Below are 507,169 nucleotides of genomic sequence, written 5' to 3' on the forward strand. Positions count from 1 at the left end.
CCATCTGGGAAATTCTGCACCTCTGAGTTTGTCAAAACGTCGAAAGGTCTTCCCAACAAAATCTGATAAGGAGCATCTTCGACAACATGAAGTTGTAAAAAGACTTCTACTTCACCAAATGTGAAAGGTACATTCCTTGCTAATCCTTTAGTCCTTTGTAGTTGACCATTTGCAGATTGCATAACCACATTTGTGTCTGGATCCCAAATCATTCCAAGTCCAATAGCTACAACCATATCTACTGCAACTATCTGAGATCCACTATCTATGATAGTTTCTACTCTTTCTTTGGACCCATTGACTTCTGGATAAATACATCGAAGACCATCCATTACATTAGCAACTATAAAAACATTACGCTGCTGTTCCATAGGAAGGTCTCTGATATACTGTTCCACCGGATCTTTCTGAACTATTGAACCAGCTTCAAGCTGTCCTCTAGCTTCTTCCAAAACTTCAAATGTTTGGTCAACTTCGAGTTCATCGAGATCGACGAACTCACTTTCCGTTCCAAAGTTAGAAAATTGCTTTACTAACTTTTCATCTATTTCTGCTTCGAAAAAGGACTTCGCATCCCTTCTAGGCAGTCTCCGATTTCTAAGTTTCCTTAACAAGGCTTTCTGTAATTCCAGCGAAGCTTTTATAGCATGCGACGTCGAAATCTCAACTTCCTGTCTCAGAATTTTGTCCGCAATCTCTTCAACCGCTTTCTGCTTTACGACTTTCCAATCGTCATCATTCAAAGAAAGTTTCTCCGACTTAGGCCTAATAGCCCTTCTAATGTCTTCGACTTTCTCTGAAATGTTCTGGCTTCCTTGACCTTTGTTTCCCTGGTCTTCTTCTGGTTTCCTGGGTAAAGCAAAATCCCTTGGTTGAAATATCCTCTCAATCGGTTCTACCCGATCAAAGTGTCTCTCTTGAGGATCTTCCTTCTCTGAAGTTTGTTCCTCGCTAGTTTCCTTTTCTTTTGACTTCTTCGAAGTCGGCGCATTATCATTTTCTTCATTTTCTTTTCTCAACTGTGGAACTACGTACTTGGATCTATCAAAGTTTTTCGGCGGCGAAATCACAACTTCCGGCTTCAATCTTCGAGGTTCCTCAAGGGTCTTTTCCTGGGCCTTATCCCTTTTACTGCCCTGCCCTTTCCTTGGAACTTCTAGTTTTTTGAGCCATTGAGTTTCTTCATCAGAACCGATAATACTTTCGATTCATCTGAGTCACCCATTTCTTTGATAGTTTCTTCCAGCGCAAACTGGAAGTTCGAGACCGGCGTTGGCTCTTCTTCGACTTCAAACATTAAGCTCTGCGCCATCACCGAAGTCTTAGCCGTCCATCCTTTCTCTTTGGCAATTGCCCAAATCCTTTCCGCACGAGTTGGTCCTGGTTCCCCGAATCTCACAAACGGAACCCGGTCCCCGTTCTTCAACTCGAACTTTCCATCAGCATTCCTTCTCAAAATTCCTTTCGCCAATAAATCTGCTTGTTCCGGACAGTCCCTCACGGTATGTCCTTCCTTATTGCAGAACCAACACTGCATATCCTCGACCCAGTTAGACTTTGACGAAGACTCATTTCCATTGCGCGTTCTATCGCCAGGACGTTGGTATTGGTTTCCGTTATTCTGAGTCCCATTTCCGGTGCTCACTTTCATTGTTCTCATCAATTCAAGGAGTAATCGGTTATTATTTTCCGTTGCCTTATTCTGTTCTGAGACTTGCTGTCCCAATTCTCGGAGTTTCACATTATATGTGTCCATCGAAGACGAAACTTTCTGTTCCCATTCGTCTTTGAATTTCTTTTCCCTAGTTTCCGGGACTGGTGGTCTCAAAAACTGATCTTCAGACTGTCTTACACCATGAAGCATCGTATACCCTGCAGGCGTTAACCCCGCATAGGTATCTCTACCTGATTGTCCTACTTCTGGTAAATATGCACCTTGTATCATCGTAACAGACATGTTGATAGCCGCTTCCTGAACATCTTCGATCATCCACGGATCCTGACGTTTCTTTAGCTTTTCAGCGATGTCCATGTCCTTACTGGACTCTGCCATGGCTTTGGCAAACAGATGTTTCCGTAACTCCTCCGCAAAGCGGGGCTCCAAGGTGTTGATATAATACCGGACTAGGTCCACATTCGTAATCAACGGCGGATTCACATTTTTCAACTTCTTCGATTCTAAGTTGAATTCACGATTAAACGCAGCTAACTTCGAGGTATGTCCAATCGGTATATACTTCGCTTTCTCGCAAATGGCAAGTAGACGCTCACGAGAGCCAATCTTCCTGTCCTGCGCTTCCGGGAATTCCTTAAGTAACTCTTCTCGGAATTTTTCCCAATCATAACCTCGAGATGACGGTACAACCTCCACTAATAGCTCTCTGGTTGCTATGTCCATCTGGGTCATAGTAAAATTGATCCGTGCTTCACCATTCTCTATGTTATGGAACCGGAAATAATCCTCTAAGGCTGTAAGCCAACCTTCGAAATGTTCCGGGTGATCTTTACTAAAGACCTGAAGTCGCAACTTGTATTTGTCCCCTTTCAGGACATCTCTCGCTTCTTCGGAGAGCTCCATCCAGGAGTTCTTTGGTGGGCGATCCGACATTTCTGTCGGCGCCATCGATTCATTTCTATTCGACATTCTAAATTCTGATTCTACGTCTGACAACAAACTCGATAAAGATGATTCACGTGAGGAAGATGGTAATGGTACTAGACTAGCAGTACTAATGCCTTCTTCGACGGTAAAATACCCTCTTTTCGTCGGCGACTCAGCTAAAGATTGATTTATTCTTAACCGGGCTGCTTCCGAATCTCTTATTTGTTCTGTATTCCTTTTTCTCAGTTCCTCAAGCTTCTTCTGAATATTTGAGAGACTGTGATCAAACAATTGTGACTGTCCTGCAACAGTCGAAGTCAAAGTTGTTCTTTTCTTAGAAGTCTCTAACGCTTTTCCTTTATTCGCAACTGGTGGGTCGCTTTTAGGAGCAATTTTGACAGATTCTTCCGTAAAGTTCAACGGGTATAGGGTAACTTCTCGAAGCGAACTTCTTCGAAGTCGAGATGTACAATGTAAATGAAGTCTTTTCTTAGTGATACCACCCCCTGCGGTGGTCACCAATGATAACGGCACTAAAAACTACTACTAGGTGCAGCAAAACACACTCCAAGCACGAAGTGCGCAAAACCAAACCCAACACTAGCAATTAGCGTAGTTGATTTGTGGAGGTCGGTATCAATGGACGCTCTCAGCAAGGTTCACTGAGAACTCTAAGATAAGACTTCAAGGGTGGGGCTTTATATGGTTCAAAACAAATTCAAATTCTGTGTTCACAAGTCAAAATGACAAAGGCTTTCTACGAAGTTCACTACTTCGAGGAGGTGTTCAATTCTTTCTAAGTTCAAATAGAACTATCAAATTCAATTCAAATTCGAGTCAAAGCGACTCTACAAGTTCAAGGTTTCCAAGTACCAAAGTGGCAACAAATTCAAATCAAATTCAAAGTTCAAATCCAATCTTTTCCAAATACAAACACCAACTTCGAAGAAGTGGGGCAAAGTATGAGCCAGAGTCCCCTAGTGAAAGCACTTAGGCTTCTGTCGTAGGTTACTCCGGAAAATACTGCTGCTACCATCCTCCCTTATATACGCTTTTTCGAATAAATAATAATCAAACGTCGAAGATATGGTAAAAAGTCGAAAATATAGAGAAATCCCTTTCAGAGATACCAAAGTACCCTTAATCAGGTATAGTACATGTCAATTAGATATAAAACTGTCCAGAATATAGTATTCCTTATTCCTTTTCCTCATATTTTCTTTATTCCTGTTCCGAGTCGGATATCTTTGACATTTGCATGTGGATACATCCTGACCCCTTTTTGTTTCCAAGGCAAGTCCCCATGTGCTCCCTTGTTCTCTCTTGTTCTATCCGATCTGGAATAGTCCAAAACTGTTCGATCTACATTCCAGGGATCGTTCCTATGGTTCTTTCCTGGTAGAATGTCCTTTCTGACCGGACATCGTCGACATCCGCCCCTTTTCTTGTTTCCAGCTGTAAGTTACAGCCACCGGCATTGTTTCTGTTCCTTAAGTCCGAAGTGGACTTTAGATAGTTACATCCGTCCGATTGTTACTTCCAGATGTACTTCTAAGAGTTGTTTCCGTCTTTTCAACCAATATCGAAGAAATCAATAAATTGATAGTAAAATCAAGTGTCCCCATGTTTGCTACAGGTAATTGCGAGTGAGACGAGGCCTATCCAAATGAACGAAGGTTTTTAAAGGCTGCTTCATCAGTTCCTACAGGTTTCGGAACGTCAAAGACTCTCATCTATAGGGTGTTTCGTACTTTCTGTACTTCGGATAACCCGCAAATAGACCCGTGCTTTGACTAGCAGCTTGGGCTTGCTCTAATCCTCATATTATGTTCCCATTTTGAATATATTATATATAAAAATGTTAAAAATGCGTTTATTTAGGTACTAGTAGATTATATCCGCGATAGCGAATTCGGACATCGAAGGCCTATAGCGAGTAGGATGGGGTCGAAGACTCAGCTGTTAAACACACACGTCTGACGATGCTAAAGCTGTGAACGCGCGCGTGATGTCGGAGGAATCAATAGATCGATACAGCATCCAAGACCCTAACATTACCGCCCCGATACATTCATCAGAGAAAACCTACTTTACTAATTAGTAATAATCGGTACTAATCCAAAACTAATTTCCATTAATTGATACTAATCACTAATTGACACTAATTGGCACTAATTGGGCAAAAAGTTATATGAGTTTTTCCATAAGTAATCACCCAAAATGGTAGAGAAAATCATACTTTATATACTAATCACTAATTGGGGCAATTGGGGCAAAAGGTTTGCATAGGTTATTACACAGAATTACAGGGGTAAATTAGATTTATATTAGAAGACAGTGTAGTAAGTGTTTCTATCACTGAAGACATTTACAAAGAAAGCAGAACACTGGTCTAAAACAGTACTTGAAGTCCATTCTGATGGTACTACTAGGCCAAACTTGAGATGAAATTACTTATCCTCAGGTCTGCTCTCTGTAGAGTCGGTCACAGACCACAATATTGTCCAATTGCTTACATATTTTGGGAATCTACTCCCCCTATATATTACTAACTAATGGTATAGTATCATTGGTGTGGAAATAATATCTGTATGCAGTGTATTATTTTTCGCTTTTTTAGCATTTTTTGCCTAGGGGGGTCAGCTGTCACTTTCAAGGTCCAAAAATTGGTAGGCAGGCCTTTACATATATCCAGAACATTCCCCCAAACTCCCTGTGATTCAATATTTGATTTGCCTTCTTTATTGAATATCTATTATTTCCAATATTTGGGCATAAAATATTTTCATTTATATTGTCACAGGGAAACATCCTATCATCAATCTGATTGTGAATTTGGATTCTGCACACAAAAACACATACTACCACCCATCTCACCCATTTCTATCATCTACCTTACTCAGACAGTGCTGGATTGGTCAGAAATTGAATCACACCAGGGTATCAATTCTGGGAGGGGTGGGAGAGCTCAGCTAACCTCATAGTCAAATTCAGAGGGTCAGGAAACCCTAGAAACCAGCCCAGGATTACACAAAATGGATCAGTTTTCATTGAAATAAATGGATATTATTTCCGATATTTTGGAATAAATTTTATTTATTTATAGTGCAGTAGGGAGACATCCTATCATCAAGCTGATTGGAAATTCAAGTTCAGCACCCAAAAATACATAGTTCTACCCACCTCCAATATTTTTATCATCAACCATGCTTATACAGTGCTGGAATGGTTAAAATTCTGGCCAAACAATGATATCAATTCAGGGAGTGATGGGAAAAATTAACTAAGGCCAGAATCGGATTCAGAGGGTCAAAGAACCCTAGAAAACATCCCAGATGAACCTGGATTGAATCAGTTCTCATTAAAATACATGATATACACTGTTTTTCAACACAGTACAAGCACTATCTCTTCAAGGAGTGATGGGAACAATTAGATAAGCTCAAAATCGAATTCAGGGGGTAGAAAAACCCTCAAAACCACCCCAGAATCATCTAAATTGACCAGGAACTGATGAAATACAAGTTACCGCTTATATGGGGTACCCGCCGGTGTAACACAATCATAACTGCTAGCACCAGGTTCAATTCCGGTCTAAGGAAAATTATAAGTATAAGCACCGTTACTACTATAACCTTATTGTAACTCTTTAATATGTTATATATATAAGTATATCTATTATATTTGTATGCATAGTGGACTTCGAAAAATTTCGGACTTGAAAAAATTTCGGACAAGTCTAATACTAATAAATGTAAGTAAGTAAAATTAGTTAGGTTCTACTTCAAAATATCATAGTAGAGTATACTATAGTATAGTAATAAAATAGTACACTATATACAATACAATATGGTGAAATGTCTTTTTCTATTTACCTACTAATGCCTACTAATTAGTACTAATAGAAGTATGTAAAATACAATATGGTGAAATGTCTTTTTTTATTTACCTACTAATGCCCACTAATTCGTACTAATTAGTATTAATTAGTACGAATTAATTTGATAACCTAGCGAATTCATACTAATTAGTACTAATTCATACTAATTGAATTAGTGCCAATTAGTATCGATTATTATTAATTAGTACTAATTCATACTAATTCATACTAATTAATAAATCTGGATTTTCCAGATGTTATTGGAAACGATGATCGTGATTTTATGGATCGGAGAAGAGACAGAGTAAGTAGATAGTTTGTTTTCCGACCATGGGAAAATTGTCGTACTTGACGGCTACTTGGAAGTTGAAACTGTCAATGACTCGGATCCAGCATCGACTGCAGATGATTAGGATAAATGTACCTTTTACTCTTGATTCCTCTATACTGTCTCTTGGCCTCGAGTCGTCAACGCCTCGGTCGATGCACGCGCAACATCGCGGTCCGGGTTTGAGGCGTCGAGCTGAAATTTCCCACCGTCTAGACGACTTTCAAACTTCACCTGCTACTCGTATGATCTCTTCATGACTGTAGTGTCTCAAGTCTAACGGTCTTTTTCTTCATAATCATCCGCGCCCGTCATGTCGAATCTATTCCACGTAAGTCCGAAAGGAATGAGAATGATATTTTTCGTGCGTGAAGTTCATACCCAGACTGAGACTTCTACCAACAGATGTTCGCTTAGTATGGAATCCAGGTCGTCACAATCCTCGTCGAAATGGATACATCGAGCAACTGAAAACTTTCACCTGCCCTACGCTTTCGATAAGCTGTACTATATCCGTCGCTCCGTTTCCTCAAACCCTTCCAACCTCACCTCTGTTCCGATATGAACTGCTTGGCATTGACCATGAAACCAGCAGCAAGTCACCCGAGGCAACGGAACGTTCTGTCTCGGAAACTTGGAATCCCAGTACCTGCCCAGCGCTCAGCGCTCAACCTTCGACAGCAGTGCGTTCGAACCACTACTCTCAACCTTCCCAGTATTTCGAGAAAAAAGGCACTCGGTCAATGAACAAGCTGAATATCGGTGGAGATCGACACGCGTTTCGACGTTCGATAGACGGCATACAGAGGGAATTATATACACCAAAAAGCGAAAATTGGCTTTCTATATATACTAACGCCCACAGTGAAGGGAGCTGATCTGTCAGCCAAATAGAACTATTTCATAATGTAACAGTCAAAGTCCCAGGTCATTCGAACCTACAATACTATATGTTTGTAAACAACCCTCCAATGCATGGCAATAAGTAGCAAGGCTAACCTAGAGTATCATAAAAACGCGAAACATGTGTAACCCGAAAATCCAAGCGATAATGCAAAAAAAAAAAAAAGAATACTGATTCTAAATACGAGAATGACTGGAATCGAAACAACCACGGGACAACGTCAAAACGGAATCAACTCTTCGAGTCCTTCCTACCCCTTGAAAGCCCCTTCATCAAAAGCCTCCTAGCACTAGCATAGTCCCCGTCTTCCTCCTCCTCGCTCGAATCTTGCCACATATCTCTCTCATAATCTCCGTTCCTTCCTTTTCTTCCCTGGTTACGGCTTGGGCCTTGTTTTAAATCCGGGTGTCGTTCATGGGTAGGGGTATCCTGATCCTCCGAGTTCTTACGAGTAGTAGTGCTCTCATCATACCACGAAAGCCCCTCTGGATCATCGTCAACAGCAGGCGGAGTGGGCGAAAACTGGGGTTTTAACGATACCCGGACGGATTTTCTTCTTCTTGGTTTTTCACCTCCTCCATCTTCACCTTGATGTATAGTGGACCCACTAGATGCAGAGATATCAGACGAGACTGTTAATCCATTTTGTTTCTGAGGCAGCGGCGGCGGGGGTGGGGAGAGGCGAGAAGAAGAATAGACCTGTGCAGGTGGAGGAGATAACGTTGGCGTAAAAGGAGCACCAACGGGAACGGGAACCTCACGTCCTGTTTCGTATGAAGATATTGAGTCCACATCTGAATCTCCATCCTCGTTGTTGATTTTGCCATTGATATTACTGTCAATCATCTGCCCAGACGGTATTCGAGGTGTAGACGCTTCCGGCTGTGCTGGAATCACAGCGGTGGCAGGTGGTGGCATGGGCGATGGCGCCCTACTGTTGCTGCCTGTCGGACTCTTGAGCGCACTTCTCAACGGTGCCACCGGTTTCCTTTCCGCACGGGAGACAGAACTCGATCTTGCTGGCTGTTGTTGTTGATGAGCAGCAGCAGCAGAAGTAGCAGTGCTAGTAACAGGCAACGACCTCACACTTCCATCCTCCTTCGCCATTGAAGGTGCTTTTGGTAGGAAAAGACTCGCGCTCGCACTTCCATTCGCCACCTTCTCCTTCGAAACGCATGAAATATCCACCACCCCTTCCAGATCCTTCGCACTCAGTTTCCTAGGCGCCTTCACTTCGATCAACGAAGCCGGTTTCACAGTTCCCCCAACACTTTTCGCTAAGCCACTCGTGTTACCCAAGCCTGAACCGGCACTCCAAGCCTCCCGATTCGCCTTTGCAACATCTTCTACTATCGACATCAAACTTGCACTTCCATTACTGAAAGTGACAGGGGAACTTGAGCGTCTCTGTGCCTTCGTCGCCGTCGACGTGGTCGCAGGCTGAGGGACGGTAGACAGAATACGAATATGTTCGGTGCTATTTGAGCTCTGATATTTTGGGGAGCTGCTAGGAGTGACAGTGGTGGTGGTACTCTGTGCCCTACTTCTCGTCGACGAACTCCTGGATAAGCCCCCACCGGCACCTTCCACAGGAACAATGGAGACATCGTCATGCACCGCTGCCCAAGAAGAAGGTAAAACCGGTGTCGACGAAGAGGCTTTCCCACCCAACCGGGTACCAATTCCAGCAGTAGTCTGTTTCTTCTTCTTCGTACTCGCCTTTTTCGCAGGCGCCTGCGGCTCTTGTCGCTTTTGACTATCCACCCACTCTTCAGCCCGAACCAACGAATCCTGTCTATCCCTTCTCCTTCCCCCCAAATCAACAATATTCTCACCATCATCATTGTCCTCTCGGAGTGCACCAGGATCCAAAGACGCACTTCGTCTCCTCTTCGCCTTCTTCTTCTTTTCTCGAGATTTTGACTCTTCCACGATGGGCAATGGCCCTTCACTACCCCCACCCTTCTTTTTCAACTTCTTCCCATTAACATTCACACTCCCATTCACCGGAGACACATCACTCATCGACATCACTCTACCCCTCACCGGCGTGGAGAAAGTCGATGACGGTGGAACAATAATGTCCTCCGAAACTCTCCTCACAGGACGAGCCGGTCTCCCAGGACTTCCAGAATCGATTTTATCCCCCCACCAACTCGTGTTCGTATTCGTGGTCTTCTTCCCACCAACACCAAAGAGAGGTTTCCTCCTTCCCCTCCCTCTTCCAACAGACCCCGACTCCGAATCTTGATCTTCATCTCTTCCAACGGAACTACCAGCACTACCCTCTCTAGGATGTCTGTGGAACAATCCACGTATACTCCCAAATATCCCTCCTCCCTTGTCCTTTTTCAGCGAGGAAGGAACCTCACGGCTAGATGCTGATAGACCACCACCCCGGTATCTAGGATTCTCAACAACTCTCACGGGCTCTTGCCCACCTTCGTCATCCGAAGAGGTCTCTGGACGAAGATCTTCTTCCGTAATCCGATGCGGTAAGGTATGTCGTTTCAACGGCGATGGGGGAACGGCAGCGGGAGATACCGTTCCTCCTTCACTCGCATCCACGGCCTCGAGATTGGAGTAGATATGAACGGGTGAAGAGACCGTTTGTGTTATAGTGCCAACTTGGGACGCGGACTGAGAAGGGGCGATAGAAGAAGTATGTGAAATCTCGGATTCTGGAGCTGGGGATTGAGATAGCGGCGATGCGGTGGGTGGTAGTGGCCTGATAGGTGTCGGTGTATGTATAACCGGAAGGTCTGGCATCGGGAATGGAAGCGGTTTCGATTCCGGTGAGGAGATGAACTGAGGTGCAGGTGAGGCGGAGTCGGGCGCTACATATGGGAGTCAGGAAAAATGGTTCGAAAAAATGATCATCAACTGACTGATATTTGGAAGCTGTCCACCGAGAAGGCGGACAGTCACGTCCTTTCCGATCTGTGCCCATCTACCGCCACATTCTGCCAACGCCCGAAATCGTGCTTGAAGTCCTTCCTGAACAGCAACAGACCGTTTATGATCGAGTTCTCGTTCCTTTATGGCGAGATGGGCCTCGCATGCTTGTAGTTCTGCTTGAGCTGCTTGTAGCTTCTTGTTTGGAGTGCTGAAGGTTGATTCCGGAGACCCTGGTAGATATGACATCGAAGTCGGGTCATCAAGGGTTGAAGACGACTGATGGCTGAACGACATAATGGAATCCCTGTTATTGTTAGAAGGAGGCTTCGACCTGGTTGAGGCCTTGAGCAGTCGCGTTACTCTAACGAATGAGAAAAAGGAGAGATGAGAATCTTGAAAAACTTGGGTAAACCAAAGCCAGCTCACAGAATCTCCCTATCCCGGATAATATTCCCAACTTCATCCTCCAGATCCTTCAAATCCGCCAAGTGCTGTCTCCATCTTTCAACCGCAGCCACGTATCCTCTCAAAGCGTCATCCACACTATGAAGCGAGCCTGCTATTGCTAAAATGAGTTGCGACGTAGGTGGTGGTGAAGATGCCGCGAACACTGTCAACGAGTTACATGATGCATGAGAAGAGTCAAGGAGAGCTGAGAGGTGTTTCGAGTAATCCTTTTCGTGAGAAATGAGATTGTTGAGGAGCCTGGTGTCGGAAGAACGATGGACCATTCGACAAGGATGGATGTAAGACTGGAAGAAAGGGGTCACAGACGGTCACATGTCAAACTTCGTGTGACGAAGGTCTGCGCTTCCAAATGACTTAGCCTTACGGTAGAGGTACAATAAACTATTCTCCTTTATATAACCAGAGCGGATACTATAAGGACTAGTCGGGTAGATCGGATGAACAGCCTGAGTGCATTCCGCTCGCTCTACTGAGCGTCCAGATCCATTTTACTTATAATTTGTGGGTCCGGGTTGCTCAAACATTCCATCTGCTCACTCGCATGAAAGCACATGTTTGGCTCCATCACTTCAAGTGCTTGACTTTGCCTACAGAAAAAAAGAAGAAAAATTTAGACGCTCATACACATCTGCCCCAGAGAGGCTCGAACTCTCGACCTTCCGATGTCAATTAGTCCATCCATTGTAGTAATAACAGTCGGACGCTGTAACCAACTCAGCCATGGGGCACTATAAATGGGTACCGGACATACATTACAAAGCCAAGCCAACAGAATTTCAACAGCAATTTCGAACCAACGCTACGCTACCTCAGCGCCACCCTTCCAACCCCGGAGCGCCCCTAATCACCTCAACATGTCTCTGAGACCTAGGCCTGAACCTAAGCGGGAAAGGGTTGGGGAACGGTACCAAATCCCCACAATAACTCTCCTCATTAGTCCAATCCACATTCGGCGCATCTTCATCCAACTCGAGATCAAAAGCCCACAGGATCCGAACAGCAGCGATGAATACCGAAGCCTCTGCAACGTAGTTGCCTGTACAGAATCTGCGACCCCAGCCGAACGTGTAGCTGTTTCATTTGTGCAGGCGGTAATGAATAGGGAAGATGAGGGGAAGGGAAAGTAAGTGCTCACATATCTCTATCCCTCTCAGGTCCAGCCCGGATACGAACAGGTTTATATTTCAACGGTTGGCCCTCCTTCTGCTCCTCCTCAACTGTCAACCACCGCTCGGGTATAAATTGTTCTGGATTTGAGAACCGGTTTTCGTCCATATGAAGAGCCCAGACGTTTCCGAACACCGTAGCACCTTTGGGGATGAGATATCCTCTGTATATCGTATCCTCAGCTGCAGCATGAGGAATAGCTAGATAGTTGAAAAGGCATAGTCAGATGAAGAAGAAAACATCCTGAAAGGGGAAGGAAAGAGGTAACGCACCCAGAGGTGTCATAGGCTTACACCTAAGAGACTCTTTAACACACGCAACCACATACGGCAACTGAGATTCATCCTCAAACGTGGGTAACCGATCTGAACCAACGACATTATCGAGCTCTTCTTGAGCCTATGTTGAAAAACGAATCAGTTCCAGACGAAGAGGGGAAAAAACACGTATTGAAATCACCTTCCTCAACGCCGGTCGATTCCCTAACATAATCAACAAAAACGTAAAAATCGTCGCGGACGTTGTGCCCAAACCAGCTTCCAAAATCGACGATGCAGCCATCGCCAACATCCTATCTCGCATCCATCCGTTTTCTGCGAGGCCCTTCCCAGGAAGCTCATACGTGCAAGAAGCGCCTCCACTTTGATTTCCTATATCAGCCCCAGCTTCAGCTCGGGCGACTAAGTAGTCTCCAACAATGTTCGGAGGTCTTGTGATGTTGTTCCGTAGATCGTTACGGACACCGTCCACATAGGACACGTAATGGTCAAAATGTCTGTGAAAATAATAACATGTCAAGCCGGGTAATGCATTTGGGATAGCCTGAGGATACGTTACTTTTGTTGCATTTTCTTAGCCTTGATCCGCCACGGTGACACGACATCTGGAAGCATGCGCAGGAAGGAAAACGTATCGGCTCTATGTACACCCATTTAGCCACGAGGGAAGAAAAGAGCAAAGAGAGTAAAACGTACAAAAAAGCTCCTGGCAACGAGATGGTAGTTATGTCTGCAACAGTGTCCCAGATAGCTGCTATCCCAGGATCATCCATGTTTTTGGCAGGTTCACCGTATATGATGTACCTTGCGACGCTAAGAGCCTTAAGTGAGAGTGAGAGAGAGAGAGATGAGTAAGGTAGTGGTAAGCCTAAATAAAGAACTGACGAATCTTTGAACGTGAGACATCCAACGAGGGTCGCCTCGTGCCACCAAGCCCTTCTTATTTTCACTATCGCATAACAAGTCGTATAGCAGAACAGTAGCTTCGAGTTCTTGCATTGGCCGATAAGCTCTGGACGCCGAGCTACTCAATGCTTGATGATGTACTTTATGCAATGTCTGGGGACATAGAAGGTTCATTCGAAGATTCCTTAAAATCCAAAAACACGAACCTTAAACTCCGCAGAATCGTTTTGAAGATATATAATCCTCTGCCCATCGCTCACAATATCCGCAGCTACGTATGGCGCAAGCCTGTCGGAGAAAAGCTTGTTCTTGTCGATAAACAGTTCTTCGACTACGTCTGGACTGTTCAGAACGACGATATGTTGTGGTCCGACTGTCAGATGAAGTATGGGGCCATATTCTTTGGCCCATTCAGAGAACTAAGGGTGAGGGGTAAAGCAAATGAGTGTTGGAGGCATATGAGATAACAAAAAAACGCACCTTGAGCCACTGTCTGGACCCTGGGATCTGGAAGATATTCCCTAAAAACGGCAACCCTTTCGGACCTGGTGGATATGGAGCCTTCAACTTAGAGGTGCGCAAGAGGAGGTAGCTCGCAACGATCGAAACAACGGCGACGAATAGTGTAATCATGAGTGCTGGCTGGAATTTCCAATGACACTGGGTAAATCAAAGTTCCCCCCATCCATCGGGTTTGACTTCTCTGTATATGTATGAGACCCGTGGCAAATGAGATTGAATTGAAGTATAGATGTATGGGAGGCTGAGATTGGGCGCGATAGGTGGAAGTAGTGTGATTGATGGAAATGTTATGAAGCTTCAGATGGAAAATTCTGGACGTCAATAGACGGTCAGATAAGATAAGATAAAACCGCGGCGTAGTATGTACTCGATTGCCATGAGCAAAACATCCTCCACTATCCGGAAGAAACTTGCAGAGATATGAATCATGATGAATTTTCTTTAGTCAGGAGGGGCGAAAGGCACAGTTGGTCTTACGCCCACCGGTTCGAAAAAGAGACCGTATGATAATGATTCTAATAGAAAATCCACCTCCTTCAACCTCAAAGCCGGTGCTGCCTCATAGCCCGCAAATCAAACCATCAGCGCTCTTGTGCATAACTTCTCACACTTTCGGCTGATTCTCGTATATGAGGCGATCTCTCACTCACGATCTTCTCTATGTTGTGACGCGGTCATTGCGTGAGAACGATTCACTTCCTCCATTGTACTTACTCGAATGCATTCGCCGCCATGTCCGCTTTGCCTCAAGTCGCATTCTCCAATTTCGGCGTCTCTGCCTGGGCCTTCCTTTTCCGGGCTCCATCAGAGAAAACCTACTTTACTAATTAGTACTAATTAGTAATAATTAGTAATAATCGGTACTAATCCAAAACTAATTTCCATTAATTGATACTAATCACTAATTGACACTAATTGATATTAATTGGTACTAATTGGGCAAAAAGTTATATGAGTTTTTCCATAAGTAATCACCCCAAATGGTAGAGAAAATCATACTTTATATACTAGTAGTAATTAGTAGTAATTAGTAGTAATTAGTAATAATTAGTAATAATTGGTACTAATCCAAAACTAATTTCCATTAATTGATACTAATCACTAATTGACACTAATTGGCACTAATTGGGCAAAAAGTTATATGAGTTTTTCCATAAGTAATCACCCAAAATGGTAGAGAAAATCATACTTTATATACTAATCACTAATTGGGGCAATTGGGGCAAAAGGTTTGCATAGGTTATTACACAGAATTACAGGGGTAAATTAGATTTATATTAGAAGACAGTGTAGTAAGTGTTTCTATCACTGAAGACATTTACAAAGAAAGCAGAACACTGGTCTAAAACAGTACTTGAAGTCCATTCTGATGGTACTACTAGGCCAAACTTGAGATGAAATTACTTATCCTCAGGTCTGCTCTCTGTAGAGTCGGTCACAGACCACAATATTGTCCAATTGCTTACATATTTTGGGAATCTACTCCCCCCTATATATTACTAACTACTGGTATAGTATCATTGGTGTGGAAATAATATCTGTATGCAGTGTATTATTTTTCGCTTTTTTAGCATTTTTTGCCTAGGGGGGTCAGCTGTCACTTTCAAGGTCCAAAAATTGGTAGGCAGGCCTTTACATATATCCAGAACATTCCCCCAAACTCCCTGTGATTCAATATTTGATTTGCCTTCTTTATTGAATATCTATTATTTCCAATATTTGGGCATAAAATATTTTCATTTATATTGTCACAGGGAAACATCCTATCATCAATCTGATTGTGAATTTGGATTCTGCACACAAAAACACATACTACCACCCATCTCACCCATTTCTATCATCTACCTTACTCAGACAGTGCTGGATTGGTCAGAAATTGAATCACACCAGGGTATCAATTCTGGGAGGGGTGGGAGAGCTCAGCTAACCTCATAGTTAAATTCAGAGGGTCAGGAAACCCTAGAAACCAGCCCAGGATTACACAAAATGGATCAGTTTTCATTGAAATAAATGGATATTATTTCCGATATATTGGAATAAATTTTATTTATTTATAGTGCAGTAGGGAGACATCCTATCATCAAGCTGATTGGAAATTCGAGTTCAGCACCCAAAAATGCATAGTTCTACCCACCTCTAATATTTTTATCATCAACCATGCTTATACAGTGCTGGAATGGTTAAAATTCTGGCCAAACAATGATATCAATTCAGGGAGTGATGGGAAAAATTAACTAAGGCCAGAATCGGATTCAGAGGGTCAAAGAACCCTAGAAAACATCCCAGATGAACCTGGATTGAATCAGTTCTCATTAAAATACATGATATACACTGTTTTTCAACACAGTACAAGCACTATCTCTTCAAGGAGTGATGGGAACAATTAGATAAGCTCAAAATCGAATTCAGGGGGTAGAAAAACCCTCAAAACCACCCCAGAATCATCTAAATTGACCAGGAACTGATGAAATACAAGTTACCGCTTATATGGGGTACCCGCCGGTGTAACACAATCATAACTGCTAGCACCAGGTTCAATTCCGGTCTAAGGAAAATTATAAGTATAAGCACCGTTACTACTATAACCTTATTGTAACTCTTTAATATGTTATATATATAAGTATATCTATTATATTTGTATGCATAGTGGACTTAGAAAAATTTCGGACTTGAAAAAATTTCGGACAAGTCTAATACTAATAAATGTAAGTAAGTAAGTAAAATTAGTTAGGTTCTACTTCAAAATATCATAGTAGAGTATACTATAGTATAGTAATAAAATAGTACACTATATACAATACAATATGGTGAAATGTCTTTTTCTATTTACCTACTAATGCCTACTAATTAGTACTAATAGAAGTATGTAAAATACAATATGGTGAAATGTCTTTTTTTATTTACCTACTAATGCCCACTAATTCGTACTAATTAATACTAATTAGCACGAATTAATTTGATAACCTAGCGAATTCATACTAATTAGTACTAATTCATACTAATTGAATTAGTGCCAATTAGTATCGATTATTATTAATTAGTACTAATTCATACTAATTCATACTAATTAATAAATCTGGATTTTCCAGATGTCTTAGTTATGCACCCTTCAACAAACGATACTCGTAGTCGGTGACCCCAAAAGTCTCAATTACAAGGAAAAAGTTTTGAGAGGAATGCTGGAGACAGTGCGACATTTCGAACTTTTTGTGAGTGGGTTTATATATTTCACAAGTGTCGGGCTCATTGAATTCAGTTTGGGCGTGGTTTCTTTTGCGCAGAAGGTCCAACCAGGTTAATGTAGTGGTGCTCATTTGACCTGCTAACATTCCCGGCGAAGAGCATCGAAAGATGAGGAAGACATTGAACAGACCATTTTCATGCGTTTCTCAACAAGGAAACCTTGGTTGAAGATTTCAGGACCTCTATAGCAATCAGTCCATCCAGGAAACTTCCCCCATGTATTATTCGAACTCACTGAGCGTGTGCACCTTTCCTGTTCACTGTTTGGATCAAATTCTTATTGTGGAAATATGGAAAGAACTCTATATTTTGTGTAGGCTTTACATCTGGTTTATATACTAGTAGTCCATGTATCTAGAATGTTCTTGTATGTACATCTGTTCTGAGGAAGATGAGTAAGTAGCTGAGTAAGAAAGTAGGAGAGAAATAACCGGAATATTCTAATAGTTGTGTTTGCGCTTGCCGGAGTTGCCGGTCAACTCCATTGATCTACAACAATTCTGATATAACCTCATTTTTTCTTAGCTTGTCCAGATGTGGATAAAAAATCTGAACTCCAGACCCATGGCATTTACGAGTGACGTTCATCGACTCACGGATGTCATCCCTATCAGTGACCGCATTAGCTGGCGATGTTTCTGACAGGATACCAACCTGCCGGAGTAGCGGATATCCTTTTGGGCTGTCTTGCTGGCAACTTACCCATCGGTCTGGTCGAGAAGGGACTGACATGCATGTGCAACTCGTTGAACGCACTTGGTGAGTGCATAGGTGTCATCGAATTACTTTTTTTCTTTTATATTTATGAGACTCTTACTTCCAACAACCAGATTACAAGCATCCTCTTCACAGGCGCTGAAACTACAGCGAATGTCACCACTGTACGATAACGGTTCTCAGATGCACCCACCGATACTAATGCTACGCAGAAAAGCCTCTCTGAGCTTGCCGAACGTCACCATCTGTTCCCAGAAATCTGTGTATGAACTTCGTGCACGGAAAGTAATACAGAGGCGCACCTTCCACTCAACTTCTACCGGCAAGAAGGTCAGACTTTGCCTTTGTTGTCTTCCCTAGTCGTTCGCCTTCTGATCTGCACCAAACCTATATGGAGTGTAGCCGAACTCCTCTTATCGTCGAATAATCGAAGTCTCCAAACAATTTATCGGGGCGATGATATTGGGGTCTCAGAAGCATGGTGGCCAACGGTTCGAAGGCAGTGTTGAAAGGTAAGTCAGCCATTGGATGACTAGCACTTACCATGCTCAAGACATTTCTATTAAACAGCCTTTGATGGCAGCTTTCGTATGTGGTCGTAGAGGTACTTGCAAAACGTGCAAGTGATCTCGTACTGGACTTCATCCGACGTGATTAAGGATGCCGGTTGTAGTTGATGCAAAAGCCGGTTGGTTGTGTGATGGTGGATGCTGAATAAGTGGTTCATGAGTTGGAGATTCTGGAGTTATCTATGGTAGGGGTTGTGTGAGATGCGCATATCCGGTTCGTGCTCCTTTCGGTTACCATTTACCCTCTGGCGTCACTAAACCATACTCACAGGACTCTACTGCAGCTCATGTACAACCCAGAACGTGATGGCGAGGACCACTTGAAGCTCCGATTTGTAGTCTCGTCACACTACTCGCGATTCACACCTCAACTATCCCTCTGTTCTCTTTTATACGGTCGCTGTTTCTACGCCCCGACTGCGGTTTTCAAGCAATTCGATCTCCAAGATAGGATGTTTGAACCTGGTAGATGCCTGAGATTTCCGCAACCATCCTTCTCCCACTTACCTGCTTCGCTTTTGTTTCTAGACTATGTTGAAAGCATGTCGAGTTTGATTTTTGCGAATCCGGCGTACTTCCAAGTGCACCGCCATTCGCTCTCATCGAGATGAGCCAAATGTGTATTGTGTGTTAGTGGGGATAGAGAGATGGGTGGCCGACCTTTGCGGTCTCTACTGCTTCCCTTGCAGATTAAGGCTGTTTCAGCGAACTCCGAGTGTGCCATGGATATTGACACGGAAGGCTGATGAATTTCCGGTTCAAGGAACATCTTATAGCCCATTCCACGAAGATGAGATATTTTGGTCCATGAGTTAACAGTTTGTAGAGGATGATGCATGGCAAAGTGCGAGAGTAGAGTCACGTACTTTTCTTCTTGCTTGAACCTCTCCGACAATTTCATGTCACCTTTCAGTACAAGTATAGTCACAAGGTCAATGGGGCATATAGTCGAGGTAACAATTGATTGATCCTTCTGATATCGGGATTGAATATTGAATACTGAATGGAGGACAGGAATTCCCTCGATCAGTCAATCTACGACCATGACTCAACGTTCCACAGCTTTAGCGTCGCCAATAATGACACCATCCTAGTCCCTATAGGCCGTCGATGTCCCACCTCCCTCAAATTCCCACTCAACATATATTAGACGGAGCCCACAATACTACGATGGGACAGGCAGTATTCAATAATGTTGGTCGAGATCTTAATCATAACTACTATGCTGCCAATCGTGAGTGATCTTGATTTTGGGGTATCAGTTGAACAGGAACCTCATGGTCTTTGTTTCAGCCCTTTGGGACGCGATTGCAGACATTGGAGCTTCCCACAACTCGGAGCAACAGGTTGAACGGGGTCGTTGTCTCCCTGGAACCCGTCAGGCAGTGCTTCAACTCATTCATAACTGGAGAACTTCGGAAGGCCAGCATTCACCAGTATGCTGGCTTTCTGGTGCTGCAGGGGTCGGAAAGTCCGCTATCGCACTGACTGTCGCCGAAGAATGCGAGAAAGATGGGCTTGTCGCTTCGTTCTTCTTTTTTAGGACTGATCCAAAGCGCAACAACCCCTCCTCTCTCATTCTATCCATTGCACATGGCCTCGTCGTGACAAGGCCAGATTTGAAGCCTCTTGTCGACCAGAAAATTACTGCAGATCCCAGTATCCTGAAAGCCAGGTTGGAAAAACAATACGAGGAACTTGTTTTGGAGCATGTTTTGCTCCCCTGCTCTCACAAAAGCCCCGACTTGATCATTATTGATGGCCTTGATGAATGTAGCGATGCTGCTACACAGGGGTGCGTGCTCTCCATTATATTCTCTACCTACCGTGAACCGTTATATTACCCTCTGCGGTTTTTGGTATGCAGCCGTCCCGAATCCTGGATCAAAGAGGAATTCAGTCAGTTCCATCGACTAACGAAACATATTCAACTGGACGATTCTTTCCTTCCTAGATACAACATTGAACTCTACCTCGATAAAGGGCGAAGTATACCACTCAAGAGTCAACCTAATATCAGAGCTACGGGAGTAGCACCAACACCAAATCAACCCAAAAACTAGTAAACCTCCGTGTAAAGTCTATCAATAACTCTACACACCAGGAAAGATTGCAAGGGTGGACTGCTTGGCAAAGGTTACGCACAAGATCACAGTCTCAGTATCGTATGAAGTTCTTATGAAATCAATGTGTAACTGCAAGTAAAAACACCACAGCTACGGGATTCTAAGGTTTGTAGGGGCTCTGTTTATTGTCCAGTGGACTAAGTGGGACTATGAATTTCGTCTACGGTAAGACTAATTCAAACGATTGGAGACTATTGCCCTCGACGGACACGAAAACTAAGTCCTCGGCGAACACGAACGCTAAGACCCTCGACGGATCACGAAACAGTAATCAAGACCTCGGCGGCCTACGGACGGATAGTTCTCTAGTTTTGACCTTGACGGTCTCGTATAGTTCAAATCAAATCTTATCGTTTCACTGCACAAAGACAGGGCAAATCTCTCTATTGGGTGTCAAGAGCAGTTACTCACGGGCAACCCACTCAGGACTTTCCTACGCACGGGTAGTACTTCTTTTATCTACGGATACATGAGCTGTTTTTATACTACTTCTACGCTAGCTTTGTAATCGTATCTCTACCTGTTTCATCTCTAAAAATAATGCATCGTAGCTACGAATCCATGTGGAAGCTTATCGCTAGGGACTGCTACATGTGCAGAATCTTGTCTACGGAGCTTTTCCGTATTCGAATCATATGTTTTGGACCAATCTGGACCGATCTTCATTTTTGTTTCAGCATGTAGAATGGACCTACATAGGCGTACCATATGGTACTTCCTGCCTATGGACCTTATCCTGCATTTCGACGTTATCAAATCATATGGACTTTGTGTGTCCAAGTAGTTCCAGCATATGGATCCAGAGTTCCGAATCGCCATAGCACATGAACAGCGTGGACTCCGAGATCCGTTGTTCATTCCTGCCTGGTTCCTAGGTACTCTATCTGTGATCTGGGATCTGTATCATGTCTTTTTGTCTTTTCCTCAGATCGGGACTCGATCTATGGTCATATCACATTTCTCCTAGTCGGTGTGGTCCAATGTCCAATTTCTTGTCAACTAAATCCCCCGTAGAAATAGGTACTCCTAGTATGAAGGTCTTTTGACTTTGTTAAGTTCTGCTACGAACGGTTCTGTGAAGACTACAAGTCTTCTAATAGTACAATCCCTTGATATGCCAGTGCATAGTAGAATGTAGAGAGTAGAACTCGGTGAATTACCGCTTAAGTCCTCTGCTCATAGTGTTCTACAGGTTTCGAACGGTCATACAGTTTTCTGACACGATCTACGGCTCTCTCTAACTGGTCTAGCTGCGCCCACGGCACATCCTACTAGCGGCACTAGCTTTAACTAGCAATTCGGGCTCACTCTAGTTCTTAATACAATAAATATCGCTCCGTAGCACTGTTTAAAGTGCAAAAAGAACCTTGTAGCATAGTCAACTAAGTCGCATTATCGATAAGGAATTTCGGAAGATCCGGAGGAATCGAAAATATTCACAGGTTGAATTCCCAAACCCTTGGCCGTCTCCAGAAGACATTCAGCTGCTGGTTAACAAAGCTAATGACCAATTCATCCTTGTATCGACTGCCATTAAATTTGTCAAGACCGAGTATACGATTCCAACCGATCAGCTTTGTATCGTTGTCGATACTTTATCCAATCGAATATCTGATTCGTCGACCCACGCCCCGTTTGATGATCTTGACCAACTCTACTACATGGTGTTGTGCTCCAACCCTGACCGAAATAAGCGTCTGCTTCCCATTCTTGCGATAATCCTCATAGCACCTTAGACCTCCCTGGCATTCATTGAACTCCTTCTTGGACTCTCTCCTGGTATGGTTGCCATGGCATCGCGCGGAATGCACTCAGTGCTCGACATTCGTGGCCGGGAAGATAACATCCACATCTTTCATACATCTTTCACCGATTTCCTCCGTGATCAGAAGCGTTCGAGGCAATTTTTTATCAACCAGTGGTGGTGGGATGACTATCTGGCCTGCCAGTGGACAAGAATCCTTACCAAGTGGTCACGCAATGATGATTCTCAGCTGCCGAGAAACGATCTGAAATTGACGTCGACTCTTGTACACGAATGGAGCAATTTTTGCCTCAGCCGCCCAGGTCGCCAGATAAGCAGCGAACTGAAGTTGGAACTGGATGCTTTCTACCGCACAGCTATGACCACCGCCTCCTCGGAGTTGGGTAGCTCGGACATGCTCCTTCACATACTTGCTGCAATTATCCTGCTTCCAACTGATGGTCCACGCTCTCCTAACTTCATTCAGCTATTATTCAGAGAATTTGGATTTCAGATACACAATTTAGCTCACAGATTGCAAACCATGCGCAACATTATCTGGATGGAACCTCTTGAACATGTTGATCTATTTGATCGAGATATTTGCCTATCCCATTCCACATATTCCACATTTACGGATTTCGTTTTTGATCAGTCTTGCTCAAACACATTCTTCATCGACAAGGACTATCATAGCAACTTTCTTGCCCATAGATGCCTCTGCCTTCTTCAGTCAGACGAGGATCGTCAAAATTCCATTTTGTACAGAAATTGGGCTCGCATCTGCTCTGTCGTCGACAATCCTAGTCAGGAGTTGTTGTCCCAACTTTCTAATGTGGAGCTAGGTGATCTAATCGAAGTCGACTCAGAGGATCCATACAATTATTGGTCCCGTTGGATCTGCAATTTCCATATCACAGTCCGCTGTAACTTCGAAACTATCTCATCCTGGCTAAAATCTCAAGTAAGTCTGACTATACACTCCATAAGCAAAATGTGACTCATTATTGATCAACCTTGCTTTTAGGCTTCGGATGGCATAGCTCTTCCTACTAATCTTATTGACCACTTTGATAGGATTTACGAAAAAGGTCTTCACATTCGAAGCAGGAGTGATCTCGATCCAGCGGTCCGCGATTACATGCTGATCATCCTCTCGATCGCCATTTGGAAGTGGTCTTCTTCACCATGGTATCCAAACTATTCAACTGCGATAACGCATTTATGCCGCAACATGAATTTAAGTATTGGCCTGGACTATACCAGGAGTGAATTGCGCTCAATCGCATTCAAGTTTTGCAGATGTTCGACGGGGTCCGGCTCTTTCGATTCCGAATGCATACTGTCTCCGATTGTGGGTGCAACAGATCTGTACCACGTGAATATCCAGGCTGGTTGTGCGCAAATCTTGAAAGCGCTTCAAACTGATTTGCAGTCAACATCGTCACTTTATCATGTTACTCATGATCTAGTATTGGGAGTTCTAACGACATTGACACAATGTACTCCCCGGCTTGAACTCCTTCCCTTCTGTCAAATAGTTTTGGATGTCATTGGTAGGATACAAGGTCATATTTGGCGATTGCAGGAGCACTTAGACGAGCTGAGTTCATGGCTTGAGGTGTGTCACCGTCCTCCATTTGTTGAATAGTGCATTAACAGACCGTGGCATCTTCAGTCCTTCCCTACCGATTACGCCAATGAAACTGAAACCTTGAAGAAGTATATCAAAGATCTCGTGTTAGAACGTCAAAACTTGTCAAGCCTCTATACTAGTGTTAGTACATTATAGACTTCATCTGTGGACCGTACCAAGACCGTACGACAGGACATGCAGATATGCTATGCTTGAGGCTGAGGATTGAAATTTGAAAGGTCAACAGAGGGAAGGGAATTCAACAGCTGAGTTATTAGAGAGGACTCAGAGGAGTCAAGGTAGTGCTATAAAAGACAAGAGGGCACCAAATTGACGCGTCGGCTGGACATAAACTTGACTGGCGTTGTGAATATATTTATGAAGGTAAGTATGAGTGCAATTCCCAGTCATGTAGCACCTGATAATCCCGTAACATGTATCCTGTACAATACAACCGAGCCCTGGGTGGTCGCATTGTGTAGGATACCAGAAGGTCAATTACTGTGCACCGCAATATCTTCGCAATATTTCCTGTGGACTTACAGTGTTATCTCTGCCCTCCGGGTATTTTCCCGCCTGCCTCTGCCGTTCTCCCATCAATCTGTCGGTAGGTATATCCGTAAATGACATACCGTGTGATCTCTCCCCTTGGGTATTTTCCCGCCCGCCTCTGCCGCCCTCCCATCAATCCATCGGGATATCCCATATCAGGCACAGACAGATGAGATAAGATTACTGTTGTATATGTATATGGGCGTATTCCACAGTAAACCAGCATAATGTACACTACTCCTGCATCAATCTAACGACCCCCTCAAAGCGCCTTTCCAGCTCCTCTTCGTCCTCCCCATCCTCCTCCCCACCCTGTTCATCAAGCTCCTTCTCCATCTCACGCTCCCCATTGCTCAGATCATTGTCGTCATTCCCGTCGCTATTCGTGTTGCTAGTCATGTCGCGAACGTATGAGAGGGCACCGTAACCGGGAAGTAGCGTTCCGGTGAATCCAGGAAGCTGCTGGATCTTGCGGAGGTCCTTCCAGTGCTTTGCATTGTATCTTCCGCGGCGATCTCTGTACACAGCGATTTGATGGGCGAGAGCAGGGTTCGTTAGGCGGTGTTCCTCAAGTTTGCACGTGAGATATAGGCCTTCGTCCTCCATATACGTTGCGAGTCGTCGGATTTCAATGTTTAGCCGTTCGATCTCCTCTTGAGCTCGGCAGATCTTGAAGTACCGATCCATTGCAGCGCGTGCGGCTGGCTTCGCCCAAGGCTTCTCTCGGACGTCCTGTCGAGTATCGCGAAGTAGATCAAAATCAGCGAGAAAGGTGTATTCGACGACCTCGTCCCAGTCGAGTGCAGGGCGTGGCGGTACTAGTTCTTGGGCAGCAGAGTTGTATTCATCAAGTGCTGTGCGTATGGCCTGCGAGCGGGACTTGAGGGCATGACTTATGTGCTTTCGTAGTTTGTACCCTTATCCAAAATCAGGATCCAATGCCATAGGCGAGGTATAGGGACACGCACCTGTTTGAGACATATTCATCCTAGTGAGCTCAAACAGCCTAGCAACCACCAGTCCCTCTAGGCGATCCAAAGCTCTCTGGAATCTTGACATGAAGACCATCTGCTTTGCCTTATTCCATTCCTCACACCCCGGTTTTCAGCGGGTGCTGACATTGAGTTTGAGTTCAAGAGCTTGGATCTGACTCTTGAGGTCATCTCGCGATTCTAGGGCATGTCGTCGTTGAGTCTCGAACTTGCGAGTGTTATCACGCTGGCCACTTTCGACGGTAGCTGGTGTTGAGATCATCCACGACCGAGTGGCTACTGATAGTTTTTCTCTGAGCGACAGACAGGGTCAGTGGTGTTTGAGAAGCAGACAGGGTTACTTACTCAGCAGCTTTCAGATCGACAAGCTTTCGGTAGTACTCCATTTGAAGAGTTTCCTCCAAAGGTTCCTTGATGAGGGAAGAAAGATAGGATCGCTCTTCTTCAAGCCATTTTGAAAACTCCGAGGTAGACTTCACTCCAAGGTCCTTCATTGCCTCTGCAAGCATTGGTGCAGCTTCAAGTGTCTTCGTTGCATCGTGGTACTTTGCGAGGAGGTTCTTCGCCAGCCCGGCATATGCGTCAAAGTCGTCCTGATGCTCGCCCCACGCAGCTATCGCCTGGCGTCGATGGAAGGCACTAGCATGTCGTACAGATGACGTGAGGGCATTCGATCTAGAGAATAGCCTCTCGCAGCCCTCGCAATCAGTAGTCCCAGTCCCTTCGACGTACGTTCCAAGCTTCTTTGTTTGACAAAGGCGTCCGTGGCCATGTCCATGAAAGATCCCAACCAGGCAAGTAAAGTTCTTAGCTTTGGCTTCTGGGCCGAGAGGGCTGTTGGAGAGTGTGATTTCGAAGCCGCATCCTATGTCGTACCCCACGGCCAGGTCTTCTCCAAGGGATTCAATCAGCTTGTTGACCACAGAGAGGGCGTACTTGGCCCTAACGCGCAAGAGTTGAGTCAAGTGAGCAAATTAGAAACGAACACTTATTGTTCCCCGCTCTTGACCATATCGACAAGTATCAGGAGGAATCCGTGCCGACAGATGCACGCAAAGATTCCTGTCTCGTCGTAAATTGACCACATCTTCGAGGTCAGCTCTTCTTTCAGGTTCTTCCAACGTTCAGAGCATGGACTCGTGGTCCCTGGATTGGCCTCATTCCCACCAGCTGGCATATTCTTCAATTCTCCTTTTCCCCATTTATTGACCTCTTCCTGGCTCAAGAAGTAGTCCCCCCCTCCTACCCGGCTATCGTCCTGCTCAATTGACGCCCCTCCTCTGACTTCATTTCCGTCGTCGCCGATGGTGTTCTCTCGTCGAGCCACCCGTTTGAGGGAGTCGTTGCCGTCCATGCACACTATCATACTGAATTTCATCCTCTTCTCCCCTTCCAAATGATAGTGACAGCAGGGACACGTGTTGGATAGTCGCCAGTGAGGTGAGTCATGTTCCACTGCAGCCATAATGCGCCTTCGCACGCGGGCAAGTACGTCAAGATACAGGTCGAAGGATATGGAAAATTGCTGTGCCAGGTAGGGCCGGTAGGGCACCCCATGAAGGTCGCAAAGAGACTTGATGAATGGCTGGATCGACATTCTTGGGCACCTGAGAAACTCGATGCGGAAGAATTCGAGTGTGCGAGTAGATATGCCAACGGTAGCTGAAGAGGGGGAGCAGGGGAATAGGCCTTGCTGGACCATGGCGCTCGAGACAAAGTCTTGACCTTCAACCTTGACATAGCAGCAGTGGGTGGCTGAGCTGAGAATAAGTAGGGGAAGTCGAAGAAGGAACGAGAACTTACTAAAGAGATCAACAGCCCTCACAGGGATGCAACCAATCCCTGGTTCTGGAACCCCAGCATCCGATCTCATCCACTCAAGTCCGTTCTCCTCGATGTATGCCATATGTTGGTCTGTCATGGCTTCCATCTGAGGTAAGAAGGCTTGTGTCCTTCTTTCTGTTCTATCACGTCACTTCCGATAGTCCGTATATGTCCTGTAACCTCACACATGTCAGTAGTAAATGCGATTTTGAAGAAAACAACGTACCGTTTGCCTTGTACTCCTAGAAATAATTCTGCAACTTCTCCACCTTCGTGACTAACAGGAAGGGCAGTTCTTCCCGTTAGCACATCGTCCACATACTCTCCATCGTCAGCAGGTGCGTTGAAATCGTCGAAATCATCACGAGAGGAAGAAGCAAATGCTGAGTTTGACTTGTGTTGATCCAGGGCTTTTTCAGCGGCGGCGGTGGTCTTCAGTTTCTGGATTTCAGGTCGCCGGTAAAGTCTTGATTATCCGCCTTCATCCGTTATCAACGTCTTTCCCCCACCGTGGCGGAATTTCTTGGAAGCGTTGGTTGCTGTCAATGGACGTCTTCTCTTCATTTGAATTTGCTTGTGAGTGTTGAATCCTTTTCACGTGAAGTACACATAACGCGTCTGTCACACCCAACCGAGCACAAGTACCGACCACCACCACCACCACCAATTACGGTGAGCCTTCCCTCATTTTTCTTTCATTTATTCTTTCAGTCGCTTTTTCTACCTGATTCAAATTATGGATCTAGAGAAATATAGCGGCTGCCTTTACCATGTAGCGCTCTCCTCTCCCCCTTACCTTCTATTGACTCGGCGCTAACAATTTGCCTTGTCAGGCGAATTCCAAGGATGGACACAAGAAAGGTGACCTACCCTCTCCATTTTCTTCTATTTACTCAACATTTCTGCTGCAGCTTCGAAACGGCAAATCGTTCAAGCAACTGCAGCCATCGATCTCAATCTTCGACGCTGAACCTGTAGATATAGCTGCAGACTTGGATGTTGGTGAGCTCATGAGGAAGGCGATGTTGGCCCAGGAAGAAGGGCGGGATGAGGAGCAGGACAACAAGGAGTACGAGGCAGATGAGGTGCTGGAGAAGAAAGGTGCGGAAGAAAGCAACGAGTGCGTCAGCGGGAAGAAGCATCCTTCGGTGGAGCAGGAGCACCAGCAGTCCTATGCCAATCGAAAGCGCAGGAAGAAGAGGTCCAGCAAATACGAGAAGACCGGCCATCTTACTGAGTACAATACGCGGAGCGGTCTGGACCGCGCCAGTCCGAAGGAAGTGCCAACTCTCGTCGCAGAAAACCTACCTGCAGCTCACGGCGCATATGTTGGAATTGACCAAAAGCCACCCGGACGAACTGTAGAGCGTTCTTTAGAGTGGTTCAAAAGCCAGGGCTTTGAAGTGGTGAAATGGGATGGAACGTGGGTGTTTTTTTTGTTCACACTTATCGTGGCTAAGTTTTCATCAGCGTCGCAAAACCCATCGTCGAAAAGAACGGGAGGGTGCTTGCTGTAGCTGTCAAGAAAATCAACAACCTGCATTACCAGGAGCAAATAGATCGCGCAGCGATGCTAATCGAGAGCGCACGTCGGGAAACGAAGTTTAGTCTAAAGGAAACCAACCACACCCGTGGAATTGGTTGGCCTGCTGCTGCATTCGGCATATCGTTTGGAAAGGGACAACCGCGTCCAAGGCACCTGGCTGCTCGACGAGAAATGATGGAAAAGCTGCTTTCTGACAGCAGCTTTGAAATAATCGCCACGTCCCAGAGCGGTGAGTACCATCGCCCCTCTTAAGATACGAATTTGACTGCCCCCCAGCTGCCTTCGCTGCCTGGTCTCCCAAAAACTACCGCTATTACTTTGAAAGAAACAAAGTGCTGCTCGAACTTGAACCCACCCTACGCTTTAACTTTCCCCGCAGCGTTTTTGCCTGCATTACCGTCAACTTCGGACCGCAGACAAGCACACTTGACCACACAGACTCCAAGAACACCGCCCACTCGATGTGCGCCGTGACATCTGCTGGTTCATACAACTACGAGCGTGGCGGCCACCTGGTTCTTTGGGATCTCAAAATTCTCCTTGAATTTCCACCAGGCTGCACTATTCTCCTACCTTCAGCGCTTCTTCGACATTCCAACACACCAGTGCAGTCAGGCGAAACTCGTTATTCCATCACGCAATACACAGCAGGGGGTATTTGGCGATGGTTAGATGCCGGTGGTCGAACGGAGGTGGAGATTATGGCCAATTCACCAGGGGAGATGGCAGAGATTAAGGCCCGTAAGGCATGCCGCTGGCAATGGGTAGTAAACATGTTCTCTACATTGGAAGAATTGAGGAAGGACTTCGTATGCTCTACGTAGATCAGACACCACTTGTACGCTACGCATTCCCTTGATACATAAAGAATCGCCCTCCATGTGCTCGATTTCTTGACCATGATACGAACCAAGTGCATGTAACGACGTTTCAGTGCGGTCCAAATGTCCGAATGCTCAGCATTCAAGCTCGACTTTCACAATCCAAACGAAAACTCACTCATGTATATCTAGAAATGCTTGTCAGGATACCTGGAATCTGAATTGAAGCCATCTGTTGACTTATTGGCGACACTTACTAGAATGGGACCATGAAATGCATAATCTCGAATCACAACTCTGAAGTCGATGAACATGAAACAAAAACTCATCAACTTGGTGTTGCAGAAATCGGCTGCGGTGCACACACTCATACTGCCCTCGCATACAAACAATACTGAAGAACGTCATGTGCTGGTTAATAAGTATGCGTATCTTTTTTTTCTTTGCTCTTCAACGACTCGTCAGCCTCATTTCTGAAATATCGCGCAAAAGTACAAGGCATTTTTGAAGTCAACGAATCGAGCGTTCACTGATCTGCTTCGCCGGCTGGATGGCTCTACATTTTGCAGGTTCATGTTCTTATTTCATAGGCAAGTTTGGAGTCGCGATATTTCTCTCTCTAATTGATCTGCTATACAAGGCTACAAATTGAATGAAAAGTTCTACTGTGCGGGGAAAGGCGTTCGTCCTTATCTACCCTTCGAGTTCAACTACAGACCGCCCCAACTCCACTCGACCTGCCATGTACTCTGCAACAAACGCTGAATTTGCGAGAGTTTCGCTCTCCAATACGAAGAGGGTCCCCAAGCCCCAGCCGAGGCCACTGGATATGGCAGTTAATCTGCATTTTCTTAGCAATTTGGCAAGCAGCACAAAATAAACTATTGAAATACTCACGCAGATGTATAAACCCCAGGAGCACACCCAAGAGTAACCAGAAAGAACTGATCGCCGCCTTCTCGTACTAGGGAATTCAGAGCTCCAATTACACCGGCTTGGAGGAGTTCTCGGTAGACCTTGTTCGCTGTAGATACGTTGGAAAACCCTTTATAAATTGGTGTAGGACTGGTGTGAACGATTCGAGAGACTGCAGACCTGTTGAGACCGATGAATCAGTAACTTAGTGAAGGTACTTAGTGAAGATACTTGCCATTCTGTGAAGACCCCGGGCACAGATCCTTTGTACACTAAGTACGCACTCCACTTCCGGGCTGGATGAGGAGTTTCGGTGGAAATTGCAGAGGGAATCGCTGTACGGTATGGAGGGGGGAGGTTGGCACTGGAAGGGGTTGGAGTGGCTGGGAGGCGTTGACCGGTAAGTGCTTTGGGCGCAGGGGACCAAGTTCTCTGCCCATTGGTAATTGCGCTGCGAAAGTTTCAAAAGGTAAGGAACGCACCTGCATACGTGATGAGGACGCACCCATGGCGTCCTCCCATTTGACATCAGAATCAGTACGTTGCTTGCTTTCTTGTAGAGCCCTCGGCAAATCCTCGTCTTCGGAATCGGTGACGTAGAAAGCCAGCATCGCTGACTTTTCGCCGTTGCTAGCTGAGGCAGAATTCCCTGCTGCCTGCACTGTTGCCAAGGTGAATGCAGTTGGTTGGGTGAAAACTCTGAAAAGTACATACAAAGAACGTGTTCCAAGTCTGTGTTGACTCCTGAGTATGGGCATTCTATTTAGCTGCGAATGCAAACGAGAACAAAAGAAGCTCAGACGACTCACCTGCAACGTCCATCTGATCAAGAGTCTGGACTTTTGAAGCCTGTTCAAGAGGGTGACACTTGTTGACAACCGTAATTTTGAGGGCTGACGTTAAGAAAATAAGGCGAGGTTTCACATCTACAACAAAGAACTCACTGGTAATGATATTCGTTACCTTCTTGCGATTGATTAACTGCAGAGCTATCGTAGAAGGAATAAATCACCTTCTCCATTTAAGATGGATATGGGTACATACCTTGGACACCGTCTACATCCACACCTGTCAGCTCCCTGATTCCATGCTCCGAGTTCTTCCCTTTGCCATTGTGCTCCTTACTTCCACCTCTCCCTACAGAAAATTCAGGAGCATTTTATGTAGAACTGAGGGGGGAAATACGCACCTTTCATGTCGATAAAAGTTGATGAGATAAGAGATTAAAGGCAGAGCTAAATGGTGTTGTTGATTCAACGTAGTGCACGAGTTCACGTGCACTATGCTTAATTTCTAGTTGACAATGAGATTGGCACGATTGGCGAGGATTGGCGGCGAATTCGGACTGAAAACCGCATGGTGGAACAATTCGTTGTTGATGGAAGGGAGCAATGTATAGGGCGCTTAGTGTGACCGTAACATCTCCCACAGGTTTTCTTCCGGCGTTCACCCACACATTCACCCACATCTCTCTGGCAAGGACTTTTATTCTCTCCTTTTAGAAGTTCTCCAGGTTGTTTGGTCTACTAGACACGTCAACAAGATACATATTCACGCGTAACGATGCCAGTTGGTTGAGTTGAAGAAAAAGTGAGTACCTAAATTTCTGCCTTCCACTTACTGCCAGAATGAGTCTCACTGCTCTTCTACACGCAGGAGATGATCCTCTCTCTGACTTATCGCAATTTCCGTCTTACTTCGAACCCCTTGAATACAATCTGGTCACTCTTGCACACTGTGCCCCCTCCGTGTCAAACAAGGAAAATCTCGACATTTTGTCTGACTTGAACGCCTACGACAAGCAAGTCTTCGACTTCAACTGCCCTTCAACTGGCTCGACGGAACTCTCAGCTGAACAGCTCAACGAGTTGGACCGTCTGATGTGCGAAATGCCTGGATTACAGCAGACCAATTCCCCCGATTCTAACGACCTGTCACCCTCTGAATCATTGTTGCCCAATCTTCCCATTCCAGAGACCCAGCGTTCCCCCTGTCACCTTGACGGCCCCCCTGCTAATCAACTTCAGCCGCTCTCGACCGCTCTTAGTTCAGCAGAGAATACGGTATCCAAAGGGGCAACAAATGAACTTTTATACGAAATTGACCAGCTCGCTACCACGGTCGAAACCCCCATTTCCGGCCCACTTCACGTTCTTTCACATGCGCAACAAAACCCCCATGTTCCATCCCAGCAGCCTCGGGAGCGACAACAGCGCCAACTAACGGAGGCTGAGAGAGCGTCGCGGGCCGTAGCAGCACAGGTGGCTCACGAATCCAGGAGGAAAGCATTGGCAGAGGTATTACAGGCTCGGAAGGAGTTCGAGGAAAAGTTGGCCGCCATCGCGAACAATTACCACCTCAATAGCAAGCGGCTATTGAGGATTGTTGACGCCTCATCTCACATGAGGGAAAAGAAGTCGCCGTCTGACTACAACGTGCTACTGCATCACAAGAGTAAGGAAGTTAATGGAGGTGAGCTTCACTCTACTCCTCCTGTTTGATGCCACTTACGCATTGAGTTGACAGACCTTGAGTGCGGTGAGAAGGCACGACCGAAGGAGCTACACGCCCTTCTTGCTGCAGATACAAAGCTACTAGCTGTCGCAGAGGACAAGGAGAAGATGGAGCAGCTCAGGCAAGAGGTCGTCAAGCATCGAGCGCTCAAGGCCTGTGGTGCTCGAGTTTCGAATCTATCTGCTGCACAAGACATCAAGGCCACCCATGAAAAACTCATCAAGGAGGTGCGTACCCTTATGATCCACTGGTGAGACATGAAGCTGACTTCAAACTCCTCTGTTACCATCTCAGTTCAACAACCTCCACCTACGCACTGGTGCAGTGGGCTTTTTTTTCATATCCCGTGGCCATAAGGACTGCATCGGAATTCCTGGGTGGGGTATGGCTGGCCAGGACACTGACAAGTTCATGCGGAACTTACTCGACAAGGAACCATGGGATGTTCTTGGGCTTCTAGAGATGTGGGCAGTATCCAGAGACGGTAGTATGTTCGATGTTCCCTCACACAAGCATACGTCCTAATTCTACCCTTGTTATAGAGAAGCAAGTTACAGGGACAAAGGAACTTTGCCAGGAGTGCACTGCCTTGATTGCCAGCAAACTACGTACGTACCTATTGACTACATCCCTTCTTCATTCTCCTCAACTCGCTGTGTTTAGGCTTCATTACACGAAAACAAAATATCAACATGAATTACGAGAACTATGAGGTGGCTATTGTCCATAAGTATGGCGTCAAGCTCTCTGGCTGGCCTTTGTCAGTGAATGGAGGCCAGGTAATTAAGCCAGCAAAACTGTCTGCCTCACAACTACCCGACCTTCATAAAGCTCTCCGACTTGACACCTGCCGCTGGGTTGCCCTCACTGAACAACAGGTTGCATTGGAGAAGGAGTGTTTCGACAGCCGTGTAACTAGAGGAGAGGCAACTCACAATAAGCGAAAGAAGCGAAGCGATGCTGGTGGAAGGAAACACAAACGTACTGGCAATACCAGGGATGAAGATGAGGAAGGCAAAATGGTGAGAAAGAGGGCCAGAGGAAAGGGAAAGGGAAATGCCTCAAGCACGACCGCCATCTTCAAGAGCTCTGAGCTTGTTGATGACTCAGACAACAATGAGGAAGGCAGTGACGGCGATGACGGTGACAATGATGGTGACAACTAGTGGCATATGGCTCTATGTATTCTCAGACTATACAGCACCTACCCTTTCCACCCATTATCTTTGCCTCACTGTATTATGCTTTCTGAAGGTTCTATAGAAATTTATTGAGCTTCCTTTATAGACACAGCCGCTGACTCTTGTGGTTATGTGGAGTTAGTGTGTGTGTTCAGAGAGCATTGAGATAGCTGATTATCTAATCTTATCTTGTACATCTGATAGATCCAAGGCCTCTTGGAGGTACTTTTTGTCATGTTCGGGACATAACTGAAGGATTGATGAGAGATTGTCTGCTCCGTCAGATCAGATCACGCTGTGGAAATAATTTAGTCTTATCTTATCTCTCATTTGAAATTGCATTATACCGGATGTTGTCGACATGCGAGGATTTGCTTATGACAAAGATTGGGTGGGGATATCCCCAAAAAAATTAGTCAGCAATTCATTACAAGTACAGCAAAACGCCAACTAACGAACTCCACGGCATTAGACAAGCATTTCGCAAGTCAGTGGTTTGATGATAGTCGCACATCTTGAGCGGATTTGGCAGCACATGAGGCGTTTACTCTGAACTGAGGACGCTGTGCCTGATACGGGATATCCCGATGGATTGATGGGAGGGCAGCAGAGGCGGGCGGGAAAATACCCGAGGGGAGAGATCACACGGTATGTCATTTACGGATATACCTACCGACAGATTGATGGGAGAACGGCAGAGGCAGGCGGGAAAATACCCGGAGGGCAGAGATAACACTGTAAGTCCACAGGAAATATTGCAAAGATATTGTGGTGCACAGTAATTGACCTTCTGGTATCCTACACAATGCGACCACCCAGGGCTCGGTTGTATTGTACAGGATACATGTTACGGGATTATCAGGTGTCATGTAAGTGCAAGTGCGAACACGGACATCCAAAACAGCGTCACAACACTGGATGGAAATATTAGTGTTGTGTGGGCTCGGGCTCAGGCCCTAGGCCGGCCCGAGCCGAGCCGAGCCCGGGATAAGGCTTTGAAGGGCTCAAGGCTCGGGCTTGCAGTTTGGAAAGCCCAAGCCTTGGGCCTGAGCCCGGGCTTCTAATATGTAATCAATATACATCTTTTTCGGGACTGGCAGGTTACCAAAATGGTCCATTACACCGAAGTATTAATGGCTGGCTCTGAATTTAATATAAATAATTCACATGACCGTAAATTTGCCGTAAATATATGCCGGCTGCTGGCCCCCACTGTTGCCGATTACTTCCAAACGGCTTTCTTTGCCAAATTCTGGCACTAAGTTCAACAGACACAAAGGAAGGTGGGTCTGGGTTCATAGAATGTACTAAAAATTTGATATGTTGAGGAACGCACTTGATACTTTACATGTGGCGCACGCCGTAGGTACGTAGGTACTCGATCGTCGATCGATCCTTTCTCTTCTTCATCATTCTATTGCTTATCATTCCATTCTTGTTCCTGATACTATTTCAAATACCTTCTGTCATTTATACTGTTCCTGCAGATCCGACACCCTCAGTCGTCTTACTACGTCTGAGGGTGAGTATATCTATTCCTTATTATCATTTCTAACTTACTCATTACCTATCCTGTAGCTACTCGTACTTACTTGTCTACAGGTGAAATAGAGTCGTCTTACTACGTCTGAGGCTACTCGTACTTACTCGTCTACAGATTCGCAGTCAGAAACGTACCGCTCGTTATGTCCTCATCTTTTGCCAATGTACCCATCTTTCCCGACGAACGTCGCCTCAAAGGCGTTGAGAACTACGGATCCTTCAGGGACTTCACAACATCTTCTCTCCGAGGCAAGGGACTTCTCGGTTACCTTAACGGCGAGATCCCTAAACCAGACTCGACGTCTCCATCGTTGCTCCTTGCACAGACTACTACCCCTCCCAGTTCCACTACTCCAACTATCGACAAGTGGTTATGGCGTGAAGGGCATGTCTCCGGGATGATCTATCAAAATGTCGTCGACCCAGATGCTCACGGAATTACACCAGAAATGCCGGCAGTGGAAATGTGGCGTATACTGAAGTCCAAGTTCGAAGTTTCCACGCAAATCCACAAGGATATCGCCATGAAGAAGCTCGAGGCTGTGAAGCTCGAAGAGGGAGGAAACCTTGAGGAACACCTCAAAACACTCGAGAAGCTTCGCAAGGTCGCAAATGATGTTGGATGTGGAATTGATGATGCAAGAATGATATCGATTGTTCTCAGTTCACTCCCTGCTTCCTGGTTCGTACTAGTTCAGCTCCACCAAGGCAAAACTGTCCTTACGGAAGTTACTGCTGGACTTACCGAATATTGGCTTTGGTTGAATCGAGACTCTCCCACTTCGACTACTGCTTCCGATCCAACAGCGTTAGCCACCGCAACTCAACCTAAAGGTCCCCGACCCACTTGCAATAACTGCGGCGTTGTAGGTCATTTGAAGGAAAACTGCTGGGCTGCAGGAGGCGGACGAGAAGGGAAGGCCCCTAAGTGGTGGAGGGCACCCAAAGGAAAGGAACCTCGTTTCACCACTGTTACCAATGCCACTCCATCCACCTCCACTTCCAATGCCAATGTCGTAAATGCTACTGTTCCAACGGCTGCTGCATCTCTTGCAACGTGTTCGCCCATCGAGACCTATGCTTTGGGGGATTTGACCGACGCTGGTATGTGTTCGGAGTTCGACCATATGTTGACTTCTACTCATTCCATGACCCCCAGATCTGGATTGTATCGGGCAGGCCATGGAATGGTAGATAGTCGACTGGGTGGGACTTTGAACTATGTACTTGCTTCTACGGACAACTCCTTGAGTAATAGCAGTCAGTCAAATGTTCCGACATACCTTGATAGTGGTGCCAACGTCACCTGTGTTGCTGAACGCACACATTTTGTCCAGTTTAAGCCAGGTGCAGTGACAGGGAACACAGCTGATAACAGGTTTCGGGCAGAAGGAGAAGGAGTTGCGAAGTTCAAGGTTCGTTTAAGGAATGGTGAAGTTAGGCGCCTACTTGTCCCGGCGTTGTACACTCCATCTTTCACCATGAATCTGATATCCCTACCTGCGTTGGATTTGAAAGGATTCCATGGCGTATGGGGCAATGGTGTGTTGATGGTCGTTGATCCGAAGACACAGAAGAACGTTGTTGATGGGGAACTTCAGAAACTAAGCGGCTCGACGAGACTGTACAGAGTTGAAGTGACAGACGTACCGATAGCGGCTGTGGTACAAGGTGCCAGATCTCAAAATAGGCCTGTCGGTCTTGAGTTATGGCACGTACGTTTCGGCCATGGAGACGTGAAGGCCATCGTTCGGATGGCTGACCAGTCGCTTGTGGATGGCCTAGAAATTACGGACAGGTCTGTTAGCGGCATGTGCGAAGACTGCATATACGGCAAAATTACCAGGCGTCCATTTGATGATGTAGTTATCCCTGAAGTAAATCCTCTGGAGCGTGTCAGCTTGGATTTGTGGGGGAGGTCGAGAACAAGAAGTCGTGGCGGGGCGTGGTACATGTTTCTATGTGCGGACGGTGGAACCTCGATTAAAATCCCATATTTCCTATCTTCGAAAGATGCTGTCACCCTTCTCAATACGTTCAAGAGGTTTAGAGCAATGGCGGAGAAGCAAACCGGCTACCAACTGAAGCGTGTTCGATTCGATTTGGGGCGCGAGTTTGATAATGCGCTCTTCATCGGATATTGCACAGATAATGGCATTTTGATGGAAAGGATTCCTAAAGCTTCCTCATCAGCGAATGGGCATGTTGAAAGGGGAAATCGGACAGTTATTGAGGGAACAAGGACACAGTTGGAAGATGCGAAGATGCCAAAACAATGGTGGGCAGAATCAGCTGCAGCGCATTGCTACGTTCGGGGCTTTATTCCGTCTTCTCGCCATCCTGATGTGATCCCTTGGGCAAAATGGTTTGGTCTTAGGGTCAAACCGAATGTTTCCCATCTACGGCGATGGGGGGCAGATGTTTGGGTAAAAGACCTAGACCGTGTTGAAGGGAAACTTGGCAGGCAAGGGTGGAAGGGTGTCATGGTGGGCTACATGGACCGCAGGGGTTATCGGATCTTCGACCCAGTGCGGAACCGTGTGTTTGAAGTTCGTGATATCGTATTTGAAGAAGGTCTGGTGCATAGGACGCGGCCGTCGAAATTTGAAGACGAATTTGACGGTGTTCTCGACCCTGGCATTACACCTGTCAAAAGCACAATCTCGACAGATGGAGCTCACACACCTGTCAATTCACGTCCGACTACGCCTCCTTCATTACCTCCTCAACCGCCGTCCACTCCTCCCCAAGCTCCCAAGCCAACGATTCCTGTTCCACCCCCAGCGCCCGTCAAGCCAAATCGAGGCATCTGGGTTCCTAGGCCTCCACCTCCACCACCGTCTCGATACTCTACCAGGGTTGCAAAGCCGTCCGAAGCGCAGTTACGTCTTGAGGAGTATACCATGCGCGAAGAGCAAGAGCGCGCGGCGCAACAAGATTGGGCAAACGACAATCCCCGGCCTACTGCCAATGTTATTGATGCCTGGGAACCAGATTTTGATCCGGCAGGGTTGATGTCGAAGGCGTTGATTTTGGCAAGCGAGGTCAAAGCAGGAAACATCAGGGTCCCACGTAGTTTTGAGCAGGCTATGCGAGAACCGGATTTGTGGCTACCACCAATGAAGACTGAATACGAAACGCTGGTGTCGAGGGGCACTTGGGAGCTTGTGGATCTTCCAGAAGGTCAACATGCAGTTGACTGTATGTGGGTATATGATGTAAAGGTTGATGGAGAAGGAAATTTCGTGAAATGTAAAGCGAGATTGGTGGGTAGAGGGGACACGCAGATTGAAGGGGTGGACTATGACAAAGGATGGGCCATGGTAGCAAGGATGGAATCGGTGAGAATGACAATGGCGGTTACTGCAGTTGAAAGGCTGGTTTCACGGCAATTTGATTTCTCAGCAGCGTATCTTAACGGATGGATGGACCGACCTGTCTACATGAAGCAACCTAAGGGTTTCGTCAGGCAGGGGGAGGAGCAGAAGGTTTGCCTGATGAAACGACCGCTATACGGTTTCGTTCAATCCGGTCACATCTGGTACAAGACTCTCGAGAACGAATACCGAGAACTAGGTTACTATACATCCAAAGCCGATCCCTGTGTTCGATCCAGGAAAACCTCACAATCCTACACCCTCACTACAACCCATACTGATGACGTCTTCAGTTCATCCTCATCTACTCCCGAAGCCAACAACGTCGTGGACGAATTTGCGAGAAAATGGGACCTTAAGGAGGTGGACCACCTCAACCTTCTTCTCGGTCTCACTGTCGAACGATTACTGAACGGCGACATTGCAATTAGCCAATCTGTATACTTCGAAAAGGCGCTCAAGCATTTCGGCTTATGGGACCTTCATCCACTCGATACACCCCTACCCCCAAAGGTTCAGGTTCGTGTTCGACACGATCTTTCAAGTGACGAAGTTGAGTTCATGAAGGGAAAACCATACCGACCTCTACTGGGTATCCTCCTGTGGGGGAGTTCTAGTACAAGGCCAGACATCTCCTACTCGTGCAGCGTACTGGGTCAAGTACAAGCTAATCTGGGTCCTGAGCATTGGGAATTACTCATTGGGGTCTGCCGATACGTCTGCGGCACCTTGGACTATGGTCTACTCTACAAGGCGACGAATGACGGCCACCCTGGATCTGGATTGAAACCGCAGGGTTATGTTGATGCTGACTGGGCTGGATGTGTCGACACCAGAAGGTCAACATCCGGGTACGTTTTCTTTATGGGAGGAGGTCCTGTCTCGTGGTCGTCGAAACGTCAACCGATCGTCGCATTATCGTCTACCGAAGCCGAATATGTTGCGTTAGCGAGAGGATCCCAGCAATCGATGTGGATGAAGAATTGGCTAGACGAGATCTTTCTTCCTCAAGGCTCTCCCATGTCCATATTCTGTGACAACCTTGGTTCAATCAGCCTCACGGAGACGACAAAAGCTCATGGACTTTCAAAACATTTGCAAATTCGTTACCACTATGTGCGGGATCGCGTTCAAGATGGGGAGATTGAAGTCAAACCTATCTCAACTCACGACAACGTCGCGGATATCCTTACTAAACCACTTCCTAAATCAACCCACCAGAAAATTGTGGGACTACTGAACTTGGACTGGCGAAGGCGTGGCGCCAGGGGGAGTGTTGAGGAACGCACTTGATACTTTACATGTGGCGCACGCCGTAGGTACGTAGGTACTCGATCGTCGATCGATCCTTTCTCTTCTTCATCATTCTATTGCTTATCATTCCATTCTTGTTCCTGATACTATTTCAAATACCTTCTGTCATTTATACTGTTCCTGCAGATCCGACACCCTCAGTCGTCTTACTACGTCTGAGGGTGAGTATATCTATTCCTTATTATCATTTCTAACTTACTCATTACCTATCCTGTAGCTACTCGTACTTACTCGTCTACAGGTGAAATAGAGTCGTCTTACTACGTCTGAGGCTACTCGTACTTACTCGTCTACATGATATTTTTACAGCCATACTTCTTTTAAAATTTTGTATAGTAAGCCTGGGCCCAGGCCCAAGCCGTGGGCTTAGTGCCCGGAGCTTGGGCTCAGGGCTCGGGCTTGAGAATTTACAGGCCCAAGCCCTCTCAAGCCGAGCCCAAGCCCGAGCCCGCACATCACTAGGAAATATACACTGTTGTGGATCCGAGTGGACGCACCTTTGCGTATGCTGACTCCACTAATTTCATTTTGTCCTCCAATCTTACTAGTTAGACACTGTATGTATAAATTTGGCTAGATGCAAGCGGGTACATAAATTATAAACATCCCATTAATCCATGATACACGTTTACCTTGGGCACAAAGCAAGCACGAAACGACGTCCATTTAATTCGGTTTGACAGCCTATTCTCACCCAGTACAGTACAAATCTCCCATAGTCCGTTGCCTGTAACGGACATTTCGGAATAAACATCGCTTCCAGGATCTCCAAAATCACGTTTAAATCTCAGAGCCGGTTGAGGGACCCCTGGGATGACGGAAGAAGCCTGGAAGGAGTTTGTCTAAATGTAGTAATTAGTTCCAAGCGAATTTCTGCTTCCACCTTCACCAGTCTGCGCTTACACTACGGTCCCAATGGACACTATCGTTTCAAAGACGGTAACATCCTCAGACGGAGGTTACATCTACGCCGAAGCAATAGGTGACCCAACCAAACCCGCGTTAGTCCTGATTCCAGGATGGACTTTACCAGGTTTCGTGTTTGATAAACAATTTGAGGATATCAAGTTGACGAAAGAGCTTTATTTGGTACGTTCTTTTGTGGAGTTTTCAAGGAGCTCTCTCGGTCCGCAATGCGAAGTGAATAGCTAACTTAAAAACTATTCACACCCCGATTCCAGATCAGATATGACCCGCGTGGACATGGGGGTAGCGTCATGCCAGAAACAGAGGAGGGGCACGCGTCAAAGCTTTATGCAGATGACTTTGCAGCTGTGTGTAAAGCGTTTGGAGTGGTTAAACCTGTTGTTGCGGGCTGGTGAGTTTCGCAAATTCGCGTAGCGATGAGAGAGATATACTCACCTCGCATCTCAGGAGTCTAGCAGGTACTGATCACTCGAATACCTGACCACCTCGACCAACTCAAACGAGAAAACTCTCCATCTAGGTGCCATAATCTCCGACATCTGCGAACACCTGGGCCACGAAACCATCTCTGGAGTCATCTACTTGGCTAGCGTCCCTCACCTTGGTCCGGAATTCGTCTCTCAAGTTGTTCCTCCATCCCTATTCGAATCTGCAGCTGGACTGTTCTCAACCGACGACGTCGCGTTTCACAAAAAGTCTCTGATCGCGTTTGGCAAATCCCTCTTCGTCTCACCCGAATCTATACCGATCAAAACACGATGTGCATGGTTGGGTGCGAGTTTGTTTCAGCCACCTGTCGTGACGGGACTCGTAATGCAACGGAAACAAGATCCGACGAAGCTGTTTGAAGCCGGGAAGAATGGAATGCCAGTACTCTTTGTGCAGGGGGAACATGATCAACACCGGACCAGTAAGACGATCATTGTCGATATGCTGGGGGAACATTTTACGCGAAAAGAGGTGGTGATTATGGAGGGAACCGGGCATGCGTTTTTCTATGAGAAGCCGGAGGAGGCGAACAAGCTCCTGTTGGATTTCACGAGGAGAGTCACTAGTTCGTAAGTTGAGTGTTTTCGTAAGTCAAGAAATGGAGTTCGACTCGTTCTGGAAAGCGCTCAACTCGAGACTTATGCTAAGTAGTACTCATCCAAGACCTGAGACTGTCGATAAATGTTTTTGTAAAGTAACCTTTGACGTTGCGAGATGATGGGCAGAAATTGGCGCTCGATGGAAGCGTGCCGCTGAAACCTTTCAATCGTTAGCTTTTTTTTTTTTTTCTTTCTGCAGATTAACGTGTTACAAGCCGTCTAGTGCTAAGACACACGGGTGTGCTCCTTGAGCGACACCAGTCCTTCTCCTTTCCTTCCCCTCTGCCCATGTCTCTGGTGAGCTCCTGATCCCTTTGTTGTGTAGCTGTTGGTATAGGTGTCAATCGTTAGCTTCTGTGTACATATACGCAAATGCAACTTCGAGAACACCTGTCACTGTGTCTTTCCAGCAAAGCTGCCCTCGATTTTACTGGAGGGCGAGTTGAGAAAGAGAAAATTAAACACCATCGAGGATTGTCCCGGAAGGGAGTCGAGCCCTCCTTCTCGGTTGAATTAAGTATAGAAAGGAGCCACCAGAACGAGATGATTTCACCACTAATCCACCAGGGCGCATTCAGCACTGGGCAAATCCAAGGCTAGCGACTGTATCCAAATCCAGACAGGAACATAACCTCTTAATTTATAACGAGCAAAAATAACAGAGTTCAAACGAATCAGAACCTTCTCGAAGCTGCAGCGGCATAACAGTATCGCTATTGGACGCAGATTCTGTATAAGATCTCCCCGACCTCCTCCAAAGTATCGTGCGCAGGCTGTAGCATTACGAAGGGCGTCGACCCAAGGAACCCTCGATGGTGCGTGAGACCTGAATGAATGCTGTCTGAACCCAGGGGCACCATTCCAGCCTTGATCCCAACACCACATGCACCGGCATCGTTTTAAATTTTAAGCACACTTGGTGACTGACAGCAGACGTGTGTGAAACTTTAAGCGAGAGCAGGAGGCGATCATTGACAATTTGACATCGCCAAGCGTTTGGCAGTCTAGAGACACGAAGTACTGGTGAGTATAGAGCTCCGTCGAGAAGCGGTCGTTATAGTTTACCTCGACCAGTAGAGGTCTCAGCATAGTGGGAAAATTCGAAATGTACCCAGGATGAAAGGATAAATCAATGTTGACGGGAAACATCGAAGTCCGGTGCTGAAGCGCTGACGTGCCCCACAAATTATGTGGTTGTATTTACCAAAGGCTTTGCTATCTTGTGCTATCTTGCAAGTGCCACACTTCCAATTTCCAACTTGGCCTCTTCTCATCGACGTCGACCTTGAGCTCGGCCGTTCCTTCGTTTCTTATACCACTTCATCTGTGATACCATTTGTCGTTCTTTTTTTCGCTCACCACCTCATGGCAGACTTAACAATACTTTCCTCGGCGCCCACCTACCCACTATCAAACGATTCGCAATCCGGTGTATACACAACATTCACTCCCGGCGCTAGCTCGAGTCGGTTTAGTTTGGGACTCAGCTTAACTGATTTACCGACGACTTTAGGACGGGAAGGCAGTGACGACACAGCCAGCGCCAGTGAACCCAGCGAGGACGGTGATGGCCACGAGACTGATGATACATCGTCTCTATCCTCTGTAGACGATATGCAGGTCAAGCCAATGGCAAACGACTCCAGTAGAGGCAGAGCCAAAATGACGGAGAGCAGATCTGGGGGATTTGGAAAGAGAGAGAGGTTGATTGCCGTCGACTCAGAAAAAACTCCTACCGCCACCACCATCCCTCATTCCCCTCCACCATCTTCTCCTGCCCTAGAATCTCATATCACGCTGCTGCCTCCTACACAGAGAGGACGACAACAGTATCAACGACATCGGCCAACACGATCTCGAAGCGCACCACCATCTTCCAAACCCGAGTATGCCCAGGACGGAGAAACAACTCCTACCGCATCATATACGCCTGCTTCTAGTGCAAGCGCCTCGCAGATGAGCTTTGAACAGTACAGCACATACGAGACTCATCGACCTCTCCGGCGAAGTCGGACAACGTTCACTTACAACTCGGGTCTCAGCACGCCCTCGAGCATCTTCGTATCTACACCTCCTTGGGCACGAGATTACGGTGTAACGATGGGTGGGGAGTTGCTTAAACCTCCGCCACCTCTGCGTACGTTCTCTCGGTTCTTGTTCTACGTTCCACATATTGAACGAAACCTTGTTTTTAGACCGCCCGACGACTTTTTGGAGAAGGACACCCCGTTCCGGCGTAACTTCCTCATCGTATTCGCCTTCATCGCATGTGATACGTCGTTCTACATTCGTTGCCGCTGGACTGCCGTTCGAGAGACCGATGGCCGATTTGAGTGCTCTTTGCGTTGAGAGTCGAATGCGTAGCTCGCTTGAAGAAAAGAGAACAGCGAAGCTGAATGATGTATTCTGGGAAGTGATTGTCGAACGGTGACAGTGAAAAGGCATTTGAATGTTAGTCGCGGCTGGAGGGTGCTATATAGGGATCTAGTTTGCGATGTTTCTGCGGTACGTGCGTGCTTTCTTCGTTTTCCGCTTCGAACTTTGTTGAAACCTTTCTCTTCGCAGTCTATTTATTGAACGCATCTATAGCGATCTCTGGCAGTATCAACGGCATAGATTCTCCTTACTCACATTGAGGGTGAGTTACCGACAATGATAATAGTCCGAAATTGAGCAAATCGGAATACCATATCCCAGTTTGAATTTAAAAATAGCCGTTAGTTCTCTTTGTACACTATAATGAACCTTTGGCGTTTGGAAAATTATTCCTCCGGGTAGCCGCTCCCATGCGCTCAACATTGGTATGCAATTCTTTAGCCCATAACGACCATTTTCGGTGCGTGGCATACAAAGGAAATCCTGGACTTATCTATCTTGTGTATCATGATGGTAAAGCGCCGAAGCACCTGTGCCCATAAGCATCTTCCATGGCATGATGCTGATGCCCGGCCTGCTTGTTCAGGAAGTGCCAATGAAAAGAATCGGGAAAGATAGTTAGGTATCATAACAAATACATGTCTAACGGATATCCGAATCAGTACAATGATACACATACAGAATACAGAACACCTCGTCAAGGCTGATTGTTACAGTCAAGATACATGATCGTACAACAGTCGTTTAATATCAGAATAAGGTAGAATACCAGTTTCCATAAATGTGACACCGATGGCAATCATTCAGCATGCTGGGAAATCGTCACCGAGCGCACTGTCCCATCGATGGGGACAATCATCATCGAAGGTTTTTTGTCAAGCGGCTCTCGATACCGAAACGAAAACCGGACAGCTTCCTCAGTATCGGGCTCTGTGCGAAGAGGTTTTGTAAGAAGATCTGTTTGACAGTACCAAGCTCAAATGTCCGCTCACCATTAGGTTTTCGTTCAAGTTTCTTCTCATCATCAGATGCTTCCGAACCTTGCTCGGTGACCACAGAAGGAGGTAGTGAAAACACTGGCGGCATGGGAGTCACAGAATTCGCCTTTGCCTTCACTTGATCTCCTCCTTCGATCTTCGAAGTTGCACGCTGCGGTGATTGCGACATTTTCTTCTCCACAACAACAACCGGCGAGTCACCTCTACCACAAAGAACGCCACGCCTATCAAACGTCACATTGATCGTATGTGTCAACAAGATCGCCAAAACTGTCGCTACATGTTGGATGTCCTCGGGAGCGCGGCGTGGTTCCTCCTCTTCTTCCTCTTCTCCTTCGCGAACGATAGACAGAGGTACAACGAATCGAGAGTGAGATGTATCGCTACCTCGACTCTCGTCAGTGAGAATATCGCTGACTATCTGGCGAGAAGAGGAAGAGTTATGGGTACGGGTGTCTTTGTTGAATAACTCGAGGGAGTGGATAAAGGAATGCCAGGCGTCGACAGAAATGGTAAGCTGGTCGTCTAGCATCATTACGAATTGACGGTGCATGGTTTTGATGTGGTGTTCTTCCAAGTGCATTGTTTGTACCCTACAGAGAGAGGTGACCGTGAATACATTTTCAGGAAAAGGATTAAGCGAAGAACATACCACAGACCCAACAATTTCCTGTCAGGATATATAACATTCGTGGCAACCAACAAGGCGATAAGGAAAATCCAAGTGTTGTACAACACCAGTTGCTCGATGGTCGGACTAGAAGAACCCTTCATGCTTATGTTCAGACTGAACCCACTCGTGAAAGATAACCCGGCGGAGACACCACGCTCGACATAATACATCGCGAGGAAGACAGCTGTAGATGAGGGATTAAGACGTTTCAATATCGCCTCGAATTGGCTGATAGAGCGAGTAGTGACTCTATCGAGACTCCGCAAGTCGATTTCTGATTCCGGGCCTAGAATCTGCGTTGTCATCCATCTCGATAAAAGGACTCCCAACGCAGTGTTCCCTTTGGAGTCTCGGTATGTGGGCTTGAGGACCTCATGACCACCAGGACCTCGTTGATAATTTTGAAGGGGATCGAGATAGAGATACGCTTGGTGATAAGAAGTTCGAGGACGCTTGCTGGGACGACTGTGGATGGTGGCATGGCCGCTCTTTCCTTGTGAGATAATGACCGTGACGGTCAAAGGACCGTTTGTCCCAGGATCTTCATTGGAGGTGCGTGGACGTTTGACGCCATGGTTTAACGACTCTACAACCTTCTCTTCATCCTGCGCATCGCGGGCGTCTGGATTAACAGAGGCGGTTGTGGTGGTAGTGGTGATTATCGTAGAGATGGTAGGTCTGTCCTTAGTAACGTTATTGGAACTACTCGGTGCACGTTCTTCGAGCGTCAGGTCAGGTTGGATCGCCATGGCAGAAAACAGAACGCGGGATGTGGGAGGCAAACCCCAAACGAAACCAAGAAGGCTTTTATAGGCAAGGCTGGGCTTTCTCATGGCCCATCAAAAGATATCCATCAAGGATGAAGGAACAATGGGGAACGGTGTCGTCAGCCACACGATGCGGGAGTCTTGGTTTCCAAATCGAGCGGACAATAGACCGGCGAACAGGTGAACAAAGGAAAATCGGAATTCTAGGAAATCAACAATTTAACATTCGGTTCCGGAATATTCAACATAGAGCTTCGCAGTAATTCACGGATCGCCCCAACGGGGAAATCCCACGTCTACAAAGAGTATCAGAGGGTGTCCATCGATGAAAACATGAACCACAGAAAACGTACTACGCGCCTCAGATGATGTTCATTATTCCACAGTTTCCACTCTCTAAAAGCGCTCCTCGTTGCCCCAATCAAGGAGGGTGGTTATGACCCAACCACAAAGGTGCTATTCCGCAGTCTTTTAATGATCAGAGCCCAAAGTCCGACGTAACGCTCCAACTTCGTTTGCGTACTCGTCTGGAAAAGACTGCACAAGTTTATCATTGTCGGGTAAGAAGAGGCAGCGCGAAAGTTATTCGCACCTCCAGCCATTCAGATATATGTTCAGGCTCCCTAGTTTCCTCGAGGGACAAAAGTAATTGATGACATAACAAAAGAGCTCGAGGATCAGGTCCACATAATGGTAACAAAATCGATCCGAGCACGTTTGAAACTAAACCTCTCCTCAACATGAAGAATTGACTGTCATGTAACGTATCCTTGAAGGCCTGCAACGTTGAAACGGCAGCTTCCCGTACATTGATGTGATAATGACCGACCACTAGAGGGCATCGGGGTGGCATATTCGAGTCGAAATCCGATGCCAGACCGATCAGACAGGAGTTATAGTAAGCTACTGGCATGCTGAATGTCCCTTCCATGAAACGAATCATAGCACTGTCCACACGATGTGTGAGGATACTGACGTGATCACAACGAGCCATATTCAACACAATCCATATCACAAACGTTTGTGCGATATCAGGTGAGATTGCAACATGAAAGCTTTCTCTTGCACTTTCAAAATGCTCGATGAGATCGCTCAGTGTTCCATTAACATCCTAAGTAGGAACAACATTTTTTTTCACAATCGAAGGCAGATAGAGATGAGCGACACACCTTCAATATCAGCCAAGATGTGATAGTTTCCAACTTCTCCCATAACGATTGCAGAAATGGAGGGATCTTCCGATTTACCCTCCATGCATAATCCTTTCCCTTGATAACCAAAAGGGAAGACGAGATGGCTGCGGTAAGAAGGGCACCCACATCCAGGTCTCGAAGGCTTGATATGACTTGCTCGCTAGGATAACTCAAGGCGGTACAAAACGAGGGCCATTTCTCCCAGAGAACTTGAAGTACTCCGTCATGGAATGTGGATGAAGGGAATTCGCCACCATGGAGCTGTGGAAATCTGCACCGTTCAACAAGAACGTGAAGCCATCTCTGGACAAGAAAATCATGCCATCGTCTTTTGTCGAGATAAAAATCCCCAGATCGCGACTGGTCATAAAGAAAATCAGTAAAAGTTGTATGGAATACAACGATTACATCGTCTCGTCCTCGGATATTGAGTACCGAATGCATTGGCCTCAGGGTTAACGCTGCTTGTCCATCGGGAAGTCCAAGGAGACACTCAATAAACCATGGAGTGGCAGGTGCTTCGACGAGAGGGAGAATTAAGATTGACGCCAGGATTGCGACTAGTCCTTCGCGGTTAGAATTGGCGGACAGTACGACTCTGTAAAGATCGTCGAGTTGTTGGAAGGGAGATAGGTATGAGGGCTCCCGCGACATATCAAGGATAATATACAACCGTTCCACCGGGTGCGTGAATCCGTCTTTGACGAATTTCAGAATAGTTGCAGCGTAGATGAACTGACCGCGAGCTTTGTCGACCAGCGTCATGATCTCATCTTCGGATGGCCACGGTTCGGGAAATCGGATCTGTGAATACTTTGGACTCGTGGAGATTTCCCGAAACCCATCACGCAGAAAACGCTCGATGTCTGCATCAGGAGAAAAGGAGTCGTCCAAGACAACGTGCTTCGTGAGATGGCGTAAATGACGGGTTTCAAATTCCTCTCTTATCCACGGTTCAGGGCGGGTGCAGACCAAAAAACGCAAGGGGAAAAGCGGTTCGGGGTGTTTGCCTAGCTCCGAAGCCAGAATCCTAAGGATATCAGTTTGAGTTTCGTCGTCGCCGCATTCGTCAAGCCCATCGATGATGACCAAGTTCGGGCGTCGCCTTGAAGGACGCGGCCAATCTGCCCAAAGACGCCGTAAACGATTCCACCATCCGCGTTGCGCAAATAGCGGGTTAACAACAAGCTTTGTAAACTGGTCCTTCAATCTAACTTCCAAAACCTTTGGATCCTCTGCTATCCTCTGAGTGATATACTGGCGTAATTCTGGTACATTCACGACAAGCCCATGAGCAATCGTCAACATCAGATACTCGGGATTGTTCCGTTTTGGGTCTTGCCTGAAAAAGAAGAAAGAAGCGACGAGTCGGTCTCGTTCGTGGATTTCGGAGATGGTCTGTGCGATAGCTGATTTGCCTACCCCAGCTGTGCCAGATAGCCAGCATACAGGTAAATCCCGACTTCCTGAGTCTATCCATTCGAGTAGAACATCGATTACCCCTTCACGAGTCTTTGGATGACAGCGAGGGGGTGGAAATCGGAGTTGTGAGTTGTGTGAGGCGCCAACACCTGCAATGGCGTCCCAGAGCGATCTATACCCTGGCGAAGATACATAAGATTTTGAAAAGAGCCTGATGAAACCTAAACGCACCGTTGGAAACCACCGTGGAATTATTGAAAACTCGAACAAGGTCACCGCCGACGTTACTGAATTCTCCATGGCTTATAGAAATGCCTGACGCGCCAGTGAACATGGACATAGAGTCGGCGGTGGGTTTGTTCACCGACCTATGTGGCATCGGGGTCGCCTGGTGTCGTTGAAAACGTTGTAGAACGTTAATGTTGCGTTAAGGCTAGAGCAAGCGCTGAAACTGACAGGAACCCGGTTAAGCTGGCGGAAACTGAAATTGTATACATACGAGTACAGCGATCATGTTCGTATTTGGAAGAGTCGATTGGGTCACGTGCTTTTGTGCTATGAAAGCATGTAAAGATGAAAAAATTCCATTTCAAAAAAGAGAACAAGTCGTGCTTAAATATGAAAACCTGAAATTCGGAATCGGGCGTGGATAACCCGTAGAGTAGGAAGACCAATCATACCATCCTCATTCATCCTTATGTTCTTACCCTGTTGTGAAACAAGACATAAAGTGGAATAAAAGCAAATCTCAGATTGCAAAGGTATTTAGTAAATGTCCATGTAGTATCAACCAAAATGAATGACTTCAACCCCAGTGATATGTCCAATAATATCAGTCTGTCAAGATTTATCAGCGGAGGAAGAGTCAAGAGAAAGAGACTCACCTTGATCCCAATAATCCTCTCCTCATCAATCAATGCCCCATCAAACATATACTTTTTCTTCGTCCGACTCTCCACATAGGGAAGATACGTCACCATATCATCCGCAAACAACTTCTGCGACCCCGTAGGTATATAATGCGGCCCTCTTCTAACCACCAACTCATCCTCACCCTCATCCCCGACCCCGCGCAGCTCAGCCAATCTTACATTCCCAGGTGCAAAATCCAAAACTCGGACCTTGGACGGAACCTTTTCCAACCCATCATCCTCCTCCATGTCCTCATCCAAATCCTCATCATCCAACGTCAAAAGCACATACCTCTGCCCACATGTCGTCGTAATCCACCTAGACGGCATATCCCCCCCACAATCATGACAAAACGTAATCCTCGGTGCCCACTCCGCCCACGGAATCGAAGACACACTATCAATCACATCTCGCTCGTGTGGTTCTTCCGAGATCTTCAGAACCGAACTCCGATGGACGAAGACAGTGAGGAGTGAAACGAGGCCCATGCCGTGGATCCTGAAATGCAATAACACGATCGCGTCTTCTGGAGCGGGGTGGAAGGGTGCGTCAGATTTGAGAATGGCGTTGGGGGGGACGGGGTTGGGTTCGGCTCGGCAGGAGATGAAACGGACGTTGTAATTCATGGCGGTTTGGAAGAGGCCGAGGGTGAGGATGGGAGCGGTGGGTTGTTCTTGGGTCCCGTCGAGGGAGGGGAGGCGCCATATTTCGAGGTTGTTTTCGAGGACGTTTGGGAGGAGGATTGTGTCAATGCTTAGAAAGACGATTCCGGCGTATGATCCGGATTCGCCTTCCATGTTCTAGTGTATGTGTCGTACGTGAGCTTTAGAAATAGACGGGAAAAAATGCGAGGATGGTTAGACGTACCAGTAATACGTTCCCGGTTTTCCAATTCCATACAAAGACTTCACATGGTCCGATGGGGAACCAGAATGAGACAATGAGAGCGAGATAGTCTCCAACTATCTCGCAGTTGACAACAGGTGCACCTAGTTGGGACTCTTCCCGCATCACCTCTAATACTGGTTGTTTTGCGAGTGGGTGGGGTTTCCCAGTCGAGAGCTGGTATAGGCTCAGTTCATATTTGGACATACGTCCACCGCGATACCTCATCCTACGAGGAAAGAAAACCCCACTTAGCTAGCTGTAACGACAGAGGAGATGAAACCTACGAAGTGATGAGAGCAATTAAATCGTGTTCGTGGATGTTGATCGCGAAATCTACGATTGTTTTTATTCTTACATCCGTAGGCTCTTCAACAACCGGTTTGAACGCTTTCCACACGATCTTGTCGGCGGGTGTTCTCGGAAGTTGCATGTAGCGCAGAACCTGTTTCCCGTGTTCACCCAAGAGATAGATCCCATCGGAAAGATCGTAGACACTGCCGGGGCGGAAGGTGATTGGCGCGGAGAGTTCAAAGTCTGGTTTGCAATGTGTCCATGCAGACTGTTGCTTTTTCAACAGAGCAAGTTTCTCGGAAGTGCTTAGATGAGAACAGGCAGCGTTGTCTTGTAGTTTGTGGACGTGGAGGTGTTGGAGGTAGGTGAGGATGGAGGATGTGGTGACGACGGTGTGAAAAAAGCGATTGACTTGGGAGATGCGGGCGAGAGTGGGACCATCGAGGTGACGAAGGACAGAAATGAGAAGTTCGGAGGGCAATTCGAGCAAGGTCATCGTCGTCGATGACAAACCGCGTGTGAGCAATGACAAACCTCAATATTACGCAACTCTACGCGATAAGCCTTCCCGAACGGAGTACGGAGACACTCCACCATCCCCGCATAATGAGGCATCAACGGTCTTATCACCACCACCATGTCAGAGCCTGTGCAAGCCACTAGTATCCAGAATGATGAAGCAGAGCTGGCCAGGATGGGCTACAAGCAGGAATTAAAGTCCGTTAACTTTCTCTCTACTCGATGGTGCAAATGCAAATTCTCATGTTTGCGAGTTTAGGAGGGACCTCGGTTTGTTACAGGTGCTTTTTTATTTTCTCCCGTTACCGCAATGGATAATAACACCTCACATAGAATTTCGGGGTACATATCTTCAATTTCACCCATCCGCGTCTTTATTTCACTTGTATTAGGTTTCGTTTTCCATTATCTCTGTGATAACTGGCATTCCGTCCTTATTTGCAACTGGTCTTGTATGTTTCACTCGGTTTAACCTCTACCACCTCTCAACCCTCTACAGAACACTGGAGGCCCCGCAGTAATGGTCTGGGGATGGGTTGTGGTCTGTAAGTCGCGAAGGAACCTTCATCCAGAACTGAAAGTGTTCACGGATTCTACGGCGGAATAGCCACCTTTACGATGCTCGTGGGGCTGGCTATGGCAGGTGAGTTACGAAGACATCTCCCTTCATCACCATTACTGACATGTCCAGAAATATGCAGGTATTGTTCTTCTTCGCAGCCTAAAGTGATTGTTCCTATAATTCAATATCAATACAGTGCCCATCCAACTTCGGGCGGACCATACTTTTGGGCCGCTATGTTGTCCGATCCTGGAGGCGCGGCGCTCACATCATGGATCACCGGTGCAGCGTATTCCTCTTTCACATTGAAATCGGTGCTTACCCATCAAATATTACAGGATGGTTCAATCTACTTGGCCAAGTAGCTGTCACTACCGGTATCAGGTGCGCAAAACAGCAGTCCGTTCGCTAACTGCTAATACACATGATTATATACAGTTTCGCATGTGCTACCTTCCTATCAACAGTTTGCACGTTCAAAACGGGCTTTGTGCCCAACGAAAAGACTCAGATAGGTGCTTCTTCCTCCGTTCCTTATTTAATTGATATTCATATCTATTGGTAGGTGTCTATGCCGCCGTCCTCTTCACCCAAGGTAAGCAAGAACACCCAATCCCAACAACCCGCCCTCCTACCTGATCACGGATACTTACCCTACCATCTAGGAATGATCAACACATTCGGAGTCCGAATCCTCCATATCCTAAACAACATCTCCGTATGGTGGCACGCTCTCGGGACTTTTTCCTTGGTCGTCGCGGTTCTAGCAAAAGCACCGACGCATCAATCTGGAGATTTTGTGTTTCGAACGTTCATTGATGGGACTGGGGGGTGGGGTGAGAGGGCTAGTCCGGCTTATGTTGCTGTTATTGGGGTAAGAGGCACTTGGATGCGATGATAGACGATTGATTTAGTTGGTGGAGTTTAGATTCTCATGGCGCAGTATACGTTGACTGGTAAGTAAGCGCCAGCGCTTTCCGAGGTCCTCATGCTCAGTTAACGCTTTATGTATACAGGATTCGATGCGAGTGCTCACGTACGTCCCAGTTTTTTCTTCAATAATGGTACCATTGAGCGATCCCCTCCCCCTAGATGACAGAAGAAACGCGAAATGCAGCCATGTCCGGAAGCCTCGGTATTATCATGGCTATTGGCGTTTCCGCACTGCTCGGGTGGTACCTCCTCCTCGGTCTCTTATTCTCCATTCAAGATCTAGACGCAACCCTCCATTCTGCGACTGGTCAACCAGTCGCGCAGATTTTCTTGGATACGGTTGGGGAAGATGGGGCGATCGTGTTAATGGTACACGGGGTTTTTTTCTGATTGCAACCTTGGCTGATCCTCTTTGAGGTCATTGTGATTGGAGCGATGTTCATGTGCGGGTACGCGGAAGCCATCAATTCTACGTCGTTAACGCTAAGCCTTACTATAGAACCTTTTCCATAACCTCCAACTCTCGCATGATGTACGCTTTCGCTCGAGACGGCGGACTCCCCGGATCCAAATTCTTCGCTCACGTAGACGCACGATGGAGATCTCCCATCCGAACCGGTAAGTCTGTTCTTGATCACCCCCCGCTCCTCCACTGACCCCCCCTCCGTACTACCCCACTCTAGTATGGCTCGCATGCACCCTAAGCTTCATCCTCGGTCTTCCCAGTTTAGGCAGCCAAGTCGCTTTCTCAGCAGCCACCTCCATTGCTACAATTGGCCTGTACACCTCATACGGGATCCCCATCGCCCTCCGAGTCATCTACCATAGGAAATTCACCCGAGGACCGTTCCATCTGGGGAGATGGTCGTTCCCCGTTGCGGTTGCGGCTGTGGGATGGATTGTATTTATTACCATTGTGTTTGTGTTGCCGCAGGTTAATGTGGGTGCTGTCTTTGTTGGAGTTTTGAGTTTTGGATTCTGAAAGTTGTTTTTTTTTTTTCTTTTTTCTTTTTGAAAGCCCGTGTCAAGTGAAACGCTCAACTACTCCATCGTGGCTGTAGGCATTGTGATTGTGTATTCGGTTGGGTTTTGGATTGCGAGTGCGAGGAAGTGGTTTACGGGTCCTGTTAAGCAGATTGCTGGTGTGTTTACCTTGTTTTTTGGTGAGTTGATTGTTGATTGCTCGTGTGCAGCGGAGGAAAAGGGCGTAGATATATTGGACGTTGAGAAAGTTGCTTAACAACAGCGACTTTCTGTATTTCTGAGGCCCGACGGATGGTAAATTGCGTTTACTTGTGCTTGCTTATGGAAATCACCAGCTAGGACACGTCGATGGACTCCTTTGAGCGTCGCTTAACACTGTGCCGATTTATTTACATACTAGTTGACATTCTCTGTCAAGTAGCATGCAGTACGGTACCATAGGAAACTAAGAGAGTTTGATTTACGGGTTCCTCAGCTCTAGGTTCTTCCTACGAAAAGAGAAAGACACTGTGCAGTCTTGGTGCAGTCCCTCCCTAAGTAACCATATATGGTGAGTATATTGGTCACATTTCGTTACATCGGGTCATGTCTCCTGAAGTTTGAATACTGCAACCAAAGCCTTCGAAGCATCTCAAACTTCATCGACATCTTCAGAAACAGGTGTCATCCTTGATAACTCTACAGCCGCAACTTATCACTTGACCTTCGACCAATATCTGAATGAGTAGAATTTGAATCTGATCCGACCTCAACAAGGACTCAAATCGCCTGCAGCAGTGATCGGGAGAGTCTGTATAGGCCTGGAAAGTTAATAACACGATTGAGGGACTTAATGGTGCGCCTTAAGACTGAATTTTCCTTCAAAAGTCATCTTATCTGACCAGCAGACCGGCCCTGTTCAAAGGTCAACGTTCTAAAGAGTTAGCTCATTCAGCGCCAACTGACGAGCAGGCTGTGGTTCTAACTTCTATCATTCCATGGACGCCAAATCATGATCCCACGAAGGCTCTATTCCATTTCTGTCATTCGTTTGACCCGATGCCAATTGGCAGAACAATCATCAATGCGGACAAAATAAGCGTACTTGGTCTTCCCATCTTCTCCCCATGTCATGGTCTCCTTGGATGGTCTCAATACCGACGCATTAAACGAAATAATCCAGCTTGTATACTTTTAGCCTGTATATTCTCTTGTCGTCGACATTAATACATCTACGCAGGTCCATGCTTCCTCAAGATACACATTATTTTCCCTGTTGAGGGTCAACAAGGCCTTTCACGATTTGACACTACCTTTTCTCTACCGAATTCTGGATTTCGACTTCACACAAGCAGATCATCGGCGTTGCGCACAAGTTCTTCACGACCCATACACGTGCTCACAACGCCGAATTCATTCCATCACGGAGGGTGATCCAAGGATCCTCAAGGCAATCAGGAAGGTCGTTGTTCACTCTACCTATGCTCGATGGCCAAGAGACACCCTCCAACGAACATCTTTCATACCTTCTGACGAAGATATTGAGTGCAAATGGTCGCTTTTCGTCGCATTCTTATCTCGGATCGCTCATCTACAAGAACTAGTGTTCGATTGTCGAGAGAGGGTCCCCCTCGTTTTACTGGACGTTCTTCATGGCCGACATCCACTATGCCGACTTCATGTGCGGGGTTGGACAAGGGCTGGGTACGACGTGCGGGTAGGAGATCCGTACGAGAAGGCGTTGGCTAGGTCACCTTGCCTTCGAAGTATCGACGCATTCGTTTTTTCAGGTCCACCAGGAGCAGATCTTTATTTACCGGCATTTTTTCGAATCGTGTCCCTTGCACCAAACCTCGAGTCAATGGGCTATAGCACATCGACTTCTGAGTGTTGGCGGTCTACGCTGCACCGATTAACGACAGAGCAGAGAGAAAATATTCGAACAGAGTCAGAACGATTCGAGGTGAAGGAGCCGGTAAGGAAAGGGTTGATGAAGATCAAATGGACTGAATTGGACGAGAACGTTCTCGATCGCTTTGAACAAGCGGGTCTGGATCTTGGCACAGTCGAGTCGTTGGATATGGGGGAGGTATCCCGTATCTCAGGGTTGATTTGTGTGAGAAAACAAGGACTTTTTGCGGCTCTCAAACACCTATCCTTCACCATCCATCATTCTTCTCGCTCAGACTGTACGGAGAAGGAATTGAAGTCGAATATTGTCGACTTTTTACTCTCCATTCCGCCGTTACAATCCTTGTCCGTCACTAATTACTCGGCATTCATCGATCTCTCCGCCCTCTTCCGTTGGCATGGCGGTTCGCTCCGTTCGTTATCCCTGCACGAGGTGGAGAATTCCCACGAAACGCGAGAGGTTCTGACTGTTGGACAGTTGAAGGATCTACGCTCAATGGCGTCCCAGTTGGAGGAGATAGAATTGGACATCAACAGGACGGTTGATGATGCAAATCATTTGGCTTACTACGAGGTACTCGGGTCGTTTCCGCAACTTAACCGCGTCAACGTCCACTATGACCTCGGTCGGATCTATCGGACTTGTGGTGGCCAACTCAACTGTCTTCGGAAATACCCCGAAAAAATCGATGAAAACTTTGGGATGAGCGTTTGGAAGACTCTCTATACTTCTAAGCAAAAACATGGTCATGGCTACCGAGGAATTGAGGAGGTAGCGATATTCGTTGGACGGCGTCGTTGCGAGAGCAGGTTTGGTCTGTTGGCAGGTGGGAGGCATTCTGCACAGACGCTGGTTTTGAGGGCGAATGAGAGAGATGATAAGAGGAATGAGCCTATTGTTAGGGTTCTGACACCCTCAGCGTCGTTCGTAAGACGATATTGTGCGTAGTCGTACGAGAGGAAGGAAGAACTATTCTGTGTTGATACCGTACTCTTCGCATGGGACATATAGTGGAGAAGAAATCCAACCCTAATCCATGTTTGCTGTCAAGTCGTGTCAGATCCGAGATGCAGAAGGCGATATAGACCTCCATCTGAATATGAAGGGCAAATACGGCTGTCAGAAAAGGCACGAGTGAAAGCTTACAGTGCTAATGAAAAGGATAAGTGTTCGTAACGCAGCGGTATTCACTCGGGACTTGAAGCTTGAAGCTTGAAGATCTGGTGATTCACTGGTGAAGCGGCAGCTTTTTGACCATAGCTAATTGAAAAGACAGAAGCATACAAAAATCTTCGTAAGTCACCTCCGGCGAAAAAAACTGATTTCCAACGAAGAAACCAAGAGCGTCGTGAGAATAGCCGCCGGCGATGAAAGTAGGAAGACTTGTGGTTAATAATTGGCATCTGGGCGCTTACCTTGGTGCCTCAAATTCAAATCTCGTCGTGGTCGTGGGAGTCTATCCCACGCTCATCATCACGGTTACAAGTACCGGCGAAGGCACCATATCTTGTCGTCAAAAGTACTCCGTTCATAAATCTGAATAGCTCCCACAGAAATAAACTCAAAGATGTTGTTATAGGTACGCCTTGTACCAAGAACTGATGAAGTCTGGCCGGCTTCACTGCCATCTGTGGACGACGTTTGAAGAATATCTGGTCAGAGATGAACATACAAGGTTAAATGAGCTGCTTACCAACAAGTAACCTTTAAAGTGTATTCAGAATAGCACAACCCCATCCCCGTCTTTACCCCGAATTGCAGTTCAAGACTCCAAATCATTGATACCAACCGTCCAAAGTCAATAAAGGAGCATACGCACATCTTTATCCACATCCATCTGTCATGTTTTACTGACTGATATTGACCGTTTGCCGCAGAAACGGGATGACAGCAGGTAATAAAAAGTTCGGAGCTGGCCGTCAATGGTGTAGTCTAAAAATCCAATATGGGCAGTTCCCTGCAATTGGGCCCTCGGTTCTTCTTAACCTTCATGCCCCCCTCACTGGCCTAACATGCTCTTTGGAATATTAGTATCATTATGGTATGTTTTCGGTTTTACCCTCCTTTCCTCATTCTCCGCAATTTTTTCTCCAGTTTGTCTCTAGAAGCGACTGCACTACCGTCATACGGAATCGCAAGTCTCCCGACCCGGATAACCCTCGATCGACCGTTGACCCTTACATGGTTTCGAGATAGCGGCGACCAGATCACCACACTCGAAATTATACCAGTAGTTGAAGGAGGAAAACCCGTCACTTCTTTCAGAGATAATCGCATACTCGTCCCTGTCGGGACCGAAACTCAGGGCGACATAACCATAACTCCCACTGTTACTGGGTTCGTTAAAATATCTTAAGGATTCTCTCATCAAAACGTAAATCACTCACCTTTCCAAACGCCCGCAGTCTATATGGATTCAACCTTCAGGCAGACCCTACAACTCCCCCCACGGTGTGCGTACCACCTCTCCTCTTTGATCGCTTTTTTAACCTACCAAATTGTACAGTGAGACAAGTGTCGCTTTGCCTGTGATGACACTGTTATTTGTCAGTTCGGCCGCCTCGAGCTCTCACCCACATACTACGTGAGTATACTTCCGTTTTAGCCCGTCTGCGGACAACGATCTGATCAGTACGAGACTATAGCGGAACTCATACAACGCCGCCCCCGACTACTTCAACCACTGCAAGGTACCTGGGATGTTTTTCGAGGCGAGCCCGATGACTCTGAACTGATTCATCCTTATCAGCCCCTCAGTCCCCACAACTACTTCCTCACCCACGAAGAAGCAAAACTCGGTGCTGATCGTCGCTCTCATCGTCGGACTCGTCGCTGGAGTAATCCTCCTCTTACTCGTTGCGTATTTCATTTGGCGCCGAAAACAATCAAAAACGACGCGGGTCGTGGAATATGGTCGTAAGTTCCTCGAACTACCTGTACCACCCCGGGACTTCAGTCATCAGAAACTGATACCTTGGATCTATGTATAGCACTCGCAATTACACCCTTTCAAGAAGCAATAACAACGGGATATCCTTCTTCAGCTAAAATCCTCACCGAATGCAAAGGCCCAGGGCCGAGCGGTCCAGCATCCGCAACGACAATGTCGACGACAAGCTACACTTACAATGGCACTACATCGCCATCACGAACTGAGACTCCCCAAGATTTATACCAAGGAACGAGCGACTCAATACCTTGGGTGAGAAGAGAACAGGATGGTGGACGTGTACCCGTTGAAGAGGCGGTGACCGTGCTTCCACCGCAATATGATATTCGATGGTGTAATAATTCGTGAAGGACTTGTATATGATAAATCTGATTAATTGTTATTAGTATTAGCTTGTCTTGTCCTGAGCGGACTAAGTAGCCGAGTAGCCGTCGCTGACAGGTCAGTCACACGCCCACGAGACCGGCCCACTGTTTTTCCAACGAATATGGACATTGTGTCCGAACAACACTGCTTGGAGCGTACTTGAAAGCTACTTCAGAGCACACCTTTGGTCTCAAACGTTACATCTACGTTCTTCGAACATGGTCGCCCGTCAAACTTACACACTCTCCGACAAATTACAATAAAGAGATTTCCTTCACTGACAATGGCCTTCCACCAAATTCCGACGACTACACCACTCTCGTCTTCGTTCACGGCTCTTGCAATGCATGTAAGTACTTTCCAAGGTTCAAGCCAGTCTAGAGAAGCTTTACGACTTTTCTCATCAGCTCAATCTCCGTATCGTCCTCTTGGAACGACCCCCATACCGTTCGACGCCATACACTGAGTCGGAGCTCGACGATCTCAAGCAAGACCGGAAAATCTATCTGGATAGATTTGGCGCACATCTAACAATGGGATTCAGAAGGAGAAATCGAAGTGTGGTTGGTTTTTGATTTGGTCTTCAAATTAAAGATCGCGTATGAAGGCAGGAGAGGCCGAAAATTGAACATTGCAATCCATCGTACTAACCACCCAGACGGTCAGTAAGGACGCGCAAAGGGCCAGGACACGAGGAAGGCGCACTCGAGTCAAGTGCAATTGATGAAACTTCGTTAGGCTCAGTACTTCGCCATCCCGCTACTGGCGGCGGCGCCTGCAAAGGACTCTTCAGGCCTAAAGGTCTCAAGACTCGACGAGTCGATGATGTGCGATGAATGAACACATCCGAGGTCGATCGTCGTGAAGAGTGTTCTCAATGGCCTAAGGATACTCTAGTTCAATGCAGTTGTGAAGGATGAATCGTTGATAATTGCTATCCAATGAAGATCACTTTTAAAGGTGCTGGGGACGATAGTAATCAGCGCCAGAGCTTAAACTGAAGACCAAGCAGAAGCGGAAGGTAGGGTCGCAGGTTCCTCGAGATGGTTCCCCATCTTTTCCCGGTATCGACATCACGACTCCGATGACACCACCACCACCGTTAGTACTCCCCAAAGGCTCTATCGTTAGGCCTCGTCCTCGTGACCTCGGACTACCTGGCCCATATGCAACGATGTGTTCGTGTTGCCGCAGGTTGATGTGGCCCGTGAGCCATGGGTATCTGTCGTTGGATTTTTTTAAATTTCCTGTCTTTCTTTCCTTCAGGTTTCGACAGTCTGTTTCAGTTGAAACGTCGGATTATGGCGGTGTGTTTGTGTATTCTAGTGACTGTTTGCGAGGAAATGGTTTAACGTTGAGCGTGTGTTGCTCTTTTATATGTCTATCATCTGTAGTTGAAGGATTTAAATTTGATTGTTACACCTCGACAGCGAAAGAAAAGGGAATAGATTATGGAGCGGCCTTACTTGATATACAACATCCCGACCAGGACCCGGAGCCTGGAGGGCATATGCATTGCCTGCTATGAGAATCCCCAGGAAAAAACATAGATGCATCGTGTTCGAACTGCCCTTGGCACGTCGCTTAGCGCTGTATAGCAGCATATCATTCTACTTACAATACTTGTCATCTTGTCAAGCAATTGAGCCCCCATAGCATGCAGTGCAGATAATGATATACCTTTCGACACCCCAGTCGTTGTGCTGTTTTGAGAGAGTAGTTCCCTCTTCTAAACATGCATAAGAAGGCGCTGTGTGCGGTGTGTATCGAAACCGAGACGCTGGAATCCAGAAGGAGTTGAGGCGTCTCGGGAGTTCCGAGCTTGAGGTTGATTTTCAAATTCACGCCTGAGAAACTTTTGTTATACATAGCCCGGCTCCACCCTCTACTTCTTACCGCTATGGTGACACGGTAACTGTCCCTCGATTTCTCCATTTTTCTCTCTTTTTCTTTTCTTCAAAAACGGGCTATGAACAACCTCTGGTCTGGTGGCGGTGGTGGACAACTTGGCTCAGTTGAGATAGAGTCTGAGAAAGGATCCTCATATCCGGTGCCAGTAACTATGGACGACTCATGGCGAGAAACGGGATTTAGTCCGTCGACTTTTCGACATCCTTTCCAAGTGACAGCTTTCCCATCTTCTACTCCAACCACAACGCCCGTTAGGACCCAGCCTCCGTCGACGATGGATAGTTCTATACCCCCACAGAGTCAGACCATCACCACCTCGACCTCACAATCCCACCAAAACCAACAACACCAACATCGTCATCATCAACGACGCCAATCACTTTCGTTTTTCCCCCCATACCCATCAAGATCTCTTAATCCAACGCCGGTATCCTTCTCCCGTCGAGAAGATGGGAGTTCCCCCCTCCAAATCGCGACGGCTCTCATACCACTACTCTGTTTCATACCCGTCCCAGTTCTACTCTCCCTGTTGTATCTCACACTAGGACATGCGGTCCTCTCGATCCATACGGTGCCTGTAACCACTTCTCTGAAATCGGGTGTGGTTGGAGGGGCGATACTCGCGTTACCGCTTACAATCGTGTTCTACCTCGTCTATTTCCCCACTACAACACTGTCTTCCACCTCACCACCACCCGAACACCCCCCAAGTCGTCTCGACTTTTTCGACGACGATGAGAGTCGAGGTGGTGTGAACTTCAATTATATCTTTGGATTATGCATTTCAAGCTGTTGTGGAGGGTTGATATCGACCAACTGGCGGTCTTTGGGACAGGCGGTGATCGTGGTGTTTATGGGAGTAGTGACGGGACCTTTGGGTGTTACGGTTTTGTCGAGCGCGGATAGGCCGCAGGAGTATTTGACAGCGGGGCAGGCTGCGAGGGCTGGGGTGGTTGGGGGAGTTATTTTGGCGCCGGTTATTGTGGGGTTGAGTGTTGTTGGGGTGGTTTTTTGGAGGAGAGGCTTACGCTTAGGGGAGGAAGAGGCTGCGGCATAAGGTTTAGGATTTAGGTGCTGGGGTGCAATATTTGGTTTTTGGGTTTTTTAATTTTTTTTTTCTATGCCTTATGTATTGCTATTTATCTAGGAGTTTTATTTTGTGGTCGTTGTACTTACATACCTTTTCTTACTCTTCGAGAGGCGAATAATATTCGTGCCGTTGGTTGAAAAAGAGTTTCGTTCTTACATAGCGTTATTCTTTTCTGTATATTAGATATTGGATGAGATACGGCCTAAGTAGATATCCACGTGGAGTAGCTTATCACATATGTAACCTCATTGAGTGACGCGGGCCCTCAAGCTTTTCATGGACTACTAGTACCACCACCACCCACCATGGCCATAACTACCGTTGATCTCAGCCTTCCGCCTGGCTGCATTCATCAAGTACGCCAAATCCCCCATTACGCGTGACAACCGACGTGGAATAACGAGAACATGAACAGTGCAGACACGGGCTCTGAATATTCCCACTATGAACCACCGCCGATTCGTCGTTGCCTCAAACCCTGACAACATTTCCACGCTGAACGTTCTGTATACGTTCTTCCCTCAAATCATGAGGTTCACGATACTCGGTGTTCTTACGCCAGTACACCCGAGCTGCCTTCGCATTCTTGGAAGTTTTACCACATCCCTCTATACACATGAAAGCGAGGTGGAAAGTCAAAGCATGAAGAGCGGAATGGGAATGAGTTAAAGATTGGTGTGCGTAATCGTTTAAGCTATGCGTTGTGCGAAGAAGTCCGAAATTAATGGGAGGAGTGGCGAGAAGCTTGATGTTCAAAGGGTTGTCTGGCAGGCATGGCATATTTACGAGACGATTAAGGACTTCGTTGGTGATTGAATCGTAAGTAAACTGTGTGTTCTCTCCGGGTGTCTTTACGTGTTTCCTGACGGTAATGCGACGCGAACCGCGTAGGGTGATCCCTCCATTTTGCGCAGCTCAAGCATGATTCAGTGCAGCACAGCTCGCAAAACCTCTGTTGAGTTGTGTATCCACTGGATTCGGTACCTGCTCTACCATCTCGGAGCTCAGCGCTCAGCGCTCATCGTTACGTTCGAATAATAGTCAAGGCCTGAAGCTGTCAAAAGGCAATGCGATTGAATATAAGTAGTTTGGGCTACTTCTCCATATCCGAGTCACCGCCATTTGGGGTCATTTGAATTTGAAGGATTTCGGTACGATCTGGCCAAATCATCCAAACACCAGATCATCGCCGGGATTACCTTATCCATCGCTCCCTCTATATCGCTCTCCAGCCTTTGATTCCCGCTCTCCACAGTCGTAATGATGTAATACTTGACATCGGGGGTGCAGGCACACAAGCCACTCCTTACTCAAGCAAGAACCAGCGCTCCGAGCAGGGTGGGCTAATTCGAATAATGACCTTATGCCGCAACGACCGCAGCTACTGTTTATTCCGTGTTCGCCGTGCCATATCCACTAGTCCCCCATCCCTGACTCCAAACGTTTAGGAGAAGGCTTTGGCACGCCACCGTCAACCCCATGGTAAATCGTTTCTATGAAGCTCCAGCGGAACTTGACTTTGTGCGACGTTTAATGAGCGCATCGCCTTTAACGTACCTGACCTGGATCGAGGGTGTTGCTCTAGCTCAGTGATGCTTAGTACACTACCACTCGGGAAGATCTGCCTTGAATATCGGATCTTAATCCGCTCGACGCCCAAAGAAAACAGAACGTGAGTCGACCCTAGAATGCTATATAAGCCTCTGTGCAAGCTCATTCTTCTTCCTTACTTTCTAGCTACTTTCTAACTCCTTTCTAACAAACATGTCTCGCTTCGTCGTAACCGGTGCCAAGGGTGGACACACCCAAGGGGCTCAAGCCCCAAACCGTCTGGAAATCAACGACTTCGTCAAGAATGAACTTCATTTTTCGTTGTATGTCCAGGCATTGCGTGAGTTGCGGTCGCTGTTATGTCTTGCCTCTTCGTTAGCTTATGATCGCATACAGAGTCCATTTATACCAATAAACGCCAAGATGAAATCGATTCTTTCTTCCAAATCGGAGGCATCCATGGGTTGCCCTACGTTTCCTGGGACGGCTCTGGAGGTAAACCTGTTGATCCTGATGCCTGGGAGGGATATTGCACCCATGGAGATGTTCTGTTCCCTACTTTCCATCGTCCTTATATGATTCTCCTTGAGGTATCTGCCACTTTTCCTTTCTGCATTACGAATGTATTCAAAACCGCCTTTCACAGCAAGTTATTCAACGAGAAGCCGTCAAAATCGCCGCTACTTATACTAGCGCTGACGCTCAAAAATACAAAGACGCTGCTGAGAATGTTCGTCAGCCCTATTGGGACTGGGCGAGGAACTCCGTTCCACCGGCAGAGGTTATTTCGATGGATCAGGTTACTATTCTCGCTGCTCCTGATGGGCGGAAGGTCAAGGTTTCGAATCCTCTGAGGAGATATACTTTCCATCCTATCGATAAATCTTTCCCGAGGCCGTATAACCAGTGGAAGTCGACGTATAGGTATCCTACTAGTACGAGCGCGAACCCTACGGAAGACATCGATGGAATGAAGCGGTGGGTTACATATCTTCTTCACGGTAAATCGTTTCTGATTTACTGCTTTCTCCCCGCTTTGTAGGACCTTGCAGAAAGCCCAGTCTCAAATCAGGTCGACGACTTATAACATGCTTACACGAGTAGATACCTGGCCGGCGTTTAGTAATCACACCGTTGGTGATGGTGGAAGTTCCAGTAACAGTTTGGAAGCTATACATGATGGTATTCACGTTGACGTCGGAGGAAGAGGGCATATGAGTGATCCGTCGGTTGCAGGTGAGATCGAGCTCCCACTGTTCATGGCCCAAGTATCGAGACTAAAAGTTCTTCTTAGCGTTCGACCCGATCTTCTTCATGCATCACGCAAATGTTGACCGTTTACTGTCTTTGTGGTCTGCCCTTCATCCAGGGACATGGGTCACACCTAACACTTCTCAAGATGGGACTTGGACTATTCCTGCTGGTGCTCCCATTGACGAGAATACTAGTGAGTGTTCTCGGTTCTAGATCTGATCCACATAAACTGACCTTGTCGATTTTCTTCAAGGCCTGACGCCGTTCTGGAACTCCCAAACAAGCTACTGGGTTTCAGCTAATGTCGGGACCACCGCTCCTCTCGGATATACCTATCCCGAATTCAATGGCCTCGACGCGAGCAATCCTTCCGCTATTCAAACCGCAATCGGCAGAATCGTGAATCAACTCTATGGCGGGGGTGGTCGTTCTCGGGGTTTCGCAGCCATGAACCTTGCCGCTACTCCTACGTCCAAGGCCCCTGCTTCCGAAGCGAAGGTCCAGAATGGCGGAGTCCAAGAGGGCGCGAATGCTGCTGTCCGCAGTTTCGCTGCATCTTCCGTGACTCCGGAATCACAAAGCCATAACGGCGGGGCACATCCAGAAGTCGATCAAGCACCTTTCACGGCTACAGACGCCGGAGACGTATGGGAATGGACTGCCCGTATTCGTGTCAAGAAGTACGAGGTCGGGTCTAGTTTCAGTGTACCTATATTCTTAGGTTCTGTTCCTGAACACTCGGGGGAATGGTTGACTTGTGACCACTTCGTGGGTGCTCATCATGCGTTTGTGAATGGGTGGGTTTTCCTCCGAGGTTTAACTTTTTGGCAATGTTACTGAAACTTTTACGCGTTTCCCCTAGTTCGGCGGAGAGATGCGCCAATTGTCGCACACAACAGAACCTTACGCTTGAAGGGTTCGTGCATCTCAACGATGCTATCATCGAACATTCGGGTTTGCATTCGTTGGAACCAAGCGTTGTGGAGCCATATCTTACTCGTGAGCTCCATTGGCGGGTTGTCAAGGTTAGTTTTGTTAGTTTGTTTTGAGAGAGTTCTCTGCTTACACTTATTCGCAGGTCTCTGGTGACGCAGTCGACCTTTCTCAGCTTCCGTCCCTCGAAGTCACAGTGATTGCTACGAGACTTGGGTCTCCACCTGGTGCGATGTTCCCTGTTCCACAGGAAACGCGTCATTGTCATGGGGTTACTCGTGGACGCGAGTCTTCGGGTGTTCAGCAAGCTTGAGGTGCGAGGGTTCCTTCGGCAGGGAGGGGGATATTGAAATTGTGGATTATGTTTTGTAATTGAGGTTGGACTTTTTTGATACCTTTGTTTGTAAAATAAGAAATCATATATTGTACGACATGACCCGCATGCAATCGAATTGTGTGTTGGCTTTTTTTACGTCCACGAGGGTCGGCGGCTGTCTAAACCCAGTTTTTCTCATTACAAAAAGAGGTCAGTCCTTTTTTCATCTCACTCGGACAAATCACAGACAAATCCCACTTGTCGGATACAACGGTTGCGAGTTGCAGTAACCTTCAATCCGGTATTGTTCCGGTATGGTCAAAGAGAAAGTATATGACAAGAGAAGATTATCAGGTATCAACGTTTCAACCTTCGTACATCGATGGCCTTGATGTTGGGGTAGCGAAGCATCTCAAAAGCATTTTTGAATGTATTTGATATCGGGGAATTAACCTATTAGGAACGAACTTGCGACGAACACTATCGAGAGGTAGATGATATCCATGAGCTGCCCATCCCCAGTCCAGTTGTCGAGTCAGATGCACCTAAAGTAATGCATCGGTAAGGACCAACCTGAGGCGAGAGTTGAACGGATTGCACCATGACGAGGTGTTTCTCGTGTACTTTCAAATTATACCGACCAACGATCATCAGACATGACACCAACGGCTTGTCCTGTAAAGGTTGCATCAGCATTTGGTCACTTTGATGGCGGGGTTGACCCGGGTTTTCATGGATTTTTGATGGTCACACAACTTCCACACCATCGGACCATTCCACACAACCACATTTTCCATGCTGTTTGTAGCAGACACAAGTAATCATAGATCCCAGTAAGCTAAGTGCACATGTAAATAAACTCAATGTTAATGTTTTTGAGGGTTCTTGGTGGTCAATTGTAATGTTGTTGGGTTGTTGGGCAGACCCATGAATCGAGTTGCGAATAAACAGACTGGGGTTGCGTGATGGCTAGTGGTGCGATGGTTGTCGGTGGTCCCGGGTTTTTTTGGATTGCCACAACCCGGAAAACCCACGGCAATCAAAGTGCCAAAATGCTGATGTGGTTGAGTCACTTTGAGTATCAGTTGGAAACAAAAAGCTGCTTCCACTTCTCTGTCAACCTTAAATCGGCGGTGTTGCTTCGAAGAGTCATTCTATATCCCGACCTGGAGGTAGTCTGCTTCAATTCGATACCCTTTAGCCATACCTTGAATTTATCTCACATGACTTTCACATGGATGTGGTAATGATGCGTCCAAATCCTACACGTTAGCCGTCGGCCACTCCAAAGATCTCATACAATTCAACTGAGGGACGATGTATTCTCCTTCAAGCTACCCAAGGCTTCCTTCCTTGTACACCCCACGACTTCAGCATTGCCCTTACAGCGACATCCAAAATTGTAGCGCAATTATGATTTTGTGTAGCTCCCCGCTATCGCGATATAAATCGGAAAAGACCTTAAAGATGCATATTTATACAATTTTAACACTTATGAGTTATAAATTATGGGATTAATAGGACTAGAGTGAGCCCGCACTTCTAGTTAAAGCATGAGCCTCTACAAGAGACTTTATCTGTACGAAATGTACAAAATTAGGAAAGATGAGAGACTTCGCTGAAGTTCAGAAAACTGTATGAACTTCGGGAAGCAGCCGTTTAAAAACCTTCGTTCTTTTATTGGAAGGCCTCCTCTTACTCCTGGAATGCTCATAGCGAACATAGGGATTTTATTATACACTTTATTGAAACTTCAACGAAGTCTGGTTGGACTGCTCGGATATATGGAATTCTCGGATATAGGAATCCAAACAAGGATAAAGGAAGGAACATCCGATTCTCACGAACGGAAAACAGAAAGAATAGGAACTTCTCGGAAAACCAAGGAAACACGGACTTCAGCGAAGTGCACGTGTTATTTGATTTCAAGAGGGAAACCTTGGGGACAGGGCCTAGGATCGAGGCTAGATCTTCTCCAAAAAGGAATAGAACAGGAACAGGAAGAATGGATACGCCTGAAACAGGGACTCGTTCCCTAGGAAAAACAGGAGAATGTGGATATGTCGGGTACTTCGGCAAAGTCAAGTCCCTACATCGCAACCAGGAAACAAGGAACAGATATTCAGTTTAATATTCGATTGGGCACTTCAGCACATAAAACTCTTGTATTATACCCGATTAAGCGAGTTTCTGTTTGACTGAAAGGGATTTCATTATTATTTACCAGTTTCACACACATTTTGGACTTTTACTATTATCTATTAGAAAAAACCGTATATAAGGAGGGCAGGAAAGAGGGATTTTCCCCAGCAACCTACGAGAGGAGACGCAGTTCACCTACTAGGATTTGCTCGAGATTTGACCTTTGCCCCAGTCTTCACTGAAGTTGGTGTTCTGTGTTTGGAAGGATAGATTAGATTATTGCAATTGAATTTGGTATTGGCATATTGTCTTGGAATTGAACTCTGGATATTGAAGTCAATTTGGACTTATATTGAATTTGGATTGCTATTGTCTAGTTTGGATATTGAACTTGAAACCGAACTTTGGCGAAGACTTGTAAAAGCTTTGTTGAAAAGTCAGATATCAAATTTTGGGATTTGTGAATCATATTGTCACTCTTGTAGTGAAAGAACCTTGATTGAAACTTCTATACAACCGAAGACCCCCCTTATTCTATCTTTCTTGGTGCCTCTTAGTGAAAACTAAAGCCTTAAGAATACCGACCTCCACCCCTTACACTTGTGTATACTCTTCTTGGTGTGGTTTTGGTTTGTGCACTTCGTGCTTGAGGTGTGTTTACTAGCCATATTTAGTGGTGTTACACAGCGTTATTAACGGCGATTCGGAACTCTGGATCCATATGCTGGAACCACTTGGACACACAAAGTCCATATGATTTGATAACGTCGAAATGCAGGATAAGGTCCGTAGGCAGGAAATACTATATGGTACGCCTATGTAGGTCCATTCTACATGCTGAAACAAGAATGAAGAACGGTCCAGATTGGTCCAAAACATATGATTCGAATATGGAAAAGCTCTGTAGACAAGATTCTGCACATGTAACGGCCCCTAGCGATAAGACTCCGCATGGATTCGTAGCTACAGTGCATTATTTTTAGAGATGAAACAAGTAGAGATAGGATTACAAAGCTAGCGTAGAAGTAGTATAAAAGCAGCTCATGTATCCGTAGATAAAAGAGTACTACCCGTGCGTAGGAAAGTCCTGAGTGGGTTGCCCATGAGTAACTGCTCTTGACACCAATAGAGAGATTTGCCCTGTCTTTGTGCAGTGAAACGATAAGATTTGATTTGAACTATACGAGACCGTCGAGGTCAAACTTGAGAACTATCTGTCCGTAGGCCGCTGAGGTCTTGATTACTGTTTCGTGATCCGTCGAGGGTCTTAGCATTCATGTCCGCCGAGGACTTAGTTTTCATGTCCATCGAGGGCAATAGTCTCCAATCGTTCGAATTAGTCTTACTGTAGACGAAATTCACAGTCCCACTTAGTCCACTGGACAATAAACAGAGCCCCTACAAACCTTAGAATCCCCGTAGCTGTGGTGTTTTACACTTGCAGTTACACATTGATTTTATAAGACCTTTCATACGATATTGAGACTGTGATCTTGTGCATAACCTTTGCCAAGCAGTCCACCCTTGCAATCTTTCCTGGTGTGTAGAGTTATTGATAGACTTTACACGGAGGTTTACTAGTTTTTGGTTGATTTGGTGTTGGTGCTACTTCCGTAGCTCTGATATTAGGTTGACTCATGAGTGGTATACTTCACCCATTACCAGATAAAAACATGAGGTCTGGCCTATGCCTGAGCCCGTCCAGATAGAATCGAGACGGCTAGCTAGATGGCCGATGAGGCTGGTTGACCTATGGAGACCAGTGCCAGTATCCAACGTCCGTAGTAGTGGCTGACATTCGTAGTTATCTTATCTTCAAACTGATAGAAAATTTTCACGACGAATGGATTGGCACACAAGGCCTTTTCCGACACATACCCAATGCGCTTGAATTTCTTCGCCTCCGAGTGAAGAAGTTTGCACTCCTCCCTTCCTTACTCTTCCTTTGTATACTCAATTCTCCTGCGCAGGTCCACCATGGGGGGTTGAAGGTCTCAGAGAGGGATTGGTTGACATTCTGTAAGCTTTGCGATGGGAAGGAAGACATCAACACCGTGTTGTCACCCATCAGGAAAATGCAGATTTGTTAATTAACGTTAATTAACGTTAATTAACATGAATTAAGGGTATTTAATGTTAATTAACATGAATTAAGGGTATTTAATGTTAATTAACATGAATTAAGGGTATTTAATGTTAATTAACATGAATTAAGGGTATTTAATGTTAATTAACATGAATTAAGGGTATTTAATGTTAATTAACATGAATTAAGGGTATTTAATGTTAATTGAAAATTAATCGAATTAATGGTAATTAACGTTAATTCACTAGGTTATAAATTTAATTAATAGTAATTAACAGTAATTAACAGTAATCAGTAAGTAATTACCAGGGATTAGTACGAATAATAGTACACATTAGCAAGATAATTAGTAGAAATTAGTATGAATATAATATAAATTAATACCAATTAGTATGAATATAAGATAAATTAATACCAATTACTATGGATTAGCTCAGGCTTAGGTTTCTTTCGATTCATGTAAAGCAATATGGTGCTCGATTAGCAGGCGGGTACGTTAATGACAAAAAAGAAAAATCTATATAGCCCCGTTTTTTACAGGCCAGAGCATCCTTCAAACATCAGCCAATTGATCAGCCCCCAGGTCCTCATCCAGCTCCTCATCCAGCTCCTCATCCAGCTCATCCAGCTCATCCAGCTCCGTGTTTCCTGTAGCGTTCGGCATCCATTGGCTGTGTACTACATTGTCTTTGTCTTCATTAGCCTCTTCATCCGAGTCACGATCATTGAAATCGTATGTCTTTTTGACAACGCCGATGTCAGGAATACCACTGAGCAGACATAGTCAGTAACAAGTAGAGAACGACAGCGGGAGATGTCACCAAGCAAAACCGTATAGTTCCCGCATGATCTTGTGGAAAAACTCGCCATCCTTCCCATCTTTCATATCTGTCAACATGACTACTTTCTTCTGGTATTCCTCCCTGGCGAGTTCCTCGCTAAAGGGTGCCTTGACTTTGCCTGACGTTAATGTATCCTTGAGTGCACAATGGATCTACAAAAACTCAGCAAAAGAAAATGTCGAGTTACGACCCGACGTACCGCTGCGGCCGAAGTCGCTAGAAGAGGGATAGATACTTCACCACCGAGCACCTGGAACTGCTTCTTGAACAACCGGAGGATAGAACCGGAACCTCCACGAGAAAGCCATAGGCGGCAATGGTTCAACACTGCATCATGAAGGAACGGCTTGCTCTTGAGTGGGCGATGGCTGTAAGACTTGAGCATTATATACAATAGTCAGATTCCAACCAGTGCAACCACAGAAAAAGACCCACCTTTTTCCCAGATGTACCCGCGTTTTCCGTCTTGGAAGGATATATGTAGAGGTCATTTCTGGTCTCTGCGTAGGCAATATCAAGGCGATTCGAACCACGCAGTTTGTAGTCTGTTTCGACAATGCCGGATGCGACTGTCTTGCTGCTGGATCGGAACTGAAAGAATCGCGTCATTGGCTGCGGGAAAGTGACCAACCAGTTAACACTATTGAAACAGGCGTAAAGAAGGGAAAATTCACCAGCTTGGAAAGAAGACGAAGGAAAACGGGATCAGTGTCGAATCGTTTGAATATTTCACGGGCTTCTTCGGTAGTCCGTGCATCAAGGGATTTTCGTTGTCCGAAATTGCGCGTGCTGGTAAGCATCATGTTCTTCATGAACTCGGTGGGAGTTGCATATTTCGGAAACATATTGATGAATGCAGCATACTCCATTACAGTGGTAATGGTTAGTTTTAGAATCCTTCTGAGTGTTTGCGGCTGATTCTTCAAAAGGCACACGCCACCGGCAGAGATGACAGCTGTCGCTGCTTCGCTCCATACTACTGGCTTGCTTTCAGTGACGCCCCGAGATATACCCTTGATCTCCGGGTGCTTGGAGGGGTTAGACCGCTATAACGCATTGAGAGTTTGGGTTAACTTACCTCTTTAACGTGTTCTTGAACGCGCTTCGACTGCACGGACATAGGGCCGTTAGTAAGATAAGAGAGTTGGATATCATGTAGGAACATACTTTGGCGTCAATCGTTGTGGGAGGGGTGGATGCCGAGACCTTACGAACAAGGGTTCTAGTAGAAATAGCCTTCTTGTGGGTTTTTTCAGGTGCTGGTTGACTCTCGCTGTCCGCTGAAGATATGTCAGATGCCGGTGGAGGGGACAAGTGTACGACAGCTGCACGCTCGACCCCGAGTTCGACGTCCGAGTCAAAAAGGTTGCCAGACAAATCATCGATGGTCGGGAGAACTGTTGTGGACGGCTTGATAATCTTGGCCTGCTAAAACGAGTATCAGGCAGCATGTTATGCACGAGACAAGACTCACCTCATATCTGTACTGTTTAGCTGTAAGAGGCGTGTCATCCTCATCATCGCTGAGCTCATCCTCTTCCTCCGACAGCGAACTGTCACCCTTTGCCACGCCTATATCATGTTCGAGCTCCTCAGATGAAGATTCTTTATCAAGTTTCGGGGGTCGCCCTGTGCAAAGGTGAGTACATTGAACCAATATAAGCCACATGCGTACCATGTATATGCGACTGAGTTACCCGTCCCACTTTTCTGCTGTTGGATGGTTTCTCACTGGAACGTATGGCGTCGGGGACCTTCTCCTGTACCATATTTGATGTGTTGTTGGGACGGCCTGTCTTAACATTTGCCTGCGTGACACTCGAACCAGACTTGGGTGGCTTAGAGGGTTTAGCTTTACTATTCTTCACAGCTGGAGAATAGTAGAACATCAGATACACAGTCACCGGTGCTACGCAGAAACAGTCTGGCCTAGTTGTTCCAACACCTCCATCGTTATGTCTTCATCTGAGTCATCGAAACCAGGCGGTCGTGGGACATTGCCGTCTATATACATGTGAGCTACTTTACAGACAAGAAAAATGTTAACGACACCCTTTGTTGCTTTGAGTCGCTTCGCCTCCGCTTCTTGAATGGCACTGGATAGGGCGCGTTCACGTTTGCGACTTTCAAACGCAGCAGTCGCACCCGGACCCTTATTACGAACTGCTGTCATCCACACTGTAGAACTAATGAGCATTCAGTACATGGGTGAAAACCAAACGACGTACCACCATCCTCTTGAGCCTTGCTTTTGCTCTGACGAACAGGCAGAGCTCGCGTAGGTGCAGAGGTTTCAGCGTCACTTTCGGTGTTGGGAATAACCATGTTCTTGCGACCTCTACGAGCACGGGGGGGGGGCAACTTCTACGTCGCGGCTGTCGTCATTTTGTTCGGTTTGTTCTACGTCGACATCCATATCTTCACGACTGGCGTCATCTGCAACCAGAACTGTTAGCAGTAAAATGATCAGTGAGGTAAAAAGCTACCTGGAACGGGTGCTTTTTTTTTCTTAGTCTTGTCATTCTTCTTGTTACTTTTTTTGGAGTTTCCTTCAAAATCAGGAGGTGTAAGAATGCGGGACACGGTGAGGGAGGACATAACTTACCCTTGGGCATGTTGCTGGGGCAAAAGCAAGAGAAAGCAACGATGTGTGGTCCGGGGGTACCTACAACGGAGGACCACATTGCTGACTTGTTTGATTCCTCGTCGATAAATGTTGTTTTGGTGAGCCTGAGTGTGAAGTAACGCAAGGATAAAAGACTATCGGTGGAAGTAGGCGATTTGCACACAGGCAATCCAGGGTCAGGACATACACGGGTATATATCTGCATCCTACAGCTAGGAATGTAGATATACAAGTATCGGCAGAAAGTACTGTAGATATCGTCGACGGTTACCCAGATCGCAGGGAAGTAAGCGATTTCTGAGGTAACTTCACCCTACAGCTAGGAATGAAGGTACAATAAAGGACACTTTCAAATGTTGGCAGTCTCAGTAGGGGGTTAAAAACAATAGGATTCCTAAGTAATGACCGCTAGATGGTTGCTGCCCAAACCATACACCGACAGCTGGCATATGGAAGTGGGACATGTCGTGGTACAGAAGAGAGTTAAAAATTGTCACACTATCACACTCGTCACATATAGCGGGGGTCACTCGTTGTATTAAAAAATGATATCAAACAAGCTGATACTACCAAAATACATGGGGGGGGTTCCTACTAGCTACATAGTGTCCAAAAAATACAAGAAACTAAACAAGAAATACAACATTTGAGTTGTTGACTACAAAATTCTCAAATACCCGCAAATGTCTGTAAGAAATGGCTAGCCAGCTGCCGGTTCTTTTCCTGGATCTTCGGAATAGAGTAAGTGAAAGATACAGCTTTTCTCCACCTAGTCGCGTTCATAAGGTACCCCCGGCCACTTGAACATTCGCGGAGTCGATTCAGATACCACTTTTCGCAATCTTTCGACCAAAAATCGAGGTTGAGGCCGCCGGCCATGAAAGGAGCAGGGCGAGGCCACCAAGACATGTGCGATGCTTCAGCTGCGTTCGTATTTACCTGATCTAGTAGGGCTGTCAAAATCTAACAGTAAATTTTTAACTGCTACACACTTACCTCTCTCCACCATATAAACTCCGCAGAGCAGGTCTACTTCCACAGGCGTGAGGAAATCGTCCCAGTATCCCGCTCCCTCATGCTCCCAGAAGCATCGTCCTTGCCTTTGAAGCCGTTCGGGGTCACCGCCGAAAATTACGTTCTCTTCTGACACTGTCGTCGTCGCCATCCTCGACAGCAAACCACCCGCTAGCACCGCAGCACGCCCCCTGGCTGATCGTAAGAACTGATCACGTTCTGTTTCATACGCCCTCCAGTCATGAATATCCGGTGTGTAACCAGCACGCCGGAAGCCAAGGAAACAAAGAGTCGACGCATGAGCGGCTTCTCACCACAGAGCCGCCGCTTGAGGGGGTGGGTCGCCACGGACGAGAATGTGGAACCGGATACCGTGTCTTATTAGCTGAGAGGCAACAATGTGGAGATCAGGGCCCCAAGCACAGTGTACAATGTGCAGAACCGATACGGGGCACTTTATAAGTAGCACCATTTTTGGGGCGAGAAGATCGGATTTCTTGCGGACCAGGTGCCAGACCTCGTTGTCGACAGTAACTTTGATGACGAGTATCTCCCAGTTCAATGCATCTGATATGTACGATGAAGGGTCGGAGAGATCGTGGCTCGGAAGAGAGAGGGGGGATGTGTGGGTTAGTGATAGGATGTGGAAGAATTGACGCAGTTTGTCCATGGTTTCTGAAGGTGGGTCAGGTTCAGAGAACATGGCATTATTAGGGTTGTTCCGCCAGTGCCCATTCCCCAACAGATTTCGGGTGGTGTCAAGGTCGATGAGGTCGACGCCTTCCCTCTCCCATTCACAGTCACTGAATCCGTAACGCTCAAAAGCGACCTCTTCCATCCTGATGGGTACGAAGTCGGCCGTGACTTCATCTTCTGCTTCTGGATAGCCCCCAATTGCTTTGAGAGCTTCCCCTGAAGTGGTCTCTGTGTCTGTGATGATGGGTGGGCCATCTGCGATCTCCCCATCCTCATCCTCTTCTTGCTCATTACCTCCCTCCACCTGTTCTGGATCAACTCCAACGTCCGTATCCTGGGGTGCATCTTCCTCCCAGTCGTCGTCCGAGTCGGGATCAAATTCACCAAATTCACTACAGAGATCCCAGGTGTTGGAGAAACCGTCGTACCTCTTTTGCGCATCCGAAAGACGTTCCCACTCACTCTCTACGTGCCCTCGAGTGAGACACGTCCTGACTCGGAAACCGCTCTGATTATCCCAATACCAACACACTGCCCCTTTCCGACCCGGTGCGTGGTATTTGCTAGCCTCTCGTTCTCGATTCTCACGAGACTGCCTCTGTACAGGTGTTTCTAACGCCAGTCGCTCCTGATTTCTCCCGTCCCGGCGAGCAAAGAATTCCTGCCAAGTCTGGCCAGGACACTGACCAGAGTTCTTCTCAACAATGGGCGAATCGGAATCGGGAACATTGAAGTAACTCTGATAAGGAGCATACTGTTGTCGAGGATGAGATGAGGAGGCCACAGGCACTACAGAGAGGGAATCTTCAGGGTTGGGAGGCGGGTTATCGTAGACGCGTGCGAACAGTTTCCAGAACTCTTCATTGGTAGGGAACACATCTGCCAAACTCTCAAATATGTGGTGGTAAACCGTCCATGCACCATCTTTCAAAATAGTCGTTCCAGTCTCATTGTACTGCCCCTTGGTAACGGTGCCTAAGTCCTTCAACTCTCCCCAGTGAACACACACCGGCACGTTCAGCTGGCGGTAAAACGACAGCAACAATGGTGTGGTGCGGTGAGTAGCATCGATTATACCACCTGTACACAGAACGTCCTTGTCATTGGCGTACGATCTCTCAAACGCCCCAAACCATTCAGGATGTATACCGTTTTTGGTTTGTAAGCGTTCTCGCCAAGTGTAGTCGAGATGCAACCTTTCTTTACGCCTCAACCACAGCAGACTGAGTGTTCCTGCTGCAATCAATGGTAGGAAGGCATCCCTAGAACAATGGGCAGCCTGCTGGAGTGCAGCAATCGATTCATAACCATGCTGGTACCCATACGATGCTGGGTATGACCACAGAGAGATTGTCGGGTCCATCAAGGACGTATCGGGCTTTCCCTCCTCCAGCATAGCGAGGACCAGTTTTCGAAGGTGTTTCTCCAGCTGGTCCCATGCAATCGTAACATCTCTAGCTAGAAAATACTTACGTCCGCCAGCGGCCTGACGAACATAAGGGAAACATTCGTTTTTGTGGTCAAGGCAGCTAAAAAGCGAGCCTTTGAACACATTCCACTGAGGTACAAGAGGTAAGAATGGATGGGCATGATGTATCCAGTTGAACTCCTTGAGGTGTACCAAGGAGCGATGTGCTGTATCGGAGAAATGAAGGGCGTTGTACGTTGGTACGTGAGAAGGGTTGGTGTTCGCAAAGCGGCTTATGACAGTGAACATTCTTCCATTCGCGACAAAGTGTGTGTGCTTGCCATAGACGCGTGCTGTTGGCTCATGCAGAGAAACATTGGATTGGGTAGAATTCTAAGCAAATTACGCGTCAGATTCATAAATATCGATGCAAAACGATGCTAGCGTGATTTTATACGTACGAAGTTGGTATATCTCATCATCTTGAGTGCGCAAGATAGCCTGCAGTGACAGATGTTCGCAAGTTGATCAGGTAACGCTAATCCTCACACCCACAGCTAGGTGAAGAATACGGTTGAAAAGAAGAATGGAAAAAATTGGAATTTTGAGAGACGTAGAGTGGTGGTGGTAGATGGCAGACTAGAACTTTGAGAGACGGAGTGGTGGTAGAGGACAGACCAACGATAAGACATGTGACCTTTGACGCGTCGCCCATATAAGGCAGTGCCGGCCTCGCCACTTTTCTATACAGTATGCCTCCAACCCAGGGAACTCTGTATACCGTACTCCGCAGAGCGACGGATACACATATCGACATAAAAGTCTGCCCCCCTAATTGCACCACTCGCGACGGAGACCCTCAGCCACTCATAACGATGGGGATAGACGCAGCCCATTTCGACCAGCCCTTCGTAAGTGATAACCGATTGCGACGTACGATGTACATGATACTACTTTCTATCTAGATCGTCAGACTGTTGCTACTGTCGATGCAGACCCCACCCCTAACAGAGAACACTCCTGCTGACTTCGAGAGCATTACTGAGCCTGACAGTGATCCCATCATTGGTTTCGAGGGCGTTATCGAGCCTGACAGTGATCCCATCGTTGACTCTGACAATGAGGGCAACTGGATGGTACACATGGACGCGGTCGGTGAACATGTCATGGAAGAAACCCCTATGTGTTCGCCTCTTGAGGATGGCATCCCGCTCACCCAAGTTACGGAAAGCCAAATTGCGGCCCTCGATGTCCCAGATGAGTCGTACGAATTTCCAACCCCTTGGAATTTCCTGCACACTCCTTCAGGCCAGCACGGGGCACATAACGGTACGTGAATGATGCAAACTTGGCGTAACCCTGACTGACACATTTCCAGAACCTTCAACTCCGAACAAGCGACATTCGTTTGGATCTCGACAGCCACGGACGCCTACAAAACGTAAAACATACGACACTCGGCAGTTTGGAGGTGTGAATGACCCACAAGATTACGAATGCGACCCGATGTCGATGTATCGTACTGGTGGGATGTTCTAGTGGAGGGAGGTGTATTGTGTAGACAGACTGGTATGTTCCGTAGATCAATTCGACAGTTCATATATAGGCAGCTACTTGGCGAGTCCCTTTCTCGTTGTGATATACCCTAGAGAAAACTTCATGAAATAATACGTCCCCTAACCCGTTCCTGAGCGATTATATGTTGATCAGCAGTTCATAGTGTTGGTGAATGTCACTAATACATAGCCATGAATATAACGTTATATTGACGATGTCAATAAGGAGACACACCTTATCAATTCACTCACCCTAACCCCCCACACCCAATTTTCATCATTGGCATCCTCCCATCGCGCAAAAATGGGTCCACGCCAAGGACGACGCTCGTATGCATAAGCCGGTATCGTTAACACCTGATACGGTGCTTCCCTCTCTGCAAATTCTCGCAGAAATCGTTTGATGTAAGGATTTGGCGGGAAGGGATTGTTCGGTTCTTGACGGAAGAAAAAGAGGTTGTATCCTACTCGCTGATTTTCATCATTGTTTCGGAGCTGTCATTTCGGCGAGCACAAGACTTGCTTCCGGATTGGAGCTACACATGTAGCTATGTGGAAAGCCTCGGTGTACGATGGGAACAGGTACTGAGAATAGAACCCCATCACTGGAGATGAAGATTGCAGGCGATGTGGGCTATGGCACGATGGTAATGATTAGTACTTGTTCTTAGGACTGCGCACAATCGAACTTACTACGTTGTTTGAATCCCAATAAGCTATCTGCTGGTCAACCTCGTCGGACAGAGGAGGACTATCAGGTACGGGCATATTGGGGCGATTGGATAGTGTGTTGGGATCTGAAAGGTAGTTGTAGCGGCTGGTACTGTCTCGGGTACTCAAGATCTTCACAATCACTGATTTGCCGAACCTGAAAGTCGAGTAGCATAAGGAGAATAATAATCGCAGAGGAGTAAGCGATTGGAAACTGGCCATCCAGGGACAGCAAGGCGTAGAGTCAACTGCGATCGTCGTCTATCTCCATCCTACAGCTAGGAATGCAGTTAGAACGCTCCCATGACCCCCCATCCTACAGCTAGGAAGGGAGGGTTGGAGGTTTGTTATCGATGATGGTGGTGGGAGGAGAACAGGTGTGACGATTGTGACACATTGTGACAGTGAGTTACTAAGTGACAGTGAGTTACAACATGACAGTGAGTTACAACGTGACAGTGAGTTACAACGTGACTTACTACTATTTGACTTAACTCACTCCCACCACGATGTTGAACACCTTCCTCCCTACATCTGCTGTTAGGAGGTCGGTTGTTAGGGTATCTTCCTCTGTCTGTGGAGGGAGGCGCCTAGACGTCAGCTGGCTTCATATCCAAACACTGGCCTTCACATAAAGACCTGTCCAAATGCCCGACTTTTGCGATGGTTGTGGAGGGGAATTCACCTCTGCTGGGCTACACCACCACTTCAATCAAATGACGAACTCCGAGTGCATCCGCTATGCAAATTCTCTGAGTGGATTTCCCGCCCCCCCACCTTTTTCCGACGACATCGAACCCCCCGCAGATATAGAAATACACAACTTCGAAGACTTTCGTTATTTGGACTTCGACAGTGACCCAGCAACATTTGATGGCGACTTCTTCGGAAACGAATACACTATGCATGACTTAGGACAAGTAACTGAACCTTTGACCGGCGAGGATGCTCACGACGAAGACAATACTTATTGGCATGCACACAATTATGACAACGATAATAGCAGTGACATCGAAGATGGAGAAGGAGAAGATGGTCTGGAAGACTTTGATGAGGATGAAGTTAACGCAATGTATGAGCACGATTGGGAACCAAACCGAGAGGGAGAGAGCGACGAAGAGGTTGAGGTTGTGAATGTCGATATCGCGCTGAAAATCGGATTTGACCCTAAAATGCATATTTTTAATCATTTTAATAACATTTGAGTTATAAAATAAGGGAATGTAGGACTAGGGTGAGCCCGAATTACTAGTCAAAGCACAAGCCTCTACGTGAGACTTTAGCAGTACGAAAAGTACGGAATTAGAAAGATGAGAGACTTCGCGAGGTTTCGAAAACGGTAGAAACCTCAAGAAGCAGCCTCTTAAAAACCTTCGTATTTTGAATAGAAGGCCTCGTCTTACTTGCGGAATGCTTGGGGCGAACATAGGGAATTTATTGAACACTTTACTTTGACTTCACGAAGTATTGTTGGACAACTCGGACTTAAAGGAATTAACAAAGGATATATCGGACAAAGGCCCTACATGCGGATCCAGGATAGAAATATCCGGCTCCCATGAAGTCATAGGAAAAAGGAAAGGATTACAATGTTCCGAAAACAAAGGAAATCTAGACCTCGTGAGGTTGACATGACAGTTGTTACCGAAGACAGGAACACAGGAAATATGTCATGAGCGGCGACTGGTTCTTTTCCTTATTTAGAGGACAACAGGACAAGGGTGACATAGGAGATATGTTTCCAAGGATATGTGGGCAACTCGGAGACCTCGGGAAGTCTAGGCTCTGTCATCGTAACGTGGATACAGACAGGGGATTCTTGGCTTATTATTTTATTCATGGTTTCTGGCACAACCTCTTGTATTATGCCTGATTAGGCGAGTTTCTGTTCGACTGAAAAGGATTTTATTATTATTCTCAAGTTTACTACATATCTTGGACTTTTATTATTTTTATTTCGAAAAGTGTATATAAGGAGGGAGGGTAGCAGGAATTTTCCCCCAGCAGCCTACGAGTGGAGACGCAGTTCACCTACTAGTGCTAGCTCAAGGATTTTACCTTTGCCCCTCACTTCGTCGAAGTTTGGTGTTCTGTGTTTGTGTTTGGATTGATTTGGACCTATTGCAATTTGGATTTGATTGGATTGTTATTGGAATTGAACTTGGATTTTGAAGTCAATTTGGACTTATATTGAATTGGAATTGCATTTGGACTTGATCAGAAATTTGAACTTGAACTTGAACTTCGTGAAGTCTTGAGAAAAGCTTTGTTGAATCCTTATTGTTGAAATATTGAATTAGTGTTTTGTCTTGTCATTTGATAAGGAGGAATAGAAACTTGATTGAACCTTAAAAACCAAATATCCCTATATTCTCTCTTTCTTAGTGCCTCTTAGTGCAAACTAAAGCCTTAAGAATACCGACCTCCACCCCTTACACTTGTGTATACTCTTCTTGGTGTGGTTTTGGTTTGCGCACTTCGTGCTTGAGGTGTGTTTGCTAGCCATATTTAGTGGTGTTACACAGAGTTATTATCGAGGAACGGCTTCCTGGCACACACTTTGAAGGAACACCGATCCCTGAAACAACACAACAATTCAAGATTGAAGATCGACTACGCCATCCACCATTCGTAGTTCAATTTCCGGGCCCTGCTGGACGCCCTTTGGCCGATAGAAACAGTGAGAACGCAGACATTCGTTATAGGCGCGAACTGGGTCCAGGATCCTCATTCTGGCAACCGTTCGTCTCACAAATTGACTGGGAGGTCGGGAGGTGGGCGAAGCTACGTGGGCCTAGTTCCAATGCTTTCAACGAATTATTGAAAATCCCTGGGGTACGATCATTTATCTACTACTAATAATGCTGTTTTATTGATACTTCTGTGTAGGTTGTAGATGCTCTTGGACTATCGTTTAAGACAACCCAAGAACTGAATAAAATCATTGATTCTCACCTACCTGGCCGCCCTCCCTTCAAACGCAAAGAGGTTGTCGTTGCTGGCGAGGCGCACGAATTTTATTACCGCGACATCTTAGAATGCATCCAAGCGCTGTGGAGGGACCCTGATCTGAGCCAGTATCTTATTGTATGCCCCGAACGTCACTATACGGACAGTACATGCCAGACAAGATTATACCATAGTATGCATACAGGTCGGTGGTGGTGGGCTACGCAGGTGAGTTCTTGAATATATCCACCTGTATCTCAAGTATAAAGACTTACATTTGTTCTGTGTAGAAGGAGGTTGAGAAAACCCATCCAGGCGCTACGATTATTCCCCTCATCATATCCTCCGACAAAACCCAACTCACCGTCTTTGGGAATAAGACAGCCTATCCCGTTTACATGAGCATCGGAAACATACCAAAGGAAATCCGACGTAAACCTTCTCGCGGGGCATATGTTCTTCTTGCCTATCTCCCTACCTCCAAGCTCAGCCATATCAGCAACAAGTCGGCTCGTCGTCGCACTCTGGCTAATCTTTTCCATACCTGTATGGGTCATATCCTATCCCCTTTAAAAGATGCTGGCCTCGACGGTATAGAAGTAACGGATGGGATGGGTGTATGTCGGCGGGGTCACCCTATTCTAGCAGTCTACGTCGCCGATTATCCAGAGCAAACTCTGGCCACGATAGCCAAAAGCAACCGCTGTCCTGCACTCTGCCCAACGGAACCCGAACAGCTGGGTGAAGACGGCATGGATGGGCCTTTCCTAGGACTTCAAGATGCTCTCAATGTCCTCGAAACCATTGCTGACGGCCCGACCGAGTTCCATAAACAATGTAAAGCACATGGCATGAAGCCTATTGCGGAACCGTTCTGGAAAGAGTTACCCTATACCAACATCTTCCAGTCAATCACTCCAGATATCCTCCACCAACTCTATCAAGGACTCATCAAGCATCTGGTCGCTTGGTTGATAAAGATTGTCGGCGCTGCAGAGATAGATGCTCGATGTCGACGGTTTCCCCCCAATCACAACATACAGCTTTTCATGCGAGGGATCTCCGGTCTTTCTCGCGTCACTGGAACAGAGCACCAGATGATCGGCCGACTACTTTTAGGCCTTATTATCGATGTTCGACTTCCTGGTGCCTCTTCTTCGTCTCGCCTATGTGGGGCTGTTCGGGGCATGTTAGATTTCGTCTACCTTGCCCAGTACCCTCTTCATACTACCGACTCGCTCAAACTTCTCAAACAGGCCCTTTCCCATTTCCACATCAATAAGGACATCTTCGTTGAGCTCGGAGTATCCACCAGCTTCAAGATCCCCAAGCTGCATGGATGCCAGCACTATGACGTCCATATCCAGAATTTCGGTACTGCAGACAATTACAACACCGAATATACGGAGCGACTACACATCGACCTCGCCAAAAATGCCTACCGTGCAACTAACCATCATGACGAACTCCCTCAGATGGTGCTTTGGTTGGACCGACGCGAAAAACTGCACCGCCATATCAAGTACATCCAACACAAGTTGTTGGGCACCACAAACCCCCCTATTTTATACGATATAACACCTGGAGTGACTTTCGAACGCACTCTGAAGATGACGCGACATCCTACCAGAAAGGCTGTTAGCTTCGAGGTGCTTACAACTGCCTATGGTGCCATCCACTTCAAGGAGGCATTGGCATGTTATGTTACTAGCATTCGTGCTCCCACCCTCTCGACACGAGTCCTCATTCGGGAGTCTCAAAATCTATACATCCCTTTTGCACGTGTTCCTGTTTGGCACCGTGTCAAGTGGACAACCCCTGACATATACAATACAAAGACACACGGTTCTGTTGTGGTAGACAGCGCCCACGTCAACCCTTCCCGTAAGAATAAGCGTGGACACATCGTTCCTGGTCGTTTCGATACTGTTTTGGTTAATGTCAAAGATGGGCAGGCGCTCGGAGTTAAAGGTTCGTTCACTTGGTTCTACCTTCATCCAAGTTTCGTGGACTGACTCATTATACAGGGTATCGGGTGGGCCGCGTTCGCGTACTGTTTTCACTTTCAGAGAGCCAGAAGGACATGCTCTTCCAGGCGGACGAGCAGGAATATGTAGCAGACCACCTTGCTTACGTTGAATGGTTTACTACGTTCCCTCGCAGACCTGAAATGGCTCATGGCCTCTACAAAATAACCCCTTCGGCTGATGCAGACAGCGGTTACCGAGATGCTAGCATTGTTCCGGTCTGGTCGTTCAGACGAAGTGTTCACTTATATCCTAAGTTCGGTCCTGTCATACCTTCTGAATGGACTTCTAGCACTGTTTTAGATCAGTGTTCTTGTTTCTTTGTAAATGCATTCAGTGATAGAAATTCCTACTACACTGTGTTCTAATATGATTAAACCCTTTCCCCTTCATTTGTGTGATAACTTATGCAGAAACTCAACTACCAATTAGTGCGAATTATCACCAATTATCAATTAACGTCAATTAAAATTCATTAATATCAATTAACATCCAATTACTGTTAATTACTGTTAATTACTGTCATCGACCCTGAAGTCGGAAAAACGGGGAAGTCGGAAAAGTGTAATATAGTGAGTGCTAGGCTAGGTTTTTGAGCAGATACACTATCAAAAAAGAAGGAGCGGGGTCTTATATGCACGCCTGACAATTTTCATGACGGGGGATGGGTTCCTCACTGAGTTGTGGCAGTAGCACAATGAGGGGTCAGTTTTCCGACCAAAAATCGAAGCGTGAGAATATTTCCTAATCAGGAAATCGGCCACTGCAGCACAAGTACTCATCAACCTCTTGCCGTTCTTGGTATGTTACGACCACAACATACTTCTCCATCTCACAGACACCCAGGACTACACCTATAACCATCTTACAAGTCCGTGGAGTCAGGTTTATATAATACACTCAGTTTTTTTCCTGTCATTCTGACCCTAGATTGTAGTGACTACTTCAGGTTCAGCTGGACATGCCATGGGCAGGGCTCTCAGCACAGTTATATATACCTATCAGGCTACCAGAATCTATTATCCTTGGATTTTTATGATTTTTTTTGAGTCTACACAGCCCATACCTGCAAATATCCTAGATTTTTGTGTTTTACACCCAAAAATTGTTTCTAGAGGGGAGGAAACATTCCTGTCAGATCTCAGATGATCTTCATTTGCTCCCCTTAGGACCCAACAATGAATTGTAATAGATTTCGGTGCCACCAGTCCACTCTGAATGTACCTAAATGAGGAAAAACTACCAAATTAAGGTCGTCCTCCCACAAGGACAGCCTCTATCAATGCAGCTTGCAACAAGAGCATTTAAAATGAATTTATAGGTCCCAGGTGCTCAAACAAAACTCTTATATACGAGATATTGACGATTCTTGGATGATTCATCAATGTGTATGATCGTGTCACATGTAATCACGTTGCCGGCCCGCGATTTCCGACTTCGCCGTGGGGCCACGTTTTCGACACCCCCTCATTAAAAAATTCATATCTCAACAGCATCACACCCTACCCACACGAAAATTGGCAGGCATATACCTCAAAAGGTATTCTATGCAACTGCATTGTATTTACAGGTTCTGGTATGTATTTTCTTAATTATATAAATATTTCTCCTTAGATTGCCGACTTCGGGGGCGATGACAGTACTGTTAATTAACAAAGGAGGTTTTTTCTGATGCCGAAAAAGGGTCGACGACGCGCCGCAGCAACTGTATCGGACGAGTCAGAAGAGGAACGAGCTTAAAGCTTAAAGGTGAACTTTTTTCTCTCTTATTTACACCATACATAGAAAATATACTCTATAGATAGATGCCTAATCAATTGTCCGGATAGAAACAAGCCCTGGACGATGCCTGAGGTGGCTTCCGGATAGCGATTTCCTTTTTGGGATCCGGATAGAAGTCGGGGGGTCCGGACTCAGGCATTTTAGGGTATAAACAGGGGTCCTGCCCTATGTGAGACCGCAAGGCCTCCAATTAGCCTCATTCATGGACCACCATCATCACCGTGACTACCGTTCCCAGTGTTTTGTCTGGCTCCCTTCATTCCGTACGCCAAATCCCTCATTATGCATTACGAGCGACGTGGAATAACGAGAACATGGAGAGCGCAGACACATGACACAACGTGGACTCTGAATACCACTATGAACCACCGCTGATTCGTCTCCTTACCTCAAAACCCTGACAACATTTCCACGCTGAATGTTCTAGGTATGTTCTTCAATTCACGATACTCGGTGTTCTTACGCCGGTATATCCAGGCTGCCTTCACCTTCTTGGAAGTTTTACCACATCCCTCTATACACATGAAAGCAAGGTGGAAAGTCAAAGTATGAAGAGCTGGAATGGGAATGAGTTAAAGATTATTGCGTAATCGTTTGAGCTATACGTCCGAAATTACTGGGAGGAGTGGCGAGAAGCTTGATCTTCGAAGGGTTGTCTGGAAGGCATGGCATATTTACGAGGAGTAAGGACTTCGTTAGGGTGATTCAATCGTAAGTAAACGATGTGTTCTCTCCGGGTGTCTTTACGTGTTTCCTGACAGTATTGCAACACGAACCTCGTAGGGTGTCCATTTTGCGCAGCCCGAGTATGATTCAGTGCAGCACAGCTCGCAAAACCTCTGTGGAGTTTTGTATCCAGTGGATTTGGTACCTTTTCTACCATCTCGGAGCTCATCGTGACGTTCGAACAACAGCCAAGGGCTGAAGCTGTCAAAAGTCAATGCGCTACTAGTTCTCCATATTCGAGTCACCGCCATTTGGGACCATTTGAGTTTGAAGGATTTCGTTACGATCTGGCCAAATCATCCAAACGCCAGATCATCGCCAGGATTACCTTGTCCATCGCTCCCTCCATACCGCCCTTCACCCTTTGATTCCAGCTCTCAACAGGCGTAATCATGAATGACTGACATCGGGGGTGCAGGGCACGCAAAGGCATTCCTTCAAGTTGTCCACTCCTTACTCAAGCAAGAACCAGCCTTCCGCACAGGGTGGGCTAATTCGAACAATCGTTCTCATACCGCAACGACCGCAGCTACTGTTTATTCCGTGTTCGCTGTGCCATATTCACTAGTCCCCAATCCCTGACGTCGGCTTCCAAACGTTCCTTTATGCGACATGAACTCTAATGAGCGCATCACCTTTAACGTACTCCCGTCGAAATCCTGACCTAAATCGAGGGCGTTGTTCTACCCCAGTAATGCTACTGCCACTTGGGAAGACCTGCCTTGAATATCGGATCTTAATCATCCCCTCGATACGCAAAGAAACCGAACGTAAGCCGAGTTCTGGAATGCTATATAAGCCTCTGTGCAAGCTCATCCTTCTTCCTTACTTCCTCACTACTTTCCAACAAACATGTCTCGCTTCGTCGTAACTGGTGCCAAGGGTGGACACACCCAAGGAGCTCAAGCCCCAAACCGTCTGGAAATCAACGACTTCGTCAAGAATGAACTTCATTTTTCGTTGTATGTCCAGGCATTGCGTGAGTTGCGGTCGCTGTTATGTCTTGCCTCTTCGTTAGCTTATGATCGCATACAGAGTCTATTTATACCAACAAAAGTCAAGATGAAATCGATTCTTTCTTCCAAATTGCAGGCATCCATGGGTTGCCTTATGTTTCCTGGGATGGCTCTGGAGGTAAACCTGTTGATCCTAATGCCTGGAAGGGGTATTGCACCCATGGAGATGTTCTATTCCCTACTTTCCATCGTCCTTATATGATTCTCCTTGAGGTATTTGCCCCTGTTCCTTTCTGTGTTACGAAATGGATGTAAATTTAAAACCACCTTTTACAGCAAGTTATTCAACGAGAAGCCGTCAAAATCGCCGCTACCTACACCAGTGCTGACGCTCAAAAGTTCAAAGATGCTGCTGAGAATGTTCGTCAGCCCTATTGGGACTGGGCGAGGAACTCCGTTCCACCGGCAGAGGTTATTTCAATGGATCAGGTTACTATTCTCGCTGCTCCTAATGGAAAGAGGGTTCAGGTCACGAATCCTCTGAGGAGATATACTTTCCATCCTATCGATAAATCTTTCCCTAGGCCGTATAGCCAGTGGAAGTCGACGTATAGGTATCCTACTAGTGGGAGTGCGAACCCTGCGGAAGACATCAATGGAATGAAGCGGTGAGTTAGATTTTCTTCTCACGTTAATCGTTTATGATGTACTTCTTTCTCCCTCGCTTTGTAGAACCTTGCAGAGAGCCCAATCTCAAATCAGGTCGACGACTTATAACATGCTTACACGAGTGAGAACCTGGCCGGCGTTTAGTAATCACACCGTTGGTGATGGTGGAAGTTCCAGTAACAGCTTGGAAGCTATACATGATGGTATTCATAATAACGTCGGAGGAGGCGGGCATATGAGTGATCCGTCGGTTGCAGGTGAGATCGAGCATCCGCTGTTTATGGCCCAAGTATTGAGACTAAAAGTTGGTGTTAGCGTTCGACCCGATCTTCTTCATGCACCACGCGAATGTTGACCGTTTACTGTCTTTGTGGTCTGCCCTTAATCCAGGGACATGGGTCACACCTAACACTTCTCAAGATGGGACTTGGACTATTCCTGCTGGTGCTCCCATTGACGAGAATACTAGTGAGTGTTCTCGGTTCTAGATCTGATCCACATAAACTGACCTTGTCGAGTTTCTTCAAGGCCTGACGCCGTTCTGGAACTCCCAAACAAGCTACTGGGTTTCAGCTAATGTCGGGACCACCGCTCCTCTCGGATATACCTATCCCGAATTCAATGGCCTCGACGCGAGCAATCCTTCCGTTGTTCAAACCGCAATCGCTAGAATCGTGAATCAACTCTATGGCGGGGGTGGTCGTCCTTCGGGTCTTCCTTGGGGTCTTCCTTTGGGTCTTCCTTTGGGTTTCGCAGTCATGAACCTTGCTGCTACTCCTACGTCCAAGGCCCCCGCATCCGAAGCGAAGGTCCAGAATGGCGGAACCCAAGAAGACGCACATGCTGCTGTCCGCAGTTTTGCTGCATCTTCTGCACCTCTGGAATCACGAAGTCATAACGGCGGGGCACATCCAGAAGTCGATCAAGCACCTTTCACGGCTACAGACGCCGGAGACGTATGGGAATGGACTGCCCGTATTCGCCTCAAGAAGTACGAGGTCGGGTCTAGTTTCAGTGTACCTATATTCTTAGGTTCTGTTCCTGAACACCCGGGGGAATGGTTGACTTCCCACCATTTCGTGGGTGCTCATCATGCGTTTGTGAATGGGTGGGTTTCCCTCCGAGGTTTAACTTTTTGGCAATGTTCCTGAAACTTTGCGGGTTTCCCTCCCTTTTTCTTCAGTTCGGCGGAGAGATGCGCCAACTGTCGTACGCAACAGAACATTATTGTTGAAGGGTTCGTGCATCTCAACGATGCTATCATCGAGCATTCGGGTTTGAATTCGTTGGAACCAAGTGTCGTGGAGCCATATCTTACTCGTGAGCTCCATTGGCGGGTTGTCAAGGTTAGTTTTGTTGTTGATGTTTTTGAGGGAGATTTCTGCTTACACTTATTCGCAGGTATCTGGTGACGCGGTCGACCTTTCTCAGCTTCCATCTCTCGAAGTCACAGTGATTGCTACGAGACTTGGGTCTCCACCTGGTGCGATGTTCCCTGTTCCGCAGGAAACGCGTCATTGTCATGGGGTTACTCGTGGACGCGAGTATTCGGGTGTTCAACCAGCTTGAGGTGCGAGGATTCCTTCGGTGAGGAAGCGTGGGTGTTGAAATTGTGGATTATATTTTGTAGTTGAGGTTGGACTTTGATGCCTTTATTTTTGGAGTGAAAATCATATATTGGTACGAGTACATGACCCGTGTATGCATCGTGTGTTGGAATTTTTACGTGCCGGCGGCGAAGCGCGCGGCTTGCTTCACTACTCCCATCGATCACCTCAACTCGTTACAAGATCGCGGACTTCATGATTCATCAGTCTTTCTTTGTCTAAACCCAATTTCGTACGGCAGCACCGTGACCTATCAACATAATATTTGCATCATAAGCTCTCCCTTTAAGGACACTTCAAATACCATGTAGGGATATATATGCCAAGGACAAAAACGGATAATGGATTCTCGAATTTATGATTTTAAAAAAAAGGTATAGTCCTTTTTTCATCCCACTCGGACAAATCACATTCTCAGGGTTTCAACAGAAACGTTGTCTTCGTTGATTAGACTTGGACTCTGTCACCTTCAGCACGATTTCTCTTTGTCTCGAACGCGTCTTTCTCTTTCAACTCTTTTACACCATGACTTCCAACACGCGAATTTCGAATAAAACCATTAAAACTCCAACTAAAGCGGGAGAAGAAAAAGGAAAAGAAAACGTGACCGAGCTTGATGAGGGAAATGCTAGTACTAGGATCGAACAGCGAGACCCGTCATGGGACGTCTTGGACGAAGGAGAATCAGAGGTCGATTCGGACTGTGGACAGAAAGTCAACAACTCAGGCCCAGGCACGAGCGATGTCGATTCCCCTCTCCGAGACACAGATAACTCGGTTATGGTTTCCAATGCAGTCAAGAAAAGATTTGAATTGCTATACACCTCTCGTCGCGGTACCTATCAAGACCGCCTTGATTTTAGGGAGAAGTATAAAGACCAAGTGGGTTAAGAAACTCTGAGCATATTCATAACCGCGATTTGACCTCGTTTCCCCCCTTAGAAATGCGAACGATGCACGGAGTTATTCATGGATTGCTTCATGCCGAAGGCGAGGGAACGACAGATACCTTGTGAGGGATGTCGTAAAAGCCGTCAGTCTTGTAGTAAGGTCCATCTGTACAGGCGAGAGCATGTGATGAGGGCTATGAAGATTGATGAGGAGATGTTTTATTCGTTGTTTTTGGATTATCAGGAAAATTTAAATGCTGGGGAACAGAAAGGAAGGAAGGGAGGACGTGGTAGAAGGGATGTTGAAGAGGACGAGCTCGAGTCTTCTGACTCTGAGGAAGAGTGGGTTGCGAAACCAAGTTCGAAGAAGAGGAAGAACGCGGATGATGGCGCGCAAGTGGCCGCGAAGAAGGTGACTACTGAACTTTTCTCTAACGTTCCCGCTTGTTTATTTATTTCCGAGCTGATGACTGTCTACAGGAAGTGCGAACCAAGCCTTCAGTTTCTCCTCTGAAAATGGAAGTCTTGATCGTCACAAGCGAGAAAAGTGGTAACAGGAAGCGCCGGGAAGACAAGATGAAGCAGAAGAAGAGTCCGCGCAAAGTGAGAGCAAACGGTGTAGGGCATACTCTTGACTTCATCCTTCCAATCGTTTATTTGCACTTCTTAGGAATCACAACAGGCTATCAACTCCGGACACAGAACATACCGAGAAGAAAGCGACCTCAATGACGATTACGGCGAAGACAGTATCTCCGAGCGAGGTGCAGATGTTACAGACGAGATCCAGATTCTCGAACCCACCACTAGCGAGGCTACCATCAGAGAAAAGGTAAACGATTTTCCTTCCGCGACGGATCTTGATTCTCATGAACGATATCTCATCCAGCACATAAAGCAGAAGGAACAGCGGACTGGTTACAGTACCCGTTCTGCTGCTGCTTCTCTTTCGAAGTCAACAGGAAGTAATCTCGCTCTGATTAGCGCCAAGTTGAGCACAATGCCACTTGTGTCTAGCCCTCCTGTTGCGGGCATATTGACCATTTCCGAACCAGTTCCACGTTTGTCGCGTTTGTTTTTTCTTGACCATTATGATGTCCCTAAGCCTCCCTTTCCAGCGGCGACGTCCCCACCAGTGTCACCATGGCAGGCCGTCACAACTTTGCCAGTTACAAGTTCCTCTTTAGCCCTGAATCGGAACCAACGATCGACTTCCAATTTTACCCAAGCCAGGTTACACTTGCAACTCGTCCTGGGAGAATTGGGAGTCAACCGTATCAAACGACAGGTGGAAGACATTTCCAGTGACTTGCGATACCGACGCATCGCTGTGGAAGAGACACTGAAGAAAATCGATGAAGTCGCGGTTAGGCTTGGAAAAAGTGCTGATCTGTGGGAGCAAGTGAATTGTTGATGGGTGGTGTGCGCAGGCTGTTGGATGGAATTGTTGTATGATATCTTGATTCTTGGTTAGCGGAAGGCAACTGTTTGGACGGGTAGAGTGGAGCGGAAGGCAGCGGTTGGTCTTCAAGTTGTGTGAACTTTCACACTTTATTTCGTTAGGTAGCTTTGAACGTTATAATCCACCGAGGTTCAAATCTTGATAGGAATAGCTTTTGCTTAGTTTGTAATAAAGATAAATAATACAGTATACGGGTCTTGGTCGATTAGTGTTCAAATCATCTCGTTGTGGTAGGCCTTGAAGGTGTGTAATTTCACTCCAAGAAGCCGAGGGCTCGACTCCCTCCCGAGACAATCCTCGTAGGAGTTTTTTTCCTTTTTTTTCTTTAGACTACATTCCGGAAGATACTTTATTTAAGGCTAGTTTCGCACTCCCTGTGAGCCATCCAGCCGCATCCATTTCAGTCACCGAGACTCGCTCGAATTCTCCTCGGGCGTCATCAAATATCCTTTGTAAATTTCATCTGTGTTACGGTACGAGTACTAAGTATCCCGCAGGTAGCAAGCGAGACCTGGTAAACTCTATATACTTGATATAAGTAGCTGCCGGACATGGAATACTCGGATGTACCGGAAGTACCACGCAGTACTAGTGTGCATAGCCGGACACAACACTGTGCCGGTTGTCGATATCACAGTTGCACGCAGTGCAATATGCTTTTTTGAAGATTTTGCTAGCCTTGCGAGCCGTCCGGTGAGCGCTGCTTTGGTTGATGTGATGTCGGACTTTGAATAAGGATAACTTCACCGTCGGCGTTTGAAAAATGCCGGATGGAGCCGAGCCCAAGATTTTGCACGTGCGACGGCCCCCACAGGCGTGGACGGCACTCGGTGAGTCCCCCGCACGGAACTCTTGTAAATGTAAATGGTTCATGCACCTCAGCGCCCAATCAATTATCAGCGCCAATACAACCCTCCATTTTTACTGGCACCGAAGATACGGTATGTACTAAATTAGATATTTTTGACGGGACGGCTATGGTTGCCGATTAATGGCACCCATTACCCGTCGGGTGAAGAACGGTAACCGGGGCCATCTCCATCCTCATAATTGAACCGAGCGCGCGAGCGATTGAAAATCCATTGAATGCGACTACGATTCCTCTGCCGAACAGCATTTTAGGATGGATGGCGCCATCCATCATGCATCAGCGCTAGCTATCCATGATTGAGACTATGTAGGTCGTAAGGTGGCATCAAAAATGTAAGAAGACGAGAAGGAACTCGAGGACCGCCGTGCCGTGGCACATGTACAATCTGGGGTCTGGTTCAGCACGAATTGACGCACGTAAACAAATAGGTACCGTCGCTTTCGGCGTGGTACAAAGTTCCGGGTGCATATTACTGTTTACGAGTACGTATTCTATCGACATCGATGGAGCTCGAGAATTTCCCGAGTCCATTGTCATTGATTTTCGGATGGAGCATACGACACTGATCTTCCATGGGAGATTTCAGATATGAAAGGCCACTGAGAAGTTCGAGGAATAGTAATGGAAGTGTGGCAGTTCGCATGGACGCATCCTTGTCGTTGCAGCTGAAGCTTGAAGGTGGGCTGTCATTTTCAATGTTCATTCTTGGCCACCGTCGGATCGGCCCTACCGCAACATGATAACGCTGACATAATGAAGTTGAGTCACGTTGTCAACATGACGCGGGGTTATTGTTATTGTATATAACAGGGGTCCGCTCCCTTGTTTCTTCTTTCCCGCAAGACCACCAACCACCCCAAGCTCCAAACAAGAACAACACCAACGACCGACGAAAGAAATGAGAGCACAAAGGCAAAAACGAAAGCCAGAAACTCTCACAATGCCTATCCCGGACTCTTTATTATATCCCGATAGGTACGACGTATCAGGTGTGCTGTGATCGTTGTTTGTTTTTTCGAGGCAGCGGATTCAAGTCTCTTTTCCAGACGTCGAGGATGAAAAACAAGAAGAACAAGAAGAGCGAGAATACACCAAGTTTGAGCTCAATCTTGGCGCTGAAACTCCTCGAACAGGGTCAAGCCTGACTCTGGACGAGGGTTACCTCGCAAGTCAGCTGCACGGTATCAAGGAGGCGCCAGTCAGAGGAAAGCTGTGGCATTCATCTTCATACTACGACAAACGTCGTCGTCGGGATGCGCTCGAACACGAGAAGGAAAGTGGGAAAATTGACAAGGATTGTGGAATCTGGTAAGTCGTCGTCATTCTGTGTCAAGCGTACTTCTTGGCTCATTCCACATCACTTTAACTACTTTTAGCTTTGAAGTTGCCACATCACCAGCACGAACGCTTTGCTGTGGAAAACTGTTCTGTACCGAGCATGTCACGGACGTGAGTTTGTTTTCTTTTTTTCTCAGCTCTTGGAGCCATCTCCCCGCTATCTCCTATGATTGTACTCGAACATCTTTGGACTGATATTGACGTTTTCCCTGAATAGTGGTTACAGGGACCCTCATCTGACGGCCGGTGTCCCTCCTGTGGCGCGCTCAACACGGGAATTCACACTTTACCATCTTCGTCTACCATCAAGTTATACACACCGCCCCCATCATTGGCCGCTAGCAGACCTATGTCACGAAACGAAGGTTTCGAACTCTCACCCTCCATCACTATCCAGAGTTCATCGAGAAGGTCGACTTTGAGTTCGGAGGAGGATACTTCTTCGGAGGAAGACTATTCATCCGCGTCGTCAGAGTCCTCTAATCACTCATGGGGAAGCCTCTCACACAAACCGCGCTCTAAGGCATCTTCGGCATCGTCGTTATCTTTACCGTTCTTTGATGTCGAGGCGGACTCAGTGCTGGCGGGTAAAGTTATCGGAAACTTTTTAAGCTTGGTGGGGTTAACCCTAGTACTGTACGTTTTGGTTACATGAGGGCCGTGTTCTCGGGTTTGGGTCTGTGTTTTACGATTTTTTAATGACTTTGCTACGATCACTCGCACTCGCTCCTTTTGCTGTCTCTCTCTCGGGCTTCTGCATCATATGGACTCGTCCTTCCTTCACTCAGAACTATTTTTCTTTTGCGTCACATAGGTACTCATTCATCAGTATTCTTATAATCAATCGGTGTATTATTTTAGCGTGTAATTATGACTTGGTGTACATACAATTTATCAAGGGGAACGGGAAATGACTGGATTCTCCAATCCGTTGTGAACGGAACTCCGGAACTCGGGAAGTTGGTTCCTTTAACTGATGTGTTGCTGAAGCGCTGATGTGCTGTTGTATAAGGAAAGAAGAAAAAAAATAAGCACAACATGCCAATCATTTCTGTCCCGGGAGGGAGTCGAGCCCTCGGCTTCTCGGAGCGATAAACCACAACGAGATGATTTGACCACTAATCGACCAGGACGATGGAATACTGCAACAAATATGACTATGAGTACCAGTCGCATAGCCTAATACGCTACCAGACATGTGCATTTCAACGTTCCATGAATGAATTTTTAGTTCGAAAGGTAACTTAGGTTGGAATATTCTCGTTCTGGAGGATAGTGCCGAATTGATGTCAAATGTCACGGTCGTTCATGGCAAGAGTCGGATAAACGACTTTTCTTTTATCTCTTTTTGCAGCCTCCCAACATCCCAGAACCGAGACGAGGTTGTCATATACGTCCGTCGTTACGTCTAGAGACGAGCAGAGTCCTCGGTGGTGAAATCGTCTGCTAGGGGTAGGAGTCTGCCAGGTAAATCTTGAAATTTTGGAATAGGTCGATTATAGGAGTGAGGGACGACCAACGGCCTTTCGACTTCAACTACCGTCGAGTAGGATGGATGCGATGGGAGCAGAGCACATTTGGATACGCCTGTTGCTGTCGGTACTGGTGGGGTTGACGTTCTGGGGAGTCGGTTGAAGAAATTAAGTCTGGACGATATTCATACGCACGCGTCAAGCAGGGCAGGGCGGTGTGGTGAAGAATCGGAAGGTCCGAGGACGGGGAGATGCTTTAGAAAACAATAGCACAAAGTTGTATTGGTCGTGATTTATGGACAGAAGGTTACAGTCTGCTACAGTATGATCGGTATTGTAAGCATCACCCGCGTTATCGACATAGGTGTATGCATAGCTATTCGGGCACCTTCCCCCTCTATAATCGAGACGGCAATGGGTCAGCGAATGAGGCCACGGAGAGATGAATAACGAACGCACTGAAATAGTCAAAGAGCTGGACACGCCGCTTGTCAACATGAACTTGGAGTGTTACTGCCAACACAGCGTTGCCTAGTAGATTCATGGTCAACAGATCGGGAGTGATAATAGATAATTCAGAGCCTCACGTTGTTACCATCGAGATTAGCAAGACACGAGCGGAGTTTTCAAGTATTCAAATCAACTGGGCAATAAGACATTTCTGGTTGTTGGTAGTTTGTTTAGGAAGGTTGAACCCACCAGCCATGGATACATTTAGCCTGTTGTAGAAAAATTATGAGCTGTGATAGCACAGGTGAGATCGTATGAATCGTACCTGCGAACGAGCACCTAAACCGCCTTGACAAGTACCACTGATGAACTAATTCATATACTTCCAGCCGTCCAACTCTACGGGACATTGAATATTACGACGGAGTCTGCTGGGGCCTTCCATCTCAGAGAACATTCAGCTATATGTGACTGGTAGTTCAAGAACCCTGGCGTCCTTGTTGGTTGATCTGATTTCGCCCACATTGAGAGATGTGTATATCTTCGTCGATCGTGACTACGTATCATTGGATGCTTGAAAACAAAAAAGACCCTAATCAGAATCATTCAGAAAACGAGAGGCGCCTTGAACACGGACCAGATCGTAAAAGCACAGTTTCTCTTCACTCCGACAAGACCAACGTTCTACTGCCCCAAATCCCAGATTACTACTATCAAATCGAAGAGCGTCGCCCAGAGCATTAGGAGTCGAAGACCATGTTGGTTGTCAAAGGAATTGTTGCCGTTGAGTATGGAGCCTTACGCCAAACCATATGGCGTAGGTCTCAACGTCAATTCTCACGCACTGGTATATAGCTGTAAGTTGCTGTGAGCAACGGCCACCTTGCCTTGTACCTCTTACATAAAGCCACCCATAAGCCAACGTTATAGACTGATTGTTCCTCCCGTCCGCACTAAAACGCTCTTTTAATCTTCGGACCCTCAAAACTCCTTTCGAACAACGAAAGGGAATGAATACGACATCGAGATATATACTTCTTATACTTGGAATTTTGGTACGCCTATCGACAGCAGATTAGGATGGAGATTCGGTGCTGACTCTTCTGATAGTTCTCTCTTCATTGGATTCTCAGTCTGACTCATGAAGAATACAGTCGAGTTACTTCAATCGACAGCATAGCGTCTCATTTTCGAGGAGGAACAGCTGCTGAAAAGCATCCAGTACCAGAAGAATACCTCGAGTTGAACAGTGGGACGCTATCATACAACCGCAAAGCGAATGCCACGTTCGTCGTCCTGGCACGGAACAGCGATCTGGAAAACACAGTTAGAAGTATCCGGAGAATGGAGGACCGGTTTAACAGGGTTCACAGATACCCGTATGTGATCTTGAATGAGGTACCGTTTACAGATGAATTCAAAAAGTGAGTGCTTTACTCACTCGTGGCACGATATCCGTCTCTTATTTCATCTCTATATCCAGGCGTGTTTCCAATGTCATCACATCCTCAGTGGAGTTTGGCCTTATTCCGAAAGAACACTGGTTCCAGCCTGATTGGATAGATGAGGAGAAAGCAACGGCAGGGAGGAAGAAGTTGGAAGAGGAGGGTGTCATTTACGGAGGTAAGTAGATTTGAACACTTATCGTATAGTTTTGCTCATCTACCGCGTCCATACAGGAAGTGTATCGTACCGCAATATGTGCAGATTTAATTCGGGAGTGGGTTTCTTCTTCTCGTTTCTGGATGACCCATGCCTTCCAACTGACACGCGTCTTTCCAGTTCTTTTTCCGTCACCCACTCATGCTAAAGTACCGTTGGTATTGGCGTATCGAGTACGTTTCTCGTGTCTCATAGCAATCTCTCTAGCCTCACCCGTCGTCGTACAGGCCAGATATCCACTACCACTGCGACGTCAATTTCGATCCGTTCCTATTCCTGGAAGACCACAACAAGATTTATGGTGAATCTTGCAGTCCTATCTATCTCTCGACATTAATGTCTCGCTCTCCCAAGGTTTCACCATTTCCATGTACGAATTCGAGAAGACCATACCGACATTGTGGGGGCATGTCAGAGGTGTGCAGTCTGAATTTTTACCCTTTTGCCACATTCGCTGAACCAGCAGTTCAGATTTCATGAAACTTCATCCGGAATACATCGCTGAAGACAACGCCATGGGATTCATGTCGGAAAACAATGGCGAGACCTACAATTTGTGCCACTGTATGTTCCTTTCTTCCTACTTGCGCTTAACGCATGGCTGAAACGACTCTCTAGTCTGGTCCAATTTCGAAATCGCTGATATGGACTTCTGGCGAGGGCCAGCCTACACTGCGTTCTTCGAATACCTTGACAAGCAGGGTGGATTCTACTATGAAGTACGGTGACAATGTCTCCATCTGCTCGACAGTCCACTCATACTCATGTGAATCGTTTCACAGCGTTGGGGAGATGCACCCGTTCATTCAATAGCAGCTGCAATTTTCGCGAAAAAGGATCAAATCCACTTCTTTGATGAAATAGGGTATGAGCATAATCCGTACACACATTGTCCAAAGAAAGAGGAGAGTTGGGAACGTGGACGGTGTGGATGTGATAGAGGCAGGAGTTTTGGTCGGTTTTTCCCCCCCTGTCCGTTTCCGTTGCTCATTTCTATCCGTTCCGCAGATTACGATGGGTATTCGTGTCTCAGCAAGTGGGATCGATTGATGGAGGGTTGATTCCCAAAAGAACCAACACTTTGATAGTTTCGACAATTCTATATTGTCAAGCTCCGTGTAACTCCTGCGTATTATAGATTGTATATCATAGATACCTTCCATTAGACACACGTAGCCGAATGTTACTGTTGCAATTTTGGGGCGCTAGGCGCGTTCCCCTCTCTTCGTCTCTCACCACCATTTTGTAAACCTCGACGCACTTGTTCTTCTACCACCATGCCCAACAGCCACCGATATCCAATTTGTTAATCGTTTCTTGATATAAAGTGAGTAGCATCGCATATGCTCCCTTTTCATTTGGTCAGCGAGCGTTTTCTGCAGTTTGGCGACGCTTGATCGCTATCATTGCGTAAGGCAGACACGACGACGACGGAAACTCCTTTCATGATATTTGGGAATACATATTCTTCCAGGGTGTCGCTGTTGGAATGAACTTGGATAACGTGCAAGTCTTTGTTTCGCAAGTTTTAGGTTTATGAACCTTGCTATAGTTTGTGATTCCTGGAGAGCTTTGGAATCCTCGGTTCGTTTTCTCCCCGGTCATGCCCAACGTTGTCCATTTCAAGCTTCAAGGCTTACGTTTCAAATGTTTTTTTGAACACTGTCGAACGTCCATGGACCCATTGAAACCCACACTCCAATTAGACGAACCGAGAGAACATTTGAGAGAACCTTGGAACCAATTTCGACTCGTTGGACATGTTGAAGAAAAGTTTGGGCGGTGGGGCGCAAACGAAAAGTGGCCGATATGCTGTCAGTCTATGATGACGGTTCGGACAGCAGTCTGCAGCCTCCCGTTTGGCACGCTCTTGTGCATGGTTTTCGAATCGGATCCCAACAGCGATGGCTCATTATTCCGCATGTGAACGTTCAAGCTTGTCGAGGCTCAGGATGGAGGATTGAAAGGTGAAGTGAACAAAGAACACAGCTGTCACTTCGCGATCTTTGGCCGACTTCGGACGTATTACGAGAATGTTTGGGTCCTTAGGCTCGCACGACCTAAAGTCACAATGTAACCGGAAAGCGGAAAAGCAATAACATTGCCTATGTGTCTATGTTCCGATGCCAATTGCTCATATCGAGATGAAGTTTTACTCCTTTGGGATTACTCGGACGAGCGATGACGGGAAGAGAGCCAAAGGACATATTCGTAATCGATGTGCACGTCGTCTCGCCACCTCCTGCCCCTTTTCACTCCGAACAACCTTCGGGTTCTTCTAAGGGCTACTGTCGAACGATGGAAAAGCTTCAGATGTAAAGTAATCCTCCTACTCGCGATCTACACCATCAATTGACTTTCGGTTGTGTATTGTATCCTCGAACGGGCTTGACCTGGCCCTCGCCGCCCACCTTCCACCTCATGCACCACCGGTTGACGATCACCGGTGGAAAAAACTTGGTCTCACTCAGAGGGTCCGAAACACTGGCCATGTCATTTCCGAGGCGTAGTAGAGGACCTCCCATTGGGTCATCCAAGCCAGCAGTGTTTCACTCGACTCAACTCGGGCCCATATCGAACAACACCATCACTTCCTTCGAAACCCATGCCTCTCACTCGCCTTGAATCTCGAAAGGCCTGATCTGATACTGATCCCTTTCCCGATGGGAGACTTCAAGGAATTTAATTTCTGGGACCTATCTCTGGCTCCGAATTGAATTTCCCAACAGACCTGACCCTCCCACTCCACCATCGCCTATCTACCTCGTATGCTCCGCCGACAGTTACTGTCGTCACCTTCAAACCGAAATGACCGCCTCCCCGAGGTTGACGACACCAGAGCGTTCGAAGAATATACCTTCCGTTCGGGGAGCGAAACAATTAGCAGCAAAGTTTTGTTCAACCCCACCGTCGTTTGCCCATTTCAGCTTCGATGATCCCAGACATCTTGCATACCTCTGTCACCTGTGACACTGAGTGAAGTACACGCCTCTCGGCGATGGACCGATCAGTCACTCACTTTCTCTCCGCCTCTCTATTCTGTCTTCCTCCGACCTTCCAGTCACAGAGGATACCAATAGTGAGAGGCTGGGTCGCTCTTAATTATCTCGGTCATATCGAAGAGTTCAATCTTGCGCGTGTTTCCATATCAGTGTTCCCGTCTTCCGCGTTGTCACAGTAGCAATTCTGTCAGCTTCATTGGGCTTTCAAAATCTTTCGAGTACTATCCCTTTTCCGACTGGTTTGGGCGATTCCTTACACTACCCAAAGTGCGAAAACACGGAGACGCATTCTGTGATGAGGTCACTTCCTCTGATCAATCGCGAGGTGACAGAACGAAGGCACCTGACGGTCTTTTTTTTTGCGGAGTTCAAGGGTCTCGGCAAATTTTACTCCAATGTGAAACACGCTCCTTGATAGGACGACTTGAACCCTGAAGCTAAGACTCTACACCGCGGTGACTCGGAGTTATGCTCTTCGTAATAAATGTCCACTCAATATTACACTGGTTTATGGGGCTATGATTGCACGCGATGAATATTGACGGGGTTCTAGGAATCCTCCCTCCCGACGCCGTCCCTGCTCAATTGTGCCTTATACGATGTAGTTGACGTCGCTACAATGAATTGAACGCCCCCGCCATGACTTTGTGCTCGGCCGACACCAAACCCAATGAGCGCGCTCGCTCGTTCAATAAACGTTGCAGGCTGTCCAATAGCATTCGAAAAGGCTAGCGCAACTTTATCAGGGCAATCGGTCTGATCAAGTATAAAACCGTATTACCCACAATCATCCCCGCCACATCCCCGCAAGAAAATAATGCTTAGAACATGCAATCGTGATTCCCGCCGTCAAACTCCTGAGCGGCAGCTTTGATTTCGTTACCAATTAAGGCGCTCCCGAACCAGTGACAGGAAATACAAGACTCAAGGTGAAGGATTGTGCAGTTGTTCCTGTTGTTCTTGTTCTAGCAGCCAAATTCATCGGGGCGCCCTCACCACGAGTTTGAATCTATTCGAGTCAGTGCTAAAAATAGGGTCCATGGTCTAGTGGTACGATACTCCCTTCGGGTCATTTCCCGCAGGATTACATATTTCCTGCCTACCAGGGGTTTTCGCGCCAATTGAAATGGGAGTGGTCCCGGGTTCAATCCCCGGTGGACCCCTTTTTTGCCTGTGGGACGTCGAGAGAAACATTTGGGATCACGAATTATAAAGCATATGGAGGTCGGGAAGTACTGTACATAGTTCTTGTAAAAACTATTACTCGAGGCCACTACATCACTCAATAGGCCTTCTAGCCGCCATCGATTTTGCGTCTGACTCGGTCTGAGATCTGAAATTTGAACCATGTGGTGAAGGGAAGCCGGAAGAACCCGACATTTGAGCTCGGGTAGAGATGTAACAACACGTCAATCAACTCATGGCCAGTAGAGTTCAGATTGAGTTCAGACTCCGTGCTTCAAGTGCAGTATCAAACATCCTCCGATGATTCATGATGCCGTTTGTAGAGCGGCCGTTTTAACTGGAGAAGGCGTTAAGGAATAGCCAAGAAACAACGAGCGAAGACATAAGGCGCTGTAGCACTAACTCGTACAGGAGGGAAATATTGAAGGATCGTGGGCCTCTTAGTAGGGCTCGCAGACGCAATAAACTTGCTCGATGTCACTTGAAATGTGATGGATGATGATTGGGAAGTGGAGGATATCGAGGTGGAGCATCAGGGAACGACTAACGAGGGCAAGGGAAGGGTGATGGAAGGCGATGTCCAGGCTGATTTGTTACCTTCTTCCTCATCCCACTTCACTCGCTGGAAAGCCAGGGAGGTTTGGGCTCGTAACGACTTGGACAGCGCTTTACACGACTATCACACTGCAGGACTAGACGTTCCGTCCCATGCCACTGCTTCGTCAAACCCGGCTGCAAAGTCTTACCATACCAATGCAATCGCAAATGCAGCGGTAGCGCAATTCACGAACCGTAATTCCCCCCCCTCCTTCACCGGTCCTGCACCTACCGCACCTCGCAGCATGAACGACACCACTTACCGCCGCGCCGGAGGGCGAGGTCGGGGTCGGGGTCGGGGTCGTGGTCGAGGTCGAGGTCGGAGTCGAGGTCAACCATTGGCAATGGTACACCTACCCGCTCACAGTCATGACTCCGCCTCGTGCCCACAACCTGATCTACTTACACCTCGGCCGTCCACGTCACGCTCGAAATCAGGTCAGACATCCGATGCTTTCCAGAAAATGATGCATGGCTCGCGACCTGCGGCGACGACGATGCGTGGTCCGGCCTCCAATCGCCCTATGTCTCAACATCGTCACCCTTCCGATATGTCTCACTCTGTTTCGTCATCCCTGACGACGTCACCGGACCATCACGGAACCATGTGTGATGTTCGTCAGCATTCCCTGACGCCCGTGTTGACGGATGAAGAAGGGGAACCACCGAGAAAGAAGACCAAGCACGGGAACGCTAGCATTGCTGACCTGACAGAACCGTTATATCCGCCTTCCTCCTCGCTTGACAGATGTCTTGGACTGTACAGGTCCGAGGCGGCGAAAGTTAGCTGCAACAGGGTAGAAAAGAATACTATTCGACTGGAACAACAGGTCGAAGATGATTTGCATGGTATTCGGGAGCATGTGGACGGCAGAGCTGACAGTCTCAAACGAACGACTGACGAACTGCTACACCGACTTCAGGCTTTGGAAAGTGTGCCGGTTCAGGATGAGCAGCGAACAACGCTGCCCCCCCCTCCTCTAGTGTCCCAGTCACAGCGGAGCCCCACACCGCCTGTGCAACCGTCGTCTCTACTCGCTTCCACCGATGTCATCCACCTCATGTCACAGATTGTGCTGAACCAACAACGGTTTATGCAAGACACTCATCAACAGTTCTGGCAGCATTTCCACCACACCTCGACAGCTGCCGTTCCTGCACCGCCGTCTATGGTTCCGGCTGCAAGTCGCGAGCGTTCTCCGGCTATTATCTCTCCTCCTACTGAAGTATATGACGAAGGCGATTCGCCTTCAATACATGGTGGCCCACACTCTTCTTTCAATGACGGCAGTGTGGGTAGCGCCCCCAATAACTATGGTTGCGGCGAAGACGACTATGTTAGCAACAACACTGACACTGCGATGGATACTGTCTCACCATACCCATCACCAACAATTCCTGCATGTCCGGGGGCAGGCAACGATGTGGAGCAGGTGCATGCAGGTTATCTGTCTCCGCCTACCTTGTTGCAAAGGTTGGGCTTACCAGAACTCAACGAACCGGTACATTCACCACTCCAGACGCCTCTCCTCCATAGGTTACAACATCTCCCTACCTCAACATTGGCCTCCTCGCCGGCATCTACTTCTTATCGTCCGGTACCACTCTCTTGTTCAGCAATGGGAAAATCCGCAAAGACGAGTATGCCCCCCATGCGCCGTAACCAGGCACAGGGAGCTGTGATACTTGGCAGATTCTCTCAAAGGCATACGACGTGGAGTTTTAATGAGGGACTGACGGAAAACATCGAGAAAATACAGACGCAGGCGGGAACGATGCTGCCGGACCGTCTTCATACGGGGAAACTCAGCCGTAATGGCTACCTACGTATGGAGTTTTCGACGCTCAACAATGCGAGGGTATTTGCGGACATTTGGAATGAATACCGGTATGTGATTGAAGACGTGCAAGACATACATGCCTTTGTGAAAGACTATTCCACTGATATTGAAGTATCTATGCCTGATGATGTAAGATCGCAGAATGATAATGCTCCTTCTTCCTCTTACATCCTCAGTTGGAATGTTAACGGATCGCTGGATGCAATAGTTAATGATGACATGAGCCGACGAATGCTACAGAGCAATGACATTGTATTACTGCAGGAGACCCACCTATACAGTGGAGAACACTGTCCTTCCCTTGATGGTTATATAGGTTTCTCGAAGCCGCGACCAGCACCTGCTGTATCTGACTTCAGTACCCCATTTGGCGGGGTTGCCACGCTAGTACGAGCATCACTCAATCCAGTCCTACGGGAGGACTTCTCTAGTCCAGATATCTTGGCAGTCGAGGTTGCAGGTATACTGATACTCAATGTGTACCTACCGCCCATCAATGCAAGACGACATTGGTCAATGTGGACGGATACAGATCCTGTTCAAGCTTTGAGGGAGGCAGTAGCTCTTGCTGATTTGTTGGACTTACCTTACATGATATTTGGAGATCTGAATGCGAGGACAGCATCAACTTGTCCGGGGGAAGGTCATCCAGTTCGATTCTCGACAGATTGCGTATCCAACTCTCGTGGCAGGGACATCTTACGGATGTGTGAGGAATTCGACTCCTCTATATTAAATGGTTCATATGGTGTACCTGGTGTTCATAATGGGTGGACTTCTCACCAGAAGAAAACTAATAGGACAACAGGAGTGATCTCTTATGAGTGCGCGGTGGTGGACTACGCGATCGTATCCCATGCCTGTATGTCAAATATTGGTGAGTTTACTGTCTCTAATCGTACAAAGTGGTCAGACCACTCGATCCTATCGATGGCGTTCTCTTTCTGTGGGATTGACAGGCCATCTTCAATGATGTCCACTGCTAGCTCACTTCACAAAGGTCGTCCGAAATTTTCAGTCCCTGTGAATTCTGACTTGGATCAGATGCTAGAGGGCCTGTTGCAGAAGGAGGATCTGTCATTACAGGAAAGACTAGATAACATTTATGGCAGGGCCCAACAGCTCCATTCAGCCATGAGAGGCTTGACTGTATACACTGATGGATCGTGCATCAATCGAATGTACGACTGTAAAGCAGGGTCTGGGGTCTACTTTGGCATGGGAAGCATGTACAATGCGGCATATCGTGTACCTGGCCCGCAGACAAATAACCGGGCGGAACTCTATGCTATATTGGCGGCACTAGTTCATTCACCCATCGACAGACCACTGCATATATACTCTGATTCCCAGTATGCTATTCGGTCACTAACATACTGGGCGCCACGAAATGCGGATTGTGGATGGAGCGGTGAGAATGGTGACATTATTAAAAAGATTGTCCTCTGGATTAAGCAGCACCAAGCAACGGTTACACTACATTGGGTGAAAGGGCATTCTCACAACCAACATAACAACGCAGCTGATACACTGGCAAAAGAGGGGTGTCAACTACCGCTTCCAACTGGAGACCCCGGTCAGAATTTCACGGAAATACCCCACCCCGATTTGTTGGCTGCGCATGAGGGGAGAGACTTGGACATAACACTGTCCAAAGTCATGACAGATCTGCCACACACCTCCGAGCGTGCCAAGAAAGGAGTTTCTAGACAGGCATCATACAATCGAAGCAGTCATCGTGGTCGCTCATATAAGCGTCAGGTACAATCTCAGATATTGGCGAAGTTGGAAGGCGTGTCATCTCATCCGCAGGCATTCTGGCGGCTGTACAAACGCCTGCGTTATCCACGTGCACCGCCAATTTCAACCACAGTGACTCAGCTCCAGAGAGTATTTGTACCGCGCATGAATCCCCCTGACCCAGATAAATCGAACTTCAACAAGGTCAAGCTGGAACAGCATAGGAGTTCTTCTCACACTCGTGTTACCCCCACCCGCCCTTCACAATTCTCTGTACTGAATCATGATGTTACGGCTGAGGATGTGGAGCGCGTCAAGACTTACCTCTACCGGCGTCATCACTCGGAAACAACTGGGATTGATGATACACCTTACTCTCAGATCATGGAGATGGATAATGGGGATATTTGCCAGCTATTGAATGCATGCCTCAATTCTGGGGGTGCACCCACAGCGTGGCTGACGACTCTGATTGTTGCGATTCCAAAGCCAGGGAAGGATACGTCTGATCCAGGCAACTATCGTGCTATTGCACTGGAGAGCTGTTTCTTGAAGTTTGCCATGCTTCTGGTACACATGAAGCTGTCCGACGCGGCAGAACAGTCCGGGATATTACCACATTCCCAGAATGGGTTTCGTGAAGGTTATCGCACCAACAACAACGCATTTATCTTACGCACCATAATAGAGAAAACTTTATCAGTCGGGGAACCGCTTTATGTTGCCTTTGTAGACGTGTCAAATGCTTTCCCGTCAACTAATCAACCCGCACTTTGGGATCGTCTAGAGCACTACGGCTTTACAGGCCACTATTTCGATTGGCTTCGGATGGTTTACGACAAGATGAGATATCTCATCTCATTGGAAGATCAACTTTCAGACGACTTCAAGTCACTTTCAGGGGTCCTGATTGGGGACCCTGCTTCTCCTATTCTTTGGAACCTGTATCTGGCTACATTGGACTTCCCACTTGACCCTGACGACGCAGACCTCGAAGGAACTCATATCTCTCATCTTGAGCATGCAGATGACATGGTCATCATGTCCCGTACAGTACAGGGCTTGCACAGGCATCTCAAACAGTTGGAAGGTTGGTGCTACGATAACTTCCTGGCTCTCGATCCGAAGAAATCGAAGGTTATGATCTTTGGAAATTTACCTCAAGAACCACCACGCTTCTTGATACGAGGCATGCAATTACAGATTGTGCCCACCTACAAATACGTGGGGGTTAACTTCTCTTCAACGAGTAGGGATATGTTCTCCGATCTGTATCACGCAAAGGCCAAATCTGCCATCGCGTCTGCACAAGGGGTGCTCGGAACTGACAGGCTAGTGGGCCGACATCGTCTTCCCCCCACAGTATGTCGTAACCTATACACGGCACTGGTTGACTGCCATCTTATTAGTGGTTGTGAGGTGGCTCTCGATGTCGGTGTTGATGGCCCACGAAAGCTGGACGACATTCAGGTGAACTTTCTTCGCCGTATGCTTCATCTAGGGAGCCACTCCATCCGATCCATCCTATTCACAGAAACGGCGATATTTCCTATTCGACAACGACGGCTTATCCTTGCATTGAGATTTCTACTCTATCTCATTACACGCCCGCCACCTGCCACCGGAGGAGTTCACCTTACTACGTTGGCGTTGCATGCTAGTAACCGCCTTCGTATGGCAGGCTTGACATCGTGGATGGCGGACCTCGATTTCCTCATCTCGAGATCGTCGGATCGCTCGGGTCTATCTCTTCGATTGCCATTGATGGAGGACTTGTCTGATATGGGCATTAAAGATTTGATCAGGAAATTGAGCTCTATGACCTGTCGGAACTTACAGAACGACGTCGACACCTTCTCTCGACTCTCTCTCATCCAAAATCGCCGAGAGCCCGTGGATCCCGTCATCAGTGACGATCCTCCAACGCATCATACCCTCCACCTTCGCCATTACTTGACGAACGTCCCTAACTACAAACATCGCATCTCTCTTACGCGATTGTTGCTGGGTGGCTGGGTACCGTGTGTGTTTAGGGCCTCCCCATCTCGTACGCCGAACATGCACGATGATCGTCTTCTCTACCTTTGTCGGTCGTGTGGTGCACACTACGAGACTCCTGAGCATGTGATGTTGGTGTGCCCTGCAGATGAAGAGCTATCAGAGTTACGTGAACAATTCATGGCGTCTTTGCCGCCCCGACAACATAGCAACGCACATTTGACAGACGACGAAGCATTCGAATTTTTGAAAGGATGTATTTATTCGTGGCACCTGGTTGCGCGGACGGCGAAATTCGTATATCAAGTAGTGACCCTATGGCAGCGCAAACTTATGGAAGGTTTTCGGTGGTTTGAGGAGGATGTCGGCGACAGTGGGGAGGATAGTGCAGAGGAGGACATGGCGGATGTCAACAGCGACGATTGTGACTTCAGATCACATGACGATGATCGTGAATAATGTTCTCCAATTTAGTATCAGTACTACGGTACACTAGCTGTTTGTCTAACTTGCGTTAATGTGTAGAGTAGTACGACGCTGCTGTACTCCCTATAGTCTACCGCCTCCAAAGAGGGGTGAGCTCGCTCTGGGGTTGTATAGCAGTGCCGGTGGTTCCCGTGTGGGACCATACCGTGTAATCTATCTATCTATCTATCTATCTTGTAAAAAGATTTTGCAGATTGTGTATTGAATGTCGGTACCGTATAGATGAGAATATGTATTTACTATTAATGAAATCTAATTATGTACGTGTAATAGTTTAGCGTTCTCTATTCAAGAAACCGGGGGTGAGTAACCGAAATTCCAAACGAATGGATTTTTACATATACGTCTAGCGGCCTTGCTTGATGAGATCAGCAAGACGCTCTGCAGCGAGGTAAACGGTTGCTTGAGTGTGGTGTTCAGGAATGATGGGCTAAGAACGAAAAAAGGGGGGCCAGACATCAGACTAATGGACTCGTTAGAACAGATCTTATAGAGTCCTTACGAAGATGGAGGCATCCACAACTCTCAGACCCTCGACGCCCTTGACGTGCAAATGTGAATCGACAGCACCGCCGTCAGTACCACCCGGACCCATACGGGCGGTACCAACACAGTGGTTGATAGTGACTGAGTTACTCCGAGCGTAGTCTTCCATTTCCGAGTCGTTGGCGAATTTGAACATTGGCTCGCGGATGTATTGGTCCATAAACCGGTGGTGAAGAAGGTAATCGGCGTCCTTCATGACCTGGATCATCGACTTCATGTCGTAATCGGTGGTATACAGTGCTGGGTCAATGTTAGGGTAATTGAAGGGGTCGGTAGAATTGAGAGTCACGGTCCCGCCTAAATCATATGAGAACTGTCAACAACGATCAAGCTTGTACATCGGGAAGGAAAGCTTACGGGATGTGGGCGAAACGACACCAATGATGACGGACATGAAGTTTCCGGTAGGGGGTTGTGGCAGAGGACCGAGAGTCCCATAGCCGTTCTAGAAAGGATAGTCAGGATCTTGACTGGCTCAAAGAGGTGAAAGGCATACGTAGAAGATCATTTCGGTGTTAGCACTTCCCGGACCGGTTGAAGGATCGTAACCGTCGAGGAATCCGGGCGGGTTCTTGAGGAAGGCCACTGAGTTGCCCGCGACGGGGTTGACCATCAGGCCAGTCCTGGTCTCATTCCATTGCTTGAGAAGCTCATTTGCGAGAGTCTTGTTCCTGAGGACGTCATCGAAAGTGTTGGTCGAGTTAACGGTGTAGTAGACGGAAAGTAGAGGATGGTCAGCCAGGTTTTTGCCAACCTGAGGAGAGTCAACCAAGACAGGGATGTTGAATTTCTCAAGTTGCTCCTTGGGTCCGATACCAGAAAGCATCAAGAGGTGAGGCGTTCCGAAAACACCGGTACTCATGATGATTTCCTTCTTGGCTTGGAAGGTGTAGCGAGGACCTGAGGCCAGCAGTGAGTAGTGCTGGTGGAATATTACAGAAGATTCTCTTACCATTCGACTCGTGAGCGACTTCAACGGTGTCAATTTTTATTTTCTTGCCACGGTTGGGGTTCGATGCAAAGACCTTTGTAGCCTTGGTATGGATAACAACATCGAGGTTGTGGCGACCGAGAGCAGGGACGAGATAGGCGGTGGCAGCACTGCATCGTTCTCCATGCCCAATGGTGCTCTGCATGTAACCTGAGATTTGCACCGCAATCCATTAATGCCCATACGAATATCTATTTCAGAAGGAAAAACACGTACTGATACCAATCATATCTCCAGCGTTGACATCTTCGTTGAACCTGAAGCGTCCTCCAAGGTCCTTTGCGATCGACACGATCACTGGCTCAACTTCCTGTGGGAATCCGTTTAAACTGACTTGAATGGGGCCGTTTCCGTGGGCTTCAGGCATGACCATCCCAGTAGTGTTATGTCCATCCGCTGGGGGCACGAGACGTGAGTTCTAGGGATATTATTAGTGTCTGTTAATCTGTTTTTCAGCTCTTGATAAATCACCCGTCGGTAATATTTCTCCATGTTGTTCCATGCCCATCCCTCGTCATCAGACATCTTGGCAAAGGCGTTCCAGACATCGTTGGCTCCTCTGTTGTAAGTCATATGGTCTAGACGCTGAAGCTAAGATGCCGCCTTTCACGGTATTGTTTGAAACTTACTGATACTGCTGCTACCGCCCATCACGTAACCACGGGAGAGGTGAAGGGTCCTATTCTTCATTCCGACTTGAGGTGTCGAAGTGAAGTTCCAGTCAGCGAGACCACCAAGATTCTGGATCCCGAGCCAAGGAACGATAGTGGACATCATGCCCGCATTACTGTTCGCGATAATGAAGTCAGAAAGGGCAAATTTCGTAGCACATGGAAGAAGATTTACTCCAAGCCGGCCTCTATAACGAGGACCTTGGTCGAGTTGTCCTCTGTAAGTCGGGAAGCGAGAACACTTCCCGCTGTTCCACCTACGAGCAGGAGGAAAGTAGGATCAGCGTCAGACTTTCAGGAACGGTCCATCACGATCTTCACTTACCACCGACGATAACGTAGTCATACTTCGTCCCGGGCAGGTCAATGACCGACTGATAGAGCTTTGCAAGAGCGGGTGCTCCCAAAGAGAGTACTGTGACCGTCGATGCGAAAAAGAACCGCATGCTGAAGTAGAACACACAAGAACGTCGGGGTGCTTTGAGTGTTTGAGCCCTTAGCTGGAGCACTCTTTAAACCAATTTTTTTTGAATTCGATAACATGGATCCCGGGTTGAGGTTGATCCACCATCGAAACAAAAGCAGAACGAAGGCCGAGCTGAATGATAATCAATGGAGAGCGGGCGAAAAAGCTATGCATGTGCGCCATGCAACGGGAAATGCGACTATTTGTTTCAAGTTCGTTTAGTGGGACTAACCGAAACATAGAAACTTAGGCGTACAAATAGCATGACTTGGTTTCCGGTTAACCGTGTCCCAGGGTGAGAAATGTATTCTTGATCCGGCGCTAGGCGTTCCTGGAAACCAGAATATCGCCGACTGTATGAATTCAATGATACATACCGTTGCGTTGGGAAGTTGGGACACCCTGAATAAGATGAGTGCGACTCCTCCTCGGGAATGGGACGAGAACTACACAAGACCTGGAAACAGGAGGAAGAAGGTACAGTTTGAAAGAAAGAAACCAAACACAATGAGGCTGTTGAGAAACACCCGACTCGAATTTGCGATTACTCACCCTATTAGGATGGCAAACACAGAAGATGGAGACTTCAAGGTCGGCCGGAAGACACAAAGAACGAATAGGAACGGTCCCCGATCCCCTCGTTCTCTCTCAAGCGAAAGGGTGACTAGATGGTAAAGTAGTCAAGTAGCCAATAATTAACGAAATATATTGCTGCGTGCCTGCAGGCTGTTAACCAATAATTGCTGGCAAACTCAATCACTTGTATCTACACACCTCCTTTGCGGACTTGCTACCGCAATCTCGCCCGAAGCTAAGTTTGCCCAAAGGATCTATTGAGGAAAATTTTCAATCTGGATGGGACACTCATGGCCACATCATATCAGATATTGGACACACACGAGTTAGAAACAGAAAACCAGAAAGGGGGAACGTCGGGGAACCGCGATTGTTGGACCCGATTATGATGAAAAATCTTCGTTTCTTGTCCACGGTCGGGAAGGTCCCCGAGGACATCGTAAAGCTGGCGGATTGACCATCGTAAATAATCAACACAACACAGCGACATGTCGTGGACGAGATGAAGAACCCAGCTTTGTCAGCATTTCCATTTCGAGCATGACCACGTCGGCGCTTCCTCACTGTTCTATACAGCACCGGACAGCGCAAGGACAGCGAGGCCCCCGCTTCACACACCCCAACAAAGATAACCCATTCTCAGGTGAAGATAGCCTCACGTACTTTTTCTTTCGTAAATCGATCTTGTAGCTAACTTGCAGGCACAGTCACTTTTCTCGATACCTCAAGGCGAGTGTTTGTAGCGAGCAAAATGAGTTCGAGCAAGTACCTGATGTCCAACCCCCCTCCCTTGGCCTCCCTTGGGCCGCTGGCAAATATACTAGAAACGAAGATTCATTCGGAAACCGACTCGAAGGAGTCTTCAAACATTGGAAGCTTACATACACTGGCACAGCTCACGGATGCATCGGCGTGGTTTTTTGGTGTACAGTACACTAGAAATAAGCTCGTCGTCGACAAGAACATTCTTGGGTTCCGACCTTGGCATCAAACATCCCGCACTCGAGGTTCGATACAATCAGTCGGTCGGTGAGTTGGACGCTCGTATCTGCTGTATTTTGGGTATACCAGATCATTCACGGGAGTGTTGTCTCCTGTACCCTCTTTGAGGAGGTCAATAATGATACTTTATTCTGATAGCGCGTTGGACGGGACCCTCCACACTTGCTTATTCCCTGCCCTGACCCAGTGTTTTGGTCTGACAATCTTACGGCTTTCAATTTATTTAATCCGTCCCATTCACTGCGCCTCCAAATACAGACCTCTCAAGACAGGGTTCCTGACGATGCGCCCCTTCCTCCCTTGCAGGTTGTCGGCCGCGAATAGTGAGGCCAACCCAGGTCGTTTATGGGAGTTGTATCTATAATTGTCAACTGCGCTCATGATCAATCGCGGTAGGCACGCCTCCATCTTTCACTAAAATAACAGCAACTACCCGACCTATTGCGCGCCTGCCGCGACGGTCCTTAACCCCGTCTCCATCTCATCATTTCAACTCGGTTTTGACCATCTACCGATGCCCACCCTCTAGGGAGCAGATTTCCCAGCTGCTTGAATATTTGTCTCTGTCGGGAGGTTCTGGAGGGATCTGCACCTCTCCTTCTCTCCACCCATGTTATTGTGCACCCAACATACCCATCCCACCATGTACAGTTGCAGGATCTACCCAATCAACCGCCGTTGGGCCACTCCGAAAGCCCTGATGATGAGTACTCTTTCTTCGACTACAAATCTGGGGCTTTACACACCTCGACTACATTCATCCTTTCTTGACTCCAGGGCCTTACGCTTCATATTTGAAACACGGACCATTCATCTACGCATTTGCAAGCGGAGCCCTCACCATGACGGTTACCAACGGTCAAGTGCATTATCTTCCGTCAATATAATTCCAAAATTGCTATTGTATTCTCCAACTAGTGGTTCATCGTCTGTCATCAGTCTACCAAAAGGCCTAGAGCGGGTACAATATCTGACGAAGTGCTCAACGCTGAGCATCCCATATACGAGTCAGGACCTTCTATCGAAGCTCGATTTACCTCAGGGTTGTGCTGTCAGTACGATCGTACGGTCGTTTGCCAATTGGTCAATGACTAGCCGGTTACTAGTCATTGACTTTTGACTGGCAGGCCGCGAGGGCGTTGAAAAACCCGGTACTCCGGGTTCTGACCTTTGTGAAGATGTGGGAGAAACCATCGGTTCAAGGTTGGGACGTAGTGATAGTCATGATCAGTGGCAACAACTAAAATAACAAGTTGCGACTAACGACGACCAATCATTGGCAGGCACGACATTGAGTTCATCTCCGACATGTAATTTACTATTGATTCTGAACAATTCTTGTGTTTGTTCACCAGTGAAGAACTGAATGTAAATGAATGAATCTTTGTATCAGTTCAATAGCAGCCGGTATATACTTAATCCCTAATGCAACTTATTTGCACAAAACAGTTTTTGAATTCCATCTATGTATATGAAGAAGGAATGAGGGTTGGTTTTACAACCCTTTGCATACATCAAACTGGCAGAAAGCGGGGTAGCGGGGTATCTATCATACAGCTTTTGTTGTATTATCGTCATTAGAATCTAGTCGTATTGAAGTATTCCCCTCTACCTCGGCCACTCTAGCATGGTCCATATCGACATACCTCTGCGGCCGTTCCGTCTGTATCGCCTCTTCCTTCCCGAGGACAAATACCATATTCTGGTTCTCCCTATACAACCTGTCAATGTCCTCCAAATGCCGGTTAGAAGTCTCAGGGTATAGCACCCATACCAGCTAATATTAAACCATTTCTTGAGTAAAGAAGACATCGAAGATGGGAAAACCAAAAAGAAAACGTACGGGAACGAAAGCAGCATTGAAAACAGCCCAGATGATATAAAACTTCCATCCAAGATTCTCGATACCGATGGGGGTGATTTGCACAACTATATAGTTCGAAATCCAATTACTTGCCGTACCCAGTGCAGCACCTTTAGTTCGCATCGCAAGGGAGTTGATTTCCACAGGATAGAGCCAAGGAACACCCTGAATGAAGGTTATTCAATAAATTAAATCCACGCGAAAAGAAAGGAACATCGATATGTACCTGCCAACAGATCCCGAAGAACACGTAATACACAAAAAAGAACGCTGTAGCCCCTGCTCCGAATTTTGCTCCAAGGGAAGTGGCGTCTGCCTGGGATAACAAACCAGTGATCAGGATATAGCACACACACTGGCCGCCCGCACCCCACATCATGAGTTTTCTGCGGCCGGCGCTTTCGATGAGGAGGAGTCCAATGAAGGAAAACGCGAGATAGGAAACAGAATTGCATGCGGCCAGAAGACGGGAGAGGGTGTTCGACAAGCCAACAGAGTTTTGGAGGACAAGAGGCAAGCTTGACATATGCTAATCAGTTTTTCAATCGATAAAAAAGAAGAGACGGGAGCGGCTGCCTACTAGTAGCTGGTGACATTTATCCCAACGAGCTGTTGCATCCACTGCGTTCCCGCCCCAAGTACCAACCGCTTGATCATCCCAGTATTGCCAGTTTTTCCTTTCAGCAGATCCAACCAACTGGGTGAATACTCGTTCTCGATCCTCACTGCCTCCAGAATCTCCATCTTCTGCTCGATTATATGTGAATCCTTTGAAGTGGTATCTCCACCTTCCAGCGCCACAAGGACGTCAACGCCTTCCCGTTCTCTCCCGTGAGCTAGTAGCCACCGAGGACTCTCTGGAAGCCACGGAACCGTCGATAGGAGAATGATAGAGAACACGAGCTGGAAGGCTATCGGGAATCGCCAACTGATGCTTCCAGAGAGGAAACTGAAGCCGTAGGTCATCCAGTTACTTAATGAAAAGCCTGCAATATTCATGCTGAATTATTGGAGGTAATCAGTTACGGAGAGTACGGTGTGGAAAGACTGAACCAACATCATGGAAAACACGATTAACTTTCCTCTCAGGGAGGGTTTGGATGCTTCACTCTGCCAAACTGGAGCGGTGGCGGTATTGATTCTACAGGGAGCGAGCTCAGAAATGAACTTGGTACCAGGACATGATCGTACCCATTTCCGAAACCTGCACAGAAGTTTAGGTTGGTGCGCATTGCGCGATTCAACTAAAAAGTACAACCACATCACCTGTAATAAGCCTCCCAACTATCATATGGGCAACCGTGAAGGCGGAAGTTTGAAGAACTGCTCCTATGGACATGATAATGACACCTTATTATGAAAAATTCCTATCAGCTCGAGTAACTTCATGCTAAGCGCCTGGATAGATCTCACCGATTAGGAGAGTTTTTTTCCGACCATACCGTTCACCTGCGAAGGGTTAATTTCGGTTCAGCTTAGACAGAAAAGGTCATCGGGTCGCTAGATGCTTGCCAAAGGCGAACGTAGCCATTGCTCCCGTGAAACTTCACATGAGGATGTTAATATACCTTGCATTAAGATAAGACCTAGCCTTCGACGCACCAGCCAATGTCGTATAGTGATACAATCGTTCCTTGAAGGTTGGCATCTGAAATGAGGTGATGAGAACGTGGACAATGGTAACAAAGGCTCTATGCTGGCGCACCTGGATTACCCATCGTTTCCAAAAAGCTCTCAGTAATGATAATGCCTCCAAATACGCCTTGATCATAACCTGCAAAAAAAGCAACCGCGTTCAAACCTCAAAAAAGTGGGCCATATATTATCGAGCTGCCTTACCGAAAAGTGTCATCGCCGTCGTACACGCAACCTACGAAATGTATTAGAACGTCTTAGCCAGTACACAACTTGAAGAGAAGGAAACTGACCGTCACCCACGCATTGAGCGTCGTTCCCGTCATCCCAAAATACGGTTTCTTCCCCTTCGTCGATGTCTCCACGTTTTCATCCGCACTACCCATAGCAAAAAATTCAACTTGAGAAACTAAGCTTGCGATATAACAGAGTGGACGGAGGGAACGGAAAATGTGCACCTGGGCGCGTCTTCTGGTTCTTCATCCCGGATCCTTATATAGGTGTACGAAGATGAGGTCATCATGGGTGATAGTTCTCCTCGTCCACGATCAATCCATACAAGCCAATTCAGTGGGAAATCTGATCTTCCAAGAATCCCTTCCGTTCACGGTCACAATGGTTGCAATGAGATGTGAAAACGGGTGGAAGGTGGTGCAGATGGAAATAGCCGGCAATATTCATTACATAATCAACCCCACATTTTAAATTACGAGTGTGACAACGTGACTGACAATGAAAAATATTTTTAGATTCCTTGAGTGAATTACTTACTTCGTACAGAACGGTACGCATAAATAGACTGCCACGAGGAGACCCAGGCCTTGTCGAGAAGAGAGCCGGAAACGAAAGAGGGAAAGCATGATCTACAAGAAAAACCAGGGAAACTTAAGATGACAGGAGGGAACGACAAGATAAGGACATGAAGGTCGTGAATAACCAGTAGTTGAAGGAGTACCTCCAGTGCATAGTGTATATAAAGTGTATGGAGAATCGCCATAGAAAAAAAAAACAATATAATCATAACTTGAGTTCCGTGAGCACGCGTCTAGCAAGCATTTGATACTGCCAACCGTCACCACCCAGTCTGCGGAATTGAATACCGTGCAGAGGCAGCCAAGGAACCTTCACAGACCATTTTTAGATGCAGTAAGTGAGGAGCAATCTACGGACAACTCACCTTTACAACATTAATCTCGAAACGAACACTTAACGAGTTTGATCCCATACTTTCAAACACGTCTTTACCCACTCCTCCGGTCGGCATTGGGCTAGAACTGCGTGGGTCCGGTGATCTCGACCCAAAATCTCGGGGTATCGGGGGAAGCATCTTTGACCTCGTTGTGGGGGAACCAGATGTTGAAGCTCCTGAAGGAGATGAAGGAGTCAAGTCTGCTTGCTCATGGTCGATTTCAGCAGACATTGCCGTCACTCCATTTGCTATAGGGGTAGCAGTACCTGTATGATTCTCTTCCACGACAGTATGATTCGACGAGACATTGAAGAACGAAGACGACCCTGTGCTCGGCGTCGTGGTCAACGTCGTGACACCAGAAGGTCTCCCAGCAGGGTCCTTGTGACTTTCCCTGTCCTTGTCCATAGAATGATCCCTGTCCTTACTTCGACCACCTCGAAGAGTGAAGGAGAGTTTCGAAGATTTTTTGACAATGCGCTTGGGAGTTTCGGTGGATCCCGTCGACGCCTGCTGGCGATTTAACCGATGGGAGGCAGGTTCGACAGAGGAGATGTCAATCGACGGCACATGAATGCATTCATAACCGCCTTTGACTTCACGATATTGAACCTGCATTCTGTCGAGGACTCTCCGGATATCAGCTTTGATGACTTGGGGCGATTTGGTCGACGTCGTGGCAACACTAAAATAAAAGAATCAGCGAACTCCCATGGTCATCAAAACCTCTCAACTCGCCTGAATAACCCTTTGAGATAGACCGGCTTGTAGTCCTTGTCAACCTTGCCATCCTCCTCATCATGATCTCCACTAGCTTCATGGCCACTAGTAACATCTCCACCTCGTTTCTCCATGTCCGTCTCTCTTGATTCTGCCATCTCTGCCACCTCCTCAGTTTTGGAGAACAAGCGCTCTGCCAAAGGTCTAGTAGCACCACCGTATCCAGTCGACGGCCGCCGGTGTCTTCCAATGGTTCCACCAACACTTGATAATAACGCGGCACCGGCACTGCTCCTTCTCTCGTGTTTCATCCGACTACTTTGTGGATCAAGTATAGTCGCGGCTCTTCGATGCGAATGAATAGTGTTTGCCCCACTCAGCGGCTGACTCTGACTATGAGATATAGCCTTTGGTTTCTCAGTCGTTGAAGATGGCTCCTTCTCCGTAGACTCCATTTCGTGCTCTCGTTCACCCTCAAAAGAAGGAATGTCCCCACTTCTCTTCTCCTTCCGACTGCTCACATCTATTTCCCCTGATGGTCTCGGTGAACTTGATATCAACGACCCGCCTAATATAGTGCCCCGTTTACTAGCATTATATCGCCGATCATCCCCACGACCGACCAACATGCTACCAAACTTCCTGACGAGGGTTGCACCAGCAGATATCGTTCCATATTCCTTCTCCGAGTCCTTATCAGCAGTCTTAGATCGTCCTTCCTTCGTCGATGACCTCCCAGTCCCAGCAAAAGAGACCTGATCAGATTGGGGTGAACCAGGTTTCTCCCTGACAGGCTCAAGCTTCTCGTTATCACTGGTAGCAACGGTGGCAGCAACCTCCGGTTCTCCAGTGATTTTTTCATCAAGGGGGCCTTTCCCACCGCTAAACACCCCAGCCCAACCTGCTCCCGTCGGCCGTTGACTCAAACTATGACTTCGCCTGTGCGTGCTTGCAGGTGGCGCACGAGGTAACGTGTTTCCAGGTGCCCCAGGGGCGATTGATTTCCTCTGAGCTTGCATTGACTGTAACTGCTGGGCTTCCATTCCAGAACCAGTACCTGGCAAAGGCGCAGTAGACGGTGAAGGGGGAGGTAGTCCGTTTCCAGCGTCTCTTGCTCTTGGCTGTGGACCTTTCTGCGCCTGTGCGAACACGGGTGATGTGGGTGTCGACGGTGCAGCAGCATCGTACGACATTCCAGAGTAATGCGATGTTTCTGGAGCAGGGAGTCGAGGAAGAGGCATGCTGTAATCTGCTTTGGCTCCGATAGGTGTTGGTGATGGAAGTGTGTGTGTATGCGCTTGAGGGCTGGAAGGTGGCTGGAGTGAAGTAGAAGGCTGAGGTGCAGAGAGCTGCTCTCTCTTGCCTTGGCCAGAATAAGGACCTGTACTCGGGGCGGTAGCAGTGACGACGGTAGCCGATGAGTTGAGATTGGTATCTTCTTGACCGAGAGCTTGTTTGATGGCAGTTTGCCTCTCATCATTGACCTCGACTTTGCTGCTAGCAAATATTCCAACCCCGAAGACCTTTTCACGCTCCATCTTCTCTTTCGCAAGATAGTACATGGATAATAGAGGATGAAATCCTTTAGTCGGGTCAAGTATCGCGTCTCCTCTCCCATTTTTTGCATCGATGACCAGATGATTTGTGGATGACGGAGGTGAATTAGATGGCGCTGGAGTGTGAGGTGGAGAGGAGGATGGTGAGAAAAGTTTGCGGCGATAGAAATTGAATCCAGAAAACCGCTTCTTCGAGGGCGTCGGCGGCATATCACCGTTCTTCGTAGACCCGTCGTAGGAAACTGCGAGGGTTGAGCTGCTCATGAAGTCTGACCATTTCCCGTTGCCATTAAGGTTGCCCAACACTCCTCTCTTCCGCTCCCACTCCCTGACCGCTCGCTGATAGGCATCGCTTTCGAGAATTTTGGCCAATTTCCGTTCTATTTCCTTCTCATCACCAAATTCAAAACCTTTCATGCCGCGTATTACGTTGCGATCCAGCTCGTCGGCACGAAGAGGTTCTCGATGAAGAAGGTGATTTTCTGGGGGACCCGAAAACCCTCTGACCATCCAAGGATGCGAGAGCACTTCGGTTAACGAAGCACGTAATGCAGGATTCGTTACCAGCATTCGAGAAAGTAAGTGTTTACATTCTGGGAACAGTAAGATTAACTCGAAAGAAGAGATACGGTTACTCACCAGCACTCAACCAAACCGGATATTCTACGAGTCCACGTTTGATCTTGGCGTGAAGTGCCGGCATACTCTGGTCATCGAACGGGACTTTACCACACACGAGAACATAAAGAACAACACCGAAACTCCAAACATCAACCTCTGGGCCTGTGTAAACCTTGGCATTCAGGAGTTCCGGTGCAGCAAAGTAGAGAGAGCCGCAAAATGTAGAGAGATGAGCTGAAGGGTCATATAGATTGGAAAGGCCGAAGTCGATGATTTTGATGTTGCCAGTTTGGGAAATGAGGATGTTTTCGATTTTGAGGTCTGTCTCCAAGTCAATCTCCTGATTCAAAAAAAAATATTCTCCCATAGCCTACGCACCTCGATGGACAACGTTGTTCCGATGGCAATAATCAAGAGCACTGGCAATCTGTCTTGCGAACTTCCTAGCCACACGCTCCCGCAAACGGCCGTGCGATATAATGTAGTCCAACATCTGGCCTCCGCTGATATACTCGAAAACCATGTAATAGTGATGTTGGTGTATAATCATCTCCCGCATGCCGGCAATATACGGATGATGAAGAAGCATGGAGAGAGCAGCTTCTCGTAGTGTTCGGATTTCTTTAGATGCATCCTTCGAAGCTTGACGAGAAACTGCATCTGGGGTAACCCCATTCGTATGAGCTGGCTGCGGAGCTGCCCTTGGAAGGATTTTGACCGCCAACTGAGACTTCGTGAGCATCGTCGAACGCATCCAGATTTTGAAGTTTATAAAAAAAACTGACCTGTTCTCCTGTCAGATTATGAGTAGCCAGCTTAACCTTCCCCATACTTCCAGCACCGAGAGTTTTGGTGAGTGTGTAGTCGCCTAGAATCCTATTTGACCGAGTGGATTTCGAGGCCGAGCCATGGCCAGCTCTATGTCTATCCCTCTCTCCAGCTCTATCAGGCCTCTCCTTCTCTCTTTCTCTGTCCTTCTCTCCTTCAGAATTTGTATTTGTATTTGTATTTGTGTGAGATTGGGGCGGCATAGACACGGGTCGCTGTCTCCCTGCAGAGGCCTTGAGGATTCTGGGTTGTGGTGCAGGTGCAGGATCTGGATATGATGGTTGCATGATTGGCATATCGTACTCGTGTCCTCTAACGGTACCACCGTGGGTTGATGCACCTACTACAACGTCTTCCGGGACTTGATTGAGCTGGGGAGCCAATGTGGTCGGGTATGCCATAGAAGGTCGTGTCGTCAATGGAGCGCTTCGAGTTCTTCCTTCCTCCGAAATTTGACTTCGTTGGCGCCGTCAGTGCTGGTCGTCGTCTCTGACGACAGCGAAGGAGGTGGGAAAGCGAGCCAAGTTGCGCGGCGGTTGTTTGCGCCTGGCTCCCGCGCTTACATTCGCTTTGCTGAAATAACCGCCTTACCCCCACCTCGCCGCTAGACTTTTTCTAGACAGATCGTTAGTCAAGACTGAACAGACTCGGACTGTTGCTCTATCTCTCCACAACTACGTGGTATTGGTGACTGTACGCTAAGGCTTGGTATCCACACACAAAACGATATGCCAAAGTGGGGGATGCGGGGATGCGCTACATGACTGGCCGCTCTGCAGGCGGCGGGATGTCGTTCAACATTCATATCGACAACACTTCACACTACGACGTATATCCAAAGTCGCAAGACGCGTCCGATTATAGGATATATGATCCGCAAGTCCATTTGACTGCACAGATGAAACCATATAAACACAGAAATCAGATGAAATGAAATTTATCCCTCGCTTAACTTTTCTTCTTCTCTCCAACGGAAGGAAGCCATGTCACAGGATGCTTATTGAACATGGGCCACGGTGGTATTACGACCTATTTGAATAGACAAAATCAGCAAAAGTTCGCTGGGAGAAAAGTTCTGGTAGGAAGGCGAGGCCGCTTTCTCCAGTTGTTGGTAAGCCTTTGGCTGTGACAATTCGCGAACGAGGAAGGTCATGCATAATTTGACACAACGATGTTCGTAAATGCCATGCAGAACACACTACCAGGCGACGAAGAAGTGACGGCTTGCCGCCAGATGCCGGAAGTTGTTCGCTTGTGTACCGGTTCGCCGTTTTTTCAACGTATTGGAAAAATCGAAGGGAAACGTTCGGAGCAGAGCAATTTAACTCACCGCAAAGAGGAGCAGTGTAGAAATACCTAAGAACCCGAACGTTACGCGGATATTCTGGGACGCAAATCCAGCAACGAAAGAGATGACCTATACATGTAGATATACGTGTCGGAGGAGAAACGTCCGTATTGATATCAACAGCACTCACCGTGCTTGAGATCAACCATATCCTCGAGATCTCGTCGACTTGTTTCTGACCAGCAAAGTCCTCAAATGCGACCTTAGTTTGAGGGAAAAGAAGCGAGAAAGTGGTGACTCACAATCATGCCCTGGGGTATCGGTATGCTCATTTTGTGTTGACAAAAAGATCCTCTACAGCTTTCAAGGGTTTAAATTGAATTGTTGTCGTTGTTGTCTTGAGCACCTCAGCACTAGGGAAGGCGGCGAGGTCGGGACAATGGTGGAGATGGTGATGTGGTGATGTGGAAGTGGTATTTATCTCTGTTTGGTTCGGGACGAGACTGGGATGTAGACGCAAGTGAGTCCTCGATTTACCGTTTGATCACTTTGGGCAAGCCACGGGCCTTCAAATTCATTGGCCATATGAAGTAGGACCAGAAATCACCGGATATTTGGACTCCTGTTTGTAAAGAGCAGATACATATAGAACCTGGACTGGCAGCCTTTCGACTCTAATGACTATACTAGAACAGAGCGATGGGTGGAACTTGAGGTGGGTACAAGGTGGGTAATATGGCTCGCCCTAACGGTTGTCTCTATCACAATCCACGATAACCGTGGCGAGCATCGGACGAGATGGATGAACTGGTTGCCGCCGATGACCCCATATGAGAGATGTAGAAGAGCAGGTGTCTTGTATCAGAAATATATCGTGGCTTAGTTTGTTCTGAATCTTCCCCATCTGGAGACCTCGAATGCGAAACAGTGGGGAATTTTATAGACTCATTAACAATACAGGTGCTAACATGTAACATTCATGCTGCGTCACAAAAGTTCTCAAATTCCTCCATTAAAACTTCGTCGTGCTTGATCGACATCTTTCCATACGCTTCCATCCCAGCATCATCGTAACTTCTGAGTTTCGTCAAGAAAACCGGATACCGAGCTTCTCTTGCCACACCACACCAGTCAAAGTCAACTAGACAGCCTCGAACAGATCCCTTGTCCTCCCGCACCATTACATTCTGGAGCCTGACATCACCAAAGACAAGATTTATCGCATGTAGGATGTTGAGTGCCTCCCGAATATCGAGGTAGACGGATCGGGGGAGAAGGTGTCCGGGTTTAGACTGTTGTATTTGATGGTCGTAAAGGTAGGTGAAGGCGTTTTGAGCATTGGGTAAAAATTCCATAACAATCATGAACCAGCCACCAACCACCTTCGTACGATGTAAAAGTCTAGGTGCAAGTTCCGCTTCTGCAAGTAGAGAATGGGCTTCAACATTATACCTCGGTGTAAACTTCACCATGACAATGGTGCCATCCTGCATCCTCGCGCGGAATAAGCACATCGAGAAGTCGGATGGCTTGACAGTACTCTGGCCCTCCGGAACGTCAAGGTTTGGAAAGACGTGCGTTGGAGATAACTTCTCCAAGAAAGTTAATGATGGGGGTGCATCGCCACAAACAGGTTCGGGGAAAAGGTAATCAGCACATTTGTAATGACAAATTTGAGAAACAGAGATTAGAACTCGAACTTGTGTCTGAAGCCTGTTATAGTACTTCATCAAGCTTTCGACACCGTCGACTACGATCTGGAGGGCACGAGCAAGGGTGAGAGTGTCGTTTTCGAGATCCCGTCCGCCACGGATGTCGATCCGGAACACATCGTCTACTAGAAGCTCCTCAGTCATTACCGTAAGGCCGATTTCGAAAAGAGTGCTTGACATGCTGACGACGATGCAGGGGAAGTTGGAGGTCAGAAATCGTCCTTCCTACGTCCATATAACGAGAATGGTTACAAGACGTGAAAGTGCAATATGACTGACCCTGTTTGAGTCTTGGATGATGTGGAGACGATTGATGAATGTCTGTAGTTGGGTATTCCCTCCCACTCCCTTCTCGTTCTTGAGCTCCAGAACCATGGCTAGGCCCCAGACCGCTCCGGATTCTGCTTTTCCTCCATTCACAGAGCACTGCCAAGACCCAGGTCCAAAAATCACATCCAAGAGTTCTCTGACGACGTTTTCCGTTGCTTTTCATCTTCAAAAAGATCCGCGCCAACGGAAACCAAGTCAGCAGCGTGACGAACTATTTTCTCAGTAACTTCGACCTCCTCGATCTTATCGAATTGTTCCATGATTTTCGCGAGTTCTTGGCTGTACACTGCCGTCGGTACACTATAGCGATGTAATGGGCGACCTGCCACCAGCCTCTTGTCGGTAAAATGCTTTTGAGGTTTATTCCCTCCTGCCGACGGACTGGTGACTGGACTTTTGAGAGCTTTGTTTCGGCCTGAAAATCGTAATGAGGGTGTGACTCTCAAGAGGCGATGATACTGGCTTACTTTGAATTGTATGTCGGCGAGAGCGCAGATCTTGAGGGAGACCTCGTATTGACGTGAGATCTAAGTAGGAAGTGAGTTTGGTTCTCGAAACTACCTAGGAACGGTAGTACCTTCAAGCCCTGCAAAAGGATCAATAACTAGAACCAGCAGCGATACTGGAAGAAAACACCTTGTCTTGTTATCACCACAATATCTAAATGTGCCGTAATCTCCTCTTCCTGTAGCAGCTCGATGTTCCAATGCTCAGACTGGTCTGCAACAGGCATTAGTTCTTCAATATCACCACTAACGAATAAATCCTCGATTCGGTCGAAAGTAGTATTTCATGGATTTTTGGAAACTAGGAACTGTAAGGACATGTATCAGGTCATACACGTATCTCGACGGCTCTTTGCGTACCTTAGGCTTGTATAGGTTGAAGTCGTTTTCACGAATTTCCAACTTTGTTGCTACCTTTGTCACGACATCGGAGATGAGCCCAGCCGGGACATATGAGAGAGAGAAAACCCGATTTTGAAGTGGAGTTTCCGTTGAAAGGAAGTAGCAGCGAAGAAACTCGCGCTTAACCATGTGGGTTGTTGACCGTGTTTTTTAATTGTATATTAGACTTGTGTTGTCTGGACTGGGCTGTGCTGGCAACTGAGCTGACGTGCTGACGTAGGTGGCAGGGATGTCATTAAACTAGAACTGACAGCCTGTCTCGACTCTAATGACCAACATACTAGAACAGAGTGATTTGTGCAAAGGGCGGGGTATTATGTTGTAATGATTATCCATATCTAATCCACGAGTGAATCAAGCAACCGCGGCGAGCATCGAGAGTTGATAAGGTGGGTAAACTGGTTGAGGCTGATGGAGGCTCGGAAAAAGACGATCACTCTCGTAGTACCACTCCCAAGCTTCAGAATCGACCGTTCGACTCCACGATGTCCGGGATGAATCCACAGAGTTATAAGAGCGGTGTAGTAGAGCAGGTTGCTCATCAACTATATCAATAATATAACGCGAGGAGGGCATAGTTTCTAAATCTCCCCCAAATATCGGAGACCTCGAACGCGAAAAACCCAAATCCGGCTGGGCAGGAGGCGCAGTAACAAGTCGTGGAACAGGCAAAGGTGAACCTGAGGACGCCACCGCACGAGCACGGTCCTTAACCTCTCCGCACTTCCAAAACGCCTCTCTTGCGGCCTCGAATATGCCATGAAGTGCTTGGGCAAGGTTCGGCTGGAAGATGATATCATGAGCATGCTCTTCGAGTGCGTCAAGCCAACGCAACGCTGTTGCCCGTGAGATGGCCAGGTTATACTCGAGAATGGTCAACGCCTCAATTTCCCATCGTTTCGCTTTCTGAAGGGTCAGATCCATCTTCTGGCATCTAGAAAAAGTGAAAGATTCGTTAGCGGGTAATGACGATGGAGACACGGACACCTACATGTACGCGAGAGACCAAGGGACATCGTCCGTCCACGTGAACGCTAGATGAAGTGCCATTATGAACGTCCGTTTCATCATCTCAAGCCGCTCCTTCTGAGTACCCATCCCTCGTAAGGAAGTATTTCTCATCAGTCTTTCAAGATAGACGAGACCGATAAAGATCGTGTTATTGGAGGGATTGAGAGAATGAATAAGTTCGATAAGATCATTGGAGAGTTGTTTCATGAAAAGGGTGGTCACTAAATCACGAAAAAGAAGGATAAGCAAAAAATCATTCAGGGAAAACACGATAACTGAATGTACTCACAAAATGAATCGTCATTCTCAAGTAAAGCTGACGTGGAGAACCTATCATTAAGTAGTTCGGCAATCCATATACCTATGGCATGAGGTTCAAATCCAGTACGATACAAGATTTCATCGGGTTGTTCCTCGCCTGCTGAGGGAGCGGATGCAACGGATGGAGATGTGGGAGCCGCTACAACGACGCCTTGAGGAGGGTCCGATTCGCACAAGTCCGTGCGGCGACGCTTGGAAGCTGGGGAACATGCAGTCAACTTAGTCGACAGTGAACGATCCTCCTCGTCTGGCTCAAGGTGCCGTTTTGTGCTTCGTCGAAGAGCTGGAGGAGCTACGTGTTCAGTGGCACGGATCAGGTCAGCGACCGACGGTAAACTGAGGAAAGAGCTGGCGCTGAAAATAGGTGGCTCCTTGATATCCCTCGGTTTGAGAGGATCAGGTGAAGATGTGAGTGGCGGCGCAGGCGGTTTAGCTCGGGAAAGAATTCGTGACTCCTCGATATCCTTCGATTTGAGAGGTGAAGGTGACGGCGCAGGCGGTTTAGCTCGGGAAAGAATTCGTGACTCCTCGATATCCTTCGATTTGAGAGGTGAAGGTGACGGCGCAGGCGGTTCTGCTTGAGAAGGGCGTGCAAAGACACGGCGGTGGTTGGTGAAGAAGGACGACAACATGGAAGTTGAGGTAGAGGTAAAGCTCTTTGATGGCTTTTCCCTCTCGCCGTTAGGAAATAACAGACCAAACATATTGCGCGCGCTCTTCATATGAATCTTTTCGACGACGGAGAGTGAAAGTTTATTAGCTTCCACCTCGACTTCGCGACTTTTATCAGCTTCCCTCCATTGTTCAAGCGTAGAACGATAGCGATGTGGCAGAATAAGACGCTTTGGCCACAAAAATATTCGGGGATGACGGGTCAAAGCGGGAGTCTAGTTTGCCTTCAAAGTTGCGGCGCCCTATGACATTGACAAAGGGTTCTGTCTTGTTAATTGTCAAAGCGGAGAGAGTTGGGGACAAGAAGAGGACCGCTTAGACAAAAAAAGCCGGCCGTGAGAAATACTGGAAAAACCTACGTACGGTCCTGTACGGTCATAGCAGCATGGTTGAATATCACCACACATGTACCTGAGGTATAACACTCTTTACTTCTCGATTTTCTAGTCCCGTACTACATGGCAAAGTTTATTAGACTGTCTGACGATGCTTGTCCAGGCACCTCAACACTTTCTTCTCGTCAAACCTGCGAGGCGTGACTGGCAATCCTTTCTTCTGCACAATACGACGAAGCTGAGTCGGAAAATCGGTGATGATACCGTCTACTTCCCATTCCATCAACTGCTCTGCAACATTCATCCTGTCGACCTGTGAAACGCGATCGATCGAGCGTCAATCATCTGCCTCCAGTACATCATGGTCAAGAAACGTACTGTCCAAGGCTTGACCGTCATCCCGTGCAGATGTGCCCTAACAATCATCTCCTTGGTAGTGAATGGAACGAATCCCAGCTGAGTAGGGTCAGTTGCACTGCCAGGGGCGATGTCAGCGGTAGAAAGGATGTCAGCTTTAATTTGATTCGCTGCATCCGCCAATTGGACGCCGATAGATTCCTTAGACGAGGGATCCAATTTAATTCCAGCAAGCCATGGAGAAGTCGTATTGTCCGGTCCAAAGGTAGTGGTTCTGTCAAAAAAAAAGCCGTCAACGGATGGGGGTCGTGGGATCAAGATACGACCTACCCATCAACAAGGGCAGCGGTTGGAATTTTAGGATCGAGAGCCTTCATGCCGACCAACGTCCTCCAATCAAAGCTTTGGTACTGAAGATACTATGGGTGTGGGCATCAGCACGTATTACCGAAGCGAACGTACTGTGATCCGGTGGTAGTAGGCGCTCTTCTTAAATTGTTCGTGCTGCAATCTAACAAAGTCGTTCGGTCCACGAGTCTGATTTGTGCTGACGGGGTTGACCTTAGATTCGATATTGTACTTGACGGTGTGCTTTGGGTCAAAACATTCAACAAACGAAAAGAGTTCTTCCAGTGTAGAAAGCTTTGTGCCCGGATAGGTAGTTTGTAAGGCTGATATTGATTTTTTTGGATCAGATGAATGGGAAGAAAGGTAGAGAGTGAGCGCACGAAAGGTCAACAGCCGTTCAGAACCACAGTCAAGAGTCTTGATCTGAGCTAAAGTCAGATTGGCGATGAATTTCCCAACGTATGGGTAATCAGGGTCGTCTAGGAACTGAAAGGAAACGATAAGCCATTGTCAATCACGATTCGGATGAACGCACCGCAGGTGCTGTATCCTTGCATTTGGTCGGGTCGATGTTCTCATCGTGCCAGACAATGACATGGCCATCCTAATTGGAATTGAAAAAATGTAGAGAACTGTCGTAAAAGTCGATATGCACCCTCGTAATGCCATTGTCAAGCTCGAGTGTCTCGACACCATCTATGAGCCCCCTGCAATAGTTTACTCAGAATGTGAGAACATCGACAAGGGAGTGGACAAACCAAGCGAAAGATGGGAGAGTGTTCTCAACCGTTTCTCCTCTTCCACCTCGATGACCCTACGCACAACACATTCAGCACTTGTAATGGACGATAAGCAGAATAAACTCACCTGGATATCGAACGTGGTCTGCGTAGTGCTGAGAGTCGCTGGAAGACCCCAAACCGCAGACTGCACAGATAGCACTACAACGACCTTGAAGACGGAAGAGACCATGACCGACACCCGAAGAATCTTTTATCCTCCCATCAACCTCTTATACCAATTTCCCGCCCAGCTAATTGGGTCTTCGAAAAGAATATTTGAAAATGTGGAACGAACGTGCAAGGTCGTTGGACGAATGACGCTGACCTGACAGCCGTTTGGCCTATAGCAATCACGTACTTTGTCATGTCGTCGGATGGGAGAACGTGGATGGTGGTGTTGGTGAGTACCTGAGCGCTTGAGCACGTTTGCCGTTGGACACAGGGGTAGTTGGTTAATCCAAACTTGTGACCGAACTTCATCGTACCAAAGCCCCCCGCTATGTCAACACCACTCTCACTCCCCCTGGGAATCCATAACACCAACCTGTGGTCCCTTCCGAATTTCCATCTCACAAGGGAAGAAAAGGACGAAGACGACCACCTCTCAAACATTCTACCAGGACTTGCTAGCCCGTCATCTATCAACACACTTACGAAATTTCCCCAATATCGGCTTTATTTCCCGACAAGTGTCATTATGGAAAGCGGAGAGATGTGCAGTAATCAAATCGACGTCTCCGAGTCGTGCAATAAGGTTATCGGTGAGATTGTATCCACTTTACCTAAATTTGACTTGATTAACCTTCAAGTTCCCAGTATCGCTAAAGACTGAAAGGATTTTGTTTTTGGGCCAGAATGGGGCTCCTGTATACCAGAGTGCGTACTATCATTCTAATTATAAGGTGGACGTCAACTCAATTTTATTTTTCAGGTCGGGTGATGACCCTGGAAAGCTTCCAGGTCTATAACCCATTAGGACCCTATCATGTCCTTACCATTCAGTGCGTCTCCACTCATTATACTAATTCTGCCATACTAATTCAATTGATTGTAGAGCTAATCGTTATATGCATCGGACGCACACAGTTCACATATCTTTTGAAAGCTCCGCCCAACGTGAGTGCAGTTTTTGATCTCATGAACACGCCTGCAGCCTCAAGCCCATCCTTTCCACCCAGAACAAAATCTCGAGACTACTCTGTCCGAAATCATCTCCCGCCCTAACAGGTCTCGCGGTGTCATCCCCGAGACCTTCTTCTTCAACCCACCTACGGAATCATCACAGCAATCTGTTCAGGCTATCACAAACTTCTCCTTACTTTGGGGTCTTCAACAGTTATTCACGGATGTTGTCTATGGTCCCGCTGTCGAACTGTTTTCTATCATCAAGTCCAATTACAACCATAGAGCAATTGCAGAGAAATTTCGGGTGACTTTAGCATGGAAGGGACTACCACGAATTGTGGTAGCTGACCATGGGAGCAATAACGATGAAACCCGCTTGTCAAAGTTGTTGGATGATATTGACACAATGCTCCAGTCCACAGGGTTGACGGCTGTGGATGGAGTCAAGGATTTCCATTACGTGGACCCTGACACACATCTTCGTGATGGTCAAGAAGGGAGCGGCTGCCGAGGTGCCCTTTTCGGTCATTACACTGCACACTTCCAGCAGGACAATAGAACTGTCAACTCAATCCATCTATCCCTCAGGTTGATTGAACTATTTGTTGCCTCTGAGGTCTGTGCAGCACAGAGTCCAACGTCAGTAGCATCATGGCTAACTATGCAAGCCATGGTAAGGATCGTAGTTGTGCATGAACTTGCACACTTTTTTGTACACTGTCACGGTGTAAGTGAACCCAAAACTTTCATGTCTCTTCCATAATCAATTGATATGTTGATTTTTAGTCCGTACAAGTCCCTGAGACAGGAAAGGACCATAAGTGGATCACTCGTGAAATGTTTGTAAAGGGAGATGATGGAAAATCGAAACTTGATTCTGGATTCATGGTTGAGGTGATGTGGCTAGGACACCATGCTGAACTAGTTTTCGATGAACGTGGGTCAAGTTCTGGATGTTTCAGCTAGTGCCCTTGTTCACGTTTTTGCTCTTTTGATGGTGATCATTGTTAGATGACGAGCTGAGGCTCTTCATTCCAGTCAGCCTTGACCGCCCCGCTTTTCAAGCTGACTCGGCAGCACAGCAACGAGGTGAGTGGCCAGGTTTCTAGGAATCATCGCTCCTTTTTTTCATACTTATACCGGTTGACAGCCAACGCGAAATTAAATGCTTCAATTGACAAAGACGAAGAGTCTTTTGTAGACGGTCAGATTGTGGAGGACAACGTCGTAAAGTTACTGTTGGGACCAAACTTACCCCTAGGCCGCAGCAACTCCGGAGGGAGTGAGTATTCTAACTATCTACACTGCTTTACCTACCTTGACATGACCAACATTCTTCAGTTTTTACCAATCTCACGTCTCCCGTACAATCTGTGCGCTTCCGTCAAGGGTTTAGGACCACCCATAAGCGGGCTTCCTCCCCACCACGAAGCACATCCCCACTACCACCCCTAGGTCACAACGGTATCTTTGCCGCGCGCCCCGGAGCGAAGATAGTGGAGGCGCGTGGATTAGGGCTCTACAGGCGCAGTGATGTGTTTCATCGTGTAAAACGCAACGACGAGGAGTGATTGTCCTCGTTCTGTGAAGTCGTCTATTACCTAGTGCATGTCCATGGACCATTGTCGTAGCATCTTATCCTAATACTGTATGTACGTATCCGGTACTTCAAATGTCAACAGCGACGTTGTACTTTCTGCATAAAAATCCCTAAGAGCTCGAGGGTACAAGAAATGATATTACGAATTCAGAGAACATGATCACAACCTAAAAATCAAAACATCGTAACGTACGTCTCTATTCCACCAGGGAAGTAGTAACCGTAGCCGTAGCAGTAGGAATAGCAGAAGAAAACCGGGCAATAACCTCAACAAGCCCTTGCCTCCGCTGACGCGTATCAAACACCGTAGCATGGTCCAATCCAGGGTAATACAACACCTCTCTAAGAACCGGCGAGGCGGAGGTATCCGTATCCGTATTCGTATAACGAGTAAAATACCCCATCTTATCTTCCACCCACTGATCAGAATCATCCCCTTCAACCAAGTATTCCTTTACACTCGACGCAGGTATGATTTGGTCGTCGCCTGATAGGACTACGGCCATCTGAGGCGGAGGCGGGGGCGGAGAGACCCCAGCCCCAGCCCCAGCACCGACATCGACATCGGTATCGACATCGATCACTTTCGCCACTGCCGGTGGTGGTGGTACGTCCACCCCCAACCCCAAATCCTCCCTCCACAAAACCACATCATCCCAAAAAAACCTCCTCGCGAGCGTATACGCCACTTCCAAATCCCGCGAAGCAAAAAACCAAAGCTGCCATTCATTACCGTTGTATCCTGTCCAAAACTTCTGCCATCGGGAACGAGAACGAGAACGGAACCGGGATTGGCGTTCCTGTTCCTGTTCGTGGCCGTTGCAGGTTGAAACTACACCAACCTGAGATTGAGATTGAGATTGAGATTGAGATTGAGAGCGCCATGGTCTTCTGTACATGAAGTTGTATGCCACGGGGGGAAGGTTCAACAGGAACGGTATGGGGTCGATGAGTATGTAGGACGTGAAGTACGGTATAGGCGGTGCCTCGTCCTCGTCCTCGTTCTCCCCATCATCGTGATCATCGTGATACCCTTCCCTCTCCCCCCTCCGTCGCGTCCGAACATCATACGCAGCAACAACAGTCCCATAAGAATGCGTCACCAACACCGCTCTAGCCCATGATTCACCAAACGATCTCATCGTCTCATACAGCCCCTCAAGCATTGCGCGTCGTGTAGGGATTGGGAATACCCCAAAAGAAGAAGAAGGCCGGACGTAGGGCATGAGGATTCGGTTACTTATCGGTAGGAGTTCTATGAGTAGATATCCGACGTCTGGATCTTCCCGTACCAGCGAGGCGATGAGGCAAACGTAGGGGTATAGGCCTATTCCGATACCATGTATGAAAACGATTGGATCTTTAGTTGCTGATTTATGTGGGCGGTACCAATAAGGGAGATGGGGGGTTGCCGAGGGACGAGAGAGGAGGTTGAATAACCGGAATGGAAAGATGGAGAATAGGTGAACGGGGAGGTTGTTGCGTTCCGGTGTGTACTGTTTGAATCCGTGAAAGTAGAGACGACAAGCTGTGATGAAATCTACGATACCCACAATCTGCGGGTTGCGTGAAGTGTAAGTGTATCAGAGAGAGATGGGGATTTCGCGAACCAACAGCTGTGAAAACTCACAATATACCACACTAAAGGTCTATAACTCGACTCGAGTTCATCAAACGTTAACCGCATAGACTTTGCATTCTCGTCGTGGCCTTCTTCTAGGCTATACCCCAGTCTCTCCTCTATGCTTCTAATATAACCCTCCATCTCATCCTTCCACTCGTCTAAAAGCGCATTTTCGCGTTCACATGCAAATAACGCCCATAGTAACCATTCGATGACGTTTTCTCTCCGCAGTCGAACGTTATCTTGCTTGGAGTTGATGAACCACCCCGAGGGATAGGTGGTATAAGGACCAAACACGACACTGGCACATCTCGTGAATAAAGCTTCCCGTTCGGTACGAGTAAGCTGGTCTGGTGTATCTAATAGAGCTTCCTGCGTTTCTGGTGAGGATTTGAAAGAGAAACAAGGGTCTACACCGTACCTTCGCCAACCGTTTCTTTCTAGGCCTATACACAACGAACAAGAATAGAGCTTCCAAGAGGGAGTATCCTAATATGCACGTTGAGAACACGAGGTAGGTGTTGGAGTTGAGATAGATGTAGGTATAGGCGTAGAATACGATGTAGATTAAACTTGCTGGAGTGATGAGGTAGAGAGTGGCGATGGAGAAGAGAATGAAGATGTACTCGGGGAGCGACTTTCCGAGCATTTACAGTAGAGAGTGGAAGTGACTGTGTTGAGGGCATGAATGCACGTTTGACGTTGGAGCGGAGCTTGTAAAAGGCGACGTGACGTTCTACTTCTACAACTAAGTAAGTACTACCAACTACATGTGTGTTCTCTCAATCTGTGACACGATACTGATCCATCAACTGGCCAAGTTTGAATGCAATGCGATCGTACACATCCACGCCGGACGACATGGAACTGCGCTATGTTTTTGAAAACAACCGTCAAGTCACCGGAAATCTCGGAAATCGCAGAATGTCAAGAAAGCCAGTCCCACGAGTACATATATATCCGCTTATCGGTGTATAAAGACTCTTGTAAACTTACCACCGCTTCGAACTCACAGGCGTTCAAACGTTCATGCATCAAGCTCAAGACTGGTCTCAACTGTATTTTTGTCGCCCTCCCCCGAATGGAGAACTCAACAGGATTCTCGAGCGCAAATTTGATCAAGATGTAAAGGTCTATATCATTGTCTACAAAGAAGTCACTCAAACCATGTCCAAACTGACTAAGGTGCGCGGCTTGACTTCATCAGAGAGACTCCAACGTAACTGATATTACTACATAGATGTCTCTAGAATCGGTCAGCGTACAAGTCGTTGCGACACCCAGATAATATCGATTCAAAAGACTGTCCAATCTGGGCTAACCACGAGGAAGTCCTCGTAGACAACCACTTCGCTGCGATAGATTCAGATGGCCACGCACACCCACCCTTTGGCCAATGTACACCTATTCACTGGGACTAGATGCTTTCCCTGGCCAAGACATAACAATCCGAGGATTTTTCAGAATATTGGGGAATATCGCTAGTAATGCGTTATCGGTTCAGGAGAGCGTGAGGATGCCTTGGTACGATGCTGGCGATGCGTAGCTTCGCTCCTTTGTTGACATCTTTATCGTTGTATCAAGTTATCTATATGACATTCACTGGACCAGCTGTTCTCGACGTTGCTCAGCATTTTCTGAGGTGGAATGAGGTCAAGAAGAGGAAGGTTCGTCGTTGTACGTTTCCCTTCCCTTGGTCTACCATCTAGAAACGTCGACCGACTTGCTCTTCCGCCTGAACATGCCCTTCAAGAAACCGTTACCCACTTGTTCTTTCCCCGGACTGTCTCACTCACCTTCCCCGCCAACGTTTTAATTGTGGCCAAGATGAAACCCCTGTCACTACGAAGATAGACCCGATCCCTCGAGCTATAGGGTCCAGGTTGGAACCATGGAGTTTTGACAGAGCATAATGTTTGTAAGCTACCGAGTCTTCTACTCTGCTGTGGCTTATTTGTTGAGCAGATATATCCAAATGATCCGGGAGGCCAATCCTTTCATTTACATCGGTGAGCTATAGCGTTGATTTCTGTGGGTTAAACGGTAGCTCACGTTTGATGCATGTGGATAGCCAGTCCTTGTACAGCTTGTCTCTTCTTGCGACTCGCCCTCCCCCTACCAAAGACGAGAATCCCGACTTCAAGTTGGGAGCTCTAGTGGGACGAACTGCCAGAGCGATTCCGAGTATGTTTTAACTCTGATTCCAGGTATACCAGATTTATGTGAATCACATCGACATGCAAAGCTGATGGCATTCAAATTCTTACAGAACTTAAGTCGGTTTGCGGTCAACATCAGTACGGCAATATCGTCGTTGTATGTCTGACAAGTCGAAGGATTGATTCTGAATTGCTGCAAATGCAAGATCTGTAAAGATATTAGTAGTACTAGAAATCATTACTTATATTCAACATGCTCGTTTACGAGTTTAGCATTTAATCTCTTCAACCTTCCTTTGGAACGAACAAAGTCTGCGAGTCCTACGAGTTCCCCCCGCGGTCGACCAGAAGTCCCGGCGCAAGTTAGAAACGGTACCAGCGACCCATGAATTAGCCTCGATCGTCCAAGCGCTGGGGAGAGCCAAGAGGTCGTGTGCGTAAATGGAGAGAACTACTGGGTGTTTCCTGGGTAGTTTTAACGGCGATAAACCCGGTGTAAAAATTCGATTGCGCTCGACGAGGTTGAGGACCGGACCGAACTTGGCCAGGCGACCATCCGACGTCATGTCGGCGAACGTTGAGTAAAATGTATTCGCCATGGCGTGGCTTGTTGTTGCTCACTTCGAATCTCAGTCTGTAATGTGGACTTCTAATTTGTGGGGGAGTTTATTAGTACGACAAGTTCCATATTGTCTCTTTCGATCCTCCCGCGGGCCTTCACGCGACTGTCGATAGCACGTAGAACAATATAAATGGTATGTCTGGCCTTCTAAGTTAACGTGTCGTTGTCGTGTGGAATGGAGGAACTGTAACAATGATAGAAGTCGCGTATTCTGCTCAGAACTGGAGGCGAGAGTCAACAATAAGAGCTCGATGGAGGGTGTAGTAACGCACCTCAAAATCAACGACGCGTCGTGGCCAGTGAAAATCAACCATTGAATGAAAAGCTTCAATATCGTCGAATTACAGCGCAAAAAAACTGAGATACATGAGCTCTAGATAGTAACGATCAAGTATACCAGAATTCAGAAAGAAATTTGAGGGAAGGAAGCAGTTATGAGGCAGAAATGTTGCCACGAGGAGCGGAATCACCGAAATTGTAAACATATACAAACACCGACAGCCTGAAGGATTGCTCACTCCATCCGAGAAGGCGATATCGATGTTACGGTGAAGACATGATTACGCTGGAATCCACCAGGATCACGACATTCGTTACTCGTATTGGCTAACGAGAACTTCACGATTGGAGTCGACATGCGTTAAAATTGGAAGAGGTCACTCAACATTTCGGGCGAGCTATGAGTCGGGTGAGTACCTAAGATCGTTCTCGTTCTGAGGCTCTTTTTAAATCGAACAAACTTAGTAGGGTTGCCAGTTTGGTTCTATCAACACCTCTTGCCAGACCTTAGTTTCTCTAACATTATCTCTCACTGTCGCTGCATGCCTTACACCTCCGACCTCATCCTCGCACAAGCAGCGTCGGTGGACAATAATTGACAGCACGCTACCTGCCGGGCGTTTAGATATGGTTGTAGTTTACTTCTCTGGGCTGATATATGGTGCTACGACCGTCAGTAATCTTATCACAGTCACAATGTCCATCTGATGAGTGATAAAGGATCCTTGTGCGGCCATCATGTACTGTGTCGAACACACCGGCAACGTGTTCGACACGCCGTTGACTTCCATCCACCATCATTCAACTCGCAGGACTTCCATGTACAAGTCGTCTCAAACCTACTCTATCTCTGGCAATCAACATATACTAAACGGAGCCCGCAATACTACAATAGGGCAGGCGGCGTTCAACTGTGCTGGTCGTGACCAAGTTTATCATAACTACTATGATGCTAATCGTGAGTGACCGTTTTGCCAATATCAGAATGGGAAGCCAATGGTCCCTTGTGCAGCTCTTTGGGACGCGATAGCAGATGTCGGAGCATCCCATAACTCGGAACAACAGGTCGAACGCGGCCGTTGTCTCCCCGGAACCCGTGAGGCAGTCCTCCGACTTATTCATAAATGGAGAGCATCGGAAGACCAGGGTTTACCAGTGTGTTGGCTTTCTGGCACTGCGGGTGTAGGAAAGTCGGCTATTGCATTGACCGTCGCTGAAGAATGCGAGAAGGACGGATTGGTGGCTTCGTTCTTCTTTTTCAGATCGGATCCAAGGCGTAACAACCCTTCGTCCCTCATTCTATCCATTACACATGGCCTCGTAGTGACAAGGCCGCATTTAAAGACACTTGTCAACCGGAGAATCGTTGCTGACCCCCGGATCCTCAAGGCTAGGTTGGAAGATCAATACAAGGAACTAATTCTAGGAAACCTGAATCATCCTCCCTCTTTGTCTGATCAAAAGCTCCCCGATCTGGTCATCGTCGATGGCCTCGATGAATGTGGTGACGGTGCTATGCAGCGCCGTGTCCTCTCCATCATATTTTCCACATATCAACAGCCATCCCAGTATCCTTTACGATTCCTGATATGCAGCCGCCCTGAATCCTGGATCAAACTGGCATTTCGGGGGTTCAGCGAGGCCCAGTTCACCAAACATATCAAACTGGATGATTCGTTTCGCCCCCAATACGACATCGAACTTTACCTCGATCAGCAATTCCTGGAGATCCGCAGAGACCCCAGATATTCACAAGTTGAATTCGCAGACCCGTGGCCGGCTTCTCGCGATGTTCGGTTGCTGGTTGAGAAAGCCGATGGCCAATTCATTTATCCGTCGACTGTGATAAAGTTCGTCAAGGCGGAGTACGCTCTTCCAACTGACCAGCTCTGCATCATTCTCAATACTATATGCAACCAGTCCTCCGATTCCTCGAAAGAGTCACCCCTCAATGATCTTGATGAACTCTATCTCATGGTATTGCGTACCAACCCTGACTGCAATAAACGTCTACTCCCCATTCTCGCAGGGATCATCGTATTTCCAGAACCATCTCCAGGATTCATTGAAATTGTACTTGGACTCTCTCCTGGTACAGTTGCTCAGACATTACGTGCGATGCACTCGGTGCTTGATGTCCGCGATCGGGAACATGACATTAGGATTTACCATAAATCCTTTACTGATTTGCTCCTCGATCGGGCACGGTCAAAGGAGTTTTGTATAGATCTGTCCAACTGGAAGGACTTGCTGGCTTGTTGGTGGACTAGAGCTCTAACTGAACAGTGCAGAAAGTCCCCTGAGCTGCTAAGTAGCAATGACCGCTCCGCTTACTCATATTCTTTAAGGAAGTTGGTACGGTGCTGGGAGAAAGGTTGCCTTCCTCCAGCAGGTGGTCATATGAGTAGTGTGCTGATGTCCGAGGTGGATACTTTCTACTGCCTGGCTTCGTCCCTTTCTGGAAAGTTGGGTCGCAACGGCAAAATGCTCCACCATATAGTGGCAATTCTAGCGCCGAGATTCAAACCCCCGGACAGCGCCCCTTTCTCTCGTAGCTTCATCTTTTGGGTTTTACTATTGTACTGTTATATTCAATTCGGCAGAGTAGTTTCTGGAGTTTTTCGAAAGGTCACAGGTTACTGGCGGTCTTTCCGAAACCGCAAAATGCTGTGACCAAAAACTGTTTTTTTTTTCCTTCGTCTGGAACGGCTCTAGAATGGCTCCTGAAGCGACAATATCCTTAAGGTTACACTTGTACTGATTACATGCAAAATAAGAATAAAGTGCGAGAAATGGGAGGGTATCTGCTGTATGGTCCCAGTTCATATGAATTGCATCTTCCTTTCCTACCCCCGTTGTTGCAGGCCTGGCCCAAGCTGGCTCGGGCCCCGTCCTCACACAGAAGAGAATTAAGCGGTTGATGATAGCATCGGTTCTTTTTTGATTGACGGAAAAAAACAGTTACAGTCGTTCTCAAAAACCTTGCGCCGCGTCTTTCGCGTGCGAAAAATTCAAAAAAAAGTCAAAAAATGCCTGTAAATTATTTTTTATTCACACTACGTCTCAATTCACTTTTTTTGCTGCTGGAACCACACAAGAATCTCGAGTACTACAACATATGGCCAGAAACCAAGCCAAAGAAATGAACAACGCCGCTGAATCCGAGCATGTAAGCGACGGGAGTGTGGAGGCCCACCCGCCCAACCAGTGTTGCACCGACCCCTGGTCAGACCCTGGGTCGGGGTCGGGAAGATTTCTGAAAATTGCTTGACCCCTCCCGACCCCACGAGCTGGAGGGGTCAGAGCCAAAAAGTCATGTATGGAAGTGTAGCTGCGACGGAATAGAAAGACGACAGTCACAGGGTGACCTAGGTGACATCTCCCGAGCTGGTTCGCCTCCGCCGGTAATGCCGTAAACAGATGACGCGGCCTGCCCAGCTCACAGAACCAGATTTTTTCGTCAAACACGCTCATCCATCGATCATCGCGCGTTTAATTTGGCCGCCATCGACGACGCGACACGAGGCGTGCTCCCTTCTCTCTGGGACTGGGCCTGAGCACGAGCGGTACCTACTAAGAGCCTTTGGCATCAAGTAGACACGTAGTACCAAATTCCAACATTGATTGAAAAAAGAAAGCGAGAGTAACAGTACAAGAAGCAACATAGTAGGCAAGTGGCAACTCACGGCGGCTCAGGGAAATCATTGACAGTTGATGCGACGAGCAGGGAATCTGATTTACTCGCATGACGAGAATGGGGTGCCATCTGGGGTCAAAAAAAGCAGTTCTGCTTGTCGAGTGATAGTAGAAGCAAGGAAGAAAGCCATCAGCAAAAACCGTAAAAGAATATAACTAGTTCCCAATGCATATATACCCTATATCTAGTTAGAACAAGTTTCAGTGAAATATAACTATGTATATTATATGTCATTACCTTCCCTTGAGATTGTAAACCCTCATAACTATAACAGGGCTTCATAACCTAAACATAACCATGGTCAGAGCTTGGCCATAACAGCATTATCACCCCTCATAACTATAACAGGGTCCCATAACCTAGGCATAACCCCTCATAACTATAACAGGGCCCTATAACCTAAGCATAACCATGGTAAGAACTTGGCCATAACAGGGTTATAACCTATGCACAGCTTTTAGATAAGATAAGATAGAAATAAATAGGTATGAGGTACACCTACCTGTGAGTGTAACACAATCATAACAGTTAGCATCAGGTTCAATTTCACCCTTAAAGAACTTGTAAGTAAAATTCCCCTCTTAACATAAACAAATTATAAAATGTAGTTGTTTATTACATAGATATATACATAGTTGACTTATGAAAGCAAACTTGAGATGTGTGCATATATATATACTTGTAATAATAATAAGAAAGTTGCAATCTACAAAATAGGTGTCATATATAATTCTAATAAGAATAATAGAGCTGCAATATATGAAATAGAAACAAAGGCATATAATTTCTTTTTTTAATAGCCTGACCAGGCTACTGGGCATAATCCACAGTACCTGCTATATTCTACATTACCTGTTATACTCTACATTATCTGCTATATGACTCAAAACTTGAAATAACCCTCATAACTCATCATAACCCTTGTAACTTGCTATAACACCCATAACAAGATGTTACATCAGTCACTTGATGCCAACATCAAAACTAGAGTTGCTGGGTTTTTGGATTTGTATTGTGTCATACATGCTGGTATAACTCTATTATATTCTCCCATCACCATATTTACATGTTACTACAAGTTCTTGGATGTATAACATGGAAATAACATGGATATATCACACTACTGTTTTTGCTGATGGCAGGGTTAGACACGGAAGGTGAGTGTGTGTATTTGAAAGAGTCTGAGCAGCCTACTTACTTACATAGACGTAGGTAATACGCGTACCGGCTGCAGCGCATTATGTACCAGCGTTAAACCAGTGCATTATCGTGACCGTAATATTTACGACATGCTGCCCGCTGGCAGTCTGCTTGCCGTAAACGTCGCATTCGTCTTTTTCCCGCTCTTGACTGTCTTTCTCGTTTCTTGGCCTCCGCCAAAAAAATCTTGAAGCCCTTCCAAAGCGGAAGAAAGACATTTAGGTACGTGAAATGACCTTACATATAGCCGTAAACTCAGAGCCACCAGCTCACTGCATGCTACCGGTACCCCTCTGTCTCCTCTGCCTCATGGCATTGCAAACATGCCTTGTCATTGTCGTTGTTGTCTGGCATTTGGTGAGTCATAATTCCTCTTGACTATTGTACTTGTAATCTCATAGATATGTTCAGATACTATCATGTTCAGGCCGTATGAAGCAGTTCTGCCGTCGCCTTAAGGCTTTCACAATGTGGTATTAGATCATCTTGCTGACGTTGTCACTCCCCGGCCAGTGTTCCAACTCAAGCATGTGGAATCGCCCGCACCTTTCCTTTGTTGACCAGGGAATGCCTCCAACCCAACGGGGGCTAGCTTGGTTTACACTACCCTTCAACTCTGTCCACCATGTCAGCTGTCTGCCTTTGGGACACTTTGTGGCATAACTCTGCTAAAGGTTTACCACTTTGACTCTCTGTTGACTTGCGTTATGCTGACCATGTACCCAGAGATTCTTCAAAGCAACATCTACGAGATGTGTTGCTGCCCGCACGTATATGCTCCCACACTCTAAGTGGGCATTTGCTGTTCGCTGTTGATCATCTTCCATTCATCCTTCATCACTCGACGCTCATTTGTCATACTCTCACCGTTTATTGGTTACTCGCTCGCCATTTGTTCACTGTTTACCATTTGCTCATCGTTTGTCCACCTTCATTCACCGTCATCCATTGTTCAAGCAAGGTCAACATTTGGAGTCTGAATGGACATCAGCCCTGACACCTGTCTCGTATTGAGGGCAGCTAGTTAAGCTGTTGTTCTGAAGGCTCTGTGTGTATGATGCTGCCGTAGAGAGAGAAGCATCAACAGAGCGCGAGACTTCAGTACGTCTGAAGTATTTGCTGTAGTCGTCGTTCAGTTTGCCTGAGGTATGGCGTCCACCATACTTCAGTGCACCGGAAGTATGCTTGCTTTTGTGCAACTTGTGTTTCTACCATCAAGGTGTTTATGTTAGGAGACATAGAGGCAGCTCAACCTCTCCAAGGGTGCGGCAGCCCTATGTCTCCTGCAGACAGTGCCCATGATGTAGACACTAAAATTATTATCACTGATACTGGACCTCTGTGTTATTAATAGGTATGTTCTTGTGGTTCCCTCCTCCATGCCTCCTCTTATTTGACGTACTACAGTCCCAGCTTTTATGTCCGAGTACTGATAAATAGGCATGCCTTTCAAGACAGTTTACTATCAGATGCTTTCTGATTTCCATATTTAGTGCCCAATGGTTGTACGTCTCATCACTTGCAACGGATCGACTGATTCAGGGTGTGCAGGGGTAAGTCAAATTTCCGTTGAGTACCCAGACATAAACCAGGCTAAATCAGAGCTTCTAGAATACTTCGTCTCATTCTCTTTGATGTCACCCAACGCATCGCACCTCATCCTCCAATACAAGGGATTGCAGTTGGTTACGTCTGATTATCAAACACGGAACCAAGACTTCATGATGGAGGTTGAGGATGATATGGAGTGTGAACAGGAGACTCTGGGTCTGAAGAACAAAGGGGATGGAGGGCTTGGTGAAAATGACATGGCGGAGGATCAAGAGGACAAAAACAAGGATGATGGAAATGAAGATGAAGAGATGTCTAATGGCGACAATGACAATACAACAGATGAAACTACTGTTACAGCCAAATCCAAAGACCACGCAAACTGGAAGCTCAAGCCTGAGGTCAAGGCATTGCTCAAATCGGCATCCAAGGGAGTTAGTGAAGGAACGGATGCTGCTTATCGAAGGTAGTTATTTTTCTATTTGCTTGTACCGTTGGACACTACTAATAAAGTTTACTGCAGTCTGATGAAACAGTGCACTAAATTTGTCAAGGAAAATCAATGGATTGGAGACAATGAAGACTTTTTCCGGCCAGAGCCTCACCCAGAATTGCCTGAAATGATTGTTTCGTGGATTCTATCAGAGTATGTGTTTTGTTGTGTTGTAAGCGTGAGGTTTGTTTCTGACTGTTCTCAAAGCTGCGATTCCTACAATTTAGATGGTTCCGTAAAGCCTCCAAATGAAGAACGCAGCACCTATGCTCATGCTCAAAAGATGCGCGCCGCGGCAACATTTGGTTTCGGGCATATTCATGGCCTTGAAACCGGTCTTGGGAGCGCAGTGAAGTAACTGGAAATATGGTTGGAAACCCATCTGTCTCCCAACAGGTCTCTCTCTATATGATTAGTCTGAGGCGTAGAAAGGCAAGTGAATATATCATGTTCTCTAGATTTTACTAATTAGTTTGTGCAGGCTCAAGCAGGAGAGACACCCACTAGTGCCCGTGCTGTGACAGCGGTGAGTACTTTTAGTGCTTGCTACCTAGCGTTTGGATGAGAAATTTAACAGTATCAACGCATGTTAGGATTTGATGGGACGTTTGTACAATTTCAATGTACGACCAGAAAACCGCGCAATCAAGCAATACGCACCTGGCAAGCGCGTAAAGGACGATATGGATGCCGAAACATGGGCAGGTGGTCGTTTCCGGCGACTTCTCCATTGTGCTTACACTGTTGCATTTGCTTGTCTTTTGCAGGTTGACGAAGTCCTCAAGATACAAACCCACGATGTCGAAAAATTTGAGAAAGATGGCGAAGTTATTCTGAAGTTAACTCTTCCATTCCGCAAAACTGATCAGTTTGGAGGTAAGTTCCAGCCTTTTGTTAGCCAACGAGGTTGTCTATCTGGTTCTTACTCTTCTGGTTGTAGACATTCAACCGTTCTATCTCCGTGAGTTGCCTGAGGAAATGCGCCATCTTTGCCCTGTTCGAGCGTGGGCAGATTGGCTGGCTGCCAGTGAGATTGAGGATGGTTATATCTTTCGGCGGATTGACAAGAGTGACCGGGTGGTTGGCGGTCAGAACAAACCAATGGTATGTCCTCTGAAAACCTGAATAACATTACTTATGAATCACGGTGCTACTATCTACAGACCTCTGCTCAGTTTCTTGAAGGATTTCGCAACAACTTACTTGACATTGGAGTGGATCCTGCTCCATATGGTACTCATTCTTTCAGGTGCGGCGGTTGTCAGTGGCTATCGGTTGACCTTCGCTGGCCAATTCGGAAGATTTGTGAGTGGGGGGGATGGAGTACGGAGTTCACACACTTGACAATTGTCAAGTATCTCATTTCATGGAACGATGACCCCATGCATCCCCGCATAGACTTCTTCAATATGAAAAAGAAACCCACTATCAAATGTTGGTCATGTGGCAGAAGCTGTGAGTGCTTCGGTCGATAAATAAAACTTATATTGTTATATAATTTGTGTCCCGGTGCTGCATATATAAATATGTAATTTCTTCTTCTACCTCAATTGCGTCAGAGTCATCTGCCATCACTTCTCTTTCACTACCTGAACAACTTTCAATAATGTCTTCCTTATCCGTAGCCTTGTTATTGGGAAGCATCCATGGTATGCATTGAATGGGGACACGTACTTCGACTTTGTTTAAAACTGTATCTTCATTGAATGCTAACTCTGGTGTTCCAGTCTTGAGTCTTTGGAGAAAATCCTCAATCCCAAAAACAATTCAGATGTAAGTCGTGTTTGAATGGGGGTATTTCTCTTCTTTGCGTTTTTTCGGGAATGACAACAACTGTACTTTGTGCCATGGAGTGTACATCATTGAAGGCATTCTGGGGCTGCCCGTATCGAGTTCATGGTAGATAAGAAAAGGCTAAGTTGACCTTTGTGAGTGAACAATTTTAGACAACGCAAGCAAAAAACTGACCGAACAGAGCATTTGAATAATTACCCCCGTCCACAATTTCCTGCTCAGATACTGGACGATTGTATCTCCACTCCAATGTAGATAACTCGTGCAAAAGTCTCGGACTGCAGGAATAAAAACCTCCTTGGGAACAAGAACAAGAGTATTATTTGGCCTAGACTCTGCGTCCAAACCGTCAAATGAGACTCCATGTTCAATGAATGAGTACGCCTCCAGTTCCGCTGCTGTAGGCGCCACATCATAACGGTCCATCCTTGTACAAGATGGCAGTTGCGCTGGGTTGAAATATGCAGAAAGAGAATTCAATGGTGAAAAAATATTGATTCGGGATGCTATGGCTGGATGTCGGGAGGAAAGTCTGCCAGTGGAGTTCATTTCAAGTTCAAATTTGACTCCTTTCTTCCATCCATCTAGTTTATTCAGTGTCAGCTTTGGATCAGATTGATACCGCACGACTAGTGTTTCTCCAAATCCACAGCGGGCTACCTCCAGCGCTGTTTTGATGCTGCATCCACGGAGTCCGTCTGCATAACTATTTCCAGAAAGAATCGCAGTAAGAAGCAGTCCGGTGTGATCCACATTGAGATGTCTTTGAACGTCAGAGAAACGATATACTTGAATAAACATGCGCTTGGTATTCTTGGTTTTTTCCCTGTTGAGAACATAATACGGCGACCAAAATGACAGTGAGCGATCTCAAATAGTATAGAGATAAAGTAGTACATACTTATTATATCTTAGTACCTGACCAACGCCATGAACAATCATGTCGCTATCATCTGAAATAACAGCATCAACAATCCCTTGCCGTGAAAGGGCTGCTAACTGTGCGTCTGCTTCGCCCGGGCCCTATAATAGAATTTTTCAATCAAAAAACATTACTGAGTTGTAAAAGCCCCTTACATTGAGAATATAACCACCGATAGCTTGAATAAGCCGTCGAGCAATGCTGTAAATTGCAATGTTCTTGTTGATGACTTTTTTTCCTGATTTGACTTTAAGATTGTGGCGGCCATCAAATACAAATAATAATATAGCTGGAATGTCGGTGTATGGAAGGATAGATGCAAGAAGGGAGCCAATAGCGCCATCGGTATGAAAGCGTTCCCGCTTAGACAAGGCAGCAACCACTGAATCCAGTAAGTTACTGACTCAGACTTTCAGTTGAATACAGGCTTAAATGAGGGAGAGACATACTTTGCGTCAATTCCCAGAACTGGCTGCCGACCGTTGAGGTGAGTATGTTCTTCAACAGCCCAGTCAACCAAACACTTTGTTTGTGCTACAGGTTTGCATTCGGCCCACAGTCCTTTAACACCCATGGTTGAAGGAGTAAAACAAGTCTATTCAGTGACCGTACTACGCTTGTTTTGAATGAGAATGTTTCACTGCTGATCGGAAACATATGGCTAACAAGAAGATTAATCGAAATATATGACTAACACAAAGGTTACCAGAAATACTAAAGTAGGGGTTCGGATGTACTAATTCATAAAAATTGCTAACCTACTTTGCCTTCGCAGCTTTGCGTTGCTCCAGTAAGATACGGTAAATAGTTGTAATGTTCATCTGTTTACCCTGGCCATCTGTGAATTCTGCCCAAAAGTTTGCTGGCGTTGATTGGTTATACCGTAGCCCTACCCACTGAGTCAACGTTAAAACAACAGCAAGAACAGCGATCAGCATGACACTTACACGCCATTTATCCCATATCTTCTTCAAACCCTCCCAATGCCTGTCTTCTCCTCCCCGCGTTGTTTTCTTGAACACAGTTGGCCAGTGCTCAAGTGCAATCCCGTGTCCATTGATTTTTACCTCACAAAGGTCCTCTCTAAATTTGGGATTGGACTCTGTCCAAAGGATTCCGAGGAGGTCGATATCAGTTGCAAATGTCAGATTTCTGGGGTCTGGGACATCAGATTGACGGAAGCTAAGAGTGGTACCATCCTGGAGATTGAGATGCGTCAGAGTTTCTGCTTTTGAATTCAATGTAACGTTGGTGGTTGGTGGTTGTAGAGACTCAATCGTCAGTGGTGACGCCGCAGGTGTAGGTGGTAGTGGTTGAGTTGACAGATATAGTGGCGTTGGAAATGTTGGAGGCAGGATAGGACAAACAGAGGGATACTCTGTGAGCCGCAATTCATGAGGCAATGGGGGATTTGTAAAAGAAGGTGCGGTGAAGTGGTCCGAAGGTGTTGATGAGATGAAAGGGGAGAATGACGAAGCGAGGGAAGCAAAAAGTGCATTAGCGGCAGGCGAAGCAACAGTTGATGATGTGGTATGTCCATGAGCAATGGCTTTGAGCTGCTCACTAATACTAGTAAGCTGGGCAGACACCTGTTTGGCCGCAAGCTACAGTTCAACATTCAATGTTCAACAATCAGACGTGCACAGTACACTCACTGCCATATCACTGGCGTCCACTTCTCTCTTGGGAGATCAAGGCCGAGGGGGATGGTTACATATGTATTTCTTTGCCTACAAGTGCATCAATGTCGTAGTTCACAGGAGAGAACGAACAGCATACCCAAAGAACCATGTCTTCTTTTTGCTGCTGGGAGCGAGTGTCCTTCGAACGCTGCACGACTCCCAGATCCATCTCCTTGATAATTTCGGCACGCCGCTTGTGTGAGCCCTTGAGAGCCTTCTTTGTATCAGCACGCAGGCCCTTATGAGGATGGTGGACACCAGGTTTCGAGCTAGAAAACACTGTGAACATCAAAATACAGATGTTAGAATAAGAACGTACAGGTTCCAATTGTCCCGCTTGCTGCTATATTCCTTCAAACAAGCGACTAACATTGCTTTTGTCCCGCTAGAGCCCAGCTTAAGTTCCTGACATAAACACTTGAGCTGCTCCCATTTAAGTTGTGATCTGTATTAACGTTCGGGTAGTAAGCAGAAGGACAACTTGTATAACGCAACTTACAATTTAATTTTGCGGACTCCTGCATCTCCACCAGCGCTGGGAAACTCGCATTCATCTGAATTATCTTGAACGATGTTGAGCGGCGTCAATTCGGTGGATGTGCTCCCCATGTGAGCGGCAATCTTCGGCAACAGAAACGCCAGAACGAGAGGAAGCAGAAGAAAGAAAGCAAGCGCAGTGGTGTGGCCGGTAGCTAGGCAGGATGTGGTGTCGCAAGAGGGCTGGCCGTCATCGAAGCCGGCGGTGAGTGCAATGACGGCCACCAATGGTCTAGGAGAGCGGTAAACAAGAGACGGCAAAACGATCGTAAGGGGGGAAAGGACAAGAGGACGCAAAATGCGGTGCATGACACCAGTGCCGGATTAGGGCAACACGTCGGAACAAACAAAGGAGATGCAGAAGACGGTGACGTAGCGCGGGAGGGCGGTTTGGCGGGCGGGCCGGTAGGCGCAGTGTGACACAAACGTCTTGTATCAGAGAGAAGTTTTGTACGAGCTACGGCTATAGTAACATGTAGGAATTCACTGAGACAGTATCTCTATGTCATCTGAGTCAGTATTGTTGTCATGGGCAGTCTCTGTGGGGTCTTCGTCGTCGTAAGCCTTCAGTTCGTTGTCTACACTTTCCAACCACCTCATGCATCCATAATGTCCCACCCCACTCACTTTTTGGCTCAAAGACATCCCGGAGATGGACGAGTTCCTCTGCTGCAAAAGGATTTTCCTTTTTGAGGGTAAGGTACAAAAAAAACGTCGGACCTTCCATATATGGCACCTGACCCCCAAAAAATCAGCCGACCTGACCCCGACGTGACCCCCGACCCGAGGGATCACCCGACCTTTCTGACCCGACCCATGCAACACTGGGCCCAACAACGCTTCAGCCTCGGTGAAAAGGGTCTTACCTGCTGTGAGATCCATTGAATCAGTATAGACCGACATTTCTATTTCATTCTGATGATTCTATGGAAGGATGGCGGCGAGGAAAAGCTATCTATACGGCTCAATTTTCCGCTGAGGAACGACGTGGTAACCACTGCCGTTCGGAAACATCAATTCTAATCGGGATTCTGGGAAATAAAGTATAGGTCGACTACAAGGTGTTTCAGAGTGATGAGAAGATGTGTTTATTTGAAAAAGAGGGAAATGACATTGGTGAAGAGGAGGAAAACTATTTGACATTGAGAAACCAGTCAGCCCAGCTTGGCAACACTATATGAAGGACACAGGCAATGGATACGACATTGAGCAGCTGGAAGGGAAATCTACGAACCTAGATGTACTGTGCATAACAGATGAGCCTCTGAATTGGAAGGAATTAAGGATTTCACTCTGGCCCGCCACAGTTAAGATTTATTATCTCTTTTGGAGTTCCCCTATGATGTGCTCGCCCATACCGCCCTGCAACTGTATGACCACCCTTCGAAGATTTGTCGACGAATACCATCTGTTCGATCGTGTAGTACCCTTGAATGATGTGAATTCAACCACACGGTGCGAAGAGCTCTCATCACGGTGCAAGCCAGTTTTTCTGAGTGATTTTCGGTGAAGTCGCTTGACAAGGTTTCATTTAATTGTTGGAATCGGTAGTGACTGACCGTGCCATGATTGTGAAGGAAAATTGAGCGTGTCTCGCGCACCTGCCACCGGCTGATCCAACTCAATGGGAACAACGGTCTCGAGGATCCTTGTACGTCCTTGAAGTAGTTTATGGTGCTCTAACGGACCCATGTTTCTGAAACCTCTTTACCATGTCTCCGCCGCCGTATGCTGTCATCTGAAACACCTGGAGCATCCAACACACGTAGAGATCCCAGCTTTCTTCTAGTACGTATATCACACATTCCTTTATATCTGTGCTGATGTGGCGGTAGACAGGACATTTCTGAGGGTTTTCAAGTAAAAAGAGTGTGTAAGAGTGTGTATTATAGAGTGGAAGAGAGCTACAGTGGATTTACAGAGTTTTCAGCATTTGTTTGAATTTTTTTCGCACGCGAAAGACGCGGCGCAAGGTTTACGACTGTACATGTCCTCGACGGTTATCCGGTTAAAAAAAAAAAAAAAACCTTGCTTTCGCATACCAGAATTGGACGACCAGAGCAAAGATTGATAACGCTACGTCGCTCACGGTTCCAAGTACATTAACCGCTTTTGAAATACCTTTGTGGAAGAGGAACCCCGTGACCAAGGCAAGTTGCGTAAAAGTAGCGAAGGGCTGGCTGGTCGGAGTTTGAGTAAAAAGACACGGAAACTGCGCGAGTCTATACGTACGTCTTCGCGAAGTAAGCTAACGGATACGAGTATTAGGGCTGTTGATTTCAACCTAGACACAACTCACCGAGAGTAGTAGAGAATAGCCCAAGTATCGGAAAGCAGCTAAGAAAGAGGGGGAAGATCAGAGGTGACCGGTGACGACGGACGGACGGAGTCGAACACAACGACGACTTACAACCAACGACCACGACAAGGTATCTTTCCGCGGCGCACCAAACGTTGTTTCAGCCTTCTCGAACGGCTCAAAAAGTTAAAGTTATGGGTTACTTGAGAACGTATAAACCCAGACACGGTAAGGTCAAGAAACTAGAAAAATAGAAGACTGATTTTTAGAATCGGTAACACAAACCAAACGATCATATATAGCCTGTGGCAGGTTTTGGTGAAACACGTTCACGTTCATGGTAGCAACCGCAGTGGAACTTCACCGTTAGCACAACCACGTTGAGTTATGAATAACCTGCGTTTTGCTCAAGACGTGATACTCCTGTGGATGGGTAGATAGTAAGAAATGACGAGAACTGGGCAGGGATGTGTAAGTGCGTTATGCACCAGAACCAGTGTTCCCAGGATGGTCAGACCGGGTTACCCAAGTTCGATAACCAGGTATGTGTAGACCCAACTTGAAGTGCAAGAGCATGATTTGAATGAACAGTATCCAAACCACTGTGGGAGACCGTATAGGTATCGCGACGCGATAAGGAAACGTACTAAACCACTCCAACCTGATTGTGGACCACCGGTAAGCAAAAGGAGGATACGAGAAGCTCAAGCACACATGGCGCATTTCTTAGGTGTACCGTGTAGGTGGACGTGGAAGGCTGTGGTGCGCGTAATCAGAGAACGGAATCTCCGCGAACAAGAAACAACAACCGTGGACTGATAATCTATAACTCGACTCGAGTTCATCAAACGTTAACCGCATAGACCTTGCGTTCTCGTCATGGCCTTCTTCTAGTTTATACCCCAGTCTCTCCTCTATGCTTCTAATATAACCCTCCATCTCATCCTTCCACTCGTCTAAAAGCGCATTTTCGCGTTTACATGCAAATAATGCCCATAGTAACCACTCGATGACGTTTTCTCTCCGCAGTCGAACGTTATCTTGCTTGGAGTTGATGACCCACCCCGAGGGATAGGTGGTATACGGACCAAACACGACGCTGGCACATCTCGTGAATAAAGCTTCCCGTTCAGTACGAGTAAGCTGGTCTGGTGTATCTAATAGAGCTTCCTGCGTTTCTGTGAGGATTTGAAAGAGAAACAAGGGCTGCACCATACCTTCGCCAACCGTTTCTTTTTAGGGCATGAGTGTTGGAGCGGAGCTTAAGGCGACCGCGTCGCGTTTTCACACACATGACGGCGACGACGACGACGACGTTCTACAACAAAGTACTACTAACGTGCTACATGTTTCTCTTGATCTGTGAGATGATACTGCTCCATCAACTGGCCAAGTTTCAACGCAATCCGATCATACATATCCACGCCTTCCTCCGCCGTCGCCCTCCTAAATCGAAGATCGGTCGTCACTTCCTCCAACTCGCGTTTCACCTGTCGAAGAACGACATGGAACGGCGCTAATGTTTCAAGATACCGGAAATATCCGTAAATCGCGGAATGTTATGTCAAAGTGGGGACAACTCACGAGTGTCCGTTTCGACTCGGGCGTTGTTTCTAATAGAGAAATGAACATTCAGTTTTTTTTCAACCCTTTCACGCTAGTGCTTACTCCTTCACGTCGGGTATGCCGGCTTTCTTTGCTTCGGTCGCTGACTTTGCTTTTTCGGTCGGAGGTGCGCTGTTTCTGATGGAATTCAGTTCAACCTGTCGAGTCCCCTGCACCACGGTCGGTTACCCACTCTTTCACACCAGGTGTGTCGATTTTCATCCTCTTTGCTCCACTCCTCTCCGCGACTGGTTCAACGTTCGATTTCCTCTTGGTAGCCACAACAGTCTGCTCAACGAGTTCCTATGATTAGCGGATTTCACGCCACACCCATCGGGGAGATCGAGGTTTCACCTGGCCAGAGCTCATACCAGTACCCTGATCATGAACCTCCGCTTGAACTTCTCCATCCATCTCACTATCATCAAAATACGCGTCCTCGTCGTTCATTTTCATCGATGGTTTTTCCTGGGTATACGTACGTGCCCTCGATTTCGCGTTTTTCCTAGGACTCCTACTATTACACCACCACGCATGCAACGCATCGTACTGCTCGGCAGAAATTCGCAGGTGCTCTATAAGAAGCGCTTTGCGTGCTTGTGCCGGTTTCGAGCATGTTCTGTGCATTTTGAGGCATTGTCTACAGCCGAGGGGGCTGGTACCGGTGGAGAGGGTACACTCGTATCCACGTTTGGCACAATTATCGCAGCTCTGTTTTAAACGGGGAGGAGGATTAGTTTTACTATGGTTACTGGTACTTCAGGGTAACAAAGACCTCATTTGCGTGTTGTTCTCGCCACAGTGTTTTTCGTGCATTGTCGATTCCTCGAAGGGTGTATAGTCTTTCGAACTGGTCTTTCAAGGTCTCAGGGATATCGGTGTGGGCTTGTCCCATCGTTTCAAGAACGCGTTGGTTAGGAAGTAAGTAAGCTGAGTGAATAAGTACAAGTTTGACAAACTCGCAGTGACCCCCCCCCCAGAGACTGCTTGACCCCCCCCCTGGTCCCACATGTTGGAACTTTCTAAGCAGCCTCGAGGCCATGCTTCCATTTCGTGTGGATAGAAAGAATCAAAATAACCAAGCGAAAAAAAAAGTACTACTCTTTTTTTGGGATGATGAATAGGCTCTGGGGCTCTTTCGACCCTGTGGCTGGGAACATACGTACTTTGAAGTTTGGTACGTACACATACATATATACATTACCAAGTCATTTCCGAGTCGGCATCCATAAATCCTGAGGGTCCCAAGTGACGAAGGATGTATGTAATGTAAATCCCTAATAATAGTTAGCTGAAGACTTCGCGGGAAAAGGTATTTTACAGTAAAGAAATTTTGAAAATCAAAGCTGACCTCTCCGTCGGATAAAAAATACTCCCGCCCAGTCATCGATAACTGTACAAGCAACGGGGGACAGTTCTAGCCCGGATTCTGTATCACCACAAGAACCTGTCCAGGACTCCCAAGGCCCAGAAAGTGCCGTTCCATTCGGGCGCGTGTGGATATAAAGCGGGCGGCAACAACCTTGAACGAATACACAAAGTACCTGTGAATTGACATATATACATACATGCTTAGAAGGAATATTCCGAGTTGCACTCCTATCGTTCCACCAAGTTATAATTCTATTCTTCTTGGGGGTCTCTTGAAGCCATTCGCTTGTTTTAGACTTTGTCGTTCGGAACCAGGGGGGGGGGGGGGGGGCACCGATGGTGATCTACACGGATCATTCATCATGGAAACGAGAAGCCCAGGCTTTTACGTTTTTTTTTTTTTTTTTTTTGAAAGCGAAATGAGCCAGTATACAGTAAGTATCATGAATACGTAGTCGAAAATATTTTGTTCCAAAGGGGGACCTTGCAAAACGCCCGAGCCTCACGACGCTTCAAACTCAACCCGGAGGCGAGAGGGAAACCAAGAAAGCTTAAATAGCAGGTTGCATATCGCATTAAAAAAAAATATCTTTTTTTATGTATGTAAATGTAAATAAAATAATAAAATTCGGGGCAACACCCCAGATATGCATCACTAGATATAGATAATCGGACGTCGATTGCGATGGTAGATTGGTAGAGTAAGAGAAAACTTTGAGTGAAAAGCAAAAAAAAATAAAAGGAATTGAATCAATGAACTATAAAAAACCTTCACTCTCCCGTCCCACGTTTTTTAATGATGTTCATCCGCTTGGATTAACGAAACGGCTTTTTCCGACCTCGGAACAATGCTACATCTGAAAGACGATGGATGACTACAGACGGGAAGGGAAGGGAAGGGAAGGGAGGAGGGGGGGAATCAGCCAATCGTTCAAGGCAGGGAGGGAAGCTCGCTATACGAACCTAATAGTACCCGTCGTCTGCCCAGTCCCAGGAAGCTCCACATCTTGAGGGTGTTTCTTTATCTCAAAGCACGCCAAAATCATCGCACAGGAGATAAACACCGACGCATCAGCCAATACCCGGCCTACATACAGAAAGAGAAAAAAAACATCTGTCAGAACTCCTCCCAACAATTGAGTGTTCCCTGTCCGAAATCTTACCGGGACATATCCTGTAAAAACACATAACGCAACGCAACGCAAGGTTCAGCGCTTGACACAAACAGGCCACCCAAAAACCTTTTACCTTCGACCAAACCCAAACACAATATCCTTTGGATCTTTTTCAGGCGTGTGATCAGGCGTAGCGATGAACCGTTCGGGTTTGAACGAATGTGGGTCCTTGTATTCATTCGGATCGTGTGCCATTTGCCTGGTTGAAGGGAAAAAAAAAAAACACCAATTATTAATACCATATCGAAATGCTAGTAAACGACTCGAAAGCTTACCAGACATTAGCCATTATAAGTGTGCCTTTCGGAATGAAATAGCCCTCAAACACGTTATCTTCGGCAGCGCGATGAGGAACAGCTATACACCCCCCAACCCCAAATCATATGAGTTTACCGATTCCAATAGGACGATGAACGAGGAGGGGGGTCCCCTTCCTTACCTGTCGGTGTAACTGAATGCCATCTTAATGCCTCTGACGCGACAGCGTTGAGATATGGCAGGTTAGGTCTATCCTCGAAAGTAGGGAGCCTATCGGTTCCGATGACAGCATCGAGTTCGGCTCTTGCCTTTTCTTGCACTTCTGGGAAAAGAACCATAGCTTTGAAGAATGAATGTATGGATGCGACGGTCTAAGAAAAAAGGCCACCACAATGAGTAAACGATCGGAAACGAGAACGTCGAATGGATTATGGATTAGTTCACTCACTGTGTCAGCACCACCTGGTATAAGAAGATGAAAAATACAATGTTAGAAAAATGACACGACAGCGTAAGGTTCGGCAGCCCCACATACCCGAGTATAAAGAAGCACCAGACCATTTGACTTCGAATTCCTCTTCGGGGGTAAGTTTCTGATCATACAATTTAGATGAAACATATGAAATAGGGGCAGTTCCGGCGGCCTGAAGTTATTGTTAGAAACAGGAACGGACAAGGGGGGGGGGGGGGGGCGTCCTTCGCTCACCACTTGAGACTTGACAAGATTATACGGTTGATCCACCATCTCCTGTAAAGTCTTCCCCCACTCCCTTGCGGTCTTATGAAACCCTCCTCCAGGCATCCATTCCGGGACTTTCGCCACTGTCCAAGAAGTTCAATATATAACGTTATCGAAAAAAATCGAAAAATACAGAGTTTGACATACGTGCGGGAATAAGATTGACGAGGAAGCCACCGGGAGAAGTCGCCTTTGAGAATTGCTCCGTCGCTTCGTCAGCGAGTGTAACGAACGGGTCTTTGCCTTCTTGTACTTCATACCCATGGGATATACGAAGAATAATAGCTCCTGCAGTTCTTGAGAAAACAAGGACATCAGGAACCCCCACAAAAAAAAACAAACAAAAAACATAAAGGATCGGGGTCAGAGTCGGGGGTCAACCGGGTAGAAAATACTCACTTTCGTACGTGTTCGGCAAAGTCATCCGGGCGTGTTAACAACCGCTTAACAAACCTATGAGTCTCAAGCTCTTCGATTGGATGAAAAGCCTTCATGAGATTTGTGTTCCCAAACAGTTGGTGTGCGAGACGTCGGTAATTTCGGAATCGGTCGCCGTAAGGCGTCAACACGAGGGTGTTTTTCCATCCCACTAGTTCTCCTCCCATTGGGATAATGGGTCGATCGGAGTAGATGGAACCGTGTTTGTCGAGCATTTCGTCCGCGGTTTCAGCAGAGTTGAGGATAACGATGGTTTGGCCGAATACTGGTTGGTGATTTTCAAAGCTTTTTCGTGAGCACACCACCTAGGACTAGCTAGGGAACCGCCACGAAATTACCTGTTACGGAGGATATCTTGCCTGGGTAGGACGATAAGCATAAAACGATTATGTTGTAGGTAGAGGCGTACCGTACTGTTCGCCCCATTTCGCGAAAGTGAGCCATTCTTGTCCTTGCGGCATGTCCAAGATATTCCCAATCAATGGTAATCCTTTAGGGCCTGGAGGGAGAGGTAAAGATGATTTCTTGCTTGATATCAAACGAGTGATGCAGTAAAGCCCAATGGCTGCTAAGACAAAGTCAACGAAAGTGAGTGAAAAAGCCATGGTCTTGTCGGAGGGAGGGAGGAACGCAATGGGATGGAAAAAAGCAAAAACGGAGTTAGTTTTTGATTGAAACAGCAATCTAGTCTTATGACCGTGTGGCTGCAGAATTGGTCGGTTGCCGTATTCTCAGTGAGATCCGCGGAACTTGATCAGAAATGCCTTATTTATTTTATTTTACTTCAATCCTTTGAATTTTTTTTTAGTGCGTAAACTCTTGTTGCGAAAGTCCATAGACACGAATTAAGTTGTTTTTTTTTTTTTGCAATGTTTTCGGAAATGGGCGTTGTGTGTTTGGAAGTGGCCCCGACCCTTGATCGGGGGGCTTTATCCGGAAACCAAGACGGTTGTTTGCGAACCTGAAGGATGATGCATGATGCATGATGTGCCATATTTGTATTACTTCCACCGGTATCTATCTACGAGATCTAGTAAGTGTAGGGTATCCAGAGAAATGTTTTACTCTGGTCTGGTTACATCGGGGCGACTTCCATCCACATCCACCCACACGGCACACTGAAGAAAATCCGCCATGTGTGACAGATGCATGTGTGTTGCCTGAAATGGTGTCCACCTGTTGGTGCCGTAACACATTTCCTGCAAACCGAACACTGTCCAAATGTCATGCTAAAGCTCAGCGCTCATGCATGAGCCAAGACGCAGTAGAGGCATTGAACTCGATATCTAGGGGATTTATCATTCACACCTGGCGAATGGAATGTTGTTTCTAACTTATCACACTTCTACTTCTAGCCGTTGCTTTGAGCGAGAGCTTAAATTTTTTTCAATTATTCAGGGTTGGATATCACATAACACCCCCCAGGGCATCGTTGCCGGGCGGGAAGTTCTTTGTAACTTTGTTACAATGTTGATGTCAAGCGAGATATATGTGGGTAAAACGGTTCTTCATTCATTTAAAAACCTCTCGATATCGCAAAACATTTGCTGCCTTGCGATCCTCTTCCTCCTTCCTCCACAACGCTTCGTTCGTACTACAGCATCCCGGTCAAAGGCCAAAACAGCGAAAATGACAACTCCCTGCGCCCCGATCGCATTTCCTCCTCTCCATGATACTGTAAGTGGTCGACCTGCCCGCTGGAATTCACCCATGTCTTGACTCATTTTGGTTCTCTTTCTTCAGTTCGGTTGTCTGTTCATCGGGACAACGTAAGTTCGCTACCTCCGTTACACGTCGACTTGAAGTAACTGACCCTTCCTTATGTTCGTCCTAGCCTTTCTGGAGCGTAAGTCGAGGCAACCGATCGCGTTGTTATGGATAGCCTCGCTGACAGTTTGGCGGGTTTTTTTTGCAGAATGTGGGGGGTGACCACCATGCAAACTTATAACTATTTCTTGGCACGTCGTCTATTCCTGTGATTGAAGATACTGGAGTCTGATTCGTTGTGTTCAGGAATATTTCGGAGTCGATCGTCCTCTCTTGAGTATCATGGTGTGTCCCTCCGTCTTCTCGTATTTACCTTTTCTTACTGGCGTCCACGATCAGGTTGGAGTGGTGTAGTACGTTTCCTTATCGTTCTTTATCGCGCCGCGACACCCATACGGTCTCCCGCAGTGCTCTGGATACCGTCCATCAAATGATGCTCTTACACTTGGTCTACACCTACCTGGTATCGAACTTTGGTAACCCGGTCATTTTGGGAACACTGGTCTGGTGCGTAACGCGCTTTTCTACGACGCCTTACCCCCTACTCAATCCCTACCTACCCACAGGAGTATCTTGGTGAGTAGTCGCGTCTTGAGTAAACACAAGTTATTCATAGTACTCGGACTATAGATCATGGTTTTGCTAACGGTTAGTTCGACTATGGTTGCTACTATGAACGTGCTCACCATAACCTGCGACAGGCGATGATTGGTTTAATTTGTCAACTGTGAGTAGTGGCGGGTTGACGTCCTCCCGTGTACCGATTCTAAAATCAGTCTCTAGTTTCTTGACCTACCGTGTATGGGTTTGTACGTCTCAAGTAACCCATAAGTTCTTGAGCGTTCGAGAAGGCTGAATCTACTCTGTAGTGAGCCGCGGAAAGATACATGTCGTGGTCATTGTTGTACGTCGCTTCTGTGGGATCCGTTCGATTCCGTCACCGCTCACCTTATATTCTTTTTACTAGCTGCTTCCCATACTTGGGCTATTCTCTACTACACTTGGTGAGTTGTATAATATTATGCGTCCATTTGAAAGCAAGAGTATTAATACTTGTATCCCGTAGCTTACTTTGCGAAGGCGTACGTATCGACTGGCGCAGTTTCCGTGCCTTTTACTCAAGCTGTGACTAGCTGGCCCTTCACTACTTTTGCGCAACTTGCCTTGGTCGGCGTACGTCTTCATATCCTTGGAGATCTTCATCCGTAATCTGACGGGGCTCCTCTTTCCACAAGGGTTTTTCAAAAGCGGTTAACGTGCTTGGTGCCGTGAGCGACATAACGATCACCATAGCGTTATCGATTTTGCTCTGGTCGTCCAAGTCTGGTATGCGAAAGTGAGGTTTCTTTTACTGGCTAACAGTCGATGTAACTGATTTTTTCTCTCTTTCGAAAAAAGAACCGACGCTATCGTCAACCGCTTGATTCTCTTCTGTGTGAGGACGGGTGCTATCACTACGTGAGTCTTTGTCTTCGTTTTATTATTATGGACTCACTGTGATTGTGGGTTTCTAGACTTTGTGCTATTTGCTCTCTCATCACGGTGCGTAATCATATGCTGAATTTTTCCTCTACCTTCACTAATGGCGATGATGTTTCCTTTTTCTTTAGATCTCGGCATTACCCAATACGTTCATTTATATTACATTCTACTGCACCCTCGCCCGCTGTAAGTCTCTAGTTTTTGGTGCTCTCTGCCAAACTCGTTGATTGATCATGGTTGCCCACCAGGGTACACGGCTTCTCTACTTGCTACGTGAGTTTGTTCTTCTAACAAATCCAACATTCTTGTGCTAACCGTAACCACCTCAGCTTAAACGCTCGCTCGGATCTTCGAAGCCAAACCAACGCAGCCTCTCATCACTCTTTGGCAAACGTCTCGCTCGACCATCATACTGGCTCCCGCGAACGAAATCATGGTAGGCCTGGTGACGCAGATGTCAACGTGGTAAGTTTTACCCCCGCTTCCCCTTGCCGCAAGTTCTACTTTCCTTTTCCGATTATGTCGATTGTGTTGACTGATAGCTGACAATGACTTCCCATCATTTCAGAGACGTATAGCCATCAACAAGGATGTCGAGACTCTGATCACGAACGAGTACGAGATGAAGGTATTTATTTCTCCCCCACCGTATGATGCGGAACCCCCCTTTCTTTGGCTTACTTTTTCATTCAATTTCTCCATGCAGACCCAACAAGCTTTATAAAACTTTGAAATTGCAAAACATTGTTCGGATCTATCAAAAAACGGAAAAGTTTACCCTCTCTCCCGCCCGACCATAGTATAATACCTACCTACGTATATAGTGCCCTTTTTGTACATGGGGACCTTGTGAAAGAGCCGATGGGCTCTTCACGCTGTCGAAAACTTTCTTGATAATCCAGGGTCAACACCCCCGTTGTTCTGCTTAATACCTCGTTGTCCCTCATACTAAGTTCTTAGTTACCAGTATCTCCCCGGTTGATGTTCATTATCGATTCAGAGCCGAGGGGATTTACATTTACATTGTTGATTTGCGCGTTCCTTTTATTTTATTAAGATCAATTGTTTTGTTTTCAGGTTCTTCTACGCAGTACTGAGAGATCCTGGGTGCACCAAGATTTGAGGCTTGCGAGCCTGAAGATTGAATATTGAGATTTTTGCTATTCTTTTCCGACATGCAGTACCACCAGTGCGATCGAGTGACGGTTGCCTGCAGGGTTGTTCTATTATTCAGTATCAAAGTATCAATAAAAAATAAAATGGTTGAGCAAAGCTGGTATTTAAGTGGCTGCTTTTTGACATGAGAAGCGAAGGAACCCGATTTTACTCGCGACCTCGCATAAAAATGAATTGGTAGCACAATAACTAAGTAACATGATACCCTCTCAGACCCTCTCCCGCTGCCAGATCTTGTGTTGAGTCTGGGGTTGCAATCGTAAGTATCATATTTGAGTCACTGTCATACTACCTGTAAGGAACACTCGGTAGCCGACCAAGAGGCTACCTTGGCAAAAATGTGATTTTGTGCTCCACCTTTCTCGGCTATCAGTTGGTATCCGCACAGATCGTTTTGTGTCTCCCCCTCACCGGGTAGTCAACCATTCCATTGGCAATGAGCAACTTTAACAAATGATCCGTCTCGACCATACGTTTTCCTGGACGTTGACAGATGAGCAGCTCCGCGGAGGTGTCAAAGCCCTGTTCATTAATCATTGCTCAGTGTTGAATGTGAGATACATCTGTATACTTATGTGCCATCATGAGGATCGCGCAATAATGGTGTGTCCGGTCTTCAGCATGTGGAAATCAATTTCAGCGGAGTATGTAGGGACAGTACATAGTACGTCACGTTGGAACGGTCCTGGATGTCGCATCTTCTGACCGAGATCGGTGGAATCCTTGTACCGTGTCCGCCATGCCCGACCCTGCTAGTGAGTGGGCCAGTAGGTCGATCCATAGCACCGAAAACTGAGGAATTAGCAATCTTCCTGGTGATGATCGCTGGCGGCCGTGGATAAGGCTTGTGGTAGTCGCGTCGAGGAATAGATGAATTTCCAGTGCAATCGAATAGAACATTCCGGGACAGAATCCGCCAAAAGTAAGTGCAGCGTCACCATACGAGATTGGAGACTAGTCATGTGGAGGGTCATTTTCTAGAGGCTGCCAGCGAGCAATCAGAATCTCAGCAGGTAGAATAACTGGGTTGGATTGGTAAGTAGTAAGTACCACTAGCAAACATTTCCAACTTTAGCTTGAAGTTTGGCAAGAAGATCATCGAGAACACCTCGGGTAGGACGGCATTATAGCTTGAAGTCGATGAGCAGTCGAAGCTAAACAGAAACACGCCCGAGCGTCGAAAGATTTTCTGAGACGAGCTGATTTACATCCTGTCGAGTGGTATAGGCATTTGTCTCCTCTCCTCGCGTGTGGGCGTCGGGCTTATTAATGATTAGAGGTTTCCAGGTCACTCCCATGGGTACTGCGCGCCATCGTCTCTTTCAAGCGAGAATATTAGGAATGTGAACCAGAAACCATGAAAGCGCGATACTGAACATGTTGTCACACAATGTCACTGAAGCGAGATTATCAGGCGCTCAAGATCACGTTCTCCTCGCGCGTCCATCTCGCCGCTGGATCGACAAAACTACTCTCTCGCCGTTCTTCTTCCCCCTCCCTCCACGTCCCCACAGCACTAAGATTTGAGGTAATTGACTTGAAGCCTTACGAGTTAAGCACCTATTCTTTGGCGTTCAGGTCAGGTCTGGATTCACGGTGTTTTTTGTCCCCGGCAAAACCTCTGATAACCCTACTCTCCTCGTATCCCTTTCTATTCATCCCACTTGTTCTCTCTCGTTTATTGTAAACACACGAGCAAGTTTTCTGCATCTACGTTCTTGTTTTCGCTACTCGGAAATATCCGAACACAACCCAAATGCCCTAAGTTCCAACCAAGTTCGACGCGACGTCTCACAGTAAGTAGTTCATTTCTTACTGTCCTGAAGTCCAGTAGTGAAATAAATGGTCTTTTTTAGGAATCTCAATATACTTAATCTTAACTTGATTTTAATACCTAAACAGACGGCCAGCTCGCAGAATGCCCCCCACTGTTCCCCTCAATCATCCGGTATGTTCGTTATAACCGTTGAAATCGAAAGGGAACATTTGGAAATGCTACACGAGTATCAGACATGACTTTATCCATTTGTGGTCCTGGTCAGGCCTCCTAAGGGAAGTGTGATCGCCAAGTTTTGATTTTTTGTTCTACAATACTTAAACGCAGTTAGGGACCGTTGAACGTTCAGACCGCGCCTTAGCGTTGCGACACTCAGGAGGTAGCGATAGATAGAACCTGGTAGCCGGCGACGGGGGTAGGTAGCATCGTACATGTTGACACACCACCGACACTGTCCTCAATTTTCACTCCCCTCGGTGTATTTCCCGCCGCGGAGAAATCTCCCCCAGAGAATTAGATCAAGCCTCAAGGCCATCGACAGCAATGCGCGATACAGTTCTGACGCTCAAAGTTACACACACTTGGCGGAATTTGAATTGGGAAGACCAGCCCCCAATGTCCAGGCTATACAGCGCTATGGTGAACAACGTTTTGTCCAAGTTTTGTCCACCTCTTCCACTGATTAGAAGTAAACGATTCTGAAGGTTTACCCACAAATTTGTCGCCGTCAAACCTCCGCAATATCGGTTGGTTCTCTCTTGATCACAAACCAAGTCAGAGTCGTCATTTCGAACCAGAGTAACGAGTTAGTCCGTGGGGACATCAAAGCCAGATAGGAGCGGGTGAAACCACACACGATCACCCACCGCCTTTACCTACCAGACTTCATGCACAGCGGGCTTGATGCTCTTTGATACGGTGCTCTGGGGCTATAATTTTCGACAAATAGTATTACGATGTCGACATCCAGAGATAGTTAGAAAGGCCATGTGTATCCTCGTGCTAGACGTTCAACATCCGATTTCCCCGACGACCGACTTGCCCCCTGCGGTCCCTCAGCAACAGGAGTTGGACCATCGGCTAGCGCAATAGCTCCTTATATCACCATTGTCTCATTCTTCAACGCTATAAAGACCCTACTCTGCAATGACTGTCCCCCGGTCTTCTCCTTTACACCAGTGGAATTTGAAGCTACTTTGGGCCTTCCTCATTCCATTCAAATTGCCCTCTCGCACTTTTATCGACTTCATCGCGTCGTGCACGGCAATAAAAAATGGGTACCTATGACGACCCTATTGGGTGAGCTTCGCGTTGAAATTGGGTTTTGATCACCACTAACCTCATTCCTGCCTCCAGCGCTCTTCTGATCGGCACATGGGTTTCGTCCTTGTTGGAAATGCTGATCATCACGAACACCATCGAATATTATACCAACTTTCCGAAGGATTCCTTATTCAAAAAAATATTCATTGGGGCGGTAGTCGTTGTAGACTTTATCTCGCTGGTTTCGGCGTACATCACTGTGTACCTGGTGCGTTCTACATTAGACTCAAGGTTCTCCATTCTTTTCTCACCTGAAGTTGATACAGGTCTGCGTGACGTTTTGGGGAGACGAAGTTGCCATCCAGAAGCAGGTATTTAGTCAAATGGCATCGGAAACGCACCTCTCGCTGATTTTCTTCACCAGTTTTGGTCCATCCCGATGTGTCTCGCGAGCACGGGACTCGTCACTATCTTTTCTCAAGGTTTCCTGATTTATCGTGTTTGGATCTTGTAGGCTGCTGTTTTGGTATCTGGACTTTGCCATTGAAGACACCTGCTTGTTTTTCCAGGTCAAAGAACTGGCTCATTATGATCTTGTTGTCGTTGGGTGCCCTAGCTGCAGTGCGTTGATGAGGCTTCTACCCGTTCCTTCCTTCGCTCACTAACGATCCCCAGATGGCCTGTGTAACCACCGCGGCAGGATTCTTCGGGACTTACAGAGAATACTCCGAACGCCACAGGGCCAGTGTTGCGGTCATTGTTTGGTTGGCGACTACTACTGCCACGGATATTGGCATCACAGGGGTGCTTATTTTTTGGTTGTATAACATGAAGACGACGTTCAAGCATACTGAGAAGTAGTTGTTTCTCTTTCCTTGATTCAATAAGAAGCTAAAGTGTACTTTTACCTACTTTAGCATCATCCGTCGTTTGATTAGAGTTGCCGTTCAAACTGGATCTGCATCCAGTCTGATTGCTATCGGGGTGCTTATTTCTTATATTATCAATGACGCGAGCAACAGTGAGTTCTTGGTTATCCTTCCTTCAAATTAAGTGCGAAACTCAATAAGGGATTGACTGTCTTTATTAGTTGAATCCGGCATTACATTCGTTCTCTCCCGGACTTATGTTTTGACGCTGTTATACAATGTCAACGTACGTTCTTCAAACCAGGCCCTGTTAATGCCCAGCCACGGCACTTCAGACCTTGAGCGCGCTTCAGCGCCTGTAGTCTCTTTCAGCGAGATACGTGAGTCGTTGTTTTTTGTGTAGTATCTGCGCTTAACCGCAAACAATACTCATCCCTCAATGTTTCGACAGATGTACATCGTACGGCTCACGTACATATCGACGAAGACTATCCTATGAAACCTAGCACTAGGAAGACGGTTACTGCTGTGCGTGTTCTATCTTCTTCGGTCAAATGTATCTTTCTACTGATCCCTCGACCTCATGGGCACGTAGTTCAATCACGACGATCTTGGATCCAACAAGATTGAGAACGAAATTGACACGGAATCTGACCAGGCATCTCAGCCCAAGCAGTAATGGTGCTTTTTCTGACTCGTTATTTATCTCTGCTTTTGTGCCAGCTGGGCCTTTTCGTTCTTTTCTAATCCCGATCTTTTTTGATTCCAATCTAGAAGAATATATACGCACGCGAAGGTGTTTTGTGGTATATATTTAATTTGATTCTTGTATTTAAATTTTAGATCAGTGGTATCTTTTTTACCCTTCCCATACGAGTCATAAGTCAGCGCCACACAGAAGGGGATCGATGGTTCATTTTTTACCTCTCGATGAATGACCGTCGATCTATAAGGAATGACGGTGATCAAACTCCGGTCTTCTCAAAGACTCAACGATGCGGAGGAGAGCTCTCTGGCCTCTCAACCAAAGCTCACAGCCGGTATCGAGGGTTCTGCTGGGTGCAAACACAATAAATTTAATGACAGTAATAACAATATCAGTGCCGATCTTCACTATGTGTCCGTTCGAATTAAAATGAAAGGAGCACTACCTAACATCATTTTAACATTTAGTTCTCGTCGCCTTCTGCGCCACGTCCATAACCCCATCCCCACGGTCCACCGTGGCCTCCAGGATAACCGGTGGGTCGGTGCCAAGGGGGTCTGCTGTGAGGTGGGCGGCTGGTTGGGAGCGAGGAAGATTCAGTACCCGTACCCGTGCTGGTAGGCTCTGTACCAGTGCCAGTGCCAGTGTTGCCAGTTTCGGTGCTTGTGGGTTCCGTACCACCGCCTGTCCCGGTTTCAGTGCCAGTTTCAGTGCCAGTTTCGGTCCCGGTCCCAGTGCCGGTGCTGGTGGGTTCAGTGCCAGTGGTGGAACCAGTTTCGGTTCCAGTCCCAGTGGCAGTCTCGGTGCTGGTAGGTTCAGTGCCAGTGGTGGAACCAGTTTTAGTTCCAGTCCTAGTGGCAGTCCCGGTGCCGGTGGTTTGGTTACCAGTACCAGATTCAGTGCTCGACGACCACGTCTCGGTGGTACCGGTTTCGGTGCTGATGGTGGTGGCCTCCGTACCAGTCTCGGTGCCAGGGCTGGTAGTGTCAGTACCGGTAGTGATTCCAGTGACAGTCGTGGTGATGTCTGTCGGTTGCGTGCTAGCGGCAATAGAGGTGGTAGAATTCGCGGACTGGGTAACGCTTAGGCTTTTGGAAGTCGCGCTCTGGGGAGGCAGCTACGAGAACAGGGTTATAAGGTTATTGAGGGCAACCAAGAATAATTTACTCACCACTGCCGCGGAAGTTGCAACTGCGATAGTCAAAGCAACGAAGACAGGAGAGAAGTTCTTCATGATGAAGTTTGTATGAGAAAGTTTGATAGAACTTGGAGGGAGAAAGCAGAAGAAAACAGAGGCTGGATGTAGAACAGCGGGATCCGGAAGAGTCCTTTTATACCGTTGGCCCAGCTGTGCTTTTCATAAGAAATCGGTGAAACGTAGTTTGGAGTACTCACGTATGGGCGTAGAATCATTGAAACCACTCCACGATACGCGGCTCCAACGGGAATGAACTCACAACAAATCCTTGGTTTTGGAGGATATGTTATACGTCATATATCAGACAGTATAGCAACGTTGCTATTATTATCGATATGGTATGTTCAGGTAAAGACGGCAAGCAGCCCCAAAAAACCAGTGCGCTCGTAATCGTAACAGCTCCAACCCGATAACCCGAGCGTAGAGAGTATCGTAAACCACCGAGATATGCGTTGACGCTAACACCTTGAAACAAATGCGGACATGGGCGTGGATACTGGAGCAGATTTAGAGACGATGACCAACCAAGAATTGAAGACTATCTTACGTGGACCCACAATTGACCAATCAAATTGAATTCGGCAAATACTAACCATATACATCACCGCAGTTTCATAGTTCTCCACACCAGCTCGAGCCAAAGATGGTGAAACATGATATTCCTGTGTAGACACCGGTTTATCTTTTATTTCCTTGGCCTCATCGTTCCATGTTTGATGATTGCTCGTTCCCGTCATGAGCCATTGTCAACTTTGGGACACCAAGACCATCAAGATGGGGTGGATGAACGGAAGAGTTCGATGTTGCTTTTCCCTCGTGGTTGTGGATAATACAGGTAATTTGATGAGCCCTTGCCTCGTCGTTGCAGTGATAGGACCAACTCGATCATGGATGACTGTCACCGAGTGCGCTTGACGATAATTGTGTAAGTGGAATATTTCAACTCTGGGCATCGCAATCCGAAATTTTGGGCGTGTAGATATGTTTGTTCAAACTCAAACTCTTTCAAAAAATCTCTTCGGGAGATTACTCGACATGTTCTGTGTCGTGGTCCACCAGTAACCTACTTAACCATTCATTAGTCGTAAGCCTAGCATACTTAGTGGACGTACGTTTCCCCCTTATCATACCAATATTCCTCCGGTCGTCTTTAAATGAGTGATCAGAACCGCTCTTGCGCAACCATCGTAAGGATCTAAAGCAAAATTGTAGTTTGGAGATATTTACACAAGGATGGTACAAGAGCCTAGAACATACCTCTGGAGATCTTCGTTGAGTTGTCCTCCCTCGAGAACAGCACAGAGCTACGTGGCAATCAATTGAAACGTTGAAACGTTCAAGATTATCTTGTGCCGCCCAGCGGCGATGAACACGAGGTTTAAAAACAAGTCACAAGCATAAGCGCTCAAGCGCTCATCCCGCCACTAGACTCCCTGATTATTTACTCTATTTTTAAAATCTAAGATTATTCTAGTACAGTAAGCTAATGGGTATCGACTTATATTTAGGGACCACCAGAATCTACAATTGTTCCTCTTTCTCGACAACATCAGCAGCTTCAGGATCCTTTTCCTTCGCCCCCATCATCTGAGGAGGTAACTGATGAGCAAGCCCAAAAGTCAAAACCGCCCCGACCGCCATCCAAGCGGCTCCCTGTATAAAAGTCTTTGAATACGCCTTGCTATAGGCTTCTCGCACAAATAACCGAAGCCCATCGTCCAAGACGCTCATAGCATCTGTTGGACTGGCAAGGACTGCCTCCAAAAGCGCTGGGGACTTCTCCAACTGGAGGTTTGTACTTAGAGAGGTATTAACGGAATCGTTGACGACAGCAGTGGCGATTGCAATAGATATCAGCGCTCCTAGCTGTCGAATGAACGATTGGAACCCAGTCGCGACAGCTAAATCTCTCCGTTCAGCACAAATCTGGATGATGATGGTGGATACGGTGATGGTGACACCGATAGAGTAGCCGACGAGGGTTTCGTAGCCGTACATGCGCGAAAAAGATGTTGGAACTGAGAGGGTAGAGAGGAGGCCTGCGCCGACCGCACCGACGGAGGAAGAGAACCACATTAATGGTCTATAGCTCTTTGTGAGAATCACCGCAGCTCCAGCGAATGGACTGAGACATCCGAGGAGGAGGAGGAGAGGTAGCATTCGTACGCCAGCTGTTATGGGGGTTAAACCATCGACGATTTGGATACGCTGTGGGAGGAAAATCGAGTGCGTAAAGAGCGCGGCACCCAAGGTGAGAGAGAACAGCAACATCAATGACAGGTTGCGAACTCGAAGCAGGCGTAGAGGGAGTACTGGTTCGGGGTGAAGAGTTTCGACGTAAACAAACGCTGGGATAATGCAGAACGAGATGATCAAGGGTGCGAGGACTTTGGCGGAGGTCCAAGGGTAACCTGATGTTCCACCTACTTGTAACTGAGGGTGAAATCAGCGGGATGTATTGAAAAACGAAGATAGAACGCACTGAGAATGCGAGCAGAACACTGAAGCTAAGAATTAACAGACACCCAATCCAGTCAATCCGTTCTGCGATTTTCTTCATACTCATAGGTCCCTGATCAGGATCACTGAGCGCGTAGAGCAAGATGGTCGTTCCAATGGCTCCGATAGGCAGATTAACAAAGAATATCCACCCTGTACGGTGAGTTAGCGTTAATGTAAACAAGAAAAGGAAGCGAAAACGTACCCCAATGGGTATGTTGCACGATTGCCCCACCAATTAGAGGACCTGAAACGCTACTCAAAGCAAACGTAGTTCCAATGATTGAAGTATAAGTTGGCAACAATTCCTATGCACCATGTCAGCTTGTTGATCTGAAAATAAAAACACAACTTCACACACTAACCTGTGGAACAATCGTACTGATTGTGACCACCACTCCAGAATAAATCGCCGAACCACCGATGCCCTGAAGGGCACGAAAGATAATCAACTGTATCATCGTTTTTGCTCCGCCACAAGCTCCAGACCACAGCATGAAGAAGAGCGTAGAGGTTATTAAAACAGGTTTTCTTCCAATTATGTCTGTGAGCTTTGATACAATGGGGAGGAACGCCGTATAAGTGAGCAGATACGCGGTCACCAGCCAGCTAGTCTTCTGGAAATCATCGAGATCAGACCCAATGGTAGGCAAAGCAACGGCAACTGCGAAAAGCCTTTCAGCAACGCAAAAAAAAAAGCGAGTCAGAACAACGCACCTATGGTTGAATCTAACGCTGATATGAACAAGACGAGAGCGAGCCCTACGGCGACGAGGTATCTCTTGTGTCCATGGATGTGATATTGCTCTGGGCTAATTTCCGGCATTGGCCAGAAGTGCAGGGAGTGAAAGATGTGAAGGAATGTGAAAACATGGCAGCATAAAAGGCGATCGAGAACCGTAAATCCGCAACCGTGTAACCGAGCAAGCGGAGGCAGTGCAAGCGTGCAAGCTGTAGGCGCCTGGGGGAGCCTCTGTTTGACATCGTCATCGGCAGGACAACACCATCTCGCTTTGTTTTCTCTTTCTTGGTTTAACCTGGGAGCGACCTGATTAGGACATTGCAGTAACACACCTTCAAGATCGAGCATCTTTCATGCAAAACTAAGTCACCTGGAATCATTCCGCTGGAAAGGAAGAAATGATAATCAAGTCCTCAGGAAATGTTGTCGAACGACGAACTGTGCTGGGGATGCAGGTCGAAACGCATTCTTTTTGCTCCGCATTCGATGGAGGCAAGTCTGGCTCAGCCGGTTATAAACAGACAGAAAAAAAAGTTGAATAGGGCTATTTTGATGGTGAGATACAGAACCTCTATGTACACAGTACAACATAAAAAGTACATTGATAACTTGAAGTGTACATCCGTACGTCCGTAGGTGTGAGAAGCAGCGTATGGATCAAGCCACAACACCGTCAAGTGTACGAACTAGACTGTCTTCCAGTAAGCGGGCGATTCTGAGGTTCGGTTCGAGAACTTCTTTACCACAAAGGCAGCCCATCAAGGCATGGGAGTGGCATGCATGCAATCCGCTTGACGTTCAAATCGATTCTCAAATTGGTCGCCTCGTCGGAGTCGTCCAAAATTTCACTGGAAACCATGGATTTCAAGCCCAAGCTACCCTCCTTCCGCATCTACATTGTAATACGGAGAAAAGGAACGTGTTGCTTGGCAAAGGTTGATAACGATATCTACATGCTTTAATTTGAATCTGAGATTATTGACTGAGCTTCGCTTAAAAAGGACCGTAATACTCGAGTAAGAGTAAAAAGAAAACCTTGTAATACAACTACCAGATATGAGAACTGTATCATGACGAACGAGTGAGAAATGGTATAACTCGACCACAAGAATTCGGAAGAGGAGGGGTTGCGGTAAATTGTACAACTTGGGAGTTGAGGCTTGAGTTCTTCAATGTCGTGAAGTGCAAGGTTCGGGAAGATATTTCGGTTTATCAGAGCGTGCCAAATTATCGTCGGTTCAAGCGTTTCACCGCTCCCTGGTGGGTTCTGTAGTGGTATTTTCCAAACGCTGCCGCATTAATCCAACGTTTGAAGGCACATCTGAGACCTCACCGCGAACGGTGCTTTCCGATGGTTGCAACGAAGGCGCATTCCCAGATAAATCCGACCGTGCCTCTCGAAGGTCCGGTCGAGACATCTCTTGAGAATAGGAACCCGACGGCTCCGGTACATAAATATCCGGAACACGAGGTGTCTGAGGAACGCTGGTACTAGTAGACAGCTCTTGTTCCTCACTGACCGTACGTTCCCTTCGATACCAAGGACTCGGATAACCAAATGTATTGCCTTCCCCACCACTGGTAATAGCATCAGAGGCACTACCCGAGCGCGAGTGTGTCCTATCAGAGGGTTGATAATCATCATCCTCTAATCTCGCCATCGAGTTCGCCCGAGACCGCATCACCGTATTCTGGACCATCTCCAAACTAGACCGTGACGCGGATCTCACTGTTTGAAGGAGCGATTGTGTCCTTGAGTGTACCGCAGCACCTGTCATAGAACCAGCCCGAGATCTCCCCGAAGATGACCCAGAATGCGAATGTGTTCTTGGATTAGAGCCTAAAGGACTACCGCTGCCTCCGGATCCACTCGATCCACCTAAACTGGAACGACGATGAGCCAAGGATGTCGTACTGTTAGCCCTTTGACGTAAGGACCCCCGCGGACTCTGACCTCGCGAGCTAGAAAGTAACGCTACAACATCATCGCCCTCCTCTTCTTCTTGAGGTCCATCAGGCTCAGGTTGCTCCATCATCATTGACTCCTCCAAATTTTCCACACCCTCCACACCTTCATCCTCATACTCTCTCTCAACATCCGAACTGTACAACCCTGGTTCAGGAGATGACATACCATATGCCGCAGGCTGACCGAAGGCTTCCACAAATCTCCCAGCGCTTCCACCCCTCGTACGAGCTCTCTGTCTACCAGAGCGAGGGAAACCGACGTTAGGTGATGATGACGAAGACGACCCAGTCCCTGCAGCGGGTACAGTTCCTGCCCGCGCACGCGCTCCTAAGCGCTGGGTTCTCGGAGGCGGAGGCATGGGGATACCTAGAGCACCTAGAGCACTGTCAGGACTAGCAGGATCTGATGAAGTACACTGTGAACGAGGGGAGTAATCAGTGGAGTCGTAATTTCCTGTTGATGCAGTAGAGCGTGACATCTGCGTGGAATGCGTCTGGTGGGATACCATGGAAGCAATCGAGCGTCCGTTTGATGAAGGTGTCATCTGTGAGCCGCTTGCAAAGGGCTGGCGGAAGTTGAAAGGGTAACGAGGGGGCACTGGTCGACCTAAAGAGGATAGGGAGGTTGATGGGCGAGCAGAGGGGGACGAAGGATCTCCACTTGATGTTCCCCTACCCGTGTCTTCTGTCTCGGTCACCTCATCTTCATCGTCATCATCTTCATCATCATCTTCCTCATCGACCTGACCAGTGCTTCTATCCACGCTTTTTGAAGACGAAGATTTGGCTGCGCTTTTGAAAGATGGTGAAGGTGGGAAAGGCACCTTCGAATTATTTCTCGCTACCTCTACGTCTGCACTTGATACCCGAGCGATGCCCTTCGAAGCAAAAGGATAAGGTAACTGCGCTAAAGGGCCTCCGCTTTCTGGCGATTGAGGTACACGGTCGCTTCTTGACGTGCGCGGCACAATCTTTGGTATAATAGCAGTCAAATCAAGTGGACTTACTCCCAACGGAGGGCTCGACTTGACTCTATTCCCACTAGCCACAGATTGAGTCGGCGTCCTGTAGACATCTTCGGAAAGAGCACCTCGTTTGTGTTGAGTTGAGGTGGGTGAAGGAGCCAATCCGACAGCAGCCATTAACCTTTCAATGCCCTCAAAGCTACCAGGTGAATCTGGGTAAGGTAGTTGAGGAACACCTTCTTCTCCTCCACCTCCACCACCACGCCTGCCATTGGAACAAAAGACGTAAGCATCCCAGATACGCGTCCGAGTTCCCTCTTTCCAAGACCAGGGCAGTGGAGCATCGGGGTCATAGCATGCTGCCTCTGTATCTTTGGCACCAAGACTGTAGAGTGAAGAGCGGTTCTTCTCATGCAGATCCTCTTCCTCCCAACGATATCGCGGACCACAGAGACCAGCACAAGCATGTCCTGAGAGTATCCAGAGGCCGATCCTGCGGAGTTAAATGTCAGCTTTGCCCTTGCAGATCCAGTGATCGAGATCAAAGACATGAGGTGCACGCGTAGGTTCAAGATCCGTGAAAATCAGGAACCAACAAATGGGGGGATAAACACAAAGGAAGGAACTGAACAACATACCAACTGATCAAAAGAACCAAAGCCCTCCAAAGAGTCCATGCAACGTTTGCCTTGAGTATCCCACTAGCATAGGCAGTCAAAGTTCCATCTCGGTTGAAGAACGTGGCGTCCCTTCCTGCACTAGAGCCCTGGCTTACCAGCGTCAAAACATTGGGATCGGGTGTCGAGAACGCAAGAAGCAACGCGAGACTAAGTCCAGCTCGCGGTAACAGTAAGGCGACAGTAGGAAGGTTCTGAGAGTAAAAGTAGAACGTTTCGGCAAGGCCATCCCTTATCGAACCACCTCTTGCAGGTATGAATGCAGAATACCGAATGTGAAGAAGAAAGGAGAAGGTCGTATAGGATGTCATTGAGGCGAGATTCCGAGCAGGGGTTGAGGTGTAAATTGGGAATATGGATGGGCGTTCTGAGTAGGCAGGTCAATTGGAATAACGCGCATGAAGAATAGAAGATTCACGCACTGGTACGCCATCTACGAACAAAAGAATAAATGATTTCATAAACAATGAATATGATTATTATCCAAATGAGCCAACAAGCAACGTATGCGGTCACACCCAACACCCAATTTCTGCCAGATCCAGGGACATCTGGGGCTTTGGGGCTAGGGAACTTCGAGACTCTGTTTGGCGAACGTCAGTATGAGCTGAAACCAGAGTCCGAAAAAACATACTGGACCAACATGAATACACAATTGAAGTCAAGAAATGTTTGGAGCGGATTATGAGCCAAAGTTAAAATGGGGAATAGATAGAAATAGATATGTGAAAGGAGGGACGGATTGCGTAAAATGTCAAAATTGACCTCTCTTGAACGGAATCGGGGCTGAGGCACGCGAGGAGGAGTGCTAACGCCGACTGTGGGCGACAGACCAGGAGTGACTCCTCTCGACCACACGCGGGGATACAGTGGAGAAGCTACGCGCGTGTAGTCACTTGCTTGTCTCTGGTCTCTGTCGAATGCCTCCTTTCGTTCAAAACTGACGATTCGAATTGACCGTGGGGTAGGTTTACGGCCACCGATTATGGGCGAGGTCGGATGTCCGAGACCGGGTGAAGAAGGTTCCAATATGCCAGTAAAGGAACGAAGGGAAGTTGGCGCAGGAGGGTCGGGTCGTTTGGGTAACCATGATGGGTAGCGCTCAGACCCTTCGGTCATCTGGGTTGGTGAGCTGGAGAATCTTTTCTCTGGAGCTCCAGCTCCCTGTCTTACAAGATCCTCGGAGACGCCAGAGACCTTGGCCTTGGTGTTGATGTGGGGGTGATTGTGCTTCAAATAACGTCCGTAAATAGGCTGTCGCACGGTGGGTGAAAAGGAACCCATGAGCAAGTATTCAGAATGGGAGGAAGCATCAAACGAGAGAGGGAAAAGGAATGACAAGAGGGTAAAAATCACAGTGACTGAGGGAGTGTTATTGTTTCTCCGCCGGATCCCGAGACGCGTCGAACCAAAACTCACGAATTACGAAGTTTTCGACGCGTGAAACCGAATGAAGTGCTTCGTGTTGGCTTCGGGTCAAAGCTGGAGAGGAGGAGAATTTGAAAGAAAATTAAAAGATACGGGTCCAAATACAGCGACCCAGGGTAAACAGTGCTAAGCGAGTATGTACCTGTTCCAAAACTCTAACACAACGTTATCCTTTTTGCGACGTTCGAGCGGAAGCCAGCCACCGAAGAACTTGGAAGGAATAAGATCAAGAGAATAACGAATGAGAGGGATCGCAAAGATTGCGTGGCTCGGTTGCAGTAGGTGGTGGTTTAGATCAAAGGTAAGTTATATTGCGCAGGGTTGTGGGCTGTTGCTATGGTGCGCAATATACTGGTAATCGTCCCGCTTCCCTCCTCAGTTTTTGTCGAGACTTCTAGAAATTACCACCAAGGTGACTGTGTGCTTGTGCTGCTTGAATAACGGTTGTTTTGGTTGAAGGCATGAATTTGAGGGACCTCGTACTTCGATAACGGAACTGATGAGATCCTACCACAATCAGCGTCTCCTTTTGAAAGCCTGGAAGACCCACCAACATCCCTCGAGTTATTCGAGTTATTGCTTCTGCATACCGTGGAGGATCTGGACCAAAATCCACCTAGTGCCTGCACCCTTTCGTACGTGGCCACAGAACAATGGAAGGTGTCGGGAATTCGGAAAGTCAGCGCATATGAACTTCTTCCGCCGATCTAATTGCCCACTAATTCATGCTTTCTCGTAGTTGTATTCCATTCCCTCGTTTCCCTGGATCGTCCCGTGCAGCTCGTGCGCAAACTCGCTTCAAACTCGCTCAGCTCATGTTTTTCCGTGGAGCCAATTTGGGTCAGAGTTTATCTGGTTGCTATCAGTTACCTGGCACTGGAACCAAGTGCTACTCACTTTATGACTGAATGTATCAGATAGGCAGTGAAGAAGCAAACTAGCCTTGATCACGTAATGTTGGCGGTATTGGCGTCCACCAAGCGTCCACAGACAGGGACTCCCATCAAGTTTTGTGTTACTTCGTTCCCTTTCCGAGGAGATTAACTGACCTGATAATTCACTCTGTGACAGCAATCCCGTACCCGTCGAGATTTTCACTCTGGCACTCTCGGAGGTAACTTCAAGCTGTTTTTAGCTACAATGTGAGTTATGAGAACGTTTCTCAAGAAGTGGAACTTACGGTTTGAAACAGACAGTGGGTCGAGGGTCAAAATATAGCATCCCATTACACAACCGACGTGGTCAGGCCTCTGAGTAGTGCCTGTGGCCTGTTCATTTATAACAACTTGGCTGCTATGTAGGCGCAAGTATACCCAGATCGACATAGGATCGACGGTCCTCCCCCTCGGCCGACTCGGCCGTTCTCAATCAACCGACGGTAGTGGCTTTTTGTTCCTAGCTCCTTGAAAGTTCCTCCCGACACATAAACGCGGGATGGCAGCGCTCACCTGACCAAAACGCGGGTCACAACCCCAATTCCTCGGCAACCCCATGGACAACCGTTTTAACGGCCGTCGGCCACTGTGTAACGTCGTTGGTCCAAGATATCCGCTGGATTTGAAACCAAAAGTCCATCGTCAGCTCCAGGCGGCGTCGTAACCGAGATTCCAACCTTTGCTCGTCTATAACCCTTGGATAAAGAGTCCATAACAGCCCTCATACAAGCTAGATAATCCTTCCCGCGCTCTGTTACTCGGCGCCACGCACGACCGTCTTTTGCGAACCTCTCGGAGGATAGCTAAGGCGAGTACACGTCGATCAGGATCTACGTTTATTGTGATGGGTGGATTTGCTTCAATATAGCGACCTTCTACGAAATGTATTCTACCAGGAGTTTTGAACGAACACTTACGGACGCGGGCGGTCCTCCGAACACAGCTCCAAGGCTTATTCCTCGATTGTTAAATGTATCCGCCTCCCATATCTTGTTCATCTCTCCCCCCAGATCTGATACCCTCCCCAGATTTGAGAAGATGTCCTTCTCACTACCACTGCAGGCGCTTGCCAACTTCCAACTTGTGATATCTGTTCCCGGGGAACATCCTGTACCTCCAACGTTCGAGCTGAAGCCATTACCACACAATGCTCTCACATCCGATACACCAATGTTCCCGACCAGCTTACAAGTTAGAGCACGGGAGACCGGTCAGGGATTAACGTTTGAACTTACCGGCGACCACTCATTCAACGGACAGTTTATGTCTCCCCTTCCTACGCCTCCTGGTGAGTTACTCAAGCATTTTCTTCGTAGTAGAATACACCCTGACCGTCACTTTAGAGTCCCACTTGGGATCGCCGTCCCAAACATTATTACAGAGCATGGGACTCGAGAATGACTATTTCGGTGCCGGTGAGTACGGTTTGTCTCCGATAATCTTAATCATATCCACACAATCCATTCAGATCTTTCGGGGAGTTTCCCAGCATGGAGTCATTTCAATGACTTGCCAGACGATACTCGTAAGTGACTCTTTCACCCCGAACGTTCTTCATGAGTCCTAATCCCCTCGAACAGACGCTAGCGCGTTATTATGCTCATCTCTATCAACAGAAACAGTCGATTTGGCCACGAGAACCCTTCCGGTGTCCGATTTCATTTTGAATCATCATTTACCATTCCCGGACCCACCCTTCAACAACCTTCCAACCGGCAAACCGTTTCCTACCAAGGACAACACCGCCAGTCCGGATGACTTCACATCTCCATTCACCTTCCCGACCTACTCCCCCCTCAGTCATAACCTCTTGACACCCATCGACTCTGGAACACCCAACCCAACCGAATTTCCAGAAACACCCCTTCCATCGCCCGAGTCCTCGAATTCTCCTTCACCAAGGTCATCCACGGCCCCGGGGACCGGTGGACCGGTTCGCAGTCGTAGCCGTAGCCGTAAATTCTCCTCATCCGAGGCAGGCTCGGCCGACAAGAAGTCTGAAACAACTCAATCAAGTCGGCCACGTCCTTTCGCATGCAGATTCCCAGGCTGTGAACGAGTGTTCACAAGCAACTACACACGCGAAACTCACATGCTGACCCACCGACCGAAGAGGAAACAGACGTATCAGTGCACGGTTGGATGTAACGCGCTGTTTTCGAGGAAACACGATCGGTGGAGACATGAGGTTTCTCAGCATGGGAAACCGAGTCAATGGACGTGTTCCCGCTGTAATCAGTATTTCTCGTCCGAGAAGAGTCTTTCGGTTCACAACTGTGATCGCCCGATGCGACTGCAGTGGAAGAATCAGAACAGCTCTGCTGGTTGCGGTTGAACGGACCGCTTGCCGCTCGTTTCTGGTGGGTAAAGTACCAGATCGTACTGCAAGAGACATAGACGTAGGAGTACGGGAAACAAGGTCGTACAGGGCGTTCATCATTCATTATTTTGGGTTACAGGTTCTCCAGGTTGAAATCTGGGTAGAAGTATTTCGCCGTGAAGTGCCGGTCGATGATGGTGGTGGAGGGGATGTTGGAAGAAAGCGCGTCGATAATCGCGCTGTGGCAAGCACAGTCACTCGAGTAGCCGATGTCGGGCTGTAACCGCTTCAATGTTCAAACTTGTATTAGATATGGTGTTCCATTTGTCCTGCAAACAAAGATGAGCCCTGAATCATGATTTTTTATCAGTCTGACACGAGTATCACGCCGTAAAAGAAACAGGGTCCCGTACGCTCTGATCCTTGTTCACCCAGATTGTCGCAACGCAGATCGAGGTACTTGAGGTTCCAGAAGCGAAAGTAAACAATTTTGATTTGCGTAAAGCTGATGCGCCTTTGTGCGTAGAAACAAAGCAAGGTCATTTCTAGAATGGCTCGCCAAGAATCAATCCCGCTCTGTAGAAAACAAGTCTCCAGTGCGTATTCAGGCCAATCCGGGTCTGGGTGATCAAAGATTTGCTAGGTCGAGAGACCAACCTCGTTCGTGAGCCAGTCGATATAAGGATCGATTTCCTTCACCGGAACTGGACGATGATGAGAGCAAAAGATGAAGGGCTCTATCGTGAGGTGGAGGAAGGCGTGTTTGAAATGCTGAACAGAAAGTAAGTCCAAGAAAGAACGGTCTTTAGGAAAAGAACCCTTCCCCGACGCTTGAGTGAACGTCAACTTTTTCAGCTGGGTAGAGTTCCTGGCCATTTCTGAGAAGGCGAAAACGGAGGCGAAAACGGGTGGAGACAAAGAACGAGGTCTCTTGAACGGAAATCCGGTCGGAATGAGGAGGGATGCAAGCCAAGAGGACATCCCATCAATTTTCGTTCTGGTGCACGGCAACCTTTCATGGTATTTCCGTCATGGTCTACCAAAACATAAGGTGTGGAAGCCTGGCGGGAGATCTAAGGAGAGGTTCTCTCAACGAATACCGTCCTTCCATCTCAAAGCACAGTAGTGTTTGGGGTTTTGAGAGTGATCGTCTGACAACGCTGAGATAAAAAGGCCGGAAAGGCGAAAAGATTGGACTGAATCCATGGCAAGAGAAAAGGGAAAAGGCCCCGTCTACTCCAGATGATGCGAAAGAAGAAAAGACTGATCATGCATCCTTCTCCTAGGGAAAGCGTTCCACGAACACGCTCCTTATCGGTGATGGAATGGGACTTCAAGTTCTTTAACCCCGTTTCACGACGGATGGAGCGCTGTAGGTGCTTATGAGTGTTCTGACGTCCCACTTCGACGTAAGACTCGCCGTAACTGGTCAGTATTTTGGCGGCTCGGCTTCCGCGTAACCACATGCATACTAAACTCTTGTGTAACGACACTCGAGGAAGATAGCAAGCGACGAGAATCTATAGCGCCAGGGGAAGCTCGAATTTGGATTGTTCTTCTTGATTATTGAGAGCGACAATCGTGATATTAGATCTTATTAGTCAAGCTCTGGAGGCTCATGAAACGGTCACGCAATTGCGTCCAAGAGGCCCTTTGAAGGCGTGAAATGTATCGATAAAATGTCGATTTTCAGTGCGATTTTCAGTAGACAGATCGGGACGACGTCAGGTTGAGAGCAATGTACTAGTAGAGTCGGTCCATGTAGGTCTCTAATATTTTAAACTCCGACTATATAACACGTGGGATTACAGATCAAGTCTCTCCTGTCTCCATCGTTTTTCGTTGGGAAAAGTGAGCTCAGTGGTTCATAATCTCTTCCTAGAAACGGATCCCATTCGGCACAATCTACAACCCATAAAGCGCATATATGAAATCAGAAGGTGTAAGAAGGCTGTCAGATGTAAATACGCACCTTCTGGTAAATGACAAAACTTCACAATGACATGGTGCAGGTTCGCTCGGAAGTTTTGGGCCATTCAAGGTGTGTTCTCTTTTGCGTAGACTTCGCCTTTGGCTTCTAATCATGGGCTGGGATTTCAGCCTTTGATTGGTGTATTTCTCCAAAAGCTGGTTTCGTTATGGGTGACCGGTTTAATTGCGGAGCTCCTGAGATCATCCGTTGGGGCACGCGATACCTTTCCATGAGGACCAAGGGTGTAATTACCTGTGGCCCCATGATGAAGAATTCCTTTCACGTCCCTGCATATTCGCTTGACGCCTATGGTCATCCGGCAAGCCGGCTCCATTCATATTAATCAATTAACTCCGATTTACAAACTCGAATACTTCCTTTTACACATCTCTGCTGTTATTGTTCAAAAGCGAAAGCTCCCAGAGAGAGAGAGAGCCCTTTTCAACGACTTTGTGCACTCTCATGGTTATACAAGGCGTCACATTCTGCGGATCAAAGGATGGCAAGATCGTTCAGTCGTCATTTACGAGGGAGCGACTTGCTCCAGATGAAGCTTTGATTGAAGTGACCCATTCCGGTCTGTGTGGTACCGACATTCACTATTTGAAAGCGGAGATGGTCTTGGGCCACGAAGGTCGGGTTATTTCATGTCGCTCAAACAAAGGAAAGCTAACCGATAGCCCTGTATCAGGCGTTGGGTTTGTCCGGGCCCTAGGCTCCGAATGCAAGGACCTCAACGAAGGTGACCGTGTTGGGTGGGGTTACATTCATGGTAGTTGCGGTCGATGTGAGGAATGTCTCTCTGGTACCGACCAGTATTGTCGTGAAGTCAGGGCGTACGGCCAGGCAGACCTCGATCAGGGCTCATTCAGCGGTATGGCGATTAGGCAGGAAAAGTGGTTGCTCCGTATTCCAGAGAACATCAGTTCTGAGGATGCCGCTCCTCTGATGTGTATGTCCCAAAATCCCGCTATGTTTCCCCCTCATCTCTGATTCTAGTTCTTCATCGTCTATGTACAGGTGGTGGTGCAACGGTATTCTCGCCCTTGCTGGAACACGTCAAGCCTACGGACCGAGTGGGTATAGTTGGTATTGGGGGACTCGGCCATCTTGCCATACAGTTCGCAGCCAAAATGGGTTGCGATGTTGTCGTGTTTTCTGGATCCGACTCAAAGCGCGATGAAGCGTTGGCCCTTGGGGCTCGAGAATTCTATGCCACACGCGGAGTGGAGGATTATTCGACTCTGAATATTCCTCGTGCCATAGATCGCCTGATTTTAACAGCGTCGTCGCAAGAAGGCTATTCAAAGTTCTATCCTCTTTTAGCTCGAAAAGCGACGCTCATTCCCCTCACGGCGTCACCTGGTGGTGACCTTGTCGTTCCCTATCAACAAACGATGTCGAAAGGGATGAAGGTTGTGGGCACATTAGTCGCTAGTCGGTATATGGAGTGAGTTTCGATTGTCCAATCTCCGTGTTGCTTGGAAAGTCATTCTTTGCACTTAGGACAAAAATGTTGGAATTCGCAGCGCGACACGATATACGGCCGATTGTAGAGAAATTCCCAATGAGTTTAGAGGGTATCGAAGAAGCGGTCGCTAAACTACAAGCAGGGAAGATTAGATATCGTGCTGTTTTTGCGTGGTGATTAAATCCAGCAACCTCGTATTATCTTAGTAGGCTCCAATTGTGCTAACCCTGTCTACTAATTACTACTCAAATGTTTGTTCGGTCAATTTTCTTACCGGGATCATGAACGCCGGTCAAACCAGAACTTCCTAATTCTTTGCAGTGAGGTGTAAGTGAGTTTGGATTGCGTGTTACTGCGGTCCGAGGATGCTACCGCCACTTCGCTTTTGTACCACCACCACCCTCCTCTTCCACCATGGGGATGTCCGCAGAGTCCCGTTACGAGCACAATCTCAAAGTTTTACGTCGACGTGATCCATCTATTATATCCATATTCGACCAGTTCAGCCATGTTTGCGTATACCATCATAACGGAGAGAAATGGGAAAAGCATGGCTTCGAGGGGAGCATGTTCCTTTATGAACGAGACTCATACCCACCCTATGGTTTCTATATACTGAATCGCATGGGAGTGGCGGATTATGTCCAGAGATTGCACCCAGAGGATGACATCGGTGCTCATGGCTCATATCTTATGCTCAGATCCTACCCAGACTTCACCCGTGAACGAATGGCGCATCTACCACAAGGACACCCCAAATTTTCCGATGTCTATAAATTCGACAAGGATAAGTTTACACCGCAGCAGAAGGGGGTTAACGAAGTGATTGGGCTTTGGATGTTCAATACTGATGCTCGTGAGCCTATGATTGATGTCATGATACGGTGCGTAGTTCTAGGAGTTTCACTTCTGCAGTGTTCATTGAAGGACATTTTTCATAGACTCCATAGTTATATAAAACGAAATATAGCATACCCTGACGAGTATAAATATGGGCCTGATAGACCACCCCCACCCAACCCCCATCTTCGAACGACGAACAACGTACCAGGTCGTACAGCGTCTGCTGGTTCTACATCCACTACAACGGCCTCTACCACATCATCTCCATCATTGAATCCTCCAAGCGGTGATCTCGCGATTTTACTGGCTAAACTCTCTTCGCCGTCTGAATCTTCGTCGACGTCGGCAATTGTCCCATTGCCCGAAACGAGACCGAAGCCAGTTACGAAAATGTCAGTAAATGACCTTTTCGCTGCTGTACAAGGTCACACCCCTGTGCAAACTCCTGGTGAGAGTTCCACTATTGGTCCACCTTCTACGACATCAGGCACAGGAATCGCTCTTCTCGATTCCATATTCGCCTCAGCTGCATCTTCATCTTCATCTATCCCAAGTTCTTCATCAGCACTCTCTACATCTTCCTCGAGAACAATTCAACCACAAACCACCACTACCACCACTACCACCACCACCACTGTCACGAGCGAAACTACTACGACATCCCCAAGTGTATCCCATGCACGGAGGCCTTCAACGGCATCCGTCTCGACCACATCTTCACGTTCTGCAGGCGCTGTGCCACACAGGCAACCGAAGCAAAACGCTCAGATCTATTCACCCCAGCCGTCATCTAACAAACCCAACGGAATACTAACCCTCACACAGGCGGTTGTAGATGGGCTTCTAGACGGAAGCGGGGTAGGAAAAGGTGCTTTCACAGGAGTGGGTGGTGGAGAGGGTATCGTCATCAACGGCGACAACAGTCATACATCCGATAGAGAAAGTGCGGCTCATCTTCAACTTTCTTTCGATAACGACCAGAGTAACGAGGAACCAGACGTCCATGATGAGGACGAAGAAGAAATCCTCGAGTTGGATTTCGCAGATACACGGGCCTTGAGTGACTTGGCCGTGTTTGATTCGAGAGAACGGAAACGGGAGAAACGGAGAACCAAGGGCAAATCCACACCTATCACGACACAGTCTCAGGACAAGGCGGGGGGCACCACTGATTCTGTTTTGGACGCATTGTTCTTGCGCTCGCGGCCGACGACGGAGAATGCGGAAGTAGTGAAGGTCAATGGGAATACGGACCACGCTCCTTCCGTTGTAAAGGAAAGCAGCGTGACGGAGAGCATCTTAGACGCGTTATTCGCGAATGCTGCCCAGAATGAGCAACTAGGAGGTCAGTCAGATTTGGGTGCAATACAGGGAAAAGACGATCTAGTCAGGGAGGTCGAGAGGTTGTTGAAGCACGATCAACGGTTCTCTGATGTTTTATGGGAAGCGTACGAGGCGAGGGAGCGGGGCAGTACTTTCATAAACTCCAATCAACGGAAACGGAACAGGAGAAGATAAGGCAAGAGAGGGGTGATGATGAACGACGTGGAGGTATTCGTGTTGAGCTCGAAGCTCATGGTGTATTTTTACCGCATTTCTTTCTGGTCCTAATACTTTTTACTGTTCTTCGTTGCATCTATAATTGCCTTTCTACTTGTCTTTCACCTTCCTCACGCCTCTTTTGCTAATATCTCTCGTTTGGTCATTTGTTGTTTGTCCATCCTTCCTACAGTCTCCCTTTCTGTCGTCTTATTGCATATCACTTCGTGCAGTACCACTGTATATCGAACCCCGATACGTCACCCACAAGTTCAATCACATTCACTGTAGCCTGTACATCGAGCTCGACTTATTATCACTATTCACGATCACGTCTTGTACACTGAATTATTGTACAAAGGGCATGCGGTGAGAATGAAGACCAAGGCCCGAAGCGGGGTTGACCTCCCAATTCTTGTTTATGGTATCCTCATCTGTGATCTCATGCCTATATGGTAGCGGCGTCAGCTACTGAAATGAAGAAATGAAGGACCATACCTAGCCTTCATATGAGCCTTGAGGGAGCCGTAAGAGATGAAATCATATTGTTCCGAACCCCCTCGACAGAGCTTACAAAAGAACGAGAAATAGTCGGTCCTCACTCCATTATAGGTGCGCATGCGAATAATACGAGCTTCTTCACTGAGGGCATTCCTCAGAACGAAAGCTTGCATGTCAGGGTTTGATTGGTCTACCATCGATAGCTGGGATGATCCGTGATTACAATGATATACCTTTCGGTGGATGAGGATCATTAATATCATCTCGGAGGGAATCAACTTTGAATGGTCTAATTGGACTCACCGCTATTGTCCATCCTATGGTTTCCTCCTTGTAGTAAGAGTAACGAAGACGGCATTCGGAACATTTCAACAAGGGATCGGCCTTGAGCATTTCATCCATCGACGTCGATTCAGGGTTGAATCCGCAAAGAGAGAGTATGGACTTCATACGCTTCGAGAAATTGGTAGAACTTGAATACAAAATGCGGGTCGAGTCCATATACCATAGGTCCCAAGGATTCGTTTCACGGAATGGATCAAAGATATTGTGCCACTTAGACTGGCTGATACAGGTATGTGTCAATTTCGTCTCGAGATGTTGACCTTCGACACCGCCGCGACGAAAGCAATGATGTCCAAGTATAAATGGATACCACAGCGGTTCTAAACAACGCCGGCATTGAAATACTGAGCAAACAGAGCTCAGCGTTCCGATTTTTGCATCTGGCACTTCTTTCTGCAGAACGGAGATAAGGTCCTGTTCCACCCTATCAGTCCATGCTTGGGCAATGCCAGGGAGTTCATCACTGAGAACATTCGTAAACTCAACCTCCAATTCTTTGTCGCATGGAAGCCGCCAAAGCAGTCCGTTAAGCTTTGCGGAGGCGAGAACAACGTCACCGATGGGGATAACATTGAAACGGGTGTCTTGTTTGCGAAACGAATCGAAGACGCGCCTGAGCAGTCTATGATTCTTCGCAAATACTTCTTTCTCTTCCCTTTTCAACCGGTCATCTTTGACCCGAACCAAGGCTTCGGTGAGATGGGCATAAATCCCAGGCCAGGCTATACTCGTAAAATCAATTGACAGCAGTCAAGGCAATGATTGATATTACTTACTCTCTTCGTCAAACGCAACGGGTTTGTAAATTGAATAGTAGTGCAAGTGTTCAAGAGCTCTGAGGTCTCCGATATCCCATCCGTCTTCGGACAATCTCCCGATAATCCTTGAGATTGGTATCAACTCAGGAACTGTTCGCACCAGTGACAAACTCACACATTAGCCCTTTGCAAACGAAGCTCGTCTAGTTCTGTTTTCCGATCTTCGATTCTCTGGAGTTGCCATCGCTCGCACAGTTCACTGTGCTGGTGAAAATTTGGAGGGAAGCGTGAGTAAGAACTCTAAAGCAAGAAGCTGAATTGGCAAATGTCCGAACCTTAGCAATCGATATATATTCTCGTTTCTTCGCGGAAGACCATTCTTTAAGTGATCCTGCGTCTCCTTTCACCACCTTATACTGAGCATAAAACGATTCGATCACAGATGGCAAGAAAGCGGCTGAAAAGAAAAACAGTCTGAGCAGGTTGCAACTTCAAGGCATTAGGGGCTCACCCCAGCCCTCAAGGCGCGGTAAAAACCCCTCCCTCATACCAAGCTTGATCATTGCTTCAACTTCAGACCAACCTTTGACAACGCTAGGGAGGCGCGATAATGGGTAAAACCTAGGTGGGTTTATTGGTATACAACTGATTTCCAGAACATTAGGACGTACATGGTCTCAATACACTTCTTATGACATTTTACCCTGATTTTCCAGAAGATTGAATCACAAGGACCACGACCACATGCCTTCATTCAGGAGGTGGGTTCATTATCGAGAAAAGACGGTGACAAGAGCCACTTACATGGCAATAAGGATCAAAAGCTAAGGATGCGTATTGAGGCTCCGATAAATCTGGCGGTAACGGTGGCAACCCCGCATTATTTCGGGCAGCACGCCAAATTAATGCGGATGATTTGGACATGAGTATGTGGCGTAAAGCCTTGCTGGTTCGCGATAGGAAGAGGATCTCGCGAGGCCATAAATACGAGAAAATCTGGTGTTCGAAATATAAGAACATTCACAGAGTATGCCTTATATGGATCGAGACACACACCTCCAGCATGACGTCCAAAGGTGCTTGTTTCGCAAAATGCTCAAGATACCCTCGTTGTTTCGGGTTTGGAAGTTTCTTTGGTTCAACAACGGAAGTTCTGCTCCTTTTGTTGGTAGAGGTAGATTTACGTGAGTTACCATGCTTTTTAACAGCCTTCGTCTTGCTCGTCTTCTTGGTCGCCTTCCCCTTAATAGGGGGAACTGCGACTTTCGCTGTGGCTTCTTTTAATTTTTGTTTTTCTTCTATTCTTGAGGATTTTCGAGGCATCTCTAAAAATAGGAAGAAACAGTAACGACCCGGGAAAGAGTTTGCCGCGGGATTCACGTCCTGACGTGCTGGTTGTGAATGTGAAACATGGGGAGCAGGAAGCGGTTTTAAAATCACGACCACGAGACTTACACGTGATCTGACACACGTCCTATTTAAATAAAACTACAACAAAGGAAAATTATTCCGACTTTTGCAAACTTCCTATCAAACTGTACAGGCGATGCTCACGACACGACCCTTCTCGATTCGAAGTGGGGTGGAAGTGCAATGGGGTAAGGATGAAAATCAAGATTAAAACTTGTAGTTGGGTTAACCTCCCAAGTCTCGTCTATGATAGACTCATCCGTGATCTCATGTCTGTATCATATCGGCATCAGTTACTTGAATGAAGATGTAGGAAGTATAAGCCCATACCTGCTGCTCATATGTGCCTTGAGAGTACGATAAGAATTAAAATCGAACCTTCCTGAACTCCCCCGACAGAGTTTGCAGAAAAATGGTAGGTATCCGAGTCTCACCCCGTTCCAACAAGTTCTACCACGAATTAAGCGAACTTCTTCACCCTCGTACTCTTTCAAAACAATGGCTTGCATTTCGAGATCCGATTGATCGCCTATCGAAAGATGGGACGGGTTATGATCACGGTGGTATTCCTGCAACTGAATCATAATTTAAATGAAGGTATATATATCAACCCAGAGGAAATCAACTTTCAATGGCCTTGTTCCACTCACCACTTTTGTCCATCCTACGATCTTCTTGTTGCCGCCATATGAACGCGAGCAGCAATCAGAACATACGAGGAAGGGATCGGCCTTAAGCAATTCTTTCATCGACGTCGATTCCGGATTGAACCCGCAGACAGAAAGTATCGCCATCATAAACTTGGAAACCTTGGCGGAATTTGAGTATGCAACGCGAGTTGAGTCCATATACCATAGATCCCAACTGAAACCCTTTTCACGGAATGGATCAAAGATGTTACGCCAGTTGGACCGTTTGATATGACCGGATGCGGATTGCTCGAGATGCTGGCATTGTTCTCCGCCGCGACGAAAGCAGGAATGTCCGAGCAGAAATGGATACCACAGAGGTTCTGAACAATATCGACATTCAAACACCGAGCCAACGGACTTCAATGTTTCAATGTCTGCATTAGGTATCTCGTTCCGCAGGATGGATATGAGTTCCTGTTCCACTCGACCAGTCCATCCTTGGGCAATTTCAGCAAATTCGTGGTTGAGTAGCTCCATGAACTCAGTATACAGATCGTCTTCTTCACATGGAAGTCGCCAAAGCAGTCCGTTAAGCTTCGCGGAGGTGAAAACAACGTCACCAATGGGAACAGTAACGGCAGAACGAGAGTCTTTCTTGCAAAAGGAGTCGAAGGCACACTGGAACAGTTGATGGTGGTTCGCATATACTTCTTTCTCTTCCCGCTTCAACCGATCGGCCTTGATCTGAACCAAGGATTGAGTGAAGTGGGGACGAACGTCAGGCCAGGCTACACTCGTAGAATCGATCAACGGCGGTCAAGGCAATGCTTGCTATCACCCACTATTTTCGTCAAACGCAACGGGTTGGTAGATTGTTCGATAATGCAGTTTTTCAAGCGTATCGAGGTCTTGAGATTCCCATCCGTCTTCGTACAGCCTAGTAATGATTCTGGAAGAGGTATCAACACAACGACTGTTGGCCAAAATTCAGCGAACTCACGCATACGCTCTTTCACAGCGAAGGTCTTCTAGTTCTGTTTTCCGATCTTCGATTTTGTGCAGGCGCCATTCCTCGCATAGCTGATTATGCTGGTGGAAATTTGGAGTTAAAGGGAAGTGTGAATAAGTACTCTAACTTGAAAGCAAGAAGCTGAATTGGCGAGTGTCCGCACCTCAATCATCGATATATATTCTTGTTTCTTTGTGGAGAACCAATCTTCGAGGGATCGTGCATCGTGCATCACCCTCTTGTACTGAGCATAAAAAGACTCGATTACAGAGGGCAAAAAAACGGCTGAAAAGAATATCAAAAAGTCATGTAGTCAAGAAGCGAAAGCACTCACGTATTTTTGAAGCATTTTCGAGATGTGGTAAAAACTTCTGATTGATACCTAAATGGATCATTGCAGCAACGTCTTCGGACCAATCTTTGATAACGCTAGGGAGACTGGGTAACGGGAGGAATCTGCGGAAACATATCAGAGCATAGTAAGACTGAATGGTTCCAACGCATCAAAACCTACAGATTCCCAAAACACTTCCTATGACATTTGACCCTCATTTTCCAAAATATTGTATCGCAAGGACCACGACCACATGCCTCCAATGAAAGAGTATATCTAATCAAGAGCTAAAAAGATGGTGACAATGGCCACTCACATAGCAATAAGGATCTGAAGTCAAGGAGGCGTACTGAGGTTCCGATAAATCTGATGGCAAAGGTGGCAACCCCACGTTATTTCGAGCAGCGCGCCAAACCGAAACGGAGGATTTAGACAGGAGTATTTGTCGCAAAGCTTTGTTCGTGCGTGATAGGTATAGGATCTCGCGCGGCGAAAGACACGAGAAGATCTGGAGGTGATAAGACTATCAGAAACACCCATCGGCGGCATATAGTAGCATGCTTTGAAACACATACCTCCAGCATAATATCCAAAGGTGCCTGTCTTACGAAATGCTCGAGATATCCTCGTTGTTTCGGGTTTGTAGGCTTCTCTGCTTCAATGGTCTTCCTGCGTCTTCTGTTGGTAGAGCTACTAGGTTTGCTAGAATCACCACGCGAAGCTGTAACAGCCTTCTTCTTCCCCCCGATTGCGACGTGGGACGTCGATTTTTGCTTTCCTTCCATTCTTGCGGACCTCCGGGGCATTGCAAAGGTTCGAAGGAGACAACAACAATGAGAAAGGTATTTATTTACAGATTCACCGAGTCATCAGTGTTGGTCGTCGCTGGACTTGACAGCTATGACAGTGACTGACAGCTGTTTCGACGTAAAAAAAAACACGGTCACGAGACTTAGAAGCATATTAAAATTCAAATTCGTCAGTAGGCAATTGGCAGGGTTAGCATAATTCCAAGAATTCTGGTTGGCCGTTCTAGATTCTACACCAAAAGAGGGCAAATGATCTTATTCACTTTAGGTCAAAATCACCACTCAAACCGCTACTCCCAACGCTGCCCTTCTCGAATTAGATTTGGGGTCAAAGTACGGTCTCTCCCCCAAACTAACCACGCGATTACCCTGTCTGTCCGCGTCGTAATCATGTCTAATCTATGTCAGCCGTTCGAAATATGATAGAAGCAAGCGACCATAAACTCACGTAGCGGTATGGAAGGTAGCCCTGTTATCCCAGATCGCCACATCGTTTTTGTTCCATTTGTAACGAACCTATGAATATTTGAGCTATCAAGAGACGAAGAAACATCAAAGCACAACATACCTGTAAGTCGTGGTTCTCTGCAACATGATCGAATAGATATTCTAGCACGTTGTCACTCTCGTCAGGCGAGAGCTCTACGATGCTCTTAGTGAAAGTACGGTTGACAAACAGTGTCTTATAACCGGTCACTGGGTGGGTTCTTATGACCGGGCTTTTAGAACAAAAAGTCAATGTGAAAGAACGACGTGAACAAAAAAAAGATCGAGGAACGGAACGCACTGAATGGCAGTTAGATCTGTTCCGCTGTTCTCAGGGGAGCCCCTTGGGTTTTGGATCTTCAAACCCGCCTTTATGGCATACTACAGAGCCACGCGCGTTATATAACAACTATGCGGGAAAAGGGTAATATGAGAACGAACCTCGTTGAAGAAGTCGGCATTATGGACGGCAGTAAGTCCCTCAAGGAACTTTTGGAATGCCGGGGAAAGTCGGTCATATGCTTCGTAGCCCGATGCCCACTACGAATTTCCCCAAATGAGTACGTCAGGATAGAGTTGCTTTCGAACAAGGCGTATCATATAGCTTACCAGGGTGTCGCCACCAGCTACCGAAAATAAGACAAATTGAGCTACAAAATCGCCATACAAGTATTGCAAACGTACTTTCAGGGATGGTGCACATTTTGAGGATCTTTAAGGAACACATCTCAGTCACCGGGACATTCGAAAAAAAGCTGATCAAAGAAAAAGATATCGTACCGCATAATCCGAAGGAACCTTTTCGAAAGTGATGTCGGAGTGCCATCCTCTGCCTGGAATCGACTTTGTTGAGTATAACATTACTTTTACTAAGATGCGGAAAAAGAGTGATCAGCTCACTTGCACGAGTACTCTTATGATCCCCCGCGCGCGCTATCCCACTGAATAAAAGTATGAGTTCTAATATCAGATAACATCCATCACGAGGGGAAGCGAAAGCAAAGAGCACACCGTACCCCATGGACGAAATCACCGAGATATCAGCAGCCAACTCGGGTGTGTCTTCCGAAATGGGATGTCTATGTAGGCCACTCGTTTCAGGTTTTCCCGAGAGTCTCCCAAGTCGCTCTCCGAGCTCGCGTTGTTGTCCGACTGTCAGATCTTGGTTTGAAAAAAATACGACTCCACGCTGAGAAACGAGGGTGGCGAGGTCTTTGATAAGGACATCAGAGTTTAAATCCTTGAGGAGCAGTGACAGCTGGACGTCGGTGAACTGTGTCCCAATATGAGTAGTACAATCATAGTGAGAGTACACGTCCAACGAGCCAGTGTGGTGACTGGAGGAGAAAGCCGTTGTTGGGGGTGCTGCGACCATGTTGCTAAGAGTTTGAGATGTTGGAAACGAGTAAGCAGGTAAAAAATGAGGTAGTATTTATTGCGCTTAATTATAAGCACGCGATCCTAAGCGATCGTATCGTAATCGCAAGAGTAATCGCTCAGAATATGGTGTGATACGTGCGTACCGGGGGTTGAAGGTTATTTGATGTTGATTTTTGTTGATTTGGGCCTCGGGTTCCCTTTCAGGTAGATAACTGAAGCCGCGTTTCACCGTTCGGCAGTAAGATGATAAGTAACCCAGAAACATTTGGCACAAGAAGTGAATCAACCAGAGTAAGTTTCCCAGGAAAGGCCGGGAAAGGGTTGTGAAGCGCTAGCATGGAAGTCACCCGAAGAGCCCTCGGTAACCGGGCACGTTCAGCATGCCCTCGACTTGTTCCATCTCTACCTCCTCCGAGTCGTCCTTCACGTTATTCAACATCTCCAATTCGAACACCCATTTATGCTTGGCCATGCGAACTTCTGAATGAGAGCCTATCCCCCACCTTAAAGATCCAGCGAGTTTATCCGCGATCGACCACGGCATTCTGGCTGTAAAAGGGTGTCATCGCCAATAAAGGCACCGTATAATGTACTCACTCCCGTGCAGGACATAGTTTCTCCCATCGATATCAATTTTCTGTCCTTGAAAGGATAGAGGAAGAGCCAGGTCGTATACAAGAAGGTTTCGCACAGCTTGCTGGTGAGACGAATAACCCATGACGGTGAGAGTTACACGGTATACTTATATTCTGACATACGGTGACCTCAACTTGAACGTCATAGTACATTGCCAGCATATCTATCGATGGGCCGCTACATGATATGCCTGTCAATCACGACGATTTGACTTCTATTTGGATGGTACAGCTCACTCAGTGTTATTGGGTCCGTGCTGAAGATCTTTTCCCGACTTGATGATCACTTGTATCACAGTGGCTTCAGCTATGTTCAATGCTTCTTGAGGTGGGATGAAGATGAGTGCTGCACGATTGAGGGAGAGGTAGTACATAGCCGTTTGAAATGGAGGGAGAGAAGATCGCGACGCAAATAACTCGTGATGTGCCCGAGTCTATACGTTGACGAACTCAACTCAGGCGTGTTTAGAGTAAACGCAACTACATCTGTGGTCGACCTATGTCACCTATCGAGATAGGTTACAAGATCTTTACACAACGGCCAGAGACATAATGAATTACAATGATCTTGTACTTATTCAGTAATGTCACCGTCTCACTGCCTACTAATGGACTCCATGTCTACTTCAAAAACGCGCCATTCGTCTCTTCTACCAGCAATTCATACTCGGGTTGAAACTAAAATAGTTGATCAACAATATCAATAATTCTACGTCCTTACAGATCTGTCGTACTCACCGCAATATATAACGCTTCAGGATCCGCCTCCGTCTCAGAATTATACTTCGCGTCCTCCTCGCTGATGGGTACTTTCTTCAACCCATTCGCAGCTGCGGCTTCCACCATAAGCTGAATCTTGCAGTGTTTGTCCAGCAGACCGTACATGTAGACCGCTTCATCGACTGTACTTCCCACTGAACGAAAGCGTTGAATACGTCAGATCAAACCTTCCACAAGTCTGGCACTTACAGGTAACCAACCCATGATTCCTCAAAATACAGTTTCTGTTCTTGTTGCCTAGCGCTTTCGCAATGTTTGTGCCTTCTTCTGAAGCAAGAACAATTCCAGAGTATTCATCGTACACGCTGAGGTTGTCATAGAAAGCGGATGCGTCTTGTTGCAGAATCTCGATTGGACGTCCAAACGCCGACCTTCAGAGTCAACAGTCAACGAAACCGGTCACAGTTGATTGATCGATAAAAGTACCAAGCACTCGCGTTGATCGAATGACAATGAGCGATGGCCATGACTTCAGGTCGGGCTTTGTGGATTTCGGAGTCTATCAAAACCTTTTTAATGGCAGCTTTCAACTGGGTGATAAAGAACCCCGTACGAATCCAGTAGCCGGCCGTATTAATCGGACGTTGTGCTCCATGTGGAGAAACGTAGCCATCTGGACTGACAAGTACAAGCTTTGATTTCTGACCATCCATGTCAGTCGGGTTTTGTTATATTCCATGCTAAGTCGTCCACGGGCTTACGGTTATGGAAGAGAAGTGAACGGCGAAGGGGTTCATCCTATGGTTGGTAGTCAACTACGACTGAAAGAAAGGAATAGTAAACTCACCAGTAATGATCAGGTAAAACCGGATCCCTAACAGTGATATGTCCCGAGGCACCCTCTCCGAAACCAAGCTTTCCCCAATATCGGAAGGCTGATGCCATATGTTCCTAATTTCCGTCGAAGGCAGATGAAGAATTCGTTATTTAATTCCCTTTCGACAAAGTTTAAACGCACTTTAACCCACTCCCTCTGTTGATAAGGATTTTGAAAGGTTGGAATGCCATCAAGTTTCACGTTCCCCGCCTTGTCGCCCCGCCATAATCGATCGATGGGTTTCTCGGGCAATGTAGTTAGTTCAGCGTGTGTTTTGGACTTGGATTCAGCTGCGTCGACGCCATGTGGGGTATCGTCATGAACGTGCAAGTTGGGTTGGGGTGCCATTGAGTCTCCGTATACCGTTTGGGATGATAGGGTCAAGAGGCAAGCACAGTGAACATGGGGTCAGAGCCGGTCAGGACAGGATACAACATGTGACCAGGACAACGAAATACGTCCCACGGAATACGACGTGAGTTCAAGGTATTCGCGTGTTCTATACAAGAATCTTCTCTCAGTTTGGGACATGCAAGATCGAAAGCCTTTGGAATAAAGAGTGGGCTGGCGGGAGAAACATCACTTCGAGAAAGATGAGGAAATGAAGTAGCCTACTTACCTGACGCTGCAGATATGCCTGTTTGTCCATAGCTGCATGCCCAGTTTACCATCTTGCCGGTCTTCGCAGACCCTAAGATACACAGGAGAATATCGTAGGTGAGAGGGAAGAGACGAGAAAAGAGGGTGGACTATGTTCCACGTGACATCTATTTCACCGCTTAGCCGGCCACAGTTACGGAAGAACGACTAGTCGCGTTCCAGCTGTTTCCATAATCGTAGGCCGCTCAGAAAAAAATTTGATGATGACCAAGCAGGTCCCACGACCCCAACGCACCAGATCTACGGCGTGGCCGACTTGACTCGCTTTGTGCTTCACGTGGGTGCAAGTGTGATATTTGTGTGATATTTATGATATCATTATGGCGTGGGATCTGCTTGGTCATCGTCAATTTTTTTTCTGAGCAGCCTACGATTATGGAAACAGCTGTCAAAATTGAAACAGCTACTTTGTAAGTCTGTAAGTCGGCCCAGCTGTAAGTGCCAAACAACTGAAAAAGGAAGGTGATTAGTAAGCCTGCCGCGCGACTCTGGGATACATGTTTGAGCTTTCCTCGAGCTCCACCCCACCCTCTACTGATTGTTGGGAGTAAAAGAGCACTAAGTTTTGGGCCTAATTAGGATAAATTGACTAGCTTGAACCACTACTAGAAAATATAGAGAACTTGTAACTCAAAAATGGTAGAATGAATGCCTGACGTATTGAACTGGGGTGGGCATTATTTTTTTCGAGTGAGCTGGGCTGGGGGGGAACGTGACCTCTTACCACCACCATCAAATTAAAAAATTTGACGGTATGGAAGTGCCCCCCACTGCAAACAATGCAGCTCAGGCGCAACTAGCACTAAGGTGTCCAAAAAACGCCTCGCCATTCAATAAAGTCACTAATGGCAACCCAACAAGGGGGAAAAAGACGAAACGTCCACATACTACGAAAAACGTACTACTAGACTCGACCACCAGTCGACCTCCCCACTTCAAACGACAGTACGATACAATGATAGGCAAACCCATAATACATTATCACCAAATAAAATACTGACAACACCCAATAAGGGACTGACGACTTCCGAGAACCTGACCTCAAATGAAGTTCGCAAGATCAATTTTTTCTACACCTAAAATCAAACCTCTAACACGCCATGAACAACTGTAATGTTGACAGCCCAGATAGGTAGGAATCTACCCAAGGACCCCACCTCATGCTATAGGAAACAAATTCTTACCCTCCTCCTCCACGATGTGTAGGTCCAAAACTGCCAACGAGCCCAGCGCCGCACCCCCCTGTACACGTATGGAAATGCCACTATAAACACGTTAAACCCCAAAAAACAAAACAAAACAGAAACAAAAAATGTATAAAAATGTAACATACGTCCTTGAAGCACCACCCCAAAACAATCACCGCAATGCAGAACAACCCTACAACCCAAAACATATTCCTCGAAGGTGCCACTACGAGGTCGGAGTACGACAACTCTGACACGTCTAGCAATGGGAACGTCCCGTCAGACTACTATCAGCACACAAGCCAACAAGATAATGATATGGAAGGAGACACGTTCCCCAGTAACCTAACGAACGATGGAAGCGTAAGAACTCACTACCCAGTCAGAGTCTATCCACCGCTCACGAATATCTTAACAGACTCCGACCGCTACACAACACATGGTATCTACCGACATGATCTCAAATGCCCCATCAACTGGTCTCAGCCACCAGTTGAGCCACCACGCTCACGTGAACCCATCGATCCCCAACCGCGTCACCGCCACAAACCCAGACAATGGCCCGAGCAAGCGCCCTCGTAACACAGTAACCCTCGAAACTCATCACGTCTATGACAACCCAAAGACGCCTCAATGAAGGAAAGCGCACACCCAGTTGAGCAACACCCAACAAACCTTGTCGCCACCATCCCCCACCCCAAGTGGTGCAACCCTTAACCGACAGTACCTAGGCCGACCCGCAGGCCCCGCTATTATATACCAACCAGACATAGACATGATAGAACCCCCCGACCAGAGCAACAAGCCGACATTCCTAATTCACGAATACACAGCCCCACACAATTCTTACCAATGCCTATGCTCACGACCATAGCGCTTCACAGATTCGACTCTACACCAGATGAATTCCAGGCCAGGGGAGTCTATGCCGCCAATGCCAACCCCCACCGTGACCTCACCCCCCTCGACTACAGCAAACTCCCCGCTGAATACCTCACGGCACTAGGTGGCACGACGCGCATCACCAAAGGCTTCCCCAGGTTCATCTGTGCAAAGGAACGCTGGAGCAAGAACATCAATCTGGCAATGCTTCAAGCTGTTGACCTCGACAGAGGTAGATGGCTTGCGTGCATTATCTGACGTAGATCAATGAGTTGACCGGCAACTCCAGCAAGCGCAAACACAAGTATTAGAATATTCCGGTTATTTCTCTCTCACTTTCTTACTCAGCTACTTACTCATCTTCCTCAGAACACAGTACATACAAGAACATTCTAGATACATGGACTACTAGTATATAAACCAGATGTAAAGCCTACACAAAATATAGAGTTCTTTCCATATTTCCACAATATTATCCTCGATGGTGGTACGCTACAACGGGTCGCAAATGCTGGCCTAGAGAAATTCCTGAGAGAAAGGTTTAGAGGCTTCCCTAATGTGGAACCAGGAGATGTCAGAATCATGGTTGCAGAACCCCGCTGCAGCTACCTTGCTGCATACAACAAACATGCACCCCCACGTGTCATTTACGCTTGGATCGATAATCCAATGGCACACAAAATCATTCTAGACCAACAAACCCACACAATCTTGCCAATCCACTCCTTTCATGCGGTCCCAGTGAACTTCAACATCCCTAGCTGCTATGTCGGTAATTTTATACCTAACATAAAGGATGTCGCGTCCTGGGAACAAATCTCAGCTCTGCGCTTCGCAATGGGCAACTTCCTCTTCCACGACATTCACTTCAGAACCCTCATCGCCCAAGCCACGTTGACCAACCCAAGGTCATTAGATGAACGTGTCATGGAAGCTGTCAGGGGGATTGATGCCCGCCCATACCAACCAGACAATGATGACGATGTAACCGAACTCGTGGTATACATTGCCCCGATTACCCGTGACTACAAGTTAAGCCTAGAGATCAAAAATTACATACGTTTCCGACAATCAGCATACAACTACCTAGAATATACATTCCGCCTCTCCCACCTGCACCATAGAAACAACTTGAACCCCCTCTTCTGCACCTTATGCATCTCAGATACCCACGCCCGACCACGTTGCCCACTCGCGGTCATTTGAGACTGGCAAGGAGCCAAGAGAGAAGACAGGATTGATGACCTGCTCGCCAAGACAGGAGTAAACGTAACAGCCCAGTGGAACCGAACCTACAACCTTGCTGAGCCGCAAGGCCACCCTATCCCACCAGATGGCTATGAATCTGACGAGATGATTTCCCCCCATTCTCGCAGCCCCCAACACTACATCCCCCCGGCTCCAATCCGTAACCAGGTTGCAAGTAACTATCAAGCAGTCGGCCTTGCCCAAGAGAGTTCCCGCCGTAGATGTGGACAGGGGAGAGGCTTCAGACGAGGTCGTGGCCGTGGCTGGTCTACCCATGGCAGGGGCTTTTAATCCTCATCGACTACGGTTTCAAGTGTTGACAGCCTAATGAACGCTATAATTTCTCTAGACAACTGCCCCATAGATAACTACATATAAACCCTGCTCTCTAAAAAAAAAAAAAAAAAAAAGAGAAAAAGAAAAAGTTAGACAGTTCACATTTAACGATATACATACACGTACACCCACTTCCTCACCCATGTAACTGACCCAATACACGCCCTGTGGTCAAACACCCCTAAGATTGAAAACGAACGGTAAATCAACTAGACAATCCACCTGATATTCTGGAATCAGGTAAAGCCGTAACTAAAAATCGGTTGCGCACCTCAGCTCTGGGAGATTACTGACTGAGAGCTGTGAACTCTCAGGACAGCCTCAGACGCTGAGTCAAGCTCAGGGCAGTCCTATTCAGGAGGAGCCTGCCCACCAGCAGTCCTGGCAAGCATAATGAGAACCTTGCAATTCCAGAATTGCGAGGAGCTCTCGTTATCACAGCTCACCCCCAGGGTTCCAATGCCCCTAGTCTCGCAAGCTAGGTGGCGGTCCCACCCAATTTCAACCCTCTCAAGAAGCTTACAACCCCCCCTTATGGTGCGTATTCCCGGTATATCGGCTTTTCGTAATGGCAGAGTCGGAGATAGTGGCGGAAGTACCGCCCCCGACTTCCCCACCATCAACGATGACTCGATTTCTCTAGGTGGGGGCACACAAACAAATGGAATTAACAGGTCAATGACGTCTGAACCCTCCATTGTTTGGGCTCTAAATGAGCAAAACACTCAACGAAGTGTAAATACTGCAACAAGCAGTGGGCAAAGCAACGACTTACCGCCCAACTCTCAATTTGGAGAGAATCCCCAACAGGGATCAACTCACTCAGCCGACGAGGCCCTCTTAAACTACCAGAGTGAGCTGGAATATCCAGTTATAAATGCCCGACCACGGCGCAGCTCAGTTAGAGACGAATTACAGTCCGACGAAATCCCGTACAACACGGAACAACAGGAAGCCATGTACGAACTCATGGATGAAATGAACCTTATCATAGATAGTGAACTACTAAACCAAAATCAAAACGAAGAAAACGAAGTACCGCAAGATGAACTGCCGACGGTCCAATTACCTCCCAGCATATCCATTCCAAATACGGACAGAACAAGATACAACAATCTATTTGGCCTAAACATAGATGAACATGACCACATTGCAGGAGCAGAACAAACTGAACAACGAGCCCACCAACGTCCCACACCAAACAAGAAAACAGCAATCAAAGTTGGCGCGCTGAATGTTGGCGGCCTAGGAAACACAGTAAACTTCAACAACCCCCAGAAGAGTAAATGGCTACACATGAACCAATTGGTCAAAGAACATAAATTGGGCATCTTAATTGTGGGAGAAGCACATCTTACGTATGAAAGACACCAAAGATTAACGAACCTTTTCGGCAGACACCTGAGCATCCACTACTCTGAATACCCGGAAAGCGAAAATGTCAAACAACGTCTATTTAACACAACATTCAAATGGCAAATTAAACAAGCGTTCGGATTAAACACCGACCATAGTATGGTCACAGTCAAATTATCAAATGGAAACCTACCCGAAACGGGGAACACACGGTGGATCTGGCCTCAACATATTAACAAAGACAAGGAACTAATAGATTATATAAAAAGTGAGGGGATAGAAACCACAGAGAAGATGATGAGAAGCGGACTCCAAGGAGTACGCACGGAGCAGTATAACCCACAAACCCTATGGGAAGAATTCAAAAATAAAATACGTGACAAAGCAAAGGAAAGAGCAAAAATCCTTGTTCCCACCCTAAAACGCGAAATAGCAAATTTGGAATCAAAACTAGAACTGATCGCTAACGATGAATCACTACCAACAGAAGAGAAGATCCTTGCATCGGTGCCAATAATAGAAAAAATCAAATCACTTGAACTGAAAAGACACAAGAGCTCTTGCATTGCGACAGCTTTGGAAAATAGGCTTGAAGGTGAAGTAATAAGCAAATATTGGTCACAGCTAAACAAAGAAAAAACACCTCGTGAAATCATTGCGAGACTGCATCCCAACCCAAACCACCCCAGGAACCAAGGAATAGATGACCCAGAAGACCCGAGATACATCACGGTAATAACGCTGTGTAACACCACTAAATATGGCTAGTAAACACACCTCAAGCACAAAGTGCGCAAACCAAAACCACACCAAGAAGAGTATACACAAGTGTAAGGGGTGGAGGTCGGTATTCTTAAGGCTTTAGTTTTCACTAAGAGGCACCAAGAAAGATAGAATATGTGGGGTCTTCGGTTTTATAGTTGTTTCAATCAAGGTTCTTTCACTACAAGGGTGACAATATGATTCACAAATCCCAAAATTCGATATCTGACTTTTCAACAAGGCTTTTACAAGTCTTCGCCGAAGTTCGGTTTCAAGTTCAATATCCAAACTAGACGATAGCAATCCAAATTCAATATAAGTCCAAATTGACTTCAATATCCAGAGTTCAATTCCAAGACAATATGCCAATACCAAATTCAATTGCAATAATCTAATCTATCCTTCCAAACACAGAACACCAACTTCAGTGAAGACTGGGGCAAAGGTCAAATCTCGAGCGAATCCTAGTAGGTGAACTGCGTCTCCTCTCGTAGGTTGCTGGGGAAAATCCCTCTTTCCTGCCCTCCTTATATACGGTTTTTCTAATAAATAATAGTAAAAGTCCAAAATGTGTGTGAAACTAGTAAATAATAATGAAATCCCTTTCAGTCAAACAGAAACTCGCTTAATCAGGTATAATACAAGAGTTTTATGTGCTGAAGTGCCCAATCGAATATTAAACTGAATATCTATTCCTTGTTTCCTGGTTGCGATGTAGGGACTTGACTTCGCCGAAGTACCCGACATATCCGCATTCTCCTGTTTTTCCTAGGGAACAAGTCCCTGTTTCAGGCGTATCCATTCTTCCTGTTCCTGTTCTATTCCTTTTTTGGAGAAGATCTAGCCTCGATCCTAGGCCCTGTCCCCAAGGTTTCCCTCTTGCAATCAAATAACACGTGCACTTCGCTGAAGTCCGTGTTTCCTTGATTTTCCGAGAAATTCCTATTCTTTCCCTTTTCCGTTCGTGAGAATCGGATGTTCCTTCCTTTATCCTTGTTTGGATTTCTATATCCGAGAATTCCATATATCCGAGCAGTCCAACCAGACTTCGTTGAAGTTTCAATAAAGTGTATAATAAAATCCCTATGTTTGCTATGAGCATTCCAGGAGTAAGAGGAGGCCTTCCAATAAAAGAACGAAGGTTTTTAAACGGCTGCTTCCTGAAGTTCGTACAGTTTTCTGAACTTCCGCGAAGTCTCTCATCTTTCCTAATTTTGTACATTTCGTACGGATAAAGTCTCTTGTAGAGGCTCATGCTTTAACTAGAAGTGCGGGCTCACTCTAGTCCTATTAATCCCATAATTTATAACTCATAAGTGTTAAAATTGTATAAATATGCATCTTTAAGGTCTTTTCCGATTTATATCACGATAACGCAAAATCTATGACCACGTATGGCTAGTAAAGAGAGTCCTAGAATATGCAGAAGCCACTGAAGAAAACGGGGTTATAGTAGCACTAGACCAAGAAAAAGCCTATGACAGAATTGAACACAATTACCTTTGGAAAGTTCTAGATAAATTCAACTTCCCGGCAAAATTCATAGCAACAATACGTTCACTCTATGAGGACGCTTACACCTATATAGCGATAAACAGCATCAAGAGCGAGAAACCATTCCAAGTGGTAAGGGGGGTACAACAAGGTGACCCTCTATCATGTCTTCTATTCGATATCGCAATTGAACCACTAGCAGAAATGCTAAGATCGTCAGAACTAAAAGGCTTTAAAATTCCGGACAAGAAGGAATGATTGATTGCAACTCTCTTTGCGGATGACACAACAGTATACTTATCAAAGAAGGACAACTGGTCAGACCTCAAAAAAATCCTGGAAACATGGTGCCACGCATCAGGAGCTAAATTTAATATAAACAAAACGGAGATAATCCCCATTGGTGAACCGACCTTTAGATCCTCAGTAATAACAAACCGGACAACGAGCGGTAATACAGAAGATACACCCTTTGAGGAACATGTCCGTCTCCTTAAAGACAGAGAAGCTGCCCGAATCCTAGGTGGCTGGATAGGAAACAACATTGACCAATCAGGAGTGTGGTGCAGAACTCTTGATAAAATCGACAGAGCCCTAGAAAGATGGGAACAAGGACACCCTACAATGGAAGGACAGAGACTAATAGTCCAGATGGTCATTGGAGGAATGACCCAATACCTGACAAAAGTGCAAGGCATGCCAGAGGAAATAGAAAAGCTTCTGGAAAAAAGAATTAATAAATTTATGTGGGGGAGCAAAACTAGCCACACAATAAACAGAGAAACAATGTACGCCGACCCGAGTGAAGGAGGAAAAAAAGTCCTCGACATCAAAGCGAGAAACAAAGCCATTATGATCACATGGATCCAATCATACCTAAACCTAAATGGCGACCGACCGATTTGGGCTCACTTTGTAGACAGACAGATGGCCCTAGGAATCAGGACATCAGACAAATGCGTGGACCCCGAGCTGCACCTAAACCCATACCTCCAAAATTGGAAACCGGCCAGGAAAAATCTCCCAAGGGACCTGCAAAAACTAACGGACACTGCAAAAAAATACAATCTCGGATTAGATGGTATAGCATTCTCCCGAAGGATCATAAGAGATATGCCAATTTGGTACCATACCAAATGTACGGCCTCGAGGTCAATTTACAGAAACACCATAAAGGCGAATGTATGCCTGAAAGTATGGCATGTTCTAAGAACCGTAGGCGAAGCGGAACAACTGGTTAATCTAAGACGCTCTAGACACCACAGAAAATCAGCGCACTGTCAATGTAAAGGCTGCAGGAAAACAAGGAGACGCACAGGCTGCAAAGATCCTGAAAGATGCTTTCAGAGAGCGGAGATACTGCTACAGGCATTGCCCCCGAAATGGAACCCCCTCTGCAGGCTTCCTGAAGACTACGAAAAAGAAGTCCCAAATCAGCACCCCAGTGACGGTGAGACACGCTTCGATCCTAAAATTACAACAGACGGCACATTAGCAGACGCCTTCAGGATATTCCAAACCACAGACGAGTGCAAATCCCTACCTGATACGGAACAATACCCACCAAATGACCAAGAACCAACGGCAGTATACACCGATGGTTCATGTACAAACAATGGACTGGAAAGAGCTGAAGCAGGAGCCGGCATCTTCGTGAACGACGATGAATCACTAACACGCTCAATAAAAGTACCCGCGGAACTTAAACCATCGAACCAAATAGGCGAACTTTTAGCGATCAAGGAAGCGGCTGAGAAGATACCACCACGAGACCTGGTCATCCACAGCGACTCTAAATATGCAATTGACGGACTCACCAAACACCTAACAAAATGGGAAGATAAGGGATTCATTGGCATGGAAAACACCCATATGATAGAAACCACAGCTGCGAGGTTAAGAAGCAGGAAGACACAAGTTACATTCAAATGGGTGAAAGGACATGCAGGAATCGACGGAAATGAACAAGCTGATAAACTCGCCGAGTTGGGGAGATCCAGAACAAACTCAGACCTCATAGACATGACGATACCCCCAGCACTAAAAACCTCGGGAGCTAAGCTCTCGAAAATCACACAAGCAATAGCATACCAAGGTATAAAGGATATTAAATCCGAGTCCCCCTGCTTCCAAGATGCGAGAGATAGGAGAAAAACGAGGAAGAACCTAAAAAAAGCAAGGAAAGCAGCAAAAAAACTCTCAGGGTACGAGCCATCAGACAAACAATTATGGGACTCACTGAAAAACAAGACGGTATCGAGAAATATCCGGAATTTCCTATTCTTGCTGATCCACGGAGGCTACCGCACAGGTAACTTTTGGAAGTCGGTCCCGAATTTCGAGGACAGAGCAAACTGTGCATTCTGTGGGGAAACAGAATCTATTAGACACATCTTCCTAAAATGCCATGCCTCCAAGAACAAAAGGATCTGGGAACTAGCGGAATCAGTATGGAAATTAGCAGGACACGAATGGGAACCACCAAAGATAGGCACTATTCTGGCATGCAGCCAAATAAAATTCAAAAACGAAAAGGGGAAAACACGGATTGGTGACTCACGTCTTTTCCAAATACTAATATCAGAATCAGCATTCCTCATCTGGAAATTGAGAAATCGAAAGGCAATTTCAGGCGAAGAATCACCGTCAAGTACAGAGATCGAGAACCAATGGTTATACACGATCAAAAATCGGCTGCAAATCGATAAACTCTTAACAAACAGAAATAGTTACGGAAGGAAATCCTTACCAGATTACGTCGTGAAGAACACTTGGAGGGGGATAACGCCCGAACTGTTGGATAATCTCCGCACAGTGAATTCACGAGCGGAGACTGGGGTTTTAGTGAGTATGGGGTAATGTTAATGACGCGTCTGCTAGGAGGTCTGAAGCCGCTCTGCGAGCTAAACAACCTCAGTAGACGCTGAAACGTTAACCCGAGTCTCACGTCTTAGCCAGTCCGACCCCATCGTTCGCCATCACGTGGTGATTAGTAAGACTGCCGCCCTGCGCTTTCTCGGTTAGCGGTTAGGTTTTGGTTAGGTTTAGTGGTTAGGGGGGTTTGGTTTTGATAGTTAGGTTAGTTAGCGGTTAGGTTTAATGGTTAGGTTAGTTAGCGGTTAGGTTTAATGGTTAGGTTAGTTAGCGGTTAGGGGTAGGGGTTAGGTATTCAAAGCTATATGAGGGGGTCTGGGGGCAAAGCCCCCAGTATGATGTACCAAGGATGTACTCTATATAGTCCAATGTTGATGTATAATTTTGAATAGGTATAATGGCGCAGTTGGTAAATCGTTGCCACAGGTAAAATTTTCTGACGTCGATGGTTCAATTCCCACTTTTGCCAACCTCAACTTAGAGAACTTCGAAGCCGGCACTGCAGTCTTAGTAATCACCTTCCTTTTTCGAACATCACATGACGGCGAACGATGGGGTCGTACTACGACAGTTGAGTCTCACACTCCGCGCGTAACTGCGTTTCCTCAGGTGGTTCCGAATCTTAGCAAGGTTTAAAGTCCTTGCATCCTAGCGGGGGGAGAGAGCACCGACTTCGGTCGGCCCAGCTGCTGGCAGCGGGGACAGCTAGGCGTCTGCTCGCCCTTGTCATTTGACAACGCTCCACAAAAAAAAAAAAAGAAAAAAAAGAGTGAGCTGGGCTGGCGCGGAAGTCTTACTAATCACATTCCTTTTTTGGTTGTTTAGCACTTACAGCTGGGCCGATTTACAGATTTACAAAGTAGCTGTTTCAATTTTGAACGCGACTACTTCTGCGCTACTGGTAACTGTGCACGCTCATTCTCGGACCTTGATTGCTTTTCAGCTTTCAACAGGTATTTGAGGCGACCGGGATAACTGATGTTGTCTCGAGGGTCCGCCCAAATACTCTCGCCATTCCTTCGCTGTCGCAGAAAATTCTCTTCAATCATTGAAAGCAACAATTATGATGGTAAGCGAACGTGTTTCTCCTTCCTAACTATAAGCTAACTCTTTCAACAGTTTGTATTATTGGTGGTGGACATGCTGGATGTGAAGCTGCAGCTGCCTCAGCACGAACTGGATCACGTACCCTGCTATTAACCCAAAAGCTGGAAACTATTGGCGAACTATCGTGCAACCCCTCGATTGGTGGTGTTGGGAAAGGCACTTTGGTCAGGGAGATAGATGCGCTTGACGGGCTGATGGGACGTATTTCAGGTACGTGAATATCCTGGGTTTTGCTGGATGACACTTGACTGAATTCTCGTTAGACAAAGCGGGTATTCAGTTTCACATTCTGAACAGATCCAAGGGTGCTGCAGTGTGGGTAGGTTTCAATCCATTTACTTTCGGGTTAATTAGCTTCATTTTTTATTTTCTTTCCTTAGGGACCTCGTGCACAAATCGACCGGAAGTTGTACAAGAAGCACATGCAAGCAGCACTTTCTGAATGTAGAAACCTCAACGTGTACGCTGGCAGCGTATTTGACCTTCTTTTTGACCATAGCTCCAACGCCCCCAATACTTGGGGTAAAATAACCGGTGTACGACTAGGTATGCTCCTCAGAAAACCATATTATGTACCCTCTTGACTTTTTCTTTTTCTTTTTTCCATTTAGACTCGGGAGAGATTTTCCATTGCTCTCAAGTTGTCATATGCACAGGGACGTTCCTGTCCGGCGAAATACATATCGGTTCGTTCGATTGAAGTTTCGTCGCAGGAAAGGAAGCTCATTTCCTTAATATTAGGGCTAAAAAGATTCCCTGCTGGTCGAATCGATGATGCACCATCTGTTGGACTCTCTGCCTCACTCAGAAATGCGGGTTTCAGACTCGGTCGCCTGCAAACCGGTACACCAGCACGACTAGACGGGAAAACCATAAATTTCACCAACCTCGCCAGACAAATTGGCGATCAAGTTCCATCGCCGTTCAGTTTTCTCAACCGTGAAGTAGATAATGTGGTGAATATTGCGATTGTTTTGCAGTAGACTTTTACTGAATACAATCCTCTATCCAGGCCAATCAGGTCGATTGCTTTCAGACAGCTACCACTCCCGCAACCCATCAAATTGTGAGAGATAATCTGCACAATTCCGTCCACATCCGAGAGACCAAGAAAGGTGAGTGCTTGTCGTTTACGCATTGATCACTACTCTAAGTTCACGCAGGTCCCAGATACTGTCCCTCACTGGAGGCCAAAATAAGTCGATTTGGACACCGAGAGCATCACAATGTCTGGCTGGAGCCAGAAGGCTACGACTCTGGTTGGTCTTTCTTAACGTCATCTCATCAACGATGCCTCACAGATCGATTTAGATGTGATATATCCTAATGGTATTTCATGCAGTCTGCCTGAAGAGATCCAAGAACCGATGATGCGTACTATTCCTGGCCTTGAGCATGTGAAAATGGTACGACCAGCGTACGGCGTCGAGTATGATCATATCGATGCGAGGGAGCTGCGCCGTAGGTCATTTTGAACTTGTTCTCTGACTTTTCAAGTCCTGAATACTTCTTGATTAGCCACATTGGAAACGAAACGAATTCAGGTTCGGGATTTGTTCGAGATTTCGACGCACCGCGGATTTTTTGTTGACTTTTGAGGATAGGGACTATTTCTGGCGGGTCAGATTAACGGTAAAGATGAATGCATGACCGTTATTTATCAAGGCTGAACGGCCACCAGGCACCACAGGATACGAGGAAGCAGCAGCCCAGGGCATCGTTGCTGGCATCAATGCAGGCCTTGCGGCTCAAACGCGGGCACCTTTCATTCTTACCAGAGCTGACGGATACACGGGTGTCATGATAGACGACCTGATTGTCAAAGGAACTGAAGAACCGTGTACGATACCCGATTTAATTTCTCGGCTTAGGTCCTCGGTCTTATTAGGATGCCTTTAGATCGCATGTTTACCTCCAGGTCGGAATATAGAATGACTCTTCGAAGCGACAACGCCGATTTGCGGCTGACGGAGAAGGGCAAGTGGCTTTTTGTTTCCAACTGATGCTCAAAGTGACTCAACCAGGGTTTACAGGACGAGCCGTTGGCGTTGTGTCTGATTATCGTTGGTCGGTATTTGAAAGTACACGAGAAGCACTTCGCCGTGGTGCAGAGCTATTGAGATCCGTTCAACTTTCGCCTCAGGTTTGTCCCTATCAAGGTGTACGGGGTGCATCTGAGTCTGACAACTGGACTAGGGATGGGCAGCTCATGGATATCATGTACCTCTCGATGGTGTTCGTCGCAGGTTCGTTCCTATGTTAATTCTACGATCCTCGATATCCAATACGTTCATTAGTGCTTTTGAGATGCTTCGCTACCCCAACATCAAGGCCGTCGATATGCGAAAGTTGATACCAGAGCTCACCGAAATTGAGGATAATCTTCTCGCGCGAATCGATGTTGATGGTATGCACTTTTTTGTCATATAATTTTGTCTCTTTGACCACACCGGAATTGAAGGTCGCTATAACTCGCAACTGTTCCGACAAGAAGCGGATCTCAAGGATTTCATGGAAGACGAGTCGCTCGAGCTAGATCCTCAAATGGACTATCACACGGTGGAAGGTCTTAGTTCCGAAGTCAAAGAGCGACTGTTTAAAGTGCGGCCCACGACTATGGTAAGTAGGGCGAAGAAACGACCTTGTTTTTCTTATCTCAAGCTAATTATCGACACAGGGTGCAGCTAAGCGAATGGATGGCATGACGCCGACGTCTGTCGTTAGCTTGCTGAGATATGCCAAACGCACTCATCGCCGTAGGCAGATTGGAGGTGGAACGATATCCCTGTAAAGTAGACCTCCCTGTTGATTTTGTGTAGGGATGTACTCGAAACCTCCGAATTATCCCGCGACACCCCGCGCACGGCGTCTCCACTAAACCACCTTCATTAATCTCTTACGTGGCATATGCGTCCTCAATCCAGCAACAAGTTTCAGGATTCAGTCGAGAAATCGGTTTGATAAAGAGTCAGCTCCAGGTTGTCGCATGACAGGAAGCTCGAACGTAGGTCAAGTAACCCTTTTTGAATTGAACCCTGGACGCCGACGGAACAAAGAGAATGACTCGAGGAGCGGGAGTCACTTCTGAAACTCGAGCGAGTTTGGTCTGATGTTTCTGAAGCAACAGTCGAGCGATGATCGCAATTGCAATGGATATTGTGAAGTTGAAAGCAGGAGATGTGGAACTAGATATATCGATTGTGAGTCTCCAAAGTTGGTGATGAAAGATGTTGGTATCTGGACCAACCAAAAGATACGATGTAAAGATACGATGTAAAGACAACATGGAGCGAGCAGAACCACCCAGAATTCCCAATGGATTCAAAGAGGGTATAAAATCTCCAAATCTGAGGCAAATCTGAGGCCTGAGGTATCGCTAGTAAGTTTCACAGCCTAGGGCCGGCGAGCGAGGAAGGGAAGCGTGTCAGACAACCACTTCGCTACATCTACAATGTACATGATTCAATAGTACTTGTGTCGAGGCCGTTTTGCCGCTCAGCCGCGCCCAAATCAATGTACATCCACGAATCCATACATGATTCGGAGCGGTAAAGTGGAAGTATGATCATAATAGTTTGAGTTTGCCACAATTTCAAATGGGATGCTGAGATTCTCCTCGCCAGGATAACACGCCTTTGAGGGGGCTGTAGAAGGCGAGCACGGGATTTCCTTTTTAGTTGTGTGTCACTTACGGCTTTGACTAAATGACACTTTGTATCAGTTCGGACAACCCCGAAATGGCGGGCCAGTGCCGGTAGCTTCGTTATACATATTGTTCTATTTTTCAAACAACTGTCATCGTTTACTTACTTAAAGTGCTGTAAAGCCATTCATTAGCCCATTTTACAGGGTTTTGCTTGATTCCGCGAACGCACGGTGTTGGTATGTGGTGTGTCATACATGCCGAAATTTATACTCCGACTTCATTCCGAAGGGGCCGAGAGCTTGCGAATAAATTCATCTTTCCTTTTTCTTTGACTCTTCGTTTGAAAAGGACTTACATCATAGTGAGTCTGAGGGGTAATATGTAGATTAGACAAGTTTTAACCTTAAGAATGACAGTTGCCCTGCCTAGGTGGCCGTCGAGAAAGATGTCCATGATTGCCGTGGCATGCCATCAGCGGAGAGCACTGCTGCTCCGACGCATGTTCATGGAATTAAGAAAAACTTCTTACGGACGTCCGTTGCCACAGGATTCACTGTCTATACTCTTCTCTGCTTGAAACACTGTTGGGGAATGGAAGACAATGGCCAATTTCAATGGTGGCGAGTGGAGTAGGCTTCAACGTTATATTTCGGGCGCTGATCAAGATCGTTCGCTCTGCTAAGTATCTATGGTGGAGCGTTCGATTGAGTTAGAACGGGCCCGTCAAGTTTCGACTTTGCCGTCGCACTCGTTCGTAGCCGAGGAAGAGGTATATAAGCCAGGAAGCAAACCTTCTGGGAACTCAGAAACAAATTTCACTCAATCTTACAACCGTCTATCTCATAAATCACAACATGCGTACTTCATTCGCCATCGTTGCCATCATCGCCTCTCTCGCTAGCTCTGTCCTCGCTGGTATGTCCCTCTCGAACGAGACATTCCCAAGTCCACCGTCCTGACTGACCCCCCCCTCTTCTTTCCCCCCTCAGGTGGCCCAGAAATCTGCACCAACAACAAGGACGGCTCCGGTGGAACCAACTACCAAGTTACTAAAGACTGCTGCGCCGCCGTCAAACAAAAGGCCTATTTTAACGAGCTCTCCCACCAGTGCATGGGCTACGGAGGTCCGCTCGACAATGCTGTCGACACCGGAAAGATGGTTGAATGCTGCAGTAGCCGTGGGGCTGGTAGCAAAGCCGTTTAAGGTCGCTTTCGTCATGTTTCGATCATCAGCAAACACGGTCGATGTACCTGATAGCCATAGTTATTAGTCTAAACTTGTATGGCAGTCTGGTGATCACAGAACTACAGTACTCACTTTGTCTAAGGGTTTCTCAAGAATTGGCAAGATAGTGACTATTCTGACGTTATCTGGCAGTGAACTGAGTATCCGGCGTTGACTCAATAAGACATGATGCATGATGCATGATGGCCACACAAGGAACACGGATGGATTGTTTGTTTTTTTGGCAAATATGGGACCTAAGACATGTCAGATGCAATTATCAATGAGAAACATTAGGAATCAACAACGAATAAAACCCACACACCACAATGATACCATGAATGCTCAGCACACTTCTCTGTTACTTCTTCACTCCAAAGTTGAGTCCAAACTCGGTTTCACCACCGGATCAATCCAAGAACTCCTCGACCTCTCCTTTTGTCGTTTTAGGAGAGAGCAAGCAGAATTAAATCAACTTGAAGGGAAAAAAGTCAGTTCAGTCGTCAGCAAAGCACCGTATCTCACCAACACTCGGACAATCCACAGATTCGACAGACAAAGCTGATCTGGAAATAGTAACTCCAAGCTAGATAAACAATCGAAAATGCCATGAATGTCGAGAAGGTCAATGTCGCCTGGTTCCGGGAGCCGAATCCGGTCCGGTCCTCAACCGACGTTAGCGCTCGCAACTTGAAGGGTTAGCGTTTTCAATCCTTCCTTCGACTAACCGTTGCTTCAGTAACCTGAATTTGCCACAAGACTCTGTGATGCAACTTGAAAGGGAGTTTAACCCATTCATTATTCCTGTCATCGGCTGGATTACCTGTCTACTCGTCGAACGAATCATTTCATTGTCGTTACGTTCCGCATACTGAATACACCACTGATGACATAGCTCGCACACCCAGTGCCCTGGCCTTGGCCAAGGACCGCGCCGTCTAAAACGTGCAAGAATTTCCCTGAGGTACCGACAGACGTTCCCTGTTTCGCGTTCCGACTCACAGCTCATTTTTCGCCATGTAATAAACTGAGAAGACCATAACTTTCTCGGAGGCAGAGTTTTGGAATGAAGCGAGAGAGAGGGGAGCGGAGCCAGATGGTGTATTTATGGAGAACATTACGGACCTTGTGGACGCGAAACTTGGATTTGCTGGTTTTATGGACCCATCAGAGGCGCACGCGATGTTCTTTGGGTCAGATGAAGAAGGTTGAGTGAAGAATTTTTTTCAAATCTCTTCCGAGTCATCATACGTTCTCAATCCAGCGACAAGTCTGCTCAAGTTTCAGAATTCAGTCGAGATTCGGTTTGATATAGAGTCAGCCCCAGGTTGTCTCATGACCGGAAGCTCGAAACCCTTTTTGAATTGGACGCCGGACACCGACAGAGAAAAGAGAGTGTGACTCGAGGAGCGGGAAATGCTTCTGAAACTCGAGCGATGATGGCAATGGATTATGGATATTGCAATGTTGAAACCAGCAGATAGAGCCGTGGTCCAGGAGGCTGAGAACCAGACATATCGATTGTGGGTCTCCAAAGTTGGTGATGAAAGATGTTGGTATGTGGGCCAACCAAAAGATACGATGTAATGACCACATGGAGCGAGCCGAACTACCCAAAATTCCCAAAGAGGGTATAAAATCTCCAAATCGACTGAGGCAAACCTGAGGTATCGCTGGTAAGTTTCACAGCCTAGGGTTGGCGAGAGAGGACATGATGTTACCTCAAGTGTCGAGGCCGTTTTGCCCAGGACCGCCGAGCGCCCTAAATCCACGAATCCATACATAATTCGGAGCGGTAAAGTGGAGGTACTTATGATTACTGTATGATAGTTTGAGTTGGGTACAATTTCATGCAATTTCAAATGGGATGCTGGGATTCTCCTCGCCAAGATAACACGCATTTGAGCGGGCTGTAGCAGGCGAACACGGGATTTCCTTTAGATCTTGTGTCACTTACTAAACGATGTCACTTTCAAGTTGTAATTATTCGATGGTCAGTTCGAACAACCCCGAAATGGCGGGCCAGTGCCGGTAAAAGAACCTATAGCTTCGTTATACATATTTCCTCTATTTTTCTCGAATAACTGTCATCGTTTACTGAAAGTGCTGTAAAGACATTCACCGTGACTAACCCGCGTTTACAGGGATTTTGCTTGATTCCGCGAATGCACGGTGTTGGTCGCGGTGTGTCATACATGTTGATATTTATCCTCTCGGACCAAAGCTTCATTTCGAAGAAGCAGAGAGCTTGGGAATAAATCCATCTTTCCTTTTTCTTCAACACTTCGTTTGAAAGGACTTAGATCATAGTGAGTCTGAGGGGTAATATGTAGATATAGATAACTTTCAACCAACCTTAAAGAGCGACAGTTGCCCTGTCCAGATGGTTGTCGAGGAAGAGGGTCAGTCACGGCATGTCCTAATGATTGCGTGGCAAAATGGTAACGTTTACCGCTTCAGTGCGCTCCGACCTTGCCAAGCATGCAACACAATAAACGCATGTTTATGGAATTAAGCAAAGCCCTGTAAGCGTGGTGTAAGCTACAAGATCTGAAGTACTGTAGATATTACCATAGATAGACTACCTTTGACGACATTCCATTCTTACGGGACGTCCGCTGCCACAGGATCCATCGTCTATACTCTCTTCTCTTCTTGACACACTGTTGGGGAATGGAAGGCGATGGCCAATATTAATGACAGCGAGTGGACCAGGTTCCAACCTTATATTTCGGGCGCTGATCGAGATCGCTCGTTCTGCTAAGTATCTATGGGTCATTGGTGGAGCGTTCGATTGAGTTAGAACGGGCCCGTCAAGTTTCGCCTTGCCGTTGCACCCGTTAGTGAGGATTTTCTGTAGCCGGGGAATAGGTATATAAGCCAGGAAGTAAACCTTTTGAGAACTCAGAAACAAATTTCACTCATCAATCTTACAACCGTCTATCTCATAAATCACAACATGCGTACTTCATTCGCCATCGTTGCCATCGTTGCCACTCTCGCTAGCTCTGTCCTCGCTGGTATGTCCCTCTCGAACGACACGTTCCCAAGTACACCGTCCTGACTGACCCCCCCTCTTCTTTCCCCCCTCAGGTGGCCCAGAAATTTGCACCAACAACAAGGACGGCTCCGGTGGAACCAACTACCAAGTCACTAAAGACTGCTGCGCCGCCGTCAAACAAAAGGCCTACTTTAACGAGCTCTCCCACCAGTGCATGGGCTATGGAGGTCCGCTCGACAATGCTGTTGATACTGGAAAGATGGTTGAATGCTGCAGCAGCCGTGGGGCCGGTAGCAAAGCCGTTTAAGGTCGCTTTCGTCGTGTTTCGATCATCAGCAAACACGGCCGACGTACTTGATAGCCATAGTTAGTCTAAACTTGTATGGCAGTCTGGTGATCACAGAACTACAGTACTCACTTTGTCTGAGGGCTTCTGGTCGAGAATTGGGGAGAAGTGATTATTCGGACGTTATCTGACAGTCACGGTGAACTGAGTATCTGGCATTGACCCAATAAGTCCCGACGGAAGCGACTGAGTGGAAGACACCATTTTGAAGTGAGCTGACTGTTAGTGGTCTAACGAGGCTTTATCCGCATCTGCTAAGCCAACTGAGAGTTTTACCTTTTAAGAGAGATAACTTCGGGGTTAGTTGTGGTTCGCTATCTTTTCGTAACTCATAAATTATCTGTCCCGGCATGATTTCCGACACTCTTCTGCTCGTACCATCGTAAACGCCGTTGCATCAAATTACAACTAGGACAACAAAGGCTAACTAATTGAGTCTTTTTCACATTGAAGCGAGTACCGGCGGCGTACCTCACTGTCTCGAGATTAGGGACCTTGTTAAGTCTACTGTGATGTAAATCAAGTAACTACTCGATTGATTCCGCGTTTGAGGCTTGCTAATAGTATGTGGATGAGAGGGGAAAGAAGCAGAATGACCGCTCGTACCATGCGCAGCAGCGACAGCCACATTATTCACAAAACAGAACCCACATGGTGTATCCTCTCCACAATGGTGACCCGGCAGTCGTGCCACTACGAACGCCCTTTTGGTGTTAGTCTGGGAGGAGGAGGAAGTGGATGCCGGAAGACTTCGACTGCTTCACAGACTGTTCCTAGGGCACATTCGATGGTGTTCTTCGATTCCGGGCATACTATCTCCGACTCTCCACGTCCATATTTCCTTCGCCCAATTTTGTAACTCTTCCAGATACAAATCTCCTTCAACATCGCTGTGAATATACTTCACCGCAAGACTCCCGAGAAGCCGCATAGAAGCTGAACTGTGACACTGGAATATCTGCGAATGTCGAGGATGTGGACGCCGTAGCAGTGCTAGTGCTAGCAGCTCCATCAAGCTTCAAGTGTTCCATTATACTAGCCAGATCGTCCGTTTCAGAATCCATCCTCTTCTAAACGAGCAAAAGCTACTGCAAGCCATAGCTTGACTACCCTCAACCGTTCCGGTCTTTCAATAATGTTTGAGATATCTCGCGACCGAATGTATCAGTCGAGATGTCGATGTAAGTGTTTTGAAAGGCCTCGTCGTCTATGTTAACGTGCTCGCCTTCTGGCGCTGTCTGGGAATGAGCTGGGGGCGAGTTCGTGGTCGTAAATGAGGCGGAACGGTAACAGCGAGGCTAGTACTAGACATCCTCCGTCTTCGTTTATTCGTTTCTGAAAAGAATATAGTTGAGTTGGAGGAGTTGCTTTATTGCAGCCTAGAAAAATAAAGAGCGTATCTCTTACCTATCCTTATCGCTCATCGTACCCCCCAATCCACGGTGAGCACAAGTGGTCCCGATACTCGTCGACTTCTCTCTCCTCTTGGTCCGCTCTGCGCCTTAATCTCAGTGATAATTTGCACTACAAGTAACCTAACCCATTCGCTTTAATTGGCATTGCGTGAGGCAAAGAGTGCTAAGGTCGAGATGGTAACGAAGTGGAGGGAATTGGGAGGGAACGGACAGCAGGAAGTTGAACAGTGGTCAGAACACTGGAGGCTGGTGCACGCACGCTCTTGACGCCGGCATCTATTGTTAGCTTGGATATGTATGCCAAACGCACTCATCGCCGTATAAAGGCAGATTGGACCAGGCGGAGAAGGAATGATATAAGTAGAGCTCCCTATTGTTTTTTTTTGTACTCGAATAGAAACCTCCAAATCGTCCCGCGACACCGGTCCGGCATCTCCACTACATAACCACCTTCATTAATTTCTTCCGCGTTATCATGAGTCCTCAATTCAGCGACAAGTCTGCTCATGTTTCAGAATGGGGTCGAGAATTGGTTTGAAAAAGAGTCAGCCCCAGGTTGTCTCATGACAAGAAGCTCGAACGTGGGTCGAGTAACCCTTTTTGAATTGAACGCCGGACGCTGACAGAGCAAGGGGTTTAGCTCTCTTTTTAGCCTGCAACACCCATGTCGGAACCGCCTCCAGTTAAGGTCTCCACCCCAGTAGACGAATCAGCTGCTTTGCTAGCCCATTCCGAGTCCAACCAGAGCTACACAAACACCACCCCGAACGATGAAGAAAGCGCTCCGGAAGCTGATCCAAACATGAAACGAGGGGCTGGAGAGATCATTTTCTATACCGGTTGCGTGTTCGTTGGACTCGTTCTTCTCGTTCTGCTCTTCAAGGGATTCATTGAGAATGATGATCTGCACGTAAGTCTCGAGTGTAGACGGTCGAGTCGAATGTCCTGACGCGAGGTATATCCTTTAGTTTGACTACAAAAAGGCTTTGAAGTCTGCTTTGGGAGGAGGGTTGAGCGGTGCTGCTGGTACGCTTACTGGATTTATCCTAATCCTTGAATTGAATTAACTCGAGCTGTTTTCCTGCAGCGATGGTTCTCCAAGTTCTAACACTAATGCCTCTACGTACGGTCATGAACTACCAGTATCGATACGGGACGACGACCACTCAGGTTATACGTACCCTCTATCATGACGGTGGTTGGAAAAGATATTATAGCGGTCTTGGTCCAGCTCTTATCCAAGGTCCGGTTGCTCGTTTCGGAGACACAGCAGCGAACGTTGGAATTCTTGCTTTGCTCAATTCGAATTCGTATATGAAGGATCTACCGACCCCTGCGAAGACCGTTTTTTCTGCGATTGCCGCTGCGTTGTTTAGGATGATTCTTACGCCTATTGATACCCTGAAGACGACGATGCAGACACAGGGTAGAGAGGGTCTTTCTATCCTCAAAACACGTGTACGCTGCTCCTGTCTTATCGGTGTGTGCTAAGAAAAACTGATGAATGGCGGTCCCCCAGATCAAACTGTACGGCATCGGAACTCTTTGGTACGGTGCATTGGGTACTGCAGCTGCTACATTTGTTGGCTATTATCCTGTACGTTTACAAGTTTACCAGTTCTTGCTACATTCGAAACTTAACTTTCACACCTCCACTCCCAGTGGTTCGGAACGTACGACTACCTCAAAGCACATCTTCCTAACCCCGACTCAACATATGAAAAGTTTCTACGACAAGCTTTTATCGGATTCGTCGCGTCCGTCGTGTCAGATACGATATCCAACTCTTTACGCGTTTTGAAGACCTACCGCCAGGTTAACCAAACGAGAATAACTTACTGGAATGCGGCTAAAGCTGTGGTGAGGCAAGATGGCGTACGAGGATTGCTTGGGAGAGGTCTCAAGACTAGGATTCTGGCGAACGGGTTGCAAGGGTTGATGTTCTCTGTGCTGTGGCAGATGTTTTTGGATTTGTAAGTGGCCTTTACCCTGAGCACTAAGGAAAGTTGCTGAGTGCTTCACCAGATGGAAATAAAACATGTTGGAGTGACGTGGTTTATTCGATGTACAATGTACATGTACATCCAAGCCACGGACCGATCAGAAATGGCATGTTATCATAATTACTTGCAAGGGATCCTGATATAATCTTCGGCAGTCAATTGAATAAGGCCACCGGGAAGGAGCAATAGATCCACCACGGACCCAGAAAGGTACACTAGAGGTTGTACAATAACATGGGTTTTAGAATAGATTATAGAAGAAAGAAGATAGGGATCATCGGAAGACAAGAGCCGGCCACGATATCAAAAAGAAAGAGGACAACCATGGCGACCAAAATGGCATCGTCAGCGTTTAACGTTTAACTTGACGTCCAACCGCCAAAAATGCCAAAAATTGATCTTCTACAATGCAAAGGCGAGCAAGTGAATGTTCCCTGAGAGAGTGAGCTACAAACCTGGCACCATGTAGTGGGACCTGAGCGAGCCCCTTGTTCATGTATGATATGAACCATGTCAATTCCTCCACCTCAAACTCGCTCTTCATCACCTCCACAACGTGCGATTTCTTGCTCTCAGAAAGACAGCATTTGTAATTGGTCCACACGCTGAAGCTGAAGAGACGCTCCTTCGAGACAATTTGTGGCATGCCATACTCGAGTGTGAATCTGAAGCCGAATTTCTCGTTGAAGTAATTTTGGATATCAATACGTAGTCTCCGCACAGTATCGTCCGACGCTGGCAATTTCTCAATGATTCCTTTCTTTACAGTAAAGTCGAGAATTTTGGGCATGGTGAATGCGACGCCGAAATCGAAGATGGGAGGGTAATGGTCGAGGCGTGGTTCTATCCCTGGCATGTCTTCGTCCTTCCACGGCGAGTTTTCCACCATATAGTGAAGCGTGAGCATCTAAAAGATAAGGGCACGAATTGTAACTCATTGTTGGGTTTGCTGAGCGACATCGGACTGACTTCGTTCTTTTCTTTTAGCCACTCTAGGTCCTCTGCCTTCCTGATTGATTCCTGATCCACCCCCACTTGAGAATTTTCGTTGACATTCCCTTGTTTCTCGTCAGACGGACTGAGAGAACGAGCGACAGTCCCACACTGGGGACATTTTGATGTCATCTCCCTCCTGTCCAGTACTGTGAGTCGACGTTCAACGTTGGGATTCAAAACCTGCAGCCTGCAGTAGGGTCGATGGTAAATTATGAATTTGATATGTGACAGAACACAGGAAAGCTTTGATTTTTTCTGTTCCTAGATTTGCTCAAATCGGAGGATATATAGGATAGTGGCAGTGAAGCGTGTCGGATGATCTCGACACGTTTGTTTACTTTCTTCAAGTTCCTGCGCTCATCTCAAGCTGCTCTCTACGTTTGTCTAAGAAGCTTATCCCACCATTTTTGATATGTCCCACATAACCTTACTGGCACTGTCTCTGTCGTCGGAGCGCACGTCGACCATGATTGCAAATCCCCTATATACTTGACTCTGTTTCTTCGACGGATATCGTAACTGATGATCTTTTAAACCCCCTGTCTGAGTGGCCAGCAAATATTGTCAACAACCCAATAAGGAAAGGAGGGCTAAACAAGGTAAGATACTCGTGGTCTAATAAGTACTACGGCGACCAACAAATTAGTTGCTCAAGTTGAAAGGATGTTCTCTGTGTCGTGGCAGTTGTTTTTTGTATCTGAGTGTTTGCCCTGAGTTGCTGATTACTTTACAAATGGAAATAAAACACGGACCGATAAGTAACGGGATGACATCACAATTACTTGCAAAACGCCCTACAATGCCGTATGGACGGCTCCATTTCGCGTTGACTTTCTTCCGTTTCTACCGTTTCGTCCCGTCGCTGGTTTGAGGTTCCTTTGACTAAGAACCGAATGTCGTGGTTAGACTGACGGTTTTCAGATAACTGCGTAATTGTGGCTCCAACTCCGTCTTGACAGCGGCGTCAAGGGTGCGATATAACGAGTCATGTGTGGGCTGAAGATACAGAAAGAGGGTCGGTAACTCAATGAAAAAACATCATCTGGTTCCCGGAAGGTGTGATTATGATGATGGTTCATCCAGCATGCACATGCATCAGGTGGAGCCTCAACCCGTTCTCGCCATGCCGGTATTTTCGAACAGTTGGCCTATAAATGGCAGAGATGCTGCAAGTACCGTTTCTTTTCTTCTACTATTTTTCCAATGGATCTCCCGACGAAGCAGGACGTAGAGAGGACCAGTTCCTCCAGCTTGGAAGAGTTGGAAGATGATGATAACACGTTAGCGGAGATATCTGTCGGGACGCAGATCGAGTTGGAGAAGGACCATGAGATAAAGTACAGATCTTGTTCATGGCAAAAGGTGCGTTTGCGATTTTATTGCAGTTTGTGAAAATCCCACTGAGAGAGAATATGTTTTGACAGACGGCTGCTCTACTATTCTCAGAGTACATTTGCCTTGCAATGATGTCATTTCCATGGTCGTACTCAGTTCTTGGCCTCGTTCCCGGTATTATCCTCACACTTGTAGTCGCCGCATCCGTCCTTTACACCTCCCTTATTCTGTGGCGTTACTGCTTGAAACATCCTGAAGTACGGGACGTCTGCGACATTGGGAAAAAGTTATTTGGAGATGCTGCGTGGGCCTACAATGTCACTGCTTTATTCTTCATATTAAACAACACGTTCATCCAAGGTATGTTTTCAACCGGGCGGTCGAAGTGGATCTCGTTTGACAGGGTCAACCCTTCAGCCTTACATGTACTGGTCGGAACGAAACTTCTAAACACACTTACGAATTCTTCGCAATGCTCGGTCGTTTTTGCGGTACGTTGTCTCCCTAGGAACCCATCCGTGAGATATTTACTTACCGTCCCTTGTGGGCGGGAGCAGGTGATTATGGCCATGATTTGCCTAGTCTTCTCTCTACCTCGCACCTTCAAACAGCTCGCTCACCTGGGTACCTTCAGCGCGGTAACAATGGGAATTGCCGTTATCCTTTCGATTGTCTTTGCTGGAATTCAAGACCATCCGTTTGGGTATAAAGAAGGGGACGAGCCTCTTGTCACTGTGCTTCCTGTCCCTGGAACTACCTTTGTATCTGGTGAGTTGGATTCAGGTCCGCGATGGGATGAAACATCACATTCCGTTTATGGTAGGGATGTCTGCATTCCTCAATATCATGTACACGTTCTGTGGACAAATATGCCTTCCTTCGGTGAATTATTCTTTGTCGCGCAGGTCGAAAATAAAGTTACTCATGTTGATTTAGTTCATCGCAGACATGGAGAATCCCAAAGATTTCCCCAAAGGTGCCGACATCCCTCTTCCATGCGAAACTACACATCGATGCTAAACCACTGTTTCTTGTTAGCTCTCTGGGCCGTAACGATAGCAGAAATGGCGATGTTCACGTTGTGTGGGGCATTGATATACCACTTCGTCGGTTCGTCGACCTTGTTCGATTCCTTTTCTCAGCTGACTTAGTGCTTGATTTGCGCAGGTAATCAATATATGACCGCTCCCGCTTTCTCTTCCCTCCAACCCCTATACAAGAAGATCGCGTTCTCGTTCGCGATACCTACGTTAATATTCTTAGGGTCGTTATACTCTGTGCGTTAAATCTGAATTCTCTGTTGTCTTTTTTTCACATGTGAACTTTTGATTTTGTTGTCCCTCTAGGTCGTCACTTCACGCTTTATCTTCGCTCGAGTATTTGAAAACTCGCGACATCGACATTCGAATACTGTCGTCGGATGGTTGACGTGGGTGGGTATATTGTCGACCCTGTGGGTGGTGGCTTTTGTGATTGCGGAGGTTTTACCCTTCTTCTCGGACATGCTAAGTCTTATGTCCTCTTTGTTCGGTGAGTATGAGTGCTCGTTGGTTACTAAATTTTACTTATCTCTTTTACATTCTCCTTACAGACGCATGGTTTGGGTACGTATCTGTATAACTTCTTCAAGCAAATTCCGACGGACCTGAGAACCTTCGTCATTTTTAGATACATCTTCTGGGCTATGGCCTACCTCCAGATGAACCCTGGAAAGCGAAAATGGAACGGGATGGGAAAGACGATTCAGACGCTGTTGAATTACTTCTTCATCGCATTCGGATTGTACGTCTTATTTGGCGGGACATATGTGTGTTCTTTCGGCTTCTTCCCCTTTGGTGTTGTTTTTCTGACCGTTCGTCTTTCAAATCTCCTCTCCGTGCAGGTCTCGGTACAATCTATAATTAACGACCGTAAGAGCAGTCACGTAGGAGTATTTACTTGTGCAAGTGTTACTGTGTGATCATAATGTATCAAAATGTATTGTACAAAGCAGTTTTTTTTGCTACTACTATTAAATAACGATAACGATAGAGAGCTTGTGTGCAGTGTACTCGAAAGTGTACAAAACTCGCAGTTCGGAACCAGCTAGAAAAGGAAGAAGAGGAAGTTGCATAGGTAAAAGTGGCAAGAAGAATAGGATCGTGATAGTCCCCGATGTCGTCGACCTAGTACAGACAGGAGTCTGGGAAAGCCTCCTTAATACGCTCCTCAATCCAGTAATACGGCGTCAAATAGGTCACATCAGTGGAACCATTCAGACCAGTGGCACCGCCAGTAAGCAGACCGACGATACGTCCATGGTCGTCAACGACAATAGACCTAGAATCCCCTGGTTCGGAGAAAGCGCCGTCTTTGTGGCTATACGGGTAGATGGCTACCGCCATGAACGTCGAGCGATTGCCAGAGTCGGTGTACTCCCGAACAAAGGACTCGATGCTAGTTCCGCGACCGGGGGTGAGTCCGGTCGACTTGCCGCTCTTGAGGACCAGAAAACAGTCTACGCCGTCCCCGTCAATCATGTTCGGGGTGCGGAGCTCCTCTTCCGTGACGACGCCCTGGATCTGCAGGAACCCGCCAACTGGAAATTCGAAGGAGTCACGGTTGTCTGGGTGCATCTTCTAGACAAACTCGGAGGCTGAAATTTTGCTTCCTAAATATAATAGTTAGACTAAACGATGTTATCAAAGTGAAATAAGTCGGAACGTACCGAGATCAATGACGTTGCCTTTGAAGCCCGTCCAGTCGATCTTCTCGCTAGTGCCCAGTCCTCTGTGTAGTATTTAAAGCCTGTGCTGTCGGAAATCGGAGGAGCATGGATGACATGACCAAGTACACGGTCAGACTCTAAGCCCCTATACTTTGTGATCTCTTTGTAGAGTTCGTCGACGGCCTTCATCAGGAAAAACCTGATTTGCGAATTAGTATAAATCCGACTAATCCCCCCAATTTGCATGCTTAGTTATAATTTATTTAATTCTGCATGCCTTAGTCATAATTCGATTGAATTAACTTACAGTGGGAACTAAATCGCACTAATTCTCCCGAACTTCTGATACTTTTGGGGAAATTAGGTAAAATTTGGAGCTCTAACCAAAATAATTTGTGCAAATTTGTTGGCTTATGTGAAATTGTGCAAACAATAAAATGCACAAGAATATTTGAGGCAAGTTTGTTGGTATACAGCTTTATTGCGAGCGAAGCGAGCAATCCTTATCAACGGGCGAGGGGCCCGGTCAACTTTTGTTTGTGATTATTTGTCGTTTCCGTTTCAATGTCGCGCGACCTGCTTGCTCGTCGCCTTTGGCGATGGGCAGCCCTTTCGTACTCTATTCTACCTTTTCCAAACCTCGAAAATCAACAGAGAAGACATATTACTACCCATGTATCAAGTTCGATGACAGAAATTGATACTTTTTCACCGCTTTAATGACGTGTTTTTTTTCCACTGCCAGCATTAAGATCAGAGAAATGTAGACAAGCGGTTGGAGGCACAACATGCAGGTGAGTTGCTACACGTATATATGGTTTTAAACATGTCTAAAGCAGTTTCTAGGTCTTCACTGGTGTACCAGCTGCTCAAAGCAAGTAAATCGCGAAGACTGCACAGATCAGCAAGGTCAACTCTTCACGACATGTAATGACTGCCGGACGCGTTGAAGACGCGTCACCCTTGAAGACATGCCTGAGACGAGCCTCCGCCAAGCGACGAATCCGAAGGCGTGGATTTACTGGATTCAGATGACTTTGACCAGTATCTCGGCGATGGCAGTGACATGATGGAAGTCGATCTACTGGTTAAAGATGTGGTGGTCAGTGGTCACCGAGGCCGAGAAAAGATTTATTCAGAAATTTGTGAAGGCTGACAAGGACCTGAAGCTACAGACTTGTGGTGTTTGTCGAGAGATTCGTTGGAACATGAAGCTGACTGCTGTCGCCTGCCAGCGGTGTAGCAAGGATAAAGGAGATGTGAAAAAATGGAGTACTGAGAATAATGTCCATCCAGGTGATTCCCGGGTCAGTTGAATATCTTATCAGTGATGCTCACTCAATGGCCACCTATAGCTGATATCCCGCAAGCACTGAAGGGCCTTATCGAGCTCGAGGAGATGATGGCAGTCATGTCTGTTCGCCCTCTGGGTTTCAGTACAAATACAAAGACCATGTCTGCAGCTTTGTTCACGATATTATGGCAACACACCTTTCCCGTCTTCCCGAAGAATGCGAGACCAACAACTTGTCCTTCGACGTTGAAGGACAATCGCGTCGTGATGCACATCCTGGTGAGGGCCATAGCACTGCATACTGTAACCGTCAACTGTCTATATAGTGACATTCAAAGATGAGAAATGAAAAAGAATTAGAATACATGACGACAACGATAAAGTCTTGCTTTCTATCGTTACTGGGATTCGAAGCGAGCTACCGGGCCGCGTGCGGTGCATATTTCTCAAGAAAAGAAGAAAAAAAAACGAGGGTGCAGGGGCGAAGCCCCGCCTAGCCGGGTGAAGGGCAGGAACACATCCGAGCGCAGCGAGCGTTCGTGTGTAAGCCCGGAACCCTAGCTAGTATTTAAAATATCACAAACACAATCTCAAAAATAAACCAGCAGGAGGGAGCATTCTAGCCTGACATTGTACTGATAACTCGGGTGTACTGCAGGTGATGAGGTGAACTTAAATTTTTTTTTACGAAGTTACTCCGAGATGCCCATGTATTCAGGGCGGGATCTGAACACATGGATTGTCCGAGTTGTCCGGGTAATCCGGGACCGGGGCATAAATTCGTCCACATAAAATTTCTTTCCGACTTTCGCTTTCTTCCTTCCCTCCCTCCATCCATCTTCCTTTTTTTTTACCTTCTCCCGCCCTAACACACATATTCGTTCCAAACATCAATCACTCTTTCATACCAATTGGCAGGGACTACTCGACTTTTTGACTGTGAGTGATAAATAATTTTTGTTGCCGAAATTTATTAACATTTCAGATACCTCAGACAATACGGCGTCATAGCATTGAATGAACTCGTGATGTAAGTTGATTCGTCCTCTAGTTCCCGGGGTGCAGGCTCATTTTTTTACTGGATTTTTAGAATGACATGAAATCCATACGTACAAGGACCATCCTCAATACTTTTGACTTGTCTTCAGGTGACTGTCATAAGCTTTTTTTCTGCTCTACTCTATACTCATAGGCATGTAGGTCTTTTTGCTCTCCAACTGGCATTCTTCTATATATTAAGTATATATTAATTATTACTACATGTATTTTATCGTAACTACCATTAATATAATTGATGTGGTTTAAACTTCAACTTGTGAAATAAGTCACTATTTGTAAGAAAAATATGAAAATATGCGCCAACCAAAGGCAACGAAAGCATGCAAAATTGTGGTAATAAGGACAAATTAGTGCTAATGAAAAAAGGGGGATGTTTGATTTTCGAAATTCCGCCAAGCGAACTAACCATCTCAAATTCGGCTCCTTAGGGAGAATTGGTACGAATTATCCCTAATTCGCACCAATTCGTGTTTTGGGATTTTCCTGATGTTGATCGTCTTCTCCGCCTTTGCCAATTTATCCTCATACATCTCTCGTGCATGAGCTCTCGTGGTGTTCTCGCCCTCGACAGCGTCCCCCAAAGCTGCAGGCTCCTTCTTGTACAGCTTGACGTGAATAGACTCGCTTCGTAGCCTAGCAGGATTTGGGGCCAAGGCAGATTGAACTTCTTGCGAAATGGCTCGTCAGCAGGATAACTACGGATCGAAGTGTAGAATACGTAGTGAGTACAACAAGACCCTCAGACGTAGTAGAACGGCTCTGTATTATACCTGTAGAATACGTAGTGAGTACAACAAGACCTACAGGTTGATATATGGTAAGTAACTATCAAGTAAAAGAAGAAGAAGGAATAAGTACTCACCCTCAGACGTAGTAGAACGGCTGAGGGTGTCAAATAGGTACGAAAGTATAAAAAGGTAAAGGTATTTGCAATCCGGAAGATATCCGGACCATGAGGAATGTAGAACATTTGAAATGCGGGAGATGTGGAATGGATATCGATCGGTGATCGAGGTTGTAGGCGTGCGCCACCATGCGATTAGGTACGTTCCTCAACACGAAGGTCTCAGTAAGATATAACTTCAGACGCCGCTTGCGAGGAAGAAAGAAGTATAGGTTTCGTCAAGAAAGAGCGACAGGGCAGTAGGATAAAACTATCTGGAACAACGTATTACCCACTTCTGTGACCCCGATAGCCCAATGTCCTGAGTCGCAGACACTCCGAAAACACTTCCCAGCGGCGACCCGTTGACCCTTGGTTGATCAGAAAACAGACACTGTGTAATCTATCTATCTATCTATCTATCTGTGATATGAGAGTAAGGGCACTCGTTAAATGGGTGCGCAAAAATCGAAACGATATGGAGAACGGAGTTAAATATTTGAGCCGGAGTATAAAAGTAATGCGTCGGCTCCTGTCAGCTCTAACAGTTAAACGATTTGAACGATTTCTTTCATCGTCCGCCTCGTTCAGATAGAGTGCCAGACTCTTAATGTGGGTCCTCGAAGGCTCCAACTCGCAGCAGGCTAAGCGAACATTTTTGGGAGTAAATTCGAATAGTGGTACTAATCATTGGCAACTCAAGATTACCGTCTACTAAGTGCGACCAGAGACCCTAGACTGACATGACGGCGGCCATTAATCACGTTCTGTAAGCAAGACACTGCACTATATAAACTGTAGACCGGAAGTGCTAGCCAGGATGTAATTGCCTGACCTGAGTCATTTTTTGATGCAAGAACCACCCCCTGGCAGATGCCCATATTTCTGGATGGTGTCTCTCCTGTACCTGCCACCATTTTTGGTGTGGCATCCAAGTGGTCCCTGTGTTGAGTCGGAACATCCTAACGGCGAACGTGTGTGGGGTCAATTGGCAGAAGGGAAGACTTCCCTTTGGGCCTTTGGACCTCGCGTGAACTTGAACTGTCCGTGCCAATGAATTTACTCCATTTGGTCCAAAGCCTCGACAGTAAACTTATTATAATACACTGTATGAGTAGATGTCTGGGGGCCCGAGCAATAAATTTGAAGTACACCACAGGGCTTGATGAAAGCTCAAGTTAGACAAGGTTGAAGGTGTCCAGTCCTCTTGTAGCCCCCCGGTCATATTGTTATTCACCCTTGCTCAAAGAAAAATTAAAACCCTGATCAATGATTGTCGACTCTGAAGAGTGTCAGAAAACAACTGAACATAAATTTCTAGGCCTGAATCCCAATCTACGACTGCCTCCCCTTGCCACATGGCTTTCTCAGAGGTCCCAAGCTCCCAGGTTGCTTTTAGCACGTCCCGCCAACCCCCTGTATCGTAACAAACAAAAAAAATAAATATTGAGACCCGTAGGTCTACCACTCCGGAAAAGCGTGTCATCCTTGTGCAGGGGCCATGCTAATCTTTTCGTGAGTTGCGAGTATCGCACGAAAAAGGCTGATAAACGACCACACTGGAATCCTGTCGAGCTTTGTCTTCAGTACGTTCTCGTTTATTTTCTCCAGTTCACTTAGGAGCTCAGCAGTATCGTCATCGTCATCGTCGTAGTGTATTGAGCAACGTACTCTACATCCCCCGTACCCGTTTGGTTTCTTCTCTCCTTCCTCTTCTTCCTCGTCGTCTTTGTCCGGCAACCGCGTATTACTGAAAACTGGTGTAGTCCGACACCGGGTGCAAAGAAATGAGGATCGCGTGGCAGTTTTTCGGATGGGTTGGGGTGAGTTGTTGAGAATAGTTAGGCTTACCAACCTCATTGGCGCGTCGCTGTTAACCTTGTTTGGCGCTTCGCTGTGCTCCTCGACATGCAGCCACACGCTGCAGCTGTTACTTGTAAGGTTCAAAATTTGGTATGTCTATTCATTTTCATGTTCTCTATAATATTTGAAAACCCCCCCGATTCAATTTCTCTCTAGCTGTTTCAATGCCGACTACATTTGTTCCTGTCTAATTTATTCATGTAAAAGTCAATAATACGGAATTGAATGTCCAATGGGCTACCGAAAGCTGAAAGCAAAGATCGAATCTAACCAGTGTCCTGAGCAGGAATGAAAGCAACGATAGAGAGCATTCCAAAATGTCCAGAATAGTAACGACGAAGATATAGTGAGGAACACATAAAGACAACTGATATGAAATCAAGTCTTATTTCACGCACGACCTGGAGTCAGCGCGTGAATCACCGATGCGACGTGAAGTCAACATCTGGAATTCCTGTAAAACAATAATTTGAAGGTTAATGTGAAAGGCGTCTTGATTTTCGGCGTTGCGTGCTACGTGTTCCAGGGCGTTGAGTACGTGTTTGCACCGCCGTCAACCAAGACGAAAGAACGAAATAAAGAGGATTGTATGTTTAATGGATCAGGAAGGGTAAGATAACTTGCTTTTTTTCTTGTTCTTTTGGCATCGCGCAACTTGTATACTGGGAGACGTAGGGTGTAAGTTGTGGTTTGTGACGAATTTTCACGTGGGCGTTACAGTATGTTTGTCTTGGGGCCGCACACATAAGAATGTCAAAATGTCACATTGATGCCAAAATCAAAATGTCACGTTGGTTTAAGGAATGATGCAGGGTGACAATCAAAAATGACGCAATGAAACGATCAACATGTAGCCCGATCCACCAATTAAATACTTCTCTGTATCGTTCCAATTTTAACGTATGACGCCCCGAAGGGGTCAGAAGAACTCTAGATGAAGGAGGACCAGGTCTAAACGACGTTGATTGCGTTGAACGGGCGAAAGGCGCTAAAAACGATGAGATAAGGGGGACGGGTTACAAATTCTCTCACGATTCAACCTTCTGATATATCCCGCGGACATTGGCCGTCAAATTCTTCCCCCACGTGCCCAGAATTGTATAGGACGGGACGGAAGTTTGCAGCGGCGGAACAAGAAGGAGACATAAGATAAAAATTTCCAAATTTGGTAACTATTCCCACGCTCTATGTGCCCGCTTTGCGATAAATGGACCTGGTTCTCTTCGACCCAACGCCGTGCACCTAAACTCTCACTCCGAGCGACTCCTTATTTGCTAGGAAAAGTCGGTTTTATTGATGGTCCATCTATGATATTTTCACGTTATTCGTTTCAGTCCATCTCGCATCGATAGAAATACAAGTACAGTACGCCTTCAAAGCTTCAAAGCTTCATCGTTCATCTTCGCAGTGGTTCAGCTCGAGGCCGTCCTATCATGGTGAGATTGGTGGTGAGTTAAACTCGCAAACGGATCCTTGTGTAACGTCTTCGTGCTGATAAGTTTCTCAGCCATCGGCGTCATGAGCGTTTCGCTCTAGGTACGACTTGGTCATTCCAACAGCTAGTTGCCAACGAATAACAACGGATTTTGATGCATTTGATGGTCCACGTCCGGTGGGCCATGCGGCAACAATTATAACTTGTCTCACAGCTTGCTACCAATGACGGTCTTTGACGAAAAAGCTGTCCGTCGAGCACAAGTGGCGAAATGATTGCGGATAACATCGACCAGTTTGAACTTCCTGTAGGTAGTATTCATTGCCACACTGGAGGTGGCAACGATTGCCTCGAATAACCAATAAATTGACGTCCCCAAATGGAGGTAAGTATAGAGATACTGTCCTTGAAGAGACTGGGAGAAAATTATCTCTTTATAGGATATCTTCTAGGACCTATCTCCAAGCGTGTATTCAACGTCAGCTCCAACATTTGCCGAACCACAACGTATGAGGAAAAATCTTGATATCCTTGCGCAATCGGTTGATACGGTATCTTACTTGAAGCTACGGTTCATGAGCGTGTCTTTGGTCCACATTCCTCTAGCCCTTTCCCTTTTTTTTCTCCGGCTCTCCTAAACAACGGACGTTATTTGTTTTGTTGTAGAACGACCTCAACACGTTCAAAAACAACTTCGCTGGCGTTCGATATGATGTCAGACCTATACTCAGTTATGATTTCATATCCACATCGCGCCACACCAGCAACTATAAAAGACTAATTATAAGACTTTCCCCTCCCACCTACCACAAATAACAACTTTACAAACTTCGAACACCCCATCATGTCTGGTCTCAGCAACAAACAAGAATTCACGAGAACGATTGAAAGAACGAACCAAGGAATAGTCGACGGTCGTCCGGAAGGTATGTCTACAGTCTGGCCAGCCGATTCGTCTTTCCCTTTAAACTGACCCATACTCTCCTCCCTTAATCCAGGACAAAACCCACCTAGAGCACCAGTCACACGCGACACCGTCGTCGACAAAGACGCTTCCCTATCCGAGTCATCTGGACCAATGTATACCTCAGCTTCCGACACACTAGGAGGAGCGACCTCTGCCGATGTTACCCAAAGCATGGGTTACCCAGGAAGCGGTATGTCTTCGAAAGAGTTGCATCATGATGGAAAGCCAGGAAGAAAGAGAGATGGTCAAGGTGTTGACCAGTGGGGTCCACCAGGAGTTGCGCAGACCGAGTTGGATAGAGCTCAAAGGGAGACAGGGAGAGATAGGGAAGCGTTCGCGCAAGATCAGTGAAGGGTCGTTTCTAGGTCGGGAATGCACACAATGTATTTCTAGTCTCATAATAAAGAGTGTTCCGCATCCTCTTCCACCAGAACGGTAGACTCACTGCTTGTTGAAAATACAATTAGACAGCTTAGATGTTAATCCTTTACAAACTTCAACACAGAAAGCACACAGGTAACGAGATCTGGAACGACCATCACAATCAACCTCTACCAGTATCCAGCACAGGCGGTGGCGGAGGGACCACCACTACAGGCGAAGGAGAAGCTGTCGTCCCAGGATATGTCGAATTTTCTCCTCCTACTCCTGGCCTGAAAACACCAACAACCTTCCCACAACCACATCTAACACCCCTACCCACACCCCTCACACCCCACGCAACCCCCTTCACAGCCCTAATAATCCCCCACACCACAAACTGTCCTCCCATCCCGACTGCAACCCCCGAGCATACAATCACCACCATGACGGGTGCAGTGTCATACGCAACAAGTCCTAAGAAACCCATGAGGGTAAGAGCAGAGCAAAGCATACATCCTGCTGGTATACGAGATGCGATAGCGAATGAAACGTATGTCGAGTTGATATCTAGGGCGCGTGCCTTTAAAGACCGATGAGTGAGTTGAGAACTGGACACGTTATTGAGAAAGGGGGACCCATTTACCATAAACCCATCGACACCCCCCAACCCACCACTGACTGCAACCGTAGCATTACCGCCGAGACCCACACCGCTCCCCCATCCATACCAACACAAGAACCATACAACACAGACGATTCCACATCCGGAAAAGACGGATGAGGTGGCTACTAACGGTCTCGCGTACGAGTTCATGCCGAAGAGGGAGTCTGGAGAGATGGCAAAGACTGCTGTATTGACACTAAGAAGCGGTATCAGACCCACGAAAACAAAGTAAGTAAAATTTTTGAGAAAAAATAGACTTACGCAGCAAGCGCAGCCAACAACCCACCGACATATGACCACTCCATCTGCAACTTCGAATACACCTTCTCAACTTTCTCCCGAGCTTGCCTCTCCAAATCATCGAAACCTCCATCATGATGGTCATTCACCGTCAGATTCGCACCATATCTACCACCACCACCACCACCACCACGGAACAAGCCACCCTCAACATCACCCTCCACGAGCGTACCACCACCAGACCCCCAACTTCTAAATGACGAGAACGAGTTTGATCTTAACGACGGCCCAAGTGACTCTGACCGATGATGTAACTTTGACCACTGAACTAACGAGTCCAACGCCCTCGCTGCGGCACATAGCTCGCCATATACTGTGAACGCACACAGTAGCCGTTCGAGCTTCGTCCACAAGTACCCCCGTCTTTGGTGCTCGTGTGCATTCTTATCAAGGTCTCGGTCATTATCTGGCGTAAACGGTTTCAATTCAGCAAAGTGAGGTTCAGGAGACGCAGTGAGCTGGAATTTTATCTGGTTCGGAGGGGATGAAGATCGAGGTGAAAGTTCATCCTCATCAGGCCTGCATATGATCGTCGGTTCACTTCCTCTGGAAGATGACGAGTGCGAGTGATGCATGGGTATGATGGGGTCCAACATTGCGGATATCCATGACCAACCCCCTCCCCATTTGTCTTCGTCTTGGTTTGGTTCTGGGGAAATAAGAGTCGTTTCCCCGTCTTCGTCTTCATCTTCGTCCCAATTGACGGCCTTGTCAAGTGTCGAATCATACCCTGCGTCTTCTGGTTCATATTCTGAGCATGTACCCGATGACGTTTCGTCTCTGTCGTCGTCTGAGTTCATACGGAACCCGCGAATCTTCTTTCTCTTCTTCAACTGTTTCCTCTCTTGTGTGTGAACGTCAATACCGGTCGTTATGGCGGGTATAGGGATAGGGATATGTATAGGTACGGGATCGGTGGGAGAAGAGGGTGGTTCTGAGGATGTATAATCCGTAGTCTCTGGGTGATCTATCAAGGGGACGGTTCGTAAGAGACGAGGTGCAGTAGAGGATAGTAAACATACGCGAAGTATAACCATATTCATCCTCGCTAGAAATGTCCTCTCGAACTTCGCCATGGAACGAAGGCGGACAAACCCGAATATAGAGCACAGCTTGCCCGCAATCGGCATCATTTTTCTTCTTGCTACGCTTGGATGAAGACAGAGGTTGAAGTTTGAGTGGGGCGTGTTCTGTCAGAATAGGTAGACCGTCGTAAAGAAAGGTCAGAAAACGAGAACAGAAGGCACTCACTCTTCCCCTGCGCATCTTGCTTAGCGACCACCTCTCCCAGCGAACACGAACAGCAAGCTACTGGTATCCGTTTCATTCGTTTCGCCTTTTTCTTTCCAGGTGGATTATAGAATACTTGAATAGATAATTTTGTCGTGTTCGAGGCGTGGGGTCCACTACAAGGAATAGATGAGTGTGATTGTAATGTACGAATGAGAAAAGAGTGTGTAACGCACATTACAAAGACCTCTTTCTGATTAGGATTCTGGCCATCGAGACCAAGAACCGTCTCGTACTCGCTCGTGTTCCTTTGCGCAGCGGTTGTCCTGGATCTTGCTGGGTTTTTATCTTCAACAGTGATGGAAACTACAGGTCTCCAGGACCTTTCGGGCCGTAATAGATGAAGACCTTTGCTTCGAATAACTTCATTTGAAGAAGTCAGTCAGAGCTCCAAGAATAGTAAACGAAGAAGAAGTACCTGTGAATGTCCAAGATTGTGTACTAGACGATGAATTCAGTAGCTGTTCACAACGCAGAAACAGGGTTACTCACCGGGTATCCATTCCTGAGCCTTTTTAGAACATGGTGGATAGAAAACGTATAGTTACAGTAAAGGTGTTGGGGAAAGCAGAGAAAGCACCAAAATGATATACTGACCATGAGGCGGATGCGGTGTTGAGAACCGCAATGACAAATGTCAACTATGTAAACTCCGACATAGATGGCGATCGTCCCTTCCACCCACGCTAATATGTTCAACGGAAACCGCTGCTGACGTTCAAGAAGAGCAAGCTGCAGTGGGACACTTCTGAATATTTCTCTTTTCGCCTTTGATGCCAACTGCAATCGTAGAACGACGATTCAAAATCGAACAGCCTCGTACTGCGCCGGAGTCTGGAGTGTATCTCACTTAGCTTGGCGTAGACGTTATCTGCACATCATTTGCTCTCCAGTTTCATGGAGACGCGCCGGTCAATCGTACGGACAACGTGTTTGATGAGACTCGGACGGTAGAGCGGGTACAGCGTACCGATAGCCAACAGTGGTTCCTAGTATCCATAACGAATTCCATCCCTTGTCGATCAAACCATCTGGATGTGAAAAGGAACGCGTGCCACACCCGGGAGCCTCTTATCCAGTCGTGCGGCTTTGATTGCGGGCAGTGTCGATTGAACCAGTGCCCGGTGACCACCTCGAACTTACGTCTTTCGCACTCAATATCTCCCGCTCATATTATAAGGAGGACATAATATCGGCATATTATTCCGTATTCAATGTCATTGCTGATACAAGGATGTCTACCAATCCCCCACCAGCCGAGGCCCCTCAGCTTCCCAATCCATTAACCCCTCTTGCATTCCTTCCCCCAACATTGGCATCTCAGTACGAGGTTGCTCGTTACCTTTTGGCTGCAACGTGCGGGGTGCGCTCGTCTGCAGCACACGATGTGCATTGGCTTTACTGACTACCGATTCCACAGATGTTTGCTTGGGATGTCCTCCTCAACCTAGCGAACGACTATAAACTCATCGCCAGATACCCGATCCGCCTTCCCACAATCGTGTATTTTGTTTCCAAGTAGGTCGGAACAACCGGTTTATACGAGCGTTGGATGACACTAAAGACATGGTACCTCAGGATCGCTACCTTCGCTTTTATCATCACCAGTACTGTTTTTACCAGTAGGCTGCGACAACTTCAGTGTGGAATTCTTGTCTGATTTCAATAATTGACAGTTGGTGCCGTTGGTGACTGCCAAAAGCTCCAGGTCGCCATCGGTTCGTGCTTTGCTGTAGCAGGGCCAATGACCTCGTTGCTGTTCTTTCTCCGAGTAAAAGCCATATTCAACCATAGTCTCTTTATCTCGGTCTTTTTTGGTATTATCTGGCTCGCAACTCTTGCTGGATCTATTACCGTCCCGTTCGCTATCACCGGCAGTCACATCGGGCCCACAGACCACTGTATAAATACTGGAGTAAAGGCTTTTAGTTCAACCGGCGTAATCTCGTCGACGGTGAACGATACTCTTGTGTTTGTCTTCATCAGTTATCGCCTCTTGGCTGATATTGAAACAGATATGACACTCCGAGAGCGCTTTGCATTATTCATTCAGGGGAAAGGGCTTCCGGCACTCACCAGGGCGGTCCTGCAAAGTGGTCAACAATATTATATGTAAGTGTGGTTCATACCTCCTTACATTAAAAGTGACAAGCCTTCAACAACAGGTTTACTGTCGGCGGAAACCTCCTCAGTCTTGGCCTGATTCTTGCACCAACCTCCTTGCCTGCTGTCTTCCATGCGATGGCAAATGTTCCTAATCTGTGTGTTTCATCAGTTCTTTTCCCTTTTGCAACTCAGTGACGCCTTCCCATGCTAGCGCCGTGTCGAATTCTATGGCTTGTCGCGTGTTTAGAGAAATTCGCTTTGGCCATATCCTCGAACCATCTACAGCGGGTGCGACCTCGTACAAAGCGGCAAGCGCCATCAATTTCCGGAGGGAGATCGCACATAGAAACGAAAGTGAGACTCTCAACCTCAGTACCTTCGACGCCACTCCACCTGGGGCAACCTCAGAGATATCGTTTCGGCCTACTCCCGCAAAACATGATGATATCGCTCATGTTGTTTAAGCTTTCGCGCTGTCGTCGTAGTATCTTTCCCTCCGCCCTACTCCTCTATTTGTCATCAGCCCGCTTCTTCTATATAGATAGTACGATGTCGGTACCACGGGTCCGTTGTCACTGTGTGTGCTCGATTCTAGGTGGCTGAGGTCACGATCCTGCTGATGAATGTGGGGGAGCCCATACGGAAGCGCACTGTGCCGGATGAGGAAGTTCCGCAGCGGTTTGTTAGCAGTCGTAGAATTCTTTGTTGTCATTGCGGATGTACTTGGACGATACCTGCTCATTAACTGGAATGTAAATAGGCCTATATATAATGGAAGAGTACAAGGAGAGCGTTGCCTTGGTGCCGTCGATGGTCTTGCTCAGGGAGACTCCAGTCTATAGTACCAGTGCACCTTTTACACCTCAGAGCCCTCCCAAAGGGATTCCGGGCGTTGTGCTTGCCTTGCCGATTACTCTGATTCGGAAGATAAAAAATCCCGAGCTCCTTAAGGCCTTAAGGTCTTAAGTCCGAGGCCATGATCGGATCGACAGGCACTTGACGATGTAAGGAGCATTGCTTTTCCTCGAATTGAGATTGTAGAATTTGGATGGATCAACGTCAACTGTCGACTGTCGACGACGTCCTTTCATTAACGGATAGATAAAATAATCACCTACATTGGTTCAGAGAACGCAAGGGGGCCCACGGATTTGATTCCCTGACCGTGACCTGGGGGGGGGGTCTGGCCAGCAGGGCGAAAAAAAATGTTTTAGACCCACCTACATCTGCAATTTGGCAAGGTCCAATTGTGGATTCTGAGCCAATTCTGAGTTTCTGAAGGGTAATAAATATATAATCTAAGAGTGGTTGTTGTAATCAACTCTCTGGGACTGTTTGTAACCTTATTCCATACCCGAAAGCATCATCCATCAAGACTCATTGAACAGTCAATCACTGGAGTGATACTGTGGTATTTCATTTCCAGGAAATCTTAGTTTAAAAAGCTAACAGATATAATATTCTAGGCTCAGAAGATATAGACTCCAATGAAATACCAATACCAGAACCTGTCATCATTAATGGTTGGGTAGAGAGTGAGAAAAATGTGTAGTGTCATTCGCGAGTGATGTAAAAAATAGAAGAGGAGGGTCAGAGACACGTGTACTTACCATATATGGTGCGTGGGAAGCTTACATAGGGAGGGGGGGGGTCCCCCAAGGGTTCGTCTCAGCGAAAACCGACCCCCGGTCTTTTTTTTAATCGGTGGGCCCCCTTGAGAGAACGCGCCCGGGTCGTAAAGCGATGATAAGAGGGTGCATTCGTGCTGCCACTGTACATGTTCTAAGAACTGTTGTGCAGCAGAAGAGTTAGAATAGCGACCACGACAAAATATAGTCACTATAATTCCAAAAACTCGTACTGTGAACCAGATAATACGCCCGCGAGATTGTCGTGGTCAGGACTCGTACTCAGCGGCCAACCAGTTCCAAAAGGTTCAAGGCTTACAAGGCGTGAACGACTTAGTATTCTCAGGTTTGGAACTTGGATGCTCCTTGGGGATGGAAGCCTTGCACCGGTCTCTGAAAAGCACCGAGTCCATGAAAAAGGTATCATTAAAGTGTAATTCCCGGCCCCCGCCGGCGGGATTATGAGAAAGGAAGAACAAACAGTTCGGATCTGTCTGTTCTACGTGAAGAACTTGAAGGGCTAAAATCACGACATAGTACACTGGCGGCTATGTCTTGATTTTTAGTGTCTGCAGCTAACATGATGATTGATAGTGACGGTTATGAATAAACCATCGTACCTTGCATGACAACCCTTCTCCCGCTACTATCCGAGTAGAATTTTGGGGATCTTATAGGTGTGTTTCGGTGAATCTGTGTTGGCATGACTTACTAGAAAATACGCCAGTGGCATATAACAATGGTTTGGTCACTCGCAAGAAGTTATAGTGTTCGAAATCGCGTAGTCCGGACTCGCGAGATTTGGAGGGTAAAACTTGAAGATGGGGATATCGCGATCGAGGAAGACATACGGGGCCAATACGAAACACCGGTGAACTGGGTTATATCCCCTTCCTCGAGTCTACCCGTCGGGCACATCGATGACGACGATCTGCCCTGGTCTTCGCATTTGCTGTCGAGAACCCGGCACTGATAGACCCATTCCCTTGAACCACCAACCGAACGAAACATTGGAGCGATGAGAAGCGGTTTGAAGGTATGTGCGAATTTATTCAATCCATCTTTAGCATTCGTCTAATCAATGATGCTTGCTTGTCTGGTATTCGTGCGGGAAGTGTTTCATGCCCGTTTTTTGGGTCCTGTTTCTGAGGAAATAACGAGAAGATTCGCGCAAGTCAGGCAGAACCTAAAGGCGCAGTCATTGTAGGCGGACGACCTATGCGAACGGTCTGAGTTAGCTTCTTTTGGGATTTCCCATGCAGAGCAGGTTCCCACCGAAATTCGTTATCAAGCGCTGCGGGCCCCCCTGACCTGTTGCTCCCGCTGTGGTTCGAGTGGAACTGTCTTTCAACACAGTAGTAAGTGACCGTTTTCAGCAAAGATTATGATATACATGAATTGAATGAGATCATAGAATCTGGGGGTCTAATTGTCGACGTCAATTTATTGACAGACAGAATAGATCATACAATCCATTCTTACATCGGTATAGAGAATGTACCCGGGTCGTAAAGTGATGGTAAGAGGGTGCATTCGTGTGGCCGAATAGAAGGCTGTTGGAACTGTTGTGCAATGTGCAGCCCAAACGCCAGTTGGCAAAAGATTCTAGGGAGTAGATGTCTCAATTTTTCGACATACTCACGCGTTGAGAATGAAGGGAGAACCACTCCACTGGTATGTCCTTTGCTAATTGCGAGTATGACGATCTTGAAAGAGTGAACGGCCTAGACACCTGTGGGTAGACCTTCAGCTAGCTCTTTCGTAACCATTCCCGAAAATGATTCTTTGAAATTTGTTCCAACGAAGGCGTTTTGTCCCTGATTGTATTCTTATTGCAAACAATAGTTCGATGGTTTACAAACTTCAGCTCCGACTCCTCATAGAAGTCTAGTCGTATCGTTCTTCACGACGAGCTCCAGTTCAGCAATCCTATTTCGTTTCGTACGCGACTGGAATCTCAGCCTCCGTTACCTCTGGCGGCTCGAGCTCTAGTTCCACATCGCCCCTCAAATCCTCATAGAAATCTGGGGCCAACCCTGCCTTCTCCCGATCCGCAACGTTGAAAGGTCCTTTGATCTCTCCCTTCCAATATCTCTTCACCTCTTCCCGAAACGTCTTCACAGGATCTACAGGCACTCCTGGTTCAATCCCACCTCCATACCCCTTCTCACAAGCCCAACAAAACCACCGGTGTCCCGCTGTCACATGCGTCACCTCATCTGCATGTATTATTTCCATAGCCTTGACGCTTTCCTTATCTCCAGCTTTCCTGAATTTGTCAATAGTTGTAGGATTGACATCTAACCCTCTCGCTTCGTGCACTAGGTGTATTATAGATAACCTGGCGCGAAATGACTGGGACGTGGCAGTGGCGGATTCCCAGAGAGACGCATGGGTCGGAAGAGAACCGTATGGTGTATTAAGCGACGCCAGGCGGGATACGAGGAGCGAACTGGTGGAGAAAAACATCAGTTTCAAATCCAAGGAATTGATAGCTTGGAGCTAGTAGCGCACAAGTGTTTCGATTCGTCTAGAGCCATCTTGGTAAAGTCGGAGAAAAACGCAGCAGGGAGATCTTTGTGCATAGGTCCGAAACGTGCGATAATATCCCATCTGGAGGTATTGTGAATGTCCTTGTCGACATCACAGACGAGGGGGCTTACGCGAGGTCAATACTGGGCGAAAATTTCAACGTTAGACAGATGCAAGGGTACGCGAAGTTCTCGAGGGTATACGAACGCCCACTGCTCGATATTCGCCAAGGCGTGTAACATGGCTGCTCGATTTCGGCGTTTCTTGACTTTGCCTGGATTTACGATGTTCTTTTTGAAGTCCTCCTCTCGTGGAGGTACGTCTGGTGGACGAGGCGCTTTTGAAGATTTATTTCCGATTGATGTTAGTTTCCCGGTACGGAACGCGTGAACTGCATGTTTTGTCCGTTCGACCTGACGACCTGCCTTAAGATTGAGCAAGCCTAAAAAAATGGACCGCTCACCTTCAAGACAGGGTTTGGAGTGTTCAAAATAAGGACAGCCCATTCCATGAGAGTCTTCGGAGGGTCAACCAGAGGTATGGTGGGTTCATTTTCTCTCGAGACAGTCGCTTCGTCGTTCACTTGCTGCTCACTTGCATCCTTCGAGGTTTGTTGCGATGGCGGATCAGCGAACTCTAGGAATGAGACGATCAGGAGCACTGTCAGGGATAGATTGTTGAACACTCACCTTCAGAAACCGGTCGCAATTCTACCACTCTCCAGCCTGATCCATCTGAGGGTCCTTCGATATACACCTTCTCCACACGATCCTCCACACGAACTTCTACCGGATAAGTGCACGTTCTCAATCCTGTTTCGCTTTTCCCAGTCTTCAAGTCGAAGTCATATCTGCATTCAACCATATTTAGTTCACAGTTGAAATCTCGAGGGTAGTAGGATACCTGTGCCACGGACAAACTGCTATCACCGTATCCTCATATTCTTCTATATCCGCATGGGTCATCTCAGCACCAAGATGAGGGCATGCTGATTCCATGACATACAGCTGGTGATATGCTGCCCGTAATTTTGGACCTAGAGTTGATTCCTCGTCTATTTTTGTCTCACTATGATCATCATTGCATGGATGTGCACGAAAAGGTGTCAAACGGAAGAGAATGAGACTGTGATATTTTCCTTCTTGAGATCGCAGAGTGAGCAAGAACCGAAAATGGGTGAAGAGTTTATGGAGAGGTGCAATGCTAAAGTGGGATTGTTAGGTTCGATGGAATTCGATCTGAAGACATTTTCCACCTACAATATGACTTCCATCAGCACAGACTCGATTCTGTCAAGAGAAGGCGGAACTGAAAAGCCACCCTAAGATTTTGAGAGGAATCACGTGATACTTCTCACGTCTGAAGGCGGCACACGTGGGACTTCACACGCCTCCCTGCCAAAACTTAGTCGTTGGATCTTTCTCCCAGACCGATCGTAAAGAGCCTTAGGATAATGATTCAGTTTGTCGAGTTAAAGCGTCAAGGAGAAGGGTTGGTTAAGGGTCATTTATTGACTAGGTAGGCGCGTACAAATGTTGCCACTGGAATGAAAAGGTGCGTGTTATTAGTACTAACTATTCAGTCATCTGGATCATAACACTGACAGAGGCCATTCTCATATATATCAGGTGGTTCTGTGTTTAGAGCTTCGATGCCGGTTGTCACTCTTGCTCACCTCGCACTTGACAAGTTATTGTCTCTGTTCCTGGCCACTGAATTGGCTTGACGTGAACAAAACGTTTTCGACTGCGTTTGACTCCGCCGCTCTGCAAGGTTGCATAAAGGAATTCAGACCTTGGAAAGCATGTGGGCCGTTCGCATCGCTAAACTATATACTTCATGGCCAATTGATGAGAACTTCATCCGAACACACTGACACTAGTGGAAAAAATACGCCCCCGCCTTCGGAGAATGAAATGCCCAGACTTCTCTGCATTCAGCCACGAAGGGTGGTGTTCGAAAGCTGTGGGCCTCAGAACGACTGGAAGATTCTCAGATGATTCGAAATGACAGTCCATTGAAAGTCATGACAGCGGAAATGGCGGTTGGAGATACAAATACTCGAGCTAGTCGAGGTTTTTCGGGCAGAGTTCCTTTCAACTCATACAAGAGTCAAGAAACCTACCGCAAACGATGGCTGGTGGGCATACTCACTCTTGTCCTCCGCACTGTTTTCTCACTTTTCACCTCACCAGATCGTAACCAGAACGACATTGGCTCCGATATGGACTCGCAGATTCCCCGCAATCCTTCTGTGGGTATGTTCGTATTGGTTCATACCTTCCGTCTCTTTCCTGATCATATCCTTCAGCCGTAACAGTCCCGGACTCCGACAAGGCTATGCTCAACCACATTTTACGTATGACTGATGCCGCAAGCAACTTTCAATCTATCGTAAACCCAGTACAAGCGCCTCCCCTCCAACGCGACCATTTTTTGGAGGTGCAGCACATCGTCGACATTGTCCTCGGTCGTTACGGGACAGTTTGGTATAATCTCGCTCAAGGTCTATTCATTGATTTGGTGAGTTCAAGGAGGCAAACGACAATGGTCATGTCTCACCTTTTCTCGCCTGAAGGCCACGTTCGTATCTGAACATCGCAACCTGTTCGCTATCAATGACAACTTGAACCAACAAAAGAAGCTTATCCCATGGGCGAACTATCCGAATGACCCACTTATTCGGAACTACTTTACCTTCCAGACTAACGAGAACCGAACGGTCGAACAGTCTGTCAGAGCGCTCGTGAATGACATGGCGAACAGACAGAGTAATTTCAGTGAGTTGACGCGTTATGTTGGACAGCAGATCAAAGCAAAATTCGGGTGGTAGAAAGTTCTCGATAGTGATCTATATAAAATGCAAGAAATGTTAATTTACGTCAGAAGAAATCCATTCATTGTACCAACATGGACTTGCGGCGATTATCGATTGAAGTCGGATTGAAGGGTGGAATCTCGCGGGAGATGGCCCGGGCCGTCTGAAGTGGCGCAAGTCGTCGACTACTAGGGCTGCTCAATTCTCAAATTGACCGTCGCTAAATTGACCGTTCACGACCATCAACTGACCATTTGGCTACGATTTCAAGCTCAAACAGGGCGGACGGTCAAATTTTTTGACGGTCAATTTTAGAATTGAGCAGCCCTACTAGTTCTTAGAACTTAGAGCTTACTAGAGGGAAGCTGCTCCTTAAGTTACTCCTCTGCATCCCAGAATGCCTAGCACTTGCATAATGTCGACAACTCGACCGTCTGAGGGATTTTATTATTATTATTATGAGTCTTAGGGTTTCAAATCCTTCTTGGATTCCGAGGGATACTGAAGGACCCGACGTACGATAAAGACGTGACGTCCCTACGCTGTGTACGCCGGTGCATGCAAGATGTGGCCTTTTCTGAAAATTATCAGTGTACGTCTAAGGGAAACTACAGACAGTCCTTGGTCAGCCCAACGCCGGTGAAAGATCACCCCCGTTCCGACTGCACCGCCAGTGAGTACAGTGACTATTACGTGTAATGTGTACAAGAATGATTCAGGAATCAGGATACTACATAGTTACTTGCCCAACGCAAAGTCTTTTTCATTCAAACGCTCCATTCTCTCGAGAGAATGATTAATTGGGCATCATTTCGGCCACATACTACAATATCAATATCACAATAGCCTTGCTGCTTCGTCGACCATTAGGCTATATAGCTAAGGCTCGTGAGATTACGATCCAAACTCCCAACTCTGATTCGAATAAAGTGTACACCGGGCCCAGCCGGAGAGACTGCGACTCACATAGAGTGTAGCATCCCCAATCTTTCATCACTGTTGGTTGGGGTTGCTAGCTCTCCCCTGGTGCCCGGACAAAACTTATCTCCAATCGTATCTACACGAGTATGTAAGTGGGTGGAGCTTTCGGCGGGAGTCGTCGCATTGGAATTCGTCGGGTCGCGATCTGGTGTTTCCTACTGGGTCGACGAAAATGGAGGAACGAAGACGCGGACAGTGGAGTCGACTTTTGAGAAAGGTATATGTGTACAAGACTTGGCTCAGAGAGAGAGGATATCGAACCCAGAGGATGCGACTGATGTGCGTCGAGATGTGCCCATTATGAATTCCACGTCGTATAGTACCAATTCTCATCTTACTCGACAGAGCTCTGTGTACTCGAGCAGTGGGACTCGGTGGGGATATAGATCAACCCCAAGGAGTTTCGTCGTTATGGCGCGAGTACTAGCAAGTGGGAGAGTGGTGCGGGCCGCGGAATACGTCCCAGGGTAGCGCCGTCGTTATCGTTCTCTGGCCAATACGAGGATACTTGTCCAGCGACTGAAGAGGGAAGAATTTGTGTGCCCACGGAGTTCCGTGAAGGCACTGCCCCAAGGAGGGAGGAGAGCGGAGAGCGGGAGGTAGGCCTTAGATCTCGGCCCTACTATGAGTCTTTGTTTTTTGTTTTTCAAAATTTTGCTTGTTGGTCCGGGTTTGTGGTTGATGTCATTCCGAATAAGAGTTCATACGGACGTTTTAAAGTTGAACGGTTGAACGTTTTCTTCTGGTAAGGGTCGTATAAGTACCACCTTCCACGTTCGGAAGTCGGGGCCATTAAAGTTGCGGACCTAATGAATTTGTACCACATGGATTCACATCATTCAGAAGCCTTTGAAAAGAAGCCTTGATTCAGGTTCTTCTGTATGATCCCGTTGCTCCAATCAACTCTGGAAATCGAACACTCCAGCGCTGAATAGGTTATTCAGTTTAAGACGACCAGTTGTTCCTTGCGGTACCTTCGTATCAGGATTGTATTCGTGGTGCGGGAGTCGGTGTAAGCAGGTTACTAGTCCCCATAATATTCGGTGACCTGGTTTTGGCATTGACGTATCAGTGTTTGAGCGAATACGAGAATAAAACTTGGAATGTATACACCTCGAATGGTGTACCACGTTGTCCCATAACGTTGAGAGTGACTTGGGGTGACCTGGAGTTGGAATAGACATGTTCGGAACAGGTGAGATGCAATTTGTTAAATGTCGACTCAACTGGCAGCCTGTACATATTCAAGGTTAGCGATACCGTCTTGCACAAGAACATGCTCTGGATCCCGTTTTCCTTTGTCTGTTTTGGTAAGGCTACCTACCTCGCACGTGGTGTCGCACACCATTCCTGAAGTCAACTTGAACCTGCTCCAACGGCGATTGCACAACCTCGAGGCGAACTTATCATCATGATGATATGTTGAGTGAGTCACTGCAAACTTCCCATGCACTGTGAAACCTGTTACCGCCCACGAGAGCCTGTCAAAGCCTGTCAAAGAATGTAAATTTTGAGTAGACTTTAGCACGTCAGCTACCGATTCCAGCGAGATCTGAAGGAAAATCCAAGTAGAGCATAAAGTACGTAGCAAGCAGCACGAAAGCCGAAAAGAAGGCGCCTATGCATATTAAGGCTAGCGGTGCCCCTCATATAGTCCCTTGCCCTTTTCCTTTATCCTGGTTCCCTCCCTCGCTCACCGGCCTGACGTCCTCCGCCCACTGACGGTTGATAGAGAAGATCCTGTCTGCAAAGGATATATAATCGCTCAAAATGCCAACTGCACCTTCTGCTCACCAACCACCATCATCTGCAACTTCTGGCGATTGGAATCACGACATGATTCCACCTTTTTCTCATTTCGATCCAGAGTCTGTTGTAAACGATCCTCCCCAATATCATCCACAACGATACCAGCAGTGGATAGACACATACGCACTCCAGCAACAACAACAACAACAACAAGAGCAGCAGCAGCAGCAGCAGCAACAGCCTGGCGCCTCATATTCACCGTACAACAACCGACAAAGCCAGTCTCAACACCAGTTCACCTTTTCTAACCCTCTACCGGGCTATAACACTACCACAACGCTTGCACCACATGCTTATTCTGCACCTTCCAGCGATGGGTATGGGTATCATCCGGGAAGCGACGTACATCCACCGACGCAGAACCACTCTCAATCCCAAGGAAGCGTTTATCAGAATGTACAGCACTACCCGTCCGAGATACCAGGGGTAGCGGGCTCATCAAATGCATCATCTCATGGTCATTCCCCTCCCCAATGGTCCGACGAAACAGGTGTTTTCGATGTCAACTCGACGACGACTGCTACCCGTTCTACCTCTATGCACCCATCACCCTCGCCATCTTATGGGGCTACTGCCTCTCGTAGCCAGCAGCGCCAACAGCAGTTTCATCAAAACCCCAACCCATCATCGAACAACGCCTTCATCAGATCAGCGCCATCTTCGGCCCCAATTCGCAACACAGGAAAACGAAAGCGTACGTCGCGAAGGTCACCTTTGCCACCCATTGGTGCAGCTAAACGCGTCAGAGAGAGGGATTACAGCGACGATGAGAGTGACGATGACGATTGTTTTGGTATCAGTGTCGGGATGGGTGGGTTGACGGGAGTGTCTGGTACATTAAGTGGCAAGAGAGGAAAGGGGGCTAGGCTGTAAGTCCCTGATTGCTCTCTTGAATGCTCGAGAAATACTCATTCCATCCTTCTCCCATTTTTTTCCTACCGACGTTCGCGGCAATTGCGCATGCCTTTGTTTGTGCCTTTGTTCCAATCCATTCCCACAATCATTCTCAACCAAAACAATGCTCGTTCATTCACTCTCGCCTTCCTCCTGTCCGTAACTGATGACTCTCCGGCCCTCGACTAACCGGCTTCGCCTGAATCATCTTGTCTCCTATGTCTCTCGCTGACTCCCATGACTCAAATTTACCGTCAACCGGGTTCTCAGGCCTGGAGCATGCACTCATTGCAAGAAGTTGAAGGTAAGTCGGTCGGACCTTCTTCCTCTTCCTCACTCTGGGCGCTGCGAGCAGACGTAGTTGACATAGTACACATTGTATGACACGAGCGATTGTCTGACGTCTCGGAACATTTCTCTAGATGAAATGCGACTTTCCAGAAGGCGACAACACCTGCAAGCGCTGTAAATCGGGCGGCCATGTATGTATTGTCGAAGGAAGAAAACCTAGGACTGCGCCCAAGTACGTGCTTATAGCTGTCATATTTCTATATTCCATGTACCGGAGATTTTACTTTTCCCGGCTTCCCTTTGTATCCTTCGTCCTCTATGGTCATACGAGGTCATCCGATGTCCTCTCATCTTGTCCCCGATGGCACTTGATGCTGCGCTTGCCACCGAGCTCGACTCCGGGTGGCGTCGGCATATAATTGTTCCATCGAACATTCCCATTTTATACTCACCTGGATGTCAAGGCGTGGCTTGACTAATGTCACGCGTTTGCGAGGATGGGTCGCGCTTTTCGCCGCTCTTTACGAGCCGGGCATCAGGGGTTTCGGCGTCACCGATAGTCTGCTAGAACGAGCAGGTTACCTGTGAGATGTATAAATACGCCTCAACTCCTGTTCATATTCCTCATTCCACTTCTCATGGATTCACTTTCATTGCCGTCTTCACCTACGTTTACCACCTTTTCCCTCGAAAGCGAGGGATCGCCTCCACTTTCGCCACTTTCTTCTCCTCGATCATCTGTTACTGACTTACCTCCCTCTCCTCTTCCTTTGCCGTTCTCCCTTCTTAGCAAACGTGAATATCTGCTTGCTCAGATTCGACAAAAGGATGCAATTATCGAGTCTTTGTTGAAACAGGCGAGCGATCCTTTTTTTCCGATTTGACCGATGCTTACTTTTCCTGTAAACCAGTTGCACAACCCTTATCTTGCTACCCCGCTCTCAATTGCCTCATACAGAATGGCGACGTCACCCTCTGACTCTGAGAACCGTAACGTCATCGCTTGGCTCGACCGCCTTCAATCATCTTTCCAAAGTGCGGGAGGCAAGATGGGCAACACGGCCTTCAAGCTTGATGGGAGATCCAAGGTCAACGAAGAAGATGAGGATTCTGACAGGGAGGAGACCATGACTCATGCCCAGAGATTTGGGTTGGTCGACCGCGATAGGGACACCGGAGGAACGGACAGTGACGAAGACCGTGATGGGACTGACGAAGCGGGAGAAGACGGTGATAAGAGCACTAGAAGACTGCAATCCAATTTGCCCGACTCTCACGTTCCGTTGGGGTTGATCGCAAACTTGAGCTTGAGTAACAGCAACAAGAAAGTGGGAGGGAAAAAAGATGGTGGGATTACTGGTGCTGGTATGGAGGAGTTGTACGACGAAGCCGACTTGGATGATGATAATGTGGGGGTGGCGAACGAGACGTATTTTATGCCAGGTACGCGTGTTTTTTTTTCCGCCTTGGCTTGCCCACCATATTGCCCTTTATATGTCGGGTGGCGTTGTACTGACGTTTGATTGGTGCATCAACAGGGCCAGCAACTGATCTTGATATTCGTGCGACCTTAATTGAGCAACACAGTCCTCCGGAAATTCTTGTGCATGGATTGGTGACTCCAGACGATGTAGATCGTTTATTTGATATGTTCGTCTTCCTACATCTTTTTTGACAAAAGCTTGTGCTAAAACCCCTTCCTCTCAAGCTTTTACAAGAAAGTTAACGTACGAGTATTCATCACTCAATTCATATGTGACTACTCACGGTTGTCTTGATATCTATTAGCCTTTTGTGTCCTTGTTGGACCCGGTACTGCACACACCGGCCTCAACATTCGCAAGATGTCCATTTTTGTTCACCGTCAGTGAGTATCAATTTGCTTCCTCCGGCGATCTGTTTTCCGGTTCAAACATTGATCATTCCAATCTCATTGCAATCTCATTCCATAACAACAGTTTGTGCGGTTTCGTCCAGATATTACCCTGAAAAATCGGAGATCTACCCTATTGCTATGCATTTTGCGAAACACTCTGCCGCGAATGCCCTTGTGGATGGATGGAAGTCTGTAGAGTTGTGTCAAGCCTACATCCTCATGAGCATCTATGCTGTACCCGCTCGGCGATGGGAAGAAGACCGAAGTTGGCTTTACACGGGTCTGGCTATTCGGTAAGCTACCGCTCACTCCAACACACGTTTTGACCAGCTAAGTGGCCCTTGTTCAGAATCGCTACCGATTTGAATTTACATATGGTGCCGACGACAAAACCTCATAATGAAAAACAAGAGAGAGAAGTTTTGAATAGGACGCGAGTGTGGATGATATGTTTCAATTTGGATAGGTCGACTGCTACTCAATTTGGAAAGCGGTCGACCATTAAAGAGGATTAGTGAGTTGTTTGGACCCCTTAGCCCTTCCCCCTGGTTGGCGTGACTTAATGGAATCGATGTAGCATTTTGCGGCACTCGGCGGACTGGTTCACAAAATCACAATACAACCTTGACGTCAGTGTCAAACCTTCTTTGCTCGCATTCCTCGTTTTTACTGACTTGGTCTTTTCAGTTTGATGTACATCTCTGTGCTCATACCGCACTCTTGAAAATTGTCGCCAAGTTCCATGACGACATCTTCTCGGATACTAGCTCTCCTAGTGGGCTCAACAAGGTTAGGCTTCAATAATCAATTCGAGGGTTGCTTCTACTAACGTACATTACACTTGTACAGCGTATTGACTTCCGAACAGTCACCTTGAAGCATGATGAAAAGCTCGTGCAATTCGAGGAGGAATGGACTAAACGCTTCAACGAGAATCTAAAACCAGATGGTTAGCTGCTTCGTTTTCCCATCGGATATGTCAGTTTATCTAACATTACTTATCTGTCAGACCGCGGAGCGGAAGTCCGTTGCAATCTTCTTCCATTGTACGAATCGATTTTTTCGTCACAGCCGACTATCGCTAAATCGCAGGTCGTTATCAGCCTCGTTGCCTATTCAAGGCTCGTGATGTTCTCGTTTGGGTTCCAGCAAGCCTATCATCGCGGTGTTCAACCTGGGGATAACATCTTCTTGACAAAGGTGAGAACATGGCTATCAGAACTCCACCTCTTATCGATTACTGACGTTTACAACAGTGCTTGGAGGCCGCAAAAGGTGTAATTACTTGTCTAGTTGACACTCTGGCGCCAAGTGGTTACATGCGTTATGCGCCGGACGGTAAGTCAAAACCTCGGCTTGCAATGCGTGAACGCTAAGTGCTGCCTTCAGGTCATTTTGTATTTGCGTCTTTCGCATCAGCGTTCCTCCTCAAGGTTGGTTCAAGTGACCTCACTCCTCAGATTCCCAATCTAATTGTTTCCTCGCGCTCTAGCTCTTACGGCCCGAGTTCAACGATCTTCTTCCTAAGGAGGAGGGTCTCGAAATCTATCAGCTTATAGGACGCCTGATCCAGACATTAAGTTCACCATCGATTGCCATAGATGACCGCCACACCCCAAAACTATATGCTCGTTTCCTCGCTGGTCTTCTCTCGCATCACCGACGAGACGGAGCAACAGTGGGCCGCCTGCAACCACAACCTCCCCCCCAACAACAGGCTCAGGGGCGAGATTATACACGCCACACACCAGGTGTATCCTCATCGACCTCTTCATCGTCGATGCCAACATTCTCGGTTTCTCCCTCCCCAACCGACGGAGGCCCAAGTTCAGGCTATGCAGCTGGTGCTTATAATAATGGTGCCAGTCATACCAGCGAAGCTGCAGTAACATCAACACCAATCTATCGACCAGAAATCACTTATACTGCAGGAGCTGGTCCTATCCAACTTGACATGGACACAGCTATCATGGACTTTGAAGGAAACGCAAGTTCAGATGGCTCAGAGACATTGGCGGCACTGCAGGCGCTTAAAAATCCAAATTGGTGGACGACTATGATGATGCCTGGGTAAGTACTGCGATGATTTCAGGGATCGAACTGTCGTTTATTGGATCCTCCTTTTCTCTCTCTCAGGTTCTCTTGGCCAGATGGGTCTACACCTTCGAACTCTCCAACTCCTCCGAGCTATCAACAACAATCGATGTACACTACCTACCAGCCAAATCCGCCATCCCCAGGTGCGAATTACGGCATATTCCACGCGGCACCTCAACGGATTCCACTTTCCGGATATTGATCCGCGTGATCCTGTGTTTTTCTCTTTTCATAAATGAAGTTGTTGTACATTTCTCTGCTACAGCCTTTAGAAGTCGTAGCTGTGTTTGCTGTGTTTGTTGTGCTTGTATCACTGCATTGTCGGACTGTATCATTATAGTGATTCTAAACGTAATAAGAATAAGTCTTTCGGTTCGCGTTATGGCATGAGAGTTGAGGAAGTAGCTAACAGATATGTACTCAGCGTGAAAGTAAGTAAAAGAATCTCAAGGTCGATTATGCTCACAAGCTCCATCACAGGTATCACTGCGAGACATTCTTCACTCAAGTAAAGGGTCGTTCTCTGCGAGATACTCGTGAGAGTCCGCATTCTCGACGGCCTTTTCAGGATTGCTTTTTGCTAAGGCCTGACAAGCTCCGTGTCCATAAACATTGTCTTTAGTTCCACCGTTAGGGGTGAAATGGGAAGACTCGTGGATAATCGTCGTGAGGGATTATTAGATCCAGCCAACGCGAGAGGCAAGGGGGGAAGGATCCATCTACATTAGAGTCCGTACCGGACACAGGAGCCCTCCAGAAAACACCTGTAAGTATACACGGCGAGACCGACAAGGGAACTGACGTTTAGTCGAGTCCGCACAGATAGTCATTAATTTGTTCGTCTTTGAGTCGAGATATTGGAAAGTGCTCCTTGCTTCGACTGAATAATTTCCTTTGCCGCTGGCCGCGGAGTTATACGCCAATGAAACCAAGTAGTAGAAAAAAAAAATATCGATACATCAGCGCACGTTTTGTGTGGGGCTGGAGATGCTTTTACGGTCGTGGACCATGGAAGTAGACTCTCCTGGTTGAAACGTTGAAGAATCTATCATGGTCCATTTTTGGTCCATTTTGATCACCTCAGAAGGGACATATATGACGCTCATGCCATTAAAGTAGATCTGGATTTGAGCCAGACGATGATTGAATCGGGAAGGTTTTAGTTGACATTTGTGATAACGGTCCTCTGGCATTGAGAAGCAACAAAACCATCGAAAATTGTATGGATAATATTCGGTGAGTTGTCAGTGGGCCGTCTGGCAATCAGAGCTGGGTTGCAGTTTTCCCCTGTGCGGATGATAATTCATATGCATATCTCCCTTTGAATCGAGTTGAAGGAAAGAAATACCTCAAATATCGGTGCCCTACAGCGAGCCTTCAAGCTTCAAAGTTTAGGGCAGGTCGGGTATGGTCGGGTGCGCAGCCTTCCGCGCCGAGGGCGCTTCCCAGGCACATCACCACTCCGCCGAGTCCGCTCCACCACTTCGTCGATTCCCTGCCTCTCGGTAGATTTATTCCTTTTCTAGTTTTGCCCTCCATGATAGCTTCAAGTTACAGTCCACGCAGAATGATGCGGGGTTGATATATAATCTTGTCGAGCACTACTCTCTTGTCGTGTCAACATCGTGGACACTGGAAATCACAGGCAGATCCTGCAGTCCGTGGTGCGTTCCTTTCGTTGTCTGACCAGAGGCTGCAGAGGCTGTGAGGCTTGAAGCTTGATACATTACATAGACATAGACTAATCAAAGCCTGAGGGTGATTACATGCATAATCAATGTTCCATCGTCACAAACACGTTCCGAACATGCATCAGCAACGTGGTACTCGGCGAGAAAGTTCATTCCCCTCGGCCCAAGTGATTTCCAGCTGTGTCCCACAAATAGTGATGCACTGCTTTAATAAATCGGAATGCCCTAGATTTGAGAGATATTCTGTGCAGCCAGCAACGTGTTCGTAGCATGTATGTTGGGCCCCGTTTTGAATCCAGCCTACATCCTGCCCATGAACTCATGTTAGGCCTTGCGAAGTCCATTCGATATGATTGATTTAAGAACGCACCTTCAACGCTCGATTCCGCCTCGAAACTCTCTTCAAACTTGACAACTGAACCCTCGTAACCTTATCATGGCATTTGTCTCTTGCATCTTATCCATGTCCATCCTCATCTCAACCGCTCTCGCGATTCTACTCTGGAAACAAGATCAGAGAGAGAGATACTATCTCAGTCATATCCATGACCTCATGGAATACTCGCACGTCTTGGAGGGAAGGCTTGCGGATAGAAAAAAGCAATACGATGATCTTAAATCGATCGCTGCTGCCAGCCAAGCCAAATACATTCAACTCGAACGGAATTTCCTGTCGAACGAGGACCAGTACGAACAGCGTTGCCGTCGCCTCGAGGAAGAGAACACGAAATTGGTGGCAAGACAACGCTCTGATATCATACAGCCACTGGGACTTTTCATCGAACGGTTGATTATGATGAACAAAGTATGGCAGCAGGAGAGGGAGATAAACCGGTTGCAGACTTGTCTGGTGAAGCGCAACAAATACATCAGCGGCGCTGCATTCGAAGGGTTCCGAGACCGGGTCTTGTTGTGGAATGCGATATGGAAGAGGGAGGGCGAGATGCGAGTAATTCTCGGCGAAAATGCGAGGATGAAGCATAACATGGTGAGGAGCATAACGAATGCAGCAAAGAAGATGGTTTTGGATACGAGGAGAGAGGGTATGATTGAAGAGCTGGTGAAAGAATTGGTGACGGAGGTTGAGAATGGAAAGAAAGAGAGGAAGGCGTTGAAGGATAGGTATGAGGTCAACATCCAGGAAACCAACTTGGACTGGCTCAAGGACTATCGGAGGCTTCTTAGAGAGGTCGAGACGCTCAGGCTGGGGAAACGATCGAAGGAAATTGAGCAGGAGATATCTAACGAGATGGAAGGACGTCTTGTTCGAGCTCTTCAGGCGACTCGAACAATGAAGGCGGGCTAAGAAGATACCAACAGTAAGTCTCTGTGGTTTGGTCCCGAAATTCCGCTCACCATCACATAAAAGACCATATACATGATCAGAGCTTCGGCGTTCATTCAGAATTCAGCCAACCAAGCATCAGACCACCGAGAGAAGGTCGAATCGATTAGGAATCTCATGGAGCACGTTCACGCTGCAAAGCGTCGTCCAGCGATAATGCTCTCAGGCTACTATGCAGCCTGTGATTCTGTTACAAAGTTAGCGACGAACCGATTCAGGAAATCATAATTACTTATGGCTTACTTGTTACACACTTTCTATACTTAATTATATCTGTCCTTCATATAGTATCTTCGTCTGGGCAATTTGCTCGCCGCGTCAGTGGAAGAGGGGAAGTTCTACGGCTATCCCACGCTTAGGAACATTTGTCTCACCGAGTCTCGCTCTTTTCTCCACTCACGGACCACGCCGTGTAATCTATTTATCTATCTATCTGCCTGCTATATTTCGGTATGCTCTTTTCTCCATGGTCTTCGCCATGCTATCATCCTCAGTGTTGCATTTTGTGTTTGCTGTTCGTAGCTCTGTTGGGACTGTTCTTCATAGCGGATCCCACAATTGGCCACATCAAGTTCTCGTTCCAGACCCGTGCTCTACACCATCTGTCCATCCCTCTAACGTCGCTGAGAAATTTGTTCCTCTCGCTCTCGAACCCACTGTGCCAGTTCGCCGTCGTGAAGGTTTTCTTCCCACACCAGGAAAAGGATAACCAACAACCATAGCTCTTACCCAGTAGTGAATCCACCCTATCATCCAGTAGTAGCAGTGGTGCACACATACCATCACACCACCACTACGATTGTCCTCTACGTTGCTCACACCACCGACCATGGCTCTGCGTTCGTCTCAGCTGTCATTTCAACTTGATTCACGCCTGAAACCTATATGTGTTTCTTATGCACTGCCTTTACCTCCTGCTCTTAGTACTCTCACATTACTGATCTACTACGCCTCGCACAAGAGAATTCGGTGGTCTATCGCGAACCTTAAACTGTTAAGAACTGATGAAGGACTTCAATATACCGCTCCTGTTCCTCTTGATGAGCTGTATGGCTCGATTTCTCCAATGTCACCCACTTGACCTTCGGGATCCTCTGAAAGAATGGCAACATTGTACTATCCTGGGCTTCGTCGAATCGACCATTTGTGAGTAGGGTAGGGACATTAATTCGGTCAAGGTCGCGGACGACACTCCAAGTCCTTAACGAACCAGTGATGTAGAATTCGTTGGGACCATTCCTGAATATAAGAACACAATCAGCGTGCGGCTAACAGAAACAAAGTAAGACCACACACATAGTGAGATAAACAGTCGGATCCTCTTTGGTACTGTTCATAGTAGCAACGAGGGACTCGGGCCACGGATCCATAGTGCACAGAAAGCGCTTGTAGAAAACTTCCACCGCATCTTCGTACTCCTTGCTCTCTGTCGTTCCCGCCTCTTCATGCTTTGTCAGGATATCCTGAATCCCCGGGTCAAGTTTTGAGCGTAATACGCTCTGCGCTGAAACCCACAATTCCATACTTGCAGGCGAGCTGGCAATAATCAACCGCTTCAACCCAGAAGGCTGCCGTACTGCATGGCAAGCGGCAAGCATCCCTCCCCACGAATGTCCCAGGAGATCATAGTCCCCGTTTATGCCGAGATGAGAGAGAAGGTTATCGAGTTCTCTCAAAAATAGATCGACTGTCCAAAAGGCGACATCTCCAGCCTTTTCAGGGAGATGCGTCGATTTTCCATTTCCAAGTTGGTCGTACAGAATGACAGGGATGTCATAAGAGCGATTGAGCGTAGAGAGTGTGATCAAGTACTCGTGGCTGGCCCCTGGACCACCGTGAAGAGCAACCAAAGGACGTGACTTGGATTGAAGGTCACCAATAACTTGGTACCAAGTCTTGCAGGGTTTACCGGCGTTGGGGACCGAAAATTCCACTTCACCTGAGGACATGGATTCGGAGGGTGATTGTTGAGTGGGAATGCATCTTCGAATCGCCCGACATTTAAACTCATACTGTTTCAGCTGTTACTTGATCAACCACCAATATCAGTGCGTGTGAGTGTGGATCACGCGGTCGATTATTCCTTCAAAGTGGTTGAGGTTCACATCGACTAGTGGGCATGTGTAAAGATTCAAGGTTGAGACGGTATGTCAAGCCGGAAAAGGGACAAGAGCGTTCCGTCATAGCTAGCATTGACTCGGAACTCGCGGTTTGTGTATTAACATGTCGTTCTTTAACTAGTATAGCGGTATTCATACAATCGTATACCTATGCTTGCAGAATCATGGGAGTGAGAAGATGGATGATGATGCTGATCATGAGGAACTGGGACGCCGTGACGTGAATAAGCAAACTTTTCGAGACGCTGTATCGATCTCTATCTACCAACCCAAAAAACCCAAAGAAAAAGAAAAAATGCAAGTAAAAACCACAACCACCTTACTCCCGATATGCGGGCGGAGCGTCGGCATCCGGGCGACTAGGGCCTGGGGTTGCCTGTCCACTCGTCCCAACCCCTCCCCCAATCGCATCATCCCCTTCTACCGCATTATGAATCGTAAGTTCGCCTGTCTTCTGATTCCGACTATACCGAGTATTGCTGTTAGTTGTGCCGCTGACGCTCGAAGGTGGAGAGGTAGGAGATCCTTGACCGTGATTCATGAGAAGAGCACCACTAGAAGCACCCGACACGGAACTCATCGGTCTGCTAGTAGTTCCATGGCTTGAACTACCTCGAGAAGGAGCGAAACCACCTTCGAAGTAGTCGCTCGGTTCCCGTCTCGGATTCGGCATGGGGGGAGATTGTGGGTGGTACATGCTTTGAGGAGGTGATTGAGAAGAGACACGGCGGTTCTGAGCAGCAGCCACTGCGGTGACACCTTGTGTGTAGGGGTGACTTGCCATGCTCATAGGGCGGGTGCGCGGAGGCGAGTTGTGATGAACCATATAGGGACCCTGATTCAGGGTTTCATTGTATTGTGTCGCCCCCCCCCGCGATACAGGGCCAACAGGACTCGTGGGTTGTGAATTCATAGCGTGCATGCTAGGAGGTCCATAACTAGCTGGGCGACTGCTGGTGGCAGGCTTTGATTCGGAGACAGTTGGTGGTGCTGTGTCAATATCCTTCTCAAAAATGTCGTCCCATCTTCGACGACGTTTTATGATGTACCAGATTGCGAGGATGATAGCTAAAACGCCGATGCCACCCACTACGCCACCCACAATAGGACCTAGATTGTTCCTCTTCGGACTTGGTGCGCTCGAACCCCCAGTATTCGAGGCTGAGGTGGTGGGAGAAGGCGAGGGTGTCGTCGTGGAGGTGATGGTAGCGGTAGAGATTTGACCATCAGGAAGAGTCGTAATGGTCTGGGTGGTGATAATGGTCGGAGTGACGGGTGGGGGGGTATAGGGAGTACGTTCACCCCCACCCCCACCTCCACCTCCACCCCCACCTCCGCCTCCGCCCCCGCCCCGACCTTCATCAACAGCACGGCAGGACGAGCCATACAATGTGGTGACTCCAGTCCCGATGACTGAAATTGTTGTGACTACAGGAACCTGTATCACAGTGGTCCGTGCTGTTCACAAGGGAGACAAATATTGAGCGAAGGATGGGACAACTAGGAGAAGACGGAACATACGTGCTGGTTGACCTGTTATTGTGACGCAGGTAACCGAAGGGGGGGTCCCTGTCGCCCCAGCAGACGTTGTACACGAGGTCGAAGGAGTGGCATCACCCTGAATGACACTGGTTGTCGTCGTGTACGTAGTGCTCAAGCTCGTCGAGGTGGTCACTGTGTAGAGGGTCTCAGTCGCAGAGGAAGTGCAACTGGTGGCCATGGTCTGCGAGGGCGGTGTTGGGGGGAGGAAGGGACGACAGAAATGTTGACGTGTATATGGTTCGCAGTTTAAAAACAAAAGTCCTGAGACGGGTCTACATGTCACCCCTATCACTGCACCAAACAAAGGGACTGGTACTGTCTCGCGTAGCGGGGTAGACAGGAATGCATTTTGAGACCTGAGGTCTCAAGTTTGGCGATGGATCAGGGAATGATTCTGGAAATCGGTATTCAATCAAATAGGGAAGATTGCTTAGGCACAGGAGCTCACCACGAATTACTTGTGCAGCCACATTTCATGAGGAAAAGAGAGGTTGTCTTTTACCTCCTTGGCAGGCACGAGGTGAGAGTATTGACCCTATATCGAGGCGGCGACATCGCCTTCACTTGAACCTGCTGTTGAACATTCATAATGATAAGTACATACATTCGATGAATACTATAAGGACGTAAAAGGACGTCGCAGAATGGCCCATGGCCCCGGGTGATTCGAAAACACCGGTCAGGACTTCAAGTCTCCCATTCCTTTCGGTGTGGGGCTGTAAGGGGTAACGAACATTCGAGGTCTCGCCATTGAGCTGTGTCGAAACGTGAATTAATGTGAACAATATGGATAATGTAAATCACATGTAGTCCATATCTTGCTGGTCGTTTCTTCTCCGAACGTTCATAGGAAAAGTCGATATCTTTATGTGAAGACCACCATAGAGGACGACAGCGCAAAGGTTGGCGATTGCCGCCATATAAAGTCTAGGCGGACTCCTGAGATGAGGCCTCGATAGAATCTAGTGCCCCGAAGCATATTCAGGAGAATGTTCCCTCTCATCCTTCCCCTTTTCCATGTCCGCAACCCGCCGAGTCATGAGCTCTTTGACGAAACAGGGTTACCCGCCCCTGATAGCGGTGCATTCGAAATTCTGCAAGTGGGACCCCATGACAGAACCTTGAACCTTCGTCCGAGAACTTGAAACATTGGCTGGCTGGAAAGCCAAAGGCCAGAGCCCGCTTCTCCAGTCTCGGTAGTTTTTAATTGTCCTTCATTTTGCAAGCTGTAGGATTTCAGCAGAGCGCGCGAAGGCGAGAGAAGGCGCGATAAGCGCGGTGGTCAAGCCAAACTGGCTCAAGTCCCCATCATGGAGGTGGCCATCTATGCCGAAATATGAACGATATTGGTGTACGCGCATGTTTCACTCTACTAGATCTAAGGTGGAAAGAGGTAAAGGCAAGGCTGGTCACAGCTGGTCACACTTCGATAGCGTGGGATAATTTATTTCAGTGCAGTGTTTCCGTCTCGTAAGAGACCCCGCACCGTGGGATAATGTTCACCAACTTCTAGGTCCGTAAACCGGTAAACTAAAGGCGCAGGGTGCTTCCAATAAGGAGGTAATTCTGGTCCAGATAGCCGTATTAATGCAAAGATTTCACACCAGATGACGCTTCCTTCCATTCGGATTCCACCCAAAACGGTCGTCCAACAACCGTTCGGCTCTCTTTGCTAGATCGTAATTCTTGGGAATCGCATCTTTACCCTTAAAAAACTTCTCCAAGACCTGGCGTAACTTCGCTAACGAGTGGATCTACGATCTTGCTGAGCTCCGTGCCTACAGTACAGTAGAATATGTCGAGGAAAGGACGTACATTCGATCGGTCCTCATAGACTTCGCTCGAACAATTCTCCAAAATTTTGAAGACAGTATCAAGCATGGGCATGTTCTATAGAAGGTTCCTGGGTCATGACCACTAGCGTTAGGGTAATCCGTACTTACTTCGTGTAGATTTATCAAATCCCCAGCCAGATCCCAGTGTTGACCAAAGAACGTAGTGTTCAAGAACTTTCCTAGCCTAACTATCCTGTTTACCTCGGTTCCGTCATGATAAGGAGCCTCGATACGGTGAACTTCGATCTGTAGCTTGTGGTTGTTTATGGCTTCCAACTCCTCTACAAGTCCGATACCCGCCTCTTCAGCATATACATCAACCTCGACCGCCTTCAGCTTACATGTGCCGTCGGGTGGTGAAACCCTTGCTCGAACTGCCTTGATGACAGCGTCGAGTGGTGGAGATATGACAGTACTTCCGTCCAGCTTGACGACTAGTTTCTCCAGTTTTGGGAGAAAGGTGCCTTGGTAATCAGACGCGATGTAGTCGAATAAGTGGTCAAACACCTGTCCTTGGAGTGTCAAAATTCTTAGATTGCTTCCGACTGCTCGTAGAAAGCGCTCCACTGTAATGTCAGAGAGAGCTATGTCCCTGAGTGAGACGGAACGCAGCTCGGAACTCGAGTCCTCGATTGCTCTAATGAAGGGATCAATCTCTTGACAGAGGTCGAAGTTCGATAATCCTAGATGATCCAACGCAGGAACTATCGCGATGTGCGACAGATCAATGGACGCTCTGATAAGGTCGTTCCCCCAGTGAGGATTTCGTTGAATTTCGAGTGAGCGTAGAGTGGAAAGAGTGGGTGGTCCTGGTGACTCCTCCGGCCTGGTTTCCCAGGGACATTGATCTACAACGAGGCTTTCGAGACTGCTGCATCTCTGTAGGATGCCTGTCAAAATGGCAAGTGGTACCGGAAGGGGATTATCCCCAGCTAGAATCCCAAGATATTTGAGCTGTCCCCAGGGTATCGCTGGCATCACCTCTTGTATGTTCGAAAAGTCCAAGTTAGATAGTATAAGCTTCTCTAGTACGGGGGAACCCCCAATCGCTCGAAATAGCCTATAATCAGCGGTCTGCGATTGAAACTTGGTACTTATTTCGACCTCTCGGAGGATAGGGAGAGATTTTGGTTCGAAGTTCTGGGCTGGATAAATGGTAGGGATGGGATGGTTCATGGAGAAGGAATCCGTGGAGTAGGCCATAAACGAGGAAGCATCATACTTGAGTGATATCCATCGATGTGACTCCTTTCGTACAACATCAACAACTTTCTGATAGTGGTCCTTCAAGCGATATTTCGGGAAAATGAAGTGTATGTGAAGTGGTAATCCGGATGTTCGTTCCAAGACCGCACGAAGCATGTCGATACAGCCTGCCTCTTCCCGGTGAGCCAATTCATCTAACTTGATGTAAATCTCAGTCCAAATCTCAGCCGTGGTAATTGAGACTTCCCGCCAAGTTCTGTCGATACGTCAACGTTTTCTGTGAAGTTGGGAGCGTACAACAATGCATACCTGCAAACCCGCCCAACCGTCCATATTGTTGATGAAAGATCGTAAGTTGAGTGTTCGCGAGGACAGCAGCAGAATATGTCTGCCAGAATTTCCGGTGGCAGACGTTCTACGGATGACATGACACGAAACGAGTGAACCTAATCGAGGAGCTGTCCAAGCAATGTTCAAGTTAGAAATCAATGATCAGTGATGTGCACGTATTTGATCACCAGCGCGCCTATCTCTGCCTCCTTCTTAACCATCGACATCGATCACCCTCCGAGTTCTTGGAAGCTCGATGCTGACCAGTAACCGGCGATAATTGGAGTGAAGGGAGCGAAGGGAGCGTACACACCGTCAATGTCAAAAAAACCAAACCTTCGGTCTCGCTTCGAGTTTTCGCTGTTGCTGGTCTGCAGTCGCAAGCTCTCGTTAAGGATGCCTTGAGCGCACGTTTAACACAGAGTATTGTTTTTAATCTCAAAAATTCGTCGTTCTCATCGTTCTCTCGTGAAATTATAGCCTTGTTCGGAAGCTGGCTGGTGTTCACGTGTCGGCTAAAATTGTGGGTGCTTGTGGCAAAATGTCGAGAAAGAATTGAAATGAAGGATTCCTGTCGTACGATTTATTTTCTCACCTTCTTCCATGTATAATCGCATAGACGCTCCGACGAAGTGCTGCGACCCAGTCACGGATTATTCTCGTTGGAGGCTGCTCGTCAGTGAGGGCGGTAGACATACATGGCATTATTTGAAGTCGGACGAGGAGTGCAAAAAATGGCCTCAGACAACGGTCGACAAATTTTGGCTTGGTTTACCTGCGGTACGTCTTGTATTACAACTCATCCGAGTGTACTTGGACCGACAGTACTTGTTTCAAGGACCTACCTGCTTTACCGCCCGCCAAGAATGCATGGGAAGCTGCGCAAAACGGATTCAAGTTTTACAAATATTTGCAAGCTCACGATGGACATTGGCCCGGAGAGTACGGTGGGCCTATGTTCCTCATACCGGGCCTTGTCATTGGCTCTTATGTCTCTGGAATGTCGTTCAAGGATGAACAAAGGAGGGAGATGATTCGATACGTGATGAACCGAGCCCATCCAGAGGACGGAGGGTGGGGAATGTGCGTGGTGTTTCCTTGCTTCGTACTGCAGTCATAACACTATGGCTTCCAGTCACGTTGAAGGCCATTCGACCGTTTTCGGAACAGCTCTAAACTATACAGCCCTCCGTTTACTAGGAGTTTCTGCTGATCATCCAACATGTACGAATGCCCGAGGAATCCTTTACAAACTCGGCGGTGCATGCGCTATTCCCTCCTGGGGCAAGTTCTGGCTCTCCCTTCTCAACGTATACGACTGGGAAGGCAACAACCCCGTTCCCCCCGAACTCTGGCTTCTTCCCGAATGGCTTCCAATGCATCCACATCGTTGGTGGACTCATACCCGGAACGTTTATATACCCATGGGCTACCTATATGGTGTTCGTTTCAAGGCACCCGAAGACGAGCTCATCCTCGCTCTTAGAGAGGAATTATATCCCCAAAATTATTACTCCATAGATTGGCCCGCTCAAAGGAACAACATTTCCCCAGCAGACTTGTATTCGCCCCATTCCACAGTCTTCGAGCTTTTGGAAACCATTCTAGGCTATTACGAACTCTGCACTCTCCCGCCCCTTCGCCGGGTAGCTGTTGAGCGGGCTTACGAACTCGTTGTGATGGAAGATGAAAACACTGGCTATCAGACTATTGGACCGGTCTCAAAAATGTTCAACCTCGTCGCTCGCGTACATAGGGAAGGCCTTGAAAGCGAGGCAGCGAAGAGACACGAAGCGAAGCGCGCTGATTTCATGTGGATGTGTAGGGACGGTATGATGATGACTGGAACCAATGGAAGTCAGGTTTGGGATACGTCTTTTATCACTCAGGCGTTGGTGGAGACGGGCTTAGCTGATATGGAAGAGCATAAAGAATCTCTTGTGAACGCTTTGGCGTGGCTGAGCCAAGCCCAGATGTTGGATAACCCGAAACATTACACGACTGGTTACAGGCATCGGACGAAGGGTGCGTGGGGTTTCAGTACGAAAGAGCAAGGGTACACGGTCACAGATTGCACTGGGGAAGCTTTAAAATCCGTTCTATACCTACAGGGTCTCAGGCATGTATTCTTTTTTATCATCACTGCCGCTCTGCTAACCTCTGTTTGACAGTCACATACCCAAGCTTATTTCTGAGGATCGAATATGTTGGGCTGTTGACACGTTGTTATCCCTTCAAAACGCCAATGGAGCGTTCTCTGACTATGAACCCGTTCGCGCCCCTCATTGGATCGAGTTGCTCAACCCTGCGGAAGTTTTTGGTATGAGGTCTATGTTCTCTTTCTCAGTCGGTTCTCAAACTTTTGCTCTCCAGGTGACATCATGACTGGATACTACTACCCGGAATGTACAACCTCTGTCATTACTTGCTTGGCTATCTTCCGAAAGCATGTACCTCATTATCGTTCAAAAGAAGTCGAGTATGTGCATCGCTCAGACATTACATCCGAATCCTAACTGGAATTCAGCCGAACGATCAACAAGGCTATCGTTTACTTACATTCCACCCAGAGACCCGAGGGTCCATGGCTAGGCTCTTGGGGAATCTGCTTTACTTATGCGACGATGTTCGCCCTAGAGAGTCTTTCCCTTGTCGGTGAAACCTACAGGAACAGTCCATATGCGAAGAGGGCCTGTGATTATCTTGTCAGAATGCAGAGAGGGGATGGGGGATGGGGCGAGAGCTATAAGGTAACACTAATCTCATTTTTTGGAACGAAATATGTACAACCTGAACTTCCATATCCACAGGCATGTGAGCGAGCGGAATGGGTTGAACATGACAAAACACAAGTTGTGCAGACGTGCTGGGCTGGTCTGGCTCTCATGTATGCTCAATACCCTTATTCTGAACCTTTGGAGAAAGCCGTCAAGTTGGTTATGGATCGACAACTTCCTGTGAGTGTTGTGGGGTTTCTTTTTTCCCTCGGACCAACTTTTCTCAACGAAAACAGGATGGTTCATGGGCACAAGAAGCCATCGAAGGTGTATTCAACAAGAATTGTGCCATTTCGTATCCCAACTTCAAGTTCTCGTTCTCGATATGGATGTTGGGCAAAGCACACTCATACCTCAACAAGCTGAAAGCGAACGGGCATATTGAGGTAATCACTGCAAACGGGAAAATCAATGGTGGTTTAATGAATGGCCATGGCCACGGCGCTAATGGGAACGGTGTAGCGTAGGTACTAGTACAATCGATTTGCGTGCTTGGGGGGTTTCAGATTGCCCCGTAAGCGACTCATGTCTTTTGCCAGACTCAACTTATAATTAGCCAAAAGGCGAGCGCGGAAGGAATCACGCAAGACGTGGGCAGCGACGACTCTTAACCCGGCACCCGGTGTGAAACCCTGATTCAATCTTTGCGACTCCAACTAAGTAGTTCCACCCGATAACCCGCCCGGATTTTGGATCTTCAAACTTCTCAAGCGTCGCGTCTCCCGGTTCACCTATTTGATCGATGGGATGATCTTCTGCGCTGGAGAATGCCCTCCCCCTGTTCAAAAATTGAAGTCTTTCATTGGTCCTCTCCAACTCCCCGCTTTCGCTGTTGGTGGCCAACACAGACGGCCTACTTCAAGCTCTGTTTACAAAACAACACCAGTGACATGGTCTCCAGAATTTGATTTATTGGGCGTGCATCATGGCAATTTTGGGCATGCATCGTTTTCATTCTCTTTGCTGTATAGGCCACTTCGGGTTTCCCAAAAACAAAGAAGGGGAGTAAAAGTAAAATCCGATTCTTCATCTAGAAAGAGTTCGGAGTTTTCCGGGTATGTTGCAGAATATGTATTGAGCTTCCCATCATCTGGCCGTTCGAAATCTTTATATACAGCTCCGACTTGAGAGTATATTCAGTGTTTGGCAACTACCGGAGTACTGGATCTTCGAAACGAAGGTCGCGCCGTGCGCCCAACAACACTACTAACATTACAATCTGAAGGGCTGTAATGATACGGAAAGCAGACTAGGGGAAAAGTCATTAGGTGTTCGAATGGACGTAACTGAGCTATGTGAACTCACCTACACATAACAGATGGAAACTCTACAAGATGCATCTCAGTCAGACCCGTTGAGAGTCAGCTTCTCCATTGCATCCTCAAATGGTTCATCGTCGCTCTCAGAGGAAGAGACTGATTCTTCTTCTTCTTCTTCCTCGTCCTCGAAGTCCAGCTTCATGAAACTTGGTTAGTGCCAGGTACAAGTCGAAAACGTAGCAACTCACTGGATCGTAAACAACCCTTATGATCAAGCTGCAACTTGGACAAGTAGCAAGGTCCTCGTAATTGGCCAATTGCTTTCTAGATATCTCGAATCTGTCTCCGCATGGGCATGGGTAGTGGTATACACCTTTATCTGCGTCCCACGCCATGTCTTCGATTTCGATTTCGTCGTAGTATGCGCCCATAGCTTTTATTTCTTCGCTCGTTTATTTGTGGATTTGTGACTTCAGTCCTCGGGGAAGCGATTGAGCGGAGCAGTCATGGAGAATAGGTGGTCGACAAATGGAGAGTGCCATCAAGCCTTGGTGACTCAAAATTTTCGGTGGCTGGGTGAGCAAACTTGACCAAATAGACTATACAGCAAGACAAAAAATATTTCTCACCCTCCCAGTCCACTGTCTACTTCTCATCCACCAAATGGTGAGTATCGAACGGCCCTCTGTTTCGTCGGTACCCATATATCGCCTTCTCCAAGGGAATTTCTGAATTGGAGTCTGGAGTCTGGATACCCTCATGAATTTTTTCTTCCATTACGATCATCAGACAGTCACTGATCACTTTGTTTTCACTGTGTAGCCTCCCAAGAAAGTCAAAGCCCCAAAAGAAGAGCAGACAGTTTCTCTAGGCCCTCAGGTCGCCGAGGGTGAACTCGTCTTTGGTGTTGCACACATCTTCGCTTCTTTCAACGACACCTTCGTTCACGTCACCGATCTTTCTGGCAAGGAAACTGTTTCTCGTGTTACTGGTGAGTAAGTCTAGCTACAAGCCCGATTAGGAAAGCTTGATCTGTCTTCGTAGGTGGCATGAAAGTCAAGGCCGATCGCGACGAGTCGTCTCCCTACGCTGCGATGTTGGCAGCTCAAGATGTTGCAACCCGTTGTCGTGAAGTAGGAATTACTGCCCTCCATATCAAGCTTCGTGCTACCGGCGGTACTGGAACTAAGACCCCTGGTCCTGGTGCCCAGAGTGCTCTCCGTGCTCTTGCACGTGCTAAAATGCGTATTGGAAGGATCGAGGACGTTACACCCGTGCCTACTGATTGCACGAGACGTAAGGTGAGCACGCCCAATTTCCGTTCTACGTCTTCCAATTCTCATTTATCTTTACCTTACAAGGGTGGTCGCCGTGGTCGCCGTCTCTAATCGGGAGCGGTTACTCACTTGGGAAGTATCTCCGCACGTTCATAAAAAGTGTAGATAGGCCAAGTTTCGAATATATGTCGCTGTTCGACACGCAGCAGACCTCGCAACGATAACAACTCGTTGTGAACTGCCCCGTGGTCGTCAATTCTCTCGCAAAGTATTGCGCTCGTATTCTAATAATTCTCCGAGCGAGCTTCGTTATTACACGTGTGGGGCTAGTGTACATGGCGTTCACGATACTTATCTGCACCTCGCTACTAGTTCCTGTCACTAACTGAAGACTACGTTCCCGACGTTTCTCACTCGTCTAATTTGAGTGTGCCAGTATCGTCGATTTCGCGGGTCATCACCTCACGGATATGAAGAACAGTACGACTTGTCAAGATAGAATATGTGACTCGATAAACTACAACGAGACATGTCGTATCAGCAGAAACGAGGGTAACGAGATTGAATTGGTAAACTCACGGCATCAAGAGGGAAGTAAAGTTCTCCTATAAATACTTTGAAAATAAGTAAAGGGAGACTTGTGCGTTGAGAAGTGGATGAGATGGCAAGTATCCACTGACCGGAGCGGTAAATATCGTGGCTACATTGGCGAGGCTGACAACTGAAGATACCAGGTCAACTCCAGAGTTTGGCAGTGGAGGAGGGTCGACCCACAAATGAGTGCCACATAATAGAATATACCTTTCAAGATGATCAGTGTCCGTCGCATCTTCTCTGCAAAAACTTTACCTACCATCACGGTAGACGACACGAAACAATTGCGAGTACTCTTTCTCTTTATCTGCGCGTGGTGAGGTCCTTGAGAGGCTTGGAGAAGTAGGAGATCTTGCGTACAGTCTGGATATCCCGCGATGATCATCATGGCTAGAATTACTTTGAATAAATCAGTACCTTCGATCTGATAATTTAAAATGGACGGGTGTGTACGGTACCTGTGTCATAGGCCGCAACGCAAAGGTATGTGAGGAAGAAGAAGGGTTGCTGAATATGTATTGTGCAGTTATCGCTCGACGTTGTCTCTCCCGATTCCAATCCAGGAATGACTACCCAGTAATTTGAAGGTTAATAGAGATCCCGGCGACCACAGTTTCTGACTTACTATGACTTATATTGCCCAACGGGGTCGTTTCGCTTGTTACAAAATAGACAGGGATCCAAAAGAGGGCAGCTAGGATTATAAAGGTTGCCCAGAGCCCTCTACTACTGAACCTATTCTGACAGGCAGCATATGTTCTCGCTGTCAAAACAACTAGCAGAAGAGCGTTAGTGAGCGAAAAAAATTTCAACGATGTTGATCGTACCTTCTGACAGGGTAGTTCCGACGATGTGTGACCAATGTCCAATGTGATTTATAATGCGGCATTTTTGGGTGGGCAGTGTCGGGGCAAATACAGCTTTTGCGTTGGGAGGCAGCAGACGATCAGCGTTGAACGAAGTCTCGAGCACAGGGAGTTCTAACCACACTCACCGTACAGAAAAAGGCCGACTGTATCTGCGAATGGCAGATATCTTTGAAGTAGATACACGGGTGTGATCCATTTAAAAGAGGACAACCAGACAAACTCTATTTCGAGCCCAACAGTGAGAAGGTAGTCGTATACTAGGAACGCGGAAGATGACACTGGAAGTACTTGTTTGTGAGATCCAATCTAACGTTGAGAAACTGAACACGATACCTAAAAGGTACTGGATTTGGAACGGGTTGTCTTTTTAGCAAGCGTTCGCGTGAGATCTGGAATAGACCTTACAGAGGGAGCTAGACTCTGCGGCGTGAACATGTTTGAGACAGCTTGCAGTGAGGAACCAGGGGAAATGGCTTATCGTTCGATCTAAATACGAAAAGTATGGATACTGCCATGTACGGTAAGTTGGAGGTCAAAACCACGATTCACGCCGATTACGGGATACACGGAAATGCTTACCGTGAAGGGTACAACTCAAATTTCCACCCTGAAAGGTTCATCATGATTAGAGCTCGCATTATGATGCCCGTAGACTAATACATCGATCCTAGTCCGCTGGATAAAAGTGCCACAAGTTTAAGCAGGGAGGAAGAGTTGTAAAGAACCAGGCTATCGCATGCGGCTAGCCAGTCATCAATTGGGCCAAAAGGCCACAATGAAGTCAGGAGCACAGCTATATCAGACGGCGTAAGGAGTTGACTGGCGATGTAAATGACAGCTCGGCGGAACGTTATTGCCGCCTAAAAACCGCCACCTCAGGCCCCAATTCTACCTTAGGCGCCAACTGTGACAGGGACCCATATAAGACTCCACCCACTTTATAGCCAAGGAGCCACATTACTTGCAGATGGAGTGCTTTGTAATACTATTCTTTTCGAGCGGCCTACAGTCCTCAGGTTAACTGACTGAAGCCTAGTATGCACTGCCAGATGCATCGGATTCTTGCACTCAGCATTGAAGCTAGTAATGATGCGTTCAGGCTACTCTGCCTGTATCTGTGGACTGCATACAAGAATCGGGCGGTTTCCCGCAAGAGCGGGAGGATATATACGTCGAAAAACTTGAAAGAAACTTTCCTTCCAACTTCCCCATAATCTAGCACTTACGATCGACTCTCGATAAAACTAAGAATGAATAGCTGGTATATCATAGCATGCATACTGCTCTCCGACTCCACGCAGCAAACCTCCGCGACCCGCCGTGGTCTTCGATTAAGTTGTTGTCCAAGCCTTACCGATCAATACGCTTGACTTTTGACTTGATTTATCTGCTTTAGTCCACTAGCTCTAGCTAGTTGAGAATCGCGTCTCCCACTCATTGTGATCTCGATTCGGAGTAAATTGGACCACCTCCTTCTAAATTGAAATGGATTGTCGACATTTCCCGCTCGTCAGCGCCCATGTCCAAGTTGAGCGCGCCCATGTCGATCTCGAAATGAACCTTGCGAGCCATCGTCTCACGGATGTGAAGAAGAGTACGACTCGTCAATGTAGCATGCACGACTCTTGTTAACCTTGAGCCACACCCATGTAGTCAGCGAAGAACAAGGATTGCGGTTGGATCGATGAACCCACGGCATTAAGAGGGCGACGAAGTTCACCTGCAAAAATCGGAGATGAGGAAAGGGTTTCTTTGGAACCGGCACGTTGTAACATATCCAGAATGTCGAGTATTCACTGACCGGAGCGGTAAACATCACGACCACATTAGCAAAAATAACAACTAAAGGTCTGTGGGTCAGCGTGGCCGCTACGTATTTCGGGGTTGGAAGCGCCAACATACAAATGAGAGTCGCATAGTACACAATACCTTTCAAAAACGATCAGTGTGTGTCACATTCGATGCCGGTCAGAACTTACTATCACCGTAGACAACACGAAACAATCCTGAGTCTTGTTTCGCTTTATCTGGTGCAATGATTAGACCACCGGAGACCACCCGGAGATAGAGAGAGGAACGCCTGGCGTACAGGTTGGGTATCCCGCAATGATCATCATTGTTAGCATTGCTTGAAAGATAGTAAGAAAAGTCAGTTGGGGAACGATGCGAATCACGAATCCACAAGGAATGTCGGCAGCATACCTATTCCATGGGCTGCGGCGCAGACGTATGTGAGAAAAAAGAAAGGTTGGGAAGAATGTGAATGCATGGCGCAGAAATTGCCTGGCGACCCCTCCCCTGATTTCAAGCCAACGAAGGGTCAGCAGAACATCCGGTGGCCAAATTTGTGAACTCACCCACCATGGCCAATGTTACCCGTCACCCAGAAAGGAATCCAAAATAGGGCAGCAAGGATTGAAAATGTAATCAACAATGGTCTTTTGCTGAATCTGACTTGACATGCAGCATATGCTCTTGTTGCGAGTACGACTATGAGATGGTTAGTGGGCTGCCAGAAATATGCTATCGAACCCGGAACCCCACTTTCCGATAATGTAATCCCGATGATGTGCAACCAAAGACCAAGGTGATTGATCATGTCGCACTTTCCAGTCGACAATGTCGGATTATAGATACCTTGGGTGCTGGAAGTTGAATGTTATCATGACTGGTATAAAGATCCTAGACCCACCATACAAAAAGAGTACGCTGGCCCCGAGCGTGTCCACGAATGGCAGGTATCTTTGTATGAGATACACAATTGAGATCCAATTGAACGGGGAGAGCCAGACAAGCTCGATTTCCAGCCGAATTGTGAGAAGATAGTCGTACACTAGAATTGCTGAAGATGACGCTGGAGAATTTGCTTTTGAGAATAATATAACATCGAGCAAGTCACCCACAATACCTAGAAAGTACTGGATTTGGAAGGCGGCATCTTTTAGTGGCAATCATTTGCGTGAGATGGGTAACTTGTGGAATAGAGCTTACAGAGGGAACGAGACTTTCTAGAGGGAGCATGTTTTATGCAGCGAGAACGGTCAAGTCTCAAGTTAAAAAATGACGAAGTCGCAGTAAACGCGAAATCCACGGGAATCATTAAGCATTGCTAAAGGTTCCACGCTCCTCGGAGAAATGATAATCATTCAAATACATTCCGTGATTTGGCGTTCCTATTTCCGGTGATAAGTAAATCTCGCCGTACGGAACGAGGTGCGTACTATCCTCTGACCTGCTGACAAAGGTGACAAGGGTCGCACATCTCGTCTGACTTTTCAAGGCATACAATCCCACTTTCGACGGCCTTTCGCGATTCTGTTTGACTTGGGGAACGGAAGTCAAGTCGAACTTCGGCAGAAAGTTCATTGGAAACGATACGAAGGTCAAGTTGAGCGAGCGTCGCCGGCCTCCCAAGCATTAATTTTGTGCTGACGGCTTGAACTTGACGGCGGACATGATCGCTGATACACCAAATTGAGGTCCAGTACTAGCCTCGTGTCCACGGCGGGGTCAAAGGTTTGTGCAAATGTCGGCGGCCCCTTCTAATCCAAACCGTGTCTAATCACCTATGGTTGAAGCGGGTGCATCTATTTCACATTCAAATAGCCGGTGTGGGTATGCCAACTTCTTGGTTTGAATATACGTCGGAGGTCGATACGCAGCAAACCTCGAAGCGATTATTCAACAGCCTGCTGTGATAAGCCCCATGCCAGCTCGCATCTAGTTGTTTCCAACGTCTCGATTCTCCCAAGTTGGTCCACTTCCTTCTAATTGGGATTCAAGGGAAGTGAAATGGATTGTCGACATTTCCCACTCGTCAGCATCCGTGTCATCAACCGTCACGCCAGTGCCGATGCCACCAGCGAATCCACGAGCCACCACCTCACGAATGTGAAGAACCGTACGACTCGCCATGATAGTATGTATGATTCTTGTCAAACTTGAACCGCACCTGGCGAATCAGCTAGAAGCAAGCACCATAATTGGATTGGTGGACGTACGGGATCAAGGGGGAGGAAAAGTTCGTCTGTGAATTTGAACGATATGCTTCAGTGGTCCTCGCGTTGTAACTGTACAGGAGAACTGACCGGAGTGGTGAACATCACGACCACATTGGCAGCGATGGCAACTAAAGCTTATTGGGTAAGACGGATTGCCCGCTCCGGGTTTCGAGAAACAACTTACGGATGAGAATCGCGTAGTACACAATACCTTTCAGACTAATCAGTAGGTGTCACACATTTTGTTTTTTACTTACCGTCACTGTAGACAACACGGAACAACTGCGAGTATCCTAGTGCTTTATCTGTGCGACGGCTCTGTAAGGTGCGGAGATGGAGGACGAAGGAGTCCACATACAGGTCGGATATGCCGCTGTGATCATCATGGCTAGGATGACTTGAGAAAGTTAAGCACCTCAGTTCGACAACGAAGAACAGTGTCATACATGTTTCAAGCGCTGCGCGACAAACGTATGTGATGAAAAGCAACGGTGGGGGATGTATTGTGCAGACACTGCCCGGCGATCCCTCCCCTAATTTCAAGTCGGGCAGTACTAGAAACAAAGTCAGTAGAACATCCGGCGACCAAATTTGAGAATTAAACTTGCCATGGCCAATGTTAGTGACTTCGCTTGTTGCATAGATAGGAGTCCAAAACAGGGTAGTTAGGATTGCGAAGGTCATCAATAGCCTTCTGCTACTAAACCTGACTTTACACGCAGCATACGCTCTCGCTGTCAATACAACTGCAAGATGGTTAGTGGGCCTAAAAAGAGGCAATAAACCTCACTTTCTGATAGGGTGACGCCGATGATGTGCAACCAATGTCCAAGATGGTTGATGATACTGCATTTGGGGGTCGACAAGGTCGGAGAAAATATACCTTGAAGTAGGGTTTAATGTTGGAAGAACTGGAGGGAAGATCCTGAACCCACCATACAGAAATAGGCCCGGAGTATCCACGAATGGTAAATATCGTTGGAGGAGATACACGACTGTGACCCAGTTGAACTGGGAAAACCAGACAAGCTTTACTTCTAGTCCAAGGGTGAGAAGATAGTCGTAGACTAGGACCGCTGAAGACGAGACTGGGGTATTTGCATGTTGAGGACAGTCTAATGCTTAGAAGGTAACCATGACTAGACCTAGGAAGTACTGGCAGTGAGTATCTTTGAGCAAGCTTTGGCATGCATATGAGAGCTGGAATAGAGCTTACAGATGGAACTAAACTCTGCGAGGCGAGCATACTTGAGAGCACGGAGAAATCGCTGAACTATCGGGGCGGGATGTAGTGAACGAGTTGGTCTCTTCGACATAAATACCAAGTCGCAGTAATCGTGCAGTGCAGTGAAAGGCTGCTCCCCGGATAAATGATGTCAAGTTAGAGTGTTCCTCATTACTTTTTGATCAGACTCTCACAGGCGCAAAGAGTCCACTGACTCTTTTCAGCTTCCCTTCGAGTTTCTTCTAGCAACTTGATGACCTCGAATTTCGACCCAGAATCCTCAATAATCGCTGTTTCGAATGTGAATAGCGTCTGCTGAATCCCATGTATGATACAGCAATTGCGGTATGCATAATAGCGCTTACGACCAGCATAACCGGCTGGAAAAATAGTAAAGTGATAACCATTGATCCTACTTGGTAGCGGTAATGCATTGATATCTGATGGTTCTGCTTGTGTTCATTCAGCGACTCGGACTCGGAACTTCGATGCTGTTCAAGTCCTGGACAAAGTTCTGGTTCCGTAGAGTGAGCTCGCCGTGTCGAAAGCATTCACCTGATAACTCTAGTAGTGAGTCAGGGTTGAGTACGTTGAGTCTTCAGTAAGTGCTCGATGGTGGGAGAACTGCCGTTCAACTTCTGAGTTACATAAGCAACCAGCTCCTCTCAGACTCGAAGTCCTGTTCATGAGCATAGGGACCGGCAGGGACAGGCAATATCAGTAGTGGAACGCAGCTGACCAGGTCAGCACACTCCTCAACACACTGCACTTCAGTTCAGCAGGACTTTGCGGTCCGACGCTCCCGCAATTTCGACTTTAAAAACGTCTAGCAAGCAAAAGATGCCCGTTTCACCGCTATGTACATCTTGGCTCTGTGCGCAGTCATCCTTTTGTACCGAATCAGCACCACGCACGCTCTCATCAACCCAATCCTTCCAGGATGGAACCCCGATCCGAGCATATTACGAGTTGGAGACGACTATTTCATTGCTACGTCGTCATTCGAATATTTTCCTGGTGTTCCGATATACCATAGCAAGGATTTGGTTAGTTGGGAGCTTGTAGGCCATGGGCTGAATCGGCCTTCGCAGTTAGGCTTGTACGGGACGCCCTCGGATGCAGGTGCGCCTTTCCATGTGTTCTTTTGGGTTAGGAAAGCTGAGAGTTTGTTCTTCATTTGGCTTTCAGGTGTATGGGCTCCTGCGCTACGCTACCATGGCGGAGTGTTCTACCTTGCGACGACTACGAGATACGTTTATTCGCGTGAGGTGTCGCAACTAGCTCGTTATGACGCGTTTTAATGGACCTCCGAACTGCAGCTGAATTACGACTATTCCCTCGTTCGTTTTACGTGACCACGACAGACATATTTTCGAACAAATGGAGTGATCCAACCTACATCGGTTCGTCAATCCTTGATTCGAGAATTTAGATACCGACGCTCCTCCTAGATGGACTTGGTTACGACCTCGACCTTTTCTTTGATCCTAGCGGAGACGTCTATGCCTCTTGGGCTGGTATTAACAACGCTAAAGACAAGATATATGGAATTTACCAGTCAAAGATTGATGTGAAAACGGGCAACTCGCTCGGACCATCTAACCTTATTTTCACTGGCACACTTCCCGATAACGCCAGTGCACGTCCAGAGGGACCCCATGTGTACTTCATCAATGGAACTTACTATTTGATGATTGCGGAGGGTACGTTTACCCCGAAATGACTAGATATTCTACAAACTCGGATTGCTTTACAGGCGGTACGGACATCCACCATCGTGTAACGATACAAAGAGGCCCCGCTCCATCCGGTCCTTGGGAGAACAACCCGGCAAATCCTGTCTTGTTTAACGGAGCAGACCTAAAGAACGAAGTCCAGGTTCGAAATAATTTTGGTCCATTACAACTCACATGTGTAGCAAATACCTAGTGGACAGGCCATGCTGACCTCCTGCAAGATTCCAACGGATCGTGGTGGGGGTCGGCACTGGGCGTCGTACCTCAACAAGGAAACTTGAGTCATATTCAGCTGGGTGAGTTGAATCTGAATCCACTCTTTCTCGGTCCACTCAAGTTGTTTATTTCCTTCTATCCTTGTGTAAGGCCGTCAAACGTTCCTTTTCCCTGTAATTTGGGAGTCTGGCTGGCCCGTGTTCAACGATGGCAAGCCCTTGACTCTCCATCTCGAGGGGGTACTAGAAGACAAACAAGCGGTCCGGGAATACTCTCTCGAGTTTGCACTCAATACCACTCAAACCACAAAAACATCCCTCAAATCCCTCGACCCAATGGGCTCGCCAGTCCTCGACGACACCTTCTACACCCTTCGCACCCCACAAAAACCTTTCTATTCGCTTACTGCTCGTCAAGGTTTCCTCAGATTGTACGGAAACGCGTACAAAGTTGGCGATCGAGATACGCCGGCATTGCTATTGAGGAAACAAGGGGGTTACAAAGAGACGTTTGAGGTTATCCTGGGCCAGTATACCCCACGAGCTGGTAGTCCAGGCGGTGGAGTAGGAACAGAAAACGGAGGTCGGGAGGAAGCAGGAATCACGATCTTGTATTCTGATTTCTTGCACGATGATATTGGTGTTACTGCTGCGAATGGGACGGAAGGGAGGGTAGTGGTGACCAGAACTATTGTTCAGGCGGAACAGATTGGACCTTGGGCGTTGGGTTCGGAAAATAATACGGTTATTACTGTGAGGTCTCCTTTTTTATGCTGTTTGTAACTGGCCGCTGAGCCGACTCCGTTAGGAAACAATATATCCGCTCCGGACCACCTCAGGACCTGTAAAGTTGACCATCAAAAGCGATGGGCTGCAGTACCAGTTAGGATTTGCAGAGCCCGAGGGTGCTGAAGGGGCGGAGTCGGACGCGTTTGGACAAACGACATGGACGGGAATAGTGGATGCTGCAGCACTCTCCCTTCCTGTTGCTGGGTGAGTTCTCATCTGGCATTTCCCACTGGCCATTCTACTGACGATCATCACACTACAAACAGCGGGTTCTTCTTTAAAGGTGTCGCTTTCGGCGCGTACAACACTGGAGGGGGCCGTGCGTCACTCACACCTGCGGATTTCGTGTATTGGAAGCAGACTCCGGAGGATGGTTGATAACCTCTTTCCTGTTCATACCTTGTAGAATTGTACCGTTTCAGCGTACAGTCGAAGGACAAAACATGGGTGGTGAGGCAATTACATAAAGCTACTGAAACCACACTCGAGAAAGGACAAAGGCGGGTATCAACAAAAGATCACGAGACGTAGGAAGGAATACGAAAGATAGTGACTTTGATCCCAAGAAGGACCATGAGTACGGTAAACGCGTTGAGCTTAGAATGGGAAAAATGGATGTACAAGGTTAACTTGAGTTGAGTGTAACGATGATCAGTGTCAGTGGAGAGGGGGAGTATTAATCAAGAGAACTTCCAACTACAAGCACAGTCAGCTAGAAACGTGGTGAAGAGAAGGAAAATGCTTACCGATTCCCGCAATTTGTGCAACTGAGGGTGCGAAAGATGCAAAAAGCGATTGTGAGTTATCTTGTGGAATTCTCAAAGATGAGGACACATACGTGACGAAAGTAGTCATAGGTTCATCTGCACTTCTTGTCTGCGCTTGACGGTATCGACATTTCCGTTGTTTACACCTCGAGCATTGGAAGGCATCCGTTTCTGCCTGCTGTTCTCCTGCGCCTAGAGATGCGAAGAAGTTGTCATTCTTGATCTTTTCGTCCGCGGCTTTACGTTCTGCGGACGCCATGTCCTGATGCACAATGTCTTAGTAAGGATTCCGAAGAAACGAAGGAAAACTTACAGCGCTAGACATCGTTGCTAGTTTATCCGCCGCAATTTCTCCACTGACGACATCCTCCCTCAAGCCTGGGTTGCTCTTATCCTTCAAGTTGACGAAAAGCATGCGTATTTTCGCTCGATAGTCCGCCGAACCCCCACCATGTGTGTTGAAAACTGCTACCTCGACGGCTTTTGCTCTTTGAAGTATGAGATCGGATGCTAAGATGGATGGTTTTCATGAGTTGTTATTGGGAGGTTGATGTAGCTTATTCACAAACTCACGAGAGCTCGAGTCGGAGGCAAGAGCATCATAAATCAACTCTGCACACTTGTCTCTGGTTTTATCGCCAGTGAAGTTGATGTTGACTCCGTCAGTTGTGTGGGTACGCAGAGTCGTTGATGCTGTTTTTAGTGATGAAACGGTTGGTGTAACGGGAGTTGTAGATGATCCTGAGGGCTTCTGTGCCGGTGCTGGAAGCGAAAAAGATCGTCGGTACGTAGATCTTTAGGGGGGTGGGGGAGATACGCACCTTTACCCTTGGACGCGCCACCATTCTGCTGCTTAGCTTTCTCTACAATTTCCTTCCACTTCTTTACAAGATCTTTCGCGGTCGCTGCTACTTCCTTGTCTTCATGGTTTCGAAGCTTCCCGACCGCTAGGCCAGCTTTACTCTCCTGCAATGCACGTGTAAGCTTGACACGAAGAGAAAATGAAAGGACGCACTCTAAGGATTCCTTCATTTATTTGAAAGTCTCTCTTGAGAATGTTTAGGATACTGATAATTTCCTGGAAAATGAGAACATGGTGGTCAGAGGATAAAAGGAGGATCAACACAGAGGTGACATAGAGGCATACCTTCACATTGGTGTTTCCTTGGAGTTGTTTCACGAGTTTTTTCAACTCTACCGGATCCGAAGACATGATCGCTAACTAAAGCTAGTACAACGCGTAACAGAGAACTATCTTTTCGTCGTAGTACTAGTAAAACAACCTAAAATATTCACTTGGTGTGGGTGGCAGGCCGGTGAATTGAGTTGATTACTTAATCACAGGCCCCAGTTGCAAAGAAGCTTTTAGTAAACAACTGTCAGCAACCGCGAGATAGCCGAAGTTCATATTTACGAACGGCAACCCCGACAAGTTTTCTGGACCCTCCTGATGGCTACAGAGGCCCTTCCTCCTCTTGAACCACTTTTTCGCCGAAATGGTAAACGGACTCATGCCGTATTTGCCTCTTGCCCCGACGACAGCATAGCGGATGAAGAGAGAAGGTGTGTTCGTCTTTCTTAGCGACTCGCGTTGAGCTCTCATTGATTCTGGTAGTATGAGACTCAAACTCTCAGTCAAGATCCACGATGAATACCGAGACTTCAAAGAACTTCCACCAGCGTTACTCTCACAACAAGGACCGGTGGGACCGTCACGTCCGAAGGAGTCCAGAAAGTTGATTACCGCAGGACGTGCGTTGGCGTTCTTCTCTGATCATCTTATTGTAGACTAATACAATACCTTTAGCTGCCGATGAGGATACCTCTCGTATGATTGCAAAACTAGACAACACACCCCCCGCACGCCCATCTACATTTGCTTCAGCCAGTAAACTGTCACAGGCACTTACCCTTCATAAAACCACACGAACAGTAAAACCCACTTATCACCCACCTTGGAAGCTTGTCCGTGTTATATCTGGTCATTTGGGCTGGGTGCGGAGTGTTGCGGTAGAACCTGGAAATCAGTGGTTTGCAACCGGGGCGGGAGATCGAGTTGTAAAAATCTGGGATCTGGCTTCTGGAGAGCTCAAGCTTTCATTAACAGGTCATATATCAACAGTCCGAGGGCTCGCTGTATCTCCGCGACACCCGTACCTTTTCTCTTGCGGCGAGGATAAGGTCCGTTCTCCGCCTAAAATCTGTTTCTGTTCAATTGAGAACTTTTTTGTTGTAGATGGTGAAGTGCTGGGACCTCGAGGCGAACAAGGTTATTCGGCACTACCACGGACACCTATCGGGAGTGTACGCATTAACTATACATCCTACGCTCGATCTGTTGGTCACCTCTGGAAGAGATGCTTCGGCACGTGTTTGGGACATGAGAACAAAAGCCCAAATACACGTTCTCTCTGGGCACACGGCTACTGTTGCAGACGTCAAATGTCAAGAATCCGACCCTCAAGTAATAACTGGGAGCATGGATTCTACGGTCCGGCAAGTCTCTAAAACTTTGATCTCATCCCCTCCTCCTTACCTCCTGTTTTAAAATCTTCTGTTCAGTTTATGGGACCTTGCTGCGGGCAAGACCATGGTCACCCTTACACACCACAAAAAATCTGTTCGAGCATTAGCCATTCATCCGACGGAGTATTCTTTTGCCTCTGGCTCAGCTGGCGGTAACAATATCAAGAAGTGGAAATGTCCGGAAGGAGCTTTCGTGTTCAATTTCAGCGGACATAACGCCATCATAAACACGCTATCAGTCAATGCCGAAGGAGTTTTTTTTTCTGGAGGTAAAGTCATAGGCAAAACACCTTAGCACTTTTTTCTAAATCTTTCTGCTGCCCAACTAGCTGACAACGGGAGCTTGACCTTTTGGGATTATAACACTGGAACACCCTTCCAGCATTTGGACGATATCCCACAGCCTGGGTCACTGGAGGCGGAAGCCGGCGTTTTCTGCTCGACATTTGATATGACCGGTACTCGACTTATCACAGGTGGTGCTGATAAAACCATCAAGGTTCGTGTCCCCGCCATCGTGTTGGTCCACATGCTAATTGTTGTCACCAGGTATACGCGGAACAGTCTCAATAGTATTCCTACTGATGTTATCGGTGTATCAATACATACTGTACTGTTTAATTCTTCATCTCCGTCAGTGATAGTCAAACCGGCCTCATGGGCCCTTAACCCGGTCATGAATAATGAACTGCAAAGTCCCTCAGTATTGAAACACAAACACACCTAAAATACATGCCGTGTAAGCCCTTTAACTACTTTTGGTCGCTATTCTTATGGTACCATACCAGAGGAGAATGAAGGCCGTCACTCGAAAAGACATCGTATCTTAAAATCGGAATTAACCTGCCCAGTTCGTCAGCGAGTTACTTCCCGGAAGGAGTCTCGCACTATTTTTCGAAGGAGATCCTGCGGGGCTTGGAGGATACTGTGTAGTATAGAAATGTTGTTCCCTCGATTGCCAATCCTCATAAGGATAAAGGCTCTGGGATGACGTTCCCGCTCCGGCGGCGCACTCGAGCTCGCCCGTAGAATGTAATGATTCCTTAGCATTGTCAAAGTTCGCCGTCGTCTCATGAGGTGGAGTTCCATATATCGATGGGACGTAATGATTCGCCGTGGTAGCTGGTCCCGCGAGGTGTGAGAGGAGTTCGTTCCGGTATACATTGGGATCCAAAGTCATTGTTTCCGGATTCTCATTGAATAATCCCTTCTCCGTCTCCAACGTCTGCTCAGTCTCACTACCCACTGAAGTGGTGTTAGCGAAAGTGGGAGGGTGCGAGAAAGGCTCCACGGGGTGAGGGTGGTAGTGGCGGGATGGATCCGTGACGCCTTCAGACTGGACGTGCGAGCCGCCGCTCAAGAAGGTCGATGATTGCTGTTGAAGTGGAAGTAAGAAGTGCTCTCCGTCGACCGGCGAATTTGGAGTAGTATGAGAATACGTGGCTGGTGCGGTAGATGGCGGATGTGATACATGGTGGTGGCCGCGGTGACTAACTGACGTGGTTGGGGACCGAGTATAATCGCTTGAAACCGATGGGAACTCATAAGAAGTCGTTGCCGCAGCTGGCGAAGCACTGGCGCCGCCCCAAGGGGATCCTGGTTGGGTGTAATCTGGTGGTGCATGAGTTAGAGAAACATAAGGGGGTGGACTGCCAGGTAAAGATACACTTCCACCGCTAACGCCACGGTTTTGACGGAGCCATGATGGGTCACAAATTTGGGACGGTGTGTTGGAAGCGGTCGCTGTGTCATACGAGCCTCTGGACTTTGGATAAGGGCGCGAGTCCACAGAAGGAGATCCATATCGGCGGGTAGAGCGGTCGTATGTCGACGGAGAGGAAGCTTTGCCGCCATGGTTCGTGGTCGTCAATGGGCTCGACTCTGGTGATAGCGATAGGGATTTACGATTGACTGGATCACCATGGTAAACCTCGCCGGAAACAAAAGGCTTTCGAATAGGCCTGGCTCCATAGACCTTTTTTTTCGTGAGGCCATGAAACTGTCAGAATGTAAGCGCGGATGGGAGGCTGGGGTGAGGGCAGCTCCATACCTGTTGAAGCTGGGAAACAAGACTCGGTATTGGTTCTTGCGGAGATTGAACTGGGCTTCCTGATGTAGAGGAGCCAGAGGCCGTCGAGCTTGGATATGGTAGGAAAGTGTCCGCTGCCTGTGTCCTGCTCGGGGGCGTTTGCGGGAGCTTCGCAACAGATAGATTACGACGTAAGAGTGGCTGTGACCTTCGTCTCTGAGGAATTTACGTACCTGGTTAGGCTCTGAGATTTCAAGCACCGACAGGTCCCACCGTGAGTGAATGAAAGAGGTCATATCAATTCAGCAAACTCGCCTTCTTTTAAAGTGAGCAGTTACGCACCGGAGTTTCCAGGTCCATGTGTTTTGTTATCTCTTTGGGACGATTTCCTTTGGGATGACAATCGAACAATAATCTTGTGCATATCAATCGCCATGGTTTTGTCTTCAGTTATCTGTTGGAGCTGCAACTAGTTCACGGAGAAGTGGGAGATTTCAATAATGATTGCGATAACTTCTGAACCGCATGGCCACGTTACCATTTCCTCAAACAGGTTGGTCAGACCTTCCCAATCTTGCCCAGATTTCAACATTAGATGACACCGAACGTCAGCCTTGACGGTAACACGATGTCAGGAACATTAATGGAATAGCCAACCTCGCAATAGAAAGCTACCTTAGCTAGATAATCAGCCAATCTATACCAACACGAAGTTCCAGGCGGGAACCCAGACTCCGGTTCGGCAGACGTTTCCTCCAGTGGCGGGGAAGCTGCCGCAATGACAATATGTCGTAGAACGGACCCATTTGCATCGATCTTGGAAGTAATGAACTTTGGAGAGACAATATCAGGAAAGCACAGGCGAGAACGAGTAAATGATAGCTAACCTGTGCCGCTTCTTGTATTTTGGAATAGGTGAGTCGATTACTTGGACTATCATTGAAGCGGACGCTCAAGAGTCCGTCATGAGAAGTATGATACTGGCGTGGAACAATAGGCCTTTTGATTTGCGTAGAATTCGCGGGTAAACTTTCCAGTACAAAGGTGATGACCTGCACACCGAGGAATTAATTCAGGGAGAACTGCTTCCGAGTTCGCTAGCCCCTCGCATGTTCAGGGAGTGGTCTTACCGGACTAGAAGAGTTGTCGACTTCTATTTTCTGTAGTAATGGCCCCAGATAACGATCTCGTAGATCGGGCCAGATATCGAACAATCCACTCGAGTTCTCAAGCAATAAAAGCACATAGACTGACTGAGGGATGTTGTGGGGGGTGCAGACCATGGAATTATCGACCATTGCTCGGATGTGTCGATGATAAAACGTAAGAAGGGGTTGTCGGTCGACGTGCCGACGTCTAGTAAGCGATAGCCAGATTGACTGACCAAAGGGAAGGGTTGTTAGAAATGGATTGTAACGAGAAGGAACTGGTACAACCAAGAACTTGTGGATCCTTGTGGGATCGAGTCGGATTTATTTATTTATTTGGATTACAGTGTTCCGTTGGTAGTTGGTCGACACGAGGTGTATCCAAGTGAATCCTATAGCCAAGTCTGTGACGATATATGCATATGTATAGGGTTCCCAGGGATGTAGTCTGTATGCTGATCCGGTCGCTATTGGCGAGCTTTTTATTCGCCTTGAATGAACTTTAAAAAAATTACTCCGCCTAAGTCCTGGGTCCGTTTTTGAACTTCCGCTTCCGTTATGTAAAATATCTGGTCGAATACCATGCCAGTTAGATCGACATCCTTTTCTCACAAGACATACATCACTTTTGACGCAGACTCTGCTTACCCAGCCCAGAACCATCCGAAATCCACATTCAACGTGGTGTGGGGAAGGCACAAGTACAACGTCATAACGACCTAACGTTCTTCTTTCAGACATCTTCCAGTTGCCATGCACCAACCACCCGCCTTGTGTACTGCAAGACTAAATTCGAATGTCTTCGAATCCCATCGCTCTTACCGCCCATCACCATATTTAGTCCATCATAGGCCCTCAAACCATCAAATATTTCGACTTGAGGTACGATCTTCTGTCAGTTGCATTTGGTTCAAGTCATGCGTCTTTCTCCCGACATCAATCGGATGGGGACAAACCGCACAGGTTGGAATTGAGTTGGATGATCGCGCCATCATTGCATGCATGATCTAAAAAGCACAGATTCAGTTTTCTTGCTGCAAGGAAGAGGGCTGGCATCATGACGGTGAGTTACCTGGAATAGCGCCCCCAAAAAAACGATGGAAGGCGTATCATCTATATGCCGCTGCCATCGCTAGATGTCTGGGCAGCAAGCTTCGGAAGGCCAACACGAGGGTCCTCGCTACAGTATGTTCAATCGAAGCTCGACAATCGCTTCGCGCCGACACGTTGAATGGGAGAGTGGATTGATGAACCGAAGGAACGCGTCATATCTACGCGAGTTGTGGACGATATGCGAGTCGGGAGGATATGAGATCGATATGACGCGTAGTACTAGAACGGACGCGAGACTCTTAAATCTAAGATTAGCATGATAGTAAGTAGCTCGTTCTTTGTGAGCCCTGATGGAACATACCTGGAGATGAACTGAATACGGTCGTCGACCACCTTTCTATTGTGTTGTTTGCAGCGTTCTGGGGTCTCGTCTTAACGCGCTCACAGGACGTCCTAATGCTCGTGCCGCCCTGCCAGGGGTGAAAATCGGGGTATGAGGAAATGCTATCAAGGGGACGCACAGGAATATCTCGACCCTCCTTTTTGACGTGAGCAATCTTTCAACTTCTGTGAAGCTCAAGATGTCGGTCGAGCGACAACGAAGGTTCATGTACGCCGCGAGTAGGAAAGTCGAAGATGTGTTCACTGTGTTCTCGCGTCCATATTGAACTTGCCTCAATTGGTATGACTGGAAGTGAATGTCAACGTTGCAGTATCATCCCACCTAAACTTCCTTTTTCCGACTTCCCCGTCAGGCGCGGCCTAGACATATTCCATAGAACATTCCATGTCACAACCCGCAATAAATTTGGGCCAACTATGCGGCGCCGCCGCGAGGAAAATGAAATCGCAAAAGAAGCGACGTTAATGTTGGAAGCGAAATGCTCTATTCTTTTTCTTTTCTTTTGGGACTGTAAAGTACGAAAGTCCGGTATTCTAGGTAGCGCCACATAGAATTCTTCGAAAAGAAAGGACTTACTTCACCCATTCACTTGGAGTTCCAGGTTTCTGTCCAACTCGAGAATGTCCTTGACTCGCGGCTTGGTCCATAAAACGTGCACGACGATCCTTTGATGCGTCCAAGAAGCATTCGGAAACGCGGGGAAAGCGCGTGTAGGGACAGCTGGCGAACGATATTTTGGGGGGCGAATGGTCCGAGGCCTCGCTATTTTGGCCAATATGCGCGCACTAGATATCTGAATCTTGATCTATTCAGGATATTTGACACCGGAATCTTCACAATAGGTCGAGTCAAGTAGGCATGGTTGAACGTTGAAACGTTGAACGTTGGGTACAAGTCCGTACATGAAGAGCTTGTCCGACTGCACTGCCACTTGCTCACCAAAATCAAACCCGATCACGACCTGTCATGTGGACCACCGGCTCGACTAGGCTTTCCAATTCCCGACAGACTTACAGACGACGGTGCTGTCTGGACCAACGCTAGCAGGTCCTGTGCGATCGGTTTTTTTACCATGTCCTTAGTAGTTGTTTCAATTTTGAACGCGACTATTGTAATATAATGTCTGGATCCGGACCAGTACCCAACCTCAATACCAAGATCCGAGACGGCATAAACTTAGCACCTCCGGGCTTCGTGCGAGATTCGCGTCATCTTCTGACTACAGCTCCTAATCTTTCACCCATAGGGTTTTCACCGGTTTTCCCATCCGCCCCACCCTCGAGAAGAACGCTATACTTAGTTCAGTATCGGAATCCAGTAATCACAAAGCTTGAAGTTTTCAGCATCGAGATAACGAGACGATGAGGTAGGAAAACGCCTGCAGCCATACCGGAAGTTCCTCGCATTAATGGCGTTCCTTAAACTCAAGCCCAAGCTCAAACTTCATGACGTCACCAGGGATATGACGTCTATGGTCCCTCTTTTCCACCAGTTTGTGGACAGTTTTGTGGGTTCTTCGAGGTTGTGACGACACTGTTGACGCGACCAGAATGGATAATCGCGACGTCATGTAATAGCCACCAAACCTATAAAACGATCGCCAAAATCGACTACCTCCTTCAACAAACAATTTCTTACGTTTTCTACCGACTTACTTCTATCAATATCAATCAACCATGGTCAGTATTCACCCATCTTCATACCTCCCTCTCTCAGGCTGAAATATTTTGCGAACAGGGTTCCATCTTCTCCTCTATTGGACGAGGCATTAACGCCATTATCTCTGCTATTGCCAATGTTATCATGACTATTGTTAGCGCCATAACCACTGTAAGTTTGCTATTGAACTCGTACTATTTCACGCAAACTAAAGTGAACTTCGCGATGCAGGTAATCGTCACCATCTTCGATGTCATTTTCGACATCCTCTGCTGCAGATGCTTCGGATCGAGGAGGTCTGGCATGAGGACAGGGCGTCATCGTAGGCGGACAACGTTCTGATGAAACGAACAGTCGCAATCGATGGTCCACCGATACCCCCTCATCTCCAGACTTTTTTTAGCCTTAGGCATTATGTATCATTATCATCTACCAACGTATTTACGACTACCATTATAATCTCACCTCACTTAGTAGATCAACTAAGTGGGGAGACCTCCCGTTTATAATACATACACGTTGTCATAATCTCCATGTTCGTGAAATCAAAAGTTGAAAAACTACCGAACCGACCGTTGTTCATCAACAACCCGCCACATCCACCTCAACAAAACACCCTCCAACATATCTTCCCAACCTGCATCCTTTTTCGCAACAAACTTGGCATCAAACAATATGGGAGGCTCGTCAGTGGGGAATTTCCGTGACTGTGCGGAGGGAGACGTTAACGGTGTATTGTTTGAGCTAGGGGGTGGCCTTGGGCCAGCAGGAACAGCGGGCGTGACGATCGGAAGCATGTAGCGTAGTTTGAGGGCGCTAGATTGTGAATAGTTTAGCCGCTAACCTTCGAACATGAAAGTGCGGTCTACTCACCCTACCCAGAGACGTAGATTATCGCTCCTACGAAACGTCCAGCCGGTCTTGGCTTTGGTGTCTCCTTTCTGAGCGGCTTCTCTCTCAAGTTCGATGAGGTCGTGTATACCACCCTTACTAACATAACCCCAGGCGTTCTTTGACTTGCGTACGCCAGTGTTGTAGGCTATACACAAAAGCTGCCCGGAAGAGAGGGACTCTAGAAACGCCGCCCTTGATGATCCTTCTGGTGAGAGGGCGCCCTGTAGGTTTGGAGGTAAGAGGTCATGGATGAGGGCACGACAACGGTCTAACAGACATGGGAAAAAAATTATAATTAATCCAAGTTGATGAGAGGTGAAACGAACTCCCCACCTAGCGGTGTTTCCAAGAACGCGTTTCTCCGCGCCCACTCTGGCAATTCATCATCATCTATGCCCTCCTCGTCCTGGAGTCCGTCTCCCGGTTCTTCTTCAGGCCCTTCCTCCTCAGCAATACCTTCCATGGTGCTTGGCTCGTCAGAGAGTCTCATGGGTTCCAACATGGTGCCCAATGTCCCCGTTGAAACTCGACGTCTACCACTGGCATCAGGAAACGAAAATCCGAGACCAAGACCGCTGCCTTCGGCGTCTCCAGCGCTCGTTCTCCTCCCTTTGTTCCTCGACAACGGTCTTCTCTTATCCAACAATTTTCTCTTTTCTTTCAGCCATCCCCTCTCCCCCACCCCCTTTTGTCCGCCAGAAAACAAGACTTGGTCGACCACATCGAGATATTCCGCAACAATATCCTTCTCCTTCTGCAGGTCGTCCATACTTACATCCTGCCTATACAGCCATCCGCTTCCCAGCACCAATCGTTCATCCCATCGTTCGCGTTTTTCTTCTGTATCATTGAGCGTGTCGTCGTTTTCGTCATCTTCCCATACCGGGACATGTTCTTCCCGACCGTGCACCCGAACAAGTGAGAAAGCTACCGATGTGTCGGCATCCACTTCATGAAGACCCTCTAGCTCTGCCTCTGAATGATGATCCCTTTCTAGATCATCGATAACTCCACTTGGATTTCCTAACCGTGAACTGCCCCCTTTACCGCCATCACTTTGAACATCATACGCGTCGTCACTGAGAGGGAGTCGATACCGTTCTTCCAGTTCTCGAAGCATACCCAGTACCTCCAGTGCTGACCGACGAATAGAAACTTGATTGTCGTTTTGGGATGTCGAGGAAGACGAAGGTGAGGTTTTGATATTTCGGATGGTAGTGGCTGAAAATCGGTTTGACCGAAATAATTCACCCATGGAGCCTACTGACTCGACGGGTAAGGAAAGGATGTAGTTCCTAACAGACCGTATAGCACGAGTGGTTGCTTGAAGTGTGCCTACGACGTCAAAGTGTCGATTGGGTTCGCGTTCTTGATCGTTCTCCTCTGGACGCGTCTGATCAGGATCAATACGCCAAACACGGGATACGAGGATGAGGTCTTCGATAAGACCAGGTTTGAGCGAGTCCGAATCGACTTCGAAAGTTTTCGTGACTTCTGGAAATGTGGGCTGTATAGCGTTTGGGATGGCTGGGGTGGGTGGGAGTGCGATTTCGTTTATGGAGTTGATGGAATGGTTGTTTGGGGAAGAGATTCGGATTTTGAGCTGTTCACCACCGCCTATTGCTGGAACGAGACCGTAGTGGGGTTTATCAAGGACAGAAGGCCTTGAGTGAATTTGTAAGAAAAAAAAAAAAGAATGTGAAAATAAGTTTTGCCACGTACTTTTGCTTCGCTGAAAGTCCAGTCTTGGTAAAGTAGTATTGCAAATGCTCGATACTTCCAAGGGTCATGACGCTCTGCCGTTTCGCAGCGCTCCGACTGAACGGTTTCTGTGGTTTATTCGACGAGTTTACATTCGGGTAGAAAGCGGTTTGTCGTCTCTTCTTGTCCGTCTCTGACCTTGCAGCAGGTTCCGGCGAGGAAGAGTTTGTTTGGTTCGTGCCAGTTGATTCTGGGGTCAACAAACCGGGACTTGTCGAGCGTGAGGAGTCAGATTTAGAGGTCATGAAGGAAATGAGGGATATTGGGGAACTTGAAGGGTATAATTCGTAGCTTGGAGATTGAAGTTAATTAAAGTACAGCCCCACCGTATTGAGCGATCGGCCAGTAAAGGTCCCGTGAGAGCAAGTCCCGGAGCGGGCGGACAGGTGATATGCCGGTTTCCGGGCCCAAATTTTCCTAGCCGGCGTATATCGTCAGAGTGCGTGTCGGAGTTGTTCTAACCACATCTTACAAGCCTTCACTGGCATTGTTCTACTCCTCATTTTCACGTCTTACCCACAAATAATGTCTTCCTCTGATACTTCTGCGGGCCTCGTGGAGCGCGTTCAAAACTTTGTCTCCGACAACAAGAAGGCAATAATAATAGGCACGGCTGCCGTCGCTGCTGGCGGTATAATTTACTATGTGTCATCCTCGTCTCCCAAAAGCGATGGAGAAAGGAAGAGTCGCAAGAAGGAATCACGCACGAAGAAGAAAAAGTCGGTCAACGACCCAGATGGTCCTCTTTTGCAGGAACGGAAACCAAAGGCGACAGTGGAGGATGAACGTACGTGTGGTGCCTCTTGTTCTTTTTTCCATGACTGAGTTATTGCATGCAAGTGTCCCTCACTGAAGTAGACTGCACTGCTGAACAGATTGCCGCCCTTCCGGAGGAGGTACGTTCTCATACATGTGTCCATTCGTGAACGAAACCTTACCGTCTTCAAGGAACGGACAAGTAGAGCAAGTGCAATGAAAGCAAGAGGAAACGAGGCCTACAAACAACACAAGTTCTCTCAGGCCGCTATTTATTATACTCGTGCGATCGCCATGACACCAAAAGCTGAGCCTGTGTTCTACAGTAATCGTGCAGCATGTGCGTTTCTTCTCTGCATTTATCCTTACGAGGGGCGCTTAATCGCGGTCAAGGCTACATAAACATGTCTCCGTCACAACACGAAAAAGTCGTCGAGGACTGCGACCAAGCACTCAAATTGGATTCCAATTACGTCAAAGCGCTCAACCGTCGGGCAATTGCGTTGGAGGCTCTTGAAAGGTTTCCTGAAGCACTCCGAGGTGTGTTGGATTACTGTATTTGACATGATACTGTCTCATTCATCCGTGGACTTCCGTTAGATTTCACTGCCGCCACCATCCTGAACAAATTCTCTGATTCGGCTGCTGCAGAGTCCGTAGAGCGTGTTTTAAAGAAAATGTCTGCTCAAGAAGCCAAGGAAACTATTGCAGTGCGTCTGCCTTCCTCATTTGAATAACTTTTAACTGTGGCTCATTTGCTTTCCAAATCAGTCCCGCTCACCCCGACTTCCATCATTCACCTTTATCTCTGCCTACTTCGCTGCATTCAGACCCCGTATGTTGTCGCGGTTTTTCGTATTTTTTACTCTCTATTGATGGACAATTTAGGCGCTCTACCTACCCTACCTGAGAACCCGACAACAGGAGACAACACCCTGATACTTGCCCTTCAAGCCCTCGAAGCACCTGATTATCCTCATGCGTTCACCTTGGTTAACGAAGCTATCGAGCAAGGCATCTCCTGGGACATAGGAAAGGCCGAGGCACTTAACCTACGTGGAACCTTCAAGTAATGTTCAGGTCAAGACTCAAATAACCCGACGCTAACACCTCTTGTCAGGTTCCTAACTGGTGAAATTGAGGGTGCAAAAGACGACTTGAACGAGTCAATAAATCTAGTCCCTTCTTTCACTCAAAGTTGGGTCAAGATTGCTAGTGTTTACATGGAACAGACCGATCCTACCAAAGCATTTGAATGTTTTGAGAAGGCGATAGAACATAACCCCAAAGATCCCGACATCTATTACCATCGTGGCCAGGGTAATTATCACTACCTCTGCATCGTGGTGTATCATGTGTTGAACCGTATTTACTGCGCTTTTAGTGCTCTTCATTATGAACCAGTTCAAAGAGGCGGCAGAGAACTACATGAAGTCTACAGAACTGGACGATACATTCGTTTTTAGCCATATTCAATTGGCTGTTGCTCAGTATAAAGCGGAGCAGCTTGCGTCTTCGATGGCTCAGTTCCGACGAACGATGAAGGCGTTCCCTCAGAGGAGTGAACCGTTAAACTATTAGTGAGGGATTTCCACTTGCTTTATCGGTGAATTCCCAGATCTGACGAATGTTTGTTTCTTTTCATCTGTAGCGGTGAACTGTTATTGGACCAGCAACGGTTCGCAGATGCGGTTGAGAAGTTTGATAAAGCTATTGAGTTGGAGCAGCTCAAGTACGTTTGTACCCTCTTGCAACCCTCCCTCTGTGTTCTGGATTCTAATGCATGGATAGGCCTAGACCAAACGTTCTTCCTCTCGTCAACAAAGGATTGGCATTGTATCAATGGGAGCAAAATATTGGTGCTGCAGAGAGGTGCTGTAACGAGGCGTTGAGGATCGATCCTGATTGTGACGCTGCTGTCGCTACCCTTGCTCAACTGAGTTTACAACAAGGAAAGATCGAGCAAGCGGTAACGTATTTTGATAAACAGGTCGAGCTGGCGAGGTCGGAGCCGGAGTTGATTGGTGCGCTTACTTATAAGCATGTAAGTTTACTTTTCCCTCTGTGTGGTGATCCGTATATTCATGTTGTTCATAGGCATCCGTTGCGCAACTCGAGTTTGCAAAGAATTATCCGGCGATGGCAGCTCAGTTGAGTAGTATGGCGCAGATGATGGGTTAGATCTCGGATTACGATTCTTTATGGCCTCATAGAAGAGGTACACCCCCCCAAAAACGCTCATTCCATTCCTATCATATTCGCATATTGGTCCATCTATTTTCCCGTTGCTATGAACTGCAATCGTACCCTACTCTCTCATTTAAAAAGAGTCGTGGACCGGTACATCCAAGTAGAACCAGAGGTCGTGTCTGCGTGAACCATGCCATAACCAAGAACGCCTTCGACAAATGCTAACACTATCGTAGGATTAATATCTTTCTTGTATGTCATGTTGGGCTCAATACGGAGGATGTCGAGGATCCCAGGACTGAAGTCGGACTCGAATAGCTCGATTTTGAACACGGGTCTCTGGAATCAGAAGTTGGGATGCATCGGTAAAAGCACACTACGGAATGAACTGAGCTCACCCTGAGACTGTCACTTGCGTTTGTTTTAGCCCATTTCGTCAGGTAAGCCGACATCAGTTCAAGGCTCTGTTGATGACTGCATTCGACGGTAAGGAAGTTTCGGAAGGGGTCTTCGCGATGACTTTTAATAACCATGATATGAGTGATAGCTTTGAAAAGTTCGTTTGGACGCGCAAGGGTGTCGACATTTGGAAGGCGTTCCTCTGTAGGAGCTGGGTGAGCTGCTGGGGCTTTAGAAGGTGGAGGTAAAGGCTTTTCCTCAACGACGGCGACATCTGCCCAGTCATCATCTTCGGCGGCCGAACGGCGTGCTTCCCCAGAAAAGAGGTTATCAAAATATCCGTCAAGAATTGCAGCAAGTCGAAACGAAGGGGATGGGTCTGAGGTCGGTATTCCGAGACAGAAAGATCCGAAGTTGGCGTCCCATGTCATGTAAGGGGTTGTGTTCTTATCAGATTGGCATGGCTGTGGTGAATTGTGAGTAAAACAGGGCTGAGTATCTGAATGAGAACAAGGAGGAATGTTTCGCTTACCTCAACCTTCAGAACTGATAGCCGTTTACACTCGACTAAGACATTGAGCAGTTCCTCTATCCAGGCAGCATGGTTGTCGTCTTCAAGCCTTACAAGTAATCTTTCGTACCATGTAATCGCATAACGAGTTACGGTAGGGACAAAAGTAGACTTGTCAGGAAAACGAGCTTGCAAGCTACTCCATAGTACGAGCCACTCAGCTTCGGCGGCGATTCTGTGACCCAAAGTCTTTTCTAGGTTGACTATGGATTCGTGCAAAGATGAATTTGGCGAGTCCCACAAGTCTCGAATGTCAGCTCGGACTTTCAAAGGTAGACTGTCAAGAATATAAGCGTCCCCACAGAATGAATCAGAAACGTGCGTATACTTACCTTTCTTTCGACATGGTGTGGTGAGAATTTGGTCGTAATTATAGGTTGTCAACCCTATCAGAATGCACCCGATCACAAGGGATAGCTGGCCCTTTACAGAGCAAAGAAAGAAAAGAGAACACCGCTAAGTGTCATTGGCACTGAAAGTACTGAACTTGAAAGTTCAAAACTACTAGTCGCACGCCAGCCAATGTGGTAGGTAGCAAACCCTTGTGTCATCTGTCTCTGGCGCATATCAGGTTGTAATGATCAAGATATATCATTTTGAGAGATACTCAAGCTTGGACTTGGTGCCTCAAACTACCATCGTTTCTGAGTACAGCATGCAAGATAATATCGGAAGAGTAAAACGACTCAGACAGATGCATGAGTGCATAGAATCATGGAGCTGGACAGGAAGCTGCTCGGATGGCGTCGAACTGAACTCGAAGAATTCGTATGGATAAGTCGATACAACTTAGGCAAAGTGCCGTGATCTTGCTTCGTCCTCCTTTCGTAGCATGTCCTGCGGTATCAGCCAGATTCCGGATGAACATTGCAACCCGCACCCCACCACTGACCCAAGCACGAGCGAGCGCTACATAAATAATTTGTATTGGAAATTTCGATGTAAGGTGGGTGCAGCTTGACAAGACGACAGAATTGAAGAAGGGAAGAAGATACGGTGATCAAGAACGACGACTCTTTTTGAAAGAGTACTTGGGTAGCCTTAGCTCGTCTTTCTCGTCGTCATCTCTATCCCGGTTGTCGCGGGCGACAGCGTTATGTCGATGCTTTTGCCTCCCTTTCTGGCCCTTTCCAGCATCCTCCTCTTGTATTTGGTTCGTGGCTACCCGTCCCGCCTCGTCCACTCGGTCTCGGAGGATCTCCAACTCAGCTTCGTCGTGGGGATAAAGATCCAGTTGACGGTTGAGAACCTTTTCTAATCGCTGTATGAATTCCACATCGTATTGAGTTGTCACCAATATTGATTTCCCAGCTCGGCCAGCACGAGCAGTACGTCCTACGCGGTGAATGTACATCACTAAATTGAGGGGATGTCGACAATCCCTTGTCCGGAGGAACAACGGATTACCGGTAGGTACCGTAGATACAATATTGCTGCCATAATTTTAGGATATTGCAAGGCATTGTATAACATTATCCCGTTTGCTCGAAGTCACCATATGATTCGCCTCGTTGCGATGAGATGTGCTCCCTGTCCCTAATAACAATATCACACCCGTGGTTGTTCCTATTTGCAATGTTGTAGCTCTATTGTGTATGATGGCAAGCACAAAGATGGGCAGGTCTGATACAGGCAGTCACTCCAATGTGGAAGCGGAATTAAGGAGAATGACAACCACCTATCGTGCTTGCTTGCGTCCGGTAACATAGAGTAGTTATGGGAGGCCATTAGATTCTAGAAGAATCACTGGTACGTGAACTTCAATGTAATATCTAACATACACGCAACGATAGGAAACCGTAAAACAATTATATTGTCTGAAAGTTACAAGTTTGACTAGTATAACTACAGCTTGATATAGACTATGCACGAGTAGCAGTGGCTGCGGCAGCTTTACGGCGACGCTGCGTGTGAAGGGTATCCTTGTGCCCTTGTGGAGGGTCGGAGGAAGTGGATGTGTCGGTTTCACAGCGAGAAAAAATATGCCTAGTTTACGGTAGTCTCAGTGAGCAAAACTATAAGCTCAATCATACCAGAAAAGTACTTGCCTTCGCCCACCAGCCAAGAGCCCCTTGACAACCTTGTCGTCCTCGGAATTAGATCCAACATCTTCAAAGTAGTCAACAGTAGAATTGTATAGGCGGCCTTCGTAATTGAATGGAAGGTCGGAGCTCCAAGTACTGGCGTCCGAGAGTGAGAACCGAAGCTTGGCGAATAGCGCTGTTAGTTGGCGTGCAGGGAATAAATCAAGGAAATACTTACCAGGGTCCAGAACGGAACAATAACCGATGCTACGGGGGGTTGGAGCACCCACATCCAGGATCTGGGTAACATTTTTCGTGCAGATGGACGACCACTCTTGATGCGTTTGGCAGGTGGCTCTTCGCCGTCATTCCTCTCTATCAGAAACTCGTCCACTGAGCCTGGCGATGTAGAGACCATGCGTGTGCATGGGTTTGGTGAAGGGGGGTTACACCGCTGAAGCGAGGAGAAGGAGAGGATGAGTGGTATTGAGGCATTAGGTATGTCACCGTTTGAGGGCAAGTTGGACAGAAAAATTGTCTGACTTGCGCTGTTTTATGGTCACGGCCTGTCATAGCTTCCCGTTCTGGATTTTAGACTGTTATCATGCCAACGCCCACACCTCGCTAAACACAAATTTGTCATTTACAATAATTTTTTCTTGAATGAATCAGCTCGGGAACTCAAGTACTCAACTATCTGGGGTGGTTCCGTGTGGGAGCATACCGTGTATTCTCTTGCCGTCCCACACACCGTGTAATCTCTCGCCTCTTTCCTATGGCTCTACAGTATGTAACGTTCCCAGTCCCTTCCCAACGTCCATTCCAAATCAATAACGCGTTCGTCCTGTGTTCAAGTTTGGTTCAAGTTGAATAAGACGTGATCGAGAACGCTAATAAAAAAATGAATCATAGAGAACTTTAGGGTAAATTATGGACATAGTAACAAGTGCACTCACCAAATTCCAGAGTTTAGAAGTGACAGCTGCACGGTCTAGCTGGCTGTCGAGGGGGAGGCAATGGCGCGTCGCTGGCAATGGCGCTGACTAATTTCAACACTGGGGGGTTAGCCCACCTGATAGTCATATCGTATTGCTCATGGTCGCGACTCGCCATCCGCGAACCTGCAATACAACAGACTACACGGGACTACAACTAGACTACTTGACAGCGTACCGCTCGGCCAGCTCCTACGGCCTACACACATACGGGATAGACCTTGCTCATCCATTACAATGTCGTCCAATACCCGATCCAGAGTTGTAACCTGCTACAGTTGCAACGTCATGTTGGTAGCCCGCTGGGAGATAGGCATAATTAAGGTACCATTAGAGACGAACTTATCACCGATTAGCATATCGTAGAAGATCTTTATATGATTAGATTACTCACAAGTTTATACCGGGCTATACCGGCGTTTCCTCAATTTAGTGATGTAGTCTTTTGAATGTGTAGGACAGTCGTAATTGATTACTACGTCAACAGCAGGAATGTCGAGACCCCTGATACGTATGGAGTTCAAACTGCAAGTAACAGCGACTCAATGGAACTCACCGACTGGCCAGATCAGTAGCGATCAAAAAATTGGAACCTTCGCTCTTGAAACGGTTCAGCGCCCCCAATCGCTGAGTTTGCGTCATATCGCCATATAGAGGGACGGAGCGAAAGCCTAAAACACGTAACATGTTAGCCAGTCTGTAGAACGTGCATCAGTTGTTAGACACTATCGCACAATATCGAGCGAAGTTTTACCTTCGTGCACAGGCCTTCGTTCGAACGAAAACGATGACAGAGTTTTGAACCATCGAGTTTAGCAGTGACACCAACATAACTTCTTTCTTGACTAGCGGAACGAGAAGATAATACTGTAGAAGGGAAGACACAGTTGTATATCTGTTTCAGGAATCCGCGTCATCAATCGCTTTCCATATAACGTATAGATTCTATTAAATACTATAATTATAGATAGACTTGCTTTGTAGAGACCTGCACACGTGCAGGATTGCGGAGATTCGCGCGCTGAAGTTTAGCCACCTTGTCCGTCAACGTGGCGGAAAAGAGATAAGTGGTACGTTCTTTGGGCAATGTTTTGAGGATTTCGTCTACTGCAATGCCAAAGTCAGACTCCAGGAGACGGTCGGCTTCATCAAGCACCTAGAGATAGTCAGCACTAATTTCACCAGCAAGTAATTCCTGACACACCAAAACTTTTATACTTCTCAAACTGAACCCCTTCGTCACCTTCAAATGATCAAGTAGCCGTCCCGGGGTTGCGACGACAATATGCGGCCTCTTCGCCAACATCACCGCCTGCCTCACACGATCCTCATCCCCACCAACAATGACAGTCGTTCTGACACCGATGGCTACTCCAAGGGCATCGAATTGGGAGGCTAATTGATAAGCCAGCTCTCGAGTGGGGGATAGAACACATGCAAATAGGCCTTGAGGATTATCCCAAAGATGATGCAAAATCGGGAGAGCAAATGCGGCTGTTTTGCCGGACCCTGTAGGAGCGATTCCAATGATATCACGGCCTTCGATTCCAGGAGGAATACATTCGATTTGAATGGGAGTAGGTTTCGAAAATTTAAACTGGTTAAGGGCCTCAAGAAGGGGTCCCGATAAACCTAACTCTGAGAATGATGTCGACTTTGTTTCCTCTTCCTCCATTGTACGGTCGGTGACTCGTGAGGGTGACAGTCCGACACGTAACTCTAGGGTTTGGCACCTATACCCAAGTCGAGTAGGCGGCGGCCGCCCTATGAAGGGGCTGCTATTATTCTGCCTCAAATTTGCTTTACTCCTGCACGGGCATCGCTGGGTTTCTGCTGAAAACCGTACATAGTTGTCCGCCTTCAGGATGCACAACCTTAGCTCGGTTGAATAAGTCCAGAGGCCGCGCTTGGAACACGGTCACCTGTTGGAGTCTCGAAACGCGACGAATTCTGTCCGGAAAGGATATCATCATTCTTAACCACGTTCTCCGATATCGATAAACCAACCATTCTGCTGCCTCAACCCTCATAACCATAGTTAAAGTACATACACGTTGCGGGCAGCTGCATTGAGTTCGCCTGTCGTCAACCGTGTCGTCAAAAGATGGAAATTCGTAGCTACCCTAGCATGATCATAAGCTATGCCAGAGGAGTGAACAAAAAAGGAGAGGCAAATTTTGGGCAAAATAGTTAGGTATTTACTGCAAAGGTAGCCTGGTTTGAGCGTGTGAAAACACGGTTCGTTCACGTTCGACTCCGTCTCGATTTTAGCTCCTCAACCACTCGCCAGTGCCGCAAGATTCTCGCAAGAACACCTCGTTTTCCACCCACATCAAATGTCTATGTGTTTAATTGGCCTGGGAAAACTGAGAAATTAATGATAACAAGCGTTGGACCGAATTTGGACGGACCGGGAACTAGCTTCTTGTTCTGCCTCGAGGCGATTGCCAATCTTGGCTGCCGACCTCGTTGTTCGCTGGAGGCGCCTTGCAGACACATAAACACGTTGAAATCGTGCGCAAGTGCTGTCTTTTCAACCAAAAGGTCTTGTTATCTTTCTCTGGTCCCCCGTAGTCCGTCTATCCCCCTTCTTAGACTTTCATCACTTCTACTCGTCAAGGGAAGATCATGACCACTAGTATTCCTGCACAGCGTCCAAGGAAAGTAGGGCAATCATCAGAAGCACCAGGTGAGCTGTAATTCTGTAATAATATGTCATGTCTAGCCCTCGAGGCAGCAGATAATCGTCCCATCTTTGCTCGTGCACGCTTAGCGCCACAGTACTCCAAGAATTTCTTCTCTTTCTTCAAAGGTCCACGTTGTGCTGTGTAGAGTCTTTCTCACCGATCCTTTCACTTAGGCTCCATGCACAACCTTCCTCCAAGGGAATCATCACCATCTCCTTTTCGAGAAAGACCTCGCACGATCAAGGCTGCATCGATGTCATTGGTACCGTCGGTTGGCCAAGTTCTAGCCGGTCAGCAACCCTCCCTGAATCTGCAATCCAGCCCAACGTCATCGAATAACTCGCGACGTTCTCCGCCTTATCAGTCTGCTGGAGTGGTGCAGAGGCTTCTCCCAACTCCTCCCCATCCGAACCCACCCAATCTACCGGAACAAAGTCTTGAGAGACGAATGAGCCCACCTCCAAATCAGCACCCTGCCAATGTTTCTCCTCTCTATCCACGACCCATAACTCGCGTCCCTCCACCGCAGTTCCTAACCAAGTTCGACATGGAGGAACCGTGGCAGATGACTGAGGAGCTCTTGGCTGACATCGAGCGTGCCGACATGCAGCAGAGTCAAGGGCAGGCTGCTCCCCATAGTCCTCACAACTTTCAAAGCAACTTTGTTAAATCCGATAGCCCTGCGAAGGATCCTCATGTTGAGCGGGTGCGTTCGAGGGAGAGGTCGAGTCCCAAAGCCAATGAAGGGAGTCAACTTGGTCGTCGACAATCTCTCCGAGAACAATCCGTTCGAGAAAGCCCTAAGGCACGGGAGCGCCTCCCGGCATCTCCCAAACGGAGTACATTCTCTCCGGTACAAGGTCAGACGCCCGAACGACAGGCGTCGCCGCCGTTCAATAATAGTGGCTTACCCTCTCCTGGAGAAACCCTCCGTCACGAGTCTTCACCCGTTTTGCGTCGTCTCAATGGTCTAGTCAACGATGGTCGTACGAACCTCTCATTAGCTACGCAAACCCCTCCTCTACAGGCGATAAATACTCGCACTCCCGATAGGTCCCTTCCGGTCCAGGAAGAACCTGAGGACGAGCATGATAATTCTTCCAAGGATCACAACGGTGAGGACGATTCTTATGCTCACAAGGACCCTGGATCGCCGCTTCCATCATCCGACCTTAACCCTGATCCAGGAAGATATGATGTATCTCGCACACATGGGGGCAGGAACAGTCGCGCTGGCCATCGGAAGGACGATCACGTATCCTACGAGGATGCTGGGAAAAGGAGTACGGACGACGGAGGATTTACCCCACGTTCTAATTCTGTCTCACTTCCTGACCATGTACAGGTCGAGCGTGGTCAGATCGAGAATAGACAACAGGTCAATGGTGGTAGTGCCATCAATCACGCAGCGAACGCTGCTACAATTCGACTCAATGACTCACGCCGCCGAAGTAGGAATGGGTTGTCCGATCAAATGGGTCTCGCCAATCTTGATACGGCCTTTCTTCAGCAACCAGAGAGGCATGACCAACCATCACAATATGACCCCAAAGCGGCAGCTGCACAGCGCGCTGAGGCTTTTGCTTTATATGCTCAACAGTTCCATCCCGATGAAATACAGAGTTTCATGGAGCACCCAACATCGTCTTACATCCAGGCATATCTACGCTCTCCTCGTCCTGATGCACCCATTCCACCTACACCTCATAGCCAGACATCGCCACCTTCCCCTTCACCGTTGCTCTCCGGGACGGTTTATAGCGGTACGACAGAACTACCTCCATTCACTCCCGTCACTCCGGCTGGGTCACCCTACCCTTATCCGTACTCTCATGTGATGAGAAATCATGTTCAACCTGCACGTCAAACTCAAAATCCTTTGAACTTGGATCTCAACAATCCTTCCGCGATCCACGAGCAGTTCGTGAAGCAATGGCAAATTTACGCGCAGAACAATCATGGCCATGTTTCCGACTCAACCTTATCTCCCTCTTCTACTCCTTATCCAACACCGCCCTTTAACCCGTGGGCTCACTGGCATACTCAACGGATACTGGGGGGACGTTATGGGTTCCCGTCCGATACGGCCACTCAAAGATCGAGTCCTAGTCATGAGCCTATAGAGCTCCCAGCTCCTCCTATGCTCGGGCTGAAGAAAAAAGTTCCTTCGCCAAACCTTCGCAGTGCAACGCAGACAACCGCCTCGATCAGGAAGCCTCCTCCGCGTGTGGAAAGCACTCAGCCGAGAGAAACCAGTCCCGAACCTTCCTCTTCGGGAGAGGAGACTGCCGGCGAAGATCGATTTGCTGTGCCAGAGGAAGGCGATTGGGTGAACTCCCACAGTCGTGTCCCTTCCGAAAGTTCTAACGGTATTATCGTCAACGAAGCGGACGACGAGGATGAAGGAGAATGGGTAGAAGAGGATTGGGACGATGACGAGGACGATTTGTTAGATCTAGAATATCATCCGTCGTTCGTGAACAATATCGAGAAACGCCGTAGACGATTTGAGACGCGTTGGGATGCCCTCATGCACGCTGTGAGTACAATCCGCCTATTTTTTTTGTTGGACCGTTTAGGCAGTTCTGACCCGGTCTTTCTTCTTGCTTTATCTTTCTCTTTGATGATAACTATAACTAACCCAACTCCCACACAGTTCCAAGCCCTTGATCGCCAGACAGATGCAACTATGGTACTTCTTGCTGCTCCATCCCATACCACTAAGCTACATATGGCAACTTCTCGGTCCATTCGGCGGCAGACGACCCTCTCACGTTCTTCGGCAATGTCGAGTTTACGTTCCGGTTTCCATCAAGTTGCCACTGAGCGCAGAACCATGCGATCTCGCGTTAAAACATCTTTGGCTGATAGGTTCCTTATGTCTTCTGGTGCCAGTGGCGACGGATCTGATAGCTCAGAATCCCGAGAAGCGGACTTGAAGCGTGCCTTGGATGCTGCTTTGGGAAGTTTGGGCGTTTTGGGGAATATGTATGAACGGAGAGAGGCTAGGTGGATGGAAGAAATGAGGAGGATTGGTGAGGATAGGGAGAGAGTCGAGTTACTTTTGAAGCAAGCTTTGGGAGCGTCGCGGGATTAGCTATTACGATCTTGAGAGCCTTTGCTCCATCATAGAGGGAAATCTCCTTCACTTTCACCTTTTACTATGCACATATGGTGACATTGCTACTCCCCTCTATAGTATCGTACAATCATTCAATATTCACGTGTTACTTACTGAAATACAAACTACTTTTATCTTAAACAGTTTTGTACGTGCGTGCCGACGACGGAGACAGTGTCGGCAAGGTTATGTGGGACATATATACCAAAAATGAAAGCTTCTTAACTTAGACAAACGTAGAAAGCAGTGAGATGAGTGCAGGAAGAAAGTGAACTAACGTGTCGAGATTATCCGACGCGTCAACTGCATAAGCTAGTTCCGTTTCTAAAGGTAGAAAAGGTAGAAACAACAAATCGAGAACAGTTAATTAGTCGCGTCAAGATTACTGTCATCGACCCTGAAGTCGGAAAAACGGGGAAGTCGGAAAAGTGTAATATAGTGAGTGCTAGACTAGGTTTTTGAGCAGATACACTATCAAAAAAGAAGGAGCGGGGTCTTATATGCATGCCTGACAATTTTCATGACGGGGGATGGGTTCCTCACTGAGTTGTGGCAGTAGCACAATGAGGGGTCAGTTTTCCGACCAAAAATCGAAGCGTGAGAATATTTCCTAATCAGGAGATCGGCCACTGCAGCACAAGTACTCATCAACCTCTCGCCGTTCTTGGTATGTTACGACCACAACATACTTCTCCATCTCATAGACACCCAGGACTACACCTATAACCATCTTACAAGTCCGTGGAGTCAGGTTTATATAGTACACTCAGTTTTTTTCCTGTCATTCTGACCCTAGATTGTAGTGACTACTTCAGGTTCAGCTGGACATGCCATGGGCAGGGCTCTCAGCACAGTTATATATACCTATCAGGCTACCAGAATCTATTATCCTTGGATTTTTATGATTTTTTTTGAGTCTACACAGCCCATACCTGCAAATATCCCAGATTTTTGTGTTTTACATCCAAAAATTGTTTCTAGAGGGGAGGAAACATTCCTGTCAGATGTCAGATGATCTTCATTTGCTCCCCTTAGGACCCAACAATGAATTGTAATAGATTTTGGTGCCACCAGTGCACTCTGAATGTACCTAAATGAGGAAAAACTACCAAATTAAGGTCGTCCTCCCACAAGGACAGCCTCTATCAATGCAGCTTGCAACAAGAGCATTTAAAATGAATTTATAGGTCCCAGGTGCTCAAACAAAACTCTTATATATGAGATATTGACGATTCTTGGATGATTCATCAATGTGTATGATTGTGTCACATGTAATCACGTTGCCGGCCCACGATTTCCGACTTCGCCGTGGGGCCACGTTTTCGACACCCCCTCATTAAAAAATTCATATCTCAACAGCATCACACCCTACCCATACGAAAATTGGCAGGCATATACCTCAAAAGGTATTCTATGCAACTGCATTGTATTTACAGGTTCTGGTATATATTTTCTTAATTATATAAATATTTCTCCTTAGATTGCCGACTTCGGGGGCGATGACAGTATCTGACGCACTGCCACGATCTTATCCTCCGATTTGATCAAATCTTGATCAAATCTAGGAACAGATAATGTTTCAAGTTTTTGAATCCCGATGTTGACGACTCACAGTACTGGACAGGTGGGAGATGACATTGAAATGTCCCCAGTGTGGGGCCGTGGTTCATTCTCTCAGTCCTTCATCTGTCGAGAAACAAGAGAATGTCAACCAAAATTCTCAAGTAGTGGCAGAAGATCGAGAGTGGCTAAAAGAATTGAATGAAGTGAGTCCGATGCTGCTGTACAGCAAACCCAACAACGACTTACAGCCCGTGCCCTTATCTTACTAGATGCTCACGCTTCGCTATATGGTGGAAAACTCGCCGTGGAAGGACAAAGACATGCCAGGGATCTACTTTGCAGAACCGCACCTCGATCATTACCCTCCCATCTTCGATTTTGGTGTTGCCCTTACTATGCCCGAAATTCTCGACTTTGCTGTGAAGAAGGGAATCATTGAGAAATTGCCAGCGTCGGACGATGATATGCGGAGACTACCTTTCAATGTTCAAGAGTACTTCAACGAGAAATTCGGCTTCAAGTCGATGGTCCAGTTTGGCATGCCACAGATTGCCTCGAAGGAGCGTCTCTTCAGCTTCGGTGTGTGGACCAACTATAAATGCTGTGTTTCCGAGAGCAAGAAATTGCACGTTGTGGAGGTGATGAAACAGGAGTTTGACGTGGAGGATTTGACGTGGTTCATATCATACATGAACGAGGGGCTCAAGTCCCACTACACGGTGCCAGGTTTGTAGCTCGCTCTCTCAGGGAACATTCACTTGCTCACCTTTACGTTGTAGAAGATAAATTTTTGGCATTTTTGGCGGCGGCTAGACGTTGATGTCGTGAGGCTGTTTGGCCACCAGGCTGTTGAACGTTGAATTCCCGGTGGCCTTACAGTATTCACATTGACTGCCGAAGATGTGATGCGCAGTGTTGAATAGAGTGTAAGAACGGAGAAACGTCGGAGTCCGTCGGAGCTCCGGAGTGCGAGAGAGTGGCTAAAAGGAATGTATAACCTCAGTGGTGGTTTGACACTACGATAATAGGGAATACCTAAAAGGAATGTATACTATAGAAGGTAATATGAGTACTTCTGAATAAGGGAAAATAACAGAAGACTTACACCTCAGTGGTGGTTTGACACTGAGGTGTGAGTGTACGTATTTAGTAACTATATACTCTAACGGAGATTAAAGGCACGTGTAATTTTGACGTACAACACTCCCCCTCAAAATGAACACTAATCAAAAGTAAGTCCAAGCATGGATGCTAAGCGTACGAATTTAGCCCAAGACAGGGACTTCGTAAATGTATCTGCAATCATTAAGTCGGTCGGAACATAAGATAAAGAAATTTGTCCTTGTGAAACTGTTTGTCGGATCCAGTGGAAATGGACGTCTATGTGCTTTGTGCGTGCATGAAATGTAGAGTCCTTTGATAAACGAATAGCACCTTGATTATCACAGTATAAGTCCATTGCGTCGGATCCGCTGTCGGCGTTCGGTAAAATCGGTCTTAGCTCAGATAACAACTTGTTGAGCCAAATTGCTTCTTTGCCAGTGTGAGTTAACGCGACGTATTCGGATTCCGTGCTGGAAAGCGTAACAATAGGTTGCTTTTTCATACTCCAGGAGACCGCTCCAGATCCGATAAAAAATGCGAATCCTGAGATAGAATGGCGGTGTGTGTGTGATGCCCAATCGGCATCCGAGTATCCGGACAGGTATAATTTGTCTCCTCCGAGTTCGAGCTTAACGTCCTGAGTTCCTTTCAAATAACGGAATACACGTTTAACGGCGTTTAGGTGAGTTGTTCGGGGAGATTCAAGAAATTGAGAAAGGGTATTAACGGCAAATGTGATATCCGGGCAAGTCATGATACTTGCATACATCAGTGAGCTAATTGCTTCACGATAAAGGGATTTTTCGTCGGAATTTAATGGATGCGGTGATACGGCAGGAGATTCGAGACTAAGATCAATTCCGGGTTCCATCGGAGTATCCGCGGTCCGAGCGTCCTGTAGATCCATACGCGTTACAATTTGGTCAATGTACGCATGTTGGTCCAGGTAGATTTTTCGGGTTTCTCGGTTCTGGGATGAGCTCATTCCTAGAAACCAATTAAACGCACCAAGGTCAACGAGTTTGAAGTGCTCGCCGACTTGTTTCTTTGCAAGTGCATTAGTTTCTTTGGAGTCCGCGATGAAAACGAAGTCATCCGTAGCGCTGGCTATAATGCTCCAAACTGTACCATCAAATTTGTAGTAAACGGCTTCATCCGCATTACATTTGGTGTACTGCATGGTTCCGCAAATTTTCTCCTCCTTCGCTCGGGTCCACTCGTGTGCTCCCTGCTTTGTACCGTATAAGGATTTCTTAAGTCGGCATACTATTCGCTTTCCGTGAAGGTGGGTTGGAATGGATTTAAATTCGGAGTAGTACGGAGGAAGTTCCATGTAGATTTTCTGGTCTGGTGGCAGTGTACCATAGAGATAGGCGTTTTTGACATCTCCGTGGTCAATTTCGGCTCCGAGACTTGCGGCGACTGCAAGGAGTGTACGGATCGTTGCCGGATGCACCGTCGGAGCGAACATATCCGTGTAGTCTATGCCAAATTTCTGCGTAAAACCCTTTGCTACTGCTCTCACCTTGTACTTGGCAACTTTTCCTTCGGAATCCCGTTTTCTCCGGAGGACGCATCTAGATCCGACGAGATTGACACCTTTGGGTAACTCTACTAGATCCCAGGTTTCCATCTTTTCGATCTGATCGTATTCGGCTTGAAAAGCCGGTCTCCAGAGTTCCGCTTCGGGTCCGGTCAATGCTTCCTCTACACTTGGTTCGTCTTCTACGGCAACCATCGCTTCCGCAATTAATTCCTCTAGATTGAACAGGACTCTCCCTGGTTCTAATCTTTCCTCTTCGTCTACAAATCCGGCGAACGTGGCGTCCTTTCGGGGTTTGATATGATGAGCCTTCACGTTCATGTTGTTCATCATTCTCCAACCACCGGGTCCGGGTTTCGCAGCTGTTGTTCTTACAGGACGGCGATTTATTTCGGGTTCCGGAGCTTCCGGAGGCTGTTCCAGTTCGGGTTCCGGAGTTCTCGGTGGTGTTGGTGGTGGCGGATCGTCCGGGATTTGTGGCAATGGTGGTGGAATAGCGGCGGGGACTTGTGGCGTACTGGAAATGCTCGGATTGGACTCGGAAAAATTCCTAGAGGTTGGAAAATCAGGTAAGTCTGTCTCCCCCTCAATGTGAGCAGTTCCAGGTTCGAATTGTTCGTCTTTGTTGAAGACTACATCCCGTTCGACCGAAACTTTCCACTTTTCGGGCCAGTAAATTCTGTACCCTTTGGTTGCTTGGTCGTAACCAACAAACCTGCCTTCCTTTGCCCTTGAGTCTAGCTTTCCGGCTTCTAAGTCCTTCACCCACACTTTCCATCCCCATTCTGGTACCTTTGCAATGTCCGGTTTTAATCCGGTTCCGGCTTCCAGCGGAGTTTGATCATTCTTCAGTCCTCTATGACGAAGTCGATCTTTAACCCAAAAAGCATGGTTAATTGCTTCGGCCCACAAGTTCCGGGATAACTTTGCACGTATCAACAGTGCACGAGCCATGTCCAGTGTTGTCCGGTTAATCCGTTCGGATCCGCCATTGGATTGCGGCAAATCATGGGCTGTCAAATGACGAATGGTTCCTTTAGACGCAAGATAGTTGTCAAATTCTGTAGACAAAAATTCTCCGCCTCGGTCCGCTCCGAAAATTTGGATAGGTTGGTTCTGTTGAGTCATCATCCATGCCTCATACTCCTTGTACTTCTGCAGAGCTTCCGATTTATGCTTCATGAAGTGTACCTGCGATTGCCGAGTGTGTTTGTCATGGAAAGCAATGAAGTAATTGTGACCACCTAAGGATTTAACGGGTGCGGGTCCCCAAACATCGGCCGTGACTTTTCCGCCAACAACTGGTTGGAACGATTCTTCTTCGCTTTCCTTCGGAAATGGCCTCCGAGTAATTTTCGCTTTGACACAGTCTTCGCAAAATTCTCAAGGTGACTTCGGATCAATTCGGATTCCAGTGATCATTTCGTGTTTGATCATGTAGTCAATGTCGTCATAGTTGACATGGGCAAGAATCCGATGTGCTTCCATACGACTTAGAGTAATGTCCGGAGTAGATGATTCGGCAGCGTGAGCATGATGATCTGTGATACGATAGAGATTTCGGATCCGGGGAATTCGGCCGACGATTTTTCCATCGGACGTTTGAATAATGCATGTACTATCGTGGATTGTAAGTTTGCATCCAGCTCGGTCCATGCTGCTGACAGAAATAAGAGTGTAGACCATTTGTGGACAATAATAGATGTTCTTCAGCGTAACTTTCGTCGGACTTTTCCCGGGTCCCATCGGAAAGTAAACCTGCATATTCCCTTTGCCTATGGCATTAAAAGATCGTCCATCGGTGGCCGTAATAGGCTCCGGAGGAATTTCGACGTAATCACTTATACTATCGCGATCTGGGGTAAAATGGCTGCTTGCTCCACAATCTATAATTTTATCAGAGTCCGTACGGGTAGCCGCGTTGGCTGTATGTTCGCTTCGGAAATCCGACATAATCCGGTGTTCAGACGCTGCATAGTCCACAGAACTAGTAGCTAAGAGCGCAACTCCGTCGGACTTTTCCTCCTTTTCGGCTACGTTAGCACCCTTTGCAACTTTCTGCTTCTCTTTTGTCAATGCCTTAAACCAGGCAGGCGCACTATCCGCCTTACCTCCTCCTTCGGCATAACAATCAGTCTTGATGTGACCCTTCTTGTTACAATTGTGGCAAGTGGTATCCTTGTGGGGATTTCCACTACCTCCACCTTTTCCGCTTTTTCCGCTTCGGTTTCCGTCGGATCCGCGAGCTTTATTAAAGGAAGCTACAAGGGCCTCCTGCGACTTCTTCTCCTCCGCCTGCATTAGCGATTGGTCATACTCACTTTTGAGACTTGATAAAAGTACTTCAATATCGACTGGTTGACTGCTGTTTCGGGCTATGATGGAGATCGAGGTGAGTACGGGTTTGTACATGGCGGACGATGATAGGGAACGAGTGATGTTAGATGTAAACATAAGGTCATCAACAGGGTGTCCCATTTCGGCCAACTTTTCTCGGAGTTCCTTCATCTCCGTAATGTGATTCCGGAGGTTTCCGCCTTCCGATAATCGCATGTTTTGAAGTTTCGTCAATAAATCGGCCGCTATAAGCGATCCACGATTTTCGTTGACATCTATAAGCTTCTTCCAAACGTCGCATGCCGTCGGTAAATCTCGGACCCGTATGAAGAGTGATTTTGGAATGGTTTGATAAATGAATTCTCGGGTCTGAGCCTCCTTCTGGTCGTACTCATCCCATGCATCCTCATTCTTCTCTACGGCCGCTTCTTCTACTGGTAGTAGCAACGATCCTTCTTTGTACCACTTCCCATCTTGTTGTAACACTAATTTTTCTGGCTTCCGTGCGGTCCCGAACAGGTGCCGTTTGAGTCCTTTGGACACGGCGTGGTTAACGATTCTGGACTTGTAGTCTGACCAGTTCGCACTTCCCTCCTGTAGGGTAGGTAATTTCTGTACCAGTTTCAAAGCTGTCGAGGACGACACAGTTTCATTGCCGGGGCCCATAACCTGTGATGCGCAGTGTTGAATAGAGTGTAAGAACGGAGAAACGTCGGAGTCCGTCGGAGCTCCGGAGTGCGAGAGAGTGGCTAAAAGGAATGTATAACCTCAGTGGTGGTTTGACACTACGATAATAGGGAATACCTAAAAGGAATGTATACTATAGAAGGTAATATGAGTACTTCTGAATAAGGGAAAATAACAGAAGACTTACACCTCAGTGGTGGTTTGACACTGAGGTGTGAGTGTACGTATTTAGTAACTATATACTCTAACGGAGATTAAAGGCACGTGTAATTTTGACGTACAACAGAAGAGTAACGAGATAAGCAAGAGATAAGTATGTAAAAGAAGTTACGTTCAAATACCTCGATATATACCTTTTCTTCTTAGCTCGAGTATGTTTATAGCAAGAATCTCACGAGTGGTACATATATTCATATTCTGCTTGCATATTCTGATTGAATGGCTTTGCGCACCTGACGATGTCATGACAAAGATTCGATTTGAAAGAATGCCGAATCGGCCAGTGACAACCGGACTAGAACGCTCACTGTTCAGTAGTTTCGGCCTGGACTCTTCCCTTTCATATCGACTTATTACATGGGTTTCTCTCGATACCTCGCGTCCTTTGTCGCCTTATTCGCCATATTTGTGTCGTTCAACTTTTACAACAACCCTCTCATCTCCGAAATCACAATGACTGGTCCAGCAATGAAAGCGTTCGAAACGCCTGAAGTTTTGAAGCAAGTGAAGAGGATGCAGTTGGGTACTCGTTTCTAAGTTTACAGGAAAGAGCTGAAGGGACTTTTATCTAGAGATGTGGCGACGTTGGAAAGGCCACAATTGCCTTCTGATCGAGGTGCATGGGCCATGGCTTGGTGAGTATTCGTATACTGGGTCTTATCCACGTCTCGTGTTGACGACTCTTTCTACAGGCTACATCTTGTCATTTGGAACTCGGTACGTTTTTCTTATAAGAATCATGTTGCAAACTCAGAATTAATCTGTCTATCAGTGGAAAAGCGCATACTATTACGCTGACAAGCACCCTAAAGAAGACTTTGCAAATTACGCAGAATACGCTTGGACTGCAGTGGAATTCTTGGAGGTTCGAACTGTGACACTCGTGTCTGTCAGGGTCTAAACATACTATTTCAGGGACACCACGATGCTGAGGAAAAGGCTCTCTTTCCGGCTCTTGAAAAGAAGATCCCTGGCTCTATGGAGAAGAATGAAGCTCAGCACGAATTTTTCTTGAAACCGGTTAAGTTTGTCATCTGTTTCAACTGTGGAGAAGGTACTGATATCTGCAACTGTTAGCTCGTCGACCTTGGTGAATACATCAAGTCTGCGAGAGACGGCAAGTCTGTATTTGATGCAAAGATATATCGTGAACAAGTAAGCAGTTTTCTGTACCCCCCAGGAAACCTGTTTACTAATGTTAGTGGGTACCTAGGTTGACAAAATTCTTCTCCCAGTCATGGAACACCTAGCAGATGAGCTTGACACGCTCAAAGGCAGTACGGTATGTGTCACAAACCTTCGGAAGACAATTTATAATTCTCGTTCCAGCTCCTTCAACACTTCACCGAGGACGAACTTGCTGCTCTGAACACTTTGGCGCATAAATCTCAACAAGGGGATACCCACAAGAACCTTCCTTTCATTCTACAGAACCTTCCCCCGAATAGTCCGTTCCCGCCCGCCCCAGCATTTGTGACGAAAATGCTTGGTCCATGGGTGTTTTACTGGAAGTACCGTCCTTTATGGAAGGTCAGTACACCCTTTTTTGAATTCAGTTATATCCGATCCGATTGTTCACTGTATCGTTTTGGTAGTACGCCACTTATCCGTTCAAGCCGACGTTACCAACCACGGTCCCACAAACTTCCTTGTAAACGAATCCTGATGAGTTTTAAATTGACCTATTGCTATCTGCACAAGTATGTCCACTGTATAGTATTTACTCGGATCTATTTATCTTGGTTTCACGAGAACGTTTGTTTCAGAACGATGGTTTTGACGCGGTTCAGTAGGTCGAGTTAGCTGTACATGTACCCGATTTCTCCGCGACAAGTATCCGGCACGTCACTTCTGGTTGCGCGGACGGCGAAATTCGTATATCAAGTAGTGACCCTATGGCAGCGCAAACTTATGGAAGGTTTTCGGTGGTTTGAGGAGGATGTCGGCGACAGTGGGGAGGATAGTGCAGAGGAGGACATGGCGGATGTCAACAGCGACGATTGTGACTTCAGATCACATGACGATGATCGTGAATAATGTTCTCCAATTTAGTATCAGTACTACGGTACACTAGCTGTTTGTCTAACTTGCGTTAATGTGTAGAGTAGTACGACGCTGCTGTACTCCCTATAGTCTACCGCCTCCAAAGAGGGGTGAGCTCGCTCTGGGGTTGTATAGCAGTGCCGGTGGTTCCCGTGTGGGACCATACCGTGTAATCTATCTATCTATCTATCTATCTTCGAAGGTGGTACAGAAAGAAAGGATGAACTCGAGTTCGAGGGCCAATGGAAGGCGTTAAGGAGTCACAGATTACTCGACCTAGCCTTGACAGATATGCAGGGCGCAGATATGTTTGAGATACTAAGCAATATCGAGCAAAGAATTCATGAATTCTAATTCTTTGCAAACTCACAAAGCACATTTTTCATTACTTACCCAAATGCACGATTCTGAGTGAGTATTACTATTATTATTGGGATTTTCAATCCTTCTTTGGACCCGTATAACGTGCCTACTTTACAGTATGTACGCCGTCGCATGTGGCCGTTCCGGGAGTCATCCATCATCAGCGAACGTCTACTGTCACGGTGCCCACCACAGTCAGCCCATTTAACACGTACCTCGGTAGGAATATACATACATAGTAGGCGTATACTAAGAACACCTCATGCACATGGCACGTATCCACCGAACATCCAGCTCGTGCCAAAATGTTTTGAGCCTTGTTCCAGCCTTTTTCTACTCATGTCATTCGTGGCTGTTTTTGGACAGGTCTGCGGAATTCAAGCTATTATAATACTTGCTGGTATTAGCACCGAACCATCCTCTTAAAGACTCAGTACTCAGCTCTCACCCTCGATTGTCAATAGGGCTGTTCAACGTTGCCCATGTAATTGACACGATGAGACTGAGCAGTGGACTTAGAGACCGGGGTACCCGATCGAACCGACGACGTGGCGGAGTTTCAATTATACTGTACTTTTGAAGATTTAGAATTGAACAACGTTCGTGCTGGTCAGATATATCGTAAAGATGTTCCCAAGCGCATATTCAAACAATCGCAATTCAGCTCATGACATTGACATTCCCTGGATACTCCCATGGCGCCCTCTCTGACTTTGGGTGAAAAGTTATCGATAATCCCAAAGCTTCTGATTCCGCTTCGTACGTTTCTCCAATCTCACTATAGTTTTTCCGGACTCACCACAACATACGTCTAGCTGCTATTCTCGTCTACACTGTACTCATCTCTCCTTTCTCCACCGCTCTTAAGAGGAAAAAACTATATCGCCTCGTCTTTGAGACTGCTTTGCGGACTCTTGGGAGAGCCTCTGTTCACCAACTTCAGTGGCTCAACGGTACAACTCTAGGCAGTTATCGAGCGTGGGCGAAACAGTTTAAGGTTGAGACATTAATAGAGGATGTGCCCAAGTCGGGAAAGAAGCTGATGTGGATAGGGAACAAGGATGCAGAAAAGGTCGTGTTTTATGTCCATGGTATGCATACCTTCTTGGCTCAATTCACAACTCATCCTCCCATCACTCCAGGTGGGGGCTTCATGTTGCCCGTGGCCAACTTTGCGTTCACCTTCTGGCTTTTTGTTCAACGCGAGTATGCCAAGAGAACTGGCAAGGAAATCAGTATTTGCGTAATGGAATATTGTAAGCTGACCAGCGTGCTCGACTGTTATCGTCTTTGATCTTTACACGAAGATACTCCCAACAGCTCTCTATCCTCAAACCTTCCCGACCCAGCTCACAGAAACCGTACACGCATTCTCTCACCTCCTTTCAAACACCAAAGCTACCCCATCCAACATCCATATCGCAGGTGACTCTGCTGGGGGTAACATCCTTCTTCAACTCATCAGCCACACATTGCACCCTGTCGCTGGAGTTCCTCCTTCTCCACTCACCACTGTCTGTGTCCGAGGAACCCTTCTTATATCCCCTTGGGTCACTTTAAACGAGGAAACACGTTCTTACACCCAAAACGACGCGTCAGATACCTTACAGTCCTCTACGCTAATCAGTTGGGGAAACCATTATCTCGAAGGTGTCAAAGATTCACAACTGCCTTATGTCAAGCACCTTTTGACTGGGGAACGATGGTTCGACGGAATAGACAAAGTAACGGAGAGGATATTCGTGACGGTTGGTGGTGCCGAATGTATGTTGGACGAGTGTAGTGAGATTCATCAACGGCTTTGTGGGACTATGGTCGACGGAAAACCAGTGTTGAAGTTGGATATTGAGGAAGGTGGGGTACATGAGGATATGATAATGGAGTGTGGTGCTGGAGGGAAGAAATTGACCTCTGTTGGGGAGAAGATTGTTGAGTGGTTAAGGGAAGGTCATGGTGATGCATGAAAGCTTCATTGGCATCAAGTTCAGGATGTTTCGATCTTCCTTTTTTTTGCCTATTTTCTTCCTTAAGTATTCCCCGGACGTGCCCTGGCTGGATATACTTGGAATGGAAACTGTTGGATTTATTTTTATTTATAATGATCACGCTCCTGTACCGCGGGGCTACTTTCGCATGTAGCCTTGTATATACATAGATACCCATAAATATCATCACGTTTCCCCATAACCCCTCGCAATCCCACTTCTCCCCTGTTCCAACACACTCGGAGCATCTTCTGCCAATCGCATCTCCAATCCACGAAAGGAACGCGACTGGAGGAATTGACTGGCGGCATCCTCGCTCACTTTGACGAGCGTACCACTTTGGTCCTTCCTCGAGATAAGGGAAGACGAGCTCTCGTTCTCTGACTGGGCTTCGCGAGTTTCTGAAGGGGTTGATTTCATAAGAAGATAGCAACAAAAAAAAAGAAACGAGGGTACCTGTAACGCCACCGAACCGTCGAGCGTGTCTGTATTTGCCAGTGACTAGTGAAAACATAGGCCAATCGCCATCCTCTTCATCGCTATGTTGTTTATCGTTATGAGTTTCGTCTGCCGCTGAGGATTCTTTGGCCAATAGTTTTTCGAAATCAAGAACGTAGTGACCGGTCCATTGAGGGTCGGGTTGTAGAGCTATTTCTAGCTCGTAAGGGGTGACGATAGGTCGGTAAAATTCCTAAACGAATATGAGTTAGTTTCGCAAGTTGAAAAGAGTTGGAGATGAAGCATGCCTTGGCATCAATCAGGCTGTTTTCTGGACATGCTATCAGGACGAAACACTCAATCTCCATAAAGTTCGCCAACTTCGCTGGATTAAGTTTGCCAACGCTCATTGTATAGACCTTCTTCTTTGCAGCTGATAACTTCGCTCGTAGATGTTTGATGAGGGGAAGGTAGGAAGCTTTGTGGCTTAGTGAGCCTACGTATATCGAAGCGTTTGGGAGAATGGAAAAGAAATCTTACCCACTCCTAAGGTTCCCACCAAAATCCCAAATACATCAGCGTCTCTGGCTTTTTGGACGACAACATATCGCCGCATGAGCATTCTATTAGTCCTTATGGATTGTAGTTGACAAGTTTTTTGAGAAGGACTATATGAAAAGACCTGGAAGGGGAAGCATCAATGTAGAGACACGATAATGTGACAAACGACAAACATCGCAGGCAGAGTGTGTGATGAGTAGATTTGTCAAGCCCAAGCTTTCTTCGCCCACGTAGAGTATTGTACAGTCTTGAACAGGGTCTTCTGATATCCGATATGATTCATGTAGAGGTTGCGTCTGGGTTGTTTGATCGGTGGGCGGCATGAGTTTATCCGGTACATTGGAGTATATAAGATTTACGCCGAGTGGTACAGTATTCCGTAGTTTGTCCAGGATGCTCTCTGTAAGTTTCAGCCCGACAGGTCCTTGCGTAGTAAACGAGCTTACCTGCTAGATGCGTATAAACAACGTCGTGTCGAATTACTATGGTCGCCCCACGTGAGTTTTCATGGCGTGAAAACAGGTCATAAAACTTGGAAACACAATCATCGACATCGACACCCTTTTTCCCAAAAACATAAAACACTGGTAGTCGATAGGTTCTATAGAAAACCCACATACGATCAGGAAAGCATCCCAAAAAAAAAAGATTCAATGGACATACTGGCTCATACATGCATATCCGTAGTGAACCATGGCCTCAGCATCGACATGTTGTGCGGCAACTTCATCGACACAACAACTTTTTGAGAGAGAGGACCCAAAACATAAGAAAGGGTCAGACCAGACCGCGGTTCCACTAAGGATGACAAGAGCCCTGCCTGCCATAGGAAGTGTCGGCGAGCACGTATAGTTCTCGATGCGACCCAATCTTCCGCTTCAATTTGCAAAAAATGGATACTGAATCGTGAAGAAGTTCATCTGGAAATTGTAAAGCCGTCTGTTCCCAGTCTGCATTTCCTTCCACGAAAGACCTGATAACGATACAAGTACTCACCCGCTTGTAATCCCCTTTCTCAATCTCCCTAGCTGTCTTATCGATTTCGTAAAACTCATCAAATCCTTCGCCTGAGAGGTGGTCTGCAGTCTCATCTATCTGAACTTTGATTGCACGCTTGATCGCCTCTTCTGATGAAGTTGAAAATGCAGTATTTTCAGCGGACATGATGGAGGATGAGAAAGTTACATAAAGTAGCTGGCGCGAAGTCGTAATTGAATTGAATTTCCTTTGCAATTTTGAAAAGACACAGCTTACCCTTCCTCCGTCATGTCCACCCCTAAGGAGCGACACTATTGGACGCAGCTTAGGGCAGCTCTCACAGCTGGACAATGGACATCACCGCAGCCAGCGAAGGCACCCAATGGATCCCCGCTTCCATGGTCAGAGTTATTTCGCAAGTTCAATAAACACTGCAAAGGATATTCGGACGTTGCAGAAGTCGCGTCTCAAACTCATGTGCTGTCTCTACTTCTATCAGCGAATTCTAAGGATGAAGATCAAGATCAACCAGTAAAGTCAGAGGAATATCCGTTGGATCTTGGCGACGAGTGTATACTGCCCAGTGAACGAATTCAGGAAGCCACGAATGGGTATGAAATTCTCAAGAAGCTCGAGTCTTCTAATTTCGATGTGAGTACCACCTAGCTTGCATTCTCAAGGCGGACTTAAAAACACCTTATTATGAAGACACTGAATTTCGCGCTGGCGTATTACGCTTACGCTCTTGGAAAACCATCGGAATGTCATCAGCATCTGAACAAGGTTCCAGACGTCTCGCATGTCCAAAATCATATTCCTCTACCCTCGACAATGAGAGCAAGTACGCTACTAAAAGTACCTGGGGAGTCGGTCACTACAGACACTGCGTCATCGACTTCTGGTGTTAGTAGTTTTGCGACCGATGTATCGAGCACTATGGCAGAAATCAAGGATGGGCGAGGATGGGCAATAGTAGAAACGATCAGAACGCTCTGTTTGCAGGGTGAGCTATCCTTCCTTTATAGTTGTTTCTCTATTAATAAAATCAGGCATGGCCCACGAAAAGCTTCACCCGAATACCCCTCGAAGGGCACTCGATACGTATGCGGCTGCTTTCCCCATCCTCACAATCATCGAATCAGAACTTGTGTCTGGCGTCGCTCCTGCATCATCTGGAAAAATCGACTTTTCCTCGTTCACGCGGTTCCGTGAAGTGTGGAGATGGGTAGAACGATTACTTTGGCGAGCGATTGTCCTTGCATCCAGACTCCTTAATATCCATCATGACCACAAGCAAATAAATCAATGCAAGTCGAATGACTCGATCTGGACATGGCTCGACCATTATTCCTCGTGTAGCGTTTACTGGCCTTCGAATTTCCGAACCTCCCATCGTTCAACGATATCGGTGTTATACCTTCGAGCCCTTGTACTGAGACATAGCACCTCACCTCCTGTCGTTTATGTGTCAATATCGGAATCTCCCAAACCACCGCCATGGATGCATATAGCTCGTTCGGTGGTCCAGGAATATCGTGCGATTCTTAATATTTCGACCAAATTTCCCCGGGCAGGTGAAAGGAATCACAAAGTGGAAGATTTCGTTGATCTGTGTGTCGCAGTATGGGAAGCCAGTGGCGCAGTAGGGGATTATACCGGCTGGGTGCTTGATGTGCGTCTCTGAAAGGTTTGTTTATCCACTTCGTCGATCTAAAAACCAAAGTATAGGTACTTTGGTGGGCTACTCGTCTTACCTTCAACTCCTATCGGGTTCTTCGCCATATGACCCGCCTTTTGTATGTGTCTGGAGACACATCGTTGGCCAAACGCACCCTACGGCTCTATGTACAAGTCGTCGGTAAAGCGTTTCAGGCCAGCCGTGCTGGAGCGAGTACCGATGTTGATACAGATCAAAAATGGGTGGAAACCTTGGTGTTCGGTATTCGTATATTGTGCAGGTCTAGTTTGGCGTCACTCACCTCATCGCCGTGCGTACAAGAAGAGCTGGATGATTTACGGGAAGCTGGTTCCTTAGTTGCCAAAGCTAAGGGACGACTAGATCGGGAAAACAAAGTCCTTGCGGCAAGAGTAGAACTCGCTGAAGGTGTGTGGGACACGGCGATGGCCATTAGAGGTACGTGTTTATTCCCTTCTTGATGTATTTCTCTGACATCGTTAAACAGAACAAGATCCGCATACACGCCCAGATCGTATAGCATCTGCACATTCACATTTCCTCAGATCTATTGAAATATCTCCAACCCCGTCTGCACATTATCATCTTGCGTTGTCATTTGCCCGACCAGGGCTCCAACAAGATCTTACTCAGGCCATTGTTCATGCGGGTGCAGCTATTGAAGGGGAACCGGGAGAAATACGTTATTGGCATCTGATGGGTTTGCTTTCAGCTGCATCCGAGTTATGGGATGCTGCACAAGGTGCTTTGGAAGTTGCTGCATCCATCGGGGAGCCTCCAAAAGCAGATAATGAAAGCAATATTGAAGGGACACCCAGTACCAACAAACGCAGCCTGCCAGAGATAAACGGGCAGGACTACGCCAGCCCTAACGGAACCAGCAATCTTCGAATTGAAGGTCTCCCTGCTGGCCACCCCGAACTGCAGTCCGCAATAGAGAAGGAAGAGGACCTTCCTCCTCGTTTTATTCTGGAGCAAGGTGTTGATGCTATTCCTACAGCCTCGACATTGTTGAACCCAGCAACCAATCATCCTCCGCCTTCCAGACACGAGCGTTTTGAGCACGCACTACAAGTGCGGATGTCTCAAATTGCAGTCACGGAGTACGTGGAAGGTGTAGAGGGGGCCTCGGGCAAGTTGCCTGAAGTCTTTCAGTGGATAGCGGAGAAAAAAGGCGCTACAGGAGATCAAAGTATGTACACGGCCTCAAATTCTCTGGCTATTCCTAACCCTGGCGCAGCGCGTAATTCCATTGATGGTAATCATTCTGCCGACATGAAACTAAGGTCGCCATCTGAACTAGCTCTCACTGCACCGACGTCTCACTCTGGACACGAGAAGCTTTCCCATGAACCTGGCGAGAAGACTGAACAATCCCCACTTTCACAGACGGCTTCCGATAGCTTGCAACCACCGATTCCGATAACTGTTTCACCTGCGACTCCCGATGCTACTGAGAAGACAAGTTTTGATCAATCTGAAAAGGCGGATAAGGAGACAGTGAAACGTACTTTGCAGCCGGAGCGGGAGCGGGATTCATCGAAGCCAAAGAAAATGCAACAAATGTTGAAGAATCACGTCCACAAAGGGAGTGCGCGGATAAGCACAATTTCCAAGAAAATAGGGCATGGTGTGGTACGAAATGGCCCTCTCAAGCGGTCGAATTCTACGCCAGGTAAGTACGCACACACTTTTTCCGGTCGTAAGTGTAGTTCACCCTGTGCTCAGATTTCAGTGGTCTTCTTCGGTCACCATCATATCAAGCATCATCTATCCATTCTCGAAAGCGTGTCACTTCCTTCCTAGTGCCTTCTGAATCTGTTTTCGGCGAATCCCCACCCCCACCTCCGCCTCCAACACTACCCCCTACCTCACAGCCTTCGAACTGGAATAATAGGACTGTCAGAGAAAAGCGCTTACTGAGTGACTTGTGGTTGATGTCAGCGGCGACGTTCAGACGGTTAGGAAAGATTGAACAAGCGAAGGGTGCGATTCAAGAGGCAGAGGTCCGAGATGAGAACAACCCCGGAGTATGGGTTCAGGTGAATCCACTTTCTTTACTTTCTAAACGTTGCGTGTTCACTTATGGAGGGAAATGATACTTCAGCTTGGTCTTTACCATATAGCGATGGGTCAAAAACAGCATGCGATAGACTCGTTACAGAAAGCGCTCTTCATATGTCCAGATGATGTTGCAGCTTTGGTTCACCTCTCTCGTATATATCTCTTCCCTGGAGAAACAATCAACCATGCAGACAACGTTGTCCCTGACAACGTCGACCTGGTGGCTGGGTTGCTTTCTCACCTCACCGAAGGACCTGGTTGGGATGTTCCAGAAGCATGGTATTTTCTGGCGAAAGCATATGGGATGCAAGGCCGTAGGGGTCGTGAGCGCGATTGTTTGGACGTCGCACTTAGGCTTTCGGAGAAACGAGGCGTCAGAGATATAAACGCGTCTCTTGGGTGGTGTCTCTGAGAGTTGGCTAATTCGTTCTTCGGTGGTGATATCTCTTCGACATTCTGTTTCGTATTGCATTTTAGTAATATACCCAGTCACGACTCACTGGCAACTGCAACTTCGTTTGTTCTTTTTTTCGTTTGTGATTATTCGGCACTGTTACAATATGTATGCTACGTATTTGGTGGGGACGTAACTACGAGCTGAAAGTGTGGTTCACTTTGTTCGTTCCATCAGTGCCCCGACTCGCTCCTCCAGGCCAGTCACATTGCCAGTTACAACCTGTCTATTCTCTTCCAGATTGCTCTCCAGTCGGGCAACGGCGCTTTCCAGGTCGGTGATACTGCCACGCATCTTTTGTTGTTCCTCCTCCAACCCATTCAGAGTGTTCTCAAATTCGCTGGCAGAGGTATGCAAAGCAGATAGCGTCTTGAGACGCATCAGTATATGAGGGATTTGAGGTAACGATGGGCCCAATCGGTTGAGTAAAGGAAGAATCTGCTCCTGTAGAGAGGTCGCAGTTACATTTGATTGAGAACCGTGTCTCCGGTGCTGGGATGTACGTTCGAGTTCGGATAACAGTAGTTTCAGACGCCTCGAGATGGAGTCTATATGTCGTGGTTGCGTCAATACACCCAATTGAGCACTGAGACGCGAGATTTGAGGTAGAAGAGGGGGTGGAAGTGGACTTGTCTAAGTCCTAGTCAGCCTTGTTTCTTTGCGAATAACAACAGCCAACACACCTCTTCCAAGGGGGTAGCAGAAGAGCCGATTAGTTTTTCCAGCATTGCTACCCTGCTGTCCATATCTGCCAAAATCCGAGTGCCGGGCATCTCCTCCTTGGTACTCGACTCAGTCTCATGGGGTGTTTCGTTCTCCGTTTGCTCGCTAGTATCTTTGGACCGCTGCTGCTGACCGAGTACAACACCCATCAGCTTTCCTCTTCCTTCCTTTTCTTTTCGAACCTTTTCAAGACGCCGTCTGACGTCCACTAAACCACGTATCAGTTCCCCTGGATCAACTTGACCCTCTTCTTTCTCATCCTGTAGTAAAGGGTTTGATGGATCGGCCAGCTCTGCTTCTAAACTTTGCATTTCTGCCTGAAGGGTCTTCAATCGATGTGATAACGATACATGCTTCCGGCGAGACGCGCCATCCTCGTCGTCCGATGATATTGGCGATGGTGGGTATATGTAATGTGTCCTTACTCGCTCTGTTATGATAGAGGTATCAGTGTGTTTCTGAAAAGGGCTAAGCCTGACATACCACGGCGTTTCTCTGCCCTGCGGAACTTTTTGCTCGCTTCCTCTGCGTTCATAAGATTACTAGAGTCCAGCTCTTCTCTCGACGTTTCCGTTGTCTTTCCTCTCGTAACAGAACGGGTGGGTATAGGGCCTTCGTCATCACTTGAATCTTTCTTGAAGTATACATTAGCAGTCACGGTCGGTTTGCCAGTCTAGGCTCTCAACTGACATTAGTTTGAGAAGATGGTGCAACATCCTCGGTTTCGTATACATCGGGTGCTGTATCCTAAGGCGAAGTTGAGAACCTTTGAGAATCCAGGAAGAAAAGGAGCGAACAATGTCTGGTAAATTGGCGTACTTGTGGACGCTCATGGTGTTACTCGCGAAGGACGAATGATACGCGCCAGTCACGCGTCGCCTTGCTTCACTTCCCCCTCCTGAGTCCTCCACCTACCGGCATTATCATTATCATGGTCTCTCTCACAGACCGTCAACAGAATGACCTGTATGCTACTTTTTATAAAGTGTGTAAAGTTGGTTAATGACAATCACCCTAGAGAGCTAGCCATCTTCCATTATCTCACGAGCCGCAAAAACAAGTTCTCTCAAACACTCGCTGCCTTCCAGTTAGACAGCAACATCGGTGATATACCTACAAATGCACGGTACGACGGCATTTTAGAGAAGAAATGGGTTGCCGTTCTACGTCTTCAGAAAAAGGTAAGATGAGACTTTAATCAAACGTTTCTGCCACCTTTTCATTACCTTAAGAACAGGTTTTAGAACTGGAAACACGCATAAAGTCTCTCCAAGAAGAGTTAGAGAATGCTTCTTCCCCGGCTCAACGTGGTTCAGCTGTAGTAGACTGGGTACCTAAACCAGGAGCCTCCCCACGACACTCCCTTGCAGGACATCGATCACCGATAACAAGCGTTGCTTTCCATCCCATTTTCTCCATGTTGGCGACCGCGAGCGAAGATTCCACGATTAAAATATGGGATTGGGAAACTGGAGAGTTTGAGAGGTCATTAACAGGACATACCAGAGACGTGAAATGCGTGGACTTTCATCCGAAGGGATCGTTTTTGGGTATGTACTCAATGATTGTTTTTCTTTGTTTTTGTTGAAGTATCTGCTCATGCCATTGATCTTTCTAGTTTCTGCGTCGTCTGATCTTACCCTCCGACTTTGGGACACGGAACTATGGGGCAGACGTGGGTACAGTGGTCAAACGATGCACGGTCACGATCATACGATATCCTCTGCTCGATTCTTGAACAGTGGTGATTACATAGTTAGCGCAAGCCGCGACAGAACGATCAAAATCTGGGAGGTAGTCACAAAGTAGGTTACACTTTTATGATTAACCTGGTTCGGGCTAATTGTTTCCTAGATTCTGTATCCGAACCATAGCGGCACACGATGATTGGGTTCGATCAGTGACACCTTCTTCCGATGACCGACTACTCGTTAGCTGTTCCAATGACCACGTACGTCTGTTCTTTATGTGAAATGCATTCCTTCATCGAATATAACTTCATAAAGATGGCACGTGTTTGGGAATTCAAGAACGGTCAGATGAAGGTTGAGCTCCGAGGAGGGCATGACCGCCAAGTTGAGGTTGCCGTCTTTGCGCCTGTTAACTCCTACCCGTATATTCGAGAACTAGTTGGTCTACAGGTAAGCTTCATTGCATTCCAAGCGGTGTTGTCGCTTTAACTTGGAAGACAGGACGACGGCAACGAACCAGGTTTATTTGTCTTTACTGGTGGTCGGGACAACCTAATCATAATCTGGGAGACGCAATCTGGACGTCAACTGAAGACCCTGGTATGTATTTCTGGCGGTTTCCCCGGGCTGTTATATTTACGCTCGGGACCAGATCGGACATGATGGTTGGATACGTGGGCTTGAATTTCATCCCTCCGGAAAGTTCCTCATATCAGCCTCCGACGACAAACATATGCGTGTCTGGGATGTTTCAACTGGACGCTGTACACGAGTCATCCAAGCTCATTCACATTTCGTTACTTGTATAGCATGGGGGCGGACGACGCACGGTAGTGGTCAAAACGGTGTCAATGGTGATGCCCCGGTTAACGGGAACGTTGCTAAGAAGCGAGCGAATGTGATAGCCACCGGAGGTGTAGACCTTGTGGTCAACATTTGGACGCCTTGAAGACGGGAAGTGTCGTATCAAGATTGAAGCTTGAATACTCGACAAATACGTTATTCTCGGTGACGCGAAGAGCGAGCGCTGGAGCGCTGGAGGTCAGCCGATGTTTTTTACCACTTTTCCGGTTGCGTATCTATGCATCCTATTGTTTACACCCAAGTTGGTATGTTTTTCCTCATTTCACAGGTCAACCACTCAAAATTGTGCTGACGCAATAGGAAGGAACCACATTTTATGGAATCATTCACTATGAACTCTCACATTCATTTCTTGTACGATAGTTGTAGAAAAATCGAAGCTGTTTTTAGCCTTACATGAATTCATTAATATCCGGGTGGGGTAGTCCTGTTCTCTTCTCGAATTTGATGGTTGCGAGCGAAGCGAGCAATCCTTATCAACGGGTGAGGGCCCGGTCAACTTTTGTTTGTAATTATTTGTCGTTTCCGTTTCAATGTCGCGCGACCTGCTTGCTCGTCGCCTTTGGCGACGAGCAGCCCTTCCATCCTCTATTCTACCTGCTCCAAAACCTCGAAAATCAACACAGAAAGCATTTTAGTACCCATGTATCAAGTTCAATGACAGAAATCGATGCTTTTTGACAACTTTTACGACGTGTTTCTTTTTCACCGCCAGTAAGATATGTCGGAAAGGTAATACAGGGAGTAGTCGTAGAGGATGTAGCCGCGCGCCAGGTATCTCAATCCTTTCTACCTCTTACAATTGCACAAACCATCATGCCCGTTTTCCCCAGTGTTTTTCGAGATAGCAATACTTCTCTCACAATTCACCTACCAGCCCGAAGAAGATGCCCTTCCTGCAACGTAGTCCAACTGCTTCACGCGTTCAGCAATACACACGACCAATGCAAGAGTTGCCATCGTGCTAAGACAAATCGGAGGTGCTCGCTCTGTAAGGAGCTCAAATCCGAACGCTCATATCCCAGTGAACCCAACACACCTTTCCCCGATCGTTGTAAGAAATGTCGTCAAAAGCAGAAATGTACACGCTGCCATAAGATCTTGAAATTTCGACATTACATTCCTGCTCACCTTCTAGAAACCGTACAACGACGTGGAGTCACTGGTGAAGTTCGGTCAAAACTCACAAAGACGTGCGATAAATGTCGGACCAAGGCAACTCAGAGAAATGTAGACAAGCGGTTGGAGGCACAACGCGAAGGTGAGTAGCTACATGCATATACAGTTTCAAATATCTAAGCAGCTTTTAGGACTTCACTGGTGTACTAGTTGCTCAAAGCAAGTACCCCACGAAGCTTGCACAAATCAGCACGGTCAGCTTTTCGCGACATGTAACGACTGCCGGGCGCGTCGAAGACGCGTCACCATGGAAGATGTGCCTGACGAGGACGAGCCTCCGCCAAGCGACGAATCCGAAGGCGTGGATGTACTGGATTCAGACGACTTTGACCAGTATTTCGGCGATGGCACTGACATGATAGAAGTTGATCTACCGGAAGATGTGGTGGTCACTGAGGCCGAGAAAAGATGTATTCAGAAATTCGTGAAGGCTGACAAGGACCTGAAGTTGCAGACTTGTGGTGTTTGTCGAGAGGTTCGTTGGAACGTGAAGCTGACAGCTGGTGCCTGCCAGCGGTGTAACAAGGATAAAGGAGACGTGAAAAAGTGGGGTACCGAGAATAACGTCCACCCAGGTGAGTCCCGGGTCAGTCGAATATCTTATCAGTGATGCTCACGCAATGGCTACCTACAGCCGATATCCCGCACGCACTGAAGGGCCTTACCGAGCTTGAGGAGATGATGATCTCACTCAACCTCCCGGTCATGTCTGTTCGCCACACCTCTGGGTTTCAATACAAATACAAAGACCATGTCTGCAGCTTTGTTCACGATATTACAAGCATGGCGACACACCTTCCTCGTCTTCCTGAAGAATGCGAGACAGTCATCATCCGACAACAACAGACAGACATGTCGGAACATGTCGACTATATCGTGCGCCGTCAGAAAGTGTTGGATGCTCTTCGTGAGAAGTGTCGAATCGATCCCTCCTACTCTCACATCCAGCTCGGTGATCCCGAAACTCAACGACGGCTTAACGAACTCCCGGAACAAGGCTCCATGGCACACCGAATCCCCACATGTATAGCCTCAGGCTCAGCTCCAGCAGAAAATGATGGCCCTCACACCTCTGCTGATGACATGGAAGCAGCAGCCGACCTAGAGGACACCGGTATAGAGTATACCGACACTGGTGTTCTCAACCTTGGTGCAGGCGGCGTTGATGAAATCACTGCCATACGGGACGCTGCCGCCCCAATCACCCAGCACGGGCAAGTCGGATATGAACGTCACATTATTGTAAGAACTTTTATGCAACCTACTGATTCTGACAACCGCTAACTCCCGCCCTCAGGCCAGTACGGTGGACAGAGGGAATCCGATCAATGAAAACACTCCAGGATACATTACCAGGTGCTTTCCGACACTCTTTCCAGATGGAAAGGGAGATTTCTTCGAGCCGCGAACACATAAAATATCCCTTTCCGAATACTTTTCACACCTCATGCAGTACCGGGATCACCGTTTCGCTAGCCATCGCCGTTTCCCCTGGTTTGCTTTCAATACACTTCAACGCACCCGAGCTCATGCACAGGCAAAAATATTCGTGAACCAGGCTCACGATGCTGCAAAACTTACAGCGAACGACCTTCGAAACATGATGGATGAAGGCGATACAACAATAGCAAACTTAATGATAAGATATGGTGTCCAGCTTCGTGGTACCCGCGCTTACTGGAATGCCCGACGGTCGGAACTCACAGCCGCAATCAACGTACTTGGCACACCACATGCGTTTATTACTCTAAGTGCCGCTGATCTCCAGTGGCCAGGACTCCATCGACATATGCCAAGTCATGGTGAAGATGTTCTACCTTCGGATGACAGTCGCTCCCAAGGCCAACGTCGCCGATTTCTTAAACATAACCCACACATTGCAGCCACGTATCTCGACCAACGTGTTGGGCTCTTCATGAAGCATGTGCTAGGACCCGTTCTCGGGATAAAACAGTACTGGTACCGCTACGAGTGGCAGGAGAGGGGAAGTGGACACATTCACGGTTTCTTGTGGCTCAAAGATGCACCAGACCCCGATGACGTTGACTGGAGTCGCCTTAAACATCCAGATCCGATTATTTCCGATGAACAGCAGGAAAAAATCCAAATTTTTCTATCCTATTGGTCGAAGTACATTACGGCTTGGAATCCCTTCCCTGCTTCGTCGGACGGTGGCCTTACTCCACCCCATCCGTGCACCATTGACCCAGAAACTCTCAACTATAACAAAGCCGAGCTATCCAACCTCCTAAACTGGATTCAACGACATGACAAATGCTCAGCAAAATACTGTCTAGTCAAACGAAAGGTCCCCGGCGAAGAAGAACCAATACAGGTTTGCAGATTTGATTTCCCCAAGGATTTACGAAATGACGCTGGATGGGGTACCGACAGCAAGAACCGTATTCATTTCCACCCATGCCGGAACGACCCTCTTGTCAACTGTTACAACCCTGTTATGATGATGGGTTGGCTAGCTAACACGGACATCAAACCTGTACTAAGCAAATCAGCAGCTCTACAGTATGTCACGGTTGACGCCATTCACCTGTTTCCCAAGCTTACTCAGTCCGTCAGATACATTTCAAAATATGCTACTAAAGCCGAATCAAGTGCGCCATCGTTTACCACAATGCTTAGCGACCTCGTTTCTCGTGATGAAGAGTCAAATGCTCGTTCACTTTGCCAGAAACTCATGAACAAAATGCTGGGAGAACGTTCCTACTCTGCCCAAGAAACCGCCCATCTTCTTCTTGGCGTTCCTCTAGTCCGGGCATCATTCGGCTGGAAGACCCTGAATCTGAGTAAAGAGGGTGGTTATCGGGAAATTGACGTTCATAGTGAGGATGGGACAGCGCAACCCGGAGACAGGTTGGTCACAGACTCTTCGTGGATGCAACGGTATGTGGCGCGCACACCTGAACTAGAAGACATGTCAATGTATGAAATATGGTCGCATTACCACTGGCATGACCACAAGTGGAAATGCAATAATAATAACACCACCGTTATCGTTCGCATCTTTCCCAGTTACTCACCCAACCCTGAAGACGACAAATATGAAGATTACTGCCGTGTCAAAATTCTCTCTCATCATCCCTTCCGTGATCCGAGAAAGCTCCTTGATGGCCCCAATCACACAATGCGTACCTGGGAAGATTTATTCGTTGAGTGTGAGGACAATGGCCACACACATCCTCGAGATAATCTACGCAGCTGGAAGGAAGAGTCTAATCCGGTTGCTGATGAAGTCGAAGAAGAAGAAGAACTAGACGTCGTGGAGGACATAGTAGGGTTCCGGGAGGAGGATTGGATGGTTTATCAACAAATGTTTGCTGGCGCAGCTGCTCCACAATTTGGAATTGACAATCTCGGGAACCGCCCCTTGGATCAAGGCCTTACACCCGATGCTGCATATGACCGTTGGGAGAACCTGGAGAGTGTTTCCAGCTATATATCGGTCCAAAAAATCGAGATGGGAGATATTCAGGAAGAGGTTGACCTCCCTGTGGATTTAGCAACTATTTCGGACGAACAAAAGGCATAGTTTTATCATCATTATTGATAACAAATCTAATTATTTACTAGGTCATACTGAATCGATTCACTGACACTTATGCTCAACTGCTTCAAGGAGAAGAACCTCCGCAACTCAGACTGAACATCGATGGAACCGCAGGCTGTGGGAAAACCTATGTCATTAAGGCGTTATGTCAGGAGCTTCACTGTATGGCATCTGAAAACAATCAACCTGATCCTGTCAGGGTAATTGCTCCATCTGGTGTTGCTGCTCTGAACATCAACGGCTCTACTATTCACTCTGCTCTCTCCATTCCTGCCAAAAACTCCGAACTTGTCCCACTTGCTGGATCTCGTCTTACCAGATTGCAACAGAAATGGAAGGGCGTCCACTTTCTCATTATTGATGAAAAGTCAATGCTTGGGCAGCGTATGTTTGCGAGGATGGACTCAAGGCTCCGACAGGCTCATCCATCAGGATCGGATGCAACTTTTGGCGGTTATCATGCGGCTCTCGTTGGTGATTTTGCTCAACTACCACCTGTAAAGGATAGGTGTCTCTTCTCTAAACCGGCTACGGAAGACACGCCTCTAGGAAAGCTCAGCCATGATGGTCACAGCCTCTATCTTTCATTCTCAGAGAGTCTTCAGCTTCAAATTGTTCGACGACAGCAAGGTAATTCACTGGATCAAGTTCAATTCCGCTCTCTCCTTAGGAATGCCTCAAATGGTGGACTCACACACTCTGACTGGACTTTTCTTCTTGCTCGCTATGCTGAAACATCAGGAAAAGCCCAAAATGTGAATTCGCACAAATCAGTAATAATTTGTACCAATTCGCACCAAGGCGTCAAATTTGCGACCGTTAGTGACTTTCTCCGAATTTTGCTATTTCCACATCCCCCCAACGAATTTTGACTAATTCGTGCTTATTTGTGCTATTTTGCGTGCATTTGGGTGTCTCTAATTGACGCAAATCTGCACATTTCTTACAAATAGTTGGGCCTCGTTTCGTCGCACTTGTAACAAATAATCAAGTAGTGTATATTGACGTTGTTCACTAAGTTACATGTGGTCGTATCTAAATATGTACATCAATGTGATTAGGACCCGACATCTCCTGCCAATTTATCATGAAGTGTAAAGCCTGTGTGTACCAGTGAACAATAGCCAGACCAGAAGTAAACAGTTACTGACAGTACTAGTGGAAGAAGCATCAAGTCTTTGATGATCCTTGTTTGATGAGAACAAATTATGAATCACACAAGCCTAAAAATTCGTTGAAAGCACGATAAGGCGGACAACAAAGACGACGTACTTGCTTCTACAGCTGTTCCAAACCACCCGAGAAACCTTAGCTCAGAGCTGGACCCGGGCCTGAGTCTTGCCGGCATTCTTTTGTCGAGCATACCATGAAGAATAAATTATATGAGAGAGTTGGGGAGAGAAGGAAAGTTTGGAGTGCGAGTGGTAGTGATGGAATGAAGGAAAAAGGAATGAAGAAGAACGTACATATAATAACCAGAACACGTCGTACTACGTAACCTGCAACCCGGTCCCTCGGATAAATCGGTGATCTCGGCAAGTCATTCAATGACTTGACGGCGACCACTAAATTTCACAACTGTGACAACTATGAAAAAGAATGAGAATTCTCTAAGTCCCACTACTTAAATCTGTGTTATCATTTATGGATACAATTCATGAATAAATAGCAAAGTTGCCTTTCGCTTTGGCAAAAACTTAGGTGGAATTCGCACAAACTAGTGCAAATTTGCCCCAAACATTTCTGGGCATTATCCTAATTTACACAGTTTTGCGCCAAACAGCCAAACTTGCGCAGATTAGCTAGGTTAGTTCAATTTGTGCGAATTTGCACCAATTTGCATTTTGGGATTTCCCTGATGAAACCTTACGGACCAAACCAAATCCTCTTTTAACGATGCTGTGCGACTGTATACTACTGCTGACGAAGTTGAAAACTCAAATCTCAAGGAACTGCTCAATCTTAACGAACCATGTGCTCGTATCCATGCCAAGAATGATGGACGTAACGCAAAAAAGGCCCCCCCTGATGATTGTGGTGGCCTCGAGAACAATATTTTCCTTTCACGAGGTGCAAAAGTAATGGTGACCCGCAACTTATGGCAGAAAAAGGGTCACTCTTACTACACCGCCAATAGCTGAATAGATAGCCGACATATGTGCTACTTTATATAATCACCATCTGTCTCCAGATATGTTCACGATATGTAGAGTCACATGACAATGCCCTAATTACTTAGCACAAATGTTTCTAGTGGTCCTCCTGCCCTACTTTTGCATACATTGACCTTTGGTAGGTAAAATATCTCATTTGGACCCATTTCCATCGCGGGAGGAACAAGGGATGCCAGAATTCCCTTTGCTGGATTGTGTTACGGCATGGTTACGGCATGGTCAATATATGTTCACGATATATTGAGTTTATGGGATATATATAAAGTAGCACATATCTGTACGACATGGGCCAGTTTTGGTAGTGTAGCTGCTTCGTGGTTGCTGTTCTCCTTACTAAAAAATATCTGTTTACTAGGCTTGGTCAACGGGACGCTTGGAATTGTGGCCGATATAATCTGGAAAAAGGGTGCCGAATGCTCCGATCTCCCTCTAGCAGTTTTACTTGAGTGCCCAACTTACACCGGTCCTACCCTTTGGAGAACTGGACCACGAGAGCATGCGCCTCAAGGTCATCCTATCGTCCCAATTCCAGTTATCAAGCAATCCTTCGAATATGACAGTCGCCAATGTAGTCGTATGCAACTCCCCCTCAGATTAGCCTGGGCAGTCACAGTGCACAAGTCGCAAGGTCTCACACTGGAGAAGGCACAGATTGGACTGGGGAAGCGGGAATTCTGTGTAGGGCTAACTTTCGTTGCATTGTCAAGGGTGAAGGAGTTTGATGGTTTGATGATCTTGGATAAATTTGATTTCACTCGGGTTAAAAATCTCGGTGGTGCTGCTCTAAATGAACGTAAATCAGACTTTAATAGGAGATATCCTCGGACAAATTTGTAGAATAGTTTTCTTTACTTCTACACCGTTACTGTACATGCAAAGCGTCGATACCAGTGAGATGAAAAAAAAAATGGATTTGAATTTACAAAGGCTAAACACAAATTGAATCACAGGGATTTCAAAGATATGGTAGAGAGATGTGGACAAGTTCACTCACCAATCTCCAGATCTTAGGAGTGACAGCTGCCCAGTGTAGCTGGCCATTGAGGTACTTAGAGTCGAAGGACAATCGCATCCGTGACGCGCGTCCCAGTGGTGATATATTGATAGCCGCGGCAGTGCCTGCGGCTACGCCCGAGCCGGTCGTACTGTAAACTGTCTATAGTGGTATTGATGAGGAATAAAAAGGAACAACGATAAAGATTCGTTTTCTATCGCTACTGAGATTCGAAGCGAGCTACCGGGCCGTGTGCGGTGCATATTTCTCAAGAAAAAAAACGATGGGGTGCAGGGGCGAAGCCCCGCCTAGCTGGGTGAAGGGCAGGAACACATCCGAGCGCAGCGAGCGTTCGTGTGTAAGCCCGGAACCCTAGCTAGTATCATTCATGGGCGCATCGAAGTTTCTGGAACCCAGAATTGTTATCATAACAACATCTAGATCTGCTCGAACAAATCCCCTTGCCCCCCGACAAGTCCGCCGAAATAACAAGTCAACGCTTTCAATTTATCCCCCATCCACTCTTCTTCGACCTCAATAAATTCCTGCACATCACCAACGAGTTGCTTGGGGTCTTCAAGTAGGGCCCCAATCTCGTTGAGGTCACTGTTTCGCGGAAGATAATATGCGATGTTTGGCGTGATTTGACGTGAGAGGTGAAATAGATTTGCTCCGTGAATGGGTTGTATGGAGGAAAGCGGGTAGGTGGGGTGAACCTCAGGGCTTTCTTCTAGTAGATCGCTGTCGTTGGGGCTAGAATCGGATATATAAGAAGGGCCACCCCAGGGTGGGCTGAGAAATACGACGTCGATTTTTCGTTTTGATGAGGTGCTCGACCGAGAGATATAAGACTCGGCGAACGTGATATAGTCGCTCAGAATAAATTCGATATGTTGCGCGACGCCATATATCTGCGCGTTGTGTCTTGCAAGAGCGAGGCGCGTAGGAGAGGTGTCCAAGGCTATTACTGAATCACCAGAATTAAAAAATGAACCAAAGGGTGAAGAAAAAATCGTGGACAAGGACACACCACGCTGGCAGGTTTTCGCAAAGGCGATAGCATTTCCACCGACCCCGCAAAAAGCATCCAATATTGTATCACACCGACAGCGTTCAGCAATTTGATCTGCTATGAACTCCGGTGTGACACTGTACCACCCTTCTTCGTCAAGTAAACATCCAGGCGGTGTAGAGTAAAGCGAGAAAAATCTTGCTCTTTGGAAAAAATCTGGAAAAAAAATCATCCTTGTTCTTCAACGTTCTCAAGGCTGCATAACAGGAAATAACGACCGGAATCACGTACATTTTCTCAGAGCATCGGGAACGTCCTCTGGATTTCGATAATGTGGCACCAGACCCGTCATGTCATATTTTTTGACCCAAGAAAGATTAGAACCGGCATCGACCTGTCCAGGATAATCGTCGTTACGCCCAGATTGTGGATTGGACAGATCGATGATTTCCCTTTCTTTGACAGGATCTTGAAGGCTTTGAACGAAACGACCAAGTCCACTGAAGGCGGATTTCCGTTTGCCCATGAGAGGCAATCCGCAAAAACGTTCAGGAAATGTGTTCCATATACGCCCATAATTACGTAATATATTGTCACTGCTACGTAGTTCGTTCGCTACTTGGTATAATGTATATTGGCTATACCTACGTTCTTCTGCACGATATGCAACCGTCGAAACGTCGGTGACATGGTTCTCCGTTTGGCACTCACTAGCACCTGTCATACACCTTTCGAATAGAACATCATGCATCATGAGTCGTTCACGCAGTACATACTAGATCTAATTTCTACCACAAAGTTCACCATATATGATACAAGATTTATGCAACTCCATTGAGCTCAAAAGTAAGAAAGACAGATAAAATGAAAATGATAAAAATAGTCCAATGTCCATGGGCAAAAAGAGCCAAAGCAATACCAACGGGAGTGAAGAAGAAAGATGCACAACCCATGATACTCGAACTATCCAATCGAAGGTGGCGGATACCATCTGGGATCGTAGCCGGTACTTCCGGCAAAGAGTACCGAGTCACTTGACATATTTCCTCGGGACGTACCCGGCAGATGGAGGTCATCACCATTGCCATTGACGCTCGGAAGCGGCCGAAAGACGGCAGAAGTACTATCCGAAGACGTTCTTCTGCCGCTTAGTACTTCATTAGGAACAAAGAACGGCGACCGAGGGTGGTTGTGGTCTATTTTATCAGCTGATAACGCCCGCTGATGCGGCGGGCGCGGAGATGACTGGATTCCAGGAGGCACGGGTAATTCACGTCTGCCCTGGACGTGAGGAGAAGCAAGTGGTACCTGTCGGTGATTTGTCTGGTGTCCGTTAAGTTGCGTGGACGCGGGAGCGCGGACGGAAGGGGGAGATTGTGAGCGATATGGTGGCGACATTTCCTGCCGGTCAGCAAGCTCGGAGAGCTCTTGTCCGCCAAGTCCACCGAGACCGAGGGCAGGTCCACCCCGAGCTATGAGAATTTCTTCTGGTAAAGGTGTAGATCGATACGGAGGGGAGCATAATATGGAGTATTGGGAATTAGAAGAACTGTTTGTTGATGTCACGCGAGCTGACATCAGCTGTTCTACAGAGCGCTGGACATGTAGTCTTTGTTCCGAGGTGGAAGGTCTGAGGGAGGGAGGAGGAGCTGACATCAGTTGTTCTGCGGAGCGCTGAACATGAAGTCTTTGCTCTGAGGTGGAGGGTCTGAGGGAAGGAGGAGGAGGCGGGGGCGGAATTGGACGGTTTAATGAGGATGAGGAGTGTTGGTGAGGAATGTTAGGTATGTGGGTTGGCGCGAGTCGATTTTGCTGTACAGCGTTTGGTGGCCGGCGATTTGTGTAAAGAGGTGTGGGATCGGACATGTTGACAGAGAGAGACGGTAGTGCATCAGCGGACGAAGAAAGAAATGTGGGAGCTGACATTACAGGCGGCTCCGACATTACACTATCTATGGAGGGTCGTTGTTCGCGTGGAGGAGAACGTGGAGGAGAAGGAGGCGGCAACGGAGCAGGATAACTTGGAGCGGGAGGTGTGTTAACAAATCGTGATCCTGCGCGAGAGCGACCCGACGATTTTCTGGGTGGCTGCAGATCCTGGTTAGATGCCAGAAGTCCTTCAAGGAACGAAAACTTACGGGTGCAATAGGTGTACTAGGGGAAGACCTATTCGGAGATGGAGGGTCAACCTGCAAGGAGTGCGACGCAGTTTCTGCGGAATCGACAGATAATTGTCGTGAAATAACGAGAACGTCAGTGGCAGGGACATTGTTCCTCGCAGGTATGAGGCGTTGATTTTCGTCGGCAATGTGACTACCCCTTGGTCCTAGTCCCAGTCCAAGGCTATCACTATCGTCTTCATCGTCGTCCTCAAATATGGTATCGTGTTGAATGGAGTAGTCCCATATAGGAGATACAATGCCTGACTCTGAATTCGTCAAACGCGAACTGGTCCGGAAACCGGCTCTCCTGTAGTTCTCCAAGGTGGAAAGGGTCCTGACGCTCTTGTTAGATGCATCGATCTCGAAACGGCGAGAAGGGGATGTTGAGTGCACTGGAACTGGGGTTTTTTTAAAAGGCAAACGAAGCAGTAACCAGCCTCTCCCGAGTTTCCGACCTAGTTGAAAGTTTCGCCATAGCCTAGTACCGGGAAACGCCTGCTCAGATTGTCCCTTCTGCATAGCGGTGGACGTAAGTAGCGTTGAATAACTAGGTTCTCCGGATGTAGGCGAAGACGAAAGTCGGACGTGTCCACCTCCATACGTAGCACCAGTTGATGATGGGGATTTCTGTAGAGCCAACTCGAACTCTTCGGCCTCCGTTTGATCGATGACCCATGAGCTTCGACGTTTTTCTTTACGGACTTTCTGTGCTCGAAGTCCAGCTGTAATGCGCTGAAGAAGAGTGACCTGAGATTGATTTCCACTCGACGGCTTGCCATTTCTTTTCCGATTTTTCCGAGAACGGTAATAAAAAAAAGACACTCCGCAAATAAGGGCCATAACCACGACAGAGACAACCGGTACGACAATTTGAATCGTCGACCAGCCCTGATGAGCGTCTGAAGCGTCTGAAGCTGCGCATGTTATTAGTTGGGGGAAAAGGGTGCAAAAGTGGCACACACACCTTCAATTGCTTGTGCAAGGTTAAATGTCTTGTTCTGTGAGGGAAACCTAGCAAACGCCCAATCCGGTATATCTATCCCTTTCAAATAGTCAACACCATCGGCTGTAGTATAGGTCTGAACTGTCAATTGGTTCTTCTCGCATGTCTGATTCCAATCCCACGAATACCCCTTCGAAACGTTCGAATCCTCAAGACAAGCGCTCCATATATTCCAAAAGACGTTGGTACTAGAAATGGCGTATTCAGTAGGCTGCAGCTCGAAGCTTGGAACTCTAGATTCACCATGTACACCGGTTCGCGGGAATTGTTTCGCGAGGGAACAAAAGTAAACCACGCGCTGAAGAACAGTAGAGCAATTAAAAACAGCATAGCTCAAGCATTGACAACATACTCGGATGCGCTTTGCATGTCGATACAGCGTCCTTCAAATCGCATGGGCTCTTCCCGTCCTTGTTCTTCAACTGGATCATAATTCGAATTTTAGTACGACTCTGAGGTTAGAGCGATCGAAGTTTCGTAACTTACGACCGAGTCCTTAGAGAAAAGTTTTCAGCAATAATATCATGTGGACCCAAAATTGATTTCTTCCACGTACCTCATCCGCAAATGCGACCTGAATCAACAAACTAACAAGCCCAATTGGTAACAGCAAGGGTCCGTGAAACATAGCTTGAACATAGGATAAATGAACGCAATGAGAGGAATCAACGTGAGGATTTACAGGAGTAGCCCTTCACATGCGGTGTGAGTATGTGGGTGAGAATCAGCCTGGATGGTCAGTTGATCTTGGAAGTAAGTTAATACGAGCCAAGTACTGTCATTGCCTGTCATTGCCGTCATTTCCGTAACAACACCAAGACTAGAAATATATTCCGGACCAAATATCGCAGGTACAGATTGAGTATTACTGTATACAATTATGCTGTACCGGTACGGTGTCAATGGGGAAAGCGACGAGGGTCAGTAACATTGATTTCAGTACCAAAAACTCGCTTCTAAGAAACGATTCGGGACTGTCGACCGAAAACAAGAACCCGCCCTTCGGTGATATATTTCTAAACATCGACACGGTAGAACTCGTAGCTGATTGAGGCGTTGGGCGGGAGTCAATCAATCACCGACCGACTAAGCGACAACTGGGGCGGAAGAAATGGAGATAAAAACAGGATCATCAGGTCCCTAAGGACTGTTCATATCATTTAGCTGTCAAATGGAAGCAGACTTCTGGCACTGGTCGGAGGACCGAAAGTGAGTCGGATTGATGGTTGGCGTCACCGTCAAAGCCAGACAGCAATGGAAATAAGGTAAAGACAGGATAAGTTGCATCTTTATTGTAATTCAACGAGCTGAGCAGTGCTTTAGATGTCTTTGGATTGCAAGCATGGGTCGGATTTCGATGTGCTTGGAGCCTTCAAAAGTGGTACTGCTATAAGAAAGCTTATATCCAGCGATCGGGAACGGGAACCTAGCATCAGTAGTTGTTAGATGAGGTCTTGCCGAAACGGAGAATTATGGCGACGTACAGTTCTCGGAATACCTTGTCCCGGTGAATGCAATCTCACTGGCGTCAAGGTGATAATCATCCATCTCCCAAAAGGATTCCACGCTGCGGGAAGTGTTTTGCATGATGGAGCGGTCAGCCATCGCTTCAAGAACCTGCGAGACAGTCAGCTTAGAAAAAATTTGATCATGACAGGACAACCTAGGGATTTTCTGTCTTTTCCATATTGTACTAACCTCCCATTACGAGCTGAGTGGGCGCGACTTTGAACTTCACGGTGGGATAGATAGATAGATTACACGGCGTGGTCCCAGAAATCGGAACTGCCGGTGGGTGAGCGTGATTGAATGGAGGAGGAGGAGTCAGACCATTTGCTCCGTCAGTTCAAGCTTTACTGGCGAGTCATTGGATGACTTCCCGTAAGGATGTGCAAATAATCTCCTTTCAAATAAAAGTTTTGATGTAAATTGGAAATTGGGAAATTGTCGAATTATTTGCAGATGCCTCCCGCAATGCTGGAAATTTGCATGAAGTGCTCGGATTTATCACACGTGTGGTAGCTCGCCAAGGGCGTAAGCGCGGACAAACTTCCATATCTGGGCTGGAAATCATGTGGACTCACCTCGCTTAACGAAATATTGCAGCAAAAACAGTTTAGAAAGGGGTCGCTAGGCCTTTCTAAATTCAAGAATTTAGAACATGCCCTGATGTTCAGATTCTGGTATTTGTTGCCAGGTATCACTCGCTTAACATATCGCCGATGATTTTCAGCGTTATTTGCAACGATATTTACAAATAATCCTTACGGGAAGTCATCCATTCCACGCTCCACAAATTATAGAGGAGAAAAGGGAAAGGGAGAAGAACTGAATGGTTGGTAGCCAAGATTATTTATTATGTAAAATAATGGCCTCCAGTCCATCGGCTACAGGACATCGGTAATTCAACTCAGTCCAAAGCCACTCTTGCGGGACAGCACTTCTTAACTAGAATTCAATAGGCTGACAGCCCATTTCCAATTCTTCCTCTGTATACAGCACGCGCAGGCAGTGGAACCACGACCGCACTTGGACCAGTTCACCGAGAAGAGTAATGACGGGCAAGAATCGAGTTAAAGTATTCACGGAATAGTAGGGCGATGAGGTGAAGGGTGTCGCGACCTGAATACAAGAACACAAATATAGTGGTATGAAACGGAGAGCGACCAAGAGAATGGTGAACTATCGATACTACAAGACGATTGCCTGGTTTTCACCTTCGCCTTCACCTTCACCCTCGCTGGAGAGGCTGACTTCTACCAAACGCTTGCTTGCTTTCCCTTCTTTCTGTACCCCTTCAACAAGACCACTTCGATGGCTTGTCATCTACACGCTATAAGGATCTTTCGGAGTCATATTGAGCACTCGCTATCTTGGTTCTCTCGTGGTCAAGTGACCTTCAACTCGACACCGACAGAACTGAACGGATGCTCCAGATGTGATTCAGTCTTCCTTTACGAGAGGAGAGCAGTCAAACTGCTTGGTTTATTATTGGCGATTTATTGGAGGTATCATGAGTATCAGGTATGTCCATGATTCTTCGCTGGTTTCTCCTTTTTCCTACTGGAGCAGTGCTATTTTAGCCTCGATTGTATCAGGATACTGGGTCATTCAGAGGAGAGTCGGTGCTGCTGCTTCTCACCCGCACGCCACAGGCCCTCAAGAGGACGTTGACGCTAGGCTACGTTACGCTGGCGTATCTACAATTTTGCAAACTTCCATGCAGTTGCTGGGACGCGAACCAACTACAGGCAGCACCGGCGTTCCAATTCAGTCAAAGATGTCGTACCTCTTGTCTACGAGGATTATGAGGCAACGTGCTTCAAGCCCGACCGTTTCCTACTGAAGGAGGTTCTGAAGAGACTTACCCGATTCCTCAACCAATCTCATTCGGATTTGGTGAAAACTGCATTCCGGACACAATAGGCCCTTAAAGTTATGCCTTACTCCCACTATGACATCGCCAGCGAACCGATCGAACACTCCGAGGCCTACACCGCCAGAGTGGCAAGACATCTTCAGGATGATCGAGCGGGAGCTCCCAGGAGCTCCAAACATAGTTAAGGGGATGTCCTGGGAGAGTATATCCCACGGACATCCCGGTTCGACAACCGCTGGAGGACCTGGCGACATCCTGTAGACCTCGTCCTGGCAGCGCCGGGTGTATGCCACGTCATCCATAGGTGTGGCTTGACTGCTTTGGGTTCCATAGGGATGTAGACTTGAGCGAGAATCGTACGCCAGTTGAAGCGACTCTATGACCACGGCCCTTATACCACCAATTTGGTAGGAGCTCGCGCAGATGTTCTGCTTCTCACCATCCCTCTCACTCGGTGCTCATAATGGCGTGGGCTGGGACACCCCAGCTGTCCTGGGGATGTACCTCATAAGTCATTCGGGAACGTGGGTATAGCTCTGATGCGATCAACTGAAAGTTAAAGTTATTGACGTTTAGACAGGTATAAACGTCTTGGTACATGTGAGGTTCATTGGAGATACTCCAACTCATGTTGTCGCGCCTAGCTGTCTTTGTCTTACAATGCTCAAGTTTTCAATCGTATTGTATATCCTCAAAATGATTCTATTCTTTTGATGGTTTTTACACTTGTAAGTACTAGGACAGTTTGATGTATTTTATTAACTCTGGTCAGCGAGTATTGACGGCAGATGGCCATGTAGGCTTCCCATCCAACGAATATTCGATAGCGAATTTTAGCCTATTCAATCCGTTGAATACAGCCGAAACCGTGCCGAAACTGATCCAGGAGCACTTCTTGTAAGTTGTGGCACCTCTTCCCAACGCGTGAAGTCCGAGCAACTTTTCATTATCGCACTCCAATCACACATTTGCTTGTTGATACCGTATATGGTGTGTGTTTTAGATGCATCAGAAACAGTATAAGTGGGTACTAGTCGCGAAGTTCCTGATATCCTGCTCCCCAATCTCTCGAACTCGGATGGATCTCCTGAAGTCATTCTTGATACTCTTCATCTCAGCCTTTACCCTCGGCCTCCTCGTAAAGCGTCATCATCGTTGGTTGCACCTACCTCCTGGACCAAAGGGCTTGCCTATCGTCGGAAATATTGTTGATGCACGAGCAATTGCGAACAGCAATGAGCCACCATGGGTCACGTATTCCAAGTGGTCGGACATCTATGGCGACATATTCACTTTCCAAGTCCTTGGCTCCCGCACGGTCATTCTTAACTCATATAAAGCAATCATGGATCTTCTGGAGCGCAGATCTTACAATTACTCTGACAGACCTTGCACGTATTATTCGATATCAACCAATTGTTCCATGATCTCATTGTTTTTCCTTGCGCGCAGCTCTACCAATGCTCAACGATCTAGTCAGGTTTGTGTTTCTCTGCTTGTATGATATATGTGTAGATACTGAGTTGTTACTGCAGGTGGAAGTGGCTGTTTTCTTGTAAGCGCTGAGTTCCTGTATCACCGTTTCAACTTATCTCACCCATCTCGTTGTCGCTCTTTCAGTTATGCGATACTCTGACTGGTGGAGGTATGTCGAAAAATCCATCTGTTGCTTTGACTTGAGGACTACCAACTCACTCTTCTATTTGCATAGATTGCACCGGAAGACTGTTCACCAATCTTTCAACCATCCTCAAGTTCTACCAGAGTACTACGACATTCAGAAGGAAAGAACCTCCTTATTGATACGGAAGCTAGCCACGTCACCGAAAGATTTCTTTGAACATGTCAGGGCGTGAGTTGCAATCCTCCTCAAGTCTTTCAGGCAACTCAACGTGAAAAATAGGCATTCTGGAGAAATAGTCCTTGAAATCGTGTACGGTTATCGCACTCAAGAAGATATCGACATGTACATTAAGCTGGTCGACGGGGCGATGGAGGGATTGAATGCATCAGGTGTTTATGGAACATATCTGGTCGACTATTTTCCGATACTAAAACACGTACCTGGTGAGCCCCGATTTCCTGTCTGTATGTTCAGTTTATAGAATTATGTCGAAATCTCCGTCTCAAGCCTGGTTTCCGGGTGCAAGATTCAAAACCGAAGCTGAAATGTGGGCTCGAAATACAGATCGAGCAGTCAACCTTCCATGGGAACTCATAAAAAAACTCATAGTTGGTATTTTTCACTCTTTTCTCCGTGCCTCGTCGATCAAGTTCACATCTGATCAGGACGAAGGAAGCGCCGTGCCCTGCTTCTGCACACGAAACCTGGAGAAAATCAGAAAAACAGCCACTTCAAACGACAATTTGGTCATGGATGAAGTCATCAAGAACTGTGCCGCCACATCTTTTCTTGGTAAATGTCCATTTGATCAGGACGAAGGAAGCGCCGTGCCCTGCTTCTGCACACGAAACTTGGAGAAATTCAGAAAATCAGCTACTTCAAACAACAATCTGGCCACGGATGAAGTCATCAAGAACTGTGCTGCCACATCTTTTCTTGGTAAATATCAACAATATTTCATGCATGGTTTCTGACTCTGGAAATTTTAATTTGTTCAGGCGGTGCCGAGACTGTAGGTCACCGAAGGTTTCATTTGTGGATGCCCAACTCACGTCTCTACCTGTAGACCGTGTCGGCTGTTCTGTCTTTTATTCTAGCGATGGTGTTGAATCCTCGAATTCAAGCACGAGCACAAAAAGAACTCGATGAAATCACTGGTTCCGCCAGGCTACCTGAGTTCGCTGACCGTGAAAATTTGCCATATATCCACGCCATCCTTTTAGAGACTCTAAGATGGAATCCTGTCTTGCCACTCGGTTCTTCCGGTTAATTGGAATTCCTTGTTTAACCACTAATAAACATTCAGCTATTCCTCATCGTAGTGTGAATGATGACGTATATGAGGGATATCTCATACCTGGGGGTGCGGTGACCTTTAGTTTAAAATTGCTGCCCTCTAACAGTTTTTCAGGTTCAGCCATCATCGCTAATGCCTGGTAAACTGCTCCGAGCGCTGTTCACCTCAAAAGTACTGACCCTCTCTCAGGGCCGTTTTACGCAACGAATCTCTTTATGGTCCCGACACAGCCAATTTCAACCCAGACCGATTCATCAAACAGGACGGGAAATCTCTTCCTCCCAATCCCGAGTCCATTGCATTTGGGTTTGGCAGACAAAGCTGTCCTGGACGTCAATTTGCCCTCAACTCAGTCTGGTTGACGATCACCTACCTTCTCGCGAGTTTTACGATAGCTAAAGAAATTGATAACGAAGGCAAAGAAATCAATCCAGTGGTCGAATACATGGTTGGGCTTACCAGGTTTGTGTCATGTTTTCGAATGGGACGTAATTGCTGAAACGATACTAGCCACCCTCGTCCTTTTGACTGCCGATTTGTTCCAAGGCCATCGGCTCCATCGTTCAACCAATGAGTTAATGAAAAAGTCTGTATTTCTCCCCGACCCTCACCTGCGCGGAATTCTGTTTTGGTAGTGGTACCGAATTTCTCATGCAATATTTATGCGTGAATATCTACGAGTACAGTCCACACAATTGCTATTACTAAGGACTTATGATACTCCATCAGCAACTTGACAATTTACTGGTGGGAACTTTTTAGGGCTTTTTAGGGCTTGTACAAGTCGACAAGTCACCAGCCACAAGTTATGTCCGATTTCCGACAAGCTCAGATTTACTCGGGTCCATCCGCTAAAGTTTTCCAGTAAACGTGTGTTTATGAGACAGCCTCCAATGTTGGGGGTAGTGATATCAACAGTTTGGTTCCAAACCACTCTCGATCCGAACTGAAGCCGAAATCCCCATTCGGCTCGGAATTTCGGTTTTTAGACGAGGCCAATATTACCGGAACGGTTCAATGTGCAAGCCGTAGTTTGTGCCGGTTTGCACCAATTTCGTGAAAACCCCGGTTCGCATTAGGCAAGTTTTTCCATGTGTCACGCCATCAAGGGTCAAATTGCTGTTATTCCAAATTTGAACAATTTAATAGCCAAATGTTATCTTCATTAATTTTATTTACATAATTTTCTAGACTTGTGGGAGCCGCAGCCCGGCACAGTTTTGAAATGGCTCTTGTCCAGAAGCTGCACTGCCACAATGGCTCCAAACTGAGGTAGGGCTGTGTAAGATCACAAGCCGCAACGAACGGACCTGACCTCCTGAGGACACTAGTTGGGGGTTCTTGGAGTGCAGAAATCATGTTCAGCAATTTAAATAAAGCTATTTGGGTCCTATTTGGGGGGGGATAGTTGGGAGGTGAAATGAACCGTTCAACCTTAGAACCACTGTACTCAACTAGTGGGGTTTTAAGGCTTACGTGGCAAGCTAAACGATAGGGACCGCCGAGGCGACAAGGTTTACTCAATGGTAAACACTTGCTGGAGAATACTGGGAGGGTGTTTGGAAGCGCTTGTAGCACACTGGAAAAGATACTGGGGCTGAGGAGACTGGAATATTTGGGGGAACACTTGGGAACACTGAGGAGAGAGAGAGAAAAGCAGAAAGCACAAGAGACAAAACACAAACAGAGGGTTTAAAAATTACAAGGCTGGGGAAAAAGCTAGATACATGGTGGGTTTATATACTACTGAGCTATCTACATGGGGATAAGACTTAGCCAATAGGAAATAAGATGGAATAACCATGGAATGACTGGGAATGACTGGAAGAGCTGGGAATGACTGGAAGAGCTGGGAATGACTGGAAGAGCTGGGAATGACTGGAAGAGCTGGGAATGACTGGAAGAGCTGGGAATGACTGGAAGAGCTGGGAATGACTGGAAGAGCTGGGAATGACTGGAAGAGCTGGGAATGACTGGAAGAGCTGGGAATGACTGGAAGAGCTGGGAATGACTGGAAGAGCTGGGAATGACTGGAAGAGCTGGGAATGACTGGAAGAGCTGGGAATGACTGGAAGAGCTGGGAATGACTGGAAGAGCTGGGAATGACTGGAAGAGCTGGGAATGACTGGAAGAGCTGGGAATGACTGGAATGACTGTGAATGACCAAATGTCAAGGTTTCTAGAATGGCAAGGATGTCCAGGATGCCCAAAAATCGATTTCTGGGGATTATTTGCAGCTAGACATGCCCTGGAAAGTGAATGATTCGTGACAGGAGGTACAGACAAGCTGGTGGACTCGTGAACTGGTGGGCTGGTCAAACCAGCCGAAAAGCCCAGAAAAGCCCAGAAAAGCCAAGAAAGTTCACCAGTAAATTGTGTAAGTTGCTGATGTCTTCAAAAATATAACGTGATGGAACTAGCATATGCTGGTGAATTAGTGGTTCCCCAGACGCGACCAGACGCGCAGTCGGCAGGTGTTTGGGCTAGAAAAGAATCATAGACTCAAAACGAGATGAAGTTGAAGATTACTGCAAGAATACTCACAGGTTCGTCCACTTCAGTCTCGGTTTCTCCCCCACCTCTTCACCTTCTCTAACCTTTCCTTTTCCTTTAAACAGATTTGCGAAGGAGAAGGAAGTCAGTGACACTGCGAAGCTGAATATACATGCTCACAAGCTTATATTGACTACTGAAGGCGATGTAGGTGTGTATGAAGAGGGCCGATAATGCGACTTAGTTGACTATGCTACACAGTTCTTTTTGCACTTTAAACAGTGTTACGGAGTGATATTTATCGTATTAAGAACTAGAGTGAGCCCGAATTGCTAGTTAAAGCTAGTGCCGCTAGTAGAATGTGCCGTAGGCGCAGCTAGACCAGTTAGAGAGAGCCGTAGATCGTGTCAGAAAACTGTATGACCGTTCGAAACCTGTAGAACACTATGAGCAGAGGACTTAAGCGGTAATTCACCAAGTTCTACTCTCTACATTCTACTATGCACTGGCATATCAAGGGATTGTACTATTAGGAGACTTGTAGTCTTCACAGGACCGTTTGTAGCAGAACTTAACGGAGTCAAAAGACCTTCATACTAGGAGTACCTACTTCTACGGGGGATTTAGTTGACAAGAAATCGGACATAGGACCACGCAGACTGGGAGAAATTTGATATGACCTTAGATCGAGTCCCGATCTGAGGAAAAGACAAAAAGACATGATACAGATCCCAGATCACAGATAGAGTACCCAGGAACCAGGCAGGAATGAACAACGGATCTTGGAGTCCGCACTGTTCATGTGCTATGGCGATTTGGAACTCTGGATCCATATGCTGGAACCACTTGGACACACAAAGTCCATATGATTTGATAACGTCGAAGAGCAGGATAAGGTCCATAGGCAGGAAATACCGTATGGTACGCCTATGTAGGTCCATTCTACATGCTGAAACAAGAATGAAGAACGGTCCAGATTGGTCCGAAACATATGATTCGAATATGGAAAAGCTCTGTAGACGAGATTATGCACATGTAGCGGTCCCTAGTGATAAGATTCCGCATGGATTCGTAGCTACGGTGCATTATTTTTAGAGAGGAAACAAGTAGAGATAGGATTACAAAGCTAGCATAGAAGTAGTATAAAAGCAGCTCATGTATCCGTAGATAAAAAAAGTACTACCCGTGCGTAGGAAAGTCCTGAGTGGGTTGCCCGTGAGTAACTGCTCTTGACACCAATAGAGAGATTTGCCCTGTCATTGTGCAGTGAAACGATAAGATTTGATTTGAACTATACGAGACCGTCGAGGTCAAAACTAGAGAACTATCCATCCGTAGGCCGCCGAGGTCTTGATTACTGTTTCGTGATCTGTCGAGGGTCTTAGCGTTCGTGTCCGTCGAGGGCAATAGTCTCCAATCGTTCGAATTAGTCTTACCGTAGACGAAATTCACAGTCCCACTTAGTCCACTGGACAATAAACAGAGCCCCTACAAACCCTAGAATTCCCGTAGCTGTGGTGTTTTACACTTGCAGTTACACATTGATTTCAGGAATATCATTTCCCACAATTAATCCTAGACTCAAAATTCAGTAGATTCTCACACTGTAGTTTAATCCTATTACTTGTATATAATCCTAACATAATTCAAGTGTTCAAATGTAATCCCAACTCAAAAAAAAGGACTATAATCCTTGGATAATCCTATGTAATCCTGAATGGGAGGTAGGATTAATCTAATTTAATCTATGATCCAACTGTAATCTAATCCTGTGTAATCCTAATCTAATCCCTAATCCTAATCTAATCCTAATCTAATCCAATCTGGGTCAGTTGCTGAAACACCAAGTAGTGCTCTTGGAGTTGAGGTTGGCTGCCTTCAATCAAGTTTATTATAAAAAGCTGGTACCCAACATTTGCACTTTGCAGTTAGCATATATTTTTTGGGTGCAGACAACAACTCACCCTTCCTTTCACTTCCCATTTGAAAAGCATTTCTTGGCTTATTTTTCTCAGTCCTTCACTCACTTCTAACCCTTCTTGACCTTGCAGACTTGTAACTTGTTGTGATAAATTGGGAGGGACATCAAGCTGACTTGATGTGTTAGCAGGTGAGATGGGATTGAGAAGAAGAGGCGAGTGGCAGCTGTGCAGCCGTGGCATGACTGTTATAGTCCAGCTTTCCCACGAATCTGTCAACCTGTAGCACGTGCAAGTCTTGTTGATGTCTGGCGCATTCCTCTCTTCTGAATTACTTCCACCATCCCCAACATGGTGTTTCTCCTCTGTGCATTGTTGTCAACTTTCAAGTGGCTCAGTAATTGGCCAATATAATGTGAAGGAGTTTATTTGGACCCTAGGTGTGTAGTCATTTTATTTTTATTTCCAATAAATTCTGACTGCTTTGAATTCTTTTCATGTTGTATTGCATAATCACAAGGGCCCATTCATCATGCACTACCTGTATGCTGTGAGGAAGTGGCTGCAGGTAGGAAATTCCAGAGTGAAGTCTACAGACCCCCAGTGATGGTTGATTACACTAAGTCCACTCACAGATACTAAACAATGTCACATGCACAGTCTGGATTACAGTAGGATTAATCCAAGCTTGGTGGGATTATGGTAGGATTAATCTATCTTGGTGAGATTAGTGTAGAATTAGATGCCAATAAAATTACATAGGATTATATAGGATTAACAAGGATACTATTATGTAGAATTAAATAGAATTATAATGTGATTAATCCTTATTTTTGTTGGTTGGGATTGTACTTGCTTCTCCTCAGATTATGATAGGATTATATTGTAGTGATAGGATTAATTTACAGTGCGAGAATCTACTGAATTTTGAGTCTAGGATTAATCATATGTAGTGCAATTGTTGTTGATTTCATAAGACCTTCATACGATATTGAGACTGTGATCTTGTGCGTAACCTTTGCCAAGCAGTCCACCCTTGCAATCTTTCCTGGTGTGTGGAGTTATTGATAGACTTTACACGGAGGTTTACTAGTTCTTGGGTTGATTTGGTGTTGGTGCTACTTCCGTAGCTCTGATATTAGGTTGACTCTTGAGTGGTATACTTCGCCCTTTACCGACTTTAGGGACATGGCTGCTGTCGTACTGGTGTGGATAGTCTGGAGGATCCTCATTCACATTGTCATGGACCTGAGAAGTGCTGGCACCACCACATTGTGTCAAATAAACTTGTAAATTTGCATTAGAATTGCCATTGGGAATTCCATATGGTCTGTTCCCTCTGTTCCCAAATGAAGTCGCGCTGTTTACTCTCTTCAATGCAAACGACAGTATGCTGGCATGTCTTACACCACCTCGAGATTGTGTTTTCAACGACGCTGAGAAGCGATGAGTCCATCTGCCGCGTAATCTCGCAAATCTTATGTATCTCGGATGAATCACCACGATTTCAAATTCACCTTCAGAACATCACCTTTCTCTGTGTATAGTCATACACGAATACAAGTCCAGCTCACCGATGCTCGGCCAATTCATGTCTTGCGATGCTCAAGTTTTCAATCACATTGTATGTTCAAAGTCATTCTTTCACATTATAGTATGTGGGCCAGCGGGGGACCGCTGGCGGTGCCGAGTCCGAGGTAGTGCTCTTTCCTCTTGTTTTGCATCACTTAAAGTGGCACTAGATGTCAGGATGGCTATTAGCTGGCCCACAGCAGCTGGTCAATATTCAGGTCAACTTCCTTCGACGTCTGCTGGGCCACGGGAATCACTTCATTACAGTCTTGTATACAGAGACGCCCCTCTAGGAGGAGACCATGTAAAGCGCTTATAAGCACAGCCTGTAATTAAGGGGAATGCACGTTATAATCCTATACAGTTATTTATAGCTTGTAATCCTTTACATGGCTTATAATCCTACCTGTAGGCTTAAAACCATGGCTTAAAATATTTGATATGGCTTAAAAATATTGGCTTAATAAATCCAGCCTGGCTTAAAATTGATTAATTGCAAAAGGGGGAATTGAACCAATAACTCCACCATGCACCAACACTGAGCAGACATCTTTGTCCACTACACCATGATTCCATTTAAAATAATACATCAGCTTCTGCTTATGTAGGGTTCATCCTGGGTACATAATACTGGGGGCAAGCCCCCAGACCCCCTCATATACCTTTGAATCCCTAACCTCTAACTAGCCCTAACCTGCCCTAACTGCTAACCTAACCACCATACCCAACTGCTAACCCAAACCGCTAACCCAAACCGCTAACCTAACCGCTAAGTCCGAATTGCTAAAAAAAAACGCTAAGTTTAGTAAGGCATTTTGCACGGCTGATAGGCTTATAAGCCACTTACCTTACACCCCCGCCAAACCTTATAGTGAAAATCACTATAAGCCCTGCTTAGGGTTATAACGCACATGCCCTACTTTATATGGCAGGCTTATAACCTGGCTACATGGTGTGTTGCCTCTAGCCGATTCATCAATGATGACTGTTGCACTGAGGTACCTATTATTCCTCATTACACGTCCGCCATCACCTACAGTGACACACCTAACTATGTTGGTATTGCGTGCTAGCAGCCATCTCTGTCAGTGTATGGCAGGAAGCGCATTGTAGAATGATGAGACGAAGGAGTTCACTAAAAACACTTACTGTGACTTCCACAATGAAGTCAGTGACAGAGAGGAGGTCACCAGAATGTGCATCCACATAAGCCTTGTACCCCGTTATCGCGATATAAATCGGAAAAGACCTTAAAGATGCATATTTATACAATTTTAACACTTATGAGTTATAAATTATGGGATTAATAGGACTAGAGTGAGCCCGCACTTCTAGTTAAAGCATGAGCCTCTACAAGAGACTTTATCTGTACGAAATGTACAAAATTAGGAAAGATGAGAGACTTCGCGGAAGTTCAGAAAACGGTACGAACTTCAGGAAGCAGCCGTTTAAAAACCTTCGTTCTTGTATTGGAAGGCCTCCTCTTACTCCTGGAATGCTCATAGCAAACATAGGGATTTTATTATACACTTTATTGAAACTTCAACGAAGTCTGGTTGGACTGCTCAGATATTAGAATTCTCGGATATAGAAATCCAAACAAGGATAAAGGAAGGAACATCCGATTCTCACGAACGGAAAATGGAAAGAATAGGAATTTCTCGGAAAACCAAGGAAACACGGACTTCAGCGAAGTGCACGTGTTATTTGATTGCAAGAGGGAAACCTTGGGGACAGGGCCTAGGATCGAGGCTAGATCTTCTCCAAAAAGGAATAGAACAGGAACAGGAAGAATGGATACGCCTGAAACAGGGACTCGTTCCCTAGGAAAAACAGGAGAATGCGGATATGTCGGGTACTTCGGCGAAGTCAAGTCCCTACATCGCAACCAGGAAACAAGGAATAGATATTCAGTTTAATATTCGATTGGGCACTTCAGCACATAAAACTCTTGTATTATACCCGATTAAGCGAGTTTCTGTTTGACTGAAAGGGATTTCATTATTATTTACTAGTTTCACACACATTTTGGACTTTTACTATTATTTATTAGAAAAACCGTATATAAGGAGGGCAGGAAAGAGGGATTTTCCCGCAACCTACGAGAGGAGACGCAGTTCACCTACTAGGATTCGCTTGAGATTTGACCTTTGCCCCAGTCTTCACTGAAGTTGGTGTTCTGTGTTTGGAAGGATAGATTAGATTATTGCAATTGAATTTGGTATTGGCATATTGTCTTGGAATTGAACTCTGGATATTGAAGTCAATTTGGACTTATATTGAATTTGGATTGCTATTGTCTAGTTTGGATATTGAACTTGAAACCAAACTTCGGCGAAGACTTGTAAAAGCTTTGTTGAAAAGTCAGATATCGAATTTTGGGATTTGTGAATCATACTGTCACCCTTGTAGTGAAAGAACCTTGATTGAAATAACTATAAAACCGAAGACCCCACATATTCTATCTTTCTTGGTGCCTCTTAGTGAAAACTAAAGCCTTAAGAATACCGACCTCCACCCCTTACACTTGTGTATACTCTTCTTGGTGTGGTTTTGGTTTGTGCACTTCGTGCTTGAGGTGTGTTTACTAGCCATATTTAGTGGTGTTACACAGCGTTATTACCGTTCTGGATTATCTCGTTCTGCACTTCAAAACCATAAACAAGGGCAACTCTGAAAGGCAATATCACGGATATACTCTACTAGTATCTAAATAAACGCATTTTTAACATTTTTATATATAATATAATCAAAATGGGAACATAATATGAGGATTAGAGCAAGCCCAAGCTGCTAGTCAAAGCACGGGTCTATTTGTGGGTTAGTCGAAGTACGAAAAGTACGAATTACCTTATAGACGAGAGTCTTCGATGTTCCGAAACCTGTAGGAACCGATGAAGCAGCCTTTTAAAAACCTTCGTTCATTTGTATAGGCCTTGTCTCACTCGCAAATACTTGTAGCAAACATGGGGACACTTGATTTTACTAGCAATTTATTGATTTCTTCGATATTGGTTGAAAAGACGGAAACAACTCTTAGAAGTACATCTGGAAGTAACAATCGGACGGATGTAACTATCTAAAGTCCACTCCAGACTTAAGGAATGGAAACAATGCCGGTGGCTGTAACTTACAGCTGGAAACAAGAAAAGGGGCAGATGTCGACGATGTCCGGTCAGAAAGGATATTCTACCAGGAAAGAACCATAGGGACGATCCCTGGAATGTAGATCGAGCAGTTTTGGACTATTCCAGATCGGATAGAACAAGAGAGAACAAGGGAGCACATGGGGACTCACCTTGGAAACAAAAAAGGGGTCAGGTATCCACATGCAAATGTCAAAGATATCCGACTCGGAACAGGAATAAAGAAAATATGAGGAAAAGAAATAAGGAGTACTATATTCTGGACAGTTTTATATCTAATTGACATGTACTATACCTGATTAAGGGTACTTTGGTATCTCTGAAAGGGATTTCTCTATATTTTCGACTTTTTACCATATCTTCGACTTTTGATTATTATTTATTCGAAAAAGCGTATATAAGGAAGGGTGGTAGCAGCAGTATTTTCCCCAGTAACCTACGACAGAAGCCTAAGTGCTTTCACTAGGGGACTCTGGCTCATACTTTGCCCCACTTCTTCGAAGTTGGTGTTTGTATTTGGAAAAGATTAGATTTGAACTTTAATTTGACTTGAATTTGTTGCCACTTTGGTACTTGGAAACTTTGAACTTGTAGAGTCGCTTTGACTTGAATTTGAATTGAATTTGATAGTTCTATTTGAACTTAGAAAGAATTGAACACCTCCTTGAAGTAGTGAGCTTCGTAGAAAGCCTTTGTCATTTTGACTTGTGAACACAGAATTTGAATTTGTTTTGAACCATATAAAGCCCCACCTTTGAAGTCCTATCTTAGAGTTCTCAGTGAACCTTGCTGAGAGTGTCCATTGATACCGACCTCCACAAATCAACTACGCTAATTGCTAGTGTTGGGTTTGGTTTTGCGCACTTCGTGCTTGGAGTGTGTTTTGCTGCACCTAGTAGTAGTTTTTAGTGCCGTTAGTGAGATAGTCGAGGGTGGGCTTGATCTCGTTTTGTTTTCCTTGCAAGGGGGAGAAGCTTCAATCAGGCTTGGGATAGCATTCTCAATATCGATAGAAGGCGTAGAAGGCGCGATACTCAGTGGTTCAGAGTCCGAGGTACGAGGATGAGGCTGTTGCTAACTTTTCTGAGCTTCTTAAGGGTGAGAACATATTTCCTTTTATATCCACTTTTACCCCTTCTCTCACCACAACCGCCATGTCGCCCCGCTCCTCCCATGAAATCCCTCACAATTTTTTTTCTCTCTTTTTTCACTTCGCATAGTGTTAACATATTCAGTGCCTTTTTGTATTATAGTCTTCAATATATGTCTGCTTGATCTTCATCTTCTGTTCCAACTTATCCGATGATTCTACAATCATCCTTTTCACCCTTGTGCCTCAGACCAAATCTCGGTGCCCATTTTTTTGAAACATCCCACATTGAATATACTCATCATGATTTTCTAGGTCTATGCCAGCATAAAACATCTTCCTCGACTCGACTGGGTACTGTGAGTTTGACTGTAGAATGAGAGTGTGTTGCCTACTTGGAGATCAGATCGATGGTGCATTTCTCCCTTTTATGTTGTTGATAAACGTTCTATATCTATATCTGATTGATACTCAAAGGTGGAACATTCTTCGTTCCTCCTCTTCTTTTGCAGCCACGAATCAGTTGCTCCTGAAAGTTCGTCATTCACAACAGTTTTACCTCATCCATTACTGACAGATCGATTCAGTGGGAAAGGTGAAGAAGGAACGAGATCTTGACATCAACCACCTGTTGTTTGTCATAGATCAGAAGACTGTCGGAGAAGGACTTTCTGACAGTGCGATTGTTAAGAATGTGCGTTCTGTCCAGTGTTCCTGACTGAATACTATTCCTATCATGCAGGGTGCGTTTGCCCAGCTATGTAGCTCGAGATTAATATTAGTTCTGTTTCATTTTCGACAATAAGTTGCTATATGTCCACTGGTACTTCAAAGACAGCATCATCGACTGGACTAGGTTACAGCAAGTACCGTAAATCCACCATTTCGATTATTATTGAATCTCTACGTGTAGGTGGATCCCTAATTTCGCAGGGCCATATATCCATAGGTGATTTGACGAGTCTACTATTGTATACAGTATATGTTGGTAGTGGTTTACAAATGTTAACATACGTGGCCCCCGGAAAACCCCTGGTTCTCTGAGTCACTTCCCATAGTTCAAGCGTTATTTGTTTGAGCAAAATCGAGGATCGTCATGTCATGTCAACTAACATGGAAGGTAGAAGCCATGCACAATGCATGTTTCGAGAGAGGGCATGACGAGGGAGCCAAAGATACTGGGCAACCAGTTGTATTTGTCCTGATAGTGCTGACTGATAATTGACAAAGAGAGGGCAAGTTGACCTCTCAAACATTGGGTATGTAGCGATGCTACAGTAGATGCTAGAGTAAACAAGAGATAATGATACGAGAAACAACGATGAACGATGAGCGAGGGAAACAGCAATGTATGGGACGACAATGCAAGAGATAGACTCGAGAGACAACGACAACCGAGAGAAATGTTGATGTAGAGACGATGATGAATGATGAACAAAGGAAACAGTAATGTAGGGTATGACGACTCGAGAGAAATGGTGATGTGCAAGACGTGAGGGAGGCCCAAGAGAAATGATGATGTAGAGACAACGATGTGTGAGAGAGAGGGACGATGACAGACAATGACAACGTGCGAGAGAGACCATTGTTGTTTCCACCTGGTTTTTCGTTGAGGGCAAGTGTTTTCATTTCGGTAATGGATTCAGTAGATAGTAAAGGTCCACTAAATCCCGGTAATAGAAAAGTAGGATTGACCGCCCTCGTCACCTCAGACTCGGCACCACCAGCAGTCCCCCGCTGGCCCACATACCACAATGTGGGACTTATGCAGACGATACGAAGATCCTACATAGGAGATCGGGCGACAAGGGGCGGGTTATCTATCCGAAGGAAAGAGCGGGATTAGTTGTCAGCAAATGTTTCGACCATGAACGACGTACTGGCGTTGATAAATGACTGTCCAAATGCCACGAGCTTGTTAGCCTCAGTAAATGGTACATTCTGAATATGGTCACTACACACCTGCCCAAACATCAGAATAGAAGTCGTAAAACATCAAGACAAGAAACGAACCTATCCATAAACATAAGGCTCGACCCTGCTGCAGCCATATCTGTTGTGCGAATTCTTCCCCTATCGCCTTCATTACCCAAATCCCACTCATCGCCGGAACCGGCTTGCACCCATCCAGTTGGGCTGCCACCTAGTCTCAACTTCAAGCCATCGCCTCTCTTATTCTTTCAGTTTTTGCTTTGAGTGGAGGATCCATGAGCTTCATTGTTGCCGAAAATGTCGGTTACTTTGCTAAACCACCCCTTTGAAGGAGTTGAAGATGGATCATAAGTATACGATGCAGATGATGGAACAGATGGATGGGCATAACGACGCTGGCGACATGCAGCATGAATCGCGCATCACGGTAGTGATGCATATGTGTTCACAGCCATTCCTTGATAAAGATTTTCAGAACAAATCCCCGAAAGCCTACCAATGACTCTACCTTCCAGTTCTTTGGCTATATTCGGTGAGTTGGAGTGGCGACGTCCATTTGTCCAATTCAGCTTGAGCATGAACCTGCAAGCTGAAGTAGTGAGAAGTAGGGTGACGACTGTTCAAACGTTCAAAGTGTGGCTGAACCGTTGGTTGGTAATTGCAGACCCGTGGGACAATAGGCACATGTTCAGCAAATCGGGCTGGATTTCCGATATCTGATCAGCTCAATCAATAAGATTTTTTTTCCCTCTCGCATGTTGGAGATGTAACAAGGCTCAATTGACCTTTTTAAACACAAATTGACCTGAAACATAAGACTGTAATAGAGGCTGACCAAGACAACAGGACCAAGTGGAGATAATTGAGCATTCACGCAAGAATTGAACTATTTTTTCTTGTCTTTTCTCTTGTTCTTTGATATTGAAGGTTATCAAAGTCTCGACGACGTCGAAATTTAGATTAACATAAACCTAGTAGCACAGCCAGCCAGTCTTATAAGAGACTACACTATTGGGTATACATATTTTCTACAAAAAACTGTGACAAGGATTTATATATGGGAACATGGCGGGTGGGTCAAAAGTGGATATAAAAGGAAATTTCTTCTCACCCTTAAGAAGCTCAAAAAATTAGCAACAGCCTAGTCCTCGTACCTCGGACTCGGAAATGGCTTTTACAGCACATGTGACATCTTTTCCCAGCGCGGCATGTCAAGGACCTTCCTCGTATTACGCCACTTCAGGGACCATGCCGTGTAATCTATCTATCTCCAGCTCCAGCGACGTTTGCTGGTTAATACAGACCTGGAACAGAACATGTGCCAGTGTTTTGGAGTATAAGTAGGTACTAGCTGCGAAGTTCCCGATATCCTGCTCCCCAGCCTCTCGAACTCGGATGGATCTCCTGAAGTCATTCTTGATACTCTTCATCTCGGTTTTTACCCTTCGCCTCCTCGTAAAGCGTCATCGTCGCTGGTTGCACCTACCTCCTGGACCAAAGGGCTTGCCTATCGTCGGAAATATCGTTGAAACACGAGCAATTGCGAACAGCAATGAGCCACCGTGGGTTACGTATTCCAAGTGGTCGGACATCTATGGCGACATATTCACTTTCCAAGTCCTTGGCTCCCGCACGGTCATTCTTAACTCATACAAAGCAATTATGGAGCTTCTGGAGCGCAGATCCTACAATTACTCTGACAGACCTTGCACGTATCATTCAATATCAATCAATTGTTCCATGACCTAACTGTTTATCCATGCGCGCAGCTCTGTCAATGCTCAACGATTTACTCAGGTTTGTCTCCTTGCTAATACCGATATATGTGAATACTAAGTCGTCACTGCAGGTGGAAGTGGCTGATTACTTGTAGGTGCTGGGCTCTTGTATTGCCGTTTCAACCTATGTCACCGATCTCCATCTCGTTCTTTCAGTTATGCGATACTCTGACTGGTGGAGGTATGTCAAAAATCCATCTGTTGCTTTGATTTTGAGGACTACCAAGTAATTCTTCTATTTGCATAGATTGCACCGGAAGACTGTTCACCAATCTTTCAACCATTCTCAAGTTCTACCAGAATACTACGACATTCAGAAGGAAAGAACCTCCTTATTGATACGGAAGCTAGCCACGTCGCCGAAAAATTTCTTCGAACATGTCAGGGCGTGAGTTGCAATCCTCCTCAAGTCTTCCAGGCAACTCAACATGAAAATAGGCATTCTGGAGAAACGATCCTTGAAATTGTGTACGGTTATCGCACTCAAGAAGATATCGATCTGTACGTTCAGCTGGTCGACGAGGCGATGCAGGGAATGAATGCATCAGGTGTCGGAATATATCTGGTCGACTATTTCCCGATACTAAAACACGTACCCGGTAAGCCCCCGACGCCTTGTCTCCCACGTTCAGTTCATATAATTACTTCGAAATCTCCGTCTCAAGCCTGGTTTCCGGGTGCAAGATTCAAAACCGAAGCTGAAGTGTGGGCTCGAAATGCAGATCGACTAGTCAACCTTCCATGGGAACTCATACAAAAACTCATGGTTGGTATTTTTTACTCTTTTTTCCATACCTCACCGATTAAGTTCACATTTGATCAGGACGAAGGAAGCGCCGTGCCCTGCTTCTGCACACGAAACTTGGAGAAATTCAGAAAAACAGCTACTTCAAACAACAATCTGGCCACGGATGAATTCATCAAGAACTGTGCTGCCACATCTTTTCTTGGTAAATATCAACAATATTTCATGCATGGTTTCTGACTCTGGAAATTTTAATTTGTTCAGGCGGTGCCGAGACTGTAGGTCACCGAAGGTTTCATTTGTGGATGCTCAACTCACGTCTCTACCTGTAGACCGTGTCGGCTGTTCTGTCTTTTATTCTAGCGATGGTGTTGAATCCTCGAATCCAAGCACGAGCACAAAAAGAACTCGATGAAATCACCGGTTCCGCCAGGCTACCGGAGTTCGCTGACCGTGAAAACTTGCCATATATCCACGCCATCCTTTTAGAGACATTAAGATGGAATCCTGTCACGCCAACTTTGACTGAAAGGGATTTCATTATTATTTACTAGTTTCACACACATTTTGGACTTTTACTATTATTTATTAGAAAAACCGTATATAAGGAGGGCAGGAAAGAGGGATTTTCCCAGCAACCTACGAGAGGAGACGCAGTTCACCTACTAGGATTCGCTTGAGATTTGACCTTTGCCCCAGTCTTCACTGAAGTTGGTGTTCTGTGTTTGGAAGGATAGATTAGATTATTGCAATTGAATTTGGTATTGGCATATTGTCTTGGAATTGAACTTCTGGATATTGAAGTCAATTTGGACTTATATTGAATTTGGATTGCTATTGTCTAGTTTGGATATTGAACTTGAAACCAAACTTCGGCGAAGACTTGTAAAAGCTTTGTTGAAAAGTCAGATATCGAATTTTGGGATTTGTGAATCATACTGTCACCCTTGTAGTGAAAGAACCTTGATTGAAATAACTATAAAACCGAAGACCCCACATATTCTATCTTTCTTGGTGCCTCTTAGTGAAAACTAAAGCCTTAAGAATACCGACCTCCACCCCTTACACTTGTGTATACTCTTCTTGGTGTGGTTTTGGTTTGTGCACTTCGTGCTTGAGGTGTGTTTACTAGCCATATTTAGTGGTGTTACACAGCGTTATTACCGTTCTGGATTATCTCGTTCTGCACTTCAAAACCATAAACAAGGGCAACTCTGAAAGGCAATATCACGGATATACTCTACTAGTATCTAAATAAACGCATTTTTAACATTTTTATATATAATATAATCAAAATGGGAACATAATATGAGGATTAGAGCAAGCCCAAGCTGCTAGTCAAAGCACGGGTCTATTTGTGGGTTAGTCGAAGTACGAAAAGTACGAATTACCTTATAGACGAGAGTCTTCGATGTTCCGAAACCTGTAGGAACCGATGAAGCAGCCTTTTAAAAACCTTCGTTCATTTGTATAGGCCTTGTCTCACTCGCAAATACTTGTAGCAAACATGGGGACACTTGATTTTACTAGCAATTTATTGATTTCTTCGATATTGGTTGAAAAGACGGAAACAACTCTTAGAAGTACATCTGGAAGTAACAATCGGACGGATGTAACTATCTAAAGTCCACTCCAGACTTAAGGAATGGAAACAATGCCGGTGGCTGTAACTTACAGCTGGAAACAAGAAAAGGGGCAGATGTCGACGATGTCCGGTCAGAAAGGATATTCTACCAGGAAAGAACCATAGGGACGATCCCTGGAATGTAGATCGAGCAGTTTTGGACTATTCCAGATCGGATAGAACAAGAGAGAACAAGGGAGCACATGGGGACTCACCTTGGAAACAAAAAAGGGGTCAGGTATCCACATGCAAATGTCAAAGATATCCGACTCGGAACAGGAATAAAGAAAATATGAGGAAAAGAAATAAGGAGTACTATATTCTGGACAGTTTTATATCTAATTGACATGTACTATACCTGATTAAGGGTACTTTGGTATCTCTGAAAGGGATTTCTCTATATTTTCGACTTTTTACCATATCTTCGACTTTTGATTATTATTTATTCGAAAAAGCGTATATAAGGAAGGGTGGTAGCAGCAGTATTTTCCCCAGTAACCTACGACAGAAGCCTAAGTGCTTTCACTAGGGGACTCTGGCTCATACTTTGCCCCACTTCTTCGAAGTTGGTGTTTGTATTTGGAAAAGATTAGATTTGAACTTTAATTTGACTTGAATTTGTTGCCACTTTGGTACTTGGAAACTTTGAACTTGTAGAGTCGCTTTGACTTGAATTTGAATTGAATTTGATAGTTCTATTTGAACTTAGAAAGAATTGAACACCTCCTTGAAGTAGTGAGCTTCGTAGAAAGCCTTTGTCATTTTGACTTGTGAACACAGAATTTGAATTTGTTTTGAACCATATAAAGCCCCACCTTTGAAGTCCTATCTTAGAGTTCTCAGTGAACCTTGCTGAGAGTGTCCATTGATACCGACCTCCACAAATCAACTACGCTAATTGCTAGTGTTGGGTTTGGTTTTGCGCACTTCGTGCTTGGAGTGTGTTTTGCTGCACCTAGTAGTAGTTTTTAGTGCCGTTAGTGAGATAGTCGAGGGTGGGCTTGATCTCGTTTTGTTTTCCTTGCAAGGGGGAGAAGCTTCAATCAGGCTTGGGATAGCATTCTCAATATCGATAGAAGGCGTAGAAGGCGCGATACTCAGTGGTTCAGAGTCCGAGGTACGAGGATGAGGCTGTTGCTAACTTTTCTGAGCTTCTTAAGGGTGAGAACATATTTCCTTTTATATCCACTTTTACCCCTTCTCTCACCACAACCGCCATGTCGCCCCGCTCCTCCCATGAAATCCCTCACAATTTTTTTTCTCTCTTTTTTCACTTCGCATAGTGTTAACATATTCAGTGCCTTTTTGTATTATAGTCTTCAATATATGTCTGCTTGATCTTCATCTTCTGTTCCAACTTATCCGATGATTCTACAATCATCCTTTTCACCCTTGTGCCTCAGACCAAATCTCGGTGCCCATTTTTTTGAAACATCCCACATTGAATATACTCATCATGATTTTCTAGGTCTATGCCAGCATAAAACATCTTCCTCGACTCGACTGGGTACTGTGAGTTTGACTGTAGAATGAGAGTGTGTTGCCTACTTGGAGATCAGATCGATGGTGCATTTCTCCCTTTTATGTTGTTGATAAACGTTCTATATCTATATCTGATTGATACTCAAAGGTGGAACATTCTTCGTTCCTCCTCTTCTTTTGCAGCCACGAATCAGTTGCTCCTGAAAGTTCGTCATTCACAACAGTTTTACCTCATCCATTACTGACAGATCGATTCAGTGGGAAAGGTGAAGAAGGAACGAGATCTTGACATCAACCACCTGTTGTTTGTCATAGATCAGAAGACTGTCGGAGAAGGACTTTCTGACAGTGCGATTGTTAAGAATGTGCGTTCTGTCCAGTGTTCCTGACTGAATACTATTCCTATCATGCAGGGTGCGTTTGCCCAGCTATGTAGCTCGAGATTAATATTAGTTCTGTTTCATTTTCGACAATAAGTTGCTATATGTCCACTGGTACTTCAAAGACAGCATCATCGACTGGACTAGGTTACAGCAAGTACCGTAAATCCACCATTTCGATTATTATTGAATCTCTACGTGTAGGTGGATCCCTAATTTCGCAGGGCCATATATCCATAGGTGATTTGACGAGTCTACTATTGTATACAGTATATGTTGGTAGTGGTTTACAAATGTTAACATACGTGGCCCCCGGAAAACCCCTGGTTCTCTGAGTCACTTCCCATAGTTCAAGCGTTATTTGTTTGAGCAAAATCGAGGATCGTCATGTCATGTCAACTAACATGGAAGGTAGAAGCCATGCACAATGCATGTTTCGAGAGAGGGCATGACGAGGGAGCCAAAGATACTGGGCAACCAGTTGTATTTGTCCTGATAGTGCTGACTGATAATTGACAAAGAGAGGGCAAGTTGACCTCTCAAACATTGGGTATGTAGCGATGCTACAGTAGATGCTAGAGTAAACAAGAGATAATGATACGAGAAACAACGATGAACGATGAGCGAGGGAAACAGCAATGTATGGGACGACAATGCAAGAGATAGACTCGAGAGACAACGACAACCGAGAGAAATGTTGATGTAGAGACGATGATGAATGATGAACAAAGGAAACAGTAATGTAGGGTATGACGACTCGAGAGAAATGGTGATGTGCAAGACGTGAGGGAGGCCCAAGAGAAATGATGATGTAGAGACAACGATGTGTGAGAGAGAGGGACGATGACAGACAATGACAACGTGCGAGAGAGACCATTGTTGTTTCCACCTGGTTTTCGTGAGGGCAGTGTTTCATTTCGGTAATGGATTCAGTAGATCAGGTTGAGCGGCAGGGGGATGTCAGAGCCAGTTGGCTTGAACCTTGATAACAACCTGAGAGACGTCAACAAAAACAAGGTAAATAACACTGTTCAGCCAACAGCACAATGTATGACATACCAAGAGAGTGGTGACACCTGATACACTCATTTTCCAACCAAGAAAGGTTCCTCACAAGGCTACAACAATTGAATCAGAGGGGATCTCACAGTATAGTGTAGACATATAAACAAGTGCACTCACCAATTTTTGGAGCTTAGAAGTGATAGCTGCTCTGCCAAGTTGGCTGTCAAGGGAAAGGAAAAGGAAAAGGTCAAGGTGAAAGGGCTGATCAAGAATTGAATCAGAGGGAGTCTCAGAATATAGTGTGAATATAGTAGCAAGTGTACTCACCAGTTTCCAGAGCTTGGAAGTGACAGCTGCTTCATCCAACTGGCTGTCGAGTGTAGAGGGTAAATCAGACATTGCCCAGCCCAGCGACGCGCGACCTGCATCCTATCTTATCGAATCTTATCGAATCTATTATCGTCATTGTATCGTCATGTCACTGTCACACTGATCTCCATCGGCTATGCTCGGCTGAGACGCCGCTTGTGGCGACTTTCCCGTTATAGTAAAGGTCCACTAAATCCCGGTAATAGAAAAGTAGGATTGACCGCCCTCGTCACCTCAGACTCGGCACCACCAGCAGTCCCCCGCTGGCCCACATACCACAATGTGGGACTTATGCAGACGATACGAAGATCCTACATAGGAGATCGGGCGACAAGGGGCGGGTTATCTATCCGAAGGAAAGAGCGGGATTAGTTGTCAGCAAATGTTTCGACCATGAACGACGTACTGGCGTTGATAAATGACTGTCCAAATGCCACGAGCTTGTTAGCCTCAGTAAATGGTACATTCTGAATATGGTCACTACACACCTGCCCAAACATCAGAATAGAAGTCGTAAAACATCAAGACAAGAAACGAACCTATCCATAAACATAAGGCTCGACCCTGCTGCAGCCATATCTGTTGTGCGAATTCTTCCCCTATCGCCTTCATTACCCAAATCCCACTCATCGCCGGAACCGGCTTGCACCCATCCAGTTGGGCTGCCACCTAGTCTCAACTTCAAGCCATCGCCTCTCTTATTCTTTCAGTTTTTGCTTTGAGTGGAGGATCCATGAGCTTCATTGTTGCCGAAAATGTCGGTTACTTTGCTAAACCACCCCTTTGAAGGAGTTGAAGATGGATCATAAGTATACGATGCAGATGATGGAACAGATGGATGGGCATAACGACGCTGGCGACATGCAGCATGAATCGCGCATCACGGTAGTGATGCATATGTGTTCACAGCCATTCCTTGATAAAGATTTTCAGAACAAATCCCCGAAAGCCTACCAATGACTCTACCTTCCAGTTCTTTGGCTATATTCGGTGAGTTGGAGTGGCGACGTCCATTTGTCCAATTCAGCTTGAGCATGAACCTGCAAGCTGAAGTAGTGAGAAGTAGGGTGACGACTGTTCAAACGTTCAAAGTGTGGCTGAACCGTTGGTTGGTAATTGCAGACCCGTGGGACAATAGGCACATGTTCAGCAAATCGGGCTGGATTTCCGATATCTGATCAGCTCAATCAATAAGATTTTTTTCCCTCTCGCATGTTGGAGATGTAACAAGGCTCAATTGACCTTTTTAAACACAAATTGACCTGAAACATAAGACTGTAATAGAGGCTGACCAAGACAACAGGACCAAGTGGAGATAATTGAGCATTCACGCAAGAATTGAACTATTTTTTCTTGTCTTTTCTCTTGTTCTTTGATATTGAAGGTTATCAAAGTCTCGACGACGTCGAAATTTAGATTAACATAAACCTAGTAGCACAGCCAGCCAGTCTTATAAGAGACTACACTATTGGGTATACATATTTTCTACAAAAAACTGTGACAAGGATTTATATATGGGAACATGGCGGGTGGGTCAAAAGTGGATATAAAAGGAAATTTCTTCTCACCCTTAAGAAGCTCAAAAAATTAGCAACAGCCTAGTCCTCGTACCTCGGACTCGGAAATGGCTTTTACAGCACATGTGACATCTTTTCCCAGCGCGGCATGTCAAGGACCTTCCTCGTATTACGCCACTTCAGGGACCATGCCGTGTAATCTATCTATCTCCAGCTCCAGCGACGTTTGCTGGTTAATACAGACCTGGAACAGAACATGTGCCAGTGTTTTGGAGTATAAGTAGGTACTAGCTGCGAAGTTCCCGATATCCTGCTCCCCAGCCTCTCGAACTCGGATGGATCTCCTGAAGTCATTCTTGATACTCTTCATCTCGGTTTTTACCCTTCGCCTCCTCGTAAAGCGTCATCGTCGCTGGTTGCACCTACCTCCTGGACCAAAGGGCTTGCCTATCGTCGGAAATATCGTTGAAACACGAGCAATTGCGAACAGCAATGAGCCACCGTGGGTTACGTATTCCAAGTGGTCGGACATCTATGGCGACATATTCACTTTCCAAGTCCTTGGCTCCCGCACGGTCATTCTTAACTCATACAAAGCAATTATGGAGCTTCTGGAGCGCAGATCCTACAATTACTCTGACAGACCTTGCACGTATCATTCAATATCAATCAATTGTTCCATGACCTAACTGTTTATCCATGCGCGCAGCTCTGTCAATGCTCAACGATTTACTCAGGTTTGTCTCCTTGCTAATACCGATATATGTGAATACTAAGTCGTCACTGCAGGTGGAAGTGGCTGATTACTTGTAGGTGCTGGGCTCTTGTATTGCCGTTTCAACCTATGTCACCGATCTCCATCTCGTTCTTTCAGTTATGCGATACTCTGACTGGTGGAGGTATGTCAAAAATCCATCTGTTGCTTTGATTTTGAGGACTACCAAGTAATTCTTCTATTTGCATAGATTGCACCGGAAGACTGTTCACCAATCTTTCAACCATTCTCAAGTTCTACCAGAATACTACGACATTCAGAAGGAAAGAACCTCCTTATTGATACGGAAGCTAGCCACGTCGCCGAAAAATTTCTTCGAACATGTCAGGGCGTGAGTTGCAATCCTCCTCAAGTCTTCCAGGCAACTCAACATGAAAAATAGGCATTCTGGAGAAACGATCCTTGAAATTGTGTACGGTTATCGCACTCAAGAAGATATCGATCTGTACGTTCAGCTGGTCGACGAGGCGATGCAGGGAATGAATGCATCAGGTGTCGGAATATATCTGGTCGACTATTTCCCGATACTAAAACACGTACCCGGTAAGCCCCCGACGCCTTGTCTCCCACGTTCAGTTCATATAATTACTTCGAAATCTCCGTCTCAAGCCTGGTTTCCGGGTGCAAGATTCAAAACCGAAGCTGAAGTGTGGGCTCGAAATGCAGATCGACTAGTCAACCTTCCATGGGAACTCATACAAAAACTCATGGTTGGTATTTTTTACTCTTTTTTCCATACCTCACCGATTAAGTTCACATTTGATCAGGACGAAGGAAGCGCCGTGCCCTGCTTCTGCACACGAAACTTGGAGAAATTCAGAAAAACAGCTACTTCAAACAACAATCTGGCCACGGATGAATTCATCAAGAACTGTGCTGCCACATCTTTTCTTGGTAAATATCAACAATATTTCATGCATGGTTTCTGACTCTGGAAATTTTAATTTGTTCAGGCGGTGCCGAGACTGTAGGTCACCGAAGGTTTCATTTGTGGATGCTCAACTCACGTCTCTACCTGTAGACCGTGTCGGCTGTTCTGTCTTTTATTCTAGCGATGGTGTTGAATCCTCGAATCCAAGCACGAGCACAAAAAGAACTCGATGAAATCACCGGTTCCGCCAGGCTACCGGAGTTCGCTGACCGTGAAAACTTGCCATATATCCACGCCATCCTTTTAGAGACATTAAGATGGAATCCTGTCACGCCACTCGGTACTTCCGGTTAATTGGAATTCCTTGTTTAACCACTAATAAACATTCAGCTGTTCCTCATCGTAGTGTGAATGATGACGTATATGAGGGATATCTCATACCTGGGGGTGCGGTAACCTTTAGTTTAAAATTGCTGCCCTCTAACAGTTTTTCAGGTTCAGCCATCATCGCTAATGCCTGGTAAACTGCTCCGAGCGCTGTTCACCTCAAAAGTACTGACCCTCTCTCAGGGCCGTTTTACGCAACGAATCTCTTTATGGTCCCGACACAGCCAATTTCAACCCAGACCGATTCATCAAACAGGACGGGAAATCTCTTCCTCCCAATCCCGAGTCCATTGCATTTGGGTTTGGTAGACGAAGCTGTCCTGGACGTCAATTTGCCCTCAACACAGTCTGGTTGACGATCACATACCTCCTCGCGAGTTTTACGATAGCTAAAGAAATTGATAACGAAGGCAAAGAAATCAATCCAGTGGTCGAATACATGGTTGGGCTTACCAGGTTTGTGTCATGTTTTCGAATGGGACGTAATTGCTGAAACGATACTAGCCACCCTCGTCCTTTTAACTGCCGATTCGTCCCAAGGCCATCGGCTCCATCGTTCAACCAATGAGTTTATGAAGAAGTCTGTATTTCTCCCCCCTCACCTTCACGGAATTCTGTCTTGTTAGTGCTACCGAATTTCTCATGCAATATCTATGCATGAATATCTACGAGTACAGTCCACACAATTGCTATAACTAAGGACTTATGATACTCTTCGAAAATATAACGTGACGGAACTAGGTTACTAGAAGCAGTGAAAACCTGTAACAGTACTTTCGCAATCGCCCTCCGGGATAATGTCAGTTGAAAAGAGATAACGGATGTCTTGGTCATTCGTGCTGCGACGGCCAATAGGCCACTCCAGAAGTTCTCAACCTCCCACTGCATTTGAATGTGTATGACCGCACTAAAGCACGCAGTATAGCAATGCATTCCAAGACGTACCAAAACAAGCTGAAAAAAACTGAAGCAGTCATTCATAAAGAGCCAGCCAGACTTCTGTTAATACCCGTCCAATTCTCTCCTCAGCTCTCCGACCCAAGCCATAACACAATACACAACACCTGCAGGAAGTACGCATTTCCATACAACCTCATTCCAATCCCATCGTCGACCTCCCCAACGACCTCCACGCCACCTTGGACCATGATCATCACAGAATCCCTCGTCCGTCTTCTTGTCTACTTGGACATTAACGTTGACCGAAGAACCTTTGCGACTTATTGGCCTACTATCTGATCCCGTGTCCCACCAGAGGTTACTAGTAACCCATATTTGAACAGAACGAGACATGCACGTTGTAGTCCCCACTATAGCCCACGTCGTTGCAGGCCGTGCTGTAACCTATAGGATCCATCGAAGTTATGTCAGGAAGAAAGGAAATCGATAGGAATCGCTCACGTCAAACAGTTGCATAGTAAATTGTGTCGCAGGCCAGCATATAGCTTGTAGCGCAAGGAGCCTGATCAATGTTGGTAGAGGGGGATAATAAACTCTCCATCGTGTCAAAAGACCGGTCGTAAGCGCAAGGCATTGAAAGCCGGTGAGGAGAGCCTGAAGGAGGTGTTAGCTTCTCATGAACACCAGCGGTAAAACAACACACCCATAAGATGGAAACGATATAATCCAACCTGTCCGGTCTATCCTGTGTCTTCGTGCTTAGCGCTACCTCCCCTTCATGATGAACTATGCACCAGGTACACCATATGATCCCAATGCATGCAGGTACGATGGAAAGAAGCCGAGAAAATTCAAATAGAAGTGGCGTCAAACGTGCTTGTAGCATATGCTGGGGAATTAATGGTTCCCCAGACGCGACCAGACGCGCAGTCGGCAGGTGTTTGGGCTAGAAAAGAATCAGGGACTCAGAACGAGATGAAGTTGAATGTTATTGAAAGAATGCTCACAGGTTCGTCCACTTCAGTCTCCGTTTCTCCTGCACCTCTCTCTCCGGGTTTGGTAGAAATCAATCTCTCACGTTCTCTAGCCTTTCCTTTCCCTTTAACCAGATTTGCGAAGGAGAAGGACGTCGGTGACGCTGCGAAGCTGAATATACGTGCTCGTAAGCTCATATTGACTGCCAAAGGCGATGCAGATGTGTATGAAGAGGAGCCGACTTTAGGGACGTGGCTGCTGTCGTACTGGTATGGATAGTCTGGAGGATCCTCATTCACATTGTCATGAACCTGAGAAGTGCTGGCGCCACCACGTTGTATCGAATAAACTTGTAAATTTGCATTAGAACTGCCGTTGGGAATTCCATATGGTCTGTTCCCTCCGCTCCCGAATGAAGTCGCGCTGTTTACTCGTTTCGATGCGAACGACGGCGTGCTGGCACGTCTTACACCACCTCCACGATGCCAAAGCATGTCATCGTCATCTGAATATGGATCATCGTCACCGCTGTCGACTAAGGTTGGATTTGGCATCGATAGCGGAATAATTGGAGAGGTCGGGGTTGCGGCGAGAGGGGAAAGAGGGGAGAGAGAGGGGAGAGAAAGCGTTGAAAGCGATGAGGTACGGTTTAGAACGTGGTTCAGGGAAGGAGATAACCTCGATCTATTCTTGACCGTCGCAGCCGTTATAGCCGTTGTTGTGAGAGGCGTTCGGCTCGTTGTCTTCGCCCGCCTCCGGCTACAAATCTGCTTTGCAATCACCAGACTCTCATCTTCAGATGACAACATCGTGGTCGATATGAATCCTCAAGAGATGGCAAGTTTGAAAAGAAAAAATGGGGAGCTTGGATATCTCATCGTCGCCCCTTTATCCTTGTCGACACAATGTCAAGCAAGCGACGTACGCACGCTAAATGGGTCTTGCAATTCTTTATCTCAGGAGGCATTCCTTACGACTTCCTCTCACGGGCTTGCAGCTAGATATCAATTCATATTTCGCAAACCGGGTTCAATGCAAACGTACTGCACGCTGATATCAACTTCTGAGGCTTGAACCTTGAAGGGCCTGAGCGTCAGGCATGAACGTTTGAACCTCAGGCTCCTCACTCTTTTCATCGTGCAAAATTCAAGTTATCACTCTACCTGGAACGTCTTCAACGCTCGTTTAATTGCACGTACGTTCGTGAATGTCCCGATAGCGATAAGCGGAGATGCTTCTCGAAGCTCAACAAATGATGCGACTTGATAGCCTTGACGAGAACTTCTTTTGGAACTATCGAAGTGACTTGTTTCGGGTTTCGGGACGTTTAGCGGCCTCACATTATCTGGTTCTTCGAAAGAGTCTGACCGCTTGCCCTGAGGCTGAGCCTGCGAAGCACAAGTCCGCTCCTCTGTGATGTTGCTTGGTATGGTTGATACTGTTGGGTGTATGTCCCGAAAGTGTCACCGACTCTTTGAGGAACCCGTACAGCAAGAGGTATAATTCTATGTGATCGTGTATAACCGTGTGAAGCTTAGGAGAGACCGGTCAAGACCTCGATGATTACACTGAAGATATCTTAGGCTGCTCGAACGCGGCGAGATACGTGGAGTTCTGCACCCTACTCACTTCATGTTTGAGAGACTACTCTGAATGGCCTTGAGGATCAAGTCGATGTTCAAAAACCAGGGCATAACTGCAGGCAGTCGGTGCACTGAGGAGAAGAGCTGGGGCGTTGAGCGGCGAAGTATGTAAGTATATCGCTGACGGTCCAACGTCTGATTATACCGAGGACGATAAGCTCGGAAGCACCCTGGGGCCCTGCGAATTACAATAGCGGAAAAAATTTTACACCGCATTACTCTCACATCGTGGAGGGTCTTATCTTTTTGTGAACAAACCCCGGTGCGTTTCTTCATGCTTCGTAGAGATCCTTGGGAAATCAAGTCTGCAAGAGCCTATGGATGCCTCACTCAAATAGAGCGACCGGAAGCCAGGAAATTCGAGATTCTTAACCTCCTCAAACCAGGTGGACGCGAGACGCAGCGAAAGCGAAATGTCTTGCTAGCATATCTGATATATATGAAGGTGGAGTAATTTATCAGTCCGATGAAGAGCTTCACACGGTTTTTCCGACCTTTCGCTTCAAGGTAATGTTCAACCTTCTCGGCTCTTTTCGAGGCGGCTGTCTGATCATAGAATATTATCATTAGGAATTTAAACCCTTCTTGGACCCCGGAGGATACTGAAGGATCCGACGTACGATGGTGACGTGCCTACTATTCTATGTACGCCGGCGCATGTCAGATAGCGCACCTACATCCATCGTGACCTCGGGCTCGTACCTGTCAGCGGGCCTTCGCTGGCCCACATCATACACCTTGTTGCCAGGCAAGTTGCTGATGCGTCCTGGGCAGAATAACGAGGGGTGTTGGGCCTTGCAGACTGCAGTCCTGTCCCAAAAAGACCGTGTGCCACGTCTGAAAGGTCTTGTTTCCAACCACAAAGTCAATTGTTGACTAGAGAAAACATGGGAGCGAACGGTGAAATGTACGAATCTCGAATCTCGGATGTTCGTGGGAACGTTGATCGATGATCGCGATCGATCCTTCCTTTTGGTTAGTACATTCCGAGCAGCCCGAGATCCGGGATGCAAATTTAAATGCCCGCAATCTGGACCCCTCGTATCCAGTCCCTCATCGTAAAAATCTCTTGGTGCCTCCAGTTACCATGAAGGAAAGCGAGGTTGGACCAATCACCACAGGAACCGTCGATTTCCATGTCGGAGGCCGTGTCTTCAAGACGTGGTACAGGATCGTTGGAGTTTTGAAGAGCAGCAAGACGCGACCACTTGTTATCCTCCATGGCGGTCCTGGCATGAATTATCTCTAGTACGTTTCCGTTTTCTTGCCACGAAAATGTAAACTGATTTCTACTGCAACCTGTACAGCATGAGGTATAGCTTCAACTTGTGCGATGTTTTCCACTTGAATTAATAAAACCGTCTACTATCCCAGCCCTCATGATAGATTGTACCAAGATGCCGAGTGAGACGATGTCTAACTCAGCTAATGACTGCTTAAATACTTACTACAGTCATGTCTCAACAGGATTCCCGTTGTTTACTACAACCAGATCGGCCTACGTGATTATCCTGACTCCCCGGCCGAATTCTGGACGATAGATTTGTTCAACGACGAGCTCGAAAACCTCCTGAAATGTTTGGATATCGAGGACGATTTTGATTTGTTGGGACATTCCTGGGGAGGTACACAAATCAGCAGTGAAACGAGCGTCTACATTCTCAACTTATTTTTTACAGGCGTATTTGGGAGCGACTATGCGGCTAGGCGCGAACATCCAGGGCTCAAACACCTAGTCCTTGCTAACACATTCTGTGCGGCCAAACTCTATGTTAGCGGTGTGGAATTTTGGATCGAACAATTACCTCCTGCTCTGTCGGACATCATGAAGAATAAGGACAAATACACTAAAGAAGAAGTAGACAAGGCGAACGAAGTTTACAACAACTTGCATATATGCAGTTTAAAGCCATGGCCAGCGGATTTGTTATCCTCTCTCGCCCATAGCAACGGCAACAGTGAGTCTTTGGAGAACTTACAAGGGGAGTATCGTCTCGCTCACAGTCTACAGGTCATCCCGATTTTAGGATGAGAAAACGGCTGAACAGCTGGAATGTCATTGATGATTTGCACAAGGTTTCCTGCCCAACTCTTCTCCTCAGTTCCCCCGACGACGACATGTGGGCGCCTGCAGTGCGGCCGTTTTTCGACCATATCCCCAATTGCAAATGGGTAGACATGGAGACCGCAACACATTTACCCATGTATGAAGATCCCGAGAGGTAAGTCGTTGATGCTATGACCTCCTCAATGGCACTAATGAGTCACGCCTAGGTACTTCGATATTTTGCGTACTTTTTTAACTGAAGTCTAGGTTGCATCGATTATGCTGTAAAGGTACCCCGGCGGGCCTGTAGTACTGTATATCGCCGACAATGAACCGACCTTGAACAACCAGTATGCGTGCATCCAATCCGAGCTACCTTTATCTGAGCTTAGGGATCAACGTCAACGACACAAGTTCAGGAGGCGCGGTATTTGGTGAATACAACGGTGGAACCAAATCACACTCAGCTCTTCGCGACTTTCATTTAGCGTGACTTCCAACCATTGAACGTCTCCATTTCTAGTGGACACGCAGCCCGGATACCAGCTAACCACCTGCCCTGTTTCAGGACGCCGACACATTGAACCCTTTAGCGACGAATCTAAACCTTCCGGTAGCCTTGCCGCTGAGTTGGGTTATCGTCGTAAGTTATGGCTTAATTTCTGAAGAAAAACGACAACGCCAACTAAAAGTTACATTACCCCGTCCACCGACGGGCTTGAATCAAGAATATCTGGAATTGTACACATATCATAACAAAGTCAAATCAGATGTAAAACATCGTTTCTTGAAGTAATGGGTGCACCTAAAAAACGCGCCAAATCAGCATCAAAACTATCCACGCCAAAGAGAGAGAGAGAGCCTGAAACTCACCCCATGACCCCACGCCTTCCGCGCAGCTTCATAGACCCTCTGTCTCTCCGCCTCCTTATCACTTCTGCCGGACGAGCTAGCCCTTTCCGAGCCTTCGCCAACGAGAAAGTCATTCAAGTAGCATCGACCCCTCTCACAAGCCAGATCAGCGTAATACGCTGGCGGAACAAGACTCACAGATCTCGTAGCACGAGCGTAGAGATAACTAGTGTCATGAGTGCCTTGTTGAACTTCGTCTGCTGTGAACCTGTTCTCATCGTAGATGACCACATAGTGTGTGGGTCGAACGGTTCCTTTGATTCCAGCGTGTGCTTGTAGATAAAAGTCAAAGTCAAATCTGTTGATATGGGGGTCAATATCGGAGATCGAGAAGAACGGTCGTTTCATCGAGACTCACACTCCTGTTACACCTTTATCGACGACCGTTCCAGGACGGGTGTTCCCGTTAGAGGCTGCATGAGCGTTATCCGTCGGGAAGAACCTAGAATACGGCAAAAACATAATCGGTCGGTCACATGGCGAAATGTATATGTGTAAAGGTAACCAACCGGGCATGATGTCGTTTGCCGCAGATAATGATCGAGATTTGAGGACGGTATGATTTTCGAGTAGCCGTGTTGAATCTCTTGCACGCTTCTAGAATTTGCGACAGCTCATTGGAGATGACAGTGTCGTATTGACCCTTAAACAGACGTTAGATATATTCTCCGGAGGTATCGACAACTAACCTCTGAAACCCCATCTCGGAATACGAAAATCCTTTCTGGAAGAGCTTTAACACGTTTCTCGTAGGCCAATAGACGTTCGACCATCATTTCGCGTAAATCTACCACCATCTACACAGAATTACTTGCATTGGCGGAAGAAGAATGTATTCGATTTTTTTACCTCTCGGATTTCATGAGTCCGCTGAATCCTCAAACTCGCAGGAAATTGAACGAAATCCTCGTCTACGTTGGCTACGACAGCCGCGATAGAAGGTGTACCGTCTTTGCTCCCTGGACCTCGATGGGTAACATCAATTCCGACCATCATCGTCTTTTTCTTCTGGAGCCATCTCATGGCATCACGGTCCAACTGAAACAGAAAAGATCTCTTTAGTGTATGGTAAAGCCACAATGCCCGATCGGCCATACCCGATGATTAACCCCGCCAAGCTTAGTGTTCACTTTCAAAGCGACATTAGACAGATACTGGTCTAGCTGGTTCCTGTTGGGATTCATGGCTTTCTGGAGCTGGAGGTGTACAGTGCTGACGCCCAATTCAGAGTCGCATATTTTCTGATCGTTGAAAAGATTCAGTAATTTGTTAAGCGCAGATGAAAGGAGATATACCTTGATACCCGGATAGATGTAATTATCAACATTCGCCAACAGGACTAGAATGAAACCAGGCTTTGACACGCTCTCTTTCTCCCTCTCGGTACGAATAGCTTTACGAATGAGATGAAGTGCCCCTTGTCGCGTCGGATCGTCCCTAGTGGCTGGGGGTAAATTTTCCGTAGGGAACAACCGAGGTAGGGTCGTGGGCATCCGTATCCCTTTGCTGACAAGCTTGTTGTTAAACGCATCCCGAAGGGGAGCGAGGTCTTGCGGGTTCGATACGTATCTGTTAATATCCCCATCTCTCACCACCATGATCCACCAGTTTGTGACCGTAGCCGGACGATAAAATTTCACGTCACCAGCAACATTCCAACTTCCGTTGTTTGCGGTGGAGGAACGGCCTGGATACTCTATCCTTGGAGGAGTGAGTTCCCTAGCGGGGACGACGGCCATCTCGTTGCTAACAGTGATCCCGAAAGAGGTGGCAGGCGCCTGAGGAGGAAGTAATCCCAGCTTGTGGAATCCTTCACCAACGATAGACTGAGCATTATAGGTCGGAGTGTTACAAGCAACGGTTATCATCTTCTTCGTTTCGGCACTGTTGAGCTTCTCGCGATACGGTTGGCCAGGTTCGATCATACAGAGCTCTGCCGGCACGTAGACGGGTGTCTTTTTCGTCGGACCTCGCAAATCGATGATGGGAACATCGGCAGGGTGACGAAGTGGGAACCTTGGGTACTCTAAATGTTATCATCCGAGTTAGTCAATATTTTTCCTCGATTCACCAGGTTCCAGTTACATACCTTTCCTGAAATAGTTCTCGACAGATGTCTTGCCGTATCGTTCATGGTTGAAGAACGTATTTCTGGCGGACGTGGTACCGATAGCATATACTTTGGATCGCTTCTTATATCCTAGGTAACTGGTTGTTACCCTGATGCTTCTGGCGAGGGCTGGAGGTAAGGTGGGCATCGCCCCGTGTGCTCTTTGATCGAAGGCGAGTAAGGCATCGGCCATGTTGTCAGGGAGGTCGATAAAGGCAGCCATACAGGCGTTACTTCAATATGAAGATTCATCATTCTAAACCAGTTGTTGGTCGGTAAACGGGACTCACACATTCACCATGAGCTGCTTGTACGAAGGCCGTACTGAAGCATAGAACCCTTGAATAGCAACCACTCCAAAGCCGAGTACATGTTTCTGAGATGAAAGGGGGAAGAAATATTTGTTTCTGTCCTGTCCCATTCGAATACCAGTTTGAGATGCACGTCTTTGCAGAACGAGATTGAGGGCGCCAATGAGAGGGGCAGGATCATAGTCTCGGTAATCCGCTTGGCCCTTCATGTATCTGTGTGAAAAAGAGGGTGAATGAGCATATAACAGGAATGAGAGAAGGGAGTCCACCTGGTAAGTTCGTTTGTATCGAGCTTCCGAACAAACGTAAACGAAATTGTGTACGTTCTGGAATTCTCCCGAGGTGCAGTTTCTCCTTCTTCAGTATATACCAGAGAGATTGCCATATCCCGAGGGAGTAAACTGGAGGACACCAGCCTTTGGCTACCATCATGGGCAATTTGATTCAGAAAAGGCTGGAAGTGAGGATGTTCCTCGAGAAGATGGAAGATCCGTGTCTTGATTCGCTTGATGCTCGTCTCGGGACTGATTTGAACTTGGTAGTCGTAAACCACGCAGTCCTTCGGAACCCTTACTGGAAAGAAATTCGCTCGAAGGGTGACTGGGTTTCCTCGCGTTCCAAAGCCAGGGCGAAGAGGGCGTACTGGGCTGGTTACTTGGAGGCTGTTGAATCTCTCTATAACGCCTTTGAGTTCGTTGTCTGCTAGACGCTCGTCCATTCGAAGAGGGGTGTTTGGGCTGAATATTCCCTGTGGTCCAGCACCTCCTCGACTCGGACCACCTCCGCCACCTCGTCTAAAGTCACCACCGCCACCGCGATCTTGGCCGCGCCCTCCAGAACCACGACCTGGACTGTAAGCACGGTTACCACGACCTTCGTACCCTCCAGAGCCTCGTCCTGGACTGTTTCCACGGTTACCGCCACCTTCACCTCTTGGTCTTCCACGAGGATATCCGCTCATCTTGAGATGGTGGTTGTATGTTTAGAGGTTCTGTTGAGCGAGAGTATTTGAGGTCTCAGTTGCCATTACTGCGGTGAGTGACTGTTGGGCGCGTGTATGGGCGGAGCCGCAGAGTAAACCTTATTTATGAGCACTCGATCCACGATATCTAGATGTGTAAAACTCTCACAAAAACGAAAGACCACACGACACCCCTGCGGAGGAAAGATCGTCTGGCCAAGGGTGCAACGATGCAAAGCGCAGTATGATGGGATGGAAGATCAAAGTGCTGTGTTGACTGCGGTACGGTGCACAACGCGAAAAGAATTGAGAAGACGTTGATCAAAGCATGGCGCAGCACAAAGGAAGGCGGTCCGGGTTCCGGGTTTTTACAACCTTTTACTTACTCAGACAGTAGACTACTTGTTCAAACCATAACGATCCCAATATGCTCGCATCTTAACCAACTCGTCTTCCATCTTGTTTTCCGCCAACCACATCATCAAATCGCGCATTTTCAATATCGCCTTAACACGTCCTTTCCCAACAATCCCCTCAACCTCCTTAACCGCACTCCCAACACCATCTCGTCCAACCTCTTCTCGATCCAAACACTGAACAACACCTACTACCTCTCCACCTTGTTTTCCTATCAACTCAATAGAACCTCGAACGGCCTTACCCGAGGTCATCACATCGTCCAAAACAACAACCCGCTTCCCAGCGACAGATACACCGACCATATTCCCGCCCTCTCCATGATCCTTCACTTCTTTCCTGTCATACGCCAGTCCCACCGATACCTGGTGTTGGTTGAAAAGTTCCATGACAGTCATGGCAGCCAAAGGAATACCCTTATACGCCGGGCCGAAGAGTACGTCGAACTGAGGGATAGGATTCTCGGATTCAAGTTGGGTATTGACGATCGTTGATGCGAACGCTTTGGCCAGAGCCGAGATAATGGGTCCAGTGTTTAAAAGCCCTGAATTAAAAAAATATGGGGCTTCTCTGAGCTTTTATGGGTCAATGGCAACCGAAAGAGCTTCGTGTAAGGTAACCTCACCTTCCTGATTTTAGCGTGAATGTCCCAAACTTGAGAGCCCCAACAGACATCGCTTTGTCGATAAGGTCGGCTTGATATGGCTGGAGCTCCGACATCGTGGAGTCTTTTGCGTTGTAAGAGGACGGGTTCGAACTGCTGTCGATGGTCGAAGAAATGAGTAAAAGTGCAATCACCGTTCACGATGTGCTATCAGAGGTGATCGGCATTTTCCAGCCGGCACCTATGTGACGGAAACAAGTTGGGCCTGTTATGGGCTGCAGGGGTCAACATGATAATAAACTCATGTTATTCTACAAGGAATCCAAAAGCAATGATCATCGTTATATGGATCCCTCTTTCCTCCCCTTTTTCGATCATTCACATCGCATCTTCTTCGTTACATCATTCAAACCAAGTTCCTCGTCCCCACACCCCCCGAGCTCTCATACATCTGATCATCGAGAATTATTGTGAAGGGCACGCATCTGGATCTGGATCAAGCTCCTAAAAGAGGCCAGTCCACAACTCCAGTGCAGTACCTTTCCTCAGTAAATTTAGAAACAGATCGGCCTGCCGGATTTAAGATGAGCGCTACACGTCTTCGGGGAATGGGCCTGATGCTGATGTTTTTGTGATAGATACAACACGCCAAAGTGTCTCCGGCGTTAATCGCAATTGAAAATCAAGGCGGGTGTACGATACCTCGATGGACGTGCGCAAGTCTGAGTCAGACGGGAGCGATGGTGTTCATCAGGGTTGTTTCCACAGGAGATGGATGTCTATCGGAAGGATCGAAGATTTGGCACAAGCTTGAACAAGCTCCTCGAGATCTCTTCTTCTCGCGAACCTCAAGGAATCGGGTAGAAGGTAATGAAAAAGGTTGCGTCAGAATCTATAGGAAAAGAGGAGACAAGAAATAGTGAGATCAATCAGAGAATGGGCGGCCAAGTCTTTCCGACACATTGCAGGTGGCACTATAAACGGCGTGTTCGTCAAACTGATGCAAAAAGCCGACCAGTGCTTGAAATATAGGACTCGCTTAGCTGAATCGACAAACGATATTGCAAACACAGAAGATAAAAATGGTACAATCATCACGAAAAAAAAGGTTACACGAGGCCAACAAAAAGGAGAAAAAGGTATGTATGAGAAAATCTATCATAGTTTAGCTTATTGCGTTACTATTTGAAAGTCATCTTCCAAACCGTCGGTTATTTCCAAATCGGCACGTAGGTAGCTAGACGCTACTAGTACTAGCCACTGGAGGCGTCGGTGCCGTATCGGTATTGGGAGCAGGTTCGGAGGTGATTGCGGCAACTGCGTTTTCCGGTTCCTGTAAATTCCCCAACTCGACAGCCCCAGCCTCGCCGTCACTAGCATTCTTTCTCTCTAGCCATTTTCTCCTTTCTTCTCTCAAGATCCGCCACCGATCACGCCCAGTCAAGAAAATCGTGACGCTCACAGTGAAGATAGCCAACGTCTGCCCATACGTCCAATCGTCCTCTCGGTCACCAGGCTCGATATACGGTGCGTTGAGCTTCACGATCGATTCCGTGGATACCACGAAATATATGATGGGGCTAGAGTAGGCCAACAATCCGGAGATAACGGTCAGAGGCATGTCACTGTGTTTGAATAATGAGTCGAAAACGGAGAAAGTTTTCATGAGAGAATTAGCCATGCAATGACGCAAGGGGTGATCCCCCGGCAGCCGTCGATTTATGTGTGGTATCAAACAGGCGAGGTTGATGAGGAGGGCGAGGAATGAGACCGATGGTAATATGCAGAGGAAGAAAATGACGAGGAGGACTATGATACAGCCACAGTAGATTAGCGCGTACAACACGCTACGGATGGCCGCCTTCAAGACAAGAATCAAGTGATACCCCAAAAGGGGGAATATCACAATGTAGAAAACTAGCGAGGTAATCTTCAGTGATTGACTTGTGGAGTCGACAGGCCCAAAGACCCAGAAGTATGTCAGAGGTCGACACGGAGCGGATTCGTTCGCGTACTTCAGGAATGGCGCTAACGTGTTCTGCTTTAACATCCAAAAGTACACCCCAAAACCAGATAGCATCATCGAATGGGCAGCCAAAGGGATGAAATTGAGGAAGTCTTCTGCCCGCCTGAAGTTCCAACACCTACCATAACGCACCGGGTGAAACCCCTCCCGACTGGACACAAGATAGACACCAGTACAACTGTTGATGAGACTGATGTTCAGAACGATTAGAGTGTGGTATGGAGTAAGGCCGTTGGTATTTTTCAGCTGTATGATGGCGCTAACCATGACCGCAAATCCAACCATGAGGATGGGGCGTTCCAGGTTCTTTGAGAGGACAAAGTACGAGGCATGGTCTGGTGTTGGCTCATTGCGACGTGCGTCATGGTATTCTATCGCTGCTTGTACCATAGATCCAGTATCGCGAGAGTTATAAATGCGTCGGAGACGTTCTCCTTCCGGGGCGTAGCTCTGTACGATGAAGTCGAGGCAGGCAGTGCTACAAGCAACGAAAAATGCCTGAGCATAAATCGCTGCTCTGACTCCAATACCTGTATATTTAAATAATTAGATGATATTATCGCGACTGGCAGGAACCAAGCGAACGCACCTGCTATGTCCGCATCTCCCGGAATTGGGCAGATGTTGTCCGCCATGTCTCTCAGCTGCTCAATCGCCTACTTTTGCGAAGCAGGTTGTGGCTCAGTACAGAGAAGACGTTTGAGAACGGTCGCCATAGTTTTCGGTTTTGTACGGGCGGCCTGGCACTGTCAAGAAGCTGTTGAGAGCTGTAAAGATCAAGAAACGAAGATGTTTGCCAGTGAGAACGATCACCCTTTTCGATTTTGTACTGTCAAGAAACTGTTGAGAGCTGTAAAGATCAATAATGAGGTCAATTGTCGGAAATTTTGATCTGGACTTATACGCCGAGCCTCATTATCACCGGTTGTACAGGAAAACAATTTTTACTTCAAGATAAGACAGGCTCCTTGCTTCTGCTCAGGAGGAAATGAGGGAGAAGAAAAGGTGTATGGCAAGAGTGAGAGGTGTCTCTCGTAGAATAGGATAGCTCTTGCTATCTATCTGTTTTGTATGTCTAGCTTTATCTCAGTTAAGTGGACACTTTTTTGGGGGGCACGTGAAGGACACGTGAAAATACGCTCTAAAGCAAACACATCGGGAAGAAAAAGCCCCCAAAATGGGCTAGGGCCAAACCTGAGCGCTCGGGTGCCAAAAACCGAGAGATCTGGACTGCAGCTGTGGTACCCAGCGCTAGAGGAGAAAGAGGTACTTGTAGGGAAGGAGGGCGGGACGAGAAAAAAAGACTGGAGAAGGCGATGAAGAGCGCGCGAAGGAGAGAAAGAAAGAACGACACGCGCTTTCTCATAGTCGCTATCTTATCCACTGATAAGATCCTCGTGTCTCAGCCTCTCGGAATTTGTTCAAGAATTTCATAGCTATTCTCTACCTAGGTACTTTAATTTGCTACAGATCCCTACATACTTTGATACAAAAACTTTTTCAATACAATGGTTTCCCCCTTGTTTCCGTCTGATCAACCAGCCAAGGTTGAACGTTGGGCGCTTGAGCCAGGACATAAAAATGCCCCCAGTGTGAGTGACTCAAAAATTGGCTAGTATTTATTAAGAACATGAGGTAGTAATACAACGACAATCCATCCGTTTAAACAGACTCGTGATGTATGGGAGCGAATTCTAAAAATCGAGCCGAGAAATTTGCGCCACATAAAGTGGCTGAACAGTAAACGAATAGTCAGCCCCTCTCTCAGAAGCTTACATGTTGGAAGCACACCTAGTTGATAGAATTCAGCACGGTCAAGGCATGGTAGCTGATGATCGAGTGCACTAAGAGGAACACCAAATCGCTGAGGACGAGGGTGTGATTAGATGGGCAGCAACAATCGACGTCAAACCCATGTACTAACCTTGGGATGGACCCGATGCTGACTCCTCAACTCTAATCCACAGCTCTCTAAAACCATATCCATCTTCTGTTCCTCCAGAAACTCGTGTAAAGCATCGTCATGATCATAAAACGCATCGAGGGATTCTATCATCCTCAGAACCTTTGGAGATCGTAACCCTTGAGAAAATGATTCTTTAAACCTCGGGTGCTACCGCGGCCCATTAGCAAACTGAACGAAACTAAGAGAGAGGGGAGGATTATCAGCAACGCACTACACCCCGTAACCTAAAACACCTCTCCATTATACTCCCCAGCGCCACACGAGGATCCACCCTCGCCATCGTCATCCACCCTTCATGCCACGTTCTCGTCGACATCAATATCACCGAATTCGGATTCGAACAGTTAAGCAAAGGCCCCCACTCAGTCAAGCACTCCCGTATCCCAATATTTTCCCTTTCCATCATATTCCCCGTATCAATCCGATCAAAACATCCACCACCTTCATATCCAGATCCCAGAGCACCAGCTAACAACCCCTTGGATAAAATTTTGGGATCGAATTGGGTGAGGTGGATTTCGATCTTGTGGTCTTTGACACGACGAGCGAATTCTCTGAGTTGGGATTTGACGTGGAAGAAAAGACAGCCGAAGATGTCGGCTGAGGAGACGCCATGTTTCTCCCCAGAAGAAACGACGGAGGAGATATCCCATCCTCCAAGGGGGTTAAAGTCGCCTAACCATTCGTCTTGTGCTGAGAAGAGAAGGCTATTGAAAAAAGCAAGGAGTTAAAGAGTATCTCATAACGGGTCCGAGTTTTATACGAAGACACTGACCGATTCGGTTGCGTAAAGTTCGTCGTGTTCAGCGAGAAAGGGGATAAGATCCCTGAATCACGGTAATTCTTAAACGACATCCGATGGGCAGGGGTCAGCTTGGACAAGAACCAATCCCATCGATCAGCGTTATCGTGCTGCATAATGGTACACCGCATGCTTTTCATCGCTGCGGAAAACGTAAACAGCGATTGTCCGTAGAGCATCTCCATGGGTTGCCGAACGCCCGTAGTGGTTTGAGTAGAATATATCGTGCTACAGGAGCCCCTGGTGGATAGTCGTACACGGAAAGACATCGTTTGTTCCTGAGGCGAGGTGTCGCTTGCGTAGATGTATTCAATGCAACGTTGGAGATACGCCGCTCCACGAGGAGTAAGAATGGTGGAATACATCAAGTGCGTTGCGAGTTCTGCAGCTTCGTCAAGAGATGGTCCGGCGCCGAGAAGAGCGAAGAGAACAACGAGATTTCGGTTGATGACGGTGGCGTCGGTATCGTTCATGAGGATCTCGCATCTACCAGTGTAGTCTTTCGGTAGACTGTTTACGGTCTTGACGAGATTTCTTATATCGCTGCAAGCTGAAAAGCATCCAATGGATTGCGAATGAAGCTGTGAATTATAGAAACCGAGAGCGTCACGGAGCTTACCTGTGAAACAGAGCTTGAAGTTCATTTCCGCTGCCTTTGGACCTTCATTGTACGAGAGCTGAAGGACGTCAAGCGCAGGGAAGATATGGGATCCGCTTGACGTCGCACTATGGGACCAGGAGAGGGAGGAAGCGAGGAAACGAGGTTCTCGATTTTCCGCGAGCCAACTGGGTTGCCATTTCTTTTCCAGGTACGGGTGGGCACATGTAGAGCTGTGTCTGAGCCAATGTTGCTTTTGGCAGCGATCGGAGCAGTACTGATGATGCCGCAATAAGGTCAAGAACATATTGTAGCTGGTGAATGATGCAAACCTTGACGAGATGACACTAGCGCGTAGATTTGCGATTAGACTGGCGCCCTTGAAGGTGATGAAGAAAACGTACTCGAGGGCAGGCAATTTCACCTTTATTATTGCATCTGCGATGAATGGAGACAGACAACTTTCCCATATGATTTCCGCATGTTAAATGAGAAAGAGCCTCTCCGTCCAGGTCCGATCCCAGCCCGAAAGACATGAAGCTCTCTAGAGAAAGAAGACGAGGCCGACCACTACGGTGCAGAGCTGCAAACAGAGACGGGGTTCCCTCGAATTCGAAACTTGGGCCCACTGATTCCTTTCGATTGCGGATTGCTATGGAGTTCAATCGAACGAGCATGGCGATCTGGTGGCCAGCGAGATACGAAGGCTAAGAGGGGGTGAGTCCAGAACAGCTTGCGACCCATTATAAAGGGTTCCTATCGAGAATTCTAGATAGACTAAAGAGCCTGGATTCCTTCTAAAGCTTCTGCAAGGAAGATTAACGAGTACCACGTTGGCAAACTCGTTACGTTTCTACAGGACTGAGCGGTTTCTAGAGAACATGATAGAAGTGAAACGAAGGCCTATTGCGGCGAGGCTCATGTTCCAAGTTTGATCAGCTCCAAGTAATGACCTATTCGTAGCTGATGGAACACATCTCCAAGTTTGTGATAAGGCCACGCATACTCCATCTTTCACAAGGTTGATTCAGAACATTGCGCAGGTAGTTCCATCTTGATGTGTTTGTCAAAGAGATGGAGATTTAACGGAAAGATATGGCAGGCGTTGTTCCTGACATGATGAATGAACTGAGTGATCCGATCGTTTTTCCCGACGAATGGTGCAAGCCATCGTTCGTGACACATGCACATAAGTGACTGTGTGCGCCCGTGCCGCTCATGGCAAGTCTTGAGACCGAACACCCCCTTAAAAAAGAGAACCAAGAATATATATACTGCCGACGGATCCCCCACTTTTACCCCAACCATCGCCCCCCTATATTCGGGTTTCTTCCAGCACTTATCAGCTATCCTTCATTTGATTGAGATGGGTGGCGAGTCAATCAAGAGTGAGTTTATATTCGATAATTCCAGCGCATCTCAAGTTTTTGACACAGTTTGCTAGGTACAAATTCCACCTCATCGAAAACGAAAATGCCCAAATTTTTTGGCGGTTCGAAAGCGAAATCGCGAAGCAATACCACAACTAGCCTTCCAGACACCGCCAGCGTAACATCCACATCGCTCACTCAGCCGTCAGCCTCAACCACCCATCTGAGCACTACATCCGAAGACGCTGTCAATGGTGTCGTTAGGGAGATTGTAATACCCGAGGAAATTTTGGACCAAACCAGGGTGTCCCCAACGAATCCAGCGTTGTGTGAAGGGTGGTGAACACGAGAAAGAAGAGGGGAAAGAGAGAGAGATGCTGGCATTTGGCATGCACCAGGAGGTTTTCTTGGTTTGAGGAGATGAAGCCTCAGATTCGACTCATTACCATACACATTCTGTCGTAATATCTGCCCTTTGAAGCTTCATGTACCTTGATATTGGCAGGGTAATGGCTTTTTTTGTACTTGACGTTTAGACTTTCATTCAATAGCACGGACCCGTTTCTATTCAAAGTGATGCTAATACCACCGTCCCCGGATAAGGCACCCTGGTCAGAACCACCGGTTTAAGCAGGAATGAAGCATATATGCGACAACAAGACTCTGCACCTTTGCGAGGGATCGAGGTCTTGCTGGGATATGAACCGGTGAAAGTCGAAATTTTGAAAGCTTCCAACCTCTCACTTTTGCCCTCGGATTCACGGGGGGCACAGCTTGCCGTCCCGCAGTAGGCTCACCGCAATTGGGTACCTGCCGCTCCGCCCGTTTCCGAGTGGGGGACTTTCAAGTTCACGCGCTTCTTCAGCAACCTTGAATGTCCTACCCTCGCAAACGCAAGCACTCGTTCTCGACGCCCTCAACCTCTCAACAACCATCCTATTACCCAAATTTATTCATCCAGGCTCATGAAGCGGATATCGTTCGTGGTCCACAAGCCAGAAATGCAGCCGCATCGCTGGAAGTACGTGGAAGTGATGGTATCGGCAGTGGATTGATTCAGCTGTTTGGAGACGAGAAAGGGAAATCCCAGTTTATCGGAGAAGACGAAGACGAAGACACTCGGGAAGCGGGTCGTTCGGGGAGCGGGATATGGGTAGATAGGTATGGTTGTTTTATTCTATACTTGAAATCAATGAAACTTTGTTTTTCTGGCTTATCGCGTGCTCATCGTTTGGACCACTATGGGTGGCTTATGGTCTTCTTCACTGTCGTGTTATAGGCAATCAAGGACTGTATTGGAATCCATCTTTGGCAGTTTCAATTTCTCTCAGCAGTCACTGTGGTCAACTTATAATACATCCATTTTTCTTGCAGGTACGATGCGCGACTACTACTCGACCGTGAACAGTTCGAGAAACTGCAACAGTTTCGAGAACATTCACAGGATATCAGCGACCGCGCTTCATCGCCAGGAGGATGGTCTGAACTTCCGTCAGACACCGAGGACACCTTCTTTTTCTCTAGAGAAGAAACAGAAGACTACCACAGAGAAAAGCGCCGACGTCTACTCGAACAATCCCGAGAGGCACGTTTGAAAGCTCGTATAGAAGAGGACGGAAAAAACGACGTGAAAGCCGACCAAGATGGTTGGGGAGGCAGCGACGAAGAGGTGGGTCTGTTATATCCCAGTGGACGTCCGTGGACTTAATTTTTTCCCAATAGCCCGAAGAAGCACAAAAAGAGATTATGCGCAGAACAGCAAAGCACATAGTCACATCTCCTAACCCAGCGCAATTGGAGATGCGTATCCTCGCCAATCATGGTGGCGACAAGAGGTTCGCCTTTTTGCGAGGTCGATGGCGTCGTGCATGGCAAGTCATCAGGGGAAAAGCGCACATAGAGCATGAGCATGAGCAAAAGCAAAAGTCGAATCTCATAGGAGCGCTTGGAGATTACGGCGATAGTAGTGGGGAAGAAGATGGCGACACCGAGGCAGATCCAAAAACTTTACAAGAACTCAAGACCGGGTCTGTGGCGAGTGTGGTTGTGGCTTCTGCCACCTCAGAAGATCAACTAGGTGATCCAAAGGCAGACGACGAGATAGCAGTAAGGGAAGCACGAAGAAAAAGAGCCAAGGAATGGTTGGCCAAACGAAGGGCTGCTTAGCAGCCGGCCTTGTGTTTGTACCTTGTGTTTATCGTCCTCGAGCGCTCACTTATTTTTTACAGTTTGGCCCAAAAAGAGACCGCTCGGGTCTATTCTGCCGGTTATTGGCTCTTAAACATTCCAAAGATGGAACATTTATTTTCCCAAAATCTTACATAATTGGTGCGCGCTATTGATCGCCGAAAATGGAAGTTCATTGTTGGTTGCGCACCTCCATTGTCCTATGTAGACAATGGGACTCGTTGCGGTATTGTCCGCCGGTCGTATAAAGGGAAGACGATGCCCTCCTTGGTTCATCAGTCTTCCCTCAGTTCAACTCTCATCTGTTAACATTTTACGTCTATAAACGACCTTTCATCGCGTCCTTTTTTCATCGCTTGCTGTAGCCTTACACCGGAAACTCTGGTGTGTCTTCAGAATTTTCATTTGCTTCTCCAAATATACTCACAATATTTGTTCTAGACTTCCCGCCATCTCCATCGCAGTGCGAACCTCAGTACCTAGCCAAAAACTCGAACCCTTTAAATCTATTCCACGAAAAGCACTCGTCATGCCCGTCTCCCCAATCTCCACTTCCAACACCCTCACCTTGACTGCAACACTTACTCAATTGATTGAGTACTTGACCGCTCCCCTTCATGCTTCATACCCACGTTCCACCGTCGCGGCTGCGAAGGTTATCCTTCAAACCCACTTCTTCTCTTTAATTACCTCCGGAACAGTGGCACCGTTCAGCATGATCCTATCTTCTACTTTCCTGCCTCCAGCACCCATTTTGGCTGCTTGCATAGCATCTGGTGGTACCCTTTTGTGGGTCGATTGGCTATGCTCACTTTCCGGCGGCCAAAACGTTTTTATCTTCGTCATGGAAGGGTGCTTGCAGGCTCGCATTGGAGATGAGGGCGATCTCTCCACTATTTGGTCAGCGCCTTCCGATGAACCCACCCAAGTTCTTTCGATTTCCAAGACGGTCGTGAAGAAGGAACAACAAGGGGGTGGAGCTTCCTCCATGACGCAGAAATTGAACCAGTTGTTAGACTCCGTTCGTGCCAGAAGGGCAGAACCTGCACCTATCCGGATCCCTACTTTGTTGTCACCCAGTCCATCAGAGGATGATTCGGATTCCGAGTCTGACACCGACTCGACTGCGTCGTTCTCATTCTCTGCTACCTCTTCGGATGCTGAGACGTTGGTTTCGTCCCCTGCCACCCCGGAGAGTGGGAAACTTGGCCTTCCGGTTGTCGTTGAAGGTCTTGACGACGACTCCAAGCCCATCCCTGCCTACCGTCTTCCTTCCTCCCGCACCCAATTGCAACGTCATGCTGTTCTTGACCGGTCGAAGAAGGAAGTCACTCGTTATATGTACCAGGGTGGACAGACTGGTGTCATTACTGGTGGGGTGATGCTTGGTGGTGGGAGCTGTGAAGCAAAGACTCAAATGACCAAATCTCGACCGTTCACACCAAAGAAAGCAGCTGCAGCTGGCGGTGCACCTCGCCGCTTTTCTCCTAGATTAACTCAACGAAAGACCAACGTAATGCTGGGTCCTGATAATGATGACAACTGGCGCCGTGGCAGTCCACGAGTTTCCGCTTAATTGGACGAGTTTCCCCCATTACAATGAACACCGTTCACGAACTTTTTACTTCCATCTAGCTTAAAAACTTTCATAACCCAGGTCTGACTGCTGTATCGATAATTGTTAAAGCTCTCTTCCCTTTTCTTCTGTCGTTTATATCTGTATACTGACTGCTCATAGGTTTCCGCTTCCTCTACTTCGAATTCCTTTGATAGGTATCGTTACTACTGGGGATTCCGTCTCACATCTTACGAATAGCTGTATCATATCGTGCTTTACTCATCGAATCCATCGGTCTTCTAGTCGAATTGTCCTCAAGCACGACTGATCTGATCTAGTTCTCTCTACGCCCCTAGGATGATTGGCGCAAACTACAGATGTAAGTGGAGTCATTCTTGTGCTGAAGTACGTACATAGTACTGTGACCATGTATTGCAGTTTCTTGTTCATGAAATTTGTGTAACGAATAAAGAGGAGAAACCGACAAACTGAACGAAAAGGAGATACATAGTGAGAACATGGACGAATAAGCGGTTAATCCGTTCTGTTGCCATCGTACAGTCCTCTACCTTCATCACCGACACCGGATGGAGACTTTCTTGAAGTCGGGCTCCAATATCCGAGGCCCTGAGCGACAGAAGCGTATGCATTTGAGGCAAGGGAGGCTCCTGTGAGGGCCATCCGCAGAAATGGGGCGAGGGGTGGTATCAGGAGGTTGAGAAAATCCTTTGGAACATAAAAACGGAGGTAAACAACAACTGCAATGATTGATATGGGATGGTTGACGTACATCAGGATGGTAGAAGTCTTCTTGGAACGCGATGTAATGCAAACCATTGATTTCGCGGAGAGAAAGGCGAACGATAAGTCTACGCGCGCGGTCCAAGATGTGAGTTCAATAGGGAACTAATCGGACGATTACCACTCACTTGGACCAGGTAGGTCTGAATGGTGAAAGTCGAATGTGAAACTTCTGTTGAACTTCTAGGAAGATAACGTTGTTCTGCTTGTCGTAAACCACGTTATCCACGCGCGTTTCGATTGTGGGCGACATGACGCGGTACCATCTCTCGGATCGTGCAGTTCCAAGAGTTTACGTGTAGGGTTGAAGATTTACTTACTGGTATATGCCTAACAGAGCGTCTCTGGAACCAGGCCCTGGGTTGACGCGACAGACTGGGTGTCGAAAACCGACGTCGGTGGTAACGTATCGTTCAGCGGCTAGTTCCTGAATTTCGGGAGACGCTGAGGTAGTCAGGAGAGACACGACCTTGGCTATTTCGTTTTGAGGGTTCTCCATTGTGGTCGTGGTCAAAGATTCGCTGGAGGGGGCAGTTATGTCAATAACTTGCTCATCTAATCTTATCTCTATTTTCTCACATTCCGCTACTCAGTCTCCTCCCAACATGTCTGATTGCTTGCAGCCGTACGACCTCTGACGATGCTGATGCCCACCAATATCAGAAACCGTCAGATGAACTTCAGGTGCGAGGAATATGAAGAGGGTTGGAGGAATTCAAGGCGGTGAGCTTGCAGAAGAAATCAGGTTGCACTGTCCTCCGAAAATCGGTCTAAATGAATCAAAGGTCTATCTAATGTGCGCGGGTCGCCGTAGGTGTCCATCTAAGCGCGCCTTGAACAATACAGCGATGTAAGGACGATGGATCTGCTCTATCATGATCAACCCTAGTGTTGCCGGGTCAAATGCATTGTCAGGTTGAACTCTACTCCTACAGACTAATACAGTATACAGAACTGTCACGACCGAGAGCGTCCAACCAGCCGTCTCGCCTAGACCGACCAAGAGAGGGCCGCCGTGATAACAAGCCCTATATATTAACGACAGTAGCCGTTTTGGGTGTCGGCGTATATCGAGGTGACAGAAGTCTCGTGTATCCCAAAATATTGTGGTTCAGTGCAGTTCAGTATCACCTCGCACCAGTTGCTTGCTCTACTTCATGTTCAATTAAATGTATCCCAAGCCACTTGAAGCCACCAGTCCAGTGCCCGTCTTGTCCGTAAATTGATCCTGTGACTCGGGCGGGAAAAGACGCGTTTCTGACAATACTATTCTGGGTTTCGATGTGCAAAGCACGGGGATATGCAAAAAGGGTCAAAACATGGTCTTCCCGTTTTTTTTGGGGCTCAGCAATTTTTTTAGGCTTCGTAGAATACACAGGAGCCTGTAAGTACAACGGTAGTCACCACCAGACAGAGGAAATGAAATGAGAGGCAAAATACAGTACAGATCATGGTGTGATATGAGTGTGACAGCCCAGGAACAGTACGTTCCTGAACGTAAATCAAAAATTTGGATATGTAGTGAAGTGTAAACAAGTAAGTAGACAATAAATACAAGATTCTAGAGGCAGGGGAGCGAAATGTGGTGTAAAATAAGCCAAACGAGTCCCCAAAGGTCCCCAATCGACCAGTAAGCGAGACGGCAGTGGGCTGGCCATCAATGTGATGATGGTTGCGAGCGGCGAGTAACATGCCGTCACCCCATCAAACCAGCAACCATGCCAAGGAAAACTGACGCAAGCCAACTTTGGTCATGGCGCGAGCTTTGCTCCTGGCCGATGTGTTGCCGGACGTGACGATACGTGACGAACCGTTTTGCACTTCTTGTTGCACCCTCGGACAGTCTCCGAGGCTTCTTACAGCTATCCTAAAATCCTGATAAAATCAGGTTAACATTCTGAGCACTATTAGAATACCCTAGTCAAATTTCTGATACGGTAAGCGGTGTGTGGAAGTGGTTCTGGAAAATCTTGCTTATCCCTACACAGAATAGTAATGTGGCTGTGCAATTTGACACGTACTTATCCTGTCGTTCATCGTGCGGATTCTTGACCGCGACGACCACATTCAACCCCCACTGGTTTCTATACTAAAGAATGGATATCCTTCATTCGAATATTGCACGAATTCAGCGTCATCTTGCGTTCGTCACGACAGATCCCATTGATTGGAAGCTCTTCGTTCAAGTATCCTCATGGGCTGTAACGCTTTTCGAATGCTATCTTCTGTGAGTAGTGGAACGATTGAAGGAAAGACCTTGCTAATATCTTTTGTTATAGGCTCCGGCAATATCCCTTGTACTCAAAAACTGAGCCACCCCCAGCTCTTGCCAAATACATTAGTAAAGAAGACTTCAAAAAGTCCCAAGATTACGGAAGGGACAAAGCAAAGTTTTTACTGGTCTCCAAAATCTACAGCCAGTTGCTCGAATCTATAATGGTGCAATATGGGTTCTATGCTTGGTCGTGGAAGCTCTCTAGGCAACTTGTCGGGCGTTTTGGATATGGACCAGAATATGAGGCGAGTGACATTGATACTTCTCCTGTGGTTGTATTCTCTAAAACGCCTGTCCTCTCAGATAGTGATATCTATCGTATTCTCCTTTGTGATGTACTGGCTTTCATCTTTGCCTACGCTCCCTCTATCTGTTTATTCGACATTTGTCCTGGAACAAAAACACGGATTCAACAAGACCACGGCTGGATTATTTGTCGCCGACCTGTTGAAAGGTTGGGCGATTACCCTAGTGCTCGGTGCCCCCTTCATGGCTGCTTTCCTTTATATCTTCAAGTGGGCCGGTGACCAGTTCGTTCCTTGGCTCATGGCATTCATGTAAGTGCCACTCAAGCCCTCTGTTTCGTTTCCTCGTGTTGACTGTGGTATGTTCAATAGGATTGTGTTCCAGATACTCATGGTCATCTTGTACCCGACCATCATTCAACCGCTATTCAATAAACTCACTCCCCTCAAGGACGGAGAGCTGAGGAACAGGGTCGAAGCTCTTGCCAGCAAACTCAAGTTCCCTCTCAAGCACTTGTACGAAATTGATGGATCGAAGAGGAGCTCCCACAGTAATGCCTATTTCTTTGGTCTGCCATGGGTAAGTTTTAGGTCATGATGTCGAACCATGTCTCCGCTGTACTGAACGCCTCTATTTAGAGCAAACACATCGTGATTTTTGATACTCTCATTCAAGAGAGCAAACCAGAGGAAGTCGAGGCCGTCCTTGGTGAGCAGTAATAAACCGACCTTAAAACATACCCACTAATACCAATCTCAACAGCCCATGAACTCGGGCACTGGTACTACTTGCACCCGACCAAGCTGATGGCAATCTCCCAGCTTCACGTCTTCAGCATTTTGACGTTATTCCCTGCCTTCCTTCATGCTCCTCCCGTTCTACGGTCCTTTGATTTCCCCAAAGAAGTTGCTGCCCGGCCGCCCACCGTCCTCGCATTCTTCCTATTCCAAGTGCGTTTGTCATCTTCTGATCCTACATGATACTGACGCATATACTAGATGATCCTCACACCTGTCGAGGCCGTTATCAGTATTGGAATGAACGCTCTCAGTCGTCGGTTCGAATGGGAAGCTGACTATTTTGCTTGCATATTGAAAGACAAGTTGAATGATGAGAGAATGAATGATATGGGCGACCGTTTGGCTACCGCTCTCATCACCCTGCACGTCAAGAACTTGTCCACTGTCTGGGTCGATTGGCTGTAAGTCTTCCTTGCGTGACCTTATAACCTCTAACACCCTATTTCTTCCTTGCCAGCTATTCCGCCTACCATCATTCCCACCCTACCCTCACTGAACGACTCAAGGAGCTAGATAAGTTCCGTGTTCAAAAAGAGAAGAAGAATTAGAATGAATCTGAACATGTCCAGTCCATTATTGCATGTCGGACTCTTAATAGTGTATCTACTATTGGTTCTGTCGAATCGCTGTGACGAGGTAATGTTGTACTTTCGCCCTATCGGCAATCTACGAATCTGTTATACAGTAGTCATTTGTCGTTATAGGGACCAGAACTCGGTAAGTCGAAGTCGTGTGCGCCACACTGACATCTTTTAACCCTGTGCAACGGCTCGGATCATTTCTTCTGTCAATTTACTCCGCGGTTTGATTGCGCACTTGAATGGGGCAGGGATGCTGCAGCTTGTGTGAGAAGCGCGAAGATAACTCAGATTGCCGATGGAGAACATACCAAGCAAGAGACGAAATATATTCATAAGAAGGTTCGATGACGTTTCCTTCCTTATCGAGGGCCTTCGAGATATTCAAGGTCGCTAGCATCAAAGCGATACTTATCCATACAGAGTTTAGGCTCATATGTCGACCTGGACAGATTCTAAACAACCCTCGAGTTAATGCGTCGATCCGATGATCTGCATAAACATACTAAAACTTGCCTGCGACCAAACCCAAATAAGACGGTACTGGGATCTTTTACATCAGGGTTTAATTTTCCATCCGCTCCAATGAAACGCTCCGGTTTGAAAGAGTGGGGATCCGGGTATGTGTCTTCGTCATGTAGCATTGCCCTACATATATCTCGATTAATATTTGTTTATACTCTACTGAGGGTAGGGAAGCTCACCAAATGTTTGGTACCATGAGCGAGCCAGATGGTATGGTATACCCTCGGTACACGTCTTCCGCCACGGATGCATGGGGAATACCTAAGAAGGTGTTAGCGCGACCAGTCACGTCAATCCGATGTCCGACGTCTAAAACTCAACGCAAGCAAGTTTTGACATACCAAGTGGAGTGACCGGTTTCCAACGAAGTACTTCTTTGACGATGGCACTGACAAAGGGAAGGGCATGTTGGTCCGAAAACTGAGGAAGTTCACCGAGGGCAACGACAGAGTCAATTTCAGATTGAGCGCGTCTCTGGGCGTCGGGATTGGCGAGCATAGCGAGAATGAAAGTTGATATGACGCCGAAAGTCTGCGATCACAACGCTCAGGGATGAAGAAATAAATACAAGGAGTGAGAGACATACAGAATCGGTTCCTCCTTTGACGGTTTCGCATTCACAGAGTTAAGCTTGTCATCTATGTCAACTTGACGAAGGGACAACTGACCTGCGTACATTGTAGCCGCCACTGCTGTGACAAGACGTTCTTGTTCAGCCTGGTCCGCTGCACCGTTCAACTTATCAAGGCTATACGAAGTGAACGACGGGTGTGCGGTCCCATTTTCCTAGAGGCAAAATTAAAGAATCAGTTGTCGTGTTACAAAGGAAAGGCTCCCCAACCCACGATGCACGTTTTTGCAGCTTCAAAGGGCATCTCACGCATGATGGTCGAAAATTTGGCCCATTCCCTTGCTTTGCGTTTGAATCCGGCGCCTAGTAGTAGGTACAGCTGTGGTCAGACCCACAATCATGCGTCGACTCGTACGGACATATACCTGGAAACCACTCTGGTACGTATTTCAACGCCGGTATGGACTCGACCAAAAATGCGCCCGGTGCGATCCCCTGGCCTAAAGACTCAAGAGCACGTTCGGCGGCAGCGACATGCGGATCGTTTTCCGGGAGGACCTCGATACCATATGCTATCCCAAGAATAGTGGAAGCAGCCAGACTACAAATACAATAAGCGGAGATATAGGGACGAAGGAGAAAGTCCTTACTGCCTGATATGAGTTGGGAAGTTCTCCGGGTCGTCCAGAAGGCGGCGGACGAGATTGTGCGCCACTTGAAGTTCGAGTGGCTGGAAACGCTCAGCAGCTGTTGGATGAAATTCCTGCTGAAATAAACGCCGTTGTGCTCGCCTGGGACGTGAGATGAACAACCGTCTGAAACTTCCGCGATTGAAGAAATAAGTACCATTCGTCGCCTACCAATGCAGAAGTCAGTTGAATGTATAAGTATGCCAAGAGCCTGATAAGGCCGGTAGTATCAATACTTACCGTATTCCATAAGAGCGAAGGAATAGTTCCATCCCATCAGCTCGTTTACCATGACCAGTCGCGGTCTCCGAGGATCATGAGCATGAGCATGACTTAGTTGCTAAGGAGGAGCGAGCCTACCGATTAGAATGAACGGCGGAGCGTTTGTCTAACAAGTCCTCCGCCGCTTCCACACTGTTCATGACGACGATAGACGTCCCGGCAACTTCGAGGTGGATCATATCAGAGCCTATGGAATCGGACGAAGGGAGTTAGTTAGAGTGAATGAGCGTGCTGAGGGTCGAGGGAAAGATCACCAAGCTCTCTGCACCATTTATCGTACGTCTCCCACTCGAAACTAGTTGGCATGTCAAATAAGTTTCCTACCACTGGAAGTTTTCGTGGGCCGGGGGGAAGTCGAACGTTTCTACGCGACCGGAGAATTTTAGCGTAAAAAACCATCAGAGACATTAGGGTTACGAGGAGAAGAACTGAGCTGAGCATCGTCAGAAGAGACAAACACGAAGAAAGGTGCGGGGGGTGTCGTGAAGGCCCTTAGAGGGTGTGGGTCCTTTAAATCGGCAAAGGTTCCGCATTCGAGTACAGCCAAAAAAAAAAGCTAGGATCAGTCATCTTCGCGTATGTTAGCTTCGATTTCTCACTTTACATACAGGGTCTTATAGGCGATAAGCGATGTCATTAGCTATTAACCCACTTCCGGTATCTGCACGTGATCCAACAAATATCCCCTTTTGTGGCATCTTCCTTATAGTACTTTATTCTCACGGCATCCCGTAAACACCAGGCTCGTGCACGAACCTGTCGTCCATGTCGCACAGATTCCCAGACCGACGTTGCAGAAAAAATCGACCAAATTCTCGTGTACACAGGGATATGCACGTAGATAGAAAAAGGTGGGCAGGGGTGAGTTGATTGACAACCGTCAGCCAGGGGCACCGGACTTAGGTACTTAGACCAATCACTGAGAAATATCCGGTCAACTCCCCATTTATCTCGTCTTCGTCTCAACATCGAACATTGCACTGAATTACCTTTTTAGCTCCCTTGCTCTATAACACGTCTCAGAGTATTTATGCTATCAGACTTGTATGTATATGTCCTATCGGAAATGTAGGACGAAAAATTAGCCACCCGATGTAAGTACTTACTTCGACAGGAACCACCTAAACAGCTTATGGACAGAAGTGGGTATGTTTATGTTCGGGTGGTAACGGATCGGACCCACTGCCGCATATACTCAGATTATATACATACAGCCTGGACGATATTTTGTTGGGAAAGATACATTGGTCCCGCCTTAGAACTCTATTCTTTTAAAATTGTCCCAACGTCACACGGGCGACCGTTCTCCCCATCCTTAGAAGCTAAAATAGTTCAGCCGGGGAGGGAAGCAAGCCTCGATGTTGCTGCTTTGGTAAGGTTAGCGTAAATACACTCCAATGGTCTTTCCGGAGCAAGCTCCTTTGATGATAGCGGATGGAACATCTTCAACTGTATTTTCAATTAGGATAGCTATACGACTGGGCATCTTTCCTCCCCCGCTTCACGTTTACTGTCAGCATTATCGGAATAGACGTCCAAATCATAAAAACAAGGAAGAAAAACGAGTACCTGATGTTACCAGTGATGTCTGAAATAAGTCCAACAATCAAGGGTCCAACAAAAGAACTAGACTATGCTTGTCATCAGAAATCAAATTTCATGTCTGAAAAAAGAACGACGTACTTTGTCCGTGATCGAAAATAACGCGTACCTAGACGGAGGCTTGTGAAAGGTGTTTTCTTTCACGCAATATCTACATACCATCTTGCTTCTTCGCCAGGGGGAAGAAGTTCCGCATAAAACGCCCGAGCATACCCCTGGAATGCACCATACATGAACCCTGTACGAATGGGATGAGCCAGAATGTAGATCAAAAAAGCTTTCACGCACCAAAGTACACCGCCAGCCCAAACATCTCATTTTGCGTGGTCAGACCACCAAAATGATCTTGAGATATTTTCAAGAACCCCATACATCCATAAGCGGGGACTAGGGAGGCCAGAGCAAGTAAAATAACAATGACTCTGTGGTTAGACCATTCGAAATAGCTCTGCAATCTGGGCCAGGTGAGAGAGCCCAAGATTCCCGACATCGGCGTTATTATGCCAACTAAAATCAATGCAGACGCTTTCATGCTCAGGACTGTCTTTCCAAACAAAATAGCAGTGGAGGAGATTGTTGTAAACCCTGTGAAGTTCATTATTAATAGGAGAGTCTCGCGAGAAAGAACAAGACGAACCATCAGAGATTAAAAACCAGGCGGCAAGATATTTGAAGGTGTTTCGTAGCTTTTTTATCTCCGTCCACCGTAGCATCCAACCTAGTCGCTTCCAGGCAGCCAGTATTTCCCTCCGGATACTCCATTTGCCTTGTTGTAAATCTTCATTGTCCACCCATACCGCTTCCGCGTTCTCGATAGGAGCTTCCGCTCCCGGGAGCCATAGAGCGGCAGGAATTGAGAAACCAGCCCACCATATTCCACTAAGGCCGATGGCTAGACGGAGTGCGAAGGTAGTACCCTTCATCTTGGTGACGGGAACGAGAGCTACAAGAAGGAGACATATGCCTGCGGCGTATCCTAATGCGATCCCCATAGACGATATACGAGAGGTAGCACGAGAAAGTTCGGTTTCGTACTGAGACCTGAGTTTCATTACGTTGTCAGGTTGGGATCTCTGGATGAGAGGTTGTTCAGAATCGGTTTCATCATTTCCGTCATCCGCTCTCTCGTCTGTGGCTTCGGCCTCCTGTAAGTTGGCGAGAAGTTGAACGACAGTAGGGGAAGCTTTTGCAAGGGAAGGCAGGTAGGCGTTCATCGCAACGACGGATACGCCGAAGCCAACGTTCGCAACGACAGCAAGGCATGCTGAAAGAAACCAAACTGGAGAAGATGAGGGAAGTGCGACGAATAACATGGCTGAGATTGCGCCGGCCAGAGCAAAGCCGAGCAGAAGGCGCTTTCTATGGTGTGCTGCAACAAACGAACATGTGAAAGGCTACGGAAACGTGTGTACTCTGTCGACGTACGGTGGTCAGCGATTCCCCCAACAGATATCACAGTGAGAGCTTGTAGTGCGACTGAAATGGAGTAAACATAAAGACTATAAGGACTCTATAAGCCCGAGGTGTTCGTTGAAATAAACCATAGCGCACCTGAAGCTTGCGCTGTCGATCCAGAACCACCCAATCTTAACGACGCATCTCGCCCCAGGTCCACCGTCGGGCACCGCTTCGTCAACATTCACAGAGTCCACGCATCTGGTGATTTTGTCTGATTGGAGGTATCCGTTATCTCGAGCAAATTGTTCCAAGCAAATTGGCAGAAATAGCGTTAACGAAACAATAACGAACACCTCGCTTAATACCAAGTCAATTTTCCATGAACTTGGAAGGAGACCTCGAAATACCTAGCAAACGCGTAACTGAGCCATCCATGGAGTTTCCGCTTGAAGTTTGAGTTTGATTCCATGTCAGAGAAAGGGACTTTACTGCAATGACATTGTGATGGTAGGAAGAGAGGTGTAAACGTCTCATGATCAGCGCCCGCGACGGTTCTCCAATTGACCATCAGTAGCTCAGCCTGCACAGTGCCATCTTGGACTTCTTCTACGCAGGGCCTCCTTTTCAATCCTTCTCAGCCTCCAGATGCTACGCACGTTACCCGAATGTGCTGCCCTTCGATCATCGATATCCGGATCGCCTCGTTTATTACCGTTTTCTCGACTATCTTGATTCTCAATTCAAGTTCAGAGGGTCTGCTGACAATCAAATGGATATTCTAGGGTGTGAATTGTGGGGTATTCTTTGAGGGAGCGTAATAGACTATCCCGAGCGGCGAGGTCACAGGGATGACTTAACTTCGAGAATATAAAGTACGCCAGAGGTCTTCTCCAGACCTATCCACAACCCTCATTTACCTTCTCTTACTCTAAAATGGCGCCCGAAGCAACTCTGAACCAGAATGACAGTGCTCTCAACGGAGGCGGGCATGCTGTTGACGGTGCTAGACCAAAAGCCCACGCTGAACTCGAGAAACTGGAGGCAAGCCCAATCGATCGGTTCTGGCGGGGGGACAGAGATGGGAAGATTAACTTCAAGTCGTCCTGTATCCCCAAATTCGAGGACAAGTACCAGGAACGCGACTGGATCAAGGTAAGCCAGCTGGCTTTCGGGAGACTGGAGCGGCTCTGACATTATCTAGGCTCATTTGGCCGCTGCTTTCAGATATTGGGGGAAACTAGGTTTCGGAGAGGGTCTTGCTGGTCACATCACCGTCCGAGACCCTGTTTTGACTGATCATTACTGGTCATTCCTTCCAGTTCTGTCTATGTTTTGCCTCAGCTCATGCCCCCGTTGCAGGATGAATCCCATTGGAGTTCACTACTCTTGTATCTCGGTAAACCTCACGTCTAATTAAACTATTGCTACCCAGCTCATTCACGATGAAGGTATCTAACCTGGTCCTGGTCAGTCCAGATGGATATGTTTCTCCCCATGGCGCACAACTTCCGATCAATACCGCAGGTTATTGGATCCGTGAGTTCCTCCTTCCCTCACTCGACCACTCTTTCCTATAATCATGAACTAGATTCCGCCATCCACAAAGCACGCCCAGACATAGTCGCAGCTGCTCATTGCCACTCGTTCCACGGAAAGACCTGGTCTGTCTTCGGCCGTCCGATCGAGATTCTTCAGCAAGATGCTTGCGTTTTCTACGACAATCTGAGCGTGTACAATAACTACGGCGGAGTTGTACTTGCGTCAGCGGAAGGCGAGAATATTGCTGCAGCATTAGGACCGACTCACAAGACTTGCATTCTGAGGAATCACGGCCTACTCACGCGTAAGTTTTGCTTCCTGCTTCGCCGTCTTTTTTTTGTTCACGATCGTAACAGTTGGAAACACGATTGACGAATGTGTTTACTTGTTCGCCCTTCTCGATAAGCACTGCAAACTTCAGCTCATGGTGGAAGCTGCGGCGGCTAACGGAATTCCGATAATCCCTATTGACAAAGAGGATGCAGAGTATAACGCGAGATCAGTCAAAGACCCGGAGTTGTTATATGCAAACGTGAGTGATAGAATCATCTTCGCCTCCACTGCTTGCTTATCATTGTTTCAATCACAGTTCCAGCCCGAATACAATCTCCTCATTCAAGAAACGAACGGTGCTTTCTTGACGTAGGAGAAAAACTATCTCTGTCATGTTGTATCTGTATACGTGATTAAAAGGCTCCAGTATAAACCGCCGTTTCCTCGAGTTTCATTGACCACGTAAATATACGATGGGAGGCGAGATTCAGATAGGCAAGCACATTAAGATGATAGTATTGGCACAGGTTTGCACAATCGATTTCGTTCGTGACAAGAGCTTGTCTGCGATAGCCAGGTATCATGACGCCTCGAATAGGCGTGGATGAATAGGAGCGATCCGAAGGTATCTTCATGACTGAAAAGTCGAATATATACGGACACCGTAACTATGATACACAATGAGTATGCAAGATACACGACGATCAGGGGCGTATAGACATCCGTATAGGAGCTGAGTGATTCGAGTATGTTGAAGCTCCTCCCAGCTGTTGGAACGAGAGAGAGAAAGGCTATCAGAATCAATTCGTGTCATGAGAACTGGAGGGGGTAGCTACCTGCTGCAAAAACGCGTCCAACTGATCCCCGTCTTCCATTCCTCGTGATGCTGGCGTATCTTCCGGATTAACACGAGAACCATCGTATGTGAATTTGAGAGTTCCTGAGTAAAGAGCGAGGAGTATCAGAGGGGGGAAAGCTGGAGTTTTCAAGGGAGCAATCCAGGACCTGGATCTTTGCCAAACTTTTTCTAACGCCGAAGAGTTGAGTTGAGTAAGATAATCCACAGATTCCGTAAAAACGTGTACCAACTTCTGCTGCATCGAAGACTTTTTTGAAGACCATAGTCGCCTTCACTTTAACTTGTATTGCTGAGAAAAGTGATGCCTTAGTGGGAAACATCCAAAGAGAAGGCGCTTTTACGCACTTTGACCCTCGTGGACGATGTTCAAGTTCAATTTGGGCTTTTCTTCTGGTTCTGCAGACATGGTTCAATAGGTTGATGAGAGAATTGAGTAATCCGAACGCGACGTTGACGACGCGACTGGAGTGTCAACAAAATGATGGGGATGCCCAGCTGGGGAATTGAAAGGTAAATCCAAAGGAAACGTTAAAGTGTAACGGTCACGAGGATGTGACCGCTGATACTCGAGTCCCGTCAAGCAACCAATCTGTTCGTTATCAATACATTTCCATGTAGAAATATACACGGAGTCATGGATTCTCATATATACATTTGGTATGTTCAAGACTAGTGATACATATTAAAGGAGAATCCAAGAATAGAGATACAGGTTCAACGGTTTAGCAGGTACTACAATCCAGGGAGACCCGGAAAAAAGCAAAGAATGATAGAAAATAATTAAATCAGCTCGAAAATGGTACAACACTCGGGAAAAACTACAACGCAACCAATCCATCAAACAGCCTCTGCTCGTCGGAAATCGACAAGTCGAAGTTCAAAAATCCTCCATTGATTTCGCTAGTACCACGCTCGGCCAAACCGATTCCAGGGGTTTCTAAAGCATTAGCGCGCGCTGAGTTGTTGGGACTGTACTCTCTCATCGAGATATCATGCACGGAGTGTTCAGCGGATCCAAAGTGAGGGAATTCGTGAGTAATGGCAGGGTTTTCATCGGGTATGTATTCAATCCCAGGTTCTAGATTGATCGCTGGTGGGTTCGCGTATGAGGGTGAATGTATTTGCGATGACGATTCGTCGGGTGAGGAAGCCTCACTGAAGAACGGGTCGGCTGACCACGACTGACTCAAAAGAGGCATCGATAGTGGCAGACCGTAGGGTGTAGAGTGGAAGCTGGCACCGTTCCAGTTTGCGAGAGATGATGATACAGCTGCAAAGGGCGATACGTTGTATGCGAATGCAGAGTGGCAGGGTTGCTGATAGGGAGATTGATGACCAGATATTGACCTACTGCCATGGTCTCTGGGGGTCTGGCGAAATTAGAGGTGAGATACTGAAAAAGACTTGCGAGTAGAACGTTTCCTACCGATCCTTCTCCAGGATATATCAACTCTTGAGAAGCCGCGAAGGACATGTGAGAAGTCGGCCCTGCCATGGGAAGATTTGTCTCTTGGTTCGAAACAACGCGTCGCAATTCATGTGGTGTTCCCCCCGAGTGTGGGTGTGGGTAATGCGGGAATGTGAACAGGGGTGGTACAGAGAGCGACCTCGGTCGAGATGCCATGGGCTCCTCTGGATGGATGCTTGGAGATCGGAGGGGCGACCCAAAGGGACTGTTCGGACGGGATTGCAAAAGATGGGAGGTAGCAAAAGCACTCTCAGTCTGAGCCCTTTCCAGAACCTGCCCCTTGGGACGCCTGCTAGACGAGGACGACGTTGAGACCGACGCTCGTGTTCTCGTTCGGCGGGCATAGGGCTTATCGGTTCTCCTGTTCGAGTCGTTCCGAGTAGGCCGAAACCTATAGTCCGGATGGTCCCTTGCGTGTTGGATCCTCTCCGCGTCAGCCAACCGTTCGTACTTCGCCTTTTCCGCAGGACTAAGCCGTCGCCAGGCTTGGCCAGCTCGTTTCGAGAGGCCCTGATCGTTAGTGCCCAGTAAAGGCGCATCCTTACCACCACGAGAATGTTCCTTGATATATTCGCAGCGAAAAATGAAGAAACAGTTGCGAGGACGCGCTACCCAATCAGGATCACCTTTCCTCGGGGGGGTTTGTGGCCGCGACGATTCGGAGGGTGTTGTGGAGGAGGACATGGAGGGAGAAACAGGGGTTGAAGAATGCGACTCTGCCAGGACGGGGTCCATGAGTTGTGGATGGTAAAGGTCCAAAGTTATTATCTGGTTAGCCGGAGGTGTGCTGGAAACATCTTTACGACGTTCGGGAGCCCAACCCAGGATGTTCATGTCGATCGCTGTTTGAGGGAGGAGGAAAGGAGCACACCTGCGGAGCTGGTGTGGTGAATGACTCTTTAAAGTTTATGTATTTGTTTTTTTTTTCTCCTGTCCTTTGATCGAGGTTGCATTCTCGATCGAGGACCTCTCACAGGTTAAATTATATTTCTACATTCCAGTCGGCCTTGACTTTGGGCTGCGTTTTATTTCCTGTCAAATTTATTAGTCCTCGAGCACGTCAAGTGTGAGACATGGTTTCAAATAGGATGGCCAGGCCACAAGTATCGGCCCGTTCGACGGTAGCTCCGCCGAATCCAAGGGGATGGGTGGTCTGCGGCATGTAGAATCCGACATGTGTGAAACGGAATAATGGTAGTTACGAGGCCGGCGCCGTTGCCGTCGCGCCGGATTAAATAATATATCTCTTAAATAATATATCTCAGGAGTTAAGAAAGGAAGAAAATTCTGAAACTTCCATGTATTTCCGTTTAGCCAACCTGGCCCTGAAAACTTGAGACGTACAAATGAAAATTGAAAGCGATCCCGATAGACACGGACAACGGGTTCTAAGTTATCTAGTCTCTAGTCCAAATGCTTTGTAAGCGACATTCAGACCCCTTCTCAGCGTGCCCCGTAGATTGGATGAGGTTCTGGCGTCCGCCGTGGGGCTGGGGCACGGAGAAGGGCCTCGTGATATTGACGCCGAAGGTTCTGGTGAAGATCCGGAAATGCCAATGTCTGAGATACCATCCACCTCCATCGTCATTGTCATCGTTGGCGTGCCACTAGCGCTGGAATGTCGATCCTCGCCCCTCTCCGTCAGACACCTCTCGACCTCTGAATTCAAACGCCTGCTCTCTTTTCCTCGACTATTGCCAAAATTCAGAGAAGGGAGCTTATTCCTGGACTGACCAACCCCTGTGACAGCCCGGGAAGTCGATGGCTTTGGACCCCACGACTTGTCCCAGAAGATTTCAGGGTGAGAGGGACCAGAAAACGCGTTCTCGCGGCGTAGAGGACGTCCCTCTCTCGGACGCGGAGGAGGAAGGTGCTCATTGCCTGGAAGTACGTCAGGAGGTATAGACGCACGATCCGATTCGGGAGGAGGGGTAAGTGTATATCTGAGGTCAGGAAGTTTGCGTACAAGTTCGTGCCAGCCGGGGTTCTTCCAGACGTGAGCTGTACTTGATTTCTGTTTCGTTTCTTGATCACCATCAGCCTTTGCCGAACTATGGTGTGAAGTCGAAGCGGAGCCTCTCCGAGCCGCAGTCTCTGAGGGGCCGGCAGTAGAAGGATTGGAAGAAGTGGAAGCGTCTACAGAGGTGACTGAAACCACATTTGGCGTGGTGGCACGTGTGGGGTTGGAACTTTCTGTAAGCTTGACACGTAGCTCAACAGGTTCTTGTTCAGGACAGACACCAGGATCTGGAGTAAACTTGACAACGAAGGGGAGGTCAACCAAGGGCCTGCCAGGGATCGACTTCTCCTTTCGTCGAGTGAGAGTAACGGGGCGTCCTTCGTGTGGAAAGTTGTTGGATCCAGGTATTCCCAATTGTTCTATCTCCTCGTACTGGGCCCCACCGCGTTGCGCAACAACGGGAGAGGAAGAGGGTGCACCAGGGTTTATGCATTCAATAACCTTTATGGGATGGACGCTATTAAAGGTGGCGTGAGTTGAAAAGGGGCCCCTACACACTCTCTGATTCACTCGCCATGCTTTGTGGACCATTTTGTATAACAGCTTTGCCCTGTCAATGATATTTGTGAGCTGCAGAAAAGGACGAAGAACGATGAGCTAACATGTATGGTTGAATGGACTGTATTTCGAGAGGGATTTCTCCAAGGACGTCTTTTACAAGTGCCTTGACAGGTGAAGATACCTCGTCAGGGTAATCCTTTAGCAGTGTCGCGAACAGAAACTGCGCCTGCTGTAGATGATGAAATGCGAGGTGTTGGTGTTCATCGAACGAGCTTGGTCTTGACATTCGCGGGGCATCGTGAAGGTCCCATAGTGAAGTAGAGCTTGCGAAACGATTTGGATTGGACATGGTGGCAGAAATGATTCTGAGGGATGTGAAGAGGCCGGAGTCCTCGGAGAATCCGATCTCTTATATATGTGTCTTTGTGGCAACGCTTTGGCTTGAAGCTTGGACCATGACCACAATAAGAGAATAAAGTAAATGTTCTGTTATTGTTATCTCCGACCTTGGTATAGATTTTGCGCGCTATCACACAGCGACATCGATCTAAAGGCATCCGAGTGGTCCATGTCGACGAGGTTCGAGTATATGTTAATCCTGATCATCTTGCGTTTATTCCCCCGCCGAAGTATACCAGTTGATAGCTGAAGCGGATTGAAGCTGACTTCTGATTACACTCCCTCTTTTCCACCATCTGAAAATTGTGATTGGTTTAGAGCATTTACACGTCCTGCAGTTTCTGTAGTGTCGCAGTGAGTTGAGACAATACAAGTAGAAACGAGTGTAAACTTTCAACGTCTCTTCAACTGTGCCCGGTTCGGCTTGCACTGGCTAGACATCGTCAATGATCATGACGACAAGTGTGACGAAAATTCGAAGACCAAGTATAATAAATCCCATTCACAGAACTGGCATGGTCGTCGAGGGTAAGAGGTAAGAGGCTGATTGTGATTGGTGGAACGGAAGCGGACACCGAAGTGGTACCCACTTACAGCATTTTCAATTTGGGTGACAGTTCTCCGCCGACCACTGAGCCTACATATAACGGCGACTCTTTACTTCCAAGATCCACATTTCTCGTCGTTCTCTTCCATGATGGAGTCACCGAGGGAAGATATGCATGAAAGACTGGGGACGATGGGCGTCATATTTGCCATATCTCTGTTCGGTACGCTACTCATTTTTGGGATAACTTATCTCTGTCTCAATCTGCTATCCAGCGGTCTCGTTCCCGGCAGTATCCCAAGGAACAAAGCTCCTATCAATACCAAAAATTGTGTTTTTTATTGGGAAACATTTTGGAACAGGTGCGTTGTCTACGATGTAACTTACTAGGGCGGTGTTTACTGATACAAATGAACGGTGGAAACCTAGGCGTCATTCTCTCTACAGCCTTTGTTCACCTTTTGAAGGACTCTTTTGAGGCCTTGTCAGATCCGCTGGTCAAGTCTCGGTATCCTGGTCTATCAGATCAAGTTGGGTTGATCATGTACGTCCATCCACTACATCCACGTTTCAGTCATTCTAATCGCTACTGCTACTCAGCTTGGGCGCTCTCTTACTCATATTTCTTGTGGAATGTCGGTGTTTCCCTGCAAGAAATTTACCTGACCCACACTCATTGCTTATCTCTTCAGACCTCTCAACGTCCCTTGTCGACCATTTACATCGCCACGATGACCAAGAAGACGATGACGAACCGACAGTCATTGCAGACACGCCCGAAAGAATTGAATCTTTGGATGAAGCCACACCCCTTCTCCAGTCATCATTGTCAAGACATGACCGCGCTCCCTCGTCGACATTATCGAGACACAACCATGAACATAATCCCATACATGACGTGTTTCGACGCCAAAACTCACACTACCTGACCCCAATCGTAACCAACAGCCCACGACACTGCAGAAGCTCTGAATTCTTCTACATACTGAACGATGTCAACCATCACATCAACAACGGTGAATATCACCTAGTTGGGGGAGGAAAGAAGGGGGGCGCCTGTGTAGGCGTATGTGTTTGCCCGGCTAGTCACGGAGCGTCTTTGAGAAACCCAAGACACGTTGATGTACTTCCTCAGACCAGTCACGGAGAGCAGGAAGCACAAGAGGATGAGAATAAGCAAGACCCCCCGGAATTAAGTAGAAAACGGCAAATCGTTGGGATCTTGGTGAACCGATATCAGTCCTGGTCTCATCTCAGACCCACTCATTTTTTACTCGCAGGTTCTGCAACTGGGTATTATGATACACTCCCTCGTGATAGGTCTTACTCTCGCCATTGCTTCTGGCTCGGAATTCAGTGAGTCACTAGTCGGTTGCTCTGCATCGATCTGACGGAATAACGATACCCTACTAGCCACTCTCACTACTGCCATCATATTCCACCAACTCTTCGAAGGACTAAGTCTTGGCATCCGAATTGCCGCCATCCCACCACCACGACTGCCTTCTCCTGGTACTACCCCCACTTTACCCCTCCACTGTTGCAAGCCAAGTGACGACACCAGCTCCCGGATACGTAAGATCGGATGGCTTAGACCACTTCTCTCCTTTCTCTTCGCTGTGACGACCCCTGCTGGGATCTGTTTGGGAATCCTGGTGTTTTCAGTGGGGAAGCACTCTGAACAAGCGAAGATGCTGTTGACGCAAGGGTTGATGTCGGCCATGTCGGCTGGTATGTTAATCTATGCTGGAACAGTCGAGATGCTTGCTGGTGATTTCGTTTTTGCGATCGGGGGCGGCGGAGGACACGGACATTCACATGGCGCAGAGTTTGTTCAGCACGATGGTGAGGGAGAGGGAGGAAACGAAGAAAGCCATCCGACTGAGGAGAGTATTGGTACATGGGGAAGGAAGGTGATAGCGTTAGTGAGCTTGTTCTCGGGGGTCGTCGGAATGAGCTTGATTGGGCTTGGGGAGTGATCGTGATGCTTGGACACGAACTGTTAGAATCGGCACTAACCCTTGACGATTTTCAGTTTTGTAAAATTACTTACTGCTGATGTAGTGACGTCTTGTACCATATACAATTACCTACTAATTGGGCAGGACGTTCAGTGCCATCTTTTCCCACTCTGAGGGCTGGTACTGAGGCGCCGTTTCACTCCCACGCTACGAATTTTATTGTATACATATATTATTGTAGTTGGAACTTAGTACAGAAGCAGCATCGACGCACTACAGTTTTCCTTCCACCGTTAAACTGATTCTTTCGATAATCTTCACAATCGTCAGCTGGACTGTCCGGGTTCTCTTGTACAATTCTAAGTAACTTGGGTACGATAATTTCAAGACGTACTGCTCCACGCGCTCACGCACCATATGTCCGCAGTCACCACCGTCACCGAAGCAAGGATTCGTCCTTGAGACGTGTCACCCATCGCATTCCGTAAATCTTCACCACTGAGTTCACGGCAAGCTGACGAATGATAGGACGAAAACACCCACACATGTTCGTTTCCCCCCCAAATTGCATGAACGGAAACTGTTCTACAAATCCGTTTCAATTCATCCATAGCCTGGAAGTGGCCGTCTGCAGCCGAGTAAAGGACAACTTCTTGTTCTTACGGGCATTTGAGGGTGACTACGACCTCTTTAGTAGCTGGGACTTAAATTTCACGCGTAGTCTGCCATCAACCTTGCGATACGAGGACCCCAGCCGTTGCACGGGAAACGTTTGATCATCCGTTCGTAAGCGGCCCTCGATTGTGGCTAGATGTTATGGTAAGGGGTTCAAAATCACGTCATTCGGACAACAAGAGAACTAACCCCAAAGTGTTCCTGTGTTGTCATAGTCGCTTCAACGAGGTCAAGGTAAATACTGCAACGGTGGGGTTTTCAAGTGTACTTGAGGTCCGGTGAATAGATGCTTTGAGATGTTCGAAAAAGTATAGCTGATATAGGACTTACATTGTACCTGCGCCAGCTGAGTGCCATCCGATAGCGATCAGTTATAGTTATGGCGGTTCATCCTCGGAGAGGCAACAAAGCTTCTAATCGCATTGGCCAATTCATACACAGTTTGGATTTGCGGAATTATCAGTGAATTCGTGGACACGTTGGTGGCAATTTGTGTCACTAGACCACGTCGCGCTGAAAGGGGTTACGTCGCAGAAAGAAATGCAGCCTTTGCTCGACATGTCAATTAACACCTCCTGGTCAGTTGCAGATAGACAGCAAGAATGCACAAAATGCCCAAGGATGAAACGAAGGCGTGCTCACTGATTCCGTGTGGTCTAGACTTCTTCAATATCTCCTCATTCGCTACCGCTGAGTCCCCATGGTTCTGCCAGTCGAATGACCAAGCCGTACCTGATAGTTCTTTCCCTTACTTATTCTGGCGAACGAATATCCTTTCAATGACAGGCTCCCGTGCGATGAGTCAGGAGCAACGTCAAGCCATTCGTACGCTGGCCATCCGTGGATATATAGCGTCTAGCTGCAGGTTTTGAGCCACTCCAGGAGTTTATCTCTTTACAATATTTCCCAGTATCATCAAAGAAGTGCAGAGTGGATGGGATTGTGGGAGAATGATTGGAGAACATGGCGCTGCATGGCGCGGACTTTAAACTCGTTCAGGTTGGACAAACAATAATTTCAATTACCGATTTTTCGGTCCTATTACAGCCGGCGCATCCTCTGCAAGTGACTTCCACTATCGAGAGTCCATCACCTGCAAAACTGTGCTTGATTTACTGGGTGAAACCGACCTCAAGTAGTGTTACACGCGTTCAACGCGCTCTCCACCGACCTTCTAGTTTCTCGAGGCAGTAACAACTTGTTGGAACCTCGGAAGTGGCGCCGGTACGTGTTGACCTCCTTTAACGTGTTAACTTGGTTTCTTATCAGCAGAATTAAGGCATTGCAGCGTTATAGAATACCTGCCTCCGTTGCTGGTGCTGCCTACAGACTTTCACTGATAGTACCTCCAGTCGATCCAGGTGAACAAAGGGAATGATTTTATTGGGCATGTTGGCCCAATGAAGTTCTGTAGGTTGTATATCGTATCAGAACGCGGTCTTACTCAGTTGTCGGTGACGTTGATACTTAGTTTCGCCCTCTCAACTTTTCCCACACCCTTCCAATTTACACGAGACGCTCACGCAATTGTTCATATTTTTTTTAGCTTCTCGCTTCTTTCCATCTTCTGGATTCCAAAAGTCTATCGAGATCGCAAACACCCACAAGAGAGCGGTATGCGACTCGTTTGGTTTCAATAACGGGCTAACTACTTGGCACTTGCTAGGTATTGGCGGATTCAGAGCCCATGAAACTGTCTCGTATTCTCCATCCTATTCACATATCGCCTCAATCCGCACCAGCAAGTATCAACGATGTGGCCACCGAGATATTGACGATCATCTTTGGCTTATGTGTAGAGGGAGGATCTTGGGAAATGCGCCGCAAGGAAGCACCAATGCTTCTGACTCGCGTATGTTCCCGTTGGCGTCGAATCGTGATTAATACCCCATCACTATGGGCTAAGCTATCATTCTTCATCACTAAACCTCCCCCCTCGAATCTCGTGCAACGCATCTCGGATGTGTGGCTGTCGAGGCTGGGTACGACTGGACCTCTCGAGCTGTCGCTGAACGTTATACGGACAATCGCATCCACCCAAGATCGATTACGGATTAGCCATTTTCTCAACGATTTTTTATGCCTATATCACCCCTTGATCCCACGCCTGCAGAGTTTAGCCCTGAGCGATGTGTTTTTGCCTCACTCAGACGGCCAGATTTTATTCACATCCTTGCCTATGCTTCAACCTCTCAATCTCCGGCATCTCACCCTCCAGTCCGGGCGTCCACCAGGCCCGATGCTCGAATGGACACACTCTCTCCTTCCCAGTCTACAGAATCTGAACACTGTGATCTGGAACGAGAACCGAGTTCAGAGTTTCCTCAGGACCGCACCATTAATCCACCTCACATCCCTTGAGTTCGAGAGCACATTTTTAGGTTTCCCCCTTTGGCGAGATGATTTACAGAAACTGTTCCAGGAAGCACCTCAACTCACCACATTGAGCCTAACCTTTGCCAACAACCCCCCTCCTGCGATTACACCTGGAACCTCCGCTATCGTGCATAATCGTCTCCAGGTGTTGAGAGTGGGTATCTCTCTTAATGAAAATGGTACGTCTGTGGTCCCAAATACGTTCGACCATATCACCCTTCCCGCCCTTCTGGAATTCCAAATCAATGCCAGTCCTCTTCTGAGCGATTGGGAAGCCACCTCAATTGTCAATTTTTTGAAACGATCTCGGTGTAATCTTGCCAAATTGACGCTGGATCCACCTCCACGTATCGAGGATATCACCGAATGCCTCGAGATTGAAAGTATAGAGACCCACCTCTCGGAACTCCATATCTCCAATGCTAACTGGGCGGAACAAGAACATTGGTTCACTGAGGACTCCGACGATCCAAAGGTGCCTGTGATGCTTCCGTTGCTTCAATACCTCAGTACCAGTAGACGCGTAGGGGATATCACGCGTTTACCTCTACCTTCCCTTGTTGATATGTCGGTGTGGATAGATCCGTTCGCAGATATGGATGGACTTGTGGAAGTAGTCGAACAACGATTACAAGTTGTTGATGAGATCAGTGGTGCAGTGCTACCTCCCGAGAATGGAGTAAGCTGTTTGAAACAGTTGACGATCGTCGCAGTCATAGAACAGGAGGATTACCGCAGTTGGGTGATGGAGACGGAGTTTAGGGACAAGTATATACAGTGGCAAGGCTTCGACGAGGAACTTCAAATGTTTGTAGATGACTTTGTCAGTAGAAAGGTCCCGAACGGGTGGAAATTGGGGATGAAGGAGACCGTGGGGCTTCCTAGCGATGTTAGCGTACCTGACGAAGATGCCGATGTCGAGAACGAAGAACTCGATCAGGAGTACGACAATGACGAAGAAGATTTTGTTTACACGGATCATGAGATGGACTCTGACGAGTAGGAATTGATTTTTTGTCATACCAAAACGTACTATACAGATGTTGGATTACAAGTAGAGTACAGGTAACTTTACAATACTAGGAAACTAAGATATGACTGACAACGCAAAGCAAGAAAAAAAAATATACTATCGTCCAGGTATATTCCCGGGACCACCTCCCCGTCCTTGTTGTTGGTGTTGGAACCCTCTTCCTCTCCCCATCATGTATTGATAAAACTGCATCTGTTGTTGCGGAGTAGCCTGTCCATTTTGCCCCATATTTTGTATAGCAGGATTCACACCTCCATGTTGAGACACCACTCCGGGCCAGTAACCTTGGCCCATCGGCTGTCCAGCAGTAGCGTAGAACATAGGGTAAGCATGCTGCTGTTGCTGCATTCCCGGAGTCTGTGTCTGATTCTGATTAGGATTCTGAGATGACTGCTGCGGCATTCCAACAGGTGGTTGATTCTGTTGTGGCTGCTGAGGTCGCTGAGGTGTCCCAGGATTCTGTCCGTCAGACTTGAGCCCAGCTCCTGGCGCTGGCGTAGCCGTGGCCTGCTGTCTCATCTGTGCCACTAATTGGGCTTGATAATGAGCGAAGTTGGCAGGATTAAAGTTGATGCCTCCAGGAACGGTAACCGGGTTTGGATGACCACCACCCGCCTGCTGTGGATTCATTCTGGGAGAATTTACCCCTGGATTGGGATTAACGTTCGGATTCATAGGTTGTGCATTGACAGGCATAGGGGATGCGGCTGTCATTCGTTGATTGTTAACCAACATTGGACTACCCCTGCGGACACTTCCAGGGCCCATAGCACTAGTATTAGGAATCGTACCGGGGGCTGGCGTTACAGTCCTTTGACTTTGAGCCTGGCTCTGTGCAGCCGAAACAATCGGTGATGAGACGACAGATTGCGATGTAGTTGGTCGCGGACTGGCATGTTGTTGCATCTGCTGCATCTGCTGTTGGTGCTGCTGTTGGTGCTGTTGTTGTATCTGCTGGAGCTGCACTGGGGTACCCCTCATCATCCCTTGGTTCGCTGGCGTCCCTACCCTTTGCTGATGTTGCGCGTGCAACATCCTCATCCGGTAATTATGCTTAAGTTGCATCATCTGCTGCTGCTGTTGTGGGGTCAACTGTTGACCTGGTTGGACTTGAAGAGCCTGAATGGGCGGGTTCTGACCTGGATTAGGTTGCGCTGCAGGCACTTGGGAAGAGGCAGGGTTAACCATGAAGGCTGGAGTACCTCCTGTGATGGCAGAAGTCGTCGCCCCCGACTGTTGTTGTTGCTGTACTTGAGAGCTAGCCGCGGTTGGGGTTGGTTGCGCCATATTATTCCTCTGCAAAGTGTATTGTGCTTGATATCCATTCTGTTGTGACATAGTTTGATGCTGCGAAACAGGACCTGTTCGATGCTGAGAAGGTGGGGATTGCTGGTGGCCGGAAAGAGGCTGCTGAGAGGCTGCTGGTGTAGCGCTACGACCCGGATGTACTTGAGCCTGTGGAGAAGACTGTCGCATTACAGCAGGCATCACGCGTGGACTCTGTGAATAACGCTGCTGTTGCCCCGGAGAAAGCGTTGCCCCAATGACACCCACAGGTGTCGCTGCCCTCTTGGCAAGCTCTGTTCCCTGTGTGGGGGACTGCTCATTTGCGGGTGAACTGGTGACGTTGGAAGGGGGTGAGTGACCAGCTGCCGCTGCCGTAGCGGCCTGGACACTTGGATATAGGTGTGCTTGAGCTGTAGCTTGCACTGGTGCCTGCTGTTGTGAATTGAGACTCGGCGCCGGTGAAGGAGAGGCACGCAGTTGAGGTTTAGTAGGACTGACGCTCCTACGAAAGGCTTGATTTGGACGTTGTGTTGGCATAAGGTGTTGGTAGGGCGTGGCGGGTGGACCGGTAGCAATCACAAATGGGACAGGAACCGGTGTTTGAGCACCAGTCCGTATTGCATTGACGTTTGTAGTAGCCCCGACTGGGAGGGCGGACGTAGAGGGAGTGGAATGTATAGGGATGGTGAAGGTTTGTGTGGGAGGTAAAGGAGGTTTGGTTTGAAGACGTTTGGAGGTGTCGTCTGCAGGGCCAGACTGCGGAGGTTGGGGTGTAGGAACGGTCGCGACCGGAGGAGGTGCAGGCGAATGAGGTAGATTGTAGGGAGTTGGAGTAGTTACAGGAGCGGGAGAGGGGTGTGCAGATGATTGACTGGATGGCGTTAAGGGCCGTGCAGATGCTTGAGGTGCAGGCGTTTGAGATGGGCCACGCGATGGCGATCTGGTTGGTTGAGGTTTTGGCGCAGGAGGCGGCCCAATAACGATGTTTCCCTTGCTCTTTCGGTCGAGCGCATCTAGAATTCGATAACTGTGACAGGTAGTCAGACAAAGGAATATCGGAAAGTAAGAGAACACTTACGACGGCGCGTAGGGACGGTTGAGCCTCGGATTTCCAAACTGCATGATCTTTGCTCTCTTTGCCTTTTCCGTCTCTCGTTCCTCTGGCTCCACAACATCCGCCTTCCGTTTCAACAATGCAGGTTCCGTAGGAGTAGAAACTCGAAGGACATGGTTTGCAATACGTGTAAGGTGGGGATCAGGGTCGAGACAGAGAGGTGGTGCAGTTGCAAGCTGAACGGATTTTAGAAGCCATTTCAGTTGAACGAGATTTCCCTTACCAATATGCGTGCCTCAATTTCCAGAATATCTCTATCCGTCCACTTTTTGCCATGCGTGGCATTCAATAAGCAAATATCTGCCCATAGAGTTTCTCCGTTCGGATGCAAAATCATCCTCTTCTGTTCAGGTCGCTCCAAGACGGGTTCATTCTTGTTGTGGGATCGATAGTCTAAGAGTTCCACAATCATGCAGCCTTGCGAGCGGAGTCAACGGCGACGAAATGGGTCACTTTGGTGAAGCTCACCGTCATAGAATGGAATATTGGCTTTGTCGAATAATTCAAGGAAGTCTACAGGTATTCGATGAGCGCGAATATCGTCAAAAATGCATGCGACGGGGTGCGTGTACGACCACTTTTTGCTAGCGTTCAGATTGAAGTGGTCCCCATGCAGATGAACAGTGAGCGACGGAGGTTCCCTTTTTGTTCGCTCGAGAAGTTCTTCGCTGTACCGCGTCAAATTGTAACTACCCATAAGGGCAGAGAAAGATGCTCTAGTCAAGCTCTAGTTATGTTGTTTGACTGCGGTGGTGAGTGTAGTAGGTGGTTAGGCGACTTACTCACGGTAAACCCGACTTCAGGCTCACGGTCTCTTCAGATCAAGTCGTCTGCGATAATCGACGGGTATATCTTCGCCAGAGGTACCACCTGAAAGGCAGCGGCGCAGGCAAAGGCAGAGTTTGTTAACGTAATCAGTCGACCAAAGCGTCCAGACAGCTGTCCATATAAATTATTATACTTATAATTAGGACAATGTGCACGATTAAGATTTCCAACAACTTCAAGTTCTAATTATAATCACAAACGCAATGTACGCCCGTTCTTAACCGTATTCTTAAAGACCAGATCTCGGTACGAAAACTTAACTGCGATGTAGCTGACAGTAGCTACGGCAGATAGGAATCCATATAGTCGGTTTACTCATGGTCCATATTCGTGATAGCGTTCGACGTCTTGTAACTCAATCTGGGAAGTTGGAGGCTAGATAAGAATATTATTGAGCCGTGTGTTGCCCTTAAGGAGAGTTTTACATACTTCCACGCCGGAAGATGTCGTTCCCAGAAAGAACGAGTCTTCCGGGTCAACTTGGGGAATGGACTGACGCAGGCAGGGAGGTTGGTGAGGAATACAATAACCAGTCGGGCGAGTGAGTCTCGTAAAATCACTGTGTTCTAACGTCGTCATTTGGTGTCGTGGGTGTCTGTATGGATGAAAGCGACTGGTAGTGCGGCTGGAATGGCAGGGCCGCATGTTGACTTGGGGATAGGATCTTGTATACGTGAGGTCGTAGATAGATGGCTGCTTTTAAACATGAGTCGCCGTAGTGCAAAGTGCTGTCAGTATAAACAAGGTTGTTGGACAATCATCAGCACCTACACAAATAGCTCTGCTAGCTGATACGCAATGCCAGCATAACAGCCAACTGCGCACAGCCTTTTGATAAAGCTGCTCTTGTCCGTATTTAGAACCGTTGAGGGAAGTTCTCGGAAGCAACCGGCCAGTTGGACGCATTCGTCGCCTCCATGTCCAAATATAATCATTGTTGTCAAGTCGCCACTTCCGAGGCAGTACTCCGTTGACAAGAAGCTGTGAGATGTTTGCCAGCCGTGGTTCGATGCTTCAGACCATATGCAGAGAAGTTGAACCTCTGCGATCCATCGTAATGCGTGAAACCGAAGCGATATGCATCGGGCGTACTGATAGTGACGAGCTGTCGGACGCACCTCGCCAATGAAGGTCTCAATTGCGGATGTGTTGGAAGTGCGTAAGGAACAAGGTTGAAATTCTCACGATTCGCCTCCAACAACTTAAGCACCCACTGCCGCTACAGTACGCCGCCTCCATGGACTCATAACTGGCTCACCAAATCGATGTCGGAGATTGGAACCTTGAAAAGTTACTACTGACCCGTAAGCCTGGGGCGATTCGTGCACACGCAACAGAACCAATATCAAAATATGCGGTTCAGTCAATTGAAGCCCCTACACAGGGCCACCCAAAAACAACTGCCACTCTTTGCCTTGAACCACTATAGTCCATATATCGACCATGTCTCTACAGTGCTGGAGGAATTTCTTCTACATTTTCCTTGCAGCATGGCTGATATTTTCGCGTTCACATCGACGCCTGCAACCAGATCCTCGCCTCTCTCCGACTCATCCGCTCCACATTAGACAGTTACATGTAGGAACTCAAGTTTGCATCAGGTCGTCTTTAACCCGCAAAGCGATTTCTACCCCTCGCAGAATGCTGAAATACCTTCCACCACCGACTGACCCTTCAACATTCAACGTCCCCACCATGAACCTATCCATCTCATCCACGACCCATCTATCCGATTCTGTACCTCGTTGGCTACTTCGTTATCTTGTCGAAAATGCCAACGAGGAGTCAAATTTCAAAGCTTCCGAATAGCACCACTTCTCCGCTATGCAACACAACGCTCATATCCTCCCGGAGTTGATGGGTCGTGATCTGTCCCCAGCGCATCAAGGCCGTCAAAATGGAGCGGATACATCTTGTTCTGAAGCTTGTGTAGAACGACATGTAGCAGTCTACTTGGGTACGGAATTCGATCACCTTGGGGAGTGATGTCCTCGGGATTGACTTCGAGGATCTGACCAGATCGGAATAGAGCTCTACAGGTGGGAATGTAGGACGTCCATGGGTCCACGCACGCAGGTGGCTGAAGTGGGTGGTGAGACGACACGCTATTCAAGTGATGGTGTGACCTGTGTTCTGCGATGGTATGTATGTCAAGAGGACTCAGCTCCCCACCTCTTGACATTGGTCAGAAATGGCTTACGCCGTGACGAGGGGTCCTTGTGCACTGTTGTGACGCTTATTCTGAATCCTTATTCATGTTACAGTCACTAGCAACTTAGGGAAAAGTTGTGTTGGCCATGCATGTCATGAAGTTTCATTGCTTTCACTGAAGCCTCTGCCCTGCACACTCGGAGCCAAAGCGGAATGGGCGTCGAGCTTTGACCTAGCTTATACCCGGGCAGCTGATCTTCCGGCGCTTGAACATTAACATACCTTCAGGCCTTCCGGGTCTTGTTATTCCTGTACGTAAATTGTAAGTAATTCGATATGTGGGTCGCTTACAGGGATTTGATTAATTCCGTGAACATGCGTTCCCTGGTGCGCCTGTCGGCTAAGCAAGCGCCCTCGGGTAATGGGCGGTTGTACGTGGCATACATACGGCCGATGATTGAGATTGAAACTCCGACTCTATTCCGAAGTAAATCCGACGTTATCGATAGGACGTCTCGCACCTTTCCCTAGGAGTCTCGAGCCTCAAACATCTATGTCCAGCCTCCAGGAGCCTGTTTCCGAGGGGTTGAAAAACTCTCATAATGGAATGGTACACAATATATAGTATTCGAGTTGGTAGGAGACTAAGTACAGTGTATTTGAGGATGCAAGGTACTTGAACACGTTGATTCACCTGTATAGCGACTATCAGCGGAGTTTTAATATCGCTGAACATTCCGACCCTGCCGAGCGTGAAACGCAGAGTTCGCGTGTTCACGGAATTAATCAAATCCCTGTAACCACCGTGTGCACAATGCACAATCCTATGGCTTGACGAATTTTGCATCATCACACCGCCAGTTCGAAAAGTTTATCCGCTTTCTCTTTTGCGACCGCTCCCCTTTATTTCTTCTTTGCTCTTCCAGTCTGTATGTACTTTAAGCTTTGTCTGATAATGCATTCCGACTGACCACTAACATGACAGCTCAACAACATGTCTGTCACTCCTGTCGCAATCGCACAAAACAGCATTCCGTTCGATGTATTACATGTCATCTTCTCTCACTGCATCCAGGCTTCTGGTAGTAGGGAAGAAAGGGATAGACTTCCGCTGCGCCTTTCTCGCGTCTCTGCCGCATGGCGCGCTGTGGCTCTATAAGTGCCAAGGCTCTGGGATTGCTTGTTGCTCGGACAATCCAGGGCCCCAGACATTTACTTGCTCTACGATTATCGCCTTCAGCTCTCTGGAGACCGAATGATAACTTTCGATATACATGCGGATAGGTATCTCACTGAGGAGGAGATTATGGTCATTAGCAAGTATGCTTTCAAGGTGGAGAGGTTGATTGTTAACCCCACGAGCTACCGTTACCTGCCCAGTATGATCTTCTCGCAGCTTCAACACGTCTCGTTCCCCCGTTTATCCCAATTCGACTATCTCGTCGACTCGGTACCCGGTAGTCTTCTTCATGTTACTCGGAAAGTTGACGAAAACGACCCGTTCAAGGTCCCGGAGGTTAACCGCCGTTACAAAATTCAATGGGAACATTGGCAATTTGGAACTATCACCGAGTTAACCTGGCGGTTCCTATATTCCGATAACCAGCCCTATTACATGGAACTCTGGCGTATTCTTGACCGCTGCAAGACAAGTCTTGAGGCCATGGAGTACCAGGGAAGTAATTTACCGTGCGAGGCGGACGACCAGTTGCAGGAGATGATTGTGTTTCCAAAGTTGCGGTCTTTAGTTTGGGGGTATACTGAGGATTTGTTGCCGATTGTTTATTTGGTGCAAGCGCCGAGACTGCGAGAGCTTACTATCAGAAACATCGTCGATTGCCCATCCACTCCCGATATGAATTATTACCCGAAGAAATTTCTTGAGGATGATTCATTCTCCCGAGTCAACCTTCTCCGAAACTTCTTGGTCCTCCACCACGATCACGTTTCCCGTTTGCAAGCTGTTCACCTCTACGGATGCAGATTAGATTATGTGACTTTGCAGGCGTTGTTGACATTGTCTTCCGATCTCCGCACGTTGACGCTCTATGCAATAAATCCCGAAGGCGAACGTCCACATTATTTCGACGCTCTTCTGACTCAGGATAAAGATCGCGATTGTTTGACGACGCTCACCATTTCGCCCGCCACGAAGGACTTGACTGTTTACTTGCAGAAGAGGAAGTCGGTTCTAGAAAACTGCATCGTTACAGCGTGCGGTTATGATCAGCTGTTGAGTGGGGAAGAGCACTCGGTCGAGCGGGAGGAAACTGCGAACAAGAACCAGTCAGCAACACGGTTTTCGCCACGAGCTTTGACCAGATGTGTGAAGAATTTGTCAGTCATGGAGGAGCCAGTAGAACATGAGTGTGTTCCCGTCAGGCCATGCATACAACCTCTTGTGGATGGGATATGGATAGGCTTGTCTCTCGATAGTCCAGAGGATCGTCGAAGTTGGAGGACAAAAATGGCGCACGGACCTTTCAGGAATGTCGGGAAGCTGGAGGTGTAAAAAGTACAATTTGAGATCGATATCTTGTGCACATCAAGAGATATAAATACTTCTTGATAAGTAGCGGTTTTCAACCAATGACTTCATCATAGACCGTGGTGTAGTTGCCAACTGCACGTGATTTACACATGCGTGAACTGGGGTTGCTGTACAACTTCCACCAGTACCTGATTCCAGTCCGATTTCTCAAGTTTGAACAACCATACAGCACTCATTCTACTCTATGGCTCCTACAGCTTCTCAGGCGACTCCAATCAATGTTAAACTACTACTCATAGGCAACTCCTCTGTGGGCAAGAGCAGTCTTCTTTTACGATTTTCGGATGAACAATGGTTACCTGAGGATGAAAGTAGTGCCACAATTGGTGTAGACTTTAGAGTATGTTTTCTTTTCATCTTTTTCTGTGCTACGCTTACATCTCCCGTGCCTCCATAGGTGCATAAGATGGATGTGAAGGGGAAGAAAGTCAAACTTAGCATCTGGGTCGGTCCACTTGAAGTCATCGTTGATTGAACCTTTCTGAGCCTTGCAACTTTTTTTGCTCTTCAAGGATACTGCTGGACAAGAGCGATTTCGAACTATCACATCGTCATACTACCGAGGCGCGCAAGGCATTATATTAGGTATGAGGTCATGATTGATCCTAATTTGCGTAGCTAATCACCTGCAGTTTACGACGTATCATCTCGAGAGTCGTTCGATGCTCTGCCTCGTTGGTATAGTGAGCTCGGGACGTACGTTTCGGAGTCTGTGGTGAAGATCCTTGTTGGAAACAAAGTCGACAAGGTCCGTACTCATCGTTTTCGAAACCCTCATCTATTTATTACTGAAAAAAAAACAACAGGAGTTTTCTCGTCAAGTACCGGCAGCTGAAGGTTCGACATTCGCTGCAAGGATGAACTCGCTCTTTATCGAAGCTTCCGCTAAGACGGATGTCAACGTTAAGGAAACCTTTCAGGGAGTTGTAGAGAGAATTCTAGATACCCCCGAGCTGTGGGAGGGCGGAACGTCCAAGGTGTGTGATCTTACATGGCTCAGTCTTTTCTTCTCATCCATGCTTTGTTCTAGGGCCAGAGAACTGATGGTGGAAGAGGAGGTGTTCCCGGCGGCGTCCAGATAGTTGGAACGCCAGAGTCCGACCCTCAGTCAAGCTGCTCATGTTGATTCATACGATACCCTCGCTGTTATGCACTGTCATGATCAAGACGTGTTTGGATATCTGTTATACATACCTATATGTAAGTTCCAGTATAATACCCTTGATATACAAATATAATACACGGACCTTGAAACCATTTACTTTCTTCATTACAGACTCATTCCCCTCCTTGCGTCAAATCCAGGTTCTTTTCTCTTTTGAAATCCGCCTTACCACTCCCAATGCATCCTAGATACGTTCGATGCGAATCAGCACACTTCTTTTGCGATACTGACCAACTCGAGGTTATCCTGGGTTATCTGAAACCTCGTTCCGGATCCAAAGGTTTAGAACCGCACATGTCAATATCAAGATCCACAAATCGAGGTCGCCAATAGGTTGCCTGCAGTTGTTCATGCAGTTCACCAACACGATGTTTCCACGTGTATAAATGAGTCAAGTTTTATCGCATGGCGAACGCATGTCCTCCGTTGTATGGGGTTTGGGTACCGTCATTGTACGTCGCGTACACACCTTTCACAAACAGGTGGAAGTCAGTGGATTTAGAAGCTCTATTGCCGCCAGCTTCGCCCCAAATGTCGCTCAAGTAAGATAAATAGATAGATAGATAAATACACAGCGTGGACCCTCAACGGGATCTACCGGAATCACAGACGCTACCGACACGATGATCTCCACTCATGTAGAGACGGTCGCATACAGTGCATGTAGTGATCTTCACCCTGTACTCCGAGTTGCCAATGCACTAATGCTGTGAGAGTGCAAAAAAAAAAAAAAACAATGCTTCTGGAGGCGTCCAATTCCGTACGAGTAATCTTATTGGACGATAAGTTAATATTCCGTTCACGTTGGTCTTGTACGAGGAAAGCGCGTTTGAGTACGATATCTAAACCAGTTGGTCCTTATCCCAAATCCTAGCAGTTGGCTCCTTGAGGAGACTAACTATGGAAGTATGACTCGGAATGGCGAAATTAATGTGCCAGGGCCGGTTCCAGTCACGTGCTCACATACTGTACCCCGGTTTGCCCCAATTCGGGGGATTTGGGTAAATAGGGCGACCTGTCCGCGCAAGCCTTTCTTGCTCCCTCCACCGCCATCTAACGCAAACGTTCAACCCATATCCTGGCTTATAACTAGTCTTTCCTTCCTTACCACCAATCATCGTTAAGATGCGCCGTTTGCTCATTGCGTCTCTCGTGGCAGGCCTCGCAAGCGTTTCAGCCCATAGTCATCATGGCAATGAAGGCATTAAGCTTCGCAAGTCGCTAGGCTTTGGACCTTCCCTACCGCATGCAGTCTATCGGTCTGTTCCGAAAGACACCTCCTCCTTTGTACCGCCGAACGTGGATGCTGATCCATTCGACGTCGCACGACTCTTCATTGAGTCGAAATTGGGCTCGTCTTGGGCTCCAGGAAGCTCATATAGGATACGCTCAGATTCATACACCGATAGCACTACTGGTACAACGTACGTGTACGCACGCCAAATGGTATACGGCCTAGAAGTCGCAGATGGCAACATGAACATTAACGTTAGAGACGGCAGGGTCATTTCGTACGGGAGCTCGGTAAGGCGTTTTTCCAATGGCACTGAACCTTCGGTTTCAAATGTTTTACCTAGTTCCATGTCGGGTCAACGGAACTACTTGAAGACGACGAATTGCGACATCCCCATCGCGAGTTCTGCGGGGAGTTGACAACGCAGCTGGAGAACAGCTACGCTGAATTCTTGCAGCTTCAACTCCAGAATGACCAGGTCGTCATGGGCTCGTCTCACGAAGCTGCATTTGATGAACACGCTGGCGTTTTGACCCATCTCCATTTCTCTAACTGTCTGCACCATGAGCTTCCTTACGACCTGGCTTCAATCAAGCCCGCCACCGACGTTTCAGACCCTCGCTCAGCTCTCCTCCAATTTATGGTTGCTGCTACTCCTAATCATAAGGCTGTCAATGATATCCTTGGCAACTACGAACAATACTTGGACAAGATGACGCTCAGCGACTTGAGCCACCTCGTTCCGGTAGATGAACCCTCGACTCTGTTCATTCAAGAGGTTCCTGAAAGCGTGAACCCAGTCAAAGCCCATCTTGCCTACGTCCAAGTTCCCAGCAAGGACGGTCAATCTGTTGACTTGAATCTCGTCTGGAAGGTTAGCTACTTCAATTTGTTTGTCCCATCTCGCTCATTCTCTCCCGTCGTCAGTTCGAAGTCGAAATGGAGGATAACTGGTATGAAGTCGCAGTGGCGGCAAAGGCACCTCATCGAATAATTTCCGTCGTTGACTGGGCCTCCGACTCTCCTCTGCCCCCTCGTAAAGAACAACCGCCTGCTACCTACAATGTCTTTGCTTGGGGTATCAATGATCCCTCCGAGGGCAGCCGTACGGTGATGAAGGAGAACTTTGATTCTTTGGCTTCCCCTATTGGCTGGCACGCGCTGCCTTTTGGGGTTGACCCATCCATAACGGGTGTCAAGCCCGGCAAGGAGTTCCTTCGGAAAACATCGACTACATGGGGTAACAACGTACGTTTTTAAATGCAACTCGACGCCTTCGTCTGATTTTTCCTGCGTCTTCAGGTCTTCGCTCAAGAGAATTGGGGAGGTGACAATAAGTACATCAACAACTATCGACCAGAAGCCAACCAAGGCCTTGCATTCGACTTCAAATATAACCCTAAGAAGACAGATACGGAGGATGCGTTGGAAGAAGCTAAGGCTTACATCAATGCAACTGTTACGCAATTGTTCTACACATCCAACATGGTCCATGACCTCTACTACAGGTGTGTTCATCCAGCCTTATTCAGAAACTTGCCTCGAATATATTTCCCAGATATGGTTTCACCGAAGTCGCTGGAAATTTCCAGCAGTACAACTTCGATAGAGGAGGTCGTGAAGGCGACGCGGTCATTGCCAACGCACAAGATGGTTCTGGATACAACAATGCCAACTTTATGACACCTCCCGACGGCACCAATGGTCGTATGAGAATGTACCTCTGGAACACTGCAGTACCTTACAGAGATGGTGATCTGGAGGCTGGCATCGTCATTCACGAGTTGTCCCACGGCTTAAGTACACGCTTGACTGGTGGACCGATGAACTCTGGCTGCCTTGGCTGGGGTGAAAGTGGAGGTATGGGTGAAGGTTGGGGAGGTACGTTGATGCGACTCAGATACTTATATCATCTCATGAGTTGTTTCCCCTTTCCAGACTTCCTTGCGACGACCATTCGCAGTACTGAGGAGTACCGTGACTATCCCATGGGTTCCTGGGCAGCGAACAGGGAGAACGGAATCAGGAACTACCCCTACTCGTTGGTATGTCGTCATTTGTGCTTATATGGGTCACACACTGATTTGCCCACTCGAAATAGAACGCAACCATCAACCCGTCCACGTATAAAACTCTTGACAAACCCGGATACTGGGGAGTTCATGCTATTGGTGAAGTTTGGGCACAGATGCTCTGGCTCGTTCAACAGCGCCTCATCGCCGAACATGGATTCTCTAAGGAGCTCTTCCCTCCCAAACCCTCTGAGGACGGCAAGGTACCGGACGGCGACTTCTATAGACCTCATGACGGCAAGAAGCCTCCCGTACCTAAACACGGAAACACGCTTTCTGTACAGTACGTATCCTGGTCGTTTTTCTATCTTCAGTTGTTTCTCACCCAATCAACCAGGCTCGTCATCAACGGAATGAAGTTGCAACCTTGTCAACCGTCGTTCTTTGACGCTCGTGATGCTATCATCTTGGCCGATGAACAGCTTACTGACGGAGAGAACTTCTGTACTCTCTGGAAAGGCTTCGCGCAGGGGGGATTGGGTGTTGATGCAAAGGTGCAGGGACGAACACCCTGGGGAGGAGGGATCAGGACGAATGTGAGTTTGGTTGGCTTTCTGTCTTCAGTTAAAACTCGGACTGATAACACTTACACCCGTAGGGCCATGCTGTTCCCAAGTCTTGCTATGCTTGACTCCACTTCAGTTTGTTAGATCCACTCCAAACATGATATCTTAACACTCGAATACATCTTGTTTATCCTCACGGACACGATCACGATTTTGTCTCATTCGTTTTGTACCATCATTTAGTCTACGAGCCTTGATTGATACCGGAATATAATGCTTTGCGCAAGCAAAGACTTTGCCGATACAAACTAACTTGAGATATCGTCGATTACGATTGGCTATGTTGAACAGTAATATGCCAGGATGGTCGACTGTGTGAAGGCATTTGATAGTTGATTTGTGTCAAGAGAATGAAAAGGTAGATTGCTATCCAGAATAAAAATGAGAGAAATTTCCAATTCCTCTGAGGCCTGTGAAGGTAGGCAAAATTCAACTGGTTGACGTTGAAAACGAGTCGAACATGGTGGACTGGACTTGGAGTGACACCAAGTTAGGGGCTGAGCCCCTGGATCTATTTCTGTTACATTATGTGTAAGTGAGTGTCTTGTTGCATGCCTGAGCGATTTTGAGTCGGTGTATCCTACTAGATGGGCCCTGGACTATCCAAAGTCTTCGAGTTTTTCTCGCCCGACCGCCACATATTGAATTCTACCGCAATCTATGATGGTGGAATAAACTGTCGCTTCTCGGAATCAGCCGCGATGAATCAGCCTGATTCATTAGACACTGCACAACGAAACTAATCGTTGGAGACCGCACTGAATGGGTGTGACTCAAGTTTCCTGCCAGTGAGTACGATATTACTTAGTTGGTCCATGAAGACGCACTCCACTAATGGAGGTAACTTTCAGCTAGCGCTTCTCGTACACCTTGAACGGAAGTGCATCTCACTTGCACTAAAATAGAGACAGGAATTGCTACGGAGTCGAGAACTTGTGTGCGGTGACAGTGAGCGCCTCTGCGTCAGTTTTAACACCCACATAATACAAAGAAGTTGCTAGTGCATCAATATTCGAGTTTCTTCTGACTACTTGCCCATAAATCAAAGTGAAACACTTATTTTCAAACATCTCACTGGTTCGGATCTTTACAGCGTCCTGCATAAAAGTACGATTGAAGATGTCTATTCGTTAGTCACATTCACGGTTCTTTAGTTTAGTTCTTCAGCTAAGTCCTACAGGGTGAAGCGGAAGTCCGGGTGACGGTCACCTGAGAGTTCGAAAATGAGTATCGCACGACGTATAGCGTAGTTTAGCAGATCAGCGAACCTATCGGTGCACGAGTCTTCCCAGAATCCCATAACTCCTGGTATTTGACCAGATTCTGTTGCCTGCGACCTTCCGCTCGTGCTTTGTTTTCCCATGTGCAGTAAAGTCTATGGCAAACAATCAACTTTGGCATTGGAAAGCGTAGAACATAGAAATAAAAGGGTGCTTACACGTTGATGAGAATCAATAGCCAGGCAAGAGTCAGGAAACCTAAAGCGATGCTGTGGCCTTTAATATATCTAGGGGCCTGGTCTGTGGATAGAACAACGTCCCCTTAATTTCTATCGGTGACACGAAACCGCACTCATACCTCGAGTATAGGCAAACGTAGCAACGAAGCCTCTTTTGGTCGAGAAGGAATAGAAACGAAGTCAAAGTAAGGGCCTTGCGAACCGATCGATCGAGCTGAGGCAATACGTACCCACAGTTCGCAACAGCGAGTTGTAAAGCTGTTGTCGTTGCTTTCTTGTAATGGCCGCTACTGTTGTTGGGAAGAATGGATAATATACTTGGACCGGAGGGATAACTGTAAAGGAAATCAGAAAATGACGGGCGGGTCCAATATTGCGTACGTACACCCCTGCAGCCATAAGAAAAACCGCAACATAACGAACTTCGTTGGTCTCGGCAACAATGATGAGTATGTACCCTACGTCCGAAAAGTACGGCATGAAGTTTGGCTTCAGCAGAATTCGTTAGCGGGAGGACGTACCTGCAATGGCCACCGGTAAACATATCAGAATGAAAGGACCACGCCACTTGAGTCGATCGCTCAAGAAAGCCACCACCACAGTCAGGACCGCTGCGGGAACATACGGCGGTACTGTGTGACGAAATGTCAATGACATTGTCAGGTGAGATGGTTGTTAATAACGGACCGGTGTGAAGTTGAGCCTGAGCTCCAGAATAACCCAGTCCTGAGACGATGGTTGGCCTAGAGGGAGAGGTCTAAATGAGAAAGGATTACTCAGGGAAAGAAGGCTACTAACAAGAATAACGAATACGAATACAAGCTCACAACCAGTCCGAAGTAAGCCATTCCTGTCACCCACGTCTGAATATCGGTCAAGCCTGCGGGAAGGTGAGCTTCCGTTTCTCATGACATGATAAAGGAACGAACCTCTTCTCACTTCTCTCCATTCAAAGACTTCTTCTTCCTGATTTACGGCACCAGAAGCACGTTCCTGGTGCCTCTCTTCGGCATGTTCATGTTCTTCATCATGTTTCTCGATAGACAATGATGGGGACCTAATTTCCTTTCCCACACTGGTGGCCGTGGTTGAGGAGTGATCTGCTCGGAATCTGTTAACTGTAAAGGTTATGTGTGACCATTAAGGTGTGGGAATACTTATTGAAGAAAACTACGCACTTGCGAATTCTCTCTCTTCCTCTGTCAGAAACTTTGCGGCCGCGAGGCTCGCTGGCATATATATCGCTGCACCAATTCCAAAGAGCACAGTGACAATGCCCTCCAGGATAAAGATCCATCGCCACCCGGCCAGCCCTCCTATCCCGTCCATTTTGAGGATAGCTGTCGCCAAAAGACCTAGAATTCGGAGACTCAGTGACAGGGAGGCGTCTGAGCGATTAAGATTTTCACTTGCCTCCGAAGGCACCGGACAACGACGCTATTGAAGGGAATGAGCTTATTCCGGAAAAGTGAAGGTAAGCCCACGCACCGGAAGCATAAAATATGCCGACTCTAGGACACGGTTAATTGAGGCCTTCGCCTTCTCTGTTCAGGGAACGCTTCGTACCGTAATTGGAATTCATGCCGCTTGTACAGCGTACTCAGATATAAGACCTAAAGGAGCGTTAACACAAAATACATCACCCCGGTAAGGAGGGCCACTGATTACCATTCCGGGCAGGAGCCCGCCTTCGCAAAATCCAAGAAAAATTCGAATGCTTAGAATTCCCCCAAAGTTGTGCACGAGGCCTGATAAAGTGGTAACAAGTCCCCAAGCACTGGACGATGTTCAGATCGCAGCTCAGATGTATTGCGAGATGCTCACCACACGATAAGGGGAAGCCAACGCTATGCAATGCCGAAGCCACGGTAAGAGCGGACATAGGAACCAAGTTTATGATCGACGTACATTAGCTCCCATACGTTTCAGCACCCAGTTTGAAGGTAGTTCGATAAGAAGATATCTGTTCATTCGAGGGATGTCAATACAGTTATCGAACTTCGAACACTTCAGACTCACGAAGCATAGAACACTATAACAAATTACATATTAGTACGTGAGCTTGATCTGTAAAAGCAAACGTACCGGCAAGGATGGAGTTGAATTGGTTGCCTACCATCCCAGTATCCCTTTCCAAGCCAGCGATCCTGGGTCGTGTAACAGCGTAAGAACGAGATTGCAGCAACTGCAACTTGAACTGACCTTGCATTGCCAATGTTGCTTCTATCAATGAAATTCGCTAACCAGAGCTGATAAAAATCTTTGAGGCTGTCTCATAGCGATAGGGACTCGAGTAGCATACCAACGCCAGAGGAGGAAGGACATGAATGTCGAGTTTCCAGAGCACTCTACGTGTCATTTCGCGTTCATGCTCACTTTGGACTGTCATCGTCTTTCGGAGAGGACTGGTGGAGTAAGAGGGAAGAGAAGAGAAGAGAAGAGAAGAGAAGAGAGCTCTTATACGATATGAATTATAACAGCGTGCGAGAAGGCTTCTACACAGGTTATGAGAGATCAAAGACCCTCACCCCACCCTGCGTAACTTTATCCCGGAGTCATCTAACTGTTAAGTCAAATGACATTTGAGAGCGACCTCGGTAACTGACGGTATGATGCATACCGGTACCTATTTGCGGTGTAAGAATGCTAGGTGTTCGCTTTTTGGGTGTCGCGTCATGGGACAGCCGTCGACCACGAAATGTGAAAGAGTTTGAGCTTTGAGAACTATACAAGTACCCACTAGTGGTTCTATTCAAGGAAACTTTTTGATCTCGTCAGAGTCATTCTATGCGAAGTGCCAGATGAAAGTGGTTGTAAAGTCACAGGACTATGGGAAAAAGCGAGCACGAGCCTCGCGCCACTAGGCGCCACTCGGGATTTTTGTTGCCGTCGAGCCGTGTCAATAAAATGACGTTTGATGAGATGTGGAAAACTCATTTCAGCCACCCACCATGTCCTTGCCACCGCGAAAGATAGGAAATGCCTTGGTAAACCCCATCGGCTTCGGTGCTATGGGCATCAGTAAATATTATGGAAAAGTTGGGACCGACGAGGAGCGATTCGAGGTACACGTTCAATAGATATACTACTGGCTCGAGTGTGCAGATTCTGAAGGTCGTGTTTAAACAGGTTCTAGACGCTGCTTTCGCTGCTGGATCTAATCATTGGGACTCTGCCAATGTCTACGGTGACTCTGAGGTACTCATTGGAAAATGGTGAGTCTTCTTTGGTGAAAAGGATCGACACCAGAGTCAAGATTCACATCTCCAGGTTCAAACGCACAGGCAAACGGAATGAAATCTTCCTCACCTCAAAATTTGGAAACACTCCCAATGGCGTTCGCGGTGAGCCCGAATATGTGAAAGAACAGTGTGCAAAAACGCTCGAGCGATTCGGGGTCGATCACGTCGACCTTTACTACGCTCACAGGTGGAATATGGCATAACTCGCATATATAAACCTATAACTGATTCGTTCCCTTGATAGAATCGACCCCAAAGTACCAATCGAGTTGACAGTGGGCGCCATGGCTGAGCTTGTCAAGTGCGTCCACTCATCATCCCTACGATATTTGAGCATCCTTACCCTCTTGAATCTTTAGAGAAGGGAAAGTCAAGTATCTTGGCCTCTCGGAATGCACGGCTGCGGACTTGTGCAGGGCTCACGCTGTTCATCCTATTTCTGCTATCCAAATGGAATATTCACCTTTGTTCCTCGATATCGAAGGTGAAGAACTCGGTCTACTCAAAACAGCCAGGGAATTGGGCGTCACTGTGGTTGCCTACTCACCCTTAGCTCGAGGTTTGATTACAGGCCAATATGTACGTCGGCACACCGATTTATCGTGAATTCAACATTCAACTGACGGCTCCGCATCTTAGACATCGCCTGACGATTTCGAACCAGACGATTTCAGACGTTCTGTACCTAAGTAAGTCTACCTCTCATGGAAGCCTGCAAGACTCACGCATCAACCGGTACATAGGTTCCAGGCCGAAAATTTCCCAAAGATTCTTGAACTTGTGGACCGCATCCGTGAAATTGGTACTAAATATAATGCAACCCCAGGTCAGGTAACCTTGGCCTGGATCCTTGCGCAAGGCGATGACTTCGTGGTTATTCCTGGCACGAAAAAAGTTAAAGTAGGTTATAAGCCCTTCTGTGACATTGAGCTTCTCTCACCTTAAAACAGTATCTGAAGGAGAACATGGGTGCAGCGGCGATCAAGCTCACTCCGGAAGAGATCGCCCTCATCCGCAAGTATTCTGAGGAGTGCCAAGTTCCTGGTGAACGTTACGGACCTTCCAGTATGCAGCATGTTCTCAAGCAGAGTCCTCCACTTCAGAAGTGAGGTTTTCTTTCGAGGACAATGTACTTGAAATCGGGTAGGAATGTGATATAGCGAATCAAAGCGTTTCTGTTACATTTCGCCTAGAACACGCTTGAGTCGGTGTGTCTTACCAGATAGATCGGCTGAACTATCCAAGTCTTCTCGCCGCGACCGCCACATCTTCAGTTCTGCGCAATCTGTGGTGGAACGGAGGTGTTGGTACTTGGTACTTGTGATCCGCCACAGATTCACTAGACACCGCACAACGAGATTTGACTCAAGTTTCAATTTCAATACTCAGACGGTACTCGATTGGTTCATGAAGTGTTTCGCCACCGGAGTATCTTCCAGTTTGTCGTACACCCTGAATCCAGAAGTGTATCTCACTTGCCACCCTTCTGAGCACCGAAACAAAGACATAAATCTAAACTGGCGAATTGCTAAAGAGAGTCCGTGTGTGGTAATGGTGAGCGCCTCCGCGTCAACATCAAAGTAAAACACTTATTTCAAAGCTAATCGAAACTCAACTTCTTGCCGGATTGCAACAGTCAACTATCAGTATATATCTAAATCCGTGCTTTGATAGATGTTATCGTGTCGCTCTCTGCATATGGTCCTTGCGCAATCTATATAACAACGTCATGTAACTGCCGGTCTGAGGAGTATACTACGGATCCCGATCAAATTCGGAGGTTGGATGATACACCCGTCCTGCTTCGTCGATATATAGTAAAACACCCATCAGCAAGATCCGTACTACACGTCGCTGATGAGAACGGTCTTCGTCACTGTTGGCATTTCATAGGACTTTTGATCGCCCTATAATCCTCGAGGTCAGAATCTAAGTTTCGTTAACAAACCTGGTGGGAACAGCTTACCCGAATTTGCTCGCGAATGAAGGGGTCGACGAGTCTACTTGCATTGAAACCACTGTTCACAGAATACTTATCCTTATTATGTTTCTGCTTAATCTGTTCTCGTCCGTTTAACCTTGTGGAGATCGATGAGTATCCAGCTTGGTGATGCAGTCATATGAGGAGCTTTTACATGGCAACTATAATAATGTTAGTCACTTGCTTCGAAACCCGAAGGACAAAGGGAAACATACAGAAAGTATTAGCGTATAACTTCGTGACATTGATGTGGAATGCCAGCCTGGACAAGTCGCCGTCAGGCCTTGAACAGATGACCGGCTGAACAATCTTCCAAAGCTAGACGTACCAATACAACTTTGTGGGACTGGTAAAGAAGGTAATCAAGAGCAATGTCTGAATCAGAGTGACGAGGATCCCGCGGTTGACGACGTAGTGAATAAGAGATCTGATTACGCCACGAGTCCTATGTATGAAACCGCGGAAGGAGCCTGAGATCAATAATTGAACGTGGGAACTTGAACGACGAAACTCACTGCGAACTGACACCGGGATTTGCAGAGGAGAGAAGAAAGCACATTGCTGAGGTTGCCACGACATCGGTGATAGATCCAAACCCCTTCGCTAATCCGAAGAAAATCTTCCAAAACGAGACTGAGAAATGAAGCGAAGAAATCGAGATACAGTGGCCTTACCGCAAACTTGCCATTTCTGTGGGACAGTACACCGTGGTGAAAGAGGTACATTGTTGCGACACATCCTATGCGGCGAACCGGTGAGAATGTGCCTCTCTTGGATTTAACCCATTAAAATGTCGACCCTCACCTATACCACCAGCTGTAGGAAATACAATAATTGAGATGTAACTTCGCAAGCCAAGGAAGACTTGATTCCTACCGAAAGCAAGGAAGGCCAAGATGGTCTGTAACAGAAAGGTTTCAATGAGGGGATACGTTAAGCAGTGGATGCGGGTAACTTACGATTACGATGGTCAACGGCCAAGCGAACTTCTCCATTTTCCTGACTTCACAACCGTCAGCATCACAGTATGTCGCAATCCCGGCGTAGGACTTACACGCGTAGATCTGATGTACAAAGTACATTTGTGAACTACATAGACGTGTAAATTCATTTTCATGTCCGAAGCAGAGAGCAGGTATACCCACATGAAGGTGATGATCGTCGACAGGATGCATTCTGCTGACAACTCGCTGTGATAGCCTTGAGAGAAGTCGGGAAGGAGAAATTGTAGGGACATACGGGGTTATGCTGCCCAACGGGAGTAATGAACCGAAGTGGGGAACCTATGTCAGATGGGGAGCGTGAGTCAGAACAATGCGTCCGACACGAAAACATCCCAATTACCAGATAATAATATAAAGATTGTGCTACAAGCGCTGAGGAGGCAAAATCAAGAATACTGCCGGATAATAGCTACAGGTAAGGTTCATAGCTCGAGGGATTGAAAGCAGATACTCAACAGCATAGACCACGCCTGCACAACAAAATACGCAAATGAGACACACGAAATACAGCAAAAGACAGGCACCCTTACAGTATACTTGACGTAGGGCCGATCGTTGGACTGGGGGAAGTAGAGATATGCTTGAACAATCGTAATGCCACCAAGCCTTCGAAACAACTTAACCACCAGACACTGGAATTCAATCGGAAGCACTCACAAAATAGACATGACGAAGGCTGAATGCGAGTTCAGTCAAAGATCTTGATTCATGAGTACTCGAACGGCCACTCACCCCAGTAGAAGGGCGCAAAAACTTCCGACATATCCATCCCGGGACCGTCAGTTGAGATCGTAACAGCTGTCACCATTGAGAGTTGGGATTGAAGGAACGGAGAGAGAGCAGGAGGGGAGCGAGACGAAGGGAGGGATAGCCTTCGAGGCTAAATACTTTTGCATTTAATACCCGGCTTTTGGCATGTTTGAATCAATCTGTGGCGCTTGCAGCCCTCACAGCCCGTGTCAGGTCGTGAAGGCGGCAGACCGCATCGCTTCTTGACGTGGTGCGGGAGGTCAAACTCTGAGCATGTAAACAACCAAGTCCGCGTTCATTTATAAACCTGCCACTTGCATACCGGGGCGCTCCAAAATAAAGACTAATAAACAATACCGACCTGGGGCTTCGTATCTTGTCCAAAGTCCGTAGATTCCATGCTTCGGTACCCGTAGTCGTAGCTACTCCGATATCTATCGTCATTCTAACAGACGGGGGAACTGACTTACAGGTCACCTCTGCGATCGCTACGGTAGGTTAGTGAGTAACCCGTATCGCGTTGTTTCTGTACGCGGGAAGGGACTTGATGCAACGGTGAGAATCGCCAGTATGAGAATGACCCTTCGGGATCCGAGAGGATTTGACTTTTTGATGATATGATGAGTGGCGGTCGTATGGTGTCTTAATGTAGCGAGAAATTGAAGGATCAGATAAAGCAATTAGTGTATGATCGATTCCTTACCTCGCGGATGGATGAATCATGGGAAACTCTGTCAGGGGATGTGTACGGTCGTGCATCGACCTCCTACTTCGTCGCAAAGGCATAATAAAAGAGCTGCCCATACGTGGAGTTCGAGAGTCGATACAAATCCCTGCGGCTGATTCATGTCCCTGAGCGAGGACTGATGGTTTTGATTGAACGTTCGGATGACAATAACGGTGTGGGTTGTTACCAGTCAATTACCAGTGGTTGCTTAGAACCGTCAACAGTCTATTCTGTGGGCGCATCGAGGTGACAGTGGACAACCTGGTGCATAATTTCTCCACGTCCGCCTGAAGAAGATATGAGAGAGATGGAATATTTGAGCCTTGAGGCTGGGCGCTCAAGCGCTCAGGTTTGAAAGCAACACAGTTTCACCCACGTGACTATATGTGTTTGGCTTCTTCTTCCCAAAGTAACACCGCGTCGTGATCGTGTGACTAACTTGGGGCTTGTGTATCTTGTCACTGATCGCTTTTGCGAGAGTCGTGTCGACCCAAGTGTCGATATTTTCCATCCTTCTTTCCCCCCAATTAGACGTTCCTTTTCCTATCATTTTTGGAACAAGGAATACGGCCCCGCCACCGGCTGCAACTAGTTATATTGAACAGGTGACTGGACGACCACCCAGGCATTGGGATATTGAGGTACTTGCTTTATCTGTACTTCCCACCTTTATCTATACTCACCACCGGACGTGCCTATCATTGGTTCCTAACTTAGCTGGCATTCTATCGGATTCCATTGTTTCTCGATCAGCGTTCTTTCCTGGGAATTAAGAGAACAAGAGATATACAGAGAAGAGTTTTCGTGGTTGAACTACGTCTCGTCGAATTTTCCATGTCAACATCCAACGACTTTTCCATGTCCAAACTCTCTTTGAATTCCGACTCAGAGTCAACGGAAGACTGGGATCGCTCAATGTCCCAGGACTCTCAATCATCGCAATCATCGCCAGACAATTCAGAGCCAAAGACACCGCGAAATTCCGTAGTGTTTCCTCGCAATGGGAATGGAGAAACAGAATCCACGCCATGCACAGGTGAATACTCTTCGAATCACGTTGCCAGTCACCTCCGACGCTGACGATCGTACAGGTGGCCGTCAGAAAAGATCACTCTCCGAACTTCTTCGTCTACATGCTGAAAAGGGGACAGAATGTTCAATGTCGCCTGAGGAGGCAGAGCGGCTAGGCGATGTGTTGGGGGAATGGGTGAGTAATCTGAATACACATGTTTGTTGTTCGTGAGGTGTTCCAGGGCATTCGTTCAGAACCCCGCCATGTTTTCTATGTCTTCGCCACTTCGTTTGACTTCCTGACGACTTTTGTACCCTCAATAGATAAACGCTTCTTTCTCGCCGTACGAAGGCGAAGACGATTTTTTCCAGCGGAGCCGCGATGACATGTCGATACGTCAGAGTCCTAATCCGAGTACTACTTCGATACGACCGCGAGGGCAGAGCGAAAGTGTCCGCAGCAAATCATAGTTTTGATAGAACGAAGTCCTTGGCGAGTTTTGAATCTGGTTTCTTCATTTTCGTTTGCAAAGCTTACTTACGAGCTTTAACACCCCGGTGGTTTTTCCAAGCCACCGCACTACGATCCCATTACTTCCCATTCATTGCTTTTGTGTATCATTGCTTTCCAGTTTCTTGCTTGTTGCATTAACTTATCTCGCCTTTTGCCCCTCCGCTGATCCCACCTCTCCCACCGTACATCCTTGCGCCACACTCTAGACTATCGTCGCGTCCGCTTTCCCCCTCCATTCTAAGTATCTGCCTAAAGCATATGCGATGGAGTTCTTCTATGTTTTTCTGTTGTAACGATTATGTCACGACTTGCGACGACTGCGACGAATCGATAGATCTCATGATTCTGCGTGATTCGTGAAAAGGGCTGCATATTTGACGGACGGTTGGAGGTACTTGCTTGCAACCAAGGTTCAGCGTTGTCATAACCGATTCTACTGCATTATATTTACATGTAAGATCTATCTGACAGTGAAAACCCTGTGAATGTCATCAAAAAACGGATTCTTGCGATTGGTTCCTAGTCCGGTGTTATCTATGTTGCATTATAAACGCCCTCCCTTGTCTTCTTTTTCTCTTACTTAGCAAATGGACCAAGTCCGCCGGTTGACTGCGAGGGAGATACCCCAAATCATCTTTCCTAGTGTGCACTTCGTCTGAGTCCAAACACCTGGTGGATCTAACTATAGCTAACTCTTTAATTTAGCATACGAAATTTTCATTCCTTTGTTGGAGAAAATTCGCCCACAGATTCTCCAGATCCTGAAACGAACGTTCTCTTATGGTCCAACAGAACGGCACCAAGTACGCGAGACATTTCTGGAATTTCCAGACTGAGGTTTTCTAAACGTCTATCGTCATCCCTCTAGCTCGATGTCTACTTCCCCCAGAAAAATCCAGAATCGGAACATAATAAAAAGCCCATTCTCTTCTTCGTTTACGGAGGAGGCTTCGTCACCGGTGCGAAATCGATGCCTCCTCCTGCCGATCTGGTCTACGGAAACGTTGCGGCCTATTTTGCCCAGAAAGGGTTCATCACCATAATCCCAGACTATCGATTGTTACCTGAGGCAAGGTTTCCGGTTCCTGCTCGAGATGTATTGGACGCTATATCGTTCGTTCGTGAGAATCCTGAGATTCTCCGGTCTGGAAACGGCGTTGAAGGCGATGTTGACTCTGTCTTCCTCATGGGACACTCAGCTGGAGCGGCCAACGTTACCACTATTTTCTTGCATCCAGACCTTTCGCCGTCCATCTCCAAGGTGAATATTAAAGGTGCCGTGCTCATGTCTGGGCCGTACGACTATAATGCGGAAGGAGCCATCAACACTGCTTCTCCCGAAGTCGTTCAAAATTTCTATGGAGGCCTGGAAAGCATAAAGAAGAATTGCCCTTGTGGTCTGTTGAAGGATATTTCAGAGGAAAGTGTTCATTCGTTGCCGCCCATGCTTTTAGTGGAAGGAGAGCACGAGCCAGATTCGTTCAAGGTTATGGGAAAGTCATTTCAAAGAGCTTTGGAAGCTTTGACCAAGCAGACTGTACCAAAATGCATTGCGCAGAAGCACAACCATATCAGTCTCAGTCTCGCTTTGGGAACAGGCCAAGGAGAAGAATGGGCGCAGCAAGCAGTCGAGTGGATGACATCGAAAGTCTGAAGGGTTGTAAGTGTAACTTTAAACATTTATATGCTTGTATTATCCGACCATCCTATGACTGTATCTTTCTTCGAACTGAATCTCTTTCAATACCTGCCGGAACCTCATAGACCACCAACCCCGCTCCTCTCGCTCCAACTTCACAAGGTCACTTTCCACATCATCCAACTGCATTGAAGGGCTCTTCGGGACAGGAAGGCCCGAGGCGGTGATGTTGTCCAGAATACGCAACAAATCTTTATCCAATGTATCGTTAAGCGATTTCACATAACGCTCTCCTCTGTCAGGATCAGACATTGCAAGGATACTGAATCTCGACGACTGGCGTAAACTGCGTATCCAAGTTTGTCCGGTCGACGCGTCTACTTCTGAACCTTTAGGAAAATCGAGGCAGACTGTTCGCACGTGCGGTTTATTCGAGTCAGAACTCCCTATCGGTAGAATCTCGAGAGTGAAACTATCAGGTTCTGGATAGTTATGTGAGCAGAAGGCGCGAGTGAGAAAGTGAGTATCTACCGTCAGAAGCTCCCGGTTCCAACACGTCGAGAACCCTACTCAACCCAATATCCTCAAGAAGGTTCCAGCGTTCCCTACCATAATCACGCCTTTCCCGAGTCTTTGATGATGAACGGCAAGTTCTGGGCTGGGTCAGAACGAGCAAGTCAGAGAACAAGAAAGCTTGAATACTGGTGCCGGGAGGCATCGATTTGTGTGTTAATCTCTCTTGAAGATGAAGAGGTCTATCTCTTGAAGGGAATTGTTCAGAAAGTGGTGACTTGGGAATGTCTGTATAAGTTGAAGTAGTATCAATCGAGGTTTTGGACCCAAATCTTGCTCTCTCAGTGTTCCATTCTTGTATAGCACTTGCAAGACGACTCGTACGTGTAGAACCAGAGTTTGGGCTAGAAGGTAGCACACGAGAAGGAGGCCTTCCGAGCGTAGGCGAAGATCGATATGTTGAGCTTTGAACCAGATTGAGTTGTCCTTGACAAAGCAGACGACGTTCCCGGTGTGGTATTCCAATCCCGTGAGGTAAACCACAAATCCGTTCAGAGAGATCCTTGATGTATGCGTATTCGTTCTCTCTGACCTTGACTTCGGTAAGAGCTTTAACGACGGCGTTTGTAGAGTGCACGAGAACCAGCGTAGAGAAATAGTCAAGATGGGACATGGGTGTAACCTCCAGGAGTTGCTGACCATTGCAAAATAGGCAAATAGACGGAACTAAAATCACGGAGACGCACTTTGAAGATATCAGGATAGAGCTCAAGCCTTTTCGCAGGCTCCTGCAAAACGTTTTTCAATCGGCGATTTTCGTCTCCTATCTTGTTCTCTTGGATTGTCACGAATTCCCCAAAGTCACTAGTCAAGTCATTCAAGAGTCGCTGCAGCATCACCGAGACACCGTCAATCTTGACCAAGTACGGCTGGTAGATCTCCAGCTTGTGCACTAACCCATGGAGGGACTCGGCCACAAAGTCTACTACCGGCCGCTTCGCTGCCTGGATACCAGTCAAAGTATCCCGAATCTGGGTATGTAAAGTCACAATATCCTCCAGCCAGTCAAAAATCTTTGAGATTTCGAGAGGAACGCCGGATATCCAGGTCTTACTGTTCTGGATACGAAGGGGGAGGATGAAAAACTTGACCACGGAACCTAACTTCTCAACGAAGTCCAACTCCGACCGATAAAGCTCCCAGATGATTTCCTGCCGTTTCATTTCTCGCTCTCCATGCTGACGAAGCAGTGAAGAGTAGGTGGAGGAGGATATGGTAGATCTCCATAATCCGCGAGACGGAATTTCGCGTTGCCTATGGTTATTGACGCTGTTGCCTTCACGAGTTTGGCTGTGGTCATCCCGCGAAGGTGATACGGTGCGGGAATGAGTACGATCAGTCGATTTTCGATGAGGCTCGACTTCGTCTGAGTTCAGTTTCGTACTAGAAGGGCGCTTGCCTGTGTCAACTTTCCCTTTCGCATCCCAGCGTCCTCCACCACAGTCGCCCCCGATTTCCCGAAATAAAGCTTCAGCACCCACACTCAACTGGCCGTTGTTTTTATCGTTATCCCAGCTGTCACCGTCGATATTTGATCCAACACTGTCGATATGGGGCAATGTTGCGACATTTGCCTGACGTTCGCTGTTCGAAATAGGAGAAGCGTGGTAAACTTCGTCCGACTCCGAGGGTGGTATACCAAATGCTTCGCGACCGCGGGCAACGGCTTCTCGCGACTTTTTGGCAATAACGACGGACTCAAAACTATTGAATGAGTCTCGTACAACAGGTTGAGGTTGAGGAACTAGATTGCGTGGAGAGGGAGGGTTAGCTTGAGATCGAGAACCATGCTCATGTCGAGATGTCTTCCTCTTGGAACTGGAAGTTGCAGTGGCTTTCAGAGGATTGCCGTCTATGAGACCGGAGGATTTGTTGGGTCGCTTGCTTTCGGTCTCAGTTTTTGGCGAATTCGAGGGTTTGAAAGGTAGTGGGGAAAATTGACCTGGACGACGGCCAAAAGACAGACCGTGAGCCGGATTTCGACTGAGCCGATGACTAGGCCCTTCAAGGTTCGTTTCGTTTTCAAAACCCTCCTGCTCAACTTCCGATTCCAATTCTTCAACCTGGGTAATACGGTCCTCTTGAACTCCGGTGTTGACACTCGTAATCTGAACGTCGCCTGAACTGCTTATAGCTAAGCCTGGTTCCCCGTTATATTCACTTTCATCGCCGCTCATGACTGGGTGTTGGGGGGTGTGGTATCGATGCAAACCGCGAACCAGTCCCAACAGGGTCTCGCGGCGTCGATTGTGGTTCGTATCTAGAGAGGCCAGGGATTGACTGGATTGATGTGTAGGGTCGATTCCCGTGTCAAAAACACTCTCTTCAGTTTCCTCGTCTGTATATATCGAGCCAGCCGAGGCGTATGTGTTCATAGAGAAATGCTTCGTAGTTGTTTCGTGGACGTCGAGGTCCATATCGGCATTTCGTTTGAGATCCATGAAGTCCAACCCAAGTCCAACAATCCTCTCTCCTGTTGTGCCTTGCTCGCCCAGATCTGTTGCTGGAGACAGAACGATCGACTCTACCTCGCTTTCTGAACTTGAGGTGCACGAAGGAATTTTTGCATTGATGACCGTTAATCTTCGATACTGTCTGGCCTCCAGTTCGAGACGATACTCCAAATCAGAATCATCCGCAGAGGCAGATCGTGACCCTCCACTGTGATTGCCTCGGAGGCGTGGGATGTTAGACGTAAACGATCTCGATTCATACGAACTTGTGGGTTGGGGGGTGTTTGGGAGTGGAATAGGGACGTCTTCCGAGCTTTTGATCGTGGGGGTACGGGAGCCAGGATCCGTTCGGGATCTGCTTCTGCCTGGTGCACGAACAACAGAGAAGGATTCTGGAGGCTTGTTCTCCTGAACGCCATTCGTAGTTAAAGTTAGAACTCTCGTGGGTCATGACGGATAAATCATACCTTGAACTCGACTTTTGTGGGGCTCTCGATAGTGCCAAGCGCTGAAGACTTCCGTCTCAACAAGCTCCTGACAGATTTCAAGGTGACACCAGAACCACTAGGCGATGTTACGACCTCTGTATGTTCTGGCTTGCCTCTGGGATTAGGAGAACGTAACGCCGACTTCAGCACGGACTTGGGCGTCGAATGAGTTGGTTTAGGCGTCGAAGGTTCTGAAACTGAAAGAGATTCTTCGGATGTATGCTTCAAAGTCAAGTGACATTGGGGGGTGTGAGGACGAGAGGTTGCCACTGGCCAGACAGAATCAAATTCAGAAGATATCTTGAAGGTTGGAGTCGTTGGTCCGGCCTTTGAGTGAGCTCGCGAAGGTGGCCGTGTCATGCGGTCAATTGTATCTCGCAGAGAGGGTAGAAGTTGTGATTCCACCAATGGCAAATTCAAGATCTGACTCTCCCGCTTTTGCCGACTCTCTGGTGATCTTGAGTTGCTCTGCGGAGAGTTGGACTGAAATTCGATGGCGTCGTTCGATGCGGTCGAACGGGGAGAAAGATATGCTGCATGTTTTGACCTCGGGGCTCCCTGCCAGTGCTGCTCGCTGTTGTTATCCTTGTTGTACTTGCCCTTCTCAGAAGCGGTGAGTCCACCAGCTTCAGCGTAGTGGGAGGGGGGTAGATATTGCCGAGGAGATTGTAGGACAGGTGGTGGAGGTTGAGCTGGTGAGCGAGACCGCGAACGTCCACTGGCTGTACTAGTTCGGGAAAGTGGCATCTTGGAGCATTCGGATCGGTGTCAATAAAATTATTGCTAAAACCAAACCATCTCACCTTGTATAAGATTCTGAGCCCTGCTGGAAGCAGTACTCGCTAGCTAGTCCTACGTGGATGTCAAGGTCAAGTCGTAGTTCCCACGCTTACGGCTTTCCCAATTTTTACACCTGCCATCCCTGGATCCCATACTGGTCGCCACAAGTAAAATACAAAGTCATTTATCGAATGCAATAAGTTATTGACAACAAAAACAACTATACCCGAACCGCTCGATCGGAATACCGTCCTGAAGGTGTCGACAAGGATCAGTGTTATTCCCCGCAACAAGAGTCTAGCGAGATTTCGAAACTCTAATACCCCTCAAGCATCCGCTGCTACAGAATCCCAGCAAGCAAACCAATAACGACATAGCTGTTCGTGACCAACTGTTTCACGTCAACGTCCACGCGCACAGATAGGTCCGAGCTATCGCAAAGCTATCGTCAGCAATGAGGTGGTCGATGGCGCTTGAACGCTTGGCTATCGGTCCCATCGCAGGTGTTGACGAAGATACGGTCGCCTTAAAGACCCGCACCTGAACTTATCAATCTGAAAACACTTGTTATCAAAGTTCGATTCGATGGTCAGCCAAGAGATCCCCAGGAGCGGTTTGACTGCCTCCCTTGCACTCGATGGACCGCCGTTTGTGGCGCCTATTCGAGAACCGTGCGAGTCAATACAGAGACATTCTGGTGGACGTCGGGTGGGGAACAAACAACCAAAAGGGAAGAAGAAACAGAGATAATGTGTTTCGCCACAACGAGATGATTTAACCACTAATCTACCAAGACTTTGTTTAGGTAGACTCTCATTAGTCCAGGGATCTGCCGCATATTGCAGACTGATTTTGAGTTTGAGAGAGTAGTCCTCGGTCAAAAGAGGCTATCTGGCTCACATTCCATCAACGCTACCAAATACATATCGTAAATTCCAAGTTCTACCTTTAAATTCTATGAGATAACAAGACTGAGACATAAAGATACAAAGGATCACTTTTCAGGTTGAAAGAATACATTTTGAAATTGATGAGCCATCGTAACGGAGACGTTAATCATCACAAGGAAACCTATCTAGTTCGCATACCGAGACCGAGCTCTCAGTACGTGACCGTAACGAATCAGAATCTACGACATGAGCAGAAGTTAGAACACGAGCAAAGTAGGCGAGATGATATTGTATTGTTCACTCACGTAGTATATGACCATGAGCAATAATGAGATGCCAGCCAATAACGAGGATCCAGGACCCAATCCCAGGTTGCGGAAGAAAGTCACTCCAAATAAGGGGAACACGCTTGCCATCGATGATCTTGGTACAAGAATCGTCAAGTAAGTATCCGAGCGAGACCATGAGAGTTATTGGGGGACGTACCGGAATAAATCGTTACTCGCCAATATAGATCCAGTATGTTTGGAATATGTCACGGAAAGATATACCAACACGGATTGGAAAGTGAGGAATATTCCAGGAAGGTACAACGCGGCAGCAATGACCGGTACAATCCTACATGCCATGTCAGGTCGGCGCAGAATATTGTGGGGGAAAAAAGAACATACCAATGTACCGACTCCCGCGCGGTCCAGCCAAACACGAGAAGTGAAACGGGAATAAAGATGCTAGCCATCAATCCAAATTCGAGTCGTGCCTCTACCACCAAATCTGGGTTCCTATCAGACCGAGGTTGGAAATGATAGCGCACTTTGGGGGAGAGTGTCAGTTATTTCTAAGGAAGATCAGTGGAAAGGAACACACTTACAGTAAAGACAGTATGCTATGTAGGCCAAGCTACCAGAAACGATAAAGGCTGTAAACGGAAGGCTGCCGACTCCGAGGTTCATGTGATAGATTTCGTTGAACGCGATTGGGAATGCTTCGAACTACAAACAAGATGAGCATCGATTCTTCGTGGGATAGAGAAGAAGAGGACATACCCAAAGATAGAACACGGAGTCTACAAAGAGAAGAATCATCAAACGAAAGGTCCGAGGAAGCGAGAAGGATAATAGACTCACAAACAAGACCGATATAAAGATTTAAGAACAACACTGCTGGTTCTTTCGCTAATAAGAACGGCCTGACCAGTGATTCGTACGCAATCTCCCGCTTTGACATCGCTGCTTGCTCAATCTCACTTCGACTACGAAGATGAGGGTTACCGGTGAGCTTCCTTAATCGCCTAGCACGCTTGAGGAGGATGTTGGCTTCGAGTGTTTCGGGTAATAGAAAAGAAAGGAAAACAAGAGCGAAAGCCGATATCCACATCAGTTCATAGATGGGCCATCGCCAGTCCTTCGCTTGTGCAGCAAATCCGCCCTAAGAGGAGGTGAAGATGAGTGAAAACCATCAACGACATCTATATTGTGTCAGACTTACGATTACGGGACCCACTGTAGAGAATTTGCGATCAAAATATGATTCAAAGTCGAAGATCAATACAGAGTACTTACAGACAGGACCGCCGACAGCTCCAAGACACCATATACCCATCATATATGGGAGTTTCGGTCCATCGAACATGTCAGCCATAGACGCACCCTATCGATGAACAAGTCAGATTTTTTTTAGTAATAGAGAGTCCATTTACTTACCCCAGTCGCCAGAGCCGGGCTACCAACGAACCCAGTCAAGAATCGGAAAACCAGCACCGTTCCCAGATTTTGCGCCTTGACGATGGGCACATTGAACAGAACAAATAGAGCAAGGCCAGTAACATACACCGGGTTACGACCTAATGACGGAAGCTCTTGGAGAGGTGTGAGAAACATAGGTCCAATACCATATGCAAGGACGTATAGCGTCAAACCGAGTGCAGCCTTCGTTTGCGACACTCCGAAGCTGGACATCAGACCAGGGAAAGAGGATGTGAATATGGCAGAACCAATGTAAACTAGGGAGAGCATTTCGTTTAATGCGAAAACGACGAGGATTCGAGGGAGACATACCTGAAAAAGTGAGGAGTGAAATGGAGAAGGAAACGAATCCTTTTTTGACCGTCGACCAGTTCCTACAATCGGTCATATTAAGTTCTGCTCCCGATCACAGTTCCGGTAATACACACCTCGGATTGTCCTGATCGTCAGGACCGTCCCAATCCACCAGGTATCCGTCCCCTCCCTTCTCTGTTTGATCGACGACCATGTCCGTCAGCGTTTCCACATCGGTTCCAGACCCTGGGGTATAAGCATCTTGGGGTATTGAAGTCGGTCGGGAAGAAAAAGAAGTTGACTTCTTCTCTTCTGCACAGACGATGGTGGAGACTTGTGAGAGTGGAGGAGAATGAAGATAGCGAGAAGGAATCTGAAAGTCTGGTCTCTGATCTTCGTAACTTAGCAGACGACCTCCAGAGAGCGCATTGATTGCTTGACCAACAACCGAGTCGCGAACGAGATCCTTCATGGTAAGTTGTGTGAGCAGAACTGAGGTCGTTGACAACACAGAGCTCTTTCCGACAATGGCTTATATACCCTTTCATGATAAGAAACAAGAGTTCTGAGGTACCTAAATGATGAGAAAGCTTTCCAAATCATTCAGCAAATGGTTTGTAAGACCTTCATGAGCGGAAGATCTCAAACTCACCGTTTCGCCCACGCTACACCCGACACAGGCTGACAAAAGTTCGGTACTGGTCCGGTCACCTCAACTTGACGCTAGATTCCGACTTGAATTGCGTGTTCAATAACATGATAACAGAGCTCTGATTTTCATGGTGCTTGAAACTGATGGCCACCCTGCGGATTGGTTGCTGGTGTTCGGCATCTGTCCTCAGAACCAGAACTGCGAAGACGACTAATACCAGCCAATGACCTTTTAGCAGATCATATATCGCCATGAGACCGTCGTGTCTCTCTGAGACTTCGAAGGCAAGAGAAGGGTACGGAAATCGAAGGTCTCAGCGTGGGAATTTTCCTTAGGGAGGGTCTTCCAACGAAGGATGTCCGATGTAAGTATAATCTGCCCGCACTGCAATCTAGGCTATAACCTTCTAGTTCCCCCTGGCCATCCACCACATAACCACTCCCAGCGTCTTACACGTATTCTATCTCCGTATAAATAGTCACCCTGTATATTTCAGAAAGGGATGGGATTTATGTACAAGAATGCTGGTATTAACAGAACTCGGTCACTACGTACTTCCTTGGAAATTCTCTATTTACTGAAGCTCCGCTAACACTTATATATGCATCACTTCATTCATTTCTTGGCGCTACAACGAGGCCATATTCTGGTACTGGCATTGATATTCTATTCGGTGCATCGTCCTTCAAGCATCGATTTCATTAACGCCCGGACCTTCCAGTCAACCTTCCTCTTCTGTTGATTATTCCACCTAATTTGAAAGGTTAGCCACTTCGGGAACGAGAAGCGGGGAAAGCGGAGGAAATGTCAACGCTCCGACTCTCTGCGGTAGACTATTACCGAGCGGGATCTCAAGACCATGCTTACTCATGATCGTAATTTGTGGTTCAGGAATTCGAGTCAGAACCACAGGATCAAGAGTCGAAGGCTCAGGCATCTGAGCGGTGAACGAGGCGAAGCTGCAGAACCAGCCTATCCATATCCCGTAGGAGCACGTAGTATTCCTCGGATAACTCGCAGAAGACTTCGTGAACCAGGCTGCAATCCTGCAAAACATCCTTTCTATTTCGGGCTCGATGACTGGTATAGTTCATATTCATACAGTACGACAAATTCATCCCAGTGATATGATACAGCTGAGTGGGAGCGACAGAGACTTGACGAGAGCAGGATTTCATAGCTAAAAAGGCAACTATTGGTATATGAAGTTGTACCTGTGTAAGGAAACAGAAGTGAGGGCCTTGTTTCATAGGAAGCTCGACGAGACAACCCACCTAGACAACAAATGTGGAATAGCACTCAACTGTGGTCCGTACCTTGCCGCATTGTCGTACAGCTCGAACAGAGGGATCGCGAGTAGCTTCATGTTTTTTGGGACAGCCAAGACCTCTGCATTTTGAAATAAGTACGGCGAGAGTAAAAGGATCCAGGAACGCACTCTTCTCGGGCATCTGAACCAAGAACAGCTTCTTACACTCCTTAGGCTTGGTAATATGCGCTGGCACAAAGGGATACATGAAGGTTTCGAAGTTGGGTCTCCACCATTGTGCGAGACAGTCACCGATTTCCCAGTCGTTATCGACGCCTGCATATAGGACAATGAGATTGACTGATGGAGATGCGAATAAGAGGTCGAGGATACCGTGGCTTTGGTTAAATTGAGTGATTCTGCTCTGTGGGGGCGGTGCCAGCCTGTCATCTAATAGACGCTTCAACCCTTCAATCTCGTCTTCGCCCGGTTTCAAATAGTCGCCTGGTCTACATGAAAAGGGGGGCCATGAGTATATATGGCCAAGAGCTTCCTTTTTGAAGTAGCGATTAGACTTGAATGCACTGCCCTCGGAAAGGAAAAGAGTCTAGAGTACCTCAGGACATCCCTCGGAGTTTTGAAAAGAAACGGGAAGCAATTCTCATATAGTCCAATAGCTATACGAATACATGATGGGAAGTGGACAGGAGGACGGAACTCACAGTTTGAAGAACGCGTTCGCAATTTGCAACATCAAAATATGCGGGTGACCGTGGTCATGTACTACCAGAATTCCTTCAACAGTCCTACGCATTCCAAAATCCTCGTAGTTATTCTGCAGACGCTGAAGACGCGCAGAGACAGACGGGTCCTCTTCCGGTTGTGCCTCCTTGGTACTGTTTTTGACTGTTGAGTTGCGTTGCGTTGGTTTTCGACGAATAGACGAACCTGAAAGTAAAGTTCGATAAGGGATAACTGTGTCAAGGTCCGGTAAGATGCAAAGCGTAGCTGTTGTAACAGTCAACGTACAGAGCAATTGTGTTGGACATGGTCGGTGAAGGGAGAAAAGTCGGTAGTTGGTGACGGTCACGTCGTGATAACCCCACGCGATCACGTGCCTCATTTCATATTTTCGGTGATAACCCCGAAAGTGGCACCTTTGTCTTTTTGAAACCTCTTACTCCTCCATCACAGATGCCAGTAAAACGTGTGATTACAAGTCGAAACCGAGCTCCTAAGGGGGTGACATCCCTGGCCGCCAATCTCGCAGGACTTCATGCAGGTGGAAGGTAAGTACAATTCGGCTTGCAATGTGTGGCACAGGCTCCAACGTATCGCCAGATCTCTCGAGGAACTCAAAGAGAGGTGACCTCCTTTCGAGTTTCAACGCCCGAGGTCTACCTAACTAGTTGCCGATATAGCGATGACATTCTTCACGGGGCTGAATCCCAGCGTCTACGGAGCTTTTGCACAAACCAAGTCATGGATCCCAATACTGATCTAGACAACTTCGGCACGATGGTATTTTTTGGCAGAGTGGACAGGGTGAAGGATGATATACGGAGAAGATTGCAGAATTATGGTGGGAACCATCTAAGCTTTGACTGCTCAGTGGCTCATCTCCTTTCATCGCCAGAATCCCAGCCCCAGCACACTCGCCTCGAAAAAGTGGCGGAAGAAATATTCAAGCTTCGATACGGTGCAGCTCGTACTCCAATCATGAACTGTATTGGACAAGCACGCATTTTGCTACCTCAGCTGCGAGATGCTCATCTCGAAATCGCTCGATACATTCTCGATACATTCGCTCCCGTTGTTAATAAACGGGTCAATATCGTTGACGCTCCGGATCTTGCGGGTACAACTGCACTCGCACATGCAATATCTACGAAACCTGCCTTCGACCCCGAATTTGCTCAAGTGCTCTGGGAGGCTGGAGGTAATATCAATCGTAGGAACCGCTACGGAGCCACAGCAGCACATGAATTTTGCATGGTTTGGAAACCAGATGACCGCGCTATCCTGAACAGAGCCAAGGATACTCTCAAGTGGTTCCTTGAGCACGGTGGTAATACGGAACTGGCTGATGGAGATGGAATGAAACCATCAAATATGATTATGAGGATCCGGGGGGGACTAGAAATGATTCTGAAGGACCATGAAGCGAAGCGTCGACAGAGGGGTAGAGAACCAAAACGTGCCTGTGTTACATGTGGCGAGCGAGACCGAAAATTGAAGGAATGTTCGCGATGTGAGAGTACACGGTATTGTGCTCCGCCACGGAGATGTCAGAGGGCAGATTGGTCGGTTCACAGGTTAACCTGTAAGCGTCCCACCGCTCAGCATGCAAGACCAGATCGGCAGCAGGTGACAGGAAAGAGACTTGAATCAAGGACCGATTTTTGAACGCGGGACGAAGGATTTATCTTTGGATGTACCTCACACGGGCTCACGGGTGATCTTACTTGCACTGATACATATCACTATGGCTTTCAATCAGAGTCCTATTGTCATGATGTGTGTTACATAGATCTCGGTCTAAAGTTCCTCCGCGTCGAGTAGGCGAACGTAGAACGAGGGCCGAGAACCAGATGTATCCTCAAATGGAAAGAGAGGCAGGCTTGGCGCGCATTCTAGGCTCGCATTTGCATCCACTCGGAGTCCGGGTGCATAAGGCCCATCCTTTGCATCCAAATCACGACTGCGTAGCTTGGAAAGGAAGAGTAAGAAGATGGGCAGTGAGCAAACTGGGAGGCTGGCCAGCTTAGTTTAACAGAATTGCGGGACGAAGGTGAATCTAGAACAGTGTTGGGCGCAAATTCGGCGTGCGTGGGCATTTCCGCATATCGGATTTTTGAGGATGTGAATGTCGACCGTCGAAGCCCCACTGAGAGTTGGAGTGACATAGTTTGCTTGTATATAAGGTGCAAATTTGATGTCCTCTTACCAGCAAACAGCTTCCTACTTCTTCTTACAAAAGTTCCAAACATCTTTTCAATCAAAGACTTCGTCATGTCCCGCACTGCTCACTCAGACTTGAATTTCTGGAGAGACCTCACCCCTCTTCATGAACCACTCAACAAACCCACCAACTACTCCAAGCACATTTTGGTCGTCGGTGGCGGTGTTATTGGACTCACCACATCTTGGGCTTTGCTTGACCGAGGCTACCACGTAACCATCATGTCCAAAGAATGGGCCTCCTTCGGCAAAGAACAACGCCTTGCCTCCCAGATTGCCGGTGCCCTCTGGGAATACCCACCCGCCGTCTGTGGCCAACACACCGACAAGATTTCCCTTCAGCACAGTAAGAAATGGTGCATGGTCGCCTACCATATCTGGAACGCGATAGCCTCCAACGAGGAGCTTTCCAAGGCAGCCGGTGTCAGAATGATGCCGAGCGCGTTTTACTTCCCCAACCCCATCGATTCAGATGACTTCCAGAGGGAAAAGATGGAGGAAACTTCAACTAGTGGAGTTGTCGGGTTTGACCGCGGTGGAAAGGAGCTCATAACCAAACGGGGGATTGATCCTGCTCATGGAGGCGTCGATGCATACGAGATCATGGCACCCATCATCGACACTGATGCGGCCATGGCATGGCTCATGACACTCGTCAAAGCAAAGGGCGCAAAGATGCACACAGAAACCATTCAAGGTGATCTTCTCAAGCAGGAACAACAGCTCCGAGAGAGATTCCAAGTGGATGCCATTGTGAACTGCACAGGTATCGCGGGAGCTGAGGTGGCCGCTGACAATACTTGCTATCCCATCCGAGGCGGGCTTTTCCGTGTCATCAATGACGGAAACGACTTCCCGAAGGTTGAGGCTGCCATGACCATATCTGCCGACGTAGCAAGGCACAATGAGATTGTGTTCATTGTCCCACGCAACGATAACATCCTGCTCATGGGTGGTTAGTATTCGCGACATCGATTTGTTTGGATTTATTGAACTGACCATGCTTTGATGTAGGTTTCACGGAACCCCACAACTGGAGACTTGATTTGACCTTAGATTCGCCCGTAATGCAACGGATGAAAGCTCGTTGCGAAGCCTTCCTTCCCGCGTTGAAGAACGCTCGCCTCGATCCCGAGTACCCCATTGCTCAAGGCTTGCGTCCTTTCCGAGGCACCAATATCCGTGTGGAGAGAGAACTCAGGCCTCTAGGATCGGGTACAGCACCGAGTCGCATTGTACATTCGTACGGACATGGAGGCGCAGGGTGGACTTTGTCCTTCGGATGTGCGGGCGATGTTTTGAGGCTTGTCGAGGAAGCATTGATGGACTTGAAGCCGAAGGGTACCACTTCAGCCACTGCTGCGGGTCCAGCAGTACAAGCGAGAATGTAAGCTTCAGCCAGAAGATAGTGATTAGCATGCATTTCATTTAGTTTCTGTCTTTGGACATTACCGAGTCCCGTAATTTATCCCATTCGTCTCTGTACACGAGAATGTGACCATTGTAACTTCAAAAGAGTGAGAATCATGGCTTCGTGTGAAGTATCCATTCAAGCGGTCGCGGGAAGAGATGCCAGTAGGGTCTTGTCGCAACATCAGATCATACGTGCCGAAGGGGAGAGACCATGAGAATCGCGCCGCCACAGATTCAGGCGACGACAAAAAATGCATTGAAATTGGGTTATTGCGATAGAAAGAGTGGGTTCAATGGTACGCGTATTCTGCCTTGATTCGTTCAACAGACGGCGAATTCGAGATCACATATATAAATGAATCTGGGTTCATGAGGAGCTTCAAGTTGTTGGGCGAAAGTGACCTCCTCACCTTGAGCTTGATGGATCGTCCACACAAAATAAAATTCAAGTTGATGGCTGGCGGAAAGTGGCTCGCTAGTACCGTCTTCTTGGCCCACTGTTATTCCTTGGACAGGGGAAATTAGGTGTAGCACTACAGACCTTTAAGTCGATGGCAAGTTGGAAGGACCTGGGCTTACCGTTTGTTCCGGTGATACCAACAATCCCCAGCCACATCGTCAAGGTTTTGATCGGGACTTGGTGGTGGCTGATACCGCTGCGGAAGAGGCGGAGAGTCGGTGGCAAAGTCCCACTGGCAACATCTGCACCTGAAGATAGTCGAAAGCGAGGCTCCCGGCCTTAACCCAACTTGATTCCATCTCCCGACGTTCCAATTTCCAAGCCTTCTTCTTCTGTGGGCCTTCTTCTGGCCCCCCTGCTACGTCCGACCACAACTGGCTTTGTACGAAGGTGAAAAGGCGGGCAAGAGCACAGAAATTTTCACTCTCAAGTCGGGTAAGTTCCTTCCTGGAAGTTGTAATGTTCGATTAAATCCTAGGGTGGGTGGATGGAGTAGGCGCGAGAACGAGTGTTTGTGTGACACAACACCATTATTGGAAATTTGGACCATCGTGGACCCATTGTTCCGACCGCCCCAACTTGCTCCCAACCACCATATCATCTTCTGGATCAACCACGCGTCAGTGTTATCATTCTCCGACAGCGCTCGCAAATCTCTCCTCTCTTGCAATCGGATTGTCCAACGTTGCGAAATCTCAAGAGGCCAAACTCAACTTGAGGAGGTAGAGCAGGAAGGGTACTCAAGTAATTCATATTTCTTGTAAGCCAAGTCCTTTGAGTACTTCAATGAGTCAGACTTGGCCAACGTTGAATTTTGTGGAACATCCAGCTGATTCTGTGACCAAAGACCGCTTTGGACCTAGACGAGATGGAGCCTAACCGAAGCCAACCTCCAAGTATTCATTCAGACGACTCCTAACGACACAGGGGGTTTCAAGGACAATTATATGAAAGTTTATCAAGTCTTGGTAGAAGGAACCGTCTTCACAGAAAACCTGAACGCCCCTGCAATTATTTCGGATTTCATGGGTCCCTCTTCGGAGGACGAAAGATCACCCTTCAGGTGGCTTTACAGCGTTTGATGGCGAATAGCGGCCATCTAAGGACGGGTACGCCTTTTCTGACTCTTGTCCTGTGGCTCGTGGTAACAATTATTGAACAGATCTTGGGCTGTATTTTGGCTGCTTCACCAGGCTCAGAAAATGAATGATACAAATCATAAAGGCGAAGATCCGGTCTCAGGCGATATTGTCAAACGGTTCTTGAAGTTTTCGTAAGAATTCGGACTTGATGGTCCCTAGGAAGCAAGTTGCTTGTTGCTCATTGCACATTCAGTTCGGTTCAGCTCACGGGGGGGAACGCTAGATCACCAGTCATCCTCTTGAGGATATTTCAAGTTGAAAGGGGACGAGGCACAAGAGCTACATGAGTCACCCGTTGGGGGAGTATTCATTGAGCGCTCCCGACCCGCTCATCGCGAGCCGAGTTGCCTTTTTGGGTCAGGCGACCGTCTCAGACCCAAGAGTGCAGAGTACAGAGAATGTCTCGAAGTGGTGGAAAGCAACGGCAACAATCGGTGTGAGAAAAGCCCCAGGATAAGATGGCCGTATGCAGTTCAAGTGAGGGGAGGGTTCCGAATAATATCTCGACGGTGGTCAGGTCATGATGCAGCGACGACGGTGCACGAAAAGGATCTAGCCCATCTCTTCTTCTGCTAAGATGGAAGACTCAGTGTTCTCGTCCTGTCGTCCACGAGGTTTCAAAGGTCTCAATCCAGTCGTACGCGGTGAAACAAGGTGTCCGTGTATGTCAAATGGAAGGGATGAAGGGGCCAGTTGCGGTTAGCCATGCTACGGAGAAGAAACAGAATGGCGAGTTTACAGTGCCGGCCAAGAGCTCGGGATTCACAGTGCTTTCTGGTCTTAGAGGTACCGAAGTTGGAGTGAGCAGATGAGGATACGTCTTTGAGGTCGAGGACGTAGAGATGGATATGATCACCCACCAGTGCGAATCCGGATCTTCCACAAACGATCTAAACCTCCTCTCCCCAAAATCATTCGCTTGATTCGTGCTTCGTGGAATCTTGTCGAAAGGGAAATGGAGATGCTGTTTTGTACCCACGCTCTCTGCAAGGCGAGCATGTTCAGTTTCCCCCCTTCTCGACCATCACTTGCACGCTATGAAAACCCTCAACTCAAGTCAATTTCGAAGCCCACCGATCCAGCGCTCTTACAGACGCTATAGGCCGCATCCCTATCCAGGGCCCGCGTTTTTAGATGAAGAGGAGGATCAGCCTGTACGAGTTGTTATTCAATGTTTTCCTTCCCGCTTTTCTCATTTGTGTCATAAGTATGCTTTACGCCGTGAAGATGAAATTTGGATTCTTATGATGGTTCAAGCTCAAGTGAGTGGTCAAAAGCTAATCAGACCAGTTGACAAGGTTAATTGAACCCATCAGGTTGATCATGTCCACCAGAGTGAAGCTCGACGTCGACAACCTGAACCTGCTTTTGGCGACGATCTTGAGCTTAGGGACCTTGTCAATCAGATGAATGTGATGGTTGGTATTCTGATCATTGTGAGCAGACCTAAAACTTTTTATCAACGAATTGGATTCGAAATAATAATGTTCTCAAATCTAGCACGCGATCCTGAGTTTGCTTATTCACGTTAAGTCTCTATAAGCCCTATTACAGCTGATTTTTTGAACTTGTGAACGATTTTCTTGCTTCCGCTTCTTGCACTGGTATGAATCAGGTGTATCATTTCGTTCTATGGCAGCAGCTAACGTTGGTTTACGCTGTTTACAGATCATATGTCAACGTCATTTGCGCATGAAGAGATCTTGTTTCATATACTTCATGGTATCCTCGTCGCTACTGAACACCTTATTTAACCAGAATATGCATCGGTTGCCTTGGTGAGTGGTCTCCTGTCCTCTCGCAGTAGGTGACTAACCCCATGTAATTGCCCATAGCCCTCTAATTATTCGGCCTCGCACCCATTCAAGTTGCTGGATAATCTTGTACATATATTGACCAATGTATTCTCAACTTCTACCGTCAAAATACGACTTACTTGGAACACCCAATCATTGCCGCGCCCAGATGGTTGGGAAAACTTCATTCATTGTTACATCTACGACGAGGAATGCTTGATGGCATTTTACCCATCCAGTCATTTCCTTCGCAGATTCAGGAATACCTCGAGCAATTCACGTACATCATTTCTAACGATACAAGGACCTGGATACCGCAATCGTTCGATAGCATTTCTTCAACCACGTTGACGTCGAATCTTTACAGCTTGGACCGGGTCTCCTACCTGGTGTTGATGACTGCTTCGACAATATCTTGGGGAATAGTAATTGCAGAAATATTCCCAGATCATTCACCTACGACAGACTACCTCGTTTTCCGTTTCCTTGATGTTCGCCAGCTATAGCAATATCCTCCATTATACTCTTCCGGCTCGGCACACTCCTATTCACACCGACGCGAGTCGGCACTTGTCAGAACCAATCATACTCTGGTGATAGAGTTCTGAAACAAAACTGGAATTTATCATCTCCTGGCCGATATCCTCCAGTCTCTGACGCCCCGAAAGTCACAAGCACGGGCCACTGTTCCAGCCGACCCGTTTCTCACTCGTTCTCGATGCAATCTAACCTCTAATTCCCCTCTCTGATGAGGGTGTACTTGCTGTAATCCGTCGTACACCGAGAGTTGTTCACGAGGGCCGTTACCAGAGACACCGAAGGGGCTAGTTAAAGCTATCAGAAAGGCGTTGATAGGCTAATTTCGGGAAGGATTTTTGGATGACGCAGAGCATTCTTGAAGCAAAAGCTGTTCCGTGTCCATGGGTATTCTGACACGGACGTGATGGTGAGGTGGAGATGTGCTTCGGACCGGGGAACCGCGAGGTCTTTGAGAAACGTCTCCCAGATTGTTTTGGATAGGGATCTCAATGAATACAATCCCTTGAAAGATCTGGAGAGAAATCGGATAAAAGTTGTAGTGAAGGCGGGTGCGAGAGTGGTTGATTTACACGGACTGCTTTACAGCTCTTTACAAGCAGGAAGGATGGTATGTCCGCGTTTGATTTCTTACGATGATTTGAACTCATGTGCAATGCAAGCAATCAACCCATTGACACCTTTCAAGTTACCAAGTGTAGAGGAGATGGAATCGTGTGGCCCATGTACGGGCTGAACCCGAGGGTGTTGGATAGCACTGGCACTGCAGGGTCATCAAGGTGACATTTCCATTCTTCTCTCTGGTCCTGAACCCTGCTATTCATGGAGTGGAATTATTGCGGTATCAATCTTCGACACTGCCACCAGCGTGCTCATGAATAATCAAGGATGGCTGGAGGTCCCGCTCCGAACGTTGTTACTCCGACGCCCAGCAAAGACTAAGGGGTTCCAATCTGCGATGCATGCTGGTCGCTTGAGGCCCCACTATGCAGGTCTTTTCGAGATAGACCCGCCGAAAACGTACAAAAGATCAGATATCATTGCTTCAAATCATCTACTGAACGTTCCAAGTTTGGCCATTCACTTATTCAGGGCGATGTCAAAACTTTCGACGTCTGCACGATGATATAGAGGCCTACCAACTGATTTCGCCTGTCATATAAAGTTCTGTTCAATGGCCAGTACTGGGTGCTAAAGGCCTAATCCCCCCCGCAGGACTTCCAACCGCTGTCTCTTTACCTATGATCCCAAACCCTTTCTTTCTGTTGGTTGCCCTAAACGTTTTGCGACTCGTCCTGGGCCAGGTAGTTGCGGCAGGAAACCGAACCATTGACGACTCAAGTACCGAGTTCACGTTCACTGGACACTGGCTCGTCAATTCCTGCTCCAAATGCAACCCTCAACCGAATTTAAGCCAAGCCCTTAACGGAACCTGGCATACGAATAACGACGACGTCGCGGCTATGGAGTTGCAATTCACAGGTTCGTAACGCGCGCTATCTCTCTTCTAATTCTTCGAACTTTCCTACCTTAATGTTCAAACTCTTTGCAGGTTCCGCTATCTGGCTGTTCGGGATCCGTGCTCCAGCCGCAACGCAAGGTTCACTCACCATCACGCTCGACGCGTACTCACCGGTGGTGTACAATGGCACCGGAACCCCCGACGGATCGTACAACTACAACGAGCTGTTATTCTCCGCGTCTTCCCTCTCGACCTTGTCTCACAGCTTGACGCTCAAGACTGGTGAAGGTAGTGCTTCTGGTCATTCGACCTTAATTGACTATGCGGTCGTCAATAGTGATTTCCCGTCGTCAGTGGTGTTTAATTTTCTTCTTTTTCGCTTTGTTTAAAACACATGCTTTTCCATCCAGAGAACCTACGGCTGGTTCTAGCACGTCCAGCAGCAATTCCAATCTTGGCACCATAATCGGACCCATTATCGGGGGGGTTATACTCCTGTCAATCATTGGGGGAATTCTCCGTCGATATAATCGACCTCAGGAGGCGGTCACATATTATGAAGAAGCTAGTAAGTCCTCTGGTGGTCACTTTTATTTCTGGTTTACTCTGGGAGGCTGACTCGGTAATTCGAAGGGGTAATGGTTCCCGTTACAGGTATGAGTTTAATCAATACTATTTATTGAATCTAATGTCGTTAATGGTGTTTGGTTTTTTTACCCTCCGTTAACAGGTAAGGATACGCGGTCTATTACTTCTCTTTCCTGAGCTGACTGAGTGTCGTTATTTCCGTGCCCACAGTGTATCGTTAGTGTCAGTGACGAAGCTATGTTGCATCTTTATTGCCCTGTACTTCCAGCGATCTCGTAGAGTTTATTTTCAAGTGATTTATAGGGTTACCAGGAATAGAGTCGATACAGTCATGAGCAACCAGTCATCGCAGAGATGTAGGTAAATGACTAGAGGCCGTTGAAAATGATAGCAAGGATATCGAGCTTTCTTAGCATGGGAGGCTTTATACAGGGCAGGGAGTACTAGATACAATACATGCCCCCACTCCAAACCTGAATATTTGAATGTCGAGCGAATGATTCAAGCTGGGTTTGGTACGGTCCTCGAAGGGCTCCTAGGCAACAAGTATTGTAAGGTCCGTGAACCTTGTCCCCTCCCCTGCATTCGTCTATGGATGGACAGAAGTGCTACTAGAAAGAAGTTGAAGCGGTATAATGGGGATCGGTTGTTGGCCTGGTGCCCGCCGTCAATATTTCTGAGGTTTGCCTTTGCGCCCATATAGTAGCTGGTCTGCTATGTAGATGCCTCGCTGCTCTCTTAAACCGTCTGTCCCTATCATTCCCTTCGAGAAGGGTTGCGCGTGTCAATCCATTATTTAATGCAGTCCGTGATGATCGATGAAGTTTGGCTTGCAGCCGGTACGTACGGTGACATTGAGGCCCAGTCTGATATCCATCTCCAACTTATCCGTGTCTCAGCCTCGGAGTCGATAAAAAAGCTGATTCCATCCTCCCGACATTTCGGAACACGTCCGAAGGATGGGCCAACCCTGGCGGTTGTGAAGGGAACAAAGCGAGTACTTCTGTTTCAAGTCCGTCGGACCCCTTCCTGCAATTTGGTGGTGGGAGGTTCCCTTGTGGGACGGACGAAGTAGAGTTGAACGATGAGGATGAAGAATGGCGAGAGAGCACGCGCGTCAAATTGAAAACTGCAGCCCATCGCGGACCACCATGTCATCTCCCTAAGTACCTATTGACCACAACTTGGAAACACCCTATTAGCCCGACCCCCGCATTCTTTTACGTGTCATTCACGCGCTTCGATCAACTCCTTCACTCTGTGTACGACTCCCCCTACCGTGCTCTTTCTCCAGAAAATTTTCGCCGCTGTTACCCTCACCGACCGTTACAATGGACACGTCGACATCTTTCTCAGAGTTGGGCTTGTCAGGGCCTCTTCTCGAGGCACTTGACCAGCTGAAATTTTCGAAACCTACTCCCATCCAAATCGAATGTATTCCTCCAGGAATCGAAGGACGTGATATCGTTGGAATCGCGCCTACTGGATCAGGAAAAACGGCCGCATTTGCTCTTCCGATACTGCATTATCTTTGGGACAATCCTCAAGGCCTATTTGCATGTGTTCTAGCCCCCACTCGAGAGCTGGCTCATCAAATCGCCTCGCAATTTGATGCCTTTGGAGCAGCCATAGGTGTCCGAACGACTGTCATTATCGGTGGGGATGAAGATCGTGTGAGGCAGGCAGTGATGTTGGCGAAGAGGCCACATATTGTCGTCGCAACCCCAGGACGACTGCTTGATCATCTGAAGGCGACAAAGGGGTTCAATTTGAGGAGTATAAAATTTTTGGTGTGTCAAGAATTGCTTTTCCGTGAAGTTCGTTCTGAATATCTCTAGGTGCTCGATGAAGCCGACCGTCTCCTGGAGTCTGACTTTGGCATTGCAGTAGACGAAATTCTGAAAGCACTGCCCAAAGAACGTACCACTTATCTATTTTCCGCCACATTGACAGACAAGGTGGCTAAACTTCAGCGTGCAAATCTCCGGAATCCTGTTCGTGTACAGGTCTCTACAAAGCAAGTCTACCTATACTTTCGATTGTTGGCACGGACAATTTATTTGGCAAAAGATATACAACCGTGTCTTCCCTTCTACAGTATTATCTTCTCGTTCCACTAGTCAAGAAAGAAGTCACGTTGGTGTCGCTACTAAATTCGATGGCTCAAAACTCAGTTATCGTTTTCGTCCGAACGAAGGCCTGTGCACGAAAGTAGAATTTTGTCCATTGGTTGTAATTGTTAAATACTTGACGCACGTTTTTACAGACTGGCTATCATGTCGCGTATCCTGGGCTTTCGCTCCGTCCCTCTATATGGTGAAATGACGCAAACACAGCGATTGGGGGCCCTGAACCGTTTCAAGAGCGAAGGTTCCAATATCTTGATCGCTACTGACCTGGCTAGTCGGTGAGTTTCCATTAAGTTGCTGTTGCCGGTAGTGTGAACTTCATCTGTACCAGGGGTCTCGACATTCCTTGTGTTGACATAGTTATCAACTACGACTGTCCTACACATTCGAAAGACTACATTCACCGTGTAGGACGTACTGCTCGTGCTGGTCGTGCTGGAAAGTCAATATTGATGACAACCCAATATGATGTGGAATTCATTCAGCGATTAGAAAAGGTTCTCAACCGTCAACTGGATCCTTATCTGCATGACGAAGCTGAATTGGGTGTCCTTCAAGAACGAGTGGACGGAGCAGGAAGGGTGGCCATGAATCAACTGAAAGAGGAGGATGCTGGGAAAAGCAAGAAAGGGAGGCAAAAGCGTCGACATATTGCCAGCGACAACTGGGATAGAGACGACGAGGAGGAAGCAGATCTGCCCAGGACCTCTTTCAAAAAGAGTCGTCGTTCCTGAACGCTGTTCCTTTCAAAACTCTGTCGTTCTCTCATCAATTTAGGACTCGGGCTTGCTTGGGTCAGTAGGTGGGGTGAATGAAAGATAGTAGGTGGTTGATGATGGTTGCAGTTACGGTGAGCGCGATGGCTGTTTAATGTCCGTTCTGAACCTGGCTGACACCAACGCAGTGACATGTTAGTATATTATTGGGAAATGAAGACGAAGGAAGGTTTCGACAAGGCTTTGACTAAGTTGTATCGATGTATTGTCCATCATGTAACAATCTCACATCCTATACAACTCCTTCCAGTTCAGTTTGACGCCACCCGAACCGTTCCCTGCCCAGCTCGGTGAATTCGACGTGCACCGCGACTTATTATCGACGCCATTTACGTTCCATCTATGCATTTGTCTGAGTCACTTTGCTAAAGATATCTGGCCCTCTTCCGACATCATCTTACATGCCGTCCTCGGAAATGATGGTGGTTTAGAGACACCGAATCTAAGCCTCACTCGTAACAGGATCTCTCAACACGATGACCGGGCTGATATCTTGATCCATCACAATGTTGCGGGCAGAAGGATCGTTTTACAGAGCCAATTTTTACTCCTGTCACGGCCGTCCTTATCTGCTCGTTCTCACCTGCTCAAAGATGGCACAATCCTGAAGAATCAGGTTGTTATTTGAGTAGATTCAAGCAGAAGGTGAACGTTTCAATGTCCGAGAAGTTGGGTGCCCGACAGAGAAGGTGTTGGATACTGTTACGGCGACGAGCACATGACACATAGCTATCTCGAAGGGGTTTTGACATAGTGACACTTGAGCGGCGTTTGCCGAAACTTACACGGATGAATGACTCAAGTCCGAACGGAAATTTGAGCACATGGCATCATCGTACCTCACCATCGACCACAAAGACAAAATTCAAAGACAAAACATAGTTGACAGGGCAAAGTCGAAGTGAACTCAGAGTCAACTCGGCAACAATTCGAATGACTGGCGAGCACCGTGCACGTTCCATAGAGTCACGCAGCGAAAACTCAGAAACTAGCGAGACAGATGTCAGTCGAAGGAGTGATCATACCTCCGAAAGCGTTCGTACGGCAATCCTCGCTGTTCCCTTCAATGGCAATAATGGAGCAAGTAACGCAAGTAGCAGCCCAGTCACGAATGCAAAACCTTCTATTTCGTTCACGAACAGTGCGAATTCTCTAAGTCGAGCTGGGTGAGTGCAGGCGTCAGATGAAGGGCTGGCGAGTTTAAAGCGACTTACATGCATCAACAGTCTGCTTCACCCAAGGGTCCACCGCGCCAATTTGGAAGATAATCCCAAATCATCCCCAGTTACCGAGAACCCGTCCCCAGGTCCTCATCTCATGGATGCCGCGAGAAGGCGTCCCAGTTTCCTGCACCGAACCAGTACAGCTTCGACAGGGTCCCTCCCTCAATCTTTTAGAAGTCAAATCGCGCCTAATTTTGATTCCCATCCACACACCAAAGTTCAGAGTCATAATCAAGATGACATACGCTCGCGCACCATGCAGTTGTCTGAGATGATGCTCTCTGCAACGAGTTTCCAACATCCTCTGCTTGACAACGTGGACGTGCCGGAGTTTGTACTCTCTACAGGCCCCGATGCCGCGCCTCAGCTCGAGGGTGACCCCCATACACAGAACATAGCTGCAAACCTTGATGCCGATCTTTTCCCTTACAAGTCCGGTCTTTCGATGATGTTGAAGCGCCAAAGCCCTTCAAATTCTTCTCCCAGTACTCCTGCTACCCCTACCGATCGTACACCTGCACATGATGAGCAAGTTCTCCGCTCGGGATCACCGACACCTGTGCCTACCAGATTACATTCTCCGGGGCCCGACAGCCCGTCGAATAGAGTCAATTTCCATATTCCAATCGGCGAGCCGAATTCTTCCCCATCACGACAAAGATCTATAAAGTGGGATCCCAGTCTAGACACCCAGCCAAGTCGACCGGCTCATCATCCCATGCCCAGGTCGCCTCCCCCTGATCCAGAGTCACAGCCGCTTCTATCGACATTGAGGCTTCATCCCCATGATTCGCACTATGGAACGGTAGTGCCTTCCCCGACTCTAGTGGCAACACCGGATATGAAAAAGCTTTCTCCGAGGTGGTTATGGTCTAAAGTTGTGAAGAAGGCGGCGCAGACGCTCGCGTTGCCCAGTACGGTCAAAGGAATGAACTTCCAGGATGTGGGGAAGCAGGCTGTGGCGTCCTTGCCTGCCGTGATGTTGGGGTGTTTATTGAATATCTTGGATGGGGTTTCCTGTGAGTGAAAGTCTGGATTTTTTAATTCTTACGCTAATTCCTTTTTTGCATAAAAAAAAAAGATGGAATGCTCATCTTCCCCACGTCAGAACCATTCACGGACTTGGGTCCGATGGGGGTTTCGTTGTTTTTTATAACAGCCGTCGTGGCTCAGTTCGTGTATGTCTTGGGTGGGAGTGGGTTCGGTGGAGCGAACGGGAGTATGATGATTGAGGTCGTCCCGTTTTTCCATATTTTAGCGCAAACTATTGCGTCTGAGATCGGAGTGGAGAGGGGCAGGGAGGTTATAGCTACGACGCTTGCGGCTTATGCAATTAGTAGTTTGTTGACAGGTTTGAGTCGTCGTTTGGATTCCTTCGGGATTTCGCTGACGGTGATAGTATTTTTTAGGTCTGGCGTTCCTTCTTTTAGGCGCGTTGAAACTAGGAGTGATTATTGGTTTTTTCCCGAGACATATTCTCGTGGGGTGCATCGGAGGTGTTGGTGTGTTTTTGATTCAAACTGGGTATGGATTTCATTCACTTCACTCTTTCTCTGTATTGTATGTTTTTGCTTATCCTTCCTCTCAGGCTAACTGTTTCTCTCCGGATACCTGACGACAACTTTGCGTATAATTGGGACTTGTTCAAGCTTTTGTTCTTAGATACAGGGAAGTTGGTCCTTTGGGTTGTGCCGGCTGGCTTGGCGTTGCTGTTGAGGTTGATAACTATGAGGTGGAAGGGGCAGTTGGTTTTCCCCATCTGTGCGTTCAGTTTTAAACATCAAATTGCACGAGGACATTCACTGACCAGACAACCGACTCTAGACTTTGTTATCATCCCGATCGTATTCTACGTGATCGTCGCTGCTGCTCGACTTGATCTGAACGAGTTGAGGCGTGATGGATGGGTTTTTGACGTAGGAGGCGGTGACCGGAATTGGTGGGAGGTTTATGGGTATCTTGGTAGGTTATTCTTCACCGGTTGGTTTATTGGGAGTCAAATATGACTTTTGATATACAGACATCAAGTTGATTCACTGGGGTCCGCTTTGGGCTACGCTGCCCACGCAGTTTGCTTTGTGAGTCCCCTCCGGTTTACTAGAGGGGTATGAGGTTGAAGGGTCGCTTTAGACTGTTCTTCAACATCCTTCATCCACCGTTGAATGTCCCTGCCTTGTGTGAGTCTCTTTTCTCGTGCTGACAGCATTCGATAAATTTATTTACTCCCCTCCCCCCCCTCGTACATAGCGGTGTCATTGGACCAGGATATTAACACCAACAAAGAACTCGTAGGACATGGATACTCGAATTTACTTGCTGGGGTCGTTGGAACTATGTGGGTCGGAAAAAAATCCTTTCCATTTCTTCTGACATTCCTTCAGCCCGAACTATTTGGTATACGTGAACACTCTACTATTCTACCGCGTCGGCGGAAACACCCGTATCGCCGGGTTTCTGTTGGGAGTCGTCAACATGGTGTTGTTGTGGATCGGAGCGGGGCCGATAAGGTATCTACCTGTTTGTATGGTTGGGGCGTTAATTTTCGTGCTTGGGTGGGATTTGGTGAAGGAGGCTGTTTGGGATACGAGGGGAAGGGTTAGTAGGTGAGTTTTTGATTTATTTTTCATTTGGGAAGGGTGGTGTCGATGGAACGTATTTCTTTTTACAGGACTGAGTTCATAACCATTGCGAGTATCATGGTAGCAATGACTGTTTGGAATTTTGTTATTGGTGTGTTGTTTGGGATTATTGTGAGCTGTAAGTTTTGTTCGGACTGTGTCCTTTTTTTGTGTGTGTATTGCCCTGAATGTTTCTCCCCCCTTTCAGGCTTCTTCTTCGTCATCCAGAATTCGCAGGGGAGAAGTATCCGCTCGTTGCACACCGGGGAGACGGTTATGTCGACGGTGCGAAGGCCAAGTTCGCAGAGAGCGTATATAAAGGAGGTATCGAAGCAGACGACTATACTCCGATTGCAAGGTTTATAGTTCCCACCTTTATCGTTGCTTCGCTTGCATCTCATTCATTCATCAAGGATTCCTCTTCTTCGGAACGATCACATACGTTGAAGAGGCTATACGAGAAGTTGTCGAAGGCCCATCGTACGAACAAAATCCTGTCCGGTTTTTGGTTTTAGATCTAGCGCTAGTGGCTGGGTTGGATATGTCTAGTGCAGAGGCGTTTGTTCGTGTGCATAGGTTATTGAGACAAAAGGGGATCACGATGGTGCTTTGTGGGTTTGGAGTCGATAGTGAGATGGGTAGGGCGTTGAGGAGTGTGGAAGTGCTTGAGGCGGAGGGTGTTGAGTTGTTTGAAGGGTTTGGGGATGCGATCGAGTGTGAGTTTCCAGCGAGTTTTCATGGATCTTGGCGTTCTGATGGACCCTCGATTTAGGGACGGAGAATTGTTATTTGAGAGCGTGGTTCAGAGCACAGAAAGAGCTAGTGCTTCCGTTCGGTGCATTTTCATGATATCTTTCATGGATTTAGTGCTCATGTCAAGGACAGCTTTACCTGGAAGGCAAGACACAGATCCACTTTCTCCTGGTTCTCACACTAGCGCTGCAACATCCCCTCGTCGATCCCATCTAAATGACGTTGGGTTTAGGACGATCGCGAACGGTTCGTGGCTCTATCAATGACTCTCGTCGGAAAGACTGTTTACTGACCCCCCTTTTTTCTTCGATAGATATTCCGCCACCAGCTACCGCCGAGGCGCATCCGGAACCTTACAACACCCTTGTCAAAGTCTTCTCATCCTTCGGTGGTATCAGTTCTGACGATATCCTCACCTTAATGACGTACCTCCAACGGATGTCTCTTCCTGAAGGCCACGTTCTTTGGAAGCAAGGGGACGAGTCGGATGGGCTGTATTTCATCGAAAGTGGTGTTTTGAGAGCATCTTATTGCTTCTCCATGCACAGTCCGGCTGTGGAGGAATCGATGGTGTCCGGTACGCTTGCGGGAGAGTTGTCGGCGTTGAGTGATTTGGAGAGGAATGCGACTGTTTGGGTGGAGAGAGATGCGGTTGTGTGGAAGTTGAGTAGAGGGGAGTTCGTGAGGCTGGAGAGGGAGAATCCGGGACTTGACATGGTTGTGTTTAGGATGGTATTGAAATGTGAGGGCTGTTTTCTTTTGCTCTTGTTAATTTCTATCTCTCATGATCCTTCGTTCTCGTCTTGTAGCTGCGAAGGTGGATCATGATATTTTGTTGTCTGCTTTGGCGACCAGACAGTAGAGATGTCTGTTTATACTATAGAGTAAAATCGGTCTAGAGGCGGTGCTGACATTAACGCTTTCGAGTATACTCATCTGAAGGGCACCATATATAGATTCATGTCAGTTGGTCTAGAGAATGATTAGCTGACTATAAGTAACTCAGGTACAGTAGGTCTTCGATTCCTACATATACGGACCGGCACCCGCCAATTACCTTGCAAATCCCCCACGTCAATGAATTCATCCGCACAGCAGAAACGGGTTCATCTCTCGTCCATGCTGTGCGCTCCAATAATTGGATCGTTCCAGACCTTGAACTGTCACATATACTCCACTTTCATCATAAACCAGCATACAAATTCGCCGTTTTCGGCTTGATTCTCGTCGAATGACTCATTTATAACATACACCCATCCCACACCGCGGTTGTTCATCCCTCTCCCCCTTCTACACGTATCAAGCGAGGAATGTCGAAAGACCCGTGGCGCACCGGTGAGTTACACCACATCAGCCAACCATTGTGGTGGTCATAGAACTATAGGATTGGCAAGTTGTCATCATTATGAGGACACCTGGGAGTGAGCTGAGCACATGCCGAGGGTCTAACAAAGTCTGATGGGTATCTGATAACTGATTGAGCAGATGCCACCACCCTGAGGTGATCTGAGCACCTGATAATCCCGTAAAATGCATTCTGTACAATACATCAGCAAAATGACATAAGCCTTTTCGGCTTTTTTAGGCTTTTTTGGGCTTTTTTGATGGCAGGCAAGCCACAAGCCAATTTTCGACACTTTTTTAATCATATATGGATAAGAAAAGCTCAAAAAGCTGTCATGACCGTTTATTTGACGCTTACTAAATCTTATGTATTCTATTTACCTCTATTTGCTTGATCCGCTAAAGGGCGAAGTATACCACTCAAGAGTCAACCTAATATCAGAGCTACGGGAGTAGCACCAACACCAAATCAACCCAAAAACTAGTAAACCTCCGTGTAAAGTCTATCAATAACTCTACACACCAGGAAAGATTGCAAGGGTGGACTGCTTGGCAAAGGTTACGCACAAGATCACAGTCTCAGTATCGTATGAAGTTCTTATGAAATCAATGTGTAACTGCAAGTGTAAAAACACCACAGCTACGGGATTCTAAGGTCTGTAGGGGCTCTGTTTATTGTCCAGTGGACTAAGTGGGACTATGAATTTCGTCTACGGTAAGACTAATTCGAACGATTGGAGACTATTGCCCTCGACGGACATGAAAACTAAGTCCTCGGCGGACACGAACGCTAAGACCCTCGACGGATCACGAAACAGTAATCAAGACCTCGGCGGCCTACAGACGGATAGTTCTCTAGTTTTGACCTCGACGGTCTCATATAGTTCAAATCAAATCTTATCGTTTCACTGCACAAAGACAGGGCAAATCTCTCTATTGGTGTCAAGAGCAGTTACTCACGGGCAACCCACTCAGGACTTTCCTATGCACGGGTAGTACTTTTTTATCTACGGATACATGAGCTGCTTTTATACTACTTCTACGCTAGCTTTGTAATCCTATCTCTACTTGTTCTATCTCTAAAAATAATGCACCGTAGCTACGAATCCATGCAGAGTCTTATCGCTAGGGACTGCTACATGTGCAGAATCTTGTCTACGGAGCTTTTCCGTATTCGAATCATATGTTTTGGACCAATCTGGACCGTTCTTCATTCTTGTTTCAGCATGTAGAATGGACCTACATAGGCGTACCATATGGTATTTCCTGCCTACGGACCTTATCCTGCATTTCGACGTTATCAAATCATATGGACTTTGTGTGTCCAAGTAGTTCCAGCATATGGATCCAGAGTTCTGAATCGCCATAGCACATGAACAGTGTGGACTCCGAGATCCGTTGTTCATTCCTGCCTGGTTCCTAGGTACTCTATCTGTGATCTGGGATCTGTATCATGTCTTTTTGTCTTTTCCTCAGATCGGGACTCGATCTACGGTCATATCAAATTTCTCCTAGTCTGTGTGGTCCAATGTCCGATTTCTTGTCAACTAAATCCCCTGTAGAAGTAGGTACTCCTAGTATGAAGGTCTTTTGACTTTGTTAAGTTCTGCTACGAACGGTTCTGTGAAGACTACAAGTCTTCTAATAGTACAATCCCTTGATATGCCAGTGCATAGTAGAATGTAGAGAGTAGAACTCGGTGAATAACCGCTTAAGTCCTCTGCTCATAGTGTTCTACAGGTTTTGAACGGTCATACAGTTTTCTGACACGATCTACGGCTCTCTCTAACTGGTCTAGCTGCACCTACGGCACATTCTACTAGCGGCACTAGCTTTAACCAGCAATTCGGGCTCACTCTAGTTCTTAATACGATAAATATCGCTCCGTAGCACTGTTTTAAAGTGCAAAAAGAACCTTGTAGCATAGTCAACTAAGTCGCATTACCGCACTTGCTACCGACTTGTCCCAAATGGGACATAGATTGCGGCTTGTCGGCTTTTCCGTATTTTTGGTGGGGAAAAAGCTGAAAAAAGTCGGACAAGTCGACAATGGTTGTTTACTGATGTAGGACCAAGTCCTGAGTGGTCAGATTGTGTAGGATACCTGAATGTCGGTTAGTGATGTGTGGGCTCGGGCTTGGCCTGAAGCCTGGGCTTGGGCTCGGCTTGGGAGGGCTTGGGCCTGACAAAATCCAAGCCCGAGCCCTGAGCTCAAGCTCCGGCTTGGGCCTGAGCCCAGGCTTACTGTACACATCTGTAAATAAAGTATAGACATGGAAAGATTAACTTGTTACTATATTCTAGTCATCTTTCTTTGGTGTCAGTGTTTGAAAATGAATGACAGACATTGCAAAGGTACACTATCAGCTATGGTGGGTATGGCGGCTGCAGCAGCAGGTGTCTCTGGTCATGTGAAGTGTAATATTAATATTAATATTAAGGCTTGAGTCGATGCCATCAATTTTTATAAGGTTAATGGACAGTTTTAGCAACTTTCCGGTTGCGGAAAGAGATGCCGATCAGGGTTTTTTATTATACAGTCGAAGCCTGGGCTCAGGCCCGAGCCTTGGGCTTTCCAAACCTCAAGTCCGAGCTTTGGGCCCTACAAAGCCCTTGCTAGGGCTCGGCTCGGGCTGGCCTAGGGCCTGAGCCTGAGCCCGCACATCACTAATGTTGGTCTCTGTGCACTGCAATAGCTCCCCAATATCTCGTGTGAACTTGGTGTGATCTGTCAGCCCTCGGGTAACAATCTGTAGGTAAAGCCCAGGCGTGACGTATTGAACACGTATGAGATAAGATTGCTAGCAGATAATCAAGGATTATCGGCTATTTCAGTTGGCGCACAGTGCACTAGCTCGCCCACTCAATGTATAGTAGAATAAGCTCGCTGTGTTTATAACAGAAGCTCAATAGATATCTCTTGAACATTCTGGAGTATAGTATAGTACATGTGTGCTAATTTGAGGAAAGGTGAATGGTTGAAAGGGGTCTAATGCACATTGTTACTTAATAGATACATACTAGTATTGTATTTGCATTCTCTGTTAGTTCTTGTAGAATGCGACACACTTGCACAAATGATAGGCCTTCATATGTGATAAGCTCCTTATATGTAGAATAAACTAATAAATACTAGCAAATAGTAGAATGGTAGGAACATAAAGGAGGTTAAGTTATGACTCTGATCAATACCGTGCGGTGTGGATTGATCAATCGGTGGCCAAGGTGTGCGCAACACTTTTGGTATCACATCAGCTTTGCCTCTTCCCTCACAGTTAGCGGTGGAGACTGAGTTCCTCCTTCTCTTTGGTAGCCTGTTGTTTAATTAGGGTGGCCCAGCAGTATGTGTCAGGTCTACATAAGGCCCAATATATTTGTTCAGTATATGTAATGTATTTAAGTAGCAATGTACATTAGACCCCTTTCAACCTGTTGAGGATCGGCTGAATGTTGTTGGCTGCAGTCACTCCAGCATTGCCATCCATCCTGAGATAGACATATTTCATATTCTGTATTTCCTTATATAGTACTAGTTATGTACGAATACAGGGAGCCTTTCCATCTTTTCCCCCCGTCGTCTCCCTCTGTCGACACTGTCCCTTTTACACAACCATTCACCTTTCCTCAAATTAGCACACATGTACTATACTATACTCCAGAATGTTCAAGAGATATCTATTGAGCTTCTGTTATAAACACAGCGAGCTTATTCTACTATACGTCGAGTGGGTGAGTACTAGCACGCTGTGCACCAACTGAAATAGCCAATAATCCTTGATTATCTGCTAGCAATCTTATCTCATACGTGTTCAATACGTCACGCCTGGGCTTTACCCACAGATTGTTACCCGAGGGCCAACAGATCACACCAAGTTCACATGAGATATTGGGGAGCTATTGCAGTGCACAGAGACCGACATTCAGGTATCCTACACAATCTGACCACTCGGGGCTTGGTCCTATTGTATAGAATGCATTTTACGGGATTATCAGGTGGATCTGAGGGTGAGCTGAGCAGACACTGTTGGATGAAGGAGGCCTGATCAGCATCTGGTAAGTGACTGAACAGAGCACTTAGGATGGTAGGACATTAAACTGTGTGGTTGGCAGTTAGGACTCTATGACTACAATTGGATGGGGTAATATATACAAAGTAAAGTAGAGTATACACAAATATAACAAGAAATTCCCTCGACTATGAGGTACTTAAATTCCCAAGCAAGGATACACACTCATGGGATCCTTCCAACACACCATGTAGCATGATTATAACCATTGCTTAAAATATACAGAAGTTGGATTATAATCATTGGGGCTATATGAGATGCAGCAGACCACCGCACAAAACGAGATGCAGCGCCTAGCACACTGTGCCGAAAGTGCAGCACTCCAGCCTCAGATCCAGCACACTGGCTTGGAAATCAATTTCCAAGTGTGCTGTACCTTAGCCGAGTGTGCCGCAAATCGGGTCCAGTGTGCTGTAATTTTTTTGTAAATTTTCAGGAATGAAAATTGAAATATATTCGAAAAAAATTATGTTAGTGTGATAAGCCTGGGGGACTTGGGGAACTTGGGGATGGAAATTGAGAAATAATGTACCCACACGATGACATCACATGTTTTTGTTGATTGTCATTCAACAAACTATTTTTGGCACCTTTTATGCTCTGTCCGCTTTTTTTGTGCTCTCCCACTAAAAAAACTGAAGAAGAGAGTATTTACAATAGTATTTTACCATACCTAATTAATATAGACAATAAAAGAACTATTTACTGTGGAAGGGAGGAGGGACTGAGGGCAGAACGACATCAGTAATGGAAGTCAGGAGGAAAGGGAAAATGCTGTGCTGTTGGGTCCTGCAGCTGCCGATATTCCCAGTGTGCCTTGGGATGAACCAACCATGTGACTATTTTCCATGCTGTAAGATGACGTGGACAGAGTGTGGAAAATAGTCACATGGTTGGTTCATCCCAAGGCACACTGGGAATATCGGCAGCTGCAGGACCCAACAGCACAGCATTTTCCCTTTCCTCCTGACTTCCATTACTGATGTCGTTCTGCCCTCAGTCCCTCCTCCCTTCCACAGTAAATAGTTCTTTTATTGTCTATATTAATTAGGTATGGTAAAATACTATTGTAAATACTCTCTTCTTCAGTTTTTTTAGTGGGAGAGCACAAAAAAAGCGGACAGAGCATAAAAGGTGCCGAAAATAGTTTGTTGAATGACAATCAACAAAAACATGTGATGTCATCGTGTGGATACATTATTTCTCAATTTCCATCCCCAAGTTCCCCAAGTCCCCCAGGCTTATCACACTAACATAATTTTTTTTGAATATATTTCAAGTGGTGGTCTGCTGCATCTCGTTGGGCCTGATAATCATTGGCAGAGCTTATACGGATTTTCCATATAAGCTTTTAGCAGGGATTTAACGCAATAGGCTTATAAGCCTTGTGAGAATTTTACTTTGATCATGTTTGGACTCGCCTCGATTTGGAAGCAATGACCAGACTCCACCACTCAGTCTGGACTCTTATCTATTATATTATTTATTATGGACATATGGACAGCTCTTACTGTATTGACTCCGATGGACTTGTTTTCCTATGTAGCTAAGTATTTCTTTCTTGTTCCTCTTGTAAAATAGGTCTCAGAACTCCAAGTATCCAGTGTACGTATGGGTTCAGTATTCCTTGTATTTTTAGTATAAAAGGACAGTATGTATAACGAAATACATGAGAATTCTCTTGCTCAATTTCCTATCTGACTGGCTTCAGATCCAAAGCAAATAGGGCAATACCTCACTTAGTGTGGGAACACTTGAAATATTTGCGCATCAGATTCGAAGTCACAGTTACCGGAAATTAGAACGTATGCCGTATCAGAAATCTTATCTCTGTTGATCCGAAAATCACATTTCATCTTATCTACATAGGATGTCTACCAGCGAAACCATTCAGGGGGACCCAGTCTCTCTTCTCCAAGATCTAGCACAAGTGTTAACTCCTGAGGCATACCATGCTATTGAACCCATTCCACAAAACCTCGATGCAAGCATTTCAGAAGCTAAGGCCTCGAGTCTTTCCCCCATTGACCTCGTCACTGCTCTCAAAACAGCCCTCTTGTTAAGGACGTGCGGAATGACTCGGAACCGAAGGGAGAAACGATAAGATAAGATATAAGATATGTACGGAAGGATATACTAAAAGAGGAATGATCTAAGATGAAGAGAGGGAAGAAACAGAGTTGATCGGAGCGTGTCGGGGAGCGACGAGGAGAGTGAAGGAGGTTGAAGAGAATGACGGAGTCTTGACAGTAGCCGAAGTTATTGGACAACGGCTTCCTGAGTCGAGCTGCCTTAGACCAGGTCACTGGAAACCAGAGTCGAGTTTAATTCTAAAGAATGTAACTACTAAGTTGTACATCTTATATAGGATAGAAATGTACAAGGTCCGAGATGGATTGTATAGTCGGATCCGCATTCGGACCGCCGACTCCCAAGCCGATGGTCTAGGCTTTAATAGGTAGTACGGAGATTAAGGTAAGTGGAGTAAGTGATTGTCGCGTCGGTCCGGATCGGTCCAGCATGGATGTAACAGTATCCCCCTCTTAAGGTTCTTGCCCTCAAGAACCTTTCCGAGACGGAAACCGATGTAAATATAGTAAGGTGGAATTTCGAAAAAAATGAAGTGAGTCGGATCCGTGCGGAGTCCGATGAACGTGATTTTCTAAGTTGAAAACGATCGAGTGATTGCCGAGAGGCAAAGGGAGACAAATAAGAAAAAGGATATATAAAGCGTACCATGAAATTTTCTAAGTCCATTCCCCCTTAACCTCCTTCCTTCACCATCATGAGCGCAGTTCCCACCGAGTTCCTTCCCCTTCTTACGCCTAGACCCACCCTTAACAAACGAAGGCCTTTTGACAAGCCGCGTCCGATCGGAGTCGAGCCCTTCGATGCGTCCAAGTTCACGCGCCCCGGCGGAGTTTCCGATATGCAGTGGGCGAAGATGGTGCGCGACGAAAAAAGTCGGATCCGTGCAGCGCAGGAGGAGTTGGATGAGTGGGAGTGGGAAAAGACTGTTTTTGAGGATGAGGAGTACAAAAAGGAAGTGAAGTCGGCTCATGAGCAGGAAGTGTGGGATACCGAGCAGGCTGAGCGTAGGGAGAAGTTGGCGAAATGGAAGCGAGACAAAGCCGAGCGGGTCCGACGAGAGGAAGAAGAGAGAAGATCGATGGACGCGAGCGGGTCCGGAGTAGGACAAAGAAATGAGGAAGCGCAGATGGAAGAAGAGTTGTCTGAAAACGTAAGTCCCTTTTGTTGTTATTTTAGTACTTACTAACCCTTTGGATAGTTGAAATTAATGACTCCTTTCGACGCGTATGAACTCGGAGTGGAGGAAGGAAAAGATCGGGCGAAGCGGCCGATCGGAAATTATATGGATGGAGGCAAAAAGAAACGAGTAGTGAAAGAGGCAGAAGGGGGTCGGATTATCGCGGCTCCGAAAGGTAAGTCTTTTTTGTTTCTGTTTTTCAACACCTGTCTGACCTTTCCTTAGTTTGCGATCGTTGCTCTTTGAAAGAGCTTGACTGTTCGGTCCCGGCGGCTTCCAAGCTTGGTCATGCTTGTACCGAGTGTAGGAAGTCGAAAGTCAAGTGTTCCTTGACCTCGGGTGGTCGTTCGGCTCCGACTGTCCAGGATAGGGACAGTGTCTTAGAAGAGATTCTGGAGGAGATGCGGAGAAGCAACGAGTTAGCGGAGGAAAACAACGCGTTGCTACGCAAGTTGGTTCGGGGCTGAGCGGGAACGAAGAAAAAGCTTCAATTGGAAGCTGTTGAAGTACCGAAGCGGGCTCCGAAACGGAAGCGTGCGACAGGTGAAGAAGATGAAGTAGAAGTGGAACAGAGTGAAAAGAAGAAAGGGAAGAAAAAGGCGATAGAGGAAGAGGAAGAGGAAGAAGAAGCAGAGCCGAAGGGAGCCGAAGGGGAAAAAGATGGAGATGAGATGGAGGTAGAAGCGTAAGGAATGGAAGCGGCCGATGTCGGACCTTAATAGGTAGAGAAAGAAAAAATGTATATAGTACGGACCGAAACGGCCACTTGGGCCTTGGTATTTGTAAAAGTTTTCTTGAATTTGAACAGAGTGAAAAGAATGAATAAGGATCATAAGGATCTGGCGGGACCCAGTCTATTAGGGTACTTAGCGTGAAATTCCGTAATGATCTCCTCGGCCTGGAAGTTATCGGCCGGGATCCAAGAGTATTCTTCGTCAGTACCTTCATATCCTAACCACCGTACATAGTACTGCAGCTTGCATCGGAACCGTCGGTCGATTTTGGAATCGAGTATCTCCGAGACCTCGTAATGATCTTCGGAGTCTTCGACGATAACGGGTCCGGGCGGGTCCTGGACACGATTAGGGATAGGATTAGGAAGGATAGATTCTAGTTGAGAGACGTGAAAGACGGGGTGAATAGAGCGGAGTTCTTTCGGAAGCCGAAGAGTATAAGCAACTGTGGACGGTTGAGCTATGATTTCAAAAGGACCGAGATACTTCTCCGAAAACTTCTTGGTCGGCCGAGTCGATTTGATGTTTTTGGCTGTCACTATGACTCGGTCTCCGACCTTCCATTCGGGATGCGGTATAAGCTTTTTGTCCTTCTGTTCCTTGTAGCGTTTCTGAGCTGCTGTTAACTCGTCACGGAGCATAGAATGTAATTCGTCAAGATCGACGACAAACTCACGGGCCCGTTCGGATGTGATATCGTGTTCTGGATGGACAGTGATGTTCGGATGATAACCCTTGTTGGCAAAGAAAGGAGAGATGCCGGTAGAAGCGTTCGGAGCGTTGTTATACGCGAACTCTGCTAATGGAAGAAGTTCGTCCCAATTGTCCTGCTGATAATTGCAGTAGATTCGGATGTACTGTTCTAAAGTTTGGTTAGCACGTTCGGTCTGTCCGTCGGCCGAAGGGTGGTATCCAGAAGTGAAGTGAAGCTTCATATCCAGAGCGGTACCTAAGGAGCGCATGAATCGAGAGACGAATTCGGATCCGCGATCGGAAGTGACATGATTCGGAACCCCGTGTTTAGAGAAGACATGGATAATAAAGATGCGTGCGAGCTGTTCAGAAGTGATAGTAGTGTCGGTTGGAATAAAAATGGATTGTTTAGAGGCACGATCTATAATGACTAGGATGGAATTATAGCCATTAGAATTCGGGAGTTCTTCGATGAAGTCCATGGATATAGAATCCCACGGATGGGCCGGAACTGGTAGAGGCTGAAGCATACCGTACGGTCGATGTCTCGGAGACTTGTTCCTATTACAGATAACACAGGACTTAACGTAATCACGGACCAATTCACGGATCCGTGGCCAAGTGTACTGTCGGCGGATAGTCTCTAGGGTACGATTCTGACCGAAGTGTCCAGCTAGAATATGGTCATGGAAGATGCGGAGGACCCGGAGTTGGAGATCCTTAGCATCTGGAACGTAGATTCGTTCATCAAGACGAAGAAAACCAGACTCATCTAAAGACCAACGGGATTTCTCGGGATCCGTAGCGGACCTGAAATGTTCCCGAAGGGATTCGTCTTCTGACTGAGCTGTTCGGATGTCTTCGTGAAGTCGTTCAATGTCCATAATGACACTAGCGCGAAGGACGGGGCCTTCAAGGAAGGTAGCACGGAGGGAGGAGGAGAGTTGTTCTTGTGTAAAGACTGGACGGAAGTTATGAGGATTAAGACTGGCATAAGCGGTATCCCCCTCTTTAGGGTAGACGTCCCATCGTCTAGTAAGAGCGTCCGGTTTAGTTCCGAGACGTCCGGGACGGAAACGAATAACCATGTTAAAATGAGAGAGATATTCGGACCACCTAACTTGCCGACGGGTAAGAATCTTGGTAGAAGTGAAGTATTCCAAGTTCTTGTGATCTGTAACCACGTCGACCGGATCTCCGGAACCCTCCAAGTAATGTCGCCACCGTTTGAACGCTTCGAATATAGCAAGAAGCTCCTTGTCGTGGACGTCGTAGTTGAGTTCGGGAGGCGTGAAAGTGCGTGAGTGGAAAGCAATAGGGTGAATCTCACCGTCCTCGGTCCGAAGGGAAAGGATTGCAGCTAATGCATAATCGGAAGCGTCGGTCTCCAGAATGATTTCCTGATCAGGAAGCCAGTGCGTAAGTATAGGAGCATGAGTAAAAGCTTCCTTTAACGTTTCAAATGCTTTCTGACATTCGGGACCGAAATTCCATTTGATCTGCTTCCGGGTGAGGCGGGTAAGAGGGACAGTGATGGCACTATAATCGTAAATAAAGCGCCGATAGAAATTGCAAAAACCAAGGAAAGATTGGATATCCTTGATCTTACGCGGCGGAGGCCATTCGGTAATGACTTTGACCTTTGCCATGTCCATTCGCAAGCCTTCGGGGGAGAGAATGTAACCGAGGTATTCAATGGTGTCTGTGTGGAAGTCGCATTTCGAAGCTTTACAGTAGAGACCGTTCTTTCGGAGTCTACGGAGTACTTCCTTAACATGCTCCCGATGGGATTCGAGGTCATCCGAGTAAATAAGGATGTCATCCAAATAAACAAGGACATTGACGTCAAGCATGTCAGAGAAAATATCGTTAACAAAGTGTTGAAAAACAGATGGAGCATTGGTTAAACCTTCCGGCATAACACGCCATTCAAAGGATCCGTAACGAGTCCTGAAAGCGGTTTTTGGTTCGTCTCCGGGAGCGATCCGGACGAGATGATAAGCATGACGTAAGTCTAGCTTGGTGTAAATCCGAGCCCTCCAAGGTGAGTCTAGAAGGTCAGATATGAGAGGAAGCGGATACCGGTCTTTCTTCGTGATCTTGTTAAGGCCACGGAAGTCGACGCATAGGCGGAGATCGCCGGACTTCTTCTTGACAAAAAGAACCGGAGCACCGTAAGGGGATTTCGAAGGAGTGATGAGTCCAGCACTGATATGTTCGTCTATGAAGTCTCGAAGTGCTTTGAGTTCCGCTGTGGAAAGAGAGTAGATCGGTCCATAAGGCGGATCCGAACCATCCTCTAGATTGATTTTAATATCGTAAGGTCTATGCGGGGGGAGTTCCCCGGCTTTCGACTCGGAGAAAACATCAGCGAACTCGTGATACTCCGTAGGAATACGTGCGAGATCCTCATCGGATAATTCCAAGGCTCTTCCGGTCACCGACTTTTCCGTTGTGTCTACCATCTGCATGGTATAAGATCGCGCACCTGATTGCTTTGTAGCGTTCAAGTAAGCACGAGCGGAGATGATGGAAACCAGCGGAGTCGAGTTGGAAGGAGCGTTAAGAAGATCTGCATAGGAGTAAATAGGCTCAAAAGGAAAGTGAAAAGTTTTAGAAGCGTAGCGGAGTTTAGCCTGTTGGCGTTTGCTCGGGCCCGCCGGAATGGATTTGTCTGAGTCCTCGACAGAGGGAGTCGGACGGTCGGCCGGATTCGGAAGCGTGTCGGTTCGGAAAGTGATACTGTTTTCAGACCAGTCAATCAACGGATTGTAGCGGTTGAGCCAGTTGTATCCCAGAACTAAGTTGCAAGTAGAATCTAGAGAAGTGATGTAAAAGTCGATTAGAATGGTTTTGCCTGTAGAGAACTTCATCGGAAGCGAGGCGGATGACGTAATAACGGAGCCGATGGAACCGTCAAGTAATCGTAAAGATATAGGTGAAATAGGTATTGTATGTACTAGATTCTTTGTAACAAAGCCTTTATCAATAAAGCAATGGGAAGAACCGGAGTCCACTAGGGCCAAGAAATTATATGTATCGGAGGTAAGAGGAACCGTAAGCGAATTAGAAGAAGAGAGCGCAGCTGCGTTGAGTGTAACCTCAGGATAGACACAATCCGGTGCAGTGCAACTCCGAGCTTGTGTCGAGGCATCGGAGTTGCAGCCTAGTTTCCCGACTTCTCGTCGGACTTGGCCTTCTCCGGAGTAGAAGAGACTGTCGCTGCACGGGCTTTAGCATCCTTCGCAGTCTGATTAGTCTTCTTCTTTTGACAATCCTCAACTTTATGTTTACCCAACCCACAATAACTACACAACCCTTCCTTCAACCGTCGGGCCTTCTCGTCGGCGTTGAGTTTTCCATCCGTTCCTAACTTCTCCAAGAATGGGAGACGGGGAGCGGCGGAGGCCGAAGCGGAAGCGTTGGAAGTGGAAGAGTTCGAGGTCTGTCCTTTGCCTTTCGGCTTGGACTTGGATTGTGAAGAGGAAGAGGAGTTGTTGTTGGAAGTAGAGGTAGAGGAAGAGGATTGTTTCGGAGTAGAATTGGAATTGGAATTGGAATTGGAATTGGACTGGCGATTAGCTCGGGATTTTTCGGCCTCGCGCTGCCAATAGCGAAGATCTACGGCTTTAGCGGCCGCTTTGAGAGGATGATACAACGCCGGCTTCCCGCCAGTGATGTTACTAACTCCATCCTTTAGACGTTCAGGAAGACCTTTATAAAAGGCATGCTGAAGAGCGGAGTCGCTATAACCAATTTTAGCTGCGATGTCGTTGAATTTAGTAATATACGGCGCGATTTTCTCGTTCGACCGCATAACCAAGTAATCCAACTTATCCGCCGCTTCTCCGGCGGCATCCACTTGACCAAAGTTAGTTTGGAGTTCTACTACCCAAGCTCTGTAGCTAACCATCCAAGCCGGCGGATCCAGCTCGGAAAACTCGCTACCTAACAAATCAGGTTCAAAGTAATCGAGAGCTATACCACGGAGGAAGGAAAGTCCGTAGTTGACTTTGGAAGCGGAGTCGACGAAGGATTCGGAGAAATAATTGAACTGGAGTTGTAGACCAGTGAGGAAGTTTTTGAGTTTGGTGGGGTCGGAGCCGTTAAAGGTTTCGGGGTCCTTCGGTTTGGCACCTTTCTTCGGTTTTGCTTTTTCGCGTAGCATTTGCTGAAGCAGAAGATTGTGAGTGGTGAGGTAGGTAGCATAAGCCGAAAAGAAACCCTCGGCTCCGCCGCCTTGTGGCGGACCATGACCACCTCCTCCACCACCGCCAGGAGGACCACCGCCTCCTGAACCACCTCCTGAGCCACCGATCGGAGGATCTGACGGATCCTCCTCCGGGTCAGTACCATCGTCAAAAGAGTCATCCTCGTCGTCATCCGCTCTACCCTTTCCTTTATTCCTCCTTGGTGTCTCCGGAACTTCCTCGATGTGCATTTCGGAGATGATCAGAGATTGTCGGGGGGTGCGTTGGTTGGAGCTGCGATTGCTGGAAGAGCGTCGGGGACGATTAACGGTACCTTGGAGTTTGCTCGGAGATAGTAAAGTATTGTATGGGTCGTTGGAATCAGAAGCATAAATGCTACTGACCCTTCGTGAAGAACTGGGAACTTGAAGATGGGATATACGAAGATGAGACCCGACATGGGTCGTAATCGGAGTAGGACGGGAAGGAAACATAGAATCGAAGATCTTGAACTGATCAGAGACGTCGTCCGGAGTGAACGACATTTTTGACTCAAGAAAAAGAATTAAACTACTGTTAAGGACGTGCGGAATGACTCGGAACCGAACGGAACCGAAGGGAGAAACGATAAGATAAGATATAAGATATGTACGGAAGGATATACTAAAAGAGGAATGATCTAAGATGAAGAGAGGGAAGAAACAGAGTTGATCGGAGCGTGTCGGGGAGCGACGAGGAGAGTGAAGGAGGTTGAAGAGAATGACGGAGTCTTGACAGTAGCCGAAGTTATTGGACAACGGCTTCCTGAGTCGAGCTGCCTTAGACCAGGTCACTGGAAACCAGAGTCAAGTTTAATTCTAAAGAATGTAACTACTAAGTTGTACATCTTATATAGGATAGAAATGTACAAGGTCCGAGATGGATTGTATAGTCGGATCCGCATTCGGACCGCCGACTCCCAAGCCGATGGTCTAGGCTTTAATAGGTAGTACGGAGATTAAGGTAAGTGGAGTAAGTGATTGTCGCGTCGGTCCGGATCGGTCCGGCATGGATGTAACACCTCTCCCAAGCTACCTTCAACATTAGCTCTGCTGCCACCAATAGTGGTGATGGTGTAACCAGCACCCCTCGACCCACTGCCCTTCAGTTACTCTTCCTACATTCCACGGTCAACAATTTGAGAATGCTCACGCCTTCTTAGACCTTGTTGAAGACCAGCTTCTCTTGAACCATATCCCGGAAAACGATTGGTCAAGTGCTGCAGCCACATTATTAAGGGACAATGCTCAAGTTTTTTATTTGGCAAAGTGACGGGAGAAGAAAGGACAGTTGTTGGTTTGGGAAGAATTTAAGGCTGCATTGTTGAAGGAATTTGATTCGCCAATTAGAGTTGATGAATTGAGAAGTTGAATGATGGCGATGAAACTTAACAGGGATGCATCGGGATTCATTCTGCAGTTCCAAAGGTTGGAAATGCAGATCACTGAGGAAAAAATGATGTTTGGAGATTGCCAATTCTATTTTATCCAGAACCTTCCTGACGATCTTGCAATTCATATTCGCAAGTCTCAGCCTACGACAATGGCTGCCATATACGAGTCAGCTTGTTTTTGGGAACAGTTGCATGGAGGACGTTCTTTTCAGCCACTAAGGAATGGTGGTAAGACTAACCAACATCATGCACCAAAATCCTCTCACTCACCTTGTTCGTTCCTAGCACCCTTAACAAGTGAGACTTCAGTGACTACTCAGTCTAACTCCTCTTCTGCCACAACCAACTCAGGTCCAGTTCCAATGGACCTTGATAACTTCGAAAACAGTAGTATGCAAGGGAGAGACAAGAGTAAGGTATGCTGTTATAACTGTAACAAGTTAGGTCATTATTCTAAAGAATGTTGTTCACCTCAAAAACCACGCACCTTCAATCCAAAGGCAAAACGTGTTCACTTCATGGAAACAGTTTACGATGGTGATGGCGAGTATGAAGAACTTGTCCACTCATTTCCATTGGAACCAATTGAAGAGAAAATTGAACCATTGGAATCCCATTACCTCCAGATCTCAACTCCAAGGGGTGACCATTGGGATAACGAAGGTCTCCTGTGTACCCTGTTCAGATTTTACAAAAGTGACCTCAGTTTGGGACCATCACAAAAGCCGATAATGGGTGCTGGGAATGATATATCAACCTCTATCCTCAAGAACAAACCAACCTATCAGTGCTATGTGTAGCACTAACAAATCAATCAATCCTCAACAATATAGCTATCCCAGTTGAAGAGTCTATCACCACTCAACACCCCAGAAGAATTGCAAGGGTGGAAATGCTTGCCAAAGGGTACACTTCTTATCTCTAAAAGGGTAATACTAAAGACTAGGGAAAGCTAGCTCTTAGTTACAGCTATCTGTGCTATGCACTTGAACAGCTAGGGGTTTTGTAGTAGGATTGCTTTGTGTCCAGTGGACTTAGAATGGAGAGTGGAAAGCTAGGGGTCCTCTGTGGACTATGAAACTCGATATGAAGACTGTTCTTCTGGATTTGAATTCTGTTGGTCTATCTCTGAATATCTCTGAAGGTCTCTGAACTGTTCTCTGAAATCGCTCGCTCTTATCCAATCTCTTATCCAATCACTGATTTAACAGGGCAAATCTAATCTCTATTTGGAGGCTATGTGCGGGCAGTTGCTCCAAAACTTTTCTACACACTGGCAGTACTTGCTTGCCTTAACTACAGATACAGGCCTGGTATACATATAATTTCTACACTAGCTTACAAATCGTTAACGGCACTGAAAACTACTACTAGGTGCAGCAAAACACACTCCAAGCACAAAGTGCACAAAACCAAACCCAACACTAGCAATTAGCGTAGTTGATTTGTGGAGGTCAGTATCAATGGACGCTCTCAGCAAGGTTCACTGAGAACTCTAAGATAGGACTTCAAAGGTGGGGCTTTATATGGTTCAAAACAAATTTAAATTTTGTGTTCACAAGTCAAAATGACAAAGGCTTTCTACGAAGTTCACTACTTCGAGGAGGTGTTCAATTCTTTCTAAGTTCAAATAGAGCTATCAAATTCAATTCAAATTCGAGTCAAAGTGACTCCACAAGTTCAAAGTTTCCAAGTACCAAAGTGGCAACAAATTCAAATCAAATTCCAAGTTCAAATCTAATCTTTTCCAAATACAAACACCAACTTCGAAGAAGTGGGGCAAAGTATGAGCCAGAGTCCCCTAGTGAAAGCACTTAGGCTTCTGTCGTAGGTTACTGGGGCAAATACTGCTGCTACCACCCTCCCTTATATATGCTTTTTCAAATAAATAATAATCAAAAGTCGAAGATATAGTAAAAAGTCGAAAATATAGAGAAATCCCTTTCAGAGATACCAAAGTACCCTTAATCAGGTATAGTACATGTCAATTAGATATAAAACTGTCCAGAATATAGTATTCCTTATTTCTTTTCCTCATATTTTCTTTATTCCTGTTCCAAGTTGGATATCTTTGACATTTGCATGTGGATACATCCTGACCCCTTTTTGTTTCCAAGGTGAGTCCCCATGTGTTCCCTTGTTCTCTCTTGTTCTATCCAATCTGGAATAGTCCAAAACTGTTCGATCTACATTCCAGGGATCGTTCCTATGGTTCTTTCCTGGTAGAATATCCTTTCTGACCGGACATCGATGACATCCGCCCCTTTTCTTGTTTCCAGCTGTAAGTTACAGCCACCGGCATTGTTTCCGTTCCTTAAGTCCGAAGTGGACTTTAGATAGTTACATCCCTCCAATTGTTACTTCCAGATGTACTTCTAGGAGTTGTTTCCGTCTTTTCAACCAATATCAAAGAAATCAATAAATTGATAGTAAAATCAAGTGTCCCCATGTTTGCTACTAGTATTTGCGAGTGGGACAAGGCCTATGCAAATGAACGAAGGTTTTTAAAAGGCTGCTTCATTGGTTCCTACAGGTTTCGGAACGTCGAAGACTCTCATCTATAAGGTAATTCGTACTGTTCGTACTTCGGATAACCTGCAAATAGACCTGTGCTTTGACTAGCAGCTTGGGCTTGCTCTAATCCTCATATTATGTTCCCATTTTGATTATATTATATATAAAAATGTTAAAAATGTGTTTATTTAGGTACTAGTAGAGTTCATCCGTGATATTGTCTTCGGGCTTGGCTGCCCATGCTGGGTTCTTGCAGGCGATGCTATCTAGCTGCATTCTCGCTTGCTAGTACTGCTAGCATATGTGTCTGACTTTGCTAGCTCTTTCTGCCAGGCATCTGCACACGGTCTGGAAGAGTCTAGCTCTTAACATTATTGGCCTCTATTCATTGGTTAGTCTCTTAGTGAGAACTCATATGGTTCGGCACATGGAATCTGATCCTCAATCCTATCCGAGAGTGCTAGCTCTCTCCAACCTGTCCAAAGACAGTCTGTCCCTATTGCTTTCACATGTTCAGGCACCTCTCCGATCGCTCGTACTTGACTTCATCTTGTCCTTGGTCTTGGGCGTGTGTTTTACTTCTCTCCGTAGCATCCGCTCGGTCCGTATGAACCGCTAGCACTCAACACTTTGGTGCGCCATTCTCTAAGTCCGTCTTTGTTCGAGAGTGCTCGCTCTCTCTCTTCAGGAGTCTGTTTAAGACTTCATCCCTCTTAGCTATGAGTCCAGTACTGAAGCATAAGCCTCAACCTAATATCCCTTAATCACTTTGTGCATAATAGACTACAGAGAGTGGTCTTTCTGAATAGTGACTGCTCACATAGTGTCTTACAGTTTTCAGACAGCCTTACAGTTTTCAGGCTAGCTCTATGGGATGCTCTCTAGCTGTTTCTCAGCCATACTAGTGTACTCTACTAGCGGCCATAAGCTTTAACTAGCAGCTAGGGCTCACTCTAGCTCTCATACGATGTCTATATCGTTCCAAAGCACTTAGTATATGTGCTGAAATGGACATAATGTAGTGTAGATGTCAAAAGTCGCATTATCTCCCCCAATCAAAAGAGGACTGTCCTCAGTCCATTAGAATAGACTGGGCTAACATTGTGTAGTTGCAGATAGCTTGTGCTTGCTCTTCAGCGCTCCTGTCATGCCTCAGATAGTTATGCCCGCACTATTGTCGAGCTAACCTCTTATCATACACACTCTTTTTGATAATCCTCAACGCTCACGCTGGTAACGCTATCATTGTCGAATTTGACCTTAGAACTTTTTGCATTTGAAGCTCTGTCAATTGAGCGCTAATCTTCCCAAAATAGTTATATTTTTGATCGCATGTGACTTGATCGCACCACTAATCCTATAATCCAAAGTTCCGACATCAACTTTCAATTTTGTTTCATTTTGCTCTCTCTATTCTGTCCTGAGCCTCGAGGCTTTAATTTCCGAACTTCTAGACCTTTCTAGTCAGGTGCTGGTTCGATTTCTTACTCAGGCTTTACACATATTTGTTTTGTAGTGCATATGTTGAACTTATAAGTTCAACCACCTTTCTTCCTTTCTTTCCTAAGTCCCCCCATCTCACTATCTCCTTCTCCCATCCTCTGGTCTTCAATAATGTTCCTAATCTTTTTCAGGTATGTTCACTGCAGCGGGGACGCTCCAGAGTTTGCTCTGGGGCCTTGGCTTTTTGCTCTCTTTTTCTTGTCATTGCTGAAACTACTCTCAGCCCTGCCCGATGTCATCTTCAACTACCGCTAAAGGAAAAGGTCGCGCTCTCATGCTTCCCCTGCCTAGTGATATTTATTTGGGGGGACTGGAATCTAAATTGCAAGATCTGCATGCTTGAGTCATTCAGCTTCAAATGAGTGGCTCTCAGGCAGGCTTCGGATTCCTGGCCCTTCAACAGGCTTTTCGGGATTACCGTTCTCAACTGGTATGTTCTCTCTTCTGTTATCTTGATACCCTTCATCTTACTGTCCCTTTTTTAGGAGGATATCTATTGTGCAATCATCCAGTTTCATGATGAGGCCTGGATCCTGCCCGCAGTCGCTATGCTCTCGCAGCTCTCATATCTATTGCACGATTATGGTCTGGAGTTTGAGCATTGGAGATATTCACCTGAAGCAATCAACGAGTTCTTCCAGGAACATGGGGTACATGTCACTTCCCTTCTGACTATCGTGAGGACTTAATCCTTCTTAGGTCTTCGAATTCCCCCCTGATCTGTTACTGAGTTATCTCCCAGATGCTCTCTACATGCGCTGTCCTCAGGTAGGCTCAAAGACCTCTCCTCTATTGTCTAGCTAACTTTGTCTTAGCCTTCCTGATCTTCCTACGCCATGATTCCAGTCCTAACGTCGCAACCTTCCAGCTCCACTCCTCAGTCTGCTCTGGGTTTGTCCCAGACTGCTCATCTTCCGGTTCCTGGTATGTCCAGGACCGCTGTTCCTTCTCTGAGTGTCCTAGTCCTTTAAAGTGCTGGGTAAGTCTCTATTCTGTTCTTTCAGAGACGCTGCCTTATTCGCTATGTAGGTTCCCCCACCTTTGACTGTTATTCCTTGATCCAAAAAGCTCAAAACTGGCCCCAAGTCCGAGCCGGTTGTCTTATCTTCTGACAACGAGAGCGAGCCCTTGGTTAGCGTAAGTTTTTTTAGCTTTTATTTCTTGCTCTCATACTTCAGTCTTTTTAGCCCTACAAGACCTGCTCTTGTGATGCTCCTCCTGTCGATGTTCCTGCAATTGGTCTCACCGTCGCTTCCCCTCGAGCTTGCCCTACCAGACCTGCTACCAAGAAAGCTGTTGAGAAAGAAGTGCCGCGCAATCAGCTTGATGTAGGCAATCTCTAGGCCAAACAAGGGACCTCCAGTGAGAAATTTCCTCAGAGCTGGGTTAATCGAGCTCAGAGTAAGTTTATCTCTGCCATCTCTCTGATTTGTATTCACTAATACTTTTGTTAGAAATGGACTTGCAGCTTGAGTACAGTGACTCTAAACTGGACGTCTTCCAGATTTTGGAAGCAGCACATTCTACCGCTTTTGTAAGTCCTTTCTTACTCTATTTTCTTTAGCTGATATATCCTCCCTTCTAGTTTGACAAGTTCACCCCTTGTCAGTGGTGCCTTCTTCTAGGTTCTGATGAATGTTATCCTGTCTGGAACCCCAGCAAAGCAGCCAGCTCCTACCGTCCTACCTGCCAAAGGTGCATCCCCCATTGCCAGAAGTGTTCTTTTAATGAGCAGCAGGATCCTGAGCAAGGGGATAAGCAATATGAAGTATCAAGCGGTAATTCTCTTGGTGAGTGTACTTTTTCTATCGCTTTCCTTACTTCTTTCTGAATCTTTCTTAGTGTTGTGATGACTCTCTGAGAGTCTTCAACGTCAGCTCGAAGCTTACGAACTTGCCCATGCTGCACAGATTGCAGCTTATTCCTCGGCTTGGACGCTCTTGAAGGATATCCTTGAGTCCCAGCATCTCTTGCACCTAGTTGGCCGAGATCCTGTGGCTGTCCTTCAGGGACTTCGGGAGGATGCTAACTTTGAGCTCTCTCCTGACCACTTGAAGATGTTGGCTGGCGCTCTCGGTTGGCCCTTACCTCTTGCTGCAGACTCCAGTGTTCATTGATGGGACAATGATCACTTTATCCTGATGTCTCCCGATAACACTATCCTAGCAGAGGCCAAGGTTCCAGGACCATCTCATCTCTCTCCTGTACGTTCTATTTCTCCCTCTCTTTTAACCATGCTCTTACCTTTATGCTAGCTTCCTGTCATTCCATCTTCCGTGCTTTTAGAGTCTTTTCATCTGGCCAAGACTTCTAAACAAGTCAATCCGGCAGATGTAGACAACAAGAGCATTGAGGGCGACGTAGACAAGGGCATTGAGGAAACTGCTGGTGAGGACAATGATGAGGAGGGTGCTGCTGTTCGTGTGAGCAATGGTGCTATCAAGCTGAGTGACAAGGAACTCGAAACTCTACCCATTCTCCCTGTTCCCGTAAGTAATTCTATTCTTTTAAACTTCTGTTCTTATTTCTTCCTCAGGGGCCGCTTCGCTCTTATTGTGACTCTGGGTGAGCAGAGTCTATGCCTATCACGGCTCCTCCTACTTCATGTGCTCGTCCTTGACCCGGTTCTGAATCTCCCACTTCAGAGGCTGGCTCAGAAAAGCCAATTTCAAAGAGAGCTCTCAAGAAGCATCGACAGCGCGCTTGTCGATCACAGGGGGAGCAGAAGGACTAGTAATTGCCCTAGTTCTCTTTTTCTCCATCAACGTTAACTTCCCATTATCTACAGAGCTTGATTATTGCTGGGTTTTTGTTTGCAGGTCTTTTGTAGCCCCTATCATTTCGCTTTTATCTTTGTACAGACTTCTTTTATAGCTGTAGTTCTCTTAGCTTTTTTAAAGTTAGATTTTCTTGTACCACTTCTTGATTTCTTGTGTATTTTCTAGTCCTATTTCTTGTATAGTATGCTAGTCATACTTGAATCTTGTGTATTGGTACTCCTGCCCTTCTAGGGCCTCAAAATGTATTTCTTTTTGTCTGACTCTCTGATCTAAGGAGTGAAATAAGTTCCAACCTCTTAAGTCAACCCAAAAGTTGGAAGTTTCAAGAGCTCGCGCTTTTTGCGATCGATGATCGATCACCCCTAGCTCTCTTCTTCTATTGTTGTAATGATATTCTGGCTACTGGCTAGCTCACAGCTCGTGTTCCTATGTTCCATCTTTCTTATCACTTAAGCGACGGCTAGAGAACAGCTCTGCACCTCGTTTTGGCCTCATTGTAATGGCCCAGAATTCTAACTTCTTTGTCTTTTGGCTTATCGGACTAGTCATGGGTACCATCTCTCCCAAACAAAAGAGAAGTCAACTCCGTTTGACTTGTAGTTCTGTTAAATGAGCAGGAATGTACCAAAGAGTCCGAAAACATGCTATCAAATTCAAGGCTATAAAAGCTCACGCCACTCTCAGCTAGACTTCAGAACTTAGTTCTATCACATTCGTTTCTTCTCTATCACTCTCCTCATCTAGTATGCCTCCTTCCAGTGAATTCATACTACCCCGGGAATGGGTTAAAATTACTCAATCTATTTTCCGAGGTATTTCAGATGCTCACCCTCTCAAGACTGCATTCCTTGCTGTTGATATATGGCCACCTGATCGTCACAGTCACCCTTTATATTCATTTTCTTCATGTTATCCTCCTCATCCTTTCACTATTATTGTGTCCGGTTGAGGAGGTTCATAGTTCCTTTCTATACACTATATTTGGTTTTCTAACTATGTTGGAATATTTATTACATCTTCTCTTGTATCTTTACTTTATGATTGTTACCACCATCCCATATGCACACCTCTTACTAGTGTTGTGCGGGCTTGGGCTTGGCCTGAAGCCTGGGCTTGGGCTCAGCTTCAGAGGGCTTGGGCCTGGATATTTTCAAGCCCAAGCTCCGGGCACTAAGCCCTAGGCTTGGGCCTGGGCCCAGGCTTAGTATACAAATTTGCAGTCGTTTACTACGTACATCTAGGCGTCTGACTCCTCGCAATCTGAACCTAAATCTAGCAACAAACAGGAATCCTCCACTGACTTGGGTAGCTCAATCTCCAGCTTCTCTGCCTCTCCTGCAACGTCCTTCTCCTCCTCATCTTCCTCAAGTGACATAGTCAGTACCATTCCTCAAGTGACATAGTCAGTACCATTCCTTCAAAAATCTCTACATCCTTCATTGTACCCATGCACCAAAAGGCAACCTTGAGAACTTGCAGAGCTTCGACGATGTCGCCATGTAGTCGGTTCCGGCGCTTCATGATTGTGATATCAGCAGTGGAGAATGCTCTCTCGCTAGACACCGATGATGCCATAACAGGAAGGAGATCGTGGGCTATGGCAATCCACATAGAACCGATATTTGGCAAAGTATACCACTCAAGAGTCAACCTAATATCAGAGCTACGGGAGTAGCACCAACACCATATCAACCCAAAAACTAGTAAACCTCCGTGTAAAGTCTATCAATAACTCTACACACCAGGAAAGGTTGCAAGGGTGGACTGCTTGGCAAAGGTTACGCACAAGATCACAGTCTCAATATTGTATGAAGGTTTTATGAAATCAATGTGTAACTGCAAGTGTAAAACACCACAGCTACGGGGATTCTAGGGTTTGTAGGGGCTCTGTTTATTGTCCAGTGGACTAAGTGGGACTGTGAATTTCGTCTACGGTAAGACTAATTCGAACGATTGGAGACTATTGCCCTCGACGGACGCGAAAACTAAGTCCTCGGTGGACACGAACGCTAAGACCCTCGACGGATCACGAAACAGTAATCAAGACCTCGGCGGCCTACGGACAGATAGTTCTCTAGTTTTGACCTCGACGGTCTCGTATAGTTCAAATCAAATCTTATCGTTTCACTGCACAAAGACAGGGCAAATCTCTCTATTGGTGTCAAGAGCAGTTACTCACGGGCAACCCACTCAGGACTTTCCTATGCACAGGTAGTACTTTTTTTTATCTACGGATACATGAGCTGCTTTTATACTACTTCTATGCTAGCTTTGTAATCCTATCTCTACTTGTTTCATCTCTAAAAATAATGCACCGTAGCTACAAATCCATGCGGAGTCTTATCGCTAGGGACTGCTACATGTGCAGAATCTTGTCTATGGAGCTTTTCCATATTCGAATTATATGTTTCGGACCAATCTGGACCGTTCTTCACCCTTGTTTCAGCATGTAGAATGGATCTACATAGGCGTACCATACGGTATTTCCTGCCTACGGACCTTATCCTGCATTTCGACGTTATCAAATCATATGGACTTTGTGTGTCCAAGTAGTTCCAGCATATGGATCCAGAGTTCCTAATCGCCGTAGCACATGAACAGCGCGGACTCCGAGATCCGTTGTTCATTCCTGCCTGGTTCCTAAGGTACTCTATCTGTGATCTGGGATCTGTATCATGTCTTTTTGTCTTTTCCTCAGATCGGGACTTGATCTACGGTCATATCAAATTTCTCCTAGTCTGTGTGGTCCTATGTCCGATTTCTTGTCAACTAAATCCCCCATAGAAGTAGGTACTCCTAGTATGAAGGTCTTTTGACTCCGTTAAGTTCTGCTATGAACGGTTCTGTGAAGACTACAAGTCTTCTAATAGTACAATCCCTTGATATGCCAGTGCATAGTAGAATGTAGAGAGTAGAACTCGGTGAATAACCGCTTAAGTCCTCTGCTTATAGTGTTCTACAGGTTTTGAACGGTCATACAGTTTTCTGACACGATCTATGGCTCTCTCTAACTGGTCTAGCTGCACCTACGGCACATTCTACTAGCGGCACTAGCTTTAACTAGCAATTTGGGCTCACTCTAGTTCTTAATACGATAAATATCGCCCCATGGCACTGTTTAAAGTGCAAAAAGAACCTTGTAGCATAGTCAACTAAGTCGCATTATCTCCCCCAAACAAAAGAGGACTGTCCCCAGTCCATCTACGGACTGAGTACAACATCATCTTCTATCATTTGAATTGATCTACGGCTCTTTCATTTGGTAGTTCTACTAAAAGCCTTCAAAATGGCCCGTAGATCTACTCAATCTTATCTACGGTGTACACTCTAGCGTACAACCGTCAAGTCTCTGACTTAGAGAAATTTTGAGCTCAAGCTCTACGCTGACCAGTGCTAATGTTCCCAAAAAGGAAATGTTCCGACATCAAAATGATTTTCCCATGCCAGAACTCCCACGATGCAATGTTCCGTCGTTAATTACTTCCATCATTTCTTAATTATGGCCTCATCATTCCGTAGATGATTTCAACAGCCTCGAGGCTTTAATTTCTGTAGATCTGGAATATTCTACAACATTCTGTGATGTTCTACGGTCATGTGCTGGTTCATATGTTGGATTTGGCTATAAAAACTGCAGCAGTTGGACTTAGCAGAAAATTTCTTTCCTCCCTTCTCCCACCTGCTCTACGGTCGCTCTTTGCCGCCGTTCTTCATATCTTCTTTGCCACTGTCCCCAACGTCTTCGAGGTGAGTGGGGACAATCTACGGAGGCTTTGGAGTCTGCTCCGAGGCCCGTAGATTGTTTTCGCTTTTCTTATATGTTTCTGTGGTGTCACGTATTAACGCGACGCCGTAGATCATAGACAAATGCCTTCCGCACAAGAGAAGGGTAAAGGCAAAGCCGTAGAGGCTGAGCCTTATGTTCCGTCACCGATTATAATTGATGTGCTGGAGTCGCAACTCCAGCGGGTACACCTCTGGTTCGGTAGTCTCAACAACAGGTTAATAGCCAAGTTTACTGAAGAACCAGACATGCTTGAGGAGTTCCATAAGAACAGTAGTCTCCTGGTAAGTCTTTCATCTTATTTCTGCTCAATTCTCAATCTAATTTCGCCGTAGGGGGATCTACGCTGACAAACAATCCGCCTGGCATCTGTGGGATGGATATCGCCTGCCTTCTCAATGCTGGCTATGGCTTCTGAGCTGGCCGACCGATGGCAGGTTCCCTACAATGACTGGATGTTTGATGAGGAAGACCGAGCTGCCTTGATCGAGGCTTTTGGTGTAAGTCTTCCTTCTCTTCTCATTTTATATTTTCAATTCATTTTTGTTCCAGAGATTCGACTTTGACCAAGATATCCCGACCTTCTATCTTCCTGATGTGCCAAGGTCCGAACCTCTCCCCACGGTAAGATCAACTCATCTCTCATTTTAGCAACTTAGGCTAAATCTTTTTCGGCCGTAGCCTCTTCCTCGCCTAGTTCCTGCTGTCCCAGGGGTAGCTTCAAGCTCCCGGGTCGTTATGGGTTCATCCCTAGCGACCACTGCTCTTGGTTCATCCAGGGCAGCTGGCACTTCTTCCATTCCGGCTATTGGACCAACAAAACCAGCTCATAAACGCAAGGTAACACACTCTCTTTTCGTTCGTTATCATTCTAACTCCAATTCTAGGCTCCTGATTCGCCTACAGCGGACCCTTCGCAGTCCAAGCGGCCCAAGCCTACAAAGGCTTTTGTCAGAAGCGTTGTGTTTGTGGAATCTTCGTCCGAGGAGGGTTCTCCTCCTCCAAGGGTGAGTTTTTCTCTCATCCATTCATATGTTATTTTACTGACTTTGTTTCTAGCCATATCTCACTCGGTCTCGGACCAAGAAAGTCGCCGTAGCTTCTGATTCAGAGGCTAGGGTGGCTGATCAGTCATCCGATCCTTCTCCATCCCGAGCCAAGGGAAAACGAAAAGGTCAAGGGTCCAATTCAAATCGCCCTGGAACCTCCATAGACGATCTCTGGATGTCTTCAGCTCCTTCCCATGTTTTTCCTGAGCGTTGGATCGGAGAAGCTCACAGTAAGTTTCTCACTCTTTTCATACTCTATCGAATTCTTACACCGTAGCACAGATATGGACTTGCAGTTCAATTTTGAGGAAGCAAAATTGAGCTTCAAGTCGATCGTAGCCGCTGGTCATTCCGTCTCTTTCGCGAGTACCATTCATTTCTTTATTCACTCTTTTCTCATATTCAACCTTAGTTCGATCGTCTTTTGCCGTGCAATCGATGCACATATTTTGGCTATGCTGACTGTCGCCCCATTTGGGCTCCGAGTGGGAAGACTGGCCATAGGCCGACTTGCCAACGGTGTTTTTCGGGCAAACAAAAGTGCTCGTACTTTGATTCTGATGACTCTCGTACTGGAGCCAAGAAGATTGAAATTGCCTCAAGCAATAACATCTGTAAGAGCTTCCTTTGCTCCTTAGATCGAATCTAATCACTGTCTCAGTTCTGGCTAAGGTTGTTCATCGACTTCAGCGAGAGTTCAAAGCCTTCGATCAGGCTCGACGGGCTCAAATTGCCGCATACGATTCTGCTCGGCTCATCTGGGAAGACATTCAAGTCAGCCAGAAAGCGCTACGGGCTGCTGGACGCAACCCTGTAGAAGTTTTGAAGGGTCTCCAAGACGATGAAGACTTCAAAATGACTGCAGATCAAGTCAAAGCTCTAGGTGAGGTACTCGGATGGCCAATTGCTGGCAATTCCATTCCTGTAGCCACCGACAGTCTACGCTCTCCGCCCATTGACAATGAGGCTGAGGAGTCTGTTCCTCTTCAATCTACAGTTCGTAATTCTTTTTATTTCTTAAGTTTTATTTCTTATCATTTCTTCTAGGAACCTACACTTCCTTCACCTAACGAGGTTTCAGCCCCCGTAGCTGCTCCTGAACCTGATCTTGAAGTTCCTGGTGAGGATGAGGAAGAAGAGATTCCAAGGTCTCCTTCCAACAGCCCGGACGAATTGGTAAGTCTTTTACTTTAAGTCGTATCATTTCAATTTCTTATTATCATTAGGTTAAGCCTACGGTCGCTACACTCATTGATGATGAAGCAGAAGAAGCAGTATGTCTGTCCTCTATCCTCCGTAGATTGTATCTAACCATCTCTTTCTAGAGCACTGACCATGACTTGAGTGCTGGTGAGGAGATTGAAGTCCTCGCCAATCTTAGCAAGCGCAAGTTGAAGTGCAAGATGTTTTGGGCTAGGCGTAGCCAAATGGCCAAGCTCAAAAAGCGGGCTACTTGGTAAGTAGTTTCTTCAACTATTGTTCTTTTTTATTACTAACCGTTCCCTAGAGTAGTGACTTCTATGGGATCGATTTTTTTGTATTGAAGGACAGACTTTTCTGCCTTATCATCCGATCTTCTTATCTTGTATCAATAGCTTACATTTACTGTAGCTTTTTCTTGGTTCATTTTGTACTGGACTATAAGTCCTCCTTTCTTGTATTTTTGGTACGCGCTACGGCGCCTAAATTCTTTATTTGTACTATTGTCATATCTTGTATTTCAAATTAAAACTTGTTTGATTTGACAACAGTGTGAGCTAAGTTCAAACTAAGTCCAACTTAAAACTCTAATTGCTAAGTTAAAGTCTTGTCAGCCGTAGCTCACGTATCTCTATGCTCAGAGTTAGATGCATCTATCCGTAGCACATCATTATTTTATCATTCTTATCACTATGCATCTCTCATGTAGGTTCTCGCTTATAAGTTTTTCTAAGCGATGATTATCTTTTCAGGATCCGTAGGTACACCAGTATGTTCATGTAGGTGTTCAAATCGCAAAACTTGAATCTACGGTCAAAGTTTCAGGAACATAAGGTACCTCTCCCACAAACAAATGAGCAGTCAACTCCTGTTGACTAGATGTTGGATCTGGGAATCCTTTAGGACCATAAGGTAGAGAAAGTCATCTACGGCTGGATAGTAGAGCGTAAAAGGTATAAAAGGTTGATTGTAGATAGTCAATTCTTCACTACCCAGCTCTACCAGCATTCGTAGTAACCAATTCTCAACTCTTCCATTCTCATATCATTTTAAACATGTCCACTCGTACCGAATTCGTCCCCACCAAAATCTGGGTTGAACGCGCTGCTCCGATCATTGAACAAGTCAGCCAGTTGCGTCCCTACGCTAACAAGCTGTCCGCCAAGCTGTTCACCAAACAGCTTCTCGACGTTGTGGTACGTTCAGCACCACTCTTCTATCTCTGTTTCATTGTAATGCTTCTGCTGTAGGTTCAGACCAAGCTCCAAAGCTACCAGTCTGCCAAAGACGATGTCACGTTCGATCTTTATCACAACGTCGTCGAGATGGTCACCACCGACATCGAGCAGTTCTCTCTCGATAAGAGTGTTGACTTCGCAAAGGCCAAATCCTTCTACATCAAGATGTGCGCTGTGCGCAACAAGGCATCTGCTATCAAGTGCAAGAATGTAAGCTCTTATTTTATTAATTTTATTAATTTTCGATATTGACTTTGCCGTAGGGAGCTAGCTCTTCTCGCAACGAAGCTACTATCAAAATCTCTGATACTGAAGAAGCAAACACTAAAGTAAGCCCTCCAGTTCGTTCTAAACCTATCTACGGCTCAATCCTTTTACCAGAATGACGACTTCAAGATGAAGGACGCCACTAAAGGGAAGGATCCTATGAAAATTCGCATTTCCAAGAAGAAAGAGGTCCGTAGATCGCATTATTCGTTTCATATAAATCATTTCTAATCTTTCCGTAGATCGAAGCAAAGCCTGCTAAGAAGGCTCATATCGATAAGGCAGGCGTAGACCTTATGCCCGAATCCGAGGGTGAGTGTCCACCTTGGGATCGTCCTCTCTTTATTTGTGGCCGTAGCATCACTTATGACAACTTGTTGGACAGAGGAGAAGAAATGCAGAGAGTCTACACATCTCTCTGTACTCAAGGTCATAGCCAGCATGCTGGCCCATTTTGGTATGGACTCCCTTTCTGCGTCCAACCTCGCCGCCATTCAGACCCTCCTCCGTACGGAGGTCAATGCATCGGCCTTTTCGATCCTTCACCAAGGAGCAGCATACTGGGCAGCCTACGAAAAACTCGTCGAGGCAAATCAGCTAGTCCTTTCCCATCTCGCCCTTTCCGTCGAACAGTCAGCTATGTCGACTTCAGCACAGGAGAGGTCTACAAACCAGCCTACTGAGGCGGATGCAGGTGTTCCTATGGAGTCTATTCAGTAGTGTATCTTTCCGTAGATCACTCTTTAACAATGGCTGGCTGTAGCGATAAACAGTGTCCGCTCCTTTCATATTACTGTCATTTCGTATACTTGTGCACTAGTTAGAGTTTATTAGAATCTAACTGGATTTTTCGGTTTCATATGTTCAGTCAGATCTGAGAAAATCTAACTTTCTTCTTAGCAGACCTAGTAACTCTTACTGGATCATCCATTGGATCCTCAGATTCGCTAGGTAGCTCAATTTCATTATCATTTTCTGCTGTGGCTGAGGCATTACCATTCAGCCTCAGGTTTTGAGCTTTGTCAAAGATGTAATCCACTCCAAGTTCGTACTCAGTTGGTTCATCTTCGTTAGCCATGGCTTCTAACTCATCCTTAGATAGCTGAATTAAATCTTTTATTTACGTAGGAAGGTCAATGTGGTATCGTGCTGCGTGAGGTAGGATGCGAAAGGCTCCATACTTTCCCCGTAGCAGCATTCCATCCATTTCTGCTAAGATATAAGAGCCACCTTTAGTACGTTGAATGACTACGCAAGGCCCAAAGTATCTAGGAAACATTTTCCTATCCAAGTTCTTTTCAATAGCGGTATTCCGTACTTGAACCAAGTCTCCGGGTTCAAAGTTTAAGGGTTTTATAGTATGCATATATTCCTGTTCGTACTTGATCAAGTGTCTACGCTTTTCTTCTGTAATTCTCTCTCGCATAGCTGTTACATGCATTCTGTGTTTAGCCAGAGCTTGCGCTCGAAAGCCAATCAACTCTTCTCGTGATAAAAACCTGTTGGGTAACTTTACTAGCCACGTAGATTCCACAATATCAAGCAGTAGTATAGGTTCCGCACTGGTAACAAAGAAGTAGGGGGAGCAACCTAGGTCTTTCCTAGTTGTTACTCTATCCGCCCACAAAATATGCTTCAAAAACCAGTACCATTTCGCAAGGTCTCCAGCTACAGCTTTCGAAAGTGCGCTCCGTAGATCGAAATGCGCTCTCTCAATCTTTCCATTTGCTTGAGAATTGTACGGTGAAATCTTAATGCTACGGACACCGTATTTATCCATAAGCCACCTTGCCATAGCAATCATTTGTGGTGCATTATCCATAACAACCTCCTTGGGACAACCCCATCTACTAATGATATCGTCAAAGAACCAGTCTGCGAGTATTCTGGCTGTATCACTTTGAATAGCCCTTGCTTCGGACCATCTCGATAGCGTGCATCGTCCGTGAACAATCAGTTTACAACTGTTGCTAGCAGGAGTCATACTTAAAACATCTACATGGATCACTTGGAACAGCGATGGTGTGTGAGTAACCACTGGTGGTATTCTCAAAAGATCAAGCCTTCGATCCTGGCGTTCTTGACAGCTACGGACAAACCAATCTATGTCCTTGTCCATATGCGGCCACCAAAATTGTTTCTCCATGATCGACTTAGTCGCAAACATTCCTTTATGTCCTAGATGATCGTGACTTGCTACGAGCATCCACATCCTCTTATCAGGAACTACATACAACCTATGTTGTGTAGAACCATCCGTAGATTGTTTGTAAAGTCTCCCATCGGGGTCTAGAAAGAATTTCGATCCCAATGTAATGAAACTGTTCATTTCATTTTTAGGCAACTCACGTACAAAATCCGCTTTGGGATCTAGAAGCCACTCTTCAATTTGCGGAACTTTCTCATCGAACTTTTTAATCTCATTCGTATATTCATGTATAGGCTTATATGGATGAGAATCGTTCCAATTGTCATCTATGGCGGGCGGAACCACTGGTACTTGCTTCAAAAATGTTGAACCATAGTCAGGAGGTTTCCGTAGCGCCCAATTTCTTATGCTATCTACAAAATTTGCTTCATCTACGGCGGACCGTAAGTCTTCTAAATAGCAAAAGACAGATGTAGCCAACTTTGGTTCTTTCTCAGCTAATGAAACCAAATAACCTGACCGCGGATCTATATCATCCTTGAACGTATCAATGTCCAAAGGTTCATCCTCGATACCATCTCCCATTTGAAACTTTACTGGCTGACCATCATCGTCGACCAGGAATTCTTCCCATCCTTCTGGTTTAGGCGTAGAGATCCCACCAGGAGGAGGTCTTGAAAGTCCATCTGGACCATGTACAAGTCCTTTAATATGAACTAGTTCAAAATGATAGAGTCTGATCTCTTCAATCCACCGGTTAATGCTAGCATTCGGAGCACTATCCGGATTGTTCAACATTCCTTTGATATAGCTGGCGTCTGTTTCTACGGTCAACGGTCTACATCCATAAGTTTGATACTTTGATGCTCGTAGCGCCATAAGTAACCCGTAGAGTTCTCTTTTCGGTTGTGAGAAGCGAGCTTCTCTCTCATTGAACGTTATAGACCCAAAGTAATTGTAGAACTTCATTTTTGGGTTTTCGGGGTCTACTTGGTACAAGTAATAGCCTACACCGTGCCAAGACGAATCTACGGCCAAAGTGATACCCGTCGGATTCTTATAGTTGATGGGCCGTAGCGCAGGTGCATCACGGATTCCATCTTGAACCTCTCGGACAGCTTCACAAGCTTCCTCGTTCATTTCAAATGGTACAAAAGCTCCAGTGATCTTATTCAATGGTCTTGTCTTTTTAGCGTAGTCCTTAATGAACATGCGCATTTGTCCTGCAATCCCCAGAAATGATTGAATATCAGTTTTGCTTCTGAAGTTTTTCGGATCCCAAGAGAGAATGATCTCTGCAAACTTCTCTACGGGTTTTTCACCGTCGTAGGACACTCTATGGCCTACTACCATTCCTTCAGCGCAACAAATGAAAGCTTTCGGACCTGAGAAGGTACCTCCCGCGTACTTCATCCGCTGAACTATTCGATTCACATTCTGTAAATGCTCCCAAACAAATCTACAGATGCCTGGATTTTCAGAAATCACCTCATAGCCTCCGTCGGGCAACTTATATCTAGTACTAGGTCCTCATATAGGTACGTCGTCAATGTATGGTCTAGTAACATGAGGAATTTCTTCCCGTAGAATGTACGTTACATCCTCATGAAACAAAGGGACTGAATTGGTCCATCCCATAGGTAGTTTCACTAATCTATAAGGACCAAAGGGTGTTTGGAACGTAGTAAAGTCTCTTGATTCCTCGTCGATAAGCCTTTCATCGTATCCAACCCAAATGTCTAACATTCCTATACATGCTCTTCCAGAAAAGCTACTAGCAACCTCAGCTGTTCCAGGTGGAATTCCAGAATGCTGAATCGTGACTGCATTCAATGGTTCTAATGAATGAACCAGCCGTAGACTCTTTCCATCTTTCTTTAATACCATGAACCACTTCGATCGATACGACGACGTAGTAGGTTCGTACACTCCTGCTGCGATTTTGTCCTTCAAAATCTGACAGACTTCTTCATAAATCCCAGGTGGAATAGGGATATTACGCTCAACCCAGGGCTTGTGAGGCAACACTGGAAACTTAATTGGCGGGAAGAAATCTGTACGAAATGTTCCACCTTTGTCTGCACTCCAAGCGAATCCTTTCTCTTGGATTTTCATCAGATGGTGTACCAACTTCATTTCTTCGGGCCATAGAAAGCCTTCATTATGATTCTTTTCTATGATTTCCTTATGTTCTTCTGTATACTGTTCTCCTGGACTGAACTCAGGAGGGTGTGGCGATAGTACTGGCATCCCTTCAAGTGGATCCCCAGTAATATTCCTAAGAACTCGGAATTCTTCTGGCATCTTAGCCAATTGTGGTCGGACTTTAAGCGCTACTGGCTTGTATTTTCCGTAGACCAACTGAACTGTATGTTTTCCAAGCGCCGTAGCACCCTGGGAAACATAGTTCTCACGCTCCATAGACTGCAAGCTACTCAAGAATGTGCTATATGAATTCGTAGGAAGACTGTCTCTCGAAAGCTTTCTTTCTAAGTTGCGTAGAGCAAGCCCCATCTCTTGTACACACGCATCCAGTTCGATAACATAGGCATTCAGAGAATCCATAGACGATAGAATCTTATCTATCGGGGTTTCGCCGATATAAAAGTCCTTAGGAAAGTTGTCTATAGTCTTGTAGACTTGCAACCATCTTTCCGTATGAAAAGCTAGTTCATTGAACAAAGTCTTTCCACGTTTCTCGGGATCCTTAGCTAACCTATCCACATCCAAAGCTATACATTCGTCGGTTTGGTAGTGATTTTTGTACATCCTCTGATGATAGTCTACTAGCGTAGATGCTTCATTTAGCATTGTCTCAAATGCATTTTCATTTTCAACCGCACCCCCTACAAAACTTCGTAGTCGGAGCAACGCGGGTATCAATCTATTTGGATTTTCTTTAATTTTCGATGCATCAGTGAGATCCTTGAAATTCATACTAAGCGAATCAACAAGTTCACATAGACTATGGATATCTTGAGCCTTCAATAGTAAAGCTCTGCTGTCTACGGCGATCTCACTAAGCTCATCTATCTTATCTTGTTGAGAAGAGTCTGATCGATGTGCCAATTTTTGGCTGTTGAAGCCTTCAAGGGTTGAACCTCTTCTAGTAGTACAAAGTAACCGTTCTCCTTCCGTAGATTCACCGTGTTTGGAATCTAGGGAGTCCGAAACTGGTGCTGATGAATATAAAGAAAGAAAACTGTCCGTAGCACAAGGAGAAATAGAAGCACTGTTTTTGTGTTTTGTATCTTCTGTGTGTTTTTGGTCTTTTTCGTTTATATCAATGTTTTTCATCGCTCTCGAATCAGACTGACTAGTAGCCCTTTCACTATTTGAAGCTTCTATGAAGGCTCCAGCCAGCTCTGTAGGAGAGAATTTTGTATTTATCAAATTTTTATATTTTTCAATTCGTGGAACACTGTGAGCATCTACGGATATTTGTAGAGCCACCTCTCCTTGATCCTCTATCAATTCATCAAGGTGGACTGAAAATTTGAAGATTCAGTCCCTCGTTGTTCTCTTTCTTTCTGCACTTCCTCTGAACTCTGCGTCCATAGGGTTGGTTCCCGCTTAGGTTTTATCTTAATGCCTTCCCCTCTCATGTATGTAGGGATGACACTTTGAATTCCTTTGTTTGGGCATGAAACCGTAACCCACTGATCTCCATCCTTGAAGTTTTGCACTTTCGATTCCGTTAGGACATCGAAAGGTCTACCCAAGAGAATCTGAAAGGGAGCTTTCTCTACCACATGAAGTTGCAAGTATACTGTTACTTCACCAAACTTGAAAGGTACATTTCTGCACACTCCCAGTGTTGGTTTCAGCTGTCCATTGGCAGACTGCATGTGAATTACTGAATTCGGATCCCATTGCAAGCCTAATCCTTGAGCAACCCATGCGTCAATCGCGATTATTTGCGATCCACCATCGATCACCGCTTCTACTCTTTCCGTAGAACCGTTAACCTCAGGAAAAACACATCTGAGACCCTCGGACAATCCAGCTACTATCACGACCTTCTGTTTTTCTTCAGAATCTAACTCGGTGCGATAAACTTCCACAACATCTCGGTGAACTACTGATCCCGCTTCCAATCCGTCTTCTTCCTCTTCTAAGGTTTCGAACGAATCTACGGTCTCAATATTATCTACTTTCACAAACTCCGCTTCTTCATCAAAAGATTCCTCAGCCGCCGTAGAGTCTTTTATCGGATAGTCTAACGTTTGAAGGAACGCTTTATAATTCTTCGTTCGAACGTGCTTATTCCTAACTCGCCGTAGCAATGCCTTTCGGAACTCTTCTGAAGCCGTGAGCTTGTTCAAGCAGACACTAGCCGGATTGGCCATCATTTGGTCAATTAGGTCTTGTATCACCCGTTGCTTATATCTTTTCGTTTCAACATTTTGAAGATTTTCCGTAGACGCTTTCTTCACGTTTTCGGACTGAACCTTCTTAGATTTTGAAGCACCCTTGTCTTCAGGAATTACGCTTCGGGGCAATACAGAATCCCTTGGTTGTGGGACACGTTCTACGGGTTGAATTTTATCGAATACCCTAGGCGGCGGAGTAGAAGGACGTCTATCGACCTGCGACGGAGGTTCTTCTTCATCTGATTCTGCTTCATCTTCTTCTTCAGAGACCTCTTCCTCGAAAGGCTTTCTCTGGGGTATCACATACGGTTGTTTCCTTAAGAATGACGGCGTAGATATTACTACTTGGGGTTTTGGTGGTAATTTTATTTTTTTGGGGTCCTCCGGTCTCCTCTGTGTATCTCGAGATCTATCTCTCTTATCTGAGGAGTCCATCATTGGACCTTTTAGTTTTTTGAGATGTCGCCCGACTGGCGACGAGTCTCTACCTCCAAAGCAGCAATTCTCTGTAGCAAAACTTCTATCGTAGGCACAGATTGACGGTCTGGGAGATCATCATCAAGATCCAAGTCTCCTTGTAAGAAGAAACTGGTCTTTTCAGCACCTGGCCATCCCTTCTCTCTAGCGATAGCTCTAATTCTGTCTGCTCGTGATTCTTTCTTCACTGGATCAGGCGGTGGGAGGTTATTCCCATCGTACATCTCCAATCTATTCGTATGTTCATTCTTAACTATCCACTTCTTCTGAGATAGCTCTTGTGCTTGCCTGCATTCTCTCCAGAAATGCCCGGGTTCATCACAAATAATGCAATTTTTGTCTGTAGGCGCCCTATATGGCTGCCCCGCGGCCGTAGAGTTGGATGCGATCTGGTTCGAAGGCCTAGATCCACCGCTACTCTGCCCTTGGCTTCCATTATGATACGCCATAGCTTGCATGTTTTTGTAGAAGTTAGGCTGACTGAAGTCAGGCATCTTCTTCGAAAGCTCAGAAACTGCACGCGCGAAGTCGTTCATTCGAGTATTCTGTGCGTCTACGGAGGCCAAAAGTTTCATTGTCAACTCATCAGAAGCTATTTCCTTCTTGTACGAAGACAATGGAGCTATCGTAGGCTCGATTTTTGCACGAGTGATCAAAGGGGTTCCTACGGGAGCCGCCGCTTTCACTCCTAGAGTATAGCTAACAGGATCTAAGCCCTGAGGTGCGTAGCAATCGCCTACTAACTCATTACTTATGGTCAAAGCCATATCCCTAACTTGGGAGAAAGCAAAAGGGTCTAGCTGGGAAGCCACCCACCCACTATCTACTTCTTCGGGCTTTTCTGCCTGCAGGTTTTGAACGTAGTGAGGGTCCCGTAGCCTCTTTCTGATCTCTCACCAGAATGTCGGGTCTAGACATTCCGCAAACTTCTGTACTTTCTCTCGATTCGACAAACTTCCTGCAAGTTTGTCTGCTTCAAATTCAAACTCCATATTAAACGAAGTAAGCTTTTGTAGCTGCTCTTCTCCTATACCAGAGAACCTAGCCTTCAACAGATCTAAATTCTCCAGTGCTCCTATTTCTAAATCCCTAATCGACGGGAACGAATCAAACATCTCTTTCTCAAAGGCGGCCCAACTATAGCCTCTTGTAGATGGCAAATGATGTGCCAGGAGTCGAGAGGTCTCAAACTCCATTTGAATCATTGCTAGAATGATAAAAGATTCATCTAACTTCCAGCCCTTGACTTTCCCATATTGTAGGATAGCCGCCATCCATTCCCGTAGATTTCCAGGATCTAGACGGTTGAATGCGGGGAGCCTTCGTTTCGACGTATCCTTGTCTAATTCTTTCAAAGCACCTTTAGAGAACTCCGTCCAGGACTTCTTTATCGGTCTTTCTTCATCTGGCGCACCTGCCGCTACTGGGTCATTCGATATATGGGACATACTTGTTAACGGTCTTTCAAGAAATAAACTCGGGTTTAGTTCAAAAGAATAAAACTCTTCTTCCCGTAGGTCGAAGTCTGAATTGTATTCGGAGGGTAGAGATGATAACGGTGAAGAAAACGGTTCAATGTCTTCAGTTAAAATCTCTGGGGTTGCGTATGGGGTTTCTAACGCTTGGTTTCTAGGACCTTGCGTAGATCTTGTATCTCGGAAAGCTTCTCTCGGACTTCTGTCAAAAGAGAAACCGGGGTTTCTTAAATCGTTTGGGATAACTTGGGTAGCTTCTCTTCCTTGCGTAGAATTGCGCGTAGATCGAGAAGACTGACCAGCTCTCTGTACTTGAGCTGGGGTACTAGATGCTAAAGCCGTAAGACTATGTGTCTGTAGGACTTGTTTGCCAGCCGCTAGTGACATGCGAGTATTACGTCGCTGTGAACTAATCTTTCTGAGAGAAGTTCTTTTGGTTTTTGTTGTTTTTGTAGTTCTCGCCGTAGGGCTAAAACTACCGGAATTTCACAATATTTCGTTTGATACTGAATGTAATCTTATTTCCACCCCCTGCGGTGGTCACCAGATAATGGGCGAAGTATACCACTCAAGAGTCAACCTAATATCAGAGCTACGGGAGTAGCACCAACACCAAATCAACCCAAAAACTAGTAAACCTCCGTGTAAAGTCTATCAATAACTCTACACACCAGGAAAGATTGCAAGGGTGGACTGCTTGGCAAAGGTTACGCACAAGATCACAGTCTCAATATCATATGAAGTTCTTATGAAATCAATGTGTAACTGCAAGTGTAAAACACCACAGCTACGGGGACTCTAGGGTTTGTAGGGGCTCTGTTTATTGTCCAGTGGACTAAGTGGGACTATGAATTTCGTCTACGGTAAGACTAATTCGAACGATTGGAGACTATTGCCCTCGACGGACACGAAAACTAAGTCCTCGGCGGACACGAACGCTAAGACCCTCGACGGATCACGAAACAGTAATCAAGACCTCGGCGGCCTACGGACGGATAGTTCTCTAGTTTTGACCTCGACGGTCTCGTATAGTTCAAATCAAATCTTATCTTATCACTGCACAATGACAGGGCAAATCTCTCTCTATTGGTGTCAAGAGCAGTTACTCACGGGCAACCCACTCAGGACTTTCCTACGCACGGGTAGTACTTTTTTATCTACGGATACATGAGCTGCTTTTATACTACTTCTACGCTAGCTTTGTAATCCTATCTCTACTTGTTTCATCTCTAAAAATAATGCACTGTAGCTACGAATCCATGCGGAGTCTTATCGCTAGGGACTGCTACATGTGCAGAATCTTGTCTACGGAGCTTTTCCGTATTCGAATCATATGTTTTGGACCAATCTGGACCGTTCTTCATTCTTGTTTCAGCATGTAGAATGGACCTACATAGGCGTACCATATGGTATTTCCTGCCTACGGACCTTATCCTGTATTTCGACGTTATCAAATCATATGGACTTTGTGTGTCCAAGTAGTTCCAGCATATGGATCCAGAGTTCCGAATCGCCCTAGCACATGAACAGTGTGGACTCCAAGATCCGTTGTTCATTCCTGCCTGGTTCCTGGGTACTCTATCTGTGATCTGGGATCTGTATCATGTCTTTTTGTCTTTTCCTCAGATCGGGACTCGATCTACGGTCATATCAAATTTCTCCTAGTCTGTGTGGTCCAATGTCCGATTTCTTGTCAACTAAATCCCCCGTAGAAGTAGGTACTCCTAGTATGAAGGTCTTTTGACTTTGTTAAGTTCTGCTACGAACGGTTCTGTGAAGACTACAAGTCTTCTAATAGTACAATCCCTTGATATGCCAGTGCATAGTAGAATGTAGAGAGTAGAACTCGGTGGATTACCGCTTAAGTCCTCTGCTCATAGTGTTCTACAGGTTTCGAACGGTCATACAGTTTTCTGACACGATCTACGGCTCTCTCTAACTGGTCTAGCTGCGCCTACGGCACATCCTACTAGCGGCACTAGCTTTAACTAGCAATTCGGGCTCACTCTAGTTCTTAATACGATAAATATCGCTCCGTAGCACTGTTTTAAAGTGCAAAAAGAACCTTGTAGCATAGTCAACTAAGTCGCATTAACGCTAAAAGGGCGATTAGAAGACTTAGACAGATTTAAAAGAAAAGAGATCACTTACAATTGGGGGAGGAGACCCCGCATCGTCAGAGCTCTCAGCAAAGACCACTTTTGACCGTTTAGGCTGAGAAGGGCCGGCCGTAGGAGGTTTGGGAGCCTAGAACACAATAAGAAAAACAAATGAGACAATTCCACAGAAACATACCTTTTCGTTTTTGAACTGGCTTTGAGGGACCAGCAACCGGAAGTGTAGAGGGACTAGCTTCAGATGAACCGAAAGCAGGTTGAACATTTGCTGTCTGGGGCGAACCCATGACAACATCCTGGGAGCGTGTAGCTACCACAGGAGGAACCAGAAGTGAGGGTAAAGGAAGCTACAGTGAAAGCTGAGCATCCAAGAAAGAGAAATGAATAGAAGAACTTACTGTAGACAGAAGAGTTGATTAGGGAGCATTCGGAAGATAGAATTCTGGGGGCTCAGAATCAAAATCAAACTGCTATGAAAATGATAAGTAAGAAAAATGCAGTTAGAAAGAAGTGCTTACATCAAGGACAGCGAGTAGATTGGTGAACTCAGATTCCCCATACATTCACTCATCTCCCGGTACTTTCCAGTCGTCAGCGAGAAAGGAGAGTGTAGCCATAATCTGCAAAGCAGGGGAGATCCACATCTCGTTGCAAAAACACATGATTTGTCGGTAAAGGTCGTTCTATGGTGACATTAGATTAGCCCCAAAAGAACTAAGGATCAAGAAAAACGTACCAGAAAAGAGCTATTCTTCCAGAATTCCACAAACAGTTGTGGTTCCTCAGTCACTTTTGCGATCAGGCGATTGTTGAGGTTGCTGATCCAAGTATAAAGATATTGGAGGTTGGCCTCCAAAGCATCAAGAATTATGGGTGATGGGACGTAAGGTTCTGGCGCTGGGGCCTTCCCTTTGCCTTTATCTTGCTTAGACGGCATTTAGAAATGATCTACGGCATCACGTTAGTATGTGACACTGTTAATGTGACTTAGTTGACTATGCTACAAGGTTCTTTTTGCACTTTAAACGGTGCTACGGAGCGATATTTATCGTATTAAGAACTAGAGTGAGCCTGAATTGCTAGTTAAAGCTAGTGTCGCTAGTAGAATGTGCCGTAGGCGCAACTAGACCAGTTAGAGAGAGCCATAGATCGTGTCAGAAAACTGTATGACTGTTCAAAACCTGTAGAACACTATGAGCAGAGGACTTAAGTGGTAATTCACCAAGTTCTACTCTCTACATTCTATTATGCACTGGCATATCAAGGGATTGTACTATTAGAAAACTTGTAGTCTTCACAGAACTGTTTGTAGCAGAACTTAACAAAGTCTAAAGACCTTCATAATAGGAGTACCTACTTCTACAGGGGATTTAGTTGACAAGAAATCGGACATAGGACCATGCAGACTAGGAGAAATTTGATATGACTGTAGATCGAGTCCTGATCTGAGGAAAAGACAAAAAGACATGATACAGATCCCAGATCACAGATAGAGTACCTAGGAACCAGGCAGGGATGAACAATGGATCTCAGAGTCTGCGCTGTTCATGTGCTATGGGAGTTTGGAACTGTGGATCCATATGCTGGAACCACTTGGACACACAAAGTCCATATGATTTGATAACATCGAAATGCAGGATAAGGTCCGTAGGCAGGAATTACCATATGGTACGCCTATGTAGGTCCATTCTACATGCTGAAACAAGAATGAAGAATGGTCCAGATTGGTCCAAAACATATGATTCGAATACAGAAAAGCTCCCTAGACAAGATTCTGCACATGTAATGGTCCCTAGCAATAAGATTTCGCATGGATTCGTAGCTACGGTGCATTATTTTTAGAGATGAAACAAGTAGAGATAGGATTACAAAGCTAGCATAGAAGTAGTATAAAAGCAGCTCATGTATCCGTAGATAAAAAAAGTACTACCTGTGCGTAGGAAAGTCCTGAGTGAGTTTCCCATGAGTCACTGCTCTTGACAATCGATAGAGAGATTTTGCCCTGTCTTTGTGCAGTGATACGATAAGATTTGATTTGAACTATATGAGACCGTCAAGGTCAAACTAGAGAACTATCCATCCGTAGGCCGCCGAGGTCTTGATTACTGTTTCGTGATCCGTCAAGGGTCTTAGCATTTGTGTCCGCCGAGGATTTAGTTTTTGTGTCCATCGAGGGCAATAGTCTCCAATCGTTTGAATTAGTCTTACTGTAGACGAAATTCACAGTCCCACTTAGTCCACTGGACAATAAATAGAGCCCCTACAAACCCTAGAATTCCCGTAGCTGTGGTGTTTCACACTTACAGTTGCACATTGATTTTATAAGACCTTCATACGATATTGAGACTGTGATCTTGTGCATAACCTTTGCCAAGCACTCTACCCTTGCAATCTTTCCTGGTGTGTAGAGTTATTGATAGACTTTACACGGAGGTTTACTAGTTTTTGGGTTGATTTGGTGTTGGTGCTACTCCTGTAGCTCTGATATTAGGTTGACTCGTGAGTGGTATACTTTGCCCATTAATGTCATTGGCCTCTATTCATCGGTTAGTCTCTTAGCGAGAACTTGTATGGTTCGGCGCATGGAATCCGATCCTCAATCCTATCTGAGAGCACTAGCTCTCTCTGACCTGTCCGAAGACAGCCTCTCTCTGTTGCTTGCACATGTTCGGACACCTCTCCGATCACTCGCACTTGACTTCATCTTGTCCTTGGTCTTGGGCGTGTGTTTTACTTCTCTCCGTAGCATCCGCTTGGTCCGTATGAACCACTAGCGCTCAACACTTCAGCGCGCCTTTCTCTAAGTCTGTCTTTGTTTGAGAGCACTAATAACACTGTGTAGCACCACTAAATATGGCTAGCAAACACACCTCAAGCATGAAGTGTGCAAACCAAAACCACACCAAGAAGCGTATACACAAGTGTAAGGGGTGGAGGTCGGTATTCGTAAGGCTTTAGTTTTCACTAAGAGGCACCAAGAAAGATAGAATATGTGAGGTCTTTGGTTTTATAGTAGTTTCAATCAAGGTTCTTTCACTACAAGAGTGACAATATGATTCACAAATCCCAAAATTTGATATCTGACTTTTCAACAAAGTTTTTACAAGTCTTCACCGAAGTTCAGTTCCAAGTTCAATATCCAAACTAGACAATAGCAATTCAAATTCAATATAAGTCCAAATTGACTTCAATATCCAGAGTTCAATTCCAAGACAATATGCCAATACCAAATTCAATTGCAATAATCTAATCTATCTTTCCAAACACAGAACACCAACTTCAGTGAAGAGTGGGGCAAAGGTCAAATCTCGAGCGAATCCTAGTAGGTGAACTGCGTCTCCACTTGTAGGTTGCTGGGGAAAATCCCTCTTTCCTGCCCTCCTTATATACGGTTTTTCTAATAAATAATATTAAAAGTCCAAAATGTGTATGAAACTGGTAAATAATAATGAAATCCCTTTCAGTCGAACAGAAACTCGCTTAATCGGGTATAATACAAGAGTTTTATGTGTAGAAGTGCCAAATAGAATATTAAACTGAATATCTGTTCCTTGTTTCCTGGTTGCGATGTAGGGACTTGACTTCGCCAAAGCACCCGACATATCCGCATTTTCCTATTTTCCTAGAGAACGAGTCCCTGTTTCGGGCATATCCATTCTTCCTGTTCCTGTTCTATTCCTTTTTGGAGAAGATCTAGCCTCAATTCTAGGCCCTGTCTCCAAGGTTTCTTTCTTGAAATCAAATACCACGTGCACTTCACTGAAGTCCGTGTTTCCTTGGTTTTTCTGAGAAATCCCTATCCTTTCTGTTTTCCATTTGTGAGAATTGGATATTCCTTCCTTTATCCTTGTTTGGATTTCTATATCCGAGAATTCCATATATCTGAGCAGTCCAACCAGACTTCGTTGAAGTTTCAATAAAGTGTATAATAAAATCCCTATGTTTGCTATGAGCATTCCAGGAGTAAGGCGAGGCCTTCCAATAAAAGAACGAAGGTTTTTAAATGGCTGCTTCCCGAAGTTCATACAGTTTTCTGAACTTCAGCAAAGTCTCTCATCTTTCCTAATTTTATACAGTTTGTACGGATAAAGTCTCTTGTAGAGGCTCATACTTTAACTAGAAGTGCAGGCTCACTCTAGTCCTATTAATCCCATAATTTATAACTCATAAGTGTTAAAATTGTACAAATATGCATCTTTAAGGTCTTTTCCGATTTATATCATGATAGCGCTCGCTCTCTCTCTTCAGGAGTCTGTTTAAGACTTCATCCCTCTTAGCTACGAGTCCAGTACTGAAGCATAAGCCTCAACCTAATATCCCTTAATCACTTTGTGCATAATAGACTACAGAGAGTGGCCTTTCTGAATAGTGACCGCTCACGTAGTGTCTTACAGTTTTCAGGCTAGCTCTATGGGATGCTCTCTAGCTGTTTCTCAGCCGTACTAGTGTACTCTACTAGTGGCCATAAGCTTTAACTAGCAGCTCAGGCTCACTCTAGTTCTCATACAATGTCTATATTGTTCCAAAGCACTTAGTATATGTGCTGAAATGGACATAATGTAGCGTAGATGTCAAAAGTCACATTAGCGTGTGTTTATTGGAGCTCTTAATGTCCACCTAAGAAATGGTTAGCATAGGCTCCTAAGATATAAAATAAGATAGCTCACCTCCCTCTCCTTCTTCTTGGAGATTCAGACCTTGAGAGCATCCTTAGATGCATCCTTCATCTTGACGTTGCCATTCTGGAGAGAATAATTAGCGAAGAGAAATACAGAAGAGCTAGTAGAGGGTTTACCTTGTTATTGGCAGTCTCACTATCAGAGACTTCAATAGCAGGAACAGAAGTAGAAGAACTAGCTCCCTAAATTGGTCATTTGAGATCATAAACAACAAGGAAGAAAACATAGAGAGACTCACAGCTTTACGCTTTTGAGAAGCGACCTTGTGCCGGATGGCTTGCATCTCCACAATAAAGGTCCTAGCCTCCTCGAAGTACGAAAGGTTCTTGAGCTTGAACTCATCCACATTGAAGCGGACCATGTTGAAGCTGAACAAGTACAAGTCGTATGCGGTATCGTCCTTAGCTACAGGAGAACTTTGCAGCCTTGGGCCAGTCTGTCATAATAATGAGCTAGCATTCGGAACCAGGACAGAGAATGACCATACCAGAGCATCAAGGATGTTCTGAGAGAACAGCTTGGCAAGTGTAGGTGAAGATCGATCTGAACCTGAGCGTAACAATACAACATGAGTCAAAGCTCCTCAACCGGACACAATAATAGTGAAAGGATGTATATTATACCTGAGTGTAACAATACAATGTGAGTCAAAGCTAAGGTATAATAGTCTGTGAGAAGAATAAAGAGATATTCTTGAGAGTGACTACAGCAGGTAGTCTTAGCAGCTAAGAGGTTTCCACTACAGATGGAAAGATGACCAGAGGCTTCACTACAGGTGAAGGGAGTAGAACTGATAATGATTGAGGTAGACTATCTACATCTTATATACTGAGTCCAGTAGGTAAATATAGATAAGACTGTATGGTCTGTACTGCTGCAGATTGCTGCGCACGACTGTG

The 507,169-nt window shown here is 46.8% G+C and overlaps 147 protein-coding genes and 4 non-coding genes across 169 annotated transcripts; 78 read left to right on the forward strand and 73 right to left on the reverse strand.

Moving 5' to 3' along the window:
* Positions 1 to 7,945: 7,945 nt before the first annotated feature.
* E1B28_003036 (uncharacterized protein) lies at positions 7,946 to 11,440 on the reverse strand (the record flags this gene model as incomplete). The annotated part of the gene is made up of 3 exons (XM_043159991.1): positions 11,039 to 11,440; positions 10,603 to 10,973; positions 7,946 to 10,551 (listed from the first exon to the last, which is right to left on the reverse strand). Exons 1-3 carry the CDS (start codon positions 11,341 to 11,343, stop codon positions 7,946 to 7,948), a joined length of 3,282 nt encoding a protein of 1,093 aa, XP_043001946.1. The 5' UTR covers positions 11,344 to 11,440.
* Positions 11,441 to 11,708: 268 nt separating this feature from the next.
* E1B28_003037 lies at positions 11,709 to 11,808 on the reverse strand. The gene has a single exon. It is a non-coding gene; the product is annotated as a tRNA-Asn (tRNA).
* An 11-nt stretch (positions 11,809 to 11,819) lies between these two features.
* On the reverse strand, positions 11,820 to 14,242 carry E1B28_003038 (uncharacterized protein). Its single transcript, XM_043159992.1, has 9 exons — positions 13,912 to 14,242; positions 13,638 to 13,850; positions 13,411 to 13,584; positions 13,222 to 13,346; positions 13,085 to 13,165; positions 12,707 to 13,022; positions 12,520 to 12,646; positions 12,216 to 12,447; positions 11,820 to 12,151 (listed from the first exon to the last, which is right to left on the reverse strand). The coding sequence occupies exons 1-9, from the start codon at positions 14,062 to 14,064 to the stop codon at positions 11,890 to 11,892; spliced, it is 1,683 nt and encodes a 560-aa protein (XP_043001947.1). The 5' UTR covers positions 14,065 to 14,242; the 3' UTR covers positions 11,820 to 11,889.
* Positions 14,243 to 19,652: 5,410 nt separating this feature from the next.
* E1B28_003039 (uncharacterized protein) lies at positions 19,653 to 20,545 on the forward strand (the record flags this gene model as incomplete). The annotated part of the gene is made up of 3 exons (XM_043159993.1): positions 19,653 to 19,716; positions 19,776 to 20,277; positions 20,350 to 20,545. The coding sequence occupies 3 exons, from the start codon at positions 19,653 to 19,655 to the stop codon at positions 20,543 to 20,545; spliced, it is 762 nt and encodes a 253-aa protein (XP_043001948.1).
* Positions 20,546 to 22,731: 2,186 nt separating this feature from the next.
* E1B28_003040 (uncharacterized protein) lies at positions 22,732 to 24,144 on the forward strand (the record flags this gene model as incomplete). The annotated part of the gene is made up of 3 exons (XM_043159994.1): positions 22,732 to 23,316; positions 23,380 to 23,973; positions 24,031 to 24,144. 3 exons carry the CDS (start codon positions 22,732 to 22,734, stop codon positions 24,142 to 24,144), a joined length of 1,293 nt encoding a protein of 430 aa, XP_043001949.1.
* A 17,285-nt stretch (positions 24,145 to 41,429) lies between these two features.
* E1B28_003041 (uncharacterized protein) lies at positions 41,430 to 42,742 on the forward strand. Its single transcript, XM_043159995.1, has 4 exons — positions 41,430 to 41,655; positions 41,748 to 41,884; positions 41,941 to 41,951; positions 42,014 to 42,742. Exons 1-4 carry the CDS (start codon positions 41,482 to 41,484, stop codon positions 42,553 to 42,555), a joined length of 864 nt encoding a protein of 287 aa, XP_043001950.1. The 5' UTR covers positions 41,430 to 41,481; the 3' UTR covers positions 42,556 to 42,742.
* A 314-nt stretch (positions 42,743 to 43,056) lies between these two features.
* E1B28_003042 lies at positions 43,057 to 43,151 on the reverse strand. The gene has a single exon. It is a non-coding gene; the product is annotated as a tRNA-Gln (tRNA).
* Positions 43,152 to 43,729: 578 nt separating this feature from the next.
* Positions 43,730 to 45,398, forward strand: E1B28_003043 (uncharacterized protein). The gene is made up of 3 exons (XM_043159996.1): positions 43,730 to 44,718; positions 44,777 to 45,086; positions 45,147 to 45,398. Exons 1-2 carry the CDS (start codon positions 43,770 to 43,772, stop codon positions 45,010 to 45,012), a joined length of 1,185 nt encoding a protein of 394 aa, XP_043001951.1. The 5' UTR covers positions 43,730 to 43,769; the 3' UTR covers positions 45,013 to 45,086; positions 45,147 to 45,398.
* A 358-nt stretch (positions 45,399 to 45,756) lies between these two features.
* On the reverse strand, positions 45,757 to 47,461 carry E1B28_003044 (uncharacterized protein; the record flags this gene model as incomplete). The annotated part of the gene is made up of 3 exons (XM_043159997.1): positions 45,757 to 45,887; positions 45,950 to 46,548; positions 46,608 to 47,461. The coding sequence occupies 3 exons, from the start codon at positions 47,459 to 47,461 to the stop codon at positions 45,757 to 45,759; spliced, it is 1,584 nt and encodes a 527-aa protein (XP_043001952.1).
* A 405-nt stretch (positions 47,462 to 47,866) lies between these two features.
* E1B28_003045 (uncharacterized protein) lies at positions 47,867 to 50,389 on the reverse strand (the record flags this gene model as incomplete). The annotated part of the gene is made up of 4 exons (XM_043159998.1): positions 47,867 to 47,932; positions 47,988 to 48,506; positions 48,565 to 50,189; positions 50,242 to 50,389. The coding sequence occupies 4 exons, from the start codon at positions 50,387 to 50,389 to the stop codon at positions 47,867 to 47,869; spliced, it is 2,358 nt and encodes a 785-aa protein (XP_043001953.1).
* Positions 50,390 to 50,796: 407 nt separating this feature from the next.
* Positions 50,797 to 52,597, reverse strand: E1B28_003046 (uncharacterized protein; the record flags this gene model as incomplete). Its single annotated transcript, XM_043159999.1, has 4 exons — positions 50,797 to 50,847; positions 50,895 to 51,722; positions 51,790 to 52,036; positions 52,095 to 52,597. 4 exons carry the CDS (start codon positions 52,595 to 52,597, stop codon positions 50,797 to 50,799), a joined length of 1,629 nt encoding a protein of 542 aa, XP_043001954.1.
* Positions 52,598 to 52,738: 141 nt separating this feature from the next.
* Positions 52,739 to 55,355, forward strand: E1B28_003047 (uncharacterized protein; the record flags this gene model as incomplete). Its single annotated transcript, XM_043160000.1, has 20 exons — positions 52,739 to 52,818; positions 52,880 to 52,901; positions 52,954 to 52,962; positions 53,013 to 53,072; positions 53,120 to 53,165; positions 53,228 to 53,263; positions 53,312 to 53,321; positions 53,379 to 53,464; positions 53,521 to 53,566; positions 53,621 to 53,697; positions 53,748 to 53,777; positions 53,848 to 54,056; positions 54,111 to 54,138; positions 54,199 to 54,218; positions 54,275 to 54,484; positions 54,533 to 54,564; positions 54,615 to 54,733; positions 54,799 to 55,055; positions 55,134 to 55,257; positions 55,309 to 55,355. 20 exons carry the CDS (start codon positions 52,739 to 52,741, stop codon positions 55,353 to 55,355), a joined length of 1,548 nt encoding a protein of 515 aa, XP_043001955.1.
* An 855-nt stretch (positions 55,356 to 56,210) lies between these two features.
* E1B28_003048 (uncharacterized protein) lies at positions 56,211 to 57,938 on the forward strand (the record flags this gene model as incomplete). The annotated part of the gene is made up of 2 exons (XM_043160001.1): positions 56,211 to 56,264; positions 56,319 to 57,938. 2 exons carry the CDS (start codon positions 56,211 to 56,213, stop codon positions 57,936 to 57,938), a joined length of 1,674 nt encoding a protein of 557 aa, XP_043001956.1.
* A 481-nt stretch (positions 57,939 to 58,419) lies between these two features.
* Positions 58,420 to 60,336, forward strand: E1B28_003049 (uncharacterized protein). The gene is made up of 8 exons (XM_043160002.1): positions 58,420 to 58,645; positions 58,703 to 59,031; positions 59,085 to 59,327; positions 59,396 to 59,443; positions 59,497 to 59,574; positions 59,636 to 59,680; positions 59,740 to 59,906; positions 59,981 to 60,336. The coding sequence occupies exons 2-8, from the start codon at positions 59,003 to 59,005 to the stop codon at positions 60,286 to 60,288; spliced, it is 918 nt and encodes a 305-aa protein (XP_043001957.1). The 5' UTR covers positions 58,420 to 58,645; positions 58,703 to 59,002; the 3' UTR covers positions 60,289 to 60,336.
* Positions 60,337 to 60,456: 120 nt separating this feature from the next.
* E1B28_003050 (uncharacterized protein) lies at positions 60,457 to 61,225 on the forward strand. The gene is made up of 2 exons (XM_043160003.1): positions 60,457 to 60,655; positions 60,714 to 61,225. The coding sequence occupies exons 1-2, from the start codon at positions 60,590 to 60,592 to the stop codon at positions 60,879 to 60,881; spliced, it is 234 nt and encodes a 77-aa protein (XP_043001958.1). The 5' UTR covers positions 60,457 to 60,589; the 3' UTR covers positions 60,882 to 61,225.
* Positions 61,226 to 62,189: 964 nt separating this feature from the next.
* Positions 62,190 to 63,555, forward strand: E1B28_003051 (uncharacterized protein). The gene has a single exon (XM_043160004.1). It carries the CDS (start codon positions 62,276 to 62,278, stop codon positions 63,272 to 63,274), a length of 999 nt encoding a protein of 332 aa, XP_043001959.1. The 5' UTR covers positions 62,190 to 62,275; the 3' UTR covers positions 63,275 to 63,555.
* Positions 63,556 to 65,071: 1,516 nt separating this feature from the next.
* E1B28_003052 (uncharacterized protein) lies at positions 65,072 to 67,358 on the forward strand (the record flags this gene model as incomplete). Its single annotated transcript, XM_043160005.1, has 8 exons — positions 65,072 to 65,198; positions 65,255 to 65,448; positions 65,505 to 65,836; positions 65,901 to 66,094; positions 66,153 to 66,305; positions 66,366 to 66,909; positions 66,975 to 67,137; positions 67,191 to 67,358. 8 exons carry the CDS (start codon positions 65,072 to 65,074, stop codon positions 67,356 to 67,358), a joined length of 1,875 nt encoding a protein of 624 aa, XP_043001960.1.
* A 20,021-nt stretch (positions 67,359 to 87,379) lies between these two features.
* E1B28_003053 (uncharacterized protein) lies at positions 87,380 to 91,447 on the forward strand. 2 transcript variants are annotated; one of them, XM_043160006.1, is made up of 10 exons: positions 87,380 to 87,627; positions 87,678 to 87,911; positions 87,984 to 88,905; positions 88,962 to 89,155; positions 89,219 to 89,550; positions 89,615 to 89,808; positions 89,867 to 90,019; positions 90,080 to 90,659; positions 90,735 to 90,897; positions 90,953 to 91,447. In XM_043160006.1, the coding sequence occupies exons 3-10, from the start codon at positions 88,779 to 88,781 to the stop codon at positions 91,118 to 91,120; spliced, it is 1,911 nt and encodes a 636-aa protein (XP_043001961.1). In that variant the 5' UTR covers positions 87,380 to 87,627; positions 87,678 to 87,911; positions 87,984 to 88,778; the 3' UTR covers positions 91,121 to 91,447. The 2 variants fall into 2 exon arrangements, with proteins under 2 accessions (XP_043001961.1, XP_043001962.1); XM_043160007.1 differs by having other exon boundaries at positions 90,080 to 90,897.
* A 236-nt stretch (positions 91,448 to 91,683) lies between these two features.
* On the forward strand, positions 91,684 to 93,462 carry E1B28_003054 (uncharacterized protein; the record flags this gene model as incomplete). The annotated part of the gene is made up of 6 exons (XM_043160008.1): positions 91,684 to 92,040; positions 92,101 to 92,460; positions 92,529 to 92,666; positions 92,719 to 92,880; positions 92,938 to 93,109; positions 93,167 to 93,462. The coding sequence occupies 6 exons, from the start codon at positions 91,684 to 91,686 to the stop codon at positions 93,460 to 93,462; spliced, it is 1,485 nt and encodes a 494-aa protein (XP_043001963.1).
* A 1,756-nt stretch (positions 93,463 to 95,218) lies between these two features.
* E1B28_003055 (uncharacterized protein) lies at positions 95,219 to 96,640 on the forward strand. The gene is made up of 4 exons (XM_043160009.1): positions 95,219 to 95,370; positions 95,428 to 95,689; positions 95,758 to 95,830; positions 95,937 to 96,640. The coding sequence occupies exons 1-4, from the start codon at positions 95,280 to 95,282 to the stop codon at positions 96,372 to 96,374; spliced, it is 864 nt and encodes a 287-aa protein (XP_043001964.1). The 5' UTR covers positions 95,219 to 95,279; the 3' UTR covers positions 96,375 to 96,640.
* Positions 96,641 to 96,771: 131 nt separating this feature from the next.
* Positions 96,772 to 96,852, reverse strand: E1B28_003056. The gene has a single exon. It is a non-coding gene; the product is annotated as a tRNA-His (tRNA).
* Positions 96,853 to 98,511: 1,659 nt separating this feature from the next.
* On the forward strand, positions 98,512 to 100,775 carry E1B28_003057 (uncharacterized protein). The gene is made up of 12 exons (XM_043160010.1): positions 98,512 to 98,696; positions 98,752 to 99,065; positions 99,125 to 99,264; positions 99,321 to 99,361; positions 99,424 to 99,476; positions 99,531 to 99,604; positions 99,658 to 99,720; positions 99,775 to 99,867; positions 99,922 to 100,022; positions 100,086 to 100,257; positions 100,312 to 100,630; positions 100,686 to 100,775. The coding sequence occupies exons 1-11, from the start codon at positions 98,652 to 98,654 to the stop codon at positions 100,362 to 100,364; spliced, it is 1,149 nt and encodes a 382-aa protein (XP_043001965.1). The 5' UTR covers positions 98,512 to 98,651; the 3' UTR covers positions 100,365 to 100,630; positions 100,686 to 100,775.
* Positions 100,776 to 100,906: 131 nt separating this feature from the next.
* E1B28_003058 (uncharacterized protein) lies at positions 100,907 to 101,230 on the forward strand (the record flags this gene model as incomplete). The annotated part of the gene is made up of 1 exon (XM_043160011.1): positions 100,907 to 101,230. The coding sequence occupies one exon, from the start codon at positions 100,907 to 100,909 to the stop codon at positions 101,228 to 101,230; it is 324 nt and encodes a 107-aa protein (XP_043001966.1).
* Positions 101,231 to 103,338: 2,108 nt separating this feature from the next.
* Positions 103,339 to 103,468, forward strand: E1B28_003059. The gene has a single exon. It is a non-coding gene; the product is annotated as a tRNA-Pro (tRNA).
* Positions 103,469 to 110,498: 7,030 nt separating this feature from the next.
* On the reverse strand, positions 110,499 to 112,806 carry E1B28_003060 (uncharacterized protein; the record flags this gene model as incomplete). Its single annotated transcript, XM_043160012.1, has 10 exons — positions 110,499 to 110,582; positions 110,655 to 110,995; positions 111,056 to 111,143; positions 111,195 to 111,598; positions 111,651 to 111,839; positions 111,906 to 112,107; positions 112,161 to 112,267; positions 112,319 to 112,476; positions 112,536 to 112,617; positions 112,686 to 112,806. The coding sequence occupies 10 exons, from the start codon at positions 112,804 to 112,806 to the stop codon at positions 110,499 to 110,501; spliced, it is 1,776 nt and encodes a 591-aa protein (XP_043001967.1).
* A 1,498-nt stretch (positions 112,807 to 114,304) lies between these two features.
* Positions 114,305 to 115,175, forward strand: E1B28_003061 (uncharacterized protein; the record flags this gene model as incomplete). Its single annotated transcript, XM_043160013.1, has 2 exons — positions 114,305 to 114,431; positions 114,934 to 115,175. The coding sequence occupies 2 exons, from the start codon at positions 114,305 to 114,307 to the stop codon at positions 115,173 to 115,175; spliced, it is 369 nt and encodes a 122-aa protein (XP_043001968.1).
* A 667-nt stretch (positions 115,176 to 115,842) lies between these two features.
* Positions 115,843 to 118,574, reverse strand: E1B28_003062 (uncharacterized protein). Of its 3 annotated transcripts, none has more exons than XM_043160014.1 (14): positions 118,362 to 118,574; positions 118,197 to 118,281; positions 118,108 to 118,138; positions 117,974 to 118,042; positions 117,871 to 117,916; positions 117,781 to 117,812; positions 117,682 to 117,717; positions 117,535 to 117,618; positions 117,460 to 117,472; positions 117,326 to 117,409; positions 116,849 to 117,268; positions 116,495 to 116,786; positions 116,248 to 116,433; positions 115,843 to 116,181 (listed from the first exon to the last, which is right to left on the reverse strand). In XM_043160014.1, the coding sequence occupies exons 1-14, from the start codon at positions 118,424 to 118,426 to the stop codon at positions 115,954 to 115,956; spliced, it is 1,671 nt and encodes a 556-aa protein (XP_043001969.1). In that variant the 5' UTR covers positions 118,427 to 118,574; the 3' UTR covers positions 115,843 to 115,953. The 3 variants fall into 3 exon arrangements, with proteins under 3 accessions (XP_043001969.1, XP_043001970.1, XP_043001971.1); XM_043160015.1 differs by having other exon boundaries at positions 118,197 to 118,303; XM_043160016.1 differs by having other exon boundaries at positions 118,197 to 118,574.
* A 52-nt stretch (positions 118,575 to 118,626) lies between these two features.
* On the reverse strand, positions 118,627 to 123,389 carry E1B28_003063 (uncharacterized protein). Its single transcript, XM_043160017.1, has 6 exons — positions 122,775 to 123,389; positions 122,368 to 122,713; positions 122,008 to 122,310; positions 119,831 to 121,961; positions 119,081 to 119,777; positions 118,627 to 119,025 (listed from the first exon to the last, which is right to left on the reverse strand). The coding sequence occupies exons 1-6, from the start codon at positions 123,216 to 123,218 to the stop codon at positions 118,921 to 118,923; spliced, it is 4,026 nt and encodes a 1,341-aa protein (XP_043001972.1). The 5' UTR covers positions 123,219 to 123,389; the 3' UTR covers positions 118,627 to 118,920.
* Positions 123,390 to 123,399: 10 nt separating this feature from the next.
* Positions 123,400 to 124,583, reverse strand: E1B28_003064 (uncharacterized protein). Of its 2 annotated transcripts, XM_043160019.1 has the most exons (5): positions 124,408 to 124,583; positions 124,296 to 124,355; positions 124,148 to 124,234; positions 123,771 to 123,846; positions 123,496 to 123,707 (listed from the first exon to the last, which is right to left on the reverse strand). In XM_043160019.1, the coding sequence occupies exons 1-5, from the start codon at positions 124,435 to 124,437 to the stop codon at positions 123,676 to 123,678; spliced, it is 285 nt and encodes a 94-aa protein (XP_043001974.1). In that variant the 5' UTR covers positions 124,438 to 124,583; the 3' UTR covers positions 123,496 to 123,675. The 2 variants fall into 2 exon arrangements, with proteins under 2 accessions (XP_043001973.1, XP_043001974.1); XM_043160018.1 differs by having other exon boundaries at positions 123,400 to 123,846.
* A 499-nt stretch (positions 124,584 to 125,082) lies between these two features.
* On the reverse strand, positions 125,083 to 125,997 carry E1B28_003065 (uncharacterized protein; the record flags this gene model as incomplete). Its single annotated transcript, XM_043160020.1, has 1 exon — positions 125,083 to 125,997. One exon carries the CDS (start codon positions 125,995 to 125,997, stop codon positions 125,083 to 125,085), a length of 915 nt encoding a protein of 304 aa, XP_043001975.1.
* A 269-nt stretch (positions 125,998 to 126,266) lies between these two features.
* Positions 126,267 to 126,880, reverse strand: E1B28_003066 (uncharacterized protein; the record flags this gene model as incomplete). Its single annotated transcript, XM_043160021.1, has 4 exons — positions 126,267 to 126,562; positions 126,615 to 126,674; positions 126,725 to 126,733; positions 126,784 to 126,880. 4 exons carry the CDS (start codon positions 126,878 to 126,880, stop codon positions 126,267 to 126,269), a joined length of 462 nt encoding a protein of 153 aa, XP_043001976.1.
* Positions 126,881 to 127,409: 529 nt separating this feature from the next.
* Positions 127,410 to 129,091, reverse strand: E1B28_003067 (uncharacterized protein; the record flags this gene model as incomplete). The annotated part of the gene is made up of 3 exons (XM_043160022.1): positions 127,410 to 127,989; positions 128,047 to 128,287; positions 128,356 to 129,091. 3 exons carry the CDS (start codon positions 129,089 to 129,091, stop codon positions 127,410 to 127,412), a joined length of 1,557 nt encoding a protein of 518 aa, XP_043001977.1.
* A 381-nt stretch (positions 129,092 to 129,472) lies between these two features.
* On the reverse strand, positions 129,473 to 131,284 carry E1B28_003068 (uncharacterized protein). Its single transcript, XM_043160023.1, has 9 exons — positions 130,967 to 131,284; positions 130,858 to 130,913; positions 130,755 to 130,806; positions 130,635 to 130,703; positions 130,480 to 130,585; positions 130,214 to 130,422; positions 130,082 to 130,161; positions 129,773 to 130,025; positions 129,473 to 129,707 (listed from the first exon to the last, which is right to left on the reverse strand). Exons 1-9 carry the CDS (start codon positions 131,069 to 131,071, stop codon positions 129,531 to 129,533), a joined length of 1,107 nt encoding a protein of 368 aa, XP_043001978.1. The 5' UTR covers positions 131,072 to 131,284; the 3' UTR covers positions 129,473 to 129,530.
* A 71-nt stretch (positions 131,285 to 131,355) lies between these two features.
* On the forward strand, positions 131,356 to 133,577 carry E1B28_003069 (uncharacterized protein; the record flags this gene model as incomplete). Its single annotated transcript, XM_043160024.1, has 9 exons — positions 131,356 to 131,642; positions 131,698 to 131,757; positions 131,813 to 131,882; positions 131,936 to 131,997; positions 132,060 to 132,733; positions 132,793 to 132,943; positions 133,018 to 133,095; positions 133,157 to 133,288; positions 133,348 to 133,577. The coding sequence occupies exons 1-9, from the start codon at positions 131,381 to 131,383 to the stop codon at positions 133,575 to 133,577; spliced, it is 1,719 nt and encodes a 572-aa protein (XP_043001979.1). The 5' UTR covers positions 131,356 to 131,380.
* Positions 133,578 to 133,725: 148 nt separating this feature from the next.
* On the reverse strand, positions 133,726 to 135,879 carry E1B28_003070 (uncharacterized protein; the record flags this gene model as incomplete). Its single annotated transcript, XM_043160025.1, has 3 exons — positions 133,726 to 135,162; positions 135,237 to 135,602; positions 135,652 to 135,879. The coding sequence occupies 3 exons, from the start codon at positions 135,877 to 135,879 to the stop codon at positions 133,804 to 133,806; spliced, it is 1,953 nt and encodes a 650-aa protein (XP_043001980.1). The 3' UTR covers positions 133,726 to 133,803.
* Positions 135,880 to 136,259: 380 nt separating this feature from the next.
* E1B28_003071 (uncharacterized protein) lies at positions 136,260 to 136,518 on the forward strand (the record flags this gene model as incomplete). The annotated part of the gene is made up of 2 exons (XM_043160026.1): positions 136,260 to 136,415; positions 136,471 to 136,518. 2 exons carry the CDS (start codon positions 136,260 to 136,262, stop codon positions 136,516 to 136,518), a joined length of 204 nt encoding a protein of 67 aa, XP_043001981.1.
* Positions 136,519 to 138,511: 1,993 nt separating this feature from the next.
* Positions 138,512 to 140,832, forward strand: E1B28_003072 (uncharacterized protein). Of its 2 annotated transcripts, none has more exons than XM_043160027.1 (5): positions 138,512 to 138,699; positions 138,756 to 138,962; positions 139,011 to 139,248; positions 139,303 to 140,155; positions 140,211 to 140,832. In XM_043160027.1, exons 2-5 carry the CDS (start codon positions 138,918 to 138,920, stop codon positions 140,515 to 140,517), a joined length of 1,443 nt encoding a protein of 480 aa, XP_043001982.1. In that variant the 5' UTR covers positions 138,512 to 138,699; positions 138,756 to 138,917; the 3' UTR covers positions 140,518 to 140,832. The 2 variants fall into 2 exon arrangements, with proteins under 2 accessions (XP_043001982.1, XP_043001983.1); XM_043160028.1 differs by having other exon boundaries at positions 138,759 to 138,962.
* A 3,989-nt stretch (positions 140,833 to 144,821) lies between these two features.
* On the forward strand, positions 144,822 to 146,609 carry E1B28_003073 (uncharacterized protein; the record flags this gene model as incomplete). The annotated part of the gene is made up of 8 exons (XM_043160029.1): positions 144,822 to 145,204; positions 145,262 to 145,384; positions 145,439 to 145,580; positions 145,713 to 145,757; positions 145,825 to 146,107; positions 146,172 to 146,335; positions 146,395 to 146,536; positions 146,587 to 146,609. The coding sequence occupies 8 exons, from the start codon at positions 144,822 to 144,824 to the stop codon at positions 146,607 to 146,609; spliced, it is 1,305 nt and encodes a 434-aa protein (XP_043001984.1).
* A 389-nt stretch (positions 146,610 to 146,998) lies between these two features.
* E1B28_003074 (uncharacterized protein) lies at positions 146,999 to 148,521 on the reverse strand (the record flags this gene model as incomplete). The annotated part of the gene is made up of 5 exons (XM_043160030.1): positions 146,999 to 147,145; positions 147,200 to 147,851; positions 147,927 to 148,048; positions 148,103 to 148,346; positions 148,397 to 148,521. 5 exons carry the CDS (start codon positions 148,519 to 148,521, stop codon positions 146,999 to 147,001), a joined length of 1,290 nt encoding a protein of 429 aa, XP_043001985.1.
* Positions 148,522 to 148,705: 184 nt separating this feature from the next.
* E1B28_003075 (uncharacterized protein) lies at positions 148,706 to 149,608 on the reverse strand (the record flags this gene model as incomplete). The annotated part of the gene is made up of 3 exons (XM_043160031.1): positions 148,706 to 148,843; positions 148,895 to 149,551; positions 149,603 to 149,608. 3 exons carry the CDS (start codon positions 149,606 to 149,608, stop codon positions 148,706 to 148,708), a joined length of 801 nt encoding a protein of 266 aa, XP_043001986.1.
* A 30-nt stretch (positions 149,609 to 149,638) lies between these two features.
* E1B28_003076 (uncharacterized protein) lies at positions 149,639 to 150,475 on the reverse strand (the record flags this gene model as incomplete). Its single annotated transcript, XM_043160032.1, has 4 exons — positions 149,639 to 149,677; positions 149,727 to 149,898; positions 149,949 to 150,074; positions 150,129 to 150,475. The coding sequence occupies 4 exons, from the start codon at positions 150,473 to 150,475 to the stop codon at positions 149,639 to 149,641; spliced, it is 684 nt and encodes a 227-aa protein (XP_043001987.1).
* A 2,716-nt stretch (positions 150,476 to 153,191) lies between these two features.
* On the reverse strand, positions 153,192 to 153,680 carry E1B28_003077 (uncharacterized protein; the record flags this gene model as incomplete). Its single annotated transcript, XM_043160033.1, has 1 exon — positions 153,192 to 153,680. One exon carries the CDS (start codon positions 153,678 to 153,680, stop codon positions 153,192 to 153,194), a length of 489 nt encoding a protein of 162 aa, XP_043001988.1.
* Positions 153,681 to 153,799: 119 nt separating this feature from the next.
* Positions 153,800 to 154,965, reverse strand: E1B28_003078 (uncharacterized protein; the record flags this gene model as incomplete). The annotated part of the gene is made up of 6 exons (XM_043160034.1): positions 153,800 to 153,981; positions 154,050 to 154,078; positions 154,134 to 154,208; positions 154,264 to 154,358; positions 154,425 to 154,781; positions 154,846 to 154,965. 6 exons carry the CDS (start codon positions 154,963 to 154,965, stop codon positions 153,800 to 153,802), a joined length of 858 nt encoding a protein of 285 aa, XP_043001989.1.
* Positions 154,966 to 155,987: 1,022 nt separating this feature from the next.
* E1B28_003079 (uncharacterized protein) lies at positions 155,988 to 158,785 on the reverse strand. The gene is made up of 13 exons (XM_043160035.1): positions 158,461 to 158,785; positions 158,390 to 158,410; positions 158,013 to 158,316; positions 157,761 to 157,909; positions 157,581 to 157,696; positions 157,410 to 157,518; positions 157,323 to 157,336; positions 157,056 to 157,245; positions 156,892 to 156,973; positions 156,690 to 156,815; positions 156,605 to 156,615; positions 156,405 to 156,528; positions 155,988 to 156,316 (listed from the first exon to the last, which is right to left on the reverse strand). The coding sequence occupies exons 1-13, from the start codon at positions 158,654 to 158,656 to the stop codon at positions 156,235 to 156,237; spliced, it is 1,524 nt and encodes a 507-aa protein (XP_043001990.1). The 5' UTR covers positions 158,657 to 158,785; the 3' UTR covers positions 155,988 to 156,234.
* Positions 158,786 to 159,140: 355 nt separating this feature from the next.
* On the forward strand, positions 159,141 to 162,381 carry E1B28_003080 (uncharacterized protein). Its single transcript, XM_043160036.1, has 23 exons — positions 159,141 to 159,728; positions 159,795 to 159,820; positions 159,886 to 159,897; positions 159,967 to 160,009; positions 160,065 to 160,103; positions 160,158 to 160,171; positions 160,227 to 160,325; positions 160,385 to 160,394; positions 160,449 to 160,466; positions 160,520 to 160,545; positions 160,602 to 160,627; positions 160,688 to 160,722; positions 160,786 to 160,822; positions 160,885 to 160,900; positions 160,952 to 160,991; positions 161,054 to 161,154; positions 161,217 to 161,276; positions 161,333 to 161,360; positions 161,429 to 161,486; positions 161,549 to 161,573; positions 161,630 to 161,765; positions 161,869 to 161,928; positions 162,007 to 162,381. Exons 1-23 carry the CDS (start codon positions 159,372 to 159,374, stop codon positions 162,022 to 162,024), a joined length of 1,284 nt encoding a protein of 427 aa, XP_043001991.1. The 5' UTR covers positions 159,141 to 159,371; the 3' UTR covers positions 162,025 to 162,381.
* A 3,145-nt stretch (positions 162,382 to 165,526) lies between these two features.
* On the forward strand, positions 165,527 to 167,064 carry E1B28_003081 (uncharacterized protein; the record flags this gene model as incomplete). The annotated part of the gene is made up of 10 exons (XM_043160037.1): positions 165,527 to 165,552; positions 165,610 to 165,784; positions 165,843 to 165,887; positions 165,941 to 166,026; positions 166,086 to 166,137; positions 166,192 to 166,373; positions 166,434 to 166,537; positions 166,607 to 166,765; positions 166,837 to 166,913; positions 166,981 to 167,064. The coding sequence occupies 10 exons, from the start codon at positions 165,527 to 165,529 to the stop codon at positions 167,062 to 167,064; spliced, it is 990 nt and encodes a 329-aa protein (XP_043001992.1).
* Positions 167,065 to 167,554: 490 nt separating this feature from the next.
* E1B28_003082 (uncharacterized protein) lies at positions 167,555 to 168,325 on the reverse strand (the record flags this gene model as incomplete). Its single annotated transcript, XM_043160038.1, has 2 exons — positions 167,555 to 168,208; positions 168,263 to 168,325. 2 exons carry the CDS (start codon positions 168,323 to 168,325, stop codon positions 167,555 to 167,557), a joined length of 717 nt encoding a protein of 238 aa, XP_043001993.1.
* A 1,485-nt stretch (positions 168,326 to 169,810) lies between these two features.
* E1B28_003083 (uncharacterized protein) lies at positions 169,811 to 171,614 on the reverse strand (the record flags this gene model as incomplete). The annotated part of the gene is made up of 5 exons (XM_043160039.1): positions 169,811 to 170,722; positions 170,772 to 170,941; positions 170,994 to 171,096; positions 171,154 to 171,452; positions 171,506 to 171,614. 5 exons carry the CDS (start codon positions 171,612 to 171,614, stop codon positions 169,811 to 169,813), a joined length of 1,593 nt encoding a protein of 530 aa, XP_043001994.1.
* An 819-nt stretch (positions 171,615 to 172,433) lies between these two features.
* E1B28_003084 (uncharacterized protein) lies at positions 172,434 to 177,629 on the reverse strand. Of its 2 annotated transcripts, XM_043160041.1 has the most exons (6): positions 177,466 to 177,629; positions 176,711 to 177,420; positions 175,775 to 176,394; positions 175,563 to 175,723; positions 175,102 to 175,507; positions 172,434 to 174,956 (listed from the first exon to the last, which is right to left on the reverse strand). In XM_043160041.1, the coding sequence occupies exons 3-6, from the start codon at positions 176,257 to 176,259 to the stop codon at positions 172,778 to 172,780; spliced, it is 3,231 nt and encodes a 1,076-aa protein (XP_043001996.1). In that variant the 5' UTR covers positions 176,260 to 176,394; positions 176,711 to 177,420; positions 177,466 to 177,629; the 3' UTR covers positions 172,434 to 172,777. The 2 variants fall into 2 exon arrangements, with proteins under 2 accessions (XP_043001996.1, XP_043001995.1); XM_043160040.1 differs by having other exon boundaries at positions 175,775 to 177,420.
* A 756-nt stretch (positions 177,630 to 178,385) lies between these two features.
* E1B28_003085 (uncharacterized protein) lies at positions 178,386 to 179,602 on the forward strand (the record flags this gene model as incomplete). The annotated part of the gene is made up of 5 exons (XM_043160042.1): positions 178,386 to 178,791; positions 178,847 to 178,918; positions 178,972 to 179,028; positions 179,084 to 179,436; positions 179,483 to 179,602. 5 exons carry the CDS (start codon positions 178,386 to 178,388, stop codon positions 179,600 to 179,602), a joined length of 1,008 nt encoding a protein of 335 aa, XP_043001997.1.
* An 860-nt stretch (positions 179,603 to 180,462) lies between these two features.
* Positions 180,463 to 181,448, reverse strand: E1B28_003086 (uncharacterized protein; the record flags this gene model as incomplete). The annotated part of the gene is made up of 2 exons (XM_043160043.1): positions 181,244 to 181,448; positions 180,463 to 181,193 (listed from the first exon to the last, which is right to left on the reverse strand). Exon 2 carries the CDS (start codon positions 180,802 to 180,804, stop codon positions 180,463 to 180,465), a length of 342 nt encoding a protein of 113 aa, XP_043001998.1. The 5' UTR covers positions 180,805 to 181,193; positions 181,244 to 181,448.
* Positions 181,449 to 181,574: 126 nt separating this feature from the next.
* On the forward strand, positions 181,575 to 183,544 carry E1B28_003087 (uncharacterized protein). The gene is made up of 6 exons (XM_043160044.1): positions 181,575 to 181,783; positions 181,836 to 181,864; positions 181,924 to 182,429; positions 182,487 to 182,747; positions 182,816 to 183,245; positions 183,302 to 183,544. The coding sequence occupies exons 3-6, from the start codon at positions 182,258 to 182,260 to the stop codon at positions 183,441 to 183,443; spliced, it is 1,005 nt and encodes a 334-aa protein (XP_043001999.1). The 5' UTR covers positions 181,575 to 181,783; positions 181,836 to 181,864; positions 181,924 to 182,257; the 3' UTR covers positions 183,444 to 183,544.
* Positions 183,545 to 183,627: 83 nt separating this feature from the next.
* Positions 183,628 to 185,627, forward strand: E1B28_003088 (uncharacterized protein; the record flags this gene model as incomplete). The annotated part of the gene is made up of 2 exons (XM_043160045.1): positions 183,628 to 184,150; positions 184,208 to 185,627. Exons 1-2 carry the CDS (start codon positions 183,681 to 183,683, stop codon positions 185,625 to 185,627), a joined length of 1,890 nt encoding a protein of 629 aa, XP_043002000.1. The 5' UTR covers positions 183,628 to 183,680.
* Positions 185,628 to 185,996: 369 nt separating this feature from the next.
* E1B28_003089 (uncharacterized protein) lies at positions 185,997 to 188,575 on the reverse strand (the record flags this gene model as incomplete). Its single annotated transcript, XM_043160046.1, has 10 exons — positions 185,997 to 186,096; positions 186,147 to 186,382; positions 186,453 to 187,216; positions 187,271 to 187,377; positions 187,428 to 187,516; positions 187,588 to 187,709; positions 187,764 to 187,873; positions 187,924 to 188,000; positions 188,057 to 188,248; positions 188,309 to 188,575. 10 exons carry the CDS (start codon positions 188,573 to 188,575, stop codon positions 185,997 to 185,999), a joined length of 2,064 nt encoding a protein of 687 aa, XP_043002001.1.
* A 102-nt stretch (positions 188,576 to 188,677) lies between these two features.
* Positions 188,678 to 191,553, reverse strand: E1B28_003090 (uncharacterized protein). Of its 2 annotated transcripts, none has more exons than XM_043160048.1 (9): positions 191,213 to 191,553; positions 190,954 to 191,145; positions 190,638 to 190,894; positions 190,467 to 190,588; positions 190,295 to 190,383; positions 190,137 to 190,243; positions 189,313 to 190,082; positions 188,993 to 189,237; positions 188,678 to 188,935 (listed from the first exon to the last, which is right to left on the reverse strand). In XM_043160048.1, the coding sequence occupies exons 3-9, from the start codon at positions 190,696 to 190,698 to the stop codon at positions 188,803 to 188,805; spliced, it is 1,527 nt and encodes a 508-aa protein (XP_043002003.1). In that variant the 5' UTR covers positions 190,699 to 190,894; positions 190,954 to 191,145; positions 191,213 to 191,553; the 3' UTR covers positions 188,678 to 188,802. The 2 variants fall into 2 exon arrangements, with proteins under 2 accessions (XP_043002003.1, XP_043002002.1); XM_043160047.1 differs by having other exon boundaries at positions 190,638 to 190,759; positions 190,818 to 191,145.
* A 175-nt stretch (positions 191,554 to 191,728) lies between these two features.
* E1B28_003091 (uncharacterized protein) lies at positions 191,729 to 193,307 on the reverse strand (the record flags this gene model as incomplete). The annotated part of the gene is made up of 10 exons (XM_043160049.1): positions 191,729 to 191,840; positions 191,895 to 191,962; positions 192,015 to 192,165; positions 192,234 to 192,313; positions 192,374 to 192,472; positions 192,542 to 192,558; positions 192,617 to 192,644; positions 192,713 to 192,765; positions 192,833 to 192,873; positions 192,949 to 193,307. The coding sequence occupies 10 exons, from the start codon at positions 193,305 to 193,307 to the stop codon at positions 191,729 to 191,731; spliced, it is 1,008 nt and encodes a 335-aa protein (XP_043002004.1).
* A 348-nt stretch (positions 193,308 to 193,655) lies between these two features.
* On the reverse strand, positions 193,656 to 194,321 carry E1B28_003092 (uncharacterized protein; the record flags this gene model as incomplete). Its single annotated transcript, XM_043160050.1, has 4 exons — positions 193,656 to 193,861; positions 193,910 to 194,009; positions 194,071 to 194,125; positions 194,185 to 194,321. The coding sequence occupies 4 exons, from the start codon at positions 194,319 to 194,321 to the stop codon at positions 193,656 to 193,658; spliced, it is 498 nt and encodes a 165-aa protein (XP_043002005.1).
* A 247-nt stretch (positions 194,322 to 194,568) lies between these two features.
* On the reverse strand, positions 194,569 to 196,337 carry E1B28_003093 (uncharacterized protein; the record flags this gene model as incomplete). Its single annotated transcript, XM_043160051.1, has 8 exons — positions 196,164 to 196,337; positions 195,686 to 196,108; positions 195,515 to 195,618; positions 195,429 to 195,465; positions 195,154 to 195,368; positions 194,917 to 195,098; positions 194,686 to 194,861; positions 194,569 to 194,625 (listed from the first exon to the last, which is right to left on the reverse strand). Exons 2-8 carry the CDS (start codon positions 195,890 to 195,892, stop codon positions 194,569 to 194,571), a joined length of 978 nt encoding a protein of 325 aa, XP_043002006.1. The 5' UTR covers positions 195,893 to 196,108; positions 196,164 to 196,337.
* A 1,234-nt stretch (positions 196,338 to 197,571) lies between these two features.
* E1B28_003094 (uncharacterized protein) lies at positions 197,572 to 198,028 on the forward strand (the record flags this gene model as incomplete). Its single annotated transcript, XM_043160052.1, has 2 exons — positions 197,572 to 197,754; positions 197,810 to 198,028. The coding sequence occupies 2 exons, from the start codon at positions 197,572 to 197,574 to the stop codon at positions 198,026 to 198,028; spliced, it is 402 nt and encodes a 133-aa protein (XP_043002007.1).
* Positions 198,029 to 198,243: 215 nt separating this feature from the next.
* Positions 198,244 to 198,531, forward strand: E1B28_003095 (uncharacterized protein; the record flags this gene model as incomplete). Its single annotated transcript, XM_043160053.1, has 1 exon — positions 198,244 to 198,531. The coding sequence occupies one exon, from the start codon at positions 198,244 to 198,246 to the stop codon at positions 198,529 to 198,531; it is 288 nt and encodes a 95-aa protein (XP_043002008.1).
* An 8,376-nt stretch (positions 198,532 to 206,907) lies between these two features.
* On the forward strand, positions 206,908 to 210,448 carry E1B28_003096 (uncharacterized protein). Its single transcript, XM_043160054.1, has 18 exons — positions 206,908 to 207,412; positions 207,463 to 207,660; positions 207,714 to 207,769; positions 207,831 to 207,996; positions 208,062 to 208,136; positions 208,192 to 208,406; positions 208,463 to 208,565; positions 208,614 to 208,709; positions 208,762 to 208,911; positions 208,969 to 208,994; positions 209,055 to 209,082; positions 209,132 to 209,290; positions 209,350 to 209,427; positions 209,484 to 209,593; positions 209,647 to 209,696; positions 209,748 to 209,857; positions 209,912 to 210,069; positions 210,128 to 210,448. The coding sequence occupies exons 1-18, from the start codon at positions 207,322 to 207,324 to the stop codon at positions 210,239 to 210,241; spliced, it is 1,983 nt and encodes a 660-aa protein (XP_043002009.1). The 5' UTR covers positions 206,908 to 207,321; the 3' UTR covers positions 210,242 to 210,448.
* A 1,502-nt stretch (positions 210,449 to 211,950) lies between these two features.
* On the forward strand, positions 211,951 to 212,300 carry E1B28_003097 (uncharacterized protein; the record flags this gene model as incomplete). The annotated part of the gene is made up of 2 exons (XM_043160055.1): positions 211,951 to 212,011; positions 212,086 to 212,300. The coding sequence occupies 2 exons, from the start codon at positions 211,951 to 211,953 to the stop codon at positions 212,298 to 212,300; spliced, it is 276 nt and encodes a 91-aa protein (XP_043002010.1).
* Positions 212,301 to 213,359: 1,059 nt separating this feature from the next.
* On the forward strand, positions 213,360 to 213,819 carry E1B28_003098 (uncharacterized protein). Its single transcript, XM_043160056.1, has 2 exons — positions 213,360 to 213,528; positions 213,586 to 213,819. Exons 1-2 carry the CDS (start codon positions 213,429 to 213,431, stop codon positions 213,720 to 213,722), a joined length of 237 nt encoding a protein of 78 aa, XP_043002011.1. The 5' UTR covers positions 213,360 to 213,428; the 3' UTR covers positions 213,723 to 213,819.
* Positions 213,820 to 215,280: 1,461 nt separating this feature from the next.
* On the forward strand, positions 215,281 to 215,629 carry E1B28_003099 (uncharacterized protein; the record flags this gene model as incomplete). Its single annotated transcript, XM_043160057.1, has 2 exons — positions 215,281 to 215,341; positions 215,415 to 215,629. The coding sequence occupies 2 exons, from the start codon at positions 215,281 to 215,283 to the stop codon at positions 215,627 to 215,629; spliced, it is 276 nt and encodes a 91-aa protein (XP_043002012.1).
* A 2,093-nt stretch (positions 215,630 to 217,722) lies between these two features.
* On the forward strand, positions 217,723 to 220,351 carry E1B28_003100 (uncharacterized protein). Its single transcript, XM_043160058.1, has 7 exons — positions 217,723 to 217,993; positions 218,052 to 218,109; positions 218,171 to 218,541; positions 218,603 to 218,680; positions 218,746 to 219,056; positions 219,109 to 220,015; positions 220,074 to 220,351. Exons 1-6 carry the CDS (start codon positions 217,748 to 217,750, stop codon positions 219,116 to 219,118), a joined length of 1,074 nt encoding a protein of 357 aa, XP_043002013.1. The 5' UTR covers positions 217,723 to 217,747; the 3' UTR covers positions 219,119 to 220,015; positions 220,074 to 220,351.
* E1B28_003101 (uncharacterized protein) lies at positions 219,439 to 220,391 on the reverse strand (the record flags this gene model as incomplete). Its single annotated transcript, XM_043160059.1, has 2 exons — positions 220,056 to 220,391; positions 219,439 to 219,993 (listed from the first exon to the last, which is right to left on the reverse strand). The coding sequence occupies exons 1-2, from the start codon at positions 220,209 to 220,211 to the stop codon at positions 219,439 to 219,441; spliced, it is 711 nt and encodes a 236-aa protein (XP_043002014.1). The 5' UTR covers positions 220,212 to 220,391.
* Positions 220,392 to 220,883: 492 nt separating this feature from the next.
* E1B28_003102 (uncharacterized protein) lies at positions 220,884 to 223,561 on the forward strand. 2 transcript variants are annotated; one of them, XM_043160060.1, is made up of 14 exons: positions 220,884 to 220,947; positions 221,004 to 221,250; positions 221,307 to 221,444; positions 221,507 to 221,777; positions 221,835 to 221,908; positions 221,975 to 222,185; positions 222,241 to 222,299; positions 222,354 to 222,393; positions 222,456 to 222,527; positions 222,585 to 222,694; positions 222,764 to 222,947; positions 223,009 to 223,021; positions 223,086 to 223,224; positions 223,300 to 223,561. In XM_043160060.1, the coding sequence occupies exons 2-14, from the start codon at positions 221,110 to 221,112 to the stop codon at positions 223,375 to 223,377; spliced, it is 1,530 nt and encodes a 509-aa protein (XP_043002015.1). In that variant the 5' UTR covers positions 220,884 to 220,947; positions 221,004 to 221,109; the 3' UTR covers positions 223,378 to 223,561. The 2 variants fall into 2 exon arrangements, with proteins under 2 accessions (XP_043002015.1, XP_043002016.1); XM_043160061.1 differs by having other exon boundaries at positions 221,004 to 221,444.
* A 21-nt stretch (positions 223,562 to 223,582) lies between these two features.
* Positions 223,583 to 224,032, reverse strand: E1B28_003103 (uncharacterized protein; the record flags this gene model as incomplete). Its single annotated transcript, XM_043160062.1, has 1 exon — positions 223,583 to 224,032. One exon carries the CDS (start codon positions 224,030 to 224,032, stop codon positions 223,583 to 223,585), a length of 450 nt encoding a protein of 149 aa, XP_043002017.1.
* A 6,413-nt stretch (positions 224,033 to 230,445) lies between these two features.
* On the forward strand, positions 230,446 to 231,976 carry E1B28_003104 (uncharacterized protein; the record flags this gene model as incomplete). The annotated part of the gene is made up of 7 exons (XM_043160063.1): positions 230,446 to 230,506; positions 230,558 to 230,583; positions 230,632 to 230,671; positions 230,731 to 231,043; positions 231,099 to 231,165; positions 231,225 to 231,584; positions 231,657 to 231,976. The coding sequence occupies exons 6-7, from the start codon at positions 231,503 to 231,505 to the stop codon at positions 231,974 to 231,976; spliced, it is 402 nt and encodes a 133-aa protein (XP_043002018.1). The 5' UTR covers positions 230,446 to 230,506; positions 230,558 to 230,583; positions 230,632 to 230,671; positions 230,731 to 231,043; positions 231,099 to 231,165; positions 231,225 to 231,502.
* Positions 231,977 to 232,018: 42 nt separating this feature from the next.
* On the reverse strand, positions 232,019 to 234,863 carry E1B28_003105 (uncharacterized protein). The gene is made up of 8 exons (XM_043160720.1): positions 234,735 to 234,863; positions 234,661 to 234,683; positions 234,419 to 234,605; positions 234,204 to 234,358; positions 233,975 to 234,142; positions 232,914 to 233,919; positions 232,632 to 232,848; positions 232,019 to 232,568 (listed from the first exon to the last, which is right to left on the reverse strand). Exons 1-8 carry the CDS (start codon positions 234,743 to 234,745, stop codon positions 232,170 to 232,172), a joined length of 2,166 nt encoding a protein of 721 aa, XP_043002019.1. The 5' UTR covers positions 234,746 to 234,863; the 3' UTR covers positions 232,019 to 232,169.
* On the forward strand, positions 234,855 to 237,134 carry E1B28_003106 (uncharacterized protein). The gene is made up of 6 exons (XM_043160064.1): positions 234,855 to 235,605; positions 235,663 to 235,760; positions 235,821 to 235,864; positions 235,919 to 236,354; positions 236,408 to 236,503; positions 236,560 to 237,134. The coding sequence occupies exons 1-6, from the start codon at positions 235,477 to 235,479 to the stop codon at positions 236,810 to 236,812; spliced, it is 1,056 nt and encodes a 351-aa protein (XP_043002020.1). The 5' UTR covers positions 234,855 to 235,476; the 3' UTR covers positions 236,813 to 237,134.
* A 2,633-nt stretch (positions 237,135 to 239,767) lies between these two features.
* Positions 239,768 to 241,826, reverse strand: E1B28_003107 (uncharacterized protein). Its single transcript, XM_043160065.1, has 8 exons — positions 241,768 to 241,826; positions 241,412 to 241,711; positions 241,198 to 241,358; positions 240,972 to 241,144; positions 240,716 to 240,921; positions 240,640 to 240,651; positions 240,491 to 240,589; positions 239,768 to 240,428 (listed from the first exon to the last, which is right to left on the reverse strand). Exons 1-8 carry the CDS (start codon positions 241,779 to 241,781, stop codon positions 239,906 to 239,908), a joined length of 1,488 nt encoding a protein of 495 aa, XP_043002021.1. The 5' UTR covers positions 241,782 to 241,826; the 3' UTR covers positions 239,768 to 239,905.
* An 815-nt stretch (positions 241,827 to 242,641) lies between these two features.
* On the forward strand, positions 242,642 to 243,341 carry E1B28_003108 (uncharacterized protein; the record flags this gene model as incomplete). The annotated part of the gene is made up of 4 exons (XM_043160066.1): positions 242,642 to 242,648; positions 242,704 to 242,766; positions 242,820 to 243,031; positions 243,087 to 243,341. The coding sequence occupies 4 exons, from the start codon at positions 242,642 to 242,644 to the stop codon at positions 243,339 to 243,341; spliced, it is 537 nt and encodes a 178-aa protein (XP_043002022.1).
* A 2,736-nt stretch (positions 243,342 to 246,077) lies between these two features.
* Positions 246,078 to 247,371, forward strand: E1B28_003109 (uncharacterized protein; the record flags this gene model as incomplete). The annotated part of the gene is made up of 2 exons (XM_043160067.1): positions 246,078 to 246,985; positions 247,281 to 247,371. 2 exons carry the CDS (start codon positions 246,078 to 246,080, stop codon positions 247,369 to 247,371), a joined length of 999 nt encoding a protein of 332 aa, XP_043002023.1.
* A 450-nt stretch (positions 247,372 to 247,821) lies between these two features.
* E1B28_003110 (uncharacterized protein) lies at positions 247,822 to 251,653 on the forward strand. Its single transcript, XM_043160068.1, has 16 exons — positions 247,822 to 248,158; positions 248,213 to 248,744; positions 248,840 to 248,951; positions 249,010 to 249,028; positions 249,090 to 249,168; positions 249,260 to 249,470; positions 249,527 to 249,691; positions 249,755 to 249,806; positions 249,865 to 249,966; positions 250,027 to 250,126; positions 250,187 to 250,223; positions 250,281 to 250,377; positions 250,434 to 250,515; positions 250,567 to 250,610; positions 250,670 to 251,247; positions 251,314 to 251,653. Exons 1-16 carry the CDS (start codon positions 247,940 to 247,942, stop codon positions 251,474 to 251,476), a joined length of 2,592 nt encoding a protein of 863 aa, XP_043002024.1. The 5' UTR covers positions 247,822 to 247,939; the 3' UTR covers positions 251,477 to 251,653.
* Positions 251,654 to 253,428: 1,775 nt separating this feature from the next.
* Positions 253,429 to 254,271, forward strand: E1B28_003111 (uncharacterized protein; the record flags this gene model as incomplete). Its single annotated transcript, XM_043160069.1, has 1 exon — positions 253,429 to 254,271. One exon carries the CDS (start codon positions 253,429 to 253,431, stop codon positions 254,269 to 254,271), a length of 843 nt encoding a protein of 280 aa, XP_043002025.1.
* A 1,025-nt stretch (positions 254,272 to 255,296) lies between these two features.
* On the reverse strand, positions 255,297 to 256,259 carry E1B28_003112 (uncharacterized protein; the record flags this gene model as incomplete). Its single annotated transcript, XM_043160070.1, has 2 exons — positions 255,297 to 255,549; positions 255,607 to 256,259. 2 exons carry the CDS (start codon positions 256,257 to 256,259, stop codon positions 255,297 to 255,299), a joined length of 906 nt encoding a protein of 301 aa, XP_043002026.1.
* A 165-nt stretch (positions 256,260 to 256,424) lies between these two features.
* On the reverse strand, positions 256,425 to 258,721 carry E1B28_003113 (uncharacterized protein). Its single transcript, XM_043160071.1, has 3 exons — positions 258,421 to 258,721; positions 257,952 to 258,366; positions 256,425 to 257,888 (listed from the first exon to the last, which is right to left on the reverse strand). The coding sequence occupies exons 2-3, from the start codon at positions 258,148 to 258,150 to the stop codon at positions 256,750 to 256,752; spliced, it is 1,338 nt and encodes a 445-aa protein (XP_043002027.1). The 5' UTR covers positions 258,151 to 258,366; positions 258,421 to 258,721; the 3' UTR covers positions 256,425 to 256,749.
* A 683-nt stretch (positions 258,722 to 259,404) lies between these two features.
* Positions 259,405 to 261,648, reverse strand: E1B28_003114 (uncharacterized protein). Its single transcript, XM_043160072.1, has 5 exons — positions 261,532 to 261,648; positions 261,323 to 261,471; positions 259,916 to 261,269; positions 259,788 to 259,862; positions 259,405 to 259,726 (listed from the first exon to the last, which is right to left on the reverse strand). Exons 2-5 carry the CDS (start codon positions 261,439 to 261,441, stop codon positions 259,571 to 259,573), a joined length of 1,704 nt encoding a protein of 567 aa, XP_043002028.1. The 5' UTR covers positions 261,442 to 261,471; positions 261,532 to 261,648; the 3' UTR covers positions 259,405 to 259,570.
* On the forward strand, positions 261,583 to 264,794 carry E1B28_003115 (uncharacterized protein). 2 transcript variants are annotated; one of them, XM_043160074.1, is made up of 10 exons: positions 261,583 to 261,766; positions 261,824 to 262,123; positions 262,182 to 262,426; positions 262,479 to 263,462; positions 263,515 to 263,663; positions 263,717 to 263,822; positions 263,871 to 264,093; positions 264,154 to 264,300; positions 264,357 to 264,583; positions 264,660 to 264,789. In XM_043160074.1, exons 2-10 carry the CDS (start codon positions 261,947 to 261,949, stop codon positions 264,670 to 264,672), a joined length of 2,271 nt encoding a protein of 756 aa, XP_043002030.1. In that variant the 5' UTR covers positions 261,583 to 261,766; positions 261,824 to 261,946; the 3' UTR covers positions 264,673 to 264,789. The 2 variants fall into 2 exon arrangements, with proteins under 2 accessions (XP_043002030.1, XP_043002029.1); XM_043160073.1 differs by having other exon boundaries at positions 261,650 to 261,766; positions 264,357 to 264,634; positions 264,684 to 264,794.
* Positions 264,795 to 265,258: 464 nt separating this feature from the next.
* DPH3 (Diphthamide biosynthesis protein 3) lies at positions 265,259 to 265,941 on the reverse strand. The gene is made up of 3 exons (XM_043160075.1): positions 265,628 to 265,941; positions 265,426 to 265,575; positions 265,259 to 265,369 (listed from the first exon to the last, which is right to left on the reverse strand). Exons 1-2 carry the CDS (start codon positions 265,808 to 265,810, stop codon positions 265,462 to 265,464), a joined length of 297 nt encoding a protein of 98 aa, XP_043002031.1. The 5' UTR covers positions 265,811 to 265,941; the 3' UTR covers positions 265,259 to 265,369; positions 265,426 to 265,461.
* Positions 265,942 to 266,014: 73 nt separating this feature from the next.
* RPS14 (ribosomal protein S14, S11) lies at positions 266,015 to 266,921 on the forward strand. The gene is made up of 4 exons (XM_043160076.1): positions 266,015 to 266,045; positions 266,202 to 266,370; positions 266,424 to 266,680; positions 266,741 to 266,921. Exons 1-4 carry the CDS (start codon positions 266,043 to 266,045, stop codon positions 266,765 to 266,767), a joined length of 456 nt encoding a protein of 151 aa, XP_043002032.1. The 5' UTR covers positions 266,015 to 266,042; the 3' UTR covers positions 266,768 to 266,921.
* A 2,632-nt stretch (positions 266,922 to 269,553) lies between these two features.
* E1B28_003118 (uncharacterized protein) lies at positions 269,554 to 271,219 on the reverse strand (the record flags this gene model as incomplete). Its single annotated transcript, XM_043160077.1, has 12 exons — positions 269,554 to 269,752; positions 269,814 to 269,839; positions 269,921 to 269,961; positions 270,022 to 270,048; positions 270,099 to 270,146; positions 270,209 to 270,247; positions 270,322 to 270,417; positions 270,481 to 270,609; positions 270,664 to 270,756; positions 270,812 to 270,973; positions 271,028 to 271,057; positions 271,111 to 271,219. The coding sequence occupies 12 exons, from the start codon at positions 271,217 to 271,219 to the stop codon at positions 269,554 to 269,556; spliced, it is 999 nt and encodes a 332-aa protein (XP_043002033.1).
* Positions 271,220 to 271,839: 620 nt separating this feature from the next.
* On the reverse strand, positions 271,840 to 272,804 carry E1B28_003119 (uncharacterized protein; the record flags this gene model as incomplete). The annotated part of the gene is made up of 8 exons (XM_043160078.1): positions 271,840 to 272,059; positions 272,121 to 272,146; positions 272,208 to 272,248; positions 272,305 to 272,331; positions 272,378 to 272,425; positions 272,479 to 272,517; positions 272,567 to 272,674; positions 272,729 to 272,804. The coding sequence occupies 8 exons, from the start codon at positions 272,802 to 272,804 to the stop codon at positions 271,840 to 271,842; spliced, it is 585 nt and encodes a 194-aa protein (XP_043002034.1).
* A 1,208-nt stretch (positions 272,805 to 274,012) lies between these two features.
* E1B28_003120 (uncharacterized protein) lies at positions 274,013 to 276,463 on the forward strand (the record flags this gene model as incomplete). Its single annotated transcript, XM_043160079.1, has 9 exons — positions 274,013 to 274,467; positions 274,534 to 274,608; positions 274,665 to 274,748; positions 274,797 to 275,048; positions 275,102 to 275,223; positions 275,275 to 275,377; positions 275,448 to 276,049; positions 276,105 to 276,289; positions 276,352 to 276,463. Exons 1-9 carry the CDS (start codon positions 274,203 to 274,205, stop codon positions 276,461 to 276,463), a joined length of 1,800 nt encoding a protein of 599 aa, XP_043002035.1. The 5' UTR covers positions 274,013 to 274,202.
* A 224-nt stretch (positions 276,464 to 276,687) lies between these two features.
* On the reverse strand, positions 276,688 to 278,174 carry E1B28_003121 (uncharacterized protein). The gene is made up of 8 exons (XM_043160080.1): positions 278,000 to 278,174; positions 277,868 to 277,930; positions 277,674 to 277,818; positions 277,426 to 277,614; positions 277,166 to 277,362; positions 276,924 to 277,114; positions 276,832 to 276,852; positions 276,688 to 276,781 (listed from the first exon to the last, which is right to left on the reverse strand). Exons 1-8 carry the CDS (start codon positions 278,063 to 278,065, stop codon positions 276,766 to 276,768), a joined length of 888 nt encoding a protein of 295 aa, XP_043002036.1. The 5' UTR covers positions 278,066 to 278,174; the 3' UTR covers positions 276,688 to 276,765.
* Positions 278,175 to 278,238: 64 nt separating this feature from the next.
* On the forward strand, positions 278,239 to 280,054 carry PRP46 (pre-mRNA-splicing factor prp46). Its single transcript, XM_043160081.1, has 7 exons — positions 278,239 to 278,415; positions 278,468 to 278,604; positions 278,660 to 279,033; positions 279,089 to 279,348; positions 279,415 to 279,647; positions 279,708 to 279,877; positions 279,928 to 280,054. The coding sequence occupies exons 1-7, from the start codon at positions 278,303 to 278,305 to the stop codon at positions 279,949 to 279,951; spliced, it is 1,311 nt and encodes a 436-aa protein (XP_043002037.1). The 5' UTR covers positions 278,239 to 278,302; the 3' UTR covers positions 279,952 to 280,054.
* A 162-nt stretch (positions 280,055 to 280,216) lies between these two features.
* On the reverse strand, positions 280,217 to 281,703 carry E1B28_003123 (uncharacterized protein; the record flags this gene model as incomplete). Its single annotated transcript, XM_043160082.1, has 3 exons — positions 280,217 to 281,377; positions 281,429 to 281,575; positions 281,641 to 281,703. The coding sequence occupies 3 exons, from the start codon at positions 281,701 to 281,703 to the stop codon at positions 280,217 to 280,219; spliced, it is 1,371 nt and encodes a 456-aa protein (XP_043002038.1).
* A 38-nt stretch (positions 281,704 to 281,741) lies between these two features.
* On the reverse strand, positions 281,742 to 282,705 carry E1B28_003124 (uncharacterized protein; the record flags this gene model as incomplete). Its single annotated transcript, XM_043160083.1, has 5 exons — positions 281,742 to 281,876; positions 281,946 to 282,020; positions 282,083 to 282,238; positions 282,295 to 282,459; positions 282,538 to 282,705. The coding sequence occupies 5 exons, from the start codon at positions 282,703 to 282,705 to the stop codon at positions 281,742 to 281,744; spliced, it is 699 nt and encodes a 232-aa protein (XP_043002039.1).
* A 2,540-nt stretch (positions 282,706 to 285,245) lies between these two features.
* E1B28_003125 (uncharacterized protein) lies at positions 285,246 to 286,191 on the forward strand. The gene is made up of 4 exons (XM_043160084.1): positions 285,246 to 285,377; positions 285,441 to 285,690; positions 285,749 to 285,841; positions 285,902 to 286,191. Exons 2-4 carry the CDS (start codon positions 285,688 to 285,690, stop codon positions 286,010 to 286,012), a joined length of 207 nt encoding a protein of 68 aa, XP_043002040.1. The 5' UTR covers positions 285,246 to 285,377; positions 285,441 to 285,687; the 3' UTR covers positions 286,013 to 286,191.
* E1B28_003126 (uncharacterized protein) lies at positions 286,192 to 288,661 on the reverse strand. Its single transcript, XM_043160085.1, has 4 exons — positions 288,287 to 288,661; positions 286,898 to 288,228; positions 286,544 to 286,832; positions 286,192 to 286,486 (listed from the first exon to the last, which is right to left on the reverse strand). Exons 1-4 carry the CDS (start codon positions 288,568 to 288,570, stop codon positions 286,231 to 286,233), a joined length of 2,160 nt encoding a protein of 719 aa, XP_043002041.1. The 5' UTR covers positions 288,571 to 288,661; the 3' UTR covers positions 286,192 to 286,230.
* A 111-nt stretch (positions 288,662 to 288,772) lies between these two features.
* Positions 288,773 to 291,378, forward strand: E1B28_003127 (uncharacterized protein). Its single transcript, XM_043160086.1, has 12 exons — positions 288,773 to 289,112; positions 289,166 to 289,221; positions 289,274 to 289,421; positions 289,475 to 289,621; positions 289,682 to 289,791; positions 289,853 to 289,916; positions 289,970 to 290,150; positions 290,202 to 290,401; positions 290,466 to 290,661; positions 290,733 to 290,813; positions 290,873 to 291,125; positions 291,179 to 291,378. The coding sequence occupies exons 1-12, from the start codon at positions 288,851 to 288,853 to the stop codon at positions 291,260 to 291,262; spliced, it is 1,782 nt and encodes a 593-aa protein (XP_043002042.1). The 5' UTR covers positions 288,773 to 288,850; the 3' UTR covers positions 291,263 to 291,378.
* A 19-nt stretch (positions 291,379 to 291,397) lies between these two features.
* E1B28_003128 (uncharacterized protein) lies at positions 291,398 to 293,024 on the reverse strand (the record flags this gene model as incomplete). Its single annotated transcript, XM_043160087.1, has 4 exons — positions 292,574 to 293,024; positions 292,203 to 292,518; positions 291,670 to 292,134; positions 291,398 to 291,610 (listed from the first exon to the last, which is right to left on the reverse strand). Exons 1-4 carry the CDS (start codon positions 292,585 to 292,587, stop codon positions 291,398 to 291,400), a joined length of 1,008 nt encoding a protein of 335 aa, XP_043002043.1. The 5' UTR covers positions 292,588 to 293,024.
* Positions 293,025 to 293,241: 217 nt separating this feature from the next.
* On the reverse strand, positions 293,242 to 293,595 carry E1B28_003129 (uncharacterized protein; the record flags this gene model as incomplete). The annotated part of the gene is made up of 1 exon (XM_043160088.1): positions 293,242 to 293,595. The coding sequence occupies one exon, from the start codon at positions 293,593 to 293,595 to the stop codon at positions 293,242 to 293,244; it is 354 nt and encodes a 117-aa protein (XP_043002044.1).
* Positions 293,596 to 296,221: 2,626 nt separating this feature from the next.
* Positions 296,222 to 296,935, reverse strand: RRP3_2 (ribosomal RNA processing protein; the record flags this gene model as incomplete). Its single annotated transcript, XM_043160089.1, has 2 exons — positions 296,222 to 296,416; positions 296,465 to 296,935. 2 exons carry the CDS (start codon positions 296,933 to 296,935, stop codon positions 296,222 to 296,224), a joined length of 666 nt encoding a protein of 221 aa, XP_043002045.1.
* A 580-nt stretch (positions 296,936 to 297,515) lies between these two features.
* Positions 297,516 to 301,265, forward strand: E1B28_003131 (uncharacterized protein). The gene is made up of 3 exons (XM_043160090.1): positions 297,516 to 297,949; positions 298,121 to 300,486; positions 300,604 to 301,265. The coding sequence occupies exons 1-3, from the start codon at positions 297,889 to 297,891 to the stop codon at positions 301,042 to 301,044; spliced, it is 2,868 nt and encodes a 955-aa protein (XP_043002046.1). The 5' UTR covers positions 297,516 to 297,888; the 3' UTR covers positions 301,045 to 301,265.
* A 1,635-nt stretch (positions 301,266 to 302,900) lies between these two features.
* On the forward strand, positions 302,901 to 303,451 carry E1B28_003132 (uncharacterized protein; the record flags this gene model as incomplete). The annotated part of the gene is made up of 2 exons (XM_043160091.1): positions 302,901 to 303,357; positions 303,411 to 303,451. 2 exons carry the CDS (start codon positions 302,901 to 302,903, stop codon positions 303,449 to 303,451), a joined length of 498 nt encoding a protein of 165 aa, XP_043002047.1.
* A 5,365-nt stretch (positions 303,452 to 308,816) lies between these two features.
* Positions 308,817 to 310,734, forward strand: E1B28_003133 (uncharacterized protein). Of its 2 annotated transcripts, XM_043160092.1 has the most exons (10): positions 308,817 to 309,039; positions 309,094 to 309,156; positions 309,214 to 309,238; positions 309,294 to 309,386; positions 309,437 to 309,541; positions 309,599 to 309,676; positions 309,735 to 309,803; positions 309,851 to 310,051; positions 310,117 to 310,221; positions 310,274 to 310,734. In XM_043160092.1, the coding sequence occupies exons 1-9, from the start codon at positions 308,879 to 308,881 to the stop codon at positions 310,174 to 310,176; spliced, it is 855 nt and encodes a 284-aa protein (XP_043002048.1). In that variant the 5' UTR covers positions 308,817 to 308,878; the 3' UTR covers positions 310,177 to 310,221; positions 310,274 to 310,734. The 2 variants fall into 2 exon arrangements, with proteins under 2 accessions (XP_043002048.1, XP_043002049.1); XM_043160093.1 differs by having other exon boundaries at positions 309,735 to 310,051.
* An 802-nt stretch (positions 310,735 to 311,536) lies between these two features.
* On the forward strand, positions 311,537 to 312,891 carry E1B28_003134 (uncharacterized protein; the record flags this gene model as incomplete). The annotated part of the gene is made up of 4 exons (XM_043160094.1): positions 311,537 to 311,686; positions 311,743 to 312,018; positions 312,070 to 312,183; positions 312,248 to 312,891. The coding sequence occupies exons 1-4, from the start codon at positions 311,623 to 311,625 to the stop codon at positions 312,889 to 312,891; spliced, it is 1,098 nt and encodes a 365-aa protein (XP_043002050.1). The 5' UTR covers positions 311,537 to 311,622.
* A 55-nt stretch (positions 312,892 to 312,946) lies between these two features.
* E1B28_003135 (uncharacterized protein) lies at positions 312,947 to 315,076 on the reverse strand. The gene is made up of 9 exons (XM_043160095.1): positions 314,908 to 315,076; positions 314,732 to 314,850; positions 314,575 to 314,652; positions 314,358 to 314,512; positions 314,085 to 314,311; positions 313,891 to 314,032; positions 313,659 to 313,828; positions 313,369 to 313,603; positions 312,947 to 313,313 (listed from the first exon to the last, which is right to left on the reverse strand). The coding sequence occupies exons 1-9, from the start codon at positions 315,073 to 315,075 to the stop codon at positions 313,099 to 313,101; spliced, it is 1,509 nt and encodes a 502-aa protein (XP_043002051.1). The 5' UTR covers position 315,076; the 3' UTR covers positions 312,947 to 313,098.
* Positions 315,077 to 315,157: 81 nt separating this feature from the next.
* E1B28_003136 (uncharacterized protein) lies at positions 315,158 to 319,214 on the forward strand. 3 transcript variants are annotated; one of them, XM_043160097.1, is made up of 7 exons: positions 315,158 to 315,540; positions 315,598 to 315,892; positions 315,939 to 317,023; positions 317,073 to 317,777; positions 317,826 to 318,260; positions 318,314 to 318,627; positions 318,693 to 319,214. In XM_043160097.1, the coding sequence occupies exons 3-7, from the start codon at positions 316,672 to 316,674 to the stop codon at positions 319,059 to 319,061; spliced, it is 2,175 nt and encodes a 724-aa protein (XP_043002053.1). In that variant the 5' UTR covers positions 315,158 to 315,540; positions 315,598 to 315,892; positions 315,939 to 316,671; the 3' UTR covers positions 319,062 to 319,214. The 3 variants fall into 3 exon arrangements, with proteins under 3 accessions (XP_043002053.1, XP_043002052.1, XP_043002054.1); XM_043160096.1 differs by having other exon boundaries at positions 315,939 to 316,561; positions 316,618 to 317,023; positions 317,073 to 318,260; XM_043160098.1 differs by having other exon boundaries at positions 315,939 to 316,561; positions 316,618 to 317,023; positions 317,826 to 318,627.
* Positions 319,215 to 320,676, reverse strand: E1B28_003137 (uncharacterized protein). Its single transcript, XM_043160099.1, has 5 exons — positions 320,624 to 320,676; positions 320,517 to 320,573; positions 320,310 to 320,460; positions 319,787 to 320,256; positions 319,215 to 319,736 (listed from the first exon to the last, which is right to left on the reverse strand). The coding sequence occupies exons 1-5, from the start codon at positions 320,657 to 320,659 to the stop codon at positions 319,260 to 319,262; spliced, it is 1,191 nt and encodes a 396-aa protein (XP_043002055.1). The 5' UTR covers positions 320,660 to 320,676; the 3' UTR covers positions 319,215 to 319,259.
* Positions 320,677 to 320,699: 23 nt separating this feature from the next.
* On the forward strand, positions 320,700 to 322,798 carry E1B28_003138 (uncharacterized protein). Its single transcript, XM_043160100.1, has 9 exons — positions 320,700 to 320,792; positions 320,845 to 321,007; positions 321,064 to 321,376; positions 321,445 to 321,631; positions 321,681 to 321,777; positions 321,833 to 321,967; positions 322,019 to 322,117; positions 322,170 to 322,626; positions 322,686 to 322,798. The coding sequence occupies exons 1-8, from the start codon at positions 320,758 to 320,760 to the stop codon at positions 322,464 to 322,466; spliced, it is 1,326 nt and encodes a 441-aa protein (XP_043002056.1). The 5' UTR covers positions 320,700 to 320,757; the 3' UTR covers positions 322,467 to 322,626; positions 322,686 to 322,798.
* A 7,719-nt stretch (positions 322,799 to 330,517) lies between these two features.
* Positions 330,518 to 331,845, reverse strand: E1B28_003139 (uncharacterized protein). 3 transcript variants are annotated; one of them, XM_043160102.1, is made up of 3 exons: positions 331,597 to 331,845; positions 331,324 to 331,521; positions 330,518 to 331,260 (listed from the first exon to the last, which is right to left on the reverse strand). In XM_043160102.1, the coding sequence occupies exons 1-3, from the start codon at positions 331,829 to 331,831 to the stop codon at positions 330,731 to 330,733; spliced, it is 963 nt and encodes a 320-aa protein (XP_043002058.1). In that variant the 5' UTR covers positions 331,832 to 331,845; the 3' UTR covers positions 330,518 to 330,730. The 3 variants fall into 3 exon arrangements, with proteins under 3 accessions (XP_043002058.1, XP_043002057.1, XP_043002059.1); XM_043160101.1 differs by having other exon boundaries at positions 331,324 to 331,538; XM_043160103.1 differs by having other exon boundaries at positions 331,324 to 331,544.
* A 218-nt stretch (positions 331,846 to 332,063) lies between these two features.
* On the reverse strand, positions 332,064 to 335,238 carry E1B28_003140 (uncharacterized protein). Its single transcript, XM_043160104.1, has 7 exons — positions 335,027 to 335,238; positions 334,957 to 334,965; positions 334,823 to 334,892; positions 334,714 to 334,768; positions 334,432 to 334,658; positions 333,444 to 334,381; positions 332,064 to 333,393 (listed from the first exon to the last, which is right to left on the reverse strand). The coding sequence occupies exons 1-7, from the start codon at positions 335,096 to 335,098 to the stop codon at positions 332,269 to 332,271; spliced, it is 2,496 nt and encodes an 831-aa protein (XP_043002060.1). The 5' UTR covers positions 335,099 to 335,238; the 3' UTR covers positions 332,064 to 332,268.
* A 4,071-nt stretch (positions 335,239 to 339,309) lies between these two features.
* On the forward strand, positions 339,310 to 341,269 carry E1B28_003141 (uncharacterized protein; the record flags this gene model as incomplete). The annotated part of the gene is made up of 12 exons (XM_043160105.1): positions 339,310 to 339,329; positions 339,385 to 339,404; positions 339,470 to 339,494; positions 339,561 to 339,701; positions 339,753 to 339,916; positions 339,981 to 340,081; positions 340,139 to 340,412; positions 340,472 to 340,485; positions 340,540 to 340,738; positions 340,780 to 340,836; positions 340,885 to 340,909; positions 340,960 to 341,269. 12 exons carry the CDS (start codon positions 339,310 to 339,312, stop codon positions 341,267 to 341,269), a joined length of 1,350 nt encoding a protein of 449 aa, XP_043002061.1.
* Positions 341,270 to 354,131: 12,862 nt separating this feature from the next.
* Positions 354,132 to 355,999, forward strand: E1B28_003142 (uncharacterized protein; the record flags this gene model as incomplete). The annotated part of the gene is made up of 9 exons (XM_043160106.1): positions 354,132 to 354,634; positions 354,692 to 354,719; positions 354,796 to 354,881; positions 354,948 to 355,088; positions 355,139 to 355,299; positions 355,366 to 355,466; positions 355,524 to 355,650; positions 355,710 to 355,723; positions 355,778 to 355,999. The coding sequence occupies exons 1-9, from the start codon at positions 354,318 to 354,320 to the stop codon at positions 355,997 to 355,999; spliced, it is 1,197 nt and encodes a 398-aa protein (XP_043002062.1). The 5' UTR covers positions 354,132 to 354,317.
* Positions 356,000 to 361,971: 5,972 nt separating this feature from the next.
* E1B28_003143 (uncharacterized protein) lies at positions 361,972 to 364,669 on the forward strand. Its single transcript, XM_043160107.1, has 14 exons — positions 361,972 to 362,470; positions 362,532 to 362,559; positions 362,612 to 362,631; positions 362,697 to 362,721; positions 362,788 to 362,928; positions 362,980 to 363,140; positions 363,207 to 363,307; positions 363,365 to 363,491; positions 363,551 to 363,564; positions 363,619 to 363,808; positions 363,859 to 363,915; positions 363,964 to 363,988; positions 364,039 to 364,311; positions 364,360 to 364,669. Exons 1-14 carry the CDS (start codon positions 362,158 to 362,160, stop codon positions 364,421 to 364,423), a joined length of 1,539 nt encoding a protein of 512 aa, XP_043002063.1. The 5' UTR covers positions 361,972 to 362,157; the 3' UTR covers positions 364,424 to 364,669.
* Positions 364,670 to 364,755: 86 nt separating this feature from the next.
* On the reverse strand, positions 364,756 to 366,651 carry E1B28_003144 (uncharacterized protein). The gene is made up of 5 exons (XM_043160108.1): positions 365,763 to 366,651; positions 365,459 to 365,701; positions 365,257 to 365,409; positions 365,088 to 365,199; positions 364,756 to 365,036 (listed from the first exon to the last, which is right to left on the reverse strand). The coding sequence occupies exons 1-5, from the start codon at positions 366,537 to 366,539 to the stop codon at positions 364,858 to 364,860; spliced, it is 1,464 nt and encodes a 487-aa protein (XP_043002064.1). The 5' UTR covers positions 366,540 to 366,651; the 3' UTR covers positions 364,756 to 364,857.
* A 1,760-nt stretch (positions 366,652 to 368,411) lies between these two features.
* On the forward strand, positions 368,412 to 369,771 carry E1B28_003145 (uncharacterized protein). Its single transcript, XM_043160109.1, has 7 exons — positions 368,412 to 368,621; positions 368,681 to 368,686; positions 368,748 to 368,777; positions 368,841 to 368,998; positions 369,053 to 369,331; positions 369,385 to 369,595; positions 369,648 to 369,771. The coding sequence occupies exons 1-7, from the start codon at positions 368,461 to 368,463 to the stop codon at positions 369,685 to 369,687; spliced, it is 885 nt and encodes a 294-aa protein (XP_043002065.1). The 5' UTR covers positions 368,412 to 368,460; the 3' UTR covers positions 369,688 to 369,771.
* Positions 369,772 to 370,186: 415 nt separating this feature from the next.
* On the reverse strand, positions 370,187 to 373,714 carry E1B28_003146 (uncharacterized protein; the record flags this gene model as incomplete). Its single annotated transcript, XM_043160110.1, has 11 exons — positions 370,187 to 370,225; positions 370,294 to 370,630; positions 370,691 to 370,774; positions 370,842 to 370,975; positions 371,022 to 371,129; positions 371,182 to 371,370; positions 371,430 to 371,573; positions 371,628 to 372,358; positions 372,422 to 372,675; positions 372,733 to 372,966; positions 373,023 to 373,714. 11 exons carry the CDS (start codon positions 373,712 to 373,714, stop codon positions 370,187 to 370,189), a joined length of 2,946 nt encoding a protein of 981 aa, XP_043002066.1.
* A 398-nt stretch (positions 373,715 to 374,112) lies between these two features.
* E1B28_003147 (uncharacterized protein) lies at positions 374,113 to 374,851 on the reverse strand (the record flags this gene model as incomplete). The annotated part of the gene is made up of 2 exons (XM_043160111.1): positions 374,113 to 374,701; positions 374,757 to 374,851. 2 exons carry the CDS (start codon positions 374,849 to 374,851, stop codon positions 374,113 to 374,115), a joined length of 684 nt encoding a protein of 227 aa, XP_043002067.1.
* Positions 374,852 to 375,972: 1,121 nt separating this feature from the next.
* Positions 375,973 to 377,816, reverse strand: E1B28_003148 (uncharacterized protein; the record flags this gene model as incomplete). The annotated part of the gene is made up of 2 exons (XM_043160112.1): positions 377,351 to 377,816; positions 375,973 to 377,291 (listed from the first exon to the last, which is right to left on the reverse strand). The coding sequence occupies exons 1-2, from the start codon at positions 377,394 to 377,396 to the stop codon at positions 375,973 to 375,975; spliced, it is 1,365 nt and encodes a 454-aa protein (XP_043002068.1). The 5' UTR covers positions 377,397 to 377,816.
* Positions 377,817 to 378,423: 607 nt separating this feature from the next.
* Positions 378,424 to 380,434, reverse strand: E1B28_003149 (uncharacterized protein; the record flags this gene model as incomplete). The annotated part of the gene is made up of 6 exons (XM_043160113.1): positions 378,424 to 378,494; positions 378,553 to 378,625; positions 378,686 to 378,874; positions 378,939 to 379,434; positions 379,503 to 380,079; positions 380,149 to 380,434. 6 exons carry the CDS (start codon positions 380,432 to 380,434, stop codon positions 378,424 to 378,426), a joined length of 1,692 nt encoding a protein of 563 aa, XP_043002069.1.
* An 876-nt stretch (positions 380,435 to 381,310) lies between these two features.
* E1B28_003150 (uncharacterized protein) lies at positions 381,311 to 382,070 on the forward strand (the record flags this gene model as incomplete). Its single annotated transcript, XM_043160114.1, has 2 exons — positions 381,311 to 381,515; positions 381,572 to 382,070. 2 exons carry the CDS (start codon positions 381,311 to 381,313, stop codon positions 381,838 to 381,840), a joined length of 474 nt encoding a protein of 157 aa, XP_043002070.1. The 3' UTR covers positions 381,841 to 382,070.
* Positions 382,071 to 382,371: 301 nt separating this feature from the next.
* E1B28_003151 (uncharacterized protein) lies at positions 382,372 to 383,663 on the forward strand (the record flags this gene model as incomplete). The annotated part of the gene is made up of 3 exons (XM_043160115.1): positions 382,372 to 382,658; positions 382,872 to 383,166; positions 383,220 to 383,663. The coding sequence occupies 3 exons, from the start codon at positions 382,372 to 382,374 to the stop codon at positions 383,661 to 383,663; spliced, it is 1,026 nt and encodes a 341-aa protein (XP_043002071.1).
* Positions 383,664 to 384,213: 550 nt separating this feature from the next.
* On the forward strand, positions 384,214 to 385,260 carry E1B28_003152 (uncharacterized protein; the record flags this gene model as incomplete). The annotated part of the gene is made up of 1 exon (XM_043160116.1): positions 384,214 to 385,260. One exon carries the CDS (start codon positions 384,214 to 384,216, stop codon positions 385,258 to 385,260), a length of 1,047 nt encoding a protein of 348 aa, XP_043002072.1.
* Positions 385,261 to 385,561: 301 nt separating this feature from the next.
* Positions 385,562 to 386,564, reverse strand: E1B28_003153 (uncharacterized protein). The gene is made up of 4 exons (XM_043160117.1): positions 386,364 to 386,564; positions 386,172 to 386,309; positions 386,033 to 386,111; positions 385,562 to 385,968 (listed from the first exon to the last, which is right to left on the reverse strand). The coding sequence occupies exons 1-4, from the start codon at positions 386,540 to 386,542 to the stop codon at positions 385,777 to 385,779; spliced, it is 588 nt and encodes a 195-aa protein (XP_043002073.1). The 5' UTR covers positions 386,543 to 386,564; the 3' UTR covers positions 385,562 to 385,776.
* A 1,502-nt stretch (positions 386,565 to 388,066) lies between these two features.
* On the forward strand, positions 388,067 to 389,954 carry E1B28_003154 (uncharacterized protein). The gene is made up of 8 exons (XM_043160118.1): positions 388,067 to 388,270; positions 388,323 to 388,563; positions 388,622 to 388,875; positions 388,936 to 389,143; positions 389,203 to 389,272; positions 389,327 to 389,514; positions 389,563 to 389,765; positions 389,822 to 389,954. Exons 1-8 carry the CDS (start codon positions 388,140 to 388,142, stop codon positions 389,910 to 389,912), a joined length of 1,386 nt encoding a protein of 461 aa, XP_043002074.1. The 5' UTR covers positions 388,067 to 388,139; the 3' UTR covers positions 389,913 to 389,954.
* A 162-nt stretch (positions 389,955 to 390,116) lies between these two features.
* Positions 390,117 to 390,965, reverse strand: E1B28_003155 (uncharacterized protein; the record flags this gene model as incomplete). The annotated part of the gene is made up of 5 exons (XM_043160119.1): positions 390,117 to 390,198; positions 390,254 to 390,397; positions 390,459 to 390,590; positions 390,647 to 390,728; positions 390,809 to 390,965. 5 exons carry the CDS (start codon positions 390,963 to 390,965, stop codon positions 390,117 to 390,119), a joined length of 597 nt encoding a protein of 198 aa, XP_043002075.1.
* Positions 390,966 to 391,013: 48 nt separating this feature from the next.
* E1B28_003156 (uncharacterized protein) lies at positions 391,014 to 392,315 on the reverse strand (the record flags this gene model as incomplete). Its single annotated transcript, XM_043160120.1, has 8 exons — positions 391,014 to 391,253; positions 391,313 to 391,401; positions 391,464 to 391,639; positions 391,689 to 391,829; positions 391,885 to 391,894; positions 391,968 to 392,032; positions 392,088 to 392,196; positions 392,264 to 392,315. 8 exons carry the CDS (start codon positions 392,313 to 392,315, stop codon positions 391,014 to 391,016), a joined length of 882 nt encoding a protein of 293 aa, XP_043002076.1.
* A 1,057-nt stretch (positions 392,316 to 393,372) lies between these two features.
* E1B28_003157 (uncharacterized protein) lies at positions 393,373 to 395,553 on the reverse strand. 2 transcript variants are annotated; one of them, XM_043160121.1, is made up of 8 exons: positions 395,417 to 395,553; positions 395,163 to 395,366; positions 395,037 to 395,110; positions 394,249 to 394,980; positions 393,900 to 394,196; positions 393,771 to 393,849; positions 393,693 to 393,720; positions 393,373 to 393,640 (listed from the first exon to the last, which is right to left on the reverse strand). In XM_043160121.1, exons 1-8 carry the CDS (start codon positions 395,476 to 395,478, stop codon positions 393,467 to 393,469), a joined length of 1,650 nt encoding a protein of 549 aa, XP_043002077.1. In that variant the 5' UTR covers positions 395,479 to 395,553; the 3' UTR covers positions 393,373 to 393,466. The 2 variants fall into 2 exon arrangements, with proteins under 2 accessions (XP_043002077.1, XP_043002078.1); XM_043160122.1 differs by having other exon boundaries at positions 393,693 to 393,849.
* E1B28_003158 (uncharacterized protein) lies at positions 395,554 to 397,261 on the forward strand. Its single transcript, XM_043160123.1, has 7 exons — positions 395,554 to 396,161; positions 396,211 to 396,314; positions 396,369 to 396,405; positions 396,458 to 396,545; positions 396,598 to 396,852; positions 396,905 to 397,080; positions 397,138 to 397,261. The coding sequence occupies exons 1-7, from the start codon at positions 395,943 to 395,945 to the stop codon at positions 397,192 to 397,194; spliced, it is 936 nt and encodes a 311-aa protein (XP_043002079.1). The 5' UTR covers positions 395,554 to 395,942; the 3' UTR covers positions 397,195 to 397,261.
* Positions 397,262 to 397,525: 264 nt separating this feature from the next.
* E1B28_003159 (uncharacterized protein) lies at positions 397,526 to 398,086 on the reverse strand (the record flags this gene model as incomplete). Its single annotated transcript, XM_043160124.1, has 5 exons — positions 397,526 to 397,588; positions 397,658 to 397,761; positions 397,827 to 397,848; positions 397,911 to 397,969; positions 398,026 to 398,086. The coding sequence occupies 5 exons, from the start codon at positions 398,084 to 398,086 to the stop codon at positions 397,526 to 397,528; spliced, it is 309 nt and encodes a 102-aa protein (XP_043002080.1).
* Positions 398,087 to 398,498: 412 nt separating this feature from the next.
* On the reverse strand, positions 398,499 to 399,982 carry E1B28_003160 (uncharacterized protein; the record flags this gene model as incomplete). The annotated part of the gene is made up of 2 exons (XM_043160125.1): positions 398,499 to 399,050; positions 399,107 to 399,982. 2 exons carry the CDS (start codon positions 399,980 to 399,982, stop codon positions 398,499 to 398,501), a joined length of 1,428 nt encoding a protein of 475 aa, XP_043002081.1.
* Positions 399,983 to 400,485: 503 nt separating this feature from the next.
* Positions 400,486 to 402,608, reverse strand: E1B28_003161 (uncharacterized protein). The gene is made up of 2 exons (XM_043160126.1): positions 401,771 to 402,608; positions 400,486 to 401,718 (listed from the first exon to the last, which is right to left on the reverse strand). The coding sequence occupies exons 1-2, from the start codon at positions 402,016 to 402,018 to the stop codon at positions 400,542 to 400,544; spliced, it is 1,425 nt and encodes a 474-aa protein (XP_043002082.1). The 5' UTR covers positions 402,019 to 402,608; the 3' UTR covers positions 400,486 to 400,541.
* A 74-nt stretch (positions 402,609 to 402,682) lies between these two features.
* E1B28_003162 (uncharacterized protein) lies at positions 402,683 to 404,784 on the forward strand. The gene is made up of 7 exons (XM_043160127.1): positions 402,683 to 402,838; positions 402,891 to 402,977; positions 403,045 to 403,159; positions 403,216 to 403,250; positions 403,308 to 403,840; positions 403,896 to 403,971; positions 404,029 to 404,784. The coding sequence occupies exons 1-7, from the start codon at positions 402,763 to 402,765 to the stop codon at positions 404,592 to 404,594; spliced, it is 1,488 nt and encodes a 495-aa protein (XP_043002083.1). The 5' UTR covers positions 402,683 to 402,762; the 3' UTR covers positions 404,595 to 404,784.
* A 1,522-nt stretch (positions 404,785 to 406,306) lies between these two features.
* On the forward strand, positions 406,307 to 408,630 carry E1B28_003163 (uncharacterized protein; the record flags this gene model as incomplete). Of its 2 annotated transcripts, XM_043160129.1 has the most annotated exons (4): positions 406,307 to 406,475; positions 406,531 to 406,661; positions 406,723 to 406,865; positions 406,918 to 408,630. In XM_043160129.1, exons 2-4 carry the CDS (start codon positions 406,652 to 406,654, stop codon positions 408,628 to 408,630), a joined length of 1,866 nt encoding a protein of 621 aa, XP_043002085.1. In that variant the 5' UTR covers positions 406,307 to 406,475; positions 406,531 to 406,651. The 2 variants fall into 2 exon arrangements, with proteins under 2 accessions (XP_043002085.1, XP_043002084.1); XM_043160128.1 differs by having other exon boundaries at positions 406,531 to 406,865.
* A 126-nt stretch (positions 408,631 to 408,756) lies between these two features.
* Positions 408,757 to 411,758, reverse strand: E1B28_003164 (uncharacterized protein; the record flags this gene model as incomplete). Its single annotated transcript, XM_043160130.1, has 4 exons — positions 408,757 to 410,974; positions 411,026 to 411,237; positions 411,285 to 411,478; positions 411,530 to 411,758. 4 exons carry the CDS (start codon positions 411,756 to 411,758, stop codon positions 408,757 to 408,759), a joined length of 2,853 nt encoding a protein of 950 aa, XP_043002086.1.
* A 1,953-nt stretch (positions 411,759 to 413,711) lies between these two features.
* Positions 413,712 to 414,071, reverse strand: E1B28_003165 (uncharacterized protein; the record flags this gene model as incomplete). The annotated part of the gene is made up of 1 exon (XM_043160131.1): positions 413,712 to 414,071. One exon carries the CDS (start codon positions 414,069 to 414,071, stop codon positions 413,712 to 413,714), a length of 360 nt encoding a protein of 119 aa, XP_043002087.1.
* Positions 414,072 to 414,836: 765 nt separating this feature from the next.
* Positions 414,837 to 416,672, forward strand: E1B28_003166 (uncharacterized protein). Its single transcript, XM_043160132.1, has 2 exons — positions 414,837 to 414,969; positions 415,026 to 416,672. The coding sequence occupies exon 2, from the start codon at positions 415,296 to 415,298 to the stop codon at positions 416,550 to 416,552; it is 1,257 nt and encodes a 418-aa protein (XP_043002088.1). The 5' UTR covers positions 414,837 to 414,969; positions 415,026 to 415,295; the 3' UTR covers positions 416,553 to 416,672.
* A 12-nt stretch (positions 416,673 to 416,684) lies between these two features.
* Positions 416,685 to 418,071, forward strand: E1B28_003167 (uncharacterized protein). The gene is made up of 6 exons (XM_043160133.1): positions 416,685 to 416,931; positions 416,989 to 417,036; positions 417,104 to 417,176; positions 417,224 to 417,339; positions 417,398 to 417,568; positions 417,622 to 418,071. The coding sequence occupies exons 1-6, from the start codon at positions 416,776 to 416,778 to the stop codon at positions 417,715 to 417,717; spliced, it is 660 nt and encodes a 219-aa protein (XP_043002089.1). The 5' UTR covers positions 416,685 to 416,775; the 3' UTR covers positions 417,718 to 418,071.
* A 715-nt stretch (positions 418,072 to 418,786) lies between these two features.
* E1B28_003168 (uncharacterized protein) lies at positions 418,787 to 421,872 on the forward strand. The gene is made up of 9 exons (XM_043160134.1): positions 418,787 to 419,280; positions 419,334 to 419,864; positions 419,918 to 420,238; positions 420,293 to 420,498; positions 420,549 to 420,871; positions 420,929 to 421,035; positions 421,092 to 421,345; positions 421,400 to 421,598; positions 421,661 to 421,872. The coding sequence occupies exons 1-9, from the start codon at positions 418,882 to 418,884 to the stop codon at positions 421,691 to 421,693; spliced, it is 2,373 nt and encodes a 790-aa protein (XP_043002090.1). The 5' UTR covers positions 418,787 to 418,881; the 3' UTR covers positions 421,694 to 421,872.
* An 851-nt stretch (positions 421,873 to 422,723) lies between these two features.
* On the reverse strand, positions 422,724 to 425,898 carry E1B28_003169 (uncharacterized protein). The gene is made up of 22 exons (XM_043160135.1): positions 425,708 to 425,898; positions 425,390 to 425,650; positions 425,290 to 425,336; positions 425,173 to 425,234; positions 425,107 to 425,119; positions 424,996 to 425,050; positions 424,912 to 424,934; positions 424,756 to 424,864; positions 424,654 to 424,700; positions 424,576 to 424,598; positions 424,501 to 424,524; positions 424,266 to 424,442; positions 424,017 to 424,205; positions 423,886 to 423,967; positions 423,775 to 423,830; positions 423,609 to 423,719; positions 423,473 to 423,545; positions 423,318 to 423,422; positions 423,207 to 423,238; positions 423,067 to 423,148; positions 422,897 to 423,003; positions 422,724 to 422,837 (listed from the first exon to the last, which is right to left on the reverse strand). The coding sequence occupies exons 2-22, from the start codon at positions 425,474 to 425,476 to the stop codon at positions 422,803 to 422,805; spliced, it is 1,539 nt and encodes a 512-aa protein (XP_043002091.1). The 5' UTR covers positions 425,477 to 425,650; positions 425,708 to 425,898; the 3' UTR covers positions 422,724 to 422,802.
* Positions 425,899 to 426,022: 124 nt separating this feature from the next.
* Positions 426,023 to 427,669, forward strand: STR7_1 (Aldo-keto reductase str7). Its single transcript, XM_043160136.1, has 8 exons — positions 426,023 to 426,152; positions 426,217 to 426,302; positions 426,358 to 426,516; positions 426,574 to 426,630; positions 426,689 to 426,908; positions 426,969 to 427,018; positions 427,073 to 427,229; positions 427,280 to 427,669. The coding sequence occupies exons 1-8, from the start codon at positions 426,039 to 426,041 to the stop codon at positions 427,436 to 427,438; spliced, it is 1,002 nt and encodes a 333-aa protein (XP_043002092.1). The 5' UTR covers positions 426,023 to 426,038; the 3' UTR covers positions 427,439 to 427,669.
* A 280-nt stretch (positions 427,670 to 427,949) lies between these two features.
* On the reverse strand, positions 427,950 to 431,163 carry E1B28_003171 (uncharacterized protein). The gene is made up of 20 exons (XM_043160137.1): positions 430,979 to 431,163; positions 430,768 to 430,916; positions 430,047 to 430,706; positions 429,972 to 429,990; positions 429,845 to 429,920; positions 429,771 to 429,784; positions 429,655 to 429,709; positions 429,550 to 429,593; positions 429,456 to 429,500; positions 429,365 to 429,399; positions 429,270 to 429,313; positions 429,187 to 429,211; positions 429,115 to 429,126; positions 428,985 to 429,049; positions 428,826 to 428,929; positions 428,639 to 428,755; positions 428,526 to 428,572; positions 428,465 to 428,471; positions 428,296 to 428,407; positions 427,950 to 428,236 (listed from the first exon to the last, which is right to left on the reverse strand). Exons 3-20 carry the CDS (start codon positions 430,120 to 430,122, stop codon positions 428,174 to 428,176), a joined length of 960 nt encoding a protein of 319 aa, XP_043002093.1. The 5' UTR covers positions 430,123 to 430,706; positions 430,768 to 430,916; positions 430,979 to 431,163; the 3' UTR covers positions 427,950 to 428,173.
* Positions 431,164 to 431,234: 71 nt separating this feature from the next.
* E1B28_003172 (uncharacterized protein) lies at positions 431,235 to 432,665 on the forward strand. The gene is made up of 4 exons (XM_043160138.1): positions 431,235 to 431,432; positions 431,509 to 431,827; positions 431,883 to 431,998; positions 432,127 to 432,665. Exons 2-4 carry the CDS (start codon positions 431,626 to 431,628, stop codon positions 432,271 to 432,273), a joined length of 465 nt encoding a protein of 154 aa, XP_043002094.1. The 5' UTR covers positions 431,235 to 431,432; positions 431,509 to 431,625; the 3' UTR covers positions 432,274 to 432,665.
* Positions 432,666 to 432,884: 219 nt separating this feature from the next.
* Positions 432,885 to 433,970, forward strand: E1B28_003173 (uncharacterized protein; the record flags this gene model as incomplete). 2 transcript variants are annotated; one of them, XM_043160140.1, is made up of 3 exons in its annotated part: positions 432,885 to 432,969; positions 433,022 to 433,119; positions 433,185 to 433,970. In XM_043160140.1, exon 3 carries the CDS (start codon positions 433,287 to 433,289, stop codon positions 433,968 to 433,970), a length of 684 nt encoding a protein of 227 aa, XP_043002096.1. In that variant the 5' UTR covers positions 432,885 to 432,969; positions 433,022 to 433,119; positions 433,185 to 433,286. The 2 variants fall into 2 exon arrangements, with proteins under 2 accessions (XP_043002096.1, XP_043002095.1); XM_043160139.1 differs by having other exon boundaries at positions 432,885 to 432,958.
* E1B28_003174 (uncharacterized protein) lies at positions 433,945 to 438,344 on the reverse strand. 2 transcript variants are annotated; one of them, XM_043160142.1, is made up of 5 exons: positions 438,273 to 438,344; positions 437,449 to 438,216; positions 435,215 to 437,389; positions 434,487 to 435,055; positions 433,945 to 434,437 (listed from the first exon to the last, which is right to left on the reverse strand). In XM_043160142.1, the coding sequence occupies exons 2-4, from the start codon at positions 438,214 to 438,216 to the stop codon at positions 435,020 to 435,022; spliced, it is 2,979 nt and encodes a 992-aa protein (XP_043002098.1). In that variant the 5' UTR covers positions 438,273 to 438,344; the 3' UTR covers positions 433,945 to 434,437; positions 434,487 to 435,019. The 2 variants fall into 2 exon arrangements, with proteins under 2 accessions (XP_043002098.1, XP_043002097.1); XM_043160141.1 differs by having other exon boundaries at positions 434,487 to 437,389.
* A 726-nt stretch (positions 438,345 to 439,070) lies between these two features.
* Positions 439,071 to 442,167, reverse strand: E1B28_003175 (uncharacterized protein). Its single transcript, XM_043160143.1, has 13 exons — positions 441,831 to 442,167; positions 441,313 to 441,768; positions 441,197 to 441,258; positions 440,843 to 441,141; positions 440,702 to 440,789; positions 440,628 to 440,641; positions 440,267 to 440,567; positions 440,186 to 440,205; positions 440,011 to 440,131; positions 439,811 to 439,952; positions 439,626 to 439,757; positions 439,445 to 439,562; positions 439,071 to 439,378 (listed from the first exon to the last, which is right to left on the reverse strand). Exons 2-13 carry the CDS (start codon positions 441,648 to 441,650, stop codon positions 439,325 to 439,327), a joined length of 1,689 nt encoding a protein of 562 aa, XP_043002099.1. The 5' UTR covers positions 441,651 to 441,768; positions 441,831 to 442,167; the 3' UTR covers positions 439,071 to 439,324.
* A 589-nt stretch (positions 442,168 to 442,756) lies between these two features.
* Positions 442,757 to 444,153, reverse strand: E1B28_003176 (uncharacterized protein). The gene is made up of 7 exons (XM_043160144.1): positions 444,109 to 444,153; positions 444,028 to 444,054; positions 443,802 to 443,975; positions 443,473 to 443,588; positions 443,269 to 443,415; positions 443,105 to 443,219; positions 442,757 to 443,044 (listed from the first exon to the last, which is right to left on the reverse strand). Exons 1-7 carry the CDS (start codon positions 444,126 to 444,128, stop codon positions 443,023 to 443,025), a joined length of 621 nt encoding a protein of 206 aa, XP_043002100.1. The 5' UTR covers positions 444,129 to 444,153; the 3' UTR covers positions 442,757 to 443,022.
* A 51-nt stretch (positions 444,154 to 444,204) lies between these two features.
* E1B28_003177 (uncharacterized protein) lies at positions 444,205 to 445,637 on the forward strand. The gene has a single exon (XM_043160145.1). The coding sequence runs from the start codon at positions 444,562 to 444,564 to the stop codon at positions 445,483 to 445,485; it is 924 nt and encodes a 307-aa protein (XP_043002101.1). The 5' UTR covers positions 444,205 to 444,561; the 3' UTR covers positions 445,486 to 445,637.
* Positions 445,638 to 445,989: 352 nt separating this feature from the next.
* On the forward strand, positions 445,990 to 447,784 carry E1B28_003178 (uncharacterized protein). Its single transcript, XM_043160146.1, has 2 exons — positions 445,990 to 446,995; positions 447,055 to 447,784. The coding sequence occupies exons 1-2, from the start codon at positions 446,092 to 446,094 to the stop codon at positions 447,429 to 447,431; spliced, it is 1,281 nt and encodes a 426-aa protein (XP_043002102.1). The 5' UTR covers positions 445,990 to 446,091; the 3' UTR covers positions 447,432 to 447,784.
* A 2,308-nt stretch (positions 447,785 to 450,092) lies between these two features.
* E1B28_003179 (uncharacterized protein) lies at positions 450,093 to 450,597 on the forward strand (the record flags this gene model as incomplete). Its single annotated transcript, XM_043160147.1, has 4 exons — positions 450,093 to 450,209; positions 450,264 to 450,317; positions 450,372 to 450,491; positions 450,556 to 450,597. The coding sequence occupies 4 exons, from the start codon at positions 450,093 to 450,095 to the stop codon at positions 450,595 to 450,597; spliced, it is 333 nt and encodes a 110-aa protein (XP_043002103.1).
* A 2,032-nt stretch (positions 450,598 to 452,629) lies between these two features.
* On the forward strand, positions 452,630 to 453,468 carry E1B28_003180 (uncharacterized protein; the record flags this gene model as incomplete). Its single annotated transcript, XM_043160148.1, has 3 exons — positions 452,630 to 452,870; positions 452,941 to 453,199; positions 453,261 to 453,468. 3 exons carry the CDS (start codon positions 452,630 to 452,632, stop codon positions 453,466 to 453,468), a joined length of 708 nt encoding a protein of 235 aa, XP_043002104.1.
* A 1,093-nt stretch (positions 453,469 to 454,561) lies between these two features.
* Positions 454,562 to 456,607, forward strand: E1B28_003181 (uncharacterized protein). Its single transcript, XM_043160149.1, has 6 exons — positions 454,562 to 455,228; positions 455,277 to 455,455; positions 455,509 to 455,649; positions 455,705 to 455,845; positions 455,899 to 456,417; positions 456,472 to 456,607. The coding sequence occupies exons 1-5, from the start codon at positions 454,770 to 454,772 to the stop codon at positions 456,299 to 456,301; spliced, it is 1,323 nt and encodes a 440-aa protein (XP_043002105.1). The 5' UTR covers positions 454,562 to 454,769; the 3' UTR covers positions 456,302 to 456,417; positions 456,472 to 456,607.
* A 564-nt stretch (positions 456,608 to 457,171) lies between these two features.
* E1B28_003182 (uncharacterized protein) lies at positions 457,172 to 462,008 on the forward strand. Its single transcript, XM_043160150.1, has 17 exons — positions 457,172 to 457,509; positions 457,570 to 458,585; positions 458,648 to 458,917; positions 458,976 to 459,090; positions 459,155 to 459,327; positions 459,391 to 459,528; positions 459,587 to 459,644; positions 459,697 to 459,743; positions 459,814 to 459,901; positions 459,948 to 460,169; positions 460,235 to 460,323; positions 460,393 to 460,542; positions 460,598 to 460,900; positions 460,957 to 461,019; positions 461,070 to 461,183; positions 461,251 to 461,679; positions 461,747 to 462,008. The coding sequence occupies exons 1-17, from the start codon at positions 457,277 to 457,279 to the stop codon at positions 461,797 to 461,799; spliced, it is 3,561 nt and encodes a 1,186-aa protein (XP_043002106.1). The 5' UTR covers positions 457,172 to 457,276; the 3' UTR covers positions 461,800 to 462,008.
* Positions 462,009 to 481,040: 19,032 nt separating this feature from the next.
* Positions 481,041 to 482,025, forward strand: E1B28_003183 (uncharacterized protein; the record flags this gene model as incomplete). Its single annotated transcript, XM_043160151.1, has 5 exons — positions 481,041 to 481,112; positions 481,168 to 481,332; positions 481,382 to 481,450; positions 481,751 to 481,819; positions 481,870 to 482,025. The coding sequence occupies 5 exons, from the start codon at positions 481,041 to 481,043 to the stop codon at positions 482,023 to 482,025; spliced, it is 531 nt and encodes a 176-aa protein (XP_043002107.1).
* A 113-nt stretch (positions 482,026 to 482,138) lies between these two features.
* On the forward strand, positions 482,139 to 482,799 carry E1B28_003184 (uncharacterized protein; the record flags this gene model as incomplete). Its single annotated transcript, XM_043160152.1, has 4 exons — positions 482,139 to 482,216; positions 482,268 to 482,286; positions 482,342 to 482,472; positions 482,545 to 482,799. The coding sequence occupies 4 exons, from the start codon at positions 482,139 to 482,141 to the stop codon at positions 482,797 to 482,799; spliced, it is 483 nt and encodes a 160-aa protein (XP_043002108.1).
* Positions 482,800 to 482,823: 24 nt separating this feature from the next.
* E1B28_003185 (uncharacterized protein) lies at positions 482,824 to 483,512 on the forward strand (the record flags this gene model as incomplete). The annotated part of the gene is made up of 5 exons (XM_043160153.1): positions 482,824 to 482,886; positions 482,938 to 483,171; positions 483,219 to 483,247; positions 483,328 to 483,415; positions 483,471 to 483,512. 5 exons carry the CDS (start codon positions 482,824 to 482,826, stop codon positions 483,510 to 483,512), a joined length of 456 nt encoding a protein of 151 aa, XP_043002109.1.
* Positions 483,513 to 484,699: 1,187 nt separating this feature from the next.
* Positions 484,700 to 485,073, reverse strand: E1B28_003186 (uncharacterized protein; the record flags this gene model as incomplete). The annotated part of the gene is made up of 2 exons (XM_043160154.1): positions 484,700 to 484,825; positions 484,873 to 485,073. The coding sequence occupies 2 exons, from the start codon at positions 485,071 to 485,073 to the stop codon at positions 484,700 to 484,702; spliced, it is 327 nt and encodes a 108-aa protein (XP_043002110.1).
* Between the last annotated feature and the right edge of the window lie 22,096 nt (positions 485,074 to 507,169).

The sequence above is a fragment of the Marasmius oreades genome, chromosome 11, assembly GCF_018924745.1.
Source record: "Marasmius oreades isolate 03SP1 chromosome 11, whole genome shotgun sequence".
Taxonomy (NCBI): domain Eukaryota; kingdom Fungi; phylum Basidiomycota; class Agaricomycetes; order Agaricales; family Marasmiaceae; genus Marasmius; species Marasmius oreades.

Coding starts and splice junctions, on each gene's coding strand:
- E1B28_003038 (XM_043159992.1), bottom strand. CDS start 14,064: ATGATTACACTATTCGTCGCCGTTGTTTCGATCGTTGCGAGCTACCTC. Junction 13,851..13,911: donor GGTCCAGACAGTGGCTCAAG/GTGCGTTTTTTT, acceptor CCTCACCCTTAG/TTCTCTGAATGGGCCAAAGA. Junction 12,152..12,215: donor CCTGAGAGGGATAGAGATAT/GTGAGCACTTAC, acceptor CAAATGAAACAG/CTACACGTTCGGCTGGGGTC.
- E1B28_003041 (XM_043159995.1), top strand. CDS start 41,482: ATGGACACTATCGTTTCAAAGACGGTAACATCCTCAGACGGAGGTTAC. Junction 41,656..41,747: donor TGACGAAAGAGCTTTATTTG/GTACGTTCTTTT, acceptor CCCCGATTCCAG/ATCAGATATGACCCGCGTGG.
- E1B28_003043 (XM_043159996.1), top strand. CDS start 43,770: ATGTGGTTGTATTTACCAAAGGCTTTGCTATCTTGTGCTATCTTGCAA. Junction 44,719..44,776: donor TAAACCTCCGCCACCTCTGC/GTACGTTCTCTC, acceptor CCTTGTTTTTAG/ACCGCCCGACGACTTTTTGG.
- E1B28_003049 (XM_043160002.1), top strand. CDS start 59,003: ATGCTCTTTGGAATATTAGTATCATTATG. Junction 59,575..59,635: donor AGCTCTCACCCACATACTAC/GTGAGTATACTT, acceptor ACGAGACTATAG/CGGAACTCATACAACGCCGC. Junction 59,907..59,980: donor GCGGGTCGTGGAATATGGTC/GTAAGTTCCTCG, acceptor ATCTATGTATAG/CACTCGCAATTACACCCTTT.
- E1B28_003050 (XM_043160003.1), top strand. CDS start 60,590: ATGGCCTTCCACCAAATTCCGACGACTACACCACTCTCGTCTTCGTTC. Junction 60,656..60,713: donor TCACGGCTCTTGCAATGCAT/GTAAGTACTTTC, acceptor TTTTCTCATCAG/CTCAATCTCCGTATCGTCCT.
- E1B28_003051 (XM_043160004.1), top strand. CDS start 62,276: ATGAACAACCTCTGGTCTGGTGGCGGTGGTGGACAACTTGGCTCAGTT.
- E1B28_003053 (XM_043160006.1), top strand. CDS start 88,779: ATGTCTCGCTTCGTCGTAACTGGTGCCAAGGGTGGACACACCCAAGGA. Junction 90,020..90,079: donor TCCCATTGACGAGAATACTA/GTGAGTGTTCTC, acceptor AGTTTCTTCAAG/GCCTGACGCCGTTCTGGAAC. Junction 90,898..90,952: donor TCCATTGGCGGGTTGTCAAG/GTTAGTTTTGTT, acceptor ACTTATTCGCAG/GTATCTGGTGACGCGGTCGA.
- E1B28_003055 (XM_043160009.1), top strand. CDS start 95,280: ATGAGAGCACAAAGGCAAAAACGAAAGCCAGAAACTCTCACAATGCCT. Junction 95,371..95,427: donor CGATAGGTACGACGTATCAG/GTGTGCTGTGAT, acceptor TCTCTTTTCCAG/ACGTCGAGGATGAAAAACAA. Junction 95,690..95,757: donor GACAAGGATTGTGGAATCTG/GTAAGTCGTCGT, acceptor AACTACTTTTAG/CTTTGAAGTTGCCACATCAC.
- E1B28_003057 (XM_043160010.1), top strand. CDS start 98,652: ATGAATACGACATCGAGATATATACTTCTTATACTTGGAATTTTG. Junction 99,477..99,530: donor CGTTGGTATTGGCGTATCGA/GTACGTTTCTCG, acceptor GTCGTCGTACAG/GCCAGATATCCACTACCACT. Junction 99,868..99,921: donor GACCTACAATTTGTGCCACT/GTATGTTCCTTT, acceptor ACGACTCTCTAG/TCTGGTCCAATTTCGAAATC.
- E1B28_003062 (XM_043160014.1), bottom strand. CDS start 118,426: ATGATGACCTCATCTTCGTACACCTATATAAGGATCCGGGATGAAGAA. Junction 118,043..118,107: donor GACGGCGATGACACTTTTCG/GTAAGGCAGCTC, acceptor CTTTTTTTGCAG/GTTATGATCAAGGCGTATTT. Junction 116,434..116,494: donor TCTTCGGGATCTGTTGGCAG/GTACATATCGAT, acceptor ACCTTCATTCAG/GGTGTTCCTTGGCTCTATCC.
- E1B28_003063 (XM_043160017.1), bottom strand. CDS start 123,218: ATGGCATACCCGACCACATTGGCTCCCCAGCTCAATCAAGTCCCGGAA. Junction 121,962..122,007: donor TCCGGTTTGGTTGAGTGCTG/GTGAGTAACCGT, acceptor TACTGTTCCCAG/AATGTAAACACTTACTTTCT. Junction 119,778..119,830: donor TATCTCAAAGGGTTATTCAG/GCGAGTTGAGAG, acceptor CTTTTATTTTAG/TGTTGCCACGACGTCGACCA.
- E1B28_003064 (XM_043160019.1), bottom strand. CDS start 124,437: ATGAGCATACCGATACCCCAGGGCATGATT. Junction 124,235..124,295: donor TATGGTTGATCTCAAGCACG/GTGAGTGCTGTT, acceptor CTACATGTATAG/GTCATCTCTTTCGTTGCTGG. Junction 123,708..123,770: donor CGTTGGAGAGAAGAAGAAAA/GTTAAGCGAGGG, acceptor TCATCTGTGCAG/TCAAATGGACTTGCGGATCA.
- E1B28_003068 (XM_043160023.1), bottom strand. CDS start 131,071: ATGGTCTCTTCCGTCTTCAAGGTCGTTGTAGTGCTATCTGTGCAGTCT. Junction 130,807..130,857: donor ACTCTCCCATCTTTCGCTTG/GTTTGTCCACTC, acceptor AAACTATTGCAG/GGGGCTCATAGATGGTGTCG. Junction 130,704..130,754: donor TTGACAATGGCATTACGAGG/GTGCATATCGAC, acceptor AATTCCAATTAG/GATGGCCATGTCATTGTCTG.
- E1B28_003072 (XM_043160028.1), top strand. Junction 138,963..139,010: donor TGATATATGGTGCTACGACC/GTCAGTAATCTT, acceptor TGAGTGATAAAG/GATCCTTGTGCGGCCATCAT. Junction 139,249..139,302: donor TAACTACTATGATGCTAATC/GTGAGTGACCGT, acceptor TCCCTTGTGCAG/CTCTTTGGGACGCGATAGCA.
- E1B28_003079 (XM_043160035.1), bottom strand. CDS start 158,656: ATGGCTTTTTCACTCACTTTCGTTGACTTTGTCTTAGCAGCCATTGGG. Junction 158,411..158,460: donor GAAATGGGGCGAACAGTACG/GTACGCCTCTAC, acceptor CGTCCTACCCAG/GCAAGATATCCTCCGTAACA. Junction 156,974..157,055: donor GCATTCAGTTACACCGACAG/GTAAGGAAGGGG, acceptor GGGGGTGTATAG/CTGTTCCTCATCGCGCTGCC.
- E1B28_003080 (XM_043160036.1), top strand. CDS start 159,372: ATGTTGTTTCTAACTTATCACACTTCTACTTCTAGCCGTTGCTTTGAG. Junction 161,574..161,629: donor ACGGCTTCTCTACTTGCTAC/GTGAGTTTGTTC, acceptor TAACCACCTCAG/CTTAAACGCTCGCTCGGATC. Junction 161,766..161,868: donor GTGACGCAGATGTCAACGTG/GTAAGTTTTACC, acceptor CCATCATTTCAG/AGACGTATAGCCATCAACAA.
- E1B28_003084 (XM_043160040.1), bottom strand. CDS start 176,424: ATGGGTTCCTTTTCACCCACCGTGCGACAGCCTATTTACGGACGTTAT. Junction 175,508..175,562: donor TGTTCGTAGATGGCGTACCA/GTGCGTGAATCT, acceptor CTGCCTACTCAG/AACGCCCATCCATATTCCCA. Junction 174,957..175,101: donor TTGGTTCTTTTGATCAGTTG/GTATGTTGTTCA, acceptor TTAACTCCGCAG/GATCGGCCTCTGGATACTCT.
- E1B28_003087 (XM_043160044.1), top strand. CDS start 182,258: ATGGTTATACAAGGCGTCACATTCTGCGGATCAAAGGATGGCAAGATC. Junction 182,748..182,815: donor GGATGCCGCTCCTCTGATGT/GTATGTCCCAAA, acceptor GTCTATGTACAG/GTGGTGGTGCAACGGTATTC. Junction 183,246..183,301: donor GTCGCTAGTCGGTATATGGA/GTGAGTTTCGAT, acceptor CTTTGCACTTAG/GACAAAAATGTTGGAATTCG.
- E1B28_003090 (XM_043160047.1), bottom strand. CDS start 190,855: ATGAGGGTCAAATGTCATAGGAAGTGTTTTGGGAATCT. Junction 190,083..190,136: donor CGTTGCGTTTGACGAAAATA/GTGGGTGATAGC, acceptor CTACGAGTGTAG/CCTGGCCTGACGTTCGTCCC. Junction 188,936..188,992: donor AAGGCACATATGAGCAGCAG/GTATGGGCTTAT, acceptor GATATGATACAG/ACATGAGATCACGGATGAGT.
- E1B28_003096 (XM_043160054.1), top strand. CDS start 207,322: ATGTTGTCTCGAGGGTCCGCCCAAATACTCTCGCCATTCCTTCGCTGT. Junction 207,413..207,462: donor TGAAAGCAACAATTATGATG/GTAAGCGAACGT, acceptor CTCTTTCAACAG/TTTGTATTATTGGTGGTGGA. Junction 208,912..208,968: donor CGATGCGAGGGAGCTGCGCC/GTAGGTCATTTT, acceptor CTTCTTGATTAG/CCACATTGGAAACGAAACGA.
- E1B28_003098 (XM_043160056.1), top strand. CDS start 213,429: ATGGAGAACATTACGGACCTTGTGGACGCGAAACTTGGATTTGCTGGT. Junction 213,529..213,585: donor CTTTGGGTCAGATGAAGAAG/GTTGAGTGAAGA, acceptor TTCTCAATCCAG/CGACAAGTCTGCTCAAGTTT.
- E1B28_003100 (XM_043160058.1), top strand. CDS start 217,748: ATGTCGGAACCGCCTCCAGTTAAGGTCTCCACCCCAGTAGACGAATCA. Junction 218,110..218,170: donor AGGGTTGAGCGGTGCTGCTG/GTACGCTTACTG, acceptor GTTTTCCTGCAG/CGATGGTTCTCCAAGTTCTA. Junction 218,681..218,745: donor CATTTGTTGGCTATTATCCT/GTACGTTTACAA, acceptor CTCCACTCCCAG/TGGTTCGGAACGTACGACTA.
- E1B28_003102 (XM_043160060.1), top strand. CDS start 221,110: ATGAAAAAACATCATCTGGTTCCCGGAAGGTGTGATTATGATGATGGT. Junction 221,778..221,834: donor AAACAACACGTTCATCCAAG/GTATGTTTTCAA, acceptor TCAACCCTTCAG/CCTTACATGTACTGGTCGGA. Junction 222,186..222,240: donor TGGAACTACCTTTGTATCTG/GTGAGTTGGATT, acceptor CGTTTATGGTAG/GGATGTCTGCATTCCTCAAT.
- E1B28_003105 (XM_043160720.1), bottom strand. Junction 234,606..234,660: donor ACAATCTTGGACATTCACAG/GTACTTCTTCTT, acceptor CTTCAAATGAAG/TTATTCGAAGCAAAGGTCTT. Junction 234,143..234,203: donor GCAAGATGCGCAGGGGAAGA/GTGAGTGCCTTC, acceptor CTATTCTGACAG/AACACGCCCCACTCAAACTT.
- E1B28_003106 (XM_043160064.1), top strand. CDS start 235,477: ATGTCTACCAATCCCCCACCAGCCGAGGCCCCTCAGCTTCCCAATCCA. Junction 235,606..235,662: donor TTTTGGCTGCAACGTGCGGG/GTGCGCTCGTCT, acceptor CCGATTCCACAG/ATGTTTGCTTGGGATGTCCT. Junction 236,355..236,407: donor AGTGGTCAACAATATTATAT/GTAAGTGTGGTT, acceptor CTTCAACAACAG/GTTTACTGTCGGCGGAAACC.
- E1B28_003107 (XM_043160065.1), bottom strand. Junction 241,359..241,411: donor GCAGTTTGTCCGTGGCACAG/GTATCCTACTAC, acceptor GGTTGAATGCAG/ATATGACTTCGACTTGAAGA. Junction 241,145..241,197: donor ATTGCGACCGGTTTCTGAAG/GTGAGTGTTCAA, acceptor TCTCATTCCTAG/AGTTCGCTGATCCGCCATCG.
- E1B28_003110 (XM_043160068.1), top strand. CDS start 247,940: ATGGATTCACTTTCATTGCCGTCTTCACCTACGTTTACCACCTTTTCC. Junction 249,471..249,526: donor TACACGGGTCTGGCTATTCG/GTAAGCTACCGC, acceptor GCCCTTGTTCAG/AATCGCTACCGATTTGAATT. Junction 250,378..250,433: donor ATAACATCTTCTTGACAAAG/GTGAGAACATGG, acceptor CGTTTACAACAG/TGCTTGGAGGCCGCAAAAGG.
- E1B28_003113 (XM_043160071.1), bottom strand. CDS start 258,150: ATGGCCACCAGTTGCACTTCCTCTGCGACTGAGACCCTCTACACAGTG. Junction 257,889..257,951: donor AATAACAGGTCAACCAGCAC/GTATGTTCCGTC, acceptor CCTTGTGAACAG/CACGGACCACTGTGATACAG.
- E1B28_003114 (XM_043160072.1), bottom strand. CDS start 261,441: ATGTCATCCGTAGAACGTCTGCCACCGGAAATTCTGGCAGACATATTC. Junction 261,270..261,322: donor ACGGTTGGGCGGGTTTGCAG/GTATGCATTGTT, acceptor ACGTATCGACAG/AACTTGGCGGGAAGTCTCAA. Junction 259,727..259,787: donor TCTATGAGGACCGATCGAAT/GTACGTCCTTTC, acceptor GCAAGATCGTAG/ATCCACTCGTTAGCGAAGTT.
- E1B28_003115 (XM_043160074.1), top strand. CDS start 261,947: ATGTATAATCGCATAGACGCTCCGACGAAGTGCTGCGACCCAGTCACG. Junction 262,427..262,478: donor GAGGACGGAGGGTGGGGAAT/GTGCGTGGTGTT, acceptor TATGGCTTCCAG/TCACGTTGAAGGCCATTCGA. Junction 263,664..263,716: donor CAACCCTGCGGAAGTTTTTG/GTATGAGGTCTA, acceptor TTTGCTCTCCAG/GTGACATCATGACTGGATAC.
- DPH3 (XM_043160075.1), bottom strand. CDS start 265,810: ATGGGCGCATACTACGACGAAATCGAAATCGAAGACATGGCGTGGGAC. Junction 265,576..265,627: donor TAAGGGTTGTTTACGATCCA/GTGAGTTGCTAC, acceptor AGTTTCATGAAG/CTGGACTTCGAGGACGAGGA.
- RPS14 (XM_043160076.1), top strand. Junction 266,371..266,423: donor AACTGTTTCTCGTGTTACTG/GTGAGTAAGTCT, acceptor CTGTCTTCGTAG/GTGGCATGAAAGTCAAGGCC. Junction 266,681..266,740: donor CTGATTGCACGAGACGTAAG/GTGAGCACGCCC, acceptor TTACCTTACAAG/GGTGGTCGCCGTGGTCGCCG.
- E1B28_003121 (XM_043160080.1), bottom strand. CDS start 278,065: ATGTCTTCGGATCCGGTAGAGTTGAAAAAACTCGTGAAACAACTCCAA. Junction 277,931..277,999: donor AAGGAAACACCAATGTGAAG/GTATGCCTCTAT, acceptor CTCATTTTCCAG/GAAATTATCAGTATCCTAAA. Junction 276,853..276,923: donor CCTATGACTACTTTCGTCAC/GTATGTGTCCTC, acceptor TCGCACCCTCAG/TTGCACAAATTGCGGGAATC.
- PRP46 (XM_043160081.1), top strand. CDS start 278,303: ATGGCTACAGAGGCCCTTCCTCCTCTTGAACCACTTTTTCGCCGAAAT. Junction 278,605..278,659: donor AAAGTTGATTACCGCAGGAC/GTGCGTTGGCGT, acceptor CAATACCTTTAG/CTGCCGATGAGGATACCTCT. Junction 279,349..279,414: donor AGCATGGATTCTACGGTCCG/GCAAGTCTCTAA, acceptor TCTTCTGTTCAG/TTTATGGGACCTTGCTGCGG.
- E1B28_003125 (XM_043160084.1), top strand. Junction 285,842..285,901: donor TTGTTAGCGCCATAACCACT/GTAAGTTTGCTA, acceptor TTCGCGATGCAG/GTAATCGTCACCATCTTCGA.
- E1B28_003126 (XM_043160085.1), bottom strand. CDS start 288,570: ATGACCTCTAAATCTGACTCCTCACGCTCGACAAGTCCCGGTTTGTTG. Junction 288,229..288,286: donor GGACTTTCAGCGAAGCAAAA/GTACGTGGCAAA, acceptor AATTCACTCAAG/GCCTTCTGTCCTTGATAAAC. Junction 286,487..286,543: donor AATCTACGTCTCTGGGTAGG/GTGAGTAGACCG, acceptor TTCACAATCTAG/CGCCCTCAAACTACGCTACA.
- E1B28_003127 (XM_043160086.1), top strand. CDS start 288,851: ATGTCTTCCTCTGATACTTCTGCGGGCCTCGTGGAGCGCGTTCAAAAC. Junction 290,151..290,201: donor AACCTACGTGGAACCTTCAA/GTAATGTTCAGG, acceptor ACCTCTTGTCAG/GTTCCTAACTGGTGAAATTG. Junction 290,402..290,465: donor CTATTACCATCGTGGCCAGG/GTAATTATCACT, acceptor CTGCGCTTTTAG/TGCTCTTCATTATGAACCAG.
- E1B28_003131 (XM_043160090.1), top strand. CDS start 297,889: ATGACCACTAGTATTCCTGCACAGCGTCCAAGGAAAGTAGGGCAATCA. Junction 297,950..298,120: donor GCAATCATCAGAAGCACCAG/GTGAGCTGTAAT, acceptor CCTTTCACTTAG/GCTCCATGCACAACCTTCCT. Junction 300,487..300,603: donor GGGATGCCCTCATGCACGCT/GTGAGTACAATC, acceptor ACTCCCACACAG/TTCCAAGCCCTTGATCGCCA.
- E1B28_003133 (XM_043160092.1), top strand. CDS start 308,879: ATGGGTTTCTCTCGATACCTCGCGTCCTTTGTCGCCTTATTCGCCATA. Junction 309,157..309,213: donor GGTGCATGGGCCATGGCTTG/GTGAGTATTCGT, acceptor CTCTTTCTACAG/GCTACATCTTGTCATTTGGA. Junction 309,239..309,293: donor ATCTTGTCATTTGGAACTCG/GTACGTTTTTCT, acceptor TCTGTCTATCAG/TGGAAAAGCGCATACTATTA.
- E1B28_003135 (XM_043160095.1), bottom strand. CDS start 315,075: ATGTCCGCTGAAAATACTGCATTTTCAACTTCATCAGAAGAGGCGATC. Junction 314,513..314,574: donor GGATATGCATGTATGAGCCA/GTATGTCCATTG, acceptor GGTTTTCTATAG/AACCTATCGACTACCAGTGT. Junction 313,829..313,890: donor GGTGGGAACCTTAGGAGTGG/GTAAGATTTCTT, acceptor TAAGCCACAAAG/CTTCCTACCTTCCCCTCATC.
- E1B28_003136 (XM_043160096.1), top strand. CDS start 315,178: ATGTCCACCCCTAAGGAGCGACACTATTGGACGCAGCTTAGGGCAGCT. Junction 315,893..315,938: donor CAGAACGCTCTGTTTGCAGG/GTGAGCTATCCT, acceptor TAATAAAATCAG/GCATGGCCCACGAAAAGCTT. Junction 316,562..316,617: donor ATACCGGCTGGGTGCTTGAT/GTGCGTCTCTGA, acceptor ACCAAAGTATAG/GTACTTTGGTGGGCTACTCG.
- E1B28_003137 (XM_043160099.1), bottom strand. CDS start 320,659: ATGAGCGTCCACAAGTACGCCAATTTACCAGACATT. Junction 320,461..320,516: donor CACCATCTTCTCAAACTAAT/GTCAGTTGAGAG, acceptor GTATACTTCAAG/AAAGATTCAAGTGATGACGA. Junction 320,257..320,309: donor CAGGGCAGAGAAACGCCGTG/GTATGTCAGGCT, acceptor CTATCATAACAG/AGCGAGTAAGGACACATTAC.
- E1B28_003138 (XM_043160100.1), top strand. CDS start 320,758: ATGGTCTCTCTCACAGACCGTCAACAGAATGACCT. Junction 321,778..321,832: donor TTAGCTGTTCCAATGACCAC/GTACGTCTGTTC, acceptor AACTTCATAAAG/ATGGCACGTGTTTGGGAATT. Junction 322,118..322,169: donor GACGTCAACTGAAGACCCTG/GTATGTATTTCT, acceptor GCTCGGGACCAG/ATCGGACATGATGGTTGGAT.
- E1B28_003139 (XM_043160102.1), bottom strand. CDS start 331,831: ATGGGCAAACGGAAATCCGCCTTCAGTGGACTTGGTCGTTTCGTTCAA. Junction 331,522..331,596: donor TCCCGATGCTCTGAGAAAAT/GTACGTGATTCC, acceptor TTTTTTTTCCAG/ATTTTTTCCAAAGAGCAAGA. Junction 331,261..331,323: donor TGCGAAAACCTGCCAGCGTG/GTGTGTCCTTGT, acceptor CTGGTGATTCAG/TAATAGCCTTGGACACCTCT.
- E1B28_003140 (XM_043160104.1), bottom strand. CDS start 335,098: ATGTTTCACGGACCCTTGCTGTTACCAATTGGGCTTGTTAGTTTGTTG. Junction 334,659..334,713: donor CCCGCGAACCGGTGTACATG/GTGAATCTAGAG, acceptor CGCCATTTCTAG/TACCAACGTCTTTTGGAATA. Junction 333,394..333,443: donor CTAGTACACCTATTGCACCC/GTAAGTTTTCGT, acceptor CAGGATCTGCAG/CCACCCAGAAAATCGTCGGG.
- E1B28_003143 (XM_043160107.1), top strand. CDS start 362,158: ATGGATCTCCTGAAGTCATTCTTGATACTCTTCATCTCGGTTTTTACC. Junction 362,929..362,979: donor TTCTTCGAACATGTCAGGGC/GTGAGTTGCAAT, acceptor CATGAAAAATAG/GCATTCTGGAGAAACGATCC. Junction 363,916..363,963: donor GGGATATCTCATACCTGGGG/GTGCGGTAACCT, acceptor ACAGTTTTTCAG/GTTCAGCCATCATCGCTAAT.
- E1B28_003144 (XM_043160108.1), bottom strand. CDS start 366,539: ATGTTGTCATCTGAAGATGAGAGTCTGGTGATTGCAAAGCAGATTTGT. Junction 365,410..365,458: donor ATATCGTTTCCATCTTATGG/GTGTGTTGTTTT, acceptor CACCTCCTTCAG/GCTCTCCTCACCGGCTTTCA. Junction 365,200..365,256: donor TTACTATGCAACTGTTTGAC/GTGAGCGATTCC, acceptor TGGATCCTATAG/GTTACAGCACGGCCTGCAAC.
- E1B28_003145 (XM_043160109.1), top strand. CDS start 368,461: ATGAAGGAAAGCGAGGTTGGACCAATCACCACAGGAACCGTCGATTTC. Junction 368,778..368,840: donor AGATTGTACCAAGATGCCGA/GTGAGACGATGT, acceptor ATGTCTCAACAG/GATTCCCGTTGTTTACTACA. Junction 369,332..369,384: donor CGCCCATAGCAACGGCAACA/GTGAGTCTTTGG, acceptor CACAGTCTACAG/GTCATCCCGATTTTAGGATG.
- E1B28_003153 (XM_043160117.1), bottom strand. CDS start 386,542: ATGGAGAACCCTCAAAACGAAATAGCCAAGGTCGTGTCTCTCCTGACT. Junction 386,310..386,363: donor GCTCTGTTAGGCATATACCA/GTAAGTAAATCT, acceptor ACGATCCGAGAG/ATGGTACCGCGTCATGTCGC. Junction 386,112..386,171: donor TTCAGACCTACCTGGTCCAA/GTGAGTGGTAAT, acceptor CCGCGCGCGTAG/ACTTATCGTTCGCCTTTCTC.
- E1B28_003154 (XM_043160118.1), top strand. CDS start 388,140: ATGGATATCCTTCATTCGAATATTGCACGAATTCAGCGTCATCTTGCG. Junction 388,564..388,621: donor GATATGGACCAGAATATGAG/GCGAGTGACATT, acceptor CTGTCCTCTCAG/ATAGTGATATCTATCGTATT. Junction 389,766..389,821: donor ACTGTCTGGGTCGATTGGCT/GTAAGTCTTCCT, acceptor CTTCCTTGCCAG/CTATTCCGCCTACCATCATT.
- E1B28_003157 (XM_043160121.1), bottom strand. CDS start 395,478: ATGGAATCAAACTCAAACTTCAAGCGGAAACTCCATGGATGGCTCAGT. Junction 395,367..395,416: donor CTCAGTTACGCGTTTGCTAG/GTATTTCGAGGT, acceptor CTTGGTATTAAG/CGAGGTGTTCGTTATTGTTT. Junction 393,850..393,899: donor TGGGCTGGCGGTGTACTTTG/GTGCGTGAAAGC, acceptor CCATTCGTACAG/GGTTCATGTATGGTGCATTC.
- E1B28_003158 (XM_043160123.1), top strand. CDS start 395,943: ATGGCGCCCGAAGCAACTCTGAACCAGAATGACAGTGCTCTCAACGGA. Junction 396,162..396,210: donor AGGAACGCGACTGGATCAAG/GTAAGCCAGCTG, acceptor GACATTATCTAG/GCTCATTTGGCCGCTGCTTT. Junction 397,081..397,137: donor CGGAGTTGTTATATGCAAAC/GTGAGTGATAGA, acceptor TTTCAATCACAG/TTCCAGCCCGAATACAATCT.
- E1B28_003161 (XM_043160126.1), bottom strand. CDS start 402,018: ATGTCCAATCCAAATCGTTTCGCAAGCTCTACTTCACTATGGGACCTT. Junction 401,719..401,770: donor CAGTCCATTCAACCATACAT/GTTAGCTCATCG, acceptor TATCATTGACAG/GGCAAAGCTGTTATACAAAA.
- E1B28_003162 (XM_043160127.1), top strand. CDS start 402,763: ATGATGGAGTCACCGAGGGAAGATATGCATGAAAGACTGGGGACGATG. Junction 403,160..403,215: donor GATCAAGTTGGGTTGATCAT/GTACGTCCATCC, acceptor ACTGCTACTCAG/CTTGGGCGCTCTCTTACTCA. Junction 403,251..403,307: donor ACTCATATTTCTTGTGGAAT/GTCGGTGTTTCC, acceptor TTATCTCTTCAG/ACCTCTCAACGTCCCTTGTC.
- E1B28_003166 (XM_043160132.1), top strand. CDS start 415,296: ATGATAACTTTCGATATACATGCGGATAGGTATCTCACTGAGGAGGAG.
- E1B28_003167 (XM_043160133.1), top strand. CDS start 416,776: ATGGCTCCTACAGCTTCTCAGGCGACTCCAATCAATGTTAAACTACTA. Junction 417,037..417,103: donor AAGTCAAACTTAGCATCTGG/GTCGGTCCACTT, acceptor TTGCTCTTCAAG/GATACTGCTGGACAAGAGCG. Junction 417,340..417,397: donor TTGGAAACAAAGTCGACAAG/GTCCGTACTCAT, acceptor AAAAAACAACAG/GAGTTTTCTCGTCAAGTACC.
- E1B28_003168 (XM_043160134.1), top strand. CDS start 418,882: ATGCGCCGTTTGCTCATTGCGTCTCTCGTGGCAGGCCTCGCAAGCGTT. Junction 420,239..420,292: donor CGACTACATGGGGTAACAAC/GTACGTTTTTAA, acceptor CTGCGTCTTCAG/GTCTTCGCTCAAGAGAATTG. Junction 420,872..420,928: donor TATGGGTGAAGGTTGGGGAG/GTACGTTGATGC, acceptor TCCCCTTTCCAG/ACTTCCTTGCGACGACCATT.
- E1B28_003169 (XM_043160135.1), bottom strand. CDS start 425,476: ATGACAGTCCAAAGTGAGCATGAACGCGAAATGACACGTAGAGTGCTC. Junction 423,004..423,066: donor CTATTGATTCTCATCAACGT/GTAAGCACCCTT, acceptor TGTTTGCCATAG/ACTTTACTGCACATGGGAAA. Junction 422,838..422,896: donor GAAGACTCGTGCACCGATAG/GTTCGCTGATCT, acceptor TCGAACTCTCAG/GTGACCGTCACCCGGACTTC.
- STR7_1 (XM_043160136.1), top strand. CDS start 426,039: ATGTCCTTGCCACCGCGAAAGATAGGAAATGCCTTGGTAAACCCCATC. Junction 426,153..426,216: donor CCGACGAGGAGCGATTCGAG/GTACACGTTCAA, acceptor GTGTTTAAACAG/GTTCTAGACGCTGCTTTCGC. Junction 426,517..426,573: donor GACCTTTACTACGCTCACAG/GTGGAATATGGC, acceptor TTCCCTTGATAG/AATCGACCCCAAAGTACCAA.
- E1B28_003171 (XM_043160137.1), bottom strand. CDS start 430,122: ATGGTGACAGCTGTTACGATCTCAACTGACGGTCCCGGGATGGATATG. Junction 429,594..429,654: donor AATCTTTATATTATTATCTG/GTAATTGGGATG, acceptor CATCTGACATAG/GTTCCCCACTTCGGTTCATT. Junction 428,756..428,825: donor AATCCCGGTGTCAGTTCGCA/GTGAGTTTCGTC, acceptor TTTCATACATAG/GACTCGTGGCGTAATCAGAT.
- E1B28_003172 (XM_043160138.1), top strand. CDS start 431,626: ATGTCAACATCCAACGACTTTTCCATGTCCAAACTCTCTTTGAATTCC. Junction 431,828..431,882: donor AGAATCCACGCCATGCACAG/GTGAATACTCTT, acceptor ACGATCGTACAG/GTGGCCGTCAGAAAAGATCA. Junction 431,999..432,126: donor GCGATGTGTTGGGGGAATGG/GTGAGTAATCTG, acceptor TACCCTCAATAG/ATAAACGCTTCTTTCTCGCC.
- E1B28_003174 (XM_043160141.1), bottom strand. CDS start 438,216: ATGCCACTTTCCCGAACTAGTACAGCCAGTGGACGTTCGCGGTCTCGC. Junction 437,390..437,448: donor CCACAAAAGTCGAGTTCAAG/GTATGATTTATC, acceptor AATGGCGTTCAG/GAGAACAAGCCTCCAGAATC.
- E1B28_003175 (XM_043160143.1), bottom strand. CDS start 441,650: ATGAAGGATCTCGTTCGCGACTCGGTTGTTGGTCAAGCAATCAATGCG. Junction 440,206..440,266: donor TCTTTATATCGGTCTTGTTT/GTGAGTCTATTA, acceptor TTCTCTTTGTAG/ACTCCGTGTTCTATCTTTGG. Junction 439,758..439,810: donor GCGCGGGAGTCGGTACATTG/GTATGTTCTTTT, acceptor CATGGCATGTAG/GATTGTACCGGTCATTGCTG.
- E1B28_003176 (XM_043160144.1), bottom strand. CDS start 444,128: ATGTCCAACACAATTGCTCT. Junction 444,055..444,108: donor ATGTCCAACACAATTGCTCT/GTACGTTGACTG, acceptor ACCTTGACACAG/TTATCCCTTATCGAACTTTA. Junction 443,220..443,268: donor GGTTCAGATGCCCGAGAAGA/GTGCGTTCCTGG, acceptor TTCAAAATGCAG/AGGTCTTGGCTGTCCCAAAA.
- E1B28_003177 (XM_043160145.1), top strand. CDS start 444,562: ATGGATCCCAATACTGATCTAGACAACTTCGGCACGATGGTATTTTTT.
- E1B28_003178 (XM_043160146.1), top strand. CDS start 446,092: ATGTCCCGCACTGCTCACTCAGACTTGAATTTCTGGAGAGACCTCACC. Junction 446,996..447,054: donor TAACATCCTGCTCATGGGTG/GTTAGTATTCGC, acceptor GCTTTGATGTAG/GTTTCACGGAACCCCACAAC.
- E1B28_003181 (XM_043160149.1), top strand. CDS start 454,770: ATGGACACGTCGACATCTTTCTCAGAGTTGGGCTTGTCAGGGCCTCTT. Junction 455,229..455,276: donor TGAGGAGTATAAAATTTTTG/GTGTGTCAAGAA, acceptor GAATATCTCTAG/GTGCTCGATGAAGCCGACCG. Junction 455,456..455,508: donor CGTGTACAGGTCTCTACAAA/GCAAGTCTACCT, acceptor ATTTGGCAAAAG/ATATACAACCGTGTCTTCCC.
- E1B28_003182 (XM_043160150.1), top strand. CDS start 457,277: ATGACTGGCGAGCACCGTGCACGTTCCATAGAGTCACGCAGCGAAAAC. Junction 458,918..458,975: donor AATTAGTAGTTTGTTGACAG/GTTTGAGTCGTC, acceptor AGTATTTTTTAG/GTCTGGCGTTCCTTCTTTTA. Junction 460,170..460,234: donor ACGAGGGGAAGGGTTAGTAG/GTGAGTTTTTGA, acceptor TTCTTTTTACAG/GACTGAGTTCATAACCATTG.